A 487587-nucleotide genomic window follows, 5' to 3' on the forward strand; every position below is an offset into this window, starting at 1 on the left:
CATCAATTTCACTAATGTAGAAGTTGTAAAATTTGGAACAACATCTCTTCCACTACAGCCAACCAATAGATGGAGACCCAATCAGGATTCCCCACATTTCCAAAAAATAGTGGCAGACACCAGCAAAGTGGCATCAATTTCACTACAGTAGAATTTGTAGAATTAGGAATGACACCTCATCCCCTACAGTCAACCCATTAGATTGAGACCCTATCAGGATTCTCCACATTTCCAAAAATTAGTGGCAGACACCAGCAAAATGACATCAATTTCAACTGAGAAGAAGTAGTTTAATGGAGACAGAAACCTCTTCCACTACAGCCAACCCAATAGATGGAGACACAATCAGGAGTGTTCACATTTAAAAAAATGAGGGCCTAAAACCACCAAAGTGGAATCAATTTCACTAGAGTTTAAGTAGTATAATGGCGACCGACACCACTTCTACTGCAGCCAACCCAACAGATGGAGACGCAATCAGGATTCTCCACATTTCCAAAAATTAGTGGCAGACACCAGCAAAGTGGAATCAATTTCACAAGAGTAGAAGTAGTTTAATGGAGACAGAAACCTCTTCCACTAAATCCAAACCCAATAGATGGATACCCAATCAGGATTCTCCACATTTCCAAAAATTAGTGGCAGACACCAGCAAATTGGCATCAATTTCACTACAGTAGAAATTGTAGAATTAGGAACGACACCTCTTCCCCTACAGCCAACCCAGTAGATGAAGACCCAATCAGGATTCCCCACATTTCCAAAAATTAGTGGCAGACACCAGCAAAGTGGCATCAATTTCAACTGAGTAGAAGTAGTTTGATGGAGACAGAAACCTCTTCCACTACAGCCAACCCAATAGATGGAGACACTATCAGGAACATTCACATTTAAAAAAATGAGGGCCTAAAACCACCAAAGTGGCATCAATTTCACTAGAGTTTAAGTAGTATAATGGAGACTGACACCACTTCTACTACAGCCAACCCAACAGATGGAGACCCAATCAGGATTCCCCACATTTCCAAAAATTATCGGCAGACAGCAGCAAAGTGGTATCAATTTCACCATAGTAGAAGTAGTTTAATGGAGACCGAAATCTTTTCCACTACAGCCAAACCCAATAGATGGAGACCCAATCAGGATTCTCCACATTTCCAAAAATTAGTGGCAGATACCAGCAAAGTGGCATCAATTTCACTAATGTAGAAGTTGTAGAATTTGGAACAACACTTCTTCCACTACAGCCAACAAATAGATGGAGACCCAATCAGGATTCCCCACATTTCCAAAAAATAGTGGCAGACACCAGCAAAGTGGCATCAATTTCACTACAGTAGAATTTGTAGAATTAGGAATGACACCTCATCCCCTACAGCCAACCCATTAGATTGAGACCCTATCAGGATTCTCCACATCTCCAAAAATTAGTGGCAGACACCAGCAAAGTGACATCAATTTCAACTGAGAAGAAGCAGTTTAATGGAGACAGAAATCTCTTCCACTACAGCCAACCCAATAGATGGAGACACTATCAGGAACGTTCACATTTAAAAAATGAGGGCCTAAAACCATCAAAGTGGCGTCAATTTCACTAGACTTTAAGTAGTATAATGGGGACTGACACCGCTTCTACTACAGCCAACCCAACAGATGGAGACCCAATCAGGATTCCCCACATTCACAAAAATTAGTGGCAGACACCAGCAAAGTGGCATCAATTTCACCAGAGTAGAAGTAGTTTAATGGAGACAGAAATCTCTTCCACTACAGCCAAACCCAATAGATGGAGACCAAATCAGGATTCTCCACATTTCCAAAAATTAGTGGCAGATACCAGCAAAGTGGCATCAATTTCACTAATGTAGAAGTTGTAAAATTTGGAACAACATCTCTTCCACTACAGCCAACCAATAGATGGAGACCCAATCAGGATTCCCCACATTTCCAAAAAATAGTGGCAGACACCAGCAAAGTGGCATCAATTTCACTACAGTAGAATTTGTAGAATTAGGAATGACACCTCATCCCCTACAGTCAACCCATTAGATTGAGACCCTATCAGGATTCTCCACATTTCCAAAAATTAGTGGCAGACACCAGCAAAATGACATCAATTTCAACTGAGAAGAAGTAGTTTAATGGAGACAGAAACCTCTTCCACTACAGCCAACCCAATAGATGGAGACACAATCAGGAGTGTTCACATTTAAAAAAATGAGGGCCTAAAACCACCAAAGTGGAATCAATTTCACTAGAGTTTAAGTAGTATAATGGCGACCGACACCACTTCTACTGCAGCCAACCCAACAGATGGAGACGCAATCAGGATTCTCCACATTTCCAAAAATTAGTGGCAGACACCAGCAAAGTGGAATCAATTTCACAAGAGTAGAAGTAGTTTAATGGAGACAGAAACCTCTTCCACTAAATCCAAACCCAATAGATGGATACCCAATCAGGATTCTCCACATTTCCAAAAATTAGTGGCAGACACCAGCAAATTGGCATCAATTTCACTACAGTAGAAATTGTAGAATTAGGAACGACACCTCTTCCCCTACAGCCAACCCAGTAGATGAAGACCCAATCAGGATTCCCCACATTTCCAAAAATTAGTGGCAGACACCAGCAAAGTGGCATCAATTTCAACTGAGTAGAAGTAGTTTGATGGAGACAGAAACCTCTTCCACTACAGCCAACCCAATAGATGGAGACACTATCAGGAACATTCACATTTAAAAAAATGAGGGCCTAAAACCACCAAAGTGGCATCAATTTCACTAGAGTTTAAGTAGTATAATGGGGACTGACACCACTTCTACTACAGCCAACCCAACAGATGGAGACCCAATCAGGATTCCCCACATTTCCAAAAATTATCGGCAGACAGCAGCAAAGTGGTATCAATTTCACCATAGTAGAAGTAGTTTAATGGAGACAGAAACCTCTTCCACTACAGCCAAACCCAATAGATGGAGACCCAATCAGGATTCTCCACATTTCCAAAAATTAGTGGCAGACACCAGCAAAGTGGAATCAATTTCACTACTGTAGAAGTTGTAGAATTTGGAATGACACCTCATCTCCTACAGCCAACCCAGTAGATGTAGACCCTATCAGGATTCTCCACATTTCCAAAAATTAGTGGCACACACCAGCAAAGTGACATCAATTTCAACTGAGAAGAAGCAGTTTAATGGAGACAGAAATCTCTTCCACTACAGCCAACCCAATAGATGGAGACACTATCAGGAACGTTCACATTTAAAAAAATGAGGGCCTAAAACCATCAAAGTGGCATCAATTTCACTAGAGTTTAAGTAGTATAATGGGGACTGACACCGCTTCTACTACAGCCAACCCAACAGATGGAGACCCAATCAGGATTTCCCACATTCACAAAAATTAGTGGCAGACACCAGCAAAGTGGCATCAATTTCACCAGAGTAGAAATAGTTTAATGGAGACAGAAATCTCTTCCACTACAGCCAAACCCAATAGATGGAGACCAAATCAGGATTCTCCACATTTCCAAAAATTAGTGGTAGATACCAGCAAAGTGGCATCAATTTCACTAATGTAGAAGTTGTAGAATTTGGAACAACACCTCTTCCACTACAGCCAACCAATAGATGGAGACCCAATCAGGATTCCCCACATTTCCAAAAAATAGTGGCAGACACCAGCAAAGTGGCATCAATTTCACTACAGTAGAATTTGTAGAATTAGGAATGACACCTCATCCCCTACAGCCAACCCATTAGATTGAGACCCTATCAGGATTCTCCACATTTCCAAAAATTAGTGGCAGACACCAGCAAAATGGCATCAATTTCAACTGAGAAGAAGTAGTTTAATGGAGACAGAAACCTCTTGCACTACAGCCAACCCAATAGATGGAGACACAATCAGGAGTGTTCACATTTAAAAAAATGAGGGCCTAAAACCACCAAAGTGGAATCAATTTCACTAGAGTTTAAGTAGTATAATGGCGACCGACACCACTTCTACTGCAGCCAACCCAACAGATGGAGACGCAATCAGGATTCTCCACATTTCCAAAAATTAGTGGCAGACACCAGCAAAGTGGAATCAATTTCACAAGAGTAGAAGTAGTTTAATGGAGACAGAAACCTCTTCCACTAAATCCAAACCCAATAGATGGATACCCAATCAGGATTCTCCACATTTCCAAAAATTAGTGGCAGACACCAGCAAATTGGCATCAATTTCACTACAGTAGAAATTGTAGAATTAGGAACGACACCTCTTCCCCTACAGCCAACCCAGTAGATGAAGACCCAATCAGGATTCCCCACATTTCCAAAAATTAGTGGCAGACACCAGCAAAGTGGCATCAATTTCAACTGAGTAGAAGTAGTTTGATGGAGACAGAAACCTCTTCCACTACAGCCAACCCAATAGATGGAGACACTATCAGGAACATTCACATTTAAAAAAATGAGGGCCTAAAACCACCAAAGTGGCATCAATTTCACTAGAGTTTAAGTAGTATAATGGGGACTGACACCACTTCTACTACAGCCAACCCAACAGATGGAGACCCAATCAGGATTCCCCACATTTCCAAAAATTATCGGCAGACAGCAGCAAAGTGGTATCAATTTCACCATAGTAGAAGTAGTTTAATGGAGACAGAAACCTCTTCCACTACAGCCATACCCAATAGATGGAGACCCAATCAGGATTCTCCACATTTCCAAAAATTAGTGGCAGACACCAGCAAAGTGGAATCAATTTCACTACTGTAGAAGTTGTAGAATTTGGAACAACACCTCTTCCACTACAGCCAACAAAATAGATGGAGACCCAATCAGGATTCCCCACATTTCCAAAAATTTGTGGCAGACACCAGCAAAGTGGTATCAATTTCCCTACAGTAGAAATTGTAGAATTAGGAATGACACCTCATCTCCTACAGCCAACCCAGTAGATGTAGACCCTATCAGGATTCTCCACATTTCCAAAAATTAGTGGCAGACACCAGCAAAGTGGCATAAATTTCAACTGAGTAGAAGTAGTTTAAAGGAGACAGAAACCTCTTCCACTACAGCCAATCCAATAGATGGAGACACAATCAGGAGTGTTCAATTTTAAAAAAAATGAGGGCCTAAAACCACCAAGGTGGCATCAATTTCAATAGATTTTAAGTAGTATAAAGGCGACTGACACCGTTTCCACTACAGCCAACCCAATAGATGGAGACCCAATCATTGTTCTCCACATTTCAAAAAATTAGGGCCGAAAACTACCAAAGTGGCATCAATTTCACAGCAGTAGAAATAGTGTAATTAGGACCGAAACCTCTTCCAGTACAGCCAACAAAATAGATGGAGACCCAATCAGACTTGTACTTTGTTGTGCAGGTGCACGAGCTGGTCTAAAAAATGTGTGAAAGGACTGACAGAAATTGCCTCTGCCACTTACACTACTGCTGCTGCTAATATTTTGGCATTGACGAATTAAGGTGCCGGAGGTTGGAAGTGTAGAGCTGCGATCAACTCTGTGTGCCTCACTGCTGACTTGGGGAAAACTTATCTTAAGGTTGTGTAAAAGCGTGTTTCGATACTCCAGCATTTGCGGGTCCGTTTCCAGGATGGGAAGCATCTGGCAAAATTTACTCTTATAATTTGGATCTAACACAGTGACAACCCAGTCATCAGCACTATTTTGAATCATAACTATACAGGGATCATGTTGCAGAAAGTGCAGCAAGAACGCACTCATATGTCGGCCTCTTTCCTGATGTTCAAGCCCATGCTGTGTTGGTAGCTGGGTAATTCTGATGCTTGTTTCCTCCGTCCCCTCCGGCCAAACACGAACAGAGAGGGGATGATTATCCTCTTCACGTTCTGACTGTTGCTTGCCCATCACCTCTTCCTCTTCCATTTGTTCCTCTCCTTCGGTAACACCTTCACTAACAGTTTCTCTGTTATCGCCAACCCCCCTCGATCGCAGTGAACCAACCTCCCTTGGCACCCTGAGATGTCCTCTAGTATATGATGTTAGTAACAGAAGAAAGTATATTTTTAGTGTGGATGAGGCCTGTATAACATATGAGATATTCTCCAAACTAATTCAAACTGAGATATCTCCTGCTGTATAACGTTAGGAATCAAAGAAAGCATTTTTTGACTGTGGATGAGGCCTGTATAACATAGAATATATGCTCCAAGATATTTTAAACTCAGATCTAGCCTGCTGTATCACGCTAGTCACAGTGAAAAATAGTTTTTTTTACTCTGCATAAGCTCTACATACAGTTGAATTTCACCGCCACTTAAATAGTATGTGGCTTTTAGCAAAGTGTATCACGTTTGTGATACCAAAAAATCTTTTGTGGACTCTGCCTAGCAACAGAAAAAATAAATTCTTTTACTCTGAAAACAGCTGAAGTTCACCGCCACTAACGTAGTAGCTGACGTACAGCTGAGTGTATGACGTTTGCTACACAAAAAAATCTTTGGTGGACTGTGGCTAGCAACAGAAAAAATATATTTTTTTACTCTGAAAACAGCTGAATTTCAGCCACCAAAAATGACAAACTGGGCTAACACAGCTTGCACTATCACATTAGCCAGTGAAAAAAAAAAAGTTTTTTTGTGCTCCGCACTTGTGGCGCCCTGCTGCGCATTGGTGCCACAGATCCCAGAGGGGTGCATGGATGGACTTCTCCAAAAGAGGCCCTCATAGCATTCACATACCTCCACCCTACCACCTCAGACCACAAGAAGGAGCCCGGATAGGGATATATATACTGGAAGGTGGAGTTAGGCAGGGAAGTCTGGAGTCTTCAGTCTGTGAGAAGTCTGGAGTCGGCTGCAGCCAGAGAGGTTGTCAGTTCAGTCTGTTGAGAGGAGCTCCTGCAGAAGCTAGCCTGCAGTGGAGCTCAGTCAGTTCAGTCCAGACTCAGAGAGCTCGAGTTAGTGAGCCTAGGGCGTGCCAACGCCAAAAGAGCGGTGAAGAGTAGCGAGGCCTACTGCCCGTGTGAAGCCTAGTGAGGGCCCCGAGCGTGGCCGAAGGCGAGTGGAAGGAGAGTAACATAGGGGGCAGAGGAGCTTTACCCGCTCACCCCAAGAACATATACCGGACACCGGGTCCGCGTCTGCAGGGATTCCTTACACCCAGCAGAAACAACCGGAACCCCTGGCAAACTATATGTCCCAGGAACACCAAAAGCTGATTACGTACCAGGGTCATGAGTCACGGAGTCCCCAGAGACCAGGGAGTGTGAACTCCAACAGAAGGCCCTACCACCAGGTCAGCAGGTGCAAGACAGAGACCAAGTTAGGCCTACCTCCAGGCAGGTGAGAAACTTATCAATGAAAGGCAAGGAACAGGAGGACCCACACTCGCTCACTGGGGAGAGTCCTGATATGCACCCTTCACCCTAAAGTGCCCTGGATCGTGCCTGAAACACCACCAGTAAAGGTACTGAAGTGAACTGTGGTCTGTGTGCATATTCTTCATCTGACCTGGCTGGGTCCTCTCTGTCCTGCATCCCCTACACTTACGCTGCCTTGAGGCCCCGCTCCACCTGTGGGGAGCCGCACCAACTAAGCTGCCTGAACACCGGCCTCAGAGGACTGTCGCAGCGCTGGTGATCCTCACCAGACACCACAGGTGGCGTCACGAACATTTCCTTATCCCATTAACCTTTCCCCCAGAGTCAGGCAACAAGGCCGGGCGCCGAGTCGTCCCCATCCCCTGGGCGCGTCATCTCTTCCTTGCGTCACGAACAGGATTCCGTGCCCGCTGCAAAAACGGAGTGTTGTGCCCGTTGCCACTGGGTACTGTGCGCCTTTAATCAGAACTCTGTATTTAACTGTGGCGAAGATCGACGCCATTGTTGTGCCGCCGAACGGGAAGAAGGGGGTAACCGCGGGAAACTGAGAGGCGTACCTGCTGAAGCGTGCGAAGCCCCGGACACGCCATACACCTCGACGTCCAACCAGGAAGCGCCAGGTTCTGGAAGGAGCCCCGGTGAGCGCTCTGACGTAGGACGCAAGCGACGCAAGGTCCTGAAGGAAAACCGTCACTTGCGGAGCTGCGGCCTACCGGAAGAAAAGAAAAGAAGGTAGGCCACGGTTCGCTAGGGGGGCGCCAGAATGTCCAAAGAACAGTACAACGCCGGAGTACCGGTTAACGGCCCTGATGATCAACCCGCGCCCGGCGCCGAGCAGGCCGGAGCAGCCGCTCCACCAGCAGGGCTTGTAACCCCTGTCATACCCATGGCCCTACCGTACAACCCTGGAGCAAAGTGGCTCCCCCAGTACAGCGGCAAACCAGATACCTTGTCTGGATTCAGAAGGAAAATATGCGGTATACTGGACATGTACTCTATGACAGGCAAGCAAAGAGCCGCTGTTGTATTGGGACAATTGACTGGTGCTGCGGAGCGAGAAGTAGAAACCTGGTCGGCCGCAGACCAGGAGTCAGTGTCCGCAATCTTTAAAAAGTTACAGACTGTCTTTGAGGATCGTACTGAGACAGACCTCCGGATGAGGTTCTACAACTGCTCTCAGCAACCGGAGGACAGTGTTCGGGACTATGCCTGGCGTTTACAAGGGGCCCTGCGAGCTCTGAAACAGGTTAGTCCAACCAGCATCAATAATGAAAATAAAATGCAGAAGGAACAGTTTATCTGGGGACTGAGGTCTCAAGAGGAGAGCAGGACTGTGCATTGGTGGTCCCTGGATTATCCAGAAGCCACCTTTGACACCCTTAAGGACATGGCTATAAAAGGACTGCAGCCCCTGGAAACAACTGCTATCCAATGTTACCAAGGTGGGGCCACCCCAATGCCCGCAGCGTCCACCTTTTCCCCGGTGGCTGCTGAAGCCAAGGTGCAAGCAACGTCCCCTAGTGAGCTGGACAGCCTGTGCTCTGAAGTGCGTCAGTTGAGCAAAACCCTGACCACTGTACTCAGTGCCCTGTAGCTGCAGACGGAGCCCGAGGAGGAAGGAAGGATCCTGCTAGCCGACAGCCCTGAGGATGTCCCCTGGATGAGAAGGAGGAGGACAACGCCACCCCCTGGGAGGACCAGCGACCCTCGCCGCCCGCCGAAGGACCCTGTCTGCCACCACTGCCACAAGACAGGTCACACCGTCTGGAGCTGTCCTTTAAACAAGCAAACCCTGGGGCCGAGGGCCGACACCCATGAGTAGACCAACCAGGCCCATCGAACTGGTACCGCAGGATCGTGGGAGGAAGACCTTTCCTGTCCATCGTGGTGGATGGCATCGCGACACCTGCTCTGCTGGACACAGGATCTCAGGTAACCATCATGCCTGATGTCCTCTACAAAAGGTTCTGGTCCATAGACGAACTTCATCCACCAGATCCAAATCTTTCCGTGTATGCCTCAAACAGCCTCCCCCTTAACCTAGTCGGGGTTAAGGATGTGGCAGTAAAGGTGGGAAGAGTGGAACTGAAGGACCAGGGACTAATTGTAGTAGAGACTAATCCTGATGATACAGACTTGTATATGGTTCTTCGCACAAATATTGTTAGCAACTGTTTGGGAGAAGTGTTGTTCTTGCTCCAACAGATAGCTGACACTGCCAGACCAGGACAGAGAAGGGCGCTCCAGAAAGAGATCCGAGCCCTTATGTACCAGCAACAGGTAAAGCTAACAGGTGGTGAAATTGGTAATGTACAGGCGACAGACCCGGTACCCATTGTGATTCCCCCGATGAGTGAAATGCTAATTTGGTGTAGAGCAGCAATAGGTCTCAAAGGACGGAGCTACCAGGCGGTAGTAGAGCCCCTTAGCTCAGAGCATAGACCTACACTCTTAACTGCCAGAGGGGTAGTGGATGTACACAATGGGAGGATGTCCGTCCGCCTCCTAAACTATGGGGAGGACGAGATTAGATTACCACGCTACGCCACTGTTGCCAAACTGTACACAGTAGATAACAACTCTATACACATGGCGGAGTCTTTAACCTCACCAGACGAAGTGGAGGATAATGACCCGGCAACCCATGTGGAGGATTGGTGTCAACAGCTCCATGTTGGGACAGACACCACTCTTGCCCATCAGAAACAGGGTGTACACCGGGTGGTTCAGGAATATGCGCAGGTATTCAGTAAGCACCCACTTGACTTTGGGAGGATTAAGGGGGTACAACACCATATCCCCACAGGTGACCATCCACCCATCAAAGAAAGTTACAGGCCTATACCACCAGCACACTTCCAGAAGGCGAAGGAGATGTTGCACGACATGAAGAAGGCAGGGGTAGTAAGGGATAGTTGTAGTCCCTGGGCAGCTCCCCTAGTTCTAGTCAGGAAATAGGACAGAAGCATGAGAATGTGTGTAGATTACAGACAAGTAAATCACATTACACATAAAGATGCATACCCTTTACCACGTATAGAAGAATCCCTGGCTGCCTTAAAGTCTGCAAATTACTTCTCCACCCTTGACCTCACTAGTGGGTACTGGCAAGTAGCTGTTGCTGAGGAGGATCGGGAGAAGACGGCCTTCACTACCCCGATGGGACTCTGCGAGTTCAACAGTATGCCGTTTGGACTCTGCAACGCCCCCGGAACATTCCAGAGATTGATGGAGTGCTGCCTGGGATACCGCAACTTCGAGACTGTACTACTATACCTGGATGACGTGATAGTGTACTCCAAAACGTATGAGGACCACTTGAAGCACCTGGCGGAGGTATTTGAGTTGCTGTCCCGGTATGGGATGAAGCTGAAGGCCTCAAAGTGCCACCTGCTCAAGCGAAAGGTACAGTACCTGGGGCACATCGTTAGTCCAGAGGGAGTAGCACCAGACCCGGAGAAGGTCACTGCCATCCTGAAATGGCCGGAGCCGAAGAGCCTCAAGGAGGTACGTCAGTTCCTGGGACTAGTCGGGTACTACCGGAGGTTTGTGAAGGACTATACCAAGAAAGCGGCGCCTCTGCAAGACCTCCTGGTAGGACAGTCCCCCAGAGGCAGAAATCCCCCGTTCCAGTGGGGTAAGGAGCAAGCTGAATCCTTTCAGGTGATGAAGAGATCCTAGCCTACCCTGACTACAGCCAACCGTTCCTGCTGTACACTGATGCCAGGCACGAAGGATTAGGAGCTGTACTGAGTCAGAAGCAGGATGGCCGAGAGAAGGTGATTGCCTATGCAAGCAGGAAGCTGCGCCCGACCGAGAGGAACCCAGAGAACTATAGCAGCTTCAAGTTGGAGTTCCTGGCCCTGGTCTGGGCCATCACTGAACGGTTCAAGCACTACCTAGCCTCCAGTAAGTTCACTGCCTTCACTGATAATAACCCCTTGACTCATCTAGAAACAGCCAAGTTAGGAGCCATGGAACAACAATGGATGGCTCGGCTGTCAAACTACCAGTTCACCATTAAGTACAGGGCAGGCCGCAAGAACGCCAATGCCGATGCCCTGTCCAGGATGCCTCACCAGTCAGACACTGAAGAAGAAGTGGATGACCTGGAGGAGATTGAACTACCTGCCTTTCATTGGAATGGAATGGTCCACGAGCAACGAGCCTCCAGGAGGCATCGCGGTAAGATGATAAACCCCCTGCCTCACCACAGCTGGAAGGAGACCCAGGACAGCGACCCGGTTGTCAGCTGTATCAAAGAGCTGATAACCCAAGAAGGTTCCTCCCTGGAGAAGGACGCGTTTCTACAAGCCAAGCAGCTGTGGAATGAGAAGAGCCGGCTGTTCATCTACAGAGAGAAGCTGTGCCGGAGGTACTTCAACCCCAAAACCCATGAGATGGTATGGCAGATAGTGGTGCCCAAGACAGACATCCAAATGGTGTGGAAGCCTACCACGATCAGGCGGGGCACTTTGGCTGGAAGAAGCTAGAAACCCTGCTGAAGTGTCGGTTTTATTGGGTAGGAATGCGCAGTTCCATTGAGAGGTGGTGCCGGAATTGTGGACCCTGTAGCCTCAGAAGAAAAGACTACAGCAGCCAGAAGACACCCCTGCAACCCATCAAGATGACTCGTTCCTTGGAGATCGTGGCCCTGGATCATGTCAAGCTGTCACCCAGCAGGTCAGGATATTCCTATGCCCTGACCATGGTGGATCACTACTCCCGGTTCCTGGTGGTCGCCCCCGTCAAGGATCTGACGGCAGAGACAGCAGCGAGGACGTTTCAGGCGTACTTCTGCAGGCCCCATGGATACCCGGAGCAGGTGCTGACGGATCAAGGCCCAGCCTTTGAAGCCGAACAGTTCAAGGAGTTCTGCCAGCTGTACGGGTGTAAAAAGATCCGGACTACACCGTACCACCCCCAAACCAACGGTCTCTGTGAAAATATGAATAACATCGTCATCGACCTGCTGAAGACCTTACCACTAGAGGAGAGAAATCAGTGGCCAGACCTACTACCTGACCTGGTAGATCTGTACAACCACATACCTGTGAGTACCACCAATTGTACTCCAGCATATCTCATGCGAGCAAGACCCGGGAAGTTGCCCATGGACCTGGAGCTTGGTGTAGTAGAACCAGAAGCAGATATGTCCACTGAGGACTGGGACACGACCAGACAGGAGCAGTACAGAAGAGTACAGGCCTGTGTCGAAGACAGTCTCACTCGGGTAAGGGACAAGCAGGAAGCCCACTACAATAAAAGTGCGCCCGCAGATCACTTCACACCAGGAGAAGTGGCGTTAAAGAGGAAAAGGAGAAACCACAAACTTGATGACCAGTGGGAGAGAGAACCCTACACTGTGTTAAATTCAAGATTTGATAACAAGAAGACCTGTTTGATTACCAAAGACGGAGGAATAACGACTGTAACGGTATCTACAGACCATCTGAAGTTGTGTCCAGACCTGCTAAAGCCCCAAGAAGAAGAGCCTCTCACCGTACCGGAGGAGCCTAAAGAAGCAGTACTCCATACTGACTTAGGAGATTTCCCGGCAGATTGGCCTCAACTAGGAGGAGCAGTAATAATACCTGTGATCCACTTCTTTCAACAGCCAGAAGACCCTCCACAGCAAGTAGAATCTGTAAGTGCTTCAGAAGAGCCTGCTCAAGAAGAATCCCCAGAAGAAGGATCCCCAGTTGGAGCAGAGCAAGAAGGCCCAGCCAACGTTATACTTGCCAGTCCTATAGAGAGGTTAAGGCAACCCTGCAGTCCCAAAAACACATAGAACTGACAGAATGGGAGGTAGTGCAAACACTAGTGCCTCACGCATCCCAGTACCACGTAGGTCGACACGTAGCACACGAGGTCAGACCCCTGTCAGATACAGAGAATAGAGAAGGAAACTCCGACAGTGTAGATAGTTGCCCCTGGGGTATTATATTGTGTAGTTTCATGTATGAATTTCTTAACTTGTGCTTTGCCTTACTAATGGACAATTTAAGTGATATGGACACTTCCCTTGTTATCGCTAGTTACCCGTAAGGGTACATAAAGAACTTTGTGGCTGAGGACTGTGAGCAGCCCAAAAACTGTTTGCTGTAAATAATTGCACTCCCTGGAGTGCCCCTTTAGGTGACCTCAGAACAAAAACCTGTCTGGTGTGGCAGAAGTGGAGGTCCAACTCAGGATCGCCATGCCCTGCAGCCACCCCAGGGCCTACGTTGAGGGTTTGCTTTGGACAGGTCCCTCAAGCTACCTTGCACTTTACCAGTGAGATGGACACCCTGTCAGGGGACCTTACCGGAACAGCCTTAAATTCTGAGGTTGCTTATTGTATGTATGTATATATTTATTATTTATAATGTTTTATTATGTAATGCTCAAGCAAAGTGCCTCCCATAAAGGGTAGAGTTATTGTTGTTACCTGTTATAAAAATTACTTCAGTCCGGGAGTACTGAGCTTTGCTAGGGGGGAATGTGGTGCCCTGCTGCGCAATTGGTGCCACAGATCCCAGACGGGTGCATGGATGGACTTCTCCACAAGAGGCCCTCATAGCATTCACACACCTCCACCCTACCACCTCAGACCACCAGAGGGAGCCCGGATAGGGATATATATACTGGAGGGTGGAGTTAGGCAGGGAAGTCTGGAGTCTTCAGTCTGTGAGAAGTCTGGAGTCTGCTGCAGCCAGAGAGGTTGTCAGTTCAGTCTGTTGAGAGGAGCTCCTGCAGAAGCTAGCCTGCAGTGGAGCTCAGTCAGTTCAGTCCAGACTCAGAGAGCTCGAGTTAGTGAGCCTAGGGCGTGCCGACGCCAAAAGAGCGGTGAAGAGTAGTGAGGCCTACTGCCAGTGTGAAGCCTAGTGAGGGCCCCGAGCGTGGCCGAAGGATAGTGGAAGGAGAGTAACATAGGGGGCAGAGGAGCTTTACCCGCTCACCCCAAGAACATATACCGGACACCTGGTCCGCGTCTGCAGGGATTCCTTACACCCAGCAGAAACAACCGGAACCCCTGGCGAACTATATGTCCCAGGAACACCAAAAGCTGATTACGTACCAGGGTCAGGAGTCACGGAGTCCCCAGAGATCAGGGAGTGTGAAATCCAACAGAAGGCCCTACCACCAGGTCAGCAGGTGCAAGACAGTGACCAAGTTAGGCTTAGCTCCAGGCAAGTCAGAAACTTATCAAGGAAAGGCAAGGAACAGGAGGCCCCACACCCCCTCACTGGGGAGAGTCCTGATATGCACCCTTCACCCTAAAGTGCCCTGGATCATGCCTGAAATACCAACAGTAAAGGTACTGAAGTGAACTGTTGTGTGTGTGCCTATTCTTCATCTGACCCGGCTGGGTCCCCTCTGTCCTGCATCCCCTACACTTACGCTGCCCTGAGGCCCCGCTCCACCTGTGGGGAGCCGCACCAACTAAGCTACCTGAACACCGGCCTCAGAGGACAGTCGCTGCGCTGGTGATCCTCACCAGATACCACAGGTGACGTCACGAACATTTCCCTATCCCAATAACCTTTCCCTCCAGAGTCAGGCAACAAGGCCCGGGCGCCAAGTCGTCCCCATCCCTTGGGCGCGTCACACTCAGAAGCTCTGCACTGACAAGCTCTGCAGATAGCTGAATTTTACCCCACAAAAACAAAAAGTGGCCTACAAGGGCTTGCTTGCTTTATCACATTAGCAAGTGCAAAAATAGATTGAAGGTCTGCATGGAGCACAGTACAACCGGTGCACAGCACTGTTCTGAGCCATAGGCCCTGCTCTTTCTTTTAGAATCTCAGTAATTGCACAAACACAAAAAGAACTGCTGCAAGGTTGATTGAATAGGTACGCAGCACAGGACTTATCTACACTATCTGACTTCCACAGAAGTGCCCATCTATCTAGCTAATATCTCTCATTACACAGGAGCTGGGTGCAGGAGTGTGGCGCCCCTGAGGGTTCAGTCGCCACAGGGCTACTGCACCTCAGCCCGAGGTGTGGTATCTCCTCTTCCAGGTAAGGATGGAGTATTTCTCAGGACCCCACTCCACCATTCAACGCTACACCACTCCTGTCCTGTAGGGGGCCTAAATGCACCAGGGTGCTGCCCCGGTCCAGGACATAGGAGATGGGGGGAACCAAAGATAGGGGGAACCATGTCGTGGGTGAGGCTGGAGGACACACTTTTAGGGTACACTTACTCATTCATATTTAATCTATAGCCATCTTAGGTTCAAGGCCTTTGATTGTGATCTTCATCAGTGAATGTGGTCTCCGTCTCTGATTGTGGTCACCCACCAGAGTTCAGCAATAGGCCTCATCCGACTGAAGATACACGGTCGTCGTTCTCTGGCCTTGAGGCGAGGAGCGGGTCAGAGTTAACCACGGCCTCTACCCGTTCAAGGTCCTGACCTAAGAAGGCCTGGAGGGGAGTAGAGGAGACAAGCTCCACAGGCAAAAGGATCCCCGGGGGATACGGACGGAGCGGCATACGCCACCTGTATTTCTTACTCTGGCCTAGTCAGAGGGACTACTGCTGCAAGAGGGGTGACCGGCCCCCGATATCTGACTTTGCTACTTCACGTCTTAGTCAGAAAAGCCCGGAGGCTTAGTGGATCCCAGGAGGGATACGGACGGAGCGGCATACGCCACCTGTATCTCTCTACCTGCGTTTATCCAGTGGGACCCGGCCTTACACCTAGTTCTAACCACACAAACAGTCAAGTGAAGACTTAGTGGGAGAACTCACCAAGGAGAGGAACACACACACCAGAGGGGACTCGACAGGTGCTCCTGATCTACCTGGAAAGTGCTGGACCCCCTCCCTGGTGGCCGCAGTACGCCGCAAGGAGCAGAGGGAAGCTTTGCGGCTAAAGTTCATCTGAATGTGAGTAAAAACCCTGGATGACTTCACACCCCGCTTCAGCCTGTTATTTCTTGCGTGGCACTGCACCCACCATCCTTCCTCACACTGCCCTGAGGCCCACTCTGCCTGCGGGGAGCCGTCCCATCTTAGCTGTCTGTAACACCGGCCTCAGTGGACTGAAACAGCGCTGGTGTCCATCACCGGGAACAGTAGGTGGCATAGTCGGAAAATTACCACTCAACCCTGAAAGCCCATTAAATCTTTTATGTGACCGCCCTGGGCACGGACCGGGTCCGGCCACGACTAAGACCCCGAGACACCTACACTGACCCGGCTCCGAGTAACCCCATTTCTCAGGGAGGGCCTCACAGGAGCAGCGTCTGTCTCCAGCAGTGACATGCATAAAATCGCGCTGAGGGAACATGGCCGGTCCTTATATGGAGAGGACATGTGATTTCAGCAGCCAATTGCAGAAGCCCTTGTGTCTGGGACACTGTGGATGCTTTCTGCGCTCTGATTGGCTGGCCGCGCTTTCCTGACTTAAAGTTACAGGGAAAAATAACAGCGTGCCTCTGACCTGACCTGTTCTGAGCTATCACCAGTCCCCCACTCATCTACCACATCCCCCCGCTCATCATACACAAGCACTATGCTAGGAAATCTGTTCAAAACGCTGTAGTTGCCCTGCAATCACGTAACCACAGAAATTTGCTGAACATTACAGATTTTCCCGAATTTAACAAATTTTGCTACCCTTTCCGATCATGAATCCGAATGTGCCACATTCGTGTCGAACTTAAGTTTGGAGATCGGATTTCGAACATATTCGCTCATCACTAGTCAACAGTGACACTTTCCACATCTTCCATGACAACTCATTTTGATTGAGAGAAGGAAAAATAAGCTGTGTGATGGCTGGCTATTAAGGTATGAAGGAGGACAGATTTTTTATCATGGCATTTAAAGTTATAATGCTTAGCAATATAAAATGATTGTATTAGCCATTACCAACTCTCCAATAACAAGGTGTGAAATAAGATGTGTGAGGGCTGGCTATGAAAGGGAATCTGTCACCAGGATTTTGCTATGTAATCTGAGAGCACCAAAATGTAGGAGCAGAGTGCCTCATTACTGGGATGTGTCACTTACTGGGCTGTGTTTTGCTGTTTCAATAAAATCAGCATTTTATCAGCAGGAGATTATCAGTACAGGACAAATTGGTACATGCAGAATAGTCCAACTAGGCCCACAGCAATGATTAACAGCTTCTTGGTACTATACAATGTACAATGTACACAGAAAGCTGTGGTGTGGCGGGGTTATACACAGCTCAACCACTGAGCTCTGCTAGATCTGCAACAGGGAAAACTGTGACTCTCTAATAAGTGATACATCACTGGAATCAGGGTATCTGTCCCTACCTCATGGTGCTGTCTAATGACATAGCAAAAACCTGTTAACAAATTCCCTTAAGGGGAGAAAGCGGTCATATTTCTTAAAATAGAAAGGTCCAATGGAAAGTATTAAGTCGAAAACAAAAAATTTTTTTCTAAAAAAGCAAATAATGGAATAAAAAAATAAGTAAAAAAGGGGTTATGTATGCGCTACAATTAACTAATGTTGTTGGACGCCTACCTTTATGTCTGTGTATCCAAGATCTGATATGTCCTCCTTGAAAAATCCTAGGGTTAGAGAGAAGAGACAGTTCGACTTTTCCTGGATCCACCAAAGGTAGTAAACCAGCTGTCCTGGGTTCGTGCTTATTCCTCCACCACTTGTGCAGACAGTGTGCCGGCCGGTCACGTCTGTTCTCACACTGGCATGCGGAGGTCTGCCGTCCTGTCCCTGTGTGACATCACTCAAAACGCAAACTTTCCTTCACGTGAGGAAGCCAGAAGTGCAGCTAGTCATCCAACATGTTTCAGATGAAGGAGATAGTAACCTCTGAATCATGTTGGATGATTAGCCACACTTCTCCCAAAGACGTTAACAGCCACTAGCCAATCACAGACCGGCAGCTGATGTCAGCACGCACGTCGCTGGCGTATGATGTCTCTGTCATGAGCCGGTGACCGTGCTTCAGATGATAGGACAGCCGGGTGCTGCTGGAGCGCTGCAAGGTAAGGAGAAACTTTTTTGGGGTAAAGCCGCACTATGGGGGCAGGATGGAAACATGGGGGCAGGATGGAGAGACATTGGGGGCAGAATGGAGAAACATTGGGAGCAGAATTGAAACATGGGGGAAGAATGGAGAGACATGGGGGCAAGATGGAGAGACATGGGGGCAGAATGAAGATACATGGGGGCAGGATGGAGACATTGGGTGCAGAATGGAGACATTGGGGCAGAATGAAGATACTTGGGGGCAGGATGGAGACATTGGGTGCAGAATGGAGACATTGGGGCAGAATGGAGACATTGGGGGCAGGATGGAGATATTGGGAGCAGAATGGAGACATTGGGGGCAGGATGGAGACATTGGGGGCAGGATGGAGACATTGGAGCAGAGTGGAGACATTTGGGTCAGAATGGAGACATTGGGGCAGAATGGAGACATTGGGGGCAGGATGGAGAGACATTGGGGGCAGAATGGAGAAACATTGGGAGCAGAATGGAAACATGGGGCAAAATGGAGAGACATGGGGGGCAGAATGGAGAAACATTGGGAGCAGAATGGAAACATGGAAAAAGAATGGAGAGACATGGGGGGCAGGATGGAGAGGCATGGGGGCAGGATGGAGAGACATGGGGGCAGAATGGAGAGACATTGGGGCAAAATGGAGACATGGGGCAGGATGGAGACATTGGTTGCAGAATTGAGACATTGGGGCAGAATGGAGACATTGGGGGCAGGATGGAGATATTGGGGGCAGAATGGAGACATTGGGACTAGGATGGAGACATTGGGGCAGAATGGAGACATGTGGGGCAGAGTGGAGACATTGGGGGCAGGATGGAGACATTGGGGGCAGGATGGAGACATTGGGGCAGAATGGAGACATTTGGGGCAGAATGGAGACATGGGGCAGAATGGAAACATTGGGGGCAAAATGGAGACATTAGGGGCAGGATGGAGACATTGGGGACAGAATGGAGACATTGGGGGCAGGATGGAGAAATAGGGGAGGAATGGAGACATTGGGGGCATAATAGAGACATTGGGAGCAGAATACAGACATTGGGGGTAGGCAGAATGGAGACATGGGGCAGAATGGAGACAAATAGGGGCAGAATGGAGACATTGGGAACAGGATGGAGACATTGGGGGCAGGTTGGGACATGGAGGCAGGATGGAAACATGGGGGCAGGATGTGGGACATTATTACTCTAGGGGCTAATTAAAGGATATTATTACTGCTGTGATGTATTTTATTTTTATTTTTATCTGTTTTCAGTGAGGGGGGTCCTGTTACTGTGCAGGGTGGCCCTAGGTCACTTTTTTTCTACATCTAGTGTAGTGTAGAAGTTGGGGAAAAATTGGGGAATGTGCTCTGGAAACAGTGCTCTAGATCACTGTGTTATTTTTTTGAGAAACGAGCCCTGGCTGGAAGAAGTGATGGTGGTCTGTGCTGTATGCAGAAGCAAAGCGAAGATGAAGGTCTTCAACTAGAGACATCACCGGTGAGTCAGTGTGTTATTTGTACACTGACACCATACATAGTATACTATGTACAGAGCTCCTGTGTACAATGGCACTTGTGGTAATATTAGTATTGAGGTTTTTTTTATTAATGATCAGTATTGTAGTATTTGGTCACTATATGGTGGTAATATGTGATCTGGTCATAGTGTGGCGGTATTTGTCCTTTGTATGTGGTATTATTAAGTCACTTTGTGGTGGTAATATGTGATCTGGTCACGGTGTGGCGATATTTATTCCTTGTATGTGGTATTACTTGGTCACTATATGGTGGTGATATGTCGTCTGGTCATGGTAAGTCTGCATTTGTCCCTTGCATGTGGTATTATTCGGTCACTATGTGGTGGTAATATGTTGTCCGGCCATGGTGTGACAGTATTTGTCTCTTGTATGTGATGTTATTGGTCATTTTAAAAAATGTATGTGACACATACCCTTAAATAAAAATAAATAAAAATATACCTAAAAAGAGTATTGGGTAATATAAGAAATTTTTAATAGGTTACAGTAGAGTAGGGCCCGGCCAGAAGAGTCTACCTTGTCCCGATGGAAGCTTAAAATATCTTTTGGCCAAAACAAAAGCTGCTGGCTATGTATGTGATCTGGCGTTTGATGGGAACTGTTAATGTGTGATTGGTGAGGATTTGGTGCAGAAAGTGGAGTTTTTCCAAGAGAGAGCGGTGGGACTGTGTAAAGTTTGAGGGATGGAGGCGGAGCTGGGGTGGAGTCTGTGTGGAGTCTCAATGGGGCCCGAAAATTTTGCAAGTTTGGGGCCTCAAAATTTCTGGTGGCAGCCCTGAATAGGTTACTCTGTATCAGTTCCAAAAACATTTATTTTGGGCTCATCACTACAGAGTATAGAATCCCAGTAGTCCTCATATTTTTTCAGCTTGGCCCTGGGCAAATTGTGGAAGAGACTTCTTTTGTGGACGACACCCATGCATGCCGTTCCTCTGCAGTGTATGCCGTATTGTATACTACACTACTCTTACTGATAAGTAAATCTTTGCTGATCTTCTTGTAGATTTCATCTTTCTTGTGCAAATAAATGAATTCCTTTTTTGAGGTCTTGTGACATATCTCTTCCATGTGGTGCCATTGGTAACAGCATGAAATGGAAAAGGGTTTTCTTTTTTAAGTAAGACCCTTCTATAGTCAACTGTATGCTGGGCATCTGTTTAATGAATAATTAGACTTACTTGTGGTTAAATTCTTGTTAATTATAATTTTATAGTCTAAAATTTAGCTTTGCTCCTAACACTTTTATTGGGGTGGACTCATTTTTCCAGCATGGTCTTGAATAAATTTGTTAGGAAAATTACTTTTTTGCATGTGCAAAATAACAAATGTTCTTTGCAGTCAATGGCCCACATTTGTGGGAGTATTTTGTAGTACAGTATTCTATAGAAAATGTTGATTCTGAAAGGAAACTAAAGGATTTCTGACAAATCTGTTGGGGTGTACTCATTTACGCTGAGCACTATGTTTGTAGGGCTATATCACCACTTCAAGGACTCTTTGTTATTTAGGGTATATGCACCCTATCCATACTGTCAGCGCTTTGTACGCAGTATACTTATGCTGCGTCCAAAGTGCTGCACGCAGGTGATTCCGCATTTGTTCATTGAACCATGTGGATTCACCACAATCAATACATTGCACTGATCTAATTTCTCTTGCGGAGACTAGCGACTTCGCAAAAGAAATTGATATGCTGCGGTGTGGAAAGACGCGCCGCATTTCCGTGTCCGCGGGTGAGCCGCAGGTGCACGAAGACGCATAGTGGGCATGGGATTTCTTGAAATCCCATCCACTTTGCTTGTAATTTATTTATTTATTTATTTTACTTACTTATATAGCACCATTAATTCCACAGCACTTTACAGACATTATCGGCACTGTCCCCATTGGGGCTCACAATCTGAATTCCCTATCAGAATGTCTTTGGAATGTGGGAGGAAACCGGAGAACCTGGAGGAAACCCACACAAACACAGGGAGAGCATACAAACTCCTTGCAGATGTTGCCCTTGGTGGGATTTGAACCCAGGACCCCAACGCTGCAAGGCTGCAGTGCTAACCTTGTAATGTGGGTTGCGTCCAATCCGCAGCGTTTCCTGACCATGTGCACATACCCTTAGATCTATCTTTGCCGTAAAGAAGAACAAGGAGTCCTTAGAAGTGATGATATGGCCCCTACAGCTCTGATCTCATCATCATTGAATCTGTCTGTGATTACATGAAGAGACATAAAGATTTGTGCAAGCCTACATCCACAGAACGTCTCAAGATGTTTGGAACAATCTCCCTACTGAGTTTCTTCTAAGGTTATGTGCCCATGATGCAGAAATGCTCTGGATTTTTACTGAGCGTTTCTGCATCTCCCTGGCAGAAAAAACGCATGCGGATTGTACATGCGGATTGTACATGCGTTTTTCCTGCCAGGGACAAGCGGAAGTGAAGCGTTCTTCACATGCATTTCCGCATGCGGTTTGTCAAACGCTTTCAAAGCGATTTTAGCATCACTTGGAAAGTGCTTGACAACTTGGTCACACTATATAGATCCATGGAAACGGCATGGATTTATATAGAGTGACCGAAAGAATGGTAAAAAATAAAAAATAAATATTATGCTTATCTTCTGATGGCCCCCGGTTTCCTTGTCCTGGCTTGCTGGCAGCTTGTGGTAGACTAAAAGGACCTGCCATGACGTTATTTAGTCATGTAATTGACGCGCCCCTGGGCCTGAGTCGCGCAGCGTTGCGCACGCGGGAGCCTACCCGGAGCCGGATCGGATAGGGGTAGTAGTCTCGTGGCGATGACCCGGTCCGTGCCCAGGGAGTCAGACTAAGTGGCGGTATATTAGCAGTAGATGTAGGACGACTACGCCACCCGTTGAATGCAGCTATGGAGCTGCCACTGCAGGGCAGACCGCTGAGGCCGGTGGAAGGATGGTGCAGCGTGGATGGTGTAACCCCCAACGGGAGGGGTATGGCCTCAGGGCAGCCGACGTGGATGATGGGGGTAGCAGGAACCACTCAGAGACGATGCGGTGTAGTTCAGGGTCTTTACTGGTGACAAAGATAGACCCTCCCGGAGTACTGGCTAGCGGTCGGGGCCTGGTCAGTCCTTGAGCAGATGGGATCCCCCTTGGCCAGGCGGAGTTGTAGGCCTCCCCAACTAATTGTACTCTTCTGGCTTCCTTGCAAGAGGCGGGTAAAGGTAGCCCACGTCCCTGAGTGTACCGTGTGGTGCTCACCCGTATGGCCGGTGACTCGGGGCCTTCTAGTGGCTTCCGCTCCACGACAGCGGTGCTGGTCCCACGCGTGTGACCGTGCCTTCGGGTTTCTTGGCCAGAGGACCTGAAATCCCCTGCCGGTCGGTTTCTGCTGCTGGGTCAGGGTTAATCCCCACAGCCTCGGACTCCGGGTCCGGTGGTAACTCTTCAATCAGGGCGAGCTCTTCAGCTGCCAGCCCCTGATTCCTTTTAGCACTGCTCCCACTGAGCTCCTGATCTTTCTTTCCTAAGCTGCTCCTCTTCTTCTCTCTAACCCTGCCTCAGCCCCAGTTTTATATAGGGGAAGTCCTTCCCCTCCCAGGACCGGGCAGGAGGTGTGGCATGAATAGGATTCCTGACCAAGAGACCTCCCACCTGCTCTCAGACATAACATTGCTATTACTGTGGAGACCAGACCCCTGGGGTGCCACATTCCCACCTAGTGAAAGTTAGTACTCCGGGACTAAACATACTTTTGTAAACATAACAAGGTGCAAACAATAACATTCTGATAGAGACAACACATAAGGTGGTCACGGCGTGTCCGCAACCGGGTGTAACTTTTGAGGAAAACAAGGGTGTCCATTTCACCAACTCAGGGAGACGTAACCAGGTAGGGGTCTGTCCTGCCCCGAGTCCTTAACAGTCTTTCAGTCCGTCTTGGGTTACGCTCCAACTATATGCACAAAGGATTCCCGGTAAATCCACCAAAGACTCCTATAAATAACTAGAAAAACATAATTATACACAAGCAACAATAAACAGGTAAACATTAATAAAATAGCTTGAACATTTAGATCCTCCACCGTATGGGCAGCTGGCCTCTAGTGACCCTAGTGGACCTACGGAGCTGGTTGATTGGTCCTGAGCTACAGGGTATAGGAGCTGTCAAGGGTAAACTGGGCAGCCGTCTACGGACTCTTTGGCTCACTAGGGGTATGGCAGGCTCACTATAAGCAGAGGGTTGATTTTCCTGGTCTGCTTGTGTGGGGCCTTCTGCCTCCTGGACCGGCTGTTCTTCCAGTTCTACCTGTGTCTCCGTAGGCACTTGGGATGCTGGTTGGAGGAACGTGAGGACGGGTACCACAACAGCACCATTAACTTGAGTCCAAGACCGAGGGAAGTCTCCGAGCACAGTACTAACCATATCTTCCCTTTCCTCTACGGGTCGAGGGTCCTCTTGTTCCTCTTCAGGGTTCCGTAGCTGTTCGGGACACTTCTTTAGGTGATCCCGGGATACAATGGCTGTGGTTTCCCCTCCGTCTTTACTGATTGTACAGATCTTTGGGTTGTCGTGGCTTGAGGGCAGTACGGTGTACGGGTCCTTCTCCCATTGGTCGTCCAACTTGTGGAGCCGTCTTTTCCTCTTCAAGACCTGCTCTCCGGGCACCAGGGGAACAGCGGGAGCATACTGGTTGTAAGTTTTCTCTTGTCTTTCCCTAGCTTGACAGAGACTACGCTCCACGCTCTCCTGTACTTTTCGGTATTGCTGCTGCCTCTCTGTGTCCCAGTTGGCTTCTGGTGAAGTGTCCTCGGGTGTCAGGACTCCCATCTCCAGATCAACAGGAAGCTTACCAGGTCTTGCCCTCATTAGGTAAGCCGGGGTACAGTTGGTGGAACCTACAGGGATGTGGTTGTATAGGTCCACCAGGTCGGGCAGCTTCTCAGGCCACAGACTGCGTTCCTCCAGGGGCAATGTTTTCAGGAGATCTATCACCACCTGGTTCATTTTCTCACAAAGTCCATTAGTTTGCGGGTGATAGGGTGTTGTTCTTATCTTCCAGCATCCATACAGGGTGCAGAACTCCTGGAAGACCTCCGCTTCAAAGGCAGGCCCCTGGTCCGTCAGCACCTGCTCCGGGTATCCATCCGGACGGCAGAAGTGCTGCTGGAAGGCTCTAGCTGCCGTGTGAGCCGTTAAGTCCTTGACGGGGACGACAACCAAGAACCGGGAGTAGTGATCCACGATGGTTAACGCGTAGACGTAGCCACTTCTGCTTGGGGTCAGTTTTACATGATCCAAGGCTACCAGTTCCAACGGCTGCCTGGTGATGATGGACCGCAGGGGAGTCTTCTGGCTGGCACGGTCCCTCCTTCTTAAGTTGCATGGGCCACAGTCTCTGCACCACCTCTCGATGGTTCCTCTCATGCCTACCCAATGGAACCGCCCGCGCAGCAGGAACTCCAGCTTTTTCCATCCGAAATGCCCAGCTCCGTCGTGGTATGCCTCCATCACCATAGCTGCGTCTCTTCTTGGCACCACTACTTGCCAGATTAGTTCATGCGTCCGGGAGTTAACCATTCTGCGGCACAGCTTTCCCTTGTAAAGGAACAGTCGACTCTTCTCAGCCCACAGTTGCTTGGCTTTCTCCGGAGCGTCTGGGTCAAGGCGTGCATCTGGCCGAGTCAGCATCTCCTTTACCAGACGGACGGCAGGGTCACTGTCTTGCGTCTCCACCCAGTTGTAATGTGGTAAGGGGTTGAACGTAGCGGTTTGCTTACTTCTTACACGGTGGGAATACTGGATAGTCCCATTACGGTGGAACGCGGGGAGCTCAACTTCTTCCAGTTTCTCTGAATCTTCCCCTACGTCCGGTAGGTTTGGCATCCTGGACAGGGCGTCTGCGTTGGTATTGGAGCGTCCTGCCCGGTATTTGATTGTAAACTCATAGTTGGACAAGCGGGCCATCCATCTCTGCTCTAGGGCACCGAGTCTTGCAGTGTCCAGGTGTGTCAACGGGTTGTTATCCGTGTACACGGTGAACCGGGAAGAAGCGAGGTAGTGCTTAAAGCGTTCGGTGACTGCCCACACCACTGCCAGGAACTCTAGCTTAAATGAGCTGTAATTCTCAGGGTTTCTTTCGGTGGGTCGCAGTTTTCGGCTGGCGTAAGCAATTACCCGTTCTTTCCCCTGCTGGATCTGGGATAGTACGGCTCCTAGCCCGATGTTACTGGCGTCGGTGTAGAGGATAAAGGGCTGGCTATAATCAGGGTACACCAGGATTTCATCCCCCGTGAGGGCCATCTTCAGCTGGCGGAAGGACTCTTCTTCCAACTTCTCCCATCTGAAGGGCGGCTTCTGGTTCTTGGCCTTCCTGGACTGGCCTATCAGGAGGTCCTGCATAGGAGCTGCCTTTTTGGTGAAACCGGGAATGAACCTTCGGTAGTAGCCTACCAACCCGAGGAACTGCCTCACTTCCTTTACGCTGGAGGGGCTTGGCCATTCCTTAATTGCGGTGATCTTATCAGGGTCGGGAGCCACTCCGTCAGCACTCACCACGTGTCCCAGGTACTGCACCTTTGGCTTCAGGAGGTGACACTTGGAAGGTTTCACCTTTAGGCCGTAACTGTCACGGGTGTGTTGCCACGAAGATCGTCACGAGTGCACAGCCTGACTTCTCGCAGCTGACTTCTTGGTGCTTTGTGTTTCTCGGCAGTGAGGGAGTTAATTCTCTCTCTCTCTCTCTCTGGGCTAGATGAGGTCCAGCCTCGCCCAGCTGCAATCAATACTTCTGTAGTGAGACTCCTTCATATACCTGCTGGTCTGTTTGGGAGGTGTCGGTGAAAGCATTTCATTCAGACTGACAGAGTGGATCGTGGTGTTTGGAGTTGCTGAGATAAGTGTATTTGGAAGTGTTTTTTCCCTTTCCTCGCTTTATCATTTATCTCCTTTCCCATTGGTTTTCCCTCTGTTGTAGTTGAGTAGTTGTTTGTATGCAAGGTGGTTTTGGTTTTTCCCTTGTACTGTCTCGCTCGTCTAAATACTGTGTTTGGGCATATTATTTCTTGTTCCCTTTGGTTGTGATCGGGGTCCTTCTCAGGACTAGATTACTGAGGTGCAGGGATCTTCAGGAGGTAGGGGTTACGCTGGCGGCCTGGACCTCTGTACCTTTAACAGTACCTCCAGGTTGAGGGATTAGTCAGGGCCCCAGCTTAGGGTCAGCTTAGGCCCCCTACCTCCAGTATACAGAGACAGCGTGACATTTTCACCGACCCACTTAGTTTTTCTCCAGCTTCTATGGATCCAGTAGCCGGTCTAGCTCGGCAATTGCAGAGTTTGTCCATGGAGCTGGCGGACGTTAGGTCCAAGGTTTGGCATCCTCAGGAGCAAGCCGGACCAGAACCTAAAGTAGCTCTCCCTGATAGGTTCACTGGGGGGCGGGACAAGTTTTTTGTTTTCCGGGAGGCATGTAAATTGTACTTTCGGCTGCGGCCTCGGTCATCGGGGAGTGAAGAACAAAGGGTGGGAATTGTCATCTCGCTCCTACAAGGGGACCCACAATCTTGGGCGTTCTCTCTTCCCCCGGGTTCCCCGGCTCTCCAGTCAGTGGATAGGTTTTTTGCTGCCCTGGGACTCGTATATGATGACCCAGATCGGATCTCCCTTGCTGAGTCTAAGTTACGTAGGATCCAGCAGGGAGATCGTCCGGCAGAGGAATTCTGTTCGGAGTTCCGTAGGTGGGCCACGGACACCCAGTGGAATGACCCGGCTCTTAGGAGCCAGTTTTGTCATGGTTTATCCGACAAATTACAGGATGTGTTGGCACAGTATGACTCTCCCGTGTCTCTGGAAGCCGCTATGGCCCTCGCTATTCGCGTGGACAGACGGCTTCGGGAGAGGTGCAGGATAACTCTACCCCCTGTGATGACTCCACCTCCTACAAGGTCCCCTCATATGGTGGTTCCCCTGGTCAGTCCAGAGGAGCCTATGCAATTAGGAGGGACATCATTTCGGGGGAGGGTACCGGTGGTGCGCCATAAGGCAGGAAGGTGTTTCTTCTGCGGGAGAAAGGGACATTTTATTGGGGGGTGTCCATCCCGTCCCTTGCAGAGTGAAGAGTCGTCGGAAAACTGTTGATCCCAGGTTGTGTGGTGGACGGCAATCTGGGAGTAGGTATTTCGTCCCTAGGTTCGTCTCAGTTTCTCGTACCGGCGGAGGTGGTGGTGGGTACGAGAACTGAGAGGATATCTGTTCTTCTGGATAGTGGGGCCGGGGCTAATCTGGTTGATGCTCGGTTTGCCCGGGTTCAAGGTATGCAGTTGAGTGAGTTGGCTAAACCCATCCCCATATTCTCGATCGATGCCAGGCCTCTCGGGCAGGGAAGTTTTTTGCAAGTTGTGCATGACGTAAAACTTCAAGTGGGGGCAATACATAAAGAACTGTTGTCTTGCTACGTGTTGGAGGGTCTTCCCACTGCTATTGTGTTGGGCCTTCCTTGGTTAGCTAAGCATAACCCGGTTATTAATTGGCAAACCAGGGAGATAAGCCAATGGAGTAAATTCTGTAATAAAAACTGCATGAACACGGTCATTGGTGCGGTTACTCCTTGGGTCTTACCTCCATTTCTGGCGGACTTTGAGGATGTATTCTCGGAGAAAGGGTGTCAGGAACTACCTCCTCATCGCGTGTATGACTGTTCTGTTAAACTGCTCCCTGAGGCCAAGTTACCTAAAGCTAGGTTGTATAACCTTTCTGGTCCTGAGAGGCAGGCCATGAAGGATTATATCTCAGAAAGTCTGGCTAAGGGGCATATTAGACCTTCATCTTCACCGGTGGCTGCGGGGTTCTTCTTTGTTAAGAAGAAAGATGGAGGCCTACGCCCTTGCCTGGATTTCCGTGAACTTAATCGGATTACGGTCCGAGATCCGTATCCGCTCCCACTTATTCCCGATCTCTTTAATCAGATCGTGGGCGCCAAATGGTTTTCTAAGTTGGATCTCAGGGGGGCGTACAATCTGATTAGGATGAAGGAGGGGGATGAGTGGAAGACGGCGTTTAACACTCCGGAGGGGCATTATGAGAACCTTGTCATGCCATTCGGTCTGACTAATGCCCCGGCGGTGTTTCAACACTTTGTTAATGACATTTTTCGCCGCTTGGTGGGACAGTTTGTTGTCATATATCTGGATGATATCCTAATTTACTCGCCGGATCTGGTGTCTCATCAGGAGCACGTTAGGCAGGTGTTACAGATCTTGCGGGATAATAAACTGTATGCCAAGTGGGAAAAGTGTGTGTTCGCCGTACAGGAACTCCAGTTTTTAGGCTTCCTGGTTTCAGCGTCCGGTTTTCGTATGGACCCTGGGAAAGTGCGGGCAGTTCTTGAGTGGGATCGGCCAGAGAATCTTAAGGCACTACAACGTTTCCTGGGGTTTGCTAATTATTACCGGAAGTTCATTCGTAATTTCTCGTCCATGGTTAAGCCTCTCACTGACATGACTAAAAAGGGGACGGATTTTTCTAGGTGGTCTGACAAGGCTTGTCAAGCATTCTCCTCTTTGAAAAAATGTTTTGCCTCGGCGCCCATACTCATTCAACCTGATGCGTCCCAGCCATTCATTGTAGAGGTAGACGCTTCCGAGGTAGGGGTGGGAGCAGTATTGTCACAGGGTTCGTCCCCTGGTAAGTGGCATCCGTGCGCCTTTTTCTCTAAAAAATTGTCGTCCGCTGAGAGGAATTACGATGTCGGCAATAGGGAACTCTTGGCCATTAAGTTAGCTTTTGAGGAGTGGCGCCATTTTCTGGAGGGGGCTGTTCATCCGGTCACCGTCATCACCGATCACAAGAACCTGCTATATCTGGAGTCCGCGAAACGTCTGAATCCCAGACAAGCTAGGTGGTCATTGTTTTTTACCAGGTTTAATTTTGTCGTTACATATCGTCCTGGGTCAAAAAATGTAAAGGCGGATGCCTTATCTCGTAGTTTCCCGGGGGCCGGGAATACGGACGACCCGATTCCTATCCTTCAGGAGGGGGTGGTGGTTTCGGCAGTATGCTCTGAGCTGGAGGAGGAGGTATTGGAGGCTCAGGGGGATGCCCCTGTTGGACCTCCAGGGAGATTGTTTGTTCCAGATCAGTTGCGACAAAAAGTGATCGAGGCACACCATAACTCAGTTTTTGCAGGACACCCGGGGAGTAAAGCTACTGTGGATCTCCTCTCGCGTCGGTTTTGGTGGCCTAATTTACATAAGGAGGTGGTAACTTTTGTCGCGTCCTGTGGGGTTTGTGCGCGCTCTAAGACCTCACATACCCGTCCGTCTGGGGCCCTCTTACCTTTGAAGATCCCGGAGCGTCCTTGGACTCATCTGTCTATGGACTTTATTACGGACCTCCCTCCGTCTTCGGGTAAAACGGTCATACTCGTTGTAGTGGACAGGTTCAGCAAGATGGCACATTTTATCGCTCTTCCGGCTCTCCCTAATGCTAAAACTCTTGCGCAGGTGTTCATTGGGGAGATTGTGAGGCTTCACGGGGTACCCTCCGAGGTGGTGTCTGATCGGGGGTCTCAGTTTGTGTCTAAGTTCTGGAAGGCGTTTTGTGCACGGCGGGGGATGCAGTTGTCATTCTCATCGGCTTTTCATCCTCAGACCAATGGTCAGACGGAACGTATGAACCAGAGCTTGGAGACATATCTCCGGTGTTTTGTGTCAGAGTACCAGGAGGACTGGGCTTCTTTCTTACCTCTGGCAGAGTTTGCTCTTAATAATAGGCGGAGCGAGTCCACTGGTAAGTCCCCGTTTTTTGGGGCATATGGTTTTCACCCCCAGTTTTGTACTTTCAGTGGGGGGGGCTCTTCGGGGGTTCCTGAGGAGGAACGATTTTCCTCATCACTCGCTTCAGTATGGAGAGGGGTGCTGAAGAATCTGAATACTATGGGGAACCGATACAAACGTATGGCTGATAGGAGGAGAGTGTCTGGTCCGGACCTAAGTGTGAACGATCGGGTATGGTTGTCTACCAGGAATATAAAACTTAAGGTTCCCTCCTGGAAACTGGGTCCCAGGTTCATCGGGCCGTACAGAATCAGTTCTATTATTAATCCGGTGGCATTCCGTCTTGACCTCCCCCCTACGTTTAAAATTCACAACATGTTTCACAGATCATTGCTTAAGAGGTATGTGGCGCCGGTGGTACCGTCACTTTTACCTCCCCCTCCAGTGGTTGTCAATGGTAACTTGGAGTTCCAGGTATCGAGGGTCATTGATTCACGCTTTAATCGCCGGTCCCTTCAGTACCTGGTTCATTGGAAGGGGTATGGTCCTGAGGAGAGGATGTGGGTTCCTGCGTCGGATATCAACGCAGACCGATTAGTTCGGGCCTTCCACATGACTCACCCGGATAAACCTGGCCCTGAGGGTCCGGAGGCCCCTCGTAGAAGGGGGGGTACTGTCACGGGTGTGTTGCCACGAAGATCGTCACGAGTGCACAGCCTGACTTCTCGCAGCTGACTTCTTGGTGCTTTGTGTTTCTCGGCAGTGAGGGAGTTAATTCTCTCTCTCTCTGGGCTAGATGAGGTCCAGCCTCGCCCAGCTGCAATCAATACTTCTGTAGTGAGACTCCTTCATATACCTGCTGGTCTGTTTGGGAGGTGTCGGTGAAAGCATTTCATTCAGACTGACAGAGCGGATCGTGGTGTTTGGAGTTGCTGAGATAAGTGTATTTGGAAGTGTTTTTTCCCTTTCCTCGCTTTATCATTTATCTCCTTTCCCGTTGGTTTTCCCTCTGTTGTAGTTGAGTAGTTGTTTGTATGCAAGGTGGTTTTGGTTTTTCCCTTGTACTGTCTCGCTCGTCTAAATACTGTGTTTGGGCATATTATTTCTTGTTCCCTTTGGTTGTGATCGGGGTCCTTCTCAGGACTAGATTACTGAGGTGCAGGGATCTTCAGGAGGTAGGGGTTACGCTGGCGGCCTGGACCTCTGTACCTTTAACAGTACCTCCAGGTTGAGGGATTAGTCAGGGCCCCAGCTTAGGGTCAGCTTAGGCCCCCTACCTCCAGTATACAGAGACAGCGTGACAGTAACTTGCCAGAGCTTCAAACACTTCCGCCAGGTGCTTCAGGTGGTCCTCGTAGGTCTTGGAGTAGACGATGACATCGTCCAGGTATAACAGGACCGTCTCAAAGTTCCGGTGTCCCAGACAGCACTCCATCAAACGCTGGAAGGTTCCTGGTGCGTTGCAGAGTCCAAACGGCATGCAGGTAAACTCGCTAAGTCCCATCGGGGTGGTGAATGCGGTCTTCTCCCGATCCGCCTCTGCTACAGGAACCTGCCAGTACCCGCTAGTGAGATCCAAGGTGGAGAAGAAGTTAGCAGATTTTAAAGCAGCCAAAGACTCCTCTATTCTTGGTAAGGGGTACGCATCCTTGTGTGTGATACGGTTAATTTTCCGGTAATCTACACACATTCTCATGGTGTTGTCTTTCTTTTTGACCAAGACTAGTGGAGCTGCCCAGGGGCTACAGCTATCCCTGATTACCCCAGCCTCCTTCATGTCTCTAAGCATCCCCTTGGCGTGTTGGTAGTGTGCAGGGGGTACGGGCCGATACCTCTCTTTTATGGGAGGATGGTCTCCCGTGGGGATGTGGTGTTATACCCCCTTGACTCGCCCGAAGTCTAACGGGTGTTTACTAAACACTCTCTCGTACTCTTGAACCACCCGGTAGACTCCCTGTTTCTGGTGGGAGGGAGTGGAGTCAGTACCCAAATGTAGTTGCTGACACCAATCCTCCATTATTTTCTCAGAGCCGTTACCTTCCTCCGGATGAGATGGAGGCAAGGGTTCCACAGACTGTATAGAATTTTGGTTGATAGTATATAATTTGGCTAGCGTAGCATACCGGGGCAGGTATACTTCCCTTTTCCCAATATTTATTATGCGAACGGGTACCCTCCCATGGCGTACATCAACTACCCCCCGGGCTGTCAAAATGGTGGGCCTACTGTCTGAGTAGACTGGCTCTACCATGGCCTGGTAATCTCTACCTCTCAGACCAATAGCTGCCCGGCACCAAATCATCATTTCACTTTTCGGGGGTATGGCAATAGGGAAAGGGTCACACATTCTTACGCTACCAATCTCACCGCCGGAGAGTTCCACTTGTTGCCGTCGCATCAGTGCCCGGATCTCTTTCTGGAGCACTCGCTGCTGGCCGGAGCTGGCGTTCTTGGCAACCTGCTGTAAAATGAAAATCACCTCTGCAAGACAATTTTCAATCACATTAGTTCCTAGAGTTATCTTTGGGTGACTCTCGCGCTTGTCAATGTCCACAATGATCAGTCCCTGTGCTGCCAGTTCGACTCTACCGATTTTAATGGTCATCTCTTTAAATCCGATCTGCGGCACGGGTTGACCATTGCTGGCAATGATACTCAAGTCGTCGTCAGGGTAGCGGGTTATATCCGAGTCATTCCAGTACTGCTTGAAGAGCACGTACGGGATGGTGGTGACCTGTGACCCGGTGTCCAGTAGGGCACTCATAGGAATGCCATCCAGTACCACAGGCAAGACTGGACGTCCTCCCACATATTTGTCGCGCCAGTTCGATGGGCCTGGTGATCTTTTTCCTGGGGGTTGGCCCTCTACCCCAGGTTGTGCCAGTTTAAAGGACAGTACCTTGCCATATGTCCGGGTTGATTGCAGCGGCGGCAGATGGGTTGTCCGTCCTCGTTGTATCGGTCGCTGGGTCTTCCTCTGGCCGGTGGGGTCCTCCTTGTTCGACGCCACGGGATGTCCTCCGGTCCGGATGCCAGCTGGATCTTCCCTGGAGTGGAAACCTGTAAAGACTGCACAGTTCGGGTTAGCGCAGCAACGCTTTTAGCTAGCTCTTGGACCTGATGGTGCAGGTCTGGAGCCGGGTCATTGTTCAAAGCCTGCGCATCAGCCCCCACAGGCCCTGCCGACAAGGGCGCCGCCTCCTGGTGGTAAGTGATAGCTGGGCGCCTGTGGGTCACAACGCCACCCGGTGCCGGTTCTCGGAGCACCCGGATGGCTCTGTCCTTGAACTGTGCAAAGTCCAGATGAGGATCCTGTAAGGCTATGGCCCGCAACTGGGTTCGGTGGACATTGCAATATAGTCCCTCTATAAATTGTTCGGTCAACAGCCTGTCCTCGTTTCCCACGCTGTCGGGGTCGGTCTGCTTAATGGCTCTCAGGGCCTCTTGTAGGTTTAGTGCATAGTCCCTTATACTCTCATGTGCTCGCTGCTTGCACCCATAGAATTTAAGCTTAATCTCGGCTGAGGTGCGGGTATCAAAGGTGTCCCTCAGCCGGGTTAGTATCCCCGCGACAGTCCTCCTCCCAGGTGGCCAGGACTTTACCTCCCTTTGGGCTGCCCTGGTTAGTTGGGCCACCAGGATGCTCACTTTTTGCTCTTCTGTGAGGGGGTACACCTGGAAGAGGCTATCCAGCTTTTCTCTAAAGTCATTCAGGGTATGTGACTCCCCTGAGTATTGGGGTAGCCAGGCTGCCCCCGGGATATAGGGCATGGTAAAAGGCATGACTGCAGCAGCGCTGGCGCTGGCGGGGGTTGAGGTAGTGAAGCTCTCCTCCGTATCCGACATCTTCCTCCCCCCTAGTGGACCGTGGCCTACCTTGCGATGATCCTCTTCCGTAGGCCGCGGCTCCGCAGTGGATCGTCAGGGTTGAGGACCTTCCGTCGCGCTCCTGTGACGACAGCGTCTGCTGGGCTCCTTCCAGGACCTTACGCGACGTCTGGACGTGAGGCGGGGCTTCAGTTCTCGCGCGCTTTTGGAGTCCACGCCCCTCTTCTTCCCGCACGGCGTCTTCAAGATGGCGTCCAACGGCGGGAAAACTCCACGGAAGGCGGGAAGAAGGCTGAAAATGGCGCCGGATGGCGGGAATCTTCACCGATGGCGGGAAGAAGGCTGAAGATGGCGCCGGATGGCGGGAACCTTCACCACAGGTAAGTTTAAAAGTCTCTTTTTTCAGGCACGCAGTACCCGGTGGTTGCGGGCATGGGATCCTGCCGACTACGCCAAAAGCTGACGCGCCCCTGGGCCTGAGTCGCGCAGCGTTGCGCACGCGGGAGCCTACCCGGAGCCGGATCGGATAGGGGTAGTAGTCTCGTGGCGATGACCCGGTCCGTGCCCAGGGAGTCAGACTAAGTGGCGGTATATTAGCAGTAGATGTAGGACGACTACGCCACCCGTTGAATGCAGCTATGGAGCTGCCACTGCAGGGCAGACCGCTGAGGCCGGTGGAAGGATGGTGCAGCGTGGATGGTGTAACCCCCAACGGGAGGGGTATGGCCTCAGGGCAGCCGACGTGGATGATGGGGGTAGCAGGAACCACTCAGAGACGATGCGGTGTAGTTCAGGGTCTTTACTGGTGACAAAGATAGACCCTCCCGGAGTACTGGCTAGCGGTCGGGGCCTGGTCAGTCCTTGAGCAGATGGGATCCCCCTTGGCCAGGCGGAGTTGTAGGCCTCCCCAACTAATTGTACTCTTCTGGCTTCCTTGCTAGAGGCGGGTAAAGGTAGCCCACGTCCCTGAGTGTACCGTGTGGTGCTCACCCGTATGGCCGGTGACTCGGGGCCTTCTAGTGGCTTCCGCTCCACGACGGCGGTGCTGGTCCCAAGCGTGTGACCGTGCCTTCGGGTTTCTTGGCCAGAGGACCTGAAATCCCCTGCCGGTCGGTTTCTGCTGCTGGGTCAGGGTTAATCCCCACAGCCTCGGACTCCGGGTCCGGTGGTAACTCTTCAATCAGGGCGAGCTCTTCAGCTGCCAGCCCCTGATTCCTTTTAGCACTGCTCCCACTGAGCTCCTGATCTTTCTTTCCTAAGCTGCTCCTCTTCTTCTCTCTAACCCTGCCTCAGCCCCAGTTTTATATAGGGGAAGTCCTTCCCCTCCCAGGACCGGGCAGGAGGTGTGGCATGAATAGGATTCCTGACCAAGAGACCTCCCACCTGCTCTCAGACATAACATTGCTATTACTGTGGAGACCAGACCCCTGGGGTGCCACATAATGGGTCATGCGACCGCAGACTTCAGAGGTCGCGTGACCCATCACATGACTAAATGACGTCACAGCAGGTCCTTTAGTCTACTGCGAGCTGCCAGCAAGCCAGGACAAAGACACTGGGGGCCATCAGAAGGTAAGTATAATGTATATTTTTTATTTTATTCTTTTTTTTTTACAGTTACTGTGGTACCCGAGTCTGGAGGAGAGTCTCCTCTTCTCCAAACCCGGGTATCGTCCGCACATTGAAACGCATGTTATCCGCATGGACATATACAGTGATGTGGATGACATGCGGTCCAATGCAAGTCAATCGCGATTCCACAAAATAATTGGTAGTGCTGCGGATTTTTCCGCAATGATAATCCACAGCTGAAATTTCCGCAGCATGTGCACAGCACATGAGGATTATCATTGCGGAACATGGCAGACCTTCTATCATGCGTTTTGTAAGCATTTCTGCAGCGGAATTGCCTCTGCGGAAACGCTTAAAAAATGCATAGTGGGCACACAGCCTAACACTGTACATGTACCTAGAAGGATTGATGCTTAGTTGCTGTATTGAGAGTAAAGGGTGATTTACATTTCTCTTTTGCTCATTTAGTTTGCTTTTTTTTCTTAAATCATACAAATAACCTATTAAAACCTCTAGTTTTGAAAGGATTCATACTTTGCAGCATTATTTCTATACTTGGCTAAAACTTTTACACAATACTGTATAATAAATTACTATGTAATAAAGAGCAATTTCAGAATTATACAGTAAAGTAATAATGTGTTCTGACTTTCCGTTTGTCTGTTTCGTTTTTAAAAAAGTCAAACAGAATTCATGAGCACAATAGTTTCCATGGGTGACTACCTCTTGAAGCTCATCAAGAGAATGCCAAGAGTGTGCAAAGCAGTCATCAAAGCAAAAGGTGGCTACTTTGAAGAACCTAGAATATAAGACATATTTTCAGTTGTTTCACACTTTTTTGTTAAGTATATAATTCCACACGTGTTAATTCATAGTTTTGATGCCTTCAGTGTGAATGTACAATTTTTATAGTCATGAAAACACAGAAAAATCTTTAAATGAGAAGTTGAGTCCAAACTTTTGGTCTGTACTGTATTTATAATATTTTAATGACATATTGTATTATATTATATTGTTTTAGTGCATTATACCTCCTATTTCTTATTTCTATGCTTTGTGGAAACATTCATTATATACATCCACTCCATAGGCTCCACATGGTTATTGGAACGATATTCAGCTTTCAACCTCAATTTGCTACTGATCCACTTCATATTTTGCTAAGATCCTTATTTGGAGTTAAAATGGAGTTATAGAAGAAAGCATCTCACTATTGAGAAAGGATCCTGGGTGGTTTCGAAACGCGTCTTGTGAAGTATACGCTGCCAGTGATTGCCAGGATATATTTGCACTTACACTACCCTCTTTCTGAGCATATGCCCGGCTGAAATACTTTTGAGTGCCAATATGTTACAGCTTTGTATACCAACTTTTAATAAAGGTGTACACGTGTCCCTGAAGATGTGAGATTAGGCTCCACGTCTATTTTCTCACTGTCAGACAGACAGCAGGACGGCAGCCAACACACCGTGGATTATAAAGTACAACCATCAAGTATGGTGGGAGACAGCTACCTCATAACCATTGAGGTGCCTATATCGATACAACCCAGCTGAATCATAAGCCACTCCAGCTGTATTGCTGGGACCTGGACATCAGGAGCACTGGGTTCATTTTTGATCTAATACGGATGTTACATCGAGGAGAGTGGTGAGAGACTCCTAGATCCACACATGGCCATTTGAACATCATTTTATTTGTAATTTTCTTCATGGAAATATTCTTGGACATTTATCCAAATATATAAAGTGGTGTCACACAAAACGCACTCAAATTGCAACAAAAAAAATTCAGCTTTTTTTAGCAATTGTCAGATATCTTTAATGTAAGGGTCGGTCACACATTAATTCCAAGTGCTGTGTATAGGAATCACTGGCTATATGCTATATGTAGCGTCGGCGTCTCTGCCCCCTGCCAGGCAGAGACGCCATCCCCCTTACCACCGCGGTCCTGCTCCGGCGTCTTCCGGCCCCTCTGCTGCTGCTGGTGCGCGCAGCTTCCCCAGCACTGTGCTCAGGGCGCACGCACGCTCCCTCTTAAAAGGGCCGCGCGCGGCATCCTAAAAAGTCCCCGGCCAATGGCCGTAGTACTTTCTGTATAAAAGGTACCTCCTCCAAGATGGAGGTGCCCATGGAAGGTTGTTGCTCTGTTATACTTACTTTGCTTCAGCCCTCAGGTCCTCTGCAAGTCAGTCCTGTCAGCCAGTCTGTTCTTCAGTCCAGTCCGCCAGTCTGACTACTTTCCAGCCCGACAGTCTGCCTACAGTCCAGTCCGCCAGTCTGTCTATGGGCTCTGCCCGCTGGCTTACCTGGAAGCACCTGCCTGTTACCTGCCGTGTCTGCCCGCCTGCTTACCTGGAAGCACCTGCCTGTTACCTGCCGTGCCCGCCAGCCTGCTTACCTGGAAGCACCTGCCTGTCACCTGCCGTGCCCGCCAGCCTGCTTACCTGGAAGCACCTGCCTGTCACCTGCCTTGCCCGCTTGCCTGCTTACCTGGAAGCACCTGCCTGTTATCGGTTGTGCCTGCCAGCTTGCCTACCCGAAGCACCTGTCTGGCTATCAGCTGAATCAGCCTGACTGACTACCTGGACCACTCGTCATCCTGCCTGCCATGCTCTTCCGCTGTACCGATCAGTTCCTGCCTTCTGACCCGTGGGAGTCACCTGCTCTCATACAAGGTTGGTCCCAGAATGGCACCTGGTCCCTCTGCTCGGTCCCTCCCTGGTTCACGGAGTCAACTGAGCCGCCGTGCGACCTTGGTCAGGCCGAATAAATACTTAGTCACGCCCCTCTGGTGCCTCCTTGCACCGCAGCACAGAGGTTCCACCACCCGAATCCGTAACACTATATTTCTTCCACGAGGGCTCCATGGTAACTTTTATTTAGGCTTCATATTTCTGATTGTATTTATTTTTATGTGTAATAAATTATTACTAATTATTTTTATTCAATGTAACTGCCTTTTTACTGGATGATGGAGGTCAGGGATTACCAGAGCACTTGAATCCATTAGACATTTTGTCTGCCCTATAGTGATACCATATACATTTTATTATTAGCTTTAAGCTTATGAAACTATGTTTTACCAGCTTTGCATACATTTTGTGAGCGACTTTCACACATTTTACCCGTCAGATTGGTTCTAGGTTGCTCTAGTTGCATAGATGATGACTGTATATTAACATTTGTAATTAATATTACAGATTCTAAATAGGAATGGGTTCTTGACTTTAACATGGTTTTGTGGAATAGTTACTTTGTTGTTGCTCAACTGCTTCTGTATTGCTTTGGCCTATATAGCCACCCTCACATTTAGGCAATTGTGTAGAGTTCCTGACATGGTTGAGTGGCGCTCCTACATTCCAGTCGAGGCCACTAAATTATTGTGTGCGGTACATGTATGGCACATGAAGTGTCTCTCCCTTTGGCGCGGGCTTGGACATGACAGCTGATCTGATCAGATAATTGCAGCTTCTAGCCTCCCATGGAGACTATTGAAGCATGTAAAAAGTAAAAAAAAATGTTTTTAAGAATATTAAAATATATATATATATATATATATATATATATATATATAAGTTTAAATCACCTCCCTTTCGCCTCATTCAAAATAAAACAATAAAAAAAATCAAATATACACGTTTGGTATCGCCACATTCAAAATCACCCGATCTATCAATGTATAAAAATAATTAATCTGATCGGTTAACGGCGTAACGAGAAAATAAAATCAAAATATCAGAATTACATTTTTTTGGTCGCCACAACATTGTAATAAAATGCAATAACGGTCAATCAAAACATCATATCTACCCTAAAATGGTATCACTAAAATCGTCAGCTCGGCGAACAAAAAATAAGCTCTGACCCGGCCCCAGATCCTGAGAAATGGAGACGCTATGGGTCTCAGAAAAAGGTGACTTTTTTTTTATCAATCTTTGGATTTTTTCTTTCACCACTTAAATAAAAAGAACCTATACATGTTTGGTATCTAAGAGCTCATAATGATCTGGAAAATAATAATGGCAGGTCAGTTAAAGCATTTAGTGAACATAAAATAAAAGCAACTGTGGAATTGCAATTTTTTTTGAAATTTCATCGCATTTGGAATTTTTTTTCCTGTTTTCCAGTACTTGATATGGTAAAACCAATAGTGTCATTCAAAAGTACAACTTGCCTTGCAAAAAATAAGCCCTCATATGGCCATATTGACCAAAAAATAAAAAGGTTATGGCTCTGGGAAGAAGGGGAGCAAAAAACAAAAGTGCAAAAACAGAAAATGGCCCGGGGGTGAAGGGGTTAAAGTAAATACATTGTTCTACATATTTTCAAAACTTGTCAGGTTCAGTTATGAAATGAGCCATTTCTCAATGATTTTGGCCTCCTGAATTCAAATCTGACAATGAAAAATGTTGTTGGCTCTTCTTTCTATGATATCAGTTTTCCTTTTACTTCTGCAGATAATTAATGAATAACAGTTTCAGTACTTTGAATATTATTTTTGAAAATATAAAGATGCAGAATATTTCGCTATGTCAATTTTCTGATATTTATTCAGAGGAAACTTAGCAACAATTCAAATAACTAAAACATGTATAAACATTATTGCGAATTATAAACAGTTACAAAAATTGCACTACAAAATTTTGTCCTCATTCACTGACAACTCTTTTTTGCTTGTCTCTTGTACTCCTGCATCTAATCATCTCTTACAATTGTCCAATAGTAATCTACAAGCATTAATGGAATCCATTTTCCTTGATATCTTTTCTCCATAGCCACAAGAGTAAAATCTCTCAGCGTGCTCGTCGCTCGCTGCTCCGCAGTTTGGTGGAAAGAAGTCGAGATGCAAATATAAGAAATGAATCTTTAAGGACATGCCACAGCCAAGATCCTTATATTATTTGAGGAGATTTTCCACCAACTCTTCATAGTTATCAGCTCTTAAGTCTCTTCAAAAATTAGTTACCACTAATGCGATTGCTACCCATGCATCCTTTTCCTTACCTGCAACAAATGGACGAACTCCTCATCTTATAGAAGCTTACGAATCTGAGAGCCAATGAAGGTTCTTTTCTTTATCTTTACTTCAATATTGGATATTGATGCATGAGATACTTGAATGCTTTTGCATTTTTATCCATTGCCTTTACAAAGTTCTTCATTAGGCCCAACTTGATATGAAATGGTGGTAACAAAATCTTATGTGGGTCAACAAGTGCTGGATGCAGGACATTTTTACTCCCTGGCTGAAGTGAATGTCAGAGAGGCCAGTCTCTTTTATTGTAGTGATATCCTCTTGCACGACTATTCCACTCACACAGAAAGCGGCAGTACTTTGAATATCCACCCTGGAGCTCAAGTAAGAGGGTCAACCACATTTAAGTCACCACAAGGACAAGAGTTCTCACAAATGTTGTTCATAATTCATGTTGATGTTATTGCATGCAACAAGATCGCCCTTCATAAAGAAGTATTGGACAAGATCTTTATCACGGTTGCAGAACAAAGAAATCCGAACATTTACTGCTAGAAGATTCCACTGCTGTAACCTGGAACCTAAGAGCACATCCTGACTCTTGAGCACATTCAAATCTCTAACAAGATCGTTCAGTTCACTTTGTGTTATAAGGTGTGGTTCAGTTGAGGTTACTGATAGAACGACTGGGTTGTGAGAGGAAGATGCACCATGACACCAAGCGCCCTTTTATTCTTCACTTGACTGTGATGTGGTACTGGGCATATTGCAGATGGAATGTTTGGATACGGTTAAATCCACTTCTTCCTTGAAACTCCTTTCCTAATGAGAGGAACCATGCAGAAATAACAATTGGTAGTGTGATCAGTTGTCTATCCAGATCATTGGGATTGCAAAAGGCATAAATTGCCTCTTCCCATGCAACCACTGGGTAAGGTGTGATGCACATCTATTGCAGCATATGTGTGGAGCCCAACTCTTGCTCTGATTCCCATATACCGATACTATTGATAAGAGCAGCATCTAAACCCAACCTCGCTGCCTCAGTCGCAGCACCAATGTGGAATGAAGAGATGAAAATTGACTGATTCCATGAGCTTTGAAGCATTTTTACCTACTGAATGGAACTGAACTTCAGGTAAAGAGGAGATTTTGAAATGAATTGAAAAGGAGTCGGGAATCTTAGGTCTCCTTGGTAAGTAACCTCCACTGCTAGGACTGGACAAACAGATAATCTCTTACCATGTAACATTTCCAACCTGTTCTGTCTTAGATCTTCATATCAATATGAAAACCATTGACACAGACAATTTAACATCCACGACATTTAGCAATACCAAACCCATCTCACTAATAGCCACTAATTCATCATTAGGCAAAGCTGTGAAAAAAGCTAATAAAAATGCAAGCTTAATCACAACATATTCATCATAAGTAGAACATGAATATCTGAATAAATAAATTATTTTACTATCAACTAATGATAGGATGCCTATCGTCAGAAAAACTATTAAACCTAGAAAAACCTTTCAAAAATGACTTAACCGGAAAGTGGAGGTAACCCAGACTACTTTAATTAGAGAGAACCCCCTGCCACCATTTTATGTACTGCTCAAGGGCTGAAACCATTGTCAACTAAAATACTGTATTTTTTTCGGACTATAAGACGCACCGGACCATAAGACGCACCTAGGTATTAGAGGAGGAAAATAGAAAAAAAGTAAAGCAAAAAATATGGTCATGATGCACTGTTATGGGGGGTCTGCTGCTGACAATGTTATAGGGGTAATATCCCCCAATTCTGTACTAATATCCCACATCCTGGTATATACATGCCCCAATCCTAATACATATGGACCCCCCATTCTGGTCACATAGCCACTTGAAAGTGTGAGTGCTGTGCTGTAAGATGATGGACACAGAGATCACACAGTGATTTTGGTGCCAACCATGTCTGAACGGCTTTATATTAAGCTTTTGGTGCTGATTAAGAATATGACTTCGGTTTTGCCAGATTGACTCTAGTTTCTGAGATAGTTAATAGTTAGTTAATTAACTAATTATAGTAGAATTCTGGCTTCAAAAAGTCACTTTTATAGCATTGTAAGCCTACAAATTGAAATGCAAAATAATTATATGGGATATTTCATTACCTAAGATACTGTTAACCCCTTTCCCCCCCAGGGTGGTTTGTACGTTAATGACCAGGCCAATTTTTACAATTCTGACCACTGTCACTTTATGAGGTAATTACTCTGGAACGTTTTAACAGATCCCGCTGTTTCTGAGACTGTTTTTTCTTGACATATTGTACTTCATGATAGTGGTAACATTTCTTCTATATCATTTGCGTTTATTTGTGAAAAAATCGGAAATTTGGTGAAAATGTTGAAAATTTAGCAATTTTCAAAATTTAAATTTTTATGCCCTTAAATCAGAGAGATATGTTACACAAAATAGTTAATAAATAACATTTCCCACATGTCTGCTTTACATTACCACAATTTTGGAACCAAAATTTTTTTTATTAGGGAGCTATAAGGGTTAAAAGTTGACCAACGATTTCTCATTATTACTACATAATTTACAAAACAATTTTTTTGGGACCACATTACATTTGAAGTGTCTTTGAAGAGCCTTTATGACAGAAAATACCCAAAAATGACACCATTCTAAAAACTGCACCCCTCAAGGTGCTCAAAACCACATTCAAGAAGTTTATTAACCCTTCACGTGCTTCACAGGAATTTTTGGAATGGGGAAGAAAAAAATGAACATTTAACTTTTTTTCACAAAAATGTTACTTTAGACCCACTTTTTTTTATTTTTTCAGGGGTAACAGGAAAAAATGGACCCCAAAACTTGTTGTGCCATTTCCCCTCAGCACGCCAATACCCAATATGCAGGGAAAAAACACTGTTTGGGCGCACGGCAGGGTTCGGAAGGGAAGAAGTGCCATTTGACTTTTTGAATGTAAATTTGCTTGAATAATTAGCGGATGCAATGTTGCGTTTGGAGAGCCCTTGATGTGACTAAACAGTAGAAACCCCCCACAAGTGACACCATTTTGGAAACTAGACTCCTCAGGGAACTTATCTAGGTGTATGGTGAGCACCTTGAACCCTCAAGTGCTTCACAGACGTTTATAACATTGAGCCCTAAAAATAAAATTGGCACATTTTTCCCACAAAAATGTTTTTCAGCCCCCAGTTTTGCATTTTCATAAGGGTAACAGAAGAAATTGCACCATACTATTTCTTGTGCAATTTGTCCCGAGTAAGCTGATACCCCATATGTGGGGGAAAACCACTGTTTGGGCGCACGGCAGGGTTCGGAAGGGAAGGAGCGCCATTTGAGTTTTTGAATTTAAAATTTGCTTGAATAATTAGCGGACACCATGTTGCGTTTGGAGAGCCCCAGATGTGCCTAAACAGTGGAAACCCCCCACAAGTTACACCATTTTGAAAACTAGACCCCTCAGGGAACTTGTATAGATGTGTGGTGAACACCTTGAACCCCCAGGTGCTTAACAGAAGTTTATAACATGGAGCCGTGAAAATAAAAAAATCAAACTTTTTCCACAAAAATTATCTTTTAGTTCTAAATTTTTTATTTTCACAAGGGTAAGAGGAGCAAATGGAACCCAAAAACTGTTGTGCAATTTCTCCTGAGTACGCCGATACCCCATATGTGGGGAAAATATTGTTTGGGCGCATGGCAGGGGTCAGAAGGGAAGGAGCACTGTGTGACTTTTTGAACACAAAATTGGCTGGAATCAAGAGTGGACGCCATGTCGCGTTTCGGGAACCCCGGATGCGCCTAAAAAGTGGAAACCCACCACAAGTGACCCCATTTTGGAAAATAGACCCCTCAAGGATTTTATCAAGGGGTATAATGTACATTTTGACCCTAGAGGTACGACAGAATTTGATAACATTAGGTCATCATATTGAACAAGCTGGCATTAGTCTTGAGCGCAAGTGCTCGCTTCTTGAGTTTGCATAGGGTACATGGGTATGCACCAAGTATCGCAGGTGCTCGCTTTACATGTTTGAGTTCCCGCCCCGCATGTTTCACGGTTGTTAGACACCCAAAAAAAACATGCGGGGATTGCTCGTGCATGGCAGGCAATCCCAGCAACTTTTTTTGGGCCGCAAAGCATATGAGGCAGAGACTCGAGCATGTCACTCGAGCACCCGTGATACTCGGTGCATACCCGAGCACCCAATGCAAACTCAAGTAGCGAGCACTTGTGCTCAACACTAGTCGCCATATTGTCCTCATTTTTTTTCTTTACTTTTGAAAAAATCCCTGCCCTAACACAACTCTAATACAACCCCAATACCATTTTCTGATCGCTTTCTATTCCGATTTTTTGGAAGCAGAATAAGGTTTTTTTTTTAATGCTGTTCCGCGTGTGGTAAAATTGATAAGGAAGCTTTATTCTTCAGGTCAGTACATTTACAGCGGTACCACATTCATCTTGTTTTTTTATATTTTGGCGCTTTTACACAATAAAAACTATTTTATAGAAAAAATATTTTTTTTGTATCGCTTTATTCTGAGAGCTATAAATTTTTTATTTTTCGGCCGATGGAGCTGTATGCTTGTTTTTTGCGGGACAAGATGACGTTTTCAATGGTACCATTTTTATTTATATTCGTCTTTTTGATCGCGTGTTATTCCATTTTTTGTTTGGCCGTATGATGATAAAGCATTGTTTTTTGCTTTTTTTTTTTTAACGTGTTCACTAAAGGGGTTAACTAGTGGGACAGTTTTATAGGTCAGGTCGTTCCGAACACAGCAATACCAAATATGTGTACTTTTATTGGTTTATTTTTTTTTTCACAATAAATAAATATTTTGGGTACAATATATTTTTATTTTTTGGGGATTATTTTTTTTCATTTTTTTATATTTTTACGATTTTTTTTCATTTTTTTTTTTACTTTCTGACACTTTTCTTCGTTTTACACATTGTCCCACTCTTTGACTTTCACTTTTTGCAGCCTGATCGGCTGTACAGCATAGAGAGCAGCAGCTCCCTATGCCATATGCAGCCTGTCAGTGCTGCACAGGCAGAAGTTACTTTGGTTATACACTGCGTATGACCAAAGTAACTCCCTGCCTCCTGGTGACCCGGATGTTGTCATGACGACATCGGGTCACCATGACAACATCCGGGAGCCGCTGCAGACATTGCGGGACACCGGCAGAGGAGGTAAGTATCGGCACTTACCTCCCCTGCCCCAGCAATGCTGCGATCGTAGCATTTCAGGGGTTAATGTGCCAGCAGCGGTGAGGGACCGCTCCTGGCACATATCACCGGGTGTCAGCTGTGACAATCAGCTGACACCCGGTGGCGATCGCGCCCGCACAGCTTGTGTGCGGGCGAAATCGCCAGGGCGTACTAATAAGCATCAGGCTCTTAAGGCCCAGATAAGTATTAGTACGCCTTGGGCCAGAAAGGGGTTAAAGAGTCAATAGACCAAAAGCTATTGCATTTGTTATCACACACAAGTCACATTGGTGGAATGCATTATTTTCATGGATGAATTATCTCAAAAACTAGAACCAATTCAGAAAAAGTAATGGGATTTTTGAATTTAGTGACCTCAAAATCCCCAAAAGCCGTTAAAACATGTTTGCACCTGGAAGAATTTTTTTTTTCTAGACCTCTGTAATGACATAAAAAAAAATAAGAAAAAAAATCCAATATACATACATAAAATATATATTCTAGAACAGGGGTCTCAAACTCAGCTAAGTATATGGGCCACACATAGAAAAAAATGTGAATTTGAAGGGCCACATTCTTTGCAGGATGATATGAAATTTTTAATGATACCATATTGTTTTTTCTATACACCTTTTGGATCATTGTTTGAACATTTTGGACTTTTTTATTTTATTCTTTTAAATGGCATTCATTTTATGGGCTATGGTACAGTTTTATATTTTTTCCAATTTTTATTTCCTTTTTGTGTCCCCTAATTGGCCATATACAGTGATTTTTTTCTTACAATTAGTACCATATAGTAATTCCGACCAACTTCTTAAAGTAATGTCCCCATCTTGTATTAGTTTCCCCATCTTGTAGTAATGTCCCCATCCTTGTCCACATCTTGTAATAATGTCCCCCATCTTGGTCCTCATCTTGTAGTAATGTGCCCATCTTGGTCCCCATCTTGTAGTAATGTCACCATCCTGGTCCCCATCTTGTAGTAATGTGCCCATCCCGGACCCCATTTTGTAGTAATGTGCCAATCCTGGTCCCCATCTTGTAGTAATGTGCCAATCTTGGTCCCCATCTTGTAGTAATGTGCCAATCCTGGTCCCCATCTTGTAGTAATGTGCCCATCCTAGTCCCAATCTTGTAGTAATGTGCCCATTCCGATCCCCATCTTGTAGTAATGTGCCCATCCCGATCCACATCTTGTAGTAATGTGCCCAATCCGATCCCCATCATGTAGTAATGTGCCCATCCCGATCCCCATCTTATAGTAATGTGCCCATCCCGATCCACATCTTGTAGTAATGTGCCCATTCCGATCCACATCTTGTAGTAATGTGCCCATTCTGATCCCCATCAGGTAGTAATGTGCCCATCCCGATCCCCATCTTGTAGTAATGTGCCCATCCTGGTCCCCATCTTGTAATAATGTGCCCATCACAGTCCCCATTTTGTAGTAATGTGCCCATCACAGTCCCCATTTTGTAGTAATGTGCCCATCACAGTCCCCATTTTGTAGTAATGTGCCCATCCTCGTCCCGAACTTGTATCAATGTGCCCATCCTCGTTCCTTACTTGTAGTAATGTGCCCATTCTCGTCCCTAACTTGTAGTAATGTGCCGAACCCGGTCCCCTTTTTGTAGTAATGTGCTGATCCCGGTCACCATCTTGCAGTAATGTCCCCCATCTTGGTCCTCATCTTGTAATAATGGCTCATCCTGGTCCTCATATTGTAGTAATGGCTCATCCTGGTCCCCATCTTGTAGCAATGTGCCCATCCGGTCCCCATCCTGTAGTAATGTGCCCATCCTGGTCCCCATCTTGTAGTAATTTCCCCATTCTGGTCTCTATCTTGTAGTAATGTGCTCATCCTAGTCCCAATCTTGCAGTAATGTGCCCATCCCGGTCTCCATCTTGTAGTAATGTGCCCAGTCCGGTCCGCATCTTGTAGTAATATGCCCATCCTGGTCCCCATCTTGTAATAATGTGCCCATCCCAGTCCCCATTTTTCAGTAATGTGCCCATCCCCGTCCCTAACTTGTAGTAATGTGCCCATCCTCATCCCTAACTTCTAGTAATGTGCCCATCCTGGTCCCCATTTTGTAGTAATGTGCTCATCCCGGTCACCATCTTGCAGTAATGGCCAATCCTGGTTCCCATCTTGTAGAAATGGTCCATGCTGGTCCATAACTTGTAGAACATTCAACTGAAAAGAATCATTGACTTCAGCGGCTCTCAGGAGCAGGCTGCAATCATTACGGGGGCTCCGGTGCCTTTGGGCCGCATTAAGCAGCCTCAGGGGCTGCATGCGGCCCTCGGGCCACGTGTTTGAGACCCTTGATCTAGAATATAGTGAAAAAGTGAACATCATGGAAAAGAGAATATCATCAAGTATAAGTAAATAATCCCTAATATTGATTATTAGCAGATAATTTAAAAAAAATTACAAAAAATGTATAATATGCTGAGACTTTAGCAATGACTAATCTAAGTTTTAGCAGAAAAAAAATATCTGCATGCACAAAATTTGGATTTAAATTACAAATAATCCAGTCCATATACTGATAATACAATATATCACAAGAAAATATCAATGCATATATGTGAAAAAAGTATGTAGTATAGTGTAGAGAATATAGGCTATGAATATTATTACTATTAGCCAAATAAAATCCTTATGTCCAGTCTAGGAGTGCTGTATCTCCCTATCTACACTAATAAAAAGCGTGCTCATTATCTTGTCGTTTCCTATAGTATTAACAGTATTAACCCCAGAATGAGTAACCACAGCAGCATCTCAAGTTCAGATTTACCTTATTTTTGATGGACTAGAAGCCAAGGGCATGTTCACATGTTGCATTTTAGCTGCATTTTTCCAGAGTTTCAAATCTGCCGCACTTCTATTGTTTAAATGTTTTTGCTGCGTTTTTCACCCAAATTAATAAAAAAAACATCAAAAATGCACTTTGTAGGCGGCATTTTACCCGCCAACACTCTAGCATTTGCAGGATTTTTCTGCTACAAATATTGAACGCGTCACATACCCTAAAGGTTGCAAAACAGCGTCAGAATGAAAATGGTGGCAAAGAGCGTTCTGCAAAACAGCAAACGCATACCTGTGGGTTTTCTAAGAAGCAATTATAGTCACTAGAAATGATTCTTTAGAAACCTATAGTTACAACATTACATGTAAATATTGCTATAGAGATTACTACAAAATATGTTCAATTCTTAACCTGAAAATGGGAAAAAGATCTGAATATTAGAGTCTTCTATAGAAAAAAAGGCAGCAGAAAAGCTAAAGTAAAGCTCCATGCGTGATCTTGGCCTAATACTATGTGATATAATAAGAAGAAAATAGAAAAACACAAATATCTGTATAATTGATATATATGACTGCTTATGGCCATTACTAATCACATGACCAGTGGCATGAGCACATTGGAATGTTGCCTGGTGGCAGTTGGAGAGTTGCAGTTGGCTTGTATGCGGATGAGGAGGAGCTGCCTTCAGCAAAGCGACATTATGGAGATTAAAGAGGAGGTCTTTAGGAAGAGAGCGGAGAAAAGGAGAATTGTTTTGGACTCATCGGAGGATGAGAAGCCGTCCATCAAGAAGAGCCATCGGAGAGGAGAGAAGAGAAATGGCTCAGAGTTGGAGATCATCTCTCAGAAGATTGATCACCAAGGCCAGAAAGAAGAACAGGAATGTCATCAGGAGGTCCTAGTTCAAAGTGGAGCCAAGAGAAGAAGACAAATCTTTGGCTCATCACATGAAAGCTCTTCAATCAAGAAAGAAGAAGAAGGGCAGAAGACCACCAGGGGCACAGGTAAATCATACTATACATCAATTCACTGCAAGGAGCACCATGACATGTAGCTTCTCATGCCCACACTTACACATCAGGGCAATGTTGTCACTTTACACAAGTTACTGCCACATCTTTTAAATCTGACAGGTGGAGGATGTGATACATGAGCAAGATCTGGAGCTGGAGGGTTATAGAACTGTTCCCAAGTCCATTTATATATATGTATATATATATATTCAGGCCTTTATTAAACCACTACAAGACCAGGCCATTTGTCCCCATTCTTGTCAAGGCACATTTTTTTATTTTCGCACATATGGTTTAAAAATCTGTGAACATTTTTATTGTTCAAATATTTAAATAATGTTTTGCATCATTGTTTGTGAAACTTTTTGTGAAAGATAGTATTAAACTGAATTAAGACTCTATCTTATTTTATTTTTCTGGTAATATCAGTAGTAAATAAAGGATTTATGTGTCTGTTTTGAGTGTCTGTTTTTGTTTCTGACCGCAAGGTACCACTAAAACACATGTTAACATTTGTTCCCCTATCAGTATCAATTATTGTTATATATCCGATATATGTTTTTTTGACGGGGGAAGGGCTTGTAACAGAAATTTGGATAGTCAGTGTTTTTTTTTTTGTTATTTTTTCCAGTTTCTTTTTTTTGTCTTTTTATTCTCATTTATTTTACACAGGGGTTGTCTAACTTTTGATACATTTGTTTGTTTGTTTTTTTGCTTCAATGGTTAAATAAAAATTCAATTGGATTTCATTAAAAGCATTTGTGCCGTTTGCCTCCTATAGTCTTTGTGTTGCACTGTCTATTGCTGGCTGCAGAATTAGTTAATGAGGTTGACCATTTTAGCTTTACCCTATCAGATGTGTTGGGGACATGATTTTGTGGCACTTACTATTATATAGGTGTGACAGGTTCTCCTCCTGCTCTTGTTACTGCAGCTTTCCTTACAGACTGCCCAGCCTCCCAGTCTATAATATGGCTGCTGGTGGAGGAGCAGTGACCAGACCTGTCCATCAGTCTACTTCACTATAAAAGCATCTTTCTCATGTGAGGTTTTCAATAGGACAAGGCTGATGGAGTGCTCTGGTCACTGCTCCTCCATCAGTGACCATTGTATGGAGGGGAGAGCTGTGCAGTATGTGAGGAAAGCTGAACTAACAAGGGCAGGTGGAGAACCTATCATACCTATATAATAGTAATTGTACGCAAACCTGTGTCCCAAACACATCTGTTAATGTAAATTTAAGGCCAACCTCTTTAAACACTTATTTTTTTAATCTTATGTCTTTCCTAACTGGTGCTGGTATATTGACCCTAGTTACAGGGGAAATTCAACCTACTGCCTGTATAGCAGGGTTGAGTGGGTCTCCTAGGACCCATCAGCTCCTGCTGAATACAGAGCACTGGTTTATGGTCTCTACCTTCTCTATAGGAAGTCCGACTGTGACTGACAGCAGGCTCCGCGCTGCAGCAGCTGCACAATCTGGTGCAGGTGTTATACAAAGTAGTGTCATTTTAGAACAGGCCTGCACAACATACAGCCTGCGGGCCACATGCGGCGCACCAAAGGTTTTGCTGCAGCCCATTGGTACACAGCTCCCTTCTTCTTATATTCAAATGTATTTGCGTCTTTCAGACACAAACATATTTGAACACCGTCTCCAGGACTGGGGTAGAGCAGAGCTCGTCAGTCTCAGTCTCTACGCGCAGCGGTGTAATGAGGTTAGTAAGCTGCTGGCGTCATCACACAACTGCCGGCATTGAAGCGCCGAATCGTAGAGGAGAAGAGATGGCACGACCAATAGTAATTGTTCCATCAAGGAGCCGAAGATTAAACAAATTATAATTGTGGATAAGGGAGCAGGCGGTTAATGTTATAATGAGGGCACATAATGGGGGGTGGTAATTGGGAAAAAGGGCACAGTTTTGCAAGAAGCAGTGGTGGTGGGGGGTACTTGATTCAGAGAGGCAGTGTGTGGGTGGATACTTTGGAGACACACAACGTTTGGGGATATTTTGTAGAGGGGCAGTGTGCGAGGGACATTTTGCAGAGGTTCAGTGTAGGAGGGATATTTTGCAGAGCGGCACTGTGCGGAGGATATTTTGCAGTGGGATAGTTTTTAAGGACATTTTAAAGAGGGGCAGTGTGCTGGGGACATTTTGCAGTGGGGTAGTGTGCAGGGGACATTTTGAAGAGGGCCAGTTTGTGGGGGACATTTTGCAGTGAGATAGTTTTTGGAGGACATGTTAAAGAGAGGCAGTGTGCTGGGGACATTTTTCAGAGTGAAAGTGTGCTGGGGACATTTTGCAGAGGGGCAGTGTGCAGGGGACATTTTGAAGAGGGGCAGTTTGTGGGGGACATTTTGCAGTGGGGTAGTGTGTGGAGGACTTTTGCAGAGAGACAGTGTGCGGGGGACATTTTGCAGAGGGGCAGTGTGCAAGGGACATTTTACAAAGGGGCAGTATAGGGGGAAATTGTGTGGAGGAAGCCTAGGCAATTATTTTTTCAGGGGCACAGTATGGAAGATATTTTTATTCATGGGGAAATATAATGATACTTTCATTTTTAAGGGCACCATGTCAGGAAGTACTTCTGAAGACAGAGAAGATGGACATCTGCAGAGACTACTAGAAGATAAATCTCATCTTATCACTTCAATCGGGAAGATGACAAACATAAGATTTGGGGATGTATTTGTTTATATATGATCCTTCCTGCTTCCCTTCAGTGCCGTGGCTCCTGTATGGTTCACAGTCTGATGATGATTTTTAACAACTCCCAGTATCTCCTTACTATTGTTAAAGACATACTGGGATTTGTAGATTAAATTGAACATGGGGCTAACCTGGCAGTGCAATCAATTGCTGTACTAAGCTTGGTGATTTATTCATGTACTGACAGTGGTTCTGGCGCTCCATGCATGTACTGATGGAGGTTCTGGTGCATTCATATACTGATGGTGGTTCTGATGTTGTACACATGTAGCAATCCAAAACATGCTTCATGGCTATGTTAAAGCTTAAAAATCATCAAAACTTAGAGTTTTGAGATTATGTGAAGGATTTAATATTTCACTCAGTTTCTGCTTCAAAAACTCAGTGAAGTTGGCGTATATTCACACTTATTTTTTGGAGCAGAATCTCTCCAAATCCTCATCAAATGCTCAAAACTTAGTTCTGGTGATGCACTAATGTACTTATGGTGGTTCTGGTGATATATTTATGTAAGTACCCCTTTAAATTCTTTAGGCCCTTGTGATTGGTTCAGTATGGCATTGCGGCCCTTGGTCCAAAAAATGTGGAGTACCATTGTTTTATAACATCCCTGCAGAGTAGAATGTGGACTGCCCCAGATGTTTAAAGTCTATTGGTGGCCCTGAAGTAGTTAAGCAGGCAAAACAATATTAATTGTTTATCAGATTTCACACTGAATTGGTTATATTATGTTGGCTATGAAACCAGTGATCATACTAATATAATCCCATGCATTATCTCTTCATGATTCAGAAAGAGAAGAAATTCGAACTGCACCTGACGAAACAGAGGAATGGAAGCATGTGACCCACAGAAGCAGGAGGATCGAGAGGCAGTCAGCACCCATACTGCTCAGGAACCAGTACCAAGCTCTCTCGCAGGAGAACCATGAAGAAATACAGCAAGATAAGACTTTGCCAGCAATGAATAACCTTGTAAGCCCTCAGAATCCTCCTGGATGGAGAAAGAAGAATGTTGTGAAGGAAAAACGGAGAGTGGTGGTCATGGGGGATTCCCTGTTAAGAGGAACAGAGGCTGCTATCTGCAGACCAGACATAACCTCAAGAGAAATGTGCTGTCTTCCAGGAGCAAAAATTAAAGATGTGTCTGACAGGATATCAAGACTCTTCAGACCTACAGATCACTACCCATTCCTGCTAATACATGTGGGGACAAATGACACCGCAAGAAAGGACCTGGAAACCATCTGCAGTGACTTTGAAGACTTGGGCAAGAAAGTGAAAGAATTGGGAGCGCAGGTGGTCTTCTCATCCATTCTCCCAGTGGATGGCCATGGAACAATGAGGTGGAATAAGATTCTACAGGTGAACAACTGGCTACGTCGATGGTGCCGTCAACAAGGATTTGGATTTCTGGATCACGGAATGAATTACCTATACGATGGACTACTTGCTAGAGATGGGGTGCACCTTACGAAGACTGGAAAATGTGTATTTGGAAATTGCCTTGCTGCACTCATCAGGAGAGCTTTAAACTAGAACAATGTGGGAAGGGAAGCAAAAGGCCAGAAAAAGCCATACAGCTGACAAATACTATTGAGATCTCTGCTACTGGAAGTGGAAAGGAAGAACAAAGACAAAACAATTTAAATAATAAAAATATGGGAGGAAGAGAAACCAATCACAAACTAAAATGTTTTTATACAAATGCACAAAGCATGGGCAACAAACAAGGAGAATTAGAACTACTAATGCAGGAAAAGAAATATGATGTCATTGGAATCACTGAAACTTGGTGGGACGATACACATGATTGGAATAAAAGGCTAAAAGGATACAACTTATTTGCAAGAAACAGACTTGATAAACGAGGAGGAGGTGTCGCATTGTATGTTAGAAAAGCGTATATCTGCACAGAGATTGAAGCTTCAGAGACTGGGAGTTCTGTGGAAACTGTTTGGGTAAGAATACAAGGAGAGAACAACGGAAAGGACACCATTGTAGGCATTTACTACAGGCCACCTGGGCAAGCTGAAGATATGGATGAACTCTTTATGTATCAAATGACCAAGTTCTCAAAAAAATATGACGTAGTGGTCATGGGAGATTTCAACTATCCAGACATTTGTTGGGAATCTCTCTCAAGTAAAACTAACAGGTCAAGCAAATTCTTATCCTCTCTTGCTGACAACTTTATCTTCCAAAAGGTAGGGGAGAAAACAAGGGGATCTGCTACTTTGGATCTAATCCTTATAAACAAGGAGGAAATGGTTGAGGAGGTAAAAGTGGCTGGGACCCTAGGAGGCAGCGATCATGCTATTATAGAATTTTGGATAACTAGAGGAGGAAGACATGTGAAGACTCAAACTTCAAGGTTAGATTTTAGAAAGGCAGATTTTAAGAGACTCAGAAAGAGAATAGGAGGGATCCAATGGCTGGATGTCCTTAAGGACAAAAATGTCCAGGAAGGATGGGAAATTTTTAAAAATGAGATTCTCAAAGCACAATCGTTAACAATCCTGAAAAGTAGGAAGAATGGGAAGCATTTAAGGAAACCAGGATGGATGAACACAGAACTTAAACACATGCTAAAAAGAAAGAAAGAAATGTTTATTAAATGGAAAGAGGGAGGCATATCTAAAGAAGATTATAATGCAGTCTGCAGATCCTGCAGGGCATGTATCAGGTTAGCTAAAGCTGACAATGAATTAAGGCTTGCAAGAGATGTCAAAAGCAATAAAAAAGGATTTTGGGGGTATGTCAAAAGTAAAAGAAAAGTCAAAGATGCTATAGGATTTTTACAAGATGAAAATGGAGAAATGGTAAGAGAGGATGTTGAGAAGGCCAAACTTTTTAATTCCTATTTTGCATCTGTTTTCTCTCAGAAAGAAAATGTAACATCAACTGATCTTCACTGTCCTTTTAAAGGAATAGAAGAATCCAAGTTATCTGTAAACAGAAAGATTGTGAGGGAATATTTAGCTAACATAAATGAGTTCAAGTCTCCAGGTCCAGATGAATTACACCCCAGAGTACTGAAGGAGATCGTAGAAGAAATTTTAGAACCACTCTCCATAATCTTTGAAAATTCTTGGAGAACAGGAGAAGTCCCAGAAGACTGGAGAAGAGCAAATGTTGTTCCTATCTTCAAAAAGGGGAAGAAGGTGGACCCAGGGAACTATAGGCCGGTGAGTCTGACTTCTATACCAGGAAAGATCTTTGAACAAATTATTAAACAACATGTATGTAAGTACCTGGATAAGAATGAAGTGATTAACCAGAGTCAGCATGGGTTTATAACTAACAAGTCATGTCAGACTAACTTAATTTCCTTCTATGACAGAATCACTGACTGGGTGGATCAGGGAAATGCTGTAGATATAGTATATCTTGACTTCAGCAAAGCATTTGACAAAGTATCTCACACCATCCTTATTGAAAAAATGACCAAGTATGCAATGGACCAGGCAACTGTTAGGTGGATTCATAACTGGCTTAGTGATCGGACTCAAAGGGTGATTGTAAATGGCTTCACATCCAGCTGGATGAATGTCTCAAGTGGGGTACCACAGGGCTCCGTCCTGGGACCTGTATTGTTCAACATCTTTATCAATGATTTAGATGAAGGAATTGAGGGTAAACTGATTAAATTTGCTGATGACACAAAGCTAGGAGGGATAGCTAATACTAGAGAAGAGAGAGAGAGGATTCAAAAAGACCTAAATAAACTGGAGCGGTGGGCAGCAACCAACAGAATGGTTTTTAACAGGGAAAAATGCAAAGTACTACATCTGGGCAATAAAAATGAAAAAAGCATATACAGAATGGGAGGAATAGAGCTAAGCAACAGTACATGTGAAAAAGACTTAGGTATACTAATAGATTATAGACTGAACATGAGTCAACAGTGTGATGCAGCAGCAAAAAAGGCAAATACAATTCTGGGATGTATTAACAGAAGCATACAGTCTAGATCACGTGAAGTCATTATCGGTCTTTACTCCTCTTTGGTCAGACCTCATCTGGAATACTGTGTACAGTTTTGGGCACCACATTTTAAAAAAGACATAGACAAACTGGAGCAAGTTCAGAGAAGAGCGACCAGAATGGTGACTGGTCTGCAAACCATGTCCTATGAGGAACGGTTGCAGGATTTGGGAATGTTTAGCTTGCAAAAAAGAAGACTGAGAGGAGACTTAATAGCTGTCTACAAATATGTCAAGGGCTGTCACATTGTAGAAGGATCATCTTTATTCTCTTTTGCACAAGGAAAGACTAGAAGCAATGGGATGAAACTAAATGGGAGGAGACACAGATTAGATATTAGAAAAAACTTTTTGACAGTTAGGGTGATTAATGAGTGGAACAGGCTGCCACGAGAGGTGGTGAGTTCCCCTTCAATGGACGTCTTCAAACAGAGGCTGGACAGACATCTGTCTGAGATGATTTAGTGAATCCTGCTTTGAGCAGGGGGTTGGACCAGATGACCCAGGAGGTCCCTTCCAACTCTACCATTCTATGATTCTATGATATGTAAAGTACTGCCATAACAGATCATGGCTGATGAGTCTTCTATATCATGCACAATCATAATTTTGTTCTTTAAAAAGTCCAGCAGCTGATTTCTCTGATAGAAGAAAGCAGTTTTTATGTATTTATTTCTCGAAAACAATCAATGGCCATCAATGTAATGTGTGACCCCTCTGCTCTATTAGCTGTAATCCACTCTAACGATGAGATTGGAGAATCTGAATTGCAAATAATTTTTGTAATGACCCAAACTTTTTTAATTACACTTCCAGGCTTAAACCTCATAAGGGATTTTACCCAAAAAGGGTTATTACAAAATAGGTAACAAAAATGTATATATATGGAGTAGAAACAAAGCAGAATTTCATCAAACCCCCTTCAAATACTCAAAACTTACAAATGCTTCTCACTAAATTAGAATATCATCAAAAAGTTAATTTATTTCAATTCTTCAATACAAAAAGTGAAACTCATATATTATATAGAGTCATTACAGAGTGATCTATTTCAAGTTTTTTTTTCTGTTAATGTAGACGATTATGGCTTATAGCCAATGAAAACACAAAAGTCATTATCTCAGTAAATTAGAATAGTTTATAACACCATCTTGAAAAATGTTTTTAAAATCCGAAATGTTGGCCTACTGAAATGTATGTTCAGTAAATGCACTCAATACTTGGTCGGGGCTCCTTTTGCATCAATCACGGCATCAAGTTTTGAATGACCTTTTCTTATCAATCCTTTCAAGGCCGCGGTTATCCCGGTTGCTTGTGCACCTTTTTCTACCACACTTTTTCCTTCCACTCAACTTTTCATTAATATGCTTGGATACAGCACTCTGTGAACAGCCAGCTTCTTTAGCAATGACCTTTTATGGCTTACTCTGCTTGTGGAGTGTGTCAATGACTGCCTTCTGGACATCTGTCAAGTCAGCAGTCTTCCCCATGAATGTGGAGCCTACTGAAACAGACTAAGGAACCTTTTTAAATGCATAGGAAGCCTTTGCAAGTGTTTTTTGTTAATTATTCTAATTTACAGAGATAATGACTTTTGTGTTTTCATTGGCTGTAAGCCATAATCATTAACATTAACAGAAATAAACATTTGAAAGAGATCACTCTGTTTGTAATGACTCTATAGAATACATGAGTTTCACTTTTTGTATTGAAGAACTGAAATCAATTTACTTTTTGATGATATTCTAATGTAGTGAGAAGCACTTGTAATTATGGTGATGTATTAATGTACTGATGGTCATTCTGGTGATGTATTTATGTAAGTACCCCTTTAAATTTTTTTGGCCCTTGGCATTAGTTCAGTATGGCATTGTGGCCAAAATAAGTAATAAAAATGTGAGTTTTGTGGGCGAGGCAAGCACTGTTGCCCCTTCAAATAGCTTATGATTAAGGGTAATGGGATTTGAACACACTGTAAACTGACACTAATGGCCTGTTCTACATGTAGTATTTAAATAAATAAATAAATTATATATATATGTATACAATGGGTACGGAAAGTATTCAGACCCCTTTAAATTTTTCACTCTTTGTTTCATTGCAGCCATTTGGTAAATTCTAAAAAGTTAACTTTTTTTTTCATTAAAGAACACTCTGCACCCCATCTTGACTGAAAAAAAAAAAAAAAAAATGTAGAAATTTTTACAAATTTATTAAACAAGAAAAACTGAAATATCACATGGTCATAAGTATTCAGACCCTTTGCTCGGTATTGAGTAGAAGCACTTTTTGAGCTAGTACAGCTATGAGTCTTCTTGGGAATGATGCAACAAGTTTTTCACACCTGGATTTGAGGATCCTCTGCCATTCTTCCTTGCAGATCCTCTCCATTTCCATCAGGTTGGATTGTGAACGTTGGTGGAAAGCCATTTTCAGGTCTCTCCAGAGATGCTCAATTGGGTTTAGGTCAGGGCTCTGGCTATACCAGTCAAGAATGGTCACAGAGCTGTTCTGAAGCCACTCCTTTGTTATTTTAGCTATGTGCTTAGGGTCATTGTCTTGTTGGTAGGTGAACCTTCGGCCAAGTCTGAGGTCCAAAGCACTCTGGAAGAGGTTTTCATCCAGGATATCTCTGTACTTGGCAACATTCAGGTTTCCTTCAATTGCAACCAGTCATCCTGTCCCTGCAGCTGAAAAACACCCCCATAGCATGATGCTGCCATCACTATGTTTCACTGTTGGGATTTTATTGGGCAGGTGGATGGCTGCAGTGATAGTTGACTTTGTGGAACTTTCTCCCATCTCCCTACTGCATCTCTGGAGCTCAGCCACAGTGATCTTGGGGTTCTTCTTTACCTCTCTCACCAAGGATCTTCTCCCACGATTGCTCAGTTTGGCTGAACGACCAGGTCTAGGAAGACTTCTGGTGGTCCCAAAAGTCTTCCATTTAAGGATTAAGGAAGCCATTGTGCTCTTAGGAACCTTGAGTAATGCAGAAATTCTTTTGTAACCTTGGCCAGATCTATGCCTTGCCACAATTCTGTCTCTGAGCGCCTTGGGCAGTTCCTTTGAGCGCATGATTCTCATTTGGTCTCACATGCACTGTGAGCTGCGTGGTCTTATATAGACAGGTATGTGCCTTTCTAAATCAAGTCCTATCAGTTTAATGAAACACAACTGGACTCCAATGAAGGAGTAGAACCATCTCAAGGGGGATCACAAGGAAATGGACATGTGACTTAAATATGAGTGTCTGAGCAAAGGGTCTGAATACTTATGACCATGTGATATTTAAATTTTTCTTTTTTAATAAATTTGCAAAAATTTCTACATTTCTTGGTTTTTCAGTCAAGATGGGGTGCAGAGTGTACTTTAATGAGAAAAAAATGAACTTTTTAGAATTTACCAAATAGGTGCAATGAGACAAAGAGTGAAAAATTTAAAGGGGTCTGAATACTTTCCGTACACACTGTATATATATATATATATATATATATATATATATATATATGTTTTATTGCTTTTGTACAATGAAAACCTCTTTTTGGATAAAAGGGAGCCATAATTGTTTCATTTCTCCATTGATGTTATAGTATAGTCTCTACTTTTTACAGGCCCGGTTTCAGTGGTGTAAGTACCATTTTTGGGGAACGTACCATTATTATTCATTGTAGCAAAATGAGAAACAAAGCAAATCTACTACTGTTATTGTGCAGATTCATGGTTTTGCATAGCAGTGACTCTCCTGCAGAGATTATGGGGACAGAAACCTCATTGTGGAGAGCTTTTATCTTGCACCATTTATACTTAAAAACACATTTCCAACAAATGCATATAAAATTCCCCTTCTTTTTTTTTTTTTTCTTAAAGATTACAAATAGTAATATGTTGCAGAGAGAGAGAATTTTCCAGCTCAAAAGTTCAGGTCACCATTGTTTTCAATGGGGTTCGGGTTCAAGTTTGTATAAAGGTCTGGTACCTGAACCTGAACTTCCACGGGTCCACTCAATCCTATATATATCATTTATTTATATTCTATAATACACAATAAATATCCATTATCTTCAATCACCTGTTTAAGAAAAACAAAATGTAACAAATATTATCCCTCCCATATTATTCCATCATCCGTCCTCTCTTGAACCAAAACAAACCCCCTAACTGAAGAGGAGGATAAAAGGAAAGAAACATTCACCCCCTAACTCGCATTGCTCATTACAGCCGTCCATTCTTCCCAGATATGCTCATAAACACTTGTCTGATTCTTATTATCATAGAACACTATCTCTATAGTCTCTTACCAATTCATTTAATTGAGCTGGTTCTTTTACCTTCCATTTCCTCATAATTACGAATAGAGTTTGTAACAAAATACATATTAATAAGATCTTATTACTACTTCCCTTAAGACCCAAACGTCTACATCTCCTAATAAAGAATTTTTAGGGTCATTTTCTAAACACATTTTAAACATTATTTAATACAGCATTGAATTTCCATCCAGTATCTTACTAACTTTGGACATTACCAGGTCGTATTAATCCGTTCTCCACTGGATTTTTGTACATCTAGGACACTGCGAGTTTTCACTCTTCCTTATTTTATATAAAAAATCTGGAGTACGATGTAACCTATGCAGAAGAAAAAAAAGTGATATTATATGTGACTCATTAATGGAAACTTGCCTCAAATTTCAAACATTTGCTTTCATCTGTTGCTGTAATATCTCCGCTTTCCGCCAGACATTTTTCGCTGCACCACAACTTCTGATTGCTTTGCTATTCATCTATAATAAGGTTATAGCCTCTCAACACAAAGCCATTCACCTTCTGATCTTGTATGATCATATATATCATATTTGAATTACAGAATATTTTTTAAAAACGTCTATTTTTGAATAATTTAATGCATTTCTCAACTGTAGATATGTATACAATTCCAGTCTCCCTTGTTAGTGCATCACTCCATCTTCCCTGTTACTAAACAGGCTCTATTATGTGTTACTTTTTTCTCAGTCTATATATCTCCTAATGTTACTTAATTCTCAGAATGTAATATTATCTCAGAAAAAAGTAGATGTAAGATAAACTGTGATTCCAAACCTTATTCATTTGGATTCCATAGTCCATCAATCAATTGCATCATTTCATGTTGTGATCAATACTCTGAATTAGCCCAGCTTCTAATATACCAAAGATGGATAAATAATCTACATCGTAGCTCAGCTTTATAATTCACAATGTAGTAAACCGTCCTTCCATCCTCCGTCACTCCGCTCTTATCTGTGCCAACTGAGACACCAAATAGCCAATATGCCAATTGGTCAGAGACAAACCTGCATTATGGGTTTGAATTGCAAAACATCATTTTTTATTCGCCCTATTTTTCCTCCCCAAAACAAATCACTCATTAAAGTGTCTATGACTTTATTCTCTGTGGCATTGTTATTATTGACTTGACAGGACAGCTTGAAATATTCTTCATTGAGTCAGGAGAAACTAAGAGTAATTTATCAGGAACTATTTTTCTTTCTTAAATTCTGAGTCAGTTGCTAATCTAAGGGATTTTGAGATGTACAGTAAGTAGAGAGATATGCTCCCATACAATTGATTATGGAAGATCATTTATGTAAGGCAGGGTAGTTGGAGGTGGGCGGATGTCTGGTTTAGAAGCTCTCTAAGGCCTCGCTCACATTGCCGTATAACACAGCCGAGTGCTATGTGATGTTTTATCAGATAGCACTCAGCCCAATGTTATACTATGAGGCAGTGCAGATCTGCTATTATTTTCTCATGACGATTCAACAAGAGAAAACAATCACAGCATTCTGCAAGTGGCTCCACAAATCAGATCACACTCACCCAATCAAGTCTATGTGTGCGTGTAAAACATCGGACCGCACACGGATGTCATCCGAGTGCAGTTTCATTTACGCAGACATACACAATGGAGAAGATGGAGAAATTAAGTTCTCCATCTTCTCCACAACTGTGAAAAGATTTTCTCAGACGAGAGAATCGGATCACAGTAAACTGACACTCGGCTCAAACTCTGAGTGTCATTAGCATAAATGATCCGATTCTCTCACAAGAAAAAAATCAACACTCGTGTGACCCGGCCTTACATGTGTAGGAGCTAAGAGTGGGAGATGGTATGAAGGGGTGAAGTGGAAAGTGGAGTGGGAGGAGGTATCAGAAGAGGAGTGATACTTTATTTTAATTATTATTTTAATATAGTGAAAATTATCTAACTTAATGTTCGAGGGGTTTGAGAGTTGAAATGGAATGCTACCATTGATTGTATGAGAAGAGATCTGCCGTCTCTGATATGTCTTCAAAAGATACACTCAAAGGAAGATTCAACACTATAGGTAAAAGTGGGTTGTCCAGTAAATATACAGTACAGACCAAAAGTTTTGACACACCTTCTCATTTAAAGATTTTTCTGCATTTTCATAACTATGAAAATTGTACATTCACACTGAAGGCATCAAAACTATGAATTAACACATGTGGAATTATATACTTAACAAAAAAAGTGTGAAACAACTGAAAATATGTCTTACATTCTAGGTTCTTCAAAGTAGCCACCTTTTGCTTTGATCGCCGATAACAAGTGTGTTACTGATGGTAGCCTGTGTAACATTGGTCCCAGCTCTCTGCAGGTCATTCACTAGGCCCCCCCGTGTGGTTCTGGGATTTTTGCTCACAGTTCTTGAGATCATTTTGACACCACAGGGTGAGATCTTGTGTGGAGCGCCAGATCGAGGGAGATTATCACTGATCTTGTATTTCTTCCATTTTGTAATTATTGCTCCTACAGTTGATTTCTTCACACCAAGCTGTTTGCCTATTGTAGATTCAGTCTTTCCAGCCTGGTGCAGGGCTACAATTTGGTTTCTGGTGTCCTTCGACAGCTCTTTGGTTGTTTGAGGTTGCTCACAGGTGTCTTTTATACTGATAACATGTTCAAAAATGTGCCAGTACTACAGATAATGAGTGGAGGACAGAGGAGCCTCTTAAAGAAGAAGTTACAGGTCTGTGAGAGACAGAAACCTTCCCCCAAAATTTGAAAAAATTTCTTTCCAAATCAGACAATGTGATTTTCAGGATTTGTTTTCTCATTTTGTCTCTCATAGTTGAGGTCTACTTATGATGTCAATTACAGGCCGCTCTCATCTTTTTAAGAGGGAGAACTAGCACAATTGGTGGCTGACTAAATACTTTTTTTCCCCACTGTATATAAATAACCGCCAAGGTATTAGCTAATAGGGAGGCAAAGATAGTGTGTAAATGAATAAAGAACAAATTTGTAACGGGTCTGGGAGGCGGAACCTCTGAGCTACTATACAAGGGGGCGGTCCTTGTAAGGGAGCGGGTGGCGACTAGGGAAGACGGGCAGGCAGTCACAGCAGGTGACCGGGACAGTCTCTGGGTGAACGGGCTGGAGGTCATGGCAAGTGACCGGGGTAGTCTCTGGATGAACGGGCAGGAGGTCACGGCAAGTGACCGGGGCAGTCTCTGGATGAACGGGCAGGAGGTCACGGCAAGTGACCGGGGCAGTCTCTGGGTAAAGGGTAGGTACGACCTGTGATGGCTGAGCCTCCAGGTAGGCTAGCAGGCAGATGGTAGATGTGTGCTCCCAGGTGAGCAAGCGAGAGTCTCTGGATAAACGGGTGGTCACAGCATGTGACGGCGGAGCCTCCAGGTAGGCCAACAGACAGGCAGCAGATGAGCGCTCCCAGGTGAGCGGGCAGGAGTCTCTGGAATGGCAGGTGGTCACAGCACGTGACGGCGGAGCCTCCAGGTAGGCCAACAGACAGGCAGCAGATGAGCGCTCCCAGGTGAGCGGGCAGGAGTCTCTGGAATGGCAGGTGGTCACAGCACGTGACGGCGGAGCCTCCAGGTAGGCTAGCAGGCAGGTAGCAGATGTGCGCTCCCAGGTGAGCGGGCAAGCTGGTCCATAGACAGACTGACAGGAGTAGGAAGGCAGACCGTCGGACCTCAGGCTAGCAAGCAGGTAGGAGGAATGTCAGGCAGGAAACAGACAGCAAACTGGCAGGTTTCTGGCAGGTAACTGGCAGGTAACTGGCAATGGGACCTGAGGGCTGAAGCAGAGTAGTGAACAGTGCAACAACATTGCTCGGGCACCTCCATTTTGGAGGAGGTGCCTTATATATGGTGAAGTCCTCCGGCCATTGGCCGGGGACTCCTTAGGACGGCGCGCGCGGCCCCTTTAAGAGGGAGGGAGCGCGCGCGCACCCTAAGCACAGTGGCCGGGAAGGAGCGCGCGCTGCCAGCAGAGCGGGAGGAGGACGCCGGGCTCGGAGCAGAGGGGTGAGGGGAACAGCGTCCCTGCCTAGCAGAGGGCAGGGACGCCGGCGCTACAAAATTAGATTTGTCCCAGGAATCTAAACTCGAATATACATCTGTTTTATTTTCGATTATTGTCTTCCATCCAGATAATGAAGGTGCTGGGGGATCTTGTCATTAGATGCTGCAATAGCATTTGATTGCATGGAATGGGCTGATTTGGAGGAAATATTGGATAGACTTGGCCCAGAATGTATTAGGTGGATTAGGCTCTAATATACAAATCCCCAAGAGAAGGTGGTGGATGGGTTATGTCCCTGGCTTTTTCCCTTTCTGGGGCGTAAGACATGGATTTCCTAATCCACACTACTCTTTGCACTACTTATTCACCATATATAAGGGGTTGTAAAGGAATAATGGGTTCTCATTGTGGGACTCAGGATGAATTGTTAGTGATGTACGCAAGTGTTATTATTTTCAGAAATGTAAGGGAAGATCTAAGGACAGTTATTAAATTGGTGAAAGGATTTGGGATTTTTTCTAGATTGATATTAAGGGGGATAAGTCACATGTTTTATTGAAGAAGAATTCACAAGTTATAGAGAGTGATATACTTATTATCTAAGAGGGCAACAGATTAAAATATTAGACATTAAATATATCACATAAGATGGGAGCCGATAGAGAAGCGAATGTGTTAAATCAACTTAGCAAAATAGTAAAAATGTGGAGGGACAAGGACGTATCAATCTGATTAAAATGTATTTGTTCTTTATGTTTATTTAAAAAAAAATCCCCTCTTTGCTACCTAGTGACTGATTGTAGCTAGAAATGTATGTTAAAGCGACCTTCCACCCTGAGACTGAAAAGTGACTATACTTTGTTACAGTACAGTCACCCTTCCTGACGCCCTTCTTTTACCCGCGCTACCTCCATTGCTTAGATCTGTGTTCTGTTTCTCCTACCTCCAAGATGGCGGCTACATTGGTAAGTGTAAATCGCGTCTTCCCTGTCTTTTATGAGATGGAAAAGGAAAGGCAGAAGAGGTATGGATTCGATTTATCATTGCACTCTCTGTGCCTCTATGGCCATCATCTTGGAAGCAGGAGGAAAAGAGCGCCGATCTCAGCAGAGGAAGCAGTGGGGAGCAAATGGAGGGCACCAGGGAGAGTGCCTATACAGTGCTGGCCAAAAGTATTGGCACCCCTGCAATTCTGTCAGATAATACTCAGTTTCTTCCTGAAAATGATTGCAATCACAAATTCTTTGGTATTATTATCTTCATTTAATTTGTCTTCAATGAAAAAAAACACAAAAAGAATTGTCCTAAAGCCAAATTGGATATAATTCCACACCAAACCTAAAAAAGGGGGTGGACAAAAGTATTGGCACCCTTTGAAAAATCATGTGATGCTTCTCTAATTCGTGTAATTAACAGCACCTGTAACTTACCTGTGGCACCTAACAGGTGTTGGCAATAACTAAATCACACTTGCAGCCAGTTAACATGGATTAAAGTTGACTCAACCTCTGTCCTGTGTCCTTGTGTGTATCACATTGCGCATGGAGAAAAGAAAGAAGACCAAAGAACTGTCTGAGGACTTGAGAAACCAAATTGTGAGGAAGCATGAGCAATCTCAAGGCTACAAGTCCATCTCCAAAGACCTGAATGTTCCTGTGTCTTCCGTGCGCAGTGTCATCAAGAAGTTTAAAGCCCATGGCACTGTGGCTAACCTCCCTAGATGTGGACAGAAAAGAAAAATTGACGAGAGATTTCAACACAAGATTGTGCGAATGGTGGATAAAGAACCTCGACTAACATCCAAACAAGTTCAAGCTGCCCTGCAGTCCGAGGGTATAACAGTGTCAACCCGTACTATCCGTCGACGTCTGAATGAAAAGGGACAGTATGGTAGGATACCCAGGAAGACCCCACTTCTTACCCCGAGACCTAAAAAAGCCAGGCTGGAGTTTGCCAAAACTTACCTGAGAATTTTCTCTGGTCAGATGAGACAAAAGTAGAGCTTTTTGGGAAAAAGCATCAACATCGAGTGTACAGGAAAAAAAAAGAGGCATTCAAAGAAAAGAACATGGTCCCTACAGTCAAACATGGCGGAGGTTCCTTGATGTTTTGGGGTTGCTTTGCTGCCTCTGGCACTGGACTGCTTGACCGTGTGCATGGCATTATGAAGTCTGAGGACTACCAACAAATTTTGCAGCATAATGTAGGGCCCAGTGTGAGAAAGCTGGGTCTCCCTCAGAGGTGATGGGTCTTCCAGCAGGACAATGACCCAAAACACACTTCCAAAAGCACTATAAAATGGTTTTAGAGAAAGCACTGGAGACTTCTAAGGTGGCCAGCAATGAGTCCAGACCTAAATCCCATAGAACACCTGTGGAGAGATCTCAAAATGCCAGTTTGGAGAAGGCACCCTTCAAATATCATGGACCTGGAGCAGTTTGTCAAAGAAATATGGTCTACAATTCCAGCAGAGCATCGTAAGAAACTCATTGATGGTTACCGGAAGCGGTTGTTTGCAGTTATTTTGGCTAAAGGTTGTGCAACCAAGTATTAGGCTGAGGGTGCCAATACTTTTGTCCGGCCCTTTTTTGGAGTTTTGTGCAAAATGATCAATGATTTGATTTTTGCTTCATTCTCTTTTGTGTTTTTTCCTTGCAAGCAAATTAAATGAAGAGAATAATACCAAAGAATTTGTGATTGCAATCATTTTCAGGAAGAAACTGAGTATTATCTGACAGAATTGCAGGGGTGCCAATACTTTTGGCCAGCACTGTACATGTGAAACGTACAGTGGGTACCAAAAGTATTCAGACCCCTTTAAATTTTTCACTCTTTGTTTCATTGCAGCCATTTGATAAATTCTAAAATGTTCATTTTTTTATCTCATTAAAGTACACTCTGTACCCCATCTTGACTGAAAAAAACAGAAATGTAGAAATTTTTGCAAATTTATTAAAAAAGAAAAACTGAAATATCACATGGTCATTCAGACCCTTTGCTCAGTATTGAGTAGAAGCACCCTTTTGAGCTAGTACAGCCATGAGTCTTCTTGGGAATGATGCAACAAGTTTTAATTAAACACAGCTGGACTCCAGAGATACTACAGAGATATCCTGGATGAAAACCTATTCAAGAGTGCTCTGGACCTCAGACTTGGCCCAAAGATTCACCTTCCAACAAGACAATGACCCTAAGAACACAGCTAAAGTAACAAAGGAGCGGCTTCAGAACAACTCTGTGACCATTCTTGACTGGCCCAGCCAGAGCCCTGACCTAAACCCAATTGATCATCTCTGGAGTTACCTGAAAATGGCTGTCCACCAACATTCACCATCCAACCTGACGGAAATGGAGAGGATCTGCAAGGAAGAATGACAGAGGATCCCCAAATCCAGGTGTGAAAAACTTGTTGCATCATTCCCAAGAAGACTCATGGCTGTACTAGCTCAAAAGGGTGCTTCTACTCAATACTGAGCAAAGGGTCTGAATACTTATGACCATGTGATATTTCAGTTTTTCTTTTTTAATAAATGTGCAAAAAGTTCTACATTTCTGTTTTTTTTTCAGTCAAGATGGGGTGCAGAGTGTACTTTAATTAGAAAACAATTGAACTTTTTAGAATTTACCAAATAGGTGCAATGAAACAAAGAGTGAAACATTTAAAGGGGTCTGAATACTTTCCGTACCCACTGTATACCCATTTCTCAGTCTCAGGGGCAGAGGCTCTTTAAGGCTGTGGCAGGATAATATTAGAGTAGAGCTGTAATTGCTTCCTAAGGCAGTACCTTAATATAGGACAATCACCGTGCTACCAGTATTATTCTGCACATAAATGATACTGTCTCCATTTTGTTAGAAAATAATTAACCCTTTGTGCTAAAGTGAATAGTAAATTCTAGGCTGTTTTCAATTAACAACATAGAGCAATATGTTTCCATAGATGCAAACTCCAATGCTAATCAAAACTGAATTCTCTGCTAAAGTTACAAAATAACCAGCACATTATACATGGACAATAAATTGTTTTTCTAATGTATTGTCTTATTTCTGTTTGCCCTTTTAGGAGACAGCGGTGTGCGGCCATCTCTCCCCGGCAGCACAATCTCTGATAACATCAAGAGATTAGATTTTCATCAGGTGCTTGGCCGGGGAAGCTTTGGAAAGGTAAGATCCTACAACATTACGAGCACATATTGTATAGTGTTTGCCATACAATATAGGATGATGAGTGAAGTGCAGAATAACACTGTTAACCGGTTCCCGACCGCCCACTGTAGATAAACGTCGGCGCTTGCCGGGCTCTGTGCAGCGCCGACGTTTAAAAACGGTGGGTGGTCTCGCAGTGCTCAGGACCCCCAGGGTCCTGCAAGCACTGCGATTCCGGTGCAGAGCGTTAGCTCTGACAAGGTACATCATCGGGACCTGATTAGATCAAGTCCCAGTGATGTTAACCCTTTGCTGTCTTCTATATGCTGCGATCTATAGTGATTGCGGCATATAGGAGACAGCAAGAGGAGAGGGGGTCGTCTTACTTACCTCTGAAGACCTCCGTTTCCTTTGAGGACCTGGGGTTGCTATGGCAGCTGGAGGTCACATGACCGCCTCCAGCTCTGCCATATATGGTGTCCTTCCTGTCTGGCTTCAGCCTGTATGTAGCTGATTCCAGACAGGAGACTGAAACAGTCAGTGAAGATCTCATGTAATGTAATATATGTCTATTACATTACATGAGATCAGTGATCAGAAAAATAAAAATTAATGTCCCATACAGGGACTAAGTAAAAATGTAAAAAAAAGTAAAAAAAAAGTTTTTAAACTATTAAAAAAAAAAATCACAAAATAAATAAAAATAAATAAATAAAATAATAAACCAATAAATCCGCATATTAGTACAAAACCAAAAAAAGTACACATTTTTGGTATCGCCGCGTCCGAAACAACCCGAGCTATAAAACTGTCACACTAATTAACTCCTTCTGTGCACACCGTAATAAAAATAAATAAAAAACGGAGCAAAAAAATATGCTTTTTCATCATATCGCCAAACAAAAAGTGGAAAAAAATGCGATCAAAAAGCAGAATAGAAATAAAAATGGTACCACTGAAAACTTCATCTTGTTCCACAAAAAAAGCCGCCATACAGCTCCATCAGCCGAAAAATAAAAAAGTTATAGCGCTCAGAATAAAGCAATGCAAAAAAAATATTTTTTTTTCTATAAAATTGTTTTATAGTGTAAAAGCGCCAAAACATAAAAAAAATACAGTAAGTGTAGTATCGCTGTAAACGTACTGACCCGAAGAATAACGCTGCCTGATCACTTTTACCACACGCAGAACGGCATAAAAAAAACCTCAAAAAACAATTCCTGAAGTGCTTGTTTTTGTTAACTTTACCTCCCAAAAAACGGAATAGAAAGCGATCAAAAAATGTCACGTACCCAAAAATGGTTCCAATAAAAATGTCAGCTCGTCCCGCAAAAAACAAGCCATCACATGACTCTATCGGCCGAAATATGGAAAAATTATAGCTCTCAAAATATGGTGATGCAAAAACTAGATTTTGCAAAAAAAGCGTATTTTAGTGTGTGACAGCTGCCAAACATAAAAACCCGATATAAATCTGGTATCTCTGTAATCGCACCGACCCGAAGAATAAAGTAATCTAATCAGTTATATCACACTAGGAACGGCATAAAAAATAAATAAAACAAATATTATTCACCTGCTACTGATTTGTTTATTATATCTCCCAAAGATCCCAGTAAGGCTCTGCCCACATTTATCCTGCGCTCTGCGCTGAGCACTTACACCAGAGTTTCCGTGTAAATCTCTGAAATACGTGATTCAGCCAGAACCCATGATGGAAGATTTCCTGTAATGAGGCAGATATAGGCCACTGTGGACGCCGTCTAGCCTGGGATCCCACGGTGTCATTTGTTTTAGGCGTGCATAAAAGTGCGGTTGGCCACAGTTTTGTGCACTTCTGAAAAAAAGGACACCACTAAACAGAGGCCAGACGGAGTCCAGAGTAACTCTGCTGCCTCATTATAGTGAATGGATCCTGGAGGGGTTTCATCTGAATTACATCACTTGGAAATTTAGATGGAAACCCCGATGTAAGTGCTCAGCCTAGAGCGCCGGATAAATGTTACGTAAAATGTTCCCAATAAAATCTTCAACTCAGTCCTCAAAAAAAGCTAGTCCCCACTCAGGTCCGTCATCTGTTAAAAATATAAGGGACTTCCAAGTTACTGGTAGCAGAAAGGCTCTGGAAAAGCAAAATGGTCCTTGCCCCCCAAAAGAAATTCAGAAAATTTTGTGCTCCCAAATCCAAATGCCTATTCTACAATAATTTGTTCTCCAATTGTCAAATAGCACTCCGTCCCCCCCAGATCTCGCCATATGGCTGAGCGGTACGATACAGCCACATATGGGGTATTGCCACTTTTAGAAGAAATTGAGTGACACATTTCGGCACCATTTTTACCCATTGCCCTGTGTGAAAATGTAAAATCTGAGGGTAAAACATTTTTTTGTGGTAAAAATATAATTATGCTTTTTTCACTGCCCAATGGTATAAATGTAAAAATTAAAAAGTGCTCACTACTTCCCTAGATGAATTCCTTGAGAGGTGTAGTTTACAAAATGGGGTCACTTGTGGGGGTTTCTGCTGTTTTGGCATGTCAGCGACTCTTCAAATGTGACATGGTGTCTGCTGCCTATCCCAGCCAACATAGCGCTTCTTTCTCTTCCGAACCCTGCCGTACACCAAAGCAGTGGTTTTCCCCCACATATGGGGTATCGGTATACTCAGGAGAAATTGTACAACAAATTTCATGGTGCAATTTATCCTGTTACCCTTATGATAATGCAAAATTAGGGAATGAAAAACATTTTTTATGGGAAAAATGTGAAAATTTTATTTTTACGGCTCAATATTATAAACTTCTGTGAAGCAGCTGGGGGTGCAAGTTGCTCACCACACATCTAGATAAGTTCCCTAAGGGGTATAGTTTCCAAAATGGTGGCACTTGTGGGGGGTTACCACTGTTTAGGCACATTAGGGGCTCCCCAAATGTGACATGGCGTCCGCTAATTATTCAAACAAATTTTACATTCAAAAAGTCAAATGGCACTCCTTCCCTTTCAAACCCTGCCATGTGCCCAAACAGTAATTTGCCTCCACATATGGGGTATCGGCGTGTTCAGGAGAAATTGCACAACAAATTTCATGGTGCAATTTATCCTGTTACCCTTATGATAATACAAAATTAGGGAATGAAAAACATTTTTTGAGGGAAAAATGGGAAAATTTTATTTTTACGGCTCAATATTATAAACTTCTGTGAAGCAGCTGGGGGTGCAAGGTGCTCACCACACATCTAGATAAGTTCCCTAAGGGGTCTAGTTTCCAAAATGGTGGCACTTGTGGGGGGTTTCCACTGTTTAGGCACATTAGGGGCTCCCCAAATGTGAAATGGCGTCCGCTAATTATTCAAACAAATTTTACATTCAAAAAGTCAAATGGCGCTCCTTCCCTTTCAAACCCTGCCATGTGCCCAAACAGTAATTTGTCTCCACATATGGGGTATCGGCGTGTTCAGGAGAAATTGCACAACAAATTTCATGGTGCAATTTATCCTGTTACCCTTATGATAATACAAAATTAGGGAATGAAAAACATTTTTTGAGTGAAAAATGGGAAAATTTTATTTTTACGGCTCAATATTATAAACTTCTGTGAAGCAGCTGGGGGTGCAAGGTGCTCACCACACATCTAGATAAGTTCCCTAAGGGGTCTAGTTTCCAAAATGGTGGCACTTGTGGGGGGTTACCACTGTTTAGGCACATTAGGGGCTCCCCAAATGTGACATGGCGTCCGCTAATTATTCAAACAAATTTTACATTCAAAAAGTCAAATGGCGCTCCTTCCCTTTCAAACCCTGCCATGTGCCCAAACAGTAATTTGTCTCCACATATGGGGTATCGGCGTGTTCAGGAGAAATTGCACAACAAATTTCATGGTGCAATTTATCCTGTTACCCTTATGATAATACAAAATTAGGGAATGAAAAACATTTTTTGAGGGAAAAATGGGAAAATTTTATTTTTACGGCTCAATATTATAAACTTCTGTGAAGCAGCTGGGGGTGCAAGGTGCTCACCACACATCTAGATAAGTTCCCTAAGGGGTCTAGTTTCCAAAATGGTGGCACTTGTGGGGGGTTTCCACTGTTTAGGCACATTAGGGGCTCCCCAAATGTGACATGGCGTCCGCTAATTATTCAAACAAATTTTACATTCAAAAAGTCAAATGGCGCTCCTTCCCTTTCAAACCCTGCCATGTGCCCAAACAGTAATTTGCCTCCACATATGGGGTATCAGCGTGTTCAGGAGAAATTGCATGACAAATTTCATGGTGCAATTTATCCTATTACCCTTATGATAATGCAAAATTAAGGGATGAAAAACGGTTTTGTGGGAAAAATGTGAAAATTTTATTTTTACAGCTCAATATTATAAACTTCTGTGAAGCACCTTGGGGTTCAAGGTGCTCACCACACATCTAGATAAGTTCGCTAAGGGGTCTAGTTTCCAAAATGGTGTCACTTGTGGGGGGTTTCCACTGTTTAGGCACATCAGGAGCTCTCCAAACGCAACATAGCGTCTGCTAATTATTCAGACAAATTTTACATTCAAAAAGTCTAATGGCGCTCCTTCCCTTCCGAACCCTGCCGTGCGCCCAAACAGTGGTTTTCCCTCACATATGGGGTATCAGCACGCTCAAGAGAAATTGCACAAAAAAATTTGGGGTCCATTTTTCATGTTACCCCTGTAAAAATAAAAAAAATTGGGTCTAAAGTAACATTTTTGTGAAAAAAGTTAAATGTTAATTTTTTTCTTCCACATTCCAAAAATTCCTGTGAAGCACCTGAAGGGTTAATAAAGTTCTTGAATGTGGTTTTGAGCACCTTGAGGGGTGCAGTTTTTAGAATGGTGTCACTTTTGGGTATTTTCTGTCATAAAGACCCCTCAAAGTGACTTCAAATATGATGTGGTCCCTAAAAAAATGTTTTTGTAAATTTTGTTGGAAAAATGAGAAATCGCTGGTCAACTTTTAACCCTTATAGCTCCCTAACAAAAAAAAATTTTGGTTCCAAAATTGTGCTGATGTAAAGTAGACATATGAAATGTTATTTATTAACTATTTTGTGTGACATATCTCTCTGATTTAAGGGCATGAAAATTCAAAGTTTGAAAATTGCAAAATTTTCAAAATTTTCGCCAAATTTCCGATTTTTTTACAAATAAACACAAGTTATATCGAAGAAATTTTACCACTATCATGAAGTACAATATGTCACGAAAAAACAATCTCAGAATCAGGGGAATACGTTGAAGCGTTCCAGAGTAATTACTTCATAAACTGGCAGTGGTCAGAATTGAAAAAATTGGCCCGGTCACGAAGGCAAAAACAGGCTCTGGCGCGAAGTGGTTAATAACCATCTTAGATCTCCAGGTTCAGGTGTTTTTGATGGAGGCAAATGCAGGGTGCTTTCCAAATAAGTTGCTACTTATATCAATGTAATAGTGTTTTTTGGTAGTCAGTGGGTTAAAGTGTTTTTTTCTGGTGCCTCTAACTTCTGCACTAGTAAGATGGAGGCGCTGCTGATGTTGTACCCACAGGTGCCTGCGCCTTGGGAACTTGCATGGCCAGCTGATAGCAACATGTATTTTTCAATACAAGTGCACGATCCTATTGGCTGTGCAAGTGTGGGACAGGCACCTGTTCAGACAACATCATGCAGAAGTGAGACCTGCTGTAGAAACTCTACGTGTAAATATCTGACTAGAGCACCTCCATCCACATGCTAGCTGTGTCCTCTACATGGAATATGGAAGAAGGAGCCCTGGTCAAATGAGACGAAAGTTAACCTTTTTGGGCTAAATGTAAAATACTACATGTTGAGGAAAACTAACACTGCAGATCAACCTGAACACACCATCCCCACAGTCAAACATGGTGGTGGCACCATGCTGCGGAGATGCTTTTCTTTAGCAGGTACAGTAAATATGGCCAGAGTTGATCGGAAGATGGATGGAGCTAAATACTGTACAGTGCAATCCTGGAGGAAAACCTGTTAGAGACTGCAAGAACTTGAGACTAAGGCGAATGTTCAGGACAACGACCCTAAACATACTGCCAGAGCTACAATGGAATGGATTAGATCAAAGCATATTCATGTATGTTAATGGCCCAGTCAAAGTCCAGGCCTAAATACCCTTGAGAGATTAAGGCGAGACTTGAAAATTGCAATCAGGACTGCTTCCATTCAGTATAAAAGTCGTCAATAAACAGTCATTTATCTCCTTGCCTCAGAGGGTAGCGCTCATCAGACCCTCAAGTTTACAGCTTTGTCAGCTTAGATGGACACAGAATGGAATTAACTATTGTACTAAACAATTTAGAAGGAACCTGTCATGTGACAAATGCTATTAACCTACAGCTATGGCGTTAATCTGCAGTTTAGTAGTGCTTTATAGCCATGCGGCCGCCGCAGTGAAAGCCTGGCTGCCAGGGGAAATAAACTTTTTTCCTCTCGGCAGCTTCCAGCCTTCAGTCATAGAGGCGCGGCTTCAGTCATTTGTCAGTACACAGTTAACAGCGGTTATAAGCCCCGGCACTGACTAACAGCCGGCTCAGCAGGTGCATCAGTGCAGTCAGCTGTCAGTACAATTAGTAAAAGTAGATATTTATACAGGACATTTTGTGCATTGGACAACCCCTTTTATTGGTGCTTAGGAAGCAACCTACTCCACCAAACCTCATCTTGGCTGAGCTACAAAACTGCCCACAAGCCGCTACTAAGCTCACAGCTGATTTCACCACTGGGCTACAATAATAACTGTATAATTAGGCAGCAAAGAGAAGCAAATGGCTCTGTGGGGGGCGCTGCTGGTGGTACCCAGGTAAAAAATGCATTCCGCATAGGAAATTCAACACTTTTACACCTGCACTATGGTCTTTGATGCCATCATCTATATACAGTTCTGCACCCCCACACAGTCTTTTTATATTTGCCACGCGTGATAGCGTGGCAAATCAGGGCGGATACGATTTTTTGGCGCGAACAAGCCGGAACCCCGAACACAAACCCGAATTTGAAATGCCAAACAAACTCGGTGAACACTAATTACAAGTGCGTGTGCAAGAGCATGTGAGGGACATTGCTGCTGCCCGGATGGCGAACGACACCACAGAACTAAAAACTATCCCCCGACACTTCAAGATGCACCATGACTGTAGCCCCAAATCCATCCAGGTTTGAGGAATCTACCTTGTTCCCCCTCGTATACGGGGAGGCGATATAGGCAAACGTCTGGTCCAGCGTGAGACCAGATGGATCGTCACCCTGGGGACGATGACTCCATCAAGTTTAAACAAAGTACTTAGTTTTTCGTCCTTTCTACGATTGATACACTTGCCACCATCACCATCTGGCTTAGTAGTTTGCGTGTTATTTAACTTTGTTTTTAATATTTTGGTCTTATTTTGTTTTAATTACTCATCACTTTTTTCTTGCGAATCTACCTGGAGCTTGTTCCATTATCTCATGTTCATAATCTGTGACTGGTCTCCGTATGCAAATTTTCTGGTGAATTGAGGAATCATATATATACAATTGACATCTATATTGAATTGAGGATTCATAGACATATAATTTGACATCTATATGGAAGATACACGGATGATTTCTGGGATGGACATCGGACGGCATTTTATACTATGTATTTTGCCATTGTGTAAATGGGCCCATTTAATTATTAATTGTATTATCAATGTATAGTTGCAAGAGGTTGATGTTCCACTAATTATTGTTGTTATCATTCCCCTTTTTGTTTTTTGTCATCCTCCATCGATTTTCATTTATTTCTTATTTTTCATGATAGTGAGTAATATTTTCATCTTCTAATACTTCATTGAGTGATGACCAGTCTTTTTCTAAATATTATATTTACCTATACTCACCATGGGATCGGTGTGCGCGTGCCCTTTCCCCTGCTCCTTGAGCGCCCTGCTCCACGGCGTCTCCATGTTGGTCTCGGCATGCGTGGGTGTCATCAGGACTCTCAGCCTGCCGTGATTGGCTTGAAGGCCGGGGGTGGGCGTGCCGCAGGTGCGGTGATCGGCGCATGCTTCACTCAGTCGCTCTCATTTGTGAATCAGTAACCATGTGAGGTATTAACATTCCTCCCTACCTTCCTCTTGAGAAAGCATTCGGTCGGCACGCGAAACGTGCGTAGGGGCGCAGCACTTTCAGCATCCATAACCCGGGTCAGACTCTCCTTGCCACTATGGGTAAGGATTACTCCTATTGAACCTTGTAGTGTTAAATTAGGGTGCAATTACTACTCTAGGAATGCAGGGCAAAATGGATTAAATATCTATTCTTGCACCCCTCTACCTGCCCCATGATTATATCATTTTGAGTGATTACCATTTAATTATATTGATTGGGATCTTTGGTCTGTACCTGAACTTTTCATGTTACCATGAAGTCTATCTCCTGTCCACTTTTTTCTGATTTTAAACTGCATACAATAAAGTAGATATTTTTAAACTACTCCTGTTGTTCCTCCTGTAAATATACATTTCTTAAGGAGTATTTCAATACCCGTTATATGCACTAATGATCTATAATGATCTAATTTTGAATAACTAATTATGCCCATGGGATTTTTTCTAATTAATTTATGTAAAGGGGTTGTTTGGCCTCAGGGTACAATGTGCGTGTTGTCAAGATTCTCCGGTGCCAGCGCCAGGAGTGGGCGAGAGCATAACTGAAGGTGTGCAATGTGCATACATGTGGTCACGTGCCAACGAGACGTGTGCAGTCTTGCTCAATACAAGTGAATGGAGCGAGGCCGGATAAATGACCACCCGCTCCTGACACTGGAGAATCCTCACTAGTCTGTAGTCACATAAAGTGTCTGCAGACTTTTACCCCAAGGCCGGACAACCCCTTTAATGAAGATCACCAACAAATGAACATTATTTTCTAGGTGGTGCGGGCGGAAGATAGATATACCCGCCAGCAATTTGCTGTAAAAGTCATCACAAAGAGGGACCTGCTAGCTGAAGGAGAGGAGCGCGCGATGGTGGAGCGGCGTGTGTTACAACTTGCATCTGGCAGCCCCTTCCTTCTTCATGGCACATTCGCCTTTCAGACCAAGGTAAAATTGTGACCAGTTCATTAATATTGGATAAACCATAAAGTGCACTCATCTCTATACACGGAATATATCCACATTTATATATGGTGTTTAACATTTCAGCATTGACAACATTTTAATGTCCTGCTCCTTGTATGTGTAGCTGTCACCTACTTTGGGAACACTGGACAAACCCTGGGGGCCAGGCAATCTGCCTAGAAATATGATGCTGACGGTTAACTTTTTGGGTTTCTCTATTGAAATTTATGGAAAATCTTGGAGTGGTCCAACTGGCTCCCAAAATCTGAAGTCATTTGTCCACCCCTATGGATGTCATTCTTATTGAGTACCTCACAATGGTGAGAAATGCAGAAGTCAACATTACAGTGAGAAGGAATGCCATACATTTAGCCCATCACATTCTACATATGTAGCTATTCTCGATCACAGAAGAAATCACAGAAGAAATAACTGATTATTGAGTGTTAGTAAATGTATGGACGCTACAATGACTTTATCATACGTCTGATCTCTACGTCTTGTCTGACAGGAGCTTGTGCTTCTTGGGATGGAGCATGTCACCTGTGGCGAATTCAACCATCTCCTGATGAGGAAGGGGTGTCTTGACATCCCCAGTGCACGGTACAGTAGTCACAGTCTAAGCAATACAGCTATGTATTTTCTATATGAGACTGACTAGATTGATTAGATTGTTAGCTCTAAGGTTCAGGTAAACTCATATCTTCCATTCACAGGGATGTTATTAGTGAAACACTTAGGAAAATATGGCTGCTTTCTTTTCCACTAAAAATAGCACCACACCTGTCCACAGGTTGTGAATGGTATCGCAGCTCATACTCATTCACTTTAGTGATATGACGTTATTTTTTTAAAGAAAGCCGCCATCTTTTTCTGATCCTGGATAACCCTTTAACACCATATACAATTACACTGTAATAGTGGCAATTGTGTTTCCTTATAGGCAAAAAGGAACTTAAAGAGGTTGTCCACTATTTACCATTTATCCTTAGGATAGGACATCAATGTCTGATCGGTGGGCGTGCAACACCTGGTACCTCCGTCAATCATCTGTTCACGGTGTCGGCGGTGGCCAGAACTGACCAGTTACAGAACTGCGCAGCACAGCTCCGTCTACCGTTTAGTGGCCGTGGTTGGGTACTGCAGGTCCGCTCCCTATTCAAATCAATATGGGGTAGATGTGCAGTACCCGACCGCGGACACTGTACAGAAACTGTTATGTATTTGAAGGAGAAGATAAAAAAGTGATCGGTAGACATGTTACACTTTTAAGATTTTTTTTTTTTTCCTTATTATTGGGATTGTCCATTAATACCCGTGTTCCTAATATTCAGATGAGCAGGTCCAGGTGCACTATAATCAGTGCGATATGTGTGACTGTCCTATTGGACCATAAAAATATAAAATCCTGACAAGTCCTGCCTTTCTAGTGTATATTTCTGAGTTTCTCTTTCACTAAATACTATTCTCTCCTCTTCTCTTTCGGCCAGATTCTACGCCGCGGAACTTGTGTGTGGAATGCAACACCTGCATTCTAAGGGCATCATCCACCGGTAACTAGAAATACATCTAATCCTCCACCACCAGTGATGCCTATAGCTATACTCAGCATTACTGAGAATTATAGAGCAGACACTGATAAGAATCCATTTGTTTTCTTCTTCACAGAGACCTCAAGCTTTCTAACATCTTGGTGGCTGCGGCGGGCCATATAAAGATTGCCGACTTCGGTCTGGCACTTGAGAACATCTATGGAGACCGGACAGCCACCGAATACGCTGGGACACCAGGCTTCATGGCTCCTGAGATGCTGGCTGCGGAGGAGTACAATGCTGGGGTAGACTGGTATGCATTTGGCATCATTTTGAACATCATGATTACCAGCAGGTCCAAATACCATCGAGGACTATTCAACGCTTCCAGCAAGGAGGCGAAGAACATCATTAAAAAGGTCAGTACATGATATAAGTTATATTACTTCTATGTTATTGTGTGATTAACTGTGATGTTAGCTATAATTTACTATAATGTCCAGCTCCATTGGTGGAAGGGAGATAAATTTCACAATTTTATGGTAGGTTAAGTGTTAATGTGGTCAATATATTCTAGGGATGTGATGTAGCAGTGGTATATATTACGTGCCATGTATTATTGTAAATTTCAGAATAAAAGCACTAATATATAGCTTTTTTTTTTTTTTTTAAAATAATGTTTTTTATTATTTTTTTACATTTTTATTTATGAAGCTGTTATATTAATTAATTTATTTTTTCTTCTTTTGTAGCTCCTCCGGGAAGATCCTGCCAGGCATCTCGGAGTCAATGGCAACATCAGAGCCCATAGGTTTTTCCAGCGTATTGACTGGGACTCGATGGAATCCCTTAGAATGTGTCCCCCACATGTTCTTGTGCCAGTAAGTATTAGAGGAGATGTTTTATACAGACTCATAGACATATTTCACATAGCTTTAATCTCTTTTCCAAATTCGTGATGTTACTAATAATAGTGAAGGGGGCTGGTCTTAATAATGAATTAAGTAATGAATCTGAGGTCAGATTTGTCAGTGGAGAGATGGGAAGCCCCCATACATGTTAAATAATCGTCAGTGACAAAATCTGCTGATCATTGACTGACATGCAGTTTGCAGAGGACCTGCAGCTTTCCTGAACTTTACTACATGCTGTTCTCATGTAATAACCTTCTTGTGTTTTCTTTTTCTCTTATAGCCAAGTAACATCCAGCGCAGCTCCAGACCATTCAATCTCCAATTTCTGGAAGCAGCAGAGGTGAACAACTCAGCCCTCTCAGCAGACCACCAGGCCTTATTTTTGGGGTTTTCATTTACCAACATCAGCTGGAAAACCCCAAACCATCCACCAGCTCTTTAACACCATCAGAGTAAGCTGTCTTCCTAAGCCCCAAGAAGAACATCAAAATTAAGAAGATCCGGATGAACAAGAAGAACCTGGACAAGCAAGAAATAAGCATGTCAGGACTCAAGTCAGGATAAGGACCCCAGAAGAACATCGAAGATATCCCTGTTCAAAAGGATGGCCACAAAGATGGATGAGGTAAGGGAGGTAAGTGCCCAGTAGGGACTTTTCTTTGTGGCATTATGATGTGCCTGGGAATATCATGCACACTACATGCCCCCGACAGTCACAACCTTATGATACGATATGTATAGTGTTACGCTATCTATATAGTACATAAGAGACAAGAAATATTCTAGTTATATTTACCGGTCACAACCGGTGACTATATTTACACTTTTCCCCCTCCTCCATAACAACTCATTGAGCTGTTCTGGGTGACGGGGAAATAAGGTGTGAGATGGCTGGCTATTAAGGGGTGGAAGGAGGCCAGTTTTTTTTTAGCTTTTAAATCATAGCATTTAAAGCTATATTGCTTTGCTATGTAAAATAATTATATTTACCGGTGTTTACCGGTGAGTATAGTTACACTTTTCCCCCTCCTCCATAACAACTCATTGAGCTGTTCTGGGCGACGGGGAAATAAGGTGTGAGATGGCTGGCTATTAAGGGGTGGAAGGAGGCCAGTTTTTTTTTTTTGGTTTTTAAATCATAGCATTTAAAGCTATATTGCTTTGCTATGTAAAATAATTATATTTACCGGTGTTTACCGGTGACTATAGTTACACTTTTCCCCCTCCTCCATAACAACTCATTGAGCTCTTCTGGGCGACGGGGAAATAAGGTGTGAGACGGCTGGCTATTAAGGGGTGGAAGGAGGCCAGTTTTTTTTTTGTTGTTTTTTTTAGCTTTTAAATCATAGCATTTAAAGCTATATTGCTTTGCTGTGTAAAATAATTATATTTACCGGTGTTTACCGGTGACTATAGTTACACTTTTCCCCCTCCTCCATAACAACTCATTGAGCTCTTCTGGGCGACGGGGAAATAAGGTGTGAGATGGCTGGCTATTAAGGGGTGGAAGGAGGCCAGTTTTTTTTGTTTGTTTTTTTTTAGCTTTTAAACCATAGCATTTAAAGCTATATTGCTTTGCTATGTAAAATAATTATATTTACCGGTGACTATAGTTACACTTTTCCCCCTCCTCCATAACAACTCATTGAGCTGTTCTGGGCGACGGGTAAATAAGGTGTGAGATGGCTGGGTATTAAGGGGTGGAAGGAGGCCAGTTTATTTTTTTTTTGTTTTTAAATCATAGCATTTAAAGCTATATTGCTTTGCTATGTAAAATAATTATATTTACCGGTGTTTACCGGTGACTATAGTTACACTTTTCCCCCTCCTCCATAACAACTCATTGAGCTGTTCAGGGTGACGGGGAAATAAGGTGTGAGATGGCTGGCTATTAAGGGGTGGAAGGAGGCCAGTTTTTTTTTTGGGGGGGGGGTTTAAATCATAGCATTTAAAGCTATATTGCTTTGCTATGTAAAATAATTATATTTACCGGCGACTACCAGTAACTACAGTTACACTTTTCCCCCTCCTCCATAACAACTCATTGAGCAGTTCTGGGTGACGGGGAAATAAGGTGTGAGATGGCTGGCTATTAAGGGGTGGAGGAGGCCAGTTTTTTTTTTGTTTGTTTTTTTAGCTTTTAAATCATAGCATTTAAAGCTATATTGCTTTGTTATGTAAAATAATTATATTTACCGGTGACTACCGGTGACTATAGTTACACTTTTCCCCCTCCTCCATAACAACTCATTGAGCTGTTCTGGGCGACGGGGAAATAAGGTGTGAGATGGCTGGCTATTAAGGGGTAGAAGGAGGCCAGTTTTTTTTTTGGTTTGTTTTTTTAGCTTTTAAATCATAGCATTTAAAGCTATATTGCTTTGCTATGTAAAATAATTATATTTACCGGTGACTATAGTTACACCTTTCCCCCTCCTCCATAACAACTCATTGAGCTGTTCTGGGTGATGGGGAAATAAGGTGTGAGGTGGCTGGCTATTAAGGGGTGGAGGAGGCCAGTTTTTTTTTTTTAGCTTTTAAATCATAGCATTTAAAGCTATATTGCTTTGCTATGTAAAATAATTATATTTACAAATGACTATATTTACACTTTTCCCCCTCCTCCATAACAACTCATTGAGCTGTTCTGGGTGACGGGGAAATAAGGTGTGAGATGGCTGGCTATTAATGGGTGGAGGAGGCCAGTTTTTTTTTTAGTTTTTAAATCATAGCATTTAAAGCTATATTGCTTTGCTATGTAAAATAATTATATTTATCGGTGACTACTCATTACTATAGTTACACTTTCCCCCCTCCTCCATAACAACTCATTGAGCTGTTCTGGGCGATGGGAAAATAAGGTGTCTGATGGCTGGCTATTAAAGGGAATCTGTCACCCCCTGGGCGATATCAGACCTCAACTATGGGCATACAGGTTATACAAAAGTAAATCTATACATACCTGTATGGCCCATAGTAGAGGCCTGATTGCAGAGAAAAGTGTTTTTATCCACTCTGTTTTCCACAGGCTTGGCGTCCAGGGGGCACCAAGAAATACCCGCCTATATGCTTCCTTACCATATTCCCCCCTCCCAATCACAGGGCCCTGTGACGTGCACTATTCTCCCTGACTTCCCAGGCATGTGCAAAGCGCCGCTCACATAGAGCACGCTTTGCTTCCTCCCGGCCCCGTCTCTCCGTGCACTGCGCCGCAGGGTTCTATTGTGCAGGCGCTGGGGAGTCAGTCACTTCCCGTCGTCTGCACAATAGAGCCCTGCGGCGCAGTTCACAGAGAAATGGGCCAGGATGAACCAAAGCGTGCTCTATGTGAGCGGCGCTCTGCGCATGCCCGGGGAGTCAGGGAGCACAGTGCACGTCACATGGCCCTATGATGTGCAGGGGAGGGGGGTAATATGGCAACTAAGCATGTAGGCGAGGATTTCTTGGTGTCTCCTGGATGCCAAGCCTGTGCAAAACTGAGTTTCTAAAAACACATTTCTCTGCAATCAAACCTCTACTATGAGCCATACAGGTGTGTATAGATTTACTTTTCTATACCCTGTATAGCCATAGAGAGGTCTGATATTGCCCAGGGGGTGACAGATTCCCTTTAAGGGGTGGAGGAGGCCAGTTTTTTTTTTAGTTTTTATATCATAGCATTTAAAGCTATATTGCTTTGCTATGTAAAATAATTATATTTACTGGTGACTATCGGTGACTGTAGTTACACTTTTCCCCCTCCTCCATAACAACTCATTGAGTTGTCCTGGACTATGGGAAAATAAGGTGTGTGATGGCTGGCTATTAAGGGGTGGAGGAGGCCAGTTTTTCTTTGTTAATCGTAGCATTTAAAGATATATTGCTTTATTTCGTACTCAATGCCAAGCAGCATCTGCAAAAGTAATCAGGATTTTAGGATGTATGAAAAGAGAGATAATATCCTGTGATCCCAGTATTGTTAACCCTCTATAAATCACTTGTAAGACCACATCAAGAATATGGGATCCAGTTTTGGGCTTACGTTTTAAAATGGATAATAATTTTTTTTCCATATAATTATTAATATTTTTTAAAGTTAGAAATTCTGAAAAGTTAAAAGTATAATTTCATATTTCCAATTTTAGAAGGGGACCAAAGGCACATATTTTTAGAAACTTTTGTAATGCTGGTTCGTTTTACTTTAGTTGCAAATGTGGATAGTAACTGCTGAAGGCACACCTCCCCTTTTGGGTGTTTAGCAGAGGAGGAGGCAGGAGCATGTTTCACATTGTCAATGTAACCCTCTTCTCCCACTCTTGACACACTGATAGCAACACCGCAGAAGAAATGCTAGCACAGGCTTCCAGTATCCGTTATTTCAGATGCTGCACATCTCGTATCTTGATTGTATGGTGTGGTATATGGGGTACAAAGATAGTGGGACTATTCTTCATCAATGTAAACCTCAATGCCACTGGATATCTGAAATTGCTACATGATGATGTGTTGCCCTCTTTATGCCCTGAAGATGACACGTTCCCGGAGTTTTTCCAACAAGATGGTGCGCCACCACATTATGGGTGTCAGGTCCGAGCATTCCTACATGAACAGTTTCCTGGAAAGTGGATTGGTCATCATGGCCCAGTTGAATGGCCACCAAGGTCTCCCGATCTGACCCCCTTAGACTTTTATCTTTGGAGTCATCTGAAGGCAAATGTCTATGCTGTGAAGATACGAGATGTGCAGCATCTGAAACAACGGATACTGGAAGCCTGTGCTAGCATTTCTTCTGCGGTGTTGCTATCAGTGTGTCAAGAGTGGGAGAAGAGGGTTGCATTGACAATCCAACACAATGGGCAGCACTTTGAACACATTTTATAAGTGGTCATTGTTTTTCTTATGAAATTCTCAATAAGTTTGATGTGTCACATGACCCTCTTCACATTGAAAAAAATAAAGTTGGATCCAAAATGGCCGACTTCAAAATGGCCGCCATGGTCACCACCCATCTGGAAAAGGAGATAGGACATAGGGTCGAAGACTGATCCTGGTTTGCTATGCCTTATGGGAGCCATATTTGCTTTGGGTAAGTGTCATGCAGTGACATTTACACAAAAGCAAATAGAAATGGCCGCCCGCTGTGGCTGCATAAAAACTAATTACAAAAAATAAAAATTACAGCCATTAATGTTTCAAATTTTTAAATATGTTATTAAACACACCATCAATTTAATAAAAATAAAAAAGTTGATAAATTACCTTTAAGTTGTGGAGGAGCACACTTTAATTTTTTTTTAATTATAGAACTTTTAGCTATAATGCTTTCCAATACAAAATAATTATATGTAGGCCAAGTTCACACAACCGTATTTTCATTCAGCGCTCGGACGGCACTAGGACCCATGTTATTATATGGGGCAGAGCAGATTAGTTATTTTTTGTCACGAAACAGAATCCCAGCATGCACTAGTTTCTTATGTGTCAGATGAGACTCGCCCATTCAAGTCTAAGAGTGCGCAACAAAAATCAGCTACTAAAGGGAATCTGTCACCAGGATTTTGCTATGTAATCTGAGAGCACGACAATGTAGAAGCAGAGTCTCTCATTACAGGGATGTATCACTTAATGGCCTGTGTTTTTCTGTTTCAATACAATCAGAATTTTATCAGCAGGAGATTATCAGTACCGGACGATTTGGCACATGCAGAATAGTCCAACCAGGCCCACAGCAATGATTAACAGCTTCTTGTTACTATACAATGTACAATGTACACAGAAAGCTGTGGTATGGTGGGGTTATACACAGCTCAACAACTGAGCTCTGCTAGATACGCAGCAGGGAAAACTTTGACTCTCTAATAAGTGATACATCACTGGAATCAAGGTCTCTGTCCCTACCTCATGGTGCTGTCAAATTACATGGCAAAAACCTGCTAACAAATTCCCTTATGGGGAGAAGGAGGTCATATTTTTAGATTAGAGAGGTTCAATGGAAAGTATGTGACGGTGGCCTGCGTGATTCAAATCCGGCGCCAATTCGCGTCCGGGCTGCGCCAGTCAGAGACCAATCAGAGAAGCGGTGTTTTAAATTTCGCGCCAATATCACTGATTGGTCGCGGCCGGGCGGGTGCGACCAATCAGCGAAGTGTGTTTCAAATCCGGCGCCAATTCGCGGCCGGACTACGCTCACTGCTGTTTGGTGGCGGCCGCCGGCCAATCAGGACAGCGGTGTTTTAAATTTCGCGCCGGTGGCCGCGACCAATCAGCGAACCGTGCTAGTGAGGACCGGGGAGCGGCGTACTTGTGCGGGTACTTCCGCTGCGAGCAGCCGGGAGATGACCGGCTGGCGCCGGTCATCTCCCGGCTGCATCGCCGCTGACCTCCATGCGGCTACCGCTGATCTCCCGACGGCAAGTGTGAAGGGAGGACCGGGGAGCGGCGCCGCCTAGGCCGCCGGTCGGGGTACTTCTGCTGCGAGCAGCCGGAAGATGACCGCCTAGCGCCGGTCATCTCCCGGCTGCATCACCGCTGACCTCCATGCGGCAGATGAGCCGCTAACGGCCGCCATCTTGTTCTGAAATCCCGCGTCGCTGATTGGCCGCAGCCGGACCAATCAGCGACACGGGATTTCCTGGACGGACAGACAGACGGGATAAGCCGATTATATAGTAGATACTGTTTGGCGGGAGCGGTTGCGGAGGAGCGGGGCACAGGAGGCAGCAGCCGCCGGCTGCAGCCTACACTGTCCCCGCTGCTAAAAAAAATGAATATTCACTGATTCCCACGCCCATAGGCGTGGGGAGCACTGAATATTCATGCTCCTTAATAGCGGCACACAGTGTATCAGCAGCGTGGCTCCTGCTGCTGCCGGGCAATTGTGTGTGCCCACTATTATTGCGGGCACACGCGATCGCCAGGCAGCAGCAGGAACCGTGCTGCGGCTACGCTGTGTGCAGACTATTAAGGAGCATGAAGTTACTGCTCTCTGCGCACACAGTACCGGCGTGGGGAGCAGCGATTTCCGGCAGCTGATCTCTCCTTGTGAGCCGTGCATGGCAGTGACGCCATGCGTGGCTCACATGGCGAGATCAGTGTGGGCAGACAGGACGCAGCACTGGAGGAGCGTGATGGGGATTAGAGGGACCATGCATACTAGGATAAGGATGAGGGGGCCATACATACTAGGATAAGGATGAGGGGACCATACATACCAGGATAAGGAAGAGAGGCCATACATACCAGGATAAGGATGAGGGGGCCATGCATACCAGGGTAAGGATGGGGGGCATACATACCAGGATAAGGATGAGGGGTGCCATGCATACCAGGATAGGGATGAGGGGTGCAATGCATACCAGGATAGGGATGAGGGGTGCCATGCATACCAGGATAGGGATAAGGGGTGCCATGCATACTAGGATAAGGATGAGGGGCCATGCATACCAGGATAACGATAAGGGGTGCCATGCATACCAGGATAGGGATAAGGGGTGCCATGCATACTAGGATAAGGATGAGGGGGCCATGCATACCAGGATAACGATGAGGGGTGCCATGCATATCAGGATGGAGGGGTGCCATGCATATCAGGATGGAGGGGTGCCATGCATACCAGGATTGGGATGGGGGCCACATATAATAGGAAGAGGGTGCATATCTACCAGGATGGGGGATATTATCAGAAATGGGGGATATTACCCCTATACAAGTGTCAGCAGCAGACCCGCTCCCCCTTAACAGTGCATTGTGACCACATTTTTTGCTTAAATTTATTTTTCTATTTTCCTCCTCTAAAACCTAGGTGCGTCTTATGGTCCGAAAAATATGGTATTTCTGCCAGAAAATTATTGCACTTACACATGTTTTGTTAAACACATGTTTATTTCCTTTTTGTGTATTGGAACACAAAAAAAAACTGAGAAAAAAAAACAAATTAGACATAATTTCCCACAAAACCCCAAAAATGGGCAGGACAAAATTGTTGGAATCCTCAAGTTAATATTTGGTTGTACACCCTTTGGTATAAATAACTGCAATCAATCGCTTCGTAGAACCATCAACAAGCTTCTTACATCCCTCAAACTGCTGTAGGTCTCTCATATTTGAAGGGTGCCTTCTCCCAACAGCAATTTTAAGATCTCTCCACAGGTATTCAATGGGATTTAGATCCGGACTCATTGCTGGCCACTTCAGAACTCTCCAGAGCTTTGTTTCCATCCATTTCTGGGTGCTTCTTGCAGTATGTTTGGAGCATTGCTTTGCTGGAAGACCCATGACCTAGGACGCAAATCCAGCTTTCTGACACTGCGCACTACATTGCAACCCAAAATCCGTTGGTAGTCTTCAGAAGCCATAATGCCTTCACACAGGGCACCCAGTGCCAGAGGCAGCAAAACAACCCCAAAAAATCTTTGAACCTCCACCATATTTGACTGTAGGTACTGTGTTCTTTTCTTTGTAGGCCTCAAACAGTAGAATGATGTGTTTTACCAAAAAGCTCTATCTTGGTCTCATCTGTCCACAAGATGCATTCCCAGAAGGATATTGGCTTGCTCACACACATTTTGGCAAACTGCAGTCTAGCTTTTTATGTCTGTCTGTCAGCAGTGGGGTCCTCCTGGGTCTTCTGCCATAGTGTTTCATTTCATTCAAATGTTGACGGATAGTTCACGCTGAACTATCAGGACAGGCAGGACAGCTTGAATTTATTTTGAGCTTGATTGGGGCTGCTTACTCATCATCCGGATTATCCTGCGTTGCAATCTTTCATCAATTTTTCTCTGCCATCCATGTCCAAGGAGATAACCTACAGTGACATAGGTGGTAAGCTTCTTTATTATGTTGCGCACTGTGGACAAAGGAACATCAAGATCTCTAGAGATGGACTTGTGATGTTGAAATTGTTGATATTGTTTAGCAATTTTGGTTCTCAAGTCCTTAGACAGTTCTCTTTTCCTCTTTCTGTTCTCAATGCTTAGTGTGGCACATACAGACACACAATGCAAAGATTGAGTAAACTTCTCCCCTTTTTATCTGGTTTCAGGTGTAATTTTCATATTACCTACACCAGTTACTTGCTGCAGGTGAGTTTGAACGAGCATCACATGCTTGAAACAAAGTTGTTTCCCCTCAATTTTCGAAAGGTGTCAGCAATTTTGTCCGGCCTATTTTTGTTTTTTTTTGTGAAATTATGCTCAATTTGCTTTTTATCCTCAGTTTTTTTGTGTTGTTCCAATACACACAAACAAAATAAACATGTGGGTAACAAAACATGTGTAATTGCAATAATTTTATGGGAGAAATACTTCATTTTCTGGAACAATTTCAATGGTGCCAACACTTTCGACCATGACTGTAAAAAAAATTCTAAGCCCGGCCGTGTTTTCCCAAAACATAACATGAAGTCTGTCAAAGGTATGTGAGGAAATGTGTTATGGCCGGTTAAGAACAAGGTTGAACCTTTTGGCTATAATTCCAAAAGTTATGTTTGGCACAAAGCCAATACAACGCATAAGCAAAAGAATACCATATCCACAGTTAAGCATGGTGGAGGCAGCATTATGCTTTGGGGCTGTTATTCTGTAGCTGGAACTGGGATTTAGTCAAGGTGGAGGGAATTATAAACAGTTCCAAATATCAGTCAATTTTGTATCAAAACCTTCAGGCCGCTGCTAAAAACCTGAAACTTAAAAGGGTTTTCCCACTACAAAAGTGAATTTCAAAAATTGTCTGTGTCTGACCATGTACGGAACATACCACATCTCCTGGGCAGGGGAGGAAGAAAAAGCCAATACAGACATTACAGCAGGGGATCGCAGGATTCATTTTGTGAGGTAAAATATTGTTTAAAAACAGGCAATGAAATATTTTACCTCATAAAATGAATCCTCTGTGATCCCCTGCTGTAATGTCTGTATTGTCTATTGGCTTCCTCCCCTGCCCAGGAGATGTGGGATGTTCCTTACATGGTCAGACAGACAATTCTTAAAATGAACTTTTATTCGTGGGAAAACCCCTTTAGGAGGAATTTCATCTTTCAGCATGACAATGACCTTAAAAGGGTTTTCCCACAAACAAGGTTGAGGGAGCATAATACTTTGTGGTGGTGTTTGTGGGAGCATCATACTATGTAGGGGGGCTGTGGGAGCATCATACTATTCATTGGGCTGCGATGGTCATCATACTGTGTATAAAGCATCATACTGTGTAGAGGGTCTGTTAAGGCCATCATAGTGTGTGATGGGGATAGTGAGGAACATCATATTGTGTGGGTAGTAATGGGGAATCATACCGTGTGGGGCTTGAGGGGGCATTATACTGTCTGGAGTGCTATAGGGGCATCATACTGTGTGTGGGGATATTGTGAGGAACATACTATGGAAGGGGACTGAGAGAGCAAAATAGTTTGAGATGGGGTTTGTGGGAGCATAACACTGTGTAGAGGGATCTTGGGAGCATCATACTGTGCATTGGGCTGTGATGGTCTTCATACTGTGTAAGGAGCATCATACTGTGTACTGGGTCTGTGAACGCCATCATAGTGTGTGATAGGGATTGTGGGGAACATCATATTGTGTGGGTAGATATGAAGGATCATACTGTGTGGGGGTTGAGGGGGCATTATACTATCTGGAGTGCTATTGGGTTATCATACTGCGTGCGGGGGGGGGGGGATATTATGAGGATCATACCATGGAAGGGGACTGAGAGAGCATAATACTTTGTGGTGGGGTTTGTGGGAGCATCATACTGTGTCCCCCCAACACATACTGTGTAGGGGGGATGTGGGGGCATCATAGTGTGTGATGGGGATTGTGGGGAACATCACATTGTGTGGCTAGCTGTGGGGCATTATAGTGTGTGGGGAAAATATTGTTTGAAGATCCTGCTGGGGATCTTAGAGAAAAGACTAGACGGGTGCCGTCCCCGCCATGTTTCTCCCTGCACCACTCTAGGTGATGGACAGGCTTGGTTTGGGCAGGATGAGTCACCTGACAGTTTCCCTTTAAGACTGGGCTGGCCACGTTTACAGACTTTTTTACTTGAATGCATTTATTTGGGACTAAAAAGTCATTTTTGCATTTGGTTTTCATTACAAATGTTGTACCGCTTGCTTTCTGCAGCCTCTATGGTGCGCTGAATCTTGTAGGCAGAATGAGTTAACTGAGAATCTATCAGTCAGCCTGTGACAGTCCAACGCTTTATCTTTTTCTGAGCTCCTCTCAGCTGATTATGACCACAGACCACTTTAAAGTTGAACATGCAGCTGAGATCCTGTAAGAGCCAAATGGGCCACACTCTGTAATGAATCGCAATTATAATGGAGATAATGCAGAGCAGGACGCGTTAATATCTATGAGAGCGCAAATAAATGCTCCTAGTTACCAGGTGTTTGTAGACTGAGGCTTAGTAACACTGCATGTGGTTACAATGTGATACATAACCGCTCGGTGTGACTACGGGCTTATTCCACGGATGTATCACACCAGAATTACCTGAGAGAAAGCTGAGCCCACAAGTAAAATGGCGGCGCGAGGTAACAGGAAGTGTCTGGAGCGTAATGACGTAGCGCAGCACGCAGGGCACGCTCACCCCTGTTGAGTGGGTGCGGAGAACCCGTGCTTCCTTTTCTCGCTGCTACCCATGACGGAGAGGTGAGTTTCCAGCGCTCCTAGGCCCAGACTCCCGGATAACATAGTGCGTGCTGCCCGGTAACCGCTGTCCTCTCTCTCCCTCCCCAGGAACATGCCGGCTAAGGGTCCCCTGCAGTCCGTCCAGGTTTTCGGACGTAAGGTTAGTGTTTGTGAGAGCATCGTGTCCGGAGGTGCAGTGCGGGCCGGCCTTCGTGCTGGCGCCCATGCTGGTTACCGAGGTGCAGTGCGGGCCGGCCTCTGTGCTGGCGCCCATGCTGGTTACCGAGGTGCAGTACGGCGCTCTGTTCTGCCCGCTCTCCACCACCCACGTGTGCCCTGGTGATCTGCCGTGGTCGTGTGCAGCCTCCACAGCATAAGACAGGAGTACCGCGCCCTGATCTATAGGCCCATCTGATAATCCGGCATTATCACAGGCTGCTGATGAGCTGACCGGTGAGCAGAGCTGCTTATTACTGGGAGAATGTGCAGGACTCCTGCCATCAGTGATCTGTGGCTGCTGGATGAGTGTACCTCCTTACCTCTGCCAGTCCTGGTTCTTTCATTAGCTGACCTGGTTGCCATTATTGGGCATGATGTGCACACAACGGCTTGCTGGCTGATCTATAGGAGCTGGGAATGAGGTTAGGAGATGCGCAGTCACAGGTTACTCACCTGGCTGATGCATCGGAGTCCTGCAAAGAGAATCTCCCATATCTAGCAAAACTATTGTTAAAGGGGTTGTCCGGAGTAGGGACAAGTGTCTGCCATCACATTATGTGAGTCTAGACAGCTGGATGACGGCGGTCACCATTTCCCAGTCTGAGAGGACGATCACTTGTCCCCATGTATGTGAGTTGTATACATGCAAGATGAGTGAGCGCGTTTCCACACTTATGCAAATCACTTAATGTGGGGACACGTGACCACCGCTCGCATCAGGACTACATGCTGTCTCCATACTGCAGACTTTAGTCCCAAGCCTTGACAACCACATTAAGCTTGTGTAAACGCCATTGTTCTTGGCAGCACTTCTTCCTGTGTAGCTGAAAACAATGACCATCTATGCACACAGACTGATCTATTACTGATGTGCATGAAATTTTTGTTGGCCCCTTTAAAAGAAGCAAACTACTAAACTACCATCAATCAGCAAGCTTATAGCAGCAGGGCTGTGGTGTCGGTATAAAATGGACCAACTCCGACTCCTAAAATATATAATAAATTGAGTACAGTAGTTCAATGCAGTTTGTGGGGAATATTTTTTTCATAAGAATTTGGGAAAGTTATGAAATGTCCTATTCCTGATCTAAGGGTCTAGACTTTTAGCTGAGATGAATCTGTGCTACAGTAAATTTATCACTTACACATGAGCCGTGTATGAGGGAGTCGGTGTCATGGAAATTGAGTCATCGGAGGTTTGGCTTACCGACTCCACAGCCCTGTATAGCAGATTGGTGATGGTATCACGCACTCTGCAGCCATCACTTTACTGGCTGATGAACATAAATGAAGGACCAGGTTTGGATGAACTTGGCTCGCTTTTATACTTTTTATACATACTTTTTTGATAGGTGCATCTCTTGTAAAGTTCTGTGTTCTGTACTTTTTTTTTTTTCATTTTAAAAACTGGCACATAATGAAGAACAGACGGACCCCTTATTAATCAGTAGGGCTCCATTAAATTTGCTTGTCTGTACCAGTTTTTAGGTATAGACAATGTGAAAACACTGGTAGCCTAGGGTGGGAGCAGTCTGTATTTAGATAAAGTTGGGGTATTATGGTGACATCTGACTACGATGACGTGCGTGGTAGTGATTTACCCAAAGCCACCACTAGACTATGTCCATCACTGACCGCCATGGTGAAGACATGAGACAAAGGCTCTTACCCAGGATGTCCGGGTGGTGGTAACATAGCTGAGAGTCCTTTACAACATCTTTTGTGGCTAAAGCTGCTCATGGCCAAGAGATTTGTCTGTGGGTCACATAACTTCTGGAATGATGAGGTTTGTTGGATTTTAATCTTTGTTCCAGTTCCTCTGGGAGAGAAGTATCCTGTGATGTGGTAGTTGAATACCCTTTCCTATGGAAAAATGCCTAATATGTAGAAAGTTGCCTGCTGAACACAAAACCTTAGTATGTCTGAGGCTTTCCTGGGTGTAAAGATTCTCTTAAAGAGCCTTAAATATCCCATACCATTTTTCAATATTGCACTATTTCTTTGCCACCTCTCCCTGGTCCTGATGGTTTTTATTACACCGTAGATATTTGCTATAGTGTCCAGACGTCACACTGCATTGTCATAAGCATCAATGGCCCAGGAATGGTTGCAGCAGCATAAATTAAGACACTTGCTTGTCTTAGCTTGCTTGCACAGGTCCACCTTTTCCTAATATCCACATATGCTAGTACATTATAGGAACAAAACGTGGATGTTACCAGGGCTGTGGAGTCGGTAAGCTAAACTTCCGACTCCTCAATTTCCCTGACTCCCAACCCCACAGCCCTGCCTCACTACTGAGCGTGTACATAAAGTGCAGCACAGATTCATCTCAACTAAAAGCCGAGATCCTTAGATCAGGGATAGAACAGACATTTATAGGACATTTCATAACTTTCACAAATTATGAAATCAACAATCAATCTGGCGTTTCCCCAAAAAACCTGTGATCCTTGATGTTGCCTTAGGAGAGCCGTCCAAATCTCCTTATTATCCACCGTGTGCTGCATACCTGTGAAATATAAAAATCTATTACTGGATCCCCCAAATTTTCCTATGACATCAGTTTTCAATTGAAGCCTCAATATACTGGATACCAGGTGATCAAAACACTGATTGTTATCCTTAACAGCTGCTCTTAGATCGGCATCGCTGGTCTCCTTTTTCTCCTTGCCGAGAAACTCTTCCTAAATTATTATGAAAACATTTGCAGCACATCCTGCCTTGAACAACTGAACTTATTATATATTTTAGGAGTAGGGGTCAGTCCATTTTATACCGACTCTACCAAAATAGGCACCGACTCCACATCCCTGGATGTTATACATAAGCAGTTGTACATTCACGTTTTACTGATCATGGCTGTTACTCCCAGTGCGGATATTGTCCTAATACTGTAACATTCCCTTTCAGAAAACAGCAACTGCTGTTGCCCACTGCAAGAGAGGAAATGGCCTCATTAAAGTCAACGGAAGACCCCTGGAGACAATTGAACCTGCAACTCTGCAGTACAAGGTATGAACTACCGCAAACACTGTGTTTGACAGTTATTGAAGCTTTGTGAAAATGAACGACTGGAGTATCCAAAAATATTACTTTGGTTTTGCATTTTTCTGTCTCCTAACTCCTCACGTCACCAGACTGTACTGCTAGATATGACCTGAATGTAGCTTGGTGTCTATTCGCTAGTGCCAGCAAAGTGAATGAGATTCTTGAAGTGTCAATGTTTCTTATTTTTTTTTCCTTGAAGATTTAAATCTGTAACATGTAAATTCTTTCAGCATTTTTGCTGCAGATTTTTCCCATACTAATGAGCGGTGAAAAATCTGCAACAAAACACATGTAAAAATTGTGACAAATAAGCATCTATTTTACAGTGTTTTTCCTGCCGAGAGATGCAGAAATTTCTTCTGCAAATACTTAATGTGTGCACATACCCCAAGTCTGATCTACAGAATGTGGCTTCACATTGAGAATCAACACTATCCTTGTATAGCAATTTGCAACCCACCTTTTATTTAACACCTTCCTGCCATGACCAATTCTTGTGCTTTTGTATTTTTCTCTCCCCTTTTTCTAACGGCCAGCTATTGGTGGGAAAAATAAATGCAGTTCTGCCAGTTTTGTTTTTATAGTATTTATTGTTATGTAGAAATAGCCTGGCAATATATATGATTCTTCATGTCAGTACGATTACAGCGATTCCAAACTTGTATCATTTTACTGCTGCATTTAAGTGACTCCATTGTGGTGCGTGCGCTCTGGGTTCCATTCGGCCTCCCTGATGGGTTATTACAGCAGCCATGGTAGTGATTAAAATAACTGTCCACTACTTTGACAGCCCCTTCTCATGCCCCATGTTTGGCCCCTTAAAAAAACAACAAAAAAACCCCAAACTTCTACTCTCCTCCTGTGCCGGCACCGTTTCAGTAGTTTCGGCACTCTTTCCTGGGGCTCACGTGAGGTTGACATTTGAGCCCTGTGACCAATCATTGCTGGCATCGCTGTCCCCTCCTTAAGACTTCAAAGTAATTAACAGGAAGTGAGCAGCCAACTGCTGTTTTCACTCTCTTGGTTACTTATACATCTGAAGGCTGGAAGAGGGACGCCAGTGCTGATTGGTCACAGGGCTCACATGTCATAACCTCACAAGACCCCTTGGAATGTGAGTGTCGGCACATGAGGTGAGTATAAGGTGTTTGTTTGTTTTTTATGGGGCCAAACATGGGGAACGAGAAGGGGTTGTCCAAATAGTGGACAACCCCTTTAATATTTTCCAGAACTACCATATTGGTTCTCCTATGAAGCTCTGCTACAGGCTAAGTGTCATAGGAGAAATAACGATTTTACTATATACTGCAAGATTGTGGTATTGCAGTACATAGCATAATCAAACGTTTGCAGGCACAAGATGGGTGTTTAAAAAGAAAAGTGAAAAATGCATACATTTAAATCGCCTCCTTTTTCCTCCTTCAAAATTAAAGAAATGAAAACATTAAAGTATAAACCTACCTGGTATTTTTGTGTTCCCGAAAAGAGAAAAAAAATGGGCCCTCACATGGCTCTATCAACAACTGAAGAATAAGTTATGGGTCTCAGAAAATGGTGACACTGTATTTAAAAAAATAAATAAATAATATTTGGTATGGCTGTAATCACACTGTCCTGTAAGAAGAGTATTTTACCAGGTAATTTTTCTGATACAATGAACGCTGTAAAGAGAAAAATAAAACGCCAGCACAAACAGTTAAACAACTTCAATCGAGAGCAAGCTTCAATCTCTGCTGTTAAGTGTCGGCTGTGTAACACGGGCGGCCTCTACCAAATATGGTCGTTCTGCTCCTGACCCCTCTTCATACATGGGCACTCAATGTAGGACATCTTATTACGTCCCACGTTAAGTACATGGTGACTGACCTCAGTATCCAATTATGTAATGTCTTTATATGTAATGTGCGAAGTTTCAGTATCTGCTTTACATCTGCACATTATAATTATTATATTGTGCTCATCGCTGTCCATGTGTACGGTCCGCTACATTTTCTTACCATACGTGCTTTCACGTAGACGGCAGGATAAGTGGTTGGCGGATAACATGCAGCTACTATTCTATGCTGTGACTGTTACCGATGGTGATTGTAACTTCTCGTTTTAGCTGCTGGAGCCTGTTCTTCTCTTGGGCAAGGAGCGATTTGCTGGTGTCGACATCCGAGTCCGCGTGAAGGGTGGTGGGCACGTTGCACAAGTGTATGGTAAGCACAGTGTTGGCTTATATAGAGGCTAATGTTTTTCTCAATAGTTGATTAATATTGTGCCTTACTGTATGAGGTAACTCCTGTAATGTAGTGTGTGGTTTCCATTCCACATGATGTATCAAGCAGAAGTGTAAATTCGTTACTTTGCATTTGCGATAATTTTAAACATTTTTTTTCTTTTTACAGCCATCCGTCAAGCGATTTCCAAGTCACTTGTGGCTTATTACCAAAAGTGTAAGTTCATTTATAGCATGATATGATTTAGTTTTGCCATTATTATGATGTAAGTGCTATAGTATTTTAAGGCATATACCTATCTTGGATTTCTGAGATAATAGTAACTGTATAGATGCATGTATTTTTATATTGTTTTGCGACTGTGCAGCATATAAAATATTTAGACGAAGGCGAAACTGAATCCAATTGCAAAAACTACATATGCCTGGGCTCTATTCTGCCCTTATATAAGGGTTGTGTAGATACCCTGACAGATCCCCTTTAGAGACACTTGACTTAAAGGGGTTGTCCTGTCCTGTGTGACTGCAGACTTATGAATCCCCCAGCACACGCACTGTGCGCTGCAGTGATTCGTCTGTTTGAGGCAAAAACTGAGGGTATGTTTGCATTATACATACTCCTGGCCAGTGGACATGGCTCACTTCTATACACTTGTATTGAGCAAGTCTGTGCTCCGGATAGTGACATGGCCTTGCTCCATACAAGTGTATAGAAGTGAGCCGTGCCCACTGGCCAGGAGTATGTATAGCACATACATATCCTTCTGTGCCGGCTCAGAAACCGGTGAATACTCGCAGCGCATAGTGGTGTACTGGGGGATTTATGAGTCTGCAATCACATAGTAAAAAGAGAGGGGTCGCTCACTGGTCTATTCGGGTGCTCTGAAGAAAAAAGTAATCTCAATTGCAAAAAGAACTTCGGCACTCCATACATGAATATATAAGAAATATTGTATCTAGACTAATGTCACTTTGAAAAGTGAAGTTTTTTTTCGCATAATTTGGCCAATTTATGTGTGCCCATCAACCATGACAAGGTCACCTTCGTATGATGGGAAACTACGCTATGCTACCACTGGATATGCCACTCTTGGGCTGTAAGGTGACCTTGTCGTGGTTGATGGGCACACATAAATTGGCCAAATTATGCGAAAAAAACCTTCACTTTTCAAAGTGACATTAGTCTAGATACAATATTTCTTCTATATTCATGTATGGAGTGCCGAAGTTCTTTTTGCAATTGAGATTATTTTTTTCTTCAGAGCACCCGAATAGACCAGAGAGCGACCCCTCTCTTTTTTTTCTATTAATCATTTTTGGGATCCCGCTCCAGGAACATTGCAGCAGGTATGTGTTCACACTACTAGAAGTTTGACAGCCTTTTTTCTGACCATGTGTCCCTCCCATTCAGTCACAGGTGGTTTTAACTAGCTCTACCAGCCCATACATTGTAGGTTAAAAGCCCATACATTTTAGGTTAAAAGCCCAAGCAGAGACATATTGTTCATACAGGCTTACAGCCCAAGAGTGGCATATCCAGTGGTAGCGTAGCGTAGTTTCCCATCATACGAAGGTGACCTTGTCGTGGTTGATGGGCACACATAAATTGGCCAAATTATGCGAAAATAAACCTTCGTTTTTCAAAGTGACATTAGTCTAGATACAATATTTCTTATATATTCATGTATGGCGTGCCGAAGTTCTTTTTGCAATTGCAATCACATAGTGACTGTAGACTTATCGATTTGGACCAGACAACCCCTTTAATTATGCCCCTAATATATTGTTTCAAACATACTCTTGATTAAAGAAAATGTTAAGATAAATTATGTATTGGCCGACACTCTACCTGGTGAGATGTATTATGTGTATCTGGTATAAACATTTATCTACTTCTTTTTAGTTGTTGATGAAGCTTCCAAGAAGGAAATCAAGGATATTCTTATTCAGTATGACAGGACTCTTCTAGTCGCAGATCCTCGTCGTTGCGAGTCCAAGAAGTTTGGTGGACCTGGAGCCCGTGCTCGCTACCAGAAGTCTTACCGTTAATTGCATTGTACACTCTTTCAATAAACCGTTTGAAAACAACCGTTTTTTCTTTTATATTCCAGAACTAAAAATTGCTGTAGGGAATACTGGTAATCCATAGTTGTATTGTCGTCTACATCCAGCTATTTCTAAAGGGATTGTCCACAGTGTACATTCATCACCTGTCAGGTGGATTCTTGATAAAGATCTAACCATAGTGTTCTGAGCAGTAGGACCAGAATTGTAAGACTGTTCAGGACCCATATTTTAGTGATCACTGGGAGGAGGGTCCCTAAAATGTTGTCATTGCTCCTAAATCGATCATAATTGTCCACTTTTAAAGTGACTGTCACGATTTTTATTTGTTTTTTTTTTTTTTTTTAAATTCTGTAATCTATTAATTTTTAATACAAAGTTACACACCCCAGGCTATAAGGGGGTGCAGTCGATGTCCGACCACCTCCTACACTGCGGCTGCCTCATTTGCGAACTGTGAACGACCCCTGGGAGCCAGGCGGTATTGTACTGTAGAGGAGTATGGTGCTCTGAGCTACAATGTGCCTGTCACAATTTCAGCAGCTGCTCCCTCTAGTGTTTAAAAGGGGAAAATATCAAAACTGTTCAAATTATTTTCCATATTATATACTATTAAAACAGTTATTGTTTGAATAAAAAAACTGATTTTTTTTCAATTGTTTAAAAATAATTTTGACACATTCCCTTTTAAGGGACTACCCCTTTCTACTGTGGGTGATGGACATGGCTGTGTGCTGTATGCTGTACAATTTGTCTGCCCCATAGACAATGGCATGTCGTTTTTTAACTTGTATTTACTTATTAACTTTCTCTGCAGCTGTCGGGGGCTGCGATTTTTGTTTCCTGATGGGTAAGTGAGCACGACACTTACACTCTGCTAATATGGCTGCCCCTGATCATAGGAAATAGTCGATGTCCGACCACATCTACAATGTGCGTGCCTCAGCTGTGAACTGGGCAGGCCCACTGGGATGTCAAGTGCACAGCTGTGGGAGGAATTGGGCGCCTTTTTATTGTCCAGAACTGCTTTGAAATACAATTTCCCCCTGTTAACTCTCGCCATATTCTGCAGTGAGCTGGCTCTGAATGAGCATTAAACTGACTGAGCAGAACCATGTATCTCATCCCATCATATGTGATAGGCTTGCTGAGCCATGCATCAAATCCCATCTCTTGTAATAGATGCATGGCTCAGCAGATCTTAATCCCGTCATGTGTGTTACTTTCCGCTCAACTGTGACTATAATCCCATCATACATGATGCTGTCCACTGAACCATGTATCTAATTCCATCATGTGTGATGCAAGTCTGTTTATCCAATCCCTGTGTGTGAAACTGTCCGCATAGCTAATCTCCAGCAAGGGATACACTCCTCTCTGTGCGTGATATATTCCTCTTATTTAATCCCACCGTGTGATACACTCCCCATATCTAATTCCACTGTGTGATACTCGTGCATCTAATCCCAATGTTAACCGTATCTAATTCCAGCTTGCGATGGACTCAACGTATCTACTCCCATTGCGTGATACACTTCACGTATCCAATCCCAGTGCGTTTTACACGCTTATCTAACGCCAGCGCGTGATACAGCAAACTGCGCCTACTAACAATCTTGTGCACTGTTGGCTGGTATTGTGCACTTGTAGAATTAATTACCATAGGATGCCAGCGTGATACTTGGCAACTAATTGACAGATGCCACATCAGTGGTGCCTATTACCTCCTGATGCAGAAGTGAGACTTTTGGATATTCCCTCTTAAAGTACGACGCTTGCAGTTTGGTTTTTTTTTTGTCAGTTTCTTCATCCACTAACAATCAGTATTGTATGTTCAGTGTGTGCATTAAAGGAGTACTCCGGGTAGATAGATGTTTGTGCTGTTCCTGCACTCATACACTATAAAGATGAGATACCCAGTGTACTTCTATTATCTTTAGAACACTTGTAATCCAGTGTGACAGGCGCTGCTCCTCACTGCTTCCTTCAATAATGGGGTGTGGCTATGCCCCCTGTTCTTGGACTAAGTAGAGACAGATATTGGGATGAGCAGCTAGAAACAGCCTGCTGCAGGCTGCACCCCCTGTTCTCTTCAGAGAAACCGCTATTAGGCAACTGGCTGTTCCTCACAGGGGGAGCTGCACACTTGTGTTGTGCCATATTGCCCCATATGGGAGGGGTGAGCAGTGAGGAGCAGCTCCTGCCACATGGAATTACAAGGGTTATAAAGATAATGGAAGTGCACTGGGCATCTCATCTATATAGTGTGAGGGCAGGGACTGTACAATTTTTATATATATATATATATCTCCCTGAAGTACCCCTTTAAAATACTTACTGGTCGCTGTCTAATGCCTTTTCCATCGCTGCCCTGTTCCTCTCCTGGTTCTCCGTTAAGACAGCTGGCTCAGGGTTTGTGTGGACCGGAGGTCACGTTCTCAATTTAAAGAGTACCTGTTTTAATTATTTTAAAAAAATCAGTGGTACACATGAAAATAAGCAACTTTGTAATATAAATGTTATCAGAAGTATTTCTCACTTGCAATTCTTAGGTAAAATCTGAATTCAGTGAATATAGAGGTTTCCCATTACTAAGATAGGAGATGATAGTTGGTGCTTTTAAAATTCTTTGGAGGGATATGAGCTAGATGCAGACAGACATTTTACTGTAAGTTCTCTGGAAAAGGCTTATCCATGGAACTTTATAAGCACCAACAGTCATCTCAGTACTGGGGAAAATCTGTTTTCACTGAAGGCAGATCTTACCCATGAATTCAGGTTTCCTTTAATGTCAAGCCTCCCTAGTGGCAGGTAGGAAGACATGATATACCCACAGTCCTGTGTCCCCAGACAGTTCAAAAATCCCAATTTTTTTTATTATTGAGACCATTTTGCAATATGGCAGTTTGAGAGGCATGACTTTTTTGATAATTCTATAGATACAGATCTGTGTACAAATTTTTGACAAGTTTAAAGGAGTAGAGACATTGCCCACATTCCTCTTGAAGATTTTCTGATTCTATAATGCATTGCTATGTTTAAAATGTTTTATCTTTTATTGTGCCCGGCAACAGTGAGTTAGCAGCAGACACAGGGTTAATTGGGACCAGCCTAGGATGGGAAGAGTTACATGGGCACATAGGATTTTGGTTCCCTGTTAATTGGTTAGATAGTGAAAAGATTGAGAAGTGAACAGATCTATGGTCGAGTTGCTCAAGACCTGCATTGTAATGGGTGTTCGTGTGGGAAGAGGGGAGACCACAATTTATCAAATAGTATGTTCAAGGATTAAGTCGCAGATGACTTCCAGATCTCAGGCAAAGATTAAAAGGAGGACAGGTTCCTTATCCCAGGCTAGGAAGCCAAAAGCAAGTACTAAGCTGAGGGAAGGATTCCTTATTTTGGGCAAGTGGATCTTCAGCAAACAAGTATCTATACTAGATAAGAAGCTAGTGTGTTGCAATACTGGAACATGACACTTCCTATGGACTACTGAAGTTACAATGGCACAGGAAGGAGAGTGTGGCACTCATCAAATGGACTTTAGTAGTGAGGAGTCGTATCGAGGTACCTCAGCCAGTGAGGTCCTCACAAAACAACATGGAGTTGAGCCTAGCTGGGAGGGGCAGTAGTGATACTTGATCCATGCTGTTCTTACAGGGGGAAGATAGAGCTTCCCATAATGGTTAGCTGGACTTATGTAACATGTAATGGAAGTAATGTCCCGCCACATATAACTCTAAAGTTCCTGACTCTGGATTGTACAGAACAAACATTCTTGAAATGTTGTGCCTACTATCTAATGTATATACTTCTCATCAAGTTGTTCAGTAAAAAGTTTAATTGTAGACTTTGGTCTCCCTCATTCACACCTATGTCATCTGGTCCTAGCCTGTGATGTAAAGCTGCAGTATGCGGTCTACAGAGGTGCATTGCAAAAGTAATAGCAACACACACCCAGCCAGGACCCCATTTTCCTGTAGCGGGGCATGGATAATGTGTACCTCAGCCATGGCTGCAGCTCTTGCCCACGTTACACAGGTGTGGGAGAAAATGCTGCAAAGTAAAATTGCTTTTAGAAAGAGATGTGTTTATATTTTACTTTTGTTAGTTAAGAAAATGCAAAGTGAATGAACAAAATAGAAATCTAATTCAGATCAATATTTGGTGTGACCACTCTTTGCCTTCAAAACAGCATCAAAGCATCAATTCTTCTAGGTACACTTGCACAGTTTTTGAAGGAATTTTGGAGAGAGGTTTTCCAAACATCTTGTAGATCTAACTATGGATAGTCTGTGGATGTAGACTTGACCAAATCCATCTGTCCCTTCGTGTAATCCCACAGAGATTCCTTGATGTTAAGATCAGAGCTTGGTAGGGGCAATATCATCACTTCCAGGACTCCTTGTTCTTTCTACACTAAAGGTAGTTGGCTGTATGTTTGTTTGTTTTTTTTATGTCCTGATGCAGAATAAATTTGGAGCCACTCAGAAGTCTCCTCTGATGATATTGCATGTTATCTGCCTGTATTTATCAGCATTTATTTTTAAGGGGTTTTACCATGATGCATAAATGACATGATGACTTTATTCTGCGATTATGGTGATGCCAAATATGTATACTTTCTGCTGATCGGTGTGGGTTCTGAGGCACCCACCAATTGCTCAAAACCATTATTAAATATGTGCAGCCAGGGCCGCCATCAGGGCATTACTGCCCTTACTAATGTATAGGGCTCAGTGACCAGAAGCAAAAAGGTGGGGCCCCGCCAGCCCAGGCCCCAAGCTCACAGCCCGGGGCCTCCCTCTCTTTGCTTCTGCTTATCGGGCCCTTAGGGACAGCAGCTCGGCGCGTGATGCACCCAGTGGACGGAAATGAGCACTGTACCTTTAATCTGTGGCCTGGTCCTGGTCATATGACACGCTGTGCACTCATCTTCAATCAGGAGCAGAACAGCCGCGTGCCACATGTGTTGCGGGGACGGCGGCGGGTGGTAAATGTGTGTGCGTGCGCGCTGCACTGCTGAGGGGAGACTGATGGAGTGGAGACTGGTGAGGGGACGTTGATGAAGGAGTAGAGGCTGCTTAGGGGAGACTGATGAAGGAGTGGAGGCTGCTGAGGGAACGCTGATGAAGGAGTGGAGGCTGCTGAGGAGACGAAGGAGTGGAGGCTGCTGAGGGGACACTGATGGAGTGGAGGCTGCTGAGGAGACGCTGATGAAGGATTGGAGGCTGCTGAGGACGCTGATGAGGGAGGGAAGGCTGCTGAGGGGAGGCTGATGAAGGAGTGGAGGCTGCTGAGAAGACACTGATGAAGGAGTGGAGGCTGCTGAGGCGACACTGATGAAGGAGTGGAGGCTGCTGAGACGCTGATGAAGGAGTGGAGGCTGCTGAGGGGACACTGATGAAGGAGTGGAGGCTGCTAAGGGGAGACTGATGAAGGAGTGGAGGCTGCTGAGGACGCTGATGAAGGAGTGGAGGCTGCTTAGAGGACTCTGATGAAGGAGTGGAGGCTGCTGAGGGGACGCTGATGAAGGAGTGGAGGCTGCTGAGGGGACGCTGATGAAGGAGTGGAGGCTGCTGAGGGGATGCTGATGAAGGAGTGGAGGCTGCTGAGGAGACGCTGATGAAGGAGTGGAGGCTGCTGAGGAGACGCTGATGAAGGAGTGGAGGCTGCTGAGACGCTGGTGAAGGAGTGGAGGCTGCTGAGGGGACGCTGATGAGGGAGGGAAGGCTGCTGAGGGGAGGCTGATGAGGGAGGGAAGGCTGCTGAGGGGACACTGATGAAGGAGTGGAGGCTGCTGAGGGGACACTGAAGGAGTGGAGGCTGCTAAGTGGACACTGATGAAGGAGTGGAGGCTGCTGAGGCGACACTGATGAAGGAGTGGAGGCTGCTGAGACGCTGATGAAGGAGTGGAGGCTGCTGAGGGTACACTGATGAAGAAGTGGAGGCTGCTAAGGGGAGACTGATGAAGGAGTGGAGGCTGCTGAGGGAACGCTGATGAAGGAGTGGAGGCTGCTTAGAGGACTCTGATGAAGGAGTGGAGGCTGCTGAGGGGACGCTGATGAAGGAGTGGAGGCTGCTGAGGGGACGCTGATGAAGGAGTGGAGACTGCTGAGGGGATGCTGATGAGGGAGGGGAGGTTGATGAGGGGACGCTAGGGAGGGGAGGCTGCTGAGGGGACGCTGAGGGAGGGGAGGCTGATGAGGGTACGCTGATGAGGGAGGGGAGGCTGATGAGGGGACGCTGATGAGGGAGGGGAGGCTGATGAGGCAGGGGAGGCTGCTGAGGGGACGCTAATGAGTAAGGGGAGGCTTCTGAAGGGATGCTGGTGAGGGAGGAGAGGCTTCTGAGGGGACGCTAGTGAGGGAGAGGAGGCTGCTGAGGGGACACTGGTGAGGGAGAGGAGGCTGCTGAGGGGATGCTGATGAAGGAGTGGAGGCTGCTGAGGGGACGCTGATGAAGTAGTGGAGGCTGCTGAGGGGATGCTGATGAACGAGTGGAGACTGCTGAGGGGACACTGATGGAGTGGAGGCTGCTGAGGCGACACTGATGAAGGAGTGGAGGTTGCTGAGACGCTGATGAAGGAGTGGAGGCTTCTGAGGGGACACTGATGAAGAAGTGGAGGCTGCTAAGGGGAGACTGATGAAGGAGTGGAGGCTGCTGAGGGGACGCTGATGAAGGAGTGGAGGCTGCTTAGAGGACTCTGATGAAGGAGTGGAGGCTGCTGAGGGGACGCTGATGAAGGAGTGGAGGCTGCTGAGGGGACGCTGATGAAGGAGTGGAGACTGCTGAGGGGATGCTGATGAGGGAGGGGAGGTTGATGAGGGGACGCTAGGGAGGGGAGGCTGCTGAGGGGACGCTGATGAGGGAGGGGAGGCTGATGAGGGGACGCTGATGAGGGAGGGGAGGCTGCTGAGGGGACGCTGATGAGGCAGGGGAGGCTGCTGAGGGGACGCTAATGAGTAAGGGGAGGCTTCTGAAGGGATGCTGGTGAGGGAGGAGAGGCTTCTGAGGGGACGCTAGTGAGGGAGAGGAGGCTGCTGAGGGGACACTGGTGAGGGAGAGGAGGCTGCTGAGGGGATGCTGATGAAGGAGTGGAGGCTGCTGAGGGGACGCTGATGAAGTAGTGGAGGCTGCTGAGGGGATGCTGATGAACGAGTGGAGACTGCTGAGGGGACACTGATGGAGTGGAGGCTGCTGAGGGGACGCTGATGAGGTAGGGCATGCTGATGAGGGAGGGGCGGCTGCTGAGGGGACGCTGATGAGGGAGGGGAGGCTTCTGAGGGTACGCTGATGAGGGAGGGGAGGCTGCTGAGGGGAAGCTGATGAGGGAGGGGAGGCTGCTGAGGGGACACTGATGGGGGAGGGGAGGCTGCTGAGGGGAAGCTAATGAGGGAGGGGAAGCTGATGAGGGAGGAGAGGCTGCTGAAGGGACGCTGATGAGGGAGGGGAGGCTGCTGAGGGGAAGCTGATGAGGGAGGGGAGGCTGCTGAGGGGACACTGATGAGGGAGGGGAAGCAGCTGAGGGGATGCTGCTGAGGGAGGGCATGCTGCTGAGGGGATGCTGATGAGGGAGGGGAGGCTGCCTAAATGGGGTGGCCCCCCTTTACTCATGACTACTTGATAATTTTTTTATATGATTACTTTGAGGCTGCTGAGGGGACACTGATGAAGGAGTGGAGGCTGCTGAGCGGACGCTGATGAAGGAGTGGAGACTGCTGAGGGGACGCTGATGAGGGAGGGGAGGTTGATGAGGGGATGCTGAAGAGGGAGGGGAGTTTGATGAGGGGGCGCTGCTGAGGGAACGCTGATGAGGGAGGGGAGGCTGCTGAGGGGACGCTGATGAGGGAGGGGAGGCTGCTGAGGTGATACTGATGAGGGAGGGGAGGCTGTTGAGGGGACGCTGATGAGGGAGGGGAGGCTTCTGAGGGGACGCTGATGAGGGAGGGGAGGCTGCTGAGGGGAAGCTGATGAGATGGGAGGCTGCTGAGGAGATGCTGATGAGGGCGGGGAGGCTACTGAGGGGACGCTTATGAGGTAGGGCAGGCTGCTGAGGGGATGCTGATGAGGTAGGGGAGGCTGCTGAGGGGACGCTGATGAGGAAGGGGAGGCTTCTGAGGGGAAGCTGATGAGGGAGGGAAGGCTGCTGAGGGGAAGCTGATGAGGGAGGGAAGGCTGCTGAGGGGAAGCTGATGAGGGAGGGAAGGCTGCTGAGGAGATGCTGATGAGGTAGGGGAGGCTGCTGAGGGGACGCTGATGAGGGAGGGGAGGCTGCTGAGGGGAAGCTGATGAGGGAGGGGAGGCTGCTGAGGGGACGCTGATGAGGGAGGGGAGGCTGCTGAGGGGAAGCTGATGAGGGAGGGGAGGCTGCTGAGGGGACACTGATGAGGGAGGGGAGGCAGCTGAGAGGATGCTGCTGAGGGGACGCTGATGAGGGAGGGGAGGCTGCCTAAATGAGGTGGCCCCCCTTTACTCTTGACTACTTGATAATTTTTTTATATGATCACTTTGAGTTATCATGTTTTGAAGTGTAATTACAACATCAGGCGGCAGCGCTCAGGATTCTTCAGTAGCTTATACATTTTGGTTGGGAAGGGGAGGGAATGATTGATGGAATCTGCAATCAGAAATACAGATTATAAAAAAAAACAATTATAACAGTCTGTTTACAATTAGTTTAAAAAAATGTATGTTACACATTCCCTTAATGAAAAAAAAAATGCCTGAAAAAAAGAGTATTGAATATTTTAAGAAATGTTTAAGAGGTTAGAGTAGAGTAGGGCCTGGCCAGAATAGTCTCCTTGTCCTGGTGGCGGCTCAAAAAATCTTTTGGCCAAAACAAAAGCTGCTTTCTATGTATGTGATCTGGTTCAATGGGAACTGTTAATGTGTGATCGGTGAGAACGTGGTGCAATGGAGTTTTTCCAAGAGTGGGCGGTGGGACTACGGTAAGTTGGAGGGGTGGAGTCTCAAGAGGTCCCGGAAATTTTGACAATATATGGGCCCCAAAATTCCTAGTGGCAGCTCTGTGTGCAGCACATGTGAGCCCATCAGGGCCAGCTCCAGGTTTTTGTGGGCCCTGGGCGAAAGAGTCTCAATGGGCCCCTTTGACATATACCACGATTCATGATGCACAAATACAGCAGAGAAATATATATATAGTACAAGGCCAAAGATTTCACTTCTTACATTACATGAGCGATATCTATTGTACATTCCACAATAGGTCAGAAACCGGTGAATCGCTCCATACAGAATACTGGCCCCCATAAAATGCTCCATACAGGATGCTGGCCACAATATAACACTCCGTACAGGATACTGGCCCCCATAAAATGCTCTATACAGGATACTGGCCCCCATATAACGCTCCGTACAGGATACTGGCCCCCATAAAATGCTCTATACAGGATACTGGCCCCCATATAACGCTCCGTACAGGATACTGGCCCCCATAAAATGCTCTATACAGGATACTGGCCCCCATATAACGCTCCGTACAGGATACTGGCCCCCATAAAATGCTCTATACAGGATACTGGCCCCCATATAACACTCCGTACAGGATACTGGCCCCCATAAAATGCTCTATGCAGGATACTGGCCCCCATATAACACTCCGTACAGGATACTGGCCACCATATAACGCTCCATACAGGATACTGGCCCCCATATAACGCTCCATACAGAAAACTGGCCCCCATATAATGCTCCATGCTGGCTGTTCCCCCCACATAATGCCCCATGCAGGCTGTGCCCCCCACATAATTCCCCATGCAGGCTGTGCCCCCCACATAATGCCCCATGCAGGATGTCACCCCCCTTATAATGCCCGATTCAGGATGTCACCTCCCCTTATAATGCCCCATGCAGGATGTCACCCCCCTTAGAATGCCCCATGCAGGATGTCACCCCCCCTTATAATGCCCCATGCAGGATGTCACTCCCCCCCACATAATGCCCCATGCAGGCTGTTCCCCCCTTATAATGCCCCATGCAGGCTGTTCCCCCCTTATAATGCCCCATGCAGGCTGTTCCCTCCATAAAATGCCCCATGCAGGATGTCACCTCCTTATAATGCCCCATGCAGGATTTCACTGTCAACCCCCTTTATAATGCCCCATTGCAGGATGTCACCCCCCCCTTATAATGCCCCATGCAGGATGTCACTCCCCCCTTATATAATTCCCCATGCATGATGTCACCCCTCCCTTATAATGCCCCATGCAAGATGTCACTTCCCCCACATAATTCCCCATGCAGGCTGTTCCCCCCACATAATGCCCCATGCAGGCTGTCCCCCCCACCCACCTAATGCCCCATGCAGGTTGTTCCCCCCCTACATAATGCCCCATGCAGGCTGTTCCTCCCCCACATAATGCCCCATGCAGGCTGTTCCCCCCATATAATGCCCCATGCAGGATGTCACTTCCCCCCATCCCCCCAATTATAATGCCCCATGCAGGATGTCACTCCCCCCCCCATATAATGCCCCATGCAGTATGTCACTCCCCCCCATTATAATGCCCCATGCAGGATGTCACTCCCCCTATTATAATGCCCCATGCAGGATGTCACTTCCCCCCACCCCCATATAATGCCCCATGCAGGATGTCACTCTCCCCCCCCATATAATGCCCTTGCAGGATGGCACTTCCCCCCCTTTTTATAATGCCCCATGCAGGATGTCACTCCCCCCCCCCTTCCCCATATAATGCCCCATGCCTCCATACATTAAAAAAAATCAAATACTCACCTCACTTCTCACCTGCTGCTGCTCAGCTCTGGACTCCGGCGTCTTCCCGCTCTGCGCTGTGACCGCTCAGTAGAGGGCGCGGTGGAAAGATGTCACCGCGCCCTCTGACCTGAGACGTCACAGTGCAGCAGCCATGGAAGATACAGGACCTGCTGCGGAGGCACAGGGAGAGGTAAGTATTGTGTCGGCTGCCGGAGCCCTGAGCAAGCAGGGGAGGAGGGCGGGTTCTGGCACCGCTCTCCTCCGTTCACCGGTCCCATAGCGCGGCGGGGTGCCCGAAGGAAAGTGGGCCCCCCCGCCTGCTCAGAGCCCCGGCACTTGCCCGGGTGCTGGCGCCGGGCCTGGAGCCCATACACTGCTCACTTGTAGGAGGAGAGTACTAATGCTTTCTGAGAAGACATCCAACCAGTGTTTCTCTGGACCCAGACCCACACTAATCTGCAGGGCATTTCATGCTCTATAAACCAAAACCAGGAGTGGAACAATCAGAGGAAAATTATAATAGAAACATGTCATCACTTCTGTATTTATCACCAACACTTTCAAGAAAAAGTGTTCCTTCTTGATCATGGAGATAAATTTACAGCCCTAGGCTGCCTGGGTGAAGATTGCAGCACATTTTGTTATTTTACCTGGGTGAAGTTTCCTCTGATGTTCATTGAAGGGAAGGCAGTTGGTGGAACTATCTCCCTGTTCTTTTTCTGTTTCTCCGCTTCAGGATTTCAGTTGAGGTTAAGCTAATAATGCCAGTGGTAAATGTCAAATTGCCGGCTCAACAGAATCACCTGAGCTATTTTGGGGTTATTTGGAACTCTCCAGAACAGCTACAGCATGTAAGCACTTTCAAAACCCAGAGGACAATATTGCAGCTCCCATCATTGTAGTTTCCACTGCTTAAAGGTGTGGTCCGAAAGTAAAACCTATTTTAACCCAAGATGACTATGTATTTAATGTAATAACCTAATCACTTTTTACTACAGTTAAATTAAAAATTCTTTACTATTCCCTCTCTACTCTGCTTTATTTATTTTTTACTACTTTATCTGAGATTCCCAGTGCATGCTGGGGTAGTCAAATGAAGCATCATCAGGGGGCAGAGGCTTCGGTCACTGCCGCAGCCTCTACCCTTCAATGAGCCGAAGAGTCATCAATGAGACACTGGCTTTCACTGGAGGATCATAATGATAGACACGGGGGGGGTCTTCAGCAGACCCCCTGGTTGTGATGACAACTCATTGTCTCCTTGCGATCACGTCACAGGCGAGCTGATGGAAGTTTGGAACGACGCGCACCCCTGTCGACGCGTGTTAAATGCACACTCCTCAACAATGAAATTGCAATACCAAGAAGAGAAGTTGAGGAATCATGGAAATCACAAGATTGATAGATATGGTAATGATATAGAAATGATTAAAAAATGGTGACGAAACTTTAAAAACATCTCAATTTATTCAGTATCGAGTATGGGCACCACGAGCAGAAACACACGAACGTACACACCTTGACAGCTATCAAATGGTTGCCTGAGGAATGTTCTGCCACATTGAATTCACTTGGACATGTGTAGCACCCTGAGGATTCGGCTGCTACAGGGGTATTGCACCTCAACCCAGAGGTGTGATATTCCACTCCCGGGTAAGGATGGAGTGTGGAACTGAGCTCGGTAAGCTGCATGCACTACACACATCCCATTTCCGAGGAGCAGACCAACGGTACTCCCACTTAGAAATGTGCAGGTACGACCGAGTCTGTTCCTGGCTGGAGTGGGAGGGGGGTGGTACATCCCAAGTAGTGTAGGGGCAGATAGGGGGAGCAGCCTGGGTAAAGATAGGAGCTCATTGGGTGCTGGTCACCTGAGCTCACACATAGAGGGAGTATATAAGGTGGGCACCATCTTAGATCAGGGTCAGTCTGTGAGGAGCCAGAGAGACGTCAGTCTGTCAGAGCAAGAAGCAGAGGAGCAGAGCAGCCCCAGAGAGAGAGAGTGGAGCAGAGAAGGAAAGACCCAGAGAGGGGACAAAGAGAGGACTCTGAGAACCCAAATTCAATCCCCGGGTGAAGAGTCGGCAATAGGGTACCGGATCCCAAACTGGTGGGGGCAAAAGCACATCCTAGCCAGAGACCGGAGGCCGTGGGCAGCGTCTGCCACGGCCACCCACCACATCCACCCCGAAGGCAAACCACGTGGAGGGTCAGGGAACCCAAGGCCAAGGGTCTCCCAACAGAAGGCCCGAGGGAGCTGGACCTAGGTGGATCACTAGTGGGGACGGCCAGAGGAAAGGAAAGAAGGAGAGCTCAGGGTCACGCTCCGGACTTGCTTGGGGGTTGGCTGAATCCAGGACCTGGTGGACGCAGCACGGCTCGGGTGGTCACTTGAAGCTGGAGTGACCGGAACATCAGCAGTAAGTAAATACCCTAAACTGCACAACCCGACTCTGTCTTGATTTAACATCTATGCTGCACCACCACAACCCCCATCCTCTGCACCTGACCCCCTGAGGCTATACCCCACCCGTTGGGGGTTATACTACCAAAAGCTGCACCAACACCATCAGCCTCAGCGGACCCTGCTGCAGCGGCGGCCATATTGACCGCAATACAACGGGTGGCGTAGTCGACATTAAGAACTTTATAACATCTGTAGGACTGCCACATACTCTGAGCTTGACACCCTGGGCACGGACCGGGTCACAGCCACTCGGAAGACTACAACCCCCATCTGATCCGGCTCCGGGTATTCCCCTAAAGAATATGGCCCAGGGGGCGCGTCACATGCAAATCATCAAGATCCGTTGCTGGCAGCTCCCTTTGCAAATGGCAATCAATGAAGTCCCAGACAGGGGTTTACATAGAAATCATGGGGCCCTATAGCAAAAGTTTTAATTGGGCCCCACCCCCAAAAAAATAAAAATAAATAATTGTCGGGGTCACAAAACAGCATACCTCACAACTTTCCCGCCTTTACATAGTCATTTTCCTCCTGCTGAAGTCACAGATTCCTCTTTCATTGCCCCATAAAATATTATGCAAACAACAGTGCCCCCCACAAACACACTATGATACCCCCATGGTGAATTCCTCCACATGCACAGTATAAAGACTCTACTGTACCCCACCTCAACTCGTAAGACAAAGCATGGTGACCCCAACACAGTATGATCCCCCAACTGTGACTCTCAAACAACACTCATACACTATAATGGGCCTACATACAGTATAATGGTCCACACTAGCCCTCCAAACAGTAAAATGTCCCCCACACAGTATGATGGACCCCACACAAACCTTCACACTGTATAATTGCTTGCATACAGTATAATGGACCCCCACATATTATAATGACCCCACATAGCCTTCCATTTAGTAGAATGTGCCCCTATAACCCTCCATATAGTATAATGCACTCTACATGGTCGTCCATAGAATATAATGCTCTCCTCATGGTCATCCATAAAATATAGTGCACTCCCCATGGTCCTCCATATAATATAATGCACTCCCCATTTTCCTCCATAAAATATAATGCACTCTCCATGGTCCTCCATGTAATAAAATGCTCTCCCCATGGTCCTCCATATAATAAAATGCTCTTTCCTTGGCCATCATACAATATAATCCACCCCCATGGTCCTCCACACACTATAATTCACCCCCTATAGTCCTGCATACAATATAATGCACACCCCATGGTCCTCCATACAATATAATGCATCCTCCATGATCCTCCATACAATATAATGTACCCGATGGTTCTCCACACAATATAATGCACCACTATAGTCCTGCATACAATATAATGCACATCACATGGTCTTCCATACAATATAATGTGCCCTCCATGATCCTCCATACAGTATAATGCACCCCCATGGTCCTCCACACAATATAATGCACCCCCCCATGATCCTCCATACAGTATAATGCACCCCCATGGTTCTCTATACAGTATAATGCACCCCCATGGTCCTCCACACAATATAATGCACCCCCATGTTTCTCTATACAGTATAATGTACCCCCATGGTCCTCCACACAATAAAATGCGCTCCCCATGGTCCTCCATACAGTAGTATGCACCCCCATGATCCTCCATACAGTATAATGCATTTCCATGGTCCTCCATACAGTATAATACACCCCCATGGACCTCCACAAAATATAATGCACCCCCATTGTCCTCCACACAATATAATGCACCCCATGGTCCTCTATACAAGTATAATGCACCCCCATAGGCCTCCATATAGTATAATGCACCCCCATGGTCCTCCACACAATATAGTGCACCCACCATGATCCTCCATACAGTATAATGCACCCCCATGGTCCTGCATACAGTTTAATGCACTCCCCATGATCCTCCACACAATATAATGCACCCCTCCATTGTCCTCTATACAAGTATAATGCACCCCCATGATCCTCCATATTGTATAATGCACCCCCATGGTCCTCTAAACAATATAATGTGCCCATCATGATCCTTCAGACAGTATAATGCACCCCCATGGTTCTCCACACAATATAATGCACCCCCCATGTTCCTCCATACAGTAGTATGAACCCCCATGATCCTCCATACAGTATAATGCACCCCCATGGTCCTCCCCACAATATAATGCACCACCACACTGTATTATGGCCACCGGTCACTGATTTAAAAGAAATAAACACAGTACTCACCTCTCCTGGTTCCACCCGATGCTCCAGTCTCCCCAGCGTGCGGTGTGAAGCACCAGACATGTCAGAGCAGCGGGTGCCCTGTATTGATGTCATCGCGCCCGCTGTTCTGACACATCAGACGTCGAGGAAGAATGATGGGGGTGGAAGCGTCTGCTGACGCTCCCTCCTCCGTTATCATTGCTCGCACTGTTCCCCCCCTCTGGCCATCAGTGAGAGCAATGATGATGGAGGAGGGAACGTCAGCAGACGCTTCCACCCCCCATTATTCTGTGCGGGCGGGTGGCCGGGTGCTAACGGGCGGAGGCAGGGCCTGGTGCTCTGAGCCACGGGCCCCATAGCAGTGGAGTGGCCTGCCGCCATTGGCGGTACGCCAGTGGTCCCAGATGTACTTGATTTGAGTTAAGTCTGTAGACATTGTATTCCATGGTAGCACATTTAGGTCACTTCAGTCTAGAGATGACTCATTGACTTCCATAGGAGAGAGTTCTGTGCATGCTCTGTAACTTGTGCAGAGGTCAGTTTACAGGGAGGATGAGAAGGTAAGCTAGTTTACATCACCTATTATCTGCCTCCAGCGTTATCATATATATATTGACTTTGTAATCTTATCTATGGTGATAATGTGATGAGTACCGATAGTCTACAGAACAGAAAGTGACAGTCTATTAGGGCCTCAGTGGCCAGTGTGAAAACTGCAAGATTTCAGAATATTTTTTAATGTGTATAGTGATATAGAATAGTAAAAATCAAATAAAAAAACTTCAAGAAATATTTTTGACATAAAAACTAGAGTTAAACAATAGATCATGTTCTCATCTCACATTCCCATTAAATTATCCCTTTAGATGTCATAAATACATATGAGAAAATGACATTGATGAAGTTTGTAAATTCTGCGTGGCACAAACCTCCAAAATAAAAGACCGCTGTCTGATGTCAAAAGAACATTAGGGTAAGTTCAGACCACTGTGTCTTTGGTCCAGATACTGTCTGCGTGCCACCAGGACCAATAATAAGTAAATTGTCTGGTTTAGGTGAGCATTTTTCTATGCAGACAATGTCCATGTAGAAAAAAAATGCAGCATGAAATCATCTCTTCTGTTTTTCAGATGAGACCCACCCCTAGAACTTCATGGGAGCATTAAAAACACGCTATACTGACAACTTCCTAGGGCATTCATTTTTATCTGATTAATTGCAAAAATTAAAATGGAACCTAAATTGGGGCTTTAATTATTTTTTTCATCGTGGATGTAAAAATGCATGTCATGCGGTTCTTTTTTAGACAAAAAGAGTGATTTTCACGAACCCATCATATTGACCATAGATCATCTGACAGCTGATATACGTCATCAGATAAAATACTAGTTTTAGTTATATAAAGCCCTTAGTCTGAGCCTTTGCTAAAAATGTGATAGTGCAGTTTTATTTCAGCTCTATTACACCGAGAAGGTGGATTTATGCACCTGCCATCTAATATTACATATTATTTGGGTGGTCAAAATGCATTCCTTTAAGAATGTGTAAAAGAGACAGGGCGACATTGTCAAAATCTCACAAGTCAAAAGCTGATCTGGGGTGCTTAAGATTTTTTGTAGGCTTAAAGGATAAGAAGCTTAACTGAAAGTATTGCTTCCAAGAAAACAGAGTATGCCAGGACGTGTGCTCTCTAAAATCAATCCGAATTGTGTCCCAACTCTAAGCGCGGGCCAGCATCTCTGGGGCTTTGTCTGTCATAAGACGTAAATGCAGCCATTGTCTACGTATAGAGAGTGCTTGTATTTCACTCACTACTCTCTTCTAGCATCTCAGTTTAATGTTACATTTTAATTTATTCTTCCTTAAAAATAGAAACAATCATCTATTATTATAGAAATAAACAAGTCGTCTTCCCTTGAATGCCAGGTTTCTGTGGAGGAGAGCAATTACTGTATATGTTGACTGATACTGTTCCACTGTAAAGAGTCAATAGGCAGAAGAGAGACATTTCTAGAACCCATTGAGCTGGATAGTGCTATCACAATTACCAAGATTAGTAGAATTAGCTTTTTGGTAAAAATTGCTCCCATTTTCTCTTCACTTTAGTGCTGCCTATATGCTGATGTGCGTGGGGACCTTATATTCCTGCAAAGCCACGGGTCTCATTTATACTATTGAAGTTTCTTACATTTGAATCCTGTTATTTTCTGCTGTCACAAGATTATTTTCTGATAACTACTTTATGCACTTAAAGGGGCTGTCCAGAACTTTACCATTGATGACCTATCCCAAGGATAGGTCATCAATGTCTGATCAGTGGGGGTGCAACACACGGCACTCCCGCTGATTAGCCGTTACTGGTATCGGCGGCAGCCGGAACTGATTAGTTGTGGAGCTGCACAGCAAAGCTACGCCCATGGAATAGTGGCTGCGGCAGAGTACTGCACATCCACCCCCTATTGATTTGAATACCTGGCAGATGTGGAGCTGCCACCGACACCAGGAACAGCTGATCGTTGGGGGTGTTAAAGTCCCATCAATGTTGATGTCCTGGAAACCTATTTAAGGCTACAGCCCCATTATCAGTATTTAGTCAGTATTTTTTCTCAGGAGTGGGAGCCAAAACCAGGAGTGGGTGATAAATGCAGAATTGGTGCACTCGTTTCTATTATACCTTTTCTCTGATTGTTCCTCATCTGGTTTTGGCTCCCACTCCTGAGAAAAAATACTGACCGGATACTGACCAAATACTGATAGTGGGGCTGTGGCCTAAGACAACGACTTGTATTCTTACATTAGGATAGCCCTTTTTGACATACGATACTGGAGTCACCATATAACCTTCCTTTGTTGTGTTATATTTTTTTGTATATGGCCCATATTCTTTAAGGGTTGGAAATTATCTGCATTTTCTCACTTCCTTCAGATGCCAGTGTCATCCGAAGGAAGTGAAAGTTAAGTGGCCCATTATCATGCATTGATTGGCTGCAGGGCTCACATCACATAACAATGTCACGTAAGCCCTGGGAAACCCAGCATCGTCAATGCTGGAATAGTGCCGGAGGTGAGTACAGGTTGTTTTTATTTTACATTAGGGAATATAGTAATTAAGAAAGGGTTGTCCAAGTAGTGGACAGCCCCTTTAACGCAATGAAGCAGACTCAAGAGCTGAGCTTGCTCCATGCAGTGCGGGTGTTGGCTGTGTTACATAGTCAGCACCTGAAAGTACCTGATATAAGCTCTGTTTATTGCAGTTTAACCTGTTAAATGCTGCTGTCAGGTGGACATCAGTATTTAACAGGCTTCAACAATGCAGCTATTACATAAGATGGCCATTGGCACAACCAGATGCAGGGTGTCGATCAGTTGCCCTGGCAGCCAGGTATCTTCAGAAGGACCCCCATGTCTGCCATGTGAGATCTTCTATGAAGCACAGCCTGTAGCTGGGCTTCACAGGAGTTTGTTAATTGCACAATACACTGCAATATCACAGTAGAGGTACAATACCATTGCAGTGTATTACATAGGCAAACAAGTGACTGCAGGTTTTACAATAATTTAAAATATTTTTAAAAATATAAAAATCTGTTGTATTTACAGTTGAAACCAGAAGTTTACATACACTAAAATATAAAAAGACACATATGCATGTTTTTCTCAATATCTGACATGAAATCACAATAAACCTTTTTCTGTTTTAGGTCAATTAGGATTACCATAATTTTTAATATTTGCCAAATGCCAGAATAAAGAGAGAGAGATTTTTTTTAGGCATTTTTATTACTGCAAAGTCAAAAGTTTACATACATAAAGATTACTATGCCTTTAAACAATTCTGGACTACCCATATGATGATGTCATGAGTTTGGAAGCTTCTGATATGACATCTGAGTTAATTAGAGACACACCTGTGGATGTATTTTAATGCACACCTGAAAAACACTGCTTCTTTGTGTAGCATCATGGGAAAGTCTAAAGAAATCAGCCAAGATATTGGGAAGAGAATTGTGGACTTGCACATGTCTGGCTCATCCTTGGGAACAATTTCAAGATACCTGAAGGTGCCTCATTCATCTGTACAAACAATTATGCGTGAGTACAAACAAGATGGGAATGTCCAGCCATCATACCGCTCAGGAAGGAGACGGGTTCTGTGTTCCAGGGATGAACATGCTTTGGTCCGACATGTGCATATACCCAAGGACAAAAGCAAAAGACCTTGTGAAGATGATGGCGGAAGCTGGTAAGATTGTGACAATAACCACAGTGAAACGAGTACTGTATCAACATGGGCTGAAAGGCCACTCTGCTAGGAAGAAGCCATTACTCCAAAAGAAACATAAAAAAGCCAGATTAATGTTTGCAAATGCTTACAGGAAGAAAGACCTTAATTTTTGGAGAAATGTCCTGTGGTCTGATGAAACTAAAATTTAACTTTTTGGGCATAATGACCTTCGTTACATTTGGAGGAAAAAGGGACATGCTTGGAAGCCTAAGAACACCCTCCCAACTGTGGAACACAGAGGTGGCAGCATCATCTTGTGGGGTTGTTTTGCTGCAGGAGGAACTGGTGGACTTCACAAAATAGATGGCATCATGAGAAAAGAAGATTATGTGGCAATACTGAAGCAACATCTCAAGACATCAGCCAGGAAGTTAAAGTTTGGGAGGAAATGGGTCTTCCAAATGGACAATGACCCGAAGCATACTGCCAAAATGGTAACAAAGTGGCTTAAGGATAACAAAGTCAATGTTTTGGAGTGGCCATCACAAAGCCCTAATCTCAATCCTATTGAAAATGTATGGGCAAAGCTGAAAAGGCAGGTGCGAGCAAGGTGACCTACAAATCTGGATCAGTTACACCAGTTTTGTCAGGAGGAATGGGCCCAAATTCCGACCAACTATTTTGAGAAGCTTGTGGAAGGATTTCCCAAACGTTTGACCTAAGTCAGTCAGTCTAAGGGCAATGGTACCAAATACTAATGAAATATATGTAAACTTTTGACTTTGCAGTAAGTAATAAAAATGCCTGAAAACATTCTCTCTCTCTCATTATTCTGACATTTGGCAAATATTAAAAACTATGGTAATCTTAATTGACCTAAAACGGGAAACGTTTATTCTTATTTCATGTCAGATATTGAGAAAAATGCATATGTGTCTTTTTATATAGTGTATGTAAACTTCTGGTTTTAACTGTACCTGCCCTTCATCAGATTTTTATACTATATTAGTCTGCTGGAAAATTCCAGGCATAGTAGACTACTATATTGTACACAGGATCCTGTAAATACCTATTCACTGAATGGATACCTAAATAGTGTATGGGTGCTGATTTGGCATCCATCACAATAATCTGTTTAATGGCTGCATTCATGAGCTTTACAATAGCTTTTAATGGGAGGTATGTTAAATGGATGCCTAACAGTGGCATCCGTCACCCTATAATAGCAGCAGTTTAACTGATATATCAAATGGCGTATCTAGTAAATAGATTCCATTATAGCCAATTCCACTATTAAGCATCTGACGCTGGCTTTCATTGTATGTCAGGAGCCGTCACTGGCGTATACGTTGAATGACACGATTAATGAGATGTAAATATAGTCCAACTCAATACAATAATGATCACTGGAGACACTGACTTCCAGGCAGTTCATTTAGAGAAAGCATTTTCTTCTAGACTAGTTGGCAGCACCACACTCTCCTGTTCTTCAGTGAAATTCTAAAATCCTTTAAGGCTCATGCCATCATGGCATCTGTGGATCTTGGTCCTATCACAGACTGCAATGCATGGACTGGCAGCGGGTCTCCTAACCTGAGCATGATTTCCTCATATATTTCTATGAAGCTGTCACTCTCGGATTGGGAGACCTGCAGTCAGTCCATGCATTATGGTCCATGATCGGACCGAGATCCACGGACTTCTGCATAAGCCCTTACAAGTAAAGTTCTTGTCAGAGGTCTCTGATAGCTGCTTACTCTCCTCTCCCCATTAAAAGATTGTTATGGTCACTTGGATAGTAATCCATAAGATAGGAAAGTAGAAGAAGCGGGGAAGAGAGACCCAAGGGTCCATGTGGTAGTGAATGTGTATTTACTGAGAAAAAGTAGTGTTCTCACCCTGGAGACAAGGACCACAGTGCCGGTAGTGGAACCAATACAAATCGAAAATGAAATTTGCCATCATCTCAGATAGGAAAAAATGTCAGGTCTTTATTATTTCTTAAAATGGCAATGAGCCATATCACATTCGTTCACACCAGTATGGCCCTTAGTAGTATATGTATTCATCCACCCAAGAATAGTACATGGGCCCTTTGCAGTCCAAAGCTCATCACAATGCACCCCTTTATGTGACAGAAGCTGCCTGCTGCTTTGGGCCCCTATGTGGCTGCACAGGCTGCACTAATGGCATGTCCGTCCTTGCATCCACCATATGCTGCAAGGTACTCAGCACATCCTCCAGCTATCGTGATGTGATAGCCGCTGCATGATGTGAGATTTGCTGCACCTGTCGATTGATATCAGTCTTTGTACTATTGGCAGAGGCCTTGTTCCCATCTGCCCACAATTATGTGTATACAATTTGTTTCCTGGCCAATTTTCTGTCATATGTGTTCTTTTATTATTATTTGTATTGCTCTGTATTTATATTACTCTCTTCATTGTAAGTGTGTCACACTAATATACACTGCACTGTACTGTTCAAATGTTTTAGTCAGGGTAGAAAAAAGACTGCAAAGTAGAATGCTTTCAGAAATAGAAGTGTTAATAGTTTAAATCAAATCAATAATTGCTGTGACCGCCCCTTGTCTTCAAAATAGCATCAAGGCCTCAATTCTTCTAGGTACACTTGCACACAGGTTTTGAAGGAACTCAACAGGGAGGTGGTTCCAAACATCTTGGAGAACTAACCACTGGTCTTCTGTGGATGTACGCTTGCACTAATTTGTCTATCTCTTCATGTAATCCCAGACAGACTCGATTTTTTATTTTATTCCGAGGGTCTAGGATTGATAATTACATTTATACGTATATGTGCCTGTGTCATACCTTCTGCATCTTGCCCATTTCTTTCCTCTGTGTGTATGATTTTTTTTAAGTGCAAGTTTTTTTTGCTGATCTTATAATTGTGGATGCATTTTGGATATCTTGGGTTATGAGAATTGGTAGAGTGGAACTCTGGGGTTGACTGATTGATTAGCTCCTTAGTTCCTAGCTAATACCAGTCTATTATTGCATCTCTAATTAGACAATGATCCCACTGATTGGCATTGGGATTTATCCGGTATATATTTCCCTAGACTTATATGTTTATTAAAGTTTTACTGTTTTTCAGAAATGTTTTCAATTTTTTTGAACATGTCCTTAGAACTGTCCCATAGTACAGCACAGCACCTATTTGTTTTCTATTCTGGATGTCTACTTATTAGATATATCTATTATTTGCTCATTTATAATAAAGAATAGTGTATAATATTACTCCATTAAAGTGGCTTTGTTGGTTTATGCCATGTTCACATCACATTTTTGCAATATATTTGAGGTAGTGGAAAAGTGTGCCTTAACTGTACTGCAAAAACATGTGATTAAAGCCTAAAGGTTAGAAAAGTTGGCATGTTTCAAACCCAGCTAAAAGAAAAGATAGCAACACCGCAGAAGAAATGCTAGCACAGGCTTCCAGTATCCATTGTTTCAGAAGCTGCACATCTCGTGTCTTCACAGCATAGACAATTGCCTTCAGATGACCCCAAAGATAAAAGTCTAAGGGGGTCAGATCGGGAGACCTTGGTGGCTATTCAACTGGCCCATGACGACCAATCCACTTTCCAGGAAACTGTTTCCAAGACACTGAGTTTTTCCAACAAGATGGTGCACCACCACATTATGGGTGTCAGGTCCGAGCATTCCTACATGAACAGTTTCCTGGAAAGTGGATTGGTCTTCGAGTGCCAGTTGAATGGCCAGCAAGGTCTCCCGATCTGACCCCCTGATACTGGAAGCCTGTGCTAGCATTTCTTCTGCAGTGTTGCTATCAGTGTGTCAAGAGTGAGAGAAGAGGGTTGCATTGACAATCCAACACAATCGGCAGCACTTTGAAGACATTTTATAAGTGGTCATAAACTTGTAAATAACTAATGAAAGAATAAAGTTACGTTAAAACCAAGCACACCATTGTTCTTCTTATGAGATTCTCAATAAGTTGGATGTGTCACATGACCCTCTTCCCATAGAAAAAAATAAAGTTGGATCCAAAATGGCCAACTTCAAAATGGCCGCCATGGTCACTACCCATCTGGAAAAGTTTTCCCCCTCCCATATACTAATGTGCCACAAACAGGAAGTTGATATCACCAACCATTCCCTTTTTATTTAGGTGTATCCATATAAATGGCCCACCCTGTATATAAAACTGACATAAATGTATTTTTCCTGTCATTTTTAAAATGCCAAAGAATGCCATTTTGGGAACATACTCTAAAACGAAAAGTCAGATGTATGGCAGAAAGTATATTATTTAACCCTTCTATTGCTAGGAAATGTGGGCGCTATACTTGTATTTGTACCATTATTTAGTAACTTTAGCGAAACAATGTAACTTTGTAACATTTGGTTTTGATCTTGCTTTTTCACTTACAAGATACTGATATTAAAAGTACTGAATACTAAGAGTAGCTATCTCCATACATAACTAACAAATAAAGTTACATTCTGTAACGCTATAGCATGTAAACATGAAATATATGAAATTGGAATTGCATTACTACTCTAGAAAATAGGAAAAAACAAAGCTACTTAGCACATAAATTGGCCTATGTGGTTTTAATCACTGCAGGATCCTACTTACCAATATAAATGTAGGCTATCAGCCCATGAGAGGAATCACATTAGGATAGGTTCCCAGCAAGGAAGGTAGCCTTGTCGTTGGCTGCTGGGCATGCATGAATTGGCCAAATTAAGTGCTAAGTATCTTAGTTTTTTCCTATTTTCTAGAGCAGTAATGCAATTCCAATTTCATAGATTTCATGTTTGCATGCTTTAGTGTTACAGAATGCAACTTTATTTGTTAGTGTGTTTTGGACACAATCTGTATTTGACACTGCCATGTAAACATTACAATTATATCAACTTTTAATATTAATTAAAAGAAAAAATAAATTGCACCAATTTTATTTAAGACATTTATCAATCACCAAAAATAATGAGTTTACTGTATTGTATGGGTTTACAGGTTTAGGGATACTTAACATACAGAACATAACAGAGCCTCCTCCATGTTTCACAGTAGGGACAGGGTTCTTTTCTTGATTTGCTTCATTTTTCCGTCTGGGAACATAGCGCTAATGTGCCTTGCCAAAAACTTTCATTTTTATCTCATCTGTCCATAGGACATTCTCCCAGAAGCTTTGTGGCTTGTCAACATGTAGTTTGGCAAATTCCAGTCTGGCTTTTTTATGATTTTTTTTCAGCAATGGTGTTCTCCTTGGTTGTCTCCCATGAAGTCCACTTTGGATCAGACAACGACGGGTGGTGCGATCTGACACTGATGTTCCTTGAGCTTGAAGTTCACCTTTAATCTCTTTAGAAGTTATCCTGGGCTCTTTTTTTACCATTCATATTATCCGTCTCATTGATTTGTCATCAATTTTCCTCCTGCGGCCACGTCCAGGGAGGTTGGCTACAGTCCCATGGATCTTAAATTTCTGAATAATATGTGCAACTGTAGTCACAGGAACATCAAGCTGCTTGGAGATGGTCTTATAACCTTTACCTTTAACATGCTTGTCTATAATTTTCTTTCTAATCTCCTGAGACAACTCTTTCACTTGCTTCCTTTGGTCCATGTTGAGTGTGGTACACACCATGTCACGAAACAGCACAGTGAGTATCTGTAGCCCTATATACAGGCCCACTGACTGATTACAAGATTGTAGACACCTGTGATGCTAATTAGTGGACACAACTTGATTTAACATGTCCCTTTTGTCACATTATTTTCAGGGGTACCATCATTTCTGTCCAGGCCTATTTCATGAGTTTAATTTTTTTTAGCATTCTGTGGAAGCAGGGTTGAAAAGCAATGACTGACTTTCATTTGTTCATTTTCATAGATTTTTAATTTATTATTACTTTTGTCAGATTCAAGTTATTTCTGTGACCATTGTGGGGTTTTCTTTCATTAAACGAGGGGTACCAGCAATTTTGACCACGTGTGTATATCTATATATGACAGTACATTATGTCTGTAAAAAAAAGAGAGTGCAAATTTTAGGAAGCAAAAAGCCACTTATGGACGAAAATATAGCCTTTGGCCCACTGTTGGAGTTTCTTCCAAAACAGATACCACAGATCCTGTGTTTGACTCCCAACAGTGACAGGTTAGAAGATGAAGGAGGGAATTAATTAAATATGTGGACTCAACCACTCAGCATAATCAGACACTAAGGTGCCCTCCCTTAATGTTCTGCCTCAAAAGGAGATTGTAGCAAGAAAAATTGGAATTGTTAAGAAATTTGCAGAAAGGTAAGATACAACACTTATAATATGATTTGTCAAGAGATATAAGTTTCCCACATTTCCTCTGGCATGCTCATTTAGTGTACGTGAGAGCAATGGAGAACAGTAAACGTGAAGATCTGCCACCAGGAATGCCCTCTCCCCTTTGTCATCTTCTTATTGGCAGCTATGACTGAAAGTTTTGGTATTGGCAGGTATAAATCATACTTATGACAGAACTACAGTTTCAGGGCTCTTTTGTGAACCCCTATTGAACCTGATTTGTGGAGACTGTACCTCCCAGCCTCCCAGTTTCATCCAGCAAATTCACGTGCTTCATCATATGTGCCAGTAACTAAGTTTAAATATGTAATTTCTCAGACAAAAACGACATTACTTTTGGTGAAAAACAATTTTACTGAGATTTTTTTTCATAAATTGCAATCATTACTTGAAAAAAACAAAACAGTTTCTGATATTTTATATTAGATTTCTGTGTGAATTTGGTTCTGCTACTATATATATGCATTCAGATAGGTCGCAAAAAAACCTCACTGCTGTCTACATATACAAAATACACTATTCTGCTTACAATCTGTACTACATGTATTGTACTGCTCTCTACATGCAACGACGTAACTTTTACTGCTCTTTAGCTGTAATACAAGTGTTGTATAGTGTTTTACCTTTGCTACATGTCCTGTACTGCCCTCTACCTGTAAAACATGCTCTGTACTGCTCTCCACATACACTACATATATATTCTACTGCTCTCCAAATGCACTACCTATACTGTACTGCTCTCTACATGCATTATGTGCCCTTTACTGCTTTCTAACCATACTACATGTCATGTATACTGTTTTACCTTTGCTACATGTCCTGTACTGCTCTCTATCTTCATTACATGTATTGTACTGCTCTCAACATGCACTACATGTATGATAGTATACATGTAGTGCCTTGCGCAGGTCTACAATTTTGTCCCTGGTGTCCTTAGACAGCTCCATGGTCTTGGCCATGGTGGAGAGGTTGGAGTGTGATTGATTGAGTATGTGGACAGGTGTCTTTTATACAGGTAACGAGTTCAAACAGGTGCAGTTAATACAGGTAATGAGTGCAGAGTAGGAGGGCTTCTTAAAGAACAACTAACAGGTCTGTGAGAGACAGAATTCTTACTGGTTGGTAGGTGATCAAATACTTATACCATGCAATAAAATGCAATTTAATTATTTAAAAATCATACAATGTGATTTTTTTTTTAGATTCTGTCTCTCACAGGTGAAGCATACCTTTGATAAAAATTACAGACCTCTCCATTCTTAGTAAGTTGGAAAACTTGCAAAATCAGCAGTGTATCAAATACTTATGTTCACCACTGTATGTACTCTGCTGCTCTCCACTTGCATTATGTGTCTAGTAGTGCTATATCTGTATGGGAAAGCTGTTTTTCTATTGGAGAAGTTGATGGACATGCTCCTCTATGAGCAGTCATTTTATTTTATATATAATATAACAATGGATTACACTATGCAATAATGGGACGGTGCTATACATAACAAGAGACGACACTATATAATAATGGACAGTGCTATATATTTCTAGAGTGGACCCTATTAATAAATGATGGATCAATACTTAACAAGAGAGGATGTTATGTAATAAGGGATGGTGCTATACATATTAAGAGAGGATGCTATGTAAAAATGGAGAGCACTATACATAATAAGAGAGGACACTATGTAATAAAGGATGGCACTGTACATAATAAGGGAGGATGCTTTGTAATACGGGATGGCACTATACATAAAAAGGGAGGAACCTATGTAATAAAAGAGAAGGCTATGTAATAAGGAATGGGGCTATACATAATAAGAGAGGATACTAGGTAATAAGTTATGGTACTATATATAATAAGAGAGTGCACTATATCTTAAGGTATGGCGCTATTCGTAACAAGAGAGTGCACTATATTCTAAGGGACAGCGCTGTACATAATAAGGGATGTTGTTTTACAAACACATGTATTACGCTATCATCTCTCTGTATGTAATATAGTACAGATACAGAATAAATATTTACATCCTATAAATTAATCTCATTTGATTAGAGTCATTTTTGCTTGTTTATTCTCCATCTGGTCAGACCTTTATGTGATCATCTTCCAGTCATATCTTGTCTTACCACACTGATCACAGCGGCCCTGAAAATAACAAGGTCACATATATTGTATATATACATTTGCCTCCTTAATAAAAAAAAACCTCACTGCTCCCATGAAAACAAATATAAATTAGTCACTGTGACTTACCCCCAAATTCATTACCAATTCCTCTCATTTGTCCTCTCCCCCCAATTAATTATAAGATCCTGTATTGTTCTCTCTCACCCTCCCCAATTCAGCAAAAGAACCTGTATTGTCTTCTCTAACTCCCAAATTCATTATAAGACTCTATATTGTCCTTTCTGATTCCTCCAGTTTAGTATAAGACCATTGTGACAGAGTCACTGGTATGAAATATGAGGGGAAGTATGTGTCACGCAAGTTGCTAGCCTGTGTGAACTGAAACCAATAAACTTTCAGCCAGCATGTTATATGCTGGAAGTTAACTCTTTTAAAGGGTGTGGTTTTATGGGAATGACATAGGGAAGTCATTCCACATACCTCCACCTCAGGGTGTGGCTGAGCGAGGTTTAAATGTTCAGTCCTGTTTTTTTTCTGTGTTGTGGTTTGGAGAGGCAAAGTCTCCAGACTGTGAGAGCTTCAGCTCAGGACAGAGCTGAAGGCTGGGACTACAACCTGTGTGGGCGAATCCCATAATCATATGGACTCTGCTATCGTTTATTATTTTGTTTTGTTGTTTTGCTAGTAAGGCCGTGTTTATTTTGCTTTAGTGCAGAGCTTTATGCTGTTTAATAAAGCCTGCAGAGAAAACCCGGGTTCCTGAGTCTACTTCCGGAAGGGGCCAAGCGAATCGTCTTGCCACACCCTGTATTGTCATCGCTGACACCTATTTCATTGTAAAACACTGTATTTTCCTCTCTTACCCCCCAATTCAATAAAAGACCCTGTATTGTCCTCTCTCACCCCCGAATTGATGAAAAGACCCTGTATTGTCCGCTATCCCCCCCCCCCACTATGCTCTCCCCCACTGTGTTAAAAAAATAAAAATAAAAAAGAATCACTTACCTCTCCAGACAATCCCTCATGGTGCTGCTTCCATCATCTTCTTCTTTGCGTACAGGCTAGATGACGCAGATGTCATTGCGCCTCTGAGCCATAGAGAGCTTGCCGGACAGGAAGCCGAGAACAACTTCCTGCAGCTCCACAGCTACCTTTTATTGTAGACAATGGACCTGCAGGAAAGACTCCCTTCCCGGCACGCTGTTGATGCTGAAACAAATCATAATGAGGGCAATCTCGATATGAGCCCTGGATGACAAGTCAAATTGCCCTTATTATAATCCTCTCCTACACGGGTCCCCCTTCACCTCTGGGTCCCTGTGCAGCAGAGCCGGCTGCACCGGCAGTATGTCCACCACTGGATGTGCCTTTTCCTGCTGTATATCAGTAATACGTGCATTATTTAGTCTTTTACCCTTGTAATCTTTCTTGTACAGCTCTATACCTGTTCTATGTCTACTATTCTGCACTTTACATTGACATCACGTATTGTATTGCTCTGTGCCTGTTCTACATGCAATGTACAGTTCTCTACACATACTAAATATAATATAATGAACAGTACCTATCTAATATGTACTCTGCTGTAATATGTCTGTATTTGCACTACATATACTGTATTGCTATCCACATGGGTTACATATACTGTTCTTCTCTCTACCTGTAACTAACATTATGCACTGCTCTTTACCTGCGTGAGGTGTATATATTACTGTGTAACCATGCTACATGTACATACTGCACTTCTATTTACCTTTTGCTACCTGTGCTGTGATAAAATATACATATATTGCTCCTTACATACTGTATATTGTACTGCTATGTACCAACAGAAAAAGAAAATACAGTACTGTGCAAAAGTTTTATGCAACTGCGGAAAAATGCTGCAAAATAAAAATGCTTTTGAAAATGGAAATGTTAGTAATGTATTTGTATCAATTAATACATTGCAAAGTGAATGAACAAAAGAAAATCTTAATCAAATCAATATTTGGTGTGACCACTCTTAACCTTCAAAACCACATTTTTGATTGAACTCAGCAGAGTGGTTGTTCCAAACATCTTGGAGAACTAATCACAGATCTTCTGTGGATGTAGGCTTGCGCAATTCCTTCTATAGTTTCATGTAATCCCACACAAACTTGATGATGTTGAGATCAGATATCTGTGTGGGCCATGTCATCACTTCCATCACTTCTTGTTCACCTTTACAATGAAGATACTTCTTAATGACATTGGCTGTCTGTTTGAATTCATTGTTGTGCTGTAAAATAAATTTACTGTATTGTACGGCATATATATACATGTATACATATATGTATAGGATGTAAATATATATGTTCTCCTCCGTGCTTGCGTGGGTTTCCTCTGGGTTCTCCGGTTTCCTCCCACAATCCAAAGACATACTGATAGGGAATGTAGATTGTGAGCCCCAAAGGGAAAAGTGATGATGATGTCTGTAAAGTGCTGTGGAATTACAGGCGCTATATAAGTGAGTAAAATAAATAATATATATATATGTATTGTTTAAATTTACACTTCTCAACATTGAAATTGCAACACCAAGAAAGAATAATCATGTAATTATGTAAATAGTGATATGCAAATGAAGAAAGAATGGTCAAAACATCACAATTCAGTATCGAGTAAAAAAGAGTTTCACTCACTACTCTTGGCATGTTATTAGTAAGGTTATCAATAATTGTCTCAGGATTGTTCTGCCATGCTGAATGTAATTGGGCATGCGAATCATCTTGATCTTTGCAGTTGCCTACCATAATGTCCCAAGTGTGCATGATCGGAAACTCTGCAGGCCATAGGAATACATTTTACCAAGCAGACTGCTCACACTAGCATAAGCAACATGCCGCCTAGCATTATGTTGAAAATCAGCTCGTAGGACACTTTTGAGGAATGGTCGTACCAATGTTTAAACAACCGATTCAATGTAATGCTGAACTGTTAGTGTACCTGGAATGAAGACCAGAGGGGTCCGGCTAATGTATTTTTTGCCAACTCACACAATAATCTAATAAGTAGGACTGGTGTGATGTTTTCTCATGAAGTCCTCTTCAAACCATATAAGTGTGTTTATTTCTAAGTGTGGCACTTATACTCAACTAGATGGTTGCCCGATTCTAATGCATCGGGTATTCTAGAATATGCCCCATGCAGGATGTGACTCCCCCCCCCATATAATGCGCCATGCAGGATGTCACATCCCCCGTCCGTTATAATGCCCCATGCTGGATGTGACACCCCCCCTCCCTTATAATACCCCATGCAGGATGTCATATCCCCCCATAGTGCCCCATGCAGGATGTGACATCCCTCCCCCCTTATAATGCCCCATGCGGGATGTCACATCCCCCCTATATAATACCCCATGCAGGATGTCACATCCCCCCCATAGTGCCCCATGGAGGATGTCACATCCCCCTTCCCTTATAATGGCCCCTCCACGATGTCACACTTCCCCACCCCACCATTTAATGCCCTATGGCCCCATACAATAAAAAAAAAAATCCAATACTCATCTCACTTATCAGCTGCTCCTCTGGACTCCAGCGTAGCCCGCATGTTCCCGCTGTGCGCTGTGACCGGTCAGGAGAGAGCGCGGTGTAAAGACGTCACCGCGCTCTCTGACCTGACACGTCACACAGCAGCAGCGGAAGACACAGGAGCTGCTGCGCAGGCACGGGAAGGGGTAAGTATGGCGCCGGGTGCCGGGGTCCTGAGCGAGCGGGGGGGGGGAGAGGGGAGGGGAGAGGAGGAGAGGGGAGTGGTAAGTATGGCGCCGGGTGCCGGGGTCCTGAGCGAGCGGGGGGAGGGACAGGAGGAGAGGGGAGGAGAGGAGGGGAGGAGAGAGTAGAGGAGAGGAGGAGAGGGGAAGGGCGTCACTTTTACCGTCCGGAGATAAGCGGCCGTAGCCGCTGATCTCCCGACAGTAGCCGCATGGGGGTCAGCGGCGCCTCCGGTCGGGGGACGTATGCTGCGAGCAGCCGGCTTCATCTCCCGGCTGCATCGCCACTCACCTCCATGCGGCAGATCAGCCGCTAACGGCCGCCATCTTTTTGTGAAATGCCGCGTCGCTGATTGGCCGCGGCCGGACCAATCAGCGACGCGGGATTTCCTGGACAGACAGACAGACAGAAAGACAGACAGACAGACAGACAGATGGGATAAGACAATTATATAGATAGATGCTGAATAAACCAAGATGTTTCGAAAATGTTGTTTCAATATTTTTGGTTCTTGCACATCATTAACTTGTCTATCGATCCTGTGATTTCTATAACTCCATGACTTCTCCTTCTTGGTGTTGCAATTTCAATGCTGAGGAGTATATATACTGCTCTCCACATGTGCTGTATGTACTGTACAACTCTCTACGTGTGTGTGCTGCTCTTTATCTGTACCAGATCTAGCTGCTTCTTTAGGTATCAGGTGGGGGCGTCTCTCTTTGACTTTTTTATTTTTTGAGCCTGATTCATCATTTGTGTTTTTTCAGTCTCCTTCCTTTTTTTTATCTTGTGATATTCACTGACATTTATTGAGCTATATTCATCAAAATGTTGCACGCGGTTCAAAAAATTGCTCAAAATTTGTGTGCACACATAAAATCACTCCAGGGAGGGGACTGAAGTACCGTACATTTGCTACAAATTCTGCTACTTTTTGAAAAGTTGCAAATGATGAAGCAGGCGAAAACATCTGGAAACCCTTAACCATGCTCACAGTGGCAAGCTAAGAGAAAAAACACATATAAAATAGAGTTCAAAAAGACGCAGATGGAAAGACGAACTTGGTGGAAAGAAAAAAGGTGTGAAGCAGCAAGAATTCGACTAAAAACAGGCGCAAATAATAATAAATTGGGACCTATATGTTCTATTTGGAACCATGGAGAATGTCTTGTCCTTAAAAGGAATTTTTCATTTTCCAGAATTTTTTTTTAATACAAGGAAGGACTATCTTTACATTTTTTTCTTATTTTTGACGGAGGCTGTTCATTAATGACCTCACATTGAATTATTTTTTAAGTTGCAAACTCTGTCTTATAATAAAATAATATGTATTAAAAAAGCTTGAATTAGCACTGTCCAAGTGGGAGCAGTCTGATAACTAGCTTGTTAGTCTGTGGGACCATAAAATTCTTAGTCCACGTTCAGTATTTGGTCAGTATTTTACATGAGTATTTGTAAGTCAAAACCAGGAGTGGGTGATATATATAGAAGTGGTGACGTGTTTCTATTATACTTTTCCTCTGATTGTTCCACTCCTGACTTTAGCTTACAAATACTGATGTAAAATACTGACGAAATACTCAACGTGTGACCGTGGCCTTAGAGTTTGTTGTACTCAGATTTGTAAAGTAAAAAATCCCAATAATTTTAGGTGAGTGAACATAGTGTTTCTCATAATAAAAGTAAAACGTAAAAAAATCAACACATTTGTGCCATAAGGTTTTTATGTAAAGAAAACGTAGTAAAGGTAGTATGTTTAGCAATGTATTTGATAGCTAGGTAGATAGCATACAAAGTGTAGATAAAATTCAATAGTAATTTTTTAACATGCAAGAATTGATTAAATTAATATTTAGAAAGGGCTTTGTATCACTCCTGGCAAAGACAGGGTTAAGCAGAGATAGAGAGAAAAAAAAATATCCAGAGCCATGTTAATATGACACCTTATCTTGTGTCATCGTCCACAATAGTTATAAAAGGATAATTCCACCTTTAGAAGATGACAACGTGCCAGTCTGCGTGAGCATGTGCAACCGATACAGACAAGGCTTTATCATGCATCACTAATGAGGAAATCTCAGCCAAGGACGTTGCTAGCAATTTTTCTAAAGCCCCCAGAGCACCTGAAGATTAGACAGCTATGTTTTCTTCTCTCAGCCTTGAAATGGTAATAACTTGCATCCAATGAACAATCTAAAAAGCCTCCAAAGAAACTTATTTCTAAGATGCCATAATAGTAAAGGTCAGTTATTTGGATGCAGTTCTGGATACAAAGTTACACTGAGATGAACATTGTGAGAAATCTCCAATTGATGAAACCTGGGAACACTTTCTTCTTGTACACACTCCTGTTCTCCATTCTAGGTAAGTCATTGCTTTGTCTAAATTTATTCTCCTTCTGTAATAAAGTACTGTATGTTCATCCTTCTGTAAAACACTTTATTAAAAAAAATTGTGGATTGTTTTTATTTATCAATATAAAATTATATTGTTAAAGTAAAACTGTACCTCTCCCCTCTGTACCGATGTGTCATTGTTAATTTGTTCATTGTAATTTATATTTGGATTTTGTAAGTAACCCCTTCTCATGTACAGCACCATGGAATCAATGTGATCTAAAAATTAATAATAATATATGATATTCATATTGTTAGAGCACATATCATGTATGCATAGCTGAAGTGGGAATATTAAATGTAGTGTTCAGCCTTCAAATATACATCAGTGAAAGTATTGTCATTGTATTTATTCTCATCTACATTTTTGGATTTTTTAAAAAAATGTTATATATAATTAAAATAAATTAAATGTACATATATAACTCAATTCTATCGGTTTAGCTAAAAATCAACTTTTTTTGTTTCTATTTATAGGGTTTCTCTACTCGTCTTCTGGTCTAACACCGAGAATATCCAAGTGAGTTAAAATGTATATTTAGGTGACAAGATAGAACATTTTGCCATGCTAATATATTTCTAACATGCCAAAAATAGAAAAAAATTAGGCAAAAAGCCAGCTCATGGTAGATAAATAATGTCCACGTTCTGACTAGACATAAGCAATGGTAGAAGATAAGGAAAACTGTTCCAGCTTTTGGGTTAAAAATTCCATATTTATTAATTCATTAAAATCACTATTTCAAGAAAGTAAATGCAAAGTAAGGAGTCAAAAAGCAAAAGGCGACGCGTTTCGAACCCAGTTCGGCATTCTTTATCAATATATATTTCTAATTGTTACCTATATTGAACTCACTCATAAGAAACATCTATCAATTCAGTATAGAAAAATATATTATTTAATATAATGAATAGGTGAATGAAAAGTTATGATAAATGATGTCGGGGTCCTTATATGCTATAATAGAATTAAAGGAGTATTCCGGGCAGAAGCATTTATCAGCTGGTGTTAACTAATTTAGCATTCAGATATAAAACAGCTGCCTTAATAAAAATTACACTGTACCTTTATAATCAAAAATGCTATATTTGCATTTAATCATTTTAAAACGTTTTGCCTCTGCAATGGATACAAAGACGGTGATATGTGATAATGTTGGAAAAAAAAATCAGAGAGACTTTATTGACTATAGGGTGATATGTAGTGTTACAGATGAGTGATAAGATTTTTATTTTAAAATTAAAAAAACATATAGCTTGCACATTATGGTAAAAAAAAAACTACTTTAAAATGGAGAGTAACTCAGTATAAATGAAAAAATGCAGGGGACTTTCCAAAGGCGAGCAGTTCATTTTCAGGCACACAGATCTTTAAAGCTCTCGTCAATTGTGTAAGATGAGATCTTGCACATACAAGTTACCTTTTAAATGTTAACCCAAGAAAGGCCTCTTTGATAGGTGATGGAAATCAGAAAAAAAAACCTTTCCCCTAGGAATAGCTTATTCAGGTTGCTCCTGGACCTTTGCAAATACAAGATACTTTTTGTTTTCTTCCAGAAACGGGTTTAATGCAATTCGCCAGAAAAGAGATCTCTTAACAGCAGAGGTAGGTTATACCTTCGAGAGAAAAACTTGCCTCTGAAATGAGTCTTATGCTGACAATGGAGCCTTTGTCATAGGAGAAAATGGTAAAAGCGCGGGTAGGATCAATCCCCCTTGTGATACCTACTTTCCTGTGATTCTGTAGCTTTCACTGTCTCACTTATCAGGCTTGCCTGAACTCATCTCATTCTCACACAGGCTCTGCATCATCAGATAAAGAGATATTCCTATTTACTTGGCAATAAACATTCGACATCTTCAAAACATCCAATGTTTCCGTAAAATGCTAATTCCAGACCACATAATCCATTGGCTGGTTAATATTTCACGTTTCTGTCAATGGCTTATTTTGGATAAGGAATTAATATGGCATCCAGAATTCCCATATAATTTATACACTACTGTGGGGAATATGAAATTCCGGGTTGTTTTTGGATCTCTTCTTCTTATAGTGGGAAGGAAAAATATTTTAGAGATTTGTCATTTTACAATTTACAAAATTCAAATTACTTTTACATTAGATTTATTCTTAAAGACCATGTTCCCTCTAACTTCCAGGAGATGCTTTCTCCCTTCTGTCTCTATTCATCAAAAATGACAATGGATGACGGCACAAGAAAAAAGGGAAGCATTCCAAAAGTTTTCCTAAGGGGATATTTGCTTTAATCCATGTGCTGGGATCCATTTCTCTTTTTCGTGAATAGGGTGGATGGATCTCCTGCACTGAATCTAGGATCAATGTCAGTCTTTTAGCACTTGTTAATTAATGTAAATAATGTAACAAAAACCTCTAATATTTAGATGCTTCTGATATTTTAGAATTAAATATGAGGTCCTTTTCAAGATGTCCAGAGGCGCACCTGTATTGCGTCCCTTAGGGTATTCTATCACACATCAATAGTGTGCCGCTCATCTATTAATGAGTTTCCTCGGTAAGAAACTCTTATTTAAAAGTATGCAGTTTATTGGCCTTTTTTTTACTGCAAACCACGCTAGTTTCAAATCAATAAAAACCTGCTCATTCATTAGAAAAACATTGGATACTGAATATAAATATATATTTTTGACAAATTATTGTCACTCCATTTAATGGTAACTGTAAGGCTATGTTCACATGTTGGCTTTTTTTACGTCACAAATCTGCAGCAAAACTGATCTCTGGCAGGAAATCACCTGCATCAAAAATGCTGGTTTTGCTGCGTTTTTTTCAGCGTTTTTTGTGCATTTTTTCACAGTCCTTCTGTCTCTATTTATGCAATTTACATAAAGTTCTGTGAAAAAAAGAACCCCATTCTATTGAGTCATCAAAAACACTGATGCAAATTTTGGTGCGTTTTTGATACATTTTTTTTCACCACTCATTACTTCCTATGGGTGAAAAAATGCTGAAAAAACACTGAAAGAAGTGACATGCTCTATTTTCCAAAAACCCAACCAAGGCACAAAATACACAGAAAAAAAAAACAAAAAACAAGATGCGTGAACAGAGAATTCTGGTTTCTCATTGACTTTGCTGGTACTGAAAAATGCAGCTGATAATTTGCATAAAAATCTGCAGCAAAAAACGCAGAAAAACCCAACATGTTTGAATATAGCCTTAAATTTCTCCTGAAAATTGTGTAATTTGTGCTATGCTTAGATGGGTTTTTCCATAAATGACCAACGACCATGGAAGTTGCCATTTGATTCTGCAAGTTGCCAATTTGTTTTGATTGTAGTGAGATTCATTCATTAATTCTGATCAGATTGAATACCTGGATGAGATCTAATACTTATCCCAGGAGATCGGATGATTTCTAGAAGAATCATGATGAGAATATGCCACCACCACTTCACTTGTCTCATAGTTTGATGTTCATCCTGTTAAAACACCTCTTTGTTCATTTTAATTGTTATTTTTACAGACCTGAGCATGCAAAGATTATCAGATACTTTGGTGTATGTTATGGACAGTGGAAATAATTGTACTCTAAGATGTAAGGCCCTATCCTCTTACTTGCTGCCCTTTCCTTATCCTTTCCTGTAAGGATATGCGGAGCTAGTAGAGATGGTTCACTGCTCGAGACCCTTCTAATATGTAAAGCTGAGATCCATGTCAGCTCTTCGGAGAATTCAGTGATATCAGCATGCCCATTAATCTCCTATTTCAGTTAGCTCTATGCAATACTATGAATAAAGAAAATAGCATTCACTCAGTTCACATTCATGAATCTTCCTGTAATTAAAAAAACAGCACATTACATGACTTTGTTCATCTTAAGCTTAAAGAGGACCTTTCACCAAATTTTTACGGTTGAAATGGACACACAATGTAATAGTGGGTGCAGAGAGGAATAAAATATTTTGTGCTTTATAATCATCACTCCAGTGTTTTTTTGTTTTGTCCCTGAAGTGGTAATGATAAAGCACACTGTCTTTAGCTCTTCCCGGCGCCGCTCCGTTTCGGCACCGCCATCTTGTGACTGTGACTCGCCCCCTGGGCCATGGGGCACTCGGATCCGAGCAGTAGGGAAACGATGGGGGTAGTAGTGGCAACCCGGTTCCGTGGCTCAGGGTGGTCAGACCAATGGTAGTCTGCTATTCACTATTGATAATGTCCGACTACGCCACCCGTGGATTGCGGTTATTAGGAACCGCCGCTGCGTGCAGACCGCTGGGGCTGATGATGTGTGCAGCTGGGGTAGTGTGACTCCCCACGGGAAGAGTGCGGCCCCAGGGCAGTATAATGGATGGTGGGAGTGATGGTGGTGAGAGTCCCAGTACCGGTAGTGCTGGAGGCGCGAAGGAGCACACAGACAACGGGTTGCAGTCCAGGGTCTTTACTAGAACAGGTAAACTGACCCATAAACAGTCCCGGCTAGGAGAGGACCTGGATGTCTGAGAGCAATTGGGAGATTGGCCCTGGTCAGGGTGAGGGTGTAGGCCTACCGTGCTTTCTGCGCTCCTTCTGACTATCTCCTCCTTATAGGATAACAGCCCACGCTTCCGAGCTCTCCGTGTATTCTCGCCTGTATGGCCTGCAACGTGGGTTCCTTTCTGCTTCCGGCCTGGTACGGCTTTTCTGGTCCCTTCTGTTGTGGCAGGGCCTTCAGGCTTCTTAGGCCAAGGAATATACAGTCCCCTGCGGACTGGTTATCTGCTGGAGAATGTGGAATCCTCCCAGCCTCAGGCACCAAAGTCTGGTAAATTAAGTTCGTGATCAGCCAAGACAGGCTCTCTTCGCCTCTTGTCTCTGGCTTGTGGCTCTCCTCCTGCCACACTTCCTCTTAGGTGCAATACAACTTTCTGTCCCTGCTCTGCTCCGGGACACGTCTCAGTGCTGAGACAGGCCATCCAGTTCTCTCTAACCCTGCCCCCAGTACCAGCTTTTATAGGGGCAGCCAGCTCCCCCTACTGGCCTGAGACAGGAGGCATTGCATGGTAATGTTCCCCTGACCAGAGAACCTCCCCCTTGCTCTCAGACACAGCTTTAATATATTTGTGGCATCCAGGCCAGGGTGACACATTCCCCCCTAGTGAAATTTAGTACTCCGGGACTAAACAATAAACAAAGACAATATGCATACCATAAAACATTAACAGACAGACGATGCACAGATTGAGTTCTTAAGGTCACAGTGTGGCCTGTGACCGGGTGTCCATATCACCAACTCAACGGGGAGCCTTAACCAGGTGGGGGTCTGTCCTACCCCAAGTCCTTTACAGTCTTAGTTCATTCCTGGGTTAGGCTCCAAACGCAGTCCATACAAGGTCCCGGTTATAAAAAGCCCATAACCTTTGAGTCTGTACGGTAGCTGCAAGAAACTGAAACACACTATTAATAATCATGCAGGTAACTTGGCAAACATTTCAACATTTGGCAACAGGGTTATTTACAATTTTAGTACACTCTATATTTTCCAGCGAGCGGGTATCTGCCCTTTTGTGCTCCTGGTTGATCTCCTTAACCCACTGTCTGGTGGTGGACCGACCTGGCTTTCTCCACCAGCTTTAGGGGTACAGCTACCAGCTGGGTGTACAGGTAGGGCAGGCAGCTGTCTGCGGGTCCTTTGGCTTACCGCAGGCATGGCAGGCTCACTGTCAGCAGAGGGTTGACTCTCCTGGGATGCTGGTACAGGCTCTTCTGCCTCTGGAACTGCTGGCTCCTCTTCACCTTCCGGCTCTGGTGTTGGTTGTTGCTGTGCCGGTTGCAGGAAATGCAGGACGGGTACCACTATTGCATCGTTTATTCGAGTCCAGGACTGAGGGAACTCTCCGAGAACGGTGCTGATCATTTCTTCCTTGTCCTCTGCGGGTTCAAGGTCACTTTGATCCTCTTCTGCCCTACGGAGTTGCTCGGGGCACCTTTTTAGGTGGTCTCTGGAGACGGTACTTGTGGTTTCTCCTCCGTCCTTGGTGATCACGCACACCTTCGGGTTGTCGTGATCAGACTGCAGTACGGTGTAGGGTTCCCTTTCCCACTGGTCGTCCAACTTATGTAGCTTTCTCTTCCGCTTCAGGACCTGCTCACCAGGTTCTAGGGGACCAGCAGGGGCGTGTTGGTTGAAGAGTCTTTCTTGTCGTTCTCTCACCTGGGCCAGGCTCCTCTCCACACTCTCCTGTACCTTCTTGTACTGCAGTTGCCTTTCTGTATCCCAGTCCGCATCCGGAGAGGTGTCCTCAGGCGTCAGGACTCCCATCTCCAGGTCTACGGGCAGCTTACCTGGTCTGGCTCGCATCAGGTAAGCCGGGGTGCAGTTGGTAGCATTCACCGGGATATGATTGTATAAGTCTATCAGGTCCGGCAGTTTTTCTGGCCACAGACTGCGTTCCTCCAGGGGCAACGTCTTCAGGAGATCGATAACTATATTGTTCATCTTCTCACACATCCCGTTGGTTTGTGGATGGTAAGGCGTTGTCCGAATCTTCTTACAGCCATAGAGGTTGCAGAACTCCTGGAAGATTTCAGCCTCGAACGCTGGACCCTGGTCTGTCAGGACCTGTTCCGGATACCCGTGTGGACGGCAGAAGTATTGCTGGAAGGCTCTGGCCGCTGTTTGGGCTGTCAAGTCCTTTACCGGGACCACCACTAGAAAACGGGAATAGTGGTCCACGATTGTCAGGGCATAGATGTATCCTGACCGGCTGGGAGCCAATTTGACATGGTTCAGAGCTACCAGCTCAAGAGGCTGCGTGGTGACGATGGCCTCAAGGGTGTCTTCTGGCTGGTGCGGTCCTTCCTCCTTAGGTGACAAGGGCCACAGTCTCTGCACCATTTTTCTACAGCTCCTCTCATGCCGACCCAAAAGAACCTTCCTCTTAGTAGGAACTCCAGTTTCTTCCAACCAAAGTGTCCCGCTCTGTCATGGTAAGCCCCCAGGACCATAGCTGCATCTCGCCTTGGGACCACGACTTGCCAGGTCAGCTCGTGCGTCCGGTGGTTGACAATCCTTCTGCACAACTTGCCTTCGTAGAGGAACAGCTAGCTCTTCTCCTTCCATAGCTGCTTGGCTTCCTCTGGAGCATCCGGATCCATGCGGGCGTCTTCCTAGGTCAACAGATCTTTCACCAGGCGGATGGCAGGGTCACTATCTTGGGTCTCGGCCCAGCTGTGGTGAGGTAGGGGATTGATCATCACGGTTGTTAGATCCTCCTCCTTCACGCGGTGGGAGTATTGAGCGGCTCCATACCGGTGAAACGCAGGGAGTTCTACCTCCTCCAGCTCTTCTGGGTCTTCGTCACCTTCAGGTAAGTGAGGCATTCTTGATAGGGCGTCCGCGTTGGCATTGGTTTTGCCTGCCCGGTACTTGATCACAAAGTCATAGTTGGAGAGACGGGCAATCCACCGCTGTTCCAGGGCACCCAGTCTTGCATTGTCCAGGTGTGTCAACGGGTTGTTGTCCGTGTACACGGTGAACTTTGCGGAGGCTAGGTAATGCTTGAAGTGTTCCGTCACGGCCCACACCACCGCCAAGAATTCTAGCTTGAAGGAGCTGTAATTCTCCGGGTTCCTCTCGGTGGGCCTCAGCTTCCGACTGGCGTATGCGATCACCCGTTCTCTGCCCTGTTGGTTTAGGGACAGTACGGCTCCCAGTCCCACATTACTGGCATCTGTGTGGAGAATGAAAGGCTGGCCATAATCAGGGTAGGCCAGGATCTCATCCCCCCTGAGGGTCATGTTTAGCTGGCGGAAGGACTCCTCTTCCGGTTTATCCCACTTGAAGGGTGGCTTTTGACTTCTGGACTTAGACTGTCCGATCAGGAGGTCCTGCATAGGAGCTGCCATCTTAGTGAACCCGGGGATGAACCTTCGGTAGTAGCCTACCAACCGAGAAACTGTCTCACCTCTTTGATGTTCGAGGGGCTTGGCCCGCTCTTGATTGCCGTGACCTTGTCAGGGTCAGGGGCTACTCCTTCCGCACTTACCACGTGCCCTAGGTACTGGACCTTTGGTTTCAGCAGGTGACACTTCGATGGTTTCACCTTCAGGCCATAGCCTGCCAGGGCTTCGAACATCTCGGCCAGGTGCTTGAGATGGTCCTCGTAGGTCTTCGAATAGACGATCACGTCATCCAGGTAAAGGAGGACCGTCTCGAAGTTTCGGTGCCCTAGACAGCATTCCATCAGCCGCTGGAAGGTCCCTGGTGCGTTGCAGAGCCCGAAAGGCATACAGTTGAATTCGCTCAGTCCCATCGGGGTGGTGAAGGCGGTCTTCTCCTTGTCAGCCTCTGCCACAGGAACCTGCCAGTACCCGCTAGTAAGGTCCAAAGTAGAAAAGAAGTTAGCTGATTTTAGTGCGGCTAAAGACTCCTCTATTCTAGGCAGCGGATATGCGTCTTTGTGGGTGATACGGTTGATTTGCCTATAGTCCACGCACATTCTCATGGTGCCGTCCTTCTTTTTCACCAGAACCAAGGGGGCTGCCCAGGGGCTACAGCTATCTCTAATGACCCCAGCTTCTTTCATTTCCCGCAGCATACCCTTTGCTTTCTGATAATGTGCAGGGGGTACAGGTCTGTGTCTCTCTTTTATTGGTGGGTGGCTCCCTGTGGGGATGTGGTGTTCTAACCCTTTTACTCTGCCGAAGTCTAGCGGGTGCTTACTAAAGACTCTCTCGCACTCCTGTACCACCCGGTAGACTCCTTGTTTTTGGTGCAGGGGAGTGGAGTCAGCACCCACGTGGAGTTTCTGGCACCAGTCCTCCTTTTGTTTCTGGGAGCCATTACCCTCCGCCTGTGGAGATGGAGGCAAGGGTTCCACGGCCCTGATAGCTTTGTGCTCGACAACAGTTTGGCGAGTGTAGCATACCTGGGTAAGTGTACTTCCCTCTCCCCAATGTTGAGGATGCGGACGGGCAACCTCCCATGACGGACATCAACCACCCCCCGGGCTGTCAAAATGGTGGTTCTGCTGTCTGAGTACACGGGTTCTACCATGGCTTGGTAGTCTCTACCTCTCAACCCGATTGCAGTCCGACACCAGATCATCATTTCACTTTTGGGAGGCATGGAAATGGGGAATGGGTCACTCAGTCTTACGCTACCAATCTCACCACCACACAGTTCTACCTGCTGCCGTCTCATCAGGGCTTTTATCTCCTTGTTGAGGACTCTCTGTTGGCTGGAACTAGCATTCACCACCACCTGTTGTAGAATTACAATTACCTCTGAAAGACAATTTTCAATTACGTTAGTACCCACAGTTATTTTAGGGTGCATTTCATGACGGTCAATGTCCACAATAATTACTCCCTGTGCCGGCAGTTCAACTTTACCAATTTTAATGGTCATCTCCTTGAACCCCATCTGCGGCACGGGTAAGCCTTTACTGGCGATGATGCTCAAGTTACTGTCTGGATACCGTGTGATATCAGCACAACAGTCCAATACTGCTTAAAATGTACATAAGGGATAGTGGTTACTTGCGACCCAGTATCCAGCAAGGCGCTCATGGGGATACCGTCCAGCACCACGGGTAAAACCAGGTGCCCCCCAACGTACTTATTACGCCAATTGTAAGGGCCTGGTGATCTTATGCCTGGGGGTTGGCCCTCTGCCCCAGGTTGGACCCGTTTAAATTACAGTACCTGGAAATATGTCCAGGCTGGTTGCATCGACGGCAAATGGTTTGTCCATCCTCTGCGTAGCGGTCTGTGGGCCTCCCTCGGAATGACGGGATCCTCCTCTGTCGACGCCACGGGACATCCTCAGGACTTGAAGCCAGCTCGATGGGTCTTGACGGGTCCACTTGCAACGCCTGGACGGTCCTGGTCAACACCGCGACGCTCCTGGTCAGCTCCTGTACTTGGTGGTGCAGGTCTTTCGACGGGGCTTGGTTCAGGGCCTGTGCATCAGCCCCCACGGGGTCCATAGAGGAGGGCGCCGCCTCCTGGTGGTAGGTGAGAGCAGGGCGCCGGGGGTTTATAGCGCCACTGGTTGCAGATTCACGGAGCACCCTTATGGCCCTGTCCTTAAATTGGGCAAAGGTCAGGTCGGGGTTCTGAAAGAACATGAGGCGCAGTTGGGCCCTATGGGCGCTAGACAGCAGACCTTCTATGAATTGTTCTGTTAGCAGCTTATCCGTTTCCTGCACACTGCCAGGGTCAGTTTGTTGAATAGCCCTCAAGGCTTCCTGCAGATTTAGGGCATAGTCTCTGATGCTGTCCTGTGCCCGCTGCTTACATCCGTAGAACCTCATTTTAATCTCAGCGGAGGTACGTGTGTCAAAGGTACCCTGCAGCCGGGCCAGAATACCCTTCACAGTCCTTTTCTCCTCAGTGGGCCATGATTTTACCTCCCTTTGGGCTGCGCCAGTTAACTGCCCTGTTAGTATGCTGACCTTCTGTTCCTCTGTCAGGGGGTAGACTTGGAACAAACTGTACAGCCTTTCCTTAAAGTCAGTTAGGGCATGGGGCTCCCCTGAGTACTTGGGCAGCCAGGCCGCTCCAGGGATGTAGGGCAGGGAAAAGGGCATCACCGCTGCTGCAGCTGCGTTGGTGGTAGTGGGCGCCTCTGTGTCCGACATCTTCCTCCCCCCTAGTTAAGCGTGGCCTACCTTCAGACGATCCTCTTCTGTAGGCCGCGGCTCCGCTGCTGCTGCTCTGGACGAGGACCTTGCGTCGCGTCCTGATGACGTCAGCGTTGCTCTCTCTCCCTTCCAGGACCTTGCGCAGCGTCGGTGCGTGGGGCGGAGCTTCGGATCTCGCGCGGTTTGGACGTCCACGCTCCTCTTCTTCCCGCGCGGCATCCTGAAGATGGCGTCCGATGGCGGGAAAGCGGCTGAAGATGGCGGGAACCGATGGAAGATGGCGGGAGACGGCTGGAAATGGCGGGAAACGGCTCCGGATGGCGGGAAGCCTCTTTTCAGGTAAGTGCAAAGTCTTTTCTAGGCACGCAATACCCATTTGTGGCGGGTTGGTTGCAATCCTGCCGGCGACGCCAAAGCTGACTCACCCCCTGGGCCGTGGGGCACTCGGATCTGGGCAGTAGGGAAACGATGGGGGTAGTAGTGGCAACCCGGTTCCGTGGCTCAGGGTGGTCAGACCAATGGTAGTCTGCTATTAACTATTGATAATGTCCGACTACGCCACCCGTGGATTGCGGTTATTAGGAACCGCCGCTGTGTGCAGACCGCTGGGGCTGATGATGTGTGCAGCTGGGGCAGTGTGACTCCCCACGGGAAGAGTGCGGCCCCAGGGCAGTATAATGGATTGTGGGAGTGATGGTGGTGAGAGTCCCAGTACCGGTAGTGCTGGAGGCACGAAGGAGCACACAGACAACAGGTTGCAGTCCAGGGTCTTTACTAGAACAGGTAAACTGACCCATAAACAGTCCCGGCTAGGAGGGGACCTGGATGTCTGAGAGCAATTGGGAGATTGGCCCTGGTCAGGGTGAGGGTGTAGGCCTACCGTGCTTTCTGCGCTCCTTCTGACCATCTCCTCCTTATAGGATAACAGCCCACGCTTCCGAGCTCTCCGTGTATTCTCGCCTGTATGGCCTGCAACGTGGGTTCCTTTCTGCTCCCGGCCTGGTACGGCTTTTCTGGTCCCTTCTGTTGTGGCAGGGCCTTCAGGCTTCTTAGGCCAAGGAATATACAGTCCCCTGCGGACTGGTTATCTGCTGGAGAATGTGGAATCCTCCCAGCCTCAGACACCAAAGTCTGGTAAATTAAGTCAGTGATCTGCCAAGACAGGCTCTCTTCGCCTCTTGTCTCTGGCTTGTGGCTCTCCTCCTGCCACACTTCCTCTTAGGTGCAATACAACTTTCTGTCCCTGCTCTGCTCCGGGACACGTCTCAGTGCTGAGACAGGCCATCCAGTTCTCTCTAACCCTGCCCCCAGTACCAGCTTTTATAGGGGCAGCCAGCTCCCCCTACTGGCCTGAGACAGGAGGCATTGCATGCTAATGTTCCCGTGACCAGAGAACCTCCCCCTTGCTCTCAGACACAGCTTTAATATATTTGTGGCATCCAGGCCAGGGTGGCACAACTGCAGCTTGTGACTTCCCGTAAGTCAGAGCTAATGGCCTCAAGATCTCAGTGTAAGTCTATGAGGGCTTCATTCTGGCCTTGTTCTGGCTCTCATCGACTTACATTGAAAAGTGACCTCCAGCTCACCCGGCAAACACTGGAGCGATCCGGCAGGTCACAACTTGCAGAAAATACCCGGAATGGCGCTGAGAACAGAAGAAGACAGTGGCTGGTGAGTATAATACTGGGGGCATTGAACATACATTAGTGACATGACTCCAGCTGTGCTTTAATTTCACCACTCCGTTACAGATATATTAGCAATTAAATATTTTGTTAACTTGTGTTAAGTCCAAGTGGGTGTTATTAGATATTTTTCACTGGGGGCGTGTATTTCTGCTTCCTGTATGATGCTGACCAATCATAAGCAGGTAGCAACATAGAAAGGCAGAAGGATCGGTGATGTCATCAGGGTCACATGACCACAGATTCTGCCGGCCACAGTGAGCAGTCTAAATAAGCACTGAAGATACACTGTGTTCCAAATTATTATGCAAATAATATTTTCTCAGATTATCCCAAATTACCTATATGAATTGCAGTCATTGTAATTTTCCAGTCAAATAACTATTAGAGTACAATTGAAAGGTTTTTGTACAAACTGCCTATGATAACAGTATATTTTTTAAAAAAATAAAAAACTCAAACTGCACTCAAAATGCATGTTCCAAATTATTATGCACAGCAGAGTTTTCAACCTTTTCATTTTACTAAAGAACAAAAAAATGGTCATTTTTGAAATTATAAGCATTAGCAGGTTATTGCAAACTGAAATCAAACAGTTTTCAACTAAAAACTTTATTCTAGGTGATGTTACATTTGCACATAGGACCCCTTGTTCGAAAGGAGCTTCTGAACTCTCTCGTCCGTTGAATTTGTCAGGTTTTGGATGGTTTCTGCTTCAATTATTTTGCATGAGGACAGAATACCCTCCCAGAGCTGTTGCTTAGATGTGAACTGCCTCCCACCATCATAGATACTCCTTTTGATGATGCTCCAGAGGTTCTCAATGGGGTTGAGGTCAGGGGAGCATGGGTGCCACACCATAAGTTTGTCCCCTTTTATGCCCATAGCAGCCAGAGATGCAGATGTGTTATGTGCAGCATGAGACGGGGCATTATCATGCATGAAAATGATCTTGCTGCGGAATACACGGTTCTTCTTCTTGAACCATGGAAGGAAGTGCTGTTTGAGAAACTCAACATACATTATGGAGTTCATCTTTACCCATTCAGGGATCCTAAAAGGGCCGACAATCTCTCTCCCCATGATTCCAGCCCCAAACATTACTCCACCTCCTCCTTGTTAGCGCCGTAGCCGTGTTTGCATGGGGTGTCCATCAACCAGCCTTCCTCCACTCCATCCATCTGGACCATCGAGATCATTTCATGCATCATAATGCCCCGTCTCATGCTGCACATAACACATCTGCATCTCTGGCTGCTATGGGCATAAAAGGGGACAAACTTATGGTGTGGCACCCATGCTCCCCTGACCTCAACCCCATTGAGAACCTCTGGAGCATCATCAAAAGGAGTGTCTATGATGGCGGGAGGCAGTTCACATCTAAGCAACAGCTCTGGGAGGGTATTCTGTCCTCATGCAAAACAATTAAAGCAGAAACCATCCAAAACCTGACAAATTCAATGGACGAGAGAGTTCAGAAGCTCCTTTCGAACAAGGGGTCCTATGTGCAAATGTAACATCACCTAGAATAAAGTTTTTAGTTGAAAACTGTTTGATTTCAGTTTGTAATAACCTGCTAATGCTTATAATTTCAAAAATGACCATTTTTTTGTTCTTTATTAAAATGAAAAGGTTGAAAACTCTGCTGTGCATAATAATTTGGAACATGCATTTTGAGTGCAGTTTCAGTTTTTTATTTTTTTAAAAATATACTGTTATCATAGGCAGTTTGTACAAAAACCTTTCAATTGTACTCTAATAGTTATTTGACTGGAAAATTACAATGACTGCAATTCATATAGGTAATTTGGGAAAATCTGAGAAAATATTATTTGCATAATAATTTGGAACACAGTGTATATCACATATATATTACTGCTTATGATTAGTCAGCGTCATACATTATGCAGAACTACACAATCCCAGTGAAAACTATTGAATAACACCCACTTGGTTTTAATCCATTAGATGCCAAATATTTGATTGCTGTCATGGCGTTAACTCACATGTCTCCCCAGCACCCCTCTACTCCCCGTGCGGTTTCTTCCCGCTTCAGCTAGTCTGCCTCATGCTGCACGGCTGCATTACTTGTGGCATTTACTTAGTCTTAGTGGGCATGGCCGATTTCTGCAGGAATTTAGCCCTGCTAGGTCCTGCAGAGATTAGGTTCCCCGGCCTATCCCTTGCTAGCAGGGCCTTTATTAGGCGGCTCCACCTTCCACTCCCCACCTGAATGTTGGTTCCTATATGTTTAGCACCCGTTCATGCATTCCACTTTGTTCAGTTTACTGTTACTGACCTGGCTTGTTTACCTGTTCTGTCTGACCTGTTTGCTCTTGACCTCGGCTCCGTTTTCTGATTCTGTGCTGCCTGCCCTGACCTAAAACCGTCTGACCACACTTTTGTCTTTGCCCTCCTGTACCACAAACCCGTGCCTCTGACCCTCCGGTCAGCTGCTGCAGTCCCAGAGACTTCCCTGGAGTGGAACCTAGCAACTACCTGCAGCCAAGCCTAACCTCCCCACCAGATGCTTTAGTGAAAACCAGATAGTCACTTAGTCACACCCATCCTGGGTAAGCCCAGCCCGTGGCGCAGTGGGACCACACCCACCAGCGTGACAATTGCTAATATCTCAACAACGGAGAAGTGAAATTTAAGGATAAGGCAAGAAACATAATCTTTTTTAAGATGCATCATTATCAAAATTATGGGTGGTCAAATAGTCAGTGATCAACTCTCAGATGTGTTGCTAACTGGGCATGTGTCCTGGGAACTGAGTGTCAGTGGGTGCCAACAAGCCACTTTGTGTTGGCCAACATACAGGGTAACAGCAGTAAACTGAACCTTTTCACTTCCTCACCGAATGCCTTGCATTGGTTTACACTGTATTAAGGCTAGATGTGGAGAACACTGTTTTGAGTGAGGTGTTTAACTAAGAGAGTGTTTAAAGAGTTATACTGGGGTTAGCACACTTTTTGATGGCCATCTATTGATACCCTTGCACTTGACCATACCATTTTTATGGTCATTTATGGCTGACAAAATACTTTACAAGACAATTTTAGCCAACACAATGTTTTAGCTACTTTGACACTTCCTTGAAGGCATCTATAAACTTTCCTGAATGCATCCTTACAAAGCAGGATTAAATTTGAAGAAGAGAATTATAACGTTTTAATAAGATAGCATATTTTTTTAATTAGAAACTTTTGGCCATCTTTCTCTGGTTGGTAAACCTCAGATGCTATAAAAAGTGGCTTGTACACCAGAAAAGCCTGGTCACCCTTACCTAGATGTATTTTAACACAAATAATAAATTAAATACATAAAAAATAATAAAAAAACACTATATAATCAGAGTGTTGCCCTTACCTGTAGGTAGCAATTAAAGGGTTTGTCTGGGCATGTATTGTTGAATAAGTTCTCAAGATTAGATTGGTGGGGGTCTGATACCTGGCATCCCAATGTCACGCTGTCTCTGTATACTGGAGGTAGGGGGCCTAAGCTGACCCTAAGCTGGGGCCCTGACTAATCCCTCAACCTGGAGGTACTGTTAAAGGTACAGAGGTCCAGGCCGCCAGCGTAACCCCTACCTCCTGAGGATCCCTGCACCTAAGTAATCTAGTCCTGAGAAGGACCCCGATCACAACAAAAGGGGACAAGTAATAATATGCCCACACACAGTACTTAGACGAACGAGACAGTACAAGGGAAAAACCAAAACCACCTTGCATACAAAAACTACACAACTACAACAGAGGGAACACCAACGGGAAAGGAGATAAATGATAAAGCGAGGAAGGGAAAAAACTCTCCGAATACACTTATCTCTGAAACTCCAAATACCACGATCCGCTCTGTTAGTCTGCATGAAATGCTTTCACCGACACTTCCCTAACAGACCGGCAGGCATTTGAAGGAGTCTCACTACAGCAGCATTGATTGCAGCTGGGCGAGGCTGGACCTCGTCTAGCACAGAGAGAGAGAGAATTAACTCCCTCACTGCCGAAAAACACAAAGCACCAAAAAGTCAGCTGCGAGAAGTCAGGCTGTGTAATCGTGACGATCTTCGTGGCGACACACCCGTGACAGTACCCCCCCTTCTACGAGGGGCCTCCGGACCCTCAGGGCCAGGTTTATCCGGGTGAGTCGTGTGGAAGGCCCGAACTAATCGGTCTGCGTTAATATCCGACGCAGGAACCCACATCCTCTCCTCAGGACCATACCCTTTCCAATGAACCAGGTACTGAAGGGACCGGCGATTAAAGCGTGAATCGATGACCCTCGATACCTGGAACTCCAAGTTACCATTGACCACCACTGGAGGGGGAGGTAAAGGTGACGGTACCACCGGCGCCACATACCTCTTAAGCAACGATCTGTGGAACACGTTGTGAATTTTAAACGTAGGGGGGAGGTCAAGACGGAATGCCACCGGATTAATTATAGAACTGATTCTGTACGGCCCGATGAACCTGGGACCCAGTTTCCAGGAGGGAACCTTAAGTTTTATATTCCTGGTAGACAACCATACCCGATCGTTCACACTTAGGTCCGGACCAGACACTCTCCTCCTATCAGCCATACGTTTGTATCGGTTCCCCATAGTATTCAGATTCTTCAGCACCCCTCTCCATACTGAAGCGAGTGATGAGGAAAATCGTTCCTCCTCAGGAACCCCCGAAGAGCCCCCCCTACTGAAAGTACAAAACTGGGGGTGAAAACCATATGCCCCAAAAAACGGGGACTTACCAGTGGACTCGCTCCGCCTATTATTAAGAGCAAACTCTGCCAGAGGTAAGAAAGAAGCCCAGTCCTCCTGGTTCTCTGACACAAAACACCGGAGATATGTCTCCAAGCTCTGGTTCATTCGTTCCGTCTGACCATTGGTCTGAGGATGAAAAGCCGATGAGAACGACAAATGCATCCCCCGCCGTGCACAAAACGCCTTCCAGAACTTGGACACAAACTGAGACCCCCGATCAGACACCACCTCGGAGGGTACCCCGTGAAGCCTCACAATCTCCCCAATGAACACCTGCGCAAGAGTTTTAGCATTAGGGAGAGCAGGAAGAGCGATAAAATGTGCCATCTTGCTGAACCTGTCCACTACAACGAGTATGACCGTTTTACCCGAAGACGGAGGGAGGTCCGTAATAAAGTCCATAGACAGATGAGTCCAAGGACGCTCCGGGATCTTCAAAGGTAAGAGGGCCCCAGACGGACGGGTATGTGAGGTCTTAGAGCGCGCACAAACCCCACAGGACGCGACAAAAGTTACCACCTCCTTATGTAAGTTAGGCCACCAAAACCGACGCGAGAGGAGATCCACCGTTGCTTTACTCCCCGGGTGTCCTGCAAAAACTGATTTATGGTGTGCCTCGATCACCTTTTGTCGCAACTGATCTGGAACAAACAGTCTCCCCGGAGGTCCAACGGGGCGTCCCCCTGAGCCTCCAATACCTCCTCCTCCAGCTCAGAGCATACTGCCGAAACCACCACCCCCTCCTGAAGGATAGGAATCGGGTCGTCCGTATTCCCGGCCCCAGGGAAACTACGAGATAAGGCATCCGCCTTTACATTTTTTGACCCAGGACGATATGTAACGACAAAATTAAACCTGGTAAAAAACAATGACCACCTAGCTTGTCTGGGATTCAGACGTTTCGCGGACTCCAGATATAGCAGGTTCTTGTGATCGGTGATGACGGTGACCGGATGGACTGCCCCCTCCAAAAAATGGCGCCACTCCTCAAAAGCTAACTTAATGGCCAAGAGTTCCCTATTGCCGACATCGTAATTCCTCTCGGCGGACGACAATTTTTTAGAGAAAAAGGCGCACGGATGCCACTTACCAGGGGACGAACCTTGTGACAATACTGCTCCCACCCCTACCTCGGAAGCGTCTACCTCTACAATGAATGGCTGTGACGCATCAGGTTGAATGAGTATGGGTGCCGAGGCAAAACATTTTTTCAAGGAGGAGAATGCTTGACAAGCCTTGTCAGACCACCTAGAAAAATCCGTCCCCTTTTTAGTCATGTCTGTGAGAGGCTTAACCATGGACGAGAAATTACGAATGAACTTCCGGTAATAATTAGCAAACCCCAGGAAACGTTGTAGTGCCTTAAGATTCTCTGGCCGATCCCACTCAAGAACTGCCCGCACTTTCCCAGGGTCCATGCGAAAACCGGACGCTGAAACCAGGAAGCCTAAAAACTGGAGTTCCTGTACGGCGAACACACACTTTTCCCATTTGGCATACAGTTTATTATCCCGCAAGATCTGTAACACCTGCCTAACGTGCTCCTGATGAGACACCAGATCCGGCGAGTAAATTAAGATATCATCCAGATATATGACAACAAACTGTCCCACCAGGCGGCGAAAAATGTCATTAACAAAGTGTTGGAACACCGCCGGGGCATTAGTCAGACTGAATGGCATGACAAGGTTCTCATAATGCCCCTCCGGAGTATTAAACGCCGTCTTCCACTCATCCCCCTCCTTCATCCTAATCAGATTGTACGCCCCCCTGAGATCCAACTTAGAGAACCATTTGGCGCCCACGATCTGATTAAAGAGATCGGGAATAAGTGGGAACGGATACGGATCTCGGACCGTAATCCGATTAAGTTCACGGAAATCCAGGCAAGGGCGTAGGCCTCCATCTTTCTTCTTAACAAAGAAGAACCCCGCAGCCACCGGTGAAGATGAAGGTCTAATATGCCCCTTAGCCAGACTTTCTGAAATATAATCCTTCATGGCCTGCCTCTCAGGACCAGAAAGGTTATACAACCTAGCTTTAGGTAACTTGGCCTCAGGGAGCAGTTTTACAGAACAGTCATACTCGCGATGAGGAGGTAGTTCCTGACACCCTTTCTCCGAGAATACATCCTCAAAGTCCGCCAGAAATGGAGGTAAGACCCAAGGAGTAACCGCACCGATGACCGTGTTCATGCAGTTTTTATTACAGAATTTACTCCATTGGCTTATCTCTCTGGTTTGCCAATTAATAACCGGGTTATGCTTAGTTAACCAAGGAAGGCCCAACACTATAGGAGTGGGAAGACCCTCCAACACGTAGCAAGACAACAGTTCTTTATGTATCGCTCCCACTTGAAGTTTTACGTCATGCACAGCTTGCAAAAAACTTCCCTGACCGAGAGGCCTGGCATCGATCGAGAATATGGGGATGGGTTTAGCCAACTCACTCAATCGCATACCTTGAACCCGGGCAAACCGAGCATCAACCAGATTAGCCCCGGCCCCACTATCCAGAAGAACAGATATCCTCTCAGTTCTCGTACCCACCACCACCTCCGCCGGTACGAGAAACTGAGACGAACCTAGGGACGAAATACCTACTCCCAGATTGCCGTCCACCACACAACCTGGGATCAACAGTTTTCCGACGACTCTACACTCTGCAAGGGACGGGATGGACACCCCCCAATAAAATGTCCCTTTCTCCTGCAGAAGAAACACCTTCCTGTCTTATGGCGCACCACCGGTCCCCTCCCCCGAAATGATGTCCCTCCTAATTGCATAGGCTCCTCTGGATTGACCAGGGGAACCACCATATGAGGGGACCTTGTAGGAGGTGGAGTCATCACAGGGGGTAGAGTTATCCCGCACCTCTCCCGAAGCCATCTGTCAACGCGAATAGCAAGGGCCATAGCGGCTTCCAGTGACGCGGGAGAGTCATACTGTGCCAACACATCCTGTAATTTGTCGGATAAACCTTGACAAAACTGGCTCCTAAGAGCCGGGTCATTCCATTGGGTGTCCGTGGCCCACCTACAGAACTCCGAACAGAATTCCTCCGCCGGACGATCTCCCTGCTGAATCCTACGTAACTTAGACTCAGCAAGGGAGATCCGATCTGGGTCATCATATACGAGTCCCAGAGCAGCGAAAAACCTATCCACTGACTGGAGAGCCGGGGAGCCCGGGGGAAGAGAGAACGCCCAAGATTGTGGGTCCCCTTGTAGGAGCGAGATGACAATTCCCACCCTTTGTTCTTCACTCCCCGATGACCGAGGCCGCAGCCGAAAGTACAACTTGCATGCCTCCCGGAAAACAAAAAACTTGTCCCGCCCCCCAGTGAACCTGTCAGGGAGAGCTACTTTAGGTTCTGGTCCGGCTTGCTCCTGGGGATACAAAACCTTGGACCTAACGTCCGCCAGCTCTATGGACAAACTCTGCAACTGCCGAACTAGACCGGCTACTGGATCCATGGTAGCTGGAGAAAAACTAAGTGGTCGGTGAAAATGTCACGCTGTCTCTGTATACTGGAGGTAGGGGGCCTAAGCTGACCCTAAGCTGGGGCCCTGACTAATCCCTCAACCTGGAGGTACTGTTAAAGGTACAGAGGTCCAGGCCGCCAGCGTAACCCCTACCTCCTGAGGATCCCTGCACCTAAGTAATCTAGTCCTGAGAAGGACCCCGATCACAACAAAAGGGGACAAGTAATAATATGCCCACACACAGTACTTAGACGAACGAGACAGTACAAGGGAAAAACCAAAACCACCTTGCATACAAAAACTACACAACTACAACAGAGGGAACACCAACGGGAAAGGAGATAAATGATAAAGCGAGGAAGGGAAAAAACTCTCCGAATACACTTATCTCTGAAACTCCAAATACCGCGATCCGCTCTGTTAGTCTGCATGAAATGCTTTCACCGACACTTCCCTAACAGACCGGCAGGCATTTGAAGGAGTCTCACTACAGCAGCATTGATTGCAGCTGGGCGAGGCTGGACCTCGTCTAGCACAGAGAGAGAGAGAATTAACTCCCTCACTGCCGAAAAACACAAAGCACCAAAAAGTCAGCTGCGAGAAGTCAGGCTGTGTAATCGTGACGATCTTCGTGGCGACACACCCGTGACACCCCACCAATCAGATGCTATCATTTCTGTTATTAAATATGAGCTTGTCTGCAGGTTTTGGCAATTGTCACTATATATTGAACAAAGCTGTGCAGTTCAGATTCGATCAGAGTTTACATCTGGGTGCTGCAAAATCAGATAACAGCTGATTGGTGGGAGTGAACTGATGTTGATGACCTCTCCGAAGAATACAGCGTCAATATTATATGCCTGGAGAACCCTTTTAAAGTGAAGTGGAAAAACCTAGAGGGCTTGTTTATATGGATAAAAGGATAAGCCTGGTTATAACCAACTAGCTATTGAACCCGTTCTACGCCCGGGTGGGCGAGCATATTTATTGGTACATTTCCAGCACCATGTTTTTTTAAGACACTGTGCCTGCGAATTCGCATATACAGTGTCTTTAATAAAATGGCGCCGGAGATCGCGGTATGGCGCACACGCTGACTCTGGCGCTATTTTATTGAAGTAATGTACTACAACGTCAATATAACAGTGCACACGCGCTGGCCAAAGGGATAATGGTGATGAGCGGTGCATGTGCACTGCTATATTGACGTTGTAGAACGTTACTGCAATAAAATGATGCTGGAGTCAGCGCATGCGCATACCGTGATGTTCGGCGCCATTTTATTGAAGACACTGTATATGCGAATGCGGCGTGGAGAAAATTAACTTTATTTTACCCGGCAGCATTTGGCTTCAGTCATGGAGGCAGGGGTGGTGCCGATTCAGTCATTGGTCTGAGGATACAGAGCGGCCGCTGTAACCGCGTCTCCAGCTGTCAGTCAGGGCCTGGGCACGGTTACAACGAACACTCTGTATTCTCAGAGCAATGACTGAACCGGCGCCGCCCCTGAACCCTTAACTGAAACCAAATGCTCCCCAATCCTGGTATATGCTCCCTCATCCTGGTCCCCCATCCTGGTATATGCTTCCCCATCCTGGTATATGCTCCCCATGCTGGTCCCCCATCCTGGTATATGCTCCCCCATCCTAGTATATGCTCACCATCTTGGTCCCCCATCCTGGTATATGTTCCCCCATCCTGGTCCCCCATCCTGGAATATGCACCCCTCATCCTGGCATATGCTCCCTCATCCTGGTACCCCATCCTGGTATATGCTCCCCCCATCCTGGTATATGCTCATCATCCTGGTCCCCATTCCTGGTATATGCTCCCCCATCCTGGTATATGCTCCACCATCCTGGTATATGTTCCCCCATCCTGGTCCCCCATCCTGGAATATGTTCCCCCATCCTGGTCCCCCATCCTGGAATATGCTCCCCATCCTAGTCCCCCATCTTGGTATATGCTCCCTCATCCCGGTCCCCCATCCTGGATTGTGCTACTCCATCCTGGTATATGCTCCCCCATCCTGGATTATGCTCCCCATCCAGGTCCCCCATCCTGGTATATGCTGCCACATCCTGGTATATGCTCCCCCATCCTGGGATACGTTCCCCCATCCTGGTCCCCCATCCTGGAATACGCTCCCCCATTCTGGTATATGTTCCATCATCCTGGAATATGCTCCCAATTCTGGTCCCCCATCTTGGTATATGCTCTCTCATCCTGTTCCCTCATCCTGGAATATGCTACTCCATCCTGGTATATGCTCCCCCATCCTGGAGTATGCTCCTCCATCCTGTTATATGCTCACCCATCCTGGAATATGGTCCCCATCCTAGTATATACTCCCCCATCCTAGTCCCCCCATCCTGGTATATGCTCCCCCACCCTAGTCCCCATCTTGATATTCTCTCTCATCCTGGTCCCCCATCCTGGAATATGCCTCCCCATTCTTGGTATATGCTCCCCATCCTAGTATATGCTCCCCCATTCTGATCTTGCATCCTGGTATATGCTCCCCATCCTTCCTGCACTGCTGTTGTTCCATCCATCCATCCATACATACAAAAAATCAAAAAACACTCCTACTTACCTTTCCCCGCTCCCCTGCAGTGTGTGGCCTGTGTCTTTTAAATACAATGGAGCCATAATCAGCACATGCACAATACCGCGTTATCCAGTGGCATTTTTTTGAAGACACTGTGTGCAAATTTAACTTCAACAAATTGGTGCCAGAGGTCACGCTATGAACAGGCGCTGACTCCGGCGCCACTTTGTCTTCAACAAAATGGCACCGGAGATTGCATTATGCGCAGGCACTGACTTCGGCGCCACACTCCTCCTCCAGCCTTGCCAGAGATCGCGGTATGTCCTTATGGTGCTGGAGATTGCGGTTTGCTTCTCAGTGCCTACGCATACCGCGATTCCAGCGCCACACTCCTCCTCCTGATCTGGATAAGTCCTTCTGTCTCCGGCCACAGTGCGCAGGCGCAGTGTATAGAGGCTTCAGACAGAAGGACACATCTTCGGTTATATTATAGATATCATCAATGTCATATAACAGAATTGCTGTTTTGAAATTAATACATTACATAAAAAACAGACGGCATAAAGCCTGAATTCACATATGTCTCTAGGTTTTATTATTCTTTAAAAGCAGTGACTTTATCAAAACTGCAGCAAGCATCCCATTTAGTGAAACAGAACTGGAATCAGGGTCTCTGTCCCTACATTATGCTACTCTTAGATGGGGAAGCAAAAACCTGTTGACAGATTTCCTTTTCTTTTGTTATGACATTTTTCAACCGAAAAATAACGTGAGTGATTTTTGCAATCATATTTCAATCATAGGATAATGGAGATCCATTCTCTGGAGCACGCAGACTCCTTACTGAATCAAACATTCCAAAGGCCGGTAAGACATCTTACAGGTTTTATTGAATTTATTATATTTTTACCTTTTGTGAAAATGCCTGTGTTAAGAGACAAAGGCACTTTAAATAGGAATGCCCATAATATATGTCCATGAAGGGTTTAACTAGTTGATGGTAGTCAGCGTTCCCCAACTCCAGTCCTCAAGAGCCACCAGCAGGTCATGTTTTCAGGATTTCCTTAGTATTGAACAGATGAGATCTGCCCACCTGCACAGGTAATAATTTCACCACCTCGGCAATGAGTTCCCATTATGTAAATTCCAGAACTAGAAGAAAGGGGCTATGTACTGTTACTGGCATGTCACTGAAAGTAAAGGAACCTTTGGAAGGAGAACACTGGCAACTACTCTCAGGAAAACTAGCACTCTGAGCAGGCGATTCTAATATGTGCTCCTCCTAAATCTGATTTTAAGCTGTTCATCCAGACAAGAAAGACATGGAGGTTCATGGACCTTAAAGGTAGCACTAGGGTTTATGAACAACACCATATTAGAATGCGATCCCCTTTTAAAAAGACATACACTACATAGACAAAAATATTGGGCCAGGATTTTTTTTATTCAGTCCAATGGCCACAGGTGTATACTATGGAGCCTATAGCCATGCAGTCTGCTTTACTAATATATGTGAAAGAATGGCTCTTTCTTCACTGTATTCGAGCATGGTCATGCCACCATTGTAACAAGTCAGTGGAGACCACGTAAAGTTACAGGCTGGGGTTCCTGAGGTGGATAGTGCAAAAAATACTTTTTAGATTGTAGATTTTAGACAATTTTAGCCTTCAAACTTTGTAGTAACAGTTTGGTGAAGGCCCTGTTCTGTTCCAGCTTGACTGTGCACAAATCCTGATCCATAAAGGCATGGTTTAGGGTGAGTTTGGTGTGGAATAACTGGACTGGTCACATAGAGCCCTGACTTCAACCCCATTGAACACCTCTGGGATGAACTAGAATGGAAATTGTGAACCAGGCCCTCTTATCTAACATCATTTTATGACCTCACAAATACTCTTTTGGATAAATGGGGAAAAATATCCTTAAATCACACTCCATAATCTTGAAGAAAGCATTCCCCATAGTCTGGAGAAGAATAGATATTGTTTTAGCTGCAAAGAGGGGACCAACTCCATATTAATACCTACCAGAATTAGAATGAGATGTCATAAAAGTTCCTAGATGTATTATATTTTGGTATCTTAGATATAGTGTATATTGTTATGTCCAAAATCATATATAAAACCATGACCATATTTATCTTTTGAACATTTTCTTCTGCCAGTAATTTAGAATTTTTTACCCTGTTTCTAGATTCTTGCCCACAAGGTTGTCTTAATGGAGCACTTTGTTCAGAAACTGGTTCATGTGATTGCGAGACCTTTCAGGCACAAGGAAAGAGATGCCAATATGGTAAAGCAGTTAGGTCCACTGGAATATTGGGCTGGTTGTTGGACATGCTGGGTTGGTGTGAGCTAATAGGTTACTGTTTTCATGTCGGTTTGATTTTGCAGCATGTACATCCCTAGATTGGCCACTGGCCAAATGAAAATCCAACATTATTATCATTATTGGGTTAGTATATGCATTCAAACAGTGACCATCAATAGTAGCAAGTAGTGTACAGAGAAGAGCAAAAGGGTAACAATGTTTTGAACCTTTGACTTTCCGGCTCCATATCTCACCATTCACTACTACTTCTAACGTGAGACTACCATCATTTCATAGACCTTCAGCTTGACTATCTCATACATAAATTTGACTTGCAACTATTTAGAATATGATTAGTTATGCACATTCTTGTCCTGTCACTGCATTGTTACTGTTTTGCTCCTGGTGGTGGAAAAATCTTTTTCTTCCTGGGTACTACAAAATACAACCTGTTCTCACATTTCCTAATAGCTCACAATCCCTACTGTGTTATTAGGTTAATTCCCAAGGGAAAGGTCACTAGTTTGAATCGAGGAGCATTCATGAAAAAGATTTCCCAAGAAAAGAGAAACAGCTTCATCCAGCTCATCAATAGCTGTCTCTCAGGCCAAGAAAATTGCCAAAATGAGTGTCATGACAGTTGGAAGAATACGAAATTAAGTCCATCCATCCCTTCAAAAGCCAAGAGGTGGGCGTCCAGGCAAAATATTGAAGTCAACAAGTCTTCTCTTCACAAGGTCTATTAGTTCTGGTGTGACAAACACGGCAGTGGAGGTGACTCGTATGCTTCTTAATAGTGAGATCACAGACATCCATGAAAGCACAGTGCAACGCATGTTACACAAATCTTGAATGGTGGCTCAAAAAAAGTGAAGAAGCCTCGACTTCAATATCGTTATAAGAAGCGCCGGCTCGAATTTTCAAAAAAGTATGAAAAGTGAACAGTAGAAAATTGGAAACGGGTGATTTGGAGACAAAAGTCAATAGACTAGGCTCAGATGGGTGCAAATGGGTCTGGAAGAAACAAGGCAAAAAAAGGCTAAAGGATGGAGAAATTGAAGGAACTGTTAAGTTCAGTGAAGGAATTCTGATGATATGGGGTTGTTTTACAGCCAAAGGCATTGGATACTTGACCAGGATCGATGGTGGCCTCAAGGCGGAGTTATATGTGAGTATCTTACAAGACAAATTACTTTGTACACTCGAGAACTATGGGTATGAAAAGGATGACATAGTGTTCCAGCAGGAAGAATGACCCAAAGCATACGTCGAGATTGGCAATGAAATGGCTCAATGACAATGAAATAGAGGTGCTGGATTGGCCCCCACAGTCACCAGACCTCAACCCAATCGAACACGTGTGGGTAGAGTTGAACTGTATACATACCCAAGTGAGTCGACCAGTATGCACCAACTTTGGGAACATGTAAAAGAGACCTTGGATCAGATATCGGTCGAGACATGCTTGAATCTGATCGAGAGCATGCCCAGAAGGATTCAAGCAGTGTTACAAGCCAAAGGTGGATTTACAAAATACTAATAAAATAATAACAATTTTAATTTAGGTTTTTAGGATCAAAACAGTAACAACGCGGTGATATGACAAGAATCTGCATAACTAATCATATGCTAAATAGTTGTCAGTCAAATTTATGTATGAGAGTCAAATTTATGTATGAGATAACCAAGATGATTGTCTATAAAATGATGGTAGTCTCATGTTAGAAGCAGTAGTGGATGGTGAGATATGGAGCCTGAAAGTCAAAAGTTCAAAACATTGTTACCCTTTTGCTCTTCACTGTATGTCATGATTTGGCTGAAGATAGTAAGTGTACCTAAAATATATGGAGTGTTATTAAAAAAAAGTATAATATAAGGGGAAGAAAGAGAAGATAAAAGTTCCAAACTTTACCGATAGTAAAAGTTCTAAAAAGTATTGCTAGTGGGTTGGCTTAGAAATATAACATTACACTGGATGCTTTTTTTTAGCACTACGAATGTTGGGTCAGACTCGCCTATTCAAGTCTATGGGTGTGCAGAAAAAAATTAATCTCATATGGAACAACCATATAGTATACGGTCTTGTAAAGTATTTATAACTGCTGCTGTAAATAATAGGTTACATACAGTCCGGATGATGAGTGAGAATAAAATTGTTAGAGTTTTCTGAATGAAACTCTGACAATTTTTAACATCCGTGTGTGATCCCAGCTAGTGATGACCGAGCATGCTCTTTACTCGAGATTTATGAGCATGCTCGGCTGTTTTCTGAGGATCTTCGTTGTGCTTGAGTCACTCCTTGTGCATGATTTGTGACTGTTTGACAGCTTTAATACATGTGAGAAATGCCTGTTTGTTAGGCATTCCTCACATGTATTAAAGCTGTCAAACAGTTGCAAATCATGCACACAGAGTGACTCAAACATAACATTCGAGCATGCCGCAAATACTTGGTGAGCACCCGAGCATGCTCGCCAAAAGGGTTAACAGAACATGCTCATCACTAATCCCGGCCTAATGAAAAAGTATAATTCAGAAGCACAGAAACAAACCAAGCTTAATGTGAATTGCAAGTCTTATTGAATCTTTGTTTTTCAGAAGTCAGTTGAGTTTTTCATACAAATATCATAGAAATTTGAATAGATTTTATGTAAATGTACAATATAACCAAGTGTGTATTATACTGTCTTTTCAGTGCCAAACACTGGGAAAGAGAGAGATGCCATTTGCAGAAGCTGGGGTCAATACAACTTTGAAACATTTGATGGCATCTACTTTTACTTCCCGGGAAACTGTTCATACATATTTGCCAGAGATTGCAGCAACCCAGTGCCTTTGTATACTATATGGGTAAGTATACTTGTCTACACAGGAGATGGGAATGAAAAATGTTTCTGTTTTATTAAATTTACAGCATGTTATATCTAATAAATGTGGCTGCAGAAAACCCCCGTGTCCCATTGTAGCAGCAGGTAGACCGCCTTGACCTTGTATCAACGTAATTACTTTTCCCATCATTTGTCCTATCTTGTATACACCACATAGTTCATTATCATTTATAATTAATGTAATTATTAGTGTTGAGCATTCCGATACTGTAATATCGGGTATCGGCCGATATTCGCGGTATCGGAATTCCGATACTTAATTCCGATACTTTTACAATATCGGATGCCGGAATCGGAAGTTCCCATAATGCCTGCGCTCTGCAGTGTCTGTGAAGGATGACAAGTTGGATGGCAGCGCGATCCAGCCTGTCATCAGAATGCCATCCCAGCGGGGGAGAATTCTCCTGATTGTTTAAAAGCCGGCGCGCGGTAAAAAGCCGCCGGCTTTTAAACAATCACACAGCCCCATACTGCTTCCCCGCAGCCTCCCACCCCGATCCTCCGCTCCCCTCGCCACCTCCCATCCCGATCGTAAGTTAGGACCGGGCGGGGAGCGCAGCACCAAGGAGCGGGGAGCGAAGGACCCGGGCGGGGAAGCCGGCAGTGAAAAGACTTCACCGCCGGCTTTCCCGTTCTGTACTGCGCTTTCCCGCCGGTTATTTCAAATGAACAGCTGAGGTATCAGGTGATGCCGATCAGCTGTTCATTTGAAGTCGCCGCGGTGCCCTCAGAGGGTTCATGTGAGTTCATGCTTGACTGCATGAACTCACATGAACTTTCCCACGGCCGCACAGGTCAGCCTCACCTCCCAGACCCGTCATGATTAGTGTGTGTGCGGGGTGTGTGTGCGGGGTGTGTGTGCGGGTTGTCTGTGCGATGTTTGTGCGGGTGTGCGCGGTGTCTGTGCGTGCAGGCAGACATAGGCCGATGTGACACTACTACTCCCATCGGCCTATGTCTGTCCCCCGTCCACTCCTGCCAGCAGGATCAGCTCGATGGGAGCAGTAGTTCCCATCAGCCTGATCCTGCTATTTAAATTGCCCTACTGTGTCCCCAATAAATTTTAAATACATGTCATTGGTGGCCAGTGGTTACCTAAAAGAAATTAGTTCATACATTACCTGTCCCCGCCGATCGCCACCTAAAATAAAGTAAAAAATAAAAAACTACACCTATACTCACCTAGACACCTAATTCCCCGAAGCCATCGATCTCCTGTAATAAAATATAAAATAATAAACCACAACCTTATCCTTACCCCTCCGTAGTAGTCCACGAGTGTCCCACGAAGATCTCCAGTTCAGAGCAGCCACATAGAATGTGACCGCTCTGAACCGCTGCCGCCGCTAGAATGACGGGGCCGTAAGGGTTCACCGGAGTTCAGGCAGCGCTGCTCCGGTTAGCTCCTTTACGGCCCTGCTGTATCGTGAGAAATTCCCACGGTACAGCAGTGCCGTAAAGGAGGTCTCCGGAGCTGCGCTGCCTGAATGCACTCCGGTGACCTCAGTCAGTGGCTCCCGCTGCCGGGAGCGGACGTGTTCCCGGCAGCGTGAGCTTACAGCAGCCATGCACAGCTGTCACCATCTCCAGATGTGACAGCTGTGCATGGGAGATCAGCGCAGGAACATGGACAGGTAACTATTATTTTTAGTAAACTAAGAATTAAATAAAATTGTGTGTTTTATTTCAAATAAATTATTTTTTTCTGGGTGTAGTGTGTGTTTTTTCTTTTTAACACTTTGTAGGTTAGTAATGGAGGTGTCTTATAGACGCCCATCATTACTAACCTGGGCTTCATGGCAGCTGGCGCTGACATGAACCCCACCACTATTACCCCCTGCCACCGCACCAGGGCAGCGTGGAAGAGCGAGGCTAAGTGCCAGAATTGGCGCATCCTATGGATGCGCCATTTCTGGGGCGGCTGACGGCTGGTGTTTCTAGCCTGGGAGGGGGCCATTATTCATGGCACCCTTCCTGGGCTATTAATATCAGCCCCCAGCTGTCTGCCTAGCCTTTGCTAGCTATTAAAATAGGGGGGACCCCACGTCATTTTTTTTGGGGGGGTCCCCCATTTTAATAGCTAGTAAAGGCTAGGTATTCAGCTGGGGGCTGATATTAGTAGCCTGGGAAGCTCCGTGGGTTTTACCCCCTTCCCAGGCTTCAAACATCTGCCCCAGCCGTCTGCTTAACCTCCGCTAGAGACTAAAATTATGGGGGATCCCACGCCATTTTTTTTTTAAATAAATCCTTTATTTTAACACTAAATGACATTTGAGGAGTTAATAAAGATGCAGTCCCTAAATTATTATTTATTTTTTAATTAATTTTTCCCAAAACTTTTGACGTGGGCTTCGCCATATTTTTGTATGCCAGCCAGGTACAGCATCCAGCTTCTATGAACGCACCATTTTCCGGGGCGGCTGCAGACTGCAATTTTCAGCGGGGGGGGGCAGAAAGCTTGGGCCTCCCTGCGCTGCAGATTCCATCCCCCAGCTGTCTAGTTGTACCTGGCTGGACACAAAAATAGGGAGAAGCTCCACGTTTTGTTTTTTTTAATTATTTCATGAAATTCATGGAATAATTAAGAAAAAAAGGGCTTCCCTATATTGTTGTGTCCAACCAGGTACAAATAGTCAGCTGGTGGTTGGGGGCAGCCCGTTCCTGCCTGCTGTACCTGGCTGGACACAAATATAGTGCAAAACCCCACGTCAATTTTTTTTTAATTATTTCAGGAAATTCATGAAATAATTAAAAAAAAATTATGTGGGGCTTCGCCCTATATTTGTGTCCAGTCAGGTACAGCAGGCAGGAACGGGCTGCCCCCAACCACCAGCTGCCTATTTGTACCTAGCCGGACACAACAATATAGGGAAGCCCTTTTTTTCTTAATTATTCCATGAATTTCATGAAATAATTAAAAAAAAAAATGCGTGGGGCTTCGCCCTATTTTTGTGCCCAGCCAGATACAACTAGGCAGCTGGGGGCTGGAATCCGCAGCGCAGGGAGACCCAAGCTTTCTGGGCCACCCCCGCTGCAAATTGCAGTCCGCAGCCGCCCCAGAAAATGGCGCGTTCATAGAAGCGCCATCTTCTGGCGCTGTACCCAACTCATCCAGGGCCCTGGTGCGGTGGCTCACTGGGTAATAAAGGGGTTAAGGCCAGCTTGGCATTATCAGCTGGCCCTAAGCCCGAAATTCATGGGGTCACGCCAATATTAGACATGACCACCATGAATTTCTAGTAAAGTATTTAAAAAAACACAACACCCAGAATAAAGTCCTTTAATTGAAATAAACACACAATTCTTTATTGTTCTAAATTAAACCATACTTACCATCACGCCCATTCCAGCTGAAGCCAACGATCTCCTGCAATAAAAGTAAAATAATAAAGCAACATCATCCTTACCTTTCCATGGCTCCCACGACAGCTTCAGCTCTGCTACATCGAGATGACAGGCTGGACCGCAGCAGAACGCTGCCATCCATCCTGTCATCCCGCAGACACTGAGAAGCGCAGGCATGCTTGCGCTCCTCAGTGTCTGGCTGTGACGGCATAAAGATGAGCCGAGGTCATGTCCAATGAACTCGGCGCACCTCATGTACGTCACTGACAGCGTGGGAAAATTCTCCTGCACTCAGCACTTCAGCATGAGAATTTTCCCACGCTGTCAGTGACGTGCATGAGGTGAGCTGAGTTCATTGGACATGACCTCACCTCATGTATGTCACTGACAGCGTGGGAGAATTCTCACGCTGAAGCGCTGAGTGCAGGAGAATTTTCCCACGCTGTCAGTAACGTGCATGAGGTGAGCTGAGTTCATTGGACATGAACTCGGCTCATCTGGATGACGTCACAGAGAGACACTGAGGAGCGCAAGCATGCCTGCGCTTCTCAGTGTCTGCGGGATGACAGGCTGGATGGCAGCGTTCTGCTGCGGTCCAGCCTGTCATCTCGATGTAGCAGAGCTGGAGCTGTCCTGGGAACCATTGAAAGGTAAGGATGATGTTGCTTTATTATTTTTCTTTTATTGCAGGAGATCGTTGGCTTCAGCTGGAATGGGCGTGATGGTAAGTATGGTTTAATTTAGAACAATAAAGAATTGTGTGCTTATTTCAATTAAAGGACTTTATTCTGGGTGTTTGTGTTTTTCTTTAACTTTGACTATGGGGTTAGTAATGGGGGTGTCTTATAGACGCCTCTCCATTACTAACCTGGGCTTGATGTCAGCTGGCATTATAAGCTGACATCAACCCCAGCCCTATTACCCCCTGCCACCGCACCAGGGCAGTGGGAAGAGCGAGGCTAAGTGCCAGAATTGGCGCATCCTATGGATGCGCCATTTCTGGGGCGGCTGACGGCTGGTGTTTCTAGCCTGGGAGGGGGCCAATATTCATGGCACCCTTCCTGGGCTATTAATATCAGCCCCCAGCTGTCTGCCTAGCCTGTGCTAGCTATTAAATTAGGGGGGACCCCACGTTATTTTTTTTGGGGGGTTCCCCCATTTTAATAGCTAGTAAAGGCTAGGTATTCAGCTGGGGGCTGATATTAGTAGCCTGGGAAGCTCCGTGGGTATTACCCCCTTCCCAGGCTTCAAACATTTGCCCCAGCTGTCTGCTTAACCTCCGCTAGAGCCTAAAATTAAGGGGAACCCCACGCCATTTTTTTTTTAAATAAATCCTTTATTTTAACGCTAAATGACAAGTACAGTAATCAACACTGTCACTGTACTTCATATATATGTGACTGACATGTTTCTATCTATCTAATCTATGTGTGAAGCTCTATTCTGTCTGTTATAAATTGTCGGGTACAGATGCTGAATTGCCGGCCGGCTTTTTTAAAGAGACGGTGCACGAAAACACTAATATTTTTTTAAATAAATCCTTTACACTAAATGACAAGTACAGTAAGCAACACTGTCACAGTACTTCATATATATGTGACTGACATGTTTCTATCTATCTAATCTATGTGTGAAGCTCTATTCTGTCTATTATAAATTGTCGGGTACAGATGCTGAATTGCCGGCCGGCTTTCTTAAAGAGACGGTGCACGAAAACACTAATATTTTTTTAAATAAATCCTTTACACTAAATGACAAGTACAGTAAGCAACACTGTCACAGTACTTCATATATATGTGACTGACATGTTTCTATCTATCTAATTTATGTGTGAAGCTCTATTCTGTCTATTATAAATTGTCGGGTACAGATGCTGAATTGCCGGCCGGCTTTTTTAAAGAGACGGTGCACGAAAACACTAATATTTTTTTAAATAAATCCTTTACACTAAATGACAAGTACAGTAAGCAACACTGTCACAGTACTTCATATATATGTGACTGACATGTTTCTATCTATCTAATCTATGTGTGAAGCTCTATTCTGTCTATTATAAATTGTCGGGTACAGATGCTGAATTGCCGGCCGGCTTTCTTAAAGAGACGGTGCACGAAAACACTAATATTTTTTTAAATAAATCCTTTACACTAAATGACAAGTACAGTAAGCAACACTGTCACAGTACTTCATATATATGTGACTGACATGTTTCTATCTATCTAATTTATGTGTGAAGCTCTATTCTGTCTATTATAAATTGTCGGGTACAGATGCTGAATTGCCGGCCGGCTTTTTTAAAGAGACGGTGCACGAAAACACTAATATTTTTTTAAATAAATCCTTTACACTAAATGACAAGTACAGTAAGCAACACTGTCACAGTACTTCATATATATGTGACTGACATGTTTCTATCTATCTAATCTATGTGTGAAGCTCTATTCTGTCTGTTATAAATTGTCGGGTACCGCTGCTGAATTGCCGGCCGGCTTTCTTAAAGAGACGGTGCATGAAAACACTAATATTTTTTTAAATAAATCCTTTACACTAAATGACAAGTACAGTAAGCAACACTGTCACAGTACTTCATATATATGTGACTGACATGTTTCTATCTATCTAATCTATGTGTGAAGCTCTATTCTGTCTATTATAAATTGTCGGGTACAGATGCTGAATTGCCGGCCGGCTTTTTTAAAGAGACGGTGCACGAAAACACTAATATTTTTTTAAATAAATCCTTTACACTAAATGACAAGTACAGTAAGCAACACTGTCACAGTACTTCATATATATGTGACTGACATGGTTCTATCTACCTAATCTATGTGTGAAGCTCTATTCTTTCTGTTGTAAATTGTCGGGTACCGGTGAATGCCGCTGATGAATTGCCGGCTTTTCATGTCATTCTACATTATTCTTAGTTGTTTTACTTCATGTAGAATTAACCTACAAGGAAAGAAAGGGTTTATTTTCATTCCGATATTTGTGTCCCATTGACTTGCATTGGTTTCCGGTATCGGAATTGGCGATATCCGATACTTTTTGGGTATCGGCCCGATCCAATCCGATACGATATTTCCTGATATCGGAAGGTATCGCTCAACACTAGTAATTATGTATTAATACAAGTGCCACATGGGTGCCGCAAACACAGAGCTTTGTATCCACAAGTCAAACCAAGGATATGTCTATCTTTTGTGCTTGTCAGGGTCAATATGGTTATAATGAAATCTATTTTTGTTTATTGGCAAAAACAACAGATTTTTACAAATCTATAGTAACTTACTTAGGTCTTCTACTATTTTGTTTAGTCATCACTGATTAATTGCTGTGATTGTAGAATTTAATAATCTTTGGGACGGTAAAAAGGCCAAGAATGCCTGGAATGCCAACCTCCTTTGTTGGAAAACTAAAAAGGAGTAATAAAGCTTTGAACTGATGTATGTGTTCAGCTGAGGAACTAATACGAACTCATTCGCAGCCTTTCATGTGAACTATATAATGATTATTAGAAGCAGAGCACTCTATGAAAATATGTCCATGTATTCATACGTGTGTCTGTAGGTAATTCCTAAAAATTAGATGAACTGATTTTTTTTTCTTATGCTTTATTGTTAGGTTCACAACAGTCCCAAGTGTGAGGGATCGGTGTATACTTGTCCACGTTCCATCAGTATGTTTTTCTCAAGCCAAGAGGAGATCACTGTTTCAGGTTATGAAGTGAGGAAAGGCGGTATCAGGTAAGGCAACAAAACTCTTCTCATTGTATGTACACTTTCATTCTCATTCACCCGAAAAAATCAGATTGGTTGATTTATTCAATTTACAGCATGTATGATTGCCATTGTAATGATTTGAGAAAAAGATATATTTCACTGTATTCATAAAACAGTTGCCAACTTACAGAATAATCACTTGCTTCAAAAGAGTGCAAGCTCTATATGTGTATGATTGCTACGGGTTCCAGAAGTATAAGAGGGGGTCAAAGGGAATCTGTCGCCTGGCTTTTGGTATCCCATCTGAGAGAAGCATAATGTAGGGGAAGACACCCTGATTCCAGGAAAGTGTCACTTAATAGGCAGCTTGCTGTCATTTTGATAAAATCCCTGTTTTATCTGCTGCATATCTAGCAGTTCTCTGAATGTTGATCTCTGTATAACCCCGCCCATAACAATGATTGGCAGCTTTCTGTTTATGTACAGTATACTCAAAAAGCTGACAATCAGTGATGGGGCGGGGATTTAAAGAGCTCATGAATATGCTTGACTACCTAGCAGCAGGTTTACGAGTCCTGTGATGATAATCTCCTGCTGATAAAACAGTAATTTTATTAAAACTACACTAAGCAGCCCAGTAAGTGACACATTTTCAGGATCAGGGTCTCTGCCCCAACATGATGCTGTTCTCAAATTAGGCGGCAAAAAACGGGTGATGTATTCCCTTTAAATTGTACCCACCTTCTTATGGGTGTTTGACTCTAATTTTCATCCCTTGTGTGTGTCTTTGTGTGAGTTTTCCATAGTCTCTGGTCTCTGTTGGTGCTTTTCCATGTTGTAGCCCCCTGCTTTCTCTGTCAGCGGACTTCTGCACCCTGCGGACAGAGAAAGCAGAGGGCCACAACATGGAAAAGATTTACTGAACATGGGCAGTGTCACTGAGTGTTGGGAAACAGGGTTTACATTCTGTAAAGTTTATTAAGGCTATGTGCCCACGATGCAGAAATGCTCAGGATTTTTTCCTGAGCGTTTCTGCATCTCCCTGGCAGAAAAAAACGCATGCGGATTGTACATGCGGATTGTACATGTGTTTTTCCTGCCAGGGACATGCGGAAGTCAAGCGTTCTTCACAAGCATTTCTGCATGCGGGTTGACAAATGCTTTCCAAGCGATTTTAGCATCACTTGGAAAGTGCTTGTCAACTTGGTCACACTATATAGATCCATGCAACCGGCATGGATTTATATAGTGTGATCCCAAAGAATGGTTAAAAATAAAAAAATAAATCTATACTTACCTTCCGATGGCCCCCGCAGTCTTGCTTCGCTCCATCCTGGCAGCCGGCAGATCACGGTACACTGTAGGACATGCTGACGTCAGCGTCGCGTGACCCGTCACATGACTATGACGTCAGCGCAGGTCCTTCAGTCCATCGCGATCTGCCGGCAAGGGAGGACGAGCGCACCGCGGGCCATCAGAAGGTAAGTATAACATTTATTTTTTATTTTATTCTTTTTTTTACAGTTTTCTATGGTACCCGTGTCCGCAGGAGAGTCTCCTGTCCTCCACACCTGGGTACCATCTGCACACTGAACGCATGTATTCCGCATGTGCTTATCTAGTGAAGCGGAATCCATGCGTTCTAATGCAAGTCAATGGCGACGAAAACACAGCGCTTCCGCAAAATAATTGGTAGTGCTGCGTTTTTTTCCACAATGATAATCCACGGCGGAAATTTCCGCAGCATGTGCAAAGCACATGCGGATTATCATTGGGGAACATGGCAGGCCTTCTACCATGCGTTTTTTAAGCGTTTCTGCAGCGTTTTAGACACAGTCTGATGCCGAAAAACAAATACATCCATCTCTTAAAGCAGACCCACTCAATCACTGAGAGGGAAAGTCACTGCTGCAGCTGCATCCCCTTACTATCCCCTTTCTCCATGTTTAGCTCTTCCATTTCTAATATTCACTGTATAATAATAATAATCAAATCTACAAGCAGGAAAAGGGGAGCTGTGTTTCCTAAAAGTAGAGGAATATGTCTTATGCCCTTGGTAGAGTATATTACAGTATTCACATGTTCTAATTTAAGCAAGAGGCAAATTAAACTGCTCAGTGTCCTTTACTAAGGCTCTCTATCTACATTTAGTTGGAAAAAAAATCTGATTAATTTGTCACTAAGTGCACTGCATCCTTTATCAGCCAAGCCAGTCCTCCCCATTGGCCCCAGCTCAATGCCAATTCGGCTTGGAACTGAAGACCTGAGTAATCTGAGAGCGGCCGGTCGCTAAAAGACGTGTAGACTAAAGCCCAGTATAAAAGGCTGTAGTTGTTAGGTACTGTATCGTAGCAACCAGTCTAAAGTGCTTCTAAATTAGGAAGGGTTGGCACATGCAGAATGAAAAATCAAGCCATTCTCGTCCAAACCCACATAATTATTGAGATTTCATACAAATCATTTAGGTGAAGAACATGTCTAACAATGTCCCTAGGTATGAGGATATATGGCACTCTTATAAGAAGAAGAGTTCTACATTCCATAAATCAAAAATAAAAATGTGTGGCACTCCAAAATGAAGATAGATTTTATTGTAAGGCAATCCAACAAAAAAAACTGTTACGTTTCGGTCTTATACTTGGAATACTTGGACCTTCATCAGGCACAGATTGCCTTTGGTCCAATAGAGAATATAAGAGGAGATGAAGCGTTATAGGAAGGCAACCTTAGTCACAATGAATGAGGTGCAAATTGCGACCAAGATCGCCTTTCTTTAGTGCTTCTTCTCTTGTTATCTTCTCCATTGGACCAACATCAATTTGTGTCTAACAATATCATTAGTCCCATCAAATTGTATTCCCTCTGTGTCCCAGGGTAATGGTAATGTTTTTTTTTACATGTTCGTTAATTTGTCAAACTTTTAAAAACTTTATTCTCATTTATATGTATAAATACATGTGGGGTCTTTACAAAGGACTGGCACATCACTTATTCCTTCCCAAGATCTTACAAAGGACCAGAGAACACCCAATACATTTTCCGAAAGGTCACGGCCCCACTATCAGTATTTGGTCAGTATTTTTTCTCAGGAGTGGGAGCCAAAACCAGGTGAGGAACAATCAGAGAAAAGGTATAATAGAAACAAGTCACCAATTCTGCACTTATCACCCACTCCTAGTTTTGGCTCCCACTCCTGAGAAAAAATACTGACCGAATACTGACCAAATACTGATAGTGGGGCCGTGGTCGAATAAGTGATCTAGTGATAGAGAATGTATAACTAGTGGAGGAAGGTTGAACTTGATGGTCTTGTTTCTTTATTCATCCTATGTAACTATGAAAAAAATCCCCAAAACATGTCACAACCCATAATTACTACACACAAACAGGATATTATCCAACGTTACCAAGTAGGATTGATAAAAAGTATATATGATAAATGATATAAGGGCAGTCATATGAATCTTCGCACAGCTTTGACCGAAAGGGATGCAGCTACAAAAAGACTAAGATAAGAATATAATGCACAGTCCTACATTTATCGGTGACCATTATTTACCACCTTTTTAGGTTGTTGCTCCCACAAACAGTAGAAAATGTATTTATTGAGAGACTAGCTGACTACATTTTGGTGAAGACAACCTTTGGATTTTCTCTTGCCTGGGATGGAGGCTCTGGAATATATATCAAGCTAACAGAAGACCATAAAGGAAAACCCTGCGGCTTATGTGGAAACTTTAACGGCAACTGGTCAGATGATCTGATCATACAGCACAGTAAGTTCCCCAAATACAATGTTTTCTTTTTTTCAATTTTTCAATGTGCACAATAATTGCCATCACATTAACATTATACACACACTGGTACTATGTTTGTATACATTTTTATTTTCATTGCATGGTGCGCTCACTGTACAGAATAAGACTATCATGGGGGCATGTATTACTTGATAATTGTGTGGGCAGTACGTAGCAGTGATAACTGAATGTGGTTGGTATTATATAGGCCAAGCATGTTTATTTTATGTTGGCACTGTATAACTGTGTTTAAACATGTACATGAAAAAACCGTACCAGTGTCATCAGTGTTGTGCATCAGTGTGTAATCAGTGTACGGTCCGTGTGCCCATTTTTACCATCAGTGTGTTATTAGTGTACGGTCCATGTGTCCGTTTTTACCATCAGTGTGTCATCAGTGTATGATCCGTGTGACCATTTTTACCATCAGTGTATCATCGGTGTACGTGTAGACCGTGTACCGGGGACGTCTCTCTCAGAATACAGCGGACCAAGGACAAGGGATACTAGCAGACAATTTGTTAGGGAACACCTTTTTACTAAGAACAAAAACTAGGTTGCTCCAGCAATGCAAGAAAGGAACACAGATAGACTTCACACACACCCAGCTCAGGACAGCTAGGACCTCTGTGCTGCACAACTGACAGGACCAGGATGTACTAAAAGATAAACTATAATTTGCCTAAACAGTAATTCCGCCTAATGCGGTAACCGAGTGTTACCCAGAGCAATTATGTAATAAGATGGGTGCAAGAGGTGGCCCCTGCAGTGGTGCAGTGCAACAGTTCACAAACGTAACAATTCTCTATGATTATAATACTGTTATTCTATCTATATACAAGCTTACCCGCTGAGTGGAGAAGCTAGCTAAGGTTCACCCAGCCCTGTTAGCAAACAATGTCTCTGAGAACCTGTGTTTGAAGCCAAATTCTTTCTATAGTTTGCGTGCACGCACCCACCGGGATCCCTGTGGTGGGGCCTGAGCTCAGGACTTAACGACCATTAACTGATCTCTGAAGAAGCTGTATGATCGTCCGACCGGTCACTTAGCTGGGAGACCGAGGAGAGGACCTGGAGTTGTCACAGAAGCACAGTTTCGGTCTGACAGGTTAGCAGATGGCCCTTCACGTCAAACAGATACCTTGGGGGGAATCCAACTCTTCATACCACCGTAGTCATCCCCCCAAGTAACTCTCTGGCAAGAGTCACGGGCATAGTTTCACCTTTACTCAAAGTCCTGCTCAGCTCCCAGCACACTGCAGACACAGAGCTTTTGAAGCAACTCCACGATCTCCCTCCTCTTCTTACTTCCTGCTTTCACTGACTAAATCACCATCAAGTCCACCATAGAGTCCCTTTCAGAGGCAACAGCGACCTCTTGAGGCTGGAGTCTGATACCACAGCAATGTCCACACATCTCCCTCTCACATACGGTCCGTGTGTCTATTTTTACCATCAGTGTATGGTCCATGTGTTTCTATTTACCATCAGTAAGTCATCGGTGTTTTTCAAGGATGGATGAAGAAATAAATTACAAAACTTCTCCTATTCTTTATTTTTTCTCCTATACTGTTAAAAAATGACTGCACATGGATTATACACTGATGCCATCCGTGTGCTGTACCTGTTTTACACGGACCCATAGACTTGTATTGGCCCTTGTCATCCGTGCTACCAGAAAAAACTAACATGTTTCCGAGTGTTTTGCACTGACACACAGTCCATGTAAAAACACAGACATGTGAATAGAACCACAGATAATAATGGGTACATGTTGTGTCCGTGAAAGAAACGGATGCCGCACGTACTGGAAATGGACACACGTAATGAAGTGGTGAATGAGACATTAAACATAGCATAAAAAAACAAAATATATAGTTTGTATTCAATTTGCCAATCACTGTCACTAATGGAGGATTGTTTACACAGCAACAAAATAATAATGTAAATCCTCAGCAATGGGATAAAAAATATTTTTAATATTTTTAGAATACAATGATTTTTACCCATCTATCATTTTGTATTTATTTGTAAAAATTGTCCATCTTTAGGAATGGCTATGTTCATGGTAAGAGGCTAAATTAGACACTTTATCAAGAATAATGAAGTATCCTGCTACATTTCTGTTTTCAGATAAGCAGATAATGTGAGTTGACTCTTGACCTGCTTGTTTAGAGGTGTTCTGTGCCAGTCAGCAGCCAGGTAGAACTCATAGTGACAGTGCTGGTCACAGTAGGAAAAAGGCACTGCGATGTTGTCACTTTTTCTGTTCTTGTTGCATTGTCTTATGCCTTAATAATGCCTACGTTTTTGACGTATGTGTTCTAGCCATCTTTTTCACAAATAGAACATGTAACCATTAGCGCTTAAGGGTATGTTCACATACCTTTTTTTTGCAGGCCAGTTGGCAGCAAGAAAAAAAAAATGAATGAAAAAACACCATAAAAAAGACGTCCAATTTTGATTTGATTTTTCATAGATTCATCAAAAAAGGGCTGCAATCAGATGTCATCCTTGTGTCCTCCAAGTGCTTTTTATTTTGTCCTGTTTAACCCTTTAGGCAAATATAACTTATATGAAAGTTATTTTGGGGGTGATCACGTGTAGAGAGGGCTTAGTGAGTATGCCTCATTAACCCTATCGTAGAGCACGCTCGGGTGCTCGCCGAGTATTTTGGCGTGCTCGACATTTCATTCATTGTCGCCGCGCCTGCAAGTGTCATGGCTGTCTAACAATGAATGAAATGCCGAGCGTGCTCGCCGAAAGGGTTAATGAGGCATATTCGATCATCACTACTTAGGACATGTGGCAGATACCGGCTATTAAATAGCCGGCATCTGTCTCTAACAGCCGGGGCCCGAGTGTTGCTGTTGACCATTTAAACGCTGCTGCCAACCTTTGACAGTGGAGTTTAAATAGAATGCAGGCGAGTTTCCTCATGTACAGGCTCTCATAGGTGTCCTGTAACGCAATTGAGTGGGCACAGATGAGTCACTATGAAAGCAGGGGATCTGCTGAAGGCTCCAGTGGCTGCCCATCTTTGTCTTGCTATGAAATTCACTCCTTCCTAAAAAATGCAATAAGAACAGATTGCAACATCATATCTACCCTAGTATGGTATCAGTAAAACCATCACAGGTCGGAAAATGGTGATACAAAAAAATAATAATTCTTTCAAATTTCTAACTTTTTTTTTACTTAAATGAAAAATAAAATTACACTAGTTTGGTATCACCATAATTGTGCTGACCTGAGGAATAACAATTCAGAGTAATTTTTACTACATATTGTACGTTGTAGAAAATCTAAACCCAAAAAACCATGATAGAATTTTATTTTTTTTACAAATTCCCCGTAAATTGAATGTTAAAACAAATTGAGTCATTCAAAATGAAAAGTCGTCCTGCAAAAAACAAGCCCTTATATAGTCGACAGAAAAATAAAAAAGTTATGGTTCTTTGAAGAAGGGGAGGAGAAAAATGAAAGCTCAGAAATGAAAAGGGAAGAGGTTAAAGGGAATCTGTCAGCAGGTTTTCTTCAATGTATTCTGAGAACACCATGAGGTAGGGGCTAAGACCCTGATTTCAGTGATGTGTCACTTACTAGGTTGTGTCCTGTAGTTTCAATCCACTACAGGACACCTGACCTCATACCTCCTGGTCTAACCACCCCCACTACTGATTAGCAGATTGCTGTAAATATACAATGTACAGGGTGGGCCATTTATATGGACACACCTAAATTAAATGGGAATGGTTGGTGATATCAACTTCCTGTTTGTGGCACATTAGTATATGGAAGGGGGAAAACTTTTCCCGATGGGTGTTGACCATGGTGGCCATTTTGAAGTCGGTCATTTTGGGTCCAACTTTCTTTTTTTCAACTGGAAGAGGGTCATGTGACACATCAAACTTATTGAGAATTTCATAAGAAAAACAATGGGGTGCTTGGTTTTAATGTAACTTCATTCCGTCATGAGTTTTTCTACAAGTTTATGACCACTTATAAAATGTGTTCAAAGTGCTGCCCATTGTGTTGGATTGTCAATGCAACCCTCTTCTCCCACTCTTAACACACTGATAGCAACACCGCAGAAGAAATGCTAGCACAGGCTTCCAGTACCAACTGTTTCAGATGCTGAAAGTTTTAGTAAGATGTGTCATTTGGTTCCATTCATTAAGTTACCCTGCGCCAAGACACTCACTAAGGCGTTTGCTAAGGAGATTGTCAAGCTTCATGGCGTTCCCACGGATATTGTTTCTGATAGAGGACCTCAGTTTGTGGCTCGCTTTTGGCGTGCTTTTTGTGACAGGTTGGGAGTCCATTTGTCATTTTCGTCTGAGTATCATCCTGAGTGTAATGGACAGACTGAAAGAAAGAACCAGGATGTAGAACAGTTTTTGCGTTGTTTTGTGGCGGACAATCAAGAGGTATGGTCTGAGTTTCTGTCTCTCGCGGAATTTGCTCTTAACAATTATACATCCTCCTCTGCTGGGTGTTCTCCTTTTTTATGTTGTACTGAGAGACATCCGTCTTTTGGTTCGTTCTCCAAATTGGGGTCAACGGTGCCGGAGGAGGAGAATTTTTCTGGTGATTTGGAGAGAGTTTGGACTAATGTACGTTGCAACCTTCAAGAGGCTAACAAGAAGTCCAAGAAGTATTTTGACAGGAAATGTAAGGAGGTTTTGTTTACTGTGGGTGACATGGTTTGGTTGTCCTCAAAGAACCTGCAGTTGAGGATTCCCTCTTAAAAACTGGGTCCTAAGTTTGTGGGTCCATTTAAAGTGCTTCAGGTTGTTAACCCGTCTGCTGTTAGGTTGGATGTCCCTACTTCCTGGAAGAGTAATCCTGTGTTTCATGTTTCTTTGTTGAAAAAGGCTGATGTGTCTGATAGGGATGCCACTGTCACAGTTCCTGCTGTGGTGGAAGACGGCGAATATGAAATTTCTCGTATCTTGAATTCTAGATGGCATAGAGGGAGATTACAGTATCTTGTCTCCTGGAAGGGTTTCGGTCTCGAAGACAACTCCTGGGTAAGGACAGATGATGTCTCTGCTCCTAGGCTTGTTAAAGCTTTCCACAAGAGGTTTCCGCATAGGCCTGGGCCTGGAGGATCCGGAGGATCCTCATAAAAGAGGGGGTACTGTTAGAACCCTCCTGTTTGTTTTTTTTCCATCTTGTGTTTTGAGGTCACATGACCATCTGCCTTTATATTCCAACTCCGTCCTTTTTGGCTGTGCTGGACTTCAGTGTTTGACTGTTTCTCTAGCCAGGTGCTTCTGAACATATCTCTGTCAGTTTGCTTGGTCCTTCTGGACCTCTAGTACCTTTTTGTCAGTTTGTCTTTTGTGTTCTGCAACAACTTCTCTGTTTAGGAGGTGTCCCATTTTTTGTCCCAGTCCTTAGTTCTTTTAGGGACCCCTCCCTTAATGCTATAGGTCCTCGTTCAGACTAGCCGAGGACTAAGGCGGATCTGTTCGCTAGGAACAGGCAGCCTGCTACATCGTAGGGATTCAGCTTAGTCTTACTGTAGGGACAGCTTTCCCCTATCTTTCCTTAGTTCATGTTGCAGATCATAACACTGAGCTCTGCTGCTTCTACAGCAGAGAAAACTCTGATTGTGTCACAACTGATGCACCGCTGGAATTAGGGTCTCTTTTCCTACATTATGCTGCTCTCAGATGAGGTCGCAAAAGCCTGGTGATAGATTCCCTTTAACCCCATCACGACCTTAGACGTATCCATATGTCCATCGACCTTGGACGTATGGATACGTCCAGGTGATTTTGCGTGCACAGAGGCTGCACGCATGCGATTATTGCTGGGTGTCAGCTGATTCTGACCCAGAGCCAAATGGTACCAATAAAATGTCAACTAGTCCCGCAAAAAACAAGACCTCACATGACTCTGCTGAAATATGGAAAAGCTTTCAAAATATGGCGATTCAAAAACTAGTTTTTGCAAAAAAAAGTGTCTTTTAGTGTGTGGCAGCTGCCAATCATAAAAACATGCAATAAATCTGTTATCGCTGTAATCGCACCGACCTGAAGAATAAAGTCGTCATATCACTTATACCGCACGAGGAATGGCATAAAAATAAATAAATCCAATTCTTCACCTGCTGTTGATTTGTTTATTCTGCCTCCCAAAGATCACAGTAAGGCTCGATTTATCCTGTGCTCTGTGCTGAGCACTTACACCGGGGTTTCCGTGTAAATCTCTGAAATATGTGATTCAGACGGAAGCCAGGATGGAAGATTCCCTATAATGAGGCGATGGAGACACTGTGGATGCTGTTTACCTGTGATACAGCAGTGTCCGTCTTTTTAGGCATTCATAAAAGCGCCGTTGGCCACAGTTTTGTGCAGTTCTGAAAAAAAAGGACACCGCTAAACAGAGGCCAGAGTAACTCTGCTGCCTCATTATTGTGAATGAATCCTTTGAGTGTGCTGATGTAAAGTAGACATGTGGAAAATGTTATTTATGAACTATTTTGCGTGAAATGACTCTCTGATTTAAGGCCATAAAAATGAAAAGTTTGAACATTTTCAAAATTTTCGCCAAATTTTCATTTTTTTTCCAAATAAACGCAAGTCATATTGAACAAATTTTACCACTATCATGAAGTACAGTATGTCTCGACAAAACAATATCAAAATCAGGTGGATCCATTGAAGCGTTCCAGAGATATTACCTCATAAGTTGATACTGGTCAGAATTGTAAAACTTGGCCTGGTCATATTTTGGTAATATTTGGAATTGTTTTGGGGTTTTTTTTGAACAAGAGAAACTTATGTCACACTGATGGTAAAAAGGGACAAACTGAACAGAAATGAATGGAATTCAGTTGTAGGACATTAAAATAATACATTTTCTATCATGCACATATAAAAAAAATAAATCCAAATTAGACCGAGGGCAATGGTCTCCAGCTTGTGGCTGAGTAGCTATGCTAATGAAAATGTGCTAGCCTGCCTCTATAGTCATAGCATAAGAGCTAAAGATTCAAGACCAGTGGTGCAAGGATTTCCTAATTAATAATTCTGATAGGGAAACAGAGGTAGATCTCACTCTCTGGTTAGAAGCTACATTTTTTCACATATTTATATGATTCATAATGTAAAATCTTGTACAGTCTCTGATAGTATGCATAATATAATGTTTCTCTTTAGCCAGCAGATGTCAGGATTGCTATAGCGGATCACCTAAAGTTTATATTTAAATCTAGAACTTTTTATTCCGTTGAAAGAAAAGATTTTAAATGAAAGAAAAAAATAAAAATTGCACACTCAGACGTTGTTCACCCTTTTATGCTCCTGTTACATGCTGTATATGAGTATCAAATATTACAGTGGATCTTATTAGAAGCCATAAAATCTGTTGTGCACCAGAATGGACGGCTATTATTAACTAGTGTGGAAATCTGAGGTCTCATTTATTATTTGCAGCAGATCGGATCGCTGCCAGGGTTGGATTAACCTTTTGGGTGGCAGACTTGTTTCAGTTCTGTGACTTTGAAATTAGTTCTGCAAATCTGAAATGTGGTTATTTCTATAACACGTGCATAGATTTCTACCAAGAGCGAATATCCCCCTAAAAGCTAATGGTCAAATTTCCATTAATAGATTACTATGTTGACAAATTGATAACGCCTTGTAAAAGAGTGACCTGCCCAGCCTGATACTGATTGACATGTGTCAGAGTGTGTAGGAATGCCCTCTAATATAAATATATATATGTATATAGAAATGGTGTCCTCAAATAGGATGATCAGAATTGTTACTTTTTGAGCCATTTAAGTATTAATTATATAACAGACATAAAAACAGTAAACAGGATAACTGACAAGGCCCTCTGTGAAAACAGTGGGATAGATTTACTATTTAAAATGCACCCACATTGTGAGTCACATTTATTAGGTATTTTAAATACTTTTCATTCCTCATCCATCAAGGGGCATGACTCAGTGGGAAAGGGTTGTAGCTTAAGATGCACCAAATTGTGCCAAAATTTTGGCACTAAAAACTGGTCAAAAGTCAAATAATTGTTTATCATCCATCATAAACCACAATCATAAAGTTGATGTATCTAGTCAAGTTCTGAGCTAAATGTGAAACATTATAAGGGTATATGCCCCAATTTCTACAGTACCAGTCAAAAGTTTGAACACACCTTTTCATGCAATGGTTTTCCTTGTTCTTATTGGAACGTGATTCAGACTGAAGGCAGGTAAACCTCAAATGAACACATATCTAGTCAAGGAATAAAGAAACATGTATGAAAGAAATCTGAATATGTGTAAGGAGCTCTGTTAGGAGTCAGTATCTCCGGTACGAGTGGTGACAGTTTCCACACGTACCAGAGACACTGACACACGCAGACCCAATCAAATGAATGGGTCTGTGCACATCTCAGTGCGTTTTCACGGACCGTGTGTCCGTGTGCTCCACACAGAGACAAGTCCGTTTTTTTGCAGATACACGGTCCGCAAAATGTACCACACGGATGACATCCGTGTGTCATCTGTGTGACACGCACCGGTGCCTGGGAATGGCGCTGTTCTCAAACGCAGGTGCTGAAGACTGCCCTCATCATGGTTCCTGCCGGCGCTGATACCAACACCAGCAGTGACAATGATGAGGGTAGTGGTAGTCTTCTCCCTCAGTTTCCCCACATGTAAAAATAAGAATAAAATAATAAAATCCATGTACTCATTTCTCTTAGGTGTCCCCCGCTGTAATCCATGTGACCGCTGAAGTCGAGAAGCTGGGGAGAATTAGCCTCTCCGGATCTGCAGCTCAGGAGTGGTGTGCTGTCACTCACTGAGCACAGCTCCGGAGCGACTCATTCTCCTCGGCTTCTCGGCATCAGCGGTCACATGTATTACAGCAGGGGACACCTAGGAGAGGTGAGTACATGGATTTTATTATTTTATTCTTATTTTTACAGGTGGGGACAACGGGAGCAGACCACTAACCTCATCACTATGCCTGCTGGTGCTGATCACAGCGCTGGCAGGGAACCATGGTGAGGGCAGCGTTCAGCACCGACACATGGGAACAGTGCTAATTGTAGCGCTGATTCCCAGGCGCCTGTCCGTGTGATCCTGATGCCGCACACAGATGCAACACGTAAAGCACACACGGACATGGATATCTTCGTGTGTGCTTTACGTGTTGCATCTGTGAGACCACTATACACATCCTTAGCATTCTCTCAAGCAGCTTCACCAGATAGTCACCTGGAATAGCTTTTCAACAGTGATGAAAGAGTTCCCAGAGGTGCTGTTGAGCACTTCTTGGCTGCTTTGTTTTCTCTCTGTGGTCCAACTTATCTCAAACTATCTCAGTTGTAAAGGCCATAGTGGGACATTATGCAGCACCTCATACCTCTCCTTCTTGGTCACATAACCCTTATACAGTGGTGGCCAAAAGTATTGGCACCCCTGCAATTCTGTCAGATAATACTCAGTTTCTTCCTGAAAATGATTGCAATCACAAATTCTTTGGTCTTATTATCTTCATTTAATTTGCTTGCAAGGAAAAAACACAAAAGAGAATGAAGCAAAAATCAAATCATTGATCATTTCACACAAAACTCCAAAAATGGGCCAGACAAAAGTATTGCCACCCTCAGCCTAATACTTGGTTGCACAACCTTTAGCCAAAATAACTGCGAACAACCGCTTCCGGTAACCATCAATGAGTTTCTTACAATGCTCTGCTGGAATTGTAGACCATTCTTCTTTGGCAAACTGCTCCAGGTACCTGATATTTGAAGGGTGCCTTCTCCAAACTGCCATTTTGAGATCTCTCCACAGGTGTTCTATGGGATTCAGGTCTGGACTCATTGCTGGCCACCTTAGAAGTCTCCAGTGCTTTCTCTCAAACCATTTTATAGTGCTTTTGGAAGTATGTTTTGGGTCATTGTCCTGCTGGAAGACCCATGACCTCTGAGGGAGACCCAGCTTTCTCACACTGGGCCCTACATTATGCTGAAAAATTTGTTGGTAGTCTTCAGACTTCATAATGCCATGCACACGGTCAAGCAGTCCAGTGCCAGAGGCAGCAAAGGAACCCCAAATCATCAGGGAACCTCCGCCATGTTAGACTGTAGGGACCGTGTTCTTTTCTTTGAATGCCTCTTTTTTTTTCCCTGTACACTCTATGTTAATGCTTTTTCCCAAAAAGCTCTACTTTTGTCTCATCTGACCAGAGAACATTCTTCCAAAACGTTTTAGGCTTTCTCAGGTAAGTTTTGGCAAACTCCAGCCTGGCTTTTTTATGTCTCGGGGTAAAAAGTGGGGTCTTCCTGGGTATCCTACCATACAGTCCCTTTTCATTCAGACGCCGACGGATAGTACGGGTTGACACTGTTGTACCCTTGGACTGCAGGGCAGCTTGAACTTGTTTGGATGTTAGTCGAGGTTCTTTATCCACCATCCGCACAATCTTGCGTTGAAATCTCTCGTCAATTTTTCTTTTCCGTCCACATCTAGGGAGGTTAGCCACAGTGCCATGGGCTTTAAACTTCTTGATGGCACTGCGCACAGAAGACACAGGAACATTCAGGTCTTTGGAGATGGACTTGTAGCCTTGAGATTGCTCATGCTTCCTCACAATTTGGTTTCTCAAGTCCTCAGACAGTTCTTTGGTCTTCTTTCTTTTCTCCATGCTCAATGTGGTACACACAAGGACACAGGACAGTGGTTGAGTCAACTTTAATCCATGTTAACTGGCTGCAAGTGTGATTTAGTTATTGCCAACACCTGTTAGGTGCCACAGGTAAGTTACAGATGCTGTTAATTACACGAATTAGAGAAGCATCACATGATTTTTCAAACAGTGCCAATACTTTTGTCCACCCCCTTTTTTAGGTTTGGTGTGGAATTATATCCAATTTGGCTTTAGGACAATTCTTTTTGTGTTTTTTCATTGAAGACAAATTAAATGAAGATAATAATACCAAAGAATTTGTGATTGCAATCATTTTCAGGAAGAAACTGAGTATTATCTGACAGAATTGCAGGGGTGCCAATACTTTTGGCCACCACTGTATACTCCAAAGACATACTAATAGGGAATTTAGATTGTGAGCGCCAAAGAGGACAGTCCCAATAACGTCTGTAAAGCGCTGTGGAATTAATGGTGCTATATAAGTGAGTAAAATAAATAAAATAAATTTAGCCGGGGTGTGTGTTTTGGGTCATTGTCCTGTTACAACACAAATGATTGTGCCACGAAGTACAAACCAGATTGGATGGCGTGTCATTGCAGAATTCTGTGGTGGTCAGGCTGGGTAACAGTGCCTTAAATTTTTTTTGACTGATTTCTTTAATGAAGTTCTCTTTACCTACTTTTAGATCTTATGTGAAAATGTAATGCAGTTTAAGGTCAAATGTTTTTAGAAATGTGGAAAATTCTGAAGGGTTGACTAACTTTCAAGCACCACTATAATTTTTGGTTTATCCTTCTTGGAGTGATACTAATGAGAGCTAGTTTCATCATAGTGATTAATGATTTTTATGACTGCATTTGAGGATACCTTCTAGGGTCTAGCAATTTTCCAGAGTAACTTTACCTTAATGTCTTAAAGTAATGATGGACTGTCATTTCTCTTCACTTATTTGTGTGATTCTTGCCATATTTTGGCTTAGATCAGTTGTGGAATAGGGCTCAGCACTGTATGGAACTGTTTATCAACACTTTATCAAACACACCGATGGTTGCAAACTCTTTCTGAAGGACAATCATTCCACAATTGAACAAGGCCAGTGGCATACCACCAATGGTGGCAGGCCACGCCACTGCTATGGGGCCCATGAGCCGAGGGGGCCTGTGAGTCGGGAGAGCCATGAAGCAGTGGGGAAGCGAGGAGGATAGGTGAGTATTGGGGGGAGGGAGGTTGCAGCAGCGAAGGAGCAGGGTACACACAGTAGCCGTTGCTGCTGCTGCCACGTGTGCCCACTGCTAAAGTGACATGAATATTCCCTCCTCTCCACTCCCATGGGCATGGAGACGAGGGAATATTCATTCTCTGTAGTTACGGGCATGGAGGAGCACTGAGCCGCGGTTCCTGCTGACAGTGCCTGTTACTAAAGAGAATGCATATTCACTCTTCTCCACGCCCATAGTCCCGGCGTGGAGAGTAGTGAATATGCCGGCAGCAGCAGCTCACATCAGCATCTGAGCGCACGCGCTGCTCAGATGCCGACATGAGCTGCCTGGCCGCAGGATGCAGTGGCGCTGGAGCAGATGTGAGGAAAAAAGGTGAGTATAAGTGTTTATTTCTTGCTTGTGCACTGATGGGGCCACACATACCAGGATTTCTGGATGAGGGGGCCATGCATACCAGGATTTAGGGATCAGGGGACCATGCATATCAGGATTGGGGGATGAGGGGTCCATGAATACCAGGATTGGGGGATGAGGGGGCTATGCATACCAGGACTGGGGGATGAGGAGGCCATACATACCAGGATTGGGGAATGAGAGGGCCACACATACCAGGATTGTGGGATGAGGGGGCCATACATACCAGGATTGGGGGATGAGGGGCCCACACATACCAGGATTGGGGGATGAGGGGGCCATGTATACCAGGATGGGGGGATGAGAGGGCCATGCATACCAGGATTGGTGGATGAGGGGTGCCATACATACCAGGATTGGGGGATGAGGGGCCCATGCATACTAGGATTGGGTGATGAGGGTTGCCATACATACCAGGATTGGGGGATGAGGAGGCCATACATACCAGGATTGGGGGATGAGGAGACCATACATACCAGGATTGGGGGATGATGGGGCCATGCATACCAGGATTGGGGGATGAGGGGGACATGCATTCCAGGAATGGGGGATGAGGGGGCCATGCATACCAGGAATGGGGGAGGAGGGGGGCATACATACCAGTATTGTGGGATTAGGGGTCCATGCATACCAGGATTGGGGATGAGGGGGCCATACATTCCAGAATTGGTGGATGAGTAGGCCATGCATACCAGGATTGAGGGATGAGGAGGCCATGCATACCAGGATTGGGGGATAAGAGGGCCATGCATACCAGGATTAGGGGATGAGGAGGCCATACATACCAGGGTTGAGGGATGAGGAGGCCATGCATACCAGGATTAGGGGATGAGGAGGCCATGCATACCAGGATTGGGGGATGAGGAGGCCATGCATACCAGGATTGGGGGATGAGAGGGACATGCATACTAGGATTAGGGGATGAGGAGGCCATACATGCCAGGGTTGAGGGATGAGGAGGCCATGCATACCAGGATTGGGGGATAAGGAGGCCATGCATACCAGGATTGGGGGATGAGGAGGCCATGCATACCAGGATTGGGGGATGAGGAGGCCATACATACCAGGATTGGGGGATGAGGAGGCCATGCATACCAGTACTGGGGGATGAGGAGGCCATGCATACCAGGATTGGGGGATAAGGGGTACCATGCATACCAGGATTGGGGGATGAGGGAGCAATACGTACCAGAATTGGGGGATGAGGGGTGCCATACGTACCATGATTGGAGGATGAGGGGTGCCATACGTACCAGGATTGGGGGATGAGGGGTACCATACATACCAGGATTGGGGGATGAGGGTTGCCACACGTACCAGGATTGGGGGATGAGGGGTGCCATACGTACCAGAATTGGGGAATGAGGGGTACCATATGTACCAGGATTGGGGGATGAGGGGTGCCATACATACAAGGATGGGGAAATTTACCAGTAGCTGCTGCATTTTCCACCCTAGGCTTATACTCGAGTCAATACGTTTTCCCATTTTTTTGTGGTAAAATTAGTGGCCTTGGCTTATACTCAAGCCAGTGGCATACCACCAATGGTGGCAGGCCATGCCACTGCTATGGGGCCCATGAGCCGAGGGGGCCCATGAGCTGGGAGGGCCATGAAGCCGTGGGGGAATGAGGAGGATAGGTGAGAATTAGGGGGAGGGAGGTTGCGGCAGCGGAGGAGCGGGGCACACACAGTAGCCGTTGCTGCAGCTGCCACGTGTGCCCGCTGCTAAAGTGACATGAATATTCCCTCTTCTCCACTCCCATGGGCATCGAGAAGAGTGAGTATTCATTCTCTGTAGTAGCAGGCATGGAGGAGCACTGAGCCGCGGTTCCTGCTGACAGTGCCCGCTACTAAAGAGAATGCATATTCACTCTTCTCCATTCCCATAGTCCTGGCATGGAGAGTAGTGAATATGCTGCCAGCAGCAGCTCACATCAGCATCTGAGAGCACGCGCTGCTCAGATGACGACATGAGCTGCCTGGCAGCAGGACGCAGTGGCGCTGAAGCAGATGTGAGGAAGGAAGGTGTGTATAAGTGTTTATTTCTTGTTTGTACAGTGATGGGGCCACACATACCAGTATTGCTGGATGAGGGGGCCACACATACAAGGATTTAGGGATGAGGGGGCCATGCATACCAGGATTGGGGGATGAGGGGCTCATGTATACCAGGATTTAGGGATCAGGGGGCCATGCATACCAGGATTGGGGGATGAGGGGCCCATGCATACCAGGATTGGGGGATGAGGGGGCTATGCATACCAGGACTGGGGGATAAGGAGGCCATACATACCAGGATTGGGGAATGAGGGGGCCACACATACCAGGATTGTGGGATGAGGGGGCCATACATACCAGGATTGGGGGATGAGGGGGCCACACATACCAGGATTGAGGGATGAGGGGGCCACACATACCAGGATTGTGGGATGAGGGGGCCATACATACCAGGATTGGGGGATGAGGGGGCCACACATACCAGGATTGGGGGATGAGGGGGGCCATGTATACCAGGATGACGGGATGAGAGGGCCATGCATACCAGGATTGGGGGATGCGGGGTGCCATATATACCAGGATTTTGGGGATGAAGGGGCCATGCATACCAGGATTGGGGGATGAGGGGTGCCATACATACCAGGATTGGGGGATGAGGGGTCCATGCATACCAGGATTGGGGGATGAGGGGACCATACATATTAGGATTGGTGGATGAGTAGGCCATGCATACCAGGATTGGGGGTTGAGGAGGCCATGCATACCAGGATTAAGGATGAGGAGGCCATACATACCAGGGTTGAGGGATGAGGAGGCCATGTATACCAGGATTGGGGGATGAGGAGGCCATGCATACCAGGATTGGGGGATGAGAGGGCCATGCATACCAGGATTGGGGGATGAGGAGGCCATACATACCAGGGTTGAGGGATGAGGAGGCCATACATACCAAGATTGGGGGATGAGGAGGCCATGCATACCAGGATTGGGGGATGAGGAGGCCATACATACCAGGGTTGAGGGATGAGGAGGCCATGCATACCAGGATTGGGGGATGAGGAGGCCATGCATACCAGGATTGGGGGATGAGAGGGCCATGCATACCAGGATTGGGGGATGAGGAGGCCATACATACCAGGGTTGAGGGATGAGGAGGCCATGCATACCAGGATTGGGGGATGAGGAGGCCATGCATACCAGGATTGGAGGATGAGGAGACCATACATACCAGGATTGGGGGGATGAGGGAGCAATACGTACCAGGATTGGGGGATGAGAGGTGCCATACGTACCAGGATTGGGGGATTAGGGGTGCCACACGTACCAGGATTGGGGGATGAGGGGTGCCATACGTATCAGGATTGGGGAATGAGGGGTGCCATATGTACCAGGATTGGGAGATGAGGGTTGACATACGTACCAGGATTGGGGGATGAGGGGTGCCATACATTCCAGGATAGGGAAATTTACCAGTAGCTGCTGCATTTTCCACCCTAAGCTTATACTCGAGTCAATACGTTTTCCCAGTTTTTTGTGGTAAAATTAGGGGCCTCGGCTTATACTCAGGTCGGCTTATTTAACCCCTTAAGGAACTTGGGTTTTTCCATTTTTGCGTTTTCATTTTTTGCTCTCCTTCTTCCCAGAGCCATAGCCTTTATATTTTTTGGTCAATATGGTCATGTGAGGGCTTATTTTTTGTGGGACGAGTTTTACTTTTAAACGCCATCACTGTTTTTACCATATCGTGTACTGGAAAACAGGAAAAAAATTCCTGGTGAAATTGCAAAAAAAATGCAATTCCACAGTTTTTTTGTTTTTTTTACCACGTTCACTGAATGCTAAAACTGACCTGCCATTATCATTCTCCACGTCATTACGAGTTCGTACTCACCAAACATGTATAAGTTATTTTTTATTTTAGTGGTGAAAAAAAAATCCAATGTCTGCTAAAAAAAAAAAAAAAAATGGCGCCATTTTCTGAGACCCGGAGCGTCTCAATTTTTCGGGATGTGGGGCCAGGTGAGGGTTTATTTTTTGCGTGCCGAGCTGACGTTTTTATTGATACCATTTTGAGATAAATCCAATATTTTGATCGCCCGTTATTGCATTTTATTGTAATGTTGCGACGACCAAAAAAACGTAATTCTGGCGTTTAGAATTTTTTTCTTGTTACGCCATTTACCGATCGGATTAATTCTTTTTTATATTGATAGATCGGGCGATTCTGAACGCGGCGATACCAAATATGTGTATGTGGGAATTTCTTTTTATTATTTTATTTTGAATGGGGCGAAAGGGGGGTGATTTAAACTTTTATATATTTTTAATTTTTTTTATATTTTTAAAACCAGTTTTTTACACTTTCTGTAGGCTTCAATAGTCTCCATAGGAGACTAGAAGCTGCAGTTTTCTGATTGCTTCTACTGCATACTTGCGACAAGCAAATCGCCTGTATGCAGGAGAAATGCTCCTGTGCTATGAGTGCCGACCACTAAGTGGTGCTCATAGCTAGCGAAACATGACAATCACAGGGGTCTGCTGCAGACCCCGGGTTGTCATGCCGACCCATTGGTGACCCGCGATCATGTGACGGGGTCACCGATGGGTGGGGCTAAGGCCGCGCTTCCGGCGCGGCTCTGTTAAATGTACCCGGTTCAGTGCAGGCTCAGCGCCGGAGCCCGCACTGAACCGGAGGTAATAGCCTATAGCGTACTAATGCATCATAGGCTATTAAGGGGTTAAAATATACGGTATTTTAAAATCAGTGAGTACGTGGTGCCCATAATACTGTAGGACTGTGGGGTGCATTATACTATATGTGGCTGCATTTTACCATATGGGGTGTGTAATATACTGTATGGAGGACTAAGGGGAGTGCATTATATTCTATGGAGGACCATGGGAAGTTCATTATACTATATGGAGGATTATGGGGGACGCATTATACTATATGGAGGATTATCGGCGGCGCATTATACTATATGGAGGATTATGGGTGGCGTATTATACTACATGGAAGGCTATGTGGTGCAATTATAATATTTTGAGGGCTATGTGGGCACCATTAAACTGTATGAAAGCAATTATACAGCGTGAAGGTTTGTGTGGGATCCATCATACTGTTTGGAGGGATGTGTGGGGGCCATTATACTGTTTGGAGGGCTAGTGCGTGCTATTATACTTTATGTAGGCCCATTATACTGTATGGAGGGCTGTGTGGGAGTCACAGTTGGGGGATCATACTATGTTGGAGTCACCATACTTTCCCTTGGGAGTTGAAGTGGGGCACAGTAGGGTCATACTGTGCATGTGGAGGAATGCACCATGGGGGTATCATACAGTGTTTGGGGGGCACTTTTATTGGCATCATACTTTATGGGAGCAATGAAGGAGGAATCTAGGACATCAGCAGGAGGAAAATTACTAAGTAAAGGCTGGAAAGTTGTGAGAGCTGCTCTTCTGTGACACAAATATTTATATCTTTTTTGTGGGGGTGGGGGCAATTAGAGCTTCTGCTATGGGGCCCCATGATTTCTATGTACGCCCCTGAACTAGGCATACCTGTTCTTTGGAAGCCATTCCAGGTGAATTCCTGATGAAGTTGCTTGAGAGAATACCAATGTGGTGTAAACTTGTAATCAGAATAAAGGAGAGGTACTTTGAGGAATCGAAAGGTTTAACATGCAGTACATTATATTCTGGTTTGTTTCATACATGTTTCTTTATTCATTGTTTTCCATATGTGTTCCTTCATGGTTTTGCAGCTTTCAATGTCTACATTCCAATAAGAACAAGGAAAACCATTCCATAAATAGGAGTATACAGACTTTTGGCTAGTACTACATTTTGAACAGAAATGCTTCATAACCAAGGGTTTCTCATCAAACCTGTCTCATGTGAATATACCTTAATATTATAAATGATCATTTGCTATTTATGTAACTGCAGGCACATGCGCTCACTTTTCAAGTTAAAGGGCTTTTCCACTTTAAGTAAAGGAGACCCCAAAACACTTTTCTATAAGTAATATAAGATCACCCTCCCTTGTTCCAGTGCCGCCTCTCCACAATTGCTCTTGTCTCAGTGTTTGGCTGCAGAGGTGACATCTTGACCACTGCAGCCAATCACTGAGCTCAGTGGCTCTGCCGGTGTAGATGACATGAGGCGGCAAGCTCAGTGTTTGGCTGCAGTAGTGATGTGAGCTATTCATGTGACTCAACTGCTGCAACCAAAACACTGAGAGTGGAGCGGCGGCAGAGAGCCGGGGCTGGACCCGGGGATAGTGAGTACCTTCTCTGTTTGTTATTTCATGTATATTACAGCATTTGTGGTCAACTTTACTTAAAAGTGGAAAACCGCTTTAAGCAGTCATTTCTAATATCTTACACTTCTTAAAGGACTATACATACTGTACCTGAATCCCCCTTGGGACGTTTGATTGGATGAGATAAATAAAATGGACTTTTAGAAATGTATTAACGATAAAAAAGATAAAATTGTTATATCAAATATTTGGTACTGATACAAAGTGTTAACATAATGTAATTTAAGTATATAAAGCATCTATATAATTTCAATTGCCTATATACAGCAGAAGAAACTACAGAAGACATAGCTTTGTTTGCGAACAGCTGGTATATCCAAATTCCAGATGAACCAGTTTGTCTACCCACAGTCTCTGAATACCCAAATCCTTGTTCTCAGGAGTCCGTCCATGAGGTATGTTTGTACTGATACACAATAGATCAATAGATCCATATATTAAAATGATCTTATTTCTGGAAGCATCCAGCCTGTTCAGCTTCTTCCACCCTGGATGTCTTGTAGATTTGTCTGCAGGTTTTACCCTATACATTGCAAAGGGTGATATTTGAAAAAATCCTGCTACATTTTTAATGTTTCAAGAGTTTTCCAGGCTGAAGATACTAATGACCTATCCGAAATATCAGTTTGGCGGGAATCTGACACTTGGAACTCCACCAATTAGCTGTTTCAATAGGAGCTGAACTGCAGTACCTGGGAATGGCCACTACACAGTTTATGGAGCTGCGTGGCTCTGTTCACTGTTCACATTCATGCTGGAGCTGAAAACAGCTGATTGGTGGAGGTGCCAGGTCTGATATTGATCACTTGGCAGTGTGCATTGTGTGGCTTAGCAGTTTGAAACTTAATTTTAAAGTGTACCTCCAATTATGCAGAAAAATAATAGGAGACATGGCGGCATTCCATTATATTCTGCAGCACAGGAGACAAACATCTTGGTGACAGCATGGACCATGGCATGCTGCTATTTAGATCAAAATCTGAAATCCAAGTGATTTAGGAAAGCGATTATTGTGCACAGTCCTACATAATCATAATCATTTTTCCATATAATTAGAAGTACACTTTAAAATTCATGTAGCTGACCACAGTAAATAGAACTGTTTATTTAGTATTTAGGTCTCATAATGATGTGATACACTCTGTATATGTGAACGTAATCTTAGCTATTAATATTTAAAGGGGTTTTCCCATGGACAAAGTTAATTTTAATCAACATTTTAATCAATAGATCTTGGAATAATAATAACTTCCACAATTGGATGTGTTTAAATAAAATGTTCCTGTGCTGAGATAATCTTATAAATGTGTCCCTGCTGTGTATTGTGTAATGGCTGTGTCTGACCGTACAGGAACATGGTCTGATCATACCACATCTCCTGGGCAGGGGGAGAAGGAAAAGAGTATATAGACCGGACAGCAGGGGATCACAGCTGATTCTTTCAAGTAAAACATTGCTTAAAAACAGGCAGTGAAATGTTTTACCTCACAAAAAGAATCATTTGCGATCCCATGTTGTTTTGTCTGCATGCTGTTTTGCTTCCTCCCTTACCCAGGAGATGTGGTATGATCAGACCATGTTCCTGTTCGGTCAGACACAGCCATTACACAGTACACAGCAGGGGCATATTTATAAGATTATCTCAGCACAGGAACATTTTTTTTAACACATCTAATTGTGGAACTAATATTATTTCAAGATCTACTAATTAAAATGTACTTTGTTCATGAAAAAAACCCTTTAAAGTGTATGATCACTTTTGGACTCCATATTGCTGACTATATACCGGTATAAAATTTAGTAAATGTTGAGTGAGTCTGTAAATGCATTATACTCTAGACCAGAGGTCCCCAACTTTTCTTACTTTGAAAGCCACATTCAGCATTGATAAATGATTGCAAGCCGCATTCAGTACCTCCCCTACTCAGTAGTGACACCCTAATTCTACCACTATCAGAATAATGACAACCAAAGCTTTCCAACAGAAGGCACATCAATACCTAGTGCCCTCCTCCCTTATAGGAAGCATACTTAACATCTAGCAAAGAGCCACCCATCATGGACCCGTGAACCACGTGTGCCTTCCGAGCCATGGGTTGGGGAGTCCTAGTCTATACGATACTCCAGAGCACCATTCACAATTCTACAGAGTTTTAGAGGGGAATCGAGAAGAGTTTACAATAGTGAATGCCATAACCTTCTCATGCACGGCATCTAAATGTTTGGGGTATTCTGTGTCTACCATTCTGTCAGCATCTCAGAGAAATGTCCTCTTTAGCTGGATGCCAGATACAATCTCTGTTTAGTCATTGCCAGGCAGCTTTTGTTATAATTATTCAAAAAAAAAGACGTGGACCGCATGTCCCAAGCTCATGCATTGATCTATTGCGGCCAGGCAATACTTAACAAAGCTTCTTAGTTAACATTATCATCAGAACGTATGAAGCCCACTGCCATATATATTTACGGATCACTGATTGCAGATTCTCTTCTCTTGTTCTTTTCTGCTTTCTTTTACCACCGTATTTAGCTACAATCTATGTAGAGGGAGAACATAAACGTACATCAGCATATGACCATATACTGTATCATCTCCACACAACCTCTGAGCTCTACGGAGCTGTGATATGACATTCATGGTATTGTACATTCTAACCAAACCCAGAAAATAAGTATTTGCGGCCAAAAAATAGTCAAATAGACTTCACCGTAGGTAAACTTCACCTGAGAGCTGCTCTGTTTGCATGATGAATAGATGTGATGCTGGTGTGCAGCATCTCCCATTGCATGTGTTAGTACGAGAGGTTTCGCAGTACAGATTATGTTGACCTTGTATTATTTGAAAACAGGCAACGTTTCTCAAGTGTCAGGTGCTGTTGCACTTCCCCTTTCTGAGCTGCCATGAGACTATTGACCCATATTCTTTCATCGCCAGCTGCATGAACGATCTTTGCAAGTAAGTGTTAATGGGCTGAAAGATCAAACAAGTGAAAATATTTATCTAGGATTGCAAATAAGGTTTAACTGATTTTCTAGAACAGCTCCATAGAGTGTGACTATTATTTAGTTTGGCTCCTTTCACTTGAATGAGAATGAGCTTCAATCTAATACCCATCCATGGACAGTAGTGGTGTAATCCTGGGCAACTCCTATAATGTGATCTCTGGTCTGAGCCTTATACATTTTCATGTTGTTTTATATTACTAACTAGCTATTGAGCCTGTTCTATGCCCGGGTGGTGAGCATTTTTATTGGTATATGGTCTCTCATGCTGGTATGTGCTGCCCCCATCCTGGTATTTGTGCTGCCCCCATCCTGGTATTTGTGCTACCCCCATCCTGGTATTTGTGCTCCCCAATCCTGTTTCCCCATCCTGTTATGTGCTGCCCTCACCCCCAATCCTGGTATGCATGGCACCTCTCACCCTCAATCCTGGTACGCATGGCACCCCTCACCCTCAAATCCTGGTACACATGACACCCCTCACCCTCAATCCTGGACGCCAAGCAATCCCCGCCTATGTGCTTGTTATTCCCCCCAAATCCCCGCCTATGTGCTTAATTATCATATTCCCCCCCTCCCCATCACAGGGCCCTGTGATGTGCACTGTACTCCCTGACTTCCCGGGCATGCGCAAAGCGCCACTCACATAGAACACGCTTTGCTTCATCCCAGCCCCGTCTGCCTATGCACTGCGTCACAGGTTTCTATTGAGCAGGCGCCGCGGAGTCACTGTCCCTTCCCGGCGCCTGCGCAATAGAAACCTGCGGCGCAGGGCACAGGCAGACAGGGCCGGGATGAAGCAAAGCGTGCTCTATGTGAGCGGCACTCTGCGCATGCCCGGGAAATTTTCTATATACCCTATATGGCCATAGTAGAGGTCTGATAACTCCAAAGTGGTGACAGATTCCCTTTAAATCTGTAAACCAAATATAAGAATATCTGTCTGCTAGGCCACATTCACATGTTCAGTATTTGGCCAGTATTTCACATCAGTATTTGTAAGCCAAAATCAGGAGTGGGTGAAAAATGCAGAAGTGGTGACGTGTTTCTATTATACTTTTCCTCTGATTGTTCCACTCCTGGTTTTGGCTTACAAATACTGATGTAAAATACTGATCAAATACTGAACGTGTGAAAACAGCCTTAATGTGGTTCTCACAGATAGGCCCTACGATTAATGCAATAAAATACAGAATTCTCAGGAGCATAACGAAGTGGTACATGGCACATCAGGTATGGTGATTATTCTTTTGTATCCTCAGACAAGATGATGAAGAAACCTACTGTCGCGCTGTAATGGAGTACGCAAGAGCATGCTCCCATTCCGGCTTTCCCATACGAGACTGGCGCGATGACTTCCCTGCATGCAGTAAGTGCATTATTATGGTGATAGTAAAAACATTTTAGCTGTGGTTTCTTTTCTAATGTGTAGGCAAACTAACAGGTAATATTTTAATACAGAATTATTTGTTGGAGATGCTGAAAACATTGAGGAGCAAGCAACTGCTTTTGATGCACTTTTAAGGGGTTTTCCAGTTTCGAAAACCCCCGGAAATTTACTCACCCTCCCCTAGTCCAGCTGAAGGGGGGTACAGGGCAGGTTTGCTGTGGGCCGAAACTGACTTCTCTTTGCCCTGAAATTGGAGTCTGAGTTGTATGGGAGATGCTGTGGCATTCGTTCTTTACTCACTTTTAGTTCGGGAGTCCTTCTTACATGGGACCGATTCCGGCTACTGACAAGACAAGAGATCTTGGGTCCGGTTTAACAGGTTCAGCTTTACTGTGCAATTCAGTTACACACAACTGCAGCAAACAGATTAAGACAGTCTATTTTTGGTGATGTTACCTTTGTCCTGTGTACTATCTGTCTTAGCCTCCGTTCTGTCCTATCTGTTCCGAGCCCAACTTCTTCTGCTGACCCTAAAGACTTCCTATTGGACGTAACAGCTTCCTTGAGGCCTGCCATCCTTCCCTTCCGCTGCAACCCGGCTGACATCTTCCTCAGAGGGGAGACCGACATATGACACTCAATACCTCTTCTGGGCCTTAGGCCCAGGACTGTCCCGGCGTCCAGACAAAGCTCCGGATGTACCCTCATACTGTTAGTAGACTTCTACTGACAGAACCATTACAGCTCTGCTGCATCAACTTTCTTAGAACCTGTTAGCACTGTAGTGTATAGTCTTCTTCTCAACTCCACTCTCCTTCTCTTTCACTGACTAGACTCCACTCCTTGACTCTGAACTTGACTGACTAAAATCAGAAAACCTTTTCTATAAAAACTGGTCTAACCCCTCCCAACTTGTGGGCTAAACCCAAACTGTTAACTATCAGCTGCCTTGTGTAGTGCAAACTATATCCCTATGTTCTGTATGGTTCCCCTAGTTGACAGACCTATCGCATTCCCTGGGACGGCCTTGATGCAAAGCCTACAGGAGAACTGAGACACAAAACTGGCAATAGGGATAAAATATAACCTTTTTATCACACACATATATACAGTATCTGCAAAAAACTCCAAAAAACTGAGAAGCCAATTTTTTCATCCTAATCAATCAATCTCACACATGCTAGCTTATGGGTCAATGAAAATCACAGACAGCACACTGATTTCATCCTAGTTGTATCATAGTACTGTATGTTTTTTTGCTGACTGTTTCATATCAGAAGCTTCAAAAAACTCCTTCAGCTTTTTTTTACATACAAGAAAAACTGATGAAACATTGATAGTCAAAACTGACACACTGCAGAAAATTGTTCAGTTTTTCACATACGCAAATCTTTTATTGCGAAAAAAAAGAAAAATTAAGTACTAAAATAATGTGGTTGCATAAATATGCACACCCTTAAACTAATACTTTGTTGAAGTACCCTTTGAATTTAGTATGCCATTTAGTCTTTTTGGGTAGGAGTCTATCAGCATGCCACATCTATAATAGGTAATCTTTGCCCACTCTTCCTTGCAGCAGCACTCTAATTCTGTCAGATTGCGAGGGCATCTCCTTCCCTCTTCAGGTCAACCCACAGATTTTCATTTGAATTCATGTCTGGTCTCTGTATGGACCATTCCAAAAGGTTGCTCTTCTTCTGGCAAAGCCATTTTTTGCTGTTTTTTTTGCTTAGGTCTTTTGGCAGCCTTCCAGGCTAATTGTCTTCTTGTCTATTCATCAATTTTTGAGGGACGTCCAGTTCTTGGTAATGTCACTGTAGTGCCAAATATAAGCCACTTCTTCACAGTGTTCCATGTATATAATGCCTTGTACATTTTTTGTATCATCTTCTCATGACTAATAACTTTCAACAATGAGATCCCTTTGCTGTGTTGTAAGCTGTTTGTGGACCATGGCTTTTGCTGTAAAATGCAAATAAGAAAATGTGATTAAAATCCTACTAGAACAGCTAAAGTTTAGGGTTTATCAGAATTACTTTAAATGACGGCAGCTGTGTTCTGACTACTACTTAACATGAGCTTAAATGTGATTGACTAATTCTGAATACAACCACATCCCCAATTTTAAGAGGGTGTTCACACTTATGCAACCACAATATTTTAGTTTTGTTATTTTTATTTTGACCCTCAAAATGATTTCAGTTTGTTTCTCAATGGATTTGTACTGTTTATGGATGACATTAAAGGTAGAAAAATTTCTGAAATGATTCTTCTTGATATGATTTTTTTTTACATATTAAAAACCTGGCATCTTAACAGAGTTGTGTCAACTTTTTATATCTACAATATGGCAGTATAGGCAGATAACATACAGTATGTCTCTTGATGGTGAACATAATTATCTTACAATTATCTGCATGACAGAAGCATGAAAGTCCCTATTAATTATTTGTCAAAATTCCTCAGAATAGCATGCAATTCCTGAAATTTGTACAAAAAACAAATTTTTTCTGTTGACCTTTTTTTTTGCTCATTTTGCAAAATTTTGCTATAATTGCTACAAAATTTTCTAGTGAACATAAAACTTCTCAAAAAGTCACAATTGATGAATCAGCAGAAAAATATTTAGAAATTCAAAATTCTACCCACGATGAGGAACATAAAAAATAGCAGACAAATGAAGCATAAGGTGCAAATGAAAAACAGATGAGAAACACCAAAAAGTAGAAAAATAAAAAGGTGCAAATGCAATAATGAATGAGGCTCAAAATTCTAAAATTGAGTCCATTTATATGATATATGTTTTATTTCAGCTGAAAAATGTGAAAACAATTTTGTTCACCGAGATTGTATAAGCTGCTGCCCACCAACTTGTACTTATGAAAAAGAATGTCTTGGAAGCAATTTGCACTGCCTGGATGGATGTTACTGCCCAGACGGTAAGAGAGAGTACAGCATAGTAAATAATACACATTAATGAAATATACACTTCCAGTCCTGGATGTTACATACATGAGTGAGAATCAATGTACTTCCCACCTATAATTCATTGTGCTCAATATTAATAAATTAGCATTGAGTAGAAACTCCTACCGCCTGGGTAAATTTTCTACACTCCTAGGAGCTCTCCTGGTCCCAGATAGCCCATTATTAAAGGGGTTGTCTGAAGTTAAACAGGTACAGTTGAAAAGTGCTTGTAAAAACGCGTCGTACTGCCTGCAGGCTATATTACGACCACTCATATAGTGACAGTTATTTAGTTGTTAGTGGTTGTAACCATGGATACCTAACCTATTGCAATGCCCTGCACATGGGGTAAGCAACATAGTGAATCAGAAGAACTATACTACATTTCTAATTGGAGGTATTTGCTAATATTATTATTATTACACCTACTAAATATTGGGATAGGATCTTGGAGATGGGAATATCACTTTAACCTAAAAGGTAAAGAAGTAGTGAACAAATTATTCTGTGAGTACAAGCACTTCTGGTGGACATGGTCAATGTATAGGGCCTTATTTAGACACGTTTCAAAATATACAGGATAATTATATTAACAAGTCATTTTTACCCTACCATAAATATTAAAGTATAACTATTTAGTAAAAATAATACAATTTTCTAACATACACTTACTTATATGGAGTTTCAATGTATGGTCTTCACTTTTCTTCTTGAACTAGGGCTGATCCTGGACAATGGTTCCTGTGTTTCTGTTACTAGCTGCCCTTGCATTTACCATGGAACAGCTTACCCAGCGGGTTCTAAAATTGAACAAGAATGCAGCATGTGGTAATTATTACGTTTTGTTTTTTTTGCCTATTTTTCACCAAAATATTTTGTAATGCTCTAAACCGACATATTAGCCCTGATTCATGAAAGCTTTTATACCAAAAAAGTGGATGAAAAGCTTTGCAATGGTTTTGTACCAAAATGTAGCAACTTTTAGCATTTCACGCCAGGTTCTCCCAGATTCGGCGAAGTGGTTGGAGCTGGGATGTGATGGGGAAGCAACGGGGCGTGACGTCATACCTTGTCTAATTTATGACTGGAGTGAGATCTCTCGTGTAACGCCCTGAGGTGCATGCTAATCATCAGACGCTCCGGATTCATGAAGAAGCATGCATCTCTTCATGAATCAGAAATATGTGACTCCACTATGTCCCCCAATCAAGACCGGTGAGAAAATCACCAGTCTTAATGAATCAAAGCCATATTGTTATCACTCACATCAGTCTCGTCCCTGAAGGGCTTGCAGTCTTATTTTCTTACTTACACAGGAGGCACAATGACATAGAAGCTAGTTAATCTATTAGTAAGCTGTTAGATAGATTCGGATATCACAATATTGATACTTACGTTACTGATTTTTGCATGTTTATTTTTCTGTCAGTATTTGCACTGGTGGTGTTTGGAACTGCACAGAACATGAATGTCCAGGTAAGATCATTAATTATTTGGATCAAGCGAAGATCATGTTGACGCGCCCCCTGGGCCAGTGTTGTTGGGGATACCCGGAGCCGGATCAGATGGGGGTTGTAGTCTCCGAGTGGCTGTGACCCGGTCCGTGCCCAGGGTGTCAAACTCAGTGTGTGGCAGTCCTTACTGATGTTACTAAAGTTCTTTATGTCGACTACGCCACCCGTTGAATTGCGGTCACTACGGCCGCCGCTGCAGCAGGGTCCGCTGAGGCTGATGGTGTTTGTGCAGCTTAGGTGGTATAACCCCCAACGGGAAGGGTATAGCCTCAGGGGGTCAGGTGCAGAGGATGGTGGTTGTGGAAGTGCAGGGATGATGGTAATGAGAGTCAGAGTCGGGTTGTGCAGTTCAGGGTTCTTTACTTACTGCAGATGTTCCGGTCACTCCGGCCTTGAGTGACCACCCGAGCCGTGCTGCGTCCACCAGGTCCTGGACTCGGCCAACCCCCAAGTAGTTCTGGAGCGTGGTTCTGAGCTCCCTTTCTGTCCTGTCCTCGTCTCTGGCCTTCCCCACCAGGGATCCACCTATGTCCGGCTCCCTCGGGCCTCTTGTTGGCGAACCCTTGCCTCTGGGTTCCCTGACCCTATGCGTGGTCTGCCTTCCGGGTGGATTTGGTGGGTGGCCGTGGCAGATGCTGCCCACGGCCTCCGGTCTCTGGCTGAGGTATGCTGTAGCCCCCACCAGTTTGGGATCCGGTACCCTGTTGCCAACTCTTCACCCTCTGGTCTAATTTGGGCTCTCAGAGTTCCTTCTTTCTCCCCCTCTGGGTCTTTCGTTCTCCTCTCTCTCTCTTGGCCTTGGGGCTGCTCTGCTCCTCTGCTTTCCTCCACTGCTCTGCAAAAGACTGACAGACTGACCAGCCTTCTGCAAAAGACTCCTCTGCAAAGACCCTGTCCTAAGATGGTGCCCACCTTATATACTCCCTCTATGTGTGAGCTCAGGTGACCAGCACCCAATGAGCTCCTAACTTTACCCAGGCTGCTCCCCCTATCTGCCCCTACACTACTGGGATGTACCACCCCCTCCCACTCCAGCCAGGAACAGACTCGGTCGTACCTGCACATTTCTAAGTGGGAGTACCGTTGGTCTGTTCCTCGGAAATGGGATGTGTGTAGTGCATGCAGCTTTCTGAGCTCAGCTCCACACTCCATCCTTACCCGGGAGTGGAATACCACACCTCTGGCTTGAGGTGTAATACCCCTGTAGCAGCCGAATCCTCAGGGTGCTACATTCCCCCCTGGTAAATCACAGCACGTCCTCGGGCTGTAAGATATAAAACATCCAAAACATACATTTTTTTTTCATAAACATAAACATATAAAACATATAAAACACCATATATATCAGCATAAACTTTTCATATAAACTTTTCATAAAAACATTCTTGTCTTCTGGTTCCTCCGGTCACTGTGCAACTTGTGACCGGGTAAAGTGCGACAGTCTCCTGAAGAAACACGGTTTCCTATAAAACCGGTAGGGGGCGCTTTAGGAAGCGCAACTATATACAAGGGGATATGGCCGCTCTCAGTCCTCGGCCAGGTATTAGGGAGGATTGACCGCTCTCAGTCCTCGGTCAGTGGGAATAGGGACACACGGGGTTAACAGTTCACTTTGCTGGTCCCTACGGGGACTATATTTTAACTAGCAGCAGTAACAGTTCTTATACCCTGACGGGTAACTATGTACAGTCTCTTCACTACCGTACTCAACGACGGCGTCCTCCTGCTCTTTCTTTGTGGACAGTTTCAGTTTCAGACCCGTCCGGGTCCTCTTGCTCGATGGTCTCTGATAAAGCCCCATCCGTGCTGCATGTTGAATTTTATCACAGTCCCGGTGGAAGGGGGACCATGTGCTGCACGGGGATTCCTCCTGGTCCGGCTCTTCTGCTCCGCGCTCTTTATTTGGGCTTGTTGTTCCCGGACCCGCCTCTCTCTCCGCTCCCTCTCAAAGACCTCGAGCTGCTGGCGGCAGCACTCTGCACGCTCCGCTGCGGCTGCCCGAGTCTCCTGAGTGAACCCCATGAGATCTTCTCCGGTGGGGTCCCACTCAAACTGTGTCTCTTCTAGCGGGGGCGAGATCCTCTTCATGGGCTTTGGAGCCGGGATCAGGGGTTCGCACATGGCCCTTGCTTTTTGCAGCTCCAGCTGGATGTATTCCTGGGGCCATACGAAGGGCTGCCCATCCGGGCACGTATGCTGGGCGAACAGGTCCTCACCCAGGTGCGGTACTTTAGGTGTTATGGGCGCCGTGGTGGTAGCGGCGCCCGGGTTAACCAGGCCTTGCGACCAGGCCTGGGGCACCTTGAAAGTAAAGGGCACCGTAAGAACGGCGGCGCCCTGTGTTACTTGGCCCTGCGACCAGGCCGGGGGCTCCGCGGAGGTAGGGGGCGCTGTTGGTATTGCGGCGCCCGGGGGTACTAGGCCTTGCGACCAGGCCGATGGTACTTCCTGCTTGGCCACGCTCGGGGTCGAGGCGTGTGACGTCACAGGGGTCGCGGCTTCCGTTTGAGGCCTAGTCTGCGGCGGTGACGTTGCAGCGACGGGCACGGCAGGGGGTACTTCGGGCTCTGCGACGGGGAGCTGGGGCAGGCACGCGGTTTCCCGGCTCGGGGTAGTGACGTCCCCTTTACCTGCCTCCATTCGTTCGGCTCCCTTCTCGGCCGTCTCCGGCCTTCAGTCCTCCTGCGCCATCCTCAGAGGCGGTCTGTCTCCTCGTCTCGGGTGGCGTGCTCCGCTGACGAGTCTCGGTCTGCTGGGCCATCTCTCGGCTCCACTCCGCCAACGTCTCCCGCCGCACCCGGGCCATCCTCCGTGCGAGGCCCTCCAGCGCGGTCTGTGCACACTCCCGGTCTCGGGGGAGCTGTGCTAGGATCTCCAGCAGGCCTTCTGGAGTGGCGACCTGCAACAGGCTCCTGACCACTGGGTCGGTGCTGCCTGGAGTGGCGGCCCGCATCAGGCTCCTGACCGCTGGGTCGGTGCTGCCTGGCTCTCCCTCCATCTCCGGGTAGGCTCCCTCTGGACTCTCTTCCAGACGTCTTGTCTCCGGGTGCGCTCTCTCCAGACTGCTCCAGGCGACACCCATCTTTGTTCTCTTCTTCTGTCTCCGCCCACATCGAGGGTGGTCCCGGGGCAACTTCAGTTCCAGGGGCAGTTCTCTTACGCTGATGGACACTTCCAGCATCACAGTCTCTGTTGGTGGGGGCGGTTTCCGCTTTTGGCGCCATTCTTCGACCTGGCCCACGATGGGAGGTGGCCTCTTGCCACCCTCTGGCACGCCCATAATGGCGTCCGCTCCCCCAAGGCGGGAAATCTTTGGAAATGGCGGGAATCGTCTCCCAGTGGCGGGAAACTCCATGGATGGCGGGAAAAAGCTGCAAATGGCGGACAACCGGCGGGAAACGACCTGTGATGGGGCCCGTTGGCGGGGACCCTCCGGAACCGGCAGGAGACTTCTTTTTGAGGTAACGGTGTACTTTTCTTCAGGCACGCAGTACCCGGTTGTTGCGGGCACGTAATCCTGCCGACTACGCCAAAGTTGACGCGCCCCCTGGGCCAGTGTTGTTGGGGATACCCGGAGCCGGATCAGATGGGGGTTGTAGTCTCCGAGTGGCTGTGACCCGGTCCGTGCCCAGGGTGTCAAACTCAGTGTGTGGCAGTCCTTACTGATGTTACTAAAGTTCTTTATGTCGACTACGCCACCCGTTGAATTGCGGTCACTACGGCCGCCGCTGCAGCAGGGTCCGCTGAGGCTGATGGTGTTTGTGCAGCTTAGGTGGTATAACCCCCAACGGGAAGGGTATAGCCTCAGGGGGTCAGGTGCAGAGGATGGTGGTTGTGGAAGTGCAGGGATGATGGTAATGAGAGTCAGAGTCGGGTTGTGCAGTTCAGGGTTCTTTACTTACTGCAGATGTTCCGGTCACTCCGGCCTTGAGTGACCACCCGAGCCGTGCTGCGTCCACCAGGTCCTGGACTCGGCCAACCCCCAAGTAGTTCTGGAGCGTGGTTCTGAGCTCCCTTTCTGTCCTGTCCTCGTCTCTGGCCTTCCCCACCAGGGATCCACCTATGTCCGGCTCCCTCGGGCCTCTTGTTGGCGAACCCTTGCCTCTGGGTTCCCTGACCCTATGCGTGGTCTGCCTTCCGGGTGGATTTGGTGGGTGGCCGTGGCAGATGCTGCCCATGGCCTCCGGTCTCTGGCTGAGGTATGCTGTAGCCCCCACCAGTTTGGGATCCGGTACCCTGTTGCCAACTCTTCACCCTCTGGTCTAATTTGGGCTCTCAGAGTTCCTTCTTTCTCCCCCTCTGGGTCTTTCGTTCTCCTCTCTCTCTCTTGGCCTTGGGGCTGCTCTGCTCCTCTGCTTTCCTCCACTGCTCTGCAAAAGACTGACAGACTGACCAGCCTTCTGCAAAAGACTCCTCTGCAAAGACCCTGTCCTAAGATGGTGCCCACCTTATATACTCCCTCTATGTGTGAGCTCAGGTGACCAGCACCCAATGAGCTCCTAACTTTACCCAGGCTGCTCCCCCTATCTGCCCCTACACTACTGGGATGTACCACCCCCCTCCCACTCCAGCCAGGAACAGACTCGGTCGTACCTGCACATTTCTAAGTGGGAGTACCGTTGGTCTGTTCCTCGGAAATGGGATGTGTGTAGTGCATGCAGCTTTCTGAGCTCAGCTCCACACTCCATCCTTACCCGGGAGTGGAATACCACACCTCTGGCTTGAGGTGTAATACCCCTGTAGCAGCCGAATCCTCAGGGTGCTACAATGTCCCCTAGAACATATATTTCACGTGACACAAATGAAGTATATGTAAGCAATGTGTAGCCACTTCTTTTATTAGAGAGATGTGCGACTTTTCAAAGAAAGAACCTTTTCTGATGGATGCCCAAAATGACGCACAGTTCTTATTAATTCAAACATCCATCAGAATATTGGCGATAAGTGATCCTATACAGAGGTTGGCAGTCCACATTATTTGCAAGTAAATACTGATAGCGTTGTTATTATTATGCTTTTTCCTATAATTTGGCCAAGAAGTAAAGGTCACTTCAAAAAACTACAAAAACCTACAAGAAAAAGAAGTACTACGGCCAGAATGTAAATTTCAATAATGTATTAAAAAGTGGAGATTATGTACAGAGAAACTACTGTACTAAGGTGCCCCAGGAGAATAGTCATATTAATTATAAGTGTTGCATAAATGCCATAAATCCAAGAATTCTGCAAGATAATGCGTAAGTGCTACTGCAAGATGTTTGAATAGCAGAAAGACAGACACAATTTAACTTGACCACTTGGTCTTAATTGCACAGCACTTTATGTTTTTTGGACACTTTGTATCAATGCTGTGAATATTGCCTACCATTTGTTGGATGGCATTTCAACATATATTATAAACATTTTCATATTATAATCTACTTTTTATATGCACTTTATAGATAAATGAAATTGTGTATGTCTTTCTGCCATTCAAACATCTTGCAGCAGCACTTAAGCATTATCTTGCAGAATTCTTGGATTTATGGCATTTATGCAACACTTGTAATTAATGTGATTATTCTCCTGGGGCACCTTAATACAGTAGTTTCTCTGAACATAATCTTCACTTTTTAATGCTTGTATGTCTTTTAATTGTTGGTACTAATAAACATTATTGAATTTTACTTTTTGGGCGTAGTACTTATTTTTCTTGTAGGTGTTTATTATTATTATGCTTTGCTAATAAAGTGCCATTAATTCCACAGCGCTTTACAGACATCTTTATCACTGTCCCCAATGGGGCTCACAATCTAAGTTCCCTATCAGTATGTCTTTGGAGTGTGGGAGGAAACCGGAGAACCCAGAGGAAACCCACGCAAACACAGGGAGAACATACAAACTCCTTGCAGATGTTGTCCTTGGTGGGATTTGAACCCAGGACCCCAGCGCTGCAAGATTGTAGTGCTAACCGCTGAGCCACCGTTCTGTTTCATGAACTTGATTACATTGGTGTCATTCATACTAGCTACAATAGGCTGGAGTGTCTTTGCAAAGAAATGTTGATCCATTTTAATTTGAAGGCAATACTGTGGTTGGAACTTTAATAGTGGTAATAGGGAGAATTACCTGTCGTAGGCCAGGGTCACACGAGCGATGATTCTCTCATTCGAGAGAATTATGGAAATGACACTTTGATCAAACTCTTACAGAGTTTAAGCCAAGTGTCAGCTTAGTGTGATCTGATTTTCTCGCATGGGAGAAATAGAGCACAGGCGTGGGGAAGATGGAAAACTTAATGTCTCCTTCTTCTCCATTGTCTGTGACGTCTGTGTGCAGTCCGATGTTTTACACGCACACATAGACTTCTATGGGTGCGCGTGATCTGATTTGCAGAGCCACTTGCAGCATACATTTTTTTCTCATGCTGAATTAGAAAATAATTGCAAATCTGCACTGACCCATAGTATAACATTGGGCTAAGTGCTATGTGATAAAACATCGCATAGCACACGGCCGTGTTATACGCTTGTGTGAGCGAGCCCTTAGAATCCCACTCTATTCATGAAGATCTCTATAAACTAGTATAGTTAACTTCATATTTAATTCTAAACTTCATAGAATATTATGTAATAATATCGTAATAATATAGTAAGAATTTTCTTTGATGCCCTCGGCAACTAATCAGAACTTAGCTTTTTTTTTACCAGAGTTTATTAATATATCTAAGTGGTTGCTATATGCAACAAAGGACAAACAGCTTAATAAATCTCACCCAACATCACTGAGGAAGCAGGAGGACATAATCTTCACTTGTTCAATAAGGGGGACATGAACGTCAATGAGGAACAGCAGCTGATGACTCGCCCAGGGGGATTTGGGGGAGACTCGGTACCCGGGCCTTTACCTTCTGTGGGATGTCACGGCAGTTGGCTCCCGGGCCCGTACCCTGGGGTCACTCTTTAAAAGGGGTTTTAGTGTTTTTGTTAACAGTTTGTCTCGTGACGCCACCTGTTGTTTCTGGTAATAGTTACCAGCGCTGCTGCAGACCTCCGGGGGTGATGGGATCGCAGCTGGGATGTTTCTGCTCCCCACAGGCGGAGATGGCCCCTGGGGCAGAGTTGATAGATGGGATGCAGGGCGTTGTAACGTAGGAAGGATGATGGCGCAGCGGCAATAACCGACAGAGACAGTGGGGTGCAGTCATCCGATTTTACTCACAGTTCTTTTTTAGTTTCCTCAGGTACACCGTACAGGTTACCGCTTCCCGCGTTGCGCTGCGTTCACCAAGCAGGGGTTCAGAAGTCCCTCCAGCAATTCGAGAGTACTTATCGGGACCCCCTTTCTATATGTTCCTTTCCTCAGCCGACTTTCCGAGCTGGGTCTCTCCCTCCTGCCCTGCGCCTCACAAACTGAGCCCCAAGATGGCGTCCTTGGATCCTTCAGGGACATCTGGAGTTCCCTGGTCCTGCAAGGCTACCTTTCTTGGCTACTCGGATGCGAGTATGGCAACTGCACCATAAAGGTCAGAAGCCTCTGGTTACCTAGCCGAGGCTTGAAGCGACACGACTAGCCCAGGGACAGGTTCCCTTCTTGCGGCCTGGTCCCTCTGACACTTGACAGATTAGAGCGTACGGGTGGCTTCCTGCTCCTTTCGTACCCCTGGGACCCCTTTAGTTACTGGAGCCTTCCTCCTCTGCTCCCCTCCTCTTCTCTCCTCCGCTGGGCCTCATTTACCAGGCCCGCTCTGGAGCAGAGCTCCTGTAGAGCACCTGCTCCTCTCCTCCTTGCTTACTCTCTCCTTCTCACTCCACAGACTCAGACCCAGACTAACTAAGATGGCTCCCATTTTTATACTCCTAACAAAAATGCTCCCCTAAACTGCTTCCTCCACCCACACCCACTACTTGGTTCCCCCTCACTCTGGTTCCCCCCACTCCAGCCAGGGACAGGGCTCAGCAGAACACAGCGCATCTTGCCCTTCCAGCCGGCCTGGAGCAGTGTAGTGTTGGATGCAGGTGTTGGCGTCTTGGGCTGTACTCCTTTCCTTACCAGAGAGTGAGGCACCACCAGTTGTAGTACCCCTGTGGCGATTGAACCCTCAGGGGCGCCACACTGACATAATCTTCATTTGCTAAAGCAAGGGGACATGATCTTGGCTTGATGCAATTATTCTAACTGCAATTTGTTGTAAAAATATGATAGTTATTATTATATTTGCAGATTTGCAATTGCGTTTTTCAGAGCACAATGTGAAAATTTACCAGTTTTAAATTCACTAAATAAATATCATTGCTGTTATCATCATATTGCTGTACTGTCGGCAAAGCAAATTGATGGGCCATACATAAATAAGCACTCCCAATAAAATTTGTATCCTCTTAATATATTGCAGTGATCATATTATATAGCACTGTGTACTTACAATTGCTCATTTTGCCTTTCAACACAGCTAATTCTTGTCTTTTCCATTAAGTTTATGTCATCACATGATTAAAAACTGTCTAGCTGAATCCTTCTAAGCTCTATGTAGAAACAGGAGGTCAATTTTCACGGTATGACTCATCAGTCGCTGCAAAATTCCCTGGCAGAGGGGAGCAGCTGGGTCAGGAGTTGAAGAGGGGAATGATTTCTGCAGGGACAAGACACTTTCTGTTTTACATAGAGCAGAGAAAATAGAAAAACTAGCTGGGTCGAAAGGCAAAATGAGCAATTGTAAGTACACAGTGCTATATAATATGATGACTGCAATATATTTTAAGAGGATAAAAATTTTGATGTGAGAGTTTCTTTAGCTATCAGCTCATTCACTAAAATAACATAAACTAGAAAGGTTTTACCCCAAAAATGTCAGTTTGGGCTTAATTTACAGTAGTCGCAGAGGAAACATGCCTATAGACATACAGTATCTCTATACTGTCCCATATCCAATGGGCCTGTCCTGAATTGGGGGAGATGTGACGTTGTCCTGGGAGGTCAGGGCAATGTTCCCACTTTAGCTGTGTCCTTAGTTGAAGTCAGGACAGTCTATGCAACACTACAATGCCTCCTGCTCTAAGGGCTGGACTGGGATTAAAATTCAGCCCTGGCATTTGAAAGCAGAACAAGCCTGTGCTGTCCTTGCCTCTTTCCTCAGATGGGGGTCTCCATTACTAATGTTACCTTGCCTGGAGGAAATCAAGATTTACTACATCAATAATATTACCAATAATAATGCTGCATTATATTTAACAGTAATAGTAATAAAAATAATAACAATAATACCGCAATAATAATATTGCAATATAACAAACAAATACCACCAGACCATAACCAAACAATACCAGTATATACAGAAGTGATAATGCCACCATAATGATCATTAAGCAAAACTACTGTACTAAGTCTGATATTACCACAATACAGTGACCATATAATAGTAATATCATTGCTCTGCAGACCATATATGTGTATGCTGTAAAGGTACTCACAAGTGGTATGCTCGTTGATTGTAGTCATTCGTTTTCTCCTTTCTTCCCCATTTGGCCTAGACTGCAATGAACACTCCTTCCACCCATAACACAACCCTGCAAAATGTAACAGAGACATCTTTGGCTTTTCCAGCACCCTCCTTACATTCCCCCACCTCTACACAAACCATATAACAAGTGCCCTGGCAATAATAATACCCCTTCTGTTCCCTGGTATAGTAATACCATCCTTTTTTGCCCTACAAAATAACAGTGCCCCCTCTGTGCCCTTACACAGTAATAATGTTCCCTTTTTACTTCCTCATAGTAATAATGTTCCTCTGAGCTTCTTTACTATTATTCAACACCCTATAGAAATAATGTCCCCCCCATGGCTCCTTGTAATAATAATCTCCCCTCATGCCTGCTTATATTTTTATAGCAGCCTATGGAAATAGTGTCCCCATGCCTCCTTATAACAATAATCCCCCTGTCACTCCCTTAATAATAATCCCCTTTGGCCCCTTATAATAATAATGACCCAGTACCTCTTTATAATAATAACCTCCAAATAATGCTCCCACACAGTATGATGACCACACAAATCTCACACAAAGTATTATGCCCAACAGCATCCCACACAGTAAGATGGTAACCATAACCCCAGTCACAGTATGATGGTCACCACAGCCCCTCATACAGTATGATGCCCCCCTTTCAGTATGAAGTCTCACAGCCACCCCACACAATATGATGTCCAACAGCTCCCCATACAGTAATATATCCCCCACATTCCCCCATACAGTATGATGTCACTCACAACCCTCCATATAGTATGATATCCCTACAGTACAACTCCCAATCCCAATAATGTAAGAAAAAAACAAACAAAAAAAACCCTATCTTGTCTCGCAGTAGGCAGTCCAATGCAGTGACATTATTGTTCCACCCGCCTCTAGAAGGCATCCTGCTGGAGTAAGTGATGGAGCAGGGACCCGTTGGCTCTGTTCTCCGCCACAGCTATTAATAGAATCAGCTTCCTGAGGACTGCTCTGCTGGTCGTGCAGGCACACTGCTGTGCTTGTTCAGTTCCTCCTTGGGGGAGGGACCGACTTTTGGTCTGGTGATCAGAGACTTAAAGGGGTTGTCATCACTTTCTAAAATTTTCTTTGAAAAGGGTAGAATGAAATGGTAAATGGGTATGGCTAGGGATATGTTTAAGGCTTGGCCTAAAATTTTACCACAGTGCATAATCTGTCCCACTTCCTCTTCTTTCAAAGTTAGAAAGTATGCTGTAGGCAGCCTTTACTAAAACTCTTACCCCCTAACATCCCATCCCAGCAGGTCTACTCTCAGGCAAGACAATAAAAAGTCATAATAATGATGGTAATGATGTACCTAAGAGCTTTTTAAATGCAAATCTAGTAATATTGAAAGAAACTTTGGTAAAAAATAAAAGAGCAGCAAAAATCCTTTTTTAGCCATTTTTAGTATGAAAATTATACTTTGAGGACAAAAACTCTCTTTTCTTTTACAGCTGAGTGCTCTGTGGTTGGTGATTCTCATTTCACAACATTTGATGGTCGTTATTTCACATTTCTGGGCTTGTGTCAGTACATTCTGGTTAAAGGAATTGGAAAAGATAAATTTACAATTACGTTACAGAAATCTTCCTGTGAACAGGTAAAGGCATCTTTTCTAAAATTACTATATATTATAAAACCAGTTTGCCCCTTGTGTGTAGAATTAGGGTGCTATTACTTGTTTGTAGCCGAGCTGCATTAAAGGGATTTAAATTGCTAAGTCTGCAGTCACTCTTGCTCCATACACTTGAATTGAGGGAGGCCGCGCCCCATGTATTGATGTGGCCGTCCAGTGGGAGTGACCATCTAGTCAGTGCAGCCTTGCTCAACTCTAGGTCATGGCGGGAGGCCGTGCCCACTAGATGGACCCTGGCCGGAGGTATGTATAACACATACTTACCCGCCAATCCCAGCTCAGAAACTGGAGAATCCTCGCAGCGCACAGTGCGTGTGATGGGGAGATTCATAGGTCTGCAGTCACACCGTGACTGCAGACTTATCAATTTAGACCAGACAATCTCTTTAACTGCACTTCAGACTTGAAGTGTCTAAAAGAAGTCACAAAAGTCAGAACATATGCACAGCAAGTCACTTTGACATTGCTGTACATATATTCATTCTTTTTGGCATTATTTAGCGCTCATGTGATTTCCAGGTGAAGTCGGCCTGAAAAAGACGTTGTGTTCACATACCCTTATAGAAGCTTTGCTGACGTCTAAGACACGTTGATTAAATAGTTCTGGTGTCAAAGGATCAGGATAAAAAATATCCCACTTTCTGATGCAGCAAATGCCACTTGTCTTTTGTATTATTGCTTTGCCATTCCATGAATATCTTTTGCATGGGTGCTCAAGAATCAGTTTCTATTACAACACAAACAGGTGTCTTAATAGAACACATCAATCTTCTGATTGGCAAGAAGCACTCCAATTTACCACCAAGGAGATGAATGAAGCTTCTCAGTTGACTAGTTGTACTCAAGACACTGTCTGAGTTGAGCATTGATAGAACATACAAATTTTAGGATGTCATCCAACTGAAGAGCCGCACTAAAACCAACAAATAGTTTTACACAAATGGTCCTTTGTCTAGGACTAGATTACCTTCAAAGTCCTGGAATCTAAGCCCATACAGCAGGTATTTCGCTTTTTAGATCCAAGTGAGGCACTTATAGTGTGTGGATAGATGAACAGTTAAATAGATAGAATGATATTACACCTAATCTCCCTGAGAATGCCCTTAAGAGAAATAATGCTTCAGGTCCTACGCATTCTTAATTTGGGAGTTAGTAAGAATTACTAATGAATTTATAAATTATAGCATATAATTATTGCATCCAAGCTGGGATGGTAATCATAACATACCTTAATTTGCTACCATTTATTGATTTTTAAAATGGCCATTTATTCTTAAATCTGATGTATACAGTGGGTACGGAAAGTATTCAGACCTCTTTAAATTTTTCACTCTTTGTTTCATTGCAGCCATTTGGTAAATTCTAAAAAGTTCATTTTTTTCTCATTAAAGTACACTCTGCACCTCATCTTGACTGAAAAAAACAGAAATGTAGAAATTTTTGCAAATTTATTAAAAAAGAAAAGCTGAAATATCACATGGTCATAAGTATTCAGACCCATTGCTCAGTATTGAGTAGAAGCACCCTTTTGAGCTAATACAGCCACATCTGGATTTGGGGATCCTCTGCCATTCTTCCTTGCAGATCCTCTCCAGTTCCGTCAGGTTGGATGGTGAATGTTGGTGGACAGCCATTTTCAGGTCTCTCCAGAGATGCTCAATTGGGTTTAGGTCAGGGCTCTGGCTGGGCCAGTCAAGAATGGTCACAGAGTTGTTCTGAAGCCACTCCTTTGTTATTTTATCTGTGTGCTTAGGGTCATCGTCTTGTTGGAAGGTGAACCTTCGGCCAAGTCTGAGGTCCAGAGCACTCTGGAAGAGGTTTTCATCCAGGATATCTCTGTACTTGGCTGCATTCATGTTTCCTTCAATTGCAACCAGTCATCCTGTCCCTGCAGCTGAAAAACACCCCTATAGGATGATGCTGCCACCACCATGTTTCACTGTTGGGATTGTATTGGGCAGGTGATGAGCAGTGCCTGGTTTTCTCCACACATACCGCTTAGAATTATCACCAAAAAGTTCTATCTTCGTCTCATCAGACCAGAGAATCTTATTTCTCATAGTCTGGCAGTCCTTCATGTGTTTTTGAGCAAACTCTATGCGGGCTTTCATATGTCTTGCACTGAGGAGAGGCTTCCGTCGGGCCACTGTGCCATAAAGGCCCGACTGGTGGAGGGCTGCAGTGATAGTTTACTTTGTGGAACTTTCTCCCATCTCCGTACTGCATCTCTGGAGCTCAGCCACAGCGATGTTGGGGTTCTTCTTTACTTCTCTCACCAAGGCTCTTCTCCCACGATTGCTCAGTTCGGCTGGACCGCCAGGTCTAGCAAGACTTCTGGTGGTTCCAAACTTCTTCCATTGAAGGATTATGGAAGCCACTGTAACATAGTAACATAGTTTTTAAGGTTGAAGGAAGACTAAGTCCATCTAGTTCAACCTATAGCCTAACATGTTGATCCAGAGGAAGGCAAAAAAAAAACATGTGGCAAACACTAACCACCACATTGGGGAAAAAAATTCCTTCCTGACTCCATACGGCAATCAGACTAGTTCCCTGGATCAACGCCCTATCAAGGAATCTAGTATATATAACCTGTAATATTATACTTTTCAAGAAAGGCATCCATGCCCTTCTTAAATTTTAGTAGTGAATCACTCATTACATCATGCGGCAGAGAGTTCCATAGTCTCACTGATCTTACAGTAAAGAATCCGCGTCTGTGATTATGATTAAACCTTCTTTCCTCCAGACATAGAAGATGCCCCCTTGTCACCGTCTCAGGCCTCAGAGTAAAAATATCAGTAGAAAGGTCTTTGTACTGTCCCCTCATATATTTGTACATAGTAATAAGATCACCCCTAAGCCTTCGTTTTTCCAAACTAAATAACCCCGTGTAATAACCTGTCTTGTTATTGCAGACCCCCCAGTCCTCTAATAACCTTGGTCGCTCTTCTCTGCACCCGCTCTAGTTCAGCTATGTCTTCCTTATACACCGGAGACCAGAACTGTACACAGTATTCTAAGTGTGGTCACACTAGTGACTTGTATAGAGGTAAAATTATATTCTCCTCATGAGCATCTATGCCTCTTTTAATGCATCCCACTATTTTGAATAATCTGCTTCCCTGATTCAACTTACTGGTACATGCTCTGCTCCTGCACATTCCTCTGCTTGCTGTATATGTCGCCATCTATTGCTCTGCTTCCCTGATTCAACTTACTGGTACATGCTCTGCTCCTGCACATTCCTCTGCTTGCTGTATATGTTGCCATCTATTGTTCTGCTTCCCTCATTCAACTTACTGGTACAATTCTCCGCTTGATATTTCTGCTCTATCTGTCCCATTCCATTCAGTACTCACATATGTCTGTCCTTTCCCCACTGTAGATTTTATCTGATGTTCAGAGGTGCCAAACTGCAGAGTCTACAGAGTCCTAGCTCTGTCTTTGATCACCCAGCCATCTCCTGGTGAGGTGAGCAGCTGCTAATTTAGCCACAAGCAGCTCCCACAATGCCCCTCACCTGATGGTTTAGTATGCCCTATATATTTAGAAGCTCCTTAAGGGGTGCACGCGTGCTGGGTTGTGCACGCGTCTTCTTGTGCAAAGTGGCTTCGGAGATAAGTGGCAGTTATTTCAGAGGCAGTTAGTCAGGGCAGGAGTCAGGTAACCAACACTTTGACCACTTACTCTCTATTAACTATGTTTCTGTTAGCTCTTACTTTTTGCCCTATAGTCCTCCACTTTCTAGCAACCCCTCAAATCCCTACACCTAGTAAGGAACTGTTCATCTCTCCCTCTATCCTCCCCATTCATCTCACCTCCTCCTCAGAATTATTCCTCAACATTCAATGCTGGATCTCGAAACACAGACAGCCACCTCATGCTCTCTCCTGCTCCCACCTGCTAACACTTTCTCTGCTCCTCCTCACTACTGGAGATATCTCTCCAAATCCTGGTCCACCTCGCCATATCCCCACAGTTACTTCTACCTCCTATCCACGACCTTCCACAAACTGTCGCAACCCTTCTAACCTCATACCCATCCAACTAATCCCCACTTCCTCAGCTGCACTAGCAGGAGCTCTATAGAACGCTCGCTCCGTCTGCAACAAACTTTCCTACATTCATGATCTTTCATTACTAACAAACTTTCCTTCCTCGCCATCACCGAAACCTGGCTCACCCCCTCTGACACAGCCTCCCCAGCAGCACTTTTGTATGGCGAATTCCATCTTTCCCACACCTCCCGCCACAACGGCAAACCTGGTGAAGGCGTAGGTTTTCTCCTGTCAGATACCTGTGCTTTCACCCAAATCCCACTGCCACCCTCCGTTACACTCCCCTCTTTTGAGGTGCACTGTGTGCGCATCTATTCCCCCTCTGACCTCCAACTGGCCATCATTTAATGACCCCCACGGCTAGCCACCACTTTCTTAGAACACTTCACCACCTGGCTGCTTCACTTCCTTTCCGCTGACATCCCCATTATCATAATGGGTGACTTCAACATCCCCATTGACACTTCCCACTCGTCTGTCTCAAAGTTCCTATCCCTCACTTCCTCCTTTGGCCTTGCTCAATGGTCTTCTGCAGCTACTCATAAGATGGCCACACACTGGCACACCAAACTTACTAAAGAACTGCAAAGGGCCTCCAGGGTTGCGGAGCGGAGATGGAAAAGGTCTCACTCCATCGAGCACTTCATTGCATTCAAGCAATCCCTCACCATTTTCAAGTCCACACTCACTGCAGCAAAACAATCATACTTCTCATCTCTCATATCTTCCCTGTCCCACAACCCTAAACAGCTATTTAACACATTCAATTCTCTCCTTCGTCCCCCAGCGCCTCCTCCCTCTTCTCTCATCTCAGCCGAAGACTTTGCCTCATTCTTCAAGCAGAAGATTGACACCATCAGACAAAGCTTTTGCCTTAAGTCCGCACAACCCCTCCTCATATCCACTCAACATTCCTCCTCCAAACCCCACTTCTCCACCATTACAGAAGGTCAAGTCTCCTCTTTACTCTCGAAATCACACCTCACCACCTGCGAACTTGACCCAATCCCATCCCACCTCATCCCTAACCATACCACAGTCTTCATCCCAAACCTAACCCACCTCTTCAACCGGTCACTAACAACCTGTGTCTTCCCCTCATGTTTCAAACATGCCTCAATCACACCCATCCTCAAAAAGCCCTCCCTTGACCCATCCTCTCTGACTAGCTACCGCCCCATATCACTTCTCCCCTATGCCTCAAAACTACTAGAACAACATGTCCACCTTGAACTGTCCTCCCACCTCTCCTCCTGCTCCCTCTTCGACCGCCTACAATCTGGCTTCCGACCGCATTACTCGACTGAAACTGCCCTGACCAAAGTCACCAACGACTTACTAACCACCAAATCCAAGCGACACTACTCCATCCTCCTCCTTCTGGACCTGTCATCTGCCTTCGACACAGTCGACCATTCCCTCTTACTACAGATTCCTTATCTCTTGGCATCATGGACTTGGCCCTATCTTGGATCTCCTCATACCTAACAGACAGGACATTCAGCGTCTCCCACTCACGTACCACCTCCTCATCTCGCCCCCTATCTGTCGGTGTCCCCCAAGGTTCAGTTCTAGGACCTCTGCTCTTCTCCATCTATACCTTTGGCCTGGGACAGCTCATAGAGTCTCACAGCTTTCATTATCACTTCTATGCTGATGACACACAGATCTACCTCTCTGGACCCGATATCTCCTCTCTACTAACCAAAATCCCACAATGTCTGTCCGCCATCTCATCCTTCTTCTCTGCCAGATTTCTAAAACATAACATGGATAAAACAGAGTTAATCATCTTTCCACCTTCTCATTCATATCCCCCATCTGACCTATCCATCAACGTCAATGGCTGTTCACTCTCCCCAGTCCCACAAGCTCGCTGCCTTGGGGTAACCCTGGACTCTGATCTCTCCTTCAAACCACATAACCAAGTCCTTTCCACTTCTTGCCGACTCCAACTCAAAAATATCTCCCTGATCCATGCATTCCTCAACAAAGACTATGCAAAAACACTAGTGCATGCCCTCATCATCTTCTGCCTTGACTACTGCAATCTCCTGCTCTGTGGCCTCCCTTCCAACACTCTTGCGCCCCTCCAATCTATCCTAAACTCTGCTGCTCGACTAATCCACCTGTTGCCATGCTATTCCACGTCCTCTCCCCTCTGTCAATCCCTTCACTGGCTCCCCATTGCCCAGAGACTCAAGTTCAAAACCCTAACCATGGCATACAAAGCCATCCACAACCTGTCTCCCCCATACATCTGTGATCTAGTCTCCCGGTACTTACCTGCATGCAACCTCCAATCCTCACAAGATCTCCTTCTCTACTCCCCTCTTATCTCCCCTTCCCACAATCGCATACAAGATTTCTCCCGCGCATCCCCCCTATTCTGGAACTCTCTACCCCAACATATCACACTCTCGCCTACCATGGAAGCCTTCAAAAGAAACCTGAAGACCTACCTCTTCCGACAAGCCTATAACCTGCAGTAACCACTGCCCCACCACATTACTGCATGACCTCCTCTACCCCCACCTACTGTATCATCACCCATCCCTTGTAGACTGTGAGGCCTAGCGGGCAGGGTCCTCTCTCCTCCTGTACCAGTCGCTGACTCGTTTTGTTAAGATAATGTAAATGTTTTTGCTCTGTATATCCCTATCACATGTAAAGCGCCGTGGAATAAATGGCGCTATAATAATAAATAATAAAAAATAATAATAATTTTATTTGCTTTTGCAGCAGCTGCCTGACACTGGCCACCAAACGTGAGCTTGTCATCCACCAATACACCCAGGTCTTTTTCAGTCACAGTTTTGCCCAGTGTTTTACAATTAAGCATATAATTATACATTTTATTTCCTCTGCCCAAGTGCATTACCTTACATTTATCTACATTAAAGCTCATTTGCCATTTATCAGCCCAAGCTTCTAGTTTACATAGATCCTCCTGTAATATAAAATTGTCCTCCTCTGTATTGATTACCCTGCAGAGTTTAGTGTCATCTGCAAATATTGAAATACTACTCTGTATGCCCCCTACAAGGTCATTAATAAATATGTTAAAAAGAAGCGGGCCCAATACTGACCCCTGTGGTACCCCACTGTTAACTGTGACCCAGTCTGAGTGTGTTCCATTAATAACCACCATTTGTTTCCTATCACTGAACCAGTTCTTAACCCACTTACATATATTTCCCCTATCCCCATTTATCTCATTTTATGTATCAACCTTTTGTGTGGAACCGTATCAAAAGCTTTTGAAAAGTCCATATACACAACATCCACTGCATTTCCTTGGCCCAGTCCGGAACTTACTTCTTCATAAAAGCTGATCAGATTAGTTTGACAGGAACGGTCCTTTGTAAACCCATGTTGATATTGGGTCATGAGGTTATTCTTCTTCAGATACTCTAGTATAGCATCTCTTAGGAAACCCTCAAGGATTTTACCCACAGTAGAGGTTAAGCTTACTGGCCTATAATTTCCAAGTTCAGTTTTTGTCCCGTTTTTGAATATTGGCACCACATATGCTATACGCCATTCCTATGGTACAGACCCTGTTATTATGGAATCTTTAAAGATTAAAAATAATGGTCTATCTATGACTTTCTTAGGAACCTTGAGTAATGCAGAAATTCTTTGATAACCTTGGCCAGATCTGTGCCTTGCTACAATTCTGTCTCTGAGCTCCTTGGGCAGTTCCCTTGAGCTCATGATTCTCATTTGTTCTGACATGCACTGTGAGCTGTGAGGTTTTATATAGACAGGTATGTGCCTTTCTAAATCAAGTCCTATCAGTTTAATTAAACACAGCTGGACTCCAATGAAGGAGTAGAACCATCTCAAAGAGGATCCCAAGGAAATGGACAGCATGTGACTTAAATATGAGTGTCTGATCAAAGGGTCTGAATACTTATGACCATGTGATATTTCAGTTTTTCTTTTTTGATAAATTTGCAAAAATTTCTACATTTCTGTTTTTTTCAGTCAAGATGGGGTGCAGAGTGTACTTTAATGAGAAAAAAATGAACTTTTTAAAATATACCAAATTGCTGGAATGAAAGAAAGAGTGAAAAATTTAAAAGGGTCTGAATACTTTCTGTACCCACTGTAATATCGATGAATTCCGTATGAATAAACATGCATTCTCTGCACTCCCACCAGTCAGCGAAAGCCTATTGCCATGTTTCCTGAAAGTATACAGTGTACATGCCAGAACACGACAGCTCCATATACTTTGTAGTGACACTTCTTGGGTACTGCAGCTCAGCTCCTATTGAAGTAAATGGGAGCTAAGGTGCAGTACTGAAGAACGGCCACTACACAGTGTATGGAACAGTGGTTTACTTCCAGTAGCCAGTGGCAGATCGATGGCAGACCCACACCCATGATCTAATATTTATGATTTATCCTGAGGATAGTTTTAATGATTTTTAGTGGTGTAGATATAATGGGTGCAAATTAGAAATCACACCCTGGTCCTGGTATCTGAGGGAACTCAAAGTCCTCTATCCCACATCAGATGAACAAGTATAAAAATGACACAAGTACAGAAAAAAATCAAGAGATACTGGTTCCTAATATAAAATTTCCCGATATCTACTTCATATTCCAGCCTCTAAAAAAGCGTAGTAAAAGCACATAAATTGTAAGCATAAAATTAATATAATTTACCTAGTAGTGTTATCAGAATAAGATCACCACAACAAGATTCTCTCCTCTTGCTGGCTACAGAAGCTCTAATCTGTCAAGCTCTGTATATTCTGGTTAAACTCTTATCAATGAAGGACATATACTGACCAGCAAAAGGGTAACAATATTTTGAACTTTTGATTTTTAGGCTCCATATCTCACCATCCACTACTGCTTCAAACGTGTGGAACAGGTTGTATTTTGTAGTATACAGGAAGAAAAAGATTTTTCCCCGACCAGGAGCAAAACAGTAACAATCTATTGACATGACAATAATCTGCATAACTAATCATATGCAAAATAGTTGTAAGTCAAATTTATGCATGAGATAGCCAAGATGATTGTCTATACAATGATGGTAATCTAACGTTCAAAGCAGTAGTGGATGGTGAGATATGGAGCCTGAAAGTCAAAAGTTCAAAACATTGTTACGCATTTGCTCATCAGTGTACATGTACATCCTCCCATGGGTGCCAATGTGTAGAGAAGCCTCATGAGTGGAGTCCACTCCAGTCACGCCAGGTGTCGGCTGTGTTAGCACCTTCCTATAACAGTTGCGACTGGAGCTAGCTCCAATCACTGCTGCTTAACCATTAAGATGCAGCTGTCAATCTCTGACATCAGTATTTAAATATTTGTGATCACCATTCTTGCTGTTTTCTTCTATTAACCCCACACTCTTGAGAGCAATTGTGGGAAACTTATGGACTGTCGTCGTTTTTGTAAATGTAACGCTGGAGGGCGAATGTAACGCTGGTGAATGTGGACCCAATGCGCCACAGGCCGGGCTTACCCTGGAGGGACGTGACTAAGCGACAACCTGGTTTTCGCTAGAGCATATGGTGGTGAGGATAGGCTTGGTTGCAAGTGGTCGCCAGGTACCACTCTGCAGCAGCTGACTGGAAAGTCAGAGATATGAGAACACGGTACAGGAGGGCAAAGACAAAAATGTGGTCAGGCGATCCGTGGTTGGGTCAGGTGGCACAGATTCAGGATACGTAGCCGAGGTCAGGAGCGGAGAGGTCAGACAGGACAGGTAGGCAAGCTGGGTCAGTAACGGAAAAAAGAGAAACAAACAAGCACAAACAGATTACTAGCAGGACAAACGGGCTAGGAACCAATGTTTGGGCAAGGAATGGTGATATGAGCTGCCAGATATAGAGCCTGCTGACACGGGATAGGCCGGGGTACCTAATCTCTGCAGGACACAGAAGGGTTGAGTTCCTGCAGAGACCGTACATGCCCCATAAGGTAAAATGGAAATCATCCTAAAATACAGTAGTGCTTCAAGAGAAGAGGCAAAACTCAGAGTGCCACTAGATGACCATGGTGAGTATGGCGATGCTGGGGAGGCATATAGTTACCGCCATAACAGTGCTCCCATGAAACTCAGCCTGTGACTGTGCTTCTTGTAAGAGTATTCATTTTCCTATATACTGCAAAACTATGGCACTGTGGTATCTAGTACAAGTAATTAAATGATTGCAGGTTCTAGTCCATTTTAAGTAAAAAATGCAAAGTCAAAAGTTTACATACACTAAGATTACTATGCCTTTAAACAATTCTGGACTTCCCATTTGATGATGTCATGTGTTTGAAAGCTTCTAATAGTTTTTTTTGGCAACATCTGAGTTAATTAGAGACACACCTGTGAATGTATTTTAATGCACACCTGAAACACACTGCTTCTTTGTGTAGCATCATTAGAAAGTCTAAAGAAATCAGCCAAGATATCAGGAAGAGAATTGTAGACTTGCATAAGTGTGGCTCATCCTTGGGTATAATTTCAAGATACCTGAAGGTGCCTTGTTAATCTATACAAACAATTATATGCAAGTACAAACAAGATGGGAATGTCCAGCCATCATATCGCTCAGGAAGGAGATGGGTTCTGTGTCCCAGAGATGAATGTGCTTTGGTCCGACTTGTGCATATCAATCCAAGGACAAAAGCAAAAGACCTTGTGAAGATGATGGCGGAAGCTGGTAAGATTGTGTCAATATCCACAGTGAAACGAGTACTGTATCAACATGGGCTAAAAGGCGACTCTGCCAGGAAGAAGCCATTAATACAAAAGAAACATAAAAAGGCCAGATTAATGTTTGCAAATGCACACAGGAACAAAGACCTTAATTTTTGGAGACATGTTTTGTGGTCTGATGAAACTAAATTTGAACTTTTTGGCCATAATGACCACCGTTATGTTTGGAGGAATAAGGGAGAAGCTTGGAAGCCTAAGAACACCAATGGGTCTTCCAAATGGACAATGCCCCGAAACATACTGCCAAAATGGTAACAAAGTGGCTTAAGGATAACAAAGTCCATGTTTTGGAGTGGCCATCCTATTGAAAATGTATGAGCAAAGCTGAAAAGGCAGGTGCAAGCAAGGAGACCTACAAACCTGGATCAGTTACACCAGTTTTGTCAGGAGGAATGGGCCCAAATTCTGACCAACTATTGTGAGAAGCTTGTGGAAAGATATCGCAAACGTTTGACCCAAGTCATTCAGTTTAAGGGCAATGGTACCAAATACTAATGAAATGTATGTAAACTTTTGACTTTGCAGTAATTAATAAAAATTCCTTAAAACATTCTCTCTCTCTCATTATTCTGGCATTTGGCAAATATCAAAAATTGTGGTAATCTTAATTGACCTAAAACGGGAAAGGTTTATTCTGATTTAATGTCAGATATTGAGAAAAACATGCAAATGTGTCTTTTTATATAGTGTATGTAAACTTCTGGTTTTAACTGTATATATATTTAACAATGTTAAGAAAAACAATTAAATAAATTTGATTCACCCTCTTTTCTCAATTCAAAACCAAATAATAAAAAAGTAAACCTATTTGGTATCACCACATCCATAAAAGTTGATCTTTGAAAATATAAAACTAAGATTTGCTGTTATTTTTATCCCTGTCCTGCCCCAAAAATGCAATAAATGTGATCAAACCATCACATGTACCCCAAAATTAATATTTCTCAAGCAAAAAACAACTCCATTGACAGAAAAATAAAAAAGATGAATCTCGGAAAATGGTGAAATAAACCAAATTTTTATTTTTTACAAAATTTATATACCGTAACTACTAAAATATAAAAAAATACTTGGTGTCACCCTAATAGTACTGATATAGAGAATCATTTTGCCAAGTAATTTTTATACTGTAAAGACGAACCCAAAAAAACAATTGTGGACTTTTTTCACCATTTCACCCCACCTGGATTTTTATTCCTGCTTTTTGAAACATTATATGGTAAAGTGATACAGAAATAATTTATGACTCTTGGAAGGAGTTGAAAAGAGAATATCACAAAAAATAAACTATGGCCTAGTCATAGAGAGATTAAACAGATTATTTCCCCACTTTTCCTTGCAAAATCTTTGTGTTTCATAACACATAAATAAATGAAGCCTGACCGGTTTCGCCTCTTTGCTTTATCAGGGTTACATCTTCTGTACTCTTGATGTTCCCTTGATTAAACCAATAAGCGTGGTTGTTATAAAATATGAGAATACTCATGTTCACTTAACCAGACTAACAATGATAAGCCAGAATAACAATGTATTTTTATAAGCAGCAACAATTCCATTAAAAGGCTTGCCTGGTCTCAGAAGAAATTCTGCAATTAAGCGATGTGACTACAGACTGCCAAATCGTGACAGTGTGAGAGGTGCACACTGTCAAAATTCCCCTGTAATCCTTGTATGGGTGGGTGGTCATGTTACTCCTTGTATGTGACTTACATACATGTAGTCTCACCTAGTTTCTCTGAATAAAAGAGAATTGAGAGAAGCGAAGCAGTTTAGTCTGCATGTGACCACAAGTAGGCAAATCACATACATGGCTTAACAGGGGAATACAGGGGAATCATGATGGTGTGTGTATCGCACACTCTCACAATTCGGCAGTCAGCAGTCTCAAAGTGACTCCAGGTATTTCTTTGGACACTGGGCGACCCCTTTAATGATCAATTTATCAATTATTACTACGTTTTATTCTGCCACAGAGGAAGATTCTTCTGAGAAGTGCTAATCTTATAAAAAGTGTCCCATAAAATCATATCTTACAGATTAGTGCCACTTTTTAGGACTAATACAATAGTGTTCTTACAAACCAGCAACTTATTTTCCTACAACATATGAAAGTATAGAGCACAAAAATAATTTTATCCTCTTAACATGAAATCTAATATAAACAAAGAAGTATCTTAAAATTTCTACACTCATCATCCAATATAAGACCAGGTTTGTGCAGAATATATTATTATGTTGATATATTTAATAAGTTGTCAAGAGGTGGAAGTAAGACAAGAATACACAATTTAATCTTCTTAGTGTCATTTAAGGCATACAATGTGATGTTTATTACCGAGAAAGAAAAAAAAACAAGTACTAGTACAGTCAAGTAGCTACAAAGTTAACTTATACCAAACTCAACCGAACTATCTAAAATAATATCAACATTTGCTGGCAAGAAAAGCTCATTGGGCTATCATTGTCGGAAGAAAGGACAGCATAATCATAGATTTCTCCTTCACGCAATATATGGCTACGTGCCCACTATGCGTTTTTCAAGCGTTTTTGCCGTGGAATTTCCGCAGCGAAAACGCTTAAAAAATGCTTGGTAATACGTGCCCCATGGTCCCCAATGATAATCCGCATGTGCTGTGCACATGCTGCAGAAATTTCCGCTGCGGATTATCATTGCGGAAAAATACGCAGGATGTCCATTAATTTTGCGGACACGCAGCGTAATTGCCGCCATTGACTTGCATTGAAACGCTTAATATCCGTGTCAGCTCATTTGCACACACGGATATTAAGCGTTTCTATGTGTGGATGGTACCCAGGTCTGGAGGACAGGAGACTCTCATCCAGACCCAGGTACCATAGTACCTGTAAAAAAAGAATTAAAAATAAAAAATAAAGATTATACTTACCTTCCGATGTCCCCCGGCCTCCTCAGCGATGCGTCCAGTCTCTTGTACGGCTTACGGTGGTGTGAGGACCTGCCATGACGTTATTTAGTCATGTGACAGGTCACGCGACCTGACTCAATGACGTCATCGCAGGTCCTTCACACCACCGCGACCGATACAACACACCGGACGCATCGCTATGGAGACCGTGGGCCATCGGAAGGTGAGTATAATCTTTATTTTTTATTTTTAACCATTTTTATTATTTTTTTTTTAACTATTACTTGCTCACACTATATAAATCCATGCCGGTTGCATGGATTTATATAGTGTGAACAAGTTGTCAAGCACTTTTCCAGGTGATGCTAAAATCGCTTGGAAAAGCGCTTGATAACCCGCATGCAAAAACGCTTGACAAACGCTTCTACCTGGCGGGAAAAACACATGTAAAATCCGCATGCGTTTTTCCTGCCAGGGAGAAGCGGAAAAAATATGCAGCATTTCTGCATCGTGGGCACATAGCCTAAATGTACTATATACCAATGTTCTATCTACATTAATGTAGGTAGGATAAACTCACTTTGTAATGATTTTCATCTTCCTTTTTTAGTATTCTGATCATACATGCATCCAAGCAATTACATTTGTGCTGGACGAGGATATTAATAAACAAGTTACCATCTTGAGGAATGGAGATGTTCATTTTGGTCCTAACCAAGGTCTTATACTCAATGGTAAGAGCTTTATGGAAATATTCTATATGTAACACAAGTATAACTACTGGCTGGTTACTCACTATAATTTAAAGGGATATATACTTTAGAATGATTTACTCTAAAAAGAGATGGACATATCTGTTGGAAGAATCTAACCTCTCTTTGTTGTAGAAAAAATGAAAATCCCCAACTTTAAATATAAAGGAATGAATATTAGATTAGCAGGCAGAGTATCTGCAATGAGACTTGGCAGTAAAGAAGGCCATTCTCCGAAGTTAAAGAAAAGCTATCAATAGCAAGTGACCTACGTTTTTTTTTTCATTTCACAATCTGTATTAAAAATAAAATAGATGGGTTTTGGGAGTCGGTTAAAACCTTGATTCAAAAGGTATTATACATGAAGGTACCTTTGGACCCCTTAATCTATATTCTCAATATAGCTCCTTGGGGGATGGGGACAGATTGCTTCAACACTAGTGAGGAGCGAGCACTAAAATGCTCGGGTACTCGTTGCTCGGGTCGAGCAAATTGGAATACTCGGGTGCTCTATCCGAGCAACGAGCTCAATGTAAGTCCATGGGAAACTCGAGCATTTTTCCGGCGGCCCTCCCCAGCAGTCTGCAGAGGGCCTAAAAATGCTCAAATGACATGGGAACAGCATGGGGAAGACCTCTTGAAGCATCTCTGACTCCCAGGTCACTGCTGTCAACAATGTTGTAAGAGGTATTACGCCACTTTGACGGACTCACAAAAAAACATACAAAAACGAAACCAAAATGGATTTTCCAGGGAAAAATGTTAAGGAACATCCTTTCCAGGGTAATTACTTGTATATAAGGCAAAGTAAATAACCAAAAACAAAAATGCTCATCCACACCTTGGGCTATGTTCACACGTAGCGTTTTTGATGCGTTTTTGCACTTTTGCATTGCTTTCAATGGTGAAAAATACATTCACCGGTAAATGTCATTTTAACATTTTTTTTACCTTATCTTGCCATGTGGTGTGTGAGACATGATCAGACACATCCTGTTTCATTTATGAAGGAGGGACTCTGAAAGTCACAAAGCCTATTTTTATAGGGTCATCAGGCGGCCCTTACTATTCTTAAAGGGTCAGCAGTCGGCTATACTTTGTTGTTCCCATTATTAAAGAATGGATCTCCTATACTGCTATTGCATATGCAGTGACTGCAAGGGCTGCCAAAATTTGGACGCACCCCAATACCCGTTTGAAGAGACGTAGAGGCGGGCCTCAGTAAAAAAGAAATGTTTCCATTATAAAGGAGTGGGTCTCCTATAGTGGTAATGCCCATGCAGTGACTGCAAAGGCTGCCAAAATTTGGGAAAAACCCCAATAACATTTAAAGACACATAGAGGTAGGTCTCATTAACGAGTACGACATGTTCCCATTAGAAAGGAGCGGGTCTTCTATCCAGTTATAGGGTATGCACTGAGTCCAACGGCTGCCAAAATTTGGGAAAAAAAACAAAACCAATTTAAAAACACATAGAGCTTGGCCACAGTAACGACATGTACCCATTAGAAAGGAGCAGGTCTGCTATCCAGTTATAGGGTATGTGTAGCGCCCCGAGGGTTCGGCCGCTACAGGGGTATTGCACCTTAACCAGAGGTGTGATATTCCACTCCCGGGTAAGGATAGAGTGTGGAATAGGGCTCAGTAGGCTGCATGCATCTCACACACCCCATTTCCCAGGGGACAGCTCAACGGTGCTCCCACGAGACAGAAGTGCAGGCACGACAGCATCTGTCCCTGGCTGGAGTGGGGAGGGGGAAGCACACCCAGTGATGTAGGAGCAGATAGGGGTTGGGTTTCTGGGCATAGGTAGGAGCCCATTGGTTGCAAGTCACCTGGGCTCACACACAGAAGGGAGGTATAAGAGGTGGGCACCATCTTAGTTCAGGGGAGTAGAAGGAGAGAGTTGAGAGGGCAGTGAGAGAAGGAGCTCAGCCAGGAGGGCTGACAGGGAGCTGTGGCTCAGTCTGGGCCCAGCTCCACGAGGCAGGCCTGGAGGGAAGGCCAGAGCCAGAGGAGAGGGACAGTAACAGCAAGGAACAGGAACAGAAAGGAAAGGAAGAAAGGAACAGAACACCAAGAGAGGCCCAGATGTTAGAACTCTCCTGTTAGTTTTTTTTTAGTTTGCTGGTCACATGACCATTTTTGCCTATTTAATCTGGCTCCGCCCTCCTGGTCTTGCTGGACTTCATTGTATTTACTACTCTTGAGCTAGCTTGGTGCTCTGTTACCGTTCTCTGTTAGTTTTGCTAGGTCTTCTGACCTCTATGCTTTTTGTTGTGTGTTTGTCTTTGACTGCTACTATTTCTGCTAGGAGGTGTCCAACTTATCCCAGTCCCTAGTTCTTGTAGGGATCCCTCCCTCACATCTATAGGTCTTCGTTCAGACTAGCCGAGGACTTTAGCGGGTCTGATCGCAGGATCAGGTTCCCCGTTACATCGTAGGGATCTAGTTTAGTTCTATTGTAGGGACTGTTCTCCTGTCTTTCCTTAGTCTCTGTAGCAGATCATAACACCAGAGACACGAAGGCAGAAGGAACCCCAAAGGCCCAGGAGTTTGCGGGTGACGGGTTGGCAGAACAGGGTACCGGATCCCAAGTTGGTGGAGGCGACTAATCCTCAGCCAAGAATCGGCGGTCGCGATCATATCTTGGTGCGACCCCTCACTACACCTACTAGAAAGGCATACCACATAGGGTCAGGGAAGTGAGCACGAAGCCCTCCCAAGAGAAGGCCCGAGGCAGCTGGACAAAAGTAGAGTCACTGGTGGGGCAGTGCTTCCAGCTTGTGACTGATGTGGTCATTTTGGAGATGGAGGCTGAAGAGGTGGAGGAGGAGGTGCAGGAGCTGTAGAATGTGGGGTCCACTCTGATTGACCCAGGGCCCGCAATCCTCAGTGTGTGGAGGACATGTTTAGTCCCAAGGTCCGACTGGGTCCCGGCTTCCATTATATTAACCCACAGTGCCGTCAGCGAGATGTACCATCCCTGCCCACAAGCACTTGTCTACATGTCCGTGGTTTGGTGGACTTTCCCAGTAACTCTATAATTGAGGGCATGTCTAATGTTGTGGGACACGTGCTCGTGTAATGGGGGGAATGCACACCGGGAGAAATAGTGGCGGCTGGGGACCGAGTACGGAGGGACGGCCGCCGCCATCAGGTTGCGGAAAGCTTCCGTCTCCATGAGCCTAAAAGGCAACATTTCGAGCGCAAGCATTCACGAAATGTGTGAATTTAGTAGTGTGGCCTGTGGGGTGTTGGCTACGTATTTGCGTTTGTGTTCCAAGGACTGGGGTAGGGACAACTGAATGCTGCACTGGGACAAGGACGTTGACATGCTTGCTGATGGTGCTAGTTGAGAGTGTGCAATGAGACATGAAGGACGGGAGGCATCTTCGCATGCGCCATGGATAGAGGATTGGCTTGCACTCACAACAGCGGAAAAAGCAGTGGTGTCACCTGCAGACACTGTTTTTGGACCCTGGGGTTTGGCCCACTTAGTCAGGTGCTTTGCTGCCGTGTGCTTAATCATGCTGGTCAGGCTGCTAGTTTTGCTAACCCTGCTGATGCTGGCCTAGCAGGTGGTGGAAATGGCCTTTTTGGGGTTATCTGCAGAGTCTTTAAAAAACAACCAGATTCGGGAAGACTTAACAGTTGTACTGGCAACTTCCGTCGTTTTGGCGTTACGGGGAACGCTTTCCCGCCTTGTGTCTGCGGCCACCACACTGCTTCTTCCTGCCTGCTGTGGTGCCACACCTCTCTCCTCCTGTGTGCTGCTGTCCTTGCTCTGCATGTCCCCCTGCTAGGCTGGGTCATTGACTATATTGTCCACCACCTCGTCTTCCACTTCCGCACCCGGGCCCTCCTCCTGATTTTCTGGCAATTGTGTCTCATCATCATCATCCACCTCTTGCGACAGTAATTGCACTTTCCCACCGTTGCCTTCGTGTGATCGTGGCTGCTCAAATATTTGGGCATTGCTACACGCGTTCTCCTCTTGACTTGCTTGATGCTTGCCAGGCGAGAGGCCCGAATCTACAAGTGGAAAAGTGAACAGCTTTTCTGAGTGTCCAAGTGTGGGATCAGATGTCTCCGGGCACTCGGCATGGTGGGAAGAAGGAGGATCAGGGTGAGGAATATGCGGTCCAGACTCACAGCTACTGAGACTTGACCGTGTGGAAGACAAGGTGGTGGTGGTGGTGGCAAAGTGACTGTAAGCATTACCTGCTATCCAACCAACAACCTTTTGTCACTGCTCTAGGTTCAATAGTGGTGTGCTGCGGTCCCCTTATAATTGGGACAGGAAGGTCGAGCGACAAGATGTGGGTGTTTGTTGTGGCACAATTTCAGCTTGCCCACGGCCACGGCCTTGGCCTCTGCATGCACCATCACCATCACGTCCACTTCCCCGTCCCTTGCCACGCATCTTGCCCATTTTAAATGGAGGACAATATTTTCCACGTTCACTAGAAATGGCTGATTTTGGAATGAAGTTACATGTGATACGTCTGCCAGAGAACCACGGTTTTAAATAGCAGGCCTGTAGTTTACTAATACTATTCTACACAGAGACCTCGTGTGAATAGCTTGACCGACACACTGCAACAAAATGGAAATAGAGGCCAATATTTTTCACGTTCAGTTCAAATTTCAGGATTTTTATCGCTGTAATATGGAAAAGATCTGGCTGTATTCTGCAGTGCTAACAAGCAAATGGAGCAGAAAAATGGTGTACTCTGGATTGCTTTTTAAGCAAATAATCAGGATTAAGGTAAAAAAATAACATTAGCCCTAACCCATGATATCTAGGGCTATGTCTACAAATATTTGTCACAGCAGGATCAGTCAGAACAGAAGTTGAACGTGCAATGGACCCTCTTGTACTGTATCATGCACTGCAGTCTGTCACATACCCTGCCTGCCTGCCTAACTCCTGCTGTCACCTTCACCTCTGAAAATATGCAGCTGGATTAGTCCTCATAAGGACTGTTAGTCCAGATGGATATATATATATATGTTGTGGAATAACTATACTAACTATAAACAAGCAAATCTCTCCCTGACTCAGCAGCAACTCTCCCTACTCTGCCTGTTTCCGGGGTAGACTGTGACGAACATAGTGGCGCCAGGTCCAGTGGCGCCAGGCTGTGCGGCCAGCCAATCACTGTAATGCCCACAACCAACATGGCTACGGCATTACAGTGCGTGGAAAGCAATCCCTGCATGTTCATTGGCTCTCTAAAGAGCGCCAAACGTGCAGGGCGAGGACCCGAGTTCCCGCCCGAGCAACTCGGAAATACTCGCCAAGCGCCGAGTTTGTCGAGCACCGTGATGCTCGGGCAAGTACCGAGTAGTGGCGAGCACGTTCTCTCATCACTATTCTACACTTATTAACTGCCGACAGGTGTCTGATTGCTCTATATTGGAGGAGGACGGTTCCCTCTTCCTATCAAGACCTACTTAGTAGAGTTGCTGATGTACGGAGGATGGAGTACCTTACAGCCACCCTTCATGCTAAGGTGGACATATTTGTGACAATTTGGGCACTCTGGGACTATTTTTGGGCTCAGTATAGTGTTTAACTCACTAAACATTTTCTTAAGTACTTCTTCCTCTTGTATGGTGTCTATGTCTATTGTCTTACGTCTCTTGTATATCAAATTCTGGTTTTGAATTATCTGGTAAATAGAGATCAATACTAATGTGTGATTGTATGTTTGATAACTTTGATTAATGTAATGTATGGGCCACTGGGTACCCTATGATTTAGCTTTCACATTCCTTTTTATTGTATATCCTACATCTCTATGTTATGCTAAAATTACCAGTATGCTATAATAAAAAAAACATTAACAATGTTTTTTAAAAAATACATGTAACACAAAAACTGATTTAAACTATAGGTAATTTTCGAAAGATAATTTTACTTTAAAGGGTAATAATACATGTTAGAGACTTTGAAGTAGTGACAGATTGAAAGACATAATAATCTTTCCATTTTCTGAACTTGCATGCTCTTAATGATAATGGCAAGTTAGGCCCATTCCAAGTTTCGCTTTGGCCCAGTGGTTGCTTGTTATGTCTCTATTTCTAGACATTGCCCTGATTGTATGCCTGGGAACTAGCACTCGGCATAATTGACACTTTAAAGGGTGGCCTATTAAAAACAAGTTTTCAACTATCTACAAGATAGGTGTTAACGTGCTGATAGGTGAAGTCCCACCAGTGACTTTGTTCTTGGTCACCTCGAAGCTCTAAATAGGGCTGCCATGAACAGGTTGTACTAGCTACTCCATCTATCAGGTCCCAGGAAATGCTGGCCCTCACCCTTTAAACTTTGTACAGAAATGTTAACTTATACAGGGGCACTGGATTGAGTCCACAGTATAGCTGCTGGCTGGTGGAGCAGGCTGGCAGGAATGATCAGATAGCCGGGTCAGAACCAGGAAGTACAGAATAGTTAAAAAATGAGCCAAAGTCTGAGACAAAAATAATTACTAGAACAAAAGGAGCAGAGAACAAAGGTGTGGACAAAGTAAGGTACAATTTATAACTGGCAGTGGGAGACGGGGATTCAGGAGTTTTTATAAATGAGCAGCTTTACCCAGGGCACACAGCAGGGAGTTAAGAATAAATAAGTTAGGAATTAACCCCCAAGCACAATCACTACAAGTCCCAAAGAATTAAACAGGACTGCCACATTGTCATCCTGCATTGCCTAAGACAAAGATGCTGTGCAAGTGGACAATGTAAGTAGTAACAGAGGGGGCAGGTACTAACATGGATGTTATAGCCCATACAAATTGTCAGATAGGGGAATTTTTACCCCAAACGGGAATTTTTTATCAATGTTAGAAGAAACAGAGGCAGGCTGGACGCCCAACAGCTGCTCCATTCATTCTCTATGGGGCTGCCAGAAAAAGTTGAGCACTGTGCTCGGCAACCTCAAAGAGAATGAATAGAGCCTCAGTCGAGCAACTGCACTGCAGCTCCATTCTAACAGGGAAATAGGTTTCCCATTCTGCCAATCAATGCTAGCCCCAGCAATCGGACTCCCAACAATCAACAAGATATCACCTAACATAAAGAGGTGATAACTTGTTTTGGCCAGACAACTCCTTTAAGGACAAAGTTAAAAAAAAAAGGAAAGCAAGTTATATTTCAGGTATTGAAATTCAAAATGGAAAGCACATATGCAATCCATGTCAAATACAGTGGGTACGCAAAGTATTCAGACCCCTTTAAATTTTTCACTCTTTGTTTCATTGCAGCCATTTGGTAAATTCTAAAAAGTTCATTTTTTTCTCATTAATGTACACTCTGCACCCCATCTTGACTGAAAAAGAACAGAAATGTAGAAATCTTTGCAAATTTATTAAAAAAGAAAAACTGAAATATCACATGGTCATAAGTATTCAGACCCTTTGCTCAGTATTGAGTAGAAGCACCCTTTTGAGCTAGTACTGCCATGAGTCTTCTTGGGAATGATGCAGCAAGTTTTTCACACCAGGATTTGGGGATTCTCTGCCATTCTTCCTTGCAGATCCTCTCCAGTTCCATCAGGTTGGATGGTGAATGTTGGTGGACAGCCATTTTCAGGTCTCTCCAGAGATGCTCAAATGGGTTTAGGTCAGGGCTCTGGCTGGGCCAGTCAAGAATGGTCACAGATTTGTTCTGAAGCCACTCCTTTGTTATTTTAGCTGTGTTCTTAGGGTCATTGTCTTGTTAGAAGGTGAGCCTTTCGGCCAAATCTGAGGTCCAGAGCACTCTGGAAGAGGTTTTCATCCAGGATATCTCTGTACTTGGTCGCATTCATGTTTCCTTCAATTGGAACCAGTCATCCTGTCGCTGCAGCTGAAAAACACCCCCATACACTGTGTGCAGAATTATTAGGCAAGTTGTATTTTAGAGTATTATTTTTATTATTGATCAACAACTATGTTCTCAATCAACCCAAAAGACTCATAAATATCCAAGCCTAATATTTTTGGAAGTTGGAGTGGTTTTTTTTAGATTTGGCTATCTTAGGAGGATATCTGTTTGTGCAGGTAACTATTACTGTGCAGAATTATTAGGCAACTTAATAAAAAACAAATATAATCCCATCTCACTTGTTTATTTTCACCAGGTAAACCAATATCAGTGCACAAAATTTAGAAATAAACATTTCTGTCATGCAAAAACAAAAACCCAAAAAATTGGTGATCAATATAGCCACCTTTCTTTATGATGACACGCAACAGCCTTCCATCCATAGATTCTGTCAGTTGCTTGATCTGTTTTCGATCAACATTGGGTGCAGCAGCCACCACAGCCTCCCAGACACTGTTCCGGGAGGTGTACTGTTTTCCCTCCCTGTAGATCTCACATTTTATGATGGACGACAGGTTCTCTATGGGGTTCAGATCAGGTGAACAAGGGGGCCATGCCATTATTTTTTCTTCTTTTAGACCTTTACTGGCCAGCCACACTGTGGAGTAGTTGGATGCATGTGATGGAGCATTGTCCTGCATGAAAATCATGTTTTTCTTGAACGATACCGACTACTTCGTGTACCACTGCTTGAAGAAGTTGTCTTCCAGAAACTGGCAGTAGGTCTGGGAGGTCAGCTTCACTCCATCCTCAACCCGAAAAGGTCCCACAAGTTCATCTTTGATGATACCAGCCCATTCCAGTACCCCACCTCCACCTTGCTGGCGTCTGAGTCGGAGTGGAGCTCTCTGCCCTTTACTGATCCAGCCTCTGGCCCATCCATCTGGCCCATCAAGAGTCACTCTCATTTCATCAGTCCATAAAACCTTTGAAAAATGAGTCTTAAGATATTTCTTGGCCCATTCCTGACATTTTATCTTATGTTTCTTGTTCAAAAGTGGTCGTTTTTCAGCCTTTCTTACCTTGGCCATGTCCCTGAGTATCGCACACCTTGTGCTTTTTGATACTCCAGTAACGTTGCAGCTCTGAAATATGGCAAATGTAACATACCTGGCGGCGTCCTTGCATAGTGGTCCATCTCCCACTGTGCAAGAGCACGCACTTGATCTCCAGTCCAGAATGTCTCTCTGGCTTCCCTCCATGCTGTCTGTTTGTGTCTGTTTCTGCTGCTTTAGGGCGGTGCCCGATCACTTCCTGCTTTTTGTACCTGCTGTGGGTCACACCCCTTGTGCGTCCTCAGCCTATTGCTGTCTGTCACCTGGTATATAACCCAGCTGCTCCAATCAATCCCTGCCTGAGCATTGTGTTTCATTCAGTGTGTGCTTGCACTCTGAAGGTGCCAGGTCCCGTTCTGTGTTCTCTTGTCTGCCTATCCTGGAGGCTGTATTTCCATGCCTGTCTGAACACACTCCTAGCCTGTTCCTCCTGCCTTCTAGGGGCCGATTACCTAGACCCGCTCCTGTATCTTGTCTGTCCTGTCTGAACACGCTCCTAGCCTGTTCCTCCCGCCTTCTAGGGGCCGATTACCTAGACCCGCTCATGTATCTTGTCTGTCCTGTCTGAACACGCTCCTTGCCTGTTCGTCCCGCCTCTCTGGGGCCGTATTCCCAGACCCGCTCCTGTATTCCGCTGCAGTGTCGGTCTCCTCCATACACTCAGTTCCAGTCTGAACTCTCTCCTATCCTTTACCTGTTTTGCCTCTATGTCCGTTCCCTTCCTTGTTCTGCAGAGTCTGAACTCGTACCTAACTCCTGCTTGTTGTCTCTGTACTCCCGTTTGTGAGTTTGTGGTCCACTCGCTACTTCACTGCAAGTACCCTGTGGGTATCTGGCTCTGCCTTTCCCTTCCTGTCTGTTCTGTGTGAACAGAGCCCTGTCCCCCCTGCTCTGCCTTGCTCACCGCTCCGGCGGTTCTAGCCTGCTCTGACTCCTTTGCTCACCGCTCCGGCGGTTCTAGCCTGCTCTGACTCCTTTGCTCACCGCTCCGGCGGTTCTAGCCTGCTCTGACTCCTTTGCTCACCGCTCCGGCGGTTCTAGCCTGCTCTGACTCCTTTGCTCACCGCTCTGGCGGTTCTAGCCCGCTCTGACCCCTTTGCTCACTGCACCAGGCGGCCTCGTCCTGCTCTACTCTTGCTCACCGCTTCATGCGGCCTCGTCCTGCTCTGACTCCGTGCTCACTGCTCCGGCAGTCTCGCTCAGCTCTGACCCTTTGCTCACCGCTCCAGGCGGCCTCGTCCTGCTCTACTCTTGCTCACCGCTCCAGGCGGCCTCGTCCTGCTCTACTCTTGCTCACCGCTCCAGGAGGCCTCGTCCTGCTCTGACTCCTTGCTCACTGCTCCGGCAGTCTCGCTCAGCTCTGACCCTTTGCTCACCGCTCCAGGTGGCCTTGTCCTGCCCTGCTCTCGCTCACCTCTCTGGGCGGCCTCACTCTGCTGTGCTTGTCCGCCACATCTGTGGTTCTGTTCCTGAGTCCCAGTGTGTACTGGGTCCTATCCCCCCTGTGTTTCTACCTGCTAGTGCCTCCCTGTCTGCACTCTAGCCGTGCTTGCCTGTATCCCCCTGCCTGCATACCCGCCTGCCTGCATACCAGTCGTGCCTGCCTATTCCCACCAGTCTGTGTGCCAGCCTACCAGTCTGTTCCTGTATTCCCCTGTGTGGGTCAACAGCCGTGTCCGGGGTCTGTCCTGGAGTAGCACCTGGTCCCTCTGCTCGGTTCTTCCTTGGTGCACTGGCGTCGTATGCCGTCGTGCGACCCTGGTCGGATCGGGTGAATACCTAGTTACGCCCCTCCAGGCATTCACTCTCCGGCACGGTCCAGTGGAATCACACGCACACGCCGCTCAGCCCGGGCGTGTGCATTACAGCAAAACTGGTGGCGAATGGCATCTTGGCAGCTTCACGCTTGAATTTCCTCATTTCATGGGCAGTTATTTTGCGCCTTTATTGGCCAACACGCTTCTTGCGACCCTGTTAGCTATTTGCCATGAAACGCTTGATTGTTCGGTGATCATGCTTCAAAGTTTGGAAATTTCAAGACTGGTGCATCCCTCTGCAAGACATCTCACAATTTTGGACTTTTCAGTGCCCGTCAAATCTCTCTTCTGACCCATTTTGCCAAAGGAAAGGAAGTTGCCTAATAATTAAGCACACCTTATATAGGGTGTTGATGTCATTAGACAATGTAGCGCTGGCGTCCCTGCCCTCTGCTAGGCAGGGACGCTGCTCCCCTCACCGCTCTGCTCCGTGCCCGGCGTCCTCTTCCCGCTCTGCTGTCAGCGCGCGCTCCTGCCCGGCGTCCTCTCCCCGCTCTGCTGTCAGCGCGCGCTCCGTCCCGGCGTCCTCCTCCTGCTCTGCTCTCGGCGCGCGCTCCTTCCCGGCCCCTGTGCTTAGGGCGCGCGCGCGCGCGCTCCCCTCCTCTTAAAGGGGCCGCGCGCGCCGCCCTAAAGAGTCCCCGGCCAATGGCCGGAGGACTTCATCATATAAAAGGCACCTCCTCCAAAATGGAGGTGCCCGAGCAATGTTGTTTGCACCTGTGTCTCACCTGTGCTTCAGCCCTCAGGTCCCGTTGCCAGTTACCTGCCAGTTACCTGCCAGTTACCTGCCAGTTACCTGCCAGTTTCCTGCCAGTTTCCTGCTAGTTACCTGCTTGATTCCTGCCTGAATACTTGTTACCTGTCTGCCAGCCTGAGGTCCGACGGTCTGCCTTACTACTCCTGTCAGTCTGTCTAAAGGACCAGCCTGCCCGCTCACCTGGGAGCGCATATCAGCTACCTGCCTGCTTGCCTGAGGTCCGACGGTCTGCCTTACTACTCCGGTCAGTCTGTCTATGGACCAGCTTGCCCGCTCACCTGGGAGCGCTTCTCCGTTATCTGCCTGCTTGCCAGCCCGGAGGCTCCGTTGTCACGTGCTGTGACCACCAGCTATCTCAGAGACTCTTGCCCGCTCACCTGGGAGCGCATCTCCGTTACCTGCCTGCTTGCCAGCCCGGAGGTCCCGTTGTCACGTGCGGTGACCACCAGCTATTCCAGAGACTCTTGCCCGCTCACCTGGGAGCGCTTCTCCGTTACCTACCTGCCTGCCAGCCCGGAGGTTCCGCTGTCACGTGCCGTGACCACTTGCTATTCCAGAGACTCTCGCTTGCTCACCTGGGAGCACACATCTACCATCTGCCTGCTAGCCTACCCGGAGGCTCTGCCATCACAGGTCGTACCTACCCCTTACCCAGAGACTGCCCTGATCACTTGCCGTAACTCCCTGTCCGTTCACCCAGAGACTGCCACCCGCTCCCTTACAAGGGCCGCCTCCTTGTATAGTAGCTCAGAGGTTCCGCCTCCCGGACCCGTTACAGACAACACCCCTCCTCATTACAGAGATGGACATCACCAGATTTACTTAATTGGTAGTTGGCTCTCAAGCCTATGCAGCTTGGAGTAGGACAACATGTATAAAAAGTATCATGTTATCAAAATACTCATTTGCCTAATAATTCTGCACGCGGTGTAGCATGATGCTGCCACCACCATGTTTCACTGTTGGGACTGTATTGTGCAGGGGATGAGCAGTGCCTGGTTTTCTTCACACATAGCGCTTAGAATTGTCACCAAAAAGTTCTATCTTAGTCTCATCAGACCAGAGAATCTTATTTCTCATAGTCTGGGAGTCCTTCATGTGTTTTTGAGCAAACTCTATGGGGGCTTTCATATGTCTTGCACTGAGGAGAGGCTTCTGTCTGGCCACTCTGCCACAAAGGCCCTACTGGTGGAGGGCTGCAGTGATAGTTGACTTTGTGGAACTTTCTCCCATCTCCCTACTGAATCTCTGGAGCTCAGCCACAATTATCTTGGGGTTCTTCTTTACCTCTCTCACCAAGGCTCTTATCCACGATTGCTCAGTTTGGCTGGACAGCCAGGTCTAGGAAGACTTCTGGTGGTCCCAAACTTCTTCCATTTAAGGATTATGGCCACTGTGCTCTTAGGAACCTTGAGTACTGCAGAATTTCTTTTGTCACCTTGGCCAGATCTGTGCCTTGCCACAATTCTGTCTCTGAGCTCCTTGGGCAGTTCCTTTGAGCTCATGATTCTCATTTGGTCTCACATGCACTGTGAGCTGTGAGGTCTTATATAGACAGGTGTGTGCCTTTCCATATCAAGTCCTATCAGTTTAATTAAACACAGCTGGACATCAATGAAGGAGTAGCACCATCTAAAGGAGGATCACAAGGAAATTGACAGCATGTGACTTAAATATGAGTGTTTGGGCAAAGGGTCTGAATACTTATGACCATGTGATATTTCAGTTTTTCTTTTTTAATAAATTTGGAAAAAGTTCTACATTTCTGTTTTTTTCAGTCAAGATGGGATGCAGAGTGTACATTAATGAGAAAAAAAATGAACTTTTTAGAATTTACCAAATGGCTGCAATGAAACAAAGAGTGAAAAATTTAAAGGGGTCTGAATACTTTCCGTACCCATTGTAAGGCACATATTTCCAAAAATGGTCTCATGTGTAGAGTAATATGTGATGTAAAATAATTAAAATAAATTGAAGCGTTTCTTAATGGCTTACCAATATCAGAATGGCATACAGAGGAACAGAAGTTTTTTTTATGTATTTTATTCAAATGAATAAGAAATATGTTACTCACATAGTAATTCATTCTCAAAAACAACACTAGGGGGCACATTGTAACATTGTTATTGTGACGCTAGTCACTACTCTCGGATAAGCCGTGAGGCTGTGTAGTCAAGCTGTCCGAGGTCAAAAGCCAAGAGAGTACATCATAGACAGAGGGGTGAGACAAAGGCTAGTCAAGAAACAGTCCAAGGTCAACATTTCAAGAAGATAGTAAATCGCAACAAAAGGGCTAGGCAAATGGATGGTCAAGACAAATCCTAGATCGATCAGCAAAGATCAGAATACCAGTCAAGGAGCACAGAGCAAGCACACATCTAATGAGCAAAGCTACAATTGGCATCAATCAAAGGCAGAAAGCTTGTTAAATAGCCAGGTAATTACTCTGGACAAGAGACACATGGATGAAGGCCCTGCACACCTTGGTCCTGATTGGACGGCTAAACTGTCGCTGCAGACACTGACAGCTTAGCACGCCCCAGCATCCGATTGGACGGCTAAGCTGTCCATCACAATATTGACCACTCAGCACACCCCATTCCTAGATTGAACTGTCATTTACTGCATCCAAACACTCAGATAGGAGGAATCGTGACAGTTATAATATAGCACACAAACATTGCCAGTAGGCTCATTTTCATCTTTAATCTGTTATTCTCTTTTCCTACAGGTGATATTGAGGTTAGAAATTTGTCCTCGATGTTTGTGCAGCTGAAGACAAAGTTTGGAATAAGAATTCAATTTGCTAAAGGAGGCGACAGACTTTATATTCAAGCCAGTAGTTCCTGGAAGAGGAGGACATTGGGTCTCTGTGGAACATTTAATGGCAATCTAAGAGATGACTTTCTGTAAGACTATCTCACTATTACTATCATATTTAATAAATACAATTCAGAAATACATTTAAGAATTGTTCCAAAAAATGTTAAAAACAACACAACAATTGAGGAACAAAAACATAACACATAACTCAAAACCAAACAATTGTAATAATAAAAACCATAGAAATATTATAGAATAAAAGGGGGTTTTCAAAGTGTTTTATTACAATATATAGTAAAACAATTGGCCTTGTGTCATTTAGACACAGTCACCGAATTTTCCCAGGCGAAGCTGCCTAAGTGAAGTATAGAGAGGTAAACCCCACAAATTTATCTTACCTCATTTAAAAAGTGCGGAAATTGCCCAAAAGTTGGAAAATGTTGTGCACATGTGGCATTTGCAATAATTTGCAACTTTTTTATACCTCTTTTGTGACATAAAGATATTAATAATCTTCCTCCTACATGTTTTTCTTTACAAAGCTGCTGTAATGCTGTTTAGAGGGTAGTCCAGTCTAATAATATTCTGCAGTTACTCTGTGGGACTGCAGATTTCTGAATCCTATCAGCGTGTGGAACACATGCTGTCAGGATTCTTTAGTATTGCTGCCAAGACTGGGTAGCCACGTGACCACAAGTATACCATTTGTACACTTCCGGCCACATTCAGACTAGACATGCCCAGACGCGCTCTAATCACTTGTATTGAGTGATGCCAAGCACGTCTAATCAGAATGTGGCCGGAAGTGTACAAATGGCATACTTGGTCTTGGCAGCAATACCAAAGAATCCTGACAGCGCACAGTTCGCTCATTGTAAGGATTCAGAAGTTTGCAGGCACGTAGTGACTGCAGACATTAGCAGAAGACAAGACCAACCCTTTAAATATAAGAGAAAAATAATCTCTGAGGTTGTGAAGTGAGCCCTCGTGCTTGAATGACAGCTTGGACACTCTCCGAGAAAACTATAAAAGGCAGCTTTTCATTTTCAGCATCGGAGGAGCGCAGTAGTACTGAAGCTGGCTGGGATCAGGAAAATGCTCAATAGAAAAGAGCATGTTTGGCCGAAGCAGTGGCCGGTATGCTTGGCAGTCAGCTGTATAAAAATAAATATAAATGTACATGGAATAATACAGCATAAGAAGAAAATGTTCAAGTTGCTTTTTACAAGCACTCTCTAACTCTACCAAATGATACCAAATTGCAGCGCACTGTGCGTGTGCCTGGTGGATCCAGAAGTCTGCAGTCACACATAGTGACTGCAGACTTAACATTTTAGGCTGGACAACCCCTTTAATATTAGTAACCATAAATAAGCTGCACATTTAACTGTTTATTAGTCCATTCTTAACCCCTTATATTTCTTATCAGTTCACCAGCAGGTATGATCGAGGGGACCCCACAACTTCACGCCAATGCCTGGAAAATATCATCAGCCTGTTTAACTCCAGTAAACATCCCTGTAATAGATCCCTGTGACACTAATCTTCAGAATGGTAAACTGATGAGTATAATCCTGAAGCCCTTTTGTGACAAAGGTCATTTGTAGAGATGTATGCAGACAATAGAAAACCTAAAGGGATTTTCCTTGGAATAGAAATAAGTTTTTCAAATGATAGCAATGTGTCATTTTAGCAGCATGTGACTACTTTCTGCCGTCTTACTTTAAAAATAGGTGTCACAATTATTTTTACATTCTGTTGATTTGCCAACATCCTATAAATAATTGAAATGTTAGAATGACGTGAAGTTGAACATAAATGAAGCATTATTCTATATTATTAAAGAACCAGAATGGCTATGTTTTCTGTGTGTGCTAAAATCATGTTGGGTAATACATTTGTAGAGTGCACATTATGTATCCCTGATACCTATTGTAGGTAAAAATTGTAGAAAAAACACTTATTTTTCTAGCATCATTCACATATATTATAAAAAGTAATCAACAACCCTTTCAATTTCAATATACACTGCTCCATGTTGAAATTGCAAGAAGGGAAAGTCATGGAATTATCGAAATCATAGGATTTATGGATCTCTTAATGACATAAATGATGAAAACATGGAAACAACATTTTTAAAACATCTCATTTATTCAATATCAAGTAGGAGCGCCATGCACAGAATTACAAGCACTTACATTATTTGGCTGCTATCACGTGATTACTAATAATTGTCTGAGGAATGTTCTGCCACACCGAATGCACTTGGATAAACAAATCATCAAAATCTGATGCTGGCAGCTACCTTTCCAAATTCTGACCAGAGACGTCCCAGATATGCTCAATGGGAGATGAGTCTGTAGTTGCTGCAGGCCATGGTAGTAAGTTTAGACCATGCAGGCTACTCACAGTAGTATGATCAACATTGGGCCTAGAGTTGTATTGTTGAAAACGGCATCTGTTCACTTTTGGACAAATTTTGACCAAATCAATGTAACGCCGAGCTGTTAGTGTACCTGGAATGAATACTTGAGGGGTCTGGATACTGTATATTACGCCACCCAACGCCATAATGTTGGGAGTAGAACCGGTGTAATGATCCCTTGTGGAGACCTGTTCATGGCATAGCCCATGTGGTCTCCTCAGATTTGAAGAATAATGCGAAGTGATCCATTCTGTACTGCAAGTTAACTTAGACATAACAAAACAAGCCTAAGGTATCAAGCCATGTCTACACAAAGAATCAGAAGGCGTTTTCAAGACATTGGGCTATCAGCCGGACGTCCAGCTTTAGGTGTTCCACCACTGATCTCAAAGGCAGAGAAAGACTTCAATCGAGACTGGAATGGAGGTCTCTCCTTTTCTGCAATGAGTCCTGCTTTTGTCATGGATGCAACGATAGCCGCAGATTGTTCTGGAGATCTCCTTGGAAATGCCATGTAGAGGCCTTCTTGAGGAAAAATGGAAAGCGTTCCATGACTCATTTTTAATATGATAACGCCATGTTTCTTGTGCTACTCTGAGCAGCCTTTGTAATCTAAACATGCTACCTTGGTCTGCAGTGTCTCTGGGCTTGTCTCCTATTGAATACATCTAAGAAAATTGCAAAGGGAGCTGCCAGCAGTGGATCTTGATGATTTGTGTACCCAAGTGCATTCATTGCAGCTGAACATTTCTCAGATAACCATCAATCTCCTTATTGATGGTATGACAAGATGTGTATTTCTGCTCATTGTGCTCATACTTGATACTGAATATATCAAGATGTTTTGAAAATTTTGTTTCCATTTTTTTAGCATTTGCATATCATTAACATGTCTATTGATCCTGGTATTTCCATAACTCCACAACTTTTCCTTCTTGGTGTTACAATTTCAATGATGAGGAGTGTAATTAAAAAAAATAGCTTTATGATGTGTACTAATCAAAATATGGCAAAGGACACTATATTGATTATAGGCTAAAAGGACAAAAGAGCACAAGATAGGGTAAAAATCAGATAACAGGCTTTTTTGTGCTGCGGTACCTGCTCACCTGATAAGGCTGCGAGAAAGCACATCTTTTATAATAGCTCAGAAACAAAAGGTCCAGCTGCTGCTGCTGCTCTGCTTGGTTGGCAGATCCAACGTTGAAATCAAATGCTGTTGAGAGGTGGTTATGCTGCGCTGCTTGCATCTCAATGAATGGGAATGTCCAGAAAAGAAATTAGAATAAGCATTGCAATTTAATCTCTACACATTTTGAAGTCCAGCTGACTCTATTATCAGGAGAACCACCTGGTTCGAAGTCAAAATGACTCCATTATCAGGTGGTAGTCCTGATGAAGGAATCAGTTGGACTTCGAAATTCGTAGAAATTAAACCACAATGCTGATTCTAATTTCTTTTCTGGACATTCCCATTCACTGAGACGCCAGCAAAGTGGCAAAAACGCCTCTCCAAACCATTTGAAGTACAGTACAGACCAAAAGTTTGGACACACCTTCTCATTTAAAGATTTTTCTGTATTTTCATAACTATGAAAATCGTACATTCACACTGAAGGCATCAAAACTATGAATTAACACATGTGGAATTATATACTTAACAAAAAAGTGTGAAACAACTGAAAATATGTCTTATATTCTAGGTTCTTCAAAGTAGCCACCTTTTGCTTTGATGACTGCTTTGCACACTCTTGGCATTCTCTTGAAAAGCCGGCCAGCAATTCAGCAGCGGTACCCGACAATTTGGACAGTTTTTTACTTTTCAGCTTTTTAGAGTTAGTGTAGTATAATGGACAACAAACTATCTAACATTACATCAGTTTAGTCTTTTATTTATTAGAGTTATGGTGTTGAGGTATGTACAGATTAAGCTATAAAATCTGCACAGAAGCAAACAGTGAAAAAACCTAGGGATTTTGCACTCTGTGGTTTTTATACATTTTATAGCATTCTCAGGACAAAAAAAAAACATGCAATTTAAAATTGTTCGCCCATGCTAGTATTATATGTATATATATATATATATATATATATATATATATATATATATACATACATAGATACACAATATATTGTATATATGCACGATATATACAGTTTTGTCTTCCTGTTTTCCAGTCGGATATGCGACCCACTGTGATGTTGTCAATCAGGATCTTTTTGCACCATGTCATGCCTACGTGAGTCCAGGATTGTATTATCAGTTGTGTCGTTTTGATGCATGTAAATGTGGCAGCAATTGTCTGTGCAATGCCTTGGCTCACTATGCCTACATCTGCAACAAGCATGGCGTTTCTATCAACTTCCGATCACAAGTTTCCTTTTGCGGTGAGTAATTAAATAATATAATGTTATAATATGTTGAATAATTCTGGTCATTAGATTTGTCTACAACTTTTTACATATAAAACACGTTGAGTAATATTCATCTTTTAAACTTGTTTGGGTCCATATTAGCCACATTTTCCCACAAATTCAACTGATGATGAAAGACAACTATTATAACCAATGTTGACCATTTCATAAGAAAATGATCTCAAAATCTCTATCCAACTGATCATTCTCAATTCAACTTATGTAATTTTTTTCTCACTTTTGCTTGTCTTAAGCATTCCTGACATGTATTAAAGCTGTCAAACAGTCGCAAATCATGCACACGGGAGTGATTCAAACGTAACACCCAAGCACGCTGAAGATACTCGGTACTCGCCGGAGTATACTTGCCAAAAGGGTTAACCGAACATACTTGCTCATCACTAGCCACGACCCCACTATCAGTATTTGGTCAGTATTCGGTCAGTATTTTCTCTCAGGAGTGGGAGCCAAAACCAGGTGAGGAACAATCAGAGAAAAGGTATAATAGAAACAAGTCACCAATTCTGCATTTATCACCCACTCCTGGTTTTGGCTCCCACTCCTGAGAAAAAATACTGACCGAATACTGACCAAATACTGATAGTGGGGCCATGGAGAGATTCGGGAGGCCATCATACACATTAAACTGTCAAATAATCCTGAGATAATATGTATGGGGGCCTTGGGTCAGGCCCCTGGCTCAAGTAGAAAACCACTCAGCAACCTCTGATGGCTATTTAAAAACATTTTAGAGGTAGCCCAGTGCTCAATTGCAGCTGTGTTCCTGCTTTTAGTTAAGGCTTGTCATGATGTGCATGCATGTGAACATGTGTTAACCCCTTCACAACCGATCATGCTGTATTCCTGTCTTTGATGCAGGCTTCGGCACTGAGCCTGCATCTTTCCCTGTACTGAATGGCTGATTTAATCAGCCTTCAAGTGCATCTAACAGCCGCAGGTGGATGCAAGATTCACCTGGCTACTAACCAGTTAAATGTACTGTCAATCACTGACAGCGGAATTTAACACGCGCCGGCTGGAATTGCATCACATGTCCCACCTATCGGCGCTCCTGTCACTTGATGGGGCGCTGATGGGTTGTCATGACAGCCAGATGTCTGCAGCTGTCTGCATGCAGAATACCCCCGTGCCTGTCATTATAATAACCCGATGAACATTGGCCCGTGACCGGCGTTCATAGGAGTTTGTGATTTTTGCTATACATAGCAGTGCTGAATCCCTGCTATGTATAGCACAGTTGATCGGTAAATTGCAGCTTCAAGTCCACTAACTGGACTATTGAACACAGTAAAAAATTTTTTTTTAAAAATATTTAAAAAAATTAAAAAACACAAGTTCAAATCACCCCACTTTTGCCCCATCAAAAATAAAACAATTAAAAAAAATACACATATCTGTTATCACTGTGTTTAGAAATGTCCGATCAAAATATAAAATAAATTAATCCTATCGGTAAACGGCGTAACAAGAAAAAAAATCAAAATGCCAGAATTACGTTTTTTTGGTTGTCGCAACATTGCAATAAAATGCAATAAGAGGAGACCAAAATGATATCAATAAAAACATCAGATAAAGCTGCAAAAAGTAAGCCGTCACACAGACCCAGATTCTGAAAAATGGAAATGCTACGGGTCTCGGAAAACGCAAAAACTTTTTTTCATACAAAGTTTGGAACTTTTTTTCACCACATAAATAAGAAACAACCTGTACATGTTTGGTATCTGCGTTCTCGTTCTGACCTGGAGAATTATATTGCCTGGTCAGTTTTACCATATATTGAACTTGGTAAATAAAAAAAAAAAAAAAAACTATTATGGAATTGCACTTTTTTGGCAATTTCATCGTACTTGGAATTTTTTTTCCTGTTTTCCAGTACAATATATGGTAAAATCAATGGTGTCATTCAAAAGTACAACTTGTCTTGCAAAAAACAAGCCCTCACAAGGCTACATGGATGAACAAATAAAAAAGTTACGGCTCTTGGAAGAAGGGGAGGAAAAAACAAAAATTAAAAATCTCTTGGGGTGAAGTGGTTAAGGGGTTAGAACCACACCACCTCTTGGTGTTGACACCTTGGGTAGGTGGCCTGCAGTTATATTTCTTTTGTCCAGCATCCTGTGGTACAAAAGATCTGGCACTGAAGCTCTTGACAATCTTGTATCATGCGTAACTAGAAACAAGATACTGACATATATTAACCAATACCAAATCTCCTTATAATGAAATAAATGAATGATGTAACTATAGTTTTTCTGCTGCCATCCAATTTGTGTTGAACTGCCAGCCATTCTGGAGAACCTTTTCCCATTTACATTCTGGAGAACCTTTTCCCATTTACCATACATTCTGGAGAACTTTTTTACATTTACATTCTGGAGAATCTTTTTCTATTTACATTCTGGAGAAAATTTTTCCATTTACATTCTGGAGAACCTTTTACATTTACATTCTGGAGAACCTTTTTCCATTTACATTCTGGAGAACCTTTTACATTTACATTCTGGAGAACCTTTCTCCATTTACATTCTGGAGAACCTTTTTACATTTACATTCTGGAGAACCTTTTACATTTACATTCTGGAGAACCTTTTTACATTTACATTCTGGAGAACCTTTTACATTTACATTCTGGAGAACCTTTTTACATTTACATTCTGGAGAACCTTTTTACATTTACCGTACATTCTGGAGAACCTTTTTCCCTCATTCAAAAAGAGACGTGACTATACAAGTGCTAATGTGACAATTTGAATAATGATTCCAATTCTATTCTGCAGGAGTAATATGCCGATATGGAATGTTGTACCACCAGTGCTCTTCTTCTTGTGGACGGACTTGCTCTTCTCTTTCTCTTGGAGAAATCTGCACTGATGAATGTATTGAAGGATGTAACTGTCCTGATGGAAAGTACTTTGATGAGGCTCTAAACTTTTGTGTTCCAATGTAAGTATTTGATTTTGTATCAACTCGAACTGAAAGTCGGTCTTTGGATGGTACATAATTCTGTGTGAGCTTTGTTTTTGTTTTTTTTAGAGCTTAAAATCCTGTGTCCCTTCATCTAGCCATAAGTGAAATGATAAGATTTTGGCTTTGACTAGCAAGTTTACTGTTTATAGACTAAGGCCTTATGCAAAAAAATGACAGTTTTTCATCTATGTGATGATTTGTTTTTCCTCTATTTGTATTACGTGTTTGATGTGTCATCCATTTGCTGTCTCTTCTTTTCATAAGCCTATTCACTTGAATGGGTGAGTTCTGTCCATTAAAAAGAACAGAGTAGGGCATCTAGGACAGCCACCATGATGTGATGGCAGATGTAATAAAGGGTGGTCCTGCTTTTGTGACAGTTATATACCCTGCTCTAATTATGAAACTTCTCTAAAGGTGGATATTTTGCTATAAATGGGGTTGAATGGCTGAGATAATTAACTTTGTTTATATTGCTTTGATAATTTAGTAACCGTCTCAGTAAATTGTTCTATATCAGCAATAGTACTTCCCCAGGAATGTAGCTATGAGATATAAAGGTAGCAGTCACATCTGGGCCCTGAAGAGTGATGCATGAGGAGGCCTAAGAGCAACCTTGGTCTCATTAGAACATTCTTGCATAATAAATGACACATGGTAGATAGGCTTGTACTGGCCTCTAGGTGAACAGATAAATTCACAGGTGGGCCCACGAGCTGTGCTCGACACAGTACACTTGAAGCATAATATGCAGACAAATGCAGCATCTCATTTATTTAACACACTATTCATTGTATTACGGTATTTTATGGAAGCATAGGCTGAAATTACCGTATTTTTCGGACTATAAGACGCACCGGACCATAAGACGCACCTAGGTTTTAAAGGAGGAAAATAGGAAAAAAAATTTAAGCAAAAAATGTGGTCATGATGCCCTGTTATGGGGGGGGGGGGTCTGCTGCTGACACTGGTATTGGGGTAATGTCCCCCAATTCTGTTAATATCCTCCAGGTATGTATGGCCCCTCCTTCCTGGTATAAGTGGCCCCCATCCCATCCTGGTATGCATGGTACCCCTTTATCCCCCATCCTGGTATGCATGGCACCCCTTTATCCCCAATCTTGGTATGCATGGCACCCCTTTATACCCCATCTTGGTAATCATGACACCCCTTGATCCCCCATCCTGGTATGCATGGTACCCCTTTATACCCCATCTTGATATTCATGACACCCCTTGATTCCCCATCCTGATATGCATGGCACCCCTTGAGCCTCCATCCTGGTATGCGTGGCACCCTCTGAGCCCCCATCCTGGAATGCATGGCACCCCTTTATACCCCATCTTGGTATTCATGACACCCCTTGATTCCCCATCCTGATATGCATGGCACCCCTTGAGCCCCCATCCTGGTATGCATGGCACCCTCTGAGCCCCCATCCTGGTATGCATGGCACCCCTTTATCCCCCATTCTGGTATGCATGGCACCCCTTGAGCCCCCATCCTGGTATCCATGTACCCTCTGAGCTACCATCCTGGTGTGCATGGCACCCTCTGAACCCCCATCCTGGTATGCATGGCACCCTCTGAGCCCCCATCCTGGTATGCATGGCACTCCTTGAGCCCCCATCCTGGTATGCATGGCACCCCTTGTGCCCCCATCCTGGTATGCATGGCACCCCTTGAGCCCCCATCCTGGTATGCATGGCACCCCTTGATACCCCATCCTGGTATGCATGGCACCCCTTGAGCCCCTATCCTAGTGTGCATGGCACCCTCTGAGCCCCCACCCTGGTGTGCATGGCACCCCTTGAGCCCCCATCCTGGTATGCATGGCACCCTCTGAGCCCCCATCCTGGTATGCATGGCATCCTCTGAGCCCCATCCTGGTATGCATGGCACCCCTTTATCCCCCATCCTGGTATGCATGGCACCCTTTGAGCCCCCATCCTGGTGTGCATGGCACCCTCTGAACCCCCATCTTGGTATGCATGGCACCCTCTGAGCCCCCATCCGGGTATGCATGGCACTCCTTGAGCCCCCATCCTGGTATGCATGGCACCCCTTGAGCCCCCATCCTGGTATGCATGGCACCCCTTGATACCCCATCCTGGTATGCATGGCACCCCTTGAGCCCCCATCCTGGTGTGCATAGCACCCTCTGAGCTACCATCCGGGTGTGCATGGCACCCTTGAGCCCCCATCCTGGTATGCATGGCACCCTCTGAGCCCCCATCCTGGTATGCATGGCACCCCTTGAGCCTCCATCCTGGTATGCATGGCACCCCTTGAGCCCCCATCCTGGTATGCATGGCACCCTCTGAGCCCCCATCCTGGTATGCATGGCACCCCTTGAGCCCCCATCCTGGTATGCATGACACCCTCAGAGCCCCCATCCTGGTATGCATGGCACCCTCTGAGCCCCATCCTGGTATGCATGACACCCTCTGAGCCCCCATCCTGGTATGCATGGCACCCCTTGAGCCCCCATCCTGGTATGCGTTGCACCCTCTGAGCCCCCATCCTGGAATGCATGGCACCCCTTTATACCCCATCTTGGTATTCATGACACCCCTTGATTCCCCATCCTGATATGCATGGCACCCCTTGAGCCCCCATCCTGGAATGCATGGCACCCTCTGAGCCCCCACCCTGGTATGCATGGCATCCCTTTATCCCCCATTCTGGTATGCATGGCACCCCTTGAGCCCCCATCCTGGTATCCATGTACCCTCTGAGCTACCATCCTGGTGTGCATGGCACCCTCTGAACCCCCATCCTGGTATGCATGGCACCCTCTGAGCCCCCATCCTGGTATGCATGGCACTCCTTGAGCCCCCATCCTGGTATGCATGGCACCCCTTGTGCCCCCATCCTGGTATGCATGGCACCCCTTGAGCCCCCATCCTGGTATGCATGGCACCCCTTGATACCCCATCCTGGTATGCATGGCACCCCTTGAGCCCCTATCCTGGTGTGCATGGCACCCTCTGAGCCCCCACCCTGGTGTGCATGGCACCCCTTGAGCCCCCATCCTGGTATGCATGGCACCCTCTGAGCCCCCATCCTGGTATGCATGGCACCCCTTGAGCCTCCATCCTGGTATGCATGGCACCCCTTGAGCCCCCATCCTGGTATGCATGGCACCCTCTGAGCCCCCATCCTGGTATGCTTGGCACCCCTGGAGCCCCCATCCTGGTATGCATGGCACCCTCTGAGCCCCCATCCTGGTATGCATGGCACCCTCTGAGCCCCCATCCTGGTATGCATGGCACCCCTTTATCCCTCATTCTGATATGCATGGCACCCCTTGAGCCCCCATCCTGGTATGCATGGCACCCCTTGAGCCCCCATCCTGGTGTGCATGGCACCCTCTGAACCCCCATCTTGGTATGCATGGCACCCTCTGAGCCCCCATCCGGGTATGCATGGCACTCCTTGAGCCCCCATCCTGGTATGCATGGCACCCCTTGATACCCCATCCTGGTATGCATGTGTAGCACCCTGAGGATTCGGCTGCTACAGGGGTATTGCACCTCAACCCAGAGGTGTGATATTCCACTCCCGGGTAAGGATGGAGTCTGGAACTGAGCTCGGTAGGCTGCATGCACTACACACATCCCATTTCCGAGGAGCAGACCGACGGTACTCCCACTTAGAAATGTGCAGGTACGACCGAGTCTGTTCCTGGCTGGAGTGGGAGGGGGGTGGTACATCCCAAGTAGTGTAGGGGCAGATAGGGGGAGCAGCCTGGGTAAAGATAGGAGCTCATTGGGTGCTGGTCACCTGAGCTCACACATAGAGGGTGTATATAAGGTGGGCACCATCAAAGAACAGGGTCAGTCTGTCAGAGTCAGGAAGAGGAGCAGAGAAGCCCCAGAGAGAGTGAGAGTGGAGCAAGAAAGACCCAGAGGGGGAAACAGAAAAGGAACTCTGAGAACCCAAAGTCCATCAGCGGGTGAAGAGTTGGCAACTGGGTACCGGATCCCAAGCTGGCAGAGGCTACAGCACACCTTAGCCAGGAACCGGAGGTCGTGGGCAGGATTGATCTGCCACGATCACCCACCACATCTACCCTGAAGGCAAACCACATGTAGGGTCAGGGAACCCAAGGCCAAGGGTCTCCCAACCGAAGGCCCGAGGGAGCTGGACCTAGGTAGATCCCTGGTGGGGACGGCCAGAAGACAGGATAGAAGGAGAGCTCAGGGTCACGCTCCGGACTTGCTTGGGGGTTGGCTGGATCCAGGACCTGGTGGACGCAGCACGGCTCGGGTGGTCACTTGAAGCTGGAGTGACCGGAACATCAGCAGTGAGTAAATACCCTAAACTGCACAACCCGACTCTGTCTTCATTTTACATCTACGCTGCACCACCACAACCCCCATCCTCTGCACCTGACCCCCTGAGGCTATACCCCACCCGTTGGGGGTTATACCATCAAAAGCTGCACCTACACCATCAGCCTCAGCGGACCCTGCTGCAGCGGCGGCCATAGTGACCGCAATACAACGGGTGGCGTAGTCGACATTAAGAACTTAATAACATCTGTAGGACTGCCACATACAACTGAGTTTGACACCCTGGGCACGGACCGGGTCACAGCCACTCGGAAGACTACAACCCCCATCTGATCCGGCTCCGGGTATTCCCCTAAAGAATATGGCCCAGGGGGCGCGTCAACTTTGGCGTAGTCGGCAGGATTACGTGCCCGCAACAACCGGGTACTGCGTGCCTGAAGAAAAGAACGAGTTTACCTCAAAAAGAAGTCTCCTGCCGGTTCCGGAGGGTCCCCGCCATCGGACTCCGTCACAGATCGATTCCCGCCGGTTGTCCGCCATTAACAGCTTTTTCCCGCCATCTGCAGAGTTTCCCGCCACTGGGAGACGATTCCCGCCATTTCCAAAGGTTTCCCGCCTTGGAAGAGCGGACGCCATTATGGGCGTGCCAGAGGGTGGCAAGAGGCCACCTCCCATCGTGGGCCAGGACCGAAAATGGCGCCAAAAGTGGAAACCGCCCCCACCAACAGAGACTGTGATGCTAGAGATGTCTGTCAGCGTGAAAGAACTGCCCCTGGAACTGACAATCACCAAGTGGCCCCGGGACCGCCCTCGAAGTGGGAGGACTGAGAAGGAGAGAGCAAAGATGGGTGTCGCTTGGAGCAGTCTGGAGAGAGCGCACCCGGAGACAAGAAGCCTAGAGCTGAGTCCAGAAGAAGCTTACCCGGAGATGGGAGAAGAGCAGAGCAGCACCGGCCCGCTGGCCAGGAGCCTGCTGGAGACAACGGAAGGAGAGCAGAGCAGCACCGACCCGTTGGTCAGGAGCCTGCTGGAAGCAACGACCCCACTAGGCCTAGTGGAGGTCCTAGCACAGCTCCCCCGAGATCGGGAGTGTGCGCAGACCGCTCTGGAGGGCCTCACAAGGAGGATGGCCCGGGTGCAGCGAGAGACGTTGGCGGAGTGGAGCCGAGAGATGGCCCAGCAGACCGAGACCCGTCAGCGGAGCACGCCACCCAAGACGAGGAGACAGACCGCCTCTGAGGATGGCGCGGGAGGACTACAGGCCGGAGACGGCGCCGAGAAGGGAGCCGAACGAGTGGAGGCAGGTAAAGGGGACGTCTACACCCCAAACCGGGAAACTGCGTACCTGCCCCAGCTCCCCGTCGCAGAGCCCGAAGTACCCCCTGCCGTGCCCGTCGCTGCAACGTCACCGCCGCAGACTAGGCCTCAAACCGCAGCCGCGACCCCTGTGACGTCACACGCCTCGACCCCAAGCGTGACCAAGCAGGAAGTACCACCAGCCTGGTCGCAAGGCCTAGTACCCCCGGGCGCCGCAATACCAACAGCGCCCCCTACCTCCGCGGAGCCCCCGGCCTGGTCGCAGGGCCAAGTAGCCCAGGGCGCCGCCGTCCTTACGGTGCCCTTCACCTTCCAGATACCCCCGGCCTGGCCGCAAGGCCCGGGCAACCCGGGCGCTAACACCACCGCGCCCATAAGACCAAAAGTGCCGCATCTGGGAGAAGATCTGTTCGCCCAACACACATGGCCGGACGGGCAGCCCTTTATATGGCCACCGGAGTTTCACCATCCCCGACTCCGGAAAGAGAGACCCCTAGACCAGCCCCTGATTCCGGTTCCAAAGCCCGTAAAAAGGATCTCGCCCCCGCTAGAAGAGACCCAGTTTGAGTGGGACCCCACAGGAGAAGACCTCATGGGGTTCACTCAGGAGACTCGGGCAGCTGCAGGGGAGCGTGCAGAGTGCTGCCGGCAGCAGCTCGAGGTCTTCGAGAGGGAGCGGAGAGAGAGGCGGGTCCGGGAACAGCAAGCTCAAATAAGGAGCGCGGAGCAGAAGAGCCGGGCCAGGAGAGACCACCGTGCAGCGCATAGTCCCCGCACCGCCGGGACTGTGATAAAGTTTAACATGCAGCATGGGTGGGGCTTCATCCGAGACCACCGCACCCTAGGCGACGTCTTCGTGACGAGGAGAGACGTTGAGTCCCACCTACTGGAGGGACACAGAGGTTGTGACCTTTACATCGGAGACGAGGTCACCTTCACCCGGCACAAGTGTGCCAAAGGACCCTACGCCCTCCATGTGCATCGTCTGACGGAGGAAGAGCTGCGGTGTGAGGAGGAAGAACAAGAGGACCCGGACGGGTCTGAAGCCAAAGGTAACCATAAAGCAAGAGCAGGAGGACGCCGTCGTTAAGTACAGCGAAGCAGAAGCTGTATATAGTTGCCCGTCGGGGCACCGTGAACTGAAACTGTTACTGTTGCTAATATAGTCCCCGTTGGGACCAGCATGTGTGAACTGTTTACCCGTTTATCCCTTTAATCCCACTGACCGAGGACTGAGAGCGGTCATCCCTATTCCCATTACCTGGCCGAGGACTGAGAGCGGCCACCTTCCCTTGTAAATAGTTGCGCGTCCTAAAGCGCCCCCTACCGGTTTTATAGGAAAACCATTTTTCTAAGAGACTGTCGCACTTTTCCCGGACACACGTTGCACAGTGTCCGGAGGAGGAACCAGAAAAAGAAGAGAGAATGTTATATGAAAAGTTTTTATATGATGTTTTATTATGTTTATGTTTATGAAAAAAAATGTATGTTTGTGGATGTTTTGTCTTACAGCCTGAGGACGTGCTGTGATTTACCAGGGGGGAATGTAGCACCCTGAGGATTCGGCTGCTACAGGGGTATTGCACCTCAACCCAGAGGTGTGATATTCCACTCCCGGGTAAGGATGGAGTCTGGAACTGAGCTCGGTAGGCTGCATGCACTACACACATCCCATTTCCGAGGAGCAGACCGACGGTACTCCCACTTAGAAATGTGCAGGTACGACCGAGTCTGTTCCTGGCTGGAGTGGGAGGGGGGTGGTACATCCCAAGTAGTGTAGGGGCAGATAGGGGGAGCAGCCTGGGTAAAGATAGGAGCTCATTGGGTGCTGGTCACCTGAGCTCACACATAGAGGGTGTATATAAGGTGGGCACCATCAAAGAACAGGGTCAGTCTGTCAGAGTCAGGAAGAGGAGCAGAGAAGCCCCAGAGAGAGTGAGAGTGGAGCAAGAAAGACCCAGAGGGGGAAACAGAAAAGGAACTCTGAGAACCCAAAGTCCATCAGCGGGTGAAGAGTTGGCAACTGGGTACCGGATCCCAAGCTGGCAGAGGCTACAGCACACCTTAGCCAGGAACCGGAGGTCGTGGGCAGGATTGATCTGCCACGATCACCAACCACATCTACCCTGAAGGCAAACCACATGTAGGGTCAGGGAACCCAAGGCCAAGGGTCTCCCAACCGAAGGCCCGAGGGAGCTGGACCTAGGTAGATCCCTGGTGGGGACGGCCAGAAGACAGGATAGAAGGAGAGCTCAGGGTCACGCTCCGGACTTGCTTGGGGGTTGGCTGGATCCAGGACCTGGTGGACGCAGCACGGCTCGGGTGGTCACTTGAAGCTGGAGTGACCGGAACATCAGCAGTGAGTAAATACCCTAAACTGCACAACCCGACTCTGTCTTCATTTTACATCTACGCTGCACCACCACAACCCCCATCCTCTGCACCTGACCCCCTGAGGCTATACCCCACCCGTTGGGGGTTATACCATCAAAAGCTGCACCTACACCATCAGCCTCAGCGGACCCTGCTGCAGCAGCGGCCATAGTGACCGCAATACAACGGGTGGCGTAGTCGACATTAAGAACTTAATAACATCTGTAGGACTGCCACATACAACTGAGTTTGACACCCTGGGCACGGACCGGGTCACAGCCACTCGGAAGACTACAACCCCCATCTGATCCGGCTCCGGGTATTCCCCTAAAGAATATGGCCCAGGGGGCGCGTCACATGGCACCCCTTGAGCCCCCATCCTGGTGTGCATAGCACCCTCTGAGCTACCATCCTGGTGTGCATGGCACCCTCTGAGCCCCCATCCTGGTATGCATGGCACCCTCTGAGCCCCCATCCTGGTATGCATGGCACCCCTTGAGCCTCCATCCTGGTATGCATGGCACCCCTTGAGCCCCCATCCTGGTATGCATGGCACCCTCTGAGCCCCCATCCTGGTATGCATGGCACCCCTTGAGCCCCCATCCTTGTATGCATGACACCCTCAGAGCCCCCATCCTGGTATGCATGGCACCCTCTGAGCCCCATCCTGGTATGCATGACACCCTCTGAGCCCCCATCCTGGTATGCATGGCACCCTCTGAGCTCCCATCCTGGTATGCATGGCACCCTTTGAGCCCCCCATCCTGGTATGCATGGCACCCTCTGAGCCCCCATCCTGGTATGCATGGCACCCTCTGAGCCCCTATCGCTGCCTACAGAAAAAATAAATAAACACTCATACTCACCTCCTCTCTCCTCCAGCGCTGTCCCGCTCTGCTGCCGACACTCTCACTGTGTGAGCCGCGCATGGCGTACCTGCCATGCGCCCTCATACAGTGTGAGACACAGTGCTGGAATAGTCACTGCTCCCCACGCTGGGACTCTGTGCATGGGGCGCAGTGACCATTCAGTCTCTTCATTAGCCGGAACACTGTACCGCAGCGCGGCTCCTGCTGCCACTCTGCGGTCAGTGTGCCTGCTATTAAAGACCATAAATATTCACTACAACCCATGGGAGTGGGTTGTAGGGAATAATCATGAGCTATAATAGCGGGCACACAGACCGCAGAGTGGCAGCAGGAGCCGCGCTGTGGCTCCAGTGTGCCGGAGATTAAGAAAATTGAATATTCATTGCTCTCCATGCCCATGGGCGTGGGGAGCAGGGAATATTCATTTTCTTTGGTAGCGGGCACAGCCTAGGCTGCAGCAGACGGCTGCTGCCTCTTGTACCCCGCTGATCCCCCGCTGCTGCTCCCCCACACCTCCTACCACGCAGAGCCACAGTATATACAGGTATATAGTATTCGGACTATAAGACGCACCCCCCACTTTCCTCCAAAATTTTGGAGGAAAAAAGTGCGTATTATAGTCCGAAAAATACTACATAAAAGAGCAGCTGAAATCCACATAATATCCTCTATCCCGGGCCCATAATATTTACAAGTAGCTGAGGAGTGAGCCCCCTGAAACAATGTTATTGGTAGGCTCTTGGTACCCCAGTCTGACACTGGTGGGGACCCATTATAGAATCTCATTGGTGCCCAAAAGATAAATAACTCTTATGTAGGACAGCAATGGGAAAGCTATGTAGATGTTCTGACTGCACAAAATAAATGCAATAAAAAAAAAAATTCAATGGAAGCAATTCTTCACTCTAGAGCAGATCATACTTTGGAGCAGAAAGCCTGCAAAAAATGACCTCCATAACAAAACAGAATTTCACATAGGTTGTAATCACCACTCACTGCTTATTACAGAACTTTTGTGAGTTTGTGACTGCATTCATATCACAATATATACATAAGCAGATTACAACAACTATCTCGGATGATAATCTTACATGATTGCATATCACTAAGCCCTCACACCATACTTGATTGACAGGTTCAATTTCACAGCACTTTTGTCTGGGATTTCTACTATTCAGTATTTAAATGAACATTATAATATGGATAGAAATTTATTATAGGTGCTATTGATGGTGTAGATATGTTCCATGCTAAGAGCTTATCCTTTTCCTGTATTAATAAGGAAGAAATTCAAAGAGAATTGAATTGACTTATATTCATTTTTATCTCTGCTTAGATCCAGCTGTCGCTGTTATTATAAGGGCAGAATCTATCATCCAGGGGAAATGATCTTAAGACAATCTGGCTCTTGGTAAGATAAATTTTATATAATTTAAATATTATTAATGATTTGGGACAGATCTGGTCATCTGATGGTTAATGAAATGACTAATAAAATACTTTATTTACCCAAAATGGCATATTCAGCCCCCCCCCCCCCCCAAAAAAAATCACTCCAAAGTGCCAGCCACTAGATTTCTCTCTTCTGTGTCCACTGACACTGACCTAATAGCAGAGACGTGGGGACAGTTTATAGCATGTGGGGGAGGGTCTTTGCCTTTCTACACCAGCTCTTCTGTCTGTGAAAATGCATACAGACATAACAGAGAATTGGACTTTTAGATCAGGGCAGGCAGGAACAATGCATGCTGGAATGTAAGTAAAAGTAAGATCCAACAGCTATAGTGCTGGTAGAAAGCTAATGAAATGGAACTGCTTGCTTAAAAAGAGTGAATGTTGAGTTGTAGAGTATGAGAGTTGAGACAGTTCCTAGGCTTATTAGACTGGTATGTGCACCAAAAGCAGTTTTAATCTTAGGATAAGAGCATGCTTTTATTCTGATAGTTGGAAAAATTAGAGATCAATTTTAAGACAAAGCTCTTAACAATCCTTTTTTTCACTGGATTGTCCCGCAAAATGCAAGATGGCCAGTGCTTATGCTAATGAAAGGGGGCAGTCCTGTAATGTTTTATAGGCATTTTCAAGAGGATTATGGTTGGGGCTTTAACATGTCCTGTGAATTGGGATATTGTGAGGTTTGTTTAAGATGTTTAGTTTATATATGATTTGACAAAATGGGGAAACCTTCATCTTTAATGTTTTGCGTGACACTGGAGTATTCCAGAATTAATGATGTTTTTCTTTTATTGCTAGCCAGTGTTTGAATGGAACGGTGAGATGTACTGAAACTTCTACAACCATCACTGGTATGCTTAAATATAAAGATTAGAGCATGTAATTGGTATTCTATCTTGGTCAATACATTTTTTTACATGAAAGATATATAGATAAGCAATGAAAATAGTTATAAATGTTGCATTTCAGCTGCTATGCAACATCCATTTTATAGGCAAATATAGTATACATACACTTATCAGTTGTACACTTTAATTAATAATCCAAATATAACACATCTTCCCATGAGCTATGTATTGAAATACATTGTACAGCGAAGACTTTTAGCCCATGTTCACATGTAGTGTAAATGCTGTTTTTTTCCCACGTGTAACTTGAAGATGTCAACATCATAACAATTTTCTGTGATTGATGAGTTTTTACTGTTTTTTTAATGGATTTTCCCATTTATTTGATGCATTTTTGGTGACAGCAGTGTTTTATTGTTTTTTGCACAGAAAAGCTTTGATTCTTCCCTAAAAACACAACTGCATTTTTTACACACACCAAAAAATACACAGTTCAACAGTGTCTGTAGATGCTCAGTGGTCTGAAGTTTTCATGAAATCATATCCACTTTGCTTAGGCAGTTAAACGCATCTGATTTTCTGAACAAAAAAAAATTATTTCAATGAAAAAATAGACCATATCCGACAGGAAAGTTTCTCCTAGTCCCCTAATATCATGCATTCTCTTCCCTCCTTCACTTCATCTAGCTCACTTTCTGTCTTTGAACTGGTCACTGAAGAATAGTGTTGAGCCACCCCCGTAGTGTTCGAGTTCGGTTCGGTTCGTCGAACACCCGTGTGTTCGCCGAACTGTTCGTCGAACTGTTCATCGAACACCTTCGAACACCGTTAAAACCAATGGCAGGCAAACAAAAACACATAGAAACACATAGAAAACACCTTCAAAGGTGTCCAAAAGCTGACAAACTGCTCAGAAGACACAACTAACACATGGAAAAGTGACAAGTACATATAGTCATGCGAAAAGAAAAGAGGTGGAGGAGTAAAAGGAGGGGGAGACACAGATATAGGCATGTCATGCCCTTCTAAAATCCAAAAAGTGAGAAGCCGACACGTTCAGTCCGCTCCTGCCCGTGCCACCTCCGTGTCGCCGGGTTTGTGCCAGAGCCGCGGTGAACCCTGACGGCCAGCCCCCCTCTCCCAATACTGGTGCCTGTCCGCTGGTGGGTCGAGCGAGCCCCCCTGTGGTGGAGGCAGCTCTAAGCTTTTTAATTTAAATTGTCTCTCTAATTTGAGTGAATACACTTTAAATCCATTTACAAGGATCTATTGGAGGGCAAGTCTCATGCCAGCAGCCGCGTAATTCCAGCTCCAGTAGCGTCCACTAAAGCTGCTGCAGTTAAAAAGCTTTTATAAGGATCGAGCTCGGCTGTCCACCGCAAGGCATCCTACTGCCAGTCCCAGCCCCTATGCCTTGGGGTGCCTCCTGATGCTCTTCACTGAGTATCCCGTGGTCCCAAAGCATTTCCTTTGAAAAAATTAAGTGTCCAAACTACAGGTGGTGTAGCTTGCTTAACAGCCGGGATAATCCGCTGACTAGCAGACACTGCTACTAGGCACAAAGTATTTCCTGGGCTAGATGCAGTTAAAAATTTGTAATTAGATACTCTCGTTGGATGCTGAGAAAGCATTCCATAGAGTCTCCTGGCACGCCATATATGATTCTCTTAAAAAGCTTGGGGTAGGGGTCTAGGGGACCCTTTTATAGCCAAAATCACGGCCCTGTATCGCAATACGTCACCTAGGCTGAAGATAAATGGAACTGTAGCACCCTGAGGGCTCGGTTGCTACAGAGGTATTGCACCTCACCCAGAGGTGTGATATCTCACTCTCAGGTAAGGATGGAGTGTGGATCAGGACCCGACACCTGCATGCATTACACCACATTGCCGTGGGGCAGGGCGACCAATATGCCTCTGAGATGGGCACGACAGTCCCTGTCCCTGGCTGGAGTGGGGGGAGGGAACACTGAGGAAGGGGAACCCTGTAGTGCAGGAGCAGGGAGGAAGCAGTTCCTGGGTGCATTGAGAAGGGAGTATAAAAGGTGGTCACCATCTTAGTTCAGTGCAGAGAAGTCTGAGCAGAAGTGGCAGGGAGCAGGGGCTCTGCATGAGCTCTGCTCCGGAGGCGGGCCTAGTAACAGAGGCCCAGGCCTGGAAGAGGGAGAAGGAAGGAAGAGGAGCGGAGAAGGCTCCAGGAACGAGGAATGAAGGGATCCCAGGGGTGCGGACGGGCGAGTCGCCACCGCACGCCCGAATCCACCTGCATGGAGGGGTCAGGCCAAAGGGGGAGACCGGTCCCCGAAACTAGTGGAGGCAGGAAACGACCCTCAGCTAGAAACCGGAGGCTGTGACATTTTATGTGGCGCAGCCCCTCGCTACACCCGCTAGGAAGGCACCACATAGGGTCAGAGAAACTGGCGCCAAGTTTACCAAGAGGAGGCCCGAGGCAGCCGGACAGAAGGGTTGGTAAGAAAGGCCAGACAAAGGACACACAAAGGGGGTCCTGTGAAGCGCTCCAAAGTTATCTGGGAGTTGTCTGAGCCCCTCACCTGGTGAGCACAGTACGACGTGGGCAGCCGTTACCTGCAGACGTGGTCTGGATAATAAGAACTGTGAGTAAAGGCCCTGGACTGCATCACTGACTCCTGTGCATACGCCATCCTGTCGACCTCCTCTATCCACTTCACACAAGCAGAAACGGCTCCAGTGGGCCAAACATTACATGAAGACTGATTTCAAAACTGTTTTGTTCACGGATGAGTGCCGTGCAGCGCTCGATGGTCCAGATGGATGGAGTGGAGGATGGCTGGTTGATGGACACCCCACGCAAACACGGCTACAGCGCCAACAAGGAGGAGGTGGAGTAATGTTTTGGGCTGGAATCATGGGGAGAGAGATTGTCGGCCCCTTTAGGATCCCTGAAGGCGCTAAAGATGAACTCCATAATGTATGTGGATTTTCTCAAACAGCACTTCCTGCCATGGTTCAAGAAGAAGAACCGTGTATTTCACAGCAAGATAATTTTTTTGCATGATAATGCACCATCTCATGCTGCACATATAACATCTGCATCTCTGGCTGATATGGGCATAAAAGGGGACAAACTTATGGTGTGACCCCCATGCTCCCCTGACCTCTACCCCATTCAGAACCTCTGGAGCATCATCAAAAGGAGTGTCTATGATGGCGGGAGGCAGTTCACATCTAAGCAACAGCTCTGGGAGGGTATTCTGTCCTCATGCAAAACAATTGAAGCAGAAACCATCCAAAACCTGACAAATTCAATGGACGAGAGAGTTCAGAAGCTCCTTTCGAACAAGGGGTCCTATGTGAAAATGTAACATCACCTAGAATAAAGTTTTGAGTTGAAAACTGTTTGATTTCAGTTTCTAATAACCTGCTAATGCTTATAATTTCAAAAATGACCATTTTTTTGGTCTTTATTAAAATGAAAAGGTTGATCGAAAAGTTTGGGGGATCTAAGAGTGTGGCAACCCAGTAGTCATGATTACTTCGAATTCTGACAATATGAGGGTCATGTTGCAGGTAGTGCAGCAAGAAGGCACTTATGTGTCTTGCGCATCTCGGAGCCCCAAAATTATTTTCCGGGCTAGATGCAGCTAAAAATTATTATTAATTTTAAATCTGGTGGAGCTTAGTATAGATGGCCTAATAGGATCAGTGCTGCACACTGCTACAAAGCCCAAATTATTTTCTAGTCAAGATACAAATAAACATGATTAGTAATTTTAAATCTGGTGGAGCTTATTATAGATGGCCTAATAGAATCAGTGCTGCACACTGCTACAAAGCCCAAATTATTTTCCAGCCAAGATACAGATAAACATGATTAGTAATTTGAAAGCTTAAAACGGTTGGTAGGGTGATTTTAACCAATCATCAAGCTTTTACTCTCCCCAGGATGACACAGGGGTAGAAAAGTCGTTTCGGATCCATGATTTGTTCATCTTTATGAACGTGAGTCTGTCTACATTATCAGTGGAGAGCCGCGTGCGCTTATCTGTCAGCACACCACCAGCAGCGCTGAACACACGTTCAGACAGAACGCTGGCTGCGGGGCATGACAAGATCTCCAAGGCGTAAGTGGCTAGCTCCGGCCATTTATCCAGATTGGAAGCCCAAAAAGAGCAAGGGTCCAGTGACACAGTCATGGCTTCAATGTTTACTTGGAGATGCTCCTGTACCATCGTCTCTAGGCATTGACTATGTGTCAGACTTCTTGTCTCCTGTGGCCTTGCAAAGGATGGGCTAAAAAAGTGGTGAAATGATTCCGCAAAATTGATGTTACCAGCAGATACTGTGGTTCTGTTACGGTTTGAGTGCTGAACACTTGACGGTCCCACGGTTGGCAAGTTGGAACTGTGAGATTCACTACGTGCACCACTGGTGTTTTGTGGAAAAGCACATGTAAGATTCTGCAACAGTCTCTGCTGATACTCCTGCATGCGTGCATCCCTTTCTATGGCAGGAAAAATTTCTGCAAATTTACTTTTGTACCGGGGATCTAACAGTGTGGCAACCCAGTAGTCAGGATTATTTCTAATTCTCACAATTCGAGGGTCATGTTGCAGGTAGTGCAGCAAGAAGGCACTCATGTGTGTTGCGCATCCAGGAGCACCAAGTCCCTGTTGTGTTGGTGGCGAGGTAACAATCATGCTTCCTTCCTCTGTCCTCTCCCCCCAACCTCGCACAACAGAAATGTGATCAAGGTCTCCCTCATCTGATGAGTCTTCCATCAGTTCGTCCTCCACTTCTTCCTGGGCTCCTGCACCTTCCTCACTAGTTTGGCTGCTACCATGCGCCCTGGTAAAACCATCTCCCCCACCCTCACATGCCTGCCGCCTTGGTGCTGCCGACCGTCTGGACCTTGCAGATGTTAGCCCTTCCGCATACAACTCCTCCTCCTCTACTTCCTCCACCTCCTCTTGTGCCACCACCTGACTCCGAATTCTGTTTAACATGTGCTCCAGCATGTAAATCACCGGAATAGTCATGCTGATAATGGCATCGTCAGCATTAAACATCTTCGTCGCCATTTCAAAACTGTGCAGAAGGGTGCATAGGTCCCTGATCTAGGCACATCGCATTTTAGCCGGTGAAGTGGCAGGCCCAATGACTTCTGTAGAGATGTAAGTCGCTGAGCTGCGGGATGCGAACGGCGGAAGTGAGCACACAGCGACCGTGCCCTCTGCAGAAGGCCATCTAGTCTGGGATAGTGGGCTAAAAATTGCTGGACAACCAGGTTCAACACGTGAGCCATACAAGGCACGTGTGTGACATTGCCCCGGCGATTGGACTAATAGAGAAAGTCCCACACACTGCTAGAAGGCCAAATATTTTTTCAGAGCTAGATGCAGACAAAAAATTATTTTGAATTTGCAACCTGATGGAGGTCAGTATAGATGGACTAATTGAGAAAGTCCCACACACTGCTAGAAGGCCAAATATTTTTTCAGAGCTAGATGCAGAAAAAAATTATGTTCAGTTTGCAACCTGATGGAGGTCAGTATAGATGGACTAATAGAACAAGTCCCACACACAGCTAGAAGCCCAAATAATTTTTCAGAGGTAGATGCAGAAAAAAATTATATTCAGTTTGCAACCTGATGGAGGTCTGTATAGATGGATTAATAGAGCAAGTCCCACACACAGCTAGAAGCCCAATATTTTTTCAGAGGTAGATGCAGAAAAAAAATATATTCAGTTTGCAACCTGATGGAGGTCAGTATAGATGGACTAATAGAGAAAGTCCCACACACTGCTAGAAGGCCAAATATTTTTTCAGAGCTAGATGCAGACAAAAAATTATTTTTAATTTGCAACCTGATGGAGGTCAGTATAGATGGACTAATAGAGAAAGTCCCACACACTGCTAGAAGGCCAAATATTTTTTCAGAGCTAGATGCAGATATAAATTATTTTTAATTTGCAACCTGATGGAGGTCAGTATAGATGGACTAGTAGAGAAAGTCCCACACACTGCTAGAAGGCCAAATATTTTTTCAGAGCTAGATGCAGAAAAAAATTATATTCAGTTTGCAACCTGATGGAGTTCAGTATAGATGGACTAATAGAACAAGTCCCACACACAGCTAGAAGCCCAAATATTTTTTCAGAGGTAGATGCAGAAAAAAATTATATTGAGTTTGCAACCTGATGGAGGTCTGTATAGATGGATTAATAGAACAAGTCCCACACACAGCTAGAAGCCCAATATTTTTTCAGAGGTAGATGCAGAAATAAAATATATTCAGTTTGCAACCTGATGGAGGTCAGTATAGATGGACTAATAGAGAAAGTCCCACACACTGCTAGAAGGCCAAATATTTTTTCAGAGCTAGATGCAGACAAAAAATTATTTTTAATTTGCAACCTGATGGAGGTCAGTATAGATGGACTAATAGAGAAAGTCCCACACACTGCTAGAAGGCCAAATATTTTTTCAGAGCTAGATGCATATATAAATTATTTTTAATTTGCAACCTGATGGAGGTCAGTATAGATGGACTAATAGAGAAAGTCCCACACACTGCTAGAAGGCCAAATATTTTTTCAGAGCTAGATGCAGATAAAAATTATTTTTAATTTGCAACCTGATGGAGGTCAGTATAGATGGACTAATAGAGAAAGTCCCACACACTGCTAGAAGGCCAAATATTTTTTCAGAGCTAGATGCAGAAAAAAATTATATTCAGTTTGCAACCTGATGGAGGTCAGTATAGATGGACTAATAGAACAAGTCCCACACACAGCTAGAAGCCCAAATATTTTTTCAGAGGTAGATGCAGATAAAAATTATTTTTAATTTGCAACCTGATGGAGGTCAGTATAGATGGACTAATAGAGAAAGTCCCACACGCTGCTAGAAGGCCAAATATTTTTTCAGAGCTAGATGCAGAAAAAAATTATATTCAGTTTGCAACCTGATGGAGGTCAGTATAGATGGACTAATAGAACAAGTCCCACACACAGCTAGAAGCCCAAATAATTTTTCAGAGGTAGATGCAGATAAAAATAATTTTTAATTTGCAACCTGATGGAGGTCAGTATAGATGGACTAATAGAGAAAGTCCCACACACTGCTAGAAGGCCAAATATTTTTTCAGAGCTAGATGCAGACAAAAAATTATTTTGAATTTGCAGCGTGATGGAGGTCAGTATAGATGGACTAATAGAACAAGTCCCACACACTGCTAGAAGGCCAAATATTTTTTCAGAGCTAGATGCAGAAAAAAATTATATTCAGCTTGCAACCTGATGGAGGTCAGTATAGATGGACTAATAGAACAAGTCCCACAAACTGCTAGAAGCCCAAATATTTTTTCAGAGCTAGATGCAGAAAAGAATTATATTCAATTTGCAACCTGATGGAGGTCAGTATAGATGGACTAATAGAGAAAGTCCCACACACTGCTAGAAGGCCAAATATTTTTTCAGAGCTAGATGCAGATATAAATTATTTTTAATTTGCAACCTGATGGAGGTCAGTATAGATGGACTAATAGAGAAAGTCCCACACATTGCTAGAAGGCCAAATATTTTTTCAGAGCTAGATGCAGAAAAAAATTATATTCAGTTTGCAACCTGATGGAGGTCAGTATAGATGGACTAATAGAACAAGTCCCACACACAGCTAGAAGGCCAAATATTTTTTCAGAGGTAGATGCAGATAAAAATTATTTTTAATTTGCAGCCTGATGGAGGTCAGTATAGATGGACTAATAGAGAAAGTCCCACACACTGCTAGAAGGCCAAATATTTTTTCAGAGCTAGATGCAGACAAAAAATTATTTTGAATTTGCAACCTGATGGAGGTCAGTATAGATGGACTAATAGAGAAAGTCCCACACACTGCTAGAAGGCCAAATATTTTTTCAGAGCTAGATGCAGAAAAAAATTATATTCAGTTTGCAACCTGATGGAGGTCAGTATAGATGGACTAATAGAGCAAGTCCCACACACAGCTAGAAGCCCAAATATTTTTTCAGAGGTAGATGCAGAAAAAAATTATATTCAGTTTGCAACCTGATGGAGGTCTGTATAGATGGATTAATAGAACAAGTCCCACACACAGCTAGAAGCCCAATATTTTTTCAGAGGTAGATGCAGAAAAAAAATATATTCAGTTTGCAACCTGATGGAGGTCAGTATAGATGGACTAATAGAGAAAGTCCCACACACTGCTAGAAGGCCAAATATTTTTTCAGAGCTAGATGCAGACAAAAAATTATTTTTAATTTGCAACCTGATGGAGGTCAGTATAGATGGACTAACAGAGAAAGTCCCACACACTGCTAGAAGGCCAAATATTTTTTCAGAGCTAGATGCAGATAGAAATTATTTTTAATTTGCAACCTGATGGAGGTCAGTATAGATGGACTAGTAGAGAAATTCCCACACACTGCTAGAAGGCCAAATATTTTTTCAGAGCTAGATGCAGAAAAAAATGATATTCAGTTTGCAACCTGATGGAGTTCAGTATAGATGGACTAATTGAACAAGTCCCACACACAGCTAGAAGCCCAAATATTTTTTCAGAGGTAGATGCAGAAAAAAATTATATTCAGTTTGCAACCTGATGGAGGTCTGTATAGATGGATTAATAGAACATGTCCCACACACAGCTAGAAGCCCAATATTTTTTCAGAGGTAGATGCAGAAAAAAAATATATTCAGTTTGCAACCTGATGGAGGTCAGTATAGATGGACTAATAGAGAAAGTCCCACACACTGCTAGAAGGCCAAATATTTTTTCAGAGCTAGATGCAGACAAAAAATTATTTTTAATTTGCAACCTGATGGAGGTCAGTATAGATGGACTAATAGAGAAAGTCCCACACACTGCTAGAAGGCCAAATATTTTTTCAGAGCTAGATGCAGATATAAATTATTTTTAATTTGCAACCTGATGGAGGTCAGTATAGATGGACTAATAGAGAAAGTCCCACACACTGCCAGAAGGCCAAATATTTTTTCAGAGCTAGATGCAGATAAAAATTATTTTTAATTTGCAACCTGATGGAGGTCAGTATAGATGGACTAATAGAGAAAGTCCCACACACTGCTAGAAGGCCAAATATTTTTTCAGAGCTAGATGCAGAAAAAAATTATATTCAGTTTGCAACCTGATGGAGGTCAGTATAGATGGACTAATAGAACAAGTCCCACACACAGCTAGAAGCCCAAATATTTTTTCAGAGGTAGATGCAGATAAAAAATATTTTTAATTTGCAACCTGATGGAGGTCAGTATAGATGGACTAATAGAGAAAGTCCCACACACTGCTAGAAGGCCAAATATTTTTTCAGAGCTAGATGCAGAAAAAAATTATATTCAGTTTGCAACCTGATGGAGGTCAGTATAGATGGAGTAATAGAACAAGTCCCACACACAGCTAGAAGCCCAAATATTTTTTCAGAGGTAGATGCAGATAAAAATTATTTTTAATTTGCAACCTGATGGAGGTCAGTATAGATGGACTAATAGAGAAAGTCCCACACACTGCTAGAAGGCCAAATATTTTTTCAGAGCTAGATGCAGACAAAAAATTATTTTGAATTTGCAGCGTGATGGAGGTCAGTATAGATGGACTAATAGAACAAGTCCCACACACTGCTAGAAGGCCAAATATTTTTTTAGAGCTAGATGCAGAAAAAAATTATATTCAGTTTGCAACCTGATGGATGTCAGTATAGATGGACTAATAGAACAAGTCCCACACACTGCTAGAAGCCCAAATATTTTTTCAGAGCTAGATGCAGAAAAAAATTATATTCAATTTGCAACCTGATGGAGGTCAGTATAGATGGACTAATGGAATGATGCTATGCCCAAAAGATTTTACTTCACTAGGTGCAGTAAAAAAATTGGTATTCTATACACAGGTGGTATATCTTGCAACACAGATAGGCTACTCCACTGACTAACACACTCTGCAATAGGCCAAAAAGGATTAGCTTTGCTAGATTCAGCCAAATGCTGTGAAAAAAACTTGCACAGCACTGGCACAGACCTGCCTGGCAAAAACTGATAGGAACTGATGTAACCTAGTCCTGAAAAGGACTGCAATTACAATTAGTCTTTACTCCCACAATCTATCTATTTAAGAGCACAGACCTGCCTGATAAAAGTCGTAGGAAATGCTGTAACCTAGTCCTTAAAAGGACTGCAATCACAACTATTCCCTACTCCCAAGCTATCTGTAGATTTGTGCGAAAATTGGCTTGAAATTAACAAGGTATAGCGCACACAGCAACAGCGGTGCCGTCTAACACGCAGCTGCAGCAGTGAGAAAATGGTGGCGACGGGGAAAATGGCTTGGTCTTATAGGGCAAGGACATGTGACATACACTGCCAATGACACATGCCCTTGCTTGTGTGAAAAAAAGCACTTTGCTCCGTGTGTGCGCTGCTGATAGGCTGACAGATTGCACCTCCCCACTGTAAATGCGGGAAAGAGAAAAAAAAATGGAGATCTTCATTATTCCTGCAGAGATCCATCCCCTGCCCCTCCCCCCACCCCGCTGTACACTCAAACTGCGTATTAACATTAATTTTCATCATTACTGAGAAAAAATCCAGTTATGATTTTGGTGCACGAACAGTTATCGAACATAACCTCGAACAGCCGAATTTTTCTCAAATCGTTCGTGTTCGCCGAACGGCTCGAACACCGCCCAAAACAGCTCGAATTTGAGATTGGCGAACAGTTCGAGTCGAACAACGCTCATCTCTACTGAAGAAGTTCCCAGTCTCCTTGCCTCTTCTCTCCCTACTACCTGCACCAGTGACCCTATTCCCTCACATATCCTTCAGTCCCTTTCTCCTGCAGTCACCACTCACCTAACTAAAATATTTAACCTCTCTCTCATCTGGTATCTTTCCCTCCTCCTTCAAACATACCATCATACACCCATTACTTAAAAAACATCCCTAGACCAGAGCTGCACTGCTAAATACAGACCTGTCTCTAATCTCCCCTTCATCTCAACTTGTGGAACTCTTGGTCCTCTCCCATGTGATCCAATATTCTCAGATAATGCTCTTCTTGACCCTTTATAATCAATTTTCCGCTCTTTACACTCTCTTGAAACTGCCCTTACTAAAGTCTCTAACAATCTACTAACAGATAAAGCTAATGATCACTACTACTTGCTGATTCTCCTGGATCTCTCTGCTGTATTCAACACTCTGGATCATGGGCTCAAGTATACTCCTCTCTCTTAGTTCTCCTACTACCTCATGACTGCTCCTTCACTATATCTTTTGCTGGCTCCTCTTCCCCTTACTGTCGGGGTTCCTCAGGGTTCAGTTCTAGGTCCCCTCCTCTTCTCCTTGTATACTACCGCTATTGGATAAACCATCAGTAAATTTGGTTTTCGGTACCATCTATATGCTAATGACACCCAGTTATACACATCGTCGCCTGACATCACCCCTGCATTACTACAAGATACCAGTGATTGTCTTTCCGCTGTCCTCACTCTATCTAAAACTGAATCTGTTAAAAACTCAACTCCTTGTGTTTCCTACCTCTACTAACCTTCCCAAACGCAATATTGCCATTTCCGTGTGTGGTTCTACCATCACTCCCCTGCAACACACCTGGTGTCTTGGGGTTATATTTGACTCAGATCTTTCCTTCACTCCCCACATCTGATCACTTGCTCGATCGTGTCACTGACATCTCAAAAACATCTCTAGAAGTTGGCCTTTTCTTACCGCTGACTATGCAAAAACTCTTACTGTTGCTCTTATTCATCTTCGTCTGGACTATAGCAACTCTCTACTAAAAGGTCTCCCTCTTACTATACTCTCTCCTCTCCAATCTGTCTTGAATGCAGCAGCCAGGATCATATTCCTTTCCAACCGCTACACTGATGCCTCTACCCTGTGCAAGTCGTTGCACTGGGTGCCCATCCGCTAGAGAGTCCAATATAAACTTATCACTGTTAACCACAAAGCTCTTCACATTTCTGCACCACCCTATATCTCTTCCCTCATATCTGTCTATCACCCCACCCATGCCCTCCATTCTGCTAATACCTTAAGACTAACGTCCCCAATAATCTGAACCTACCACTCCCGTTTCCAAGACATCTCACAAGCTACGTCACTTCTCTGGTATGCACTATCCAGGACAATTTGATTAATTCCCAATACCCAGTTTTTAGAGTGCCCTAAAAACGCACTTCTTTAGACTGGCCTATCGCCTCACCTCACTTATGTAACTATTCCAGTTTTGTCCTTCCAAAACTTTATTCCATATCAATACCCTCGTAGCATTTGTTTACACACCCTCCAAGTGTTATGTGAATACCCGATTTATTATATTGATGGCTGAACCATACAAGACAAGCCCTTTTTACTATTTACCCTTTGTGTCTCCCCTATTTCCTCATAGATTGTAAGCTTGCGAGCAGGGCCCTCACTCCTTTTGGTATCTGTTGAGCTATGTGTTATTCTGTAATGTCTTTATGTACAAGTCCCCTCTGTAAAGTAAAGCGCTGCAAAATATGTTGGCGCCATAGAAATAAAAATCATTATTATATTATTTCAGCTGAAAAAGCACAGCATTTACTGTATGAGCGGACACAGCCTTGATTAGAGAGAACGACCGAGTGCAAAGACAGTATATGGGCCCTTGTGCTTCAACTTGTTATAGAGAATGTCATGAGTCTGACTCTAGGAAGTCATGACACACACCAGCCCAGTCTCTACATACAATCACAGTGCACAGCATATGTAGAACCTGATTTTGGACTGCCGATTGTATTGTCTCCTGGAGATAAGCCGCTGGGAGACATGTGTAGGGACGGTATTCTCATGGAACACACAGGAACGCTCAGCCAAACGCACTCAATAGGCCAACAGCCATCTAATGTGTATGGCAGGCTTAAGGCATAGAGTAAGTCCGCAGCTGTCATTTTGTAAGTTATTTATAACATTAAATGTGTTATTCCTAACTTGGCATGTTATCCATTTACTGATCACTGGAGGTCTGGCAGGTAAAACACCCACTGTTGCTGAGAATTAAGCTCAGAAATGCCCTGTTACAATGAGAATGGGCTGTGCATTATCACTGCAGCTAGATTCACTGAAAAAAATTACCCTTACTGAGTACCACATTTTTTTTCTTGATTTCTTTTAGTGTTTCTTAAAGCCATAAAGTTGTCATTTGAAATGACTTTACGTTTGTGCCATGTCTGTGATCTGCTTTTTTTCAACAACATTGAACAACTGAATGAACATCCTCCGAGCCTGGTGATTCCATAATTTTTGCCAGGGGTTGTACTACCGGACATAGCCCAGTGCTCTACACAGCATTACAGAGTCATGTCCTTGGGATCGGTGGGGGATTCTAAGCTGTCACTCACCCAGCAATTAGAAAGTTATTACCTATCCACAGGATAGGGGATAACGGGCCTAGTTGGGAATACCCCTGTGAAATAGATTAGTGCACCTTTTTGATTACAATTAAGCAAAAAGAATTATGTTGTCATAGTCTAGCATCCATTCTAGTTCTCCGTGGCAGCTGGACCAGGTCCATCTTCACTTCTGGGGCCAGTATCCTCAGCCTGAAATCCTTGGCACCTCTTGGCCTAACAAGATGTCACAGGGCTGAATAAGTGGAAGAGGCACTGGGGATTCAGGGCTGGGGATGCCGGAAGCAGAAGTAAAGACTGTCCCGGTCTGTATTCCCAATTGCTGAGTGAGTGACAGCTTACTGCACCACTAAGTGGCATAACTTGAAGCTTGTGGGTCCCAATGCAAAATCTCCAACAGGGCCCCCCCACTTACACAAGTCTTTAATAGTAGTTGTCCATTCATATGGTCAAAGGGAAATTTTGGGCCCCCCTAGTATCCAGGGTCCAGTGAAATTGTATCCCCTGCATCTATTATAGTTACGCCCCTGATGATCCCAATGACAGGGCTCTGAAATGTTGTGTACAGCACTGGGTTATCTGCAGTATCCCCATAGACCAGGGATGTCAAACTCAAACACATAGAGGGCCAAAATGAAAAACTTGGACAAAGTCTCAGGCCAACCAATATACCGTATAATGGGCCCCACATAGTCCTCCATGCAGAGTAATGTGCCCCACAAAGTCCTCCATACAGAATAATGGGCCCCACATAGTCCTCCATACAGAATAATGGCCTCATATAGTCCTCCGTAAAGTATAATGGCCCCACATAGTCCTCCATTCAGTATAATGGGCCCCACAAAGTCCTCCATACAGAATAATTGCCCCACATAGTGGTGGTGATTCTCGTGTCGCGGGCCAAATATAATCACCCTGCAGACCAGATTTGGGAAAACAAACCAACAAAGACCAACAAAAGTTGGAAAACCAGGGTACAAAACTAAGCAACAAAAACCAAAAGAAGACCCTTAAAAAATACCTTTAATAGTTTCTTTTCTAAAAAAGATACTCAATGGTACCTATGGAACAGAGTATACACACAAAAGCAAATATATACTTTGATATACTTCAATTATCATACAAAGGGAGGGATGTAAGACAACGATCCAAAATTGCCCTAGGTCACCCTAGTAGTAGATAATAGCCCACCTAAAGGCCAAGTATTTAGTTCACCCTAAGGGTTCGAATGATGTCCCCACTCATCAGTGGGTATAGCTAAACTCTCCCTATATCCCCATGCACACACAAGTGAAAAATATATAAAAAAAAATAATAAATAAATTGCAAAGCGTCAGATCAAGTAACAAGATGCCAGTCACATACAGTATCAAAAATGGACTAAATGAAAAATAGCCCGTTACACATGGCAATCAACTATACAAAATAGACTTAATCAACTGTCGCCCGCAAGATGCCAATCACATACAGTATCAGAAATGGACTCAATTGAAAATAGCCCATTACACGTATCAATCACATATACAAAAAATGGGCTCAGTAAACTAACGTCCGTTTTTTGAGATATCAGCTAGTACTTATTAAAAATATAGCTTATTTAATTTTTACAACCACCTTGATAGGATATGCTGCATAACTACGGATGCTGGGGCATTAATAATGGACATTTTGTCATGTTTTTCTGAGGATAACTGTTACCTTATTTGATGACGCCTGGGACATTATGAATGATATTTCGTCTCCTTTTTTGATTTTTTTCTGAGGGATTATTACAATTTGAGACATTCATTGATAACCTTCCATTAGTGATCTTTGTTTGGGTCATTTTATTGTGGCCCTATGGTTTATAATATTGATGAGTATTGATGGACATCTCAGAAGAATTATCCTATATTAAGTTTACTCTTGCATTATGTTTATTTATCTATATTTATCCTCTGACATCTTAATTAGTACTTTAAGATTTGAATTTTCTAGTATTTGATTATAATTGATCATTTCTTTCATGATCCCAGGCAACTTGAGGTCCCATAAGCTATATTTTTAATAAGTACTAGCTGATATCTCAAAAAACGGACGTTAGTTTACTGAGCCCATTTTTTGTATATGTGATTGCTACGTGTAACGGGCTATTTTCAATTGAGTCCATTTCTGATACTGTATGTGATTGGCATCTTGCGGGCGACAGTTGATTAAGTCTATTTTGTATAGTTGATTGCCATGTGTAACGGGCTATTTTTCATTTAGTCCATTTTTGATACTGTATGTGACTGGCATCTTGTTACTTGATCTGACGCTTTGCAATTTATTTATTATTTTTTTTTATATATTTTTCACTTGTGTGTGCATGGGGATATAGGGAGAGTTTAGCTATACCCACTGATGAGTGGGGACATCATTCGAACCCTTAGGGTGAACTAAATACTTGGCCTTTAGGTGGGCTATTATCTACTACTAGGGTGACCTAGGGCAATTTTGGATCGTTGTCTTACATCCCTCCCTTTGTATGATAATTGAAGTATATCAAAGTATATATTTGCTTTTGTGTGTATACTCTGTTCCATAGGTACCATTGAGTATCTTTTTTATAAAAGAAACTATTAAAGGTATTTTTTAAGGGTCTTCTTTTGGCTTTTGTTGCTTAGACCAGATTTGGGCCACGGGCCAGAGTTTGACACGTATGCCATAGACAATGAATCAAGCTTTAGTGATCATGCAACGGCCACCTCCTCATTCTGAATGGTCTAGGTGCCATGGAAAACTGGACTGTATGTCGACCAGGGCACCATGAATCTTATTGCCCATTTCTATACACAACTCACTTGTCATATCATATAAAGTGCCATACTTTCTATATGATTATTTTATATTGAAGGTCACACATGTCCAGAAGGAAAGATATATTTCGATTGCAGAAACCCTGTGCTGGGCTTACCATCTGCTGGTGTCAACTGTGAAGTTACATGTGCAAACTTGGCTATGAATTTCACATGTATTCCAACGCCACCCTGTACCAGTGGTTGCATTTGTCCACAAGGGTAAGTAGTAAGGCTAAGAATAGCTATATGCATGTGTAATGTTCTTCGATGCGTATTTATGATTTTCTGTTGTTTTTTTCTATTTTGGTAGCATGGCAGAGCATAAAGGTAAATGCTATGTGCCAGATAGCTGTCCATGTACATGGAAGGATTGGGAATACTTGTCTGGTGAAGTGATATCTACACCATGTTACACATGGTAGGTATAAAATATTGTAATGAAAACAGTCATCTGCACATTATAAGCATTGTTTATATGGACTATTGCTATAAACGAGATGTTATAATAAAATACTACTAATAACCCACATAAAGCAAGTAGAAAAATAAGAGTTGAGTAAGACCTATAGAGAGCATTTTCATCAGGGACTGCATCTTATAGGAAACTAAGAGCATGAGGGTTTAAAGGACATGGAATCATTTATTTGAAATAAAAGTCCACTTGTCTTTTAAAATTTATTTAAAAATAAAAAACACATTTATACTCACCTTACGCCTATTCCTCTGAAGCCATTGTTCCCCGTAAAAAAATGAAAATAAAAAACAACCATAATACTCACCTGTCCGACATACTGTCCCACGCTGTAATCCATGTCTATGATAACTGGTTTACAACCTGAACGGTGCTAAGATGCCACCGTCCAGACCGTAAGCCAGGACACAATGAGTTGCTGAGAGTGCAGCTTCAGTGACAAGCGGTGATGTCTTAGAGGGTACTGCCGGTCACTAAAGGTGCATTTCCATGGGCAGTTCACTGAACTGCCGTGACCTCAGTGGGATCACCGCTATGTCCATGTCCCTAAAAGTGGTCAGCAAGCAAAAGTGCATTTACACTACATGACTATTGTCAATGAGCGTTCCTAATAACACTTTTTTTCATGACAATCGTGCAGTCTAAACAGGCTGCTTATCAGTTGCCGAATGAGCAAAATGCTTGTATGTTGTGTAAAAGAATATTTTGGATTGCACAAAAGATCGTCTTTCTGGACAGTGCATTGTCCTGTGTAAACAGGACTCGCTCTGCCTAGAACAATGGCAATCAGTGCACACTGAGCGATCTATTACTTATCATTCATATCTGAAAGGTGGGTCTGCCTGTTTAAATGAATGCCGACTGGCAAACATGTCGCAGGTCACTTAGCAAATTGGACATGTAAAGTGAATAAACAGAAGATATCATCGCTGTGACACTTTTTCTTACTTAAGCCAACTCTTAATCACTTTAGACCACACATGTCAAACTCCTGCCGGCGGGCCAAATCTGGCCCACTGGGTGATAATATTTGGCCTGTGACGATGGCACGGCCCCCCATTATATTGTATGGAGGTCTATGGGGGGCCATCATACTAGATTAAGGACTATGTGGGGCCATCATACTGTATGGAGGACTATGTGTGGCCCATTATACTGTATGGAGGACTATGTGTGGCCCATTATACTGTATGGACGACTATGTAGGGCCCATTATAATGTATGGACGACTATGTGGGGCCCATTATACTGTATGGAGGACTATGTGAGGCCCATTATTCGGTAAGGAGGACTATGAGGGGCCCATTATTCTGTTTGGAGGACTATGTGGAGCCCAATATACTGTATGGAGGACTATGCGGGGCCCATTATACTGTGTGGAGGGCTGTGAACAGATATCAAGGTTGGCCCGCAACTTTGTCCAAGTTTTCTATTTTGTCCCTTTCTGTATTTGAGTTCGACATCCCTGATTTAGTTCATTATTTTGCACCTACAATCTAGTGCATACCGATACTAAAACTGGCACACTTACCGTATTTTTCGGACTATAAGACGCACCAGACCATAAGACGCACCTAGGTTTTAGAGTAGGAAAATAAGAAAAAAAATGTAAGCAAAAAATATGGTCATGATCCACTGTTAAGGGGGAGGGGGTCTGTTGCTGACACTGTTATAGGGGTAATGTCAGTGGGCACACGTGACCGCAGAGTAGCTGCAGGAGCCGTGCTGTGGCTACACTGTGCGCGCTATTAAGGAAAATGAATATTCACTGCTCCCCACGCCCATGGGCATGGGGAGCAGTGAATATTCATTTTCTTTAGCAGCGGGCACAGTGTAGGCTGCAGCAGGCGGCTCCTGTCTCCTGTGCCCCGCTCCTCCGCTGCTGCTGCTCCCCCCACTCACCCCACCATCCGCAATATATATATATATATATATATATATATATATATATATATATATATATATATATTTAGATGATAAGACGCACCCCCCACTTTCCTCCAAAATTTTGGAGGAAAAAAGTGTGTCTTATAGTCTGAAAAATACGGTACTTTGGGGCTAAAAAAGTGAAACCAATTCTGGTGCAACAATAGTAAATGTAGACAAGTCTGTTAATTCTTTGACAGGTTTACGGGGAGTTTAGGGAAGGAGGATGCCCTATGCTACTTTCTAAGAGTGCCCTCCCTCGACCATATAGTATAGTGTCATATAATGTGCAAATAGCCATATTTTACAGATGCTAATTATTAGTGGCATTGCCAAATCTATCTTCACAAGAATGTTTTACACTTGAGACTGAAATTGGGCAGGATGGTAACCTGTGCAAAATTACTCATTGGTACCCCCTAGAAGGATTCTAGTTATCCTTAAGGATTCTATGCCGCTGCCCTCAAGTCGCACTTTCCATTAACTTCAGTGCATTTAACATGCTGCCTCAACTTGAGTTTTGAGTTATCTGCTCTTTTTTATAGCAAAATCACAATTCTAAAATAGTCACATAACAGCAAGTCTGATCATTGCTGACACACAACACATATCTCTGGGCAGTCCCAGCTGGAAACTACAGCATCTTAAAGAAGCACTCCCATCAAAATGTTTTTCCTGTTAATATATTGCAATCATCATATTATATAGCACTGTGTATTTACAATTGCTTATTTTGCCTTTCTATCCAGCTAATTCTTCTCTTTTCCATTAGGTCTAAGACATCACATGATTAAGAACGGACTAGCTGTATCATTCTAAGCTCTATGTAGAAACAGGAAGTCTCTTTTCCCTCCAGGAAGTCATCATTGCAAAAGTCCCTGGAAGAGGAGAGGAGCAGAACAGCTGGGTCAGGAGTTCCAGAGGGGAATGATAAATGCGGGGACAATAGACTTTCTGTTTGTACATAGAGCAGAGAATAGAGAAGAATTAGCTGGGTAGAAAGGAAAATGAGCTATTGTAAATACACAGTGCTGTATAATATGATCATTTAAATATATTAAGAGGATAAAAACTTTGATGGAAGTGCTTTTTTAACATGAACACCATTGCAATTAATGCCAGTCTGGTCAAATGTTGCAGTGCATTAATCCATCTCTTGTTTATTCCTGGCAGTGTTTGTAAAAGAGGAATCTTTAACTGCACCAGTTACCCCTGCCCCTCAGTGTGTACTGTGTATGGGGATCGACACTATTATACTTTTGATGGTTTGGAATATGATTATGTCAGTGACTGTCAGGCATTCTTAGTAAAGGTAAGAATACAAACTATTACTTAAGTAAGTTTTGTCTTTCATGCTGTAATTTGCTGCAGAAAGGGTGAAATCTTAATTGGCTATACAAATCTTCACAAATCTTTCACTGCAAAGCTGTCACTCAAAATTGTCTGATATTTATCCAGAAAAATCTGACCATTTTCATCCATATTTTATCCCTATGACATCTATGTGCCATCCATATGTCCGTTATTTACATCCATATGACATCTGTATTGTGCCTGTTTTAAAACATCAACATTCTAAATAATTTACAAGACTAAATAAAGGTTCCTATATTAATAATTGCAATTTATTTGTAAAATTCAGATGCAATAAGGATGATCCATATGGAATCCGATTTTTTTTTTGCACACACAGGCTTGAAAATGTGAGTCTCATCCAAGATACGTAATAGACTAGTGCATGCTGTGATATTTTATTCAAGGCTACTAAGTTCATGTGAAAAAAACTAATCTGAACAGTCCTATTCAATAGCATTGCTTTGTGCGTTGTCCATGTACTATCTAATCTTAACACGAACAACACACGAACATATCATATGCTTGTCTGAACGAGCCGTAATACTTCTTCCTTTGGCTAAAATGCATGAAAGAATGTGGTTAAAGTATACCTGCTTTTGCTTAAATTTAGATAATGGCATAATCTGCTTTGACTAAAGGTTCTAGGTTGGTAGAACCTGTTCTCTCTTCTGCTGTAAGCTTCTCTCCTTCGGTGTCACCGCTTGATGTTCTCTCCAATGGATTGGATGCGTGTACTTAGGCTGGGAATCCTCTCTTCTGCTGTGAGCGTCTCTCTTTTGGTGTCACTAATGGATGTTCTCTCCAATGCATTGGATCTATGTACTTAGGCTGGGAGTTCTCTCTTCTGCTGTGAGCTTTTCTCCTTCGGTGTCACTGCGTCATGTTCTCTCCAATGCATTGGATCCGTGTACTTAGGCTGGGAATCCTCTCTTCTGCTGTGAGCATCTCTCTTTCGGTGTCACTAATGGATGTTCTCTCCAATGCATTGGATCCATCTTCTTAGGCTGGGAGTTCTCTCTTCTGCTGTGAGCTTTTCTCCTTCGGTGTCACTGCTTCATGTTCTCTCCAATGCATTGGATCCGTGTACTTAGGCTGGGAGTCCTCTCTTCTGCTGTGAGCTTCTCTCCTTCAGTGTCACTCCTTGATGTTCTCTCCAATGTATTGGATGTGTGTACTTAGGCTGGGAGTCTTTTGGGAACTTTCCTACTACTAGTGATCCATAGAGGCTCCTTCAGAACAATGGCAAGCCTAATCCAAGCAATTACCAGCCTATTCTAAATTCTCACCTCAGTGTTATACCACTCAGAATTTACACAGAGTAGGGGCAATTGTGATCATAAAAAATATAAGGAGCTTTCCACCCGAATCAGTTTCCAAACCACTATTACATTACCATTACTACATATAATCTATATACACAATACTCTGCAAACATTTTAGGCAGGTGTGCAAAAAATGCTGCAATGTAACAATGCTTTCAAAAATAGAAATGTTAATAGTTTATTTTTATGAATTAACAAAATACAAAGTGAATGAACAAAAGAGAAATCTAAAGCAAATCAATATTTGGTGTGACCACTCTTTGACTTCAAAACAGCATCAAAGAATCAATTCTTCTAGGTAGACTTGCACACAGTTTTTGAAGGAGCTCACAGGAAACTTGTTCCAAGCATCTTGGAGAAATAATCACAGATTTTCTGTGAATACAGGCTTGTGCAAAACCTTCTGTCTCTTCAGTTCTTAATGCAAAATAAATTTGGAGGTTACTATGTAACATTGGTTGTGTTTGGGGTCAATGTCTGGCTGCAGAATAAATTTGGGGCCAATGGGACACCATGTTATTGCTTGATAAATGACTATCTGCCTGTATTTCTCAGCATTGAGGACACCATTAATCTTTACCAAACTCCCAAGTTCATTTACTGAAATGTAGCGACATACTTGTATTTATAAAATAGTCGCTGGACAGAAAGTTGCACAAATGTTTTTGGTCATGTGACTTTTCTGAGAATTACTGTTATGCAACACGCTGCCATGAAGCCCCAGCCTAAATAGAAAGAAGACTAGACAAGCACACCTAACTACTGACTATATATGCCTAGTTGCTAACTACTGACTGTATACACTTAACAAAAATATAAACACAACACTTTTGTTTTTGCTCCCATTTTTCATGAGCTCAACTCAAAGATCTAAGACTTTTTCTATGTTCACAAAAGGCCTTTTTCTCTCAAATATTGTTCACAAATTTGTCTAAATCTGTGTTAGTGAGCTCTTCTCCTTTGCCGAGATAATCCACCACACAGGTGTGAAATAACAAGATGCTGATTAGACACGATTATTGCACAGGTGAGCCTTAGGCTGGCCACAATAAAAAGCCACTCTAAAATGTGAAGTTTTACAGTATTATGGGGGGGGGGGGGGAAACTAGTCAATATCTGGTGTGACCACCATTTGCCTTACGCAGTGTAACACATCTCCTTCGCATAGAGTTGATCAGGTTGGTGATTGTGGCTTGTAGAATGTTGGTCCGCTCCTCTTCGATGTCTGTGCGAAGTTACTGGATATTGGCAGGACCTTGAACACGCTGTCGTATACGCCGATCCAAAGCATGCCAATCATGCTCAATGGGTAACATGTCCGATGAGTATGCTGGCCATGAAAGAACTGGGATGTTTTCAGCTTCCAGAAATTGTGTACAATTGCAACATGAGGCCGTGCATTAGCATGCTGCAACATGAGGTGATGGTCGTGGATGAATGAAACAACAATGGGCCTTACAGTCTCGGCACGGTATCTCTGTGCATTCAAAATGTCATCAATAAAATGCACCTGTGTTCATTGTCCATAACAAATGTCTGCCTACAACATAACCCCACCGCCACCATGGGCCACTCGATTCACAACCACTCACCCACACGGAGCCATACACGTAGTCTGCCATCTGCCCTGTACAGTGAAAACCGGGATTCATCCTTGAAGAGAACACATCTCGAACATGCCAGACACCATCGAATGTTATGTCGGTTATGACGACGAACTGCAGTCAGGTGGAGACCCTGATGAAGATGATGAGCATGCAGTTGAGCTTCCCTGAGATGTTGGTTTCTAACAGAATGTGCAGGAATTCTTTGGTTATGTCAACAGCTGTCCGGGTGGCTGGTCTCAGATGATCTTGGAGGTGAAGTTGCTGGATGTTGATGTCCTGGGCTTATGTGGTTACACAAGGTCTGCGGTTATGAGGCCGGTTGCATGTACTGCCAAATTCTCTGAATCGCCTTTGGAGACGGCTTGAGGTAGAGAAATGAACATTCAATTCACGGGTGACAGGTCTGGTGGACATTCCTGCAGTCAGTATGTCAATTGCACGCTCTCTCAAAACTTGCGACATCTGTGGCATTGTGCTGTGTGATAAAGCGGCACATTTTAGAGTTTTATTGAGGCCAGCCTAAGGCCCTCCTATGCAATAATCATGTGTCTAGTCAGCATCTTGCTATGCCACTCCTGTGATGTGGATGGATTATCTCGGAAAAGGAGAAGAGCTCACTAACACAGATTTGGGCTCATTTATGAACAATATCTGAGGAGAAAAAGGCCTTCTGTGTACATAGAAAAAGTCTGAGATCTTTGAGATCAGCTCATGAAAAATGGGAGGAAAAACAAAAGTGTTGTGTTTATATTTTTGTTCCGCGTATGTTGATGTGACCGTTAGCTCTGGTCAGGAGCTACAGTATTACAATCTTAGCATGGTCCATGTTTCATGTTGATGTGACCGTTAGCTCTGGTCAGGAGACCTGGCACTCGGGCCGGGTATTACAATCTTAGCATGGTCCATGTTTCATGTTGAAACCAGCCCTATAATATATACAACTTTAAAACAAAACTGCTGGATCAATATTGTTGAACATGATGTGTGTATATTCTGCGGTTTTGCTTTGAAGTAATTGGTGCTGCTGTATATTTTCTGCAAATATATACAACACGGAAGTCTCTATTTCATCAGCCATGAAGCGATGATGCCCATTAAAGGGAATCTGTCAGCAGGGTTTTTCTATGTAAACTAAGAGCACAATCATGTAGGGGAAGAGAGCCTGATTAGATTACAGCAATGTATCACTTGCTAGGCTGTGTTTTGCTGTTTCAATGCAATCAGCCTATTATTAGGAGGAGATTACCATTACAGGACAATTTAGCACTTATAGGATAGTCCAGCCATATCCCAAGTACGGATTAGCAGCTCTCTGTCACTATATAATGTACACAGAAACCTGTAGTGTGAGTGGGGTTACATACGGATCAACATCTGAGCTCTGCTTGATCTGCAGGAGAGAAAACTGTGACTCTATCATAACCTCTGCACCTAGTAAACTAAGTAATACACTGCTGGAATCGGGGTCTCTGACCCTACATCATCATGCTGCTGTCAGATTCCCTTTAATGATGCACTGAACAAATTTTCCAATGAATTGTTAGACTATGTCTCCTATACTCACAAACATAGTCAGCTAAAATACTCCTATGCAATCAAGCTTCTGAAATCTGTATACTGGCTGCGGTGGTACATCTGATGAATAGTTAAAGCACAACTCCAGCATTTTTTTCAGTGCTGGAGTGACGCTTTAAATCTAAGTCCTATGCCCCCAGTCATATACTCACCCTCCGGCGTCTTCATAGTTTTTTTGATGCCGCTCCGGTCCCCTCGCTCCATCCTTGACAGAAGCTTCTGACTGGTCAGAAGCTACGTCACACGCTCTCAATACAAGTCTTTGAGAGCCAGAACGACACTCTCATAGAGTTATATTGTAAAGTGACCTCCCTGCAGCTCCATGAAACACTGGAGCTGTGAACAGGTCACTTTTTGCTGGAGACCGACCGGAGCGATGCTGGAAACGGATGAAGGCTGCAGGTGAGTATGAGACAGGGGGCAGGGGAATTACATTTAAAGCACCACTCCAGGGGTGCAATAAGAAAAAACGCTGGAGTGGTGCTTTAAGGCTTGCATTACAGACTTGTGTATTATACACTCTTTCTGGCTAAGTGAAAGCTTCTATTCTTTACAGCTTATTTATTCCTCTTGCTTTCTACCTAATCAGCAATGATTATGTTGTATAACCTATAACAAACACCAGGAGTAAAGCAGTCAAAATAAGATTCAATAAACTTTATGATAAAAAAGTATATATAAGATGTAAATAAAAGGAGATGTTAAAACAGAGGTTGAAATTACTACGGGTGAAAATATTAGAAAAACATAATTTCCATGAGCTAATTTACATATATGAGAACTACAGTGGGGAAATTAAGTATTTGATACACTGACGATTTTTAAGGTTTTCCCACCTACAAACAATAGAGAGGTCTGTCATTTTTATTGTAGGTACAGTTCAACTGTGAGAGACAGAATCTAAAAATAACAAACAAACCAGAAAATCACATTGTATGATTTTTACATAATTAATTTGCATTAATTAGCATTTTATTGCAACCTTTGTTTGCAATTACAGAGGTCAGACATTTCCTGTAGCTCAGCAGGGATTTTGGCCCACTCCTCCATTCAGATCTTCTGCAGATCTTTTAGGTTTCAGGGCTGTCTCTGAGGAACACAGAGTTTCAGCTCCTCCCAAGATTTTCTGTTGGGTTCAGGTCTGGAGACTGGCTAGGCCACTCCAAGACTTTGAAATGCTTCTTACGGAGCCACTCCTTAGTTGCTCTTGCTGTGTGGTTCAGGTCGTGGCTAGGTCATGCTGGAAGACCTAGCCACGACACCTCTTCAATGCTCTTACTGAGGGAAGGAGGTAGTTGGCCAAAATCTTGTGATACATGACCCCATCCATCCTCCCTTCAATATGGTGCATGCTTCATGGTTGGGACAGTGTTCTTGGGGTTGTACTCATCCTTCTTCCTCCAAACATGGCGAGTGGAGTTGATACCAAAAAGTTATATTTTGGTCTCATCTGACCACATGACCTTCTCCCATTCCTCCTCTGGATCATCCAGATGGTCATTGGCGAACTTCAAACGGACTTGGACATGTGCTGGCGTGAGCAGGAGGACCTTGCGTGCCCTGCAGGATTTTAATCCATGATGGCGTAGTGTGTTACTAACAGTAATGTTTGAGACTGTGGTCCCAGCTCTCTTCAGGTCACTGACCAGGTCCTCCCATGTAGTTCTGGCTGATTCCTGACCTTTCTCAGAATCATCCTTACCCCACGAGGTGAGATCTTGCATGGAGCCTCAGACAGAAGAAGATTGACAGTCATCTTGTGTTTCTTCCAATTTCTAATCATTGTGCCAACAGTTGTTGCCTTCTCAACACGCTGCTTGCTTATTGTCCTGTAGCCCATCCACACCTCGTGCAGGGCTACAATTTTGTCACTGGTGTCCTTAGACAGCTCTTTGGTCTTGGCCATGGTAGAGAGGTTGGAGTGTGATTGATTGAGTGTGTGGACAGGTGTCTTATACAGGTAACAAGTTCAAACAGGTGCAGTTAATACAGGTAATGAGTGCAGAGTAGGAGGGCTTGTTAAAGAAATACAAACAGGTCTTTGAAAGCCAGAATTCTTGCTGGTTGGTAGGTGATCAAATACTTATTTCATGCAATAAAATGCAATGTAATTATTTAAAAATCATACAATGTGATTTTCTGGTTTTTGTTTTTAGATTCTCACAGTTGAAGTGTACCTACGATAAAAATTACAGACCTCTCCATACTTTGTAGGTGGGAAAACTTGCAAAATCGGCAGTGTATCAAATACTTATTTTGCTCACTGTATGCTTCACAATCAATATGAAAATCTCATATATAGACAGTAGGATGATATCAATAATTTAGTAGACTAGTTTTGGACAAAAAATAAATACTAGGAGGCCGATCAGGTAGATCGTATATAAAATATATGAATGAATCTCACATCACACTGATGGTATATTATTAAACCCAAAGCTAACCACAATAAACATATTATTATAACCCTTTATTAATTTAGGGTCAGACAGCATATTTTATCCAAATAAGTTGTGAAACAAGTTTTACAAATTAGAGGGTTACAAGTATATCATATATAAAATTGAAAGCACTGATTACCAAGCATAGTAAATGTGTAGAGGAAGAAAATTCTGATTGGAGAACTCCCCAGCATTATAAATAATCAGGTCAATTTATAAAACCCCAGGACATAGTGCCTTATCCAAGGTAGATTGTGGAACAAGTCCTACAGTATGGATAACCACAATAGAAAATTCATAAATGTACATCCAGGCATCCCATTTAGTAAAACATTAGCCGTAAGGCATAATAAATATATGAAAAAAAGAGGAAAACCCTAAATGAAGGTCAAACCAAAGAAGAACACCCCTGATGCGCGTTTCACATATGGCTTCTTCTGAGAGGTAAAATCAGGGCTAACGCACCAGCTATTTATGTTAAAACTCGCCATTAAAGTGGCTGCATGCGGCACTCCCATAGTCCGTGCCGCAGCAGGAACCCCACGAGTCGGCATCTGATGTCACCTTCGCCCGCCTACACCAGATGCGTCAGGGTGTGGGCGGGCTAAGGTAAGGCCCAACAGATGCATCACCATGGAGACTGGCGGCGGAGTGGACAGTGGGAGCACACGCCACTGAAAAGTATGTGAGGTAAGTATCCTAAATACAACAATCGATCCAGGGCCAAGTGTATGTAACAATTTCTGCATCCAAGAATGGATTGCGAACATAGATGCAAAAGAGAAACATACTTGGATTGATGCAGGAGTTGTCTGTAATACTTGCTAGATACACTTGGTCCTGGATTGTTGTATAGTTAACTCATATGTTGGGTCCCTGAATTTCATGCGGGCTCGCAAGCTGAACTCACATCTGTCTCGGCAGATGATGGCTGAATTATTCATCTATCGTCTGCCTCTAACTGTCGTGTGTTAACCTGCTGAATGCCACTGTCAATCTCTGACAGCGGCATTTAGTACAGGCTGACAGAGGGCACATCATTCCACGTGCCCATCGGTTTGCCTGTGACGTGATCACGGGGCGCTGATGCTTGTAATGACGGTTTTCCTGTGAAAGCCAGCCTGTAGCTGGCGTTCATAGGAGACCGCGATTTTCGCTATACCCAGCAGTGCTGTAGCACTTCTGTGTATAGTACATGTGATTGGATGATCGCAGGATCAAGTCCCCTGAGGGGACTAACAAATACAGTAGAAAATGAAAAATAAATGTTTTTGAAAATATGAAAAAAATATAGAAAAGTTCAAATCACCCCCTTTTTGCCCCATTAAAAATAAACCAATTAAAAAATACACATATTTGGAATCGCTGCATTTGTAAAAGTCCAATGTTTGAAAATATAAAATAAATTAATCTGATTAGTAAATGGCATAGCGAAAAAAAAAATCAAAACATTGCATTAAAATGCAATAAGAGGCGATCAGATCAAAACATTGTATTTACCCTAAAACAGTATTAGTAAAAACGTAAGCTCAAGGCTCAAAAAATAAGCCATCAGACACCCCATATCCTGAAAATTGTAATCTTTACTGACATTCGTAAAATGGCGACGCAAGCAAAAAATTTTTCTTTTTACAAATTTCTAAATTTGTTTATACCACTTAAATAAAAAAAAAAACTATACATTTTTGGTATCTGCTCAGTTGTACTGAGCTGGAGAATCATATTGCCAGACCACATTTACCGTATAGTGAAGTTGGTATATTAAAAACCCAAAAAACAATTATGCACAGTTGCACTTTTTTTTGCAATTTCAATGCACTTGGAATTTTTTCCCTGCTTTCCAATGCATCACATGATAAAATGAATGGTGTCATTCAAAAATATAATTTGTCCTGTAAAAATCTAACCTCATAGAGCTATGTGGAATGAAAAATAAAAAAGTTATAGCTCTTGGAAGAAAGATTAAGACAATCAAGTTTATTTTATTATTTAAAAAAAAGACACTTGATAAATATGGCAAATTTTGTATGACAATTAGGAGAAATGTCTACTCCAGGTAATAATGGGTTGTGCTGTACCAGTGGGGAGGTCTGAAGTGTCGCTCATTAGGAGTGAGGGTTGCTCCTTGTCTCTAATAGCTAATGCATTAAGTTTGCTGGTGACATTCCTGAGTCATGAGACAGCTTGGAGTCAGCATTAGCATGCAAGCCAATGTCATGGGGATTACACGAAAAGGATAAAAGGTTCCTGCTTCCTGCCTGTTGAGATAACACAAATGCAGACAAAGCAGAGAGACAAAAAGAAGATGCTTTGTAGGACACCAGGTCTTTGTCTTAGCTAGCTAACAAGTGGGGGTGAGAAACACTCAGACACATCCATGTCTCAACACACTCCTACTGCCTCTGCCTTTGATGCTAGGTGGCTTCGCACTAATACTACAAATACCGTTGGGTGACAGCAGCAAGTTTCATTTAAACTTTAGGATAGCTGATACTTGTTGTCCCTATTCCAGTTCACCTGCATTTTGCTACATAGAGCTTGTTATTATATGTAATTAGCCCTTTGCTGTGAGATATGGGTGGGTGCAGTAGCATCTATCGCCAAACAAGAGATGCTACTGCGCATGCTCGGATCGCGGGGCCATTTTGCTGCATGGAAATTTCTTCATTTGAACCACACAATTACATATGCAGTATTTAAAATAGGAGGCAAGTCACTGAAGGATCAGTGACCTGTCCAAAACGCAGAAAGAAAATATACAACCCAAAATTTCTGAAAGCTTTGCAGCACTTTGTTAGATTCGCTAATTAGTTTCATAAAACTTATTCTAAAACTTTTTCAAGAATTCCAAAGCATTGACTAATTTACCTTATTTTTCGGACCCTAAGACACAACGGACCGTAAGACACATTCCAAATTTTGGGGTGGAAAATAGGAAAAAAAAATTTTTATAAAATGGGGGTCCGTCTTATAGTCTGAATAGGTATCTTACATGGGAAGCGAGGGTCACAGGAGCATAGTCCCTGAGGAATCTGGCGGCGGCAGAAGTGGAGCAATGCTGTGGGACCTGGGTAGGAGAAGGGGGTGACCCAGCAGCAGGGGGTTGCGGTGGTGGTTGAGAAGGATCGAAGGAAGCGGGGTCCCTCCCTCAGAAACCATGTGGCAGCAGAAGCAATGCACTCCGCTCTTCCTGACCGCCGACACCGGCCCCGCAGCATCTCACCGTTTCTGCTACCGCCGGGTTCCTAAGCGAGGGAGGGATGCTGCTTCCTGTGATCCCACGCCACCACCACCTCAACTCCCTGGTTAGAATTACGTTCAGACCCCAAGGCGTAAAATGATACATTGATATCTGTAATTTGATGTGTAATTCTAGAGAAATTCCCATTTTTCTCAATATGTAAATGAGCTGTTAAGATCTATGGGCTGGATACAGATCTCCCTGAGAATCTTTCTCCAGAGCTTATTTTAAATGAAAGGGGGCATAACCACTGTGAGATGACTCGCCCCCTGGGCCGTGGGGTACTCAGGGCCGGGCCTCTGGATGCAGATGGGGAGTAGTAGTGGCGACCCGGTCCCGTGCTCAGGGTGTCAGGCTTAAAGGGGAAACGTCTTTTCATATATGTATGGGAAGTTCCGACTACACCACCCGTGGATTGCGGTCAGGGATAACCGCCGCTGCAGTGCAGACCGCTGGGGCAGATGTAAGTGTGCAGCACTGAGTAGTATAACTCCCCACGGGAGGAGTGTAGCCCCAGGGCAGTGTAAGTGGATGATGGAGGGGATGATTCCGATCGCAATAGCCAGGAAACGGAGGCCTCTTGAACAGTTCAGGGTCTTTATTGGAGCAGGTGAGACAACCCAAAAACAGTCCCGGCTAGGAGGGGGCCTGGATGTCTGAGAACAAGTGGGAAGCCCTCCTGGTCAGGGTGAGGGTGTAGGCCTACCGTGCTCTCTGCGCTCTTTCTGGCTTTTTCTCTCCTCGTGGTGTAAAAGCCCACGTTCCTGAGCTCGCCGTGTCTTCTCGCCCGTATGGCTTGCAACTTGGGTCCCTTTCTACTCTTGGCCTGGTGCAGCTTTGCTGGTCCCTTCTGCTGTGGCGGAACCTCCAGGCTTCTTAGGCCAAGGGACATACAATCCCCTGCGGGCTGGTTATTTGCTGTAGGGCTTGGAATCCTAACAACCTCGGACACCAAAGTCCGGTAGATCAGTTTCTCTCTCAGCCAGAACAGGCTTACCTCGCCTTCCGTCCCTGGCTCGTGGCTCCTCTACTGCCACACGACCTCCTCAGCTACAGCTGAACTGACTCTCCCTTCTCTGGGACGCCTCTCACTTCAGAGACAGGTCGTCCAGTTCTCTCTAACCCTGCCCCCAGTTCCAGCTTTTATAGGGACAGCCTGCTCCCCCTACTGGCCTGGGACAGGAGGTGCTGCATGCTAATGGTCCCTAACCAGGGAACCTCCCCCTTGCTCTCAGACACAGCTTTATTAAACATTTGTGGCATCCAGGCCAGGGTGACACAGAGACATGTAATGACGCAGCTATCAATGTATCATTTTATTCAACTTTCTATGATCTACATGCATATGTAGATGGCTTAGGAGAGTTGATCCTCCTACTGACAGATTCCCTTGTAGCATATCTGGTCTGAGGTCAGAGAGAATTTGAGTAGGGTAACCAGATCTCTTCCGCTAATAAGAGGCGGACGGGTGGGCCAATCTTTGGTGTTGGGGATAAGATGTTGTTTGTCCCTTTTTCTAAGCTAGGCCAAAATGTATAGTTCCAGATAAAATCACTGAGATCTTTAACCCAGTAGCCTTTCAGTTGAAACTTCCTCCTTCTTTCCAGATACCAAATGTGTTTTGCAAATTCCTTCTTAAAATGTATTGATTGCCAGTTCAGCCTGTTAATGATCTTTCTTCACCTGTATTAGTTACAGGCAGTCTAAAATATGAAGTGTTGAAAATTCTAGATTAATGTATAGTGATAGGGTCTCTACTTCATTTGACGCATTGGAAAGTTTATGGTCTAGAGAAGAGAACTTGAGTCTCAGCTGGTGACATTAATGCTGACAACTTAGTACTAGGTTTTTCATGAAATGACTATTGAAACTTACTGACTAAGGGTCCAGAGGCCACTCTTTAAAGCCTCATTTGTGTCTGAACATGATCTTAATACCTCTTCCTTTGTCACTTGGCGGTGCTGCACTAATAGAATAGCTAGGACTTGTTGTTCCTCCTCCAGTTCACCTGTCTTTTGCTTCATATAGCTAGCTATCAGATGTAATTGACTCTCTGCTGGGTGCCATGGATGGGTGTATTCCCTATTTAAACCTCTAGCAGTCTGCCTGTAGCTGCCAGTTATAAGTTATGCTTACCCTGGTTTATCCTTCTCTCTGCCATCTCACTCCACTGGCCAGCAGCCACTCAATGAATGTAATTCAAGGGGCCCTGAGTAAGTCCAAATCCTTGTATAAGAGCTAAAGGATGAAATGGAGTGGCTTGTACAAAGCCAGTCCGTGGAAGCCCTATTAAGCCCTATAAATTGCCAGGCTACCACGAACAGAGCTCTTTTACACAATCCCTGTTAAGGTGCAGAGTCTGAGGGCTTTATAAAGGGCCACAGAAGAACATGTAAAGAGCTTCAGCCTGAGTGAAGAGTACAAATACTGACAGGGTAAATATTAACCACCATAGGGTGATAATTTGCCCCAGAAAAGGATGCATAAAGGTCCTTTTGCTGACTATGAGGATTGCAACACCAGAGGAGTCCGAGTGCTGGTGCATAATTGCAAAAGGATTGCTACTCCAGACACTGCTGGAAACAGGTGCCTGTGCGTGAGGGACTGATACACAACTAAAGAACTAGGTCCCAGAAGTGTACTAGTTTCTTGATGCAAGCTACTTGTGGGTGTTGCTGCATAGTGTGGTGAAAATGAATATGACTGAAGCAAGCACTATGAATGTGTTATGTGCTATATTGGAGGAGGCACAGAGTGTGCCGAAGAATTCAGGAGGTGCTGATGAAGAGATTGCCAGCAGTATGTCACAAGTGGCAGCAAATTGCTATATGGCGAAAGTCTATTTTGTTCAAGCCCATTGCTTCATGCTCTTAATGTTAGTTTCTAAAACTACCAAGCACAGTTCCACATGAAAGACTCTGTAGCCATCAAGTTTGTTGCTTCCCTGTGAGTGAAGTTGTTGAGCTTTGACCTGCATTCCTTCCTCCACTGTTTACTGGGAGGACTATTCTGTTACCTTTGCCATTGTATGCAGATGTTTGAAGTGACATAGCCCCACATAATAATTTATAAAATGGTAACCCCACTTTGCACTATAAACTGTCCTATTAAAACCATATTGCAGCGTCAGGATCAGGTGTTTTGTACATTTATTTAATCTCATTTATATTCATTGCCAGAAAGCCAAATTATCAAACTTTTATTATATTTATTTTTCAACCAGAAAGCAAATACAATGCCAAGCTTTGCTATGAAGGCAAGGCCACATTTTCAATTCAAAATGTTAATGACACTATTTTCAAAATCAAACAATACACAAAAATACTAGATTAATCTTGGCTTTTTATTAGTTTGTTTCCCTGCCAACATGCCGCCCTGCTACCAGTAATTGAAATTTCAGAACTTTTCAATCATTGCTGCTTAATAAAAAAATAATGCTCGTATCAAATGACTCAAACAATGCAATGAAATAATGGAGCTTTTTTCCCCGCTGTGTGCAATCAGACTTTAATTTTCTTAAGGTAAAAAGTCATCCAGGGAAGCGCAAGTGATTAAGGAGAGAAAGAAATAAAGCATTAACAATTCAATAGTGAGTTTGCTACTGAAATTGTAACCTGTGATGAGTGAGCAGTGCCTTTCAGAACATTTTCAATTTTAATGATAGACGTTTTATATGTGCTGCCTGAAGACTTAGCTATATACAGGGTCTGCTAATAGCAGGATTAGTGATAATCCACTAAAAGTGAAAACATGTATTGAATAGAAACGGACCTAGCGTAGACATTCTTTGTATAAGCAAAAAAGTCTCATGAAAAAGATAGTTCCACAACCTCTTGTACTGTATAGAGAGATCTTTAAATTCCCTAAATAACTGAAATGCTGATTACATTTTTACTTTATTAAGAATATAATGCATGCTTTTTGGTGCATTTGTAGCTTACTGCTACTAGATAATACCTTTCAATTAGGAATATTGGAAACAACAGACTTGATCTATTGAAGTTAACTTACCAATAAAATGGAACCTCTAAAGCCTCAATCAGCACAAAGTGTAAATATTCCTCCTATTCTTTATCGTTAAAGGGATTCTGTCAGTAAGATCAACCTCCCTACACCACATATATGGGTATACAGGTCTTTGAAATATAAATCCATCCACAACTTTATATTTTACAGTGCTGGCCAAAAGTATTGGCACCCCTGCAATTCTGTTAGATAATACTCAGTTTCTTCCTGAAAATGATTGCAATCACAAATTCTTCGGAATTATTCTCTTCATTTAATTTGTCTTCAATGAAAAAAACACAAAAAGAATTGTCCAAAAAGCCAAATTGGATATAATTCCACACCAAACCTTAAAAAGGGGGTGGACAAAAGTATTGGCACTGTTTGAAAAATCATGTGATGCTTCTCTAATTCGTGTAATTAACAGCACCTGTAACTTACCTGTGGCACCAAACAGGTGTTGGCAATAACTAAATCACACTTGCAGCCAGTTAACATGGATTAAAGTTGACTCAACCTCTGTCCTGTGTCCTTGTGTGTACCACATTGAGCATGGAGAAAAGAAAGAAGACCAAAGAACTGTCTGAGGACTTGAGAACCAAATTGTGAGGAAGCATGAGCAATCTCAAGGCTACAAGTCCATCTCCAAAGACCTGAATGTTCCTGTGTCTTCCGTGCACAGTGTCATCAAGAAGTTTAAAGCCCATGGCACTGTGGCTAACCTCCCTAGATGTGGACGGAAAAGAAAAATTGACGAGAGATTTCAACGCAAGATTGTGCAGATGGTGGATAAAGAACCTCAACTAACATCCAAACAAGTTCAAGCTGCCCTGCAGTCCGAGGGTACGACAGTGTCAACCCGTACTATCCGTCGGCATCTGAATGAAAAGGGACTGTATGGTAGGATACCCAGGAAGACCCCACTTCTTACCCCGACACATAAAAAGCCAGGCTGGAGTTTGCCAAAACTTACCTGAGAAAGCCTAAAACATTTTGGAAGAATGTTCTCTGGTCAGATGAGACAAAAGTAGAGCTTTTTGGGAAAAAGCATCAACATAGAGTGTACAGGAAAAAAAAAGAGGCATTCAAAGAAAAGAACACGGTCCCTACAGTCAAACATGGCAGAGGTTCCCTGATGTTTTGGGGTTGCTTTGCTGCCTCTGGCACTGGACTGCTTGACTGTGTGCATGGCATTATGAAGTCTGAAGACTACCAACAAATTTTTCAGCATAATGTAGGGCCCAGTGAGAGAAAGCTGGGTCTCCCTCAGAGGTCATGGGTCTTCCAGCAGGACAATGACCCAAAACACACTTCCAAAAGCACTATAAAATGGTTTTAAAGAAAGCACTGGAGACTTCTAAGGTGGCCAGCAATGAGTCCAGACCTGAATCCCATAGAACACCTGTGGAGAGATCTCAAAATGGCAGTTTGGAGAAGGCACCCTTCAAATATCAGGGACCTGGAGCAGTTTGCCAAAGAAGAATGGTCTACAATTCCAGCAGAGCATTGTAAGAAACTCATTGATGGTTACCGGAAGCGGTTGTTCGCAGTTATTTTGGCTAAAGGTTGTGCAACCAAGTATTAGGCTGAGGGTGCCAATACTTTTGTCCAGCCCTTTTTTGGAGTTTTGTGTGAAATGATCAATGATTTGATTTTTGCTTCATTCTCTTTTGTGTTTTTTCCTTGCAAGCAAATTAAATGATGATAATAATACCAAAGAATTTGTGATTGCAATCATTTTCAAGAAGAAACTGAGTATTATCTGACAGAATTGCAGATGTGCCAATACTTTTGGCCAGCACTGTACATGTGTTACTGCATCATGTTATGTCATGCTGGTGACTCGCACGGTTTGTAAGCGCCGCCCTATGCACTGCGTGCACCGCTTTGCTCCTCCCAGTGTCAGACCATCTTGCTGAACTACCATGTGCAAACACTTTCAGAACTGCAGTTGCTGGAGAATCTCCACCCAGTTATTGAGTAGAGCAGCTAGACTCAGCAGGAATTTAAAACCACTGGATATTTTAAGCCGCTCCTCTGATCACACCATGCCTGAGCTTAGGTTCTATCTGCAGTTCATCAATAGTTCCCTGTCTAAGTACATTTTTGTTTTGACTCTCCTGTTACTGAGCAAGTTTGTTCGTTCGTTTACTCTGACCTCTCCACTCCTGACCCCAGCTTTGTATTTTGAACCTGTGCTGCCCACCCGTCCTCAGTCTGTCTGACCATACCTCTGTCTTCACCCTCTGTGCCTCGCATTTGTGTCTCTGACCCACCGGTCAGCTGCTGCAGGTTCGGGGACTGCCCTGGAGTGGCACCTAGTGACTATCCTAACAACTCAAGTGCATCCTCACATCAGAGGTTAAAATGAAGACCAGGTAGTCACTTATTTACCCCCCTCCAGGGTAAGCCCGGCCAGTAGGGCTGTAGGTCCGCACCCACCGTCATCACACTGAGTGTTTAATGTTTTCATTCATATGCACATCAGCCGTTTTGTGCGCTGGGCATAGTGGAGAATTTCCTGAGCCTTCGTCTCCCTGCTTGTTTCCCCAATCAGCACTATCCTCTTTGGCTCTTTAGCTTGATTAATAACTCACTGTTTGTGTGACATCAGTTGCCAGGCAAGGAAATCAGAAAGTGAGCTATCAAACTAAAGTGACTGATGCTGGGCAGGAAAGCAAGCTGGGAAGCAGAGATTTGTTAGATGCTAACACTAATTTCTCGGGAATACAGCAACAGATTGAATATACAAAGGTGTCAATGCCGCCTTCTAAAGACCGTAAAAACTCACACTAAATAAAAAGTCCAATATCCCTTGAACTGAAATTAAAAAAAACAAAACAAAACAATTAACTGAACACTCAGAGGAACATGAGGCATAAAATAAGAGTAGTTGACGCAGTGATAGTTCCTCTTTAACCCCTTTACAGCCTGGGGCGTAATAGTACGCACCAGGCTGTCACCCCCTGCTCAGCGCGGGCTCCGGCGCTGAGCCCACACTGAACCGGGCACATGTCAGCTGATTTATACAGCTGACATGTGCCCGCAACAGCCGCGGGTGGAATCGCGATACACCCGCCGCTGTTAACCTGTTAAATGCCGCTGTCAATCTCTGACAGCGGCATTTAACAGCACCGTGCCGGAAGTGCGTCACTTACCCCGCCCATCGGTGACCCCGTCGCGTGATCGCGGGTTACTGATGGGTGGGCATGACAACCCTGGGTCTGCAGCAGACCCCAGTGGTTGTCATGTACTAATCTCCATGAGCGCCACCTAGTGGTCGGTGCTCATAGCACAGCATAGCAAGCAAAAAGTGTAAAAAAATGTTTTTAAAAATATTTAAAAAATTAAAAAAATATAAAAGTTTAAATCACCCCCCTTTCGCCCCATTCAAAATAAAATAATAATAAAAAAAAACCCACATACACATATTTGGTATCACCGCGTTCAGAATTGCCCGATCTATCAATATAAAAAAATAATTAATCCAATCGTTAAACGGCGTAACGAGAAAAAAATTCTAAACGCCAGAATTACGTTTTTTGGTCGCCGCAACATTGCAATAAAATGCAATAACGGGCGATCAAAACATCTGATCTACCCCAAAATGGTATCAATAAAATCGTCAGCTCGGCGCGCAAAAAATAAGCCCCCACCCGGCCCATGATCATGAAAAATTGAGGCGTTATAGGTCTCGGAAAATGGCGCCATTTTTTTTTTTTAGCAAACTTTGGATTCTTTTTTCACCACTTAAATAAAAAAGAACCTGTACATGTTTGGTGTTTACAAGCTCATAATGACCTGGAGAATAATAACGGTAGGTCAGTTTTAGCATTCAGTGAACGTGGTAAAAAAAATAAAAAAAAAAAATCTGTGGTATTGCACTTTTTTTGCAATTTCACCGCACTTGGATTTTTTTTCCCATTTTCCCGTACATAATATGGTAAAACCAGTAATGTCGTTCAAAAGTACTACTCGTCTCGCAAAAATAAGCCCTCACACGTCCATATTGACCAAAAAATAAAAACGCTATGGCTCTGGGAACAAGGGGAGCAAAAAACGAAAATGCAAAAATGGAAAATCCCAGGGTCCTTAAGGGGTTAAAGGGAACCTGATAGGCTATACATGCTGTGCAATGTATGAGTGGCATGTGTCAGACACTGGCTGAATGATTCCAGCCAGGTATGTTTGATGCTGAAACACTGCGGCGTTTCAGAGTAAAACTAAAAGTCATTAGGGAACGTCCATGGGAGGTGATGTGGAGAAGTAAGTCTAATCTCCCAAGCAGCTTGGTCCCCAACAGCTTTTAAAGTATGTGTTTTTTTCTTAAATGCTGCAGGGTTTCAGAGTGAAACAAACCTGCTGCTTCTAAAAATGTGCTACACAAAGAAAGATGAAGAGGAACCACTCCTGCCTGTGCGTAATGTGTATGGTAGACATCATAGCAGCTAGTCTCTACCCACTAGCTTAAAGATGACTTATAGAGACTGAGCCTGCACAGAGGAAAACAGATGAAAAATGCAGAATACTAGTCATGTAATGGCCAAAAATAGTGTTATTCCTTATGTACACAGACAGCGTGTTATTCTAAATAGTTAGATTTCCAATGGACAATGTTTTACTGTTAAGGAGTCAGAAGCAGCTTTGTTATGGTATTTGTGTATAGGGTCTCATAGATATTTTTCAGATTCGCAAAAAAACCCTTTCCCATTGTCATCAGTGTTTTGGATTCAAGTTTCATCAGTATTTGGTAAGTATTACAGTTTTTACTATTTAAGTGTTTGGTCAGTGATTTTCACGTATGAAAAAAAAGCTAAATTGCAAAGCTTTTCCTAAACATTGCAATGTTAATCACAGATAGCACCCTGACTATAAACTGATGCCATCCATGTGCTGTCCATGATTTTCATGGAGCCCTGGACTTGTATAAGTAATTTTGATCCTTGACAACGATAAAAAACAGATATGTCCCTGTAATTTTTTGTGGACCACTCTGTCTGCAAAAGACACAGACATGTTAAAAGCTCCATAGACTATAATAGACATATATTCTATCTGTGAAAACCACAGAAAGAGCATGTATGTGAAACAAGACGTCTAAATGAGGCCTAAGAAACATACATTGAATACAGAAACATACTGTACATGAAAATGTGAATCCTTAGCCCAAGGCCAGTGGTTCTTACAAAATAGAAGTTTTCCTTTCAGTAACAAAAGTTTTGAGCTATAGCTAGTGATGAGCGCGCAGAGTACTTTCGAGATGCTCGGGCGGGAGCTCAGATCCCCGTCCTGCATGTTTGGCGCTATTTAGAGCACCAATCATGCAGGGATTGTCTGCCACTCACTGTAATGTCACAGCCATGGTGGTTGTGGCATTACAGTGATTGCCCAAATCGATGGGAACAGTGCTCACAGTGAAACATGAAAAGCCGGCAATTCATCAGCCGCATACACCGGTACCGACAATTTAGAACAGAAAGAATAGAGAATCACACATAGATTAGATAGATAGAAACATGTCAGTCACATATATAATAAGTACAGTGACAGTGTTGGTTACTGTACTTGTTATTTAGTGTTAAAATAAAGGATTTATTAAAAAAAAAATTGCCGTGGGGTTGCCCGTAATTTTAGTCTCCGGAGCATTTCTGCATCTCCCTGGCAGAAAAAAACGCATGCGGATTGTACATGTGTTTTTCCTGCCAGGGACAAGCGGAAGTGAAGCGTTCTTCACTTGGATTTCCGCATGCGGGTTGACAAGCGCTTTCCAAGCGATTTTAGCATCACCTGGAAAGTGCTTGACAACTTGGTCACACTATATAAATCCATGCAAACGGCATGGATTTATATACTGTGACCGAAAGAATGGTAAAAAATAAAAAAATAAATATATACTGACCCTCTGATGGCCCCCGGTGTCCTGCTTCGCTCTGTTCTCCCTTGCCGGCAGCGGTACACTGAAGGACCTGCCGACGTCAGCGTCGCGTGACCCGTCACATGACTATGACGTCAGCGCAGGTCCTTCAGTCCATCGCAGACTGCCGGCATGCGAGGAGGAGTGCACCGCGGGCTGCCAGAAGGTAAGCATATATTTATTTTTTATTTTATTCTTTTTTTTTTTTACAGGTTTTATGGTACCCAGGTCCGGAGGAGAGTCTCCTGTCCTCCACACCCGGGTACCATCCGCACATTAGAACGCATGGAATGCGCATCTACATATACAGTGATGCGTAATCCATGCGATCTAATGCAAGTCAATGGCGGAAAAAACGCAGCACTTCCGCAAAATAATTGGTAGTGCTGCGTTTTTTTCCGCAATGATAATCCGCAGCGGAAATTTCCGCAGCATGTGCACAGCACATGCGGATTATCATTGGGGAACATGGCAGGCCTTCTACCATGCGTTTTTTAAGCATTTCTGCAGCGCTTTTGCCGCTGCGGAAACGCTTAAAAAGCGCATCGGGGGCACACAGCCTTAAGCTGACCAAAAGTTCTGCTGTTACACAGTCAGCTATCAGTGGTTTGTTCTGGAGTGTACACTTTTATCATTGTATTTACACATAGAGATAACAGGGCATTTGAACAAGCATACAACTCGGGCAGTTATTTTGAAAGCTTTATAACAGCACCTTGTGAGGAGCTGAGAGGGGGGGGAGCTAGGTGAGCAGCTAAGTGCTTTATAGAAATCAATGTGCTGGAGAGAGGTGGCTGGGAATGTTAGGAGTTAACTCTTTTTCCGGAATAGAACAATTACGCACACTTGGGACCAGGGTCTATTTTTATGCTGTCTAATAGTAATTTAATAACTTGAGAATACAATTTTAAGACCATAGGTCTTTATTCAAAAGAATGATATTTGATTAATAGGCAAATAAGTTCTTCATCAACACGTCTAATGTGCAGAATTTTTGAGAATCACCATATAAAATATTTCTATATGATATCTGCACCTAGTGATATTTTAATTTCATGCTACTTTGAGGAGTATTTTCAGTTCTAAAGTTCATGGGTAAAGCCAGGAGAAATCCAATCAGCTACAATGGCAATCTGCCTGTAGCTTTCTCATCTGCTGAGTGTTGCTATGCTGGTGATGAAAACCAGGCCTGCGTGGGTTTTGTCATATTAAAACTAGACGTATTGTGTGAATAACAGGTGCTGCAGAACTTGCTTGGGCTTTTGGCCTTTGAGTTCTGACTCTTAAATGAAACAGAGTAACTTACAAAGGCTAATTTGTTCATGTCTGGTGGAGTGCATTTAGCTCTTGATGAAGTTTTGTACGTACTTTGAACTGAAACTAATTAGTAATTAAGAAACTGATGCCGCTGTGCACTCATGCACACATGAGATTGGAGAAAACTATGACACTCTTTAAATCTACTAGATAATAATATTTTAAAATAATTGTACAAGTATACTGTATGTATCTTACTGGATATGCTCCTTCTGTAAAATTAGATAACAATTATAATAATCTTAGATTGTTGTAATAATAATACTGATACAGAATATTATAAAACAGTATTATCAGGCATACAGTCCAATTTTACCGGTTGTTGTCTAAGTGTGTAGGTCTCTGGCAAAGCCATTGTCTTTACATTACATTAATTACGTTGCATTAATAAGTTTGCATGCCAGTTGCTTTTCTGGAATAGTTCTGAAAAAAAAACCATAGTAAAATAAATGATGCTATATTCATACTACAGTATGCTTGTGCCTGTAAAGGTCTCCTTACATGTACTTAGAAGGTTTCCTGCCTTCAGGACCAGCAGAATACCACCTACTGCACTATTTACCTATTTACAAGGTACCTTGTAGTTGATATCTTTGTGCCAAGTTTTATAAAATAGAAGAATTGTTCTTCTATCTATTCATGTAATATGCCAGGATACGGATATCAGTCTCAGCAGGCTTTGCCAGTCACGATTTGGCAGTGAGCAAACACACTAAATCATATATCAATACTACTGAGCTTCCCGCATTAGCGTAGAGTTCTGCTCCACTGACCTAGAAAACATTGCTGATGAGAGCAGAAGATAATGCCAGAAAACAGCTGTATTACTGTAATATGAAAAGAAAAGTGCATGACCACTCGTTATCGCGCATAAACAGCTGTCATACTTTTACCAGACTTATCGGACAAACATTCATCATCTGTTCTGGTTTCAGATGGACATAATGTAGTCACATGGGTTGTACAGCCATAAAAACATTGATGGGATGGGAAAAGTCCTCAATATCAGAGTTGAGAGCTCAGAGGGAGCGAAACACCTCTAAGAAGGCTTCCAACCTGAGCAATGCTTTTTTACCTTACCTAACAATAGTGCCATTAAACACCCAGGTGGTCACCTCAGTGAGCTGCTATGAATTCCTAATGAGCAAGAGTACTGTATATACTGCTACATCACTTTACATGTATAGATACTACATTATGCATAACAGACTTTAAACTATGGCTCTAAAACCCCAAATTCAGACCTAATGAGCGGTTATAATCACAACCATTGAATTAATATCATCTATACTCACCTCCAGTGATGGCGCCATTCTAGCGGTGTTGACACTGGCTCTCCCGGGGCTTGCATGGCATTGTTATGTCACGCTAGCCCTAAGGTCAATCAGCGCTGGATTCACTCTGCTCTCCTATGAATGCAGTTGACATCCGGAGGTAGTGAGGGCTACGGCTGCTTTCTCACTTCCTCCGGATATCATGATTTGTCTGAATGAGGGGAGAATGAAGCCAGCACTGATTGGCCGCAGTGATCACATGAAATAGCAACAGTGAATGGCACCTGCAATGGATGTGAGTAAAAGTGTTATTTTACTTGGAGGGAAACATAAGGATTCAGAAGGGGTTGTCTGAGTAATGGACAAGCCCATTAAATACATTAATATTAAATAATAATCATGGCACTCACGAAATCAATGACAATGTTGTTCAAAAATAACTCAAAAATAATGTTTTTCAAAGTACTGATGAATCAAACAAATCCAATATCTTGCTGAAATATGTATTAGGAAAAGCCACTTTTTACATTATCATTTTTTTGTCTTTTACTTTAGCAAATCTGTCACCCACCTTGTCTTTAGAAATGTCATTGTCCCTCTCGATGCTAAACAAAGTTAAATTGGACAGTCAGGCATGCTCGCAGATGTGTTTTAACGGCTGAAACTTCTCTCCTCTTTTGCATTACTAACATCTGGGTCACCCAGGTCAGCATATTCTCTGTAACCTCAAAATGCAAGACACTCTCAGCCTATGAATAATTATTCTTTCTCTCTATCTGCTCCTTTTTGCTGTTGATGAGCCCTTATATTACTGTGCTGTCCTGACTGATGCGATGTTTAGTTATACAAAAACTTTTCCACTGTTTCTAATTGAGTATTAGACCGCTCATGTTGTTCTATTTTGTTGATTTTGTTTCTGAAATTAGAGATGCCTTTCCACGAATCTGCCCATGGTGCATGATTTTCCTACTTTGCGACTGTATGACTGAAATTACTGAATCATCTTTTTTCTGAGTCTTAGAGAAAATTGTCATATAGATCATTCATTCCTGGCTGACATTGGCCATGTTCCAGAAGAACTCTAATTATATCAGTAATAAAATTCTGATTTTGGAAAATAAATAGATCAGTGGGTTAAGGGTCTTCAATGCTACTAGGACCCAGGTTTTTGTCAAGGTTGTCAGTGTGGCCTGCTAGGAGAGCATGAGCTCCGGATAGAATCACTTGTTTCACGTATCTCATTATCACCGATTTCTTTCTTACTCTTGCCTTTCTATAATGTTGAAAGAAAACCTGCCAGCACGATTTTGTAATGTAGAGACATGGGTGTAATGGATTTGTAACACAGATTAAATTGATGCCTTTGGTGAAGAAATCCACTTTGTTGTTCTTTAATCACCATTTGAAATTTCCTGCAAATTAGATTTTGGTGTACAGGGGCTGGACTGTGCATTGGGTCTGTGATTCACCAGCCCCTCCGCCAGCCTCCTCCTCCGCCAGCGTGAAATTACCTAAAGAAGATGAAATGCTCTGGAGGAAAGTAGAGGCCTATACCAGCCTTTAGCATTTGAACAAAGTCACAGCTGCTATTCTGGAATATGACGGAACTGGAGGATAATGGCTTCATGGTCGCTTCACGTTTGATTCAGTTAATGTACTTCTTTTTTTTTAACATTTTTTTTAGGACTTTGTTATCTGTTTGAAGCAAAACTTTTGATGGTTCTGTGATCGCACCCCAATATCTTAGCAATTTCAAGGGTGCTGCATCCCTCTAAAAGACTTTTAAGACTTAACAATTTTTCACTTTTCAGAGTTAGTTAAATCTCTTTTTTGGCACATTTTGTCAGAGGAACACATGCTGCTTAATAATTCTACAGACGTTAATATAGGATGCTGATGTCCTTAGGTAGCAAATTTATACAGCTTTCAAGTTGGAAAATATGTATAAGAATGATTATATGGTCAAAATACTCACTTATCTAATAATTGTGCTCAAAGTGTACACAAAATATAGCCAAGTGTCACGATTTCTTCACTCAGTGTGGTGAGTGGCAGCTCAGCCATCCAATCTGGGTCAGAGGCATGCTGAGCTGCCAGTATTGTGATTGGCAGCTTAGCTGTCCAATCTGAGGCTGTGGCGTGCGGAGCTGTCAGTGTTGTGAGTAACAGTCCAGTTGACCAATCAGGGCTGGGGCGTGCTGAGTTTCTTATAGGTGTCTCCTGTTCTGAGTGATTCCCTGGCTATTTAGCTGGCTGTCTGCATCTGCTTACTGCCAGTTGTAGCCTTAGCTCAGTAGTGCATGTTTGCCTTGTTCTTCGGTGCTCTTTCTCTGATCTATTGCTGCCTGACCTTGGACTTGCCTCTGACCATTCGTTTTCTTATCCCCTTTGTCTTGATCTGCTACCTTCCTGGAATTCTGATTTCAGACTATGACCTGACTATGCGTTTGCCTCACTCCTTTTGTTTATGATGAGCCCTCTTGGTATCTGAACCCCCGGACCTCTTGACTACCTAGCCTAATGGCTTGTCCGTGAGCAGTGACTAGCATCATACCAAGAGTCTCTACATTATTCTTTAATTATAGTTTATGCTTCACTTTATAGGCAAAACTTAAAAATTGCACACATGATGTCCATGACTTCCTATTGATGTATTCATTGTTAGTTAATCATCCCTCACCTATTTATACCATGTATTTTAGAAGCTCTTTGACTTTAAGATCTCCACTCAAAATCACTGCTATCATTAGGAAACAGATACTTGGACATTTTGAAAGAGTTTATCTTGGGAAAATCAGAGGCATTTTTAATTAGAACAGGATTGCTGAAATGTAATCCAAGGAAATGCCAAATCTGTTAGATAAACAAGGTCGGCCGAACAAAGAATACAATGGTGAACTTGTCTGAAATAATTTTAGCCATTTTTTGTTCTGAAGAATAAACTGAAAACAATGGTGGTCATTTCATGCAGCTGGAAAGTAATAGTTGATCATTATAGGCTATGCAATTTCACCCGATTAGAAATGGCATTGTTTGTTTCTAGTTATTACATATCTACTTGTCATTTTCAGTTCTTTCAAGCTATTGTTTTTAGAATTCTTCAGATCTCATATTTTTAAAAGATAAAGTGATGGATGGTTTAGTAGATTAGAATGATGATCTCTAGATTATTATTCAGGTATGAGTTCTGGTGTTAACATGGTACAAAGTATTTTTTGTATGAAATAGGCTTTGGTCCATAATAAAAAAAACAGAATAATGTATAATGTTTTAAATGATAAAAAATTATAAAAACAAACTATAATTTACAAGGTAACCCAGATGAAGCAGTAATTGCGAAACGTGCATCAGTTTAGGTTGTCTTCCTGCATATTTTGGCCTTTTGTTATAATAATACTGTATGTTATGACTTGATGTCTGTTATTTGTGCATTTATATTGTATTAGGGATACTCCTTTGAGTACTATTACTGTTATGTGATGGGTAGTATACAAACACCAAGCCATTTACTACAATTTACACTTGTTTACATATAAATTTCCCTATGCAGGTAGCTTATAGTCCCACTTTTTATTTATTCTTTATTACATTTTTTTATGGCATCACTTTTTGTGCATTTAATGGTTATTTAATCTGATTAATAAAATCATGAGTTTATTGTAATAAGTCTTTGTACTTATCCAAATCAACAGTGACATTTATTTTTTTGTGCCATTGTTGATCTGTGCTAGTAAAGACTTATGAAATGTTGAGCTTTTGTCTAATTGGGATTACAATTTACTAGGGATGTGACTTACTTTCCACTGGGTCTATGTTGTGCTCTTTCCGGATGTTCTCTCCAGATTTAATACGTAATATTGGTTTATCAAGTATCTCATATGGTCATAATAAATTATATATTACTTAACTGTTTGGGTAGGGAGCCTCAAGGAAGACAACCTAAAATAATGGGTAGGCAGGTTTGGAACAGGTAATTTCCCCAGTGGGTCTTCATAGAGTTACATAGTTACATAGTTTATAAGGCCAAAAAAAGACAAGCGTCCATCCAGTTCAGCCTATTTCTTGTGCACTGCAGCTATTCTGCAGCGTTGATCCAGGGGAAGGCAAAAAAAAACCATGCGGTATAGGCCAATTTATATCATTGAGGAAAAATTCACTTCCCGACTCCAATCTGGCAGTCAGATTAAATCCCTGGATTAATTAACTATCACTAAGCATAAGATGTAATTTTATTGTTCTCAAGAAAGGCGTCCAGGCCTCTCTTGAACTCATTAAGTGAGTTGGACATCACCACTTCCTCTCCCAGAGAGTTATAGAGTTGTATAGTTATACAACTTGTTGTATAGAGTTGTATAGTTAGAGTTGTATAGTTAGAGTTGTATAGTTATAGAGTTATAGAGTTGGTCCCCACCCTCTATATATACGAAGTTGTTGGCACAATATACCTGTTTCATCATTTACTTATTTTACTCGCTTATGTATCACCATTTAATCCACAGCACTTTACAAACATCATTATCACTGTTATCTTATCAGTATGTCTTAGGAGGAAACCCACGCAAACACGGAGAGAAAATACAAACTCCTTGCATATGTTGCCTTGGATAACATTTGAACCCAGACCGCCAGCACTGCAAGGCAACTGTGCTAACCACTGAGCCACCATTATTCTCTATGTACATACAAAACAAACATATCATAAATTATTTAACAAAATGCTTAGTTTATTAGTATATAGAAGCACAGGAAAGTTTGTGAAAGAGAATAATGTGATATTTGTATGTAGCTGTACATTGGACCTCCAGAGTCACCTTAACTGGTGGGCCCTTGGCATCCTAGTCTGATACTGGGTAGGCATTATAAAACAAGTGAATGTCATTTATTACTACATAGTAAGTAAAAACTGGAGAAAATCTCAGAAAAAACATGCAATATTTCGTCTTTTAAGAGGGTAGTAATCATAAAGTTTATGAATTGAAATACATTTTGAAGAACTTATCAAAGACATCATGGAAGTCTGATTACAACTTTAGCTTCACACTACCATTTTTTGGCATGCTGGAACATAACATCATGAATGCAGAAGGAATTGAACAAGTAATGGAGTTTTAGATGAGCTGCATTGTCCATATTGGATAGAACAAAACAAAAACTATAAGTCCATCAAAAAATATACAAGTCTATTGTGTGTTTGTTAATGAGCTTCAGTCAAACATTTTGCAGAAATAGGTTTTAATCCTCTTTTTTGCTTTGGCTATTGATTCTTTGTTCTAGTGGCTATGCATCATGTGAATTATTTTTGGTTGATCATGATAATTTATTCCTCTTCTCTACCACTATCACTAAGCTATGACTTAAAGCCTGAGATGCGTTAGCTAGGCTTAACAAAAGATTGCCAGTTTTACTGGATGCTGGAATCACACTTTTTTTTTGCAACACTTTTTCTCTACAGAACATAGGTATTTTTTCTATTTACTAATCATTCTATTTGGGACAAAAGACTGAAAAATGATCATGAACCACAGAAAGGAATGATGAAACTATTATTTACCAAATGCTATATTTTTCCAGGCCAGTGTTGTATTATTTGTATTACAATGTAGTCAAACGTGCAGACCAAAACCAAGAAATAATGCAAGAAAAAGAAAATACTGGTTTGCAGTAATGAAAGGCCATAAGAAGGTTAGATTGATATTATTATATGACATTTTCCTTTTTATTACAGAGCACTGACAATTCCAATGTGTCTATCATTACTCAGAATAAAAAATGCTTTGACAATGACATCATTTGCTCTAAAAATCTTATCATTTCTATGAGCGGCAGAGATATTTATTTTTCAGATACAACAGAGAAACAGGTCGGTATGATTTCTTCATGTCTTTCCGTGCATTCTTTCCTGATGTCCATACCAGATATCTCACAAATGTTTGTACATTTTATGTTCTTGGTGTAGAAGCAGTTTCGATTGCAATATGGCCCTTATAGATATCAACATTGGAAGGCTGGGTTTTATACAGTGGTTCACTTTCCAGAACTTGACATTACTATTCTTTGGGATAAGAAAACAACAATACATGTCAAAGTTGGACCTCGGTGGAAAGTAAGTGATATAAAACATCATATATTTAAATTTTATCTAGCGTGTATTTGAGAATGAAAGTTATATTTAGATCTTATGCACATCCCATCTATAATATAATCGGGGATGCGTGTCTCTGTCTGAAGCCTTTATAGACTGCGCATGCGCGATGCACAGTCTGGATCCAGACAGAAGCAGTCATCCAGCCATTACTGGTAAGAGGAGTGTGTATGGCGCCGGAGATCGCAGTATGTGTAGACACTGAACGCATACCGCACTCTTCGGCGCCATACTTAGATACTTACCTGACCGGGAGGAGAGTTGCCGTGGCGCCTCTCTTCACCAGCGACCGGGGCAGGAGTGAGGCGTCGGATCGGCGCCTGCGCATAGCGCTATCCGACGTCGTTTTACTGAAGACACATTTGCAGTGTGTCTTCAGCAAAATGGCGCCGGACAGCGAGATGCTCCGGCGCCGCACTCCTCCCCCGGCCTCCGGCAGAACAGGACACAGCAGCGCTGGAGTACAGAGCAGAAAGGTGAATATAACTGTTAATTTTTTTGTATGTGTGTACGGCGTGAAAGGGATGAGGGGGCCACACATACCAGGATTGTGGGGTGAGGGGACCATGCATACTAGGATTGAGGGGTGAGGGGGCCATGCATACCAGGATTGGGGGTGAGGGGACCATGCATACCAGGATTGGGGGGTGAGGAGACCATGCATACCAGGATTGAGGGGTGAGGGGACCATGCATACCAGGGTTGGGGGGTGAGGGGACCATGCATACCAAGATTGGGGGGTGAGGGGACCATGCATACCAGGATTGGGGGGTGAAGGGACCATGCATACCAGGTATGGGGGGTGAGGGGACCATGCATACCAGGTTTGGGGATGAGGGGTGCCATGCATACCAGGATTGGGGGATGAGGGGACCATGCATACCAGGATTGGGGGGTGAGGGGACCATGCATACCAGGATTGGGGGGTGAGGGGTACCACACATAACAGGATTGGGGGGTGAGGGGACCATGCATACCAGGATTGGGGGGTGAGGGGTACCACACATAACAGGATTGGGGGGTGAGGGGACCATGCATACCAGGATTGGGGGGGTGAGGGGACCATGCATACCAGGATTGGGGGGTGAGGGGACCATGCATACCAGGATTGGGAGGTGAGGGGTACCATACATACCAGGATAGGGATGAAGGGTACCATACATACCAGGATAGGAATGCGGGGCACCATGCATACCAGGATAAGGATGAGGGGTGCCATGCATACCGGGATTGGCGGTGAGGGGTGCCTTGCATACCGGGATTGGGGGTGGGGGGTGTTGTGCATACCGGGATTGGGGGTGAGGGGTGCCATGCATACTGGGATTGGGGGTGGGGTGTGCCATGCATACTGGGATTGGTGGGGGGGTGCCATGCATACCGGGATTGGGGGTGAGGGGTGCCATGCATACCGAGATTGGGGGTGAGGGGTGCCATGCATATCGGGACTGGGGGGGTGCCATGCATACCGGGATTGGGGGTGAGGGGTGCCATGCATACCGGGATTGGGGGTGAGTGCTGCCATGCATACCGGGATTGGGGGTGAGGGGTGCCATGCATACCGGGATTGGGGGTGAGGGGTGCCATGCATATCAGGATTGGGGGTGAGGGGTGCCATGCAAACTAGGATTGGGGGTGAGGGGTGCCATGCATACCGGGATTGGGGGTGAGGGGTGCCACGCATACCGGAATTGGGGGTGAGGGATGCCACGCATACCGGGATAGGGTGAGGAGTACCACGCATACCAGGATAGGGGTGAGGAGTACCACGCATACCAGGATTGGGGATGAGGGGTGCCATGCATACCAGGATAGGATGGTGGAGACAGGATGGGGGCAGCGCAAATACCAGGAGGGGGGCAGCACATACCAGCATGGGAGACCATGTACCAATAAAAATGCTCGTCACCCGGGCGTAGAACGGGTTCAATAGCTAGTTACTATATAGTAGCAGAAGGAAGGGTGAGGGGTGCCACGCATACCGGGATTGGGGGTGAGGGGTGCCACGCATACCGGGATAGGGTGAGGAGTACCACCCATACCAGGATAGGGGTGAGGAGTACCACTCATACTAGGATTGGGGGTGAGGGGTGCCACGCATACCAGGATTTGGGATGAGGGGTGCCACGCATACCAGGATTGGGGGTGAAGGGTGCCACGCATTCCAGGATTTGGGATGAGGGGTGTCACGCATACCAGGATTTGGGATGAGGGGTGCCACACATACCAGGATTGGGGGTGAGGGGTGCCATGCATACCAGGATTGGGGATGAGAGGTGCCATGCATACCAGGATTGGGGGTGAGGGGTGCCATGCATACCAGGATAGGATGGTGGAGACAGGATGGGGGCAGCGCAAATACCAGGAGGGGGGCAGCACATACCAGCATGGGAGACCATGTACCAATAAAAATGCACGTCACCCGGGTGTAGAACGGGTTCAATAGCTAGTTACTATATAGTAGCAGAAGGAACCCATTTTTTATAACCTAACCCTGCTTTACTCTTCTCCACAACTTTTTCCCTGACCTGTCTGTTGTGTTCCTTGGTTTCATAATGTTGTTTGTTCCCTAATCTTCTCAAACAAACCTCCGAGGCCTTTACAGAACAGGTGTAGTTATACTGAGAATAAATTATACACAAGTGAATGCAATTTACTAATTATGTGGCAATTTTTTCACTCAGGATTTTATTTAGGGATATCAAACTAGAGGGGACTGAATACAAATGCACGTCACATTTTTCAGATTTATATTTTTTTAATTTGTAGAAAATCATATATAAACTGTAGAATCACTTGGAGTTTTAAGGTTAAGATATAAATTTTATTAATTACAAAAATTCTTTATTAAATAGAAAAATAGTTTGTACAAAAAAAGACAAAAAGACAGACAACAAATGCTGGTGGGTTACGTACATTGAAGGAAATAAGTATTTGATCCCTTGCTGTTTTTGTAAGTTTTCTCACTGACAAAGACATGAACAGTCTATAATTTTAAGGGTAGGTTAATTTTAACATTTAGAGATAGAATATCCCCAAAAAATCAAGAAAATCATATTGTATAAATTAGATAAATTTATTTGCATTTTGCAGTGAGAAATAAATATTTTATTCCTCTGGCCAACGACACTTAATACTTGGTGGCAAAACCCTTGTTGGCAAGCACAGCAGTCAGACATTTTTTGTAGTTGATGATGAGGGTTGCGCACATGTCAGGAGGAATTTTGGTCCACTCCTCTTTGCAGATCATCTCTAAATCATTCAGATTTTGGGGCTGTCGCTTGGTAACTCGGAGCTTCAACTCCCTCCATAAGTTTTCTATGGGATTAAGGTCTGGAGACTGACTAGGCCACTCCATGACCTTAATGTGCTTCTTTTTGAGCCCCTCCTTTGTTGACTTGGCTGTATGTTTACCTAGATATGCTTACCAAAAGATAGCCACAGCAGGGTACCATAAGGTCCCCAGTACCCTGCTGTGGCTATCTTTTGGTAAGCATATTAAGGTTCTTGACCCTGACTTTGGACTATACCTTTTAGTACTTTAATGTATTTTCGTGGACTAGGGGCCTAATCAGCCCATGTCCACTAGATGGCATTAAATACTTTTAATACATTAGCCCATGTGGCGCTGCACTAGCAACATGCCTCTACCTTAGCATATCTGGGGCCGTAGCATGCCAAGCGCTGTCTGTGTGTGGTTTTTTAAGTGTGTATTATTCCCATTCCACCTTGTGCTATTTACCTTTATATTTATTAATAATTGTGCAATAAAATTTCAACTTTTGATTCTACTTTCCGTTACTTAACTCAGCCAAGTCTGTTACCAGAGAGAATGGAGTTTCTTCCATTGTTGACCACTGTGTCACTATAGTTGGGGACTCCACTTATGCCCAGTGGAATGTGATTTTACATTTGTGTATAAGTAACCCACTAGCGTTCGTTGTCTGTCTGTTTGTCTTTTTTTGTACAAATGATTTTTCTATTCAATAATGAATTTTTGTAATTAAGAAAATGTTTATCTTAAAATTAAAACTCCAAGTGGTTCTCCAGTTTATGTATGATGTTATTTTGGAGTGGTTTACACCATTTATGTGGGTCTCTTTTCTGACCACAATTTGTGGCAGTATCCACATTTATCATGCATTTGGGTATATGCTTATATCATGTAGAAAATCATGTATCATTTCCTTTACACTTTACAAATGCTTGTTAATTTGTGTTGGTATATCACATGAAATCCAAATAAAAAACATTTACATTTGCGGGTTTAATGTGAAAAAATGTGGAAAAGGTCACATAGTCTGAATACATTTTCAAGGCACTGTATCTTGTTAAATTACATTGTATAATACACAATGAACTACTACAGTCATTTTAGCATCATTTTAATTCCCTTTTTTCTTTTAATTGATATTACATTGTTCATATTTTTAACCAAATGCAAACTACTTTTATTAAAATGAGTGAGTTGGTCTCGGAGTAAATTATTAGTGCAAACTATAGGTGTAACAGTGGCAAATAACCTAGAGCAAACATAACAAATAATAATTGTTTAGTCATATGGGCATTCAGAGTCTAAAGCTCCAATTCATTAAAGCAATTTTGCCAGAATTCTGGGGTAAATTGCTTTAAAAAGTTGCAAAATTATGGCACAACTCTGGTTTGTGCAAAAATGTGGTGAATGTTGGCATTTTCATGCCTGTTCCTCTTAGGTCTGCTAAACTGGGCGGAACAGGGGCATGGCAAGGGCATGACATCACAAATTCCAGCAAAATTGCTTTGATTGATGATTCGGGGCCATAGTGTATCAGTGTAGCTAAGAACTATTATCCAGGAGTCCAGACCGGAATAGAATTTTGTGCTCCTCACAGAGCGTAGCCTTGTCTGAAGACATTGTACATGTTATCAGATGTGTTTGGCATTGGTCGGGACAATTTCAATGACAGCAGGCTTGTTGATAATAATGTGGAATTTAAACACAATGTATTTTATTCAGTAGCATAACTTTTCATTTTATAGGTTGGAATTCACAGAATGTAACAAAATATTATATTTTTTAAGGGCAAACTGTCAGGTCTATGTGGAAATTTTGACAAGTTTACTTCAAATGATCTAACTACATCAAATAATATGGAAGTGAGAAACGCTCAGGTGTTTGGAGACAGCTGGACAATTGGCCAGGTATGACAATAGCTTTCTTATTATGATTATTTTATTATTATTATTTATTATTATAGCGCCATTTATTCCATGGCACTTTACATGTGAAAAAAGGGTATACATACATGAACTACTACAAAGATCTTTAACAAAATGTGACGACAACTGGTACAGGAGGAGCGAGGACCCTGCCCGCGAGGGCTCACAATCTACAAGGGATGGGTGAGGATACAGTAGGTGAGGGTAGAGCTGGTCGTGCAGCGGTATGGTGGAGCAATGGTTACTGCAGGTTGTAGGCTTGTCGGAAGAGGTGGGTCTTCAGGCTCTTTTTGAAGGTTTCCATGGTAGGCGAGAGTCTGATATGTTGGGGTAGAGAATTTCAGAGTAGAGTGGATGCATGGGAGAAATCTTGTATGTGATTGTGGGAAGAGGAGATAATAGGGAATAGTAGAGAAGGAGATCTTGTGAGGATCGGAGGTTGCGTGCAGGTATGTACTGGGAGACTAGGTCAGAGATATAAGGCGGAGAAAGGTTATAGATGGCTTTGTGTGCCATTTGTTAGGCTAAATTCAAGCATCCATCCTTCATGGTTTGTGTTAGGACCATGATTTCCAGGACCGGCCACGCATCTCCTGACCCAAACTCAAGAACCTATGGTCTGGAAATTACAGTTTGAACTCGGTCATCAGAATTCAGCCTTAATATAACATACATTAGTGTGGTGTAGTTTAACTCTAATTGTTTTTTGTAACATCCATTGTCCTCCAACATCATGTCTTTTTAAATTCTCACCATAATTGTGTATTTTATCATTTGTGAATATATGTAAACACCAACCTGATATCAAGATGACATCCCGGAAATTGAAATCTATAGAATGCTGATATTTCTAAATATCTAACCTTCATGATTATTGAAATTGGAGTTTTCTTTAATTTGTAAACTGAAAGTTATATAATCTAGCATGTAGTAAACCAAATTGTAGAAAAGGAAGGAAAAACCTCAGGTCCATTTTTAGCAATAATATGTACTTAGGTCACTTTCACATGGGAGCTTTTTGTTCAGTATTTTGCATCAATATTTGTAACTGAAAAACCATTAGTGGGTCCAGGACATGGAAGACATGCATATCTTTCTATGATACTTTTTCTCTGTTTATGTTCTCCTTGTTTAGACCTACCAATACTGCTGAACTCTTCTGATGTAAATGGAACCTATCATTTGATTAATGCTGTCCGAACCCCAGGCAACATGAATCAGCCTGGCAGCATGATTGCAGTCAAGTGTGTTTTATTTTGAAACTCTTTTTTCAGAGAACATATGGTTTAAAAAGCCTGTTGGGGACTATAGGGAGAGACCTGACTAGTCATATTACATCAAATGACAGTTTCTCCCTACTCTGCATCAGTTGATTGAGAGGTTTACCTATGTATCCAGCCAGCTTTACAAACTATGGATTCTCTGAAACACCACAGCAATCGTGCAGCCAGGCTCCGATTTATGCTGCCCATTGTTCTGGCAGCATGAATCTAATGACAGATTCCTTTTAAACACTGCTATGAATAATTAGCCTACCTTCAAAGTTGTGTGCTCTTTAATTTTTTAATAGGGTTCTGATGTAGGCTGAACTCCACCGCTTGTTTTATTAGCTCATGTTGTCTTTCTACCACTTTTGCAATGTCTAATAGATGCAGCTTCCAGCTCTGATACCCTCACCTATCCGAATAACAGGGCATCATCTCTTGCTGTTGTAATGGAGATGCAGTCGTGCATGCATGACTCCCTCTATTCACTTCTTTGGGGGTTTCAAAATAGCCAAGTACTTTTGCCCTCCATTCATACTGCCATGACATGTGTCTCCATTCTTAATATAAGTGAGGGAGTAAGAGATAGGACCAGCACATAGACACATAGAAAGGTAGCGTTGGAAGGGACCTCCAGGGTCATCTGGTCCAACCCCCTGCTCAATGCAGGATTCACTAAACCATCTCAGACAGATGTCTGTCCAGCCTCTGTTTGAAGACTTCCATTGCAGGAGAACTCACCTCCTCTCGTGGCAGCCTGTCAGACAATGTCCGACAATATGGCTTATCTTTGTTAGTTTAGGGTAGTGACAGCTGTAGGTGATCTATTTCAATAATTTGAGTCAGTGCAAATCTATTCGCAAGACCCAGTTCATCTTTCACGTCAGTAATCTATGGTTGCTGGATGGGAGCTCTAAGAACTGCTTATTTCCTGACTGCAGTCGCAGCTCTACTATTGATAAGCCAACCTAGTTAGACGTCACACATATGTGATGTAGCAAAGAGGATATCGCGCCAGGCCAGCTAATCAAATGAAGAGTTGGAGATGCCATCAGCTACAATGCAATTCCCAGGGCTCTCATCCATGGGCGAAAGATTACTGACAAGGTCTATGACCCAGGTCATCTGAATGATTTGAACCAATTCTATCAATGTTTTTATTGCTTAATGAAAGTTTTTTTATTTAGTGTAAAGGTTCTAATGAAACAATGAGACCCTGTGAAGTTCATCAAAGCAAATTTCCTTATGCGAAAAAGGAGTGCTCTATTCTCTATAGTGATGTGTTTGCTCCATGTCGCAACGTGGTGAGTTGTTAGGCTTTCACTTTACAGCATTAAGTTGATTTTACCTATTGTACCAAATCCTTTTCGAAGTACTGTTTTAGATGCTGAAACACGTTTATCAAAATTAACAAAATATATTACACTTACACTTTCTCCTCATCAAACATGCTCTGATTGTTCTTTATAAGATTGTGTTATTGCAGAAACATACCTGGTAGCTTGTCAACGCAACGTCATCAGCTCCAGTCACTTCCCGGCGTGCAATTAAATGCTCCTTGGGAAGAAGGTTATAGTGGGAAATAATGTTTGGCACATAAAAGGGGGTACTGGTAAAGAGACTAAATGTGCCATTTATAGCAAGTAATTAAGAAACAGCAGTTTCTAGAAGAAAAAAAGGAGGGGCATCCCTCTCCCATATTTTTCCATTTGTCCTAGACTGCCATGATGACTTCTTCTATACACAACTTCTCCCTGCAGAAAGTAATACACAGACATCTTTAGCTCATTGCTTTTCCAACATCTTCCCCACTTTTCTTCACTTTTATACAGACTCCATATGGCTGTAACCATTCATAGCACCTACACAGTAGTAGTACTGTCTTTTGTACCCCACAAAGTATTATTGCCCCATATATGTTCAACACAGTAATAATGCCCCCTGTCTCTGACCCTACCTAGTAATGCCCCTCTGTGCCTCAACATACTAATAATGCCCCATCTGTGCCTCCACATAGTAGTAAGGCTCCCATTGTGCCTCCACATAGTAATAAGGCTCCCATTGTGCCTCCACATAATATTGCCCCCTCTGTGACCCCATATTGTAATAATGCCCAGTTTCCCCTACAGAATAATAATGGCTTCTCTTTGCCTTCATGTAGGAATAATTAACCATCTGTGTCTCCATTTAGTAATAACGACCCCTCTGTGCTTCCACATAGTAATAATATCAACTCCGTGCCACCACACAGTAATAACACCATCTCTATGCCTAAACCACAGTATTAATTTCCCCTCTGTGCCTCTATGCAGTAGTAAAGCCAACTTGTGTGTCACAACACAGTAATAATGCTCCATTGTGTCACCACATAATAATAGTGACCCCTTCTGTGCCTATACAAAGTAATAGTAGCCCCATTCTAGCACATATTTATAATGACCCTCTGCATCTCCACATAGTAATAATGAACTCAGTGTCAGGGGTGGGTGTCAGGGGCCCACACTACAGCTAAATGCAAATTCCTGTTATAGTGGAGTGACGACTGTAAAATACAGATGGATCCTACACATCTGCTGTGCACAGTAGTTTGTATTAAGTTAACTGACACTGTACAATAGTATGTCACAGGACAAGGACATATCAAGTATTTAATCTCTAATAAAAGGGATAAATACTGCCACACCATGACCACATACTATCGTCACATAGTATCTGAATAAAACCACCATCCTGTTACTTAACAGAATCCACTATAAAATGACCAATATACCAACAAGGTACAGAGCTGAGCAAAATCTCGTGAACATCATTTTATTTTGATCAGCTATTTACAAACTTAACAAATCTGTGTCAGAAATTGCACCACTGGAAGAAAAACACTAGATGGCAATGATTTCATTATTCATTGTTACTAAACCAGTGTGACAAATGATATGTACCTATTAGTGTTGATCGAGTATGTATCATTAACCCTTTCCGGCGAGCACGCTCGGGTGCTCACTGAGTATTTTGGCATGCTCGGCGTTTCATTCACTGTCACCGCTCCTACAAGTGTCACGGCTGTTAGACAACTGTGACACATGCAGAGATTGCCTGTCAGACAGTTAATAAAAAGCCGAGCACCCCAAAATACTCAGTGAGCACCCGAGCGTGCTCGCCGGAAAGGGTTAATGATACATACTCGATCAACACTAGTATCTATTATATATTAGAAGATTGCTAATTGACAATTCCTTGTTCTTACACAATTATGATTTAGACTTTCTGTATTTTTTTTAAAGATTGATGTAACGTCGTTTGTTAAGAACTGCCATACAGACACATGCAATTGTAACCTCGGAGGAGACTGTGAATGTCTGTGCACCAGTATAGCCGCATATGCTCATAAATGTTGTCAACAAGGTGTAGCTGTCCACTGGAGATCACCAAATATGTGCCGTAAGTAGCCAAAAAAGGAAAATACAAAGACAAGTAGGAAATAAATCTTGTTGCTGAAAGTACACTTGTTCATTAAATTTAGGGAGGACTGTCATTTTGGACTGAGTATTATTCTCAATTCTTAACATATATTGAATGGCATCCATGACTTAATTGTATCATACATTTTTAACGATTTATTAAGCTGTTTTCTGCCAAATATATAAATGTGATTGTTTTGTGGGCTGAACCTATAAGGTATTGATGTAGCTTTATGGGAGCAAAGTATGCCGTTAGAACTGGACCCTGGCGCCAGTGCCGGATAAAACTTTGTGCAAACCCCTAGAGTCTAAGTTTCTGGAGGAGTCCGAAGATTTCGACTGTCTAGAGCATAGACAGTCGAAATCTTCGGACTCCTCCAGCAAATTATGTCCTAATATGTTTTTAAGTTTATAACAACAGTTTTAATATGCCAATAAAATGTTATTAAACAAAACAAAAACCAAACTTTATTATAACCCAGAAAATAATTAACTAACATCGACCTCAAGTGTAGACCTATATATTACTCGTTTGTGTTCCCAAAGCTTCTACAGATAAATGTACTATTATGATCTAGAGTTAGCGAGAACTCGCGGCCACTTTCCTCTACTCCACTCCCACTACCCGTTCTGGCCAATCACACAGTTGCCATGCCTGATATAATACATGCCCCATCCTGTACTACTCATGAATTTTGGAATATTCCCAACAATAGCTAAAATATTAGTTCAATATTGCTTGCTGTCAGGTTCATAGTGATTCTCTCTTGCTCCAGCTGACCTCCAATGTCAGCCGGCTGGGCTGGCACGCTGATTGGAAACTTCTTTCACTATCAAATCAATAGCATTTTTCATCTACATTGCAGGGACTCCAAAAAACACAGGACCCATAGGCCAGTGTCTGCCATGCCTATTGTTAATCTGCCACTGCTTGGTGCCTTAGTGGGTCTAAAAGCCCTTCAGCCAAGTCAGAATAGCATTATTATGAATGGCATATTATAGCCCAGAAATAGATTTTGCATTAGGCACAGGAGATTACCACTCTGTGTGTAGGTAACGGGTCACAATCCCATATTTTGAGCTCTTATACAAGATGCAGCTAGATGAATAACATGCATCCAAGGCAGTGTTCCCCAACTCCAGTCCCCAAGAGCCACCCACAGGCCAGGTTTTCAGAATTTCCTTAGTATTTCCCAGGTGATATTTGCATCGCCTGCACAGGCAATAATTCAATCACCTGTTCAATACTAATGAAATTCTGAAAACATGACCTGTTGGTGGCTCTTGGGGACCGGAGTTGGGGAACACTGCCTTACTGGATGCTTTCATCTCACATATAGTTAATATCATATTACATGTAAGTGCAGAGAGCTTAAGAAACAATTGGGTTTGAGTGTCAATATACAAAAAGGCCTTCCTTTGCACTATGGTCACCCGTCCCTACGGAAGTTTACTTTAACTACTAATTAGCTGGGAATACGTTGGTATATAATTGGTTTAATACCAGTTAAGGCCCCATCACACTTAGCGACGCTGCAACGATCCCGACAACGATACGACCTGTCAGGGATCGTTGCTGCGTCGCTATGTGGTCGCTGGTGAGCTGTCGAACAGGGAGGCTCACCAGCGATCAGGGGAGCAGCGACATCGTGGAAGGAATCTTTCCACGATGTCCTGCTCCGATTACCAGCCTGCTGAAGCAGGAGCAGGCTGGTAACTATGGTAAACATCGGGTTACTAGGGGCACACGCGCTCCTAGTAACCCATTGTTTATCATGGTTACCACTCTGCTACAGTAAGCGGGAGGTTACCGCTCACTTTAGCAGGCTCGTAACCATGATAAACAATGGGTTACTAGGTGCGCGTGTGCCCCTAGTAACCCGATGTTTACCATAGTTACCAGCCTGATTGCTGCTCCCGCTGGTCACACACAGCGATGTGTGCTGACCAGCGGGAGAGCAACGACCAAAAAATGGTCCAGGACACTTTGCAGCGATCAGCGACCTCACAGCAGGGGCCTGATCGTTGCAAAGTGTCACACATAGCGACATCGCTGGTGAGGTCGCTGTTGTGTCACCAAAACCGTGACACAGCAGCGATCTCGCTAGCGATCTCGCTATGTGAGACGGGGGCTTTAGCTCCAGGAATAAAAGAAAAGACTCTCTGCTTTTATACAAAGTGGAATCATAAAGTTAAATATATTGTACATTGTACATCAATATACTATTTTAATTGCTCTCTCATACTGCAATTATAACAAAATTATCTACTGCATCTGAAGCATAAAATTCAGACAAAGCCATTCTTACATTATTTGGTGAGTTGTAAACTTCCAATAGGTGGCGCTATAGAGTACAAGTCCTCTTTTTCTCTGAAGAGGCAATTTGCATATTAAAGTTCCAAGAAAAAACATAACCATATTTCTACTCTAACAAACCCTAACAATTTGAATAGAAATGGTCATGAAACACCAAGAAGATGCTGTGAAAGCAAGTGCATTTTATGATGTCTATGTGGTTATTGTATATTACATACATCCCCTTCTTATGTTTTTCAGCTTCTGATTGTGAATATTATAATCAAGGTAAGATATGACTTAAATTCAATAAGCATAGTTGTTTTTTTCATGTTATATATAGTCTTGCAGCTTGCACATATTGTGGAATCACAATTTCCTTTAAACAGTAATTTCTCCACCCTTCGAAGAACTTTTTAAGTATACAGTTTTAAGTATACAGTATATTTTAAGTATGGCAACCTTCAAAATGTAAACGTAATGGAAAGTACAGACTGTCATAAAGCAGAACTTTTTTCTTTTTTATAGTTTTGTATTTTTTATTTTATTTTCCAACAGGACTAGGTGAAGGTCCCTTTATCCTCTCAAGCTGCGGCAACAGTGAAATTGTATTAGGCGTGAATGTTACCAGCAAATACGTATTCCCATTGCCAAGAATGAGTGCACATAGAAATGTTTTGTTTAACTTCATGATAACACCTGGACTTTTCCGAGATAAAGACCTATGTGAGTACTCCAAATCTAAATATTTAAATAATATTGTCACAAAAAAATGCAGGCAATTCTGTTAAAAATAACTTCATTCAACAAATGTGGTGTTAACTGATCACAGGAGCAGTGATTAACACTGCAGCACGTGATTTATTGTAGCGATTTCATGAATATCTATCAATGTACAAATATATAAACATGACTTCAATGGGGAATTATCTAGAAAATGCAGACGTTATATATTACAGAATGCAGAACACTTTGGGAAACAAACTTATATAGATACCAATGCATCATATATTTTTCACAAATGTGTTCAACTTGAATAAAATTCTTGAAGTTCTTTAAAAATAAGTATTCTTCTAATTTAAGGGGTTGACTAATAAAGACAACCCTGTCCATATGCCCCGTACCTTGGTACATCCCTCTATGAGCCAAAACAAGGAGGTGCTTACTAGGAAAGGCTCTGTATCTGTATTCAATGTATATTCAATTCTGATTCAGAAGAATTATTAGTTAAGTTCAATTTGTTTCAGGGATGTAGTGCTCTAGCAAACTCTATTGACATGGGACAAAATAGGCCATGAATTGTGGAATCTTTCCATGAAAATAATAGCTATTTAATTTTAGTAACACATCATAATCCTCTATATCATTAAGGTTTTATAAAAACACTGCCAGAGATGAGCAAATAGTTTGAAATTCAAACTTGCCAAATATTCCCCAAAGATTTGATTTGCGGCAAATAAATTTGAGTACGTTTCAATACTGGGTGGAAAGGAGGACAAAAGGGTGGATGGGGAGGATAGAAAGAAGTGGAGAAATATTGATAGGCATTTTGTTTCAATATGATGTGTGTACTCCAACTATCGTATTTTTCGGACTACAAGACGCACTGGACCATAAGACGCACCTAGGTTTTAGAGGAGGAAAATAGAAAAAAAAAATGTAAGCAAAAAATGTGGTCATGATGCCCTGTTATGGGGTCTGCTGCTGACACTGGTATAGGGGTAATGTCCCACAATTCTGTTAATATCCTCCATCCTGGTATATATGGCCCCTCCTTCATGTTATACATGGCATGGCAACCCTCATCCCCATCCTGATATGCATGGCACCCCAGTCTACCATCCTGGTATGCAAATGCACCCCAATGCCCCATCCTGGTATGCATGGCACCCCTCATCCCCATCCTGGTATGCATGGCACCCCTGATCCCCATCCTGGTATGCATGGCACCCCTGATTCCCATCCTGTTATGCATGGCACCCCTGATCCCCATCCTGGTATGCATGACACCTCCTGATCCCCATCCTGGCATGCATGGCACCCCTCATCCTGGTATGCATGGCACCCTTCATCCTAGTTGCATGGCACCCCTCATCCTGGTATGCATGGCACCCATCATCCAGGTATGCATGGCCCCCATCATCCTGGTATTCATGGCACCCCTCATCCCTCTTCCTGGTATGCATGGCACCCCTCATCCCTCTTCTTGGTATGTATGGCACACCTTATCCCTCTTCCTGGTATGTATGGTCACCCTCATCCCTCTTCCTGGTATGTATGGCACCCTTGATCCCTCTTCCTGGTATGCATGGCCACCCTCATCCCTCTTCCTGATATGTATGGCCCCCCTCATCCCTACTATTCCTGGTATGCTTGGCACCCCACATCCCGTGCTGCACACAAAAAAATAAACACTAGTTCTACTCCCCTTTTCCCTGTGTTCCAGAGCTGTGTCCTGCTCTGTTGCCAGCTCTGATCTCACAGTGTTGCCATGCGTCCTCACATTGTGAGATGCTGTGCCAGAAGAGTCACTGCTCCCCACGCTGAGACTATGTGCGTGGGGAGCAGTAACCATTCATTCTCCCTAATAGCGCTCACACTATACCAGCAGCACGGCTCCTGCAGTGGCCGGCGGTCTGTGTGCCTGCTATTAAAGTGCATGAATATTCACTACAACCCATGGGAGTGGGTTGTAGTGAATATTCATGGTCTTTAATAGCAGGCACACTGACCGCCAGCCGCTGCAGGAGCCGCGCTACGGTACAGTGTGAGCGCTATTAAGGAAAATTAATATTCACTGCTCTCCATGCCCATGGCGTGGGGAGCAGTGAATATTAATTTTCTTTAGTAGCGGGCATTGTGTAGGCTGAAGCAGGCGGCTCTTGCCTTCTGTGCCCGCTCGTCCGCCACTGCTGCTCCCCCACACCACGCACAGCCACAGCCACCATATATAGTCCATATACATTCAGACTATAAGACGCACCCCCCACTTTCCTTCAAAATTTGGGAGGAAAAAAGTGCGTCTCATAGTCCGAAAAATATGGTACCTGGTGAATCTGGCAATGGAATCCAACGCTATACTGTAAATACTACTGTTTCTACGCCCAACTGTATCTCTGATGACCCTGTGTTGTACTGACCCCACTTTACATGGTATGAAAATCCATCTTATAAACTGGGATCTGAAGTCATAGCTAGTGGGCATTATGGGGAAGCAAACTGACATTAGCCCACTCTCTGATACTTCACCAGTGTGGGAAATGATGCCGGACAACTTTGTGTTCGAATTCGTGTTGAGCTGCTAATTTCAAGAAATTGAACTCGAACTCGTTCCTCCGCTCATCTGTACACACCGCTATACATTGTCACATGAATCTTTTCTGAAGTGTCTTCATAAAATCAGGAGAAAATACTCTTAGACAGTTCTTGTACAATTTTCTGTTTGTTGCCTTCCTTTAGAAAATTATTCAGCATATGTCTAATAGCATTTTCTCCTGATGAAAAAAAAATCCTGAATCTATGGGGGCACTTCTGGAGAGTTTAATATGACAATGTAGAGCAGTGAGGTTTCTTATGTTTTCATATTTACTGGTTTGGGAAATAAATTTGGACTCTCATTCCCAACCCTAGCTAGTCCCATTGATTGTTCCAGGTTCTGCTTTATATATTTCCATACATACAGAATGTTGTTAGGTCATTACTTAAATGTACCTACTGGAAACTAATGAAATAAAAAATAAATTCTGGAAAGATAGCTTTCAAAGGGTAATTACTTTATTAGATGACACATGTATTTTGGACAGAATGTTATCCGCTCTTTTTGTAAAAGGTTTTGAGAAAGATTTTACCCTTATTATTATCTGGCATTAAATACAGCCGTGAAAATTTACCCACTATTAATAGGTATGTGTGTTACTATAAAAGTGATCTAACAAGAAATACACATATTTGGACATAAGTTTGGAGGAAGGTTTATTTGCTCCCATATTAAAAAATATTTTCACTATTTTGTAAGTAGTAGTGTTAAAGTAACATGATGTTTGAGTCTATGCAAGTTACGGCACGTGTGACTTTATTGAAAAAAAAAACAATACTATGTAGTATTTAGTCTATTAAATCTAACTATTTTTTCAATTGTAAAAACTAAAGGGGATAAAAAATAAAATTGTGATTAACTATGCTACTCTTCTCATACAACATAGCGCTATCACTTGTGTCTTTGGAGTCAGCCGAACGACCAAATTACTTCCTCTCTGTGCAAGAAAATGACAGTGTACGACTGGAGCAGTGGGAAGCCAGTCCCATGTTTCAGAGAAGGGCAACCTTTTTTCACCACCAGGGTCTTTGGATTCCTGGCTACAGTGCCTTTGAATTACACAGCAAGAAAGGCTTTTTTATCGTTCTAACGGCTACAGAAGTTAAAGTTTCCAAATATGACAATTCTGAGGAATTTAAATTGTCCAGTGGTTTCAAGATTGAAGGTAAATATGTTAAAAAATGAATCTACTGCTGAAAACACAAAAATGTTTGTTTTTTTAATTAAAATGTTTGTATTTTATTCTTTGCAGGAGGTGTCTGATTTAGATTAGTATTGTACTCTTAGACTATGTCTTTTTCAGCGACATTTTTCTGCAGCAAAATCTGATCTCTTGCTAGGAGGTGGTTCAGGATTTTTGCTGCTGTTTTCTTGCTTTTTTGCCTTTTTTTGGTGGGTTTTTTCACTGTCGTTTTGTCTCTGTTATGCATGTACATAATGTTCAGTGAAAGAAAAAATCTCATTCTCGTTTAGGCACAAAAAACACTGAAAACTTGACACCAGCGTTTTTGGTGCGTTTTTTCACCATCCATTACTTACAAAGTGTGAAAAAACTTTGAAAATACACTGAAAGAAGTGACAGGCTCTATTTTTAAATAATTAAATAATAAATAAATAGTTTTTGCAAAAAAAAACATGCAAAGCACAAAATCCTGTTAAAAAAAACATGATGTGTGCATGAGATTTCTGGAATCTCATAGACTTTGCTGGTACTGCAAAACGCAGCTGAAAATTTGCAGAAAAAAATGCATCAAAAAACGCTGAAAAAACCATGATGTGTGAACATAGCCTTATTTGGGCATATGGATTTAAGAAAGGGCATTCCCCCACTCAGGACCCTTCTTTGTTAGCCAAATCAGAGAAGCACAGCAAGGTTTCGATCTGGAGTTAGTGCATTACGCAGATGCTTTATTGATTTTAATGGGGGTTCTGCAATATTATTTTTTCTTGTAGTATAACAATTGGGTTCAGGAAGAAGGATTTCTATTATTTTAAACCCCTTGTCCCCATAGTCAGTTTCCAATTTTCATTTCTCCCTCCCCTTCTTCCAAATGGACAAGTACACCTGCTGCTATGTAGTCCTCCATATTCATGAACGCTGTATAACCCCGCCCCAACCACTGATTGACAATTTTCTGCCTATGCACAGTGTAAACAGAAAGCTGACAATCAGTGGTGTGGGCGGAGTTTTACAGAGCTTAGTATTCAGAGAACTGGTAGATATGCAGCAGTTAAAGCAGTGATTTTATAAAAATTGCAGCAAACAGTCCAGTAAGTGATACATAGCTGGAATGAGGGTCTCTGTCCCTACTTGATGTTGCTCTCAGATGGGTTAGAAATTACCTGGTGACAGATTCCTTCTAAAGAGCTGTAGATATATTCCACTATTTAGCACATCCTCTCCTCAATTGTATAGTGAAGGGATATTAGGGCAGAAGTGTGAATTCGGATTTATGAATAAAGGAAGTATAAATACTATACTGACATATACCCATCAGGCAATAAGATATTATGTTCATATAAATATGTGGGTGATTATATTATCCAGTCATTTTAGGGATATGACTTAAGCTATATATAAAGTACGGGATCTATATCATAGATTCAATCAGGGAATTTGAGTCTCATCTGTCCCCTAGATGTTATTATATTAATTTTGGATTAACAAAATATACTTCCTGATGAACTGTAGAAAGCTGGAACATACGTAAGAGTACTGTAAGATAGTTAGGAGCACTTGAGTACTGCACTTTAGTTTTTAGTTAGGGCAGAACAAACACTAGAGAAGAATAATAAAGTATAAAGAGAGCGAGATTTTAATATGTAACTAAATGGACTATGCTTTACTAAAAGTCATGGAACAAATTAAATGAAAATATAAGGAAGGAGGAAAAAGAAATAAGTAAAGGGGATATGGATGATTAAATGCTAATTTCAGAGATCAAATAATTGGATGATGATTGAGGGAAGGTTTATTGAAAAAGAGAAATGGTATTAATCCAAAAACAATAAAAGGATATATAGGGCACAGATGAGACTCACATTCATTGATCGAAACTGACTTATTTATCCCTTACTTTATATAAGATTTTTAATAGGTCGTATGCCTACCATGACTGGATAATTCAATCACCGCCATTTTTACATAAAAGTAGTATTGCTTGATGGGCATATATAAATATCTTGCTTACACTTTCCTTATTTAAAAATCTGAATTTCCAGTTCTGCAATAATATCCATTTTTTTATAAAATACTATTATTTAATGCAATTTAACATAAAAGTTATATTTTAATTAAAATTATGTAGCATAACTGAAAAGGACTGGGTTAAATCCCAGCTCTGCAGTGTTTGATTTGAAGCACCTGCATGGTTTCTCTAAGTAGCAGGAAGTAGGTTCATTGTGAGACAGTGTCCTAAGGGAGTGTCAGTCTGCTGGATGAAGCAGAGTTGAGTGTGCTGCTGGTGGATCCAGCCAAGATGTAAGCTGTAACTGGGGTTGGAAGAAGTCTCTAAGCATTCTAAAATCAGTAGAATTTCTGACATGGTTTCTGCTGGAGAGTTGGATTCTTAATAGCCTTAATTTCAATTTAAAAAATATATATCTGTATTTCAGAGATTGCAGCTGCAGTTCCATATAGGAGAATGTGTGAATGGAGATATGAACCATGTGCCAGTCCCTGTGTTAAAACCTGCAGTGACCCTGACGCCATCCTATGTTCTTTCCTTCCACCGTAAGTTAACATTCATAGTACCAGCTGTAAGAATTACCATTATTGTGAGCAATATCAATATCGAATGACAAGGATGATGAGAAATAACAACATCAAGAAATATTAATATTGACAACACCAATATCAAATGATAAAGATATGGCACAATAACAATATCCCTATGTAGATTCTAGGTTGTGGTTAGCAAACAAAGCACACCAAATAAAGTGTATAAAAAGAAATGATTTTATACTCAGAATCAAATGTTCAGTATAAAATTGATAAAACAGATAAACAATAATAACATCTTAACAATATTACAGCATAGAGACATATATTCCTTAAGATAATGGTCATTTCCATCATGTCTTGGTTACCAGAAAGGAAGCCTTCACACATGCACCCTTTCTGCAGTCCTTATCGCACTGGGATATTCCTTAATGCCTCCTGATTATGCCAATTTGGTGTGGCCCTCATCTCCTTGTAGTGTCCTCTCCTTGGTATTTCCTATCTCTCTCATGGACCCATCACTGAATGCCAACAATCTCCCCTCTTCTCCTCCTCCAAATACTCCTCCCTGAAGGTATCTCCTTTCTCTGTTAATTCTGTGTCACACTTGGTTTTTTGTCCTCTTTTGGGACTGGCTGTCCACTTCCCCCTCCAACCTTGAGACACTTTATCTCACTTTCTGATCAAAGAACTGATTTGATCTACAATCTTGTGTTCTTTCCCTACAATATGCTTACAAAGGATCCTAATGTCATTTCTTTCCCAGTTAGCATTTTTTTAACTTACTTTGCACACTATATTTAAATCACACAGACCAAGTGGAATCACCAAATAATGATTGTACTATAATAGGAAATTTCTTGTGCTCCTTTTTATAATAATCCCTTATCGCCGAAACCTGTTTTCACCTTGTTGACCAGGCCAAAATTTTCAATTCTGACCAGTGTCACTTTATGTGGTAATAACTCTGGAACACTTCAACAGATCTCCCTGATTCTGAGAATGTTTTTTTTTTTTATGAAAATTTAGAAAAATTCACAATTTTTCGAACTTTAAATTTTCATGCCCTTAAAACATAGTCATACCACTAAAAATAGTTAATAAGTAATGCTTTCCACATGTCTACTTTACATCAGCATAATTTTTTAAACTTTTTTTTGTTAGAAATGTAGAAGGATTAAAAGTTTAGCAGCAATTTTTCATTTTTCCCACAAAATTTACATAAATTATTTTATTAGGGACCACTTCACATTTTAAGTGATCTTTAGGGGCCTATATGTTAAAAAAACAAACAAAAGTGACCCCATTTTATAAAATGCACCTTTCAAGGTTTTCAAAACCTAATTAGCAAAGTTTGTTAACCCTTCGGGTGCTTCACTGAAATTAAAACAAAGAGGAAACAAAAAATGAAACACTAGTTATTTTCCACAAAAATGTTGATTTAACCACAGGTGACCCCATCTTGAAAACTACACCCCTCAAAGAATTCATCTGTGGGTGCAGTGAGCATTTTGAACCCACATGTGATTCACGGAATTATATATTATTGGGCTGTGAAAATGAAAAATAAACATTTTTTTCTCAAAAATGTTGCTTTAGCCCCAAATTTTTAATTTTCACAAGAGTAACAGGAGAAATTCAACCATATAATTTGTTGTGCAATTTCTCTTGAATAAAGGGATACCCTATATGTAGTAACGAACTACTGTTTGGGCACATGAGAGGTCTCAAAATGGAAGGAGCACTACTTAAAATTGTTGCAGCGTTTTGACTGGAATAGATTGCGGACACTATGTCACATTTGAAGAGCCCCTGACATGCTAGAACAGCAGAACTTCCCACAAGTGAACTCATTTTGGAAACTACACCTCTCGAGGAATTTGTCTTGGGCTTCAGTGAGCATTTTTAACCCTCAGGTGATTCACAGAATTATTTAACATTAGGATGTGAAAATTGAGAAATAACCATTTTTTCCACTAAAATGTTGCTTTGGCCCCAAGCTTCTAATTTTCAAAAGGGGTAATTGGAGAAAATGGATGGTAAAATGTGGTTGAAAACTACTTTACTGCTTTTGAAGCACAGTGCAAAGCTCAGAAGGGCAGTAACACCATATTGGAGTCCAGATTTTGCTGGAATGGTTTTGGGGTGCCATTTTACATTGGCAGAGGTCCTGTGGTGCTAGAAATGCAGAAACCCTCCTAAGTAACCTAATTTTACAGACTACACCCCTAAATTAAGTCATAAAGTGGTGCAGTGAGCACATTGATACCACAGGTGTGTCACAGAATTTTACACCATTGGTCGGTGAAGAAAAAATAATAAACTTTTCTCAAGAATTTGTTGTTTTAGCCCCAAGTTTTAATTTTCATAAGGGCTAATAGGAAAAAAATGGACTGCCCAGTTTGTTGTGCAATTTCTCCTGAGTGCGTCAACTCCCTTCATGTAATTGGGAACTACTTTTGAGGAACAGTGCAAAGCTTGGAAGGAAAGCAGCCCCATATTAGAGTGCTGATTTTGCTGGAATGGTTTGCGAGAGCCATGTCACATTGGTAGAGCCCCTGAGGTGCCAGAACAGCAGAACCATCTTATAAGTGACCCCATTTTACAAACTACACCCCTCAATGAATTCATCTGGGGGTGCAGTGAACATATTGACACCACAGATGTTTTACAGAATTTCATACCATTGGGCAGTGAAGAAAAAATAATTCCATTTTTACCACAAAAATGTTGTTTTAGCCCCAGATTTTACATTTTCACATGGAGAAATAAGTAAAAATGTCACCAAAATTTGTTACACAATTTCTGCAGAACGTGGTAATAACCCACATGTGACTGTACACTACTGTTTGGCCATATGGCAGGGCTCGGGAGTTAAGGAGCGCTTTTGACTCTTTGAGCACAGATTTTTTTAAAATAGTTTGTGCCCCTATGTGCCAGAACAGCAGAATCCGCCCTCAAGTGACCCCATTTTAGAAATAACACCCCATTGGGAATTTATCTACAGGTGTTATGACGATTTTGACTCCATTGGTGTTTTCCAGAAACTAGCAGTAATGGATGCTGTTGAGTGAAAATTGTAAATCTGCCGTTGTTCCCAGTACATTGTAGTGCCTAATATACCCGTGCCTTGTGCCCAGCTTGTTCTGCTGGAGACACACACCTTATAAATAGAGATGAGCGTTGTTCGACTCGAACTGTTCGCCAATCTCAAATTCGAGCTGTTTTGGGCGGTGTTCGAGCCGTTCGGCGAACACGAACGATTTGAGAAAAATTCGGCTGTTCGAGGTTATGTTCGATAACTGTTCGTGCACCAAAATCATAACTGGATTTTTTCTCAGTAATGATGAAAATTAATGTTAATACGCAGTTTGAGTGTACAGCGGGGTGGGGGGAGGGGCAGGGGATGGATCTCTGCAGGAATAATGAAGATCTCCATTTTTTTTTCTCTTTCCCGCATTTACAGTGGGGAGGTGCAATCTGTCAGCCTATCAGCAGCGCACACACGGAGCGAAGTGCTTTTTTTCACACAAGCAAGGGCATGTGTCATTGGCAGTGTATGTCACATGTCCTTGCCCTATAAGACCAAGCCATTTTCCCCGTCGCCACCATTTTCTCACTGCTGCAGCTGCATGTTAGACGGCACCGCTGTTGCTGTGTGCGCTATACCTTGTTAATTTCAAGCCAATTTTCGCACAAATCTACAGATAGCTTGGGAGTAGGGAATAGTTGTGATTGCAGTCCTTTTAAGGACTAGGTTACAGCATTTCCTACGACTTTTATCAGGCAGGTCTGTGCTCTTAAATAGATAGATTGTGTAAAGACTAATTGTAATTGCAGTCCTTTTCAGGACTAGGTTACATCAGTTCCTATCAGTTTTTGCCAGGCAGGTCTGTGCCAGTGCTGTGCAAGTTTTTTTCACAGCATTTGGCTGAATCTAGCAAAGCTAATCCTTTTTGGCCTATTGCAGAGTGGGTTAGTCAGTGGAGTAGCCTATCTGTGATGCAAGATATACCACCTGTGTATAGAATACCAATTTTTTTACTGCACCTAGTGAAGTAAAATCTTTTGGGCATAGCATCATTCTGTTAGTCCATCTATACTGACCTCCATCAGGTTGCAAATTGAATATAATTTTTTTCTGCATCTAGCTCTGAAAAAATATTTGGGCTTCTAGCAGTGTGTGGGACTTGTTCTATTAGTCCATCTATACTGACCTCCATCACGCTGCAAATTCAAAATAATTTTTTTGTCTGCATCTAGCTCTGAAAAAATATTTGGCCTTCTAGCAGTGTGTGGGACTTTCTCTATTAGTCCATCTATACTGACCTCCATCAGGTTGCAAATTAAATATAATTTATATCTGCATCTAGCTCTGAAAAAATATTTGGCCTTCTAGCAGTGTGTGGGACTTTCTCTATTAGTCCATCTATACTGACCTCCATCAGGTTGCAAATTAAAAATAATTTTTTGTCTGCATCTAGCTCTGAAAAAATATTTAGCCTTCTAGCAGTGTGTGGGACTTTCTCTATTAGTCCATCTATACTGACCTCCATCAGGTTGCAAACTGAATATATTTTTTTTCTGCATCTACCTCTGAAAAAATATTTGGGCTTCTAGCTGTGTGTGAGACTTGTTCTATTAGTCCATCTATACTGACCTCCATCAGGTTGCAAATTGAATATAATTTTTTTCTGCATCTAACCCAGCCAATAGTTTTGGCCTAATACCACAGTTTGGCCACTCAGCTCTGCTCGGTTACCATCCATTGTTTTTTTGTGCAAACAACTCCAGAGTTGTGAATTAGTTAACCACCAAAATGAGTGGAAAAAGGCCTGCTGCTGGTGGAAAGGGGAATAGGCGTGTTGGGAAGGGGAAAAAAGGTTGTGTCCGTGGGGTAGGTGTTAAAGCAACAGTAACATCTGCAGAAGAAAGACCATCTTCCAGCCAAACTAAAATGTCTACTTCTTTTAGCGGACAATGTGATAAGATCCCTTTCTTACGGCCACGCCAATCGCTACAAATTCCAGATGAGGCACAAAAACAGCAGGTGCTTCAACGGATATCAAGTGCTCCTTTAAGTGGGCTCTCCTCCACATCAACTTCAACATCACAAATACTCCAGTCCTCAAAGGTGTCACCCCAATCGCACTTGCTTCCTCACAGCTCCCAAATCTCCAGGTAGAACAGATGGTTGAGTCTGCAGAGCTGTTTACTCATACTATAGCCTGGGAATCAGAGGTCGACTCCAGCGCTTCTGTGAATCCAGACGAAGAAATGATCTGCACTGATGCCCAGAATCTTTATGAGTCGGATCCAGGACCAGACGCAGAAGGTTCTGACCATAATGTAGACCCTTATTCCCAAACTGTAACTCCTGTTGGTGGAGACAATGAGGAAGACGATGATGAGACTCAAATACCTGATTGGAGCGACAACTTTAGTTTTTTTTCAGGGCAGGAACAGGTTGGCTCTGAGGACGACGGGTGTGATAACGCACAGGGTGATGATGATGAGGTTGGAGATCCCACTTACTGTCAACCCACAGTTAGCCAAGAGATGAGGTCAGCAGAGGAGGTGGAGGAAGATGCTAGTGACGACGAAGTCAGGTTGCGCCTTCCTGGACAGAGACGTAGTACTGGAAGCACGTCAACAACTGCATCCTCAAACACAACTCTGCCTCTCACCACAAGTCGTGGTGGCTCTTCAGGTCGCATGGGTGCTAAGCCTTGCATAGCCTGGGCATTTTTTCAGATCGATAAAGATGACCCAACTCGTGTTATCTGTAACATTTGTCAGCAAAAGCTAAGTAGAGGCCAAAAAATACATAGTTTGAGTACTTCATGCATGAACCGGCACATGGACATGAAGCATAAGTTGCAGTGGGAAGCTCAGTGTGCTACAATGCGGCCTAGCCGGCCGGGCCAACCACCGTCTGCCATATCTTGTGCATCCGCGGCCTCTTCATCCTCTGTGACTGGGGGGACAGCAGTCACACCTGTTTTGGGGCGCAGACCTGCCACCTCTTTACCCGCAACAGCCAGCGTGATTGGCAGGTCATCATTTTCTTTGGAGGTGGTAACACCAGCTGGTGTTGAGCGCTGTCCGACATCGATAGCACCACCTTTGGATCAAGGCAACCTAACATGTCCGCCTGCATCTTCCTCACAGACCGGCAGTTTGCCGGGGACACCCTTATCAACCCCGTCTAAGCACAATAGCCAGCCCTCGGTCCCTCAGATGTGGACAAGTAAAAGACCATTTCCTCCTAGCCATGAGAAAGCTAAGAGGTTGAATTTCACCATCTGCAAGCTCTTGGCTACAGAAATGCTGCCTTTCCGCCTGGTGGACACAGAGGATTTTCGAGACCTTATGTCCGTCGCAGTGCCCCAGTACCAGATGCCCAGTCGGCACTACTTCTCAAAGAAAGGTGTGCCTGCGCTCCACCAGCATGTCGCACACAACATCACCGCTTCTTTGAGAAACTCTGTGTGTGACAGGGTGCATTTCACCACAGACACTTGGACGAGTAGGCATGGACTGGGGCGTTACATGTCGCTGACTGGGCACTGGGTAACTATGGTGACAGCAGGACAAGGGGCTGCTGTCCAAGTCTTGCCGTCCCCACGAGTTGTGCGTCAATCCTCTTTATGTCAAAGTTCCTCCACTGCTTCTGCCTCCTCAACCTCCTCTCGGTCTTCCACCTGCACCCAAAGCCTGTCTGGTCATGCCACAAGCTTTCTAACTGCGCAGAAGGGATCCTGCACACCTCCTTACTATGCTGGCAGTAGGGCTCAACGTCATCAGGCGGTTTTTACTTTGAAATGTCTGGGAAATGTGAGTCACACAGCTGAGGAGTTGTGGTCAGCTCTGGAGAACCAGTTTCATGAATGGTTGTCTCCACTGGACCTGAAACCAGGGAAGGCCGTGTGCGACAATGCTGCAAACCTGGGTGCAACCCTTCGCCGGGGCAATGTCACACACGTGCCTTGTATGGCTCACGTGTTGAACCTGGTTGTCCAGCAATTTTTAGCCCACTATCCCAGACTAGATGGCCTTCTGCAGAGGGCACGGTCGCTGTGTGCTCACTTCCGCCGTTCGCATCCCGCAGCTCAGCGACTTACATCTCTACAGAAGTCGTTGGGCCTGCCACTTCACCGGCTAAAATGCGATGTGCCTACCCGGTGGAATTCAACTCTGCACATGTTGCAGCGACTGTGGCAGCACCGACAAGCCCTGGTGCAATACGTTTTGACGTATAGCCTGGGCCAACGAGATCCAGAGGTGGGGCAAATCACGCTGGAGGAGTGATCTCAGATCAGGGACCTATGCACCCTTCTGCACAGTTTTGAAATGGCGACGAAGATGTTTAGTGCTGACGATGCCATTATCAGCATGACTATTCCGGTGATTTACATGCTGGAGCACATGTTAAACAGAATTCGGAGTCAGGTGGTGGCACAAGAGGAGGTGGAGGAAGTAGAGGAGGAGGAGTTGTATGCGGAAGGGCTAACATCTGCAAGGTCCAGACGGTCGGCAGCACCAAGGCGGCAGGCATGTGAGGGTGGGGGAGATGGTTTTACCAGGGCGCATGGTAGCAGCCAAACTAGTGAGGAAGGTGCAGGAGCCCAGGAAGAAGTGGAGGACGAACTGATGGAAGACTCATCAGATGAGGGAGACCTTGATCACATTTCTGTTGTGCGAGGTTGGGGGGAGAGGACAGAGGAAGGAAGCATGATTGTTACCTCGCCACCAACACAACAGGGACTTGGTGCTCCTGGATGCGCAACACACATGAGTGCCTTCTTGCTGCACTACCTGCAACATGACCCTCGAATTGTGAGAATTAGAAATAATCCTGACTACTGGGTTGCCACACTGTTAGATCCCCGGTACAAAAGTAAATTTGCAGAAATTATTCCTGCCATAGAAAGGGATGCACGCATGCAGGAGTATCAGCAGAAACTGTTGCAGAATCTTACATGTGCTTTTCCACAAAACACCAGTGGTGCACGTAGTGAATCTCACAGTTCCAACTTGCCAACCGTGGGACCGTCGAATGTTCAGCACTCAAACCGTAACAGAACCACAGTATCTGCTGGTAACATCAATTTTGCGGAATCATTTCACCACTTTTTTAGCCCATCCTTTGCAAGGCCACAGGAGACAAGAAGTCTGACACATAGTCAACGCCTAGAGACGATGGTACAGGAGTATCTCCAAGAAAACATTGAAGCCATGACTGTGTCACTGGACCCTTGCTCTTTTTGGGCTTCCAATCTGGATAAATGGCCGGAGCTAGCCACTTACGCCTTGGAGATCTTGTCATGCCCCGCAGCCAGCGTTCTGTCTGAACGTGTGTTCAGCGCTGCTGGTGGTGTGCTGACAGATAAGCGCACGCGGCTCTCCACTGATAATGTAGACAGACTCACGTTCATAAAGATGAACAAATCATGGATCCGAAACGACTTTTCTACCCCTGTGTCATCCTGGGGAGAGTAAAAGCTTGATGATTGTTTAAAATCACCCTACCAACCGTTTTAAGCTTTCAAATTACTAATCATGTTTATCTGCATCTTGGCTGGAAAATAATTTGGGCTTTGTAGCTGTGTGCAGCACTGATTCTATTAGGCCATCTATAATAAGCTCCACCAGATTTAAAATTACTAATCATGTTTATCTGTATCTTGACTGGAAAATAATTTGGGCTTTGTAGCAGAGTGCAGCACAGATCCTATTAGGCCATCTATACTAAGCTCCACCAGATTTAAAATTGATAATAATTTTTAGCTGCATCTAGCACGGAAAATACTTTTGGGGCTACGAGATGCGCAAGACACATAAGTGCCTTCTTGCTGCACTACCTGCAACATGACCCTCATATTGTCAGAATTCGAAGTAATCATGACTACTGGGTTGCCACACTCTTAGATCCCCCAAACTTTTCGATCAACCTTTTCATTTTAATAAAGACCAAAAAAATGGTCATTTTTGAAATTATAAGCATTAGCAGGTTATTAGAAACTGAAATCAAACAGTTTTCAACTCAAAACTTTATTCTAGGTGATGTTACATTTTCACATAGGACCCCTTGTTCGAAAGGAGCTTCTGAACTCTCTCGTCCATTGAATTTGTCAGGTTTTGGATGGTTTCTGCTTCAATTGTTTTGCATGAGGACAGAATACCCTCCCAGAGCTGTTGCTTAGATGTGAACTGCCTCCCGCCATCATAGACACTCCTTTAGATGATGCTCCAGAGGTTCTGAATGGGGTAGAGGCAGGGGAGCATGGGGGTCACACCATAAGTTTGTCCCCTTTTATGCCCATATCAGCCAGAGATGCAGATGTTTTATGTGCAGCATGAGATGGTGCATTATCATGCAAAAAAATGATCTTACTGTGAAATACACGGTTCTTCTTCTTGAACCATGGCAGGAAGTGCTGTTTGAGAAAATCCACATACATTATGGAGTTCATCTTTAGCGCCTTCAGGGATCCTAAAGGGGCCGACAATCTCTCTCCCCATGATTCCAGCCCAAAACATTACTCCACCTCCTCCTTGTTGGCGCTGTAGCCGTGTTTGCGTGGGGTGTCCATCAACCAGCCATCCTCCACTCCATCCATCTGGACCATCGAGCGCTGCACGGCACTCATCCGTGAACAAAACAGTTTTGAAATCAGTCTTCATGTAATGTTTGGCCCACTGGAGCCGTTTCTGCTTGTGTGAAGTGGATAGAGGAGGTCGACAGGATGGCGTATGCACAGCTGCAAACCTCTGAAGGACCCTGCATCTTGTTGTTCGGGGGACGTTGGAGGCACCAGCAGCTTCAAAAACTTGTCTGCTGCTATGACAAGGCTTTTTTGCCGCTGCTCTTTTAACCAGACGTAATTGCCTGTAGGAAAGAGTCCTCAATTTGCCCTTATCAGCACGTACACGTGTGTACTGTGAATCAGCTACATACTTCTTGATTGCCAAGACACTTCATCCTGATCATCGCACAATGTTGATTGTAGTCATGCCTTGACCTAAACACTCCACAATTTGTTGCTTCTCAGCAGCCGACACATCCTTTTTCTTTCCCATTTTGGCAGAAAATGTAGGCTGCTTAATAATGTGAGACAGCCTTCTTAAGTAGTCTTGCCTTTCATTGGACACACCTGCCAAACTAATTAGCACAGGTGTCTGCAATTGCTTACAGTGATATAAAGAGCCCTGACACACATAACCATCAATGAGTTTAACTGACAAACAAACAAATTCTTCCCTTATCACTCCTAAACACTTTTTGCATAATAATTTGGAACACAGTGTACTTGTGCTTTTCCACAAAACACCAGTGGTTCACGTAGTGAATCTTACAGTTCTAACTTGCCAACCGTGGTCTGTATGGAGTTGTTCAATAAAGGGCCCAAAATTAAGATAACATAGATGGGAGAGGTCTCTATGAATAGGAATTCCTAAGTATTTGATACCCTGTGAGGGCCAGGCAAAGGGAAAGTTGGACTGGATGGAATCCTATATGGATTTGGGGAGGGAGACATCGAGGGCCTCAGACTTCGCTGCATTGATTTTAAAATTTGACCATGTAACAAAGTGATCTATTTCAGCCATAATAGTATGGATGGATATATGTGATTGAGTGATATATATTAAGACATCATCAGCAAATAGAGAGCACTTGTACTCGGTGCCTCCCACCTCAATCCACCTAATATTGGGGTTATGGCGAATTGATGAGAGCAGGTGCTCCGTCACTAGGATGTATAAGAGAGGGGACAGAGGACATCCCTGCCTTGTCCCATTGGTGATTGTGAAAGGTGATGAAAATGTTCTGATGCACCCCCTGAGCCTTGGGACACCCGGAGCCGGACCCTTTTTGGTGGATGCTGGTGGTTGTAGTCTTCGTGGCGGCGACCCGGTTCCGTGGCTCAGGGTGGTCAAATCAGTGGCGGAACTATTTATGTGGTTTTGATGTTTAAATGTCCGACTACGCCACCCGTGGATTGCGGTCAGAGTGAACCGCCGCTGCAGGGCAGACCGCTGAGGCTAGTGTTGTGGGTGCAGCAGAGCGTAGCATAACTCCCCACGGGAGGAGTATAGCCTCAGGGCAGTGTATGCGGAGGATGGGGGTGATGGTGCAGGGCAGCAGCAGTAACGACACGGAGTCAGTGATGCAGTCCAGGGCCTTTACTCACAGTTCTTATTATCCAGACCACGTCTGCAGGTAACGGCTGCCCACGTCGTACTGTGCTCACCAGGTGAGGGGCTCAGACAACTCCCAGATAACTTTGGAGCGCTTCACAGGACCCCCTTTGTGTGTCCTTTGTCTGGCCTTTCTTACCAACCCTTCTGTCCGGCTGCCTCGGGCCTCCTCTTGGTAAACTTGGCGCCAGTTTCCCTGACCCTATGTGGTGCCTTCCTAGCGGGTGTAGCGAGGGGCTGCGCCACATAAAATGTCACAGCCTCCGGTTTCTAGCTGAGGGTCATTTCCTGCCTCCACTAGTTTCGGGAACCGGTCTCCCCCTTTGGCCTGACCCCTCCACGCAGGTGGATTCGGGCGTGCGGTGGCGACTCGCCCGTCCGCACCCCTGGGATCCCTTCATTCCTCGTTCCTGGAGCCTTCTCCGCTCCTCTTCCTTCCTTCTCCCTCTTCCAGGCCTGGGCCTCTGTTACTAGGCCCGCCTCCGGAGCAGAGCTCATGCAGAGCCCCTGCTCCCTGCCACTTCTGCTCAGACTTCTCTGCACTGAACTAAGATGGTGCCCACCTTTTATACTCCCTTCTCAATGCACCCAGGAACTGCTTCCTCCCTGCTCCTGCACTACAGGGTTCCCCTTCCTCAGTGTTCCCTCCCCCCACTCCAGCCAGGGACAGGGACTGTCGTGCCCATCTTAGAGGCATATTGGTCGCCCTGCCCCACGGCAATGTGGTGTAATGCATGCAGGTGTCGGGTCCTGATCCACACTCCATCCTTACCTGAGAGTGAGATATCACACCTCTGGGTGAGGTGCAATACCTCTGTAGCAACCGAGCCCTCAGGGTGCTACAGTTCCATTTATCTTCAGCCTAGGTGACGTATTGTGATACAGGGCCGTGATTTTGGCTATAAAAGGGTCCCCTAGACCCCTACCCCAAGCTTTTTAAGAGAATCATATATGGCGTGCCAGGAGACTCTATGGAATGCTTTCTCAGCATCCAACGAGAGTATCTAATTACAAATTTTTAACTGCATCTAGCCCAGGAAATACTTTGTGCCTAGTAGCAGTGTCTGCTAGTCAGCGGATTATCCCGGCTGTTAAGCAAGCTACACCACCTGTAGTTTGGACACTTAATTTTTTCAAAGGAAATGCTTCGGGACCACGGGATACTCAGTGAAGAGCATCAGGAGGCACCCCAAGGCATAGGGGCTGGGACTGGCAGTAGGATGCCTTGCGGTGGACAGCCGAGCTCGATCCTTATAAAAGCTTTTTAACTGCAGCAGCTTTAGTGGACGCTACTGGAGCTGGAATTACGCGGCTGCTGGCATGAGACTTGCCCTCCAATAGATCCTTGTAAATGGATTTAAAGTGTATTCATTCAAATTAGAGAAACAATTTAAATTAAAAAGCTTAGAGATGCCTCCACCACAGTGGGGCTCGCTCGACCCACCAGCGGACAGGCACCAGTATTGGGAGAGGGGGGCTAGCCGTCAGGGTTCACCGCGGCTCTGGCACAAACCCGGCGACACGGAGGTGGCACGGGCAGGAGCGGACTGAACGTGTCGGCTTCTCACTTTTTGGATTTTAGAAGGGCATGACATGCCTATATCTGTGTCTCCCCCTCCTTTTACTCCTCCACCTCTTTTCTTTTCGCATGACTATATGTACTTGTCACTTTTCCATGTGTTAGTTGTGTCTTCTGAGCAGTTTGTCAGCTTTTGGACACCTTTGAAGGTGTTTTCTATGTGTTTCTATGTGTTTTTGTTTGCCTGCCATTGGTTTTAACGGTGTTCGAAGGTGTTTGACGAACAGTTCGACGAACAGTTCGGCGAACACACGGGTGTTCGACGAACCGAACCGAACTCGAACACTACGGGGGTGGCTCAACACTACTTATAAATTAAGTGGGCTTTCCTTGCTACAGTACTGACAAACATGTGGTCGCTAGCTGCAGTTTAGGCACATTGTGGGGCTCAGAAGGGAAGGGGGTGATTTGGGAGTGCAGAATTTGCTGGATTTCTTTTCGAAGTTGAGGAGCCATGTCGCTTTTCCAGAGCCTTTGTGCTAACAGTAATGTGGAAACCCCCTATATTTCTGTTAACAGATGAAGGACCTGAATGGAGACTTTTTTTTGTGTGTATTGACTTGAAGCTTTAATTGGGAACATTTTACATAACATTTTGGATCAGTTCACAGTTAAATTATGCTGTACGCTGAGCACTTACATCGGGGTTTCCATTTAAATCTCCAAATTACCTGATTTAGATGAAACCCCCGAGGAATCCATTCACTATAATGAGGCAGCTGAGTTACTCTGGACTCCATCTGGCCTCTGTTCAGTGGTGTTCGTATTTTCAGAGGTGTACAAAACTGTGGCCGACTGCACTTTTATGCATGCTTAAAATGACAGACATACTGTTAGATAAAGAACACAAAATGGTTTAGACAAATATTTTGATTTATATGAGAAAACTATGAATCATATTTTTTTTGTTTTAACTTATTGTGAATAGTAAAATGTATTTCTCTTTTTCATGTTTTTTTTACTTTTTTTAACGATATTTCCTGCATGTGTTATCTTTACAGTGTGGAAGGTTGCATTCCATATTGCCCAAATCATATGATTCTTGATGAAGTTACCCTCAAATGTGTCTATCCAGAAGACTGTGAGTTTCCTAGCATATTACAGTTTTTGCACTATATCATTTAGCTAAAATAGTACTAATGTTATCACCAATAAAGAAGCTTGTGTTGGCTTATAAATATTTATGCTTTATAGCTCAACTAATGTGACTTACAGTGGTGTAAACTGAAGCTCATGGGCCCTATTGTAAAATTTCCAACAGGGGTGCCACTATCACTCGTCTTTTAGGCGTCAATTGAAGCTTATGGGCCCCATTCCAAAATTTCCAACAGGGTTGCAACTAGCACTAGTATTTAATAGTATTGTTATTCTCATATGGTCAAAAGAGTTCTTTCAGTTCCCCCTAGGCTCAAGGGCACGGATTTGACTGCCACCCCTGCATCTACTATAGTAATGGCCCTGATGACTTAGATTCAGTTGGTTCATTTTTTTTATTCATCTATTTTAACACAATGATAAATAATATTAGATATAGTTCCATCATTGACTATTGCATTGTTACATACATATATAAACTATAATTTTATTGACATTATGTTTTATTTTTTTAAGGTGTCCCAGCAAAATCAACTGTTTTACCTTTTACAACAAAGCCAACAACAACCAGCCAAGTCCCAACAATGTTGAGTACTGCAGTAAAATCTCCAACAATGACACCTTCAACTTCCCCAGACTTTTCTGATAGTCCATCACCCTCTACAATACAAACATTAATGGACAGAAAAACCACCCTTCAAGCACACATAAAATCTTCAATTATGAGTACGTCAGACAAGTATGAATCGCCTTTCAAATTGCTTACCAGTGACTATGACCAAACAACACTAAATAATTATTCTACTGGCCCTCCGCAGCAGACAACAAAAAGAACTAGTCCTGAAATGCGGGAAGGATCTTCAACAACTTCTGAAACATTCACACCTTCAATTAAAGACACCACATCACCTCAAACAGTAACATCTTTGGCATCTCTGCAAACAGTACCTCCAAGAGAAGCTGTTGACACAACTAAGACACCCACAAGAATGTTAGGTCAGTTTTCACAAGGCTTGTTTCAGCTGACAACAAGGTCGGTTACGTTGTTGCCATATACATCCATGACAGAGAGTACTGTTTCATCAGTAGCCACAGATACCTCAAGATTACCAACACTACAATATTTATCTTCCCAAATGGAAACACTCATGCCATCTGTGTCACTTACCTCAAATGTAGTCACTGCTCCTTTAAGTACATCAATGAAACAAGTCCCTATCACATCTAGTACAACTACTCCCCAAGAGCTCCAAAGTAGTCAGTCACCCCAAACAACTTTTAAAATAACAGATGGAAAGCAATTAACCAGTTTGATAGATACTACTGTATTGAATAAAACAGTTTCCGTTTTGCCTACATATACAACACCCATGAGAATATCTGGAAGTCAAACAAGTCTACTGACTTCACCATCATTTCATCTGTCTTCAGCACTTACTCGAATACTTACAACTTCTATTCCTACTTTAACATCTATCACAGATCGACATCAAACAACAAAATCTGTAATACAAACAAAAATGAAAGAAGAAGAACCTTCAACCCTGTCAACAAGTGTTTTAACATCTGAAAAAGTTCTTGTAACTTCTTTCTCTGGAAGTACCTTCAAAGTGTCTACAGCGCCATCCACAATAGGTCAAACAATGGTACAGATGTCAAGCACAATTTCTGATCTACAAAACACCACATCTATGACAGAAATGGGGGTTACATTAGAGTCAACTAAACCAACAATTACAGCTAAAACAAAAGACTATACAAAAACGTACATTAAACACACAACTTTGTCTACTACTAATGCAACACTAATCCAGACACCACCTGTAACTCTGAGCACTAAAAAATTCCCCAAAACTACAGATCCCCCATTCAAGACTTTAACTACTGTTAAAGAAGACTTGGGAACAAGCTTTCTAACACAAGACACTCCAACTAGTAGTTTAGAAACTAGATCAACAAAACATTCAATTTTAACCATACAAACATTTGGCGCAAGTTCATCCAGTAGTTCTTTTTTAAAACCAGATAGAACTATTAAAGTAACTACAAGTGATTCTTCCACTTCATTGCCCAGAGAGAGTATGTTTACAACTTTGTTGCCTTCTATAACTTTTGACACTTCATCACATATGTATGGAAAAGTAACAGAGTCAACAACTAGCTATTTAGAGAAGTATACAACTTCTATCTCAAGTGCTAAACATTTGGCGACACCTATGGAACTTACAACTAAGGCTGCCACTACAGAGTCATCAACTATACTATCTACACTTGGGACTATCAACGGGACAACCTTGAGTGCTACTTCTTTTAACGAAACTATGAAAACAGACAATGTCACTCACGGTTTGTTGAGCACAATAAAAGAAAAGCCATCAACACTATCTGTAGAAACTATGGAAGAAAGCACCGTAGGCATTACCCAACCAGCATATTCCTCTTTAGTAACTAATAAGACATTGGCTGAAACATCTGCTATTCCTTCGGTGGAAATTTTGGAGCCCATATCTAATGTTACTGAACCAGTACAGCTGGGAACCACACTATCATTACATACATTATCTGATTCATCTGTTTTGCTCTCTACCACTGAATCCTTGAGCTCAGAAACAGCAACGGAGTTTATGGCAAATCTTACAGCATCAGCAGATTACTATTCATTTGGAACCATGGTGCACACTAGTAGTTCCTCAGAATGCATGGTGAGTGATATATACTACCTACCTTCATAACAAATACTATACATATATGCCACTTCCTGATGCTTGCTGTAAACATTTAGTTAGAATGAGTTGTTTGTAGCCTTAAAAAAAAATTAAATGGGTTTACTGCTAACCTTTTCCTAATGCTGGCATTTTTCCACTTTTTAAAAAAAAAATTTTTTATTGCCCCTGTTTTGGTCCCAATTCATCAAAGATTTTATGCCAGAAAACCGGCGTAAAAAGCTTTGAAAAGGCACAAAGTTGTTGTGCAATGTGAGGCTGCACAAATTTTTTTCAATTTTCACACCATTTTCAACCAGCTCAGGCAAAAGTGGGTGGAGCTAGAGCAGGACATAGGTGTGACAAGGTGTGGCGACCCCCACTGCCACAGGTGGTGGCATACCTTATGTCACTAATCTTAATCCAGTCAAAGCACACACAGAAGCATATTACACTAATGGATCAGATGCCTTGCACTTCACCTCAGCCTCTCATAAAAGACTGTTGTGAAAAGCACCCGTCTTGATGAATTGTGGCCAAATTTTTTATTTACATTTTTCGACAGTCATAGGATGGCCTGTTTCTTTCAGGTCAAATGTAGTTTTGAATGCCACCATTTAATTTATCATATAATCTACTGAAAAAAAAGGAAAAAACAATCTTTGTGGGAAGTAGAAAAAAACAAAATCCCCAGTTCTGCAATTATTGTTCAGGCTTCGTTTCTATGGTGTTTACTTTAGAACATTACTATGGATTAGTACTACTATGTCGATGTTAAATTTATTTTACAAAAGTAAAAAAACCTTGGTCCTGTTTTTTGTAGGCTGACCTGTAATATTTATTGATACAATTCTTCTCCTTATATCAGCGCACACACCCCTAGCGCTCTCCTATACATCTCAGCGTGCATAGCGCCTACCACCCTCTATCTCCTCCACAAGCTGGGCACAAGTATGCTATTGAACCTGTGCGCTCATGCCCTGATTTATTTTTATTGCTTTATTTGGTCATGTATTTATGTATTTTCCATTTTTTTTGTATATTGTTATCCTTTCTCTACGTATTGAGATCTTACCCTTTTTGTTCACTCCCTACCATCTTGACTCTGCGAATATTATTGTTTCAGTGCTGTATGTACTTCTGATGTTCTCTGCTTCCCCATACTTCCTTATTTTTGAGAGTCACCACACCCTTTGCCTTCCTCTGTGTACTGCTGTCTACCTTCTCCACAACCCTAACTTCTTCTGCAGTATTGGGGTTCTCTCTACCGTAGGCAGATTCCCCCAACCCATTTTTCCCCCTCCCTCCACCTCTTTTTCTGTCAATATCAAGGTTGGCTCGCAATATCAATATCAAGGTTGGAGAACAATATCAATATCAAGGTTGGCCTGCGACTTTGTTCATGTTTTAATTTTGGCCCACTGTGTATTTGAGTTTGACATCCCTTTTTTAAAGCATTCAATATGTGGGCTAAAAAAATAGTTTGGACTTTTACAAATCTGGTGATACCCATTATTTTAAATTGTTTATTTATTTTAAATAAATATGAGAAAATGGGGGTATTATATATATATATATATATATATATATATATATATATATATATATATATATATATATAAAGTTGTGCTCAAAAGTTTTCATAACCCCGCAGAATTTTTCCTTTCTTGGCCTTGTTTCAGAGAATATGAATGATAACAAAAAAACTTTTTCTCTACTCAAAGCCATTTATTGTCAAACTACTGTGTTTTCTCTTTTTAAATCTTAATGACAACCAAAAACATCCAAATGACCCTGATCAAAAGTTCACATACCTTGGTGATTTTGGCCTAATAACATGCACAGAATTTAAGACAAATGAGTTTGAATGGCTACTAAAGGTAACATCCTCACCTGTGACCTGTTTGCTGTGTGACACTGTTTGCACGCACAGTGTGTGTGCATAAAAGCTGAGTGAGTTTCTGGGATCCAAACAGACTCTTGCATCTTTCATCCAGCCACTGACATTTCTGGATTGTGAGTCATGAGGAAAGCAAAAGAATTGTCAACGGATCTACGGGAAAAGGTAGTTGAACTGTATAACACAGGAAAGGGATACAAAAAAACATCCAAGGAATTGATAATGCCAGTCAGCAGCGTTCAAACTGTGATTAACAAATGGAAAATCTGGGGCTCTGTAAACACCAAACCACGGTTAGGTAGACCAACAAAAATTTTGGCTACAACTGCCAGGAAAATTGTTCGGGATGAAAAGAAAAATCCACAAATAACATCCGCTGAAATTCAGGACTCTCTGAAAACTAGCAGTGTTGCTGTTTCAAGATGCACAATAAGGAGGCACTTGAAGAAAAATGGGCTGCATGGTCGAGTCGCCAGAAGAAAGCCATTACTGCGCAAATGCCACAAAGTATATAACCTACAATATGCCAAACAGCACAGAGACAAGCCTCAAAACTTCTGGAACAAGGTAATTTGGAGTGATTAGACCAAAATTGAACTTTTTGGCCACAACCATAAAAGTTACATTTGGAGAGAGGTCAACAAGGCCTATGATGAAAGGAACACCATTCCTACAGTAAAGCACGGAGGAGGATCGCTAATGTTTTGGGGATGTGTGAGCTACAAAGGCACAGGAAACTTGGTAAAAGTTAAAGAAAAGATGAATGCAGCACATTATCAACAAATACTGGAGGCAAATTTGCACTTATCAGCCCGGAAGCTGTGCATCGGATGTACTTGTATTTGAGCCACTCTGGGGAGATCTCAAGCGCTCAGTTCCTGCTAGACAGCCCAGGAATTTACAGGAACTGGAGGCTTTTTGCCAAGAAGAATGGGCAGCTTTACCATCTGAGAAATTAAAGAACCACATCCACAACTACCACAAAAGACTTCAAGTTGTGATTGATGTTAGAGGGGGCAATACACGGTATTAAGAATTGGGGTATGTGAACTTTTGATCAGAGTCATTTGGATGTTTTTGGTTGTCATTAAGATTTAAAAAGAGAAAACACAGTAGTTTGACAATAAATGGCTTCACCCAACCAATAACCATGAGTGGTGATTTTTTTTTTTTTTATCATTCTTATTCTCTGAAACAAGGCCAAGAAAGGAAAAATTCTGCTGGGGTATGTAAACTTTTGAGCACAACTGTATATATATATATATATATATATATATATATATATATATATATATATATATATATATATATATACACATATATATATACATATATATATGTATTTATATATATATTTATATACATACGTATATATATTCTTTAAACTGTTTTAAGTGTTTTTTAGACCTACTTAAAGGGAGTCTGACGTTACCAAAAACGCTGTGTAGTCGGTTGCCTTGTAGTACAACTACACAGAGAAAATGAAGTTGAGCACTGTGTAATGGCTCTATCCGAGTCACTTGGGGCGGTGTAGGGGAGTGATTACGTCACTGCTCAATATACTGTGAGTGTGGCTTTAACCACATCCAAGCCAGATTTTCAAGGATTATACTCCCTTGATTTAATTGGTACAGGGATGACAAAAATGTGCAGGACTATCTTTTCAGAAAATTAATGATGCACATACTAATATAACGATCAGGTAAAATATTCATTGATTCAATCAATACAATGTACATAGCAACTAGAGATGAGCGGTGTTCGACTAGAACTGTTCGCCAATCTCAAATTCGAGCTGTTTTGGGCGGTGTTCGAGTTGTTCGACGAACCCGAACGATTTGCAAAAAATTCGGCTGTTCGAGGTTATGTTCGATAACTGTTCGTGCACCAAAAGCGTGTCCTGCATGTCTGGCGCTATTTAGAGCACCAATCATGCAGGGATTGTCTGCCACTCACTGTAATGCCACAGCCATGGTGGTTGTGGCATTACAGTGATTGCCCAAATCGATGGGAACAGTGCCAACAGTGAAACATGAAAAGCCGGCAATTCAGCAGCGGCATACACCGGTACCCGACAATTTAGAACCGAAAGAATAGAGCTTCACACATAGATTAGATAGATATAAACATGTCAGCCACATATATACGAAGTACAGTGAAAGTGCTGCTTACTGTACTTGTCATTTAGCGTAAAGGATTTATCAAAAAAAATAATAGTGTTTTCATGCACCGTCTCTTTAAAAAAGCCGGCCGGCAATTCAGCAGCGGTACCCGACAATTTATAACAGACAGAATAGAGCTTCACACATAGATTAGATAGATAGAAACATGTCAGCCACATATATACGAAGTACAGTGACAGTGTTGCTTACTGTACTTGTCATTTAGCGTAAAGGATTTATCAAAAAAAATAATAGTGTTTTCATGCACTGTCTCTTTAAAAAAGCCGGCCGGCAATTCAGCATCTGTACCCGACAATTTATAACAGACAGAATAGAGCTTCACACATAGATTAGATAGATAGAAACATGTCAGTCACATATATATGAAGTACAGTGATAGTGTTGGTTACTGTACTTGTCATTTAGTATTAAAATAAAGGATTTATTATTAAAAAAATTGGCGTGGGGTTCCCCTTAATTTTAGGCTCTAGCGGAGGTTAAGCAGACGGCTGGGGCAGATGTTTGAAGCCTGGGAAGGGGGTAATACCCACGGAGCTTCCCAGGCTACTAATATCAGCCCCCAGCTGAATACATAGCCTTTACTAGCTATTAAAATGGGGGACCCCCCAAATAAAAAGAGGTGGGGTCCCCCCTATTTTAATAGCTAGCAAAGGCTAGGCAGACAGCTGGGGGCTGATATTAATAGCCCAGGAAGGGAGCCATGAATATTGGCCCCCTCCCAGGCTAGAAACACCAGCCGTCAGCCGCCCCAGAAATGGCGCATTCATAGGATGCGCCAATTCTGGCACTTAGCCTCGCTCTTCCACGCTGCCCTGGTGCGGTGGCAGGGGGTAATAGGGTTGGGGTTGATGTCAGCTTATAATGCCAGCTGACATCAAGCCCAGGTTAGTAATGGAGAGGCGTCTATAAGACACCCCCATTACTAACCCCATAGTCAAAGTTAAAAAAAACACAAACACCCAGAATAAAGTCCTTTAATTGAAATAAAGACACAATCCTTTATTGTTCTAAATTAAACCATACTTACCGTCACGCCCATTCCAGCTGAAGCCAACGATCTCCTGCAATAAAAGAAAAATAATAAAGCAACCTCATCCTTACCTTTCCATGGTTCCCACGACAGCTTCAGCTCTGCTACATCGAGATGACTGGCTGGACCGCAGCAGAACGCTGCCATCCAGTCTGTCATCCCGCAGACACTGAGAAGCGCAGGCATGCTTGCGCTCCTCACTGTCTCGCTGTGACGGCATCCAGATGAGCCGATGTCATGTCCAATGAACTCGGCTCACCTCATGCACGTCACTGACAGCGTGGGAAAATTCTCACGCTGAAGTGCTGAGTGCAGGAGAATTCTCCCACGCTGTCAGTGATGTGCATGAGGTGAGCTCATGTCCAATGAACTCAGCTCACCTCCTGCACGTCACTGACAGCGTGGGAAAATTCTCCTGCAATCAGCGCTTCAGCGTGAGAATTTTCCCACGCTGTCAGTGACGTGCATGAGGTGAGCCGAGTTCATTGGACATGAACTCGGCTCATCTGGATGTCGTCACAGAGAGACGCTGAGCAGCGCAAGCAAGCCTGCGCTTCTCAGTGTCTGCGGGATGACAGGCTGGATGGCAGCGTTCTGCTGCGGTCCAGCCTGTCATCTCGATGTAGCAGAGCTGAAGCTGTCGTGGGAACCATGGAAAGGTAAGGATGAGGTTGCTTTATTATTTTTCTTTTATTGCAGGAGATCGTTGGCTTCAGCTGGAATGGGCGTGATGGTAAGTATGGTTTAATTTAGAACAATAAAGGATTGTGTCTTTATTTCAATTAAAGGACTTTATTCTGGGTGTTTGTGTTTTTTTTAACTTTGACTATGGGGTTAGTAATGGGGGTGTCTTATAGACGCCTCTCCATTACTAACCTGGGCTTGATGTCAGCTGGCATTATAAGCTGACATCAACCCCAACCCTATTACCCCCTGCCACCGCACCAGGGCAGCGTGGAAGAGCGAGGCTAAGTGCCAGAATTGGCGCATCCTATGAATGCGCCATTTCTGGGGCGGCTGACGGCTGGTGTTTCTAGCCTGGGAGGGGGCCAATATTCATGGCTCCCTTCCTGGGCTATTAATATCAGCCCCCAGCTGTCTGCCTAGCCTTTGCTAGCTATTAAATTAGGGGGGACCCCACGTCATTTTTTTTGGGGGGTCCCCCATTTTAATAGCTAGTAAAGGCTATGTATTCAGCTGGGGGCTGATATTAGTAGCCTGGGAAGCTCCGTGGGTATTACCCCCTTCCCAGGCTTCAAACATCTGCCCCAGCCGTCTGCTTAACCTCCGCTAGAGCCTAAAATTAAGGGGAACCCCACGCCAATTTTTTTAATAATAAATCCTTTATTTTAATACTAAATGACAAGTACAGTAACCAACACTATCACTGTACTTCATATATATGTGACTGACATGTTTCTATCTATCTAATCTATGTGTGATGCTCTATCTTTCTGTTCTAAATTGTCGGGTACCGCTGCTGAATTGCCGGCCGGCTTTTTTAAAGAGACAGTGCATGAAAACACTATTATTTTTTTAAATAAATCCTTTACACTAAATGACAAGTACAGTAAGCAACACTATCACTGTACTTATTATATATGTGACTGACATGTTTCTATCTATCTAATCTATGTGTGAAGCTCTATTCTTTCTGTTCTAAATTGTCGGGTACAGATGCTGAATTGCCGGCCGGCTTTTTTAAAGAGACGGTGCATGAAAACACTAATATTTTTTTTAATAAATCCTTTACACTAAATGACAAGTGCAGTAACCAACACTGTCACTGTGCTTCTTATATGTGTGACTGACATGTTTCTATCTATCTAATCTATGTGTGATGCTCTATTCCTTCTTGTCTAAATTGTCGGGTACCGGTGTATGCCGCTGCTGAATTTGCCGGCCGGCTTTTTTAAAGAGAGTGTCTTCTGAGCAGTTTGTCAGCTTTTGGACACCTTTGCAGGTGTTTTCTATGTGTTTCTATGTGTTTTTGTTTGCCTGCCATTGGTTTTAACGGTGTTCGACGGTGTTCTAAGGTGTTCGACGAACAGTTCGACGAACAGTTCCTCGAACATCCCGGTGTTCGACGAACCGAACCGAACCCGAACACTACGGGGGTGGCTCAACACTAATAGCAACAGATATAGGAATTTCACTATATTTACAATGGGCTTTTCACTGCTTCAGGTCGTATAGTGAAACTTATAAATAATTAATGGAATTTATAAATAAACCTGAACATAATTACATGTTTTATATATTTTTCTTTCACAGCCAAGGTATATTGAGCCACTGGATCCATGCAGTCAGTATGTTTGCATCAACATGGGGTGGATGTTATATAATGTATCAAGTAATTGTCAAAAAAATGTAGAGAAACCCGACTGTGGCTTTCGTGGGATGCCTGTCCAAGTGAACAGTGACAGCTGCTGTCCAGAATGGGAATGTCCTTGTAAGCTCTTTATTAAATCATTTTGTATTTAGTATTTTCAAGCATATTGCTAACAATTTGTGTTACTTCCGCGTGTACTACTGAACAGAAAGTTGCTATTACATTATAATGGCAGCTTTTCTCGTGTTGTGCTATATATTGGAATAAATAGAAATACAAAGGCCTCAATTAATCACAGTGTTTACTCTAGAAATCTGGCGTAAAACATTTAGAAAAGTCTCAATCGTTTTGCGCAATAGCGTATTTTTGAGATTTCACACCAGTTTTGGCCCGTTCCTCCAAAATGGGCAAAAGCTGGGGTGGGGCGAAGGAGACATGGCAATGTCTGCTCGTCTAATTCATAAAGATTTTGTGGCGTATCTCAGACAGGAGTAACATTTGTGGTGAGGCATAAGCCACTTTTAAGATGCGCCTGAATCATTAAGAGGTGTGTTCCTCTTACTCAATCAAGCGCCTCAGACTCCACCGTGTTCCTTCATCAGGTCTAGCATGATTAACGCTGGTTTTGATGAATCGAAGACTAACTATGTGTTTCATAGTCTTTGCATGCACCGCAATGCCTGGACTGACTGTAGATGCCTTATATGCATATATTAGGCTGTTCATTTGGATTTGGGCCTTAAAGTCTTTACACAGACCATGAAACACAGATGTGTGAATTCAGCCTATGAAGTAGGCTTAGTTTTGCTAGCTTTCGTCTTTTTTTTTAAGCGTTTTTGTATATTTGAATTTAGTCTCCTAAGTCATTGAAAATTCCCTTCCTGTCCCTGGTTACAATAGGAAGAGCAGCTTTAGGTGCATCTCTCAGCTCATAACTAAATGGTCACTCTTTTTAACCAACTTTGCTTAAATCAATATAACAAGTGAATATAAGAAATTTTGTAATATATCTTTTTAGAGAAATATGATTTTTTCTCCGCTCCTCTATGAGCCTCCTCTTCTTCTCAACTCACCTCCTGAGTTCATCATTAACTTTGAAAAATTGCTAAAATCTGTCAAAACTAGATAAGAGTGTCAGCTAATTGAGGAGTCTGATTACAGATGCCTATTTAAGTCTATAGAGGGGAGAAGATGCGAGCAAAGTAGAACTGACAGAAAGCGAGGCTGCAGCTTTCTAGCTAGTGTTTATCTCATCCCAGAGCTGGATTCATAGCTACACTGCTTACTACTGCTGCATAATGTCCTTGATACTGCTTCCGCTTTTGAATATGAACTACATAGAGACAGGAATGTTTAATGTCTCTGTGTACTGTCTATAGGAGACATCATAGCAGCTAGTTTCCACCCATTACCGCAGGGAGAACTGCAAATTGGAAACAGAGCATGCATAGGGGAAAACTAGTGAACAATTCAGGATTCAGGTTATATGATAACTGGAAACAGTGTTATTTCTCATGTTCACACACATAACAGTCTATTCTGAGCAATCACCTAAAATCACAGGTATGCTTCAACATTAATTTTAGTTTGCAAAGTGGAGCCTAAACCATTATCAAAAACACTCAACAGTCTAATAAATGTCTTTGCTTCTCCACATTTTTTAACTGGGATACATACCAGATTTTAAATGCACAACTTTGAAAATGCAGTTTTCAATAAATGACGTAAATGTCTTCTTTTAGGCCAGTGTTCTGTATTATCAGAACTGAGTATCATAACATTTGATGGAAATAATATTGCACTATATAACGCTGCACCATATATCTTGGTCAGACTTCCAAAAGAAACTATTGTTGCCCATATAGAAAAATGTCCTCCAAGTTTGGTAAGTTGTTACAGTCTATTTACTACAATATGTATGTATACAAATGAAAAAAAAAATAGAATAATTTATTATAATTACACATTTTTGCTATTATTACAGTAAAAAATGTACAGAAAAATACTGTTTAGGTAATGCTAATTTTTCTTTGGTCGTGGTTGAAAGACCTTCTAAATAAGAGTATTTATATAGATATATCTATATATATAAATCCCTCAGGGATTTCATCTGAATCATGTCATTCAGAGATTTAGATGTAAACCCCGATGTAAGTGCTCAGCGTAGAGCGCAGGATAAATGTGATCCCAAATGTTATGTAAAATGTTCCCAACAAAAGCTCCAACTCAATCCAAAAAAAAAGCAAGTCTCCACTCTGCTATGTCATCTGCTAACGGAAATATAGGGGGTTTCCATGTTACTAGTAGTACAAAGTCTCTGGAAAAGCGCTATGTCTCCTCACCCCCCAAAAGAAATCCAACGAATTCTACACTCCCAAATCCAAATGCCCTCTCCTTTCTGAGCCCCAGTGTGCCTAAACCACATTTAGCGTCCACATGATTGGCATTTCTGTACTGATGAGAGCCCGCCTAATTTACGGGTGCATGTCTCCAGAAGCATGAGCTGTGCACTACAATGTACTGGTCACTACAACGTACTGGGCACTACAGCGTGCTGGGCACTACAGTGTGCTGTGCACTACAATGGCAGTTTGCAATTTTCACTCAGCAACTTCCACTGTTGCTTGTTTCAGGAAAACACCCATCGTGTCAAAATCGTCACTACCCCTGTAGATAAATTCCCAAAGGGGTATAATTTCCAAAATGAGGTCACTTGAGGGTGGATTCTGCTCTTCTAGCACTTATGGGCTCTGTATGTGGAGTCTGCAAACTATTCTAGGAAAATCTGCGCTCCAGGAGGCAAATAGCGCTCCGTCCCTTCCGAGTCTAGTCGTGTGGCTAAGCAGTACTGTGCAACCCAATTTTGGTGCTATTTTTACCCATTTAGCCCTTGTAAAAATGTAAAATCTGGGGCTAAAACAAAATTTTGGTGATAAAAATTTTATTCTTTTTTGTTCACCGCCCAATGGTATAAAATTTTGCGACATACTCCCATAGTGTCAATATGATCACCGCACCCCTAGATGAATTCGTTGAGAGGTGTAGTTTGTAAAATTTGCACTATAATATGGTAGTCCTTCTCTTCTGACCTTTGCACTGTGCCTGAAAAGTATTTTCCAATTACATGTAGGGTATTGGCGCACTCAGGAAAAAATTAACCTCAGTTTATTGTAAAAATTTCTCCTATTAACCCTCAGAAAAATTAAAAACTTGGGGCTAAAACAACATCTTAGTGGTAAAAGTGTAATTTATTCTTTCTTTACTGCCCCAATGGTATAAAATTCTGAGGCACATGTGGTGTTAATATGATCACTGCACCCCTAGATTAATTCATTGGGGGGTGTAGTTTGTAAAATGAGGTCACATATGGGGGATTTCTGTTGTTCTGACACATCAGGGGCTCTGGCAATGCGACATGGCCCCCTAAAACTATTCCAGCAAAATCTGAACTCCAATACGGCACTTCATCCCTTCTGAGCTTTGCACTGTGCCTCAAAAGTAGTTTTCAACCACATATAGGGTATCGGTGTACTCAGGAGAAATTGCCCAACAAATTTTGGGGTCCATTTTCTCCTGGTATCCTTGTGAAAATGAAAAAAATTGGGGCTAAAACAACATTTTTGTGAGAAAAATATATATTTTTTCATTTTCACAGATCAAAGTTGTAAAATTCTGGGAAGCACCTGGGGGTTCACCACATGTATAGACAAAATTCCTTGAGGGGTCTAGTTTCCAAAATGGGGTCACTTGGTTTACACTGTTTAAACACATCACGGGCTCTCCAAACGTGACATGAACCCCGCAGATCATTCCATCAAAGCCTATGTTCCAAAACGTCACTCCTTCCTTTTTGAGCCCTGCCGTATGAACAAACAGTAGTTTTCCCCCACATATGTGGTATCGGCATACTCAGGAGAAAGTGGAAAACAAATTGTATGGTGCAATTTCTCCTGTTATCGTTGTGAAAATAAAAAAAATGGGGCTAAAATAAAATTTTTGTGGGAAATGTGATTTTTTATTTTCACAGCTCAATGTTATAAACTTCTTTGAAGCACCTGGGGGTTAAAGGTGCTCACCACACATCTAGTTACATTCCTTGAGGGGTCTAATTTTCAAAATAGGGTCACTTGTGGGGTGTTTCAACTGTTCAGGGACATCAGGGGCTCTCCAAATTGGACATTGCGTCTGCTAATAATTTCAGCAAATTTTGAGTTCAAAAAGTTAAATGGTGCTCCTTTCCTCCCGAGCCCTGCCATGCACCCAAACAGTAGTTTTCCTCCACATATTGGATATCGGCGTACTCAGGAGAAATTGCACAACAAATTGTATGGTTCAATTTCTCCTGTTACCCTTATGAAAATGCAAAATTTGGAGCTAAAAAACATTTTTGTGGGAAAAAATGTATTTTTTTTATTTTCACAGCTTAATGTTATAAACTTCTGTGAAGCATTTGGGGGTTCAATGGGCTCACCACACATCTAGATAAGTTCTCTGAGGATTCTACTTTCCAAAATGGTGTCACTTGTGGACGGTTTCCACTGTTTAAGCACATCAGGGGCTCTCCAAATGTGAAATAATGGCTGCTAATTATTCCAGCAAATTTTACATTCAAAAAGTCAAATGGAGCTCCTTCCCTTCCAAGCTCTGCCGTGTGCCCAAGCTGTATTTTTTCCCCACATATGGGGTATCGGCATGCTCAAAAGAAATTGTACAACAAATTTTGGGGCCCAATTTTTCCTGCTACTGTTGCAAAAATACAAAAATTGGGTCTATATTAAAATTTGTGTGAAAAAAATTAAATGTTCTTTTTTTCACATTCCAAAAATTCCTGTGAAGCACCTGAAGGGTTAATAAACTGCTTAAATGTGGCTTTGAGCACCTTGAGGGGTGCAGTTTTTAGAATGGTGTCACTTTTGGGTATTTTCTGTCATAAAGGCCCCTCAAAGTCACTTCAAATGTGAAGTGGTCCCTAGAAAATTGGTTTTGTAAATTTTGTTGGAAAAATGAGAAATTGCTGGTCAACTTTTAACCCTTATAACTTCCTAGCAAAAAAAATGATGTTTCAAAAATGTTGCAGATATAAAGTAGACAATGTTATTTATTAACTATTTTGTGTGATATATCTCTCTGATTTAATAGCATAAGAATTCACAATTTGAAAATTGCAAAATTTTCTAAATTTTCGCCAAATTTCTATTTTCTCACAAATAAACGCAAGTCATATCGAAGAAATTTTACCACTGTCATGAAGTACAATATGTCATGAAAAAACAGTCTCAGAACCAGTGGGATCCGTTGAAGTGTTCCGGAGTTATTACCTCATAAAGTGACAATGGTCAGAATTGTAAAATTTAGCCTGGTTCTGAAGGTTCAAACAGCCTTGGGGGATAAAGGGAGTGTGTCCTCAGAAAATTACTTATTGTTTAATTGAGCGTTTTATGTGAAAAAATATATATATAATTATATATATATTTATTTAATTTTAAATGTATTTCCCACATATCACAATTTGTATTAAAAATAATAGTTAGAAATCGTTCAATTTTAAAACTGGCCACTGGGACAACAGCATACTGTTGTTTCAGGAAGCTCACTTTACATTAGTGGCAATAGACTGATTTACACCTATCTTTTGCATTGAAGACATCTAATAAGTGTGTGCAAAGGTGATTGTACAGGAGGGAGCTGTGACATCACCTATAGTGAAGCCTGTTTTATCAGCTGTGTACACTGGTGTGAACTGTCATTTTGTTATTGTAAGCCTGTTTCTGATAATAAGGAGCCTGCTGAAACAACAGGAAGCATAAGTCTAAATAGTCCCAGTAGCTAGTGTGAAAATTGCAAGATTTCTAATTTCCTTTTTAATAAAGATCGGGATATGAAAAGAAAAATTCCCCCAAAAACTCATGTAACACAAAAATCTGATTCAAATAATTGGCTATTTTATGATTACACATCCCCTTTAAAAATACCAAATGAATACATGTATTTAAACAGAATAGAATTAAGATATAAAAATACATAAATGCAGTATACAATATAAATCTACAACAATTATGGTTGGAGGGAAACATTTCTAACTTGTATGTTTGCACTTTTTGTTTTCTAGAGTGTAAATTCTATACGAAAGTTGGTGAGTAATTTTTAATTTGGTAAAATCTATGACTAAATGCTTGAATGGACAATAATAATAATAATAATAATAATAATAATAATAATAACACTTTTCCCTCTTGTTTAGTCTGTTTGTCAAAGTTTTGTCAGCTCTTACTTATACAGAGATTATCATTACTCACATACAATAAGTCCTTGTTCCTAATGGGGTCACTCACTATTATCCCTTTTTCCCTCACATATATTATGGCCAATTTATTACAAAGCCAAGTAACCCCTTGGATATGTTTTGGAGTGTTGTAAGACACGAGAAAATCCAGAAGAAACAAACTCAAAACCTCAGTATTGCAAGACAATAATGCTATTGCCTATTCGCATAAGTTGTACAAGTTTTTGATAAGTCATACTTTACAGACACTAGTATGGTGACACAGGGGGTCTTAAGGAAAAGTCTCCTTTCATGACTTTCATAAGCTTCAGATGAGGGACTGTGAATAATATGGGGGATATAATTTCATGCCAATTGACTGTATCATATTCGGTCTGAGATTATAAACGCCCTTAAAAATAGACAACTGGCTTAGCAGGTGGAATAATTCACACCTCTAGCAGCATAGCTGGGACCAAGGCCTTTCTGGCAGGACAAACCCCTCCTGGTAGCTCAAGCTGCTTAACTGCTTCAAAGAACCCCACCCAAACAGACGGGAGCTATAATTCCATAAATAGTTATGGAGTTATCATACATCCTAGCCGTATACCGGTTACATTTTCAACATCTCGGGAACAGGATGAACGCCCGCTGGGGTCTTGACCTGTTCTAGTACTCTGGGGTGGGGAAATACGTAGAACGGCTAGTAGAAGCCAGGTAGCAAAGCCATGTTTGGTCTCCAAGCGTAACAGGGGGCCGGCCAGGTCCTATGGCACCTAAACCGCCTCCCTATGACCTTCCATTGAGAAGTTATGATCCATCATAGGTTTTGGAGTTTCAGCTACCAGACCTAAGGTGAGGGAAACTAGGACCATCCCGGGGGTGGGAAATGGAGTGATCGACCAAGGGGTTAATTGCTTGTGTGAGACTGTAGCCCAGGGTTCTCTTCTAAGGGAGGTCATGCCATCAGATCATGTTGGAAGAAACTGGAAACCACTGGCACCCCACACCTCCCATGTGGCTGCGCAGCACCAAGGCCCACAATTCAACTGGTAACTGACTTTGTATCATCTGCTTATACTTAATGTACTACTACATGTATTTGCATATCTGACCATAATATATATACAGTATATCCATTGTGCATATAAGTGTTTTGTCTAGTGTGCACTTAAGGTGATTAAATGTAAAATTTAACCTTGAGCTGCTCTTTTATCTCGATCCATGAATCCACACTTCCTTGTTCTTGGTTAAAACGTCACATGCTACCGGGGCTGGTTTCTGGCCCCATATAGTCCTGTGAACGGGCCATGCTTATATCTAGCGATGAACTGATGGCAGTCCTACCGGGCTGGCAAGGCTCTGCTTCACTGATGCTAGTGAAAGAGGTCTCTCAGCTTGTCAGGGTTGTGAGCGAGTGTTGTGCCACGCTGGAGGTCGCAGTGGCAACCCTCTCTCACTCCCCGTGCCTCTCTGTGCCTGTGTGGACAGGGGGTGTCTGTGTAAAACTATGCTAAGCTGACATTACGTATCCCCAGGGGGTGAGGAATATCATGTTGATGAAAGTGGGGACACCAGATGTATTAGTGACGTCAGGCGAGGCTGCGAGATGTGGTTCTTCACAGAGACATTTTATAGTTTATAGAACCTTTTGTATATATGTATTTTTTAGATTGTTTGTCTTTTATGAAGTAAAACATTTACAATTGGTATGAATTGTAGTGTTTGTCTTCTCCAGCTTTCATATTTTCTCTTACACTGAAAGCAGCTCAATTCTGTTCTGTTGGTTGCTTGATTTTGACAGATAAACCTGTCACCCCAGCTTTGAGCCCTTCTCTTTCCTCACATGCAGTGTATTGGAATGCATGCAAGCAGTAAAAGATAAAAGATAAAATGCCAAATGATCAAAGAAAATTGCAAATATCTATCTGTGTTCATAGCAATAACTATATAATAACTTTTTGTAATGTATTTACAGGTTGCAGCTGGAGGTACTTCAGGATTATGTTTTAAGAAGCTGAATGTGACAACAGCAAATTTTCAAGTGCTTATAAATCGTTTGGACAGGAGGGTGAGAATCATTTAAAACAAAATCTATGTATCTAATTATCTATTAATGATATCTAAGACGTCCTAGAAACCTATATAAATCTTAAATTGATTGTTTAAGGGTTCACAGACACAAAGAGCAGTGTGGTACAGTGTAGTACAGTGGATGGAGGCTGTATGGCTCCTTTCTAGGGGAAATTGCTATCAGATATATCCAGAGGTACAGTACAAGCCTTATGGACTTCTAAGACTCCTATTATGTCTCCAAGTTTTGTAGACTGTTGGTTAAGGCGAGGGGTAACTATAGTGGCTACAAGGGTTTCAGTCACACTGGAGCTTAATTGGGCCTAAAAGGTCTCTTTGACCTGCAAATACTATTAAAGACTCATGATAGTTGATAGTTAGGGACCCTATTGGAAATATTGCATTGTGGACAAAAAGGTTAAAGTTACACCACTGGGTTGAAGTCAAATAGAAAACATATATGTAATTGAAATGCAATAGTGCTGCTGCCTTAAGGAATGTGCTAATGAGTTAGCTAAAGAGCTGCAATCCTAAAGGCCCCATCACACTTAGCGACGCTGCAATGATCCCGACAACGATACGAACTGTCAGGGATCGTTGCTGCATCGCTATGTGGTCGCTGGTGAGCTGTCAAACAGGCAGGCTCACCAGCGATCAGGGGAGCAGCGACATCGTGGAAAGAATCTTTCCACGATGTCCTGCTCCTGGTTACGAGCCTGCTGAAGCAGGAGCAGGCTGGTAACCATGGTAAACATTGGGTTACTAGGGGCACACGCGCACCTAGTAACCCGATGTTTATCATGGTTACCACTCTGCTACAGTGAGCGGGAGGTTACCGCTCACTTTAGCAGGCTCGTAACCATGATAAACATCGGGTTACTAGGTGCGCGTGTGCCCCTAGTAACCCGATGTTTATCATGGTTACCAGCCTGATCGCTGCTCCCGCTGGTCACACACAGCGATGTGTGCTGACCAGCGGGAGGGCAACGACCAAAAAATGGTCCAGGACACTTAGCAGCGATCAGCGACCTCACAGCAGGGGCTTGATCGTTTCAAAGTGTCACACATAGCGACATCGCTGGTGAGGTCGCTGTTGCGTCACCAAAACCGTGACACAGCAGCGATCTCGCTATGTGAGACGGGGGCTTAAAGCACTATGTGCCGAAGTGCTAAGAAACAAAATGCTAATAAAGAATGCAAGGATGCACTGCAATGCTACTCATATATATATATATGTAGCGCCCCGAGGACTTGGTCGCTACAGAGGTATTGCACGTCATCCAGAGGTGTGATATCCCACTCCCGGGTAAGGATGGAGTATGGATCAAGGCTCAGTAGGCTGCATACAGCACACACACCCCATTTCTGAGGGACAGCTCAACGGTGCTCCCACTAGACAGAAGTGCAGGCACGACAGCATCTGTCCCTGGCTGGAGTGTGGGGGGGGGTGGAATACCCAGTGCTGTAGGGGCAGATAGGGGTTGGTTCCTGAGCATAGGAAGGAGCCCCTGGGCTCATGGTGATGGGTTGGCAGAACAGGGTACTGGATCCCAAATTGGTGGAAGCGAATCATCTTCAGCCAAGAACCGGAGGTCGTGACCAGCCCTTGGTGCGACCCCTCGCTACACCTTGCTAGGAAGGCATACCATATAGGGTCAGGGACGTGGGCACGTAGCCCTCCCAAGAGAAGGCCCGCGGGAGCTGTACATAAGCTTGGTCACTGGTGGGGCACGAGCCGGAGGAAGGACGGAAGGGAGCTTTGAGACATACTCCAGAAAGACCTGGGAGTTGACCGAGTCCCCTGCCTGGTGGACGCAGCACGGCTTGGGTGGTCACTGCTTCGCAAGAGTGACCTGGAGAACACAAACTGTGAGTAAAGGACATTGGATTACAACACGTTGTCTGTGACTTCTTGCTCCTCCGGCACTGTTGGTATTGGGACTATCTCCACCATCACTCCCATCATCCACGCTAACTGCCCTGAGGCTGTACTCCTCCCGTGGGGAGTCATCCCATTCTTAGCTGCACACATAACACTGGCCTCAGCTTTCTGCCTTGCAGCGGCGGTCCCCATTGACCGCAATCCACGGGTGGCGTAGTCGGATAATTATCATAATACTAAGACTGACACTGAATTGACCACCCTGGGCACGGACCGGGTCAGCGCCACGGAGACTACAACCCCCAGCGATCCGGCTCCGGGTATTCCCTGCACAACACAGGCCCAGGGGGCGCGTCATATATACATATATAAAAATGTTAGACAAGTGGTCCTACCTGTCACCCGAAATAGCTGTACAGGAAAAAGTGATGAGCCTTCCAAACTCTGCAGTGAATGCTCCAAACAGCGGGGGAGTGCAACACAATGCTTGACACGGCCTGTCAGTGCACTATCCACCTGGATAGCTGCTCAGGACTGTGATCGTGCAGACGATACTGCTGTGGATAGGAATGGCATTCAAGGTGCTGGCAGGAGATCTGGATCTATGGCTGCTGGATGATTTGTGGATGTCCAGGGCTGATGAAGCAAGAACTACTGTGTGCCGGTCAGGCTGATGTGGCGGTACAGTTCAGATTCATGCTGTGTGCCGGTCAGGCTGGTGTAGCGGTAGAGACCAGGCAGTTAGCATGGAGTCCAGAATGGAGAAGCTACAATATTCCTGTAATAGCGCTGGGTGAACCACCTTTCAGAGCAAGCCCATGGCCTTTGTGACGTCACACTGATTCATAGTGCACACATCCGCCACATCAGCCTGACTGGCACACAGTAGATCCAGCTTCATCGGCCCTGGACATCCACAAATCATCCAGCAGCCATAGATCCAGATCTCCTGCCAGCACCTTGAATGCCATTCCTATCCACAGCAGTATCGTCTGCACGATCACAGTCCTGAGCAGCTATCCAGGTGGATAGTGCACTGACAGGCCGTGTCAAGCATTGTGTTGCACTCCCCCGCTGTTTGGAGCATTCACTGCAGAGTTTGGAAGGCTCATCACTTTTTCCTGTACAGCTATTTCGGGTGACAGGTAGGACCACTTGTCTAACATTTTTATATATATATATGAGTAGCATTGCAGCGCATCCTTGCATTCTTTATTAGCAAATAGAAAACTTGAAACCTTATTACTTACAGACATATAAAGGTGGCAAATCTCATACTCACATTATAAGATTTATATGAATTCAATTAATTCAATGTGAATGAGGAAAAGGATAGAGAAGGAAAAACATTCCAGGGTACTTGAAATTCACCCTTTTCTTTCAGGATTGATATTTTTATGTTTACACTTCTGTTGTTTCAGGTAGAAGTGAATTCAATACTTCAACCCTTACCTTTTTCAAAGCAAGGTCTATGTATCCAAGACACTGGAGCTATGTATGTCATTAACACACCAGCAGGTATCAGCATTAAATGGACTCACGTCACCGGCATTATAGATTTACAGTATGGTCTTCATTCCAACCAATCCACCAAGACTGAAGGCCTTTGTGGTAAGCACTACCTGGACGGAAGTATGGATGCTCATACAGATAAAAGTCATTACATAAAGACTGCACAAAACCCATAAGCCAACATAAGTAGGATGCAACAGAACAAGAAATCTATGCAGTATACAAGAAAATTGTGCGACAGATTCTGGCCAATTTTCAGTTCCATTTATGCTTGTAGAAAATGTGATAAAAGCAAATAATTAACTTGCTATTATAAATGTATTTTAGTAGCAAAGTACCATCATATAGCTTTTACAGGATGTGAAGAAGCTTTATAAAGCATGTGTCCTCGTCATCCCTAGTTATAGAGTTATAATAGAGAAATTGTGCAATACAATCTAATATCTGACATGTCATACTGCATTTGACTTGATACCTGTAGAAATTCAGGTCACAGAATTTACAATTAAATCCCAAGCTAAAGATATGATATGTAGATATTAAATTCTGCACAGACATTTGCCAATTTGGTTTCAAAATATAATTGAAAAATAATACTTAATTGTTGAATTATATAGATCAACGGTAACTTGGAAAATGGTGCCAAGCTAGCAAGCCAGTGATTGTAAATTGTAGCATCAGATCCTGTGCTAAAAACTGAGGAACATAGTCAAAAACAAGATTAAATCAATGGGGAGCTTTGTCGAGCTAAATGCGATAATGGACAGGTGTGGTCACATGCTCCTCCATTAGCAGTCATTCTGTCGAAAGGAGAACTGTACAGAACAAGTGCAGAAGGAGAAACTTTAACAGTTATATAAGTGCCACAATAGCATGTACCCAACCAATCTGTTACAATAATGAAAAAGTAGACAACCCCTTTAATGCAGGTACATTATATGGATGAGAGAAAAAGAATCCAGACATGTGTGAAGATCTGCGGAGCACACAAAGCTTTCTCGTTTTTACAATTATTATCCTAGAGTAAATTACAATAATTTTACTTCAGGAGTCTCCTTGGTGCTCTGTAACGGTTAAGATGTCTTACACTATGACCAGTGAAGAACTTGTGCAGACTGTTAAGAAGTCTTTTCATTATTATCTTTCATGCCTGTTCTAGGAATATGCAATGGTGATCCCAATGATGATTTAAAGATGCAAAACAGAACAATAATAACAAACAAAGAAGATATAGAAGCATTTATTAAAAGCTGGGAAATCGAGAAATCTGTTGATGTTACCACAAGACGTCCAGTGAGAAACTGCACAGAAGATAATTGCACTTACTGCATGGAACTACTCAATAGAAAAGTATTTGCCCCCTGTCATAGGAAGGTATGTGATCTCATTATTCATTAACTAGAATGAAATGCAACAACACATTCATGGCCTGATCCCCACCAGTGGCCATGACTAAAATTACCAGTTCTTTGGATAAAATAAAATATGATCCACTCCTATAACATGATATAGAAGGGGCATCTTTCTCTATATATTGATCTACATATAGAAATATAAATAGGTACATAGATAAAAGAAAAAATAAAGCAGCTCTAGCAAGCAAAAAACTAAGAAATGCGGATGCCAAGTCTTCAGGCATATACCAATCCTTTAGATACATCATCCCTTATGGGCCATTAAATCAGCATCCATTTTTGCCAAAAGGAGTGCTGTCTTCATTTCTTGGATGTAGATAAATAGATAGATGAAAGGGACATTTTAAAGCAGCACAAGCCAATCCTTACTTGTTATGGTGCCCAGCCTCTAGGCAATTACCAAACCTCAATATAAAACCAAAAAATGAGGCAACACACCAACAGTCTTCTGTGATTTTAAGATGATTTTTTAGCCTATGGGATATATAGATAGATAGATAGATAGATAGATAGATAGATAGATAGATAGATAGATAGATACGGTAGATACAGTTAGGTCCATATATATTTGGACAGAGACAACATTTTTCTAATTTTGGTTCTAGACATTACCACAATGAATTTTAAACAAAACAATTCAGATGCAGTTGAAGTTCAGACTTTCAGCTTTCATTTGAGGGTATCCACATTAAAATTGGATGAAGGGTTTAGGAGTTTCAGCTCATTTCTCATTATTCCACATAATTTATGGATAACTGTGGTTTGATTTCTTTGCCTTGTGGATTGGATGGGTTGTTACAGACATCTGGTAAGAATTTCATGTCAACAGCACCTTTAGAAATATATTTACTTAGAATATTGGTGATGCGTTCAATATTTATTTCACTTACTGAATATACACACCTCTATATACACTGTGTGCAGAATTATTAGGCAAGTTGTATTTTAGAGGATTATTTTTATTATTGATCAACATCTATGTTCTCAATCAACCCAAAAGACTCATAAATATCCAAGCTTAATATTTTTGGAAGTTGGAGTGGGTTTTTTTAGATTTGGCTATCTTAGGAGGATATCTGTTTGTGCAGGTAACTATTACTGTGCCGAATTATTAGGCAACTTAATAAAAACCAAATATAATCCCATCTCACTTGTTTATTTTCACCAGGTAAACCAACATCAGTGCACAAAGTTTAGAGATAAACATTTCTGACATGCAAAAACAAAAACCAAAAAAATTAGTGATCAATATAGCCACCTTTCTTTATGATAACACTCAACAGCCTTCCATCCATAGATTCTGTCAGTTGCTTGATCTGTTTTCGATCAACATTGCGTGTAGCAGCCATCACAGCATCCCAGACACTGTTCCGAGAGGTGTACTGTTTTCCCTCCCTGTAGATCTCACATTTTATGATGGACCACAGGTTCTCTATGGGGTTCAGATCAGGCGAACAAGGGGGCCATGTCATTATTTTTTCTTCTTTTAGACCTTCACTGGCCAGCCACGCTGCGTAGTAGTTGGATGCATGTGATACAGCATTGTCCTACATGAAAATCATGTTTTTCTTGAACGATACCGACTTCTTCCTGTACCACTGCTTGAAGAAGTTGTCTTTCAGAAACTGGCAGTAGGTCTGGGAGTTGAGCTTCACTCCATCCTCAACCCGAAAGGTCCCATAAGTTCATCTTTGATGATACCAGCACATACCAGTACCCCACCTCCACCTTGCTGGCGTCTGAGTCGGAGTGGAGCTCTCTGCCCTTTACTGATCCAGCCTCTGGCCCATTCATCTGGCCCATCAAGAGTCACTCTCATTTCATCAGTCCATAAAACCTTTGAAAAATCAGTCTTAAGATATTTCTTGGCCCATTCTTGACGTTTTATCTTATGTTTCTTGTTCAAAGGTGGTCGTTTTTCAGCCTTCCTTACCTTGGCCATGTCCCTGAGTATCGCACACCTTGTGCTTTTTGATACTTCAGTAACGTTGCAGCTTTGAAATATGGCAAAGCTGGTGGCGAATGGCATCTTGGTAGCTTCACGCTTGATTTTCCTCAATTCGTGGGCAGTTATTTTGCGCCTATTTTGGCCAACATGCTTCTTGCGACCCTGTTGGCTATTTGCCATGAAATGCTTGATTGTTCGGTGCTCACGCTTCAAAAGTTTGGAAATTTCAAGACTGCTGCATCCCTCTGCAAGACATCTCACAATTTTGGACTTTTCAGAGCCCGTCAAATCTCTCTTCTGACCCATTTTACCAAAGGAAAGGAAGTTGCCTAATAATTAAGCACACCTTATATAGGGTGTTGATGTCATTAGTCAACACCCCTCCTCATTACAGAGATGCAAATCCCCAGATTTACTTAATTGGTAGTTGGCTCTCAAGCCTATGCAGCTTGGAGTAGGACAATATGTATAAAAAGTATCATGTGATCAAAATACTCATTTGCCTAACAGTTCGGCACACAGTGTAAATATACTTATGTATATAGATGTGTGCAATGCATACACATAGATGTAAATGTAGATATCTATTTCTATTTCTATATATATATATATATATATATATATATATATATATATATATATATATACAGTACAGACCAAAAGTTTGGACACACCTTCTCATTTAAAGATTTTTCTATATTTTCATGACTATGAAAATTGTGCATTCATACTGAAGGCAACAAAACTATGAATTAACACATGTGAAATTATATACTTAACAAAAAAGTGTGAAACAACTGAAAATATCTCTTATATTCTAGGTTCTTCAAAGTAGCCACCTTTTGCTTTGATGACTGCTTTGCACACTCTTGGCATTCTCTTGATGAGCTTCAAGAGGTAGTCACCGGAAATGGTTTTCACTTCACAGGTGTGCCCTCTCAGGTTTAATAAGTGGGATTTCTTGCCTTATAAATGGGGTTGGGACCATCAGTTGTGTTGTGCAGAAGTCTGGTGGATACACAGCTGATAGTCCTACTGAATAGACTGTTAGAATTTGTATTATGGAAAGAAAAAAGCAGATAAGTAAAGAAAAACGAGTGGCCATCATTGCTTTAACAATTGAAGGTCAGTCAGTCCGAAAAAATTGGGAAAACTTTGAAAGTGTCCCCAAGTACAGTTGCAAAAACCATCAAGCGCTACAAAGAAACTGGCTCACATGAGGACCGCCCCAGGAAAGGAAGACCAAGAGTCACCTCTGCTTCTGAGGATAAGTTTATCCAAGTCATCAGCCTCAGAAATCGCAGGTTAACAGCAGCTCAGATTAGAGACCAGGTAAATGCCACACAGAGTTCTAGAAGCAGACACATCTCTACAACAACTGTTAAGAGGAGACTTTGTGCAGCAGGCCTTCATGGTAAAATAGTTGCTAGGAAACCACTGCTAAGGACAGGCAACAAGCAGAAGAGACTTGTTTGGGCTAAAGATCACAAGGAATGGACATTAGACCAGTGGAAATCTGTGCTTTGGTCTGATGAGTCAAAATTTGAGATCTTTGGTTCTAACCACCGTGTCTTTGTGCCACGTAGAAAAGGTGAATGGATGGACTCTACATGCCTGGTTCCCACCGTGAAGCATGGAGAGGAGGTGTGATGGTGTTGGGGTGCTTTGCTGGTGACTCTGTTGGAGATTTATTCAAAATTGAAGGCATACTGAACCAGCATGGCTACCACAGCATCTTGCAGCGGCAGGCTATTCCATCCGGTTTGCGTTTATTAGGGGCCATTATTTATTTTTCAACAGGACAGTGACCCCAAACACACCTCCAGGCTGTGTAAGGGCTATTTGACAAAGAGGGGAAGTGATGGGGTGCTACGCCAGATGACCTGGCCTCCACAGTCACAAGACCTGAACCCAATCGAGATGGTTTGGGGTGAGCTGGACCGCAAAGTGAAGGCAAAAGAGCCAACAAGTGCTAAGCATCTCTGGGAACTCCTTCAAGATTGTTGGAAGACCATTTCCGGTGACTACCTCTTGAAGCTCATCAAGAGAATGCCAAGAGCAGTCATCAAAGCAAAAGGTGGCTACTTTGAAGAACCTAGAATATAAAACATATTTTCAGTTGTTTCACACTCTTTTGTTAAGTATATAATTCCGCATGCGTTAATTCATAGTTTTGATGCCTTCAGTGTGAATGTACAATTTTCATAGTTATGAAAATGCAGAAAAATCTTTAAATGAGAAGGTGTGTCCAAACTTTTGGTCTGTACTGTACATACAGTTAGGTCCATATATATTTGGACAGAGACAACATTTTTCTAATTTTGGTTCTAGACATTACCACAATGAATTTTAAACAAAACAATTCAGATGCAGTTGAAGATCAGACTTTCAGCTTTCATTTGAGGGTATCCACATTAAAATTGGATTAAGGGTTTAGGAGTTTCAGCTCCTTAACATGTTCCACCCTGTTTTTAAAGGGACCAAAAGTAATTGGACAATTGACTCCAAGGCTATTTCATGGACAGGTGTGGGCAATCCCTTCGTTTTGTCATTCTCAGGTAAGCAGATAAAAGGCCTGGAGTTGATTTGAGGTGTGGTGCTTGCATTTGGAAGGTTTTGCTGTGAAGTAAACATGCGGTCAAAGGAGCTCTCCATGCATGTGAAACAAGCCATCCTTAAGCTGCAAAAACAGAAAAAAACCATCTGAGAAATTGCTACAATATTAGGAGTGGCAAAATCTACAGTTTGGTACATCCTGAGAAAGAAAGAAAGCACTGGTGAACTCATCAATGCAAAAAGACCTGGGCGCCCACGGAACCAACAGTGGTGGATGATCGCAGAATAATCTCCATGGTGAAGAGAAACCCCTTCACAACAACCAACCAAGTGAACAACACTCTCCAGGAGGTAGGCGTATCAATATCCAAATGTACCATAAAGAGAAGACTGCTTGAAAGTAAATACAGAGGGTTCACTGCACGGTGCAAGCCACTCATAAGCATCAAGAATAAAAAGGCTAGACTGGACTTTGCTAAAAAACATTTAAAAAAGCCAGCACAGTTCTGGAAGAACATTCTTTGGACAGATGAAACCAAGATCAACCTGTACCAGAATGATGGAAAGAGAAAAGTATGGTGAAGGCGTGGTACAGCTCATGATCCAAAGCATACCGCATCATCTGTAAAACACGGCGGAGGCAGTGTGATGGCTTGGGCATGCATGGCTGCCAGTGGCACTGGGTCACTAGTGTTTATTGATGATGTGACACAGGACAGAAGCGGCCGAATGAATTCTGATGTATTCAGAGCCATACTGCGTGCTCAGATCCAGCCAAATGCAGCAAAACTGATTGGTCGTCATTTCATAATACAGATGGACAATGACCCAAAACATAAAGCCAAAGCAACCCAGGAGTTTATTAAAGCAAAGAAATGGAATATTCCTGAATGGCCAAGTCAGTCACCTGACCTCAACCCAATTGAGCGTGCATTTCTCTTGTTAAAGACTAAACTTCAGACAGAAAGGCCCACAAACAAACAGCAACTGAAAACCACCACAGTGAAGGTCTGGCAAAGCATCAAAAAAGAGGAAACACAGCGTCTGGTGATGTCCATGAGTTCAAGACTTCAGGCAGTCATTGCCAATAAAGGGTTTTCAACCAAGTACTAGAAATGAACATTTTATTTACAATTATTTAATCTGTCCAATTACTTTTGGTCCCTTTAAAAACAGGGTGGCACATGTTATGGAGCTGAAACTCCTAAACCCTTCATCCAATTTTAATGTGGGTACCCTCAATTGAAAGCTGAAAGTCTGAACTTCAGCTGCATCTGAATTGTTTTGTTTAAAATTCATTGTGGTAATGTCTAGAACCAAAATTAGAAAAATGTTGTCTCTGTCCAAATATATATGGACCTAACTGTATATAGATGTCTCTTCTATTTCATGTTATAAGAGTAGATCGTATTTTTATTATATGCCATTAATATGATAATACAGGTATTGTTATGGTTTTCCCAGCTATATTAAATAAATATATATATATATATATATATATATATATCTCAATATACAGTATATAATATATATATATAATGTATATACAGTATATATGCCAACATAAGCATCAGAACAAGAAATTTATGCAGTTTATAACATACTTTTTTCTTTATGAAATGTGCTTTATTGCCTTTTTTTACAAGTCTGAGCTTTATGTGTTTTTTAAAAATAATCTGGAGAGTAACTTTGATTGATAAAGTTCAGTTTACATATGATCTAATTTGTAGGTTTCCCCACAAGATTTCTGTGAGAAGATGTGGATCAACAGTACATACTTTTTAAACTATGAATGTGATGCTCTTTCTGCATATGTAGCCCTGTGCAGTAAACATAATATATGCATTAGATGGAGGACTCAAGATTACTGTTGTAAGTTATACAGTGCCATTGTTTATGTAGCTGTCTATTCTCTTAGTTTCTAACAAATAATTACTTCCATTTATTATACAATGTATACAACTGTTTAGTAGCGTACAGTACTTCAGTGCTTGGCCGTTTTTGATTGTTTGGCGGCCTGTAGTCTCTGTAGTCACTAATTGGGTTGTGTGACCAGACAAAATGGTTGTTTTTTTTTTAAATTAACCTAACAGTTTTGACATTTTCAATCCTAACTGAAATTTAAAGAGGTTTTCCCACGAATGAAAGTTTATTTTAATCAATAGATCTTGGAATAATAATAATTTCCACAATTGGATGTGTTTAAATAAAATGTTCCTGTGCTGAGATAATCTTATAAATGTGCCCCTGCTGTGTACTGTGTAATGGCTGTGTCTTACCGTGCAGGAACATGGTCTGATCATACCACATCTCCTGGGCAGGGGGGGAAGCAAAACAGAGTATACAGATATTACAGCAGGGGATCACAGCTGATTCTTTTTGTGAGGTAAAACATTTCACTGTCTGTTCTTAAACATTGTTTTACTTCAAAGAAGGAATCAGCTGTGATCCCCTGCTATAATGTCTGTATTGTCTTTTGCTTCCTCCCCTGCCCAGGAGCTGTGGTATGATCAGACTATGTTCCATAAACGGTCAGACACAGCCATTACACAGTACACAGCAGGGGCACATTTATAAGATTATCTCAGCACAGGAACATTTTATTTAAACATCCAATTATGGAAGTTATTATTATTCAACAATCTATTTAATAAAATAAACCTTTGTTTGTGGGAAACCCCTTTAAGAGGAATGCCACAAAGCAATGGTGGTAAGGAGTGTCAGCTTCAGAACGAGGCTTTTTTTCACCATAGACGAAGGTTTAGTTTGCTCCCCTATCCCTGTCTTTAAATATCTTAGCAAATATAAAGTGGTTGTTGTTGTTATCCATGTAGCACTTCTGATTGCTGCCCCTGGGACGGGACATTAGTAGAGATGAGCGTTGTTCTACTCGAACTGTTCGCCAATCTCAAATTTGAGCTGTTTTGGGCGGTGTTCGAGCCGTTCGGCGAACACGAACAATTTGAGAAAAATTCGGCTGTTCGAGGTTATGTTCGATAACTGTTCGTGCACCAAAATCATAACTGGATTTTTTCTCAGTAATGATGAAAATTAATGTTAATACGCAGTTTGAGTGTACAGCGGGGTGGGGGGAGGGGCAGGGGATGGATCTCTGCAGGAACAATGAAGATCTCCATTTTTTTTCCTCTTTCCCGCATTTACAGTGGGGAGGTGCAATCTGTCAGCCTATCAGCAGCGCACACACGGAGCGAAGTGCTTTTTTTCACACAAGCAAGGGCATGTGTCATTGGCAGTGTATGTCACATGTCCTTGCCCTATAAGACCAAGCCATTTTCCCCGTCGCCACCATTTTCTCACTGCTGCAGCTGCGTGTTAGACGGCACCGCTGTTGCTGTGTGCGCTATACCTTGTTAATTTCAAGCCAATTTTCGCACAAATCTACAGATAGCTTGAGAGTAGGGAATAGTTGTGATTGCAGTCCTTTTAAGGACTAGGTTACAGCATTTCCTACGACTTTTATCAGGCAGGTCTGTGCTCTTAAATAGATAGATTGTGGGAGTAAAGACTAATTGTAATTGGAGTCCTTTTCAGGACTAGGTTACATCAGTTCCTATCAGTTTTTGCCAGGCAGGTCTGTGCCAGTGCTGTGCAAGTTTTTTTCACAGCATTTGGCTGAATCTAGCAAAGCTAATCCTTTTTGGCCTATTGCAGAGTGTGTTAGTCAGTGGAGTAGCCTATCTGTGTTGCAAGATATACCACCTGTGTATAGAATACCAATTTTTTTACTGCACCTAGTGAAGTAAAATCTTTTGGGCATAGCATCATTCTATTAGTCCATCTATACTGACCTCCATCAGGTTGCAAATTGAATATAATTTTTTTCGCATCTAGCTCTGAAAAAATATTGGGCTTCTAGCTGTGTGTGGGACTTGTTGTATTAGTCCATCTATACAGACCTCCATCAGGTTGCAAACTAAATATATTTTTTTCTGCATCTACCTCTGAAAAAATATTGGGCTTCTAGCTGTGTGTGGGACTTGTTCTATTAATCCATCTATACAGACCTCCATCAGGTTGCAAACTGAATATATTTTTTTCTGCATCTACCTCTGAAAAAATATTGGGCTTCTAGCTGTGTGTGGGACTTGTGCTATTAATCCATCTATACAGACCTCCATCAGGTTGCAAACTGAATATATTTTTTTCTGCATCTACCTCTGAAAAAATATTGGGTTTCTAGCTGTGTGTGGGACTTGTTCTATTAATCCATCTATACAGACCTCCATCAGGTTGCAAACTAAATATATTTTTTTCTGCATCTAGCTCTGAAAAAATATTTGGCCTTCTAGCAGTGTGTGGGACTTTCTCTATTAGTCCATCTATACTGACTTCCATCAGGTTGCAAATTGAATATAATTTTTTTCTGCATCTAACCCAGCCAATAGTTTTGGCCTAATACCACAGTTTGGCCACTCAGCTCTGCTCGGTTCCCATCCATTGTTTTTTTGTGCAAACAACTCCAGAGTTGTTAATTAGTTAACCACCAAAATGAGTGGAAAAAGGCCTGCTGCTGGTGGAAAGGGGAATAGGCGTGTTGGGAAGGGGAAAAAAGGTTGTGTCCGTGGGGTAGGTGTTAAAGCAACAGTAACATCTGCAGAAGAAAGACCATCTTCCAGCCAAACTAAAATGTCTACTTCTTTTAGCGGACAATGTGATAAGATCCCTTTCTTACGGCCACGCCAATCGCTACAAATTCCAGATGAGGCACAAAAACAGCAGGTGCTTCAACGGATATCAAGTGCTCCTTTAAGTGGGCTCTCCTCCACATCAACTTCAACATCACAAATACTCCAGTCCTCAAAGGTGTCACCCCAATCGCACTTGCTTCCTCACAGCTCCCAAATCTCCAGCTGCCCGTCTGAGTATGAGGTAGAACAGATGGTTGAGTCTGCAGAGCTGTTTACTCATACTATAGCCTGGGAATCAGAGGTCGACTCCAGCGCTTCTGTGAATCCAGACGAGGAAATGATCTGCACTGATGCCCAGAATCTTTATGAGTCGGATCCAGGACCAGACGCAGAAGGTTCTGACCATAATGTAGACCCTCATTCCCAAACTGTAACTCCTGTTGGTGGAGACAATGAGGAAGACGATGATAAGACTCAAATACCTGATTGGAGCGACAACTTTAGTTTTTTGTCAGGGCAGGAACAGGTTGGCTCTGAGGACGACGGGTGTGATAACGCACAGGGTGATGATGATGAGGTTGGAGATCCCACTTACTGTCAACCCACAGTCAGCCAAGAGATGAGGTCAGCAGAGGAGGTGGAGGAAGATGCTAGTGACGACGAGGTCAGGTTGCGCCTTCCTGGACAGAGACGTAGTACTGGAAGCACGTCAACAACTGCATCCTCAAACACAACTCTGCCTCTCACCACAAGTCGTGGTGGCTCTTCAGGTCGCATGGGTGCTAAGCCTTGCATAGCCTGGGCATTTTTTCAGATCGATAAAGATGACCCAACTCGTGTTATCTGTAACATTTGTCAGCAAAAGCTAAGTAGAGGCCAAAAAATACATAGTTTGAGTACTTCATGCATGAACCGGCACATGGACATGAAGCATAAGTTGCAGTGGGAAGCTCAGTGTGCTACAATGCGGCCTAGCCGGCCGGGCCAACCACCGTCTGCCATATCTTGTGCATCCGCGGCCTCTTCATCCTCTGTGACTGGGGGGACAGCAGTCACACCTGTTTTGGGGCGCAGACCTGCCACCTGTTTACCCGCAACAGCCAGCGTGATTGGCAGGTCATCATTTTCTTTGGAGGTGGTAACACCAGCTGGTGTTGAGCGCTGTCCGACATCGATAGCACCACCTTTGGATCAAGGCAACCTAACATGTCCGCCTGCATCTTCCTCACAGACCGGCAGTTTGCCGGGGACACCCTTATCAACCCCGTCTAAGCACAATAGCCAGCCCTCGGTCCCTCAGATGTGGACAAGTAAAAGACCATTTCCTCCTAGCCATGAGAAAGCTAAGAGGTTGAATTTCACCATCTGCAAGTTCTTGGCTACAGAAATGCTGCCTTTCCGCCTGGTGGACACAGAGGATTTTCGAGACCTTATGTCCGTCGCAGTGCCCCAGTACCAGATGCCCAGTCGGCACTACTTCTCAAAGAAAGGTGTGCCTGCGCTCCACCAGCATGTCGCACACAACATCACCGCTTCTTTGAGAAACTCTGTGTGTGACAGGGTGCATTTCACCACAGACACTTGGACGAGTAGGCATGGACAGGGGCGTTACATGTCGCTGACTGGGCACTGGGTAACTATGGTGACAGCAGGACAAGGGGCTGCTGTCCAAGTCTTGCCGTCCCCACGAGTTGTGCGTCAATCCTCTTTATGTCAAAGTTCCTCCACTGCTTCTGCCTCCTCAACCTCCTCTCGGTCTTCCACCTGCACCCAAAGCCTGTCTGGTCATGCCACAAGCTTTCTAACTGCGCAGAAGGGATCCTGCACACCTCCTTACTATGCTGGCAGTAGGGCTCAACGTCATCAGGCGGTTTTTACATTGAAATGTCTGGGAAATGTGAGTCACACAGCTGAGGAGTTGTGGTCAGCTCTGGAGAACCAATTTCATGAATGGTTGTCTCCACTGGACCTGAAACCAGGGAAGGCCGTGTGCGACAATGCTGCAAACCTGGGTGCGGCCCTTCGCCGGGGCAATGTCACACACGTGCCTTGTATGGCTCACGTGTTGAACCTGGTTGTCCAGCAATTTTTAGCCCACTATCCCAGACTAGATGGCCTTCTGCAGAGGGCACGGTCGCTGTGTGCTCACTTTCGCCGTTCGCATCCCGCAGCTCAGCGACTTACATCTCTACAGAAGTCGTTGGGCCTGCCACTTCACCGGCCAAAATGCGATGTGCCTACCCGGTGGAATTCAACTCTGCACATGTTGCAGCGACTGTGGCAGCACCGACAAGCCCTGGTGCAATACGTTCTGACGTATAGCCTGGGCCAACGAGATCCAGAGGTGGGGCAAATCACGCTGGAGGAGTGGTCTCAGATCAGGGACCTATGCACCCTTCTGCACAGTTTTGAAATGGCGACGAAGATGTTTAGTGCTGACGATGCCATTATCAGCATGACTATTCCGGTGATTTACATGCTGGAGCACATGTTAAACAGAATTCGGAGTCAGGTGGTGGCACAAGAGGAGGTGGAGGAAGTAGAGGAGGAGGAGTTGTATGCGGAAGGGCTAACATCTGCAAGGTCCAGACGGTCGGCAGCACCAAGGCGGCAGGCATGTGAGGGTGGGGGAGATGGTTTTACCAGGGCGCATGATAGCAGTCAAACTAGTGAGGAAGGTGCAGGAGCCCAGGAAGAAGTGGAGGACGAACTGATGGAAGACTCATCAGATGAGGGAGACCTTGATCACATTTCTGTTGTGCGAGGTTGGGGGGAGAGGACAGAGGAAGGAAGCATGATTGTTACCTCGCCACCAACACAACAGGGACTTGGTGCTCCTGGATGCGCAACACACATGAGTGCCTTCTTGCTGCACTACCTGCAACATGACCCTCGAATTGTGAGAATTAGAAATAATCCTGACTACTGGGTTGCCACACTGTTAGATCCCCGGTACAAAAGTAAATTTGCAGAAATTATTCCTGCCATAGAAAGGGATGCACGCATGCAGGAGTATCAGCAGAGACTGTTGCAGAATCTTACATGTGCTTTTCCACAAAATACCAGTGGTGCACGTAGTGAATCTCACAGTTCCAACTTGCCAACCGTGGGACCGTCAAGTGTTCAGCACTCAAACCGTAACAGAACCACAGTATCTGCTGGTAACATCAATTTTGCGGAATCATTTCACCACTTTTTTAGCCCATCCTTTGCAAGGCCACAGGAGACAAGAAGTCTGACACATAGTCAACGCCTAGAGACGATGGTACAGGAGTATCTCCAAGTAAACATTGAAGCCATGACTGTGTCACTGGACCCTTGCTCTTTTTGGGCTTCCAATCTGGATAAATGGCCGGAGCTAGCCACTTACGCCTTGGAGATCTTGTCATGCCCCGCAGCCAGCGTTCTGTCTGAACGTGTGTTCAGCGCTGCTGGTGGTGTGCTGACAGATAAGCGCACGCGGCTCTCCACTGATAATGTAGACAGACTCACGTTCATAAAGATGAACAAATCATGGATCCGAAACGACTTTTCTACCCCTGTGTCATCCTGGGGAGAGTAAAAGCTTGATGATTGGTTAAAATCACCCTACCAACCGTTTTAAGCTTTCAAATTACTAATCATGTTTATCTGTATCTTGGCTGGAAAATAATTTGGGCTTTGTAGCAGTGTGCAGCACTGATTCTATTAGGCCATCTATAATAAGCTCCACCAGATTTAAAATTACTAATCATGTTTATCTGTATCTTGACTGGAAAATAATTTGGGCTTTGTAGCAGTGTGCAGCACTGATCCTATTAGGCCATCTATACTAAAGCTTCACCAGATTTAAAATTAATAATAATTTTTAGCTGCATCTAGCCCGGAAAATAATTTTGGGGCTCCGAGATGCGCAAGACACATAAGTGCCTTCTTGCTGCACTACCTGCAGCATGACCCTCATATTGTCAGAATTCGAAGTAATCATGACTACTGGGTTGCCACACTCTTAGATCCCCCAAACTTTTCGATCAACCTTTTCATTTTAATAAAGACCAAAAAAATGGTCATTTTTGAAATTATAAGCATTAGCAGGTTGTTAGAAACTGAAATCAAACAGTTTTCAACTCAAAACTTTATTCTAGGTGATGTTACATTTTCACATAGGACCCCTTGTTCGAAAGGAGCTTCTGAACTCTCTCGTCCATTGAATTTGTCAGGTTTTGGATGGTTTCTGCTTCAATTGTTTTGCATGAGGACAGAATACCCTCCCAGAGCTGTTGCTTAGATGTGAACTGCCTCCCGCCATCATAGACACTCCTTTTAATGATGCTCCAAAGGTTCTGAATGGGGTACAGGTCAGGGGAGCATGGGGGTCACACCATAAGTTTGTCCCCTTTTATGCCCATATCAGCCAGAGATGCAGATGTTTTATGTGCAGCATGAGATGGTGCATTATCATGCAGAAAAATGATCTTGCTGTGAAATACACGGTTCTTCTTCTTGAACCATGGCAGGAAGTGCTGTTTGAGAAAATCCACATACATTATGGAGTTCATCTTTAGCGCCTTCAGGGATCCTAAAGGGGCCGACAATCTCTCTCCCCATGATTCCAGCCCAAAACATTACTCCACCTCCTCCTTGTTGGCGCTGTAGCCGTGTTTGCGTGGGGTGTCCATCAACCAGCCATCCTCCACTCCATCCATCTGGACCATCGAGCGCTGCATGGCACTCATCCGTGAACAAAACAGTTTTGAAATCAGTCTTCATGTAATGTTTGGCCCACTGGAGCCGTTTCTGCTTGTGTGAAGTGGATAGAGGAGGTCGACAGGATGGCGTATGCACAGCTGCAAACCTCTGAAGGACCCTGCATCTTGTTGTTCGGGGGACGTTGGAGGCACAAGCAGCTTCAAAAACTTGTCTGCTGCTATGACAAGGCTTTTTTGCCGCTGCTCTTTCAACCTGACGTAATTGCCTGTAGGAAAGAGTCCTCAATTTGCCCTTATCAGCACGCACACGTGTGTACTGTGAATCAGCTACATACTTCTTGATTGCCAAGACACTTCATCCTGATCATCGCACAATGTTGATTGTAGTCATGCCTTGACCTAAACACTCCACAATTTGTTGCTTCTCAGCAGCCGACACATCCTTTTTCTTTCCCATTTTGGCAGAAAATGTAGGCTGCTTAATAATGTGAGACAGCCTTCTTAAGTAGTCTTGCCTTTCATTGGACACACCTGCCAAACTAATTAGCACAGGTGTCTGCAATTGCTTACAGTGATATAAAGAGCCCTGACACACATCACCATCAATGAGTTTAACTGACAAACAAACAAATTCTTCCCTTATCACTCCTAAACACTTTTTGCATAATAATTTGGAACACAGTGTACATGTGCTTTTCCACAAAACACCAGTGGTTCACGTAGTGAATCTTACAGTTCTAACTTGCCAACCGTGGTCTGTATGGAGTTGTTCAATAAAAGGCCCAAAATTAAGATAACATAGATGGGAGAGGTCTCTATGAATAGGAATTCCTAAGTATTTGATACCCTGTGAGGGCCAGGCAAAGGGAAAGTTGGACTGGATGGAATCCTATATGGATTTGGGGAGGGAGACATCGAGGGCCTCAGACTTCGCTGCATTGATTTTAAAATTTGACCATGTAACAAAGTGATCTATTTCAGCCATAACAGCATGGATGGATATATGTGATTGAGTGATATATACTAGGACATCATCAGCAAATAGAGAGCACTTGTACTCGGTGCCTCCCACCTCAATCCACCTAATATTGGGGTTATGGCGAATTGATGAGAGCAGGTGCTCCGTCACTAGGATGTATAAGAGAGGGGACAGAGAACATCCCTGCCTTGTCCCATTGGTGATTGTGAAAGGTGATGAAAATGTTCTGACGCGCCCCCTGGGCCTTGGGACACCCAGGGCCGGACCCTTTTTGGTGGATGCTGGTGGTTGTAGTCTCCGTGGCGGCGACCCGGTTCCGTGGCTCAGGGCGGTCAAACCAGTGGCGGAACTATTTATGTGGTTTTGATGTTTAAATGTCCGACTACGCCACCCGTGGATTGCGGTCAGAGTGAACCGCCGCTCCAGGGCAGACCGCTGAGGCTGGTGTTGTGGGTGCAGCAGAGCGTAGCATAACTCCCCACGGGAGGAGTATAGCCTCAGGGCAGTGTATGCGGAGGATGGGGGTGATGGTGCAGGGCAGCAGCAGTAACGACACGGAGTCAGTGATGCAGTCCAGGGCCTTTACTCACAGTTCTTATTATCCAGACCACGTCTGCAGGTAACGGCTGCCCACGTCGTACTGTGCTCACCAGGTGAGGGGCTCAGACAACTCCCAGATAACTTTGGAGTGCTTCACAGGACCCCCTTTGTGTGTCCTTTGTCTGGCCTTTCTTACCAACCCTTCTGTCCGGCTGCCTCGGGCCTCCTCTTGGTAAACTTGGCGCCAGTTTCCCTGACCCTATGTGGTGCCTTCCTAGCGGGTGTAGCGAGGGGCTGCGCCACATAAAATGTCACAGCCTCCTGTTTCTAGCTGAGGGTCGTTTCCTGCCTCCACTAGTTTCGGGGACCGGTCTCCCCCTTTGGCCTGACCCCTCCACGCAAGTGGATTCTGGCGTGCGGTGGCGACTCGCCCGTCCGCACCCCTGAGATCCCTTCGTTCCTCGTTCCTGGAGCCTTCTCCGCTCCTCTTCCTTCCTTCTCCCTCTTCCAGGCCTGGGCCTCTGTTACTAGGCCCGCCTCCGGAGCAGAGCTCATGCAGAGCCCCTGCTCCCTGCCACTTCTGCTCAGACTTCTCTGCACTGAACTAAGATGGTGCCCACCTTTTATACTCCCTTCTCAATGCACCCAGGAACTGCTTCCTCCCTGCTCCTGCACTACAGGGTTCCCCTTCCTCAGTGTTCCCTCCCCCCACTCCAGCCAGGGACAGGGACTGTCGTGCCCATCTCAGGGGCATATTGGTCGCCCTGCCCCACGGCAATGTGGTGTAATGCATGCAGGTGTCGGGTCCTGATCCACACTACATCCTTACCTGAGAGTGAGATATCACACCTCTGGGTGAGGTGCAATACCTCTGTAGCAACCGAGCCCTCAGGGTGCTACAGTTCCATTTATCTTCAGCCTAGGTGACGTATTGCGATACAGGGCCGTGATTTTGGCTATAAAAGGGTCCCCTAGACCCCTACCCCAAGCTTTTTAAGAGAATCATATATGGCGTGCCAGGAGACTCTATGGAATGCTTTCTCAGCATCCAACGAGAGTATCTAATTACAAATTTTTAACTGCATCTAGCCCAGGAAATACTTTGTGCCTAGTAGCAGTGTCTGCTAGTCAGCGGATTATCCCGGCTGTTAAGCAAGCTACACCACCTGTAGTTTGGACACTTCATTTTTTCAAAGGAAATGCTTCGGGACCACGGGATACTCAGTGAAGAGCATCAGGAGGCACCCCAAGGCATAGGGGCTGGGACTGGCAGTAGGATGCCTTGCGGTGGACAGCCGAGCTCGATCCTTATAAAAGTTTTTTAACTGCAGCAGCTTTAGTGGACGCTACTGGAGCTGGAATTACGCGGCTGCTGGCATGAGACTTGCCCTCCAATAGATCCTTGTAAATGGATTTAAAGTGTATTTATTCAAATTAGAGAGACAATTTAAATTAAAAAGCTTAGAGCTGCCTCCACCACAGGGGGGCTCGCTCGACCAACCAGCGGACAGGCACCAGTATTGGGAGAGGGGGGCTGGCCGTCAGGGTTCACCGCGGCTCTGGCACAAACCCGGCGACACGGAGGTGGCACGGGCAGGAGCGGACTGAACGTGTCGGCTTCTCACTTTTTGGATTTTAGAAGGGCATGACATGCCTATATCTGTGTCTCCCCCTCCTTTTACTCCTCCACCTCTTTTCTTTTCGCATGACTATATGTACTTGTCACTTTTCCATGTGTTAGTTGTGTCTTCTGAGCAGTTTGTCAGCTTTTGGACACCTTTGAAGGTGTTTTCTATGTGTTTCTATGTGTTTTTGTTTGCCTGCCATTGGTTTTAACGGTGTTCGAAGGTGTTCGACGAACAGTTTGACGAACAGTTCGGCGAACACACGGGTGTTCGACGAACCGAACCGAACTCGAACACTACGGGGGTGGCTCAACACTAGACATTAGTTTACTATTAAAGGGAACGTGTCAGAAACTTCTCTGGGAAGTGAACACTGTCAATCAGAAGTGGGAAGGCTCCAAATATTGAAATTAGGAGGTGTAATGGTGCAGAAAACTCTTGACCCCACCAACAGTGCATCAAAGCCTCCTCATTTCCATGCAAATTAAAAGTCATTTTCTCAGGCACGGTACCAGTAACAGGTACATTGCTGGTATGGTTGCATTCCCTTATAACACTGTTTAGCCCATTTAAAATGCACCTTTAAATGATAAGCAAGATGATCTCTTTATGATCCCATTGAGATGTTTTAGCAGCAAAAAAATATGTTTTGAAGTTCTGTATATATGTGTCTGGAAGTGCATTGGGGCATCAAGAAGCACTTACAGCTCGTCAGCTTCATCCTGTATCCCCTGCCTAGTACCACTCTCTTCTGGGTGATTGAAAGGTCGTTGGCCTCGATACACGGCAATGAATACAGCATGAGGGTGAGGGGCTGTACGTGCATTGTCACGCCCAAAGGCACTTTCAGAGACATATATACAGAAGATCAAAACATGATTTTTAGCTGCTAGAGCATCACTTTGGGGTCATAAAGGGATCAATTTGCTTATTTTTTCAAATGCTACACAGTTATATAAATTGTTTGGGGGCGTAGAAGTTTCTAACAGGTTCCCTTTAACGGTTTTGAGTGATACAGTTCTATACAGAAGAATTGTACATAAATAACTCACTCCAAGGAGAACAATGTCTATATCCATCTCTTTAAGTACCTACAACATCTCTACAACACATATATTGGCCTTAAAGGGAATCTCTCACATTAAACATACAGTGTGATCTACCAAATACATTTCTTCAGCAGGGTTTGCTGAGTAGATTGATATATAGTTTTGTAGGTAAATATTTAGTACATCTTTTAATCTATTCCTCTTTAATCTAAGCTTAGGAGTCCAGTGGGCAGTTTTATTCTCTGCTTGACTGCTTTCTTTGTGTACAACAGAGAAGGCTAGGACCACCCCCTGGACCCCTAAACCCAGAATGGTGGGCATTTGAATAAATGTAATAACTATACTGAATCCTTTCCCATAAAGTTATATACTAGTTTGCTCAGGTTATCCTGTTCTATTACATGCTATATGCAGCTTAGACAGAATATTCAACTTGACGGATTCTTTTTAATGTTATATTTTGGACGTTATATTTTGCATGATATAGACGTGGTGGATCATTTCTTATAAGATTACATCTGAATTGAATGTTTTTTCCTATATACTGCTTCACAATCCAGTTAATTAGTGTCTATATGGTTCGCTCTGTTTAACTATGAGTACTGTTGCTTAAAGGGAACCTGTCACTATGAAAGTGCAGTCCAATCTGCAGGCAGCTTTGTTTCTATAAGTGCACATGTAGAGATAGCTGTCAATCACTGATAGGACCGCCCACTGGACCCAAAATCCCAGAAAAAGCAGAGGATTACATGAATAAGTTGTATTAAATCTTTTCTCACAAAACTATACATCAATCTGCTCATCTCCCCCCTGCTCTATACCATGGTGCCTACAGATTGGACTGTATTTTCATAGTGACAAGTTCTCTTTAAGTCTAAAAAAAGCAAAAAAAAATGTTATTATGATTATATGAATGTCATGAGAATGGTCATATTATATATTATTTCATGGTAGACTATGTTTTGTAATGTTAATAACAATTTACTGACTTTTAAAATATGTGTGATAGCTTTGCCATGTCCAGAGGGAAAGGAGTATCAGGCCTGTGTTCAACCATGCGCTGCTAAGACCTGCTTAAACAAATGGTATTATGAAGAGTCCCCCTGTTCCTACCTAAGAGAAGATTGTGTGTGCAAAAAAGGCACCATTCTGCACAGAACAGATTCTGAGCTCTGCATTCCTGATGGAAAATGTGGTATGTATTTTTGCTATTAGTCAGTTTAAAAAAATTAATTATTATTACATTTTCATTTGTAAAAAACATTAAGTTTCCATTTTGATTCATTGTGTCATATGTATTAGGTCAAAACTCAGGTCCATTTTGGAATGAAAAAGTAGGCTAAATTATAATAAAGTGGACTGGATCAATACTTCAGACCAAGGCTAAATTCTATTTTTAATTTTGTATCTGACTAGGTATGAGCGGACCCATGGAAGTTCGGGTTCTGGTACCAGACCCGAACTTTATTCCAAAATTAGGTTCTGTTATCAAAACTGTACCCAAACTTGAACCAGAACCTGAACCCCGTTGAAAACAATTGGGACCCAAACTTTTGAGCTGAAAAAAATCTCTCTCTCCCAATCTCTCCCTCTGCAACGAACTTCCGGGAGAAGTTCATGTTCTGCGTTTAGCACCAGACACTAACTGGCCGGTACGAACACTGAACTTTTAAGTGCGGATCCGCTCATTTCTATATCCTAGAACCTAAAAGGTGGATTTAAGGCCCCGTCAAACTTAGCGATGCTACAGCGATCCCGACAACTATACGACCTGTCAGGGGTCGTTGCTGCGTCGCTATGTGATCGCTGGTGAGCTGTCAAACAGGCAGGCTCACCAGCGATCAGGGGAGCAGAGACATCGTGGAAAGAATCTTTCCACGATGTCCTGCTCCTGGTTACCAGTCTGCTGAAGCAGGAGCAGGCTGGTAACCATGATAAACATCGGGTTACTAGGGGCACACGCGCACCTTGTAACCCGCTGTTTATCATGGTTATCACTTTGCTACGGTGAGAGGGAGGTTACCGCTCACCGTAGCAGAGTGGTAACCATGATAAACAGCGGGTTACTAAGTGCGCGTGTGCCCCTAGTAACCCGCTGTTTATCATGGTTACCAGCCTGATCGCTGGTCCCGCTGGTCACACACAGCGATGTGTGCTGACCAGCGGGAGGGCAAAGACCAAAAAATGGTCCAGGACATTTCGCAGCGATCAGCGACCTCACAGCAGGGGCCTGATCGCTGCAAAGTGTCACACATAGCGACATCGCTGGTGAGGTCGCTGTTGCGTCACCAAAACCGTGACTCAGCAGCGATCTCGCTAGTGATCTCGCTATGTGAGACGGGGGCTTTACCTTGGCTGACCCACCTCTGTAAATGACAGCCGATTATCTATACAGAGGCTGGTAGTTTAATAGTCTGTTTAGACATGTGTTTCCAATGTGTACAGAACGATCACGAATAGATCGTTCTGTGCATGTAGACTTTCATTGTTCTCTGTTTACACAGGATGATATGGAGCTTTGGAGGCAGATTCACAGGGAGATCTATGCCCCACCCATAGATCTTAGCGCAATTACATATTAAGAAAATATGAATTTCTCTGGAATAAGATATTGGTTCGCAGATATCAAAGTCTCATTTTATTCAACTTCTTATGACCTGTATGCCCATATAGATGGCTTAGGAGGTTGATCTTACTAACAGATTCCCTGTAATCATTTATTCTAGTATACAGGTGAAATATGATCCCATGAATAAATTAGCCCTGAACTCAAGCCTGGTTATTGAGGACATTAGAGAGTATTACAACTTCCAACTAATATTTGTTTTTTTCTTAATAAATAAAAACAATATTTCTACTATAAAACTATATTTCTTTATTTGCACTTTAGCCTGTACTGATAATGAAGGACATCCCCACTCACCAGGAGAGATCTGGCATTCATCAGCTAATAAATGCTGCCTGTCAAAATGTTTGGAAAATGGAACCGTTGCATCCATAGAGCCTGACTGCAGTGACCAACCTGATCCAATTTGTAGTCGGGAGGGGGAGATGCTTATCCGAGTCATTGAAGAAGGGGCTTGCTGTCCAAAAAAAGTGTGTGGTATGTAAGTCCACTAAATTAGCTTTTATTATGTTTCATGTTCTAAAATATCTAACTTCCTAAATTTCCTTTTACTGTACATTTTCTATTTTGGAATCAATTTAGTTAGTATTCTTAAAATGTTATATAGCTCTCCATTTACTATCCTTAGCATTCATGTTTAAATCAATCAGAGAGAATCTCATTTTGAAAAATCACAGGAGGAGATCATTTTGAGAATGTGCCCGTCTCAGCCTAAAATATCCAATGAATCCAGTAAACAGAAATTACTCTATATGTTTCTTGTTTTCCTAATGCCATTAAAGGGGTGGTCTGGCACCTATAATATATTTTCTAAATATCTATCCTTACACCCCAACCACTTTTGTAATTTGCTTTATTACCCTACACTTTTCCCTATCTAGCTAATCCCTAAATGTGTTTTTTATTGTACTTCCTGTGATGTTTCATTTGAGAGAAGTCTCAAACATGACGTCACAGGAAGCTGGCGCTGAACTCACTCCCCGCAAGATTAGTAAGATACAGAAAAGTGTAGGGTATTGTGTAATAAAGCAAATTACAAAAGTGGTTAGGGTGTAAAGATAGATAGTTAGAAAATAAATTTTAGGTGCCAGATCACTCCTTTAATTTCCCTTATGTCATAGATAGAGATGAGCGGATCTTTTGAAATATACTGCAGTACATCATAGATCAATCTATTCACAGTCACACTGAGTGACTACAGAGGTGCAACACTTCCCTATATCACTTGAATCTTTGGATGATTGTTCATTGACCGAGACTACCACTCCCATTTTCAATGTGGTTCAGCACTGCAGCACTACACCTCAATCAGGTCAGGCCTATTTCCATTCATAGGTGCAATGAGCTGTAATTCTGACCTCCTGTCCCTGCACAGTACAAGCATAAAATGGTGTTCCTCGGCTGGCCCCCATCTTTTTTGCATGCTGTGATTGCTCCCTTGATTGTTTTTGCTATAACAATGTGATGCCATAGCTGTAGGACATTAAGGAATAGCCTTCACGGCCATTCAAAACGTCAACAGCCCACTCATTGATGCTTCAGCAGTGTGTGAAATGGCGCTGGACTTTTTTTGAGATCCCATTGAATCGCAAAGTGTTCTAATTCATCAGGACCTGCGATTTTCAGGAAATTCGACTCAAAGTTGATCCTTTGTGGATTGATCCGCCCATCTCTAGTCTAAGAGCATTATTTAGTAATGCGACTATGGAATTACTGTTAGACGTATTACATGCCGATATTTTGCATGTTTCTTTAGTTGCTACATTATTTTTATATATTTACAGAGTGTAATACAACTTCATGTGAAAAAGCAGTACCGTGTAAAAGTGGAGAGCGTTTGCTTGCTGAATACAGCCCAGTGACATGCTGCCCTCAGCTGCACTGTGGTGAGTATACCTATTAGATAAAGAAAGTAAAAAAATGTGAGAACACACTACACATTACAATTGTTGATATAAATTGTCTTTTTTCTTGTATTGTTTTTGTTCAATTTTTGCTCTGGAAGCCTACCATATGCTCTACAAGTAGTTTCCAGTTTACATTTAGTATCCAGGACTTCCCTCCGCACCTCACCGCACCCATCATTATAGTAAGCGGAGTAAACACCTATTGTAGCTGGTGCAAGACAATACGCAGCTCATGACAACTTACTGCACACTCACGCCTTTCCCTCTGATGGTGGCGGTGAGCACTGAGCAAATCTCCTGAATATTGAATTCTGTTGTAATGTACAACATTTATTATTATATTCTTTTAGTTTGAAAATCCACAGGGAAAAGTGCACGATAACAGAGATGTCACATCAGTAGAAATGTAAGTGATGTGATAAAACCCGTTACCCAAAAAGTTAGCAGCCAATGCATGCACAGACGCACCCTGAATGCATATTTACCATGCATCCAAACAATGCTAGAATTTTACATTTTGTAGTGGAATTGTTTGGAGTTTCTACCTGGGTCTTTCTAAAGATGAAACCAGACAAATTAATATGCTGCAAATTAAAAAGCTGTGACTCATGTCAATTTCTGTGCTGACTTTTTGCCATAGAGTGTGGGAAATCTTCAGCATATCCACCATAACTAATCATTCCCTGATATTGCAAAATTGATCATATGTTTGTTTCTGACTGTTACATTTACTTGCTTCATGAATGCAATTCAATGACTGTGATATAGGCATATATATACAGTATATTTATTATTATTTATTGTTATAGCGCCATTTATTCCATGGCACTTTACATGTGAAAAAGGGGCATACATACAAAAACAATTACTATAATCTTGAACAAAAATGTGATGGCGACTGGTACAGGAGGAGCGAGGACCCTGCCCGTGAGGGCTCACAGTCTACAAGGGATGGATGAGGATACAGAAGGTTTCCATGGTAGGCGAGTGTAAGGTGCCCCAGCGAGGTAGTCGTGGGCGAGCTGTAGCCCCCTCTCGCTCTGGCACCCTACAGACAATACGTGTCCTCCCTCTGAAGTGTGGCTGTGTATGTGGTGCTCTTCACTTACTTCAAGTCATCCGATCGCGGCTGTCTCCAGGCATTTCTCTTCTGGGACCAGGGCAGCAATAAATTCAGAGGACACGAGGTTCTTAACCAGAACTTGGACTTTACTTGGGGAAGAGGAATATGTACAATATTTACAGGCAGATATAATGGATAAGGCCCGATAGGTTATCATCTCTCTCACAGGCGCTGGTAACTCCTTCAGCCCTGGTTCCCTCTTTAAGTGAAGCATCTCTGTGACTCTAATCTCTGGCCCAAGAGACTCTTCTGAAATACCAACAGTGATCTGGTATCTGATATCTCTCTCCCACGTCTTAGCCTGGAGTCCTATTTATCTTCCTCTGCTTCCTGCAGACTAGAAGTGCCCCGGGTCCTCACTACCTTTGATGAGTTTCTCCGGCCGGCTGACAGGACTCTTGCTCTTGCGTAGGGAGACTTTCACACTGGTGATCCCACTGTCTGAGGGTATGGAGCTCCCGTCTACCCTAGCAGCCAATATACTCAGGCTGCCTGTATGATTCTCTGTCCTATCTCTTACTGAAGAATCACTTCCTGATTCTGGAAACTAAACAGAGATTTTCCTAATGTGCCCACCCTCAGTGAGCTGTCATCACACAGCATTAACTCATCACTGTCTGTAACACTGCTAGCAGACTCAACCTGACATCTGCACCCAGGACAGCGGCATCTTGTGGCTGTTCACAGGTACTGCAGCCCACAAGGAATTATGCCAGGAACAAGCTCTATATCACTCAAGGCTTGATCAGGGCACTAAGTTCCCCCTCTACTCTACTGACTGGACTACTAAGGCTAACCCCTTAGCTTGGTCTACCAACAGTTCAGAGAGGTCTGACTTCAGGAACACTTCCTTTAACTATCTCAGTGCCAAGGGAAGGCTACGCCCTTCCCTACTGTTACACGAGAATCTGATATGTTGGGGTAGAGAGTTCCAGAGTAGGGGGATGCACGGGAGAAATCTTGTATGCGATTGTGGGAAGAGGAGATAAGAGGGGAATGGAGGAGGAGATCTTGTGAGGATCGGAGGTTGCATGCAGGTATGTACCAGGAGACTAGGTCAGAGATATAAGGCGGAGACAGGTTGTGGATGGCTCTGTATGCTGTGGTTAGCGTTTTGAACTGGAGTCCCAGGGCAATGGGGAGCCAGTGGAGAGATTGACAGAGAGGAGAGGTGGGGGAATAGCGGGGGGACAGGTGGATTAGTCGGGAAGCAGAGTTTAGGATAGATTGGAGGGGTGCGAGAGTGTTGGAAGGGAGGCCACAGAGCAGGAGGTTGCAGTAGTCGAGGCGGGAGATGATGAGGGCGTGCACTAGTGTTTTTGCAGATTCGTGGATGAGGAATGTGGATATGAGGAGATATTTTTGAGTTGGAGTCGGCAGGAAGTGGAAAGGGCTTGGATATGTGGCTTGAAGGAGAGATCAGATTCCAGGGTTACCCCAAGGCAGCGAGCATGTGGGACTGGGGAGAGTGAACAGCCATTGACATTGATAGATAGGTCAGGTGGGGGGGATGAATGAGATGGTGGAAAGATGATGAATTCAGTTTTATCCATGTTAAGTTTTAGAAATCTAGCAGAGAAGAAGGATGAAATAGCGGACAGACATTGTGGAATTTTGGTTAGTAGGGAGGAGATATCGGGTCTGGAGAGGTAGATCTGTGTGTCATCAGCATAGAGGTGATACTGAAAGCCATGAGACTCTATGAGCTGTCCCAGGCCAAAGGTGTAGATGGAGATGAGCAGGTATCCTAGAACTGAATCTTGGGGACACCAACAGATAGGGGATGAGATGAGGAGGTGGTGTTTGAGTGGGAGACACTGATTGTCCTGTCTGTTAGATATGAAGAGATGCAAGATAGGGCCAAGTCTGTGATGCCGAGAGATGAGAGAGTCCGTATTAAGAGGGAATGATCCACTGTGTCGAAGGCAGGTGATAGGTCTAGGAGGAGGAGGACAGAGTAGTGTTGCTTGGATTTGGTGGTTAGTAGGTCGTTGGTGACTTTAGTCTGGGCAGTTTCAGTTGAATGGTGCAGTCGGAAGCCAGATTGGAGGTGGTCAAAGAGAGATCAGGAGGAGAGGTGGGAGGACAGTTCAAAGTGGACATGTTGTTCCAGTAGTTTTGAGGCATAGGGGAGAAGTGATATGGGGCCGTAGCTAGTCAGAGAGGATGGGTCAAGGGAGGGCTTTTTGAGGATGGGTGTGATTGAGGCATGTGTGAAGCATGAGGGAAAGACACCAGTTGTTAGTGATAGGTTGAAAAGGTGGGTTAGGGTTGGGATGACGATAGTGGTAAGGTTGGGGATGAGGTGGGACAGGATTGGGTCAAGTTCACAGGTGGTGAGGTGTGATTTGGAGAGTAAAGAGGAAAGTTGATCTTCCGTAATGGTGGAGAAGCTGGTTTTGGAGGAGGAAGATTGAGTAGGTGTGAGGAGGGGCTGGGGGGACTTTAGGCAAAAACTTTGTCTGATGGTGTCAATCTTCTGCTTGAAGAATGAGGCAAAGTCTTCCGCTGAGATGAGAGGAGAGGGAGGAGGTGCTGTGGGGCGGAGAAGAGAATTGAAAGCATTGAATAGCTGTTTAGGGTTGTGAGACAAGGAAGATATGAGAGATGAGAAGTATGTTTGATTTGCTGCAGTGAGTGTGGACTTGAAGGTAGTGAGGGATTGTTTGAATGCGATGAAGTGCTCATTGGAGTGGGACATTTTCCATCCACGCTCAGCAACCCTGAAGGCCCGTCGCAGTTCTATACATATATATACACACACACATACATACAGTGTAATATATATATATATATATATATATATATATATATATATAAAAGAAAAAGAGAAAAAAGCAGCACAAGCAAACAAAATATGAATGGCTGGGTGTCCATTCTCCAGGTAAGTGCCAAACCTTCTTACATATGGAAAAAATAGTAGAGACAGCACTCCAAAAATAGATGATTTATTAGCTCAGCAAGAGCTGTGGCAACGTTTTTGCTAAATGTAGCCTTTTTCAAGCAAAAAAAAAAAAAAAAAAAAAAAAATATATATATATATATATATATATATATATATATATTTACCAAAACAAATGAATCTACCAAGATCAATAAGATTGTCAAAATATTAAATCTTCATTTGCAGTCTGTGACCCATCCGCATGTCCTGTAGTGACCCGCCCAGAATGCAAACAAGATCAGATTTCCGTTCAGGTTAGACAAGAAGAAATTTGCTGTTTCTCCTACATTTGTGGTAAGTTGATTGCACAACACAATTATAAGTTATTATTAGAGATGATTGAATTGACTTTAAGTCTATTTTCATGAAATTTGTAGGCCCTAGTGAATTCAAACAATTTGTGATTCGATTTGCAAAAACAAAAATGCTCGGCGCCATGCAAACATTGAGGCATACTGCACATGACGTCAGAATTGGCAAAGTGGGTTTCCATTTAGTGCCTTACAGTTATTGCATCAGACGGTCTAGCGCAGCCAATTAGGCGGGCTATCACAGCCACTATGAAAGATGAGGCAGGGAAAGCAGAGGTTTCAGGGTTCCACCCCTCACTGTTTTTTTGGATGCAGTTTCTGTCGGCTCAGCCGTCCAATCTTGTACAGGGTCGTGCTGGAGCTGTCAGTACTGTGATAGACATCTCGACCATCCAATCTGATACATGTGCGTGCAGTAGCTGTCAGTGTGGTGATTGACAGCTTGGCTGTCCAACCTGAGGCTGGGAGGCACTGGTGTTCTGCAGGTGTTCATTATTCCAGTTGAATGCCTGTCTGCTTAACTGAGCTGTTTCTCCCAGATCTCTGCCAGACGTACATTCAGCTAGTGTGTGGTTTGTTCTTTGTGCCTTGAGTTCTGCTTATTGATCTTCTGTTGCCTGACCTTGGACCTTGTTCTGACCAACCATCTGTTTAACCCCTTCTGCTCTGATCTGCCTTCCTCCTGGTATTCTGATCTACAGAACGTTACCTGACTACGCCTTTGCCTCTTCCCTCTGTTTATGACGTACCCTTCTGGCTTTGACTTCGGACTCCTTGACTATCCAGTCTCACGGGCTGGCCGTGAAAACTGCCTCAGCGTCACAAGTGCCCATTTTAGAATTTTACAGCCTGGTGATATGAGGTCAGAGCATACAGCCCATCTTTACAGAAAGGGATTGAAAGGCCTACATCAGAGTGTCATGTACTATTTCAGCACTGAAGAACATAGAAAATAAGAGTGGTAGTCTCAGTCTGTGAATAATAATATACACATTCAAGATTCAAGTAATATAAGAAGGTGCAGAATCCTTGTGACTATGAAAACATGATCTGTGATATACTACGGGACAGCACCTTAATAACGCAATTATTTTCATTTTTGATGCACTAAATTGAAAAAAAAGTCAGTTTATTACCCTCATTTTTGTATTGAAGAAAAATACTTGAAAAAGGTTTGCATGTCTGAAAAAGTGTGATTTCTGACTTGTGAGATGACCACACCATAGATAACATCAATGTACATTTCTTTTGCTTTTCTTTTTATAAAGGGTTTTTTAAAAAGAAAAAAAGAAAAGAAAATTTCCAAAATTTAAGAAATTTAAATACAATTGTCTACCTCACAAAGTATGCATGTTTACATTTTTTTTGCATTTTTTGCTCACTTGTTTTAATAGTCCAATATCACACATGGATTCCCTGCAAATCAAATTTTTGGGAAAAATGAATCGAACCTATCAAATTTGAATTCCAAATTATTCAATTGCCTGTAGTTATCATCATTTACCACTGAGAATGGAAATCTTCAACTAAAGCCTCCTTCACATGTCAGTGTCTCCTGTATGTGTGGTGACAGCTTTCACGCTTACTGGAGACACTTACACACATAGACCCATTCAAATCTATGGGGCTGTGCACATGTCCATACGTTCAGACAGACCTTGTGACTCACATGCGGACATGTCCATTTTTTTTCAGGTAAGCACGGACGTCAATACGTCCCGCAAACGTGCACACGGATAACATAAGTGTGACGTTTGTGTGACAGAGTGCTGAATAGGAATTACAGATGTTTAGGTGTTAGGTGTGCAAAGATAGAGATAGATAGAATGATGTCCGAGAGATACAAAATTAGTGCAGTGCGTGTGTAGTTTGCTGTACATGTATTTAGTTAAAAAATAATTAAATAAATGAAAAAATGGAGTGAGCTCCCCCTTATTTTTAATAACCAGCTAAGGTAAAAAAGACAGATGTGAGCTGGTCTTATTATGCTGGGAATGGCCCTATAACCATGGACCTTTCCAGCCTATTAATTTCAGCTCCCAGCTGTCTGCTTAGCCTTTACTGGTTATTAAAAAGGGGGGACCCCACATCATTTTTTTTAGGGTCCTCCCTTTTTAATAACCAGTAAAGGCATGGCACTAATCATGTATCTCACATCCATCTATCTATCTTTGCACATCTAATACCTAAACATCTGTCATTTCTATTCTGCATTGTATTCCAGTACATGTTAGACTGATGGTGCACATGGACGGCACACACATGCCACGCGTATGGTACATACAAACACATGGATAGCACACGGATGGCACATGGATTGTACACACGGACATGGATAGCACTGGTACTGTTTTTTCCAGTACTGGAAATATCAGGACGTGTGAAAAAGGCCTAACAGTGTTGCTATCAATGTCTGCTAGATGTGGCAGAGAGACTTTAAAATTAGTTAACATTTAATTTACCTTTTTAGTTAAATATTCAAATGTGCATTGTTAAAAGCACATACACACTCTATTGCTTTATATATATATATATATATATATATATATATATATATATATATATATATATATATATATATATATACAGTTGTATGAAAAAGTTTGGGCACCCCTATTAATCTTAAGCTTAATGTTTTATAAAAATTGGTGTTTTTGCAACAGCTATTTCAGTTTGATATATGTAATAACTGTTGGACACAGTAATGTTTCTGCCTTGAAATGAGGTTTATTGTACTAACAGAAAATGTGCAATCTGCATTCAAACAAAATTTGACAGGTGCATAAGTATGGGCACCTCACCAGAAAAGTGACATTAATATTTAGTAGATCCTCCTTTTGCAAAAATAACAGCCTCTAGTCGCTTCCTGTAGCTTTTAATGATTTCCTGGATCCTGGATGAAGGTATTTTTGACCATTCCTCTTTACAAAACAATTCCAGTTCAGTTAAGTTTGATGGTCGCCGAGCATGGACAGCCCTCTTCAAATGATCCCACAGATGTTCAATGATATTCACGTCTGGGGACTGGGATGACCATTCCAGAACATTGTAATTGTTCCTCTGCATGAATGCCTGAGTAGATTTGGAGCGGTGTATTGGATCATTGTCTTGCTGAAAGATCCATCCCCTGCGTAACTTCAACTTTACCACTGATTCTTGAACATTATTGTCAAGAATCTGCTGATACTGAGTGGAATCCATACGTCCCTCAACTTTAACAAGATTCCCGGTGCCGGCATTGGCCACACAGCCCCAAAGCATGATGGAACCTCCACCAAATTTTACTGTGAGTAGCAAGTGTTTTTCATGGAATGCTGTGTTTTTTTGCCGTCATGCATAACGCCTTTTTGTATGACCAAACAACTCAATCTTGGTTTCATCAGTCCACAGGACCTTCTTCCAAAAAGAAATTGGCTTCTCCAAATGTGCTTTCGCATACCTCAGCCGACTCTGTTTGTGGCGTGCTTGCAGAACCGGCTTCTTTCGCATCACTCTCCCATACAGCTTCTCCTTGTGCAAAGTGCATTGTATAGTTGACTGATGCACAGTGACACCATCTGCAGCAAGTTGATGCTGCAGCTCTCTGGAGGTGGTCTGAGGATTGTCCTTGACTGATCTCACCATTCTTCTTCTCTGCCTTTCTGATGTTTTTCTTGACCTGCCACTTCTGGCCTTAACAAGAACTGTCCCTGTGTTCTTCCATTTCCTTACTATGTTCCTCACAGTGGAAACTGACAGTTTAAATCTCTGAGACAGCTTTTTGTATCCTTCCCCTGAACAACTATGTTGAATAATCTTTGTTTTCAGATCATTTGACAGTTGTTTTGAGGAGCCCATGATGCCACTCTTCAGAGGAGATTCAAACAGGAGAACAACTTGCAAGTGGCCACTTTAAGTAGCTTTTCTCATGATTGCATACACCTGGCTATGAAGTTCAAAGCTCAATGAGGTTACAAAACCAAAAAAAGTGCTTTAGTACGTCAGTAAAAAGTAGGTAGGAGTATTTAAAACAAGAAAATGATAAGGGTGCCCATACTTGTGCACCTGTCAAATTTTGCTTGAATGCAGATTGCACATTTTCTGTTAGTACAATAAACCTCATTTCAAGGCAGAAACATTACTGTGTCCAACAGTTATTACATATATCAAACTGAAATAGCTGTTGCAAAAACACCAATTTTTATAAAACATTAAGCTTAAGATTAATAGGGGTGCCCAAACTTTTTCATATAACTGTATATATATATATATATATATATATATATGTGTATATATATATATATATATATATATATATACAGTACAGACCAAAAGTTTGGACACACCTTCTCATTTAAAGATTTGTCTGTATTTTCATGACTATGAAAATTGTACATTCACACTGAAGGCATCAAAACTATGAATTAACACATGTGGAATTATATACTTAACAAAAAAGTGTGAAACAACTGAAAATATCTCTTATATTCTAGGTTCTTCAAAGTAGCCACCTTTTGCTTTGATGACTGCTTTGCACACTCTTGGCATTGTCTTGATGAGCTTCAAGAGGTAGTCACCGGAAATGGTTTTCACTTCAGGTTTAATAAGTGGGATTTCTTGCCTTATAAATGGGGTTGGGAACATCAGTTGTGTTGTGCAGAAGTCAGGTGGATACATAGCTGATAGTCCTACTGAATAGACTGTTAGAATTTGTATTATGGCAATAAAAAAGCAGCTAAGTAAAGAAAAACCATCATTACTTTAAGAAATGAAGGTCAGTCAGTGCGAAAAATTGAGAAAACTTTGAAAGTGTCCCCAAGTGCAGTTGCAAAAAACATCAAGTTCTACAAAGAAACTGGCTCACATGAGGACCGCCCCAGGAAAGGAAGACCAAGAGTCACCTCTGCTTCGGAGGATAAGTTTATCCAAGTCACCAGCCTCAGAAATCGCAGGTTAACAGCAGCTCAGATTAGAGACCAGGTCAATGCCAGCATGGCTACCACAGCATCTTGCAGCGGTATGCTATTCCATCCGGTTTGCATTTAGTTGGACCATCATTTATTTTTCAACAGGACAATGACCCCAAACACACCTCTAGGCTGTGTAAGGGCTATTTGACCAAGAGGGAGAGTGATGGGGTGCTACGCCAGATGACCTGGCCTCCAGTCACCAGACCTGAACCCAATCGAGATGGTTTTGGGTGAGCTGGACCGCAGAGTGAAGGCAAAAGGGCCAACAAGTGCTAAGCATCTCTGGGAACTCCTTCAAGATTGTTGGAAGACTATTTCCGGTGATTACCTCTTGAAGCTCATCAAGAGAATGCCAAGAGTGTGCAAAGCAGTCATCAAAGCAAAAGGTGGCTACTTTGAAGAACCTAGAATATAAGACATATTTTCAGTTGTTTCACACTTTTTTGTTAAGTATATAATTCCACATGAGTTAATTCATAGTTTTGATGCCTTCAGTGTGAATGTACAATTTTCATAGTCATGAAAATGCAGAAAAATCTTTAAATGAGAAGGTGTGTCCAAACTTTTGGTCTGTACTGTATATATATACATATATATATATTTATATATACTGTATATATATAAATACTGTATGTAATAGCACCTCAATGAAGAAAACATTGATTCCAGAATTGAATTATTACTACAAACACCATAATAGGAAGAAATGTGATCTTAGTCGCATTGGCTGCAATGTGCTTGTTGGTGGAAATACAGGGTGGGCCATTTATATGGATACACCTAAATAAAATGGGAATGGTTGGTGATATCAACTTCCTGTTTGTGGCACAATAGTATATTGGAGGGGGAAAACTTTTCCAGATGGGTGGTGACCATGGCGGCCATTTTGAAGTCGGCCATTTTGGATCCAACTTTATTTTTTTCAATGGGAAGAGGGTCATGTGACACATCAAACTTGTTGAGAATTTCATAAGAAAAACAATGGTGTGCTTGGTTTTAACATAACTTCATTCTTTCATTAGTTATTTACAAGTTTCTCTTTGTTTACAGCCATTGACATATCGCAGAGGTTAACACGTGAGGAGCGGATAGAAATTGTGTTGATGTCTGGTGAACGCAGTACCCGGGTCATTGCAGCAGATTTCAATGCAAGACACCCTATGAGACCACCCATCTCCCATGCTACAGTTAGCAAACTGCGTGCCAAATTTCGTGAAATGGGTTCAGTGTTGGATTCGCCAAAATGTGGACGCAAGAAAACTGTCACTAATGAAGAAACATCAGTGGCTGTCCTAGCTTCATTCAGCGAGAGCCCACAGCGTAGCACTCGCCGCATGTCACTGGAGAGTGGCATCAGTGAACATCTTTTCGGCTGATATTAGCTACTCACAAATGGCACCCTTACAAAATCCAGCTGCTGCAGCATCTCAACGAGGATGACTCAGATCGGCGCACTGAATTTGCAGAATGGGCAAAACAAAAATTGGAACAGGACCCTCAGTTTACACAGAACATTATGTTCAGTAATGAGTCAAACTTTTTTGTGAATTGTGAAGTTAACAACCAAAACCACCGCTATTGGTCTGACACTAACACACAGTGGATAGATCCCTCCAAGACTGTTGGAACACAAAAATTGATGGTATGGTGTGGTATACGGTATGGAGTACAAAGATAGTGGGGCCATTCTTCATGAATGGAAACCTCAATGCCACTGGATATCTGAAATTGCTACATGATGATGTGTTGTCCTCTTTATGCACTGAAGATGGCACGTTCCCTGAGTTTTTCCAACAAGATGGTGTGCCACCACATTATGGGTGTCAGGTCCGAGCATTCCTACATGAACAATTTCCTGGAAAGTGGATTGGTTGTCGTGGGCCAGTTGAATGGCCACTAAGCTCTCCTGATCATTTTTATCTTTGGGGTCATCTGAAGGCAATTGCCTATGCTGTGAAGATACGAAATGTGCAGCATCTGAAACAACGGATACTGGAAGCCTGTGCCAGCATTTCTTCTGCAGTGTTGCTATCAGTGTGTCAAGAGTGGGAGAAGAGGGTTGCATTGACAATCCAACACAATGGGCAGCACTTTGAACATATTTTATAAGTGGTCATAAACTTGTAAAAATCTCATGAAAGAATAAAGTTACATTAAAACCAAGCACACCGTTGTTTTTCCTACGAAATTCTCAATAAGTTTGATGTATCACATGACCCTCTTCCCATTGAAAAAAATAAAGTTAAATCCAAAATGGCCAAGTTCAAAATGGCCACCATGGTCACCACCCATCTGAAAAAGTTTTCCCCCTCCAATATACTAATGTGCCACAAACAGAAAGTTGATATCACCAACCAGTCCCATTTAATTTAGGTGTATCCATATAAATGGCCCACCCTGTAGTGGAGGGAGCGTGGTGATTTAAAGAGGTTCTCCAAAAATATGATAAACCTGGAACCTGTGGCATAATTCAAAGTGCAGCCACCCTAGTCTTGTGTCAGTATTGCTGTACGCTGAAGAAACAAACTTCGAGACGTATCTCAACTGTCAAATGTGCTGCCGACATAAGCACACATACCTCTTTCAGCCGAGGAACAGCGCTGACATGAGACGGAATAAACCTTTTCACAAAAAGATTAATGGGAAAGATTGATTTTCCCCTATACTATGTATTCTTTCCTCTTTATACTCAGGGATTTGCAGTGAAGCTTACAGGGATTATGTACTCTACTGTGTTTATATTAGCTGTAATGTACAGGCGGACTCAGACTATAACTGATGAGCTTCTGTGCAATAAATATGCTCTGTGATCCTTAATAAGTATTAATAATGCCTGCGGGATTGGACAGTTTTAGTGTAATAGGGTTTAGCATAATAGCAAGAAACATTGCACTTCTGCCTTAGTGTTTGATAAAATACTGTTGTAGTAATGTATGAAACTGTAATAATAATTTGTTTTACACATGTAGTTTGTGAATCCTGTACAGAACCCGTCCCCTTTTGCAGAGATGGAGAAATGCTCACTGTAGATTTGAATACCACTGAGCAATGCTGTCCCCATTACATTTGTGGTAAGACTCTGGGAATTTTTTTTCAAACAGTACCTAAAATAGTATTTTTAACCATATAATTGCTCTTTTATTTAGTATGTGATGAGAAACTTTGCAATACACCACCACTGACCTGTTCTCCTGAATCCCAATTGGTCAAAAAGACATCAGATGGAAATTGCTGTCCAGACTGGTTCTGCGGTTAGTATGGATATGTATATTTTGTTATTTATGTAGACTAATTCTATAAGAAGCTTTGTTGACATGGCTTTCATTCTTACTTGATCCATAATTAATACTAAGGATCCTAAATCTGCTGGATTTATTGTTGCCGAAAGGGATTCTGTCAGTAGGATCAACCCTTCTAAGCCATACATATCAAACTCTGGCCCACAGGTTTGTTATTTGGCCCGCAACACCAGAACCACCACCCCTATGTGGGGCAATTATTCTGTATGAAGGACTACGTGGGGCCATTATCCTGTATGGAGGACTATGAGGGCCCATTATTCTGTATAGAGAACTATGGGGTCCATTATACTATATGGAGGACTATGTGGGGCCCATTATTCTGTATGGAGGACTATGTGTAGCACATTATTCTGTATGGAGAACTATGGGGTCCATTATACTATATGGAGGACTATGTGGGGCCGTTTATTCTGTATGGAGGACTATGTGGTGCCCATTATTCTGTATGGAGGACTATGTGGGGCCCATTATACTGTATGGAGGACTATGTGGGGCCGTTTATTCTGTATGGAGGACTATGTGGTGCCCATTATTCTGTATGGAGGACTATGTGGGGCCCATTATTCTGTATGGAGAACTATGGGGTCCATTATACTATATGGAGGACTATGTGGGGCCCATTATTCTGTATGGAGGACTATGTGTAGCACATTATTCTGTATGGAGGACTATGTGGGGCCCATTATTCTGTATGGAGGACTATGTGGGGCCGTTTATTCTGTATGGAGGACTATGTGGTGCCCATTATTCTGTATGGAGGACTATGTGGGGCCCATTATACTGTATGGAGGACTATGTGGGGCCGTTTATTCTGTATGGAGGACTATGTGGTGCCCATTATTCTGTATGGAGGACTATGTGGGGCCCATTATACTGTATGGAGGACTATATGGGGCCCTTTATTCTGTATGGAGCACTATGTGGGGCCCATTATTATATATGGATGACTATATGGGACTCCTTTTCTGTATGGAGGACTATGTGGGGCCCATTATTCTGTATGGAGGACTATGTGGGGCCCATTAGTCTGTATGGAGGACTATGTGGGGCCCATTAGTCTGTATGGAGGACTATGTGGGGCCCATTATTCTGTATGGAGGACTTTGTGGGGGCCATTATACTGTATACTGGTTAGTCCGTGACTTTGTCCAAGTTTTTGATTTTGGCCCTTTGTATGTTTGAGTTTGACGTCCCTGTTCTAAGCCGTCTACATGGGAATGTAGGTCATAGGAAGCTGAATAAAATTATGTCTTGATATCTGCAATCCGATGTCTTATTCCAGAGAAAGCCATGTTTTTCTTAATATGTAAAGGAGCTGTTAAGATCTATTGGTTGGACATAGATCTTCTTGATAATCTGCCTCCAGAGCTTATTTTAAATGAAAGGGAGCATTCCCAGTGTGAAACGTGTATACCAGTAGAGCAGACTGCCAGGCATTACTTGTCTCACACTGTTAATGTCCCTTTTCATTTAAAATAAGCTTCGGAGGCAGATTCTCAGGGAGATCTGAGTCCAGTCCATAAATCTTAACAGCTAATTTACATATTACAAAAAATGTCGATTACTCTGGAATAAGATATCCCGATATTGCTGATATCAAGGTATCATTTTATTCAGCTTCCTATGACCTGCATATCCATATAAACTACTTAGAAGGGTTAATCCTACTGACAGATTCCCTTTAAAGGTTCATGCTGCCCACAATTGCAACCATGTAGTTATTTCTCTGAAACGCCCCGATATTTCAGAAAAAATATACTTTTAAAAGCCGGCAAGGGACTACAGGGAGAAACCTAATTAGTCCAACGTGGTCCCCGGCCAGCTTCACAATCACAAAGCCAGGTTCTGATTCATACTGCCCATAGTGCGGGCGCCATTAATCTAGTGGCAGGTTCCTTTTAGATAAAATAGCAAAGCATGTTACATTATTATCACTGTCAAGCAATGAAAATCTGACTAAAGGTATTAGTTTGTGAACATAGCCTAAGAGTTTCTAAACATTCTAGATATTCAATAATGTGAGTAAATACCCAAATCCTTAGATGCCTGTGTACTTTTCTATGTAAGTATATAAGCATTACAAAATAAACTGTGTGTAGCTAATCTGCGCTATAGCCATTTTTTAATTTACTCAAGATTACTTGCTCTTAGGCCACGTTCACACGTTCAGTATGTGGTCAGTATAAATACTGATGTAAAATACTGACCACATTCTGAACGTGTGAACACGGCCTTATTGCTGAAAGTGTTCTTTTTTGTTGCAGAATGTAGCTGTGGAAATGACACCACTCTAGAATGTGCGCTGGTAAGAATATATTCATAACTCACATGTTATTGGAAAATCTATGATATCAGCTTTATGCTATACCACAAACTAGCTGAAATAACAGCTATTAATAAGGATTCATTCAGACATTCATTTTTCATTCACACATTCTCATGTGTTTTTCACAAATAGAACACATACACAATTTACCCTATAGAGCAGTTCATGTGCTCATATATTTCTTTTTGGGGGGGTGGGCGATTGTCTGCACAAATAGAAATGGAATCAAGTTCGACCATTCACGTCGGTTTGTGAAAAAAAAAAACAGCACTCGGAGGCAATCTGTGTCTGACTTCAGTGCTGTCCATTTTTTACTATTTAATGGGTAGGTAAAACTTTTTTTTTTTAACGCCTATGAAAAAAATGGATGCCAAACTGGTGGTGAAATGGACATATGGACCAAAAATGGCTGAAAATTGGATCCAATACACTGATGAGAAATGGTCTGTTTTTTATCTTTCTTGGCGCAAAATAATCCCAAAACATTTATGTGAATAATGCAATGAATACAAATTCTTTTTCAACATATTATACATACATATACAGTATTGTGTAAAAGTTTTAGGAAGATGTGGAAAAAATGCTGCAAAGTCAAAATGCTTTCAAAAATGGAAACATTATTGGTTTATTTTTTATAAATTAACAAAACACAAAGTGGATCAAAAAAACAGAAATCAATATTTGTTGTGACCACCCTTTGCCTTCAAAACAGCATCAAAGCATAAGTGCACATAGTTTTTGAAGGAGTTTGGTAGAGAGGTTGTTCCAAACATCTCTGAACTAACCCCAGATCTTCTGTGGATGTAACCGATGATGTTGAGATCAGGGCTCTGTAGTGGCCATGGCATCACTTCCAGAACTCCTTATGCTGCTTTATGGTGAAGATGTGATGAATATGGCTTTCCATGACATTGGCTTTATGTTTGGGGTTGTTGTCCAGCTGCAGAATAAATTTGAAGCCAATCAGATTCCCACCTGATGGTATTGCATGATAGATAAGTATCTGGCTGTATTTCTCACCATTGAGGACATCAATAAATGGGCAACTTTGAGGATCGTAGACACTGTAGTTGGCCAAAAAACTTAATGTTGCAGATAAAAGATACATCATCTTCCCTTCGAAATTGGAAAACATCAAGCAGTGTCATCAGCTCAGAACAGGAAGCAACAAGTGGGATTAGCTACACCCATCTACTGTTCGGATAAGTCTGGGCAGAAGAAGTCTACAGGAAAGAATTGTGGCCAAAAAATGTATCTTCAGCAGGAGCTCTGGACTGATGAGTCAAAATGCTAAATATTTGGTTGTAATAGAAGGCAGTATGTTCACCGAAGAGCTTGTGCGCAGTACAGTAATGAATGTCTGTAGGTAATAAAGAAGCATGGTGGAGATTCCTTCCAAGTTTGGGGCTGTATTTCAGAAAATTGAATTCGGGATTTGGTTAATATTAATGTTGTCCTCAGTGCTGAGAAATATAGGCAAATACTTATCCATCATGCAGTACCATTAGTGAGGCGGCTCCAAATTTATTCTGCAGCAGGACAATAACCCCAAAATTCCAATGTCATTAAGAACTATCTTCAGTGCAAGGGAGAACAAAGAATCCTGTAAGTGATGAAATGGCCCCCACAGAGCCCTGATCTCAACATCATTGAGTCTGTCTGGGATTAAATGAAGAGACAGAAAGATTTGTGCAAGCCTACAACGTCCTCTGTGGTCAGTTCACCAAGATGTTTGGAACAACATCCCTGCTGAGTTCCTTCAAATACTGTGTGCAAGTGTACCTAGAAGATTGATGGTGTTTTTATGTTTTTTTTATGGTGATATGATTTAGATTTCACTTTTGCTCATTCATTTTGCATTTTGTTTGATAAAAATAAAACTTTGACTGTAAAACTATTTTTGAAAGCATTCTTATGAGTATTTTGCAGCATTTTTTTCCACACTTGCCAATAACGTTTGCAGAGTACTGCATATATGTATGTTTATATGATAAATACATATATGTACATACACTGATGTACATATGTATATATGCAGAACAGAAAAAACAGTTTATATGTATAGGCCATCTGACTGAGCACCCCACCTCTAGGCCACAGGCAGTTTTAATTGCAGCAGAATCTAGCATTCCCACACACAAGCAGACTTTTGTCGCTTAGAGAGGAGTTCACATTGGCAGGGTTCTGGTATGACAAGAAATGCCTTACCGTGGCTACCAGGTACATATGAATTGGCCAATTTATGCGCTAAGATTTCTCAGTTATTTCTAATTTCTAGAGCAGTAATGCTATTCTAATTCATATGTTTCATGTTCGCATACTTAGCGTTGCAGAGTGCTACTTTTTTTGTTAGTTGTTAGTTACATATATGTGTATGGTACATAAAATATAAAAAAAGGCAACAGCAGCAGGGTCTTCAAAAAATTTAAAAAGTGTGAATTTAATAGCACCACATAATGTTGGACGTTTTGGCTCAATAATGAGTCGTTCTCAAGAAATTGTTGAGTCAAGGTTTTGCACACTATGTGGTGGTAATAAATCCACACTTTTTCAATTTTTCGAAGATCCTGGTACTTTTGTCTTTTTCATATTTTTTGGATTACTTTCAAGGAGTTGTTCCACCCTTATGGCAAAGTGAAAATGGCATTCTGGTTGACATCCGATGAAGGGGAGTGCAGTCACTGTTATGTGATTTTATTGTATATGTAAATATATACTGTATTTATAATATATATGTACATTACATTCGTATATATATATATATATATATATATATATATATATATATGTACATATACATATATATATATGTAATGATTAATAACATTTCCACTTAATACAGGGAGAGCTTCAGAGGATTGATACTGACCGGTACAGCCCATGTGGATGCATTCTTTACATTTGTGGTAAATTCATTTTCATTAGTTATATTATCTGTACCATCTAACATGTTTGTGTTCAATGGTGATATACTACAAGTCAATGATTTAATTTCTTTATTGTAATATAAGTCTGACATAGCACTCAATTCTTTTTACATGGCTTTACGATAGTAATTGTATATGGAATTTCCAGGGTAACTTAAGGTTCAAAACTTTTGTTTCTAAAAATCCTCTAAAGATGTCAAAGTACATTAAACATATTAAAAAACAGAAGAATCAAAGCAATTGCATGATTGAGCTGGCAGTCAGCTGCAAGGTATGCTGCTGCCAATCCCAGCCTCTTTGCTTTGGGGCACCTCACCGATGCTCTTGACTGAGTGTCCAGGGGCCCAACTGCCTCACCAACACCAGAGCTGCTGAAACCCCCAAACCTACTGTCTTATTCCCCACTATCCTGTAGAACAGGGGTCCCCAACCTGTAGCTCGGGAGCCAGATGTAGTTCGCAGGCCCATGATGTTTGGCCCGTGGCTGCCTGCCAGCTTGGTGCATTAGCACCAGGTCTAGCAAACAGCTATGAAGAGCAGATCTCCAGATGGTGAATTTTGAGAGTAGCCCCACACAGAAGAGCAGATCTGCATGTACATATTCTGGCCTTGGGGTTTTGGAGATAATTTAAGTTTGGTAAGCTGGAGACCGGATGATGATGCCTGTCACAGAAGGTGCTTGGACCTTGATACAACAGTGTGGTGGGAGAGATTGGAGGAAGAATACTGAGTGGTGGTATTGTGAGAACCCTCCGGATCTTGGTATACTGCCTTGGTGTGATTCCTGTGGAAAAGCTTTGTCTGTCATTAAACCAGTAATGAGGGCTCAGTGTGTTGCTACTGTAAGGGGAGCGGGAGCTGGATGTGGTTCGCAACTCTCTCTTAGACCTAAATGTGGCTCGCGACCCTCTCTTAAAGCTAAATGCAGCTCTCAAGGTCAGAAAGGTTGGGGACCACTGCTGTAGAATGTAAGCCCGGAATGGCAAGGTCCTCTACCCAAGTCCCCTATGTCTGTCACTGTTAGTTTGTTCATTGTAATTTCTATTTGTGTTTTGTATGTAGCCCCTCATCATGTACAGCACCATGGAATCAACGGTGCTCTAAAAGTAAATAATAAAAAACATATAACACACATGCATTATAACATGACTATCATGGAGCTTCTATCTAAGTCTACAATAGCTGGTTTGTGAAGGGAACCCACCTGCATGCTGTATTCACTGGCAGCATGAACTGCAGAATGGTTCCACCCTTATTAGGTAAATCTAGGTTTTACAGCATTTCAGAGGAAAATATAGCTTAATGAATGAGGTTCGGGCTGCATGAAAGAGCTGAGAACTTCTCTTTACTTTTATCACTATTGTTGTATATGTGCAGTATACAGTAGTATAACTAGACTCCTATGGGCCCCAGTAATGCTTCAAAATAATAGTCGTTCAGTTACCAAATATTACCATAGTGTTACCGAAAAAATGAGCTATACCAAATCTAACATACCACATAAAGGGGATAAATATAAATACCAAAACACAATGCCCATATATTATCACCACACAGTGTCTGAGTATAACCACTGTCCTGTTGCTGAACAAAATCCACTAAATCCTGCACAGTAACAAGACCCGCCTTTTATTCCTCCATTAGTAATAGAATCCACAAAAATAAAATATACTACAGTAGTGATGTCTCTCTTTGTGATCCCATCACAGTAGAAATGCTTCTCTCTGTAACCCTCATACAGTATTAGGCCTCCTTCCCATGTACGTGTTTCCGGTAAGTGTGGCATCCGCTTTTTTCACGGATTCCACACATACCCATTTTAGCCTATGGTGATCTTCACATGTCTGTGTTTTTACACGGACCATGTGTCCATGTAAACCACAAGGAAACATGGCCGTTTTATTTTACGGTAGCACAGATGACAAGGGCCAATACAAGTCTATGGGTCTGTAATGACATGCATGTGCCATCTGTGTGCCAACAGTGTGCTATCCATCTTTAACATTGCAAAGTATAGGAGAAACTTTGTAATTTCATTCCCTTTTTATCCATACTGACAAAACACGGATGACACACTGATTGAAAACATTGATGACACCAGTGCAGGTTTTTCATGTACGTGTTTTATACGGACGTGTGAAAGGGGCCACTTGCTACCATGAACTACAAAATGTATGTTCTTCATTCTGGCCCCCATTAGTATTTTTTTCACCCAACCTGTATTAACCGGTTCCCGACCGCCCACTGTAGATAAACGTCGGCGCTTGCTGGGCTCTGTGCAGCGCCGACGTTTAAAAACGGTGGGTGGTCTCGCAGCGCTCAGGACCCCCAGGGTCCTGCAAGCGCTGCGATTCCGGTGCAGAGCGTTAGCTCTGACAGGGGACATCATCGGGACCTAATTGGATCAGGTCCCAGTGATGTTAACCCTTTGCTATGTTCTATATGCCGCGATCTATAGTGATCGCGGCATATAGAAGATAGAAGGAGTAGAGGGAGTCGTCTTACTTACCTCTCCGACGACCCCTGATAGCTTCCAGGACCTGGGGTTGCTATGGCAGCTGGAGGTCACATGACCGCCTCCAGATCTGCCATATATGGTGTCCTGCCTGGCTCAGCCTGCAGCTGAAGCCAGGCAGGAGACTGACTGTGAAACAGTCAGCGAAGATCTCATGTAATGTAATACATGTCTATTACATTACATGAGATCAGTGATCAGAAAAATAAAAATTAATGTCCCATACAGGGACTAAGTAAAAATGTAAAAAAAAGTAAAAAAAAAGTTTTTAAACTGTTAAAAAAAATGACAAAATATATAAAAATAAATAAATAAAATATTAAACCAATAAATCCGTATATTTTTACAAAACCAAAAAAAGTATACATATTTGGTATCGCCGTGTCCGAAACAACCCGAGCTATAAAACTGTCACACTAATTAACTCCTTCTGTGCACACCGTAATAAAAATAAATAAAAAACGGAGCAAAAAAATATGCCTTTTCATCATATTGCCATACAAAATGGAGAAAAATGTGATCAAAAAACAAAATAGAAATAAAAATGGTACCGCTGAAAACGTCATCTTGTTCCGCAAAAAAAAAGCCGCCATACAGCTCCATCAGCCGAAAAATAAAAAAGTTATAGCGCTCAGAATAAAGCAATGTAAAAAAAATATTTTTTTCTATAAAATTGTTTTATTGTGTAAAAGTGCCAAAACATAAAAAAAAATACAGTAAGTGTAGTATCGCTGTAAACGTACTGACCCGAAGAATAACGCTGCCTGATCACTTTTACCACACGCAGAACGGCATAAAAAAAACCTCAAAAAACAATTCCTGAATTGTTTGTTTTTGTTAATTTTACCTCCCAAAAAACGGAATAGAAAGCAATCAAAAAATGTCACGTACCCAAAAATGGTACCAATAAAAATGTCAACTCATCCCGCAAAAAACAAGCCATCACATGACTCTGTCGGCCGAAATATGGAAAAATTATAGCTCTCAAAATATGGTGATGCAAAAACTAGGTTTTGCAACAAAAAGCATCTTTTAGTGTGTGACAGCTGTCAATCATAAAAACCCGATATAAATCTGGTATCTCTGTAATCGCACCGACCCGAAGAATAAAGTAATCTCATCACTTATACTGCATGAGGAACGGCGTAAAAAAATAAATAAAACCAATTCTTCACCTGCTACTGATTTATTTATTATGTCTCCCAAAGATCGCAGTAAGGCTCTGCTCACATTTATCCTGCGCTCTGCGCTAAGCGCTTACACCAGAGTTTCCGTGTAAATCTCTGAAATATGTGATTCAGCCGGAACCCATGACGGAAGATTCCCTGTAATGAGGCAGATATAGGCCACTGTGGATGCCGTCTGGCCTGTGATCCCACGGTGTCATTTGTTTTAGGCGTGCATAAAAGTGCGGTTGGCTACAGTTTTGTGCACTTCTGAAAAAAAGGACACCGCTAAACAGAGGCCAGACGGAGTCCAGAGTAACTCTGCTGCCTCATTACAGTAAATGGATCCGGCAGGGGTTTCATCTGAATTACATCACTTGGAAATTTAGATGGAAACCCCGATGTAAGTGCTCAGCCTAGAGCGCCGGATAAATGTTACGTAAAATGTTCCCAATAAAAGCTTCAACTCAGTCCTCAAAAAAAGCTAGTCCCCAATCAGGTCCGTCATCTGTTAAAAATATAAGGGACTTCCAAGTTACTGGCAGCAGAAAGGCTCTGGAAAAGCGAAATGGCCCTTGCCCCCCAAAAGAAATTCAGAAAATTTTGTGCTCCCAAATCCAAATGCCTATTCTACAATAATTTGTTCTCCAATTGTCAAATAGCACTCCGTCCCCCCCAGATCTCGCCGTATGGCTGAGCGGTACGATACAGCCACATATGGGGTATTGCCACGTTTAGAAGAAATTGTGTGACACATTTCGGCACCATTTTTACCCATTGCCCTGTGTGAAAATGTAAAATCCGAGGGTAAAACATTTTTTTGTGGTAAAAATATAATTATGCTTTTTTCACTACCCAATGGTATAAATGTAAAAATTAAAAAATACTCACTACTTCCCTAGATGAATTCCTTGAGAGGTGTAGTTTATAAAATGGGGTCACTTGTGGGGGTTTCTGCTGTTTCGGCATGTCAGTGACTCTTCAAATGTCACATGGTGTCCTTTCTCTTCCGAACCCTGCCGTACACCAAAGCAGTGGTTTTCCCCCACATATGGGGTATCGGCGTACTCAGGAGAAATTGTACAACAAATTTAATGGTGCAATTTATCCTGTTACCCTTATGATAATACAAAATTAGGGAATGAAAAACATTTTTTGTGGGAAAAATGTGAAAATTTTATTTTTACGGCTCAATATTATAAACTTCTGTGAAGCAGCTGGGGGTGCAAGGAGCTCACCACACATCTAGATAAGTTCCCTAAGGGGTCTAGTTTTCAATATGGTGTCACTTGTGGGGGGTTTCCACTGTTTAGGCACATCAGGGGCTCCCCAAGTGCAACATGGTGTCCGCTAATTTTTCAAACAAATTTTACATTCAAAAAGTCAAATGGCGCTCCTTCCCTTTCAAACCCTACCGTGAGCCCAAACAGTGGTTTGCCTCCACATATGGGGTATCAGCATGTTCAGGAGAAATTGCACAACAAATTTCATGGTGCAATTTTTCTTATTACCTTTATGATAATGCAAAATTAAGGGATGAAAAACATTTTTGTGGGAAAAATGTGAAAATTTTATTTTTACAGCTCAATATTATAAACTTCTATGAAGCACCTTGGGGTTCAAGGTGCTCACCACACATCTAGATAAGTTCCATGAGGGGTCTAGTTTCCAAAATGGTGTCACTTGTGGGGGGTTTCCACTGTTTAGGCACATCAGGAGCTCTCCAAACGCAACATGGCGTCTGCTAATTATTCAGACAAATTTTACATTCAAAAAGTCTAATGGCGCTCCTTCCCTTCCGAACCCTGCAGTGCGCCCAAACAGTGGTTTTCCCTCACATATGGGGTATCAGCACGCTCAAGAGAAATTGCACAAAAAAATTTGGGGTCCATTTTTTCCTGTTACCCCTGTGAAAATAAAGAAAATTGGGTCTAAAATAACATTTTTGTGAAAAAAGTTAAATGTTAATTTTTTTCTTCCACATTCCAAAAATTCCTGTAAAGCACCTGAAGGGTTAATAAAGTTCTTGAATGTGGTTTTGAGCACCTTGAGGGGTACAGTTTTTAGAATGGTGTCACTTTTGGGTATTTTCTGTCATAAAGACCCCTCAAAGTGACTTCAAATATGATGTGGTGCCTAAAAAAATGTTTTTGTAAATTTTGTTGGGAAAATGAGAAATCACTGGTCAACTTTTAACCCTTATAGCTCCCTAACAAAAAAAAATGTTGGTTCCAAAATTGTGCTGATGTAAAGTAGACATGTGGGAAATGTTATTTATTAACTATTTTGTGTGACATATCTCTCTGATTTAAGGGCATGAAAATTCAAAGTTTGAAAATTGCACAATTTTCAAAATTTTCGCCAAATTTCCGATTTTTTCACAAATAAACGCAAGTTATATTGAAGACATTTTACCACTATCATGAAGTACAATATGTCATGAAAAAACAATCTCAGAATCAGGGGAATACGTTGAAGCGTTCCAGAGTAATTACTTCATAAAGTGACAGTGGTCAGAATTGAAAAAATTGGCCCGGTCACGAAGGCAAAAACAGGCTCTGGTGCGAAGTGGTTAATGTCTCCTATCCTGGCCTCATTCTTTATTAATGTCTCCCATCTTTTAAAAATGTTTCCATCCTGGACACTTTGTTTAATAATATTTCCATTCTGGCCACTTTATTTAATAATGTCTCAATCCGGGCCCTCATCCTACAGCAATGTCCTCCATTCTGCAATAATCTTCCCCATTCTTTTAATAAAATACCCCATCCTTTCCCCTTTGTTTAATAATGTCCTCTGTTCAGGCTGCTTTGCTTAATAATTCCCCCCTTACAAGTTGCTTGTTTTATAATGTCCTCCTTTCTTGACAGTTTGTTTATTAATGTCCCTGTCCCGACACTCTTTTCAAACGCATTTAAAATAAAAACAACCCCCCCATCCCTCCAATTTCTTCTTACCTCTCCCTGCTCCCACAAAGACGAATTCTCTCCTCCATAGCCGGTGTAGGGGGTCAGGACGGCCCATGATAGTGATGTCATGTGCCACCCATGACAGGCTCGCCGACGTCAGCTGTTGGCCTCAGGCCGGCAGTGTGTATAACAATTGAGGTTCAGGGAGACAGCGGTCAATACTGATTCCAGTGTTGAAAGGTGTTTGCTTTAGACAACTTTTATTAATAAACCCTAATAGGGCATATGGATATCATTGGAGTTAATAGGATCCGTATATATTAGCCATGGCATTATTTTCTTTTAAAGAGCTGGCTTAGTTGGCTCTGCACTGACTAAATGGAAGTCATGAACCGAGGACCCACTTTATACAGATTTTTGCTCAATAGACATCAACACTATCATCTCCAGTTTCTTATTTTTTATTCTTGCCAGATGGGTTTTCAGTATTTTCTTTGCTGGCCGTGATTAATTATTTTTTATTTTCTAGAAAAGGAAGCCGTGTGTGTATATCAGGGAGTCACTGTGCTGTACCCTGGGCAGTCACTGATTGAGTACTCCAATGGGGAGACGTGCTACGCTGTAAAGTGCTTACATGAAAAAGATACTGTAACCGGATTCCATGCCATGGAAATACTGACCGTTAACTGTTCTGAGAACTGTGCTCCTGTAAGTATTCACAATATGAATTGTAGTCTGAAGCATTTATGACCTATCGACTGCATGATTAATGTGAGATCAGACGGTTGGGGGTCCAAAGGTCAGAAGAATGGGGGATTTTGCTAGTCTGCTTCTAGGAGGAGTTGGAATGGAGCAGTGGTTAAGCATGCACTTAATTCAAAGTTTATTATACTGATAGGAACAGCTGAGACCATTACTATGAATCTAGTGGAAGGGCACAGGCTCAACTGCAACCAACTGAGGCATTGGGCGACAAAACTAAAAAAGTAATTACAGTACATTGCACTTTTTTTTAATTAAAAGGGAACTTGATGGCTGATGAATTACTGGCAGCATGAATCATAGACCACCTCCATTACTGCAGCCATGTATGTTTTCCTCTGAAATGCTGCAAAAGCAGGACTTGTGGTCAGGGCATATGGGTGAGCTGGCAGGTTCCCTTTCATTTTCTTCATCTATGCAAATCATTGTTAAAATGATCCTTATTAAAAATATTTATTTGCACATATCCTTGGAATTTCCTGTGAAGCTACAAATTACATTTGGACCACGTTCACATGTTCAGTATATGGTCAGTATTTGATCAGTAGTTGTAAGCCAAAACCAGGAGTGAAAAAGTCAAAGTATAATAGAAACACATCACCACTTCCGTATTTATCACCCACTCTTGGTTTTGGCTTACACATACTGATGTAAAATACTCATCAAACACTCAATGTGTGAACATGGTCTTAAAGTGGGATATAAAAAATAAGGAGGAATTTGCAAAAATAGATTAGCTTTTTTTAAAATTTTACTGTTCCTTAAAGGGGTTGTCCACTACTATTGAAAATAGCCCAATGTGTTTTAATGATAAATAGAAGCTTCTTTCTAATTACCTCCTGGTGCTGTTTCTGCCTGTGAGTGGCGCTATCGGTGGCCGCTCAAAGGCAACACGTGACCCCCGACTGCAGCTAGCTCTGACATCCACTGATATCACGACAAGTCCAGGCTGCAGCTGGGGGTCTCTGTCTTCTGCGTTCCATGGTAGATGCCAGGCTGTGGGTGGGGTTACCCCGCGCGTCACACCCGGCTTCCACTGCGTGCTCTCCCTCTCCCCATTCATTGGGAAAGCGCGCGGTGGGACCCCAGCGCTGAGTCACGCCTCACTTGACGTGACATCAGCGGGGGGTCACGTGCTGCCTGTGAGCGGCCACCGATAGCGCCGCTCACAGGCATTATCAGCAACGCAAGGTATTTAGAAAGAAGCTTCTATTCATCATAAAAATACATTGGGCTATTTTCAATAGTAGTGGACAACCCCTTTAAGGTTTGCTTTATGAAAAAACACGAGTGACAAGATTAAATTATATGCTTAGCACTGCTACATTTGTATACAAGTCATGGGTGGGTATCTAGACATATCATACATGTAAAAAAAGGAATATTTTAAACACTCTCAAACTGAAATTAAACTTCCAGTTTCAATCAATCTTATCACTGTCCCCCACTGACTTCTTACAGAGGCTCATCACTGAAGAATACAAGGATTAGACATGTTACATTTCAACATGTCTGATATTTTGTCTGGCTTTCAATGCTATCTGTTGAAATAAAAATGGAGAGTTGTATATGGGGAGTTGTCAGCCAAATGGTTTTTCTTACCCTCTGCTTTTAGGGAAGAAAAACTCCATGATTTTTTTCTTCCGATAAAACTTATATTGCTGTGCACATTTTCAGTCTTTCATTACCTATTTTAACTGCTTCAGACTTTGGAAACCATGAAGCTGTTAAAAGAAGTGATCTGTAGCAGCAGTTGTAATTTGATTTATGGAAAAACAACACAATAACGACGGCAAAAACGACGGCAAAACTGCCAGTGAAAATGCTTTAGGTGGAATAATAACATTGTGTGCCAAACCCTTACTTTTTCACTGGAGTTGCTTTTCATTTAGGTAGGAAGTGAGAATCCTATTTGTCTTAACATTGGGATCATCTTGTAAGTACGGTAATCTGGCAGTATGACAGGGAGGAATCATTGTAGATAGGATTGGTTTGAAAAACTGGCAACAAAGCAAAGGGTGCAAGAAACTAAGACAATAAATTCTGTTTGACACAAAAGACAGTTACAGTACAAAATACATGTATCATTTTCATGCCTGTGACATTTTCCATGCTCTGATTCTGCAGAATCAAGTTTATGTCCCATCATCAGATCATCAAATGTGCTGTGGAACCTGCAAAAATGTATCATGCACTTTCTACAGTGATAATGGAACATTCACTGTATATGAGGTAAGTCAACATGACCATTTTTTTTTCAAGCTCTACATAGAAGCCTATAGAGAAAAAATGCACCAAAACCGCAGAGTTCAGCAGCGTCTTTGGATGCACCGAGGGCGGAGATATCATGAAATCACATTCACTTTGCTTGGACACTTGCAGCCACGGCGACAGTAAAAGAAATGCCAAGCACGCCAAAATACTCAACGAGTACCCGAGCGTGCTCGTTTAAAGGGTTAAACAAGCACACTCGCTCATCACTAATCATTAGCCATTCATCATCCCCAGCACCCCCCCAACAATTATTGTCAAAGACAGTAACCTTGATGATATGCACTAATTATCCATCACATGCTCCTATAGCGGATTTACACTGCATGATTATCATTTTCTGATAATCATGCAGTGACAACAGATTCCCAATCACCCAATAAATAAGCAGAACGCTTCTTCATTGGGGGAAATGATCTTCAGGCTGGCATAAACAGCATAATTCTGGATGTCACATTGTCCTTTGTGAACGCAGCATGTGCTGATGAGAACTATGACTTTGTATGTTCACAGAACAATCTTACTGATCTATTACTGATCATTCTGTCTATACAGTCTATTAAGTAATTGCCGATCGGCAAACATATAGCAAACATTTAATGCAGCAAGTCGACAAGTGTAGACCTGTCCTTAGCTTAGCCTAGCTAAAAGATTGAGATAAATGATTATTTAATATACTTCATACTTACTGTCTTTAGGGCAGGGGGCTAGGTAAGAGAAAAAACACGATATGCAGAAAAGTTTAATTTATCATCACATGCTTTTAGTCCCCCCAAAACAGTAACCCACAGAATCAGCTATGCTGCATTTAATAATCTAATTAAAATAAATGGCTTATTATTATTATAAGCCCATGCAAAGGTCACTATCTGGAGGGAAAGGGAGTCGGTGGGGGATTTATTTATTCTAAAGGGCCATGTAAGCCCCTCACCCCCCACTCTCAGACAGTAAATATGTCCTAGCCCCAACAACCAAATTAAGTGATATATCATGCAAAGATTCATACTGACACATCAGGAAACTAATGAGGCGGAAACAAAGGTTCTCCTCTCAGGCTGGCATGCAGGGATGATTAGTGGCACAAGACTCTCACAAAGGCATATCTCAGGCAGTGGCACATAAGATGTAAGGTGCACATGCACAGCAGGAGGACTGATCAGGCTGGCACCCCCTGATTAATCACAGAAGTTTTATCTCTTGCTGCACACATGCACTAGCTATTGATTCATGGGGTGTACTTATTTTTTTCACACACTGTTATTTTCATTTTGGCTTATTTTATGTTAAATAATGAAACAATGGAATCTCATATATTTTTCATCTGAGGTTGAATTTAACTAATTTTAAGATCTTCTAAGGACTAGATTTTTTTTCATATGTCCTGATATGTAAAACCATACAATTAAAAAATGTAAAGAGCATTTACTTAGTATTTCTGAAGAAGAATGATTTCAGAACTTTTTCCATCTTTAATGTCACTTATAATCTGTACAATTCAATTGAAAAAAAAAAGCTAAAATCTTTTCTGGTGGAAAAAGAAAAATAAAGAACTAAAATAATGTGGTTGCATAAATATGTGCACCCTAAAACAAATATTTTGTTGAAATACCCCTTGAATTTATGACAGCATTCAGTTTTTTGAGTAGCATGGCACATCTAATGCTCCAAATCTGTGAGATTCCGAGGCTTCTCCTGTGTACAACCCTCTTCAGGCCAGCCCACTGAATTTCAACTGGATTCTGGTCTGGGCTGTCACTGGACCATGCCATAACTTTGATATTATTCTGGCGAAGTCATTCTTTTGTTGATTTGGAGGTATGCGTAGGAACATTATTGTGCTGAAAGCTGAAATTCCTCTTCATCTTCAGCTTTATAAAAGAGGCCTGATGATTTCAATGCAAAATTCACTATTTGGAACTGTTCATAATTCCTCCCAGCGCCACCCACCTTGAATCCACACACCTTAAAGTTCCATCTGGCAAAAAACACCCCGAAGCATAATGCTGCTTCCACCATGCTACACTGTGGGTATGGTGTTCTTTTTGTGATGCACAATGTTGATTTTGGAATTATGGCCAGAAAGTTCAACCTTGGCCTCATAACACGTTTTGCCACATGCTTTTGGCAGACTTAATGTAGGTTTTGGCAACAAATAGCAGGGCTTGGATATTTTTTTAGTAAGAAAAAGCTTCTGTCTTGCCACCTTACTCCACACGTTAGACATATGAAGACTATGGGAGGTTATTGTTGCATGCCCCATAGTATAACATTGAGCCGTTCCGATAGAACACCAGATAGCACTCGGTCGTGTTATACGCCAGTGTGAACGTACCATTAACCCCTTTACCCCTGAGGGTGGTTTGCACGTTAATGACTAGGCCAATTTTTACAATTCTGGCCACTGTCACTTTATAAGGTAATAACTCTGAAATGCTTCAACGGATCCCACTGATTCTGAGATTGTTTTTTCATGACATATTATACATATTATACTTCACGATAGTGGTAAAATTTCTTCAATATGACTTGTATTTATTTGTGACAAAATCAGAAATTTTTCGAACTTTTAATTTTCATGCCCTTAAATCAGAGCGATATGTCACTCAGACAAAATAGTTAATAAATAACATTTCCCACATGTCTACTTTACATCAGCACAATTTTGGAACCAAAATTTTGTTAGGAAGTTATAAGGGTTAAACGTTGACCAGCGATTTCTCATTTTTCCAACAAAATTTACAAAACCCTTTTTTTAGGGACCACATCATATTTGAAGTGACTTTGAGGGGCCTTTATGACAGAAAATACCCAAAAGTGACACCAGTTTATTAACCCTTCAAGTGCTTCACAGGACATTTTGGAATGTGGAAGAAAAAAATGAACATTTATTTTTTTTCACAAAAATGTTACTTTAGACCCCATTTTTTAATTTTTGCAAGCGTAACAGGAAAAATGGACCCCAAAATTTGTTGTGCAATTTTTCCGGAACATGCCAATACCTCATATGTGGGGGGAAAACCACTGTTTGGGAGCACGGCAGCGTTTGGAAGGGAAGGAGCGCCATTTGACTTTTTGAATGTAAAATTTGCTTGAATAATTAGCGGACACCATGTTGCATTTGAAGAGCCCCTGATGTGCCTAAACAGTGGAAACCCCCGACAAGTGACACCATTTTGGAAACTAGACTCCTTAGGGAACTTATCTAGATGTGTGGTGAGCACCCTGAACCCCCAGGTGCATCACAGAAGTTTATAACATTGAGCCATGAAAATAAAAAAATGAAACTTTTTCCACAAAAATTATGTTTTAGCCCCAAATTTTTTTATTTTCACAATGGTAAGAGGAGAAATTTCTCCTGAGTATGTCAATACCCCATATGTGGGTAAAATACACTGTTTGGGCGCACGGCAAGGTTCGACAGGGAAGGAGCACTGTGTGACTTTTTGAATGCAAAATTGTCTGGAATTGAGAGCTGACGTCATGTCGCGTTTGAAGAGCCCTAACCCTAGCACAACCCTATCCCTAGCACAACCCTAACCCTAGCACAACCCTAACCCTAGCATACCCCTATTCCTAACCCTAGCACAACCCTAACCCTAGAGTTGATTTTTTACACCTTTCCTCGTGCCGTATACGTGATTAGATTACTTTATTCTTAGGGTTGGTGCGATTACAGCGATACCAGAATCATATTGGGTTTTTATGATTGACAGCTGTCACACACGAAAAGACGCTTTTTTTTGCAAAGACTAGTTTTTGCATTGCCATATTTTGAGAGCTATAATTTTTCCATATTTCGGCTGACAGACATGTGACGGCTTGTTTTTTGCAGGACAAGTTGACGTTTTTATTGGTACCATTTTCAGGCACGTGGCACTTTTTGATCGCTTTCTATTGCAATTTTTGGGAGGCAAAATAAACAAAAACCAACAATTCAGGAATTGTTTTTTTTTTTTTTTTAATGCCGTTCTGCATGTGTTAAGATTGATAAGACAGCTTTATTCATCGGGTCAGTATGTTTACAGCGGTACCACATTTATATTTTTTTTATGTTTTTACACAATAAAAGCTATTTTATAGAAAAACTAATTTTTTGCATCGCTTTATTTTGAGAGCTATAACTTTTTTATTTTTCAGCTGATAGAGCTGTATGGTGGCTTGTTTTTTTGCTGGACAAGATGATGTTTTCAGCGGTACCATTTTAATTTACATTTGTCTTTTTGATCGCGTTTTATTCTATTTTTTGTTTGATGGTATGATGATGAAGCATAGTTTTTTACTTTGCTTTTTTTTTACCGTTTTTTTTTTTACTAAAGGGATTAACTAGTGGGACAGTTTTATAGGTCAGGTCATTCCAAAAGTGGCGATACCAAATATGTGTACTTTTATTGTTTGTTTTTTTTCAGAATAATATTTATTCATGAGTAGTGTTGAGCCACCCCCGTAGTGTTCGAGTTCGGTTCGGTTCGTCGAACACCCGTGTGTTCGCCGAACTGTTCGTCGAACTGTTCGTCGAACACCTTCGAACACCGTTAAAACCAATGGCAGGCAAACAAAAACACATAGAAACACATAGAAAACACCTTCAAAGGTGTCCAAAAGCTGACAAACTGCTCAGAAGACACAACTAACACATGGAAAAGTGACAAGTACATATAGTCATGCGAAAAGAAAAGAGGTGGAGGAGTAAAAGGAGGGGGAGACACAGATATAGGCATGTCATGCCCTTCTAAAATCCAAAAAGTGAGAAGCCGAGACAGCCAGTCCGCTCCTGCCCGTGCCACCTCCGTGTCGCCGGGTTTGTGCCAGAGCCGCGGTGAACCCTGACGGCCAGCCCCCCTCTCCCAATACTGGTGCCTGTCCGCTGGTGGGTCGAGAGAGCCCCCCTGTGGTGGAGGCAGCTCTAAGCTTTTTAATTTAAATTGTCCCTCTAATTTGAATGAATACACTTTAAATCCATTTACAAGGATCTATTGGAGGGCAAGTCTCATGCCAGCAGCCGCGTAATTCCAGCTCCAGTAGCGTCCACTAAAGCTGCTGCAGTTAAAAAGCTTTTATAAGGATCGAGCTCGGCTGTCCACCGCAAGGCATCCTAGTGCCAGTCCCAGCCCCTATGCCTTGGGGTGCCTCCTGATGCTCTTCACTAAGTATCCCGTGGTCCCGAAGCATTTCCTTTGAAAAAATTAAGTGTCCAAACTACAGGTGGTGTAGCTTGCTTAACAGCCGGGATAATCCGCTGACTAGCAGACACTGCTACTAGGCACAAAGTATTTCCTGGGCTAGATGCAGTTAAAAATTTGTAAGTAGATACTCTCGTTGGATGCTGAGAAAGCATTCCATAGAGTCTACTGGCACGCCATATATGATTCTCTTAAAAAGCTTGGGGTAGGGGTCTAGGGGACCCTTTTATAGCCAAAATCACGGCCCTGTATCACAATACGTCACCTAGGCTGAAGATAAATGGAACTGTAGCACCGAGGGCTCGGTTGCTACAGACGTATTGCACCTCACCCAGAGGTGTGATATCTCACTCTCAGATAAGGATGGAGTGTGGATCAGGACCCGACACCTGCATGCATTACACCACATTGCCGTGGGGCAGGGCGACCAATATGCCCCTGAGATGGGCACGACAGTCCCTGTCCCTGGCTGGAGTGGGGGGAGGGAACACTGAGGAAGGGGAACCCTGCAGTGCAGGAGCAGGGAGGAAGCAGTTGTTATGTTCTGCTACCAAAGCTAAGGAAAGAGAGGAGATCTGTCCCTACTATAAGACTCAGCTGAATCCCTACGATGTAACAGGGAACCTGATCCTGCGATCAGACCTGCTAAAGTCCTAATCTAGTCTGTACGGAGACCTATAGATGTGAGGAGGGAATCCCTACAAGTACTAAGGACTGGGAGGAATATGGGACACCTCCTAACAGAAATAGTAGCAGACAGACGAACAAACAAAATAGATAGAACATAGAGGTCCGTAGACCAAGCAAACTAACAGAGTTAGATACAGAGCACAGGCTAGCTAGAAAGTAGATATACAATGAAGTCCAGCAAAGCCAGAAGGGCGGAGCAGGATTAAATAGGCCAACAAGGTCATGTGACCAGCAAAGGAAAAAAAACCTAACAGCAAGGTTCTAACAGTACCCCCCCTTCTAAGAGGATCCTCCGGATCCCCTAGGACCAGGCTTATCAGGAAATCTCCTGTGAAACGCTCTGATAAGTCTGGACGCGGAAACATCATCTGACCTCACCCAAGAGTTATCCTCGGGTCCGAAACCTTTCCAGGCCACAAGATACTGCAAACTACCTCTATACCGTCTAGAGTCAAGGATGCGAGAAATTTCATATTCCCCGTCCTCCACCACCGGAGGAACAGAGGCAGAGGCGTCACCATCCGACACAACAGCTTTTTTTAACAGAGAGACATGAAAGACCGGATTAATTCTCCAGGAGGTAGGAACCTCCAACCTAACAGCAGATTGGTTGACAACCTGAAGCACCTTAAAGGGCCCTACAAACTTGGGACCCAATTTCTTAGAAGGAATCCTCAACCGCAGATTCCTAGAGGACAACCAAACCATGTCACCAACAGCGAACAAAACCTCCTGTCGTTTCCTATCAAAGTAGTCTTTAGATTTTCTGTTGGCCTCCTGAAGATTACCACGCACATCCGTCCAAACTCTTTCCAAATCACCGGAAAAATTCTCCTCCTCAGGCACGGCAGATCCCAACTTGGAGAACGACCCAAACGACGGATGTCTCCCAGAACAACAAAAAAAAGGCGAACAACCAGCAGAAGAAGATGTATGATTGTTCAGAGCAAATTCGGCAAGTGGCAGAAACTCAGACCACCCCTCTTGATTGTCTGCCACAAAACAACGCAAGAACTGCTCAACATCCTGGTTTTTCCTTTCTGTCTGGCCATTAGATTCAGGATGATATCCGGACGAAAACGACAAATGAATTCCCAACCTGTCACAAAAGGCACGCCAAAAACGAGCCACGAACTGAGGACCCCTATCAGAAACAATGTCAGTAGGAACGCCATGAAGTCTGACAATTTCCTTGACAAAGGCCTTAGCGAGAGTTTTAGCGCAGGGCAGTTTGACGAAGGGAACCAAGTGACACATCTTGCTAAAACGGTCCACGACCACCCAGATGACAGTAAAACCCTCAGAGGAGGGAAGGTCAGTTATAAAGTCCATAGCCAAATGTGTCCAAGGAGCACTGGGGACCTCCAAAGGACAAAGCAACCCCGCAGCAGGAGTATGTGAGGACTTAGATCTAGCACATATAGTACATTGGCGCACCCACTTAATGACTTCCTTCTGCCATCCAGGCCACCAAAAACTGCGACCCACCAGTCTCTTGGTCTCAGAGATTCCGGGATGACCTGCCAACCGAGATTCGTGACACTCAACAAACAAATCTCTCCTAAAGGTCCCAGGCACAAACAACCTCCCATGAGGAGTGTTAGATGGGGCATTCTCCTGAGCTTTAAGAATCTCATCTTCCAAAACGGAGTCTAAAGCAGCTATCACAACACCTTCTTGTAAAATGTTTTCCTCTTTCTCAGCACCGACTATGGGAGAAAAACTGCGAGACAAGGCATCCGCCTTAACATTCTTAGTACCAGGGATGTAAGTAACGGAGAAATTAAACCGCGAGAAAAACAGTGCCCACCTAGCCTGACGGGCATTCAGGCGCTTGGCAGCATCAAGATATATCAGATTTTTATGATCCGTAAGAACCTGAACGGGAAATTCCGCACCTTCCAAGAAGTGGCGCCAGTGTTCAAATGCGAGTTTAATAGCCAATAATTCCCGATTACCAATATCGTAATTCAGTTCAGTCTCCGAAAATTTTTTTGAAAAAAAGGCACAGGGATGTAATCCATCCCCGTTATCCTGAGACAATACTGCGCCAACCCCCACAGAGGAAGCATCAACCTCAACCAAAAACGGCCTAGTAACATCAGGCTGCATAAGGATGGGAGCAGAGGTGAACCTCTCCTTGAGATACACAAAAGCTTCAATGGCCTCAGAAGACCACTGAACCGCATCAGCACCTTTCCTGGTGAGATCAGTCAGAGGTTTGACAATACTAGAAAAATTTTTTATGAATTTTCTGTAGTAATTGGCGAAACCCAAAAACCTCTGTATCGATTTCAAACCAATAGGCCTAGGCCATTCCTGCACAGCCTGAACCTTAACCGGATCCATCTCAAAACCTTTGCTGGAGATAATGTAGCCCAAAAAACTAATTCTCTGTACAGCGAACTCGCATTTCTCCAGCTTAGCAAAAAGCGAATTGTCCATTAATAACTGTAATACCTCACGCACGCTCCGCCAATGAGACTCCAGATCTGGCGAATAAATCAAAATGTCATCCAAATACACAACCACATTTTTACCGATCAAAGGTCTAAGGATGTCATTAATCAGATTCTGAAAAAATGCAGGAGCATTAGTAAGACCAAAAGGCATAACCAGATTCTCAAAATGACCCACAGGAGTGTTAAAAGCAGTCTTCCATTCATCACCCTCCTTCATGCGCAACAGATTGTATGCCCCCTTAAGGTCAATTTTAGAGAACCACTTGGCCCCCAATAACTGGTTAAACAGATCAGGAATCAATGGCAGTGGGTAAGGATTGCGTACCGTAATTTTGTTAATCTCACGAAAATCCAGACAAGGACGTAAACCGCCGTCCTTTTTTTTTACAAAAAAAAATCCAACCGCCACAGGAGACTTAGAGGGCCTAATGTGACCGGCGGCCAAACTTGTCTGTATGTATTCCTCCAAAGCCTTCCTCTCAGGAATGGTAAGGTTAAATAAACGACTTTTAGGAAGAGTCGCTCCAGGGACAAATTCAATAGAACAATCATAGTCTCTATGGGGAGGCAAAACCTGCGATTCCTTCTCAGAAAAAACTCTCCAAAAATCCTGAATAGGAACAGGCAATTCTCCCCTATCCACAGCTGCAATATGCCCGTTACAACACTTGTCATAACATTTATGGCTCCAGGATTTAATTTCACTGGTAGACCAATCCAGTACAGGATTGTGAAATTGTAACCAGGGCAAACCCAATATTACTGGAGAAGGCAAGTTATTCAACACTACCAAATCCAATTTCTCATGGTGAACACCATTAATAGTGAGAGGAAATTCACTGACCTTGAGAGTAATATTCTTCAAAGGGGAGCCATCCACAGAAACCACAGCAATGGGGGATGATAAAGGTTCAGGTTTTAAATTGAGTTTTTCCACGAATCCCCCATCAATTACATTCAGTGTAGACCCGCAATCAACAAACACCCGAAATTCCATTAATTTTTCCTGAGCAATCGTGGAAGCAGCTAAAAATATACCCTTGGAATTTAAACAGGCAATACGGGCGTGACTGACCATTTTTTTTTCTTTCTTCATACGAAGCTCACAGCCTTTAATCAAATGACCAGATTTTCCGCAATAGAAACACAAGCCTTCTGAAAAACGACGGTCTTTTTCTTGAGAGCGAGGTGCCACCGATCCAATCTCCATCGGTTCACCACTGTTAGTACACACATTATCATAACCAGAAACTGACATAGCAGAGGATTTGCTCTCATTAACCCTAGCACGCAGTCTTCTATCCACCCGTATAGCTAATTGCATAGCCTGTTGCAAATCCTCAGGTGTAGGATAAGCAATTAGCAGGTCTTTAACCCTTTCACTGAGCCCAGCAAGAAATAGACTTTTCAGAGCAGAATCGTTCCACCCTGTTTGAGTGGACCAACGACGAAAATGAGTACAATATTTTTCGACATTACCTGATCCTTGTTTTAAACGTCTCAACTCAGTCTCAGCTGATGCCACACGGTCAGGATCATCATATAATAGTCCTAAAGCAGAAAAAAAACTATCCACTGATCTGAAGCATGTATCACTAGGTTGCAAAGAAAAGGCCCACTCCTGAGGCTCTTTGCGCAAAAGTGACATTATGAACCCTACGCGCTGGGATTCATCCCCAGAGGACTTGGGTCTCAAACGAAAATACAATAAGCAAGCATTTTTAAATGAAAAAAATTCTCGATGTTCACCAAAAAATAAATCCGGCAAACATACCTTAGGCTCCAAGAAATATGCTCCAGGACAGTTACTCACGTGCTGACGGAGCTCGGCCACTTCCAGAGAGAGTCCCTGCAGGTGTTTAGCCAAATCCTGAACCGACACCATGATGGAACAAAAAAAAAAAAAAAAAAAAAAAAATCTTTCCTTAGAGAATTTGCAGGCTGGACTTACTGTTATGTTCTGCTACCAAAGCTAAGGAAAGAGAGGAGATCTGTCCCTACTATAAGACTCAGCTGAATCCCTACGATGTAACAGGGAACCTGATCCTGCGATCAGACCTGCTAAAGTCCTAATCTAGTCTGTACGGAGACCTATAGATGTGAGGAGGGAATCCCTACAAGTACTAAGGACTGGGAGGAATATGGGACACCTCCTAACAGAAATAGTAGCAGACAGACGAACAAACAAAATAGATAGAACATAGAGGTCCGTAGACCAAGCAAACTAACAGAGTTAGATACAGAGCACAGGCTAGCTAGAAAGTAGATATACAATGAAGTCCAGCAAAGCCAGAAGGGCGGAGCAGGATTAAATAGGCCAACAAGGTCATGTGACCAGCAAAGGAAAAAAAACCTAACAGCAAGGTTCTAACAGCAGTTCCTGGGTGCATTGAGAAGGGAGTATAAAAGGTGGGCACCATCTTAGTTCAGTGCAGAGAAGTCTGAGCAGAAGTGGCAGGGAGCAGAGGCTCTGCATGAGCTCTGCTCCGGAGGCGGGCCTAGTAACAGAGGCCCAGGCCTGCAAGAGGGAGAAGGAAGGAAGAGGAGCGGAGAAGGCTCCAGGAACGAGGAATGAAGGGATCCCAGGAGTGCGGACGGGCGAGTCGCCACCGCACGCCCGAATCCACCTGCGTGGAGGGGTCAGGCCAAAGGGGGAGACCGGTCCCCGAACTAGTGGAGGCAGGAAACGACCCTCAGCTAGAAACCGGAGGCTCTGACATTTTATGTGGCACAGCCCCTTGCTCCACCCGCTAGGAAGGCACCACATAGGGTCAGGGAAACTGGCGCCAAGTTTACCAAGAGGAGGCCCGAGGCAGCCGGACAGAAGTGTTGGTAAGAAAGGCCAGACAAAGGACACACAAAGGGGGTCCTGTGAAGCGCTCCAAAGTTATCTGGGAGTTGTCTGAGCCCCTCACCTGGTGAGCACAGTACGACGTGGGCAGCCGTTACCTGCAGACGTGGTCTGTATAATAAGAACTGTGAGTAAAGGCCCTGAACTGCATCACTGACTCCGTGTCGTTACTGCTGCTGCCCTGCACCATCACCCCCATCCTCCGCATACACTGCCCTGAGGCTATACTCCTCCCGTGGGGAGTTATGCTACGCTCTGCTGCACCCACAACACCAGCCTTAGCGGTCTGCCCTGTAGCGGCGGTTCACTCTGACCGCAATCCACGGGTGGCGTAGTCGGACATTTAAACATCAAAACCACATAAATAGTTCCGCCACTGGTTTGACCGCCCTGAGCCACGGAACCGGATCGCCGCCACGAAGACTACAACCACCAGCATCCACCAAAAAGGGTCCGGCTCCGGGTGTCCCAAGGCCCAGGAGGTGCGTCAGAACATTTTCATCACCTTTCACAATCACCAATGGGACAAGGCAGGGATGTCCTCTGTCCCCTCTCTTATACATCCTAGTGACGGAGCACCTGCTCTCATCAATTCGCCATAACCCCAATATTAGGTGGATTGAGGTGGGAGGCACCGAGTACAGGGTTATGGCTGAAATAGATCACTTTGTTACATGGTAAAATTTTAAAATCAATGCAGCGAAGTCTGAGGCCCTCGATGTCTCCCTCCCTAAATCCATATAGGATTCCATCCAGTCCAACTTTCCCTTTGCCTGGCCCTCACAGGGTATCAAATACTTAGGAATTCCTATTCATAGAGACCTCTCCCATCTATGTTATCTTAATTTTGGGCCCTTTATTGAACAATTCCATACAGACCACGGTTGGCAAGTTGGAACTGTGAGATTCACTACGTGCACCACTGGTATTTTGTGGAAAAGCACATGTAAGATTCTGCAACAGTCTCTGCTGATACTCCTGCATGCGTGCATCCCTTTCTATGGCAGGAATAATTTCTGCAAATTTACTTTTGTACCGGGGATCTAACAGTGTGGCAACCCAGTAGTCAGGATTATTTCTAATTCTCACAATTCGAGGGTCATGTTGCAGGTAGTGCAGCAAGAAGGCACTCATGTGTGTTGCGCATCCAGGAGCACCAAGTCCCTGTTGTGTTGGTGGCGAGGTAACAATCATGCTTCCTTCCTCTGTCCTCTCCCCCCAACCTCGCACAACAGAAATGTGATCAAGGTCTCCCTCATCTGATGAGTCTTCCATCAGTTCATCCTCCACTTCTTCCTGGGCTCCTGCACCTTCCTCACTAGTTTGGCTGCTACCATGCGCCCTGGTAAAATCATCTCCCCAACCCTCACATGCCTGCCGCCCTGGTGCTGCCGACCGTCTGGACCTTGCAGATGTTAGCCCTTCCGCATACAACTCCTCCTCCTCTACTTCCTCCACCTCCTCTTGTGCCACCACCTGACTCCGAATTCTGTTTAACATGTGCTCCAGCATGTAAATCACCGGAATAGTCATGGTGATAATGGCATCGTCAGCACTAAACATCTTCGTCGCCATTTCAAAACTGTGCAGAAGGGTGCATAGGTCCCTGATCTGAGACCACTCCTCCAGCGTGATTTGCCCCACCTCTGAATCTCGTTGGCCCAGGCTATACGTCAGAACGTATTGCACCAGGGCTTGTCGGTGCTGCCACAGTCGCTGCAACATGTGCAGAGTTGAATTCCACCGGGTAGGCACATCGCATTTTAGCCGGTGAAGTGGCAGGCCCAACGACTTCTGTAGAGATGTAAGTCGCTGAGCTGCGGGATGCGAACGGCGGAAGTGAGCACACAGCGACCGTGCCCTCTGCAGAAGGCCATCTAGTCTGGGATAGTGGGCTAAAAATTGCTGGACAACCAGGTTCAACACGTGAGCCATACAAGGCACGTGTGTGACATTGCCCCGGCGAAGGGCCGCACCCAGGTTTGCAGCATTGTCGCACACGGCCTTCCCTGGTTTCAGGTCCAGTGGAGACAACCATTCATGAAATTGGTTCTCCAGAGCTGACCACAACTCCTCAGCTGTGTGACTCACATTTCCCAGACATTTCAATGTAAAAACCGCCTGATGACGTTGAGCCCTACTGCCAGCATAGTAAGGAGGTGTGCAGGATCCCTTCTGCGCAGTTAGAAAGCTTGTGGCATGACCAGACAGGCTTTGGGTGCAGGTGGAAGACCGAGAGGAGGTTGAGGAGGCAGAAGCAGTGGAGGAAAAATGACATAAAGAGGATTGACGCACAACTCGTGGGGACGGCAAGACTTGGACAGCAGCCCCTTGTCCTGCTGTCACCATAGTTACCCAGTGCCCAGTCAGCGACATGTAACGCCCCTGTCCATGCCTACTCGTCCAAGTGTCTGTGGTGAAATGCACCCTGTCACACACAGAGTTTCTCAAAGAAGCGGTGATGTTGTGTGCGACATGCTGGTGGAGCGCAGGCACACCTTTCTTTGAGAAGTAGTGCCGACTGGGCATCTGGTACTGGGGCACTGCGACGGACATAAGGTCTCGAAAATCCTCTGTGTCCACCAGGCGGAAAGGCAGCATTTCTGTAGCCAAGAGCTTGCAGATGGTGAAATTCAACCTCTTAGCTTTCTCATGGCTAGGAGGAAATGGTCTTTTACTTGTCCACATCTGAGGGACCGAGGGCTGGCTATTGTGCTTAGACGGGGTTGATAAGGGTGTCCCCGGCAAACTGCCGGTCTGTGAGGAAGATGCAGGCGGACATGTTAGGTTGCCTTGATCCAAAGGTGGTGCTATCGATGTCGGACAGCGCTCAAGACCAGCTGGTGTTACCACCTCCAAAGAAAATGATGACCTGCCAATCACGCTGGCTGTTGCGGGTAAAGAGGTGGCAGGTCTGCGCCCCAAAACAGGTGTGACTGCTGTCCCCCCAGTCACAGAGGATGAAGAGGCCGCGGATGCACAAGATATGGCAGACGGTGGTTGGCCCGGCCGGCTAGACCGCATTGTAGCACACTGAGCTTCCCACTGCAACTTATGCTTCATGTCCATGTGCCGGTTCATGCATGAAGTACTCAAACTATGTATTTTTTGGCCTCTACTTAGCTTTTGCTGACAAATGTTACAGATAACACGAGTTGGGTCATCTTTATCGATCTGAAAAAATGCCCAGGCTATGCAAGGCTTAGCACCCATGCGACCTGAAGAGCCACCACGACTTGTGGTGAGAGGCAGAGTTGTGTTTGAGGATGCAGTTGTTGACGTGCTTCCAGTACTACGTCTCTGTCCAGGAAGGCGCAACCTGACCTCGTCGTCACTAGCATCTTCCTCCACCTCCTCTGCTGACCTCATCTCTTGGCTGACTGTGGGTTGACAGTAAGTGGGATCTCCGACCTCATCATCATCACCCTGTGCGTTATCACACCCGTCGTCCTCAGAGCCAACCTGTTCCTGCCCTGACAAAAAACTAAAGTTGTCGCTCCAATCAGGTATTTGAGTCTTATCATCGTCTTCCTCATTGTCTCCACCAACAGGAGTTACAGTTTGGGAATGAGGGTCTACATTATGGTCAGAACCTTCTGCGTCTGGTCCTGGATCCGACTCATAAAGATTCTGGGCATCAGTGCAGATCATTTCCTCGTCTGGATTCACAGAAGCGCTGGAGTCGACCTCTGATTCCCAGGCTATAGTATGAGTAAACAGCTCTGCAGACTCAACCATCTGTTCTACCTCATACTCAGACGGGCAGCTGGAGATTTGGGAGCTGTGAGGAAGCAAGTGCGATTTGGGTGACACCTTTGAGGACTGGAGTATTTGTGATGTTGAAGTTGATGTGGAGGAGAGCCCACTTAAAGGAGCACTTGATATCCGTTGAAGCACCTGCTGTTTTTGTGCCTCATCTGGAATTTGTAGCGATTGGCGTGGCCGTAAGAAAGGGATCTTATCACATTGTCCGCTAAAAGAAGTAGACATTTTAGTTTGGCTGGAAGATGGTCTTTCTTCTGCACCTACCCCACGGACACAACCTTTTTTCCCCTTCCCAACACGCCTATTCCCCTTTCCACCAGCAGCAGGCCTTTTTCCACTCATTTTGGTGGTTAACTAATTCACAACTCTGGAGTTGTTTGCACAAAAAAACAATGGATGGTAACCGAGCAGAGCTGAGTGGCCAAACTGTGGTATTAGGCCAAAACTATTGGCTGGGTTAGATGCAGAAAAAAATTATTTTTAATTTGCAACCTGATGGAGGTCAGTATAGATGGACTAATAGACCAAGTCCCACACACTGCTAGAAGCCCAAATATTTTTTCAGAGCTAGATGCAGAAAAAAATTATTTTTAATTTGCAACCTGATGGAGGTCAGTATAGATGGACTAATAGACCAAGTCCCACACACTGCTAGAAGCCCAAATATTTTTTCAGAGCTAGATGCAGAAAAAAATTATTTTTAATTTGCAACCTGATGGAGGTCAGTATAGATGGACTAATAGAACAAGTCCCACACGCTGCTAGAAGCCCAAATATTTTTTCAGAGATAAATGAAGAAAAAAATTATTTTTAATTTGCAACCTGATGGAGGTCAGTATAGATGGACTAATAGACCAAGTCCCACACACTGCTAGAAGCCCAAATATTTTTTCAGAGCTAGATGCAGAAAAAAATTATTTTTAATTTGCAACCTGATGGAGGTCAGTATAGATGGACTAATAGACCAAGTCCCACACACTGCTAGAAGCCCAAATATTTTTTCAGAGCTAGATGCAGAAAAAAATTATTTTTAATTTGCAACCTGATGGTGGTCAGTATAGATGGACTAATAGAACAAGTCCCACACGCTGCTAGAAGCCCAAATATTTTTTCAGAGATAAATGAAGAAAACAATTATTTTTAATTTGCAACCTGATGGAGGTCAGTATAGATGGACTAATAGACCAAGTCCCACACACTGCTAGAAGCCCAAATATTTTTTCAGAGCTAGATGCAGAAAAAAATTATTTTTAATTTGCAACCTGATGGAGGTCAGTATAGATGGACTAATAGACCAAGTCCCACACACCGCTAGAAGCCCAAATATTTTTTCAGAGCTAGATGCAGAAAAAAATTATATTCAATTTGCAACCTGCTGGAGGTCAGTATAGAAGGACTAATAGAACAAGTCCCACACACTGCTAGAAGCCCAAATATTTTTTCAGAGCTAAATGAAGAAAAAAATTATTTTTAATTTGCAACCTGATGGAGGTCAGTATAGATGGACTAATAGACCAAGTCCCACACACTGCTAGAAGCCCAAATATTTTTTCAGAGCTAGATGCAGAAAAAAATTATATTCAGTTTGCAACCTGATGGAGGTCAGTATAGATGGACTAATAGAATGATGCTATGCCCAAAAGATTTTACTTCACTAGGTGCAGTAAAAAAATTGGTATTCTATACACAGGTGGTATATCTTGCAACACAGATAGGCTACTCCACTGACTAACAAACTCTGCAATAGGCCAAAAAGGATTAGCTTTGCTAGATTCAGCCAAATGCTGTGAAAAAAACTTGCACAGCACTGGCACAGACCTGCCTGGCAAAAACTGATAGGAACTGATGTAACCTAGTCCTGAAAAGGACTCCAATTACAATTAGTCTTTACTCCCACAATCTATCTATTTAAGAGCACAGACCTGCCTGATAAAAGTCGTAGGAAATGCTGTAACCTAGTCCTTAAAAGGACTGCAATCACAACTATTCCCTACTCCCAAGCTATCTGTATATTTGTGCGAAAATTGGCTTGAAATTAACAAGGTATAGCGCACACAGCAACAGCGGTGCCGTCTAACACGCAGCTGCAGCAGTGAGAAAATGGTGGCGACGGGGAAAATGGCTTGGTCTTATAGGGCAAGGACATGTGACATATACTGCCAATCACACATGCCCTTGCTTGTGTGAAAAAAAGCACTTCGCTCCGTGTGTGCGCTGCTGATAGGCTGACAGATTGCACCTCCCCACTGCAAATGCGGGAAAGAGAAAAAAAAATGGAGATCTTCATTGTTCCTGCAGAGATCCATCCCCTGCCCCTCCCCCCGCCCCGCTGTACACTCAAACTGCGTATTAACATTAATTTTCATCATTACTGAGAAAAAATCCAGTTATGATTTTGGTGCACGAACAGTTATCGAACATAACCTCGAACAGCCGAATTTTTCTCAAATTGTTCGTGTTCGCCGACCGGCTCGAACACCGCCCAAAACAGCTCGAATTTGAGATTGGCGAACAGTTCGAGTAGAACAACGCTCATCTCTATTCATGAGTACAATATATTTTTATTTTTTGGGGATTATTTTTTTATTTTTTTTTAAATATTTTTACAATTTTTTTTCCCTTTCTGATACTTTTTTAACTTTTACACTATGGGACTTTCATTTTTTTCACCCAAAAAGCTTGCATAGCATAGAAATGCTGCAGCAGCATCTCTATGCTATGCAGGCTGTAGCCCTGCGCACACAAGTTAGTTAGACCGGGCATTGTGCACGATCTACCTAACTTCCTGCTGTCTGGTGACCCAGATGTCATCATGACGACATCGGGTCACCATGACAACCACCGGGACCCCGCACAGACAGCGTGGACGCCGGAGAGGAGGTATCGGCGCTTACCTCCCCTTGCCACCGGAATACTGCGATCGAATTTGATCGCAGCATTTCGAGGGTTAATGTGCCTGCAGCGGTGCAGGACCGTTCCTGGCACATAGTACCTGGTGTCAGCTGTGACAATCAGCTGACACCCGGCGGCGATCACTCCGCACCGCTTGTGTGCGGGCGCGATCGCATTCTGCGGAATAGTACATCCCTGGCCCAATAGGCCCAGGGCACAAGGACGTACTATTACCACAAATGTCAGAAAGGGGTTAATGTTGGCCGCCGTGTACTGACTACTATTTAATATGAGTTTAAAAGGAACCTGTCACGTCTTTTATGGCTATTAAACTGATCCTAATGTCTTGTTAGTGATACACAATACATCACTAACATGTTTGTCTCAAGAAAAATGTCCCAGTATTTAGTGCACAAATCAATTTTTACACTTTGATTTCCCCACATACCTTCGGATTCAGTCATAGGGGTGGGCAGCTCTAACTTTTCAGTCATGGTCAACAAACTGTGTTTTGAAATTCCCCCCCCCCCCCATTCCATCAGCATTCCTTGCAGTCACTGCTCCCTACGTCACCGCAATATCCCAGGAGTGCCCCCACTTGCGCAATGACGCTCAGCTTTCGGGGCATGCACAATAAATCCCAGCATCATGTACTATGTACACATGCTCCATGAGTGTCAGTGCGGTGAGCAGGAAGACAGGCGCGCATAGTGTGCACGCCACAAACTGTCATGCGCCCACTGACGCTCAGCGTTTCCGGATCATGCGCACATAGTATATGAATATTATTTTAGTTTTCTTATTTTTATTTTACCCCTCAAAAGGATTTCAGTTTGTTTCTCAATGAATAATTGTAAAATATGGTTGAAAAAAAGTGGAAAAAGTTCTGAAATTATTATTCTTCTCGGTGTGATTTTTTTACACCACAAATACCTAACATTTTAACAGGGATTTGTAGACTTTTTAGATCCACTGTTTGCTATGTCCACATATTTTTTTTTTCCGTTTAGCTCATATGCCAGGAACAGCTTCCAACATATACATTAAATGGAGGCTGTGAAGGATGCCATGCAGTGCCATTCATTATCCATATATTTATATGTTAATATACTAAAAATATACTTTTTGATTTTTAGCATTTATTATTATTATTTAATTTTTAACTAAACTCTAGTGTATAGATCTGGATATTCACTTTAAAGCAACTATGTCACATTACACACATTAATTTTTTTTTACATGTAGTGTATAATGTACATCACTTACCTATATAGTAAACAAAGTAACAATCCATGTTAGCTAAATAACTAAAAAAAATTCACATTCTTATTTTGATTTGTCTTATAGGTGGACGATTCATGGATTTCTAACTGCACCAAGTATGAGTGCGCAAAGACCGCTCTAGGTGCCATGATTCTGGGTTCTAGTGTTGTGTGCCCTCCTTTTAATAGCAGTGAATGTCTAAAGGTTTGTGTTGTCAGTATTAAAGACATGCATGGTTTAATCCACTATACTAGTAAATGTACTGTGAACATCCAAAATATAATTAATTCTTTATTTTGTTTCGGCAAACTACTGGTGCTCACAGCTAATTGTTAGCACTCATTAAGAAGTGTCCAACAGGTGGGTCCACAGTTTGTTCAGATTGTTTGGTTTCCTTTTTTCTAATAAATGATTTGCATACAAATGGCAGTGTTGCTGAATGCCAGTCCTTAAAGAAGTTGTCCTCTACTAGGACAACACCACGCTTGACCCGATAAAATAAAAACGCTTGTACTCACCTCCCGTGCCAGCGGTGTCAGCACTTGTGTCACAGTTATACAATATATAAACTTTTCTCTATGGCTTTACTTTTACATTAATTGCAGTGCATAACCTATGGCCTTCTGGGGCTGTAAAATACTTAAAGGTGAAGGTCCGAAACGAACATTTCTTTTAATCCTAAATGTCTTTCTCCTTACAATGCGCTCTGATAGTGCCGGTCCGTCATTTCTCATCAGAGCCGGTGAGGGAGTGCACTGTCACTGAGCATTAATAGGAATGTGACAAGACCCTAATGAGGATACGTCGGAATTGACAACGTATGCTCAGTTGAGCAGGAACTAACCCAGCCCCTGAAATGGATGTCACGTATGACGCTTCGTTTCAGGGTGGGGGCAGAGGCTGTGGCAGTGACCGCAGCCTTTGCCCCCTCATGTCTCTTTTGAATATCCCAACATGCACTGGGGGTTATCAAATGAGTATTGTATTCCCTAAAATGATGTTGAAACACTTTTTAGGTAACTCTTGCTGGAAATGTGTGAAAAAAGAATTAAAATTGACCGAGTATCATAGGTTGGTGTATTACTGCTAATCTTGACACTTTTACAAGTCATGAACACTTAGAAACAGATATTAGAAATACCACTGGACTTATATATTACATTTTATCATTTCAATAGATGTATTTTAGCTCTTTTTATTGTATGGCAATATCTAATAGTGAGTATTGTAATATGGCCTAATTGGAAATCATAGGGGCAGATACTGTCCCTGAAAAAAAAAACATGTACTAAATTTAACACTGCAATAAATTAGTAAGAGTCCTCGTAACTAAGACAGATTAAGGTAGGCACTATACCACACACCTCAAATTTAATAGGCCCAGTTCAATATGTGGTGCTCAGTATCCATGCAGTGGGTATGGAAAGTATTCAGACCCCTTTAAATTTTTCACTCTTTGTTTCATTGCAGCCATTTGGTAAATTCTAAAAAGTTTTTTTTTCTCTCATTAAAAGTACACTCTGCACCCCATGTTGACTGAAAAAAAAACAGAAATGTAGAAATTTTTGCAAATTTATTAAAAAAGAAAAACTGAAATATCACATGGTCAGAAGTATTCAGACCCTTTGCTCAGTATTGAGTAGAAGCACCCTTTTGAGCTAGTACAGCCATGACTCTCCTTGGGAATGATGCAACAAGTTTTTCAAACCTGGATTTGGGTATCCTCTGCCATTCTTCCTTGCAGATCCTCTCCAGTTCCGTCAGGTTGGATGGTGAACGTTGGTGGACAGCCATTTTGAGGTCTCTCCAGAGATGCTCAATTGGGTTTAGGTCAGGGCTCTGGCTGGGCCAGTCAAGAATGGTCACAGAGTTGTTCTGAAGCCACTCCTTTGTTATTTTGGCTGTGTGCTTAGGGTCATTGTCTTATTGGAAGGTGAACCTTCGGCCAAGTCTGAGGTCCAGAGCACTCTGGAAGGGGTTTTCCTCCAGGATATCTCTGTACTTGGCCGCATTCATGTTTCCTTCAATTGCAACCAGTCGTCCTATCCCTGCAGCTGAAAAACACCCCCATAGCATGATGCTACCACCACCATGTTTCACTGTTGAGATTGTATTGGGCAGGTGATGAGCAGTGCATGGTTTTCTCCACACATACCGCTTAGAATTATCACCAAAAAGTTCTATCTTCGTCTCATCAGACCAGAGAATCTTATTTCTCATAGTCTGCTAGTCCTTCATGTGTTTTTGAGCAAACTCTATGGGGGCTTTCATATGTCTTGCACTGAGGAGAGACTTCCGTCGGGCCACTCTGCCATAAAGGGCCGACTGGTGGAGGGCTGCAGTGATAGTTGACTTTGTGGAATTTTCTCCCATCTCCCTACTGCATCTCTGGAGCTCAGCCACAGTGATCTTGGAGTTCTTCTTTACCTCTCTTACCAAGGCTCTTCTCCCACGATTGCTCAGTTTGGCTGGAGGGCCAGGTCTAGGAAGACTTCTGGTGGTCCCAAACTTCTTCCATTTAAGGATTATGGAGGCCACTATGCTCTTAGGAACCTTGAGTAATGCAGAAATTCTTTTGTAACCTTGGCCAGATCTGTGCCTTGCCACAATTCAGTCTCTGAGCTCCTTGGGCAGTTCCTTTGAGCTCATGATTCTCATTTGGTCAGCCATGCACTGTGAGCTGTGAGGTCTTATATAGACAGGTGTGTGCCTTTCCAAATCAAGTCCTATCAGTTTAATTAAACACAGCTGGACTCCAATGAAGGAGTAGAACCATCTCAAGGAGGATCACAAGGAAATGGACAGCATGTGACTTAAATATGAGTGTCTGAGCAAAGGATCTGAATAGTTATGGCCATGTGATATTTCAGTTTTTCTTTTTTAATAAATTTGCAAAAATTTCTACATTTCTGTTCTTTTTCAGTCAAGATGGAGTGCAGAGTGTAATTTAATGAGAAAAAAATGAACTTTTTAGAATTTACCAAATGGCTGCAATGAAACAAAAAGTGAAAAATTTAAAGGGGTCTGAATACTTTCTGTACCCACTGTATGTGATAAATAGACCAGAATTCTATACAAAGTAGGTAACATAAAGTCAGAGATTTGGCATGACACTCTATTGGGGCAAACAGGCTTGGAAAGCTTTTTGATCACAGAGACCCCCAGTTTGGCAATTTCACATCTCTTGTGAAGCTTCTACTGGTGATGTATTCTGCAAGGAGGAGGCCTTGCAAGCCTGTCTTCCCAAGGGTCATGGAATTTTTCTTTTCTTGATGGAATAAAAGTTTCAAAAGATAATTGGTGAGCGCCATTCCTATTCTTGAACTTTGCAATAAATTAATAAATCTGCTTTAAAATTAAGAAGATAAGAAATGTTGAGCACATTATTTTTTGATTTGCCATTTTCATTTACTTTTAGAATGGAGGCGCTATACAGACGTATAATGATGGCTGCTGCAAGATATGTAAGTGCACAAAGCTGCATTGTATGCTAGTCTATGCTTTATATTGGAGAGCTGTGGTTTATTTAACTCACATGCTGGGACATAAGAAAGGGAAGAAGCATGCAGCGGCCACCCTAATCAAGTTTTATTTCTTTAACCACTAGCACTCACAGGCCTTGCTTTTTCATGGCTTACTACCTGGTGAATGATTTAACCTTACTGTTCTGGAGTATAACTTTTTGCCTGAAAAAACAAAGAGGAGGGGCAATAGCACATATCTGAGTCACGTTAAATTAGGTGTGAAACAAAAGCTAGAACTATTACAAGCCAATATAAATTTTAGACTTGGAACTCCAAAATATTCAGCCAACGAATCTAAAGCAATAGCCATAGAGGTATAAATATTGAGGCCACATGGCGAAAACTTATCTTATCGTCACTCTATAATAATCACTCAGCAAATAACTAAAAAAAACATCACTGCCTTAGTACAATTTAATAGATATGCAAAAACATTAGAATCTTATTTATTCGGCATAGGAGGTGGGAATAAAACTATATAAATATCTAAATATTCTGTGTGTATGTACAGTTATATGAAAAAGTTTGGGCACCCCTATTAATCTTAAGCTTAATGTTTTATAAAAATTGGTGTTTTTGCAACAGCTATTTCAGTTTGATATATGTAATAACTGTTGGACATAGTAATGTTTCTGCCTTGAAATTAGGTTTATTGTACTAACAGAAACTGTGCAATCTGCATTCAAACAAAATTTGACAGGTGCATAAGTATGGGCACCTTACCAGAAAAGTGACATTAATATTTAGTGGATCCTCCTTTTGCAAAAATAACAGCCTCTAGTCGCTTCCTGTAGCTTTTAATTAGTTCCTGGATCCTGGATGAAGGTATTTTTGTCCATTCCTCTTTACAAAACAATTCCAGTTCAGTTAAGTTTGATGGTCGCCGAGCATGGACAGCCCTCTTCAAATGATCCCACAGATGTTCAATGATATTCAGGTCTGGGGACTGGGATGGCCATTAAAGAACATTGTAATTGTTCCTCTGCATGAATGCCTGAGTAGATTTGGAGCAGTGTTTTGGATCATTGTCTTGCTGAAAGATCCATCCCCTGCGTAACTTGAACTTTGTCACTGATTCTTGAACATTATTGTCAGAAATCTGCTGATACTGAGTGGAATCCATGCGTCCCTCAACTTTAACAAGATTCCCGGTGCATTGGCCACACAGCCCCAAAGCATGATGGAACCTACACCAAATTTTACTGTGGGTAGCAAGTGTTTTTCTTGGAATGCTGTGTTTTTTTGTCGCCATGCATAACGCCTTTTTGTATGACCAAACAACTCAATCTTGGTTTCATCAGTCCACAGGACCTTCTTCCAAAAAGAAATTGGCTTCTCCAAATGTGCTTTTGCATACCTCAGCCGACTCTGTTTGTGGCGTGCTTGCAGAAACGGCTTCTTTCGCATCACTCTCCCATACAACTTCTCCTTGTGCAAAGTGCGTTGTATAATTGACCGATGCACAGTGACACCATCTGCAGCAAGTTGATGCTGCAGCTCTCTGGAGGTGGTCTGAGGATTGTCCTTGACTGATCTCACCATTCTTCTTCTCTGCCTTTCTGATGTTTTTCTTGGCCTGCCATTTCTGGTCTTAACAAGAACTGTCCCTGTGTTCTTCCCTTTCCTTACTATGTTCCTCACAGTGGAAACTGACAGGTTAAATCTCTGAGACAGCTTTTTGTACCCTTCCCCTGAACAACTATGTTGAATAATCTTTGTTTTCAGATCATTTGACAGTTGTTTTGAGGAGCCCATGATGCCACTCTTCAGAGGAGATTCAAACAGGAGAACAACTTGCAAGTGGCCACCTTAAGTAGCTTTTCTCATGATTGCATACACCTGGCTATGAAGTTCAAAGCTCAATGAGGTTACAAAACCAAAAAAAGTGCTTTAGTAAGTCAATAAAAAGTAAGTAGGAGTATTTAAAACAAGAAAATGATAAAGGTGCCCATACTTATGCACCTGTCAAATTTTGTTTGAATGCAGATTGCACATTTTCTGTTAGTACAATAAACCTCATTTCAAGGCAGAAACATTACTGTGTCCAACAGTTATTACATGTATCAAACTGAAATAGCTGTTGCAAAAACACCAATTTTTATAAAACATTAAGCTTAAGATTAATAGGGGTGCCCAAACTTTTTCATATAACTGTATATGTATATATATATATATATATATATATATATATATATATATATATATATATATATATATATATATATATATATTGTATATATTTACATACAGTGAAGGAAATAATTATTTGATCCCTTGCTGTTTTTGGAAGTTTGCCCGCTGACAAAGACATGAACAGTCTATAATTTTAAGGGTAGGTTAATTTTAACATTGAGAGATAGATTATCCCCCAAAAAATTAAGAAACTCACATTGTATAAATTAGATAAATTTGTTTGCATTTTGCAGTGACAAATATGTATTTGATCCCCTACAAACCATTATTAGTTCTGGCTCCTACAGACCAGTTAGATGCTCCTAATCAACTTGTTACCTGCAATAAAGACCGCTGTCTTACATAGTCACCTGTATAAAATACTCCTGTCCACAGACTCAATTAATCAGTCAGACTCTAACCTCTACAACATGGGCAAGACCAAAGCGCTTTCTAAGGATGTCAAGGATCATAGACCTGCACAAAGCTGGAATGGGCTACAAAACCATAAGTAAGACACTGGGTGAAAAGGAGACAACTGTTTGTGCAATAGTAAGAAAATGGAAGAAATACAAAATGACTGTCAATCGACATCGATCTGGGGCACCATGCAAAAGCTCACCTCGTGGGGTATCCTTGATTATGAGGAAGGTGAGAGATCAGCCAAAACTACACAAGGGGAACTTGTTAATGATCTCAAGGCAGCTGGGACCACAGTCACCAAGAAAACCATTGATAACACATTACACCCTAAAGGTTTAAAATCCTGCAGTGCCCGCAAGGTCCCCCTGCTCAAGAAGGCACATGTGCAGGCCCGTCTGAAGTTTGTCAATGAACACCTGGATGACTGTGAGTTATTGGGAGAAGGTGCTGTGGTCAGATGAGACAAAAATTGAGCTCTCGCTGTGTTTGGAGGAAGAGAAATGCTGCCTGTGACCCAAAGAACACCGTCCTCACTGTCAAGCATGGAGGTGGAAACATTATGATTTGGGGGTGTTTCTCTGCTAAGGGCACCAGACTACTTCACCGCATCAATGGGAGAATGGATGGAGCCATGTACCATAAAATCCTGAGTGACAACCTCATTCCCTTCTCCAGGACATTAAAAATGGGCCGTGGCTGCATCTTCCAGCAAGACAATGACCCAAAACATACAGACAAGGCTCAAAAAGAAGCATATTAAGGTCATGGAGGGGCTTAGCCAGTCTCCAGACCTTAATCCCATAGAAAACTTATGGAGGGAGTTGAAGCTCCGAGTTGCCAAGTGACAGCCTCAAAATCTGAATGATTTAGAGATGATATGCAAAGAGGAGTGGACCAAAATTCCTCCTGACATGTGCACAACTCTCATCATCAACTACAAAAAATGTCTGACTGCTGTGCTTGCCAACAAGGGTTCTGCCACCAAGTATTAAGTGTTGTTTGCCAGAGGGATCAAATACTTATTTCTCACTGCAAAATGCAAATAAATTTATCTAATTTATACAATGTGATTTTCTTGATGTTTTTTGAATATTCTATCTCTCAATGTTAAAATTAACCTACCCTTAAAGTTATAGACTGTTCATGTCTTTGTCAGTGTGCAAACTTACAAAAACAGCAAGGGATCAAATACTTATTTCCTTCACTGTATATTGAATAAAGAGTTAAAGAGTCTATATAAGTTTACACACACCTGTCAAAATGCTGTGTTTTTGCCATGTAAAAAGAATCATACCAAAAAGAATAATTTCAAAACTTTTTCCATCTTTAGAAACAAACTGAAATACATTTAAGTTGGGAAAAAAAAACCAAAATTTAAATAATGTGGATACATAAGTGTGAGCAACCTCTTATAATTGGGGATGTGGGTGTGTTCAGAATTAGTCAATAACATTTACTTTTAAATAGTAATCATTACACATTTGCCATCATTTAAAGTGATTCTGATGAACCCCATATAAGGTTTAGCTGTTCTAGTAGGATTTTTTAGTTGCATTTTTCAGCAAAGCGGTCTGTAAGCAGCTTACAACACAGCAAAGGGATCTCATTCTTCAAAGTTATCTGTTAGTAAAAGGGTATACATTTTTTCAAAATTATATATACCATGGAACACTTTGAAAATGGTCATCAAGAAGTGGCTTAAATTTGGCACAACTGGCTGTGTTTTGCTAAAACCTACATCAAATTTGCCCAAAACATGTGGGAAAATATGTTATTGTCTGCTGAGACCACGGTGAAAATTTTTGTCCATAATTTCAAGGTATGTTTGGCTCAAACTCAAAACTGCGCATCACCAAATGAACACCATACCCACATTGAAGCATGGTGTAGGCAGCATTATGCTTAGCGGCTGTTTTTTCAGCATCTTGCACTGGGACTTTAGTGAAGTGGAGGGAATTATAAACAGTTCCAAATATTAGTAAATTTTGTATCAGGCCTCTGCTAAAAAGCTGAAGAGGAATTTCACCTTTCAGCATGGCATGACCCTATGCATGCCACCAAATCAACAAAAGAATGGCTTCTCCAGAAGAAGTTTGAAGTTTTGGAATAGTCCAGCCAGAGCCCAGATCTGAATCCAATTGAAAATTTGTGGGTTGACCTGAAAAGGGCTGTACACAGGAGATGCCCTCACAATCTCAGCATTTGAGTGCTACTGGAAGGAAGAGTGGGCAAAGATTGCCAATTCTAGATATACCATGCTGATACTCAAAAAGACTATATGCTGTCAGAAATTCAAAGGGTACTTCAACAAAGTATTAGTTTAAGTTTATGCAGCCACATTATTTTAGTTCTTTATTTTTTTCTTTCCTCCAGAAAAGACTTCAGCTTTTGTTTCAATTGAATTGTACAGATAGATGACATTGTGGGTGGAAAAAGTTCTGAAATTCTTCTTCTTGGTATGATTTTTTGTACTTGAACAGGGGTGTGTAAACTTTTCATAAAATGCAATTGTAGCAAAACAAAATTTTATCAAGCAAAGTGAAGCAAAATCATGTTCACATTAGCATTTCTTACATGTATCAGCTGAGCTCACATCTAATATTTACAGTGGAAAAAAAAACAGCATTTATACATTTATGCATCTTGAAAGAGCTGCTCCAAATGAACATTTATCACCTATGTCCTGTATAAAAGCCTAATCACAAGGGTCCCACCTCTGGAACTTTCACAAATCATTGGAACAAGAGTCTGAAGACCCCAAAAAGAGTAGACCGTAAAATATGTGCTGCTCAATTCAAAGAAGACTGATGGAGACAGCTAAGTACAGTACTAGGGTCTTCATTAAAATCTTTATCAAAATGTTTCTACCATTTAGCTGCTGCAGAGTTTTTGCCAGTCCCTTATCTAGCGGAGTTATCTCCAAAAATATTACCATTCTGACATCCCCCTTCCTTTTTTATGGTTAGAGATAGCAACAGGAATGTGGTTGTACACAGATCTACATCGTGGAGAGGGGAGAAACAGAGTACAGTCTCAAGGAGGGCAGAAAAAAGAGGCTATAGATAAAAAGGAAAGCAATAAAGAGGGAATAAATGCATGATAGAAGCTGTGCTATTACATCAGTTAATAGAGACAGCAATACTTTCGATACACACAAACCTAACATCCAGCCAATATTACTGAGGAGACACTATATGACTGGGAGAGAAATATGTTAAACTTGGATCTGGCTGCATACTGCATATCAGGAGGTCAGGATATGAATAAAGGAATGAAGACTGCATACTGAAACTTAGTACAATTCTATTATATTAATGTAGCCACTATTATATATTAAAATATTTTTCCCATGTCAAAGGTGCCCATAGCTTTTAAAACTACACTGCCCTTGTCATTCAAACTATCAAAACCTTGACACAACGTGAACAATGCAGTAAATGGAGCCTAAGGACAAATTACTATTTTGGACAACAAATGCAAATAATCACTTAATTTAATGGATCCCTTCTGTAAAAGGTATCTAGTTAAAATAATGCTTGTGTGAACCTAGCTAAATAAATTGTTAGATTCGACAATCACAAATTATATATTACAATTGTCTAGGCATATCTTACATACATTTTAGAACGATCAGTTTGGTATTATAGGCAATATTTAAACAGTCAATATATGTATTTTATTTTTTAAATGTTTAGGGGATAAGACCAATTTCACTATTTAATTTTATTATGCTTCCCCCCTTACACAATAATTTCGCTATAATTTTGTAGCATGTAGTTCTTATGTTTGTAGATCTTACTTGGGTTGCCCAGAATTAGAAAAAAAACAAACACCACTTTCATGTCTTTGTATTTGGCACCTAATGAGTTAAGTTTAGTTAAGTCCAAGTGGGTGTTTTCACTGGAGGGGGGGTGTTTACTTTTTCACCCTGTATGAGTTGCTATCTAATAACACCCACAAAAGTTAACTCATTAGGTGCCAAATACTTTGATTGCTAATATCTCCGCATAGGAGAGGTGGAATTAAAAACAAACAGAAACGTTTTATTCCGCCCTGCAGCCACTATTACACTGTGTCCAGCTCAACATGTAAAATTTGGTGAAAAGTCCTCTTGAACTGACACATCAGGCAGAGCCTATCGACAAGCATGGCAATGTTTCTGGACAATAGTAAATACTTTGTCTAATCCTGTACAACCGCCCATTAAGGCTATGTTCACACACATTGGGTTTTTCAGCATATTTTGGGCAGATTTTTATGCAAATTTTCAGCTGCGTTTTACAGTACCAGCAAAGTCTATGAGAAACCAGAATATTCTGTTCACATATCTTGTTGTTTTTTTGCTGTGTATTTTGTGCCTTGGTTGTGTTTTTGGAAAATAGAGCATGTCACTTTTTTCAGTGTTTTTTCAGCGTTTTTTCACCCATAGGAAGTAATGGGTGGTGAAAAAAACGCTGAAAAAGTGCAGGTACATTTTTTCAGTGTTTTTTCAGCATTTTTATGGCAAAATAGAATGGGTTGTTTTTTTTTTCACAGAACTTTATGTAAATGCATAAATAGAGACATAAGGACAGTGAAAAAAAAGCATAAAAAAACGCAACAAAACCTGCGTTTTTGACGCAGCTGATTTCCTGCCAGAGGTCAGTTTTGCTGCAGATTTCTGACGTAAAAAAACACAAAAATGTGGGAACATAGCCTAAGGCTTAGGCTGCACAATGACATGTGTCATGCGACAGCATTTGTCTGAAAAGTCTATTTTAGAGTCTAGTTTAGGATTTTAGAGCAAAATAAGCACCCAAGTTGCAGAGAAGTCGCACTTAAGTCGCATGTCAAAGTCTATGGCAAATGTGCTGCATGCACCAGCAGAGAATCCAATACGTTAGGAAACATTCGCAACTCTGTGTTGCAGTCGCAGTATTTGCAGGTCACAACATGACACCATAGGAAATCATTACATCCAATGTTGCAATGTATCGCTGTGATTTCAGGCTCACGTGACACGTCGCCATGTAGACCTAGCCTAAGAGTTATAGCACAAATTATTCAACACTCATCCCCATGTAAACAAAATAAATTACACCCAAAGTGAAAAGTAATTTCAATGATGTTCCAAAAATACAAACACGTTGATCAATCTTAATATAATTTGCTAATCTACCTTATAAATATTAATATAAAGATTCTTTGAAATTGGTTACACATAAAGACCCAGCAGAAAGTCAATGTTATACTTCAGAAAAATAATCTACTTTAAAACTAAACCAATATTTGTAACATGCTATACTTTATCTGCTAATAAAACAATAACCAAAAGCATGTGCTCTGTGGGTAGGACAATATACTTAAAGACATGGCTTGCAGATGTAAGGGTTGTAATGGGCAAGACTAAATAAAGCTTGATTAAATGCATGCAGAGTGAGTCCATGTATTTAATTCTTACCTTGCCATAACCTCTTTGCAATTTAAAGATGTAAATACTTCCATGCCTGCAGATGTAAGTCAGGAACTTCTGGTGTGATATTCTATAATACATTGTAAATTGAAAATGGCTTCAATTTAATTTTCTCAATTGTAGACACGAGATATCGCTTGGCAGTGTAAGAATTAATGAACATGTTATTTGTGTAAAAATATGTTTAATTTTACAAAAATCTTATATTCCTAACAATTCTGCCAGGTTCTGGAATGGGTGTATTACCCTTTACCATTACCCCCGTAGTTCCTACTGCTAAAATAAATTGTGAACCAGGTACTATTATTATTTCATGCATTTCACTGTACTTTTCTTACTGTAATGGCTGACTGATGGCAATTTATGAAATGAGCTTTGTGGGGCTAATGAACAGCTGTATTAAGCATATTATAGCAATCTTGCACTGCATAGAAATCATCATAACTCTCGCAAAGGGTAATAGAAATCCGCATGCAGTTAACAACAATAAAACTCTGCATGTATTTGTTTTTCTATGTATTGATGCATGTTCTTTCTACAATGTCTTCATTAAACACAGTTTTTGAAATTCTTGTCATTCACTAAATGATGAATATATTGGCTGTAAATTTGCCATGAGCAAGAAAGTTCTTACGCCGATGTGGCAATATATATGTTACAATATGGTGAAAAGTTTAATATCTAATTTTTGCTAACTAGCTTGATTTGTCTGAAATGTTATTACTCCTGACCTGTTTTTACACTTTTGCTTTAACCAGGCCTTCTAGTTTAAAAGACTTTTCCCACCAAAGGCATTAACATGTCTACAGGATATTCCAAGTGTCTTATTAGTGGGGTTCTCATCTTTGGGACACTCACTAATTAGATGAATCGTTGCTACCACATCCAGGTAGACATTAAATGAAGAGGTGGTCGCGTAGGTATCTATAAGGTCACAGTCCCACTATCAGTATTTGGTCAGTATTCGGTCAGTATTTTTTCTCAGTAGTGGGAGTCAAAACCAGGTCAGGAACCATCAGCGAGAAGGTATAATAGAAACAAGTCATCAATTCTGCATTTATCACCCACTCCTGGTTTTGGCTCCCACTCCTGAGAAAAAATACTGACCGAATACTGACTAAATACTGATAGTGGGGCCGTGACCTTATAGTATTAAAAATCCATGACTGTTTCTATAAAGCCGACTGCAAAAGAGTGTGACTCAGACATGTGTGTCCACCTCATGTGTGTCCACCATTCTAATCTCTGTCTGGATTTACCACCTCCTTAATTTATGAATTGTCCTAGAATAATCCTAGAGTTAGGGACCAAAGGTGTGTATCCCACCTATTTATGCAAAACATTAATTCCCAAAAAGCTGGGATGTTATGTAAAATGTGAAGAAAACAAGAATACAATGATTTGGAAATCTCTTATAGACATATTTTATTCACAACCAAACATAGAACACTGATCAGAAGGTGAAAGTCAGACATTTTTGTATTTCTTTTGAAAAAAATTAACTCATTTAGAAATGATTCCTGTTTACTATTGTGTGGCATCTCCTCTATTTTTTACAACAGTTTGTAAACATCTCGGAAGTGAGGAGACCGATTGCTGGAGTTTTGGGAGAGGAATGTTGACCCGTTCTTTTCTGATGCAGGATTCTCATTGTTCAACAGTTCTGGGTCTTCTTTGCTGTTTTTTTTGTCATAATGTGCCAAGTGTTTCTATTGGTGAAAGGTCTGGACAGCAGGTGGTCAATTCATCACCCAAACTCTTTTTCTGTGAAGCCATGCTGTTGTGATGGATGTAGTATATGGTTTAGCATTGTCTTGCTGAAATAAGCAAGGCCTTCACAGAAATTGATGTTGTCTGGATGGGAAATGCTGTGGGGACAATTTGAGTGCAATAGGGTTTGTCCACATAACATGGTATAGAATAAAGCTGTAGTTGATCACCTAGTGTAGTTGTGTGAGACCCAACACTGGTAAAGTTTTGAATAGGAGGTTTTCCAGCAGCTGCAGCTCCACAGGTTGGCAGACCCAATGTGGTGATCAGGCAATCAGAGATGTGGAAACCTGCGCTGTCGTAATTGTGTCCACAAATAATTCCAATATGCAGTATGAGGTGACAGTGTGGTTTATTCTCAAAGCGTGTTGAATTTCTCAAACTTCTTCTTCAGGAATTTTAAATGAGCTTTAGGCCAGGGAAAATTGCAACATTTCGGGATTGTGTTGGTATATGGCTTCTTCTTTGCATGATAGAACTTTAACTTGCAATTGTGGATTGCAAGCCAAACTCTGTTTATAGACAATGATTTCTGGAAGTATTTCTGAGCCCATGCAGTGATTTGCACAACTGAAACTTGCTTGGTTTTAATCCAATGCCGCCTGTAGCATAACTGAGAAGGATAGTGTTATATCCCAGCAGTGTTTGATTAGAAGCACTTGCAGTGTTTCTCTAAGAAGCAGGAAGTAGGTTCATTGTGTGGCAGTCTCCTGAGGGAGTGTCTGTCTGCTGGATGGAGGAGAGGCGAATGTGTTAGCTGGTGAACCAGACTGGATGTGTCTTGTTGCTGAAGAGAGAGACAGGCCATGAATCCTTCTCTGAGAAGAGTCTGCACAGGCCACATGCAGAGAACCACAAGTATCAGTGGTTGCTATTGACAATTGCTGTTTTATTTGACTGAGCTCGGGCTAGCTCAGCCATGTTATGAGTAGCCAGGGTTTAGTTAAAGCCTGGACAAGGTTATGGATTTATGTTTATGAGTTTGTTTTGGTGTTGTGCAACCTGAAAGCAATAAAAACTGCACTTGTTTGGACCAAATCTGCATTGCCTGTGTGAACGCTACCTAAGGCCCAATGCCTATCAGAAACAGTGAATCCCTACAGGCCTGACCACCTGTAGATCACAAGCATTCAGTACGGACAATTTACCTTATCTGTTGTGCAGATGGATTTCTGAATCTTTTGATGGTGTTATGTACTGTAGATATTATATTAAACGTTTCTTCGATTTTATGTTGAGGAACATTTTTCTGCAACTGTTCCACAATTTTTTTACGCAGCTGTTCACAAATTGGTGAAGCTTGACCATCTTTGCTTCTGAGAGTCTCTGTATTAGTTGAAAAATCACTCTACAGTTGTTTTTCAATAGCATCACTTACTTGTCCAGCCTTTTGTTAACCCTGTCCCTTTTGAGATGGTTTACTGCCTTTAATTTCTAAATGAACTACTTTTTACAAATGAAATGGAAAAGTGTCTATTTTTCACCTTTCAATCTGTATTCTACACCCTGTTGTGACTAAAATATGGCTATAAGAGATTTCCAAATCATTGCATTCTTGTTTTCTTTATATTTTACACAGCTTTTCAATATTTTTTACAACTGAGGATGTATATCTGTGGAATATGCAATAAATGTTTTTGACTTTGGCGCAAAACCTTCTCAATATATTTTTAAGATTGGTAAACAATAAATTATTACAATATTCACGATATAGTATGCTAAGACTGTAACTTGATGCTTTTAGATTATTTCTGCCGCAACTTTCTCAATAAATGGAAGTTGACAGTTTTGAAAATTCATCTTCGTTAAAGTAAACGCATTTATTTTCTTTGAGTGTTTATATAGTTTTGAACTACACTGAATTTTGATCATGCAATTTTCTCAGTTCCTTAGAGCTTGCCTCCTTTACTATTTCTACTCAGCTTGGTCTGAAAATGATATCACATGTAACTCCATGATAACAAATTTAGATTTTTATAAGAATACAATCTGGTGTACCTTTTCTACTGATAACTGATTTACATAATACATTTTTGTAAGTGTACTCTTTGATTAGTTCGTCTTTATATCTAATTTCTGTTGATTTTGGTTAAAATTAGCAAATTGGCAGCTGGCATGAATTTTTCCCCCATCTCTAAATTAACTCAGTAGTGAAGGAAACTGTACAGTAAAATCGCGAATAAAACTAAAACAGTCTGCATGCTGATGGAATAAATTTCTTTCAGCCTAAAACAATTGTCTTTAGTAGGATAGACATAAAAATGTTAACATTTCTTGCTAATAGTTGCATTGGTAACTCTTAACACTTGTGTCTATACCAGTTTTGGGTTCATGGTTTTTAGATTTTTTTTGTTTGTAGTATTTGATAATGTCTAGGTTTGATTTATAGCTTTAGATAAGACACAGCTTTTGCATCTATATAGTTTTTTAGCCTAATCAGCTGGTGTTTCTAGACTGAATTTCAATAGTTTATATTAGGAGTTCTATTTGTCTACCATATAGTTTCATCTGTAATGCTTTTGTGAACGTCTATCGTTAAAAAGCAATAAATCAACTGCGTGCTTCATTAAGCTAGGTATTTGGTACTTAGCAAAAAATATGATCTGTAAATGGCATTGGAGGATATGAAATGTCCAACCCACACTAATAAGGGAGGACATAATAGCAGAAACCTCTGACTGTGGCACTGACTTGGTGTTTGGAATTCATGCGGGAGGTGTTTATTCAGTAAATGGCACATCATTCTCTATAATAACGCTTTGTTGGCAACTTCAAAGTAAGTCTATTAAACTCGATAATTACATTTTCAAAGTTTGGAAATTGTCTCTTGTGTATGAAAGTGCTCACTAACATCACATTGTTGGCAGTGGAGGATGAAAATAGGGTATCTGTCAACAGCAGGGTAACATCTATAGATGAATTAGATAGCAACAACTCTACTAAACAGGTGGAAGACAAGAATTCATTATATAAGGATGAGAGCTAAGTTCATGTGATACTTACGGTATATTTCCTCCACAATGGCTAATACACAGCTGTACTATTTGAGGCTGCGGCCCTAGGTACTGTGAAAATACATCAGGAATCCTATGCATTAGTGTTTATTTCCCCTGCAATACTCTGGATCTGTTGGTAAATATTTTTCATAACTAATGTTCATTATACATATTAAGTCATAGTTAACTGAACTCACCAAAGGCAGGATTAGGAAGCAATCTATTCTGGGGCAGAATAAAAGTCCATAAAACAAGAATTCGGCAAGTTGGATTTAAATAATCCTATTAGCCTGGAAGATAAACATCTGCAAGACGTGTTTAGCACTCATTTATTCCCATCTCTGAACCAAGTTCTCGATGTTTGGAAAATATAGCTTGACAATTAATTAGTGTCTGGCAAGATTAAGCCAAATATTGTTAACTTACATTGCAACTGTTCTTGAGATGTTCAACAAAATTGCAGTAAAGGAGCTGGAGAGTAAAAAGCGCAAATAGGGTCTTATGATTATCCGACACAGTTAATTGATATTCAAAACAGAATATGCTAACCAATGTAGTAAAAATAGTGCATTTAAATGGATGATCATCTGCTGCAGATCCATGAGATGCCAGACAGTTTGCAGATTTGGGAGGAAAACATTTTTTGTGGAGTTTTTCCACGCTGCTGAAGAAAATCCGGTGCCAGGAGATAATAATGTAGTTTTTATATGACGCGTTTCGAAGTATATCACTCTTCTTCTTTAGGAAGTAACCACATACCTTGTGGTTATACCTTGTGATGTACTTCGAAACGCATCGAATGAAAACTGCATTATTAATATCTCCTGCCACCGGATTTTCTTCAATCTTCAGCAGCGTGGAAAACCCACAAAAAATGTTTTCCTCCCAAGTCAGCCAAAACTGCAGTGTTAAAGGGAATTTAAATGAGCTAGCCCTATGCATGTTACGTAATGGAATTAAAAATGTGTCATAAAAAATTTGGTCTTGTTGAATGGTAAGTTAGTTGCAACTAGTGATGAGCGAACGTGCTCGCCACTACTCGGTACTCGCCCGAGCATCATGGTGCTCGACAATCTCGGGAGTATTTCCGGGTTGCTCGGGCGGGAACTCGGGTCACCTCCCTGCATGTTTGGCGCTCTTTAGAGAACCAATGAACATGCAGGGATTGCCTGCCATGCACTGTAAAACCGTAGCCATGTTGGTTGTGGGCATTACAGTGATTGGCTGGCCGCACAGCATCATCAGGTCTATATAAGACCTGGCGCCGCCATGCTTGTCACAGTCACTCCGGATCAGACAGTGTAGGGAGAGATTTAATCGTGTATTAGGTAGTGTAGGGAGAAAAACCGTACATTACACATATCCATCTTAACAAACAGTCTTTTGAGGACTAACTAATCCAGCTGCAGAGATATCAGGCAGGCAGTGTATATAGGCAGGCAGGCAGTGTATATAACAGACTGCAGTGCACAAAGGACAAGAGGCTCAATTCCAGTTCTGCCTTCTGCTGCTGTTATATTTCTAGAAATAGGCCCAGATCTCAGGGACCAGGAATAATTTTTTTTTGCATCTTAATCCTCTTAATCCTCATAATTTGCTTAAAAAGCAATCAAGAGTACACCGTTTTTCTGCGCCATTTGCTTGTTGGCACTGCAGAATACAGCCAGGTCCTTTCCATATTACAGCGCTAAAAATCCATCTATTTAAAACTGTGTTTTCTCCGTCACACGGATCACATGTACGTTTTCAGAAAATACTGCCATTTCTGGCCTGCATTAAAAAAATTTTTCAGTGTGTCAGCAAAGTTTTTGACACTGGTTTGCTGTTCAAAACAGTTACCTACAGGCCAGGTATTTAAAACTGTGTTTTCTTGGTCACATGGATCACATATACGTTTTCAGGAAATACTGCCATTTCTGGCCTCCATTAAAAAAAATTTTCGGTGCGTCAGTGAAGCAATTGACACCAGATTGCTGTTCAAAATAGTTACCTACAGGCCAGGTATTTAAAACTGTGTTTTCAGCGTCACACGGATCACATATACGTTGTCAGAAAATACTGCCATTTCTGACCTCCATTAAAAAAAAATTTCAGTGTGTCAGTGAAGCAATTCACAGCAATTTGCTGTTCAAACTACTTACCTACAGGCCAGGTATTTAAAACTGTGTTTTCTCCGTCACACGGCTCACATATACGTTGTCAGAAAATACTGCCATTTCTGGCCTCCATTAAAAATTTCTTTCAGTGTGTCAGCTAAGTTTTTGACACTGGTTTGCTGTTCAAAACAGTTACCTACAGGCCAGGTATTTAAAACTCTGTTTTCTCCGTCACATGGATTACATATATGTTTTCAGAAAATACTGCCATTTCTGGCCTCCATTAAAAAAAATTTTCAGTGTGTCAGTGAAGCAATTGACACCAGATTGCTGTTCAAAATGGTTACCTACAGGCCAGGTATTTAAAAATGTGTTTTCTGCGTCACACGGATCACATATACTTTTTCAGAAAATACTGCCATTTCTGACCTCTACTAAAAATTTCTTTCAGTGTGTCAGTGAAGCAATTCACAGCAGTTTGCTGCTCAAACTACTTACCTACAGGCCAGGTATTTAAAACTGTGTTTTCTCCATCAAACGGCTCACATATAAGTTCGCTCCAAACTCAGTCATTTGTAGTGAGCTTGGAAGATACTGTCCTCCATTTAAAATGGGCAAGGCACGTGGCAAGGGACGGGGAACTGGACGTGATGGTAATGGTGCATGCAGAGGCCGAGGACAAGGCCGTGGGCAAGCCGAAATTGTGCCACAACAAACACCCACATCTTCTCGCCTGACCTTCTTGTCCCAATTTCTAGGTGACCACAGCACACCACTATTGAACCCAGAGCAGTGTCAAAAGGTTGCTGATTGGATAGCGGATAATGCTTCCAGTCACTTAGCCACCACCTCCACCACCCTGTCTTCCACACGGTCAAGTCTCAGTAGCTGTGAGTCTGGACCGCATATTCCTCACCCTGATCCTCCTTCCTCCCACCATGCCGAGTACCCAGAGACAACTGATCCCTCACTTGGACACTCTGAAGAGCTGTTCACTTTTCCATTTATAGATTCGGGCCTCTCGCCCGGTCCACTTGAAGCGGGGCAAGAGGAGATCGCATGTAGCGATGCCCAAATATTTGAGCAGCACGGTCACACGAAGGCGACGGTGGGAAAGTGTCACAAGAGGTGGACGATGATGAGCCACAATTGCCAGAAAGTCAGGAGGAGGACCAGGGTGCGGAAATGGAAGACGAGGTGATGGACGATATAGTAACTGACCCAACCTGGCAGGAGGACATGCCGAGTGAGGAAAGCAGTGTGGTGGCCGCAGACAGAAGGCAGGCAACCGTTCCCTGTAACAACAACACGAAGGAAGTTGCCAGTACAACTGTTAGGTCTTCCCGAGTCTGGTTGTTTTTTAAAGACTCTGCCGATAACACCAAAAGGCCATTGGCACCACCTGCCAGGCCATCATCAGCAGGGGTGGCAAAACGACCAGCTTGACCACCACCAGCATGATCAGGCACATGGCAGCAAAGCACCCGACTTTGTGAGCCGAACCCCAGGGTCCAGGAACAGTGTGGCACCATTGCTTCTTCCACTGTTGTGGATGCAAGCCAGTCCCATGTCCATGGTGCATGCCTCCTGCCCTGCACCTGTCGTTGCACACTCTCAAGTAGCAGCATCAGGAAGCACGTCCATGTCCTTGTCCCAGCGCAGCGTTCAGTTGTCCATACCCCAGTCCTTGGAACGCAAGCGCAAATATGCAGCCAATGCCCCACAGGCCACACTACTAAATTCTCACATTTCACGACTGCTTGCTCTCGAAATGTTGCATTTTAGGCTCGTGGAGATGGAAGCATTCCGTAACCTGATGGCGGCCGCCGTCCCTCGGTACTCGGTCCCCAGCCACCACTATTTCTCCAGGTGTGCCATCCCCACATTACACAAGCACGTGTCCCAAAACATTAGCCGTGCTCTCAACAATGCAGTTACCGGTAAAGTCCACCTAACCACGGACACGTGGACAAGTGCTGGTGGGCAGGGACGGTACATCTCGCTGACGGCACACTGGGTTAACATAGTGGAAGCCGGGACCCAGTCGGACCTTGGGACGGAACACATCCTCCTGACACCAAGGATTGCGGGCCCTATGTCTATCAGGGTTGCCCCCACGGTCTACAGCTCCTGCACCTCATCCTCCTCAGCCACCTCCTCCTCTTCAGCCTCCATCTCCGAAATGACCACATCAGTCACAAGCTGGAAGCACTGCAGCACTGCCTCGGCCAAGCGGCAACAGGCTGAAGCTAATATGCTTAGGTGAAAACCCGCACAATGCTGAAGAGTTGTGGACAGCTCTGAAAGAGCCGGCAGATCTGTGGCTCACACTGCTGAACCTACAGCCAGGCATCGTCGTGTGTGACAATGGCCGGAACCTGGTGGCAGCTCTGAGGCGAGGCGAGCTCACACACGTACCATGCCTGGCCCATGTGCTTAACCTCGTGGTCCAGCGGTTTCTCAAATCCTACCCTGAGTTGCCGGATCTGCTTGTTAAAGTACGCCGCCTGTGTGCACATTTTAGAAAGTCAGCTACAGCTTCCACCGCCCTTGCAGATTTTCAGCGGCGTTTGCAGCTTCCGGCTCACAGACTGGTGTGTGATGTCCCCACGCATTGGAATTCTACACTGCAGATGTTGGGAAGGATTTGTGAGCAGAAGAGGGCAGTTGTTGAGAACCAGCATCAACAAGGCCGTCGCTATTCAGTTCAGACTCCACACATAAGACCTCAGGAGTGGACATGGATGTCAGACATATGTACCATCCTCCAAAACTTTAAGGACTCCACCAAGATGGTGAGTGGCGATAACGCCACAATTAGCGTCACCATCCCGCTTCTCAGTCTTCTGAAACGCTCTCTGCTCACAATCAAAGAGGATGCATTGCAGGCGGAGCACGATGAGATGGAGCAAGGAACGATACCGGGTGATTACATACAGCCAAGCCTCATCTCATCCCAATGTGGATTGGGTGACAATGAGGAAGAGGAGGAGGAGGAGGAAGGACAGGAGCTAGTTTCATGCACTATAGACGGTACTACCTGCACAGCTGTCATACCGTCTGTTCAGCGTGGATGACCAGAGGACAGAGAGGAGGAGGAGGAGGAGAGCATGGTCAGTCATCCTCTTGGTGAGGACACAGAAGTCTTGCCTGTTAGTAGTCTGGCACACATGGCTGTGTTTATGTTACGCTGCCTTTCCCATGACCCTCGCGTTCTCAAAATTTTGGGTGACAGTCATTACTGGTTGGTTACACGTCTAGACCCATGCTACAAGGAGAACTTTATATCTCTTATTCCTGAGGCGGACAGGTCTACAAAAATGGGGCAGTATCAGAAGGCCCTTGTTGCGGAACTATTAAAAAAATTCCCATCTGAAAACGCTGGCGGCAGAGGGCACATTTTGTTGGACAACCAAGGAGTACAGGCGAGAGAGACACAACTTCAATCCAGCAGAGGCAGGGGAACACTGTCAAAGTTCTGGGAGAGTTTTCTCAGACCCTCTCATCGCACAGGCCCTGAGGCGCGGGGTACTCTCACAAGGAGTGCAAAGTTTGGGAAGATGCTGAGGGAGTACCTTGCCGACCGTACCAACATCCTCCGTGATTCCTCTGTGCCTTATAATTATTGGGTATCCAAGCTGGATACGTGGAATGAACTGGCTCTCTATGCCTTGGAGGTCCTGGCCTGCCCTGCCGCCAGCGTTTTATCAGAGCGGGTTTTTAGTGCCGCTGGTGGAATTATAACTGATAAGCGCATCCGCCTGTCAACTGAAAATGCTGACAGGCTGACTCTTATAAAAATGAACAAGGGCTGGATTGGGCCAGACTTCTCAACACCTCCGAATATTAGCAGCGTAACTTAAACTCAAATCCAGTGTCTTTTCTTGGGAGGTGTATTCCCATGCACCTTTTCACACCCACACATGGGTATATGCTTCCTGATTTTGGTTATTTGCTCTTGTCCTCCTCCTTCTCCTCATCCTCCACCACCATATCACCAGGTTGACCATGGTCCGTGATGCAACACCCACATAATTTTTTTAAAGGGTGTTTATGATGCCCGTGAAAATTTTTTTTTATACAGTACGTTCATATATACCTACCAGGGGTAAATGTTTGTCAGCCCATACACTTAGTGCATGGGCATTACAAGTATAGGAGGCCCGCTCCTTTCTAATGGGAACAATTTTTTATGAGGCCCTCCTCCACATCTCTTCCAAGGATCATTGAAGTGCCTCCAAATTTTTGGCAGCCCTTGCATTCACTGCATAGGCCAACACTATGGGAGACTCTCTCCTTTCTAATGGGAATTTGTCATTACTGTGGCCCTGCTCTGTGTGTCTTTTAATTCTTAGTGGGTTTTTTTCTAAAAGTTTTCCATTGAAGTGCCTCCAAATTTTTGGCAGCCCTTCCATTCACTGCATAGGCCAACACTATGGGAGACTCTGCTTTCTAATGGGAATTTGTCGTTATTGTGGCCCTGCTCTGTGTGTCTTTAAATTCTTAGTGGGGTTTTTCCTAAAATTTTTCCATTGAAGTGCCTCCAAATTTTTGGCAGCCCTTGCAATCACGGCATAGGCCAACACTGTGGGAGACTCTCTCCTTTCTAATGGGAATTTGTCGTTACTGTGGCCCTGCTCTGTGTGTCTTTAAATTCTTAGTGGGGTTTTTCCTAAAATTGGTCAACCGTTGGACTCACTGCATACCCTATAACTGTATAGCAGACCCTCTCCTATCTAATGGGAACATGTCGTACCTTGCTACTGTGGCCCTGCTCTATGTTTCTTTAAATTCTTACTGGGGTTTTTCCTAAAATTGGTCAGCCGTTGGACTCACTGCATACCCTATAACTGTATAGCAGACCCTCTCTTTTCTAATGGGAACATGTCGTACCTTGTTACTGTGGCCCTGCACCGTGTGTCTTTAAATTCTTAGTGGGGTTTTTCTAAAATTGGTCAGTCATTGGACTAACTGCATACCCTATAACTGTATAGCAGACCCTCTCCTTTCTAATGGGAACATGTCGTACTTGTTACTGTGGCCCTGCTCTGTGTGTCTTTAAATTCTTAGTGGGGTTGTTCCTAAAATTGGTCAGCTGTTGGACTCACTGCATAACCTATAACTGTATAACAGACCCTCTCCTTTCTAATGGGAACATGTCGTACCTTGTTACTGTGGCCCAGCTCTGTGTGTCTTTAAATTCTTAGTGGGGTTTTTCCTAAAATTGGTCAGCAGTTGGACTCACTGCATACCCTATAACTTTATAGCGAACCCTCTCCTTTCTAATGGGAACATGTCGTACCTTGTTACTGTGGGCCTGCTCCGTGTGTCTTTAAATTCTTATCGGGGTTTTTCCTAAAATTGGTCAGCCTTTGGACTCACTGTATACCCTATAACTGTATATCAGACTCTCTCCTTTATAATGGGAACATGTCGTACTTGTTACTGTGGCACTGCTCTGTGTGTCTTTAAATTCTTAGTGGGGTTTTTCCTAAAATTGGTCAGCCGTTGGACTCACTGCATACCCTATAACTGTACTGCAGACCCTCTCCTTTCTAATGGGAACATGTCGTACTTGTTACTGTGGCCCCGCTCTGTGTGTCTTTAAATTCTTAGTGGGGTTTTTCCTAAAATTGGTCAGCCGTTGGACTCACTGCATACCCTATAACTGTATAGCAGACCCTCTCCTTTCTAATGGGAACATGTCGTACCTTGTTAGTGTGGCCCTGCTCTATGTGTCTTTTTAAATTCTTAGTGGGGTTTTTCCCAAATTTTGGCAGCTCTTGCAGTCACAGCATGGGCATTACCACTATAGGAGACCTGCTCCTTTATAATGGGAACATTTTTTTACTGAGACCCTCCTCTATGTCTCTTCAAAGGGGTATTGGGTTGCGTCCAAATTTTTGGCAGCCCTTGCAGTCACTGGATATGCAATAACAGTATAGAAGACCCACTTGTTAATAATGGGAACAACAAAGCATAGCCGGCTGATGACTCTCTAACAGAAGCTAGGGCCGACTGCTGGCCTTTTAAGAATAGTAAGGGCCGTCTGATGTCCCTGTAAAAATAGGCTTTATGACTTTCAGAGTCCCTCCATCATAAATAAAAAAGTATGTGTCTGATGATGTGTCACACACCACATTGCCAGATAAGGTTGTAAAATGTTAAAATAACATTTCCCGGTGAATGCATTTGTCTTAAAAAATAACGTAAAAAACCAAAACAATAGGATCTTTCTTCAGTATAAAAGACTGCGTCACCAATTTAACCTCAATGTAATCACATTGTTCAGCTCATGCACCTCCTCCTCCATCTCCGAAATGATCACATCAGTCACAAGCTGACAGCACTGCAGCACTGCCTTGGCCAAGCGGCAACAGGCTGTGCTGAAGATAATATGCTTAATGCTTAATTGACAAACCGCCCAGCGCTGCAGAGTTGTTGAAAGCTGTAACACAGTAGCCTGATCTGTGGCTCTCACCGCTGAACATACAGCCAGGCATGGTCGTGTGTGACAATGGGCAGAACCTGGTGACGGAGAAATGACAGCTGGGGTAGATACGGTTTCCCTCTATTCCAGTCCTTTCACCGAGCAAAAGAATATGGATATGGTGAAATACTCCCACTGAGAAGTTGTTTCAGATTGAAAAACATTGTGCCCACCAGAGGATTTGATTCTGAGGGCTAACCTTTCTCACCCGCTCAAGAGCCCCATAGCAGCGGCAAAGTTAGCGCTATCATGAACTTTCCTGAGGTAGAAGCCAAGGCACACCAGAGGATTCTCTGGTGGGACCGTCCAACCCTGCCGAGAAGCAGTCCTGGCTAAGAAAAGTGTGTGGAAAGGTTCCTGGACACTCTCTGGCTGCTTTTTTACTGAGGTGGAAACCCATGCAAACACGGGGAGAACACACAAAGTCCTTGCAGATGTTGTCCTTGCTGGGATTTGAACCCAGGATCCCAGCGCTGCAAGTCTTCAGTGCTAACCACTGATCCAATGTGCTGCAGTTCACCCTCTAATATATAACAGGCTGGAGAAACTTGCACCTGCTGCCACTCTATCTTCAGCTCCTTTGTGAGAAAATGTATTTGGGCAGCCACTCAGTCTACCAAATAAAATTCCTGAGAAGGAAATTGGGGATGGCTTCGCTACTGGTACTAGGGGCAGTGCTAATACCATAGTTTGCTGGAAATATTCCAGGCTGGTAGGAGGCAAGCAAATTCCCCCAGAAAAGTACCAGCAGTAATGTTCAGGGACCCGCGCTTGTAGAAGACGGAGACAACACTGGGAGAAATAGTGATGGCTGGGGACCGAGTATGGACACGAGGCATGAAGCATGTGGTTGTGAAAAGCTTCCGCCTCCACGAGCCTAAAAATCCACATTTCAAGTGCAAGCAGCTTTACAGGACTTCCTGTGAGAAATGACATGCAGGGTAGATAGGGTTTCCCTCTATGCCAGTCCTTTCACCAAGCTAAATACAACTGTCAGCAAAAAAAAGTTGTGGACTGGCTCCGTACCGTCCCTGGCCACATTCACCTGTCCACGTGTTTGTGGTTAGGCGGTCCTTCCCAGTAAGTGCACTGGGGAGGGCACGGGTAATGTTGTGGGACCCGTGCTTGTGGAAGGCGGAGGCGAAACCGGGAAATATAGTGGCGGCTGGGGACCGAGTATGGATACCCGGCCGCCGTCGGCATGACGTTGTGAAAAGCTTCCACCTCCGCGAGCTTAATAGGCCACATTTCAAGTTCAAGCAGCTGTCAAAAATTTGGCAGTATAGTATTGTAGCCTGTGGGTGGGTGGGTGGCTGGCTGCCTGCATACTTGCGCTTGCATTCCAATGAATGGGGTAGGGACAACTGAATGCTGCAGTGGGACAAGGACGAGGACGGTGATTGTTGCAAGTTTGCAACGACAGGTGCATGGCGGGAGGCATGTTTGCATGCGCCAAGGATCACTTATGATGGGCACACTTTTAGGCAGTGACCTGGAAGTCAGAGATGCTTCCAGAGATCTTCCCCATGCTGTCCCCATGTCTTTTCAGCACTGTATGCATGTGTCTGATGATGTGTCACACACCACATGGCCAGATAAGGTTGTAAAATGTTAAAATGACATTTCTTGGTGAATGCATTTGTCTTGGTTGAAAGCAATGCAAAAGTGCAAAAACGCATCAAAAATGCAACGTGTGAGCCCAAGGTGTGGAGGAGTATTTTTGGTTTTGGTTATTTATTTTGCCTTCTATACAAGTCATTACCCTGGAAAGGATGTTCCTTAACATATTTCCCAGGAAAATCCATTTTGGTTTCGTTTTTGTTTGTTTTATTGTGAGTCCGTAAAAGTGGCGTAATACTCTGACAATGTTGTTGACAGTAGTGACCTGGGAGTCAGAAATGCTTCCAGGGGTCTTCCCCATGCTGTTCCCATGTCATTTGAGCACTGTTCCCATCGATTTGGGCAATTTTTAGGCCCTCTGCAGACCGCCGGGGGGAGCCGCCTGAAAAATGCTCAAGTTTCCCATAGACTTACATTGTGCTCTTTGCTCGGGTTGAGCACCCGAGTATTCCAATTTGCTCGACCCGAGCAACGAGTACCCGAACATTTTAGTGCTCGCTCATCACTAGTTACAACTCTCCTCATGCTGGTTTGTATTAGTAATTGGGAAAATTAGATCAATTATTTTACACCACTCCTACCCTGTAGTAAAATTACAGCAACAATTTAGACATTTTTCTGAAAACCTCACAACAATCAAACCACAGCCACAATGGACACAGCCAACTAAATATGCTTCTGAAATTTAGTTGACTAGAAATGTGGCAGAAACCAGCTAAATTAAAAAACAAAAAGGGCCAGCTACAATTATAAATTCTGTGCAAAATCCAAGAGGAAAGAAAACAGCACTCACCAGTGGATGCCAGTGTAAAATCCTTTAATCCGGCTTCAACATACAGAGAGTGGACAGTGGCTGACTAGGGGCTGTGGGGGTGAGGAGTGGACGATGGCTGTTTCGCGCACTGACTGCTCTTCTATGGGTCCAATCTATGGGATTTTAAAGGATTAAAGGATTTTATGCCGGCATCCACTGGTGAGTGCTGTTTTCTTTTTTCTTTGATTTTGCACAGTTTTTTACTTCACCCATCACCACCTCAAGTGTTTTGCCAAGGGCTAAATACTCCGATGCATGGGAATATGGACTGAAATAGGTGTATTAAGAGATTGGTGCCTGTCAGCTTCTCTTTGATTTGTATAATTATAAATTCCATTCATACATGCTTAGAGACGTTTGTATTTCCATTTTCTGTGCTGCCCAAAACCTACTCCTTGATTGTCTATACAAATTAAAAAGGGTTATTCCAATCTTACAAAATGATGGCAAAATGTTACATTATTTTCACACTGTATGAGCAGTGGGTGCCTACAACTGTTTCCCACTTAACTTATAATATGCCTTCTCTTTTCAGGTTGGGAATACTCTTTTAACTAGATCCCTGATCATATATCAAAAAAGTTATATTTAGTTGTTCCCTTCAAACATATCCAAAACATTTGCAGATTATATGAATAATGTAGCTCACAAGGCATTGGTTGTATTTCTTTTCCTTGGGTCAGTACAAAGCTTAATATGATCGTCATAAAATGAGTTTGCGTAAAGGAAACCTGTCACCATGAAAATACAGTCCAATCTGCAGGCAGCATGGTACAGCGCAGGGGGAACAGAGTAGACTGATATATCGTTTTTTAAGAAAAGATTCAGTATTACCCATATTTTAACCATTTACACTTCTGCTCTTTCTGAGATTTTCAGTCCAATGGGCGGTCCTATCAGTGACTGACAGCTATCTCTGAATGCACTCTTATACAAGGAAGGCTGTCAGTCACTGAAATGACTGCAACCCCTGAAAGAGCAGAGGTTTAAATGATGAAAACACAAATTATACTTAATCTTTTCTCACAAAACTATATATTAATGTACTCAGCTCACCCTGCTCTATGCCATGCTGCCTGCAGACTGGACTCCATTTTTATGGTAACCGGTTCCCTTCCAAGATTCTTGTTCACAGATTTTATTTTGGGAAAATATATATTCTTGTACCGTGTTAGCCAGTAGATAGAAAAATATTTAGATTTGAGAGTCCTCAGTGGTTGATAACTTTTAATGGCTAACTGAAAAGATGGTAACAAATTGCAAGCTTTCGAGACTACTCTGGTCTCTTCATCAGGCTAGTATATCACAAAAACTGAAGAGTCACATATTTATACACAATAAGACACAAAAATAATGCAGTAGGTAAGACAGGTGATGGAAAGCAGAGTTATTATGGACGAGATAAACACTTATGGCTGTAAATATTTTAGCAGTTAATAGATAAGGAGTGTAAAGGTTTTATTGTCCTGTGACTAGGTCCAGTGTTATGATGGCCTCATAAGTCTGAGGGGCACATTCCTTAGTTGATTCAAAAGTATTAATAAAAAAATAAATTTGAGGATCAGGGCCTAACAAGTAACCATGGGGGGTCCCATCCACGATCAATTTCAGCATAGGAAAATTTAGAACCGGATCTGATTAAATTTTCAATGTGCTCCTTTAGTCATCCACAGTGTTATGAAACTGCACCTTACCTCTATAAAAATGAGTGACCTCAGTTGTTACGTTCCATAGTAACTGCTACATCATCTACCCTGGTATTATGCCCACATTCCTAAAAACATTCTTGGGTCAACCATAGAGTAAGGCTATTAAATCTATGATCTAGCAGAAGAAATCACTAGAGTCGCTTGATAGCTTCCTATCAAAATGCTGGTCAAGATATAAAAACTGATCTACTTTATGTGTTTTATATATATATATATATATATATATATATATATATATATATATATATATATACACCGCGTGCAGAATTATTAGGCAAATGCTTTTTTTGATCACTTTGATGCTTTTTATACATGTTGTCCTACTCCAAGCTGCATAGGCTTGAGAGCCAACTACCAGTTAAGTAAATCTGGTGATGTGTGTGCATCTCTGTAATGAGAAGGAGTGTTGACTAATGACATCAACACCCTATATAAGGTGTGCTTAATTATTAGGCAACTTCCTTTCCTTTGGCAAAATGGGTCAGAAGAGAGATTTGAGCTCTGAAAAGTCCAAAATTGTGAGATGTCTTGCCGAGGGATGCAGCAGTCTTGAAATTTCCCAACTTTTGAAGTGTGATCACCGAACAATCAAGCGTTTCATGGCAAATAGCCAACAGGGTCGCAAGAAGCGTATTGGCCAAAAAAAGGCGCAAAATAACTGCCCATGAATTGAGGAAAATCAAGCGTGAAGCTGCCAAGATGCCATTTGCCACCAGTTTTGCCATATTTCAGAGCTGCAACGTTACTGGAGTATCAAAAAGCACAAGGTGTGCGATACTCAGGGACATGGCCAAGGTAAGGAAGGCTGAAAAACGACCACCTTTGAACAAGAAAAAACGTCAAGAATGAGCCAAGAAATATCTTATGAATGATTTTTCAAAGGTTTTATGGACTGATGAAATGAGAGTGACTCTTGATGGGCCAGAGGCTGGATCAGTAAAGGGCAGAGAGCTCCACTCCGACTCAGACACCAGCAAGGTGGAGGTGGGGTACTGGTATGGGTTGGTATCATCAAAGATGAACTTGTGGGACCTTTCGGGTTGAGGATGGAGTGAAGCTCAACTCCCAGACCTACTGCCAGTTTCTGGAAGACAACTTCTCCAAGCAGTGGTACAGGAGGAAGTCGGTATCGTACAAGAAAAACATGATTTTCGTGCAGGACAATGCTCCATCACATGCATCCAACTACTCCACAGCGTGGCTGGCCAGTAAAGGTCTAAAAGAAGAAAAAATAATGACATGGCCCCCTTGTTCACCTGATCTGAACCCCATGGAGAACCTGTGGTCAATCATAAAATGTGAGTTCCACAGGGAGGGAAAACAGTACACCTCTCGGAAACAGTGTCTGGGAGGCTGTGGTGGCTGCTGCACGCAATGTTGATCAAAAACAGATCAAGCAACTGACAGAATCTATGGATGGAAGGCTGTTGTGTGTCATCATAAAGAAAGGTGGCTATATTCATCACTAATTTTTTTGGTTTTTGTTTTTGCATGTCAGAAATGTTTATTTCTAAATTTTGTGCACTGATATTGGTTTACCTGGTGAAAATAAACAAGTGAGATGGTATTATATTTGGTTTTTATTAAGTTGCCTAATAATTCTGCACAGTAATAGTTACCTGCACAAACAGATATCCTCCTATGATAGCCAAATCTAAAAAAAAACACTCCAACATCCAAAAATATTAAGCATGGATATTTAGGAGTCTTTTGGGTTGTTTGAGAACATAGTTGTTGATCAATAATAAAAATAATCCTCTAAAATACAACTTGCCTAATAATTCAGCACACAGTGTATGTATATACACTGCTCAAAAAAATAAAGGGAACACTCAAATAACACATCCTAGATCTGAATGAATGAAATATTCTCATTGAATCCTTGTTTCTGTACAAAGTTGAATGTGCTGACAACAAAATCACACAAAAATCATCAATGGAAATCAAATTTATTAACCAATGGAGGCCTGGATTTGGAGTCACCAAAAAAAATTAAAGTGGAAAAACACACTACAGGCTGATCCAACTTTGATGTAATGTCCTTAAAACAAGTCAAAATGAGGCTCAGTATTGTGTGTGTCCTCCACGTGCCTGTATGACCTCCCTACAATGCCTGAGCATGCTCCTGATGAGGTTGCGGATGGTCTCCTGTGGGATCTCCTCCCAGACCTGGACTAAAGCATCCACCAGCTCCTGGACAGTCTGTGGTACAACATGACGTTGGTGGATGGAGCGAGACATGATGTCCCAGATGTGCTCAATTGGATTCAGGTCTGGGGAACGGGCGGGCCAGTCCATAGCGTCAATGCCTTCATCTTGCAGGAACTGCTGACACACTCCAGCCACATGAGGTCTGGCATTGTCCTGCATTAGGAGGAACCCAGGGCCAACCGCACCAGCATATGGTCTCACAAGGGGACTGAGGATCTCATCTCGGTACCTAATGGCAGTCAGGCTACCTCTGGCGAGTAGAGATGAGCGGTGTTCGACTCGAACTGTTCGCCAATCTCAAATTCAAGCTGTTTTGGGCGGTGTTCGAGTCGTTCGACGAACTCGAACGATTTGCAAAAAATTCGGGTGTTCGAGGTTATGTTCGATAACTGTTCGTGCACCAAAAGCGTAACTGGATTTTTTCACAGTAATACTGTTAATCAAGGTTAATAGACAGTTTAAGTGTAGAGTGGGCGGGGGGAGGGGCAGGGGATGGATCTCTGCAGAAATAATGCCGATCTCCATTTTTTTTCTTTCCCGCATTTACAGTGGGGCGGTGCAGTCTGTCAGCCTATCAGCAGCGCACACACGCAGCGAAGTGCTTTTTTTTTCACACAAGCAAGGACATGTGTCATTGGCTGTGTATGTCACATGTCCTTGCCCTATAAGACCCAGCCATTTTCCCCGTCGCCACCATTTTCTCACTGCTGCAGCTGAATGTTAGACGGCACCGCTGCTGCTGTGGGCGCTATACAGTATAACTGTGTGAATTGCGAGCGAATTTCCAGTTACATAGAGAGATGGGTTTAGGGAGTAGGGACTAGTTCTAATTGCAGCCCTTTTGAGGGCTAGGTTACATTAGTTCATAGCACTTTTTTGCCAGGCAGGTCTGTGCCAGTGCTGTGCAAGTGTTTTTCACAGCATTTAGCAAAATGTAGCTCAGCCAATCCTTTTGGGCCTGTAGCAGTGTCTGTTAGTCATTGGAGTAGCCTATCTGTGTTGCAAGCTACACCACCTGTGTATCTAATACCAATTTTTTACTGCATCTAAGCCAGCCAATCCTTTTGGGCCTGTAGCAGTGTCTGGTAGTCAGTGGAGTAGCCCATCTGAAGCAAGCTACACCACCTGTGTATCTAATAACAATTTTTTACTGCATCTAACCCAGGAAATCTTTTTGGGCCTAGTAGCAGTGTCTGGTAGTCAGCGGAGTAGCCCATCTGAAGCAAGCTACACCACCTGTGTATATAATAACAATTTTTTATTGCATCTAACCCAGTAAACCTTTTGAGCATAGTAGTAGTGTCTCGTAGTCAGCGGACTAGCCCACCTGTGAGGGAAGCCACACCGTCTGTGTATCCAATTCTAATTTTTTACTGCATCCAACCTAGGAAATCATTTTGGGCCTAGTAGCAGTGTCTGGTAGTCAGCGGAGTAGCCCACCTGTGAAGGAAGCTACACCGCCTGTGTATCTAATTCTAATTTTTTACTGCATCTAACTCAGGAAATCCTTTTGGGCCTAGTAGCAGTGTCTGGTAGTCAGCGGAGTAGCCCATCTGAAGCAAGCTACACCATCTGTGTATCTAATAACAATTTTTTACTGCATCTAACCCAGGAAATCCTTTTGGGCATAGTAGCAGTGTCTCGTAGTCAGCAGAGTAGCCCACCTGTGAAGGAAGCTACACCACCTGTGTATTTAATTCTAATTTTTTACTGCATCTAACCCAGGAAATCTTTTTGGTCATAGTAGCAGTGTCTCGTAGTCAGCGGAGTAGCCCACCTGTGAACGAAGCAACACCACCTGTGTATCTAATTCAAATTTTTTACTGCATCTAACCCAGGAAATCCTTTTGGGCCTAGTAGCAGTGTCTGGTAGTCAGTGGAGTAGCCCATCTGAAGCAAGCTACACCACCTGTGTATCTAATAACAATTTTTTACTGCATCTAACCCAGTAAATCCTTTTGGGCATAGTAGCTGTGTCTCGTAGTCAGCGGAGTAGCCCACCTGTGAAGGAAGCTACACCGCCTGTGTATCTAATTCAAATTTTTTACTGAATCTAACCCAGGAAATCTGTAACATCCATGGCGGCGTGCTTGCATAGTGCACCACCTCCCACTATGCAAGACCGCAATCTTACCTGTCAGTCCAGCCTGCAAATCTTGCTCCAGGTCATGCTGTGTGCATGTCTCTTGCTTGACTGCTTAGGGCGGCGGCCCGGTTACTTCCTGATTCTTATAACTGCTGTGGGTGCACCCCTAATGTGTCTCCAGCCTATGGCTGTGAGTCACTGGATATTTAAACCTCCTCCACCCAGTAGGAGGTGCCTGAGCATCACTAACATTCAGTGTGCTCCTTGACTCTGAAGTTGCCAGGTCCAGTTCTGCTTCTTGTCTGTTTCCGCCATCTCTGGGGGCTGCATACCCAGTCCTGTTATCTGTGTCTTCTTGTCCGTTTCCGCCATCTCTGGGGGCTGTATACCCAGGCTCGTTCTTATCTCTTTGCAGTAGCAGTTCCTGTCTGAACTGTATCCTAGCCTGTTACCTGTTTTTCTCTATGTCCGTACCTTCCCTTTTCCTGCAGTATCTGAACCTGCACCTAACTCCAACTCGTTCTCTCTGTACTTCTGTTTGTGAGTTTTGTGTTCACTCGCTACTTCATAGGAAGTACCTTGTGTGTATCTGGTTCTGTTTGTCGCTTTTCCCTTCCTCCGTATCGTCTTGTATTTTCCAGTCTGTTCCATGTGAACAGAGCCCTGTCCTCTCTGCCTTGTCCACCGCACCTGCGGTTTCGCTCCACTCTGTCTTGCCCACCGCTCCGGCGGTTTCCCTCTGCTCTGCCTTACCCACCGCACCTGCGGTTTCTCTCTGCTTGACTTGCCCACCTCTCCGGCGGCTTCCCGCTGCTCTGCCTTACCCACCTCTCCGGCGGCTTCTCTCTGCTCTGACTTGCTCACCGCTCCGGCGGCTTCTCTCTGCTCTGCCTTGCTCACCGAACCAGCGTTTTCTCTCTGCTCTGACTTGCCCACCGCTCCGGAGGCTTCTCACTGCTCTGTCTTGCCCACCGCTCCGGCGGTTCCGCTCTGCTCTGCCTTGTCTACCGCACCTGCGGTTTCTCTCTGCTCTGCCTTGTCCACCACTCCGGCGGTTCCGCTCTGCTCTGCCTTGCCCACCGCACCTGCGGTTTTCGCTCCGCTCTGCTTGCTCACCGCACCAGCAGTTCCTCTCTGCTCTGCCTTGTCCTCCGCTCCGGCGGTTTCGCATTTCTCTGCTTGTCTACCGCATCTGCGGCTCTGTACCTGTCTCCCAGTCTGTAATGGACCCTATCCAGCCTGCACTACAACCTGCTAGTACCTCCCGGTCTGCACTCCAGCCGTGCTTGCCAGTATCTCCCTGTCTGCATTCCAGCCGTGCTTGCCAGTGCCCACCTGTCTGCATACCAGCCGTACTCGCCAGTACCCACCTGTCTGCATACCAGCCATACTTGCCAATACCCACCTGCCTGTATGCCAGTCTAACCTGCCTGTTCCTGCATTCCCCGGTGTGGGTCAACAACTGTGACCGGGGTCTGACCTGGAGTCGCACCTGGTCCCTCTGCTCGGTTGCTCCTAGGTCCACGGAGTCGACTAAGCCGCCGTGCTACCTTGGTCGGATCGGGTTGATACTTAGTTATGCCCCTTCAGGCACTCCTCGGTTCATGGTACAGTGGGATCAGTAATCACGCTCACGCCAGCCAGTCCGGACGTGAGCGTAACAAAATCCTTTTGGGCCTAGTAGCAGTGTCTCGTAGTCATTGGAGTAGCCCAGCTGTGAAGCAAGCTACACCGCCTGTGTATCTAATAAAATTTTTTGCTGAATCTAACCGAGCCAATCCTTTTGGGCTAGTACCACAGTTTGGCCACTCAGCTCTGCTCGGTTTCCATCCATCGTATTTTGTGCAAACAACTACAGAGTTGCCAATTAGTTAACCACCAAAATGAGTGGCAAAAGGCCTGCTGCTGGTGGAAAGGGGAATAGGCGTGTTGGAAAGGGAAAAAAAGGTTGTGTCCGTGGGGTAGGTGGTAAAGCAACTGTAACATCTGCAGAAGAAAGACCATCTTCCAGCCAAACTAAGATGTCTACTTCTTTTCGTGGACAATGTGATATGATCCCTTTCTTATGGACACGCCCATCGCTACAAATTCCAGATGAGGCACAAAAACAGCAGGTGCTTCAACGGATATCAAGTGCTCCTTCAAGTGGGCTCTCCTCCACCTCAACTTCAACATCACAAATACTCCAGTCCTCAGAGGTGTCACCCCAATTGCACTTGCTTCCTCACAGCTCCCAAGTCTCCAGTGGCCTGTCTAAGTATGGGGTAACACAGATGGTTGAGTCTGCAGAGCTGTTTACTCATACTATAGCCTGGGAATCAGAGGTCTGCTCCAGAGCTTCTGTGAATCCAGACGAGGAAATGATCTGCACTGATGCCCAGAATGTTTATGAGTCGGATCCAGGCCCAGATGAAGAAGGTTCTGAGCATGATGTAGACCCTCGTTCCCAAACTGTAACTCCTGTTGGTGGAGACAATGATGAAGACGATGATGAGACTCAGATACCTGATTGGAGTGACAACTTGGCTTTTCGGTCAGGGCAGGAAGAGGTTGGCTCTGAGGACGACGGGTGTGAGAACACACAGGGTGATGATGACGAGGTTGGAGATCCCACTTACTGTCAACCCACAGTCAGCCAGTCAATGAGGTCAGCAGAGGAGGTGGAGGAGGATGCTAGTGAGGACGAGGTTAGTTTGCACCTTTCTGGACAGAGACGGAGTACAGGAAGCACGTCAACAACTGCATCCTCAACCACAACTCTGCCTCTGACCACAAGTCGTGGTGGCTCTTCAGGTCGCATGGGCTCTAAGCCTTGCATAGCCTGGGCATTTATTGAGATCGGACAGGATGACCCAACTCATGTTATCTGTAACATTTGTCACCAAAAGCTAAGTAAAGGCCAAAAAATCCATAGGTTGAGTACTTCATGCATGAACCGTCACATGGATATGAAGCATAAGTTGCAGTGGGAAGCTCACTGTGCTACACTGCGGCCTAGCGGGCCAGGCCCCATTTTGTGCATCCGCGGCCTCTTCATCCTCTGTGACTGGGGGGACAGCAGTCACACGTGTTTTTGGACGCAGACCTGCCACCTCTTTACCCTCAACAGCCAGTGTGATTGCCAGGTAGTCAGGTCATTTGGAAGTGGAAACACCTGCAGGTGTTGAGCGCTCTCCGACATCGAGAGCACCACCTTTGGATCAAGGCAACATAACATCTCCACCTGCATCTTCCTCACAGACCGGCAGTTTGCCGGGGACACCCTACTCAACCCCGTCTAAGCACAACAGCCAGCCCTCGGTCCCTCAGATGTGGACAAGTAAAAGACAATTTCCTCCTAGCCATGACAAAGCTAAGAGGTTGAATTTCACCATCTGCAAGCTGTTGGCTACAGAAATGCTGCCTTTCCGCCTGGTGGACACAGAGGATTTTCGAGACCTTATGTCCGTCGCAGTGCCCCAGTACCAGATGCCCAGTCGCCACTACTTCTCAAAGAAAGCTGTGCTTGCGCTACTCCAGCATGTCGCACACAACATCACCGCTTCCTTGAGAAACTCTGTGTGTGACAGGGTGCATTTCACCACAGAAACTTGGGCAAGTAGGCATGGACAGAGGCGTTACATGTCGCTGACTGGGCACTGGGTAACTATGGTGACAGCAGGACAAGGGGCTGCTGTCCAAGTCTTGCCATCCCCACGAGTTGTGCGTCAATCCTCTTTATCTAGAAGTTCCTCCACTGCTTCTGCCTCCTCAACCTCCTCTCGGTCCTCCACCTGCACCCAAAGCCTGTCTGGTAATGCCACCCGCGTTCTAACTGCGCAGAAGGAATCCTGCACACCTCCTTACTATGCTGGCAGCAGGGCTCAACGGCATCAGGCGGTGTTTACTTTGAAATGTCTGGGAAATGTGAGTCACACAGCAGAGGAGTTGTGGTCAGCTCTGGAGACCGAGTTTCATGAATGGTTGTCTCCACTGAACCTGCAGCCAGGGAAGGCCGTGTGTGACAATGCTGCAATCCTGGGTGCGGCCCTTCGCCGGGGCAATGTCACACACGTGCCTTGTATGGCTCACGTGTTGAACCTGGTTGTCCAGCAATTTTTAGCCCACTATCCCGGACTAGATGGCCTTCTGCAGAGGGCACGGTCGCTGTGTGCTCACTTCTGCCATTCGCATCCCGCAGCTCAACGACTTACATCTCTACAGAAGTCGTTGGGCCTGCAAGTTCACCGGCTGAAATGCGATGTGCCGACACGATGGAATTCAACTCTGCACATGTTGCAGCGACTGTGGCAGCACCGACGAGCCCTGGTGCAATACGTTATGACGTATAGCCTGGGCCAACGAGATCCAGAGGTGGGGCAAATCACGCTGCAGGAGTGGTCTCAGATCAGGGACCTATGCACCCTTCTGCACAGTTTTGAAATGGCGACGAAGATGTTTAGTGCTGACGATGCCAATATCAGCATGACTATTCCGGTCATTTACATGCTGGAGCACACTTTAAACAGTATTCAGAGTCAGGTGGTGGGACAAGAGGAGAGGGAGGACGTACAAGAGGAGTCGTATGCGAAAGGGATAACATCTCCAAGGTCCAGACGGTCGGCAGCACCAAGGCGGCAGGCATGGGAGAGTGGGGGAGAGGGATTAACTAGGGCACATGCTAGCAGCCAAAACTGTTGAGGAAGGTGCAGGAGCCGAGGAAGAAGTGGAGGACGAACTGGCGATGGGCATGGAAGACTCATCAGATGAGGGAGACATTGATCACATCCTGGGGAGACTAAATGCTTGAGGATTTTGGAAAATCACCTCACCAACTATTTTAAGCAACTCTGGGGCAATTGATGCCACTTAAGTGGTGTCTGTGCCACAATTTTTGGAAAAAATGGAGACTCTTTTTGGAGTCCCCTTGCTGTGTTTTACATGACGTTGGCATCGTCAATTCCAGGTGGGTCAGGTCGCCCCCCCCCCCCCTTTTAACTGTAAGAAACTACATACACTATGGCTTGGGGTAACACAGATGGTTGAGTCTGCAGAGCTGTTTACTCATACTATAGCCTGGAAATCAGAGGTCTGCTCCAAAGCTTCAGTGTCTGCTAGTCAGCGTAGTAGCCCAGCTGTGAAGGAGGCTACACCGCCTGTGTATCTAATAACAATTTTTTACTGCATCTAACCCAGCCAATCATTTTGGGCTAGTAGCAGTGTCTCGTAGTCAGCGGAGTAGCCCATCTGAAGCAAGCTACACCACCTGTGTATCTAATGACAATTTTTTACTGCATCTAACCCAGGAAATTCTTTTGGGCTAATAGCAGTGTCTCGTAGTCAGTGAAGTAGCCCAGCTTCTAAGCAAGCTAAACCGCCTGTAGATCTAATTACAAATTTTTAACTGCATCTAGCCCAGGCAATACTTTGGGCCTAGTAGCAGTGTCTGCTAGTCAGCGGAGTAGCCCAGCTGTTTAGCAAGCTACACCGCCTGTAGATCTAATTACAAATTTTTAACTGCATCTAGCCCAGGCAATACTTTGGGCCTAGTAGCAGTGTCTGCTTATCAGCGGAGTAGCCCAGCTGTTAAGCAAGCTACACCGCCTGTAGATCTAATTACAAATTTTTAACTGCATCTAGCCCAGGCAATACTTTGGGCCTAGTAGCAGTGTCTGCTTATCAGCGGAGTAGCCCAGCTGTTAAGCAAGCTACACCGCCTGTAGATCTAATTACAAATTTTTTTTTTAAAATCAAATATTTTTTATTGTTAAAACTTTTTTTGTAACACAGCAGTAAAACAAATAAAACAACCCAAGCAAAGAAGGGACCCAGTCCCTATTCTATCCCTCCCCCCACAACACATCGCCCTTTCAAATAAAACATTTTGAGTTAAATGTTCCACAGTTTTGTCCACAGCAAATTAACAATCTTACAGTATGAATAGTCACAATTGTATTAAGGGGTATCTAACTCTTGCTTTGGAGCAGTTATATACATGTCTAAAGCAGCCCAATGTAGGATTTTGCACCTGTCAAGTAATCTATACATCAATCATAGCAGACCAAGTCGAGATCTATGCAGTTCTCTGGATGCTAGGCCGGAGCCGTCAATCCATGGAGCCCATATTTTTTCAAATTTAGAGATGGCCTTCCTTTTCAGATATATACTTTTTTCCAGATTTAATAACCAATTAATCTTATTTATAAATTCCATCACCGTGGGCACCTGCTCTGATAACCAATGTTGGGCTATTAGTTTCCTGGCCATGTATAACATGCGTGCCACCGCTATTTTGCCATGTTCGTCAGTGCTCAGATCTTATATATATCCCAGTATACATACTAATGGTGAGGGATCTGAGTATGTTCTATCAATAATCGTTATTACATCCCGCCAGAAGTTTTCCAGAGCAGGGCAGGTCCACATCATATGAAGCATGTTACCCGGGGATGTTTTACATCTAGCACATAGGGAGTCTGGTCGAAGCCCTATATCATGGAGAAATTGGGGTGTTCTATATGACTGGTGCAGCACCTGTAAGTGGGAGAATCTATGGGACTCACTCAGAGATAACTGGGGAACTCTTTCCAGTATTTCAGACCACAGCCCCTCTTCAATAGGGCCTATCAAGCCCTCCCATTTTTCTTTTGATCTTATGGGGTGTTTTGCTAATACCAGGTCCAGCAGACCCCTATAAAGCAATGAGATTAGCCCCCCAGAATTATGTGAGCTAGCCATTCTCTGTATTATAGCATTTTGAGGAACTCCATTATTTAGGACAAGACCCTCTGCCTGATATGCATGTCATAACTGAAGGTACTTATAAAATTCGGTGTTGGGCAGTCCATATTCCTTTTGTATCTGTGAAAACTCCTTGAGTGAATCTCCCGCTAAAACATGAGTGAATCTTTCTAGTCCTTTTAGACTCCAATTTTTAAACCCTTCCAATTTATATAGGTTAGGGAGCCATGGCGTTTCCCACAGTGATGTAAATTGTGAGATCCCTTGTATCCCCTGTAATTTCCTCACTGCCCACCAAAGTTTGTAATTACAAATTTTTAACTGCATCTAGTCCAGACAATACTTTGGGCCTAGTAGCAGTGTCTGCTAGTCAGCGGAGTAGCCCAGCTGTTAAGCAAGCTACACCGCCTGTAGATCTAATTACAAATTTTTAACTGCATCTAGCCCAGGCAATACTTTGGGCCTAGTAGCAGTGTCTGCTAGTCAGCGGAGTAGCCCAGCTGTTAAGCAAGCTACACCGCCTGTAGATCTAATTACAAATTTTTAACTGCATCTAGCCTAGGCAATACTTTGGGCCTAGTAGCAGGGTCTGCTAGTCCACGGAGTAGCCCAGCTGTTAAGCAAGCTATACCACCTGTGCTTTGGACACTTAATTTTCTCAAAGGAAACGCTTTGGGCCCCCGGGACACTCAGTCAAGAGCATCGGCGAGGCGCCCCAAGGCAAAGGGGCTGGGACTGGCGGTAGCACGCCTTGCAGCGGACCGCCAAGCTTGATCCTTATAAAAGCTTTTTAACTGCAGCAGCTCTAGTGGACACTACTGGAGCTGGAATTACGCGGCTGCTGGCACCAGACTTGCCCTCCAATAGATCCTTGTAAAAGGATTTAAAGTGTACTCATTCAAATTACAGAGCCAATTTAAATTACAGAGCTTATACCTGCCTCCACCACGGGGGGTCTCGACCCACCAGCGGACAGGCACCAGTATTGGGAGAGGGGGGCTGGCCGTCAGGGTCTACCGCGGCTCTGGCACAAACCCAGCGACACCTAGGTCGCACGGGCAGGAACGGCCTGGCCGTGTCGGCTTCACACTCCAGCGTAGTCCCTCTGCCCGCTTGCGCCCGTAAGTGGCTTTTCTTCCCAGGGCTGTTCCACGCCCAGCAGGAACGTGGGGGAGCTCAGGTCGGCCTTCCACCGTACTTCCTTACATCCCTCACCCTCTTTCCTTCTTCCGTTCTCCATCTAACCCCTCGGCTCTGTGGTGTCCACTCTCCCTCCAGCTCTCTCCTTCTCACAGGTAGACTACCGCGTGTATTCACACTGTGGCAAATCTTTTGGGCCCAGGCATAAGAAGTCATCGAGGTAATGGATAATATGTGCCCCCTTAGAAACGTCCATGACGACCCATTCGAGGAAGCAACTAAACGCCTCAAATAGTGAGCAGGATATGGAGCACCCCATGGGCAAACAGCAATCTATATAGTATGCTCCTTCCCAGAAGCAGCCCAATAGGCGGACACTATTCGGAGGCACAGGTAGTAAGTAACCGGAACGCCCCCTCAATATCTGTTTTGGCCATTAGGGTGCCCCTTCCCAACTTCTTGACTCGCCTGATTGCCTTGTCAAAGGAGGTACAGTATATAGTACTGTACTTGGTTCCCCGTCGATGTTGTCGCTTACTGACCTGCCCCTCGGATATGACAAATGGTGGATTAGTCCGAATGTATTGGGTTCCGTTTTTGGCACGACTCCCAATGGGGATACCACTACGTCTTGTAAGGAAAGTGTTCTGAATGGAACCGCCATTCTACCTAAATATATTTATTTTTTTTATTCTCTTGTCACGACGTCTGGGTGTTAGTAGGCTTATTTTAGGTTTTTACTCCAGCCTTTCTTGATTTTAGAAGGGCATGACATGCCTATATCTGTGTCTCCTCCTCCTTTTATTCCTCCACCTCTTTTCTTTTCGCATGACTATATGTACTTGTCACTTTTCCATGTGTTAGTTGTGTCTTCTGAGCAGTTTGTCAGCTGCTCAGAAGGTGTTTTCTATGAGTTTTCTATGTGTTTCTATGTGTTTTTGTTTGCCTGCCATTGGTTTTAACGGTGTTCGACGAACCGTTCCACAAACCGTTCAGCGAACATGCCGGTGTTCGATGAACCGAACCCGAACACTACGGGGGTGGCTAAACACTACTGGCGAGTACATGGAGGGCTGTGCGGCCCTCCAAAGAAACGCCACCCCACATCATTACTGACCCACTGCCAAACCGGTCATGCTGAAGGATATTGCAGGCAGCAGATTGCTCTCCATGGCGTCTCCGGACTCTGTCACGTCTGTCACATGTGCTAAGTGTGAACCTGCTTTCATCTGTGAAGAGCACAGGGTGCCAGTGGCGACTTTGCCAATCCTGGTGTTCTGTGGCAAATGCCAAGCGTCCTGCATGGTGTTGGGCCCTCATACCACCCTCATGGAGTCGGTTTCTAACCCTTTGTGCAGACACATGCACATTTGTGGCCTGCTGGAGGTCATTTTGCAGGGCTCTGGCAGTGCTCCTCTTGTTCCTCCTTGCACAAAGGTGGAGGTAGCGCTCCTGCTGCTGGGTTGTTGCCCTCCTACGGCCCCCTCCACGTCTCCTGGTGTACTGGCCTGTCTCCTGGTAGTGCCTCCTGCCTCTGGACACTACGCTGACAGACACAGCAAACCTTCTTGCCACAGCTCGCATTGATGTGCCATCCTGGATTAGCAGCGCTATCTGAGCAACTTCTGTGGGTTGTAGAGTCCGTCTCATGCTACCACGAGTGTGAAAGCACAACCAACATTCAAAAGTGACCAAAACATCAGCCAGAAAGCATTGGTACTGAGATGTGGTCTGTGGTCCCCACCTGCCGAACCACTCCTTTATTGAGGGTGTCTTGATAATTGCCATTAATTTCCATCTATTGTCTAATCAATTTTCACAACAGCATGTGAAATTGATTGTCAGTGTTGCTTCCTAAGTGGACAGTTTGATTTCACAGAAGTTTGATTTACTTGGAGTTATGTTCTGTTGTTTAAGTGTTCCCTTTATTTTTTTGAGCAGTGTATATATTTTATTTATTTATTTATTTTAAATCTATCTATCTATCTATCTATCTATCTATCTATCTATCTATCTATCTCTCTATTTATCTGTCTATATATATATATACACCCACATAAACATACATATCCTGTAAGAGTATATATTTTTAGGGGGAATAGAAATGTGAGATATAATTGTGGAAAAGATTTGTCCAAATGATTGTAATAAGATAGTGTCTATAATTATTATATGCTTGTTATTTAGTATCTGTAAATTATATTTACGCATTAAAATGTATCTTGTAAATTGTTAAAAATATTAAACCTAAGAAAATGTTGCATTATGTTGCATGCTAGATGAATGTATCCTTTTATACACATGTAATAATAATGTTTAAGTTGAAATGATCACTATTGCATGAGTACTGAAGTCTAACTACAGAGTTTTGTTTTTTTTCATGATTTGCTGAATCAATGCCTATCTTTATTTCTCTGCTACATGGATTTAAAGTTACTATATTGAAATTAGTAAAATATATGAATATTTATATCATAAATAGGTATAAAAAGTTCATCTTTAGTTTTTTCAATTTTTTTAGGCTCAAAGGAAGAAAAGATCTGCCAGAAAGTGTCAGTCAGAACAACTATACGAAAGAGTGACTGTTTTAGTCAATACCCTGTAAGTAGAGCATTATCTTGGAGCATTTTGTATTTTTAAATAAAAGCAAACATGGTTAAAATGCAGATATCTTGTGTCTGCTGTAGAGATAGTAGGAAAAACTACGTTCACAGAGTGTGGTTCACCAAGTGAGGGTCTCCAGTAAAACAAAAGGGGTTCCAGGAAAATGCACTGACAGCCTATCATTTAGGATAGATCATAAATGTTTGATTTTTGGGGGTTTCCACATACATGGAAGAGCTGCTGTGCCTAGGTAATAACTGAAGACATCACTTTGCCTTTGTTGCTAATGGTGTTGAGCGAATTTGTTCGGCATTTCAAATTCGGGTTCATGTTCGGGGTTCCGGCTTGTTTGCGCCAAAAAATCGGCTCCACCCATGAACATCCCTGATTTGCCATGCTGTCACGCAGAGCGTGGCAAATCAGGGATGTTCGTGGGCGGAGCCGATTTTTTGGCACGAACCCGAAATTGAAATGCCGAACAAATTCGCTCAACACTAGTTGCTAATCCTTAATATAGGCATATATCAGTATGTGATTTCTAGAAAGTCCGCATATTGATGATATTTTCTGAGGATCAGGCATCAATCTGCCAGATCCTTTTAAGATGGCCATTCTCATTAGACTAATGTCGACTGAGCCCACTGATATCAATGGCTTTGGCCAGCAATCTAATGTGTATGGGGGCCACCGACTTTACTCCAACAGATGATATTGCGGGAGATAAGGATCCGGCTTCTCTGATTTCGGAGTGCTGATTCTTTTTTTCTCTAAGATTTAAACCGCCAACATAGATGTCTGTTAGTGCCTGTCTCATAGAGAACACGGGAGTGCTTGATTAAGAAAGCACTCATGTGTATGGGAGAGTCGGGCAAGATGGCTGCCGCATAAAAAATTAAGTAAACTATTGTTTGGGTAATTGCTAAATAAGGTATATGGGGGCTTTAGGGTTATAAGTTAGGTGACCACTGCAGACAGTCACGGAGCTAAATAGTCTTACTTTGTCTATATCTGCATCACTGCAAAATCCAGTGATTGGTTTCAGCGGTTATGTGATGTCGATATCACTGCTGCAGCCATATGAGCCAAGAGTGTAGTTAGTAGCAGAAAACAAGGCTGGAGTGGTATTGGATAAGTACAGGTGCATTTGTCATTTTTATGTACAAGAATTCAATGAAATAAAAAGAAAATGTAACCAAACGACCCTTATAATGCAGCTAATTTTACATTCACCAGCCACATGAGGTCAAAGTGATCTACAGTATCTAAAGCACCAGCCCAGCATTTTTTTTTTATTTTACTGCAAGAAAGGTGTTACTAGTCTACGTCTAAGTTCCCTGCTCCTAGTATCCTACTTACTAGCTGCCATCTTCTTCTGTTATTGTCACCACTCTGGTTGGTTTCCTGCAGTTGTGACCTGCCGTAGCGCTCCAGTGTTTGCTCGGTGATCCGGAAGTCACAACTCAATGCAAGTCTATGAGAGACAGAACGAGGCCCTCATAGACTTACACTGAGAGCTTGTGACCATTACCTCTCACTTCTGGTCAGTCAGAAGTTGTGGTTACAAGACGGCGGAGTGGGACCTGAACGGCGCCAGGAAGAGCTAAAGACAGCGGCTGGTAAGTATAATACTAGGAACTGGGAACTTAGATTAGTAGCACCACTCCAACGTGGAAATAATAAAAATGCTAGAGTGGTGCTTTAATAATGTATACAGTTTGTATTGGGAAATCCAGTGACAGATGTGCTTTAAATATGTGGCGGAACATAATTTTATTAAACTTGCTCTTATGATTATGTACTTATTAGCAGGGGTCACATAACAGGATGTCCACAGGCAGAGGAGTTATCCTGATGATGGTCTCCTGACAAGCCCATAGCAAGCAGTAATGTAAAAGTAGCTGTTAGTAAAAACTCAGCTAGGAGTATATTAAAATAATCTATTGAACGGCTTTTATAAAACTTCACTACCTAAAGATCTAGCAAATGTATGTTTTTTCATATACAAATACAGAAATGTAACAGTTTATACATTTTCAACAGATCACGGTGGCTTCCTGTGATGGCAAATGTCCGTCAGCAACAATCTTTAATGTAAACATTGATAGCCATATAAGATTCTGTAAATGTTGCCGGGAAAATGGAGTACAGAATCTGACTGTGCCACTCTACTGCTCAGGAAACGGGACTGAAGTGATGTATGTCATTCAAGAACCGCTGGACTGCTCATGCCAGTGGAATTAAAGAGACTGTGCATACAGCACCATGAATTCCCTCCACCAACGATCCAGTCCTATGCACTGAACGCACGCGCCGTATCTATCCCGTGTCACTGATCTTCCCATAATCTGTGCGAAACAATCCAGCAGAGATCTACACTATACACATGTTGCCTATTTCCATTTAAATCACAGTGTAGACTGTTTTATATCTTCCCTCTAAATCATTTCCAAAGGCTAAAAAAGTTTGATAAAAATTCATATTTTCCCAAGTCAAACTTAAAAAATAAATGTAATTTTTAACTTCCAAAGATGGATAAGTATATTAAATCTTTGCATGTGTGACATCATTCAAATGTATACTTGACTTATGGTGCATAATGCCGACTTGTACAATATATCTTTTTATTACTGATCCAAAATGTGCCATGATTTTTGTATCCAAATAATTCTTAACATTTTGTTTAGAGATCACAATATATTGTTATCTGTAAGCCCAAACGGTATGTTTATGACTAATGACACGCAATACCCATAAAAACATAAAAGATAATACATGTACCATTGCAATCTTTTTGTTTGTATATACTCGAAGGGCAATGTATTATAATAAATGTAAAGCTAAAATCAGAATTATGTATTGGGATTTTATGTAATAGTTTTAATGTGTGATGTCAGCATAGTTCATTTTAGGTATTATTTATTTCTGCTACTTATGTTAATACCAACATATTCCTCCTCGCATTGATAGTGTCATTACTTAGTGTCTCCAGTGGGGCTCACAATCTAAACTGAAATATTGGAGGTCCCCTACATTGACAGGGAGAGACGTTAACTTAATGTTATAGTAATAGCATTTAAAATGTGTTAAAAAGCACAAGACACAATATTTTGTTTTGAAGTTTAATTTTCCTATTGTGTCAGAAATTTTACCAAAGCTTTTTTGGTTTTATTTTTATTTTTTATTTATTTATTTTATTCACTTATATAGTGCCGCTAATTCCACAGCGCTTTACAGACATTATCGGCACTGTCCCCATTGGGGCTCACAATCTAAATTCCCTATCAGTATGTCTTTGGAGTGTGGGAGGAACTGTTAATATACAGCCCCTGGCAAAAATTATGGAATCACGGGGCTCGGAGGATGTTCATTCAGTTGTTTAATGTTGTTGAAAAAAAGCAGATCACAGACATGGCACAAAACTAAAGTCATTTCAAATGACAACTTTAGGGCTAAAAGAAATCAAGAAAAAAAATGTGGTAAATTTTTCAGACCAAGCGGAGGGAAAAAATTATGGAATCACTCAATTCTGAGGAAAAAATTATGGAATCATGAAAAACAAACACACAAAAGAACACTCCAATACATCACTAGTATTTTGTTGCACCACCTCTGGCTTTAATAACAGCTTGTAGTCTCTGAGGCATGGACTTAATTAGTGACAAACAGTACTCTTCATCAATCTGGCTCCAACTTTCTCTGATTGCTGTTGCCAGATCAGCTTTGCAGGTTGGAGCCTTGTCATGGACCATTTTCTTCAACTTCCACCAAAGATTTTCAATTGGATTGAGATCCGGACTATTTGCAGGCCATGACATTGACCTTATGTGTCTTCTTTCAAGGAATGTTTTCACAGTTTTTGCTGTTTGGCGGGATGCGTTATCATCTTGAAAAATAATGTCATCATCCCCAAACATCCTTTCAATTGATGGGATAAGAAAACTGTCCAAAATATCAATGTAAACTTGGGCATTTATTGAAGATGTAATGACAGCCATCTCCCCAGTGCCTTTACCTGACATGCAGCCCCATATCAAAAATGACTGTGGAAATTTGCATGTTCTCTTCATGCAGTCATCTTTATAAATCTCATTAGAATGGCACCAAACAAAAGTTCCAGCATCATCACCTTGCCCAATGCAGATTCGTAATTCATCACTGAATATGACTTTCATCCAGTCATCCACAGTCCACGATTGCTTTTCCTTAGCCCATTGTAACCTTGTTTTTTTCTGTTTAGGTGTTAATGATGGCTTATGTTTAGCTTTTCAGTATGTAAATCCCATTTCCTTTAGGCGGTTTCTTACAATTCGGTCACAGACATTGACTCCAGTTTCCTCCCATTTGTTCTTCATTTGTTTTGTTGTGCATTTCCTGTTTTGGAGACATATTGCTTTAAGTTTCCGGTCTTGACACTTTAATGTCTTCCTTGGTCTACCAGTATGTTTGCCTTTAACAACCTTCCCATGTTGTTTGTATTTGTTCCAGATTTTAGACACAGCTGACTGTGAACAACCAACATCTTTTGCAACATTGCGTGATGATTTACCTTCTTTTAAGAGTTTGATAATCCTCTCCTTTGTTTCAATTGACATCTGTCGTGTTGGAGCCATGATTCATGGCAGTCCACTTGGTGCAACAGCTCTCCAAGGTGTGATCACTCCTTTTTAGATGCAGACTAACGACCAGATCTAATTTGATGCAGGTGTTAGTTTTGGAAATGAAAATTTACATGGTGATTCCACAATTTTTTCCTCAGAATTGAGTGATTCCATATTTTTTCCCTCTGCTTGGTCTGAAAAAAAAATTACCCTTACTGAGTACCACATTTTTAATCTTGATTTCTTTTAGTGTTTCTTAAAACCCTAAAGTTGCCATTTGAAATCACTTTAGTTTTGTGCCATGTCTGTTATCTGCTTTTTCTCAACAACATTAAACAACTGAATGAACATCCTCCGAGCCCGATGATTCCATAATTTTTGCCAGGGGTTGTAATTAATGATCAATTATAGTGTATCATCCCTTCACCATTTATCCGATATATCATCATTGCCTTTTTACAGTTTTCACTGATTGCTCAGACCTATTGCTAGCTAGAAACTGTTAACAAGCTTCTACTCATTAATCCATGGGAGGACCACTGCTAAGGGGCCCAAGAGGTAAGGGGAGCCCATATCCATCTCCAAAGAAGAAGGAACTGTGCATTATGATGAACTACTGGACTGCAAGGGGCCCATATTGCTGTTGCTCAGGGGCCTCTTATGTCTGTGTCCACCAGTGCAATAATCTATTATTTTGGACTGATAAATCGATAATCTCTGTACCTTTATGGTTAAGTTTCCACAATTAGGTTTTTGAGGCTGAGTTGTTTTTTCACTGCTCAAAAAAACGGAATGTCTTATAGTTCCTGCAAAGTGGATGGGATTTATAGATATCTCATGCCCACTGTGCTTTTTTTTTTCCCAGCGTAAATTGACCTGCAGTGCATGTTTGAAATCCGCAGCATGTCACTTTCTCTTGCTGGTATGCTGAGTTTTATGTGCGGATGTTCCCCATAAAATTGCATTAGATGCAGAAAATCTGCAGGCAAAACCCATATGTGTTTTTACTGCATTTCCACTAAAAACACATGTAATCAGCACATGACTGTATCAATAAAGTTTTTTCAAAGCCAAATACCAAGAAGTATCAAAAACAAAGCAGCTTTATGTAAAACATGACATACAAAAAAAGATACAAAAAAATGCGGCATCTAAAATGAGATAAAAATGCATGTAAAAAAAACAGCTCAAAAATGCAAAGAAAAAAACGCAAATAATACGAGCCTATAGTAAAGCCTAAAAAAGCTGATTATTACTGGATTCCTGACGGATGAACCTAGTTTATCACCATTCAAGTGAAAATTAATTTTAAAGGTGTTTTGCAGTAATTAAAAAATGAGAATATTTAATTAAGGTGACTATACAGATTAGATAGATGTTGATCGGTGAAAAACCATTCAATGAATTCATCAGTCAAGTGTTAACTTCAGGCTGGGGTCACAGGAGCGTAGATTCCCTCATGTGAGAGAATCGGTCCGATTATGTAAATGACACTTGGTTCAAACTCTAATCAGAATTTGATCGGAGTGTCAGCTTAGTGTGATCTGATTCTTCTGGATGAGAGAATCAGAGCACACTGTGAGGAGAAGATGGAGAGCAAAGTTTCTCCATCTTCTCCGTGACTGTAGCTGTCATCAGAGTGCAGTCCGATGTTTTCCATACACCCATAAGCTTGAATGGGTGAGTGCGGTCTGACTTGTGGAGCCATTCACAACATGTTCCGATTTTTTTCTCATGCCAAATTGGTATGAGAAAAAAACACTGATCATCACTGCCATCACCATAGAATATCATTATTCCATCCGATAGCACTCGTCCGATGTATACAGTCATTTGAGCAAGCCCTTATTCTTAGGATCACTACGACTACAGTGATACCAAATTTATATATTTTACTAATTTGCTCAAAGGCCTATAAGACCTCACCTCTGGCAGGATCTAATAAGCTTTGACTTGGATCAGGAACTGTTGTTTTTTACAGCGTTGCCGGTACAGCGTTGAAACGCGTGGAAGTTAAATAAAGTAAAGGAATTGAAGGAAACTTCTTTCCAGTAGCCGATTTTAAATATGATTTTTATCTAGTCTGGAAAGCTTTGATTTACAGCAGAGCCAGACTTCATTGTTAGACCTCCAGATGCCATAGATACCCATCAGTTCACAAGATCGCTCTGTGGGAGAGGAAGTGATTGAGTTGACAGAGGGAGAGCTCGCCTCCTGTCAAGCTTCTCCAATGCTGTGGTCACTATTACAACAGTCTCTTACAGCAAATGGCACCCCACCTTTTCCTGATGCAGGAGCATACTTACTATCAATAGTTATAAATATGCATACTTATCCATGAACAGCGGTAAAGTGTTTTTATTTTATTCTAAGACATTGTTTGTCATTAAATAACAAAATGAGACATAACTTCACCTTCTGTTATCCCCACATATCCAGTGCAAGCCACTCCAATAGTCAACAATGGCTCCGGCAACAATGATTCAAATGTTGCAAGATCACTGAAGCCTATGATTGGCTGCAGTGTTCAGGTGAGACATCTGATGCACTGTCCCAGTTATCTGACAGTTGTAACCAATCACAGGCTGCAGTAGACAATGCAGTCATCGCTTCTGGAGCTGACATCAGCCACAATAGGGGCCTGCTCTGGATTCATAGGGTTGACAGTAAGTGTGTAAGCATATATCTGTTACTTTATAAACATCCCTTTTAAGATCCAAATCATTCTTTCCAGGTGATGGCAGTAAGTCTTTAGTTGGCTAAACAGGTTGTTCATGTTTACATTTTACCCAATGAATGTTCGTTATAGTTGAAATTGTCCATGCGAACAACTTTAGACTAATGTGTATGGCTGCCTTATGATGTATTTTGTATCTAAAAAATGTATGATTTCTAGTGAATAAGATCTAGAATTTACCTTGAGCCTTTCACGGATTTGCAATACAAAGCAGTGACCACTGTTGTTTTTTGTTGAGGTCATGTACATATCCTGACAACCATCAGCATGTTTATGGGTAAGTTAGGGGAAAGAGCTGTATATTTGGACTCTGATGATAGAATATCTTGTCCCGTTTGATGGCAGCTTGCCCCCCACTTCCTTATAAAATAAACATGTATGCTCAGCTGAGATCAGAGGACATGCAATAAATCTCTTATACTGTAGATTACATTAATATTAACTGAATCAGAAGAGAATGTTGTGGGGAATTTATAGGCTTGGTTGAAAACCGTCCAAAAAAAATAATAAAACTTGTAATAGAAAAAAAAAGATAAAACAAAATTAGGATTGTTAGTGGATTTTGACCCAGTTTGTTACACAAATCAGACTAAAATAGGACATGTTCAATTTCTTATGTGGACCATCATCAGTAAAGCAAATATGACACATAAATAGCCCCATAGAGAATAATGTATCTGTGTGTTATCAGTATAATTCACTGACAGTGCACATAAGGCAAACTGTGATGCAGGGGCGGACATACAGTACAGACCAAAAGTTTGGACACACCTTTTCATTTAAAGATTTTTCTGTATTTTCATGACTTTGAAAATTGTACATTCACACTGAAGGCATCAAAACTATGAATTAACACATGTGGAATTATATACTTAACAAAAAAGTGTGAAACAACTGAAAATATGTCTTATATTCTAGGTTCTTCAAAGTAGCCACCTTTTGCTTTGATGACTGCTTTGGACACTCTTGGCATTCTCTTGATGAGCTTCAAGAGGTAGTCACCGGAAATGGTCTTCCAACAATCTTGAAGGAATTCCCAGAGATGCTTAGCACTTGTTGGCCCTTTTGCCTTCACTCTGCGGTCCAGCTCACCCCAAACCATCTCGATTGGGTTCAGGTCTGGTGACTGTGGAGGCCAGGTCATCTGGCGTAGCACCCCATCACTCTCCTTCTTGGTCAAATAGCCCTTACACAGCCAGGAGGTGTGTTTGGGCTCATTGTCCTGTTGAAAAATAAATGATGGTCCAACTAAACGCAAACAGCATGACGCTGCAAGATGCTGTGGTAGCCATGCTGGTTCAGTATGCCTTCAATTTTGAATAAATCCCCAACAGTGTCACCAGTAGAGATGAGCGTTGTTCTACTCGAACTGTTCGCCAATCTCAAATTCGAGCTGTTTTGGGCGGTGTTCGAGCCGGTCGGCGAACACGAACAATTTGAGAAAAATTCGGCTGTTCGAGGTTATGTTCGATAACTGTTCGTGCACCAAAATCATAACTGGATTTTTTCTCAGTAATGATGAAAATTAATGTTAATACGCAGTTTGAGTGTACAGCGGGGCGGGGGGAGGGGCAGGGGATGGATCTCTGCAGGAACAATGAAGATCTCCATTTTTTTTTCTCTTTCCCGCATTTGCAGTGGGGAGGTGCAATCTGTCAGCCTATCAGCAGCGCACACACGGAGCGAAGTGCTTTTTTTCACACAAGCAAGGGCATGTGTGATTGGCAGTGTATGTCACATGTCCTTGCCCTATAAGACCAAGCCATTTTCCCCGTCGCCACCATTTTCTCACTGCTGCAGCTGCGTGTTAGACGGCACCGCTGTTGCTGTGTGCGCTATACCTTGTTAATTTCAAGCCAATTTTCGCACAAATATACAGATAGCTTGGGAGTAGGGAATAGTTGTGATTGCAGTCCTTTTAAGGACTAGGTTACAGCATTTCCTACGACTTTTATCAGGCAGGTCTGTGCTCTTAAATAGATAGATTGTGGGAGTAAAGACTAATTGTAATTGGAGTCCTTTTCAGGACTAGGTTACATCAGTTCCTATCAGTTTTTGCCAGGCAGGTCTGTGCCAGTGCTGTGCAAGTTTTTTTCACAGCATTTGGCTGAATCTAGCAAAGCTAATCCTTTTTGGCCTATTGCAGAGTGTGTTAGTCAGTGGAGTAGCCTATCTGTGTTGCAAGATATACCACCTGTGTATAGAATACCAATTTTTTTACTGCACCTAGTGA

General features: G+C 43.4%; 2 protein-coding genes across 2 annotated transcripts; both read left to right on the top strand.

Annotated features, from left to right (window-relative positions):
- The first annotated feature begins 92342 nt into the window (after positions 1-92342).
- Positions 92343-100002, top strand: RPS16 (ribosomal protein S16). Its single transcript, XM_073651594.1, has 6 exons — positions 92343-92444; positions 92532-92583; positions 95556-95657; positions 97798-97894; positions 98084-98131; positions 99818-100002. The coding sequence occupies exons 1-6, from the start codon at positions 92434-92436 to the stop codon at positions 99961-99963; spliced, it is 456 nt and encodes a 151-aa protein (XP_073507695.1). The 5' UTR covers positions 92343-92433; the 3' UTR covers positions 99964-100002.
- A 33886-nt stretch (positions 100003-133888) lies between these two features.
- Positions 133889-480548, top strand: OTOGL (otogelin like). Its single transcript, XM_073651595.1, has 57 exons — positions 133889-134191; positions 134701-134743; positions 135781-135829; positions 158120-158183; positions 159510-159608; positions 162322-162476; positions 169481-169602; positions 173149-173354; positions 192278-192405; positions 194860-194966; positions 196276-196382; positions 199217-199342; positions 200090-200198; positions 200800-200846; positions 211850-211995; positions 226324-226447; positions 240699-240876; positions 242220-242344; positions 245394-245603; positions 248429-248594; positions 258813-258887; positions 259730-259782; positions 276063-276225; positions 276317-276424; positions 279578-279716; positions 308182-308316; positions 308413-308559; positions 313657-313776; positions 316247-316363; positions 318341-318497; positions 321075-321101; positions 321372-321539; positions 325016-325294; positions 327745-327862; positions 341633-341712; positions 342243-344428; positions 351816-351993; positions 353616-353758; positions 357983-358006; positions 360114-360206; positions 363512-363701; positions 364762-364976; positions 371252-371393; positions 384061-384246; positions 385942-386154; positions 387462-387563; positions 391838-391945; positions 399881-399982; positions 400058-400162; positions 402478-402518; positions 405382-405445; positions 412586-412764; positions 414946-415050; positions 434277-434396; positions 437611-437656; positions 477937-478016; positions 480060-480548. The coding sequence occupies exons 1-57, from the start codon at positions 134083-134085 to the stop codon at positions 480258-480260; spliced, it is 9129 nt and encodes a 3042-aa protein (XP_073507696.1). The 5' UTR covers positions 133889-134082; the 3' UTR covers positions 480261-480548.
- Positions 480549-487587: the final 7039 nt, after the last annotated feature.

This window comes from Phyllobates terribilis, unplaced genomic scaffold (genome assembly GCF_046119375.1).
Source record: "Phyllobates terribilis strain yellow unplaced genomic scaffold, ASM4611937v1 Scaffold_11__3_contigs__length_659146591, whole genome shotgun sequence".
Lineage (NCBI taxonomy): Eukaryota > Metazoa > Chordata > Amphibia > Anura > Dendrobatidae > Phyllobates > Phyllobates terribilis.

What these genes read in the sequence shown, in the direction of transcription:
- OTOGL (XM_073651595.1), top strand. Translation starts at nt 134,083, where the DNA reads ATGCAGTTCTGGATACAAAGTTACACTGAGATGAACATTGTGAGAAAT. An exon ending in CACAGAACATGAATGTCCAG is followed by an intron (nt 200,847 to 211,849) that starts GTAAGATCATTA and finishes TTTCTTTTACAG; the next exon opens with CTGAGTGCTCTGTGGTTGGT. An exon ending in TTGCTCCATGTCGCAACGTG is followed by an intron (nt 316,364 to 318,340) that starts GTGAGTTGTTAG and finishes TTTTTTTTAAAG; the next exon opens with ATTGATGTAACGTCGTTTGT.
- RPS16 (XM_073651594.1), top strand. An exon ending in TCCAGGTTTTCGGACGTAAG is followed by an intron (nt 92,584 to 95,555) that starts GTTAGTGTTTGT and finishes ATTCCCTTTCAG; the next exon opens with AAAACAGCAACTGCTGTTGC. An exon ending in CTGCAACTCTGCAGTACAAG is followed by an intron (nt 95,658 to 97,797) that starts GTATGAACTACC and finishes TTCTCGTTTTAG; the next exon opens with CTGCTGGAGCCTGTTCTTCT.